This window comes from Streptopelia decaocto (assembly GCF_964273445.1).
Source record: "Streptopelia decaocto genome assembly, chromosome: 7".
Lineage (NCBI taxonomy): Eukaryota > Metazoa > Chordata > Aves > Columbiformes > Columbidae > Streptopelia > Streptopelia decaocto.
Window position 1 is genome coordinate 39,026,610 of NC_138661.1, and position 424,482 is coordinate 39,451,091.

Sequence of the window (424,482 nt, forward strand, 5' to 3'; positions counted from 1 at the left end):
GCTCCTGCATTTGAAATGCTTCAGGCTTTGTCTCTTTCAGTCTGATAATCACAAGCTGTCATAGAGTTAAAATAACCTCCCTCACTGGTTTTCCCACAGCAGCCCCTAACAAGGAGATCATTGGTCTCCCAATGGTGTCCCCATTGGCAAATGGGGACACACTCTAACATGGGTTTTTTCATGCTGGATGCAAAAAGTTCCATATCAGGACCTGGCAAGTTACATGAATACACGCCTGGCTGTGTGGCCAGTTCCTGGAAATACTGACAAGCCTCAGATACAGTTTTCCATAGTGATGTGTTTTGTCCCAGTCAGCAGGTGAGTGCTAGTCTGTCTTTAAGGCCTCCTGAAGCCATATCCACAAGGAATGGGCTGCAATGGGTCACAAGGGTTTTGTGAGATGGCACCCAAGTGCTCCAGTTGTTTATGATTTAACTGCTACCTCCTCCAAAGTTACACACTTGCAACAGCTAGTGCGTCAGCCTCGCCCCCTTCTTTTGCCTGTATGTTTCTGATAAGTTTTGAAACGGGCTGTGTAAAGTTGCACACCAGGAGAGCGTGCTGGTGCATAGTGCATAACACTATGACACTTTAACACTATGGGGTCCCCTTTGCTTTGTGAATCACTAGTGGCTGGACAGAAATGCTGTTGCTGCACTCATCCCCTAACCATTTTGTCTACTCATCCTCACCAGAGGATGAGTGGTCTTTGTCCCACCATTCATCCCTCTGACAAATAGCTTGTCCCTCAGTGGTGCCCTTCCTGGGCTGTTCTGTGTGTCCCCCCTTGCAACCACAGGCACCTGCACCATGGCTGCCTGCACCACAGGCAATAACAGCGCAGGTGGCCACACCACAGACACTTGCACCACAGGCAGCTCTATGGCAGGTGCCTGCACTGCAGCCTGCTGCGTGGGGCTGTGGCACGGAGCTACACCAGTACCTCATGTAGGTCTTTCTCTGTGGGCTGTAAGCACCACTGTGTCTGTTTCAATAATGTTAATAACAAGCAAAGATGGCACAAATTCTCCTCAGCTTCTCCTAACCCTTGTCCCTGTTTTCTAAGACAGCATAATGTTGCAGCTGGGGTGGGGCATCCTGATAATTCCTCCCCAGTTTCTAAATGCACTGGGAAAACTGAGCCAAACACCTTGCAGATACCTCTCACAGATTTGTGCAGGGCCAGTGAGGCAAAGAGTTTCTCTTCATTTTTCTTTCTCAAGAAAGCATTTCTCACTGAGACCTGCTGACTGTGCCAAATGTTTTGCACTAGGAGGTGCTGGTCCATTACAATCCCAGTAAGCAAGGCACTTGCATTCTGTAAGGTATGATTTAAAATGCCATTTATCAGAGTTAACACTCAAATAAGAGAATAGCACAGATAATCTTGAATCCCTTTACATGCTGGGGACCCTAAGCAGTGTAACAGGACTCTGCACACCGTGCAGTCATGGTCCATAGCAGAGATTCTCCCATTTTGGTGTTTCAAGGTATTGAAAGATTTTTATATAAGGAAACAGCTCTATTTATAGTCAAACAGAAACAATGTTCACATGAGAACATCTTGCTGCACTGATCGATAAAGGTAAAGCCATGCAGGTGGCAAGATTGCAGGTCCTGGGTGGGAGCTGCCTGTGGGCTGCGCTTTTAGGAAGAGCTGGCTGAGCTCTGCCTGCAGCCCAGGGATCATTGCCACACAGCAGAGGCCCAAAGACCAGGCTGTACGTGCAGCGTGGCACAGCACAGGCCTGGGCATGCTCAGGTTGACTCTGTCATTGGTCACTGACTGCTCGATGTACAATGGTCTTCCCTTCAGAATCACTACACTGACTTCCACTGAGAAAAACGGTGAGATGCCTAAACATGCTGGAGGATTTCAGACCTAGTGACAAACTGATCTCCCAGTTTCGTAATAAGAAAGCAATTTATCTGCTTCATGCTTTGTTCTCTATATAAAAATAGGAATGCGTTTTCCATGCATGTTTGAATTCATAATAATAATGGAATATGGAATGCATAATAATGCTACAAATATTGCAATATTTGTAGCTACAAATATTGCTACAAGTATTGCAATAGCAATACTTCATCCTCTCTAATGTCCTCCAGCACTCAAGATCTCTATATTTCTTAAGTATCAATATTTTTCAATTTGCAACCCAAGGCAAGGTAAAAAGCTATGATTACTCTTATTTTACAGACAATGGCCAGCAAGGAAAACTCTGCATAGCTCAGCCAAAACCACATGGCATCTTTTGCAAAGGGTAGAAAAGAAAGCCATTTGCGTTAAGAACACAGACGCTGCTTTCATGGTCTCTCACCTTCTAGTATGTATGCAATCAAGTACGAAAAGATGGGCCAAAATGCAGTTCACCCAATTCCTTTGATTTCTGAGGTTTCTTAAATTAGAGTGTTTATTTGAAGCATATATATTCTATGGCTTTTTTATAATATTGGATCCAAAAGTACCCTTCCTGGATACTGATGATTTTATAAGTGTACAGGTGCTGCTAAAGAGAGAACAGGCAATTGCTTGGTTTCATAATGTTTCATAGCAGTTAGAATTTTCCATGCCAATACACAGATCAGCAGCCTCCAAGCAGGTTCTTCTCCCATCAAGGAGAAGGAAGGGAGTCGGTGACCAGCCCATGTTGCTCCACCGTGGCAGATGCAGAAGGTTTGATAGCCTTGAGCCTACTGATAACGTGTGTGCTTGTGAAAGCCCTCATTAAACCTCCTGATGCCACACTTTGTCACTGGGGACCTAGTATTGGAGAGGAAAGCATGTTCAGACAACTGGCGTTGTGATCTTCTCTCTATTTATTAGATATGGAAGATCTCCCTGGGATATATTCACCAGGGAAATGCAGGAGACTTTCAATATTTCCACAACTGCCCTTTGTTTTCTGTTTCTCTGCTCTAGCGATGACATCTCCATGGAACCTAAAGTGGTTCAGTCACAAATGGGCTTCCAAAGTGACCTCATGGTTTTGAAGAGGTTCACAGAAGGCGAGTGGAACTGTGAAGTTGTCGTGCCCACAGCAGGAAATGCATTTTGCGAATTCACCTGGAATTCCAGCTGAAAACTTCTCATCCAAAGGCTAGCTAAAAGTGTTCTCAGGAAAATTGCAAGAATACACTTATATTACAATCTATCTATGGGTGACACAGCTCTGCTCCTCTAAGTGATCACACATGATCTGCCACAGGGCACTTACTCTGGGTAGTTTTCCTCTCATTCTTCATGATGACCTCCTGCAGCAATCTGATCAATGGCCTGAGGATGGCTGCTAGAAGGAAAGGGATGGCTGATACCTCAGAATCAGTCCTTGATCAAACAGTCAGTCTGTCAGAAACCTGGGTATACCCTTAGTACTCCCAGTGCTCAGCACTAGTACTTAGATCTCCCAGTAAGTGTCTGGATTCACCCTGTTCACCACACATAGGTCATCTCCAGTATATCTTTAAACAGCCAAACTGCTACCAATTCCCCACATGTGTGAATTCAGGGAAAGGGGCAACCCCTTCCAAAGGACTCCTGCAGCTTTGTCAAGTTTGAGAGAGAAGCTCGGGTACGGGGCTGCAGCTGCACCTTCCCCTGGGTCCATTCCTGTAAGGATAATAACCAGCAGGCCTAAAGGCACATTGCTCCAAAGATCCTGCTGTGTGTTTGCACTTGCCGTTTGGAAATGGTCCCTGTAGCAGCTGGCCTGACAGCAGGTACAGCATATGCGGCTGTGGCGCAGTGGGGCCTGGGCAGAGCTGCTGCCTTTGGAGATGCTCCTGTGTTGCCAGGGCACTGTCTGTGTTGAGCCTGCCCTGCTGTGGGTGCTGGCAGGCTTGCAGTGAGGGCTCCAGCAGCCTTCATGTCTCCCAGCACAGCAAGTGCCCCCCAGATGCAATCTCCCTGCAGGTGTGACGGAGGGTATGGGCTGGGACCAGCTGCATTAAGGAGGACTCTCCACTGCAAAACACTAAGATGCACCAAGTAGCCCTAGCCTGTCTGCTCTATCAGGCAAGAGGGTAGATATGGGGTGCTGTTGCCCTGGCTGCACCTGGCACAAGCTCTCTCTCAGCTCTGGTCTGATGGACCTGGGAAAGCATCTCATCCTCCAGAGGCCATGCCATGGCTCATGGAGGGGAATGTTCTGCATGCTGTAAGTCAAGGCTAGGCTTGCTTGGGCTATATCCCTGGCCTGTATCCAGGGGGTTCCTGCTACATGTACCTGCTCCTGCAGAAGCACTTGTGCCTGAAGTGCTGGAGTGGAGCAATACAGGACCAGAGGGACAGAGATCTGTATGGAGGCAGCTGAGAGGCTGTGGGTCCCTTTCTTTCCCTTTGAGGCCAGGAGAAGTCTACATAACGGTCTAGGTAGATGAGTAACTCTTAGAAGCTGAGGTTAGGTCTGGTGAGTCCCAACTTGGTAATGGCCCATCTGTATTTGCTATGCTGTGAGTGCACTGGGGACCATTTTCTCTAGGATGGTGGGGCTGAAACAGTAACAGAGTCTGACAACATGTTATAAATTAAAGCTTTGTAGAGGTTGTAAGATGAGTAACTGCATGCCCATATGACGACTCACCTGATCACTGTGGCAAACACAGGATCATAAGCGATGCTCATTTGTCACCCAGGCCATCTGGCAGTAAGACCCAACTGTGCAAATGCCTTTTGAATGTGGGTAACAGTCATGCCCAGCAATGGCAGTCTGATTTGAGAGAATCGTTCCTTACACTAATAACGTAGGCAGCATCCTGCCTATGCTGCCAGTGTTGTTCAGGGGACGGGGTGTCAGATAGGCCACGGGAGGGGGAATGCCTGGAGTAAATATAGCAGAAGCCCTTGTGGCTGCTATTACCCCTATGTACTCTGTGCAATCTCTCAGTATACCTGAATGTCCCCACCAGTTACCTTCAGCTGCAGTCCAGCTCAGAAGTTGTGCTGGCATTTGCCTCGTGGTGTTCAGCATTAGCTGACTGACTAAGTCTTTGCAGTACTGGGGAGACCTCGTTTCTTGAGAGTACGTCTTCCTTACTGGTCAGGCAGATAATTTCTGCAAAGGCAAGTGTTTTGTTAATCAAACTGGAAAAATGTTTGCAATCTCAAAGAAAGTAAATGCTAGACATTTTCCTCCCCTTTACACTCTTCACCAGGAACAAGGAGTCAATTTTGAACCAGCTGATCATCTAAGATGGGGGACTAGGCAGCATAAGGCTGAGACAAGGATGATGCTTGGCAAGAGATCTTTATTCTACCCCACCACCAAGCACACCTGGGGCTGAAGAACCCAAGTTGACAGATACTTTTTCGTTTATTGAATTAATATGGTTCACATCTGCACCAGTATAAACCAGTATATACCTAGAGCTCTGAGTAGAACTGGATTTACATTTTCTGTAATTTCCCAGATCTTTTTTGATCAGGCATTGAGAAAAGGGATAGCATTTGAATTTATCTGAATTGAACCAATCATACGCAATATTTTGATTTATCTCACGGGTGGCCTGTGAACTTTAAATACATTTCTTTATTCTTCATATAACTGTAGTCTCCTCATGTGTATGCCATCTTCAGGCTGTACTTTAAAGCAACCTCCAACATACGTACCTTTTGGTGCAGAGATTTCACCACATTTACAGTGAATGTCTCATCACAAATGGAAATACCTCTGCTGAACTGCAGAAACTGTACAATATGGTGTGTTAGAAAAAGTAGTGGTGCTGGTGTCCCTGCTTAAGAGCTGTTGTGAGAGAGATCTTCTCTCTGGAAGAGCTGTGTCTTCTGTGCCTTGGGTTCACCTCTCCTCTGGAAGGACGTGTTCTGGCTGGTAGCTTCCACTTCTGGCCCCAGTATGGTCTGGTCATCCGAGAAGCTGTTCTACAATCTCCTCTCAAAGGATGTATGCCTGCTGCTTTGTGTTTGGATTGCAAAATTCATATAAGAGATCAGAACTGGTAAAAGAGAATTAGCAGCAAATGAAACTCCCAGACCTTCCCCTACCTGGGATATTTTGTAATCCATGCTCCCAACTGGCACAGCCAAAACCTGTGGGCTTGCCCTAGCGTGGGTAGGGGTGTAGGCAAGAAAAGCAGGTGGCAGAGCAGGCGGGAGGGAGCAACAGGGTCCTCAGGGCAGCCCGTGGCCATACCAGGTGCTGTCATTTGTCAAGAAGTGCAAGACTACAACATCCCGGAGGATTCCAGGAGACCAGTGCTGGGTTTGCAGGGCTGTCTCTCACTTGAGATGCTCCCAGGCACCTACTTCAGCATAGGTTGGCACCAACCCCTTTGGATGCCACCAATGTGTTGAGGTGGGCTCCCATCCCATTATGAGCTTCTGCAGGGAATCTTCTTCAACGGGCAAGATGAAATCCAAGCCCCAAATGTGCTCCCTCACTGGGGATCTAGGGCAGGAGGGGCTGAAAGAGCTGGGGCAAGAGTTGTAATAGAGACTGAGATCTGAAGTTGCAATAGAGACTGAGATTTGAAAGCCATGGATTCATTTGCTGTGCTTTGATTAGAAGCAGGGATCTTTGCATCTTGAACACTCTCTCATCCCAGGGTGGTACTTGCAGGGTCTTGGGAGCAAGGGCTGTGCAGATGGGGAGAGGAGACCAGAGGAGGCCAACACATAGCCCCCTTACCTTTATTCTTCCACTGCTCTTGGGGCACCAACTGTGGAGGAGTGTTGCTTAAGCCTTCAGCACCCTTTCCCTTAAAATCTGCTCCAGCATATGGTCAAGCTGGTGATCAAATCTAGCACTGCAAGCCAAGAAGGGTTGTTTTCAACAACAGAAGTTGCCACACATTGAAGGCTGGACACCAGACAACATACCCAAATGCCAGATGACAAAGCACTTCACCTGTTTAGGAGAGACAGGGCAATCCCCATGGGAACGAAAGACCGATGAGACTCTGCCCAATACCTCTGACCACTTAGTATTTCAAAATTGGACAATGCTGAAGGTTCCCTCAGGTGTTTCCACTTGTTTCACACCATTAAGTCAGACATGGGGAGGAGGGGAGCCTGATGAAGCAGCTCTCCCTTTGCAGTTCCCTTTGAAGCAAAAGATCCAACTCTGGGTAAGATGGACTGAGAGCCTTCTTTTTAAATCGTTGCACAATCCGTTACTGAAGGCATTTCCTGACCTGCCTAAAGAGTCTGTGAAAGCACTCCTTCTTCATCTGTCCTGCACCCTGGGCACCCTGAGCATCTTCCTAATTCATCTGGCTATGCAGGTGCCCGGGTTTGACAGAGCCTGGTGGAGACATAACCCGCCTTGCCCGGGAGGAGGCAGTAAGAAGACATGAAGCGATGCTGGGCTGGCACTGGTTTGCCTTTTCCCCACCTCGGCTGGGGCTGGGGGTCTCTCCCGTCCCCTGGCTGCGCCGCACGGCCAGGGTCGCTTGCCGGCGGGGAGGAGCCCCTGCGCTGCCGGGGCTGCCCCATCTCTGTGCGGTCGGTCACACACAGGCTCTTCCCTGTCATGACAATGAATCCCAACAGCTCGGTGGCTCATCAACACCTCTGCCCGCCCTCCCCGCACGTCCCGCCGTCCACATCCACCGCTCCGCGCTGGGAAGCCCGGGGAGACACCGAGGAGGAGTTCTCGGGTCCAAGACGTCTCTCAGACCACGGAGCATTTGTCAGAGAACTCTCCCACAGCCGGTAGGGAAGGAGGCAGGCGGGGCGAGAGGACTGCACCCCCTCCCGGTGCAGTCCTCTCCTCCCCGCCGGGGCGAGCCAGCGGCGCTCCGGGGCCGCCCGCGCCAGCACCCTCTCGGTCCCGCGGGGAACCGTTACGGAATCTGCCCGCCGAGGCGGAAGCGGCCCGGGCCATGTGGCAGGTCACTGCCCTCGCCCTGTGCCGGGCGAGCTCCCGTGACTGCCAGAGGCGGCTGCGCTGGCCCGGCCTCAGCCCCGCGCCTGGAGCCCCGCGTCGCCGCAGCCCCGCGGGGACCCCCGGGACGGCCGTAGCCCGCGGCCTTTCTGCCATGGCCCCCTCCGTCCGCCTCTCGCCCGCCGCCCGCAGCCTCTTCGATGAGCCGCTGGCCATCGCCGTGCAGGGCCTCGGCCCGCGGCAGCAAGTCACGCTGCGGGCGTCTTTGCGGGACGAGTCGGGCGACCTCTTCCAGGCCTGCGCCCGCTACCAGGCGGAGGACGACGGGGAGCTGGACCTCGGCCGCTGCCCCGCGCTGCCGGGAGGCAGCTTCTCCGGCCTGGAGCCCATGGGGCTGCTCTGGGCTTTGCAGCCCCAGAAGCCGTTCCGGCGGCTGGTGAAGCGGGACGTGCAGAGCCCCTTCCTCCTGCAGCTGGAGGTGTTTGAGGGCCACGGGGACCCCCCCGGGCGGCTCCTGGCCCAGGCGCAGCATGAACGGGCGTTCCTGCGGGATAGGGTGCGGAGAGTCCCGGTGCGAGAGGGAAGGATCCGGGCGACACTTTTCCTGCCTCCCGGTGAGTACCGGCCGTGCCGGGCTCCTTCCCCCGCGGTGCTGCCTCCACTCCCAGCTCTGTGCTCCCGGGCCCGGAGCCAGACCGCCCTTTGCGCCCAGTACCAGACGAAGGACAAGGGGGAACTGGATCTCACCACTCTTTAAGGAGCAGTCTGATTATCCCGGCCAGCTTTGATCTGCTGACCACACTCCTAGTGCAGCTACGTGAGTTAAAACACGTGTGAGTTTGTTTCATTAACTGTGGTATTGGACATGAAGGCATTGATCACAGCACTCTTTTTGTTTCCAAATGCTGTGAGCTGTGTCAGTCAGCCTTCAAGGTACCTTTCCTCTACTCGGCTGTTTGTTTTCCAGGGAATTCTGCTAGTATAATAATTCTCTGAGTAAGTTGAGGGTTGCTCTCTAGAAGTCTGGAGTCCTAAATCTGCTGCTTCCCTTCCCAGCCTTTCCTCAGATACTCAACTCAATAATTTCATAGTTGCTGCAGCCCAGGCTGCCTTTTGCTGCCACATTTATCCCTGACCAGTTCTCTGTGAGCAGAATATCCAAGTAAGGCGTGAGACAGGTTTAGCCATACAGTATTTTTGCTGGAGAGTGATTGACGGGGTCTGTGAGTTTTCCAGATTGCCTGACAAATGTTGTGTTGTCATCCCAGCGGCTGTCCGGACTTCTGCAAGTTGTCTGTAGGAAGCCTCATCTCTTGCCTCCTCTTGGTTGGGTAGCCTCTGCCAGACCCACCACCTCTGCATCCCACCTCCCCTTCCCCCTGTGACCCAGAGGCTTTCACAAAGCATGTCTCTGGAACCCTGTGTACCAAAGGAGCTCCTCTACGCAGTACATGCGTTCCCCTCTTCACCCTTCTCCCTGCCTATCACTGGTAAGTCCTCCATGAGAGTGCTAAAACCATACATGGTCTCCCAGCCAGTGCCCCTGCCTCTGATGGCCTTTTAGCCCTGTGGATGGAAGTGAGTTTCCAGTTCTTTTTGTTTGTTGCACAAGTTCTGCACATTAGTCTGCAGACACCTGAGGGAAGCCTCACCTTCCCTTCTGAGCAAGAATGGGAGTCTCTGTCTTGGCCTCCTCCTTTCCATACTTTGTTAACACTTTGCAGCAATCTGTCTCAGCTCTGGACTTCAGTCCTTGTCCCCTGATGAACTTAATGTAAAGCTTCCCTTACCAGGTTAGCAAGGCTGACTGCAAATGCTTCATTCTCTTAGTCCGCAAATAAATGGCTATAGTACATTTACACTGAAACTGAGAAGCTGGAACCATCAGATTAGATTTTTTGGATCAGTCTTCTGACAAATGCACTGGGGAGAAGCCTCCTGGGTATTTTTGAAGCAGAGCTTGATACCTTTGCAGTGAATTCACATGACGGAGAGAACTGTCAAGGGGTACCTTCTGTTCCAGTCATGTGTCCCCTGGTGTTATCCAAAACATTAGCAGGCCTGCTATTTTGTGTTGTCTTGTTTAATCTTGAAGCAATGTAGTAATTTACTGAAAAGTGGCATAGGGATTTAGGACCTTTAGTACCATTCTGGTGCTCTATGTTTTTGGTTTTGTTTTTTTCTTTTTTAAAAAGACATATTCCCAGGCCAATTAGTTTGGAATGTGAATTAAAAATAGTGGGTTAATGTGTCCTGTTATATGGTCTCTTGAAGGAAATGGACCCTTTCCAGGAATTATTGACTTGTACGGAGCCGGAGGAGGACTCCCTGAATACAGGGCATGCCTGCTGGCCAACTATGGCTTTGCTGTGCTGGCTCTGGCTTTCTACAGCTATGAAGATCTCCCCAAAGAGATGAAGGAATTACACCTGGAGTATTTTGAAGAAGCCATAAACTATATGTTACAACACACTGAGGTTGGTTTGTTCATTGGCACTCTCTCACTACAGGGAACTATCAGGTCCTGTCAGATGGCAGATGGGGCAAAGCTGCTCTACTTAAAATAGCATTTCTGTTCAAGTTGGCTGTAATTAATTTGTTTCACATCTTTAACTCCCATCACAATGGTTCTCTGTCAGATTATGCGGTTCTTCCCTTTGAACTGGCCAGGTGACAGAGTGACAAGTGAGCCACATACTGGTAATTTCTGCACCATTCAGCCAAGTGTCGTAACTAGGGTACCAGTTACCTGCAGGCTTATTTGACTTCCAGTGGGGCTTTTAGGTTTAAGCTCTGTAGAATGTCCTTTGAAACTAAATGCTCTTTTCAGCCATGGAGCACATGATAAGCCTCTGTGATCCAGGTCTCAAGAAGTCTACCAGTACACATTCGTTGCTGTGTATTGTGTAAGCTAGCAAAGTCACTCCAGATGTCAGTATTTGGTGAATGTGTTTTTTAGTAGCCAGTTGTGAACTCAAGAATCCTTCCAGTTCTGAACTCGGGAATCCCTCTATGTCAGCATGTCTTGGAAGAGAGTTCTGCTTGGTTCTGCATCTGCTTCAAAGTAGCTGTGCACAAAAAAAATAGTAGAATTGCACAAGGCAATACTCGTTCTCTCTGGAGAACTCAAATAAATACCTTCCTCAATCTCAGGAAGATGAATTGTTAAAAGTCTTCCTTGCTATTCAGTCACCTTAACTGCTTATGTCACCTCTCTGCCCAAAAATCTCTAAAAATTGCCTTTTTCCCCCTCTTTTTTTTTTTTTTTTCCCCCTGAGAGCAGTACCATAGCGTCTCATTAACACCTCCACTGATAGCCCCATAATGTTTTTAACACATTGCAAAGTTGCAGCCATATTTTCTGATTTCCTCCTTTCCATGCTTCAAAGTCAGCCTGTTATACTGGTGATAAGGTACAAAAAGTATGAAATTTTGATGCTGTCTCAGAGCCTTTTTACCCTTGAGAATCTTTGGATATTGGAGCGGTTGTGATATTAGCTAACCTTCTTCCAGTATCTTTAGAGGATTTCAGCACCCTGTAAGATCATTTAGCTTTCCTCTTCTAGTTAATTTGTCTGTGTAAAGGAAAATGAAGGTAACCTATTCTAGGTTGACTTTAGAGGGAGGCTTAGAAAAATGGTTTCAATAGGTTATTTTTTTAAGATACATTTTAATGAGTAAGCTACCTCAGAATACTTCCTTTTCACTGTGAGTTAGACATCAAGCATACTAGAGAAATGGGAGAGCAGCTGATGTGGAGTCTGCTGCCCCATGTTCCCCATGTTAGTTTCTTAATAGGGGAGTCAAAGACAGTGGTTGAATATAAGAAATACATTATCATAATTGATGACAGGAGCATAGTCATTGCTGACTTAGAGCATTTTGCACTGAAAGAAATCATTCATAGAAGAAGCCTCCCCTGCCTCTTCTCTACCCTGAACTGCCTTATAAGCAAAGTGAATCTGAGGCTGCACATCCGCATGCTCTTTGCAAGTACAGCTGTACCCTCTGCATATGCTTCAACACTGAGCCTTTTAGCTTTGTTAGGATGATGCTGCAGTTTTAGCAGGGCTTATGATCATAAACCAAGCATGGAACAGTGCCCCAGGATCCCTCAGACATGGGCCCTGCACACAGGACCTTAGATGGCTGTACTCGGGGTCCAGATTCAGGACAAAACATGGCAACATTTTAAAGAAGTGGTCTGTTGTGATTCATTGCTTTTGTTTTCTCTTCTTTCCCCTCCAGGTTAAAGGTCCTGGGATTGGCTTGCTTGGAATCTCAAAGGGGGGTGAACTCTGCGTCTCCATGGCCTCCTTCCTAAAAGGCATCACAGCCACTGCCCTTATCAATTGCTCAGTGGCAAATGTGGGCGCAGTGCTGCACTACAAGGACATCACCATTCCACCCCTTGGTGTCGATGCAAAACGCATCAAGGTCGACAAGTCGGGGATTGCTGATATTGTCGATGTACTGAACAACCCTTTAGAAGGGCCTGACCGCCAAAGCTTTATCCCTTTGGAGAAGGCCACGTGTCGCTTCTTGTTCATTGTTGGCCAGGATGATCGCAACTGGAAAAGTGAATTTTTTGCAGTTGAGGGGAGCAAACGTTTGCAAGCTCACGGGAAGGAAAAGCCTGAGATAGTCTGTTATCCTGGAGCAGGGCACTACATTGAACCCCCCTTTTTCCCAATGTGTGCAGCCTCAATGCACTTGCTAGTTGGCAGGCCTGTGGTGTGGGGAGGGGAGCCCAAGGCACACTGTGAGGCACAGATAGATGCTTGGCAGCAGATCCAAAACTTCTTCTGCAAACATCTCATGGGCAAGCCATCTGGAACACCCAGTATGCTGTGATGTGAGTTAGGTCACCTTACAGATGAAGACGCTGGTGTCCTGTATTTGTTTTATTACATGGGTCTGAATGAGAACAAAGAACACCAGAGAATAAGCTATTGTGTTTCCTAGAGGATGATAGAGGGCAAAAGCATGAGAGCTTCCTTTTAACACCCTTCTCTAACCTTGGTTAGGGGTCTTGACCTCCTCTTGTGTAGTATGGGGTTACAAACTGTGGAAAAAAAATGGTGGTAAGGCTGTGTCTGCTTTGAATGTGAATTTAAGTGGAAGGTAACTCAGCTGAGATTTGGGATGAAAATTTGCCTTTGCTTTCTCAGAGGAAACATGTTGTATGCATTGCTCTTACCACAGCCAGCTTCATGCTCTATATTTTTCTGAAAGAAGCTGTTCTCTCTTTCTGCCTCCAGAAATCTTTGTATTCTCCATATGCACTTCCTTCTCCTTCATGGCTCCTTTCTCTTCTCCCACATCACTGAAATGCATGTCTTAACACTTAACACCTAAATGTTTTACTCGCCAAAAGCAACAGTACCGTGCCTGCATTCTCAGGTAACCTATCTCCCATCTGAATGACAACACAGTCATTGGTCCCAGCCAGCACAGGTTCATGAAGCGAAAATCTTGCCTGACCAACTTGATTTCATTCTACGACAAGGTTACCCACCTAGCTGACCAAGGGAAGCCTGTCGACATGATCTTTATGAATTTCAGTAAAGCCTTTGATACTATCTCTCACAGTATTGTGGCAGAATGCCCCCCCCCCCCGCCCCCCGCTCTCCCCCTCCCTCCTTCAATATGGAAAGGAGTAGGCACATCTCCCTCTCCCTCTGCTGTTTGAGGCTAACAGCTTCTTTTGTTTGGCCCCAGAGCACCCTGGCCAGGGCCATTAGGAGAAGGGAGCGCGGAGGCCCAGTGAGCTGCTGGGCGCCCGCGGCGAGCGTGGGGGATGTTTGGAGGCTTCAGGGGCACCCCACAGCCAGTGTGGGGGTGCAGAGAAGCTTCTGGAATGCCTACAGTCAGATCTGATCAGGCTATAAATAAAAAATGGGACTCTCGTCGAGACTGCGCCGTTCGTCGCGGATCTCTTGGAGCCGAGTGAGATGCTGCCGCTGAGAGCCCCCCCTGGGATGGAGACTCCGCTTGCCTTGCCACCATGTGTGTGAGTAAAATTAACACTCGCAGGATTGCGAGTGTATCTACTTTCCGTGCACATTTGCACGTGTATTTATACTTTCCGTGCACATTTGCACGCGTACTTTCCGTGCTCAATACAAGCATGTGTATAAATTATTTGCTCACATAATCGTGGGTGTATTTTCCTCCCGTGCTTCCACATAAGCACGTGTAATATTCCGTGCACATTTGCACGTGTATTAACCCTCGCAGGATTGCGAGTGTACACTTTCTGTACTCAATACAAGTACGTGTATCTCTTTAAAATAATCCCACACTGTGTTCAGGCAAGTGTGTACTCTTCCCGGACTCAGGGATGGCTCTGGCATTGTTTTGGTGAAACCACGTGCATGCACACTGTGGACCTCCTGAATGATTAGTTGCTGCCCCTTAATAATTCTCCTCAACTGATATCCGAACCTGTATTTAAGTCACTTTTGGAGTGCTAAAACCCTGTTTCTCACCGGTTTAATAAAAGTTGTTTTGGACCCTGTTGTCCCTTAAAATAACCTCGGGGTGCCTCCATGACAAGTATTCTGCTGGGCAAGATGTCCAGCATACAGCTTGATTAACACACGATGCAGTGGGTGAGCAAATGGCTGATGGGCTGTGCTTGAAGGGTTCTAGTAAACGGGGTTATGTCAGGCTGGTGACCAGTCACTAGCGGGGTTCCACAGGGATCCATTTTAGGGCCAGTGCTCTTCAATGTTTTTATAAATGACTTAGGACTTGAGGGATTGCTTACTAAGTTTGCTGATGACACAAAACTGGGGGGAGCTGTTGACACTCCCAAGGGCAAAGAGGCCCTGCAGGGGAATCTGGACAAATTGGAGAATTGGGCAATTGCCAACCGCATGAAGTCCAACAAGAACAAGTGCCGGATTTTCCGCCTGGGACATGGCAACCCTGGCTGTACATATAGACTGGGGGATGAGATGCTGGAGAGCAGCTCTGTGGAGAATGATCTGGTGGTTCTGGTCAATGGCAAGTTGAACATGAGCAACAGTGTGTCCTGACAGCCAAGAGGGCCAACCGTGTCCTGGGGTGCATCAAGCACAGCATTGCCAGCCGAGCGAGGGAGGTGATTGTCCCACTCTGCTCTGCACTGGTGCGGCCTCACCTGGAGCACTGTGTGCAGTTCTGGGCAACACAGGATAAAAAAGATATTAAGCTACTGGAAAGTGTCCAGAGGAGGGGTACAAAGTTGGTGAAGGGTTTGGAGGGGAAGCTGTATGAGGAGCGGCCAAAGTCAGTGGGTTTGTTCAGCCTGGAGAAGACTGAGAGGAGACCTCATGGCAGCTACAGCTTCCTCACAAGGGGAAGAGGAGGGGCAGGCGCCGAGCTCTTCTTTTTAATGACAAATGACAGAACCCAAGGGAATGGCAGGAAGATGTACCAGGAGAGGTTTAGGTTGGACATTAGGAAAAGGTTCTTCACCCAGAGCAGTCACAGCCCCAAGCTTGACGGTGTTCGAGAAGAGACTGAACACCCTCAGACACATGGTGTGAACTGTGGAGTTGTCATACGCAGGGACAGGAGTTGGACTCGATGATCCTTGTGGGTCCCTTCCAACTCAGGACATTCTATGATTCCATGATTTATAGACAGCAACAGCCCATAGCCTGACATGACATTCTGGGCATATGCAATAGAAACGAGACATTTGTGTGGGTTTGGAAAATTCATAAGCATGAAGAAACAACAGAATTAGGCTCGATACCACTGTGTAGGTCCACAGCAGTGCTGAAGGGCAGTTTCTCTCTGCCTGCACATTCCCTTACTGCCTCCACAGCTGCCTGCCTGTCAGCACTGCTACCTTGCAAGCCTGCAAAGCTGCCATGGCAGCTCCAGAGGCATCTTTGCCCTGCCAGAGAGCGCAGTGCCGGCCAGGTTGTAGGAGCTGCTGTTGTGTGTGGGGAGGCAGGCTGTAAGGGGCTGTGGGGCACTGGAAGGGGCTGTGAGGCAGTGGCGCTCCCATGGTGGGGACCCATGTCTCTCCTACTAGGCCCTGCAGGCCTCTGGGTGCCATTTCTGGTTGTCTCTGAGGAGGTGGGGGCAGCAGGGGTGCTCACCCCCCCCGCCCAGGGATTGTCAGTAACCTTGGCATCCAAGTGTGAGTTTGAAAGAAAAAGCACTGAATATTCTTCATGAGCTGCTGGTTGAGTTCACATTATTGTTTGAGGATTTTTTTGAAAAAGCTTTAACACGTCAGTGCTTTACAAACCCCAGCTGAGTGGATACAATAAGTTGCTGTTCGTGCCTTCTGTGAATTCTATGGGTGTTTTTAAATGCATTGCATTTACTGTATTTTTTAATGGGTTAAAAGGAAACGTTAACTCCCATCGACACCTGCGTGCCCCGGATGTTGTGATGGTTCGGGGCGAGGCGGAGCAGAGGCGGGAACGGCCCCGCGGGAGGTGCCTGTCCCGCCCCTGCGCTGTCGCTGTAGCAACGCACCGCCCGGGCGGGGAGAGGTGGCTCCGCTATCGATTGAGGCTGCCTGGAGGGGGGGTGGCCGCACTGCCGTTACTGAGGTTGTCGCAGCGGCTCTCGCCCAGCTGCCGCCGTCATGTGGAGAGCGGTCGCTGCCACCTCGGCCCGGGCCCTGTGCCGCGCCCCGCCGCCGGCCCCACCGCCGCGGCGGCGGGCTGTGAGCATGACCGTGTCTCCCGCCGCCGCCCTGGCGGACGAGCGGGTGGAGACGCGGGTGGCGGGGCTGGACCCGGGGCAGCCGGTAACCCTGCGGGCGGTGGCGACGGGTGAGCGCGGCTGTCTCTTCCAGTCGTGTGCGCACTACCGGGCGGACGGCCGCGGCGAGCTGCACCTGGGCACGGACGCCTCACACGGCGGGGACTACACCGGCGTGGAGCCCATGGGTCTGTTCTGGAGCCTCGCCCCCGCCGGCATGGAGAGTCCGTACCAGCGGCTCGTTCCGCGCAGCACCGGCACCCCCATAAAGGTGGAGATGTTGGTGCACCAGGGCCACGGGCTGCCCCGCGCCGTCCCCGGGCCCGTGGTGGCCAAGGCCAAGGTGGAGAGGTGGTTCACGGCTCCCGGCGTGCGGCGGATCCGGCTGAAGGAGGGAGGCGTAAGGGGCTCCCTCTTCCTGCCGCCCGGTGAGTGCCCCGGCCGGAGCCCTTCGCCCTGGGGCCGGCGGGACCCCCAGCTTCTCTGTCCAGAGCAAGGAAACTCTCTTAAAATAAAAACATATCAAGGAAATCACCCGGGAAATCCATGTTCCATACTAGATGTGAAGGCCGCCCTGCGGGCAGGTGGCAGGTTTTCGTTGGTTTTGCTGTTTTCCTTCAAATCTTAACGGAGACCCCTCCCAAAGGCTTGTGGGCATACGGTCCCGCTGGTGCGTGGCCACACTGCCTCGTCCTTAGGGGCAGCAGCGGGCAGGGCAGGCTCCGGCAGGTGGCTCTTGTGGGACAGGCAGAAGCCAAATGAGAACAAGGGTTGTAGAGTTTACCGTGTCGCTGCTCGCAGTTTACGATTTTTCAGTGGGTTTGATGTTTGCTCTGGATTACGGGAATCTGTAATATCTCGAAAAGCTGATGTGCTTCACTGTGTGAGCCTGTGCTAAATCTCCCGCGGATTTTACCCCGAGTAAGATGGAACTGAAAAAGCATCTTTCCTCTCTGTTAAATATGCATGCTGGTACACAGAGCAGTGGAAGAGATTCTAGAAAACATAGGTATTCCACCTCTGTTAACACAGAGTCAGAGCAAAGTTAATAGTGTAGTTACTTCAGTTGTTCTATGGTATAAAGGCAATAATAGATTTCTGAGCGAGTTCTACCTGTTCTGCTTGTGGAATGGTTGTGGTTTATGAGGCATGATATTCTGATGGACTGATAATGTTGTTGGAAATTGAAACATTACACTGATGCTGTATGTACGCTTGAGCCATGGTTTAAACTTATTGTATTTCATTAAGGGTTGTGCTACTAGAACTGCCCTCCGTATTACCTCTACTTTATAATGACTTGGTTCAGCAAGTCTTGTTAAGTACCACTACAATTATTTGAGATTTAAGGATCTTCAGTGAATGATTTCCAAACCAATAATCTTTTTATCCATTTAGATACACATCCAAAGTCCACTGAAGAAAAAACAACAGAGATTGAACTTTGAATTTTGGATTAAATGTTTAGTCAGCATTCTGGATTTTCCATCACTGAGACATGGTTGGTTTGATATATTGGAGGATGAGCTGGATTTTTGCTGAGCTTAGTGGGAATCTAGACATCTGCACGCTTGAACTGCATTTTTCCCTTTAGAAAGTCTGGTGGTGTAATAGTGTAGAAAAATCCAGAATTGTTGCTTAAATGATACTAGCATGATTCTTGATGGAGGATCCAGTTACAGCATTACCACCATACCTTTCTTTGCTCCAGGGATGGAAAAATGTTAATATTATTATGATAAGGATCTTAAGCATGAACCGTTCTTAAAGAAAGTGAGATGACACAAGTGGGCTTAGGCTGTAATTTTAATAAGAGATATCTCAATTCAGGAAAGAGTTACAGGTGTGGGTTTTGTTTGTTTTCAAGCAGTAGTAAGGTTGTCTAGCCCATTTCATCCTGCTTTTTAGTGAGCTGCGCAGAAACCATATACTTCAGCATGTGCAAGCACTCAGGAAGGCAGTCCAGGATCCTTGTGTAAGTTAAAGGTTGTCTTCATGAGAGAAAAATGCATTAATACTTGACTGCGTTCTGATCATATGTTCTTGGCTAGAAAGCTTTCCAGGTAGGAGTGATGAACGACTACTTATTTTCTAGCCATCTAAGCTGATTGTTGTTAACAAAAGGTTACTGTTGATTGTGGCGTTATGATGAGTTTATCCAGACGTATTTTCTCTCAAGTAGAATATTAAACTTCTATGAAACATTTCAGAACTGAAAGAAAAAGAACCTAAAAGCATGTTTAGGTCCTTTTCTGATTTCCTAATGCTTTAAGTTAGTGTGGCAGATGCACTCTGCCTCCCCCGAATGCTGAGTTGCCCCCCTGCAGCAATTAGGAGGGTTCCACAATGTTTTGTCCAAAACTTCCTTTTCTCAAGCACCTTGAAATGCCAGAGGTCCTTATTGCATACAGGTAATGCCAGAGTTGACGCGCTCTTGCACAAGCAGGTACTGTTTCTGGTGTGATAATTGCAGTGAGTGCATCAGTGATGACATCTGCTGGCCAGGAAAACAAAAAAAAAAAGAAAAAAAAAAAAGAAATTGCCAGCCTGGGGTCTTGATAGTTCCAAGAGGCAGTATGCTTAGCCTCTTAACTCAGGACCTGCTGGCATGGCATACAGTAACATTACAACACGACCTTGACTGCAAGAGCATGGTCATTTAAAATTGTGGTTCTGATTATTTGTGCAGTTTTGTATATGCATGTTTATCTAGATATCAGTCACACACACATAACCGTACCCATATAGCTCTCAGTTTTAGCCTGTTTCTTCACATCTGCAATAGCAGTTCTGCTGCCAAGTGTTACAGTGCTGATGTTGAGACAGAGCTAGTATGTCCAGTTGATTTCATCTAGCAATGGGTGTCTCTTCGCTGTGCTTTGCTCAATGTACCTTATTCCAGAGTTTGTTGAATTTTTGTAGAATTTACTTCTAGAGCTCAGTGCTCTTGCCTCATTAGTAATGACCTTACACTTCGCTAATCAAAGTGTGACTTCTTTGTGGGAAAATAGCTGATTTAGAGTATGATTGTTCTGAAAGTGGGAGGATAAGACCATTGAAAAATATATTTTAGCAGTGTGTGTTTTGGGGGGGGGGTGTTGTTGGTTTGGGGTTTTTTTGTGTTTTTTTTTTTTTTCCCGGGGGGGGCGGGTAAGTTTAACTGTTCACATATTTTTACAGGAAGGTAAGGAGCTATTCTCAGTTTGAAACAGCTTAAGTGGGATACAGCTCTGGCTCTCTAGTCTCTGCTGTGCAAATGGAAAAATAATGAGTATTAATAGAAAACGTCTTAAGCCTTCTATATTTTGTTGTTCATGCTTCACCAGATAGTTTTTAGGGTCTTGTTTGATACTTATCCTCTGTACCTTTTCTTTTTAATATAGGAGATGGCCCCTTTCCAGGAGTGATTGACATGTATGGTGATGAAGGAGGTTTGACTGAATTTAGATCCAGTCTCCTGGCCACCCGTGGGTTTGCTGCTCTTTCCCTGCCATATTTTGACTTTGAAGATCTGCCTAAAGTCATGAAAGAATTAAAACTCGAGTACTTTCAGGATGCAGCTAGATTCCTACAGCGTCACCCAAAGGTGAGTATAGTGAGAGATCTCTCAGGATAAGTGAGTTATAAGGCCTGAGTGGTGCCGGTAATTTTTTTTTTTTTTTTTTTTTTTTTTTTGAGTATCAGTTTCTGCTGGGCAGGTTTAGGCCCAATAATGGAAAAAGTATAGGTCCTGCTTAGGCGGATACGCATGTGACTGCAGGGAGTGGATTTCTTCCAGCACAAGCTGTCTGAAAATAAATTCATGCTGGAAGCGAGAAGATTCCTGATCATTAGAATAGTAAAGTGCTAGAATATCCTCCAAACAAGAGCAGTGGTGATGAAGACGGGATTTTTTTTGTTTGTTTAAATTAAAGGGATTATTTTAAGAGAAGAAGATACAAAACTGCTCAATAGTCATCAAAGGAATTGATTTGAGTTGCTTTCAGTTTAACTTTCCAGGCTAGAAAAAGACAAAATACTACTTATCTAATCTTTCAAATGCCATTTGTGAGGTTCCTTTATTTGCCTGAGATAATACATAGAAACAGACAGTGCTTGAACTTCCGGTTACCTGTTTTGGGAAAAAGAGAAAATATTTGCATGGAACTATGTAGTAGGGACTCCATGAGGTCCAAGTGATGGTACTTCTTGTGCCTGTCTGTGTTATTTTATGGGGTTTGACAGCTCTTGTTGTCTCTGAAAAATAAGACACTAAGCAGAGGGAGGAGCCTGGGTCCAGTCTGCAGCTTTCCAACAGGTCACATCAATAATTAACCTAACCTTTTATTTTTTTTTTTAATAGCACAACTCCAAAGGCAGTTAATGGCTAATCCCATTATAATGCATACTTCATTTACTCCTTTCTTCTGCCCTTCCCCACCCCCTGTCTTATTTGAAGGTGAAAGGACCAGGAGTTGGCGTGATTGGGACTGGGAAAGGGGCAGAATTGGCACTCTCCATGATCACCTTCCTGCCAGAAGTAGTGGCTGCTGTCTGTATCTCCGGCTGTAGTTCAAACACAGTTGCAGACCTCCATTATGGTGAGATGACTCTGCCTGGGCTGCGTTTTGATATGAATAAGGTCAGTGTTTCTGACACTGGTGTATATGACACTTTTGAAGCTCTGGATGACCCAACAAAGCCTGCTAATTCTCCTTGCACGATCCCCATTGAAAAAGCAGAAGGTCACTTTCTCTTAGTGGTAGGGGAAGATGATCGTATGTGGAAGAGCTCCTTATATGCTGAGCTGGCAATTGGGCGTCTGCGCCAGCATGGGAAAGAAAACTTTGAACTCTTGAGTTATCCAGGAGCAGGTCACCGAATTGATCCTCCTTCTACTCCGTTCTGTCAAGTAGCTATGGATCGTGTTCTGGGGGTGCCTATTCTGGGGGGTGGAGAGAGCAAAGCACATGCCCATGCACAGGAGCACTCCTGGGGGAAGATTCAGGAGTTTCTGCACTTGCATTTGGGATGAACACTTAAGCACCTGCAAGCAGTTGCAGAACTGCAGAGGACTGAGCTTGAGCCACCAAAATGACTCGTGAATTGGAGGGACTGACTTGAGAAAAGCTTTGCAATATGAAATAACCAAATGACTACTTAGGTACAAGCTTAAATCCAAAAAGAAAGGTATTTATTTGAATTAGCCTAACTTATTTTAATTAGGTACACAGAGAAGTGAAACAACAATAAGTAGGCTGTATTGTAGTACAAATTTGACAGCCTGAATTGGTGATGGTATCAAGAAACAAGTATCTGAAGAGAGTAGTAGGTACTTTCTTGTGGTATTTATAACTCAGAGAATTTAACAGCTAGCCTGCACCCTCGGCAATGACAGACTGGATCATACCTGGGGAATGATGGGAACCCATGGGTGATGAACTCTGACATCAAAATGATGAATGATTCTGGCTTCGGGCCAGATTTACAGCCATATACACTTTGGAAATGTTCTCTATTTACATGAAGCTTGGGATATCTATTTGTAATGAGGTTTGTATACCTTGACCTTAGGTAGTAGTCTTCTGGTGACACAGTCTGCTTCTTTCCAAAAAAACCTACCTGTAAGGTAGGAAAATTAAGAGTACATTTCACATCATTCCAGGAGAATAGTAGCACTAGCACTCTCTTGTACTAGGGATGTAACCATCTGTTCCTATAGTGTCTTGGATTGGCATTTGATACTCGGGGTATTAAAATTCTGTTGGATAGGTTAAAGCACAGTTAAGTGCAGTTACGCTATGTGCAAGTCTTACTCCTCTCTTTGTTGCTTGTTTTAAACTAATAATACCTGCTATTACATTAGGGATTAATTACTTGTGGAACTCTTTAGTAATTATGCCAACAGATGCTGCCAGCTGTTCTTGGGGGGGAAGCCGAGTTGAGAGACAGAAAACCTAGCCAGTAGAAGATCATTAAGGCTAACTCTAAAAACCTCACCTTATGGCAGTGATTACTTAATCGTAATACTTAAAAAACTGAAACCAATCAAACACCACAACTAATCCCCACACCCCCCAGAAAAACAAACAAACAAACAAAAAGCCCAACAAATCCAAATCTTGGATATCTTTTCTATGACTGCCTGAGAATGTCTGTTGTGTTTTGGTTTGTTTTTTTTTTTTTTCCCATCCTAATTAAGTTTTGGCTAGTGCCTTATTTTTCTCCACCATGCAGATAGAAACAACTTCTTCCCAAATGAGTTGATGTCTTGAGAAAATCTTGCTGGAATGGTGGCAGTGCTGAAGGCCTGTTTTACAAGGGCCACTATCAGTATAATTTCTCCTTCCAAGGTCATCTTGTCAGACCAGTTTCAGAGCTGCCCAGGAAGATACAAAACCTTCATTTATGGCACTGAATTTTGCTTTGCTCTCAGAGATCTTTTCTCTCCAGTTAACTGTCATTATGCTGCTGCTCAGGTCTCATTAGCTTTCTGCAACTCTTATTACTCCTTATCATTTGATTGAAGTCAAGTTTTGCACGTGCCATCACTGCCAGTTGACCAATTTATCCATCCACTCCTTGCAAGAGAAGCTCCATCCTGCTCACTCCATGCAAAATGCCTTCTCACCTTGTCTGGCTAAACTCTTGCACTGGCTGAAGAGGCCTTTGCAGAATTATATGTGTTGCTTGAATCTCCACTAAAACCAGTAGCCACGGAAGTCCAGGACCACAGCCTGCTGTGATGTGCCTGTTGGTGTCACCCACATTTAGTATCCTGTTTTTTTTCCAAACTCACTCCAATTTGCAACTGTAGAGGAAAGGGTTGTCTGAAGGTTTTTGTTTGTTTGGTCTGCCCCCATGTGCATCTTCGGTCTTTGGAGCTGTGTAACTAGTAGAGCAGCGACTTCCCCAGCCTTGTTTTCTTACCCTCCCAGTACTGATACCTGTGTCTCCACACTGCAGTCCTACCTCAGCATATCCATAGCTATGCAAGGTTGCAAGCTGGAGGTTCAGGAAGTAAATGTTAAGTTGTAAATAAAATCAGGTAGCTTAGAAGTCCTCAGACTTCATTTCTAAAGCACAAGCCTTTAAAGTAATTCAGTGTTAGATGTTGTCAGATATATGCAATTTATTAGAAAGCAAGGCTATGTGAGAATTTGACATATTCTTTTCTGAATAGTTCATTTGTTGGAAAGCTGAATTATTTTTTTTTAAACAAAGAAGGGAGGAAAAATAAAAGTAATGTAATTTTTACTGTGAAGATCCTTTTGTGAACAGGTCAGGATATTCCTGGACAAAATCAATCATAAAATGATCTATAGAAAACCAGCCAACTTTTGCACTAGGATTTTGTATATGTATAATGCTACTTGGAGACCAAAGATACATCACAGACACTCTGCAGATAATGTAGCTATGTCCTGAAGTATACATTAAACGGAGTGCCTGATTATGGCCTTAGTTAAAGCCACGTTATTTATACTGTTTTGCATTCCTTACCTGGCAGAACTCCCCTAGTGCTCCACTGAGACTTTTGCTTGGGTGGCTGGATCAGCTTTACTAAATCTGGGGGGGGTTAGGCCTGCGGCACAGCTCACCAGGGGGCTCCAAGCACTCCGAGAGGGCCGTACGGCCTGTGCCGGGCTCTGGCAAAGCTCCGACCGCCGGCAGAGCCCCGGGAGGGCTCCTCCCGGGCATGGACCGAGTGGCTCCGAGCGGCAGCGGGCGGGATCAAACTGCCGCGGAACGGGTGGGCGCCTGGCGCTGACGCTGTTTGTCATTTGCAAATTGTTGTAACTTTTTGTCACTGATTGTTTAAATAAAAGGCGTCTGATTATGCTCGTGGGTTTTTTTTTTTTTTACCGCTACCGTTACCATTAACACCAAGCGGAGGGGGCGAAAAGGCCTGCCACCGGAGTGGACGTGGGGGAGGGAGGGCGTTCGCCCGCCGACCGCCAGGGGGCGTTCCGCGGGAAGACCACCGCGCCCCCTCCGCCGCGTCCCACAATGCATCACGGACCGCCCCCTACGGGACTTCCGGGATGGGACTTTCCCTGTGGCAGCGCATCTCTATGATCGCCAGGTGTGGGTGCCTTCGTGCTCGCTCCCCCCGCCCCGACGTGCCCGTGGCGCTGCGCATGCGCGGGAAGCGGCTGTGCCATAGCAACCGGAGCGTTAACGGTAGCAACGGCAATGGTGGGTCCCGTCAGGGCCGGCACAGGCACCCGGGCGCCTGGCGGGGAGAGCGCTGGGCCTGCGGGGGTGGCGGCCGGCCTAGCGGCTGCTGGGGAGCCGAGGGCTTGGGGAAGGCTGAGCCGGGGCGTCTCCGGGACCTGGGGGTGACTGGCGGGGGTCCCAACGACGGGGCCTGCTCCGGGATGGGGGTGGGGAGGGCTGGAAGGGGCTGGGGTGTGTGAGCGGCGTCCCCTCAGGTCTGCCCCGGAGCGGTCCCCGCGGAGCGGCTGTGGCATCGCCGCCGCCCGGGACTGAGGGAGCGGTAGCGCGGGAGGACCGAGCCCTTTGCGGCCGGGGCTCCGCCGTGCTGGTGTCTGGCGCCGGGCAGCCCGGACGCGGCATAAGCTGGCCAGAACTAGAGGCCTTGGGTAAGGCGGGGGAGTCGTGGCCTGTAACTGTTCCTTGGAAAATGGGTATTTCAGGGACAGATCAAAGTAGTTGGAGAAAATTAATTTTCACCCTGCAGTTGTTGGGAGGCCGGGATGCCATCACATAAAAACCCGAGTTAATACAGTTAAGGCAGCACTATCTGCAATTATTACACTGATTAGCCTGGTATCTCTTGCTGTGCAAATTCTGTTTTGCTCTATCTAACATATAAATAAATGTATGCAAATTAAGGCAAAGTGTCACTGTTTTACTTTCTCTTGGGGATCTGAATTTTGTAAATACTCTGTGTCCAACAGCCATGTTTTGGTGGGCAACTCTTTCTTTTGTTACAACTTCTGCATGTACAGGGATATGTTTTTTCCCCTTAAAGTGTTATGTTTCTTGTTCCTGCAATGTTGATAGTGACTCTTCAGGGTGACAATTTCAGCTTTGGATCACCTGGCATTTTGAATGCTCTAACTAACATGACTTTATTTAATCTAAATACCTGTAGGAAACTTTTAAATATACAGGTCGAGGAACCCTGCAAATAGGCTTCTCAGAGAGAGGTTTCCCCTAAGTAACCTCTCTTGGCAGAAAATAGGGACATTTCAAGTGCACTTCAAAGAAAAAACCAAAATCCTTGATACATGTTTGCTTGATGAGCCACTAGGCTGATTTTCATATTTCCACCAAATCAGATATTACCCCAGGAGAGACAAGTCAGCAGAGGTCAGGGAAGAAGCTGGTCCTTGTGCTCCTGTGGATGACTAGTTTTAAAGTCTAGTCCTGTTTTAGGCATGAGACTGAAACAGAAGCAGGCACTGGTCATGTAAGTCTGTTTCTGTCTTCAACAGAAGAGTGTCTGAGATCATGTACCTGAATGCCATGACAATTGGCCACCATAATTATGAAAAATGCAATGAATTTCAGGTCCAGAAAACCTGGCTAACTGGAAGCCAGCTGTTTTTGCTGGCACGCTGGCAGCTGTTAAAAGGGTTTCATGAAGCTGTTGGAGTGGGAACTAAGAATGTGATCTGAACAGGAGGTCATGTAGGTGTTTGTCTGCAGCAGACACTGAGGAGATACTGCCATGGCACAAGTTTGCCAGGTCATCTACAATGTGACCTACAGCTGCTCTCACGCAGTATAGATAGGATTAAAATGAACACCTGTCAGTGGGCAGGAGCAGCTAGAACATCTGAGAATGTTTAGTGATACGTGTTTAAATGAAGGCATATTTGATATCTGAAATGTGTGCTCAGAGTCCTTGGCATTGTTGGGTCTGAGACTGTTGCTGGGTGGGCAGGGGCTGTAGCCATTCTCTCATGTGCAGCTGCCTCAACTGTTGTCTTTTACTGCGTGGTTCAGAGTTTCCAGTGGTCTAGAGTAAAGTACTCAACTCTAAAGCTCTGTGACCGAGGTGATTGCATATAATTTTGCTTGGAAGCTACTTTGTTGCTTTGACTTCTACGGTCATTATTTTTTTTTTATATCTGATTACCTGAAAGGCTGCTTCTATCCACATATGGTAGTGCTACACTGAAGAGCAATAGAGATGCGTGGTTTTGTGGAAAGAAGGCTGTTGATCAGTTTTTGTGAAAGATTGATCTCTGGCACTTTTTAATCTGAAAGACATCTTGAAATATGTTTAATGTTTAGGATATATCAGAGTTTCTCTATATACTACTGGTTTGGTTATCGTCGCTTGGTTTTGATAAGTCTGATGTGAGGGAGAAGAGTTGGAGTTAGTGACAACAGAAAGTTGGTCAGTGGGTCAATCCTCTAAGAGCCTTGTACAACAGCTCTCAGTTTTTTTTCTAACTGAATAATACATGTTTTCACATTTCATGATGTGACTGGACATAAAGTGGTTAGAGAAAAACAAATATAAACAATCCAGATTGCTCTTGATTTTTGACAAGATGTATGTTATCTCCCTCAGTGAATCTTAAGAGGCTTCATCATTCTGTCTACTCACTGACTTGCTTTCAGACAGGAAGTTGCTAATGCACAATAATGGAAAGTGTGGCGGGGTTAAGAGCATTAGGCCACATTTTTCAGTGCAGTAACTTCCGATGTCTTTGAATTCAATTAAATTTCACTATCAAAGCTAACAAGCAACATTCCCAAACACGTGCTCCAGATGGGGCAGAGAGTAAGATCAAGAAGATAATGTCATTGCATGAAGGCAGTTGGTTGCTTCTGAAAATGCTACCAAGGACCCCAGAAATTAAAATTACAGGGCACTGGGGAGTTCCAGTGTGGGAAGATAATACAGGAAGTGGTAGAAAGGGGTAGACAAGCAGGATAAGGAGAGAGAAGGGAGGGAAGATATGTTTGCTGTGATCAAGCCAACTAAAAATTTGCAATGAATATTAATTTAAATTTGTTTCATTTTTAGGCAAAAGCAACCACTATCAAAGAAGCTCTAGCCAGATGGGTAAGTACTAGAACAGTATTTAGCTGCTTTGCAGTACTCCGTGGCATGGGGTTTTACTGTATTCAGCTAAATTTATTTTTCAAACTTACTGTAAGAAATATGTTTGCTTGAAACATTTGCTGTAAGGAGTTTCACAAAGTAAAAAATTTATTATTATTATTTAAGTATAATACATTCTGTTGAACTTTCTGTACATTCTTGTTAAATTGATACAGCTGGTAAACATGAGTCTGTTTTGCTCACCTGCCTTATTCTGTTGAATATGCTTTGATAGAAGGCCTGAGACTACAAAGAGGTTTAAAGTTGGGGATGTCTTATGTTTTAATTATGTGCTGTTCATTTTACCTGAGTGCAGTCCTTCCCACAGAATAAACAAGTAGGAAATTCTCGCTGCATTGAAGTCAGCAAAACTTCTGCTATTGTCTTTTAACATAGTGTTCCTCATATTGTGCAGAGCTTAACTCAGAATGAGTTTCTTGCTTGTTTTATTTCTTGATGTACTATGCCAATGCAGGCAGTCATTTGGGGCAGTAACTGACCTGGCCTTGGAGCCTCTGGAAAGCTGTTTGTTGGCGAGGATGCGGATGTAATTTCAAATGATGATATAGGATACTCTGGGGTCAGGTTCACAGTCCAGTAAAATCAGTGAGAATCTTTCCCTGGTCTCAGTGAATTTTAGATTAGGGCACAGATGTGCTGTTCAGTGGACATGCACTCTCCTGCTAAATCTGGCCAGCTGCTAGAGCAAGACCTTAGAAGTGTTTTGGTCTGAAGAAGATCTGGATGTGAGCAGTGTGGGCAGGTACAGTTGAAAGCCAGAAGATCTGTGGTATCAGCTCAAGGTACAAGTCTGTAATTGAAGACTACTTCCTTTTTGAATTTTATAATTGTTTAGTACCTTCAGTATTTCGTGGTTTTTTTTAGTTATGTTGGTATATTCCACAAACTTCACCCCTGCTTTCCTAATAAGAATTAGAATGCAACAAATTGCAGACAACGACATTATTAGAGGTGTGAAGTAAGTATTAAAAAATGTTGCTTTTCCTCCCCCACTCTATCTGCCCTCCAAAACCTGAACTCCATGTTTCCTATTAAAGATTTATTTTCCATTTGCTCCTCTGTCACATGTCTCTTGGGGACAATAGACCCGTGTCACTGAGTTTCCATCAGTGTTAGGCATGAAGTGCTGAATTCGCTTTTCTGTCCATGTTATTGGGGGTGGTTCTAAATCTTCCTGTTACAATTCCTAGTTTGGGTCCATGTGACTTGTAAAATTGGATCTGGTGTTCTGTTGCAATCCAGATGTTTTTCTTCCCTTTGCCATAAGGGTTTCCTTATATCCTACAGTCGGGGTGACATTAATTAAATTGAAGTAACTTTGGCTTAGCAAACACTTAACCTGTTCTTAAAAGAGTATCAGGATGTGCTCACTGCTTCCTGCAAGTGCTCACTGCTGGTCACAGGCTGTGGTAGAAGCTTGCTCTCTTTCATGTTTTTAAGAAAAAATGCATTCTTATTTGTTGTTATAAACTGATAGATTATAAACTGAGTATACATGCAAATAGATACCGTGTTATTCTTAGAAAATAAAATGGAAGTTTCACATTTATATAGTGACTTAGTTTGAACACATTCACTATATTCTAGCAAAACATCTGGCATGCTTATTTGCTAAATTGCTAATTCTGAGTAAAAATACTATCACACTGAATTTGGACAGAAACTGGAATATAAGTAAATGCACAAGACAACATGCTAGTTTTTTATTGAATTAAGTTGCCTGAAATATTTTGGTACATAGGAGAGAAAATAATGTTATCAAAACCTAATCTTGTGCTGTGGGATTCTTAAAGACTTCTGGGATGCAATTCATTTCATTACAAAGTAGCCATATAAACCAGGCCAGACCTCAGCTATCTCATTTCTCAGTAGCTGCATAAAAATGGGGGAGAAAACAAGAGTCCTTGTTTTGAAAGTGCGGAGTAGATTTCTCCTTTTTTAATGGACCTTCAGTCCTCCCCCTGAACAATGAGTGAATTGACAAAGTGCTCCCTTTGTGCTCTCAGGGAGGCAGCTGTCAAAACTGGTGGTACTACCTAAATAGATACTTGTTCCAAGTGTTTAGTCAATAATTACCATTACTTCAGAATTTTAAAAGGCTTAATAGAGTATGTTTTTAAATAAACCCAAACGATGAAGTTGTGGCCATCTTTCTAAATCTCTGAACTTTTGAAAGTGTTTAATCTAAAAAATTATCAACCTACATTGTAAATAAGAAATTTGTCTTTTTCTGTGTTCTCTGAAGTGGGAAATCTTCCCACACTCTTTTTTAATGGCTAATTTTTTTTTCTTTAGATTCTTAATTCTGTGAATCTGTTGAAGTTTTACCCCAAAATGTACTCCCCTGTGTTCAGTTTGTGTTGTGAGTTAGGCATGAGTTCTGAGTTTTCTGCGTGAAGTGGGAAGGAGATTTTTCTGTCTGAGCTTTTAAGAATCTGCTTCTGCTACAGATTTGCTGTAGTTGTGGCTCCTGTATGTCACTGTAAGAAGTACTGTCATTCAGAATTTTAAACTTCTGTCTATTCTCCCATTTCTTTATGGCAGAGGACCCCTTAATTAAATTGCTCAAGTGTAATACAACTTTTTAAATAAAGCATATGTACTGCACAAGTAAGGTAGCCTTCCCCTCTTTATGCTATGCCAGCAGGAATCTTGATAAGCGGTATTCAAAATGCTTTCTCTTTTCAGTAATATCTTTTACTAGTATATTTGAATTACTTCTATAGTAATTATGTTCATAGTAATTTTTTTAGTATAGTAATTTTTAGTAATTGCACTTTCTCTTTTATTTAGGAAGAAAAAAATGGCCAGAAGGCTTCAGAGGCAAAGGAAGTGAAACTGTATGGTCAGATTCCTCCTGTAGAGAAGATGGATGAATCTCTCTCCACTCTTGTTAACTGCGAGTAAGTTCAGTTAAAAACAAGTTGGAAACCAAATCTCCTTCTCGCTCTCCTTCTTGCTCTCCTTCTCGCTCCTCCTCCTTTCTCTTCTTCTATTTATATTAATTTTCTATTTTTCTGCTCTCCACTGTGCAAATATGTATTTACTATGTCTAAGTGTGGCCTTCAAAGCAGCAGCTTTCTCTTCTTTATTCTCAGCTAAGCTTTTCTTTCCACACTCAGTTCCTCTTTTTAATTAAAAGATCTCTGTCACTTAACTGAGATGATGTTAGGACAGATTCTTTATTGCTATTTGGAACCAGAAAAATTAGATACTGTTTATCAGTATACAGTTACAGGTCCATGTTTGGAGTCCTTCAGCTGGCTGGCACATTCATGACCCATTCCAAAATTTGTGCCAAAAAAAGGAGACCTATGCAGGACTTTCAGAAAGAAATTAGAGCCATTTCAGAAGTAAATGCACATGCATTTGATAAGGCATAAAAAGGTAATCTGATATGTCATGTAAGTAACTCATGGTATTTTTCCCAGAAGCTAAATAAAGTTATAACAGTCTTGATGGTTTGAAGATATTCTAAGTCTGTTTACACATCCGGTTAGTTCACTATCTGTTGAGAGAAGAATAGACAGTTATTTCTAATGCAGTGGTGTTTGGACATGAAACTCTTCTGATATAGTGATCCCTTGTATACTATGAATTGATTATTCTTGCTTTTAAAGGAAACTATCGCTGTCTACAAACTGCATTGAAAGAATCGCCAACTTGAGCAACCTGAGTAAGTGACAGTGGTCAATTACGTTTGGTTTTGAGTTGCTTGGATAGGACATATACCATAATTTGTTATATGTTTCCAGCTTTATACCTCTTCTTATCCTTTTTAATTCCTTCCTCTTAGAAAATTAGAGGTGACCTTTACAATTATCAGTCTTACTGGAGAATGCATGTGTAGCAGTAATGGTGTATTAGAGCACATAGCCCTGGACTAGCCTTGGCAGTTGTCTCACTGTGCAGGTTTAACAACAACAAAATCCATTCAGAAAGCACTTTTGTAACCTCCAGTGGGCCTAGTTATGATATTCAACACCTAGTAAGTTCTTGGGTGATTTAATGACCGGTTTCCACACTCATGACGGAGACAGTCTGCAGTTCAACAACTCCATAATTGCGGTATTGGTTGGAGTGACGCTGGAGTGTTGGAGACGTGGATGGAAAAATGTTATTTCACTTTGCAGATGACTGGATGTACTTGGTTTGATTTGGTTCACACTTGAAAGGGGTGTGCCATCTGTTTAGAAGGGGAACTGAACTTTTATTTCTTGAGCAGCTGTCCATGAAACCTTGAAACTCATTGGGTTACTGACTTTGGGACAGAAGCCTTAATGGTCTGTCTTCAAGACTTTGACTCTGTGGCAGGAGGCTGGCAAAGAGCTGCAAGTTTTGGGCTGGAGTTTCCATGCTTTTTTGTCCCCATCAAACTGCCAGCTGGACAGACAAGAAACCTGGAATCCCATCCTCTCCAGTTATACACTGATTGGGCTGTCAAGGAGCTTGATGAACTTACTTGTTTTCATAACATGCTCAGAATTCACCCAATTTGCAAATACTATTCAGAGAAAAATATTGCAGTAGTCTTTCCAAAGAACTGTAATATTTCAAATTGAGTAACTCTATCATGAACAAAAATAATTAGGCAGTTATATATAAAAGTGAAACAGACCAAATATTTTAGTGGGATAAAACATGAAAAGCATTTAAAGTATCTTAAATACTTGTATTAATAAAATGTAGAACCAAAACACTCAGTCTGTACTAAGTATTTGAACCTAAAGCCAGACAAACTAGAACTACATGGTCTGTCTCTTAAAGGTATAGAATATGAGGAACTCACTGTCTCTGTTGGCTTCTGTGCTTATAGCTATGGAAACAAGACTAATTATTCCGTATTTGCTATTGCTTATTGCAGAGAGGAAGCTGAGAAACTTTTTTAAGCATCTGTACTCTTTTCAGATGGAAAATATTGCTATTAATGTATATACCTGATATTGTGGTTATGTCGAGTAGATAATTCTGTGTAATGGATCACAGCCCTGTATCTGTACCTGTGAGGAAGATGTTTTAGGTAACAGCAACAAGTGTTAGTTTTGTGTTTTAGAGAGTGTAAATGTTCCACGAGGGAGATCTTTCTTTTAAAATATAGAATATCTCAGAACAAGAGTAATAAAAAACACTAACAGGAGTTAGAAACAATTTGAAGGCATGACTTTTTCAGCAACCTGTCATTTTTGTATTTGTAAGTATCCTTTCATTTCTTCCAAATTTCAAATGCTGATGCAAACTCACAATTTATAAATGTGAGTTACAGAGTGAATAGCTAGCTAGACCAAAAGACCATCTGCCTGCGCTCTCCCCTGTGGATGGGGATCCTTAGGGATATACTGGAGAATATTAAGTATAGTAGGCTTAGACTTACTGATTATGATTCTTCATTTTTTTGAGCATGATTGTGTATTAAGCTCTTGTGCTTAAAAAGGAAAAAAAAAAATTATCATTGTACCTCAACTTTTAAATGATAATGAATCATCTTGGTTTAGAATATTTGCCAGGCGTGGTTTTATCAGGTGTGATTTCATCCGTACATTTCTTGAGACAGAACATACAGCTGTCTGTTCTAGAGCAGTCTTGAGCCTTCATCTTCAGCAGTCTCTAGCCACTACATGTGGTGTCTATGGAGTATCTGTTGCTACTTGGCTGGAACTTTCGTTGGTCTTTCCATTAACTATTGTACCATGTGTTTCAAATCATTATGCGTACAGGAGCAAAACATGATCATTAAGTATTTGGTCCTTAATGCAGTTAAGAAGTGTTAAAACATTAATGAAAGGTACAGATTCAAAGTTAACTCAGCTACATGCTGCAACTCAGTTTGCTTATTTACACCTGCAGGAAAGCTTGTGTGAAAAATGAAAATGAGTTATGCAAGCAGACTTGCTATTTTGTGATAGCTTTGAGTTACACTAGTATTGCGCTGAACCCCAGTAAGAACAGCTCTCTTTGGAAGAAGTTTTGATTGGCTGCTAGACTAAACTGAAATGTCTGTCATCAGATATCTGTAAGGCAACTTTATATGTTGCCCCTATTACAGAAATAAAATCTGCTGCCTTAAAACAAGATCACAATAACTTTTGCCTGGAGAAGGGGTATGAACTATGTAGGATCAAAACAAGCAAGTTAGCAGTTACAGTACAGGTGCAAGGTGAAATCCTCATTTTTTTTCAGTCATTATCTGGACTGGATTTTGATTAAGTAACCTACACATGAGCATCTTTATGTTCATGGGTGCATTTCTGTGCTGTTCACTGCATCTATACCTGATGATCTGTGTAGGTCAGCAGGTTCTGTTTCTTTCTTAAGACAGCATGTTCAAAGTGCAGTTTGTTTGTAAGTAGAAGATGGCATTTTACCTGACTTACAGCATCTTGTTATGCTAAAAAAAAAAATAACAAGAAAATTTCTTTTATCTATTACAGAAAATTTGAGGATTCTGTCCTTGGGAAGAAATAACATAAAGAACTTGAATGGATTGGTATGCAGTTCTTAGTATCAATGCTTCACTAATAAAATGGAGTGCTGTCTAGAATGTAGGATAATTTCCTATGTTCATAAAAGTCTTTGCTGAATTTATGTTATTGCCTAACTATTTATTTTCTCTTTTCTCTATGATCTGTTTACATTGCTTCTCAATTTTTAGGGTTTTGGTTGGTTTGTTGGGCAGAAGACCTTTTTTCAATCTTTTTTTAATGAATATAGAAATTATTTTCTTTCTCAAGAGATACTGTGTTTTTCTCCCATAAAATGTTTCTCTTCGAAGCTATTCCCACCTTCAGAGATGCTACATCTCTTAAGTGTGAAATGTAGAGTCAATGTGTTAATGGCTGTTTTAAAAACACCTCTTTTTTGAGAGAATTATGAAAGCAGCTGACAGGTACAAACATATATGGACCTGAAATGAGTCATTTCCTCAAATTTTATAAAACCCTCTCTAAAGCAGTTGTTAAATTGCATTCACTTAATGTGTACTTGCAGTGCACAAGCAGCAAAATTTGTCTCCTCTGCCCCTATGCCTTAAGAACAACTACTCCAGCCAGCTATTCCTTGTCTTATTCTAATATCAGATTTCTGTCCTCCTAAATATATTTCAGATCCTTTGTTCTTAATTCCCCTAAGTATTTATCATGCATAATTAGGGATTTGCTTAATAGGAAATGAGGACCAATATACCTTCCTATTTTCTCACATGAGGTGACCTATAGGGAGTGAAGAGAGAATCTGAGGAATAAGGAATATACACTTCTGCTTACCTGAGTAGTCCTGTCATTTTCTAGGAGGCAGTTGGAGAAACTTTAGAGGAGCTGTGGATCTCGTACAACTTCATTGAGAAACTGAGGGGTATCCGTGTTATGAAGAAGCTGAAGGTTCTTTATATGTCAAATAATTTGGTGAAAGACTGGGGTAAGGCGCGCCTCTCTATTCTGTAACTTTCCCTGTAGTGTGGTGAATGCATGAGTTAAGTCACCAAGTAAAAAATAGTTTGGTATGTTACAGAGTTTTAAATCTCACTGATAAGCCTGCAGATACGTGCAGAATATCCACTCATGCATGAGAGTAAAAAGAGTTAGAATATTGAATTTAATTTCTAAGCTCAGTGGATTTTGTTCTTTGAATCATCTTTCTCAGACTTCGTTTACAATGTATACATGTTCTTTAACCTGACACCAGTTCAAGCCCAAGCAATCCCTATCCTATTGTATCCCATGCTATTTATGTTTGAAAGGAAGGTTTGGTGCATATGTACATTCGGTGTTCCACAATCTGTGTGGTGTTTTCACCTTTGTGGTTGCAGCAGAGTTTGTGAGACTGGCAGAGCTGCCATTACTAGAGGATCTGGTGTTTGTAGGCAATCCACTACAAGAGAAATACGCCTCTGATCAGAACAGTTGGATTGACGAAGCAGCCAAACGGGTACCCAAGCTGAAAAAGCTGGATGGTGAGTTTGGGGCACGAGGCAACGGGTGTGAGTTAACAGCTTAATATGGAGACAACCAAAGGGCAATGAATCATAACCTCAGAAGTTCAGCTGTGTGCCCATCTAATTAATATTCTTCCCTCCTCTGTTTTGCTTCTGGTGTAAGGGAAAGTTTTCAAAACTTTATGCAAGTTTCGTAAATGCCTGAGTATCCTCCTCTGTGCAGTGACCCTCAATTTGTGAGGGTCACTGATATGAAAAAATATTAAAGTATGTCCTGATTAGTGACTAAAAGTGAGATAATTTAAAAATATTTTTTTAAACATTGTTAATGGAGATGGTGGCTGGTCACGATTCTCTGCTGTTTACTAAAGCAATGAAGAGGAGAGCAGGACGGGTAACACTAATAAAGAGCCAGAGTAGCAGCAGGGAAGGTGCAAGTGTGGGAATGGTGACAAGAGGACAGCTGCATTTCAGGGAGTAAGAGATGGGAAATCGAAGTCAGACCAACTGAAGTACTAAGAATTACTGGGAAGTGGAAGCTTGCTGAGAGAAGTGTACTGCTGTGAAGAATGGCCTGCAGTAGTTCCTTTGCTGTTGTAGCAGAAAATGTTGTGAGAATGAAACAAAAAATAGAATAGGGCACATATCTGTATGGGCAAGGAGTGAGCTTGTTAGTATAAGGTTAGACCCTTAGTTTCTTAAGCATTCCCACAGCCTGGAGCAGTGGGCAGCTCTGAATGAGGCTGGTATGTTTCCTATGCAATGTAGAAAGAGAGGATGGTATGTAAGAGTGGAAATGACAAAAACTAGAATGTTGACCAAAAAGATGTCAGAAACACTGTAATTGGCCATAAGGTTCTTCCTGTTACACTGTCCCAGGATCCTGTTATGCTTATGTACTGTATGTGAGATGACTTATATGGGGGCCTCAAAATTATTGAAATGGTTGAAGATGTACCGGACAAAAAAAAAACATTGAAGGTCTCTGTCAGCACATGGGCATCTCCTTCCTGTTAGTTTCTCTGCCAGGAACCCTGCTCAGCAGTTAAGTACCTAAAAAGCAACAGAAACCAGGCTGTGGTGGTTTATTTTCTGTTTCCTACCTCTGAAAAAAGAAACAGAGCACCCCAATCATACAGTAAGCAAAGGGCTCTCCCCACAAAGCCTCACCGTAGGTCAACTCTGTGCCTCAAGCTGAGCAAAGCATCAGTGTGACCCAGTTCCCATTACCCAGGTGACAGCACAGGTAAATGGACATAAACCTTCATGCCCCTTGTACTAGTTACTTAGGCATGCGTTTGATTGTGTTGTTTCAGTGTGCTGTGAGCTTACCTGTACCATTGGGGTTTGCTACTGTGGGGAAAATTTATAACTTGATAAATCTTTTGGGGGGCTATTAGCATTTCAACTTATTTTAAATTCATGAGCCCATAACTATGAAATGGCGTGAACCCTGCAGGCTGCCGCAGTCTGATGTGCCCTAGCTCAACATGGCAGTTAAAAGGTGATTTATTTTTTTTGCAGAAGTACCCAAGGGGTATAGGCTATGATGCTACTGTGCAGTGCAGCTTTATCGACATCCAAGTTATCCTTGGATCCACATTAATATAATTGTGTTTTGTAGTCTGGATATCCTAGTTAGGTATCTTTGAGGAGGTATCCCGTTTTATTTGGTCATGTATGTCATGGAAATAGCAGCACAAAGTAGGGGCCCAACAAGAGAAGTGCTAGTTGGTTGTTAACCGTTGAACTGACATGGTGCATCTCCCAGTGACCAAGTTAGGCTGATCTTTGCAGGTCCTGCTTTAGTACCTTTTTAATTCCATGTTACCTGAAACATTGGAAAAACATCCAACAGAATATCTCATCAGCTGAAGGCTTTAGTTAAGAGCACTTCAGGTGTGCAGAAGTTCATGTCAGTTGGAAGCAGTGGCAGAAAATACAACTCTTTCCTCTTTCTGCCAGTCAGACTCTTTCTGACAGTCCAGATTAAATACCTCTTTCTCTGCATAATCTATTCGTAAATCTTTGCAGATCTTTTTCTCTCTCTCTTTTTTTTTTTTTTTTTCCTCTTAGGTACCCTACTTATTAAAGAAGAAGAAGAGGAAGAAGGAGCAAACTGATGACACTGTCTTGTTGGGTATTTAATTATTTAAGTAACTCCAGATAGCTCAGCACATAGAACTTTTATATAAATGTTTGTTTTGAAGAAAATTTTTGGGAAGTTTTGAAAAGACCAGCTTATCTCCACAGTCTCTCACCCAAAGAGTTAGTTACCAAAATTTGGGCACACCAGTTCTGTCAAGCTTATGACACCTGCTATAGAGACCAGTGGAGCTGAGTTTGTCTGCTCTTCATCTAGAAAGAGATCTTTACCTAAACTAATACATAGCTATTTTTAATCCCTGATTAGTGGTGCTTGTTATTCACTCTTGGGTTATATAGAACAATTTTAGCTTGTTAGGTGCAGCTGACCAACATTATCATTGGAAACACTGAGGCCAAAAGAACATTATTGTGGTTTAGAGACATGTTACAGGCTTTGCTGTGTTTAATTTTGTCATGGGAATCCATCAGTGTTTTAAATATGCAAGTAAGTTTGCCTTTTCATCCCCTTAACTGTTATGCCAAACAAGCCCGGTAGTTGTGAACGCACAAAAAAAATTATTGGTCTGATAATTGCTTGTTACTGGCCTTAAGTTTTGAATTGGGCTTCCCACATTGGAACTCAACTGCATTGCTTAGAAGGCCATGTATAACTTATATATTTATTTATTTTGAAGAGGCAATGGGAATTCTTTGCATGGTTTCAATGAGACTAAAATATCTGCTAGCTTTTTTTGTTGTTGCTTTTTACTAAGAAATTATTTTATATTGGAATATGTGGCCTGTTAGCTGACAGCTGGTTCCTAGTTTTTGTTTGGGTCACCAGTGGACATAATCCTTCTCCGCTCTGGAATTTTCCTATAACTAAATAGGCTGATACTAATACAGAAACAAGCAGTGAACAGAAGACCTGGGTTTGAGGACAGAAAATGTTGGTTTTGGGGATATTCATTTTTTGTGAAAGCACAGGTGTGAGCAGTGAGAGAAAGTGTATGTAGTCAGTGGGGAAGGTGAGATGAGATGGAAAGTGCGCATTGGAAACGAAAGTATTGAAGACGTACTAAATGTGCTGCATTACAGGGTAACCAGTTTTAGTAAAGCCCCATTATATGGCAGGTAACTATTTCTAGTGAAATGCATTAAACAATGATGAAGACATACCTGGTTGTACTGTTGGATGCCAATAGTGTGGGGTTTTTTCTTCTCTTCTGAGAACAGATGATGTCACCTGAGTAGATTTTTCTGCGGATTGTTTTTTGTTTTTTAAAAGCTTTTCTTCTAATTCACGGTACCATCTTTGTTTAAATTAAAATGGTGACAAGTGTAGCTGTGGGTTCCAGACCAGGCATAGAAAGGCTGGAGGCAGAACACCACTCTTAAATACTTTGTTTGTGAAGGTGTTGAAATCTTGGAAGTCATGGTCAGAGATTAAAAGGTACAATTGGCCCACAAAACAGTGTTATTGGTCTCAAGCTCCAGGTATAATTGTAGTAGAAGAGAGTTCTCTCTCTAATTAATTTGTAGGTGAACAGTGTGAAGTAGAAGATGATTACAAGACAATCACAGTTTTGTTTCAAGTATTGCTAGTTATTCTATGATTGTTAGAGGAATTCTTAAGCATTCCAACTTAAATTGGCAATTGCTGATAAAGTTTGAGTTTTATTTAGATCTGTTGCTTAAAATAAGGTCAAGAGAGCAATGGCAAAAACTGTGGACATTCTTTACCTAGCACAAACTATTTCCAGGCAGCTGTTCTCTTGACCAGAAAGCAGTTTTCTCACAGGCAACTTTATATTTGTACGTAACTTCTTTTAGAATTATTATGTAAGCTTTATCATTAGTAAAGGCACCATTGACCAAGAAGCAGAATGAGAGAGTGCGTAGTCAACAGCCGTTTCATATTGGCTTCTTTTAAAACTTCAGCCATTCCGCTCACTTGCAACCAACCACTTTTGGCAAAAGGGATGTGATTTGGTGGTATGTGGCCTGTGACACACTCAGCCTCTACTGACCCCACCTGCTGTGGTGGGCCAACAGGGCTGACTTGTGTCCTTGATGACTGTAATTAAAGTGTGGTTAGCGTGAGCCACAGCTTGAGTGGAGCAAAACTTGACTCCTGAATACTTCCAAGAAATGGAAATGCCAAATTGATCTATGTGTTTGGAGACATTTTCAGAACAGACCATACAGTGCTCTTGTCCTAGTGCCTGGCCACAACGAAAAGTGTTTGAACTGCTGTAGCTGGTCTCTCCTAGCACAATGTCTACAAGTCTGGTATGTACAGCGATGTTAGCTCCTCAAATGGAATGTGACAGGAGAGAGTGAGCGATGAGCACGCAGTCCAGTGCCAGGTAATCCTGCTGGTTGAATTTTTAATATCTAAATGTGGTCCAAGTCCATACATTTCTGAAGGTTGTGTTGGATACAGCAAATACTCCACACTTTGGCTATTTTGGAACATTTTGAGAGCACTGTTCTCACTGTGTGGTGATGATTGGAACGAAACATAGCTCCACTGCTGAGACATGAGGGGTAAGAGCACTTCTGGCTCATGTAAGTGACCAGTGCAGGCTGTTCTATGGGAGCAGTCCAGGAGCTATTGCAGTTGTTGGTGGAGCTGTGGGCATTGTGTGGCCCACTCACAGATTTAACAGCAGAAATTCTCTCGCGCTTTTTTGGGGGCTGCATTATAATTGCCACCAAAAATAATCATTGTTGAAGCAATGGAGTATCTGGACTCAGCACAATTATAACAGCAGTAAGGAATACTTGCAATACAAGGCTTCCCTCGCCTTTCACCCTTCATGCTGTGATGAATTAGCATATAATTTAAAACCCTTCTGATAAAACTATATATTTCAATGAAACAACACAGTCAGAGAAGAACAAACTGTGGCTCTCGTTTGTCAGGAGATGCTTCAGCTCAAAGCTGGGTGGAAGGTTCAGCTTAATGGTGCTTTGCCTGATGAATCATTATTACTCTCAAGAACAAATCAACACCCCCCCCTTAACTTTTTTCTCCTCCAAAATAAGTTTTCCTAAATCTTAAAATTTGCACTTTAAAATTCTGCACTGGATGTGGTGGAAGACATACACAGGTGGTAGAACCGATGCAGCCGATTTGCACATTGATGGTGCTACACCATGCGGTGTATAAGCTAACAACAACAAAGCTCGGCCTGCGCACCCATAGGGAGCAGCTCAGTAAAGTGTCAAAACGCTCATCTTTTGGTGTTACACTTTGCTCTTCCCTATCACACCACACCCAGTAAAGTAGTAAGCACATTATTATTCATGGATGAAAAGAGCGCCCATGTAAAACTTGCAAGCCATGTGGAATTCTGCTTTTCCCAGTGAAATTATGGAGGATTAGCATCCACTTTATTACTTAGAGAAATATTCTAAAATTAAATTAGTGGTAGGAAATAGCTAGGGTTTTTACTTGCTTGTTAGCACATTGACCCCTCTTCAAAGAGCTGATGTATGCCGTGATTATATTGAGAACTGCTGGAAAAGTGTGAGAAGAGACCTGAGAAGCAGCAGATGACTCAGGTTACACTAGAAGTAGATGCATCTAGAAAAATCTTCAAGCAAGAGAGCACTTTTAACATCCCCTTTGACTATCTTTTGTATACAGTAATTTTGTAGCATGACCAACCTGTTAAATTTGCTGTGTTTAAATTATTTAGGCGTATGTTTGTAAATGTTATTCTGTGAAACTTGTTTAAAAATAATATAACATTATTTTTTACAAACATCTTTGGCTGTTGTGTAATGAAATAGTTCAGTTTGTGAAGAGTGTTCAGAAATTAAATTTTGTTCTCATTAAACTTTTCTAGCTGCTCAGGGAGCAACGTATTTATAGTATATAAATGCTGTTCCTTATTGCCTCTATATTTTAGAATAGAAAATAACTTAGACTTTTAAAGTGCTGATATATTGTGATTGTTGTCATCTGACATATAAATATTTTTCAGTCTTTTAAGACACTGGTTGTCAGACTTTGTTCTTATGTCTTAAAAGAAAAGTCATCTACTGCTGTATGGGGAAAAAATCCAAACAAGTTAAGTAAATGGCTAGCCTTTCTTCAGTACAAAATTACTAATTCACTTAGAATTTAAGTTCTGTTAACAGCAGTATACTATCAGTTCCGTTAAAGCAGGACAAAAGAAGGTTAAGTGATTGATAGACTTCTGTTATAGAAATTTTAGCCTTCAATAGACAGTGTCACTGAAATGTCATTTCAAAACTTGGATATAAAGAACAAGCTTTCTACAGTTTTGGGCCCGTCACTACAAGACAGACATTGAGGTGCTGGAGGGAGTTCAGAGGGTGACAAAGCTGGTGAGGGGCCTGGAGCACAAGTCCGATGAGGAGCGGCTGAGGGAACTGGAGCTGTTTGGCCTGGAGCAAAGGAGGCTGAGGGGAGACCTTATTGCTGTCTACAACTACCTGAAAGGAGGTTGTAGCATGGAGAGTGTTGGTCTCTTCTCCCAAGTAGCAAGTGATAGGACAAGGGGAAATGGCCTCAAGTTGTGCCAGGGGAGGTTTAGATTGGATATTAGGAAAAATTTCTTCATGGAAAGGGTTGTCAGGCATTGGAACAGGCTGCCCAGGGAAGGGGTGGAGTCACCATCCCTGGAGGTGTTTAAAAGACCTGTAGATGAGGTGCTTATGGACATGGTTTAGAGGTAGACGTGACAGCACTGGGTTAATGGTTGGCCTTGAAGGTCTTAAAGGTCTTTTCCAACCAAAACAATTCCATGATTGCTTTGGAAAATAGAGAGGTGGGTATGATGAGAGCAGAGTAGCTGAAGGGACGTGTAACTGCTTCCTTTGCACAAATACATCACAGTCACTACCACCCCAAAACCCCCCCAGACACTCCCACATACCAGCAAAAAACTCAGCTACGAAACAATTTTTTAAACCTCATTTAATAAAAGGTTTTTTAGATATATAGAGGATATTAAGTAAATAAGTTACATAGTACATTACAATCACATCAGCAAGATTTCCTTTAGTGTATTAATATTTTATAAAAAAAACACACAAAAAATAAATTCAGTCCAGTCTATGACAACTGTACAGCAACAGGTAAATATATTTATATATGTACATTTTAAACATGTAACAGTCTTTTTTTAAAAGGTGCCCTAGGCAGCAAACACACAAAAGGAAGTGTCTGCTCACTTGTTAAAGTAATATACTTTATTATAAAGCATTTATACAGTAATTACAAAGGCTGACTGCTCCTGTACAGTACAGCAAAGCTTTGACTACAAATTTAAAAACAGAACATAAAAAGAATGAACACAAAAAAGTTTATATCAAATCTGAACTACAAGGGTACATGTGGAGAAGCTGCAGGAAACTGTTTTTTAAAATATACAATTACATTTCTATAAAAATATATGTTGTCTTCTAATCTGGAGAAGTTAAAGTTTTTTTCAGGCTCAGCTGTCAGTGGAATCCTGGTCTTGGAAAGAAAAATCCTTAGACAGCTGGGGAGTCAAAGTTTGTGTCTTCGTAAGGTTTGACACAGGAGAAAATGAGGGTGAGTAAAGCAGCTGAACCCAAGTGACAAATTTACATAGAAACTCACCCCCACAAAAAACAAAAAAAAAAAATCAAACACCATTTGTAGACACTGCTTCTCTGTCTCTTTAAAGCTTTATAAACTTTCAGACATATATCAGAAGGTAAAACAGGGAGAAAGTTTGTGTGGGAAAATGCAGTTTAGAATAAGGTTTCTGGCCGAGGTAATCACTGGGCTAAAAGTGCCTCTGTGTGACAGCAGACAAGACTCCTATGGCTACAGACCTCCCTGCTCCTATTTCCTTTAAAATAGGATACACATATATATATATGTATAGGAACTTTCTAGTCTGCTGCCTGAAAGAGAATTAAAAAGTGTTCCATTGCCGAGAGTGAGAAAGTTCACTCTTTGTTGTTTAGGAAAAACTTTTTTTTGAATGCTGATTTTAAGTGTGTTGCAATGATAAAAAATGACCCAAAGCCTCAGTTTGATCAATCAGAGGGTATTTTTAGCTAATTTGGACTTCATGTTTTATCTCCAGTTTGGGATTAATAGAGGAGTTACCTTTAAGCTTTTGAATGTCTCTCCTTCCAACTCCTGTATTCCCACCTGGGCCTGGCCAAACGCCAAGGTCCAGCACAGCCGACTGAAATTCTGTAGCCCCTCCATTTACTGAGTTATCTCAGATACCATTACCTGTTATCAGTAAATGGAAAAAACATCAAATAAATTAAAATGCAGAGTTGTTGCTCTTGTGCGAGACTGCAAAGCACCTGCGGCTATATCAGGTAAGTGCATGCATGTATCTAGTTGTTACATACACACACAGTCTTAGGAAACAGAGGTGTGACCCCGTGCAGACCACAAACCTGACAGACTGAATCTCCTTGCAAAGGGCAGACAACAGGGGCACAAGTACGTGACCAGGGCAAAACCTGACCTGTTGCTGCAGCTCCACAAGGCCCAGGGCTGGCATCAGCGCTCAAACAGGTAAAGCTGTTGCACTACGGCCACCTGGCTCTGGGGTACGTCACCCCCTGAAGCCTGGTCTCACACTGTAGAAGGCAGATCACATTCACAGAACTGGAGTCTATAAATCTTGTGTTTGTTCCCATAGAAAAGGCAGCTAAAGCCAAGAGATGCCTTGTTCAAACTCAATTTAATGACCGGGCATATACTGCCTTTTTTCTTAATTAACAGCAAGCCCTTATACTAAGTAAGGATCAGTAAAGATGCCTTTAAACAATGGAAGATACCGAGCATAGGGGTTTAAAATGGACAAATCAACAGAACATAGAAAATAATTTATATTTTTAAAAACTGTGATTAAAACAACACAGCCTTAAATTAACACTGTGCTGCAGTAAAGAGCCACTCAAGTTATTTTTTCCCTGCTATGAAGAGTAACAGAATTCATTCCAGATTAGACAAATTCAGTTCAAATGCTTTGTCCACAGCAACTGGGGAGTGGCTGGTTTGTCAAATCTCTGCCAACAACTTCTAGCAGGCAGGATCTAATTCAGATGTAGGATCAATTCCAAACTCCTGCCACAAGAAACTGGGCAGCAGGTTTGGTTTTGCTTGTTTTTAAACAAGACACTCAGAGGAACATTTTTACTTATTACCACGACAGAAAAGAGGCCTTCTGGTGGCTACTAGCAATATGTAAACAAGCTCAGAAACATTTCCATTTGATGCCACTTACAGAGCAGAGCTGACCAAAATCAGGTAAATGTTCTAACCCACAGCTGTTAGAGGGTGTCCTCAAAAAAGCCCTTTTCTGATTTTCTTCCAGTAACAGCCCTCCCTGTATCAAATCTTCCTATTCTCTTCTATTGCAGCAGGGTGGGAGACAAACAGCCAGTACTGGATTCAGTGTGTAATATTTACACCATTTTTGTGCAATTAAAGAAAACCTCTGATTTGTTCTTATCAGCAGCTCTATGGCGTATCCTTGATGAGAGGAAAAATTACTCTCATAAGTTTCCTAAAATAGGGAGAATCAGAGAAAGATCTGGTCTTTGGAAGACTATAATAATGCTTACATTCAAGCATCATCATATCTGAAAGAAGAAGATTAAACTGGTACTTAAAACAATCCCATCATTTGTTCCCTCAATCTTTGTACTTTATTGAGTCTGATCGGTTGTTTGTCACCATAATTAGCTATGCTGTGCCTAAAACTACTTCAAGCTTGACAACTCCTGAGGGCCAAGACTAAATGTTTGCTCATTATCACCCAGGCCTGCTTCCAGACACTAAAAATACTACAGTAAATGCAGGTGATACACAGAGCAGAATAGCAGGAGGCAGAGAAATGTCCTGATTTTCTGCCTGTAAAGAGAACAGTACATTTCAGCGCAAACCTCTCTGCAGATTTGCCTTGCCAGAGAACACATGCAAGTTCTTCTAGTGTAGCATCCTATTTTCTAGCTGGAACTACATCCACTAGTCTACACTGTCCCTTGCGTTCTCCTGAGCGCCTGCTCCTGATCACTGTCAGAAACAAGACCTGGAGCCAAACAGACCTTTGGTTTGTCCCAATATGAACAGTCTCTTTTTTCCTAAGGGATTACACACTGCTTGATTTTGCACTGTTTTAGCAAGGACAGTGAAAGCATTTTCCTAAGACAGTATTGATTAACCTTATTTTAGTTTGAGTTTAATCAGACCTCCTCTCCAGTTAAAAAACAAACAAACAAACAAACAAACAAAAAAATCTTCATTTTTGCCGTGTTTCTCAATGTGTGCCAGTTCCAATTCCACCTCCATTTCTTTGTTACGTGTTTCTAGGTGTTCCCAGTCTCTGTTAGGTAGCTGCACGCCGTTCTACAGCTGCAACACTAGTATTCCAAACAAATACATTCATTCTAACAGTATAATTATATCTACATTACTTTAAAGCCTTTTTAGATATACTCACAAGCCCTGCTTGTTCCTGAACTGTTGCCCTGCAGTTCGCAAGATCTGGAAACTATTGGCAACTTCCCAGAAACACACTTCAGAATTGTAATTGCATCATTGCTTTTTACTGGAATTAATCCCAGTCCAGTTGCTTCTCCTACTGTCTGTCCCAGCACATCATGACAAAGCTCCTGTTCTCTTTAAGGGCCCTGGGCTAATGGTAGATAAGCATTTTCTCCATTTTACAAAAGGAAAAATAATCAACACTGAAACTCTTAATAGGAAGACTGATTTGCTTAAACTTCTTTTAGAAGTTCAGTAGCTTTTTGTTCTTTGCAGTTTTTGAATTATTTTAACAGTTTATGACATGCCATCTGCTTCCACGGCCTAGTTAGTCAACAAGACCCGTGCATGTAGGGACATGAAACAGTCATCCAAATGCTGAAAGGAAACCTAATTTTGTTAGGAATGAAAAATAAAACCTTGGCAGAAAACTGAACACTTAAAGGCTGAAGTGTCAACACTGAGAAAAGTGCAGCCCTTAATGATACTCCTACTTATTTTGTAAGAATAGCAACTGTTTCTGCTATTAAGAAAAAGGATATATTTGTCAAAGCAAACACAGTACAATACACAGCCTCCCAGACTTGGAGAGTGAAGTGGTCATGGTTGCCTAAAACCATGGGGCAGGACAAGATTGCCAGAGGGCACGCTGGAGTTAGAGCCACTCTCCATAGATAAGCTGGTGTTTATCTGGCAGCCTCAAGGGTGAAGATTTAAAAAAAAATAAATAAATTTAAAAAAAAAATTAAAAAATCATCCAGTTGGGAACACTGTGCGGTTCACATACAGCACCCCCCCTCCCAGACCCCTGCTTGGGAATGCAGGAGCAATCAGCTCCTTCGGTTTTGCATCACTGCAGCAGTGCAGATGCCAACTCATAGAATCACAGAACGATTGGGGTTGGAAGGGACCTCTGGAGGTCATCTAGTCCAACCCACCTGCTAAGGCAGGGTCACCCAGAGCAGATCGCACAGTGCCAGCACCCAGGACGCTGCGGGACCAGCATAGGCTGAGGTGGGGAGCCGGGCAGCTGGGGCATAAGGCCGGGACTGCACATGGAAGTGACCCGATTCTTTACGTCTTTACAAAATAATGATGAATGCGGCCTATAAAGACGTATAGAACAATCCTGTGCAAATCTAACATCTACGTCAGCTGGACCACTTCTTAACTCTCTTTCACCAGCAGGCTTTGGGCAACCAGACTTTTTGGGCTATCAGCATGTGTCAGTTGTGAAGTAAGAGTCAGCCCTCAGCAAAGAGCAGGGCTCACAGCAGGACAACCCAGCAGGCAGGGCTGTCTCGCCACCAGCAGGGAAGTAAATGACAAGCTCCTCCTGCACGTGCATTCTGACAGGAGTATCTGGTGAACTAGGGTCCCACCATACAAGCTCCTGATAATGGCAATTTTGAGGAATAAATGAAGGCTGTCACAAGACAGAAATGGATGTGTTAAGAGGTAAAAGCTATTCACAGAGGGATCGCCACTGGAGATGAGAGTCTGTTCCTCCCATCTCGGAGGTGCGCACAGTCCAGTGCATGAGAAGGTCTTGGTTCATTTTCACTAAACAAACTTGCTCCCTTTTATGCAAAGTCAAAACCAGCAGTTTTCATTTCAAATTGCACTTGTGAAGCCCAGACTACTTTCCATCAAGTTAATCAAAGGCAAACTATTTTTTTTCCCAAGACGAGACAACCCGCAAGGCCTGTGGTTACTCTAATCCCACAGGATATTTTCATATCCATTGCTGCATTCTTAATGGACTTTAAAAAGCACCTCAGGCTTCCTTTTGAAAAATAAAACTTCTCAAAAGGAAAAAAGAGTGTCTTGCTCATCCCACTTCTCATTTTGTGAATCAGAGGCCAAAAGGGCAAACAACATCTTTCCACAAAATTTGTTGCCTGCCTGAAAAAAATGCTCAGAAAGAAAGCCAGGAAAGTGTAACAGGAAAGAGAACTTGCTGAGAAAGGAAACATCTAGAAATCACCAGTGTCACAGTAACTGGATACACTTAGCTCAGAGCAGAGCATCATTTTTTTGCTCCAGTCTGGAAACCTTAATATCCAAGAGTCCTGTTATGATTCCTGACAAGCACAAAAAGAAAGGTCTGACTGACCGACCCGAAAGAGAACTTACTTCCACTGCAGGTGACATTGTTCTATCATGTACCTCAGGTATAATTATAAATAGAATAGAAATCTTATTTGTTTAAAAAATAAAATCCAAGTTGAAACAAATCTTTCCATCCACCACTCCGGCTTGGTCAGTACTGGCAAGGTGAAGTGGAACATGTGGCGTGAGGGAACGGCAGCACTGAAACTGAGACCTGATGGTTCAGGTAAGAAAAGTGCAAACAAAAAAACTGAGACCACCAAGAGGGAGGTTGGGTCCAGCCTTGCTACTCCCTCCACTTCTGGTCTGCTGCTATATTTCTCCATCTTCATCTGAGCTCGCGCTGCTGCTGCCGCTGCTGCTGCTCCCGCTCTCGCTGCTCTCGTCCTGCTGGGCCCGGCTCTGCGCGGCTGCTGCTGCCGCTGCTGCCTCCCGCTCCTGCTGCTTCAGCGCGGCCGCCTTCTTTTCCTGCTCCGCATGGCTCTTCATGTGAGCGCTGCGGCTCTTCACCTTGTAGAACACCCTGAGGAAGCACACGCGTGTGTTAGCATTGGTCTCTCCTACAGCCTCCTTCATTAATTCTCCATAAGAGCTTCTGCTGCTCCAGCCTCAAGCATGTGAGCTTTGGCATAGGAACTCACGTTGGCATTGCAGGAGAGCGCCTATAGCAAACACCGCTTCTGACTCGGCATCTGCCAGCACCAGGTGAAGTGCCAGCAGGAGATCCCAAGCACCCTCAAAACCATTTGCTTTATTTCTTAATACAGCCTTTTCCTCTAATCTCTCATTCAGCTCTTAAATCTTTTAAATTCTGAGGGGCAGCGCCGGTATCTGAAATACACAGCTGCTGCTTAACACAACAGGGCACTGGTTTTTAGGCATTCCAACTATGCTGCAAAAATACAATAAACATGGATGTGAACAATGGCCGAGTGCCACTCCTGAGCCCTGTACACACAGCCAGAAACACGTGAGCTAGTTCCTCCTAACTTTGCACTTCTCTGATCTATTCCTGCAGCTTTTGCCGTTAGCTATCTGGGTTTGGCACCAGATGCCACAAGGCAAGTTTAGACACCACGGAGAATCTTTGCCTGCTTCTCCTTTGTCAGCGGCCAGGACCAAATCCTGGACCAACTTCTCCCAGCACTGCCCTTCCCAGCGCCACGTGCTCCCGAGGGCACGGAGCCAGGGGACCTTGGCAGGACTGGCTGAGCCCCAGCCACAGCAGGAACATCTCAACACCACAGAGATGGCATTTTCTTGCCACCCCCTGGGCTTGGTGCCTTTTTAAAATAAAGGGATAACCACTGGTATTAAGAGAGTGTTGGTTTAAGAGTAAGGAATTTATGTAGGGAACTGAATTTTCTTGACATTTATCAATCTGTTGGCAACAAAAAACTGCTAGAACCGTGTGAGGAAAGACAAATATATTTTACAGACACAGAAGATGGGTGCAAGTTTAATCAGATGAACTGTGTACCCACTGGCCTAATATCTGCTGCTATAACAATGGTAGTGTCTTGCACTTCTATACCACTGTTTGTAAGTACCATCTTCTTAATATGTGATCTAGCAAATATATATAAATTACTTGTTAAAAAAACATTGCAGATGGGCAATATAGCAGCTGTTTGGAAGTGCAGCTTCATAAGAAATACTGCACACAGCTGCAATGCAGGTGGTGTGTCATTCCATTTGAGGAAAAACAGCAGCAGGTAATTATCCAAGTAGCACTACCTTAATATCAATATATGTAAAAACCCTTAATCTGCAAATATCAGTGGAGTAATAATTCATTAAAATTATTGCCAGTCTCTCTGGCCTAAATAGACAGAAGAAAGCTCATTGGAGAATACGCTTCCACAGGAGATGTTCCACTGCAATTCTTTGACTGTTGCTGGCAGCAGAGTTGCTCTTACCTGCCACATTTTTTACATGGAAATGTGTTTTCTGTGTTTGGAGTTTTACTGGCAGCATCTGATTTTATCTTCTGTTTCCGCCTCCTCCTGTGCACCGGAGCAGTAACGGGCTTTCGAGGCTTCACTGGTGTGTCTCTTGGCTTCCTCCCAATTCTGCCCGTGACAGTTGCCTCTTGACTCCTCATGCTGCCATCGTGGGCCTTTGGAGAGAGGGGAGCGGTTAATGCAAACTGAAACCTGAAACCACCGCCAGAAGGAAAACAATGGCTGAGCTCCTGTGCTTCCTTTATTCTGGATCAGGGTTTTATTTAAGGAGAAAGTCGTCAGGGTATTTTTAGGACGTTTCTCATCACGGTCCTATGTGCACACCAACCACCAAGAGTTATACTGGGGTTTATTCCCCTTGCTCAACCCAGTTCTCTCACCACAGCACACAGCCTGGTTGCCAGTAATACTATAAGCTACCTCAGCCCAGTCTCTTGCTCTGGCAGAAGTTAGAGGTGGAAACTTTTTACATCTGGAACTGTCCACCTGGTATTTTCTAAACTAGTTGCAGAGTGAAAGCAGCATAGAAAGCACAAAATGTGCAATGCAGCACTTACTATTAAACCATCCTGTAGTGTCTGTTCATCTTTGAGAGGAACTGTGCTCTTCTTTCTGTTATCCAACCCTTCCTCTGCTTCCTCCTCTTCTTCCTCTTCCTCCTCCTCCTCCACATGCCCCCGTTCTTCACTGTAAATATCCCTTCTGGGAGGAAGAACACGTGCAAACCTATGGGAACTCTTCACCAGAAGACAAAGGAACTGTTAATTTTGATGCCTGTAAGTAAATGTCATTATGTGACACAGGACACAAATTTGTGAGTCCGGACTCTTCCACACTGGCCAGATTGTTTCTACTTTTGATTTTACCAGCAAATGAGACAACAGACAAAAATCAGACTTCACACCACAGCCCAAAAGGGGTGAGAGAAATTTAGGAAGTTACCTTGATGTCAACTTCAGCTTCATCTTTCATAGACTTCTCATTAGCAACATCAATGTCCCCAAAGATTAAGGTCCCATTCCGACCAATTTTCACTTGTTTCTTGTATGTGTAGTAGAATTCCACACACTGAGCCACTGTTTTGGTTTTTATCTGGTGTTTAAAAAAACATAAAAGTCCAATGGATTACCTGATTTTAAGAAGGCTTGTAAATAATGACCAAAGGTGCAATAAATACATGTCATACTTTTATTTCCCCAGTAGTCTCCATTCCACCACAACTACTGTTAAAGCCACCTCTTCTGTGTCAGATTTGCCTGTATGGCCTGTCCCGCAGCCCGTCCCCTATTGCCCCTGTTATTCACTGAGAACTACAGGAAAAACTTTCCAAAGAAAAGCTGGTCAATGTAAAGGTGACAGAACCTGGCACTTTGTAAGCTTAATGCACCTCTTAGCCTCTGGAACACTCCAACTGAGCTGTCAGAGTTGAGAGCAGCCTTTCAGTTTTATGGGGGAGCTTTATTTTCCAGCAGCACTTCAGAGAAGACCAGACCAGAATACCGATCCAAAAATGGAAAAGAAGGTTTGCAGCCCTCTCCCATTTTGGCCACACATATTTCGTACTCATAGGGTGGCAGACAATTTTCAGTACAGACCCGTGACCATCTACATATTCTCAATCGGTGATTTTTTGGAAGTTTTGGAACGTATTCTTAGCTTCTGGGCTTTTGCAACTTAAATGCCTTTTGGGAATTTATTCAGAAAATGTGTACGCAGCTCCTGGTTTTGCACCCTCCTTCAGTGATTTCCCCCCCACTGAAGCATCACACCTCATGAAAATAGATGGAAATTATCATATTTACTACCATTGTCACAGAAAATTGTAAAGAGACATCCTAAAAGATGCATCATTCACATATCCTTCTTTGGTCCTTTACACCAGTAGCAAGGATACGTTTCTATTTTGTTTTATAAGCACGTCATTTAAGCCGTACTGGAACTTTACCAGCACCCTATAAATACGCCCTGCAGAAGTGATATCTGCAGTGTGGGCTAATGGAAGTAATGCACCAGTGCAAGAGTTAAGTAAACAACAACAGCAAAACAAACACTATTGTTCTAGCTATATAGTGAGATTTTATGCTGTGCTGGATGATAAAATTCCTCTGAAATCTTTTGAGTGCAGGACTTAATGCTTAATACTGAGGTTTCAGAAAGGTCAAGATTGAACTCCCTGTATTAAATGCTCAACAAACATGTAAGAATGCATCACTGCTGTCATTAAAATAAAAATACAAAAAATAACTTACAAGCTTTTGGACCAAGAAAAAGTCTTTCTTGTAGATGGCAATGCCTTTGTTGAAAAGCTTTTTTTCAGCAACTTTCCACTTGTCTGATCCTGTAGATAAAAAAAGTTGTAACCGAAGTCTTTGCAATTTCAAATGTTTACTCTTCTACATACTTTTTCTTCATGTTAGCCTTAAATACAACCAATACAGACATGCCAGGATGCAGCCCCACATCACACCGAATCCAGCATCACTGCAGACTGCTGCTACACCCTCCCCTACTGCTCCACTTCCCATCACTTCTTTTGTGTCAGACGTGTTACAGTACCACAGGTTAACTCAGTTCGGCTTGCAAAACACAGACAATTAGAAGAGCTAAGATGTTTTCCAACAAAACAGCAAGGTGAACAGACACCTGTGGTAGCCCAGTCGTTAGATTTTATACAAGGGAAATGGTGGGGCAGGACAACAGGATCTTCTCTTTCAGCAGCAATCCACTGTACTTGAAGATTTATTACATCTCAAATATTCCTACCATCCTAGCACCCTTGCCTCCAATAAGGAACACATTTTGGAATCTCCTCTTGCCTTACAGACATTACCCAAGTAACACTTCCCAAGCATTATAGTAGGAGTCATTTCAATGCTTTATTAGATGTCTCTTTACCACATTACATCAGGTGGCTACAGTCACTCTAGATCACTGAGGTTAGTGTCATATGGATGACTATTTTCTAATTAGGTACAAGACTACAAAGGCAGATTACAGCATTTAAATTTTGCAGAAACACTGACAGCCATCAATAGTTGGCTGACCTTTCTTCAGCAAGCTTGAAGACTCTTCCCATAAACCCCTCTCAACTCCACCCTGGAAATTCATGCCAGAGAAGCTGTGGTTCTGAGGTCACCACAGCCCTCTTGCACATACCACCTATCTTTTCTGCATTCTCTGTGTTTAGTGTAAGGGATCACATTCCCCTTTCCCATAAAAGAAACCAGAATATACACATGTGCAAATACATGCACATATTCCACGAGATGCAGCGTTTCTTCTAAGTGCCATAATTTGCACAGGCAAAATTCCTGGCAGGCCATCACTTGATTTACCAGACAGAAGAGTGGCCTTTTAATCTTATTGTAATGTTGCGGAGTTCCCCAAAAGAGCAGAGAAGGAGAAAAGAATTCCTTTATGATAGACAGACAGCACAGAGTTATTTTGGTCTAACAAACCTGTGTAGTGATAATCTGCCAAAGGGTGGGTAGGCGATCGTACGGGCCTCTTCAACAGCAGTTGGGTCAAAGCTCCCTAAAATAAACACAAATAAAATAATTAATTTAATATTTGGGGTATTTAAAACAGAGATCAGGAAACTGTCAATTCTCTCTTTTCTGGCAAACTGAGAATACTATAGCACAGTTTAACCTTTGAGACAACTTCAAAACCACATTCTTGCTTATCCACTGAATCTGGGGTACCACAGGCAAGCGGTAAGTTCTCAGCACCTCTTCACATCTCTGCAAATTTACACTTTCCAATGCAACCACCACAGTACTGGGGGACAGTTAATTCCATAGAGAGACCATGCAGCAGTTCAGTCATTTACTGAAGGCCTAAGTTACACACTCACATCCAAACACGCCGCCCTAAATGATGTCTGTCTTAAACATCCAAGTCATTGTGATCTCATCTCACTTAACTAAGCAATATTTCAAAATCAAACAAAGCAGTGACTGAAAGATTCCACAAACAAAAAACAAACCCTCTCAAGCAGCTTTTTACTTTGCATATAAACTGGAAGTGCTTTCAAAGTTAGCAGGAGGGAGAGGAAGGAGTCAAGCTTCCATCAGCAGTTTAAAGCACCTGAATGGCAAACTCCAGCTGCCGGGGCAGCCCTGCTCCTCCCCAGCACCGGCAACAGCATTCACAGGGTTCTGGGGACCTACCTAGCAGAAACCTAACACACACAAAAATGTACTTTTTATTTATTTCTTTTTCCAGTGCAGGTCAATACAGTCTCACAAGTGTCAGTGCTGGCGCGCTACAAGGGAAAGGGAACAAGCAGCCAGGCAAAAGTGTCGGATACTCCTGACCACAGGGCTGATTTACTCCAGGTTAAATCAATCACAGAACTATAAAAGGACAATAACCCTGTCCCATATGCTACACTCTGCTTTTTGATATTACCTCCCAGGGGTATCAAATGGCATTTATGAAAGTGTTATCACGCCTTACAACACTGATACAAAACCAGCAGCACAGCTGTTCTGTAGACATGCGCAGAGAAGTTAAATGGATCTGCCAAAAGCAAGAGGAGCAGGACTCTGCACTTTTAAGTCTCAGCTTCAGCCTCAGGCCCTTATTTTTCCTTCCGATGTGGTTATCTTCCCAGCAAGACAACATTTAAGATTCATTTAGAGTCCCAGCTCACTCACCCTGGTAGACCATCAGCTTGTTTGTTAAAAAGCAACTTGTCAAAGTTGTAAATATGCAAGAGAGTATGTGGACATGGCACTGTACGCCAGGCAGAACCCACTACAGGGACAACAATATCTCCGAGGGACACTGAACAGTGGGAGTCAGATGCACGGGAAGGAGTTTGCAAGGCTCTCCTCTCAGGAACGACAAGTTACCTGGCCTTCATTAACATCTTTGACCACATCAAGGTGAAAAGCTGGAAAGACTCACCAGAATGCTTCCCTTGGCTTCATGTAAGAAATGCAGCGCCAGCTCCTGGTTGGTTCCACCCCCAGGAAAAATGCTTGAACAGGCAGCAGCTAGCAGGTTTTCCACTATTTTCATGGAGATACCAAACAAATTCAGATAAGATGATTAAAATGGAGTTTCCCCACAGAATTCACATCATTAATTATCTCTTTTGAAGCAGAAACAGAAAGCAAAGCTCTCAGAGAAGTTGAACGTCCTTGCAAATTTATCTGGGTCAAATTTGGACTCAAGAACTCGTTAGACTGCAAAGTCACACAACATTGGTCTACATGCAGGACTATTTTTCTCCTCTTCTCCCTCCTACATTGTCTTCCCATCTCCCTTCAGCTCAGAGATTTCCTGAATTCCCCGCCTTACTATATTGTGAATTTCCATCTCACAATATCCCTTTTTTCTCTTTCATCAGAAAGATTTCTTCCAGGGCTGCCCACTTTCTCTTCCCATCAGGATTTCTATATATCACAGCCCATGTGCACAAGCAGCAGACAGCTCCCCAAGCCTGTTACTGGCTGCCACAACTCCTTCCACCTACCACCTGATTTTTCCAAGACACTATTATGTCTAGAACAGCCCTTGGAAATACAGAATTTGAGCATATGTGACATTCAAGTGTTAGCAAAGAGAAGGCAGCTTCACTGAGCAAAAGGCTGCTCTTTGCCTGCTCTCATTTTATCTCAATCGGAAAAACCCAATCCTATCAACCTCCCCTCCGCCACATACAACCCAATAACAAGTTTTACTCCTAACACTGTTTTCAAGGCCACTCAAACACAACACTTGAGTGGCAGCTCTGAGACATTTTACATTATGCCTGAAGTAGGTATGTTGTTACCTCCACTACAACTGTGACAATTCATTCACCAGCCTTCCACAGTCTTACCATTCTCCTGGGTGACTTTGTTGGTTTCCAGGTCATCCCATGGCTGCCACACCAACTCTGCTTTATGTTCATCAACTGCTGCCAGAGATCTGTCCTGGAGTGATGGGATTTCTGCTTGAAAGCGAGTTCCTACATTTATTCGCCTGCAGGAAAGGTAACAAGTAACACTCAGGCCCCCTTTGCAATACCCAGAAAGTCTCCATCCCTGCTGGCAGCACTAATTATGAAGAAACTGAAATGCAGCAGGCTCTCACATATAACATGAACAGCTTTCAGGTGTTGTAGGTGACGTTGGCAAGTATGACTCAAAAGGTGAGAGGTTTTATGTCCATTATCAGTTTCCATTGTCTTATCAACAATCATTGGAATTATATTTAAATTAGGATCTCCTAATAACTGCTTAAAGAACTGCTATTAGCTTTCAATAATCATCACTTTTTGGGAAACTGTCATATGGATTTCTCTTGCAGCAAGCCTGCTCCTCTCACACAAAACAGGTGAGCCTTTTTTAGGATTAACATTTTGCCAGCCATGACTACAGAATCATGGCATCTTTTAGTCTCCAGAAGTCCTTTTCAACCTGCCTGGTCCAACTCTCCATTCAAAGCAGGATCAGTCTCAAAGTCTGATATTTTATGATCTTGACACAAGGTAGTATCTTCCAGAAACTATTTCTAACAACTGAAACAAAAAATATAAACCTATAGAAGCTGTATTGCTCATTCTGTACCATCCCATTGTTTTAACAACAACTCCATACTTATAGATTTTGCATTCTACACCAATAACACAGTAAGCAGGGAAGTTTGGATGTCCTTTGCCATTGCTCTACATCTCTTACTTGGTGGCAATATACGCAGAGAGACAGCAGTCACTACACAAAGTCAGTGTAAAATATATTGGATAAGTCACGAACAACTTTGAGGACGACAGCAACTATGTATGCAATTCAGAGTCCAGAAGAGAGACCAAAAGAAATGTCCAAACTAAGCGAGCAAAAAGTCCCTTCATAAAACTAAGATATTTGAGAACAGCTGCTGTTCAGACCACTTACGGTATAACGAATATCTCCTATTCTGAGATGACAGCTATGCTTAATGCAAAAATGTTCCTCTTTCAGATGTCATTCAACTTGCACCATACTAATAGCTCCTAAAACAGTAAAGGATGGAGAAATAAGCTCTTTTTTGTTTTTGAGAGAGAGTACATCAGTGAGTGCCCACAAGATGGTTAAACTCTGGAGTTGCTTCATAAGAAAAAAGGTAGAACTCCCTGCCCAGGGTAGGGTTTGCTATGATTCTCAAGTCTTGGCTTGGTTCCCCTCCAGAATGAGCGGAAACACAATTGCCAGAGTAAAAAGCATGATCAAGAACAATAAGGAATGGTAACAAAAACATCAGAGAAGTGCCATCCCCCAGACTTCTATGGTCCTTTGCTGTCTTGAAATGACACACGCATGCCTAGTAGGAACGCAAGTGTCTGTAAAAGGTACAGGGATGCCTTGAAGCAACACATATAACCCAGACAAAAACCCAGAGAGATGCTAGCAAATGTTCCAATAGGATGTTCTGAAGTCCTAGGAGACTGTGGTAACAAAGGGAAGCAAGAGGGTATCGTTTTCTGTTATGGAAGAAGAATGAGGAAACACCTTCATTCCCTTTTCTGCTTCATTTCCATTTTTCACTTTGCTGTTGCCAGTAAGCATCTGCATCATGAGACGTCATGAGCTGGAAAAGCCTGCATTCAAAACAAATGGCTGACTTCAAGCATACATAAAGAGATTTTACAAACTGTTTCTTTTTCATCTACAGCAGATCCAGGTCTACTTCCTTACACTCAAGAGGAATGGTTTACAATTCACTTGTGTATAAACGAAGAGATGCAGAAGATAACTACGCTACACACTTGTTTTGACTTCATCCACCCATTCAGCAGCAGCACAACACTCATGGGGTGGGATTCCTACTTGGACAAGCAGAATCTGCTAGATGCACAGACTGATGCTATCTTCCTTCCAGCAGGTGATGACAGGATGACATCCAGCATGACAAATGTGGCAGGAAAGTTTTAGACAGGCTGTCATATACTATCTACCATACACTACCTCCAATACCTGTCAAAGGTAAAGCGATATGGACATTACACACCTCACATGATGGCTGTGGGCAGGGGAGAACTAACGCAGTTGAAAACTGCTTCTCTAAAGTAATTAATTTTCAAACCCATGCTAAAAGAAGGACCTGCATGGAGAATGAAGAACTCAAGAAAATCTCAAAGTTTGGTTTTGAGTGTTTTACAGGTACAAAAGCTATTTCAGCTATAACACTATGTAGTTTTCCGTTTTTCCTTCATGTCTTTATAATCTTGTACAGAAACAGCACAATCCAGACCAAAAATAAAAAGAGATTTCGTGCAAGATTGTTAAAAAACAAAGCAAAATAAACACCATGCGGGTCCTCCTTTTGCACACTGCAATGGACCGACGAACAATGTTTATATGGAGTCTTCTGCTCACTGTGATTAGTCATGATTATTGTCACCACATGCAGTTTCACAGTGGAAGAAAGAATAATGGATTCTCATCCACCCTAGGAGGGATGACTGAGAAAAACTGACACTTTGCTGTCTACTGGAAATAGGCTGTTACTGCACTGGGACATTTGGGAGATTTTGTGTCTCAAGACACAGACTCCTCTGACCTCACCTGGGAGAGGGAGAGGTGAAATAGGAAAAGCTGGAGGGAAAGAATGTGGGATTGAAGGGCTATCAGAAGTAACTTTTTCTCTTGAAACTGAATTTAGAATATGGCATCCTTAGGCTATAAAAGCCTAAGAGTTAGACCCTGCACCTGTAATATCTAAATAAAACCAGATTTCCATTGTAAGAGTTGACCTGAGTAATCTGATCTAATTCGACCTGCTCCGAGCAAGGGCTTAGACCAGACACCTCCAGACATCCATTCAAGCTATGTTATTCCATGATTCCTTCACTGATGAAACTGAGATTTCACTACAGAAGTACGTGCATGTAAGCACTGATGGTGTTCCTGGGAATTGAGGCTCTGAAGCCAAAAGGCAATTCACAGCTGATGCCAGCTAGCAGAAGGGGAACTTTAAGACTTTGAAGCAACTGAACTGCAAAACTGGTAATACACAAAGATCTGTGACACCAGCTGTCTATTGTAGTACTTCACAAACAGAAGAATTAAGCTTAATTATCACATTTCCCATTCCAAATCTCTGCAATGAAATGACCTTTTGAGAAGCATTAGCAGGAGGTCTGGCAAAGCGCAAGCAATTAAAAACATAATACTGGGTAATCACAAATTATAGTCAACTTCTCACAGAGTGAAGACTACAAATCAAATTAAACAGTTTTTCTTTAAAAAGTACTGCTTGCTGTATTTCCTTTATAGAAGATACATCTGCACAACTGACCACAACACTGCTGCACAAATAAGCTCCAGAACAGCAAACTAATTACTTCAACAACACAAAATGATACTGGTTTGTTAATTTATCTCGGTTAAAAGTTAAACCTGTCTACCTGCGTAGACTTAAGATGACAGCAAGACAACTCTTTGCACATAATTCCTTTTTAGCAACAGGAAATACACTTGCATTACTAAGTTATTATGGTTTGAAATTTTCAGAAAAAAAATTGAACATTCTCACATACAACTAAAATTACAGCAAACTTTATGTCATTAACTTCAGGAATTTAAACTGCAGACATAACAGCCAAAGACAATTGCACCATAAAGAAGTCAAAGATCAAGACCTGAGGGGATACAAAAAAAATATCTGTTCAAGAAGAGCTTCCCCTGGACTGGTGTGCAACGAACCAACAACAAAAAGATGAATTAAGTAATTTTCAAAACAGGTTTAAAAAACAACAAATGTGATTATTTCCATTAATGGACTCATCCTCGATGGGATTTGCAAAGATGACAAGAACAACCTGGGTTTATTCACAATTGCAACATTTGCTCAGGCGGCCTGCTGACAAAAGTGCAGAAAACTCAGCTTCAAACAGGAAAGCAGAATAGAAAAAAAAAAAAACCTGACAGCAAATGTTCCACCTAATTTTTAAAATATAAGTCATTTTAGAAGAAAAAGTAAAGCAGCCTGGTATTTATTTGGGAAGAGTTTGAGTTAAACATCTCAAATGTGACAGGCTGTGCTGCAGAGTTAGAGCAAAGATTCCTGACTGCACAGAGTCAGCAGCACAGAGACATGTGGGTGGTTTTATGCCACAGGGCTGTTTCCATGCCATGCATCCCTGTGTTTAGATTTTGTAAGAGTTCATTAACCTAGGGATAATAACGAATTTGAACTATCTTGCTGTAGTTCTACAGCACTGAACTCAAGCTGATAACACTCCCAGAGGGTTTGCAAGGGCTGTGAGAAACATTTGCTACTCTTGCCTTTTTTGCTACTCCGCTCAGGTTTAGGAGGACTAGCTACAAGCCTAAGCTCCTAACTCCAGCTTCAGTATCTCCAAACTGTATTCTCTTGTGGTGCTGGATCCACACACGTCTGAGCTTTGCCAACACACCACTAGCTGAAAGGACTAATGAGGTTTATTAGCTCAGGCCACACAGAGTGCATGCAACTGGCCACAGAGCTTTCAGACCGAGCAAGCCCAGGAGGGAGCAAAGTCAGGGTCACAGCTGAGCAGCCGCTAATACACACCCTATGGATAACATGTGTCTGACCAGTCCATGTGAGAGCTAACTACATTTTTCCATACTACATTTTGGCCTTCCCCTAAAGGAGCATTGTTTCCCTACTCTAAACCACACATGGAGCATACAAATAAGTGTTTGTAAACAACCAAACAGGATAGATTCACCTTCAGTTAACCAACAGGATTTCAGCCCAGAGACAGATAAGCAGTCACAGAAACCAGTTCACATCACCAGAATCACAGGTGTGTTTTCCAAACAAACATTATTTATCTTATGGATTAATTTTTAATAAAGACTATTTACATTTTGAGTCACTAATAGGAATAGCTTCAATGTTTCTAAGAGATACATCAACTCTACAGGGAGCGGCTTGAAAGTTTAGGAGGAAGAAAAGCAGCACATTCACTACCAGGCTAAGAATCTACTGGGTACTTACGGTTCAATACTGACTGGGGTGGCTTCCCCCACTACCGTAAGAACAGGAGGGGTGACCTCTGAACTATCTGCAAGGAAAAGAAAGAACTGCTCAGATAACATATCTTTGCATTCAAAATATATTCTTTACAGAGCTTGTAAATCTATCAGAGCTATCCACCTCTCAGAAAAGTTACCCATATGCTAAAGGAGTTTAAGATGACCAATAACTCACCTTGCGGTCCCCATCTACATTTCAGTAATAACTATTCACTGTCCCTTCAGCTCAAGATAATGACAAGCTTATTCTGGAGTAAGAACTGACTTTTCCATTCCCAAGAACGTCAGCAGGGGGTGTTGCAGATTACTTGTGAATGCACCTTAAACACATGCCCAGATGGAAGCAACATTGCATTTTCTCCATCCCACATCCACGGGCCACCACTAAGGGCCACCACTAAGAAGTTCCAGATAACCACACCTCCTCAAGTCACCATCTTCCTCCTCTTACTCCACAGTTCCTCACCATAAATCAGCCAAGAAAGGAAGGTTAAAGTGGGACTTACTTGATCTAAGCAGAGTTCTGTGAGCACTTTTGGGAGTCATTGGAGGTGGAACTGAAAGACCACTTGAAGAGAGGATAGCATTAAAATATAGCCCAGAGCCTTCTCTCACTGGACTAAGAATTGGTGGAGGAGTGTAAGGAGGTAGCTCAAAGTTCCTATCTGAAGGATGATCTGCCAGACGGACAGGTGACCGTAAGTGACTCTGATACGGAGTAATATTAGAATAAACAGGGGGTGCAATAAAGGTGCCAGCTTTTGGTGGTATGAAGAGTGGCTCAGGTCTTGGCCGCTGCTTTGGTTTCCGGGCAAAGCCCTCTGCTTCATCCTTTGGAGCAGCATCTTCATGCTATTAGAAAAAAAAAAAAAAAAAAAAATTACATACTTAATTTCATTTTAAAACCTCAGGACATTTGAAAAACTTCAGGGAGATGACAACGTTCTTTCATGGCAGCTCTGAATCTGGGTAGGGCAGTTGGAGGGTGTCTCAACAATCAGCACAAAGGGAAAGAGGAAGGAAGAAGATGGGGAATGGCACAGACACAGGAACTATTAGGTAGCAACACAAGCTCCAAGTGCTTATGAATTTATATTTTACAAGATCTACACATGTGTGGTCCAACCTCTGGTTGGAAAGATAATGACCTCATGGTAGCTTCAAAAGAGGACATAAGAGTATAACAGAACCTTGGTACAGATACAGAGTGACACCAAACAGTGAGAACAGAAGACAACATAACAATATTGTCTGAGATGGTCAAGCATTTAAATGCAGAGAAACCTCCCTAGATCCCTACAATTTTTCTGGTATCTGAATATTCTATTGTACTTCAGAATAGAAGAGACAAAAAAAACCAAAACAAAACCAAAAACCCACTCAACAGTAGCAGATTGAAGGGGAACATGAAAGTACTGACCTTTAGGACCTCAGTAAGAGATTTCCACTCCATGAGAATAAATCTTCATTTTGGATTTTATTCGTATACAAAGATATGTGCACTACTCACAATTTATTATTATGTATGTGTGTATGGAGAAAGCATCCTTTACTCAGACAGACTATTTATTCTAGTGTTATTGACTATCTGGATTTATTCACTGTTCATTATTGGGGCACTGCTTGGCCATACTAGCTAGCATTAGCTAGTCATAAAAAGCAAGTGATTCCCAAATATATGGCAATATTATGATTAAAAAAATCCACAGTCCCCAGAATACATCCATTCCAAGTTTAAGCCTTGCAATCAAACTACTTTAATAGAAAAGCTTATGGACAAAAAAATACATAATTAAATCTACCAGATTTGGCTCACCTTTGCTTTCTTAGTTTATTCATACCTGATTTGAGGTTTCCATGTTAGTACTACGATTAGATCGCCTCCGAGTGACTATCACAGAAGGTTTGCGTTCACAAGGAGCTCGATCATTTGTTTGGCCTCTCTGGAGCTTTCCATCCTCAGACTTTTCCTTTCCAAGGCTCTGCAAGTCAATTTTTCTCACTGGCACAGACACCGGAATGATAAGAGGCACGAGGCTGTTGTCCTCCCGGGCTCTTTTCGGAGCTGGTGAAGAACTGGCAAACTCCACAACACTTTTTGCAGCTGTAGGCCCTGGAGCAGCCATCAGCACACTCTTCTCTTCTGAAGTATCCAGTTCCTGAGAACAAAAACGATTCCTTAGAAGTTCTGTGGCACTTGCATAATAAAACAGGTATCTCACTTTCAGTGTATATCAAGTTTCTCAATGCAATTTGCAAGCTGAAATGGATTTGGAAAAGTGTTACTGGAGGAAGAAGAATACTTCACAAAAGCATTACCACAATTTTTTAGCATTACTTGAGGATTGCTTGAAGCCTCAACTGCTAGAGTATTTGTATGTATTGTTCTTAAGTATCACGTAACTACCTATGGTTTGACATATTATTTTCCAAATGAATTTGTGCCCTGCCATAACTTCCAACAATGTTTCTTCAGTTTTAATCATGATCATAAGCTGCAGGTTATTAACTTCAAATATTGGGCTTCTGTTCCAGGAAAGACTGAACCACAATAACTTTAATTAAATCGCTCATACAAAAAGCAGAGCTAGGTTTTTGCTGCATTTTTTTCTGATTTACATGACAGAGGCAACTTTCCTGATTATAACTGGAGCCTTTGAGGTTTGCTGTCTAACCGCTTGAGCCTGAAGGACTTTTACTCAGCAGAATCAACACTACATAACTGCAAGCCGGTACTTTTTGCATTGGTATTACAGCCTCCACGTCTCTGCTTTCTTTTACTCATGGAAACCCTAGAAAATTGAGCTAGAAGGAAATGAGAATAGAGGATGAGTTACTGAATAAACACATGGATACTGTAACACCAAACGGCTCCAGGTACTGTTAGATAAGTGATTTCTAGTCTTTCAAATGACTATCCACATGTTCATTCCACCTCTTTTCAGGGATGTAAAAGGTCTTCTCGAGTTCTGATGAAATGCAATCTAGAAGCTGTAGAAGATGCTCCTTTTGCTGTTTCAGGACTTCTCACTCAGAGCTCTGTTTGGAAAGCCTTTGCATAGGATTAGGTATGCAAACTCATCCTCCATCACAGCCACAATCTACTGAGAATCTACTTGAACAGCTGTGTTTTGTAGGTGGAAACCAAGGCACATTATCTCTCAGGCATGACAAGAGGTCTCCAACCTGAACTTCCAAAATTTTGCAAAGATTTACTTAAGTCTTCAAAAAGAATCTGTTGTGTGGCATTAAGAATACCTAATCCTGATTAAAAAACTAGCATAAGCAGATTCTCTCATAAGGATTCAGACAACCTCCCAGTCATCTCCCTGTGGTCACAGATCAAGAAAGGCAGTTTCACTGATGAGCAAGAGAATACAGTCCAGCTGGCCCATGAAGAGTCAATTGTGATAGCGAGGACACTAGACTGAAGTCCCATTTTAATACGATATTTATATTGAGGGAAGTTCAACCATATTGTCACAAGATGCATCAGTCAGAGCCTGCACTCAGTGCTCTGGCCCCTATCCAAATGAGAGTCCTGGTATTTTTTGTTGCTGTTAAATGCAAACAGGTCCACTCTGAAACGCTAAGCCTAAGATTTAGGACTGCCTCTTTCCAGACCTTTTATTAGAGTAAGGCTGATCATGCACAAAAAGCTTTGGCCCATAAGTGACACTGCAGTTTAGAAGTCTGACTGCTTCTTCACGGAGACTGGAGACATCTGCCCCCACCATGCAATGATGAAACACAACCGAAAAGTCACAACTGGCATCAGCTGCCCCATATTGTGCTGCATGAGGAACTAATGAGCTCTGAGGACCTCCCTGGACTCCATGGTGGTGACATACACCTGCACTTTCCCACAAGACTACCAACTTTGGATTTGGAGGGCATTTATCACACTGGCAGATATGTCACTAGGGACCACTACCTCTAGATAGCAAGGGACACTTGTAAATTTTTGTGGCCTCCCTCCACTACTTCAGGAAAGGGAGACTAACAAGGATGCCTTTTTAAACATATGAACAGGTCATCTACTGGAAACATGCCTACTTCCACTAGTCGTGCCCACATCTGAAGAAGTGGCTCAGATATGGCTTCATGCTGCTATAGGTGCGCCTCCATTCATCAGGGAAATCTGTGCTGTTGTCACCTTATTACAGAAGCCTAGTTGAACATCTAGGATAGCTCTGGGGTCTGCTTCTGGCAGTGAGGTCCACAGTAAATCATTCTGCACCACTGTTTAGAGCGGTGCATTCACACCACATTCTTTAGACCCCTGCCAAGAAAAGTCTTGGTTTTAATCAGATTACTTTGTTTTCCTCCTGATGTAGCTGTTACTAGGCAAGCACTCTAGCATACTTTCTGGGTACCTGAGAGAGCAGCAGCAATCAAACAAGTAATGGCAATATGAATATATGAACAAGCGGCAATTTTGACCAATCTACAAACCTCAGATACTTCCTGTGTGCTAAACAGATCACTGTAGGTCAAGAGACAGGAACTAATTTCTTAACTACAAGTAGCTATTGCAGCTAGTCACACAAAGATGTCACATTTCTTTGGCTGAATGATCAGTTAACTATGCTCCTTTTATTTTCAAGATAGGGAGGTAAACAGCAAAGGACTCTCTTCCTTGATGACAGTAGAGGTGACCCTTTGAGAGAAAAGAGGAACCAGGAGACCTGAACAGTAGCACAGATAGAGAGAAGGCACCATTGGGAACTTAACCTAAGTTGTTAAGACATCCTTAAAGATGCTCTGGTCTACATCAGAGCTTTTCTGCTCATGAAAGATCACACGTGCCTAAGGTTTACAAAGAGGGGATGTGACTGATTTTGGAATTAAGCCATTTGTTTCAGCTCCCTAAATAGTTTCTCAACCATTTGATTATGCTCAGAGGCAAGCAGAAAGGAGTCACTGAACAAGGGACAGGACCTTCTCTTATAGAACTACTACAGGATTTTCAGCTAGCTCAGCATCTCTTTTGCAGAATTTGGGGCAGAAGAGCTGCTGGATAACTCCAGCAAGCGCAACTTGTTGCACTTCCATTTAGATTCTTGCATAAATATTGAGGGATGAACCAGTGATCTAGAGTTCTCCAGGACACCCACAGAAACCTACCAGCCATTTTGGCATTCATCCTACTCCTCAAGTGCTTTCTAAAAAATTTAGAGTTCACAGACAAAACCCAGTTGCGGTATCTAGAAGAACTGTTCCACTTCTATGATCAAACATGAAACCACAACAGCCTTTTCGAAACACCTGTCCATGCAGAACTTTCTGCCATCATTCTTCATCACCTTGCTAACAGTAATGGCAGCTTCTCTCTGCAGTCAAACTGAAGTCTGCCCATGAAGGAGGTGAGTCCAGGACTGCAATTCCAGAAATGCTTTTTTTTTTCCCTTTTGTATGTGGCAGCTGGTGCCCTGTGCCACAGGAAAGAGGCCAGGTAATTAAAACCTCTGTCTCCCTTCCATAAAGGAACACTTAAGTCCGGACACCCTTTAAGATGACCATTTCAGATCTGAGAAAAGGTTTTTGCACTATTGAAGAAAACTAATTACACTGCCTTTTTGCATATAACATTTGTATGCAAAATGAAAACATAAAACTAAAAGTTGAGAATTTACTGCAGTGTGTAAGCAGCAATAAGTTTGCATCACCTGAAAACAGCAGGCACAGCACGATGGGCAGCTCTGGTGCAAAGCATCAGTTGTGACACTACATGTAGACAGATCCCTCTCCTATGAATACAGGCTGAGAGAGTTGGGGTTGTTCAGCCTGGAAAAGAGGTGGCTCCAGAGACCTTACAGGAGCCTTCCAGTACCTAAATGGGGCCTAAAAGACAGCTGGAGAGGGATTTTTACAGGGGCATGTAGTGATAGGACAAGTGGTAATGGATTTAAACTGAAAGAAGGTAGATTTAGATTAGATATAAGGAAGAAATTATTCACCATGAGGGTGGTGAGGCACTGGAACAGGCTGCCCAGAGAAACTGTGGATGCCCCATCACTGGCAGTGTCCAAGGCCAGGCTGGATGAAGCTTTGAGTGACCTGGTCTAGTGGAAGGTGTCCCTGCCTATGGCAGGGGAATTAGAACCAGATGATCTTTAAGGTCTCTTCCAACCCAACCCAGTTATGATACTGCTGTCCAAAGTAATACTTTTGCAGAAGGTATACACACCTATGTTGGAACCTACTGGTTCAAATGATGAGTGTATTCTCTTTCATCAATAATTTAATCTTATGGCCTTCTTATGCATTCTCTTCACATAACCTAGAAGCCTTCTCTAGCATAGGTTATTTATAACAGAAAGACACTGTTAAGAGGAGACTACTCTCCTCCCATAAGCAAACATGTCTTCTTTTTCTCCCTCACATGATATCCAACCCCCTTAAAGATGTAAAATCCATCAGACTCAGGTGAGAATTTTAACATTATTCAAAACCTCATCCTGAAGGCCTGAAGAGATCTAAACATAAAGAGGAGTTCTGCTAGGGCATTCATGGAAGCAAACAAGCTGCTCGTGTAACTGCGAAGAACAAAAGAGCATCTGTCAAAACACTTCTCTGTTTGGTCATTACATTATGAATTGAGCTGCAAGTAGACATGCCTTCAAATGGTCAATTTCTGGCTTTGCCTCTCAGGGCCTATTCCTAGATGCTTTGTTAGTTTTTTCTTGCCACTGTGTTTGTGATCAGATTGCAATGTGAATTGCAGGCCTTCCTGCAATATAAACATACAATGGCTGGGATTATGAGCAAATAGCTCACGCTGCTAACTACTAATAGTTTTCTATCAAATCTGCTTGTTCAAGATTGCTCAGAGCAAAAAGGATTGAAGAGAGCAGCAACAGTCACTGGCTGCTGTCTTCAGTGCAAGAGATGGAGTAGACTATGGATATTTGCCTCATTGTTTATTAGTTCAGTTCTTTCACACCAACAGCACATCCATCTAAGGAAGAAATTGGAAAAGTAGCCACAGACAGACTAGGAAGAAAACTATTACGAGAACAAGAAAGGGAATAAAATTTGCTTCCCTTTGTTGTCTGACTGGGCAGCAACTCAAGTGGCAAAACCGCAGGTAAAAGTAGCTCATGCTCTAACACCCATATTTCAACAGCCTTTGGCAACAAAGTTTCCAAAGAAAAGTGTACCTCTACTTCTCATGACAGGCAATCAATGCAAGATTAGTCAAACCAAAACTGGAAGAAAACCTCCAAAAGACCCCTCAAAAAACCCCCACTGAACTCCGCAAGTTCCACCACTTAGCTTCCCTAGCCTAGTTGATTTTGAACCCTGTCATCTTGCCCTATGGAATATATACTGTAGAGTTTAGATTGATGGGACACCAAAAGTATAAGAGTAGTAAACTACCAGAACAGCCAACACTAAATTTCTTCCCCATCAAGCCCTACAGAAGGTCTACAGATAGACTTTGTCCTCAGGTTACCAATCTCCAACATCCCCTGCAGGCCATTCTCAGAAATGGGGTACCACATCAGACAGACCTTCATTATGCCTGCTCTAAGTTCCTAATATAAGTGAGGCTTCCTTGGACTTTCAATATTAGGGAAATATCAAACATATAAATTGCATTACGTAATTTTTAGAAAGCACAATTTAGAAACACTTCAACCGCTAAAACTGAAAAACTGGCAGTTAAGCAGCTGCCTTTTAATGTAAAAGGAAGAGAATGTGAAATCGGTAAAAAGACACTAAATGAGCTGTTTATACTTGTCTCTCCAAATTCCTGATCAGCTTGAGGTCTAAGCTGAAAACATCCATATTTTCAAGCCCTGGGATAAAATCACATTCAGTATTAGTGGAATAAAACTGCCCTTATGTGGTTTTACTGCACTAGGGGATCTCTATTCTCTTACGTCTATGAATTACAGTAACTGAACCTACATGGCATCACTCCTGAGCTGCCCTTGCTGTACTACAACACTTCTTGCATCAAGATACCATGTTTTCCTGCATATGTACATTAATTCCTTTCACTTCAGCTCTATTTTGTAGTCTAAAACATGCTATATTGGTTAGGATGTGTACCTTACCTTTACATTCTGAAGAGAAGCCAGCTCAACAGCTTTTTGGGCCAAAGTTAGCAAATTGGCTTCTTGAGAAACACGCCGTCTCCGTCGTGTACTCTGGATTACACCACCTCTGACACCCTGAAAATCATTAGTGCTCTGAGTATTTTCTTCAGCTGCTGCCACCTGTTTCTCCCCTTCTCTGCCATTCTGGGCTGTGGCTTGTCTGTCTGGTTCCATCTGGCACAGCTCACTATTCACCAGGACATCCTTCTGCCCCATATCCAGTCTCTTGGGGTGCAAAAAGCTGCTTTTGCTGTGGGCCAGCGATTCAGGCAGCTGCTGTAATGGGACCTCTTGCTGATGCGTTTGCCAGGGATGCAGAAATAAATTGCTGGCTTGTTCTTCTGCCTGCTTGGAAGCCACCACTTCTCCTGTAGATGTCAGCAGGACACCTTCTTTGGAGAGTCTCCGTGACCTCCTTGGAAAGGGAATCTGGGTCTGAGGTAGGACAGTCTGTTGGTTCTGCTCTGTTAGAGCCTTGAATAGTTCCTGGTTCCTCTCTGGCTGCTGAAACTGATGTGCCATCATGTGATGCTGAGGTGCTGCAGCTGCCACATGAGGCTGTGCTATGGAAGTCGTTTGCTGCAGGCTGAAGGCTTGTGTGGCAGCCTGCTGCTGCTGCTGAGGGTAGAAATTCTCAAACAGTTGTAGCTGGGGAAGAGCTTGCTGTTTCTGTTGAGCAGTAAATGCTGGACTGGAAGAAGCTGGGGCTTCTTGAAAGACGTGTAATAATTCAGGAAGACCCTGCTTTTGGCCTTGGTGACCAAATGCAAGTTGGAAAGGCTGTAGCGACAGACTTTGATTCTGCTGCTGCTGTTTCTGCATCTGATGAAAAGAATTCATTTGAGCTTGCTGTCTCACCAGGGCTTGCTGTTCCAGCTGAGCCTTCTGGGACATCATCTGCTGGACAGCATCTCCATATAAATCCAGCTGTGACACGAATACTCCTTTCTCTTGATTTCTTTTAAGGGCTTCTGGGTGGCCATAGAAGCCTGGGCCACCAGCATTGGAGTGGGGTCCTTTCGGGTTGCCCCCAAAGACCACACCATGGTTCCACATCGATGGTGGAGACTGCCAGTGGCTGTCACCCCTCTCTGGCAACCGGTTTCCCATCAGTGAATTCTGCCATTTGACAGCTGTTACTGTCTGGGGCATCATCATTGATTCTCCCCTATCTTGACTGTAAACAGAGTTCATCAAAGCAACATTGTTGGGGGCACTTGTCAGTCCTCCTGTGTGAGAAATCTCCACAGTTTGGGAGACCGGTACATTCGCTCCATGACCATAGTATTGTCCTTCCTTAAGCTGCTGCTGTGGTTCTTTAGATGACACAGGGATTTCCTGCTCATTAAAATAGGCGAGCCGTTTCCCAGTCCTTTTGCTTGTAGACTTTTGCTGAGCCTGAAGATTCATGGTTCAGTCTATTCCCCCAGCTGCACACACTGTATTTACAACCCACCCATCCCTGAGGCTGGGGGAGGAAAGGCACAGAAGTCTCTCTTTTCCATTCAGTTTTAGTAATAAAGGGCAGGAAAGAAGTCCAGATGAAAGTGCATCCACTTCCTTTTTCTTCGTGTGGTTCTCCCACTTCTTTTCACTCTTATCCTTTGTGGTTCAGAGGTCAGTAGGGTCCACTTAGTTACAGGTCCTGAAATAGAGAAGCAATTGCAATGAATCATCAACAGACATAACTGTCTCACACGATAAGCAACAACCTGTATGTCTGTCCCATTTCCCACAGAAACAATGGTCAGGATAATACATGTAGGAAATAACAGATCTGACCTACTAGAAGACTGTAAACCAAAACAACTTAGTTTTACACAACAGATAGCACACTGTATTTGCATGATGCAACTCCCAATTGCACACAGACTTCTGACTAATCACTCAAGCTCATCCTCAAAGTCTTTCTCTTAAACTTCCTCTCTCTCATTTCACCAATTACTTCTATGTCTTCCTGTAGCCAGAGTAATCTGTTTTTAATCTGAACTCAAAAACACAAAAAACCCCTCATGACTCATCAAAAGAAAAACAACGTCAGGCCACATTTCCCAAGACTTTTAAAACACACGCATGTCCACAAAGGCTACAGCTAAACACACAGCAAGATGCTCAATTCAGTGTTTTGAAGGAAAGGACCTGGCTGCAGCTCATCATCCACCTTCCCTCCCCGGTCATGACAGTTGCCTTTGATGAAAAACTGCCCACCGAGCACCCAACCACCAAAGACAGGGCCTGCTCAACCTGTTGCCCTCTCGGACACTTTCTTTAGCAGCTGCTCCTGCTCAGGTCACACTCACGGAAAAGGAGTTCAGGCAGATTGTTACAGCTGCTCCTGGATACCAGCAAATATCTGGTAAAGCTACAAACACAAGAGGAGAAAGCCTTTCCAGAACATGCAGCCTAGGACACGTCTACCCTCCTCTTTAAAAGCCTGGTTTGCAGGATTAAGATGTAATGTGTTAACACACACACACCAGTATTTCTAGTAGGACACCTAAAAATCTTTTAACAAGTCTTAGTTGCTATCTCTTCACTATGCACTCTGTTCCACTTCAAATCACATTGCCAATATATCTCTGGAAGATTTTAACGAATTTTTAAAAGCCTATTCTTATTGCATCCCTCCTGCTATAAAACCAAGTTTCTCTTCAGTGGAAAAGGCAAGACTAACACACACATCTCCTCCAATGAAACCTGCAATCCATTTATCTCCCTCTGAAAAATGAAAAATAATGGAGCAAAAGCATGCAGCACACTGAAGTCCTGTAACCGAAGTTTGCTCTAGACAGATATGGCTGTGGTGGAGATTTTAATACTGGGGTGGGGTTGGGAACACGATGAGGAGGAAAAGACAAAGAGTTTAAACTTACGCAACTTCCACCTCGGAGGCCAAGCTTGGCTTCAGCGCTACTGGAGCCATGGGCCAGTGTTTCAGAGCGAAGTGACTCACTTCCTCGAGCTGTTACATCGCTGTTCCCCCCACGCTCCCTCCCCTTGGCCCTGGCTACAAACCGTGGACCTGTGCCACCCCGTATCGCAGAGCCAGGGCGTTCCTCTCTCCTCTAAGCACAACGTCCCAGCTCGTTTTCCAGTCCTCTTTCAACGGGACAAAAATAACTCCAAGAGAAATTATGGACACGTGAGACGGAAAATTCTCTCTAAACTGCAACTAGTACACAAACGAGGATTTCATAAAGTAAGTTTTTCCTATTTCAAAACTTCATTAGGAGAGGAAAAAAACATCCTACAGCAGGAAACTGGATCCCTGGTAGCAAAAGCATAGAGGTGGAAAGGTTGCTAAATGTCTTTCAGGAGCATTAATGTTACTATCTCTCCTCGCTTTTTGCACCACTGCTACAAATTGTAACAGAGTTAACAGCTAAACCACAATACATGAGGTAATACTACTAAGAGTGATTTCTGACACTATCTTACTTTCTGAAATCATCACAAGCTATTTTTCTCCCCAAACTAGACAACCTTGTAACAGTTTTCCTTCCACCAATGCTTCTACGTGCTTTGTATTGATCTGTCACATAATTCTGACAAAAAGAATCCAAGTTTTTCTGTATATCAGAAGACTTTGCTACTACATCAAATTTAAACTTGCCAGACAACCTTCAGAAGCTCTGCTATAGATTTTCTACACTTTGAGGAAGAATGCAAATATAACTGCCCAAATGCTGGCATACAATTTCAGGGGTCCTTGGTTTTAACCCTTTAAAAAAACAAACACACAACAACAACACCACAAAAAACCCAAAAAAACCCACACCCAACCAACCAAGCAATCCCCCCCTACCCCAACAACAACCAAAAAACCCCAAAACAACAACCAAAACCCCCACAACCAAATAGCTGATGCTGTTCTTAATAGCGGTGGCTGAGATTTGCAGGTACTACAGACACAGGTATCCAGAAGATCTTTAGAAAGAGGACTCAGGTTAGTTAGTGAGAAAGCATTGCATCAGCACAGCTCTCAAAACCTCCACTTGTATGGACTTCAGCTCTGTTTTCTCCATTACTACATAAGAAGCCACCAGCATTATCAAGCCTAACTCAGACCAGTTTAGAACTGCACCTACCTAGGAAAGAGTTGTAACAGAAGTATAAGGGTGCAAAGTTCACAAAAAAAAAAAAAAAAAACAAACAGTAAGTTCAGAGATAACGTAATGGAGGGAAAGGAATATGTACTTGTGTGTTCCATAAAGAGAGTCCTAAAAAATATTACATGCTTCTTAGGGAAGTTATCTTGAAGACTGCAGTGATTGAAGAAGAACTGAAGTTACAGCAGCATAAAAAAACAGGATAGTGAAAATGACATTATTGAGGAGGAAAGAGATTTAAGGTACTTTGAACAAAACACACTTATTGAACATCCCAGCTCTCCCAACGGCACCCAAAAATAAATAAAACATAACTAAGAGATCATAAAGAAAAAAAAAAAAACACATTTGGTGCATCCAGTATTAGATGGTAATAGAAAACATCACAAAATTAGCTTTTCAGAATTTATTTCTATATAGAAAACAGCAGGGGGGGGGGGGGGAATATATATATTATAATAATAATCCATAGCTTAAGCTGAGCGACAGGCGTTCAAGCTGCAGCATGACTGTGCTCCAGGAAGGCTCACACTTGGCAGCTTCACTGGCTGCGCGCTGCTGGTGCTCTGACTAAGCAGGCTTCCCTCCCTGAGCCGGAGGGATGAGCTCACATTATCATCATCCTACCCAATTACCAGCTTTGGAGACTTTTTTGTTTGTTTGTTTGTTTTACTTTAATTTCAGCACAAGAGTCAGCCTGCAGTAGCACAGTAAAATGGTAACACACTTCCAGGCTTAAGTGCGTTTTGCAGCAGTGTGCCCCTGACCATTTCTTACCTTTGAACAAAGCACAGGGCCAGTTCTGATACCGCAGTTCCCAGAAGATACTGTGTCTTGCCTCCAAATATACTGAAGTGTTATGACACCTTGCATTGCTTTTATGCTGCACAGAGAAAAAGCAGAACCTAGCATCAGTATATTTTGTTTTAATAACTTTAAGATTTGGCACGCAACATCATCAGCTATTTTCACTTCCAGGAACTTCTGGCAAGTCTCAGCCTTTCTTCAAATGAATATGAATTGTATGTCACTGCCTTTAATACAGTAAATATTTTCAGATTGCTAAGGAATTTTTTATGTTCCAAGGCTTTTTCTTCTAGACCTAAAAAGAATGTCAAATTAGATACACATATACCCAATGGGCACTTATTCAGTATTTTCTGGAATTAAAAAAACATAAGTTAAGTAAAATATGGCACCTTACTGAGAGAAGTTAGGGTCAGCATTTTAAGCTAAAACTTCTCCAGCATATCTACACTAGAGCATTAAAGAAAATCACGAACACCTATAAAACACCATGTAGACCAGATCTAGGCAAAGTCTCCTGAAGGCCTTTCCTTAAGTATACAACAGGAGTAAGGAGGAGTCTCTGCCTGTATCCAGGCTGCTGTTCTCAAATTCATAAAGTCCTCCCAAAGCAGAGATATCTGAGAAGTGTGGGGCACAGGCACTCACTCAGCTGGTACCAGCCCTGAGCAGGTTTTACTCAACCCAAAATAGGTTCTACAAAACCATTAAAACCATTTAGGCATCCCTATCCATTGCAACAATCTTGTCCTAGTTTATCATTAGCCTGGTGAGTTTGCTGTAAAAAAAAAAAAAAAAAAAAAGCATTAAAAAGGTTTTAATTAAGTGTAAAGGTTATTCAATTTAGAGGACAAATTTAAAACAGTCCACAGCAAACATTTAATATAAAATATCTTTAACTCCCTCTAAAACTTTTTGCCTGTGTATTTAGTAACCACCCATCACTATTCTATTTCTTTAAATACTCTCTTCACTAAATATGCACATATTTGCACAATTTAATATATCAAGTTCATGACCTTACACATTGTAGTAACCTTAAACTCTACTCATCAGCTCAGCTGCTGAGGGCTGTGCTGTCCTGTACTTTTCCTTAGTTCACTTACTACACCACTTATATTTGGCATGATAAGCAAGTTTAAATTTTGCATATCCCTAATCTCCTTTGAGATCATTTGTACATAATTGTCTCTGACAGAATGCTGCAGAAATGACTCAGGAAAGACTCCAACCTCTCCTCAAACCCTGGCAAAGTTAAGGGTGCATAAAATAACAAGTGGTTTTTTTAATGTGAAAAATAAAGTGTGTTCCTGGGTTCTAGCTAATGTACATCCTCCAACTTAACTGCAACAACGCTGCCACAGTTTGCTACAGGAAATCTGTCAAATTAAGAGTGAAGAGAATAATTTCTCACTAAATCCTCCTTCTGCCACCAATTCAAATTACTGATTACTGCTGCAAGAAGCTTAATCACTTTTAATGATGATGAACAGATTCCAACAACAATTTTTACAATTCAGTGAAATGCAGCAAGCTAGTCAGTGTTCTTCTGAGACAAAGCAATTGAGCCTTCTTTAATTTGCTCATCATTATGGTCAAATCCCACATTTAGGAAACAGGTGAAGAATCATGACGCACATTTTACTAATGAGGAACAAAATCAGAGGAACTAACTCACTTCTAAGATCACACAACCAACCAGGTCAAAAAATCAAGAACAGAATATAGAATCCTAGTTACCAGTTCCCTTTCCAATCCTGCAAGAAAACATGGGTTTAAATCTACATGCACAAGATAAAAGTCAGGTTTGCATTTACATATGTGCAGAAAGGGCAAAGAAAATTTAATTCCCCCAGTGCAATAGCAGGACAGAGATAGTTTAATAGAGTGGGTTCTGTTTCTGGTTTTGGTGGTAGTGTTTGTGGGTTTGTTTTTTGTTTGTGTTTTGTTTTGCGTGTTTGTTTGTGGGGTTTTTTTTAATGACTGGAGACTTAAAGGGCATCACAAACAAGAAACTTGTTCCAGCTAACAGAAGTTTGCCCCAGTGAAAACCACTGCCTATGAAACCAACACCACCTATTGCAACAGTCTTGAGTAAGAACCAAGAAAGCGATGAAAACAGGAGACAGTTTTTGTATTTGGCAGAAGATTTGCCAAGCTTATTGCACAGCTTATCCATATCCTATGCTTACTCCGCTGTATATGAAAACAGCTTCAATCTTTCCCCCTCCCACACACTCACTTTGCCACATGTTCTTCCAGACAGTTAGCTACAGCAAAATTCCTGCAGATCATTTGCAACCTCCCACTCACCAGCTTCAGACACCTTGAACAGGAAGGATAACAGCACAGATTTCCTACATATTGCCCCAGGATGGAACAAGAAAAAACAGAAAACAGACCATGTTTCCAAATTCTATACAGCAGAGCACAGCAATCTCTCTTCTGAAGAAAGGCAGGGGAAAGTTCAAAGCAACTGAGAAGCACAACATTGTCTGAGAAAGCCAAAAAACTTAAATGGAGGATGCTGGCTTTATACCCCTGTCACCTTATCTTGAATGGGAAAGCATTTTCCACAGACACCTAGAAAGCCTTTCTCTACAGCAATTTTCCAGGAGCCTCGCACCACATAAGGGCAGCAACTGAAATCCAAAGTGAACAAGCAAAACCAATCACCTGAACATTCTCTGGTTTAAAAGAACCCCACTACAAAAGAACGAACAACCATCCCCCCACAACACCTCCAAGAACTGTACCAGATAAAAGTCCTAGAATCAATAAAGCCTATAAAATGGGGAAGGCTTACTTGTTTGAGTAACTGCATAGCAAAGAAGGAACTCTTTACAGCCTGCCCATAACAGGGGCAAAGAGATCAAAGGAAAGCTGCTGCACAGGCAGACAACAGAAGGGAAAACATGGCATCCAGGCAGCCTGACAACTTGCCCTGCTGCCCGAAGGCGCCTGCCTGGAGCAGGCCAATGCATACCTAAGTAAGTAGCACACATCCAAGACATTTATGGCCTACCCAAATTTTCAGGTGATTGGCCCATTTCTATTGCAGAGAAAGACTAAAGCTATGACTGACTTGAAGGGCATCTCTGCCCTGAGGACAGCATGGTTCAAATTACTTTGCTACCACTTTCACTTTCCCATTTTCAGCGGCTGGGATTAGTAAAGCTGTATGAAACCACCGTACTAACCAGAGATTCGAAGGTGACATCCATCAGCTCTGCGATGTGAAGCAGGGGAGACAATGGCCATGCTGAAGGACTATGTGCCACCAAATCTGGTTGCTTGCATTGCACCACCAGCTGGGACAAACTACTGCTCCAATCTAGATCACTCCTGACACTCAGTATCATAGGTTAATTACCTACAGCAAGTAAAAGAACACAGAATGTAGAACTGCCATACTATTTAGGAAAAATACACATATGCAAGAAGAAAATATTAACTACACCTCATGAGCTAATCAAACCAAGGAGAAATACAAATCCTACTTAAGTAAAATATTTTGGTCTATTACAGTAAAGGATGTCATAAAGTAGAAGCAGTGAAAATGTGTTCACATAGATCTTATTTGACTAGGCAGCTTTCTTTTCTGTTCTAATTTTCTTAAAATTCACCTAAGCATGCATTCTGCTTATAGTTTGACCCACTATTTACATCCATATATGTAGTTTTGCTTATTCCCTATCACCGCAATTTTCCACATTCCACCTAATGACACAGAAGCATTATAGTGTGCAGGACATTATAGAGAAGCATTTTTGGCTTTTGAATTATGGGGTCTGAAGTACCACAGATGCACCTCAAAAGGAAGTTTTCAGAAAACGGTCCTTTGAGAGTACTAGAGGTTCACTTTTCAAAATACACCTGGGATTTTCCACATAATTTTATTTTAAAGGGATGAGAAAGACACAAAATTTGTTACACAGAAAATGCCAATTAAGTGCTGATTACTCTTGTCCTTACAACAAGCAAGCCAGACAACACCTGGCTTATACAAACAGCTCCAACAGAACAAAATCAGCATGAGTGAGGAAGAAAAACTATTAAAGAGACAGACCAGAATTTAAAACTTAGACGATTATTAAGCAAAGAACAAAAGGAAAAAAAACCCACCCTGATTTATTTTTGAAGGAACTGACGATGTTGTTTCTACCAGCTATTGAAAAGGTACTACAGCAAATAGTCAGATCCTAAATTTGATTTATCCTCAAGCAAAACTTTGAGTGGTATTTCCACACTAATTGAAATTTTGCACAAATCTCATCTCATGAAAACAAGATTCATGATTTTCACCAGACTCATCTATCGCCTTGCACAGCAACAACATGGAGTTCTTAGAGAGAGTTATAAGCAAGAGACAGCTACATAAATTGGACTTCTGTAAAGAAATATGCAGGAAATCCCACCTTTACAAATGGTTTTGCAACACAGTGCAGGCTTACCCTTTAGCAAAATAGGTATATGGTACATATCTTAAATTAGTTTATGTTTATAAACTGTACTGAAGTTAGGAATATTAGTTATTATAGTCTGTCATCATGATAAATGCCATGATCTGAAGAGGTCTGGGTGGCCTTAGAGCACAAAAAGGGCACAGCAATTAAGGAGTATGAAACGCTGCTTTCAGGCTTCATAAAGTTACACGAACATACTATTCTTTCCCACTGGAAATGGGTTAACTGTTCTTCTAATTGTAAGCATTTAGATGGCTATATTAAGCTTTTTTGTTTGGAGCTGTCAGGGAAGGCAGTTGCTAGCAACAGCGGGATGAATACTCCAACACGCAGGAATCGCAGCAGGCTCCAGAGTCAGAATGGCAAAGAGCAGCCGACAGCTTCTCCCAGCCCTCGCGTTCCCACAGCTGACACAGCCACATGTCCTTCGCTCCCAATGCCTGTCCTGCCACAAACACTCCAGCTGCAGAATTGCAAGGATACACCCCAGAGACAGACCCAACCCCTCTGCACTTTAGCCCTGAGAAGAAAACCGATCTGAATGCACTGGACTGCAACAGGAAAGATTGCTGCAGGTCCCGTTGTCTCCATCCTGACCGCTCCAGCACTCCGTCACAAAACCAGACATACGTAGGTGTCCAGTGTATGGAATACCACAGCTTTAGGGCTTCAGAGATTACTTCAAGGCTTTACAAGAGGTAACGGCCTACAAATAAGGGAAGAGAAAGAGGAAAGTTCAATATAGATGATGAAACTTTCCATTCCCAGAGGTTTCTTCATGAGAGATAAATGCACCCGAAACCTAGTTCGCAGCTCTCGGCAGAGACACTCCTGATGGCAGCAACGAGACATCATCACTTGCCCAAGCCTGGCTGGAGAACAGCTGGGACTAAAAGCAAAGGCAGAACCTCAGAGGATCTGGGGTCAAATTCCAGCTCTGCCACAGACACGGATCTTAAGCCACCCACTTCAGTTCATAAAATTAGAATAATACCTGAAACTCAATACACTGATATTCATGAAGAATTGAGGTCACAAAAGTTGTATTATCTTTAACAATACCCACTAACAGGCTAGGCAGGGATTCTTCCACAAAGAGCTTAAAAGTCTAATTTGAGACGTGATGCAACAGGGTAGCGATAACCAAAGAGGGATGGGGCTGAAAAAATGAAGGAAAAAGTTCACACAAATAATAACATAGTTGTTCTTTTGTCATATGCCTCCCTCGACCCAGAAATATCTTTTTGTTTTTCAGCAGTTACATAAGCTGAAGCAGTGCTGGTCTTGGTTTGCCCACATCCACACAGATCCCACTACTGACTAAGCTAATCTGTTATAAAACTACTCCAATAGTCAAGTCTTTAACAGCACTGACAGGACTTCAGTTCAAATTTCTAAAATAATGTATTTTGAGAAGTTTTGTGGTCGCTATTGAATATAAAAGGGTTTTTTTATTGTGCTGTTCCATACAGCAAGCTCTTGGCCATGACTGGGGCATTACAACAACAAAGGTAAGCAAATGCAGACTAGTTAATACTGGGAGTAGAATGCTGAAAGACACAGGCAAGCACAATCATCACACAGGGGATTACCAGCAAGGTTTAAAGAATTCAAGGGCCCAGAGAGCACTCCAATTTCTTAATCGTTAATTAATGAATCAGAGCACTCTCCTGGCCCCCAGATTCAGCGCTCCCTGCCTGTTACCTGCCCAACCTCCTCCTCATTGTAACCACAGGGATTTCAGTGGAGGAAAGAAAGAGAGAAAGAGCAGATGGTTGGCATCAATACCCGATCAAATCCAAAGCAAACCTCTTCCATTTCTGTAGTGGCTTATTTGTATCCTTACTAACATTATGAAGTACTTTCACAACTGGCCATACGTGTCATCAGCCTCATACTTACTCAGAGCAAAGTCAGAAGCTTCCTAGAGATTCAGCTCAACAAGCCTACCTGAAACCAAACCAACGATCCATCCTGCACATTAAATTAGAAAGGAAAAAAGTCATTCAATAACAGCATAAGGAAAAATGTTCTCTATTAAAAACCCTAACAAAGCTATTTTAAATTGAGCGAAATACTCAGTTCTTAACAAAACACAAAATTAAGGTTGCAATGATCAAAGGAATTTTGTGAGTGTTATGCAGAACGGAAGTGTAACATTCGTTCTAATTGAAGACATAACATTTTGGGTCAATAATCCCACATCACACTTTGAATAGCTGTATTTGCTAAATATACAAACTGTGTAATTGCCATTAAGAGGAACAGAAAGTCCTTCCCAACTGTGAAAAAAACGGCCATAAATAATTGGGAAATCACACAGGAACTTATTAGAAGAGCCAATAAGAGGATCAGTGCTTGACCATCTCCAGAAGAAATTGCTACACATTAAAAAAAATTTTAAAAAATCCTTTACATAATACAGTTTCCACTCTCAGAATGAAAGGCTAATGAACTAATCATCCCTTCAGGTGTATTAATTGCATTAACCTGATCCTCTCACACTGAAGAAAACTAAATTCTGAGACTGATGCTCCTTTACAATCCATAATGCATCCAGTGGATTCTAAATTATTTTTCCACAACAGCTAGATATTAATAATAGCACTCTCTTATTTAAAATAGTTTACTAGTTTAACATGTCCCAGAGCTTTTGATAACTTTATTTTCAACTAACCTCCAAACAATAAGAATGTCCAGTCTCCCATCAGCAGGCTGACATTCATTTCCATTTGGGAAAGATGTACAAAATCAACTGAGAGAGAAAAACACTGCACTAGTTGCTACGCTGAAGACAAATTTTGATTGGGGAAAGTAGTTGGAGGAACTTGCCCACAAACAAACTTGACATTATTGGAATACTTCACTTTTATGTAACACCTTGCAACAATCAAAGCAATATATTAACACCAATTCATCCCACCTCACAACATCTGTGCTGTGCAACATTCTGTATTTTTAACAGGTACACAAAGAGAGACAAAGCAGGCTGTTTTGCACTAAAGAGTGAAGGGGTAGACAACAAGATATTATTCTTCTGGAATTCCTTGATCTCAGTTTTGTCCACTATTCACTCCTTCACACTGTGCAGATGCAGACTGCATTTGTAAGATGTCAGGTAAATCATCTTCAATTTGAACAGGTGCACTGAAATTCAGAACCTGGTATAGAAAACCACTTCTTAAAATACTCCATAGAACTCCCCCCACCCTGATGTAAATGTTAAGGCTATTTTGATATAAAAAATCACAATGTCTTCTAAAGCACACAGAAGTTCATCCACCCATATCTGTATAAGAGCTCTAACATTTGTATGTCAGTCTCATACTAGAGATCTCTAACCAACACTCCCCAGTGTTCTACGATGCCTTTGTACGGCAAATGCCTCCTTTTATTGTCCATAGCTGCATTTCTTGCACTGTAGTACAGAAACTGAATTACAGCAATTGCTACTTTACACAGTTGCATGGCCTCATAACAGCACCACATGCTCTTTAATGCACTTGCTCTGGCAACACCTCTTTAAAGGAGGGAACTACTATTATTCCCTTTTTATTGAAGGGGACTAAGTCAGAGAGAGAGACTACAAAGTGACTTGCCTAAGAGGTCTATGACAGAGCAGGGAACACAACTCAGTGTCAAGCTAGTGCCCTAACCTTTCAATCATGTTTAGTGTCTTACTCAGGTTGAAATCCCACCCTAAGGATGGCTAAAGTGCAAATGAAGCCTCTCTGAGGTATTTCTTCCTATTTCAGCCCGCCCATGAGACACTGTGTCATGCATAATGGTGAACTTAAGATAAGCATACAGCAGTCAGTGCAGGTTTACCATGGATCTAAAAACGTTTTTCTAGCTTTTATTAGAGTTGTCACTTATAAGGCATATATGCATACCGATACACTAGCCTTGGCTGCAATGATGTCCAGGGGACACAGAGCAATTCAGGAATACTGGGCAGAACTATTCAAGTGCAAACATGACATTGTTATTAATTTTGTCTAGGGATTAGATAACAATGCTTAATAGCCTCATCAAATTCCTTCCTTGCATGCAATTACAAATTTAAATTAAGAAAAAAGGAATATACTAATTTATAGCTATAAGTAGATTAGCTTTGATACAGATTTGCATCAGTTATGACCACCATAACCACAAAATGACACTTTGGAAACAGAGAATAACAAAAGGAAAGGGGGCTCTTAAATCCTGCAAGACAGCGCTTTTAGCAATTACTGTGACATGTATGTTCCTCCCATCTTTGCGACCTCCTTCCTGACAACCACCCCAAGGGAAAAGACTTTTTGTTCTTTTCCCACAACTGCAACATCTGAGGTGCCACAAATAAGAAACAGCTTTCAGACCCACAAGAAACAGATGCGTTGGAGTCACACGTGCTCAGAGCCCACCCGTGCAGGGACAAGCTTCTGCCCCTTGAGCCCTCTAACTGAATATTCTCTTTGACCCTGTCTATGGCCAAGTTAAGAGCAAAACTCATGCTGATTTTTCACAGGAACACGGCAGGGATCACAGCAGTTGGTCTGCAGGAACAAGGACTCTCTCAGCAGATCACGGAATGGGCTTTGCCGTTGCCACCATGGGCCCTTCTGAGGCCCCAGAGGCAGGGGGGACAACCACGGTCCTCAGTCCCCGTTCTGCTCTGCAGTCACAAAAGTCAGATTTCTGTCATTTGAGGGGGGGGAGGGAGACCAAGGGAGGAGCAGAACCATCAGACATCTGGTTGTGAAATGCATCAAAGTGTAACAGAAAAAATAAAATAGAGGCAAGAGGTTTTTAAATGCATACACTAGAGATGAAATTCCAAGTCTTGGTTTCTCATCTCTCCATAAAAAGCTATGTATTTATAGCAGCTGCTTACAAAAAAAAAAAAAATTCCTTGAGGGTTATGCATACAGAATGCTAAGTTACAATATTAGAAAGAACAAGTACTAATTTGCACATAACTGTGATGAAATTCACCTATTACAGTAGATTAAGTCAATTCTGCTCCTGACTCTCCCACCAGTTATATTTGTGGCTTTGTTCTCTCCTGTCCTTACTAAAAATCCTGACAACTCAGCACAAAACGTTCCCTGCAGACAAAATCTGTCAAATCACAGTCATGAAAGTACTGTTAGAGCCACAAAACTCAACAAAAAGCAGAAGAAAATTCACACTCATCACTATCTGCACATAAGACCATCCAGGAAAAAAGTTCATACAAAAGAACAGCTTCTACATGTACATAGCTCCTGCACGTAGCAGGCTAAGTTTGTATTATTGTAGCCATTTCTAAACTTACTCCTTCACAAAAGCAAGGTTTCCGCATTCTTCAGGTATATTCAGCAACATGTGTGACCCTTTTGCAGGCACAAACCTTCACAGTAGCATCTGTGCAGAGATGGGGATTCCCCCAAGCAGCAGCTTCAGAGGCCCAGAGCACTTTTGATTTCAGATTGAGGTCAAGTACAATGGTTGGTTTCCATTCATGCTGCAACACGTAGGAAGCCAACACACGAGAAAAAGGTGAGACGACTTAAAAACTAGCAGGAAGAAGAAAATATCTCCCTTCTGAAACCAGAAGTGTATGGGTCCCTGCAGATGCACTTCCTCTTGCACACACATTCCCAGTACATTTTGTCTATTTTCTAGAATGTGGTGCCTTCCAGTTAAATATACTTAGTTCCACAAAGATACCACAGCAGGACAAACTGTTTCAAAAGACATGAACCATCCGTCCAATAAAGCAACTGTAACAGCTTCTTACTGTATTTGGTTTTTAAAGTAGTTGCTCATAATGGTAATTTCTTTAATGTAATTTTTTGACTTCTAGCTTATCTGAAAGTAACAGGACAGATTTGAACGTAAAAAAGCTAATAAAAAGAAGCTGTTTACCACTTTAGTTATACTTATCAGCTCCCCCTCCTTGAAGAAACAGAAGTTTTTCCCAAACATTTCACTTGTTAATATATATGTATTTTATTTGGAAGAGGAATTAACACTTATTTTTTTGAATATGGAAATAATACAGCGTGCCAAATTTCTCAATATCATTGGAGGAACTGTTTATAGTTTGAAAGAGCGTGAATTCTCAAAAATAAATTGAAAAATTTCATACACATACATCCCCCTAACATTCACTAGACATCGAATTTAAATGCTCAGTTTTTTAACGGCAGCAGTTGGAAAACCCCACCTGTCAGTTGCTCAACTCCCAGTATCACTTCACCAGCTCTCTTGTCAAATTCTAAAATAAGCAGATCTGCAACTCTAATGTTAAAAAAGGAAATTGCTTACCACTCTCCAACTTTTCAAACTTTTTATACCTTAAGCAAGTAAAATGACACTTCTGGCGGTCTTCGGATAAGCAGTTTAAAATGAAGTCCATAGCAATAAAGATACTTTCCTTGTCTAGCTGCAATCGTAAAAATTTCCTCAGCCAAATATGGACGCATTTCTTTTCCTGTTCACTGTGGAGAACTAACTCTTCAGTAACAATATCTTGCTAGTCTGTGTACTTACAACTATTGAGAGCAACTTAGCTGTTTCACTAAACCAGCCTAGAAATAATTTCCGCAATCATTCTGGGGAGGAACAAGGGGAGATGTATACTTGTAAATGGTTAACACTCTCCCCTCTCTCCCTCCAAGCAAATTGTACACACAGCCAAAAGGCAAGGGAAATTATTAACCTTCTAACTCCTGAATTTTGGCTTCAATTCCCTAAAGTAACTTCAGGCACGAAATCAACACGTGGAAAGAATAATCAGTGGTGACCAGTTTGCTGAGGGTTGTGGAAAACTGGCCTATGGAGCAGAGCGAGCTCTGACCCGAGATCTGTGGCCGCCTCTTCTGCCACACAGACCTCAGGAAACAGGCACCACAACTGCAGCACCGTGCCCTTCCCAGGCCTTCTGGAGAACCTCAGTGTTTAACAGCAACCACTGACCACCTCTGCTCTCCCATGCTGAAGCTTAACAACTTAAAAGAGAAAAAAATACAATTGGAAATGTATGCACTAATTTAAAGTCACTGTTTAGTCTTTTAAGGCATGCAGTTCCATCACATGGCCCTAATAAAGCCTCCTCTGGATACCGGCACCATTTCTGTCAAGAGATACAATCCATTTATTTTAAGACACAGAAGGGTGTTGTTTTAATCTACAAGTTTGCCTTCAGTTTGAAGCTGCCTTTTTAAAGCAAAATGCTTCTTCATTAAAGTATCTTAGTATTTGAAGATGAAGTGATCAACAATACTTCATTAAAGTAATAATTAAAGAAGTCTCTCGTTCATTAAAGAAAAAAAAAATCATGGGATTATCTTATACCAGATTGACTATTTTTGTATCATAATTTCTTCCTGAAGAAGCAGCAGCCCGCATAAGTGCTGTCTGCATATAATTTTAGCTCTGTACTGTACTTACAATCAAATATTTTAGGAAATGTAGCTGTAATTACTAAGTATCTTCCAAATTAGCATTCTTAAAAAAAAAAAAAAAAATCTTATTTTTCTATCCAAAATTAAATCTGTATTTTAGAGGTGTCGAGACACAGGGTTTCCCCCAGCAGGTATGGCTGTCTGTCCTCCCTCCCCTGCCCTCTCTGAGCATACAGATATGCAGTATGTCAGTACCTCTGGCACATTCATCTCTCTTATCCAGGTACACTCCCACTGCTGTAGAACTGCTCCCAGACACTTTTGTAGCCATAAGGGGACCAATAAATCTTAATGTACGTTGCTGTTGTAGCTCATGTCCTGTGTCTCCCTAGCTTGTGTAGTTTTACAAATACCCTGAATGCCTATCTCGTTCATACTAGGTTTGAGCAATGTTCTACAACCACTGCTGCAAGAAGCCAGTCTAAGCACAAATTTCCATTTATAGCTCTCTACCAAATAGGTTTTTTTCTCTTGTTGAGGCAAACACAGGCCTCAGTATGATTACAATCCATCTGTGCATATATCTGGTAGAAAAGTTATTTCCTCTTACAGAGGGTTATATTTATTTAGCCGTAAGTACAGCTGCTCCAAAGCCACTTGGAGTCTAAAAGCATGCTTGTCTGATGGTGCGTTTCCCAATGAAACGCATCAGCTGCCGAGTAAGAACCCAAGTGACAGCCTGGGGAAACAGTATCTCTCAAAGGCTTTGTGTCCACCCTGCAGCTGAGCTCACCAGTCTCAAGAAGTACAGGCTGCCCCCCAAACCAGGCACCTGGCAGCTCCCCCTGCCCTCGCAGGCAGCCTGGCAAGCCACGACCTGCGGCTGCAGCTGCCGTGACATCCAGGCCCACCCCCGTTAGTTTAGGGGGCCCCCAGACACTAAACACCCCTGCAAAGACTGATGAAGCGACATTCGCAGCACAAGCACGGAGTCCTGCGCCCTGCCCAGCAGTGCACAGAAAGGCACCCTGGAATACACTCATTTCATTTACCTCTTGGATAAGCTTTTTTTTTTTTTTTTAATATAAAGCCTCTTCTGTTGTTTATACTACTTGTTCTGCATTTCCATGAGCAAATAATACACAGCTTCTTTTTCAGCTTCTGCATTAGTAGGAAAGCAAGCTCTCTAAGATGATAAATTAAAAGGGCCTAGCAACATCACAGTGTTCAAACTTCGAAGAGGGAAGGTTTTTTTGTTTGAGTATTAAAAACCTATACACTGTTACCCACAACCCTCACAAAAAACCCTAACACAAAGTATCTCTCTCAAATGCTTTCATCTTTGACTTCCAAGAGACGCAATGCTTTCAATGAAATTAAGGCCATAACATATTTGCAGCCTTGTCAAAGGTGCTGTTCTCCCTGATAGTAGCATCCAATGTATATTTGGATATTTTATTTGGCAAGAAGAGGAGATGAATGCTATTTGCAAAGCACATTTTGTTTGAAGTCACAACAATAACCAACACCTGTGATCATTAATCAGATGTATTCCATCTTGGCAATAACTTACACCTATACTGTATGTATACATGCATACATTCACATGACTACATACACTGCATGTAAGAACCAATTTAAATGGAAGAAATTCTTCCTGAGCAGTTTACTTAAATTTTTTTTTTTTCTTAAAATGATGCTTTATCCCCACAAACACTACACAAACAACCTGATTAGATTATGAAGTCTCCAGCATATTAATAATGTCTTTGCAGTCATCAAGGCATTGTAAAAACACTCCCTTGTTTAATTTTTGAAATAAAACTGGTTATTTTGCTTTCAAGAAGTTCTTGTAAGAGATGCATGAAGGACATTGGAGTTTTCTCACCTCTAAAAAATCAGTTTCTTTGAGAACTTTCTCAGTTACCAACAAATTGTTAAACAACATGAACGTACAACTACACATTTTTTCATGTTTAACCAACAAGGTGTTTCTAATTGTTAAAACTGTATTTAAAGTGACTGACAAAGGGGAGGAAAGAAAAAAGATTTTTCATCCAGAAATATTTTAATTTTTAAAAGTTACTGTGATGGAGGAAGCTTTTATTCTTAAAACTAGGAACAACTAATCTAAAATGCTAGACAAATTAGTAAGTCATAGGTATATTAAAATGAAGTTGAAAATTAGCACTGAGGGTACTGAAAAGAAAAAAACACCCTCATTTTCTGAAACTAATATACACTTCAGAAAAAAAAAAAAATCTTCAAAAACAAATTAACATCCCTGTCTTTAATTAAGATGTGAGACTCAAGACTTTTTTTTTTTCCAGCAATTGTATTTAATAATAGTAAGGGACTGCTGTTAACAGATAAGCTGACAGTTGACATTGTTCCAGATACATGAGTTTTCCAGATCTTCCTTATTAAAAAAAAAAATAAAAAAATTCTATTTTAAAAAAGAGGGATGCGAGATAAGTCACCTTTAAAGCAAAATGGTCTCTCTGAGTCCAGTCAGCATGCAAAGTATTAACTTTTGCTTTATTTCTTCATCTGTTTGCATTTTAAAAAATTTGTTTGTACAACACAGAAAAATCAAATCAGTGGTTCTTTCCCTTCAGAGTGATCCATAAGTCACATGTTCTCAAAATTCAGCATTTGTAAGAAATCCTGCAATGCTGGTGTGAGACTACAAGTTAATTGTGTGAATGAATACAGGGATACGGAATGATTAAGAGTCATGAACATAGCTTTAACTTTTCAGTAAGACAACTGCAAGTAACACTAAGTAAAATGCTTGCAAGTAACTTATTTCCAGCAATGAAGTAGCTTTCAACGACACTGACAATGTAGTTGAGAATTTCTGATGGTGTAAGAGTAGAGAATATCGAAAGGCAAAAGAAAATCAACTTTTTTTCCAGAATAAACTCCCCAGATACTCCATGCAACCTTGTATCAGCTCTCCAAACCAGGACTGTAAGTAGTAGCTACAAGGAACACGCTACAAGAAAGCTTTATTTTTCTTACTTTCTTATGCACTATGCTAAGTGTTACTAGTTTTGTGCAAATCAGTCATGTGCAGAAAACTTATCATAAGAAGGGCAAAACTTCTGCAAGACTTCACAGTTGTTACTGTCAGTTTTTTACCGTGTTTGCTGGTTCTGTCAAGCCACACAGGGCAAACCCAGTATAAATGTAATGCAAAATACAGCTGTGCTTCTGTACATAAATATAATTTCTTTCAGCTCCTTACTTGCTCACCATCCAATATTATGCGTGCACATACCAGCCTTGTCTTTTCTATGTTGTAGCATTTTGTGCCCAGGACCAATTCTGAATCCAAACTACAGCTATTCCAAATGAAGGGTATAACATCACAAAAGATCACAAACAAGCCATCTACCATAAAACATTTTTCCCCTTCTTCAAACAAGAAAACCTCAGACTATTCAATTCTGTTGTATGATGCATTAAGCAGATTTGAGTTGACAGAGTAGTCCTGGGTTTCCACTAAAATATATCAACACCATGCAAAAATCTTCAATGGGAAGGCAAAGGGTTAAAATCTCCATTATAGTTGCTGCAAAGAAATTGTGGCAAGTAACTTGACTAAATATTCTCTAAGTTTCCTGCATTCAAAGTCATTACACTTTTCCCCTTCAGACAGGGTCACCATGTTCTGCCAATTCATGAGCTCCCAAAAATAAACTAGTTGAGTAACTAAAGATGTCAATAGATTTTCACATTCCCTTCAGGCATCCAAACTGTACAGCTCAGATGATTACTTGTAAACAGCCAGACATCCTGCACTTTATCTAGAGCATTTTCCCAGGTATACTCTTCACTTACAATAACTCAGTTATAGCTGTCACTAAACACGGAATACCCTTCCACCTCCAAATAGTACTTTTCTCTCATAAATCAAGTCACTCACAAAGAACTGTCATCTTAAAATACTTTTTAGCACACAGCAAAACTGAGTAGTTCTGTTCATCTTCACAGTAAGAAACAAACAAAACAAAACAAACAATAAAACAAAAAAACCCCACAACAACAACAAAAAAAAACCAAAACACCACCAAAACATAATAGAGCAGCTTCCGGATGTATAACCACCTGGGGAAAATGCCTGGAACCATGCTCCAAGGGAGATAGTTGATCTACCACTTTGGTTTCTTCCATCTTTGACCTTTTTGATGAGACTGCCAAAGTTACTCAACTGAGAAACAGGAAAGTATGAAATAACTCTGCATAAGAGCTGGACTGAAATCATCTAAGTGCACAGAACCAAGGAGATGATAATTCTGTTCACTGACAATGTGATTTAAAGCCGAGTAAGTAACCTGGCTAGGGAAACTCTACTCAATCTGCTCCATACATAAACTGGTGCCTCATTTCTGGAATGCAATCCAGAAGCCTCAGTTCCATGTCAAAGATTTCTAGAACAAACACCAAGGGATTAAGAACCTCACAGAGAACCAAAAGTCAGCCTTTTAATCAGACCCTTCAGGAAAAAGCCAGTGAAAAAGGTCCACAGAGGATGCACCCTATAGGCAAACATGTATCTGCATCTGAATGAAAAAAGTTGCACAGGCTCTTCTTTTAAAAGAGGTCGCCAATAACTACTTCTGAACAACAAAGCCAGCTCAGTCTCAACCACAGTAGTGTGAGAGGGTGTGACCTCCTCTACAAAGCCACCTGACACAACACTCACACGGGCACAGAGATGCAAATTCAAGACTTTCAAGACTATCCCACCTTCCCCTAACCCAGCCCCCATCAACCAGCTCCCCTGGCAGGGTTAGGTCTCCATCCCCACTCTTGACACCGTGCACCACTTGTTAGGTCAGAATACAGTTCTGTAGCCTCTTCATTAAAAGCAATAACCTCACCTTAAAAGGAGGGTTATAACAAGGCACAAAGAAGGTAAATTACTTGTCAGCGCTGAGATAGCAAGAAAGGGAGAAGGCTGGGAACAGTTTTGATGTATGTCCTATGGCACCAGAAAACACTTCCTCCCTGTGTAGCATTTTGTTGCCTCCTCTTTCGGGTCTGTCTTTGGTCTAAGTTGTCCCATAGTTGTCTGACAGTTTGTAAATGTAACTGTAGACTCCTACATTAGATGCACAAAATTCCATGACAGGAAGACATAATGAGCTTCTGGGTCAGGACAAAAGACTTCCTCTAAGCTCCAGGTAGGTGCTCCTAGTTGCTTAGATTCAGTATTAGCAGCTTGTTGTGCTTATGTGTGAATAAAAGGCTCAACAAAATCATGAATGCAAATACTTTTCCCTCCCAGAATATTAACACCAGTTAACTCAGAGACAGAACACTAAAAGCACTTCAGGGTTACAAATAAGATCAAGAGCAAGTTTTCACTTAAGATTTTAAATACTTAACAAAGCCACTGACTTCTTCATAAGAGTATGGATGTGACTTCTTAGGCATTTTAACCCAACTAAAATGTCAGAAAGCTCCCCTGACTTCAATTTCCAGGCTGTATTCCTGAAACAGACCTCCATAAGAACCGCTGGTACAGACCCAGGCACAAGCGTTGCCAACTGCACTACCAAACCAGACCCTCAAATCCAAAAATACCAATAACTTTAATGAAGGAAGCATTAAAAGCTTCTAAATCTAAGCATCTTCCTACCTTGGCATCTCTTTATTTTATGTGTGTGTGAGAACGTTTGTTAATTTTGGGGTTATCTTTCAAAAACAAGGAGTTTTGTCTATTAATCTAAAACTCATTCTTTCCACAAACATGAACAGTAACTTCAGGGTACTATAAGAACAGAATATTGTTGGTCAGTAATGGAACTTGATTTAGAGTTATCACCCCTGGGGAAGAAAAACAAAACAAAGCACAACACTCCTGTACAAAAAAACGTAAAGGCCAATTCAATGTCATTCAAATACATCATCAGCACAGAAGCAGCAGCATCTTGCCAACGTGGCTGTTTTAACATCAACTCCAAATATCAAATCCACTCTCCCTATCTGAGTAGACCTGCTCAAGCAATTGTTGATGTTGACAAGTACTTGGGCCGCTGCCTTGGCTCTCATACTTGCCTAATGATACCTCTGACAGAGGTGCCTTGTATAAATCCATAAACTCATTAAAAAGCAGCAGTGCAACCTGAAGCCCAGTGAAAGGTCTCTAACCCTGTGCTATCATCCCATGATAGAAATGCTTTGCTTCCTTATGACCAGTCTGCCCAAGCTTCTCTCACCTCCTGTGTTTTATGATTTAGCAAATATATGCTTATGTCATTCTTAGACAAACATAAACCTGCATCTTGGCATACATGTGCGCACAGGCAGGCTACCTCATTTTAAAATGCCAGGAGAGATTACCTGAATGAGGAAGCTGAATCCTCCAGTGCACAATTTATATCAATACTAATACTGAAATATTTCAGTTTTGCCAAAGAAAGAAGAGCATTAAAACAAAAACCAAACCACCACACAAGGAGCCGTCAAAGTAGTTCTTATACTTAATAGGAAAGGAGAAATGTCTTAAATATATTTTGCATTCTTGCATTTATTTAGAAAATCATGGTAACAAATACCACTTCAGTGCTGAAATTAAATTATAAAAAATTTAGCACATAATCAAATGCAACATTTTGCACAATTATTTACTTGCAATAACACCCTTTACTTGCAAAAGACTTTCTAAATATTCAAGGAAGGCAGCTTAAACTCAATGAGAATGCCCAACAATACAGTAATACTTTTCAATTCCTAGCTTTCATTGATAGTATATTCATTTACTTCTTCTCAGGCATCTCAACAACCCTAAAAATATCTTCATTTAAGCAAAACTGTTCTAGAAAGACTACATGATTTACTCATGATATATCCTCAGGAAAAAAAAAAAAAAAGTTTTCTAACTATTTGAAAAGATAAGAGCTTTCCAACAGAAAAATCAAAATACATCTATATTTTTAGTTTGATATAGTAAAGATTACACTATAAATATTTCAAATATTTAGTACATCTCATACAGGACAGCATCTAGAGATTGTCAAAAAAAGATTCTAAGAGAATAATTTCACTCAGAATTTTCTAAGTCACAAAATCGAACTTAATGATAGGGACAGTCAGATCTCCCTGCCAGTTTCACATACATGTGCATTTGGCATCTGAAATTGTCATCATTGGAATTTCCTAAAGCAATCAGAATGCCTTGCAGCTGTGGATCTCTCTCGTCTCACCAGGAATTTGGCAGTGCTGAGATTTTTTTCTCCAACAGTATAAAATCAAATTCAAAATAGGAAAATACTTTGCTAAATCCTTCTCCACCCAAGTGCAGTAATTTCCCACAAACACAAACTATCCTTTCAGGAAGTGCTTGAAAGAATGAACAATACATTTTGTAGGAAGAAATAAATCCTGAAAACAAGACAGTTTAATGGAAAACAATCCAGTAAAATCCCAAGAGTATTTTCACCATATGGCACTTTGTTTTACTTCACTTTCCAATGTGTCTAAAGAACCAAGAATCTGAACAGTTAGGAATATTATGAAACTGCAAGAAATAGTTGACTTGCATTACTATAAAACCCTAAACAATAATGTAATTTATGAAAGGCTACTAAAAGACAGATGCAGGAGTTCAAAAGGTGCTGCTCAAAGAATCCTAAGAGTACAGACCTGGCAGATAAGGCTGCACCCAAGCATACATAATTGAGTTTGAAATCACGCAACATCCTCAAGCAGCTTGGGATCCAAACAGAAATGCACTTTTACCCTAGGAACTACACCGTAACCAGGCAATTTGGAGATTCAACTTTAGACTTCACTACAACGCACACTGCCAACAAGGTGACAAGCAGGGCTGCTGCCTCACAACACGTGGCTTCAGAGGACAGATTCTAGTCCGCCCGTACTGAAGGGATGCAGCTGATCCCGTAGCTGGAAATCAGCCGTACAACACTATACCACAACCAGACTGCAGAGCCAAACAAGTACTGCAAAAAGTCTTCTCAGTTAAGAGCCCTTGATAAAAAAGACAAGAACAATCCTTGCAGTCACAGTTCATGCAACTGTATGTAATTTAAAAAAAAGGTATCAAAACTGCTTCTCAGTTTACTACTTCAGTCATTAACAGCATTTAACTTGTTTCAAGCTTCACCAATACTTAAGTCAAACTAAATATTTAGAGCAACTTTAAAATTAAATTTAAAATTCAAAAGCTAAACCCTAAAGAACAAAGCATTATTCCACGTTTTTTTCAGGATGCCTTTAAAAAACAAAAAGCCACCACTTTGCTACCCCCTCCAAATCTATCTTTCCCCAGATTTTAACTTATTTATCAACACCAGCTGTCAAATGCAACAACAGGCATTTATGTAATTTACTTCTACATAAAAAGAATATCCATTTTTGAGAGATGTAAATTTCAAAGAATATCTGTACATATTCTATACTATATATAGATTAATTAATTATATTAATTCAGGCCTGGTGATGAGGTGGCTGTCAGTTGCAGCAAACATGACAAAAAGCATCGACACAGGCAGAAAAGCAAAGAACTAATTACCAAGATTTATCTCTGCATTCCCATTCGATCATTTGCTCCTGAATACCTGAAAATTGGTTGCACTCAAAATACATACATTCTGATTTTTCCTGGTGTGAAGAGTATACCTTTTTCTTGTAACATTTTGTGTATTTTTCAGTCGCTCAAGTTGATGAGCAGAGCACTGGAGAAGGGCTACAGTTGGAGATCATTCAGAAACAGAAGTTACGCAAAATGTTGTCAAGTGCTTATTGAGCAGCCTCACGCTGGAAACACACGCCATCTGCGCACTGGGAGCTGCTGCAGCTGCCAAGGAGCTTCCACGTGGAATGCGAGCTGCTGGTATGCAGCTACAAAAATTTAAATTACTACTTGAGCAACAACCTCCTTCAGGGACCTACATATCACACAACAAGGATTTCTTGGTGTGAATTCTCAAATCGCACTAAAGGGAATGTGTGATTCAAAGCACAAGCTCTGTGCCACACTATTCCAATTATTAGGGGAGGCCCTAATTACGATTTTTCCTTGAATTAGCAGTACATCCCTATTTACAAATTGCTCAGTGACAAGTCTTCCATTTGGAGCTGACTCATGAGCCTTGGTCTGTCTGTGCCAGAATTTGCGAGCTTTTTGGATATGTGTTGCAAAACCTCACCACTAGAGCTCCTGCCTCCCCATCCCCCACCCCCCGTTTCATATCATGAACACTCAGAGAAAAGTGGTTTATTTCTCCTTTTATGTCACTTAGAATATAACTAACTGCACTGGAGACAATATGCATATTTACTACACTTCATTTTAGCATAAACCGTAATTTACTGCAACTGATACTGAGATTTTATGCAATGCCCCCCCCCCAAAAAAAAAAAAAAAAAAAAGAGAGAAACCACACAACAGTTTTGTGGATTTTTTAAGAAAAGATGAAACAACAAGAACAAATCGGTTCTTGTCCCTAATACAAGTCCATTCTACATCCTCATTCCATGATTTGATCAGTAGCTTAAAAAAGTAGCTGCCAAATGTTTACCTGAGCTCGAGAGAAAACTAGGCAAAAGTTTATTGAGTAGAAACTCCTCAGGAATTGCTAAGCATATAGAAAACACATTCACCTTTGGAAACAGGACAAACCCCCATTCTGAAGTGTGGCAGTCACTCTTGTCTCCTTACATGCCCCACACAGGCTGCTGCTGCTCCCAACATCACCAAGGTGGTCACTTCCAAAGAAAGGCTACAGGTCCTCCAGTGGGGGCAACTGCATGGACTGCCGGGCAGCTCGGCACAACAGCTTCCTGGGAGCGCTGACAGGCTGGACAGTATCTCCTGCAGTTCTGCCACTACAATTCACCCGTGACAATAGGAGTGAAAATGGAGAAGGATAGATTAACACCTGGAATGAGTACAAGGCTCTCAAAAGGCTTGCGCTGCAATACAGTCCTCGCCATTTCGTATCACCGCTACTCTCAAGAACCTGGATGGGTTAAAGGCTGGCAGGGCTACGCCTCCCTTTTGCTAATACGCACACAAGTGTACATCTATGACTAATTCCACTGAGCACCACAGGACGACTCATGAACATGAAAGTTACCTACTTCATTGCTTACAAGCCCAAAGAATCCCAGCCTAAAACATCTTCTCCCACCACACAGGCTGTGAAAAGCAAGTCCTGCCATAAGGAATGACTGTATTGCATTGCTAACACAAAGGATTCAAGGAATCTTTAAGCACTGTTTCTGCTTTTTCCCAGAAGTAATTTTGACATTCAAACACCCAGTATAATGTCAATTGACAAGTCAGTGAAGACATGAAGAACAATTCAAAGAAAAATCTAAAAACAGATCATAGCAATGCACAGATTAATATACCTTTGCTTATTTGGTATTACAATAAAATGCTCCAATAAACTTACAGAAGGATCACTAGGAAAGTAAGTTTGTCAAGTGATAGGCCTGGCGTTGTGGTTAATTACCCACTTGCTAAAAAACAAACAAACAAACTTCTTCAGCACAATGCGTTCTTCATTAACAAAGCTACATACATTTTACATAAAGCATTTAGTTGACAACCGGAGGAAACTACCCATAACAAGGTGATCTGTATGTTCAACTAAAATATTATGTTCTAGTTGAGCACCAAGAAATTTTAAAACAGCCTTCAATTTTTATAGTACTTCCCATCACAGTGCTCAAAACACTTTACAAGCCTTCACAGCATTTAAGACATCAGCAATGGTGGTTAAAAACAACACTTCTAGAAAATTGTCTCTAATCTTTTAGATCTGATATTTTATTAATTCAAAGTAATTCCAAAACTAAACTGAGAAAACTACAGGCAACCAGCACCTCTGAAGCCCAAAGTCCTAGGTACCATAAATTGTATCCACAAGAACTTTGGCTTAATTTTCATGGTCTTTCAAAGTCTTAGTTAAAAAGACTTGCTAATATAGTGTCAGTCAATAGTGTCAATGCCTTGTCCAATCCGTCAGCCAACACTGCCTGCAAGATCACTGAGCAAGATGCAACTCTTCAACTGAAGTTGAACCAGCGTGTTCAAAACTTGTCTAGTCTAGCTCTCCTTTCAACCTCCAATTTTTTGTGGCCCAACACAGAAACTCTCCCCAATGCTCTTCTCTCCATTTCCAAGAAAGCTTGCTCATCTGCAGTTGCTTATTTTTTTCCCACACAAGCACAGAAGAAATTAGAGCAGAGCAGGAATTACACTAAACCTGCAGGACTGTTAGCAAACCTGCCTGATTTTCACCTGCTGCATAATCACTTTAGAAACCTGAAGCCACAGATTCAACGAGCTTGCAGTTTCTTCTGTGATTTCAGAGCCTACTGGTGGCGTGTCTGCCGAGTATTTCAGGTCTGTGACTTCTACAGTCAGTCCTGCTCCACTTCTCCTTTCCCCCCCACCTTCTAATTCTTTGGTAAAGTCAAATAGAAATGTAGCCGTTCAATGCAGAATACATTCTCTTTTTTAGCATTTAAAATGCAAAACTAGGTTTTGTTCAGTACTGAAATCTTGCACAATAGCCTGCGTACTCGTATACGTATTTGTTCCAACAATGCTGTCCTATGCAATCACTCTGTAATTACATACAGTCATAAAGCTGCTGCTGTTGCTGCCTGGAACTGCAGTCTCGCCCTCTAAACAACCTAATATCAGTCTCCGCATTAGGACATTTCTCTTCTCTCTTCCCCTCCCTTAACTGCTTGCTCCAGTACAGATGGCCTTCACACTCCACTCAAAACACTGGATGAAATCGAATTATTATAAAAAAATAAGCTGTTTTAAAGAGGATGCCGAGTAAATCTCTGTTGAGCAAACAGAGTATTTCTCTGATTCTGCAGTCTGCAATCACACAAGACTTTACAAACCAAAAATAAATCCTGCTTACGCCTGTTAAAAAAAAACTGTATTATATAAGACGCACATACACGCGTGGGTGTATCATCAGCTTTTACTGGTAAACTGCAAAGAATCTGTCCTTCGCAGTTGCTGCCAGAGAAAAAGCTGTACATTTGAGAGCACGAGATTTTCAGAAATTATCTAATAAAGTCCTCCCCACCCCCACCCCCTGCACAAACCCCGGCAGAGAAACCCAACCCTCGCAAGCCGAGGCCCACGGCGCGGTCCGGAGCGGCCGCCGCACACGCGGAGCTGCCCTGGCTCCTGCACGCAGCCCGCCAAGAGAAAAGCCTACAAGAAAACCCCCAAACTCTTCCAAGCCCAGACTGACCCCCCCCAAAATACCATGGCAGGCAGCTCACCCAGACACAGACGCATCATTAAGGCGCCGCTGCAGCCCGGCAGCAGCGCGGCAGCCCCTGCGGAGCCCCCGTCGCGATTCACGGTGAAGCAGAAGGAAAGAGCTCGGCAGCCCAGCCCGGCCGCGGGAGCGCGGCTGCCCCGGCCCCGCAGCGCTGCGCGGCCCAGGCGCGCAACCGGCCGCCCCCGGCGCCTCCGCAGGTACCCGTCCTCCTCATCCTGCACCCACAGAAAAAGCAACACTCTCCCGCGCACCCCCCCAAAAAAGCCTCAGGAAAGACACCCCCTCTGCAAAATGGCAGGGAAACGGAAACAAATTGTGCAAATAAAAAATAAATAAACCCACGGAAAGCAGGAGAGGGAGGAAAATGTGTTTGCTCACCTGCGAAGCGAAGCACGGCTGCGGTGGGGGGCGCCTGCGGAGGGACGCGGAGCAGCAACGAGCAAAGGCGGGGGGGGTGTGAAAGAAAGAGCGGGGGGGGACCCCAAACTTTGTTTCTTTCTCTCCGGGACTCAGGGAAAGCGTCACTTCCTAGTGCAGTAAGCGGGGAGGCTCCCGGGCCCGGGCTCCTCAACTCCTCCTCCTCCCGCCTTCCTCCTCCTCCTCCTCCTCCCCCCGCCGCGGCGCAGCTCCCGCCGACCCTCCGCGGCTCTGCCTGGCACCGGCCTGGCTCTCCCCTGCCCTTTTTCCGCAGATCTTGGCTTGACCTTCGGTGCTGGGCTTTGCCTGCCGTTCGAAGGGAAGGAGGGGAAATCCCCAGTGAGCGGAGGGCGGGGACCGAGTTGGCAGCACTGATTTGGAAGCCCAGCCCGGCAAATCCTGCCCTGTCCCACACCTGGCACAACGCGCCGGCCTTATGCCCCGAGCCCAGCGCCAGGTCCCCAGCGGGATCAGCCTGCGTGGCCCTTCAAAAAAAACCCAAACAAACAAACTACAAGCTTTTTGTTTTTAAGGAACCACTTGTACCAGCACGGTTTTCTGTTTCCCCTTTTTGGTCTCTCTTTTCCCCCCCCCCCACGTTTTTTTTTCTGGAAAAAAAAAAAAATTAAAAGTGGAAAAAGAATGAAGAAAGAAAGGATTGGTATCTAACACAAACCCTCAGGTCACCTCTATAATGTTGGCTGTTTACCAAACACCTGAAATTTACTTTGACGAGAACACTTACTGCTGAAATTTCCAAAAGTGTTCAGCTCGTCTACTGAAATATGGCTTCCTCTGCTGCCTTGGTCTGAGAATAAAAAACACAGTGTGCTGGCAAATACCGTCACGCTGCTCCTCTTACGGCAGGAAATAAAAAGGCTGCTCCGTCATTGCTCCCCCTGTAGGCTGCTCTGATCCCCCAGTTTGTTAGCAACGAAACTTTCAGAATATAAAATAACATTTAGGCAGCGTTCAGAGAGGAGACTCTCATTCCCTGAAACATGCCAAGCACATGCAAATGCCAAACATTTTTCCCCAACATGCACATAAGCCACGTGTTTCCCTTCACCCAGGCTTAGATCACTCATTTAGAGCACACAGCAGTGTAGCTTCTTTTCAGAGCAGCAAGGCCCCTTCCCTTCTAGCACGTGTTGCTTTATAGAGTGAAATAGAGGAGTCATTTCTGCGCTGCTCACTCTAGCTTGCATTTCTTTCACAGTAGTACTTGACTTCTTATGCAGAACCTTTTAGCAGGGAAGCTGAAGATGCATGGAAACAGGAGCCCAGAGAAGTGACATAGCCGTGACTACAGCGTATATCTGATGCATAACCAGGTTTCTCTGATGAGTCTCAGGTCAGTAGTCTGATTACCACACCCAGTCTTTTCCTGTCACGGTGCAGAGAATAACAGTGAGACACATGGAGGTGAAGAGCAAAATAGTAGCCACAGGAGGTACTCCCGGTAAAGTTTTTTTCTTTCACAACCGAAGGTATCATTTGATGCAACACTGTCTCAATAAGACATTCAAGGAACACTCTTCTATACTACCATTAATACATTTGCTCTTCTAAATTCCTGAATAAACAGGAGCAATAGGTCCATAACTATTTAAATCAATATAGGAAGAATATTCACAGCTGTTCACCAATTAGCTAATATGTAAAGCAAACCTGAATAATGGAACATAAAATGACTGAAACCAAAGTCAAAGGCATACAACCCTTTAGTTTAATTTGCCCTAATAAGGACTGAAAAGACAGATTCCATAAAGAAGATTTATTTCCTTCTCTGTTATAAATGTTAAGCAGTCGGTGCCTCCCATGCAGCACATCAGATACTGATAAGATTGAAATTGCTTATCTCAGCTTTCACGGGAAAAAAGAAACAAACAAAAAACCACACGCACAAAAAACCCCAATGCACTCTTCTATGACTGTAAATCATGTTGTAACAGCAAAATGCAGCTCTACTTTCTAGCCAGGATGAATGCATGTTGTACTTCACCTGTTTGGAGTTTGGGAAGCAAAATGCTGAGCAGCGTCTCATGTTTCACAACACATAATCACGTAAAAGCAGCAGACAATGGCAGAAATGTCATCATCTGGCTCCAGAAACTAACATTGCGCAGACCGGGAAGTATGTTTTCTACCCTTGTCTAGGAGACATTTCACCATAGTTTTTTGATAGTTGCCTCTTAAATAATGCATAAGGTAGATAGGAATCCTTCTTTCCTTCTTTACTGAGCCAAAGACAACACAGTCACCACAAGGACAAAGCTGAAACACACCATAAGATGCAAAATCTATAGGAAAGGATGGTACTTCTTCCTAAACATACTAAATGGGATAAGAACAAAACCAGGCAAGCCTGTAGGCACACCAGCCAGTTTATAGATCCAAACCGGATGAAGCACACTTCAAAGACACCATGGCATGAGGCGTTTTTATAGAGCTGTAGGCTACTGTTTATTTTACTGAGCAATAAGCAGTTTTATGAAGTGTTTTGTAAAGATTTTCCCATGGTGCACTCTTAAATTGTTTCTCTGCTCCTCATGTTATGAAGTCCTTACATCTCCTCTAGAACCAGCCATCATAATTTCAGTTCTTGCAGTAGCAGCTTTTGCTATGCTCTTTTTTTCATATACGCTGAGACTGCATGCAGGCTGCACTTCTATCACTTTTACAGTTATAAAATTTATTCCCTGTTGCATTGTTATTTCATTACTACATTGAAGAAGGAGATTGGAAGATTTCCTGGCTATCACCATATAAAATCGTAGGGTTCTTTGGCCTGTACAGACACATCTTCTGCTGTAACTACATCGACTCATATCATTAATAGACTGGATTGCACTGAGTCAGAATTTGGATTAAAGACTATGCTTTGCATACTTACGTTTGCAAAACAGGGACACGGGCTCAGTAGGTGGCACTCTTTTCACCAAGTCAGAGCAGAGCCAAGGCCCCATCCTTGTTCCAGCCTATGGGAGACAATAGTTCTATCAGTTCTCCCTGAAATTATGTATAAAATGAAGGCCTTAGTCACCATAGCTAGTAAGAAAATAATTGCACCCTTTATAATAGAAGTTTCAGATTCCAGCAAACCTAAAACTTCCATCTCATAATCACACTGAAATTTCCTCTAAAATTTCCACTGGATGCGATTTTTTTTCTTCAAAAATGAATGACAGCATAAAACAGTAATGAATAGCTGCAGTGTTTATCCCACAAATATATTCAGTGCTCGAGGGCAGGGCCGCCTCTACACAAGCTAGAGAATGGACTGATGGGAACCTCATGAAGCTCAACACAGGCTAATGCAACACCTTTGGCAGGACTAACTTTTTGCCGTTGCACAGGCTGGGACCAACAGGCCCCTCAGCACCACTGGTAACATCTGGAGCTTCTGGTGGATAGTGGAGTGAACACCAGCCAGCAGCGAAGCCTCAGATCAGCCTGGGCTGTATAAAGAAAAGCACAACTAGGCCAAGGGAAATGATTATTCCTCCGCACTCATTTGTTAGTCTGCATCTGGAATACTGTGTCCAGTTTGGGGCACCCCAGTACAAGAAAGGTGTTGATAAACTTGAGCCAGTAGAAAGGCAAAATGATCAGGGACTGGGACAGATGTCCTGCAAGGAGAGACTGAGGGAAACTGGGCTTCTCTAGAACAAAAAGGAGAACAGGGAGGAGAGACTAAATACCAGCCTTCTAGTAGCTGCAAGACCAGGTCTTTACCTATAAGAGAAGGCAAAACCAGGTTCTTTATTGAGGTGCACAGTGGGAAAAAGACAACGGCCATAAATTGAAACAGTGGCTGTCCTGACCAGCTAGTGAGGACAGTGAAGCAAGGGAACGGGTTGCAAAAGAGGCTGCGGAATTTCTTTTCTTGGGAAGTTTCCAATATCTGACAAAGCAAGCCCTGAGCACCATGGTCTGAATTCAGCATTCACCCTGCTTCAAGCAGTAGGTTAAACTAGTGACCTTCCAAAATCCCCTCCAACCTGAGAGATTCTATAATTCAAGAAGCAAATCCCCTTATCTCACGTAAGAGGAGGCTTAATTAAATTCTAGTAAAATAGTTTGAAAACATCTTATAGGAAATACAAGTGATTGTGTATGTTTCAGGTTGGCTGGGCTTTAGTTTTGAGGTTGCGATATTAGAAGACCAAAAGCATAAATACAAGGAAATTGACTCCCTCATAGTCAGCATTTTTCAGATACATTATTACAGGAGAAAATGCTTATTAAAATGTTTTTTTTTTTTAATACAAGATTAATTATTCTTTACTACAGAGAAATCCTAATTTCCCCAAATATCCATGTCTGTCTCCCATACTTTTTCAGAATTAAAATGAAACACTCAAGATGTTACATTTGAAATATTATTCTAGGGTACAACTTCTCTTGGGAAACTTGATGCAGTCAGATAGAATATTTTGAAAGAATGGGTCTGCCTTTTATTAAGAATTTGCAAAAAGAAAAAAAACCTTGCATATTCATTTTAAACTTCATATCTGATTTTAAAATGAAAACACTGAGTTTGCTTTACTAACTTGAGCAAGAATCAGCTTCTTTGATAAATCTAGGGAAAAATAAGTGTGTTTATTTATAGAGTGTGTGTGTAAATACATACGTATACACACACACACAAAGTGTCAGGAACTGGCTCCCTGAGAACCAGGCTGAGACTTTGTTACATGAGCAAAAGGGAGGGACACTGTGGTTTAGAGAAGAGACACATGTGAAAAGAAAAAAAACACAACAGCAGTTATTTGCTTTGCTTAAACGTTACTGAAAGAATCTCAGACACCATGGTGAGAAAGACAGTGTAAGAATCTATGAGGTACCAAATTATACGTCTAGGTTGTGTAGCCTTAAACACATTTTGCAGTCCTTTCTGTATTTACTGTCACTTTTCCCAGAATCCCACATTCTGTTTGTTTGTTTTACAAACAATAGTCTGTGGTAACATTATTCACTGTTTACAATTGAAAAAAAAACAACATTTGGAGAAGCTAAGTGGTGAGCTGAAGGCCAGAGGGAGGTTCAATAGCTGAGCTTCGGTTAGCTCCAAATGCTCAAGTTGACATGTAGATTCATCTGTCACACTATACTTTTCCTTTATTTTAGGAGCTCAATCTGCAGATTGTACTAAACTACAACATGCCCCCTCATCTGTCACTAATCTACACATACAATTATAGGATACTAAATGTCTCATGCTGCTCAATTGATGGAACAGTGGCACAAGTCCTTCTGTAAATTAGGTTCACATTGCCTTACGTAGAGTGATTAAAAAAAAATCAAATACCATCTAAAGCAAGATAATTTTCAAAAAGCTGGCTGTAAACTGCCTCTGCTTATTTCTTAAGGGGTAATGGGATCAAGCTGGAACACAAGACGTTCACTTAAATTTGAGAAAAAACTTCTTCTCAGTGAGGGTGACAGACACTGGAACAGGCTGCCCAGGGGGGTTGTGGAGTCTCCTTCGCTGGAGACATTCAAAACCCGCCTGGACATGTTCCTGTGCGACCTCACCTAGGCGTTCCTGCTCCAGCAAGGGGATTGGACTAGATGATCTTTTGAGGTCCCTTCCAATCCCAAACATACTGTGATACTGTGATACTTAAATAGAGATATTTTCTTACCTACTATGTGAGAGGAACTGTTAGAAAAAGAACTAATTAATAATATATGCAGTATTAATATTTATTTTAGAACTCTGAAAATCTAAAACACTGCAAATTAATTAGCCCTATGAATTATTGTTATTAATATACATATTTTGGAAAAAGTGCATAGACTAATAGCTCTCAATAAGATCAAGAAAAGTTTGGATTGATAGAAATGCTCCTGAAAAACATGGTGGGCAAGAAGTATCAAGAACTGGTGGGCATACACATATTTTTAATTCTAATGTATATTTTGAATGCTCTAATTACTAAATGGTTTGATGGCCAGTATTATAACATTTCAACAAACCTTTCTAGAATTCACCTCCCATTATGCATTACGAGAGTGCAACATCTTTAAAAGGAACACACTTGACTCCTATGCATGCCGGATATATGCCATTTCCAAAACACTGAAGTTTTGGAAATTTGTAGACCTGCTTTCAGGAACACTTACATTGATTTCTGTACCATATTGTTTTCACAGTAAGTGCTTTATAAAATATGAGAGTAATTTTACAGTTTCAGTGAAATCCGTATGTAAAACTGTCTAGGAATCAAATGGATGGGTTTTCTTTTCGGGAATAGATACTCCAATTAAGACTCAAGTGGGTGACCGCAGGGGAGCACCAAGGGCTGGGGTTGCTCCCCAAGGGCCCGGGGTCAGGAGCCAAGTTGATTCTCAAGGTTGGCAGGACAGGTCTGGTCCCACCAGGGCAGGCCAGGGAGGCAGCCCCAAACCCAGGGCATCAGACAACCCCATGGGGATGAGGCAGGGCTGAAGTTAAGCTGGGAAGACAAGTTCACAGGTCAGGATTAAGTGTTGGGCACAGGCATGGCCGTGATGCAGCTGCAGTGCAGCTAAGGCAGGGCCATGTGCGAGAGCCCCAGCTTAAAGTAGCTCCTGAATAAATATGGCAGGAACCCCCCCCAGGCTTGTTTTTGCAGGTAACTTCCACTAAGGCTCCTCTGTCTCTTTTTCCCCAAGACAAGCAGCTGCACTTTCTTTTAGCTGGCTTTGAGCCTAGGCAGAGAAACCCTCTAGAAGCACTCAGAATCCTAACAACAACAACAAACCAACAAGAAAAAAAAATATTGAGAGCATTTACTACAGAATAATATTCACAGCTTGGTTTAATTTAGTGTAATAACAGAAATAAAGACTGGAATTCAAAATGATGAGCTGGAATATTTTTCTGCCTTTATCTAACATTAATACTACACACTAGGAATTATTTTTATGAATTATACTCTAGGCTGTTCCTTTAATACTCTGAGAAGACCGATTTCTTATTGAAGCACAGAGTAGTTAATGAATGTGATCATTAGTCTATTTAATACTCTAAAGTGCTTTGGTTCTACTTATATTTAATTTTCATATACATTATAGTCCTCACAGGTACACCAATATGAAGGCAATGCTCTCTCCTTTCTATGGAAAATATAATCAACATTCACCTCTAAAATTGTTTATCTGGACCAAGGGATTCCCATTTATGCAGGAAGTCTCAGGTTTGATACCACCCAAATAATTCCTACACATCCAGCCCACTAACAGCAACTGTCAGATCAGAAGAAGAATGATGTAATATTTCTTTATGTCCCACTGTTTATTCCAGCTACTGACTAGCACTAATGACAACTGGAATACAACAGCAATCCTGAAGTTTCATGGTAGGAATATCTTTGCACACATGCCTTCCCAGCAGCACTGAGGAGAGAAAACAGAAATGTAGCTGACTTACAGGAGTCCTTAGCATTTCCATTCTTTCAAATATGTCATCTAAAATGTGATGCTTTTTCAAATTATACAACTGTTAATGCATTTGGAAATTTAAATTTTCAGTGGTTTATGGTGGGAAAACAAAAGCTTTCAGTTCCTTACTACATATATTTTTTAAAAGTATTTCTGCTGTCATCAATCATTAAAAATAGTATCCCTTGATGAAAAAAGATATTCAATATATCAATTGCTCACCAAAAAAATCCCCAAATAATTAAGAAACTCAGGCAGAGATGACATTTTTTTAACAGGTTTACATAAATGTAACAGTTCATGCCCACAAAAATAAGATTATTTGCCCTGTTGATGCCAAGAAACTACTCATAACTAATGTTGCATGGAATATAAATATCTGCTGGATTTGGAGCCTTATTAATTATTTCTATTATGTATATTTTTAATGTACAATTTGTATATATCTAGGTATATATGTAAATGTATAAAAGAACATCCTTCAAGTCACCTCTCATGGAGAACATCAACTAGGAACTCCTGAGCTTCCATAGACGTTATAAGTATCCATCTCAAAGCCCATTTCAAATTATTTGAAAAAGACAATGATTCTAGGAGCTTTCAGCCCAAACAGGCTTCAGTGATGATGACTCGGTACCGTTGCAATTAAATAGAAACATATACAGTATAAATCTTGGGGCAGAGGGAGAATCAAAAAGCAAGTATTTGCTAACATCGGGCTCCATAGGTAGTGTATGGTTCTCTGTCTCACAGGGACTTATTCCTATTCCATCCCATAAATAAATTATAGAAGGGGAGGGAGATAGAAATCAATGACAATGGGAGACATTAACATGTATAAATAACATACGACAGGTATATACCAAATATAGAAAATAATCTGGAACCACATAATTCTGCACCCTGATGACCCCATTTGTCCCTCTGCTCCTTGATCCTTCTCTACTGACTCTCTATGCTTGTCTGTGCGCTGGTGCAAACCAGGCTGCAGAGCTTTTTCTGTCATCACTATTACACTGCCGTGTAATTAGTGAATTGCTGTGTAGTTTTATTATTCTCAGATTCACGAGCAAGTTACATCACATTAATTTTCATGCCCTGGACTCCAGAAGTACTTTGGCAGTCCTCCCAGCTGCCTTCCAATGCCAAGTTGTGTCCTAGCCCAACCAGATGGTCTGTTACTCTCTGTAATCGCTGAACGTTCCTTAATTCTGTTTTAAAGTACATAGTGTGTTTGATAATACAGAAAATTAATTCAGCTCCTCTCTGTATGTCTACTGGTACAAATTTCATTATAGAATTTCCCATTTTTTCCTCTCCCCCCATCCTTTTTTTGGTGGAAATTTGGCAATTTGTTGTTGCTGCTGTCAACGGGAACCTTAAAAAGGCTTGTGATCAAAGTCCAATGAACAAATACAGCTATTTTGCAAGATCTACATAGGGCATAAAATGCAATTTCAAAGAATTAGCCCTAGCTAGGATGTGGTATTTCCAGGCAGAAATGCTTCCCAAATATGGATGTGGTTATATTATTATATTGTCCACTGAGCATTTGACTTACCAAAAATACACTAATAATGCTCAACAGAAACACATACCTTCATGGCTGTGACAGGATTGTTAGCCTGAAGAAAATGGGGAGCAGCAATTCCAACAGGCAGCAATGATCTCAATGCATTTCAGACATATTATTTGTACTCTTAAAATACTTCCCTTCCTACAAACTAAGCAGAATCTCTCCTCCCTTGCAAAAGCATGCTCCTCCCTCATCTGCTCCCCTGCTCCTGCAGAGTCTTCTCTAGCTCATTGAAGCCACCGTGGACTGAGAACGCAAAGGAAACAGACCTGCACAACAGAGACAGGAATGCACATGACCTACCAAGGCAACAACCAAACAGGCATTAAAATGCCAAGCAAGACCACTTGCTCACACATTATATATGTGCTGGATTTACCATAGCCTCTGTTTATAGAGGACTTCCTAACAACAAAACACTGTCACAATTCACTATGAAAGACAACTTTGTAATTGCAGGGTGGAGCTTTGCCATGCAGGAGGCACACAAACTAATCAACAGGAATATAGAAAATCAGAGAGTGGAGTTAAACAGGAGCATATTTTTGGAGACTGTTTTCTGTAAAAACTCCAGCTCTCTCCTACTGCATGCACTTCAGTCTTAGAGTCATCAGCTGTGGTTCAAACATCACCAGCAGATCCTCAGCAACAATTCTTCCAGTCTGTTCCAGAGAACAGCATTCTGGTTTCATTTCTCTGACATCCAAACAAAATTCCATCATGTCATTTCAGCTTCCAAAAAGTAGTGGTGGGAACTGTGAGAAAAGACTAATTAGCAGAAATTATGTAACAAGTTCACTTGGAAAGCTCCTTGATTTGTAGATCTGATCTCTCAAATTAGTAATGTATTGCTAAAAAAAATTATAACTTAAATATACATTTCCCAGAACTATGATATGGCCTATTTATTCCTGTTGTTTACTGTTCACCATTCTATTTAAAATCAGTGCAATCTGCAGTGTTTGCAAAGCCAGTGACCTAGAGGTCTACCCTTGCATGGCACAGCACAGAAAGCTGCACAAAAGAACTATTAATATGAAAGAAAGGCATCCAAACAAGATCTCATTTTCTCAGTAGATGTACAAATGATCTCCACAAAATGCCCTTAGAGACTTTAACTTGTATGGTCTTGTGTACAGCTCAGAAATGGCAGAAAGCCTCTTGACTACTGCCTACCAGCTCTGCTGGGTAAAATATAATATGCTATTATAATTTGGATTTGAAGCAGCTTTTGCTTAGTTGACTCAGAACTTCCAGTTACTAGTTGTTATCAGCCTCTAAAAGACACCCTGCAGTTGCTTTGCAGGGAGTCAAAACAGTTGTCATCTAAGTTTCATTTATCCAAAAAAATACTTTATCACTCATAATAATAAGGGCAAGCACAGTCTCCTAGAATACAGTCACTGACACTATTAATTCCTCCCAGGCCAGCTGCACTTAACGATCCCTCCTCTTTTCCTTAGAGGAAACAGGTGAAAGTCTTTGCAAATTCTGATTTCCAGGCCAGTGGAATCCAACAGCTGATTAATCTGATATCAGAATTGACTGATAACAACCAAGTGCTGTAAATCTCTGGAAGGGAATATCCACACACTGAATGGATGAGAATCATTATCCAACAGCTCTGAAGCAAGCCCTGCACAGAGCTCCAAAAACATGCCTTTGGTCATCCTGAGACTGCAGGTCTCTGTAGTCCTCTTGCACAAACCAGTACTTGCTTCTCAGAAACAGCACTCCATAAACATGATCCTAGTGCAAGGAAAGTTGCTTCTGAAGCAGCTTCAGCCTCATTCATTTCTCTCCTTATTCACACCTGCCTTTATTCACCTTTTGTCAGCTTCCATCTTTCGTCTACATCCCAAATGTGTTTTTCCACAAACACGTAGGTTGAAATCCACATGATAAGACTTTTGAATTCTGTTTAAGAATTAGCATGCCAAGGAGTCTTACAAGGAGGCTGTACTATGTGTAACTTCATACATCCCTCATATTAACATTTTTTTTCTGATTCTAGAAGACTAATTTATCTTTCTGGTTCTGTCAGCCATTAGCATCAGCTCTTCTAGCATTAGGATGCATGAGTAAGAAAACAGGACAGTTTTACAATTATTCTGAATTTCAAATATGAAAAAGAACAGAAATATGATGCAATATTCTATTAATATTAGGATTTCCTCATGTAGCAGAGTCTATCACCCACTTTCACCTCCTCCTCTGGTGCAGCAATTGGCAGCATTTTCAACAAGTGGTGCTCATATGTTTTCTGTCCTCAGTTCAAACAGAAACACTTGTCCCAACCATTTGCTGCCAGCAATTTTAGACTAAAGAAGCATAACTTAGCATTACTGTGTGACTGTGCAAAGATTGTTTTGTGTCCCAAATAAGTCATTTGAGCCTTTGTGACCACATTTCTTCCTTTCTGCCATTTTTCAGGATGATCTGGTATCTTGGGTACTTACATAGTTCAGCTTATTTTATTATAACCTCAGTTCTTTCAAAATTACAAATGTAGTTACATTTTCACTAAATGTTCCAAATTTCCATTCATATATGCTGTGAAACAAGAAAAAATAAGGGATCACTTACCTTTAAGAAATTTGTTTCCAATCTCACAGCATTTTTTTAGAGAAAGTGGAGAAAAGAGCAGTAAGAAGAAATGCTTTCGAGGTTATCGGTATTCTTCATTTAAAAACCCTTCAGTCTTTCCTGGATTTAATTATAAAGCATATATGACAACTACAGGCTATGACAACCAAATTAAAATTTAAACTTTTAAATGGTGTCTACGACAGATGAGTGGTGGTGCTTTATATTAAACTGGGAAAATTCTAGATATTCTAGATATTTTTGTTATGATACAGACACGCATGACTGAATCTCAGAGTATGAAACATAAACCATATTTATATTAGTACCTCACTGGTTGCAGATTTCTGAAGGCATATTAGGAGAACCATTTTTGAATAACTGGGAGATATCATTACACCATTAAACAGAGCAATGAAGAAAGAAATTTCCTACATAGATGAGTATGCAAATCTACCAGTGTGGTTCTAAAGCAGAAGTTCCTAGTTTCCTCAGCTGCAGTAAAAAAAATTAAAGATGCGATATTGATATAATGCTGCAGACCGACAGGATTGTTTTCATCTACAATGTGGTCAGGTCATTTATAAACATTAAATAAGTAGCTATACCAAGATGTTACTTCAGTGCATTTAATAGCATAGAAGTTACTAGAACATCTTCTGACCCTTTCTGACTGGACTTAGGAAGCCATCACTAACAAACTAAAGACAACAGGAAAACCAGTCTTTGCAGCCAGCATTTCCGTATTTTCTTTCTTCTCTTAAGGATAAAAAAGGCACAGACAGAAAAGGAAGCAAAATTATGAGTAAAACATCGTGATGATCAAACAGTAGTAATCACTATCAGATTAAAATGAGAACACATTATGCTCAGTTTTCATTTATTTAAAAGGTTTTACAAAATATCAAATGCTAAAGATCAGGCCCAACAATGTTTGTGTAAAAGCCTTGCAACCCTGTGTTTTCCTTACAAAAGTCAGATATAAAGGTGTGATATTGACACATTGTATTTTACTTTACCAACAAAATGAGTTATTTACCTTAAAATGAATGTGATTCTTCAAGATGTGCTGTACAGATTGTCTTCTGTGTGAATATATATCAAAACCAGTACTTTTGACTAGCAAAGTCTATGTATAGAGCAAAGCTTCCTTACCATTAAAAAAATTGTAAGGGACAGAGCAAATCCAGATCTTACCTATGCCCTTTGGCCAGTCAGAATCCAAACAGAAGTTTTGAAACAATGACAAAGAAATATGGGTCAGTACATTCCCAAGCATTAAACATCAGAAAAACAGGGGTTACCATTAAAAGTAGCAATTGCTTCTTATCTGTATGTGTACCTGTACAGATGAAGCCCACTTTGTGATTAGCTAGCAACTAGCATCAGAAAGCGTTAGTCTCATATGACAGCTAAGTGGTCATCTGCAAAACTTTCCCACAAATATCTCTGCCTCAAGCTAATTGTTATAGACGATCACGATAAATAGCACGCACTCATCAGAATAAATTGCTTAGAATTTATTGCAGCAAGTGGCAAGTGGGCAAAACAGCGCTGGGTGACCGGGGAGTCTCCCGCTCCGCCACGGTGCATGTTTTCAGTAGCTGCAAGCCTGGTTAAATGTGGTAGAGGATTACATATTCATGGTTATTCCAGGAACGCCTATACATATTCATAACTTTTTCCTCGAAAAGGCTGTCCTTATTAAAATGAGTTCCAAGGAATTACATCTATAGTCTTCAGCTTTGGCTCTTTCCTGTTGCGCCCGCGCAGTGTCTCCAGGTGGTCACGGGCAGGGGTCTTTTGGATGAAGGCTGCAGTCTATCTTGTCGTGCACTTCTTATCTTTGGCCTAGCACGCTGGGTTTGGCCAAGGCTCCAACAGCTTGAGCTGGTTTTCCTCCCGCTTTGTGCTGAAGACCCCCGTTATCTTGTTCACACAAGGATGCAACTGGGCCCTTATCTCTGTCAGTCTCTTACTGAATATTCTGCAGGGTACACTAAATTAGGCTTTTACACATATATGTTTTTACAAAGACTACATACAGGTTGCATTGTTTAATGGCAGCATGTACTAATATAATGTTATATGCTCAGGTTTCACAGCCACTGATAATATATCCATTTAGACCGGTTTGATTAACAAATATATTGTTAAGTCTATTACACTAATGCTCAGTCCATTAGGGATACATCATGGGATTTGTTTATTTTTACAAAACAGGACATGCATGGAGGAAAATGGCAAAAGCAAAGACAATTCTAAAGTGGATGTGATAACCTGAGTTGGATGATAACTTGCTTTCCCCAGCTTTCTACTCTTTCCAACATTTTCAGCCAACAGGGAACTGAGCTGCTCACAAAAGAACCTAAACTGCACTCTACCACACGGTATGTCACCTTGACAACGTCAGCTGAATAGTTCGGCTCAACCTCAGCCGCTGCCTGAAGCTAAAATTTTTCAGTTCATACATTGGATGACTTATACTGATTCAAACAGCCACTGCAAATGGTTGTAATGACCTAATGTGTTACTGTCCTCTCCTGAAGTTATTGCATCCACAGTTTAACTGGCAGAATGAATCATCTGCAAGTTCTTAAAACATTTAATGCAAAGATATGTGGATTAGCTCAAATTACACCCAGCAGCACTTCAGGCTGTGAGCTGACATTGCATCCAGGGAACAAGAGAGCTTTCTCATTCTCTGTTCTCCTGGCTCAGCAAGGAGACTAACTAAAGACTAATAAAATAATAGCTTAGAAAAACAGAATCATCAAGTCTACCACAGGTTATTTTGCAAAATTATTTTTTTACTTCAGCTTGAAACACTGTTTTAGAACTTGTAGGACAACTGAACTGGTTTTGTTACCCAAGAAGATGGAGAGAGATCACTTACTGACTTCTACATAGGGGCATTTTTATCAGTAAAGAAGGCACACCTTTACTCAAGATATCTTCAGCAACATTTCATCAATTTTCTGAAGAACAGTTTAAAAAATGTGTTGCTAACTTTCTGTAGCCTTATGCTTCCCCACAGCAGAAGATGATATTTTAATATCATGTAAGAAACATACTACATGAAGAAGATTTAAATTGTGTTAGATTTGAGTAATCTAATTGATCATCCCTATCCACAGAATCCACGAAGGATGTTTCTTGAGAAACTTCATAGACCACTTTGCTCCCTACACACACAGGCTAAAGAATCCGGTGTCATTCAGAGCTCATGCATATCTCAGAGGATTTTAATGGCCAAAACACAGCTGCACTTCAATTACATAAGCAACATCTGTAGTATTAATCTACAGAGTTTTTAAAAGACTGCTTATTATAGTGACATTAATTAAAAACAAAGAAAGTGCAAACATCTGCCAAGATTGTGAGTTACCTATGAACATGGAAATGTGTAAAAGGTGAATTATTATTACATACTCTCACCAATATGATCCATAAGCACAGAAATCTTTCAAAATGAATAGGTTTACTGTGCACTTTACAAACATTTAAGCCCCACAGTACAGACAGAATATGTAAGTTTATTGTTTCCATATTGAGGGCATCTAAAAGGAACAAAAAAGATGATCTGGAGTCAGCTAAACAGTCAAGGAATCTTAAAGGAAAAAGAGAGAAAGAGAGAAAGAGAGAGAAAGAGAGAGGAAGAGAGAAAGAAAGAGAGAGAAAGAGAGAGGAAGAGAGAAAGAAAGAGAGAGAGACAGACAGAGAGACAGAAAGAGAGACCGAGAGATGGAAAGAAGGATAGAAAGACGGAAAGAAAGACAGGAAGGAAGGGAAGGAAGGGAAGGAAGGGAAGGAAGGGAGGAAGGGAGGAAGGGAGGAAGGGAGGAAGGAAGGAAGGAAGGAAGGAAGGAAGGAAGGAAGGAAGGAAGGAAGGAAGGAAGGAAGGAAGGAAGGAAGGAAGGAAGGAAGGAAGGAAGGAAAAGAAAAGCCTCCAGACTTTGATTTTTGAGTTCTATTTTAACAATTGTTCTTTGCTTCACTAAAATTGACAGCTAGCAATACGGTTTTAACCACTCTCAACCAGGTAGCTGTTTACGTGTTTACACATGTTTCGAGGAGCTAATGACTTTGTATCCAAGAGCCTGGGTTGTTTGTTTTGTTTTGTTTTTTTTTTCCTCTCTTTTTGTTCTAAAAGGATCAAATAGGTCAAAGTATTTTAAATCCAATTACGTGGCCAAGAAATATGTTTGCTTTCTCCAATTTGCCTGATGTTGGTCAGAAAAAACTTTAACTGCGGGGAGTATCTGTTCAGTGAAATGAGGCTCAAGTGAACAGCAATTCATGTTTGGGTACACAGCAACGGTTTGCTGGCTGTGACCACAACCATCTTCCAGCACAAACTTAAACCATATTATCATCTCTGCCCCATCTCTGATTGACTTTAAAATGACAACACCCAGGTTGATTTATCCTTGTTTATATGTGGTAACAACCCCTAGTATGTATGTTACGTAACAACCATTCCACAATGGCCTGCTTGCGTGGACAGTTCTGTTCCACACAAAAGGTGACTTTGTGTGGTTTCACTTAGTGTGAGGTGGATTGTGCTAAACCACAAGAAGGCATTCTTGGAGTAGAACACATATCCACAAGGCAAGTCAGCGCAGAATGGCTCCTGCATTTTAAATTCACATGTAAGCTGATTTCACAATAGCTTCACTTTAGTCCTTGACAAAAGAGACATTGGGGGGGGGGCTGAATTTAAGCATTCAAACAGTAAAGTGCAGGTTATTGCTGTAACCACCTTTCAGGAAAACCTTGTTTGTGGGGGAAACCAAGCCATTGTGTGCTAGGCAGGAGAAAGTGAGGTTATAGAGAGGTTCTGAAAGCACTTTTTTCTTTTTCCTCACCCCACTTATAATGAAATATCTAAAGTTGTATTGTCATGATGTAATATACAGAAATAGAATAACAAAATTATGTGCATGTGCCTGCATACAGCATACCTCTTCCTCACTTTTCTTTCAACTATTACTAATCATTGAGATACTCCCTGCTAATTTAGAAACAGCATTCTCCATTAAGACACTTCATAATCTTTTCCTGTTTGCTCATATAATGACCTGCAACACTGATTTCTGAAATAATGATTTCTATAGTAATTGTGCTGCTCTTTTCTTGCATAAGTATGAGGCAAGCCAGTATTAATACATTTTAGTGTGGGCCTTCTACACACAATATATGCCCATTTGAAGCTATGAGGACTTCAATCCTGAGTACTCACTTCCAGTGCATTACACTGGTATGACGTTGACCTTATAGTAGATCAACTGATACAAGCTGGGGAAAAAAAAAGTATGGAGATATGAATCCCCTTATTAAGATACCTCACATTTTCCCCTACACCATCCCAGTTCCAATGCTGTTATTTCAACTGATGTGAAATGCAAAGTTTTGCCTATTATGGTGGCACAAATTAAATAATTCACTTAGGCCTGTATTAAAGTGCTATGGGTAAAGCTACAACAGAAAGGCTTAGTCTGCCTTTATGTGAGAGGCAGAGTACAAAGTCACCAGCATCATTAGCCTGAAAGAGGTTTTCCAGAGCTTCAAGTGGTCAGTTTAAGCTTCACAGTGGTTTCCACCGACTCATTGGCCACTTCACAGACCTGTTTGCCTTTCCAGTGAGGTGACTCACTGCAACACTGGGCAAGCACCCAGAGTCATCCAGTTGGGCAGCACCAGGGCCTGGGCCCAATCCCAGGGGAGTTGTTCATCCTCCTGCAGCCTGGTCTTTAAGTAAAAATGCCTCTATCTGTATTCAAGCACGGCAGAAGTATATGATATATACAACATTATATTGTATGTAACAACAACTTTGCTGGAACTTTAGGAACACAGTCTTCACAGAATCACAGAACGATTAGGGTTGGAAGGGACCTCTGGAGATCATCTAGTCCATCCCACCTGCTAAAGCAGGGTCACCCAGAGCACGTCGCACAGGAATGTGTCCAGGTGGGTTTGAATATTTCCAAAGAAGGAGACTCCACAACCTCTCAGGGCAGCCTGTTCCAGTGCTCTGCCACCCTCCAAGTAAAGAAGTTTCTCCTCATATTCAGATGTAACCTTCTATGCTCCAGCCTGTGCCTGTTGCCCCTCATCTTATTGTTGGGCACCGCTGAAAGAAGTCCGGTCCCATCCTCTTGACATCCACCCTTTAGATACTTATAAACGTTGATGAGATCAATGAGCCTTGTATTGCATCAATGAACAAATTCTCATCTGTTAGCACATGTAAGGAGTATCTCTTAGTGCTACCCTCTCTCGATGAAAACCCCTCACAAGCTGTAAGTGCCTTTTCCCAGCACCTCAGGAGATGAACCGCCATCACCTCACCCGCACAGGCAGCCGGGCCTCAGGGCGGGACACCCCAGCCCACAGCCCCTCCCCACGAAATAGGGGGAGAGAGCAAAACGGCGCCTGCTGCCGCGGGAGGGCCGCTGACATTCCCCACCACCTCTCGCCCCCCCCAGCTCTCCCCGCCAACCGGCGGGCCCAGCGCCGCCGTTTTAAGCGGCATTTCCTCGTTTAAGGCCCGTTCGCATGCGCGGTGGTGGTGCCGTCCCGGCCGGGCAGAGTCGCCAAGTGCGACCTTGGAGGTTGCAGGGGACGGAGTACCGGGCGCTCGCCTTTCCCTGCCGAGATAAGTGTGCTTTGGTGCCCGGTGTGGAGCCGCAAGGGTCTCCGACCTCGTTGTGCCTGGGAAAAGCTTGGCAGCGCCCCTGCGCCCCTTCCCAGGAGCCGTTTCCTCGGGGGCTGGCGGCTCGTCGTTGCAGGGTAGGCGGGGGCAAAGGTTTGATGGTTGGAAGACACTATTGGGATTGCCTGATCTTTAGTACAGGAGCTTCAGTCTGGCTTTACTGAGCCCGAATCAAACCGTGGCCCTGAGGGACGGATGGGGGAATCCTTTGGGGTTCCTCAGCACCCACGTCAGGGCTTCTGTGCAGCCCGTAAACGTGGCACGTTGCTCCTCACCGCTCCGGGGTTCTCGCTCCTACCTTGTTCTGTCTGTAGCTTCTGAAGCTGGTGTTGAACCATGTGCGAGCAGCCTCCCAGCTTTGACAGCAAGGATTTCTGAGTTGGGTCACGCCTGGGAAAGTGGGTAATCGGTCAGCCTTTGGGGCTGCTGCATCACGGGCTCATCAGGGAAGTGCCAGGTACTGAAAATGCTGCTTCGTGTCTCCTGGGAGCGATCTGCATCCTTGTGTTCGATGTTCCACTAACAAAAAAAAAAAAAAGCCTTCTGTATGGGTAGTTTTAAACAATTTTTAGCAACTCTAGTACAACACAACTATTTATTAAAAAAAAAAAAAAAAGCCAAAGAGGTGGCACCTGAGAGCTTTCAGCTTTTTTGACACCTAATTCTGTAAAAAGTTAAAGTTTATACAATCCTTTTGTGTGTAGATATGAGTGTGTATACTTACTGGAACTTTTGCTCTGTGTCAGTCAAATTTGATAAAAAGGTCAAAGATACTAGGTTTCAGGTAATATAAAAAAACAAAAGGCTGGATCAAGGTCCTGCTATTATTGTCATTCTTCCTATTTTACCTTTTTCCTTCTTCAGTAAAAGCCTGCAGCCTGCCCTCAACTCTGATAGTGTGTCAGAGAACCCACCTGGAGAAAACGCTGTGGGAGGAACTTCACTTGCACCAGAGAATTTGATTATGAGATTTGAAACATTAAGAAATCTGGATTTATTAGTTAAGCTTATGAAAGTACTTATCTTTTTATGACATGTTTTTCTCTATTCATGACAGTCAGTATTGATTGTGGCTTCTACTTTTTGAAAACTTGAGTTGGTGGTTTAATTAACATTCTTCAAATGCAGAACTTCTTCAGGACGTGTAGACACTTTGGTGCCTACTCCATTACATTTGCTTTTCCATTTCTTTTCACCTCACCTTGCCAGTTACCATTTTTTTGCTTCTTGCCCAGCCATTCCCATCTCTGTTTCCTTGATTCCATCTCCTCATTTATCATTCTCAGTTTCTCTGGGTCTCTCCCCATTCTGTTTCTCTCTTCCCTGCTTTACTTGCCTTGAAGCTGCTATTCTTGCTGCATTCCTCTGTTCTCACTGACTCCTAGTGCCAGTCCTTCCCATCTTTCCTTCCTGCGTGTTACTCATTCTTCCTTGAAACTTCTTTCTTTGCATTTCGTCTTGAGGATCCTTGTTCCAGCCATTTTGACACTACAGTTTCAGAAGATTTCCAGTCTTACTTTTCCTCCATGTGTATGGACTGTCTTCTTCCTCCGTGCTGCCTGGGCCTGATACAGGAGGCATTTTTTATTAGATTGCACCTGGCAGGGGGTCTAACAGCTTGGAAGCAGGTGAATCATTCTGGCAAAATCTTATGTAACTGAAAAGTGTCTTATGGGCAGTCTCAAAAAACTAAGCTGAGGACAAACTGGAGCATTTTAGCTCTGAGGAATTTATTTAACATTTTTTAAATGAGTTGTCATGCATCTCTCTGCAAAAATGGGAAAAGAAAGGCAATGGGAGAAAGGCATAAGAATAAAACTGTGCTGAAACATACTTGAGACTCGCCTGAGGATTCTCCTGTTGCGCTCAATGCTCCTGTTGCGCTCAATGCTCCTGTTGCGCTCAATGCTCCTGTTGCGCTCAATGCTCCTGTTGCGCTCAATGCTCCTGTTGCGCTCAATGCTCCTGTTGCGCTCAATGCTCCTGTTGTGCTCATTGGGTGGGTCAGGTGATCTTGGCATATAATGATGATGTTAAAACTTGCAATTTTTACTCCATTTGATTTAAAGAGTAAAGTCAACTCAGGTTATTTTTGTTTGGAAAAGCTAAAAAATAGCAATGCATGTTGCTTCATGTTGGTCTTTAAAAAAAGATGTCAAAAGCATGCTTCACACTGGCATTACACATACACAGAATCACACACAGAATCACACAGAATCGACTGGGTTGGAAAAGACCTCAGAGATCATCGAGTCCAACCCTTGGTCCAACTCTAGTCCGTTTATTAGATCATGGCACTAAGTGCCATGTCCAATCTCAGTTTAAAAACCTCCAGGGACGGCGAGTCCACCACCTCCCTGGGCAGGCCATTCCAATGCCTAACCACTCTCTCTGTAAAGAATTTCTTTCTAATATCCAGCCTACATTGAAAAGGATTATGTATATGATAGAAATCCACTTTATTTCACTTTAAAAAAATATGTTCTCTTTCTCCAAAAGCTTTCTGCAGTTTATGGTGCTAAAGGATGGTGCTTCTACTTATTTTCTTTAGTCACTTTTGTGTTTTTAGAATGTAAGGAAAATTTGATTGTTACTTATTATGTATGATATTGGTGTGAACATTTGCTTGTATAATGGCATTACTGGCTTCCACTATAGAGTAAGTACAGTGATATTTAGAAGTAAATGTCCATCTCCAGTGCTGTATTTTACTGTGACAGCTGTCATGGAATGAGTGACAATTCAGTTGCCAGCCTCACTTTCTGTCCACCCACTCACAGTATGTGGAAGATGTTCAAATTGAATTAGTACACAGGCTTCTCAACCAAAAGCTGTGAAAGTGGCCTGGGAAATCAGTAGCATTTTTGTTCCCTCACTATGTCAGGAACTCTAAGTAATCTAAACTTTGTATTACTTCTTCTTTCTTTTAATATGTTAATATCTTTGGCTTTTTTTTATTTTTTAAGAACTGTAGTTTTTCTCTGTACTATCATAGAAAGTGGATATTGCAAGTATATGTTAGGCACAATAAAAATGCTTTTCATTGTCTCTCTTCTTGTTCAGATTGGGTTTTTGCATTTGCATAATATAGGTATTTGGCTTCAGGATAACAGAATTGGAGTCAGCAGTAGTGACAGCAGGCCTTTCTGTGAGCCACGAGCTCTGCAGTGATTCTGCCTACTTTGGTTTATAAACAGTGGATCAAATCCTTAAAACTGTGGATAGATTTGAACTGAATATGAATAGTATATAAAGGAATGATTTGCCCAGGTTTCATGTGAGCTGTCACATCACTGTTGGTTTATATTCGCTGCATTCTTAACCTGTTATTCCAGCTCATCAGTGGTTATAAAGTTAAGCCAAGTACTGTATGTGCACAAATTGTTCACTGGAGTATGGTCGTCCTTTTAAATTGCACTGGGCACATCTGACAGTTTATCAAATGCTCATTGAATTAGCACAAATTCTCACATGCTAAGACAATTGCTTTGGGGATAACAACTGTACCACTTGAATATAATTTTGCTATGCAAATGTTATCAGCCAAGCTGCTGTAAAAGGATCCAGGTATTCAACAATTCAAAATTCAAGCATTTACATTCAAGTGCACTTAGGAATGACATGGACTATAAAGTTAAAATATTCAATTTGATGTTTTTATGCATTATATAGACTGAAGAGGCCATTATGGGTATAGACCTTTCCACTTTAAAGTTTTGAAGAGGAATTTGAAATTTTGTTCTGCAAAATATTTTATAAAAGAAGTACAAAGTGACGTGCCCAGGGTGACACAGGAATTCTTTAGCGAAGTACGATGCTGAACCCAAGATCTGCCCAAGCTGATACCAGGCCATCCTTCCTGTTAAGGTTTTACATGAGTACATTTATTCCAGAGATTGTATTAGCTGTGTGGATATAAAAATGGATTTTTATTTCTCTCTTTAACTGTTAACTCCTGTATTTTCAATGCTCTTTTTTTGTTTGTTTTTAAACAGTAACTAGTAATTTCATCCAAGTGTGGTTTTTCTTTTGTTGTAGACTGATGTTCTACATTGTTTTGTCCAAAGAATTGTGCACGTCACTTATTTTTCACTGATGTGACACTGTAAAGACATATTCGAGATCCATTTCTTGTAGCACCCTTAGGTGTTGAAATACTGAAAAGAAAATAACTCGTGAATCATTTTAAGTTAATAAGTAACTTTTCAAGTGCAAACACAATCGAATGTTAAACCTTTATCTGGTTTATGAACAAAATACTTTTGGTTTGAGTCAGTTGTAGGTTTTAGAGGAAAGGCCAAGGATGTGCCCATTTTCTCCTGATAATTTTTAAATTATGTTTTTCAGCACTGCAGGCTGTAGTTCTTGATGGCCTGTGAGTGCTGTAATGTAAGCCCCATAATATTACAGACAGAAAGTTCTGTATTTTGCAATGCTCAGAGATTAAAGATGTTAGATGAGTGGTGATGTTCTCTTCCTAGGCTCATCTGTTTAGCTTCACTCCAATTTGCTGTTCTTGTCAGCAGAATAAATATTATGACAAAGGCATCAGCTATCATGTTTCATTCCTTAATGTTCTTGGTTTTTGTGGAGGCTGGTTATTGCTGCACTCAGCTGAGAATATTAGTAAGAATGTTTTGATTTTGTATTAGTTCTGAAAGCATATAAGACATTTTTTCTCCTTTTAAATCAGGTTCATTCCCTTTTGACCACGTTAGCCTCTCACAGCTGCAAGAACACAGATTTCCAATCCTCTTTTAAACTGTTGAAATTGAAGGAGAAATTTTTCAGTAAAACAGGTCAAGTGGTGATCTGTTGCAATTCTTTCTTGTCTCTGGGCCAGACTGTTTCTTAAAAGAAAATAAACTGCTGATAGACTGGCTATTTCATGTGAAAACATCAACAATCTCTTTTAGTTTTATACCTGCGTGCTGCATGTGTGCCTTTTAGTGAGCTGCATCTGGCCGACGTGTGCAAAGCTGCCTTGGAATCTTTTAGGTGGGCACAGAGTGTCATGAGTCGGCACAGGAAAGCAAACCACATGCGTCTCCTACAGCCTGGTAGGGGGTGGTGATGATCTTACAAGGAGCACAGTACATTATAATTTTAAGTATTTTCAGAAGATGCTACTGTGATCTTGTATAAAACCATGGCTTTAACTAGGTAAACTTGGAAATTCTTTATTCACAAGTTTGTTTATTTTACATTTGAAGTTGTCTTACATGATTTTTGGGCATGGATGCTGAAGTTGCTGGGGCACATATTTCATCCTCAGTTTCCAAGTTACAAAATACTCTGCCTGATATTGTTTTTCGAGAAAATTTATGTTTCAGTCCTTCAAACAATGTTTTTCTTTGTAGGAGTCCAGTGCGAAACTGCTGCAAAAGCAGGGATGATTATACAGAGAGTAGTGCTGAATTCACGCCCTGGTATGTATTTCTCTCCGATAAAGGAGCAATCTGTTTGTTATGGTTGCCTAGTGCTCCAAAATATTGAGGGTAGAAACAGACAGTAACTTAAGATACTGACATATATCTTAATATTGCATTCAGCAATAAATAAAGTTTATTGTGAATTGTATTTGTTTAGTCAATATACACAGATTTAAACTCCTGGGTGAAAAAAAAAAGGTTAATGCATAATATATGAGAAAATCCCAAGTGTAGGCATGCAAAGTGAAAAAAGATTAGCAAACGTTAATTTTTAGTTCTAACATTTGTTCTTTTTGCACTTTAAGAGATAACTAAAAAAAATACTTTGTTACTCTTCATTTTTGTTTCCTTTTAGTAAATATTGAATCTTTTCTTCCTCCCGTGTTTCAAAGTGTTTGTTTTTTAAATTTAAACTTCTATTTGTTTACTTCCTTGCTTACACATTTGCCTTGTTACAGATGTCAGCACAATTTTTTGAATGGTGAGTTTATAAATTGTCTGTTATAGAAGACACAGATGTGTGCACTAAGTTTTTGGGGAGATATTTTTTGCTGCTCAATGCCAAAATAGTCCTAGGAGGTAAGAACCATTGTGTGCCCTCCAAATAAGTCTTTTCTAATGCAAATCAAATGTTACAGTAGTAGCCTGCTCTAGTTGCCCAGTTACAGTTGTCAGTCTGGTCCATCTGCTGCATGTGGTACCAACCTGAGGTTGAAGCCCGCCGTTACATTTTATAGGTGTTTTTGGAAGCTTTAATTTAAGGAGGTGTGTCTGTAGCCATAAAAGGATGCTCTTGCAGCATATAGATGCGCAGTGGCAATGGTCTTTATTCCCCCAATCTCACTAAGTCAGAAGAGACTGAAAAGTGAGAGTTTAAAACTTACATGGTTAAAATGTATGGTCATTTGCTACTGGCAAAATAGTGCACGGTGGTTTTGTTATGTGAGAGAAGTCTCAATGCCTGTCTGTGTTTTGAAAGTTACAGGCTTTTCAGCACATCAAGTATATCAAACTGTTCTTTGAGAACTGAAACAGCCTGGTTTTTTTCTTTCCTTTAGCCTAATTGTTAATAAAAATTATGTGTGGCAAACAGTAGGGAAACTGTTGGTTCAGGTGCCTCGTGCTGGTAAGCATAAGCTGACAGATCAGCTGGTCATCAATTTGGATGGTGGCAGTGCAGCCATTTGAATCATGGTTTGTGAGACAAAATCTGAAAGTTGGTCAGTAGTTTTATACCTGAGTAAAGATATAGCCTAACATATTTCAAAAAGGACTACCTTAAAAAAAAGTCTTCCCAGATTGATTAAGGGAAGCTCTATATTGGTTTATTTTATTTGTTTGCTTTTAAATAATTTTAGGTAAGAATGGAGAGCCAGTGGCTGAAAACTTCCGACTGGAACAAAGTACAATACCAGATACTATCCAAGCGGGACAAGTGCGTGTTAGAACCCTTTATCTCTCGGTGGACCCCTACATGGTAGGTGATGGACTTAGAGCTAAGCCAGAATTTGTTTTTAAAATATCTTCAACTGTGGTGTTAAACATCATGACAGGTACAAAGCTACCAGTTACAGGACAAATGTATCTGAAGTATAACTTGGTAATTCTGTTCATTTTGCTGGAGTTATATTGGGAAGGAATTTGGCATTGGTTTGCTTGTGATATATACAGGAATATGACTTCATAGGACAAGGAGGAGACCATGAGTCCTGGTATACCATTGTTTGTGTCAGCTTTTTTTGAACTTTGCCTCTTTATATACATTTTAAACATTTTTTTTTTTTCCCATGGAATGAACTGAGTGTGGGTAGAGGAGAAAGAATATTTCATGATGAAGCAAGAGAGGGACATGATCAGGCAAAATATTTCTAGGCAAAACACGTGATTCAATTTAAATGTTAGTTAGCTATTAACAGTTTGTTTACAAATGAAAGTCAGATGTTCTCCTTAAGTGGGTGGTGGCAGGCAAAAAAAATGTGTCAATAATTTGTAAACAATGGAAACAGAGGGAGGATTAGTGAATGAAGCCCTAACCAGCACTTGCACCTAATTCTGCAAAGCTGTAGAAATGATGTGGTTGGGAGAGTTGTGAGTTGAAATGGAAGAGAAGGTAGGAGAACCAGGCAGACCCAGTCTGATAGTATGTGCAAATTTGCTACAAAGAGAATTCTGATCATTCGTTCCATGCATAGGTGGAGACAGTAGAAGAGAAACAGTCTTAATTTCAGGAGAGTAGGTTTAGCTTGGGAATTATGGAAGAGTTTAAGAATCCTGAAGTACTAACTCAGCTTAGAGGTGGAGATACAGAGAAAAAAACCCCTTAGATTTCAAGAGATTTCATTAAACAGATCTCTGTCAGGGATGGTCTGCATATATTTGACTGTTCTTTCATGCATAAGCATGGACTAGATGACTTGAGTGTGTTTTTTTTCAATCCTATGTTTCTCTGATTCATCCAGTTAAGGAATGGCATTTATGGGATTCTTGTCAGACCCAAGCCAGTCATCTTTGTTTGCACAGCTGACTTTGAGGCAGTGTCTACAGAACATAACACTGCTGGAAGAGATCAGAATGGTCTGTCCTCCTTTTGTACCAAGCTAATGTGGGGAAAGAAGGATCTAGGAAAAGATTTTGAATATTTTGAGGCTTATTGAGAGATTTTTTTAGTAGCCCTTTGTGTTTGAAGTTTTGAACATATCTCATCCTCAGCTTAAGTTGAACTTATAACCAAATCATGTGTTCCACCAGATCTTCTCAGTAAAGCCTTGTCTTTCAGCGCTGCCGGATGAATGAGGACACGGGCTCAGATTACCTCCTGCCATGGCAGCTGGCTGAAGTTGCTGATGGTGGGGGCGTTGGGGTTGTGGAGGAGAGCAAGTATGACAGCCTTGCTAAAGGAGACGTTGTCACTTCCTTCAACTGGCCCTGGCAGACAGTGGCCATTCTAGATGGAAGCTTGCTGCAGAAGGTAATGTAAATACAAAGTCTATATTGTCACTATTTTTATTTTCCTAGCCCTATTTTTTTTTTTAATAGGGGCTAATGGTACTATTTCTTAGTCAAACACAAGCCAACATTTTTGGAGCAACCAGTACTCAAAAGGCAAGTTGACGTGGATGAGATGGAATACTCAGTTGATCAATTTTAGTCACCTGTGCTGTCTGCCCCTCCTTGCAAATATGCCCCTCTCACTTATGGGACTTACCAGAATTTTTGGTTGTTATAGCAGTAAATCTAAACATGAGCCTCTTCTGCATTCCACTGGTCGCCCTTATCAGTTCTGGAGCACAGTGTCTCAAAAAACATGCAGGCAAATTCGGAAAAGTACAGTTACATAGAAGAATTTAGCTGGAAGGAAGAATTCACTAAAAGAGAAACTGGTCTTGTTTTTAACAAAACCAGGACACAAATCAACTCACAGGTGGCACAGTCTGTATCAATTTATCTCTTTTCTTAACAAAGAAAGCTGTGAATGCTGTTTCTTGGTCACAGACATGCCACTAGTATTTCAACTGTTGGATTTTTTAATAAATTTCCCTGAAGCTGCTTCTGTTAATTCTGTTAATTATCTTAATTCTAGTTAGAATGAAGATCCACAATAATGTAGTAATAAGACTTAAGTCTTTAGATACATTTAATTCAATTTGTTTCACTAATGTGTTAGTAAAAGCTTGTACTTCAGATTTTACATCTGTGAAAGGGTATTCAACATTGAGTTGAATGTGGAGAGGTAACTGCATTAGGTATATTGTGTTCATCATCCTCATGTAACACAAAATGTTGTTGTAGTTTACATATGTACAGTTTCCAATTAGCTGCTTCCTTTAGAGCCCTTTTCCACTGATCTGCAATTCCAATATTTCATAAAACGGTACTATTTTATCCTTTATGCGAACAAAAGGATGATTCACCATTGCTGGAAGCCTCTTATCTCACAACTGTTCATTGACATTTCCATAATTAAAGTTCTTGCAAGTGACTTTGTTTAAAAACTTCTTCTAAAACTATGGAAATATAATCTTTGTTTCATTTTGTGTAAACTTGTTATTAAGGTAGACTTAGTCTGTAGCTAGCTTGTCCCTACCAGTTGTACCTTGCCTGGTAAATATCCTGAGTTAGTCTTCTGTCCTCAGACAATCAAATAGCAAAGAGCAAAACCTCACCTTAAAAAGAGATGAGCAGCACCCCATGTTTCTGTTTTGTAGCTTGTCCCACAACTTGTAAATGGACGCCTTTCTTACTTTCTGGGTGCAGCCGGCATCACAGGACTGACGGCCTTGTTGGGTATAAAAGAGAAGGGACACGTGGCTGCGGGTGCCAATCAGACCATGGTGGTGAGCGGCGCAGCTGGTGCCTGCGGCTCTTTGGCTGGCCAGGTGGGTAGGCTTGAGACATACAGGTGTGCTCTCTTACCAGGTTTATCTTCTGGAACATGCTGGTTAGTCAATGTACAGATAAAATCATTGTACGTATGAGCAAGTGTAATTCCATGGTAAGGGCCAGTTTCACAGGTTTGGCTCATGCTCTCACTGAAAGAAATTTTAGGTGTGAAACTTAAGTGTCATGATACAGGAGTAGGAGCAAACAGCCCAAGTGATTACTTGTCACTAGCCTAAATAAAGTAGGTGGTATAAATACATGCATTTACTATATATTTAAATTGTAGTCTGGCACTTGAACAGTCTTTGAGTTGACCGGCAACTTTCTCTTTTTCTATATTTGAAAACAGTCAGTAAAAAATGTAGGAAGCCCCTCTTCTTTTTATTTTCCATGATATCCTTTGTGTTTTGAGATTTACAGCCCTTTTATCCTCCTCAGCTTTGTAGAACATGTTGCGGGTGTGTTTGTATGTGTGTATGTACATATATACAAATATATATACAAACACAATAGCTATTAAGCAAGCTTAAGGCTTAGTAATAAAGAAGAACTATGAAGAAAGAATACATAAGCAAATCTATGAAGAATGTTAAATTGATTATTGTCCAATCTTTTTGCCTTTTATTATCTATGTTATGGTATTTGTCAGATGGTAATTTGATACTATATTTGGCTCTTCAGTACTGCCAGTTGTTGATGACTTTACAGACAAAACCTCCTGCAGTCAGTGAGTTTGGAAAGATGGCAGATCTTGGTTGTAACTGCCCCTTCTTTAGGTGTGAGGAGGAAATGACAAGAGGCGATTGTGTGACATGAGATGGGAGCTGGGCTGAACTTTGCTGCCTGGGGTTTAGTGGGATGGGGGGTAACTGTAGCACTCCCTAAGACTGCCTTCATCCCCCTGATACCTTTATGCAAATGAATGATCTAACATCTCTTTATTGTTTGGGTTTTTTGTTTTATTTTTGATTGTTTGTTTTGGTTTTGTTTGTGTGTGTGGTTTGGTATTTATTGTTGTGGGTTTTTTTTTAACTGTGCTCCTGCAGATTGGCCGTCTGGAGGGCTGCTCTAGAGTTGTGGGGATTGCTGGCACAGATGAAAAATGCTCCATTTTGGTCCAAGAAATGGGATTTGATGCTGCTATCAATTACAAGAAGGGGAATGTGGCAAAGCAGCTACGTGAACTCTGCCCAGGCGGTGTGGATGTTTACTTTGACAATGTTGGTGGAGACATCAGTGATGCAGTGATAAGTCAGGTCATTATACCAGCTGTCAGGCTTATTCTTGTCATTCTCCAATGTCTGTGTGCCCAGCTTTGAATTAATTCATACTGGAGACCAGCCTGCAATACAGCAGAGCACTTCATTGATCTAATTCAGGTGCTGATCCTGGTCCTGAGGAGAAATCAGATATTTTAAATCAGTGTTTGTCATTTAGATTAGCTTGACAGTATAGTAGTAGAAAGTCTTGCTTCTTTGACCAGGAGACTTGGTAATATTCTAAAGACCTTGTCTGTCAGTGTAGTCGTCTTTTGTTTCGTCAGCTTTGATTTTCTGGCTTCACAAAAGACCAAACTTTTGACCAGCCCTCTTCATTGTTAGTGTGAAACTCCTCTGTCTCATGACAAGGAGGCTTTGGTGGCAATGCCATCTTTGGGAGGTCTAAATCAGCTGTATCCAATAGCTGTATCAAAATTCTTTGTCCTATTACCCCTCTCCTCCGACAAAAAAGGCACACAGTAAGGTAACAGTTTCTTATATCCCTTGCATTTAATGCCTTTTAAAATTACACATAGGCTGTATAGCATTTATTTTTCCCCTATTGCCTGCTTTTCTCTGTTTGAATGTTGTCATAGGTTGAATGGGACTGTCTGCAATTCTCCTACTCTTTTCTAGGAAATGTGGCTCTAAATAAGGATACCCACAGGGAAATTTTGCAATATAATCTATTCCATCACTTGAAAAGTTAGTTTCTGAGACCAAATAATGTAATTTTTTTCATTTTGTGCTGTCCCAAACAGATGAATCAGAACAGCCATATCATCCTGTGTGGACAGATTTCTCAGTATAACAAAGATGTGCCTTATCCTCCTCCGCTGCCTCCTGACATAGAAAAAATACGGAAAGAAAGGAATATCACGAGGTACATTTATCCTCCAGACCTTGTGATCAGGTTCCAGGTAGTTTGTGTACATGATGCTGTGACTCTGTTCAGAAGGTCATCTGTAGATCCGCAATAGGCTCTTGTAATTGGAAAAGAATGTTGCCATACTAAAAAAAAGGAAACTATAGTCACAATGTCAGGAAATTCTCTCTTACATTTGTCTGTATCAGCATGAAAACTGGGAAGGGATGTTGTTACATGTTAACGTAGTTGTCTGTTATGCTTTGTTTGTGGTTGCTTGATTTAGTCCTGGAGTCTCTGACATATTCTTCAGTACAAGGGAAGATGTTGTCATGGTTCTGTCTCAGATGTTTTGCAGAGTGCCTTCTCTCCAAGTGTAGTAGTACAGGCAGAGAGAAAATCAGATATTTTAAAAGTAAGGATGCAGCTGATGCAGTGACTGTATTGAAATTACATTTTTAGTATTTGGGGGTTTATTAGATAATTGGATGGTAGATGTGACATACAGGCAAAACATTGATTTTTTTTTTTTTTTTTTTTGCTACAACTCTGGGAATTGCTGAATCTCCTATCAGGATTCAAGTGGAGCTAAAGCAGAGATTAGGAGCAAAGTCCTGGGATATTTTTCATTCATTGCATTACAGAAAGTTGGGGAGAATTGATTCCAGTGCAAACAGATTGACCTAATCAAAATTCTTTTCTTGTCCCTGTACTGTTGTCTGCACTTCTAAAAAATTGATAAAAATACTAAAATATACCATACATAGTAGAAGGCAGTGGAGAATTTAGTCAGTACATTGCTATAGGTAACTATTGGTTTTGATGGTCATTTCAGTTTCTCTTGATTGCTGTAGGCAGCTGTGACAGCCAGATATGCAAAGTTTTGGGGAGCCTGAAAGTTAATTCATACTTGCCATCTAGTTGCAGGTCCATTAATTATTCTCCTTACCATAAAAAAGAATAGAAATTCACTCGCATTTTCTGGACATTTGTTTATTCTGGTGATACTACTTGATTTTTATTACTCTTCTTTCTGATACTTGAGCAGAATTACTTGTCTGAGACAAGGTTACTGCCAAGCTCCCACTGCAGGGACTGTCTCAACGAGCTGGCAGAGCTCTGGGCTGTGTCTCATTGTAGTTAGAACTCATAACCCTTCAGTTTCAGTAATACTGTTTTCTGAAAAGATCTGTAAAGATTTCAAAATATGCTTGCCAATCTTTCTTAGATTGAGGATCATTCTTTTCTTTCACAGGGAAAGATTCTTAGTGTTGAACTATATGGACAAACAAGAAGCAAGTGTGTTACAGCTCTGCCAGTGGATCCAGGAGGGTAAATTGAAGGTAAGAACTTCAACATTTAATCTTTGGCCTAAATCTGTGGTCTGTCTGAATTGGTTTTTGATTCTTCAGGTGATCAGTAAGTTTTCCTGTGAGAATCCTTAGATGTGAAATTTTGGCAGGGGCAGGGATGTTCTGATTGAAGCATTAAATTGCCTACAGGTTTATCGGGAAATATTCAGTCCTCTCTTGATGGAAGAATCTGGCCCAAACCTGTCCATTGCAGCAAGACAAGACTTTAGATTTTCATAGTTTCCATGGCAGTTTCATGGCATGTTTCTAAGAAGTATTTATCATGTTTGAGGAGAGCTAAAATAATTTGTTTGCATTCACAGGTCAGAGAGACTGTGGTAGAAGGCTTAGCAAACATCGGTGGTAAGATTTTTATACCGTTTTCTAAGAATAATAGTCTGATTAAATACAATGACAATAGAGGTTAACTACCTGCTTTGTTCAATTTGCAAATTCAGATTTTTGTATTTTATCTAAAATATTATTTTTATAAGAATTTTTTTAACAAGGTGTTAAAAAGTTCTGTGAGAATATTATTTTATGTTTAAAAAAGCTATTGACTATAAATTTAGAGATTTGTTTGTTTGTTTTACTGTTGGTGGGGGGATTAGTTATTAAACTGCTACCTTAGCAACTGGTGATAGCCAGCCTGATCTTAAAGATTTAAGGTGCTGCCCATTTCTTAGAACTTCTGGGTGAGAAAGTTGTGTTTTGGAAACCTTGAATGTATGCTTTAAAAAAGCCCAGTCTCTAACAGTGCTTGTTATTGGGTTTTCTAACAAAAAATAAATTGAAAAGTACACACAAGAAAGGGGCAAATGTATTAGAGATTGCTAAACGAAGTAAAAAATAATTTATTTTAAAGGAAAAAAATAGCCTGTAGCCTGTTCAAAAAATCTGTAACAAAGAAAATATAAGAATGAAGGGGGCCTTGTTACTCCACGGAGACAAAGCTGGAGAGCCTGGTGATTCAAGATGTGCTGTAAGAATGCTGTAAGAAAGTAACAAGGAAGAGAATGGTTTAGTTCAATGCTGTTTACTGGCATACATATGTATTTTGAAGTAATTTGATCAAATATAGCAGTCATATTTCATACTTCTTTACTCAAAGATTTATTATTTTGCACCAGCTTCTGGTATTTCTTGTACTACACAGAGTACGTACAAACCTTTTCCTTTTGTAAAACCTACGGCATATGTGGACTCTCCAGTTGCCCCTTGTCTTTCTGTTTAGTGTTTACATGGTGTATCACAATAGTTGCTTACAAATCAGGTTTTTAAATTATTACACAAAACAGCCCTTAGCAGTTTATTACAGACCAGCTTTTTATTTTTTATTTCTTAATTTGGGGAGCTGCTTAATACATTTGCTTCTAGGCTTTTTTTTTTTTAAGTTACTTGGCACATTTATTTGGCACTAATTTATCTCATTATTTCTCTTGAAGCTGCTTTCCAGTCCATGATGAGTGGAGGCAATATTGGAAAACAGATCGTCTCAGTTTCTAAGTAGAAGTTACTGCTGTGGGAAAAATAATTGGATTCAGTCTCTAAAAGTGAGCAAGTTTTAACTTACACTAATTTCCACTTTCTTAAATAAACCATTAAGTTGTTCTGTATGTACTGAAAGTAGAGATTCTGGGATGCTAATAAACTAAGTAAGACTGGAAACAGAAATGCAGTAATTTATACTAGAAATGAATAATGTGTTCTTTGACATGATTTTGACAGTTGCAGCACACTTGCAAATATTTCATGGGTGTGGTTTGGAAGTTAGAACATGGCGGGAACCATTTTCAGTAAGTAATTTGTATGCAGACACCTAGTTTTGGTGGTTAGAAGAATTTACTAGCGTAGTAGAGATGTACCATTCCCATGCTAGTTTGTTTTGGTGCCCAGGAACTTCTCTAGGAATTTTTAATTTACTAGTGTAAGTTTGACCTGACAGTCCAGTCGATCTGGCTAATCATTTTTGAATCCAGCTGTTCTCATTTTTGTAGATAATTGCAGTGAAAAATTCTGTTTCTGGAATTCACAGTCTCTAATAATAAAGGTATTTCCATTTTTCCACCTGGAACATATTTCAGCTGATCTGTCTTGTCCATTTCTCTGTATTGTATCATTATATCCCATTTTTCAAAGCATTGAAACCTAATTCATTTGCAGTTTTATCTGCATGTAACCTGAGACTTTCATCAGAGACAGGTTCAGGTGTAGGGGTTAACTGTTTAACTTTGCAATCCTTGCATTCCAGAATAAAGTGAAGTTTTCTTTTTAGGAGTCCTTTTCTACAATGGATGGTATCTTTTATGATCTTCCTGATTTCACTAGTTTTTCTGGTATTTACACCTCTCCAGGTGACAGACAATCTCAAAACATGCTGCCTGATGACAGAAGGTAACTTTGCAGGCAATTGACCTTCTGTTCCCTCAGTAACTTATCTTGGCTCAGGATTTTTGGTCTAGCAATGCTCTTTTAACATCTCAATGGAGAAACTTGATAAAATGAATCACTGTGTTCAAGTTTGACTTGCATAACCCCAAGCCAAGTGAGACTAAGTATGTGTCTTCAAAAGCAAGGAACAGAAAAGGGAAGAGAGAGATATCTTAAAGACATTATAATTCTACTGCTATGTACATCTAGAGACACTAGCACATATTTAGAAAATAAGATTGTTTATGATGTAGTCTGATTTACAGGTGATTTGTTTTAAATTATTTGCCTTTAAGAGAAGTGCTTCCAAACTGCAGGGCCAGTTGAACTGTCCAGAGAATGGATTATCCAGATCTGTGTGAGTCACTACCTAGGCTCAGACTAAATGCAATCCAAGGACTAGGAACACTATGCAAGACTTTTTTCAATATAAATCATTTTGCATGCTGTGGAAAGTAAGACAATGTGTATCAAAATTGCCTAATATGGCTGTGAGCAATATGAAAAACAGTTCTTTCCTTTCCTAGTGCTGAAGCTGGCCCTGAAGGAAGGAAGCTTCAGAGATGGATGCCATAAACTTTGAGGGAAAGACACCTGCAGTATAGCACTAGATGCTCTAAAATCTTCCAGTATGAATTTTTCAACTACAAAACTAGTAACTAGTTCACTTTCAGCTACATTGTGAATCCAACATCAGCATAACTAACTCAGGCATCATTAATAACAGTGTCACATTGGGATAGAAGCCAAATATTTTATGCAGTAAACTCAGTACGAACACCGTTGGCAAATGAAGACAGAAAGCAACAGGTGAGTGGAATTCTGTGAATTCCTGCATATTGACTGTTTATAGATGGTAACTCCCTTGTGAAAGTAAAGCAGTGCAGGCTTGTAAGACTTGATAATTCATATGTGTATTAAAATGAGAGGCAGGAGAAAATGCAATGATCCTGAGCCCTGTCTCTAGGCTTGCATTCCTGTCATGTCAGCTGGATTTAATGGGGTGGGAGCTGATGGGAATAGAACCTTCCCAAGCAACGGCTCTAATGAGTGTGCCGATGTGTCTGTCATCCTTTCTTTCGTCCCTCCCACATTCTCCCACATGCATATGCCTGACAGGAATGTTCAGATTGAAACAGCATCACCACTACCCTCTGCACCCTGATTCTGCATTCTGCATTCAACTTCTTCCAGGCAGCAGATGAACCTTAATGCACTTTAATACACTTAATCGTTCTGAATAAACATCCTCATCCTTACAGTTCATTCCAAAAGCAAACATATAAATGCAAAAGCAAGCAGCCTGTTCCACGGATGTGAGCAACTATTAACACTCCACACCCCCACAGCAAAGCTGGTCTTGAGGCTCTGTTGCTAGGGCTCCTGAAAATTGTTAAAAATGCAAGAGTATTTTTACAAATGATAGTGTTAGAGTTGCCATTCCTACCGAGTTGAAATTGTGTCAGTATTAATTAGGAACAGAAAGTCCTCTATTTAATTTTCTATATGTGTGTCTGTCTAATTGTACATAAATACATACATTGTGTTTTTTGGGGCATGGTGTCACCATGGTGTTTTCCTATTGCACCCTTGAAGGCCAACCTCTTCTCACACACAAGACTTGATATTCTATAACATGTATTTCCCCAGATTGGGCTTCCTCTATGCTCTCAATTTTATTTGCGTTTCCACAGCCTGTTTTGAGAAGAATGCCTTTTATTCTTAAAATTGAGGACTATTCTTCTGCTTTATTCCAACCTGCTTGGAAGAAACTGTATCATATGGTAGTATCCAAGCTAATTAACTACCTCTATATTTCAAAAGATACTTTAACTATGAACTGTAGTGAGTTTGTGATGCATGAATGTAAGCATGCAACTGTAACAATTACCACTACTGAAAAGGTATTAAAATGTTGTTTTCCTTTTGTAGGGTATGGGTGAAGGCTTCAGTCTGATATATTTATGTTTCCAGGGTTGCATTTGTTTGTCCAAAGTACAAATTCTGTACTTCTAAGCAATATTTGCTAAAGAGCTACTCCAGAGTGAGCTCATCTCTGGCACTGCGAGCTGACACACCTTGCTGGAATGACAGTCCTCTAGGAAGTTATTTTTCACAACTGAAACAAAGTATGATAAAAATATACAATTCCCAGCACTATTATTTTTACAGCAACTGCTTAGTAATCCACACAAGTCATAAACCTATGAAGAGCTGATGATGTAAGGGGTGATCCAGAGTGAGATCATGCTGAGATGATGATTCTTTACTGTAATAAAGGCAGCTTGGTTGCAGCAGTGTTCCTGTGGTTACGTAAGCTATCGAGTGCAATATAGGTTCTATCAGTCAAGTGACTTCAGGGGAAAAAGGACAAAAAAAGATGGGGACAGTCAAAGTAAACCTCATCCTTGTACCCCCAGTTTTTAGGATTCTCACAGAAGCATTTCTTTACTTATGAATCCTGGCTCATGTTACCTCTTAATAATAAAAAGGGAGAAAATGCTTTAAAGCAAGTGCCCACAATTGTAAAAAAAAAATAAATTAATAAATCTTTTTTTTTTTCACCTTGTGTTAATTTCTTAATTATTGAAATTGTGTGATGCTTCAGCAATTATGTATTTTGCAGTATAGGAGAGTTTTCTTTTAACAAAAGGTGACAAAAATCCAAGATTCTTTGGATGTAGCAAATAGTCACCGGCTGCAGAAGCACCAGCGTTTGTCCCATGAAGGTGAGGAACGATCGTTTATAAGATCTTAAGCAGGGACAAGCATTAATTCAGTGTAGGAGTTGTGTGACCACAGTAAGGTAATAGAGGTTCAGCTATACAATCTTTATAAGCATTTCTTGTTGCAAAGGGTAATAAACAGTATTGGGCAGAGATTTTTTTTTTCTTTTTTTTTTCTTTGAGCCGGTCTTCTGATTGGTTGTATTTGGTGAAGTTTTATGCACTCCCATTCCCATCCCGTCTCCCTTTGCACCTGGCACAGTTGCTGTTGGCTGTCCTGTATCCTGCATCTAATTTTCTTCCTTTCTGCTTTCTTACCCTATTTTTTTTTAAGTTCATCATGTTCTTATCCATAGGAGCATCTGTTGGTGGTTTAGTGCTGGGCTATGTACTTTAGTGTCAGGATTTCATGGAAAATGTCAGTGATACCATGAAAAGAGCTTGCCAGCCCAACATAAATGTGTATTGCTGCAGTTTATAGTAGCTGCTGTTGTTAAAGTGGAGAGAGCGAAGGGAGATGCCTTTCAAATAGCTTAATCTCTTTATTTTATTTTAATGCATTGATCAAGGAAGAAGCACATGCAGGATTACTTAGTCCTGGTGTTTGTAACATTGCTCTCCTCTACTGCTACACTGCCTTTCTCTTTATTGGGTTCTCTTCAGAGTGGGAAATGTTTGTACAATCCATAAATAGACTGTCAGGGGATAAAAAAAGATCACAGGCAGATGACATTATCCTGCAATAAGAGCGTGTAACAGCAGCTGGAATAAGCTCCAAACCTAGAAAATATGTTGTGAGACACAACTGGGATCTCTTTAGGAAAAGCACAGAAGGAAGCAGAAGCAAGACTTTTTAGCCACAGGAACACAGAATTTTGCATCTAGAAAGATACCTTGCATAGCAAAATTCACTTTTGCTACAGCATTCTGGGTGGAGTGGTGGTAAGAAGGTGGCTGAACAAGTCAGCAGTATTGAAAGCAAACTGGAAGTATGAAGTAGCAAAGCAGGGTTTATGCAAGAGGAGGGAGGTGCAATTTATTGTTACAGGAGGCTGACTGAGGGCAAAGGGTGAGAGAAGGCTCTGAGGTTTTACAGGTTTAGCCTCCTCAGCTCCACCCTCTTCTCGAACTGGCTTCTCTGTATCTCTGTGACCTCCCTTCAGTCCCTGCTTCTCTGCAAGAAGACTTCCTCACCCCATCAGCCCCTACTCGCTTTCCTTGGCCTCCTGGGCGGGGGAACAGGGGAAGGGAGAGGCCAAGGACCAGGCTCTGCTGAGGTGAAGTTTGGAGAGGAGCCAGATGTTGGTCTTCCCGGCTCTGAGGGAGGGCAGGACGCTGTCTGCTGGTGCTTGTCCTGCTGGCCGTGGAGCTGCCTGCATGTCCCACTGCCCCAGAGCAGTACTCACATCTCTCTCTCAACAATAATGATCCCATTAGAAAGCTGCATGGGCAGCAGTGAGCGTTTCCCACTGGAACAGCTTGTTCCATGTCCTTGAGCTGGGGAGTCTGAGTGATCCATCAGGGCTCTGCAGGCAGCTGCCTCTCACCTCCCCCTTCCAGAGGGGGTTTTGCTTGAAACTTTGGAACTGGTGGTTGGATTGGTTGGTTGGTTGGTTTTAGTATGCTATATTGTGGGAAAAACACAGGGGAAAAGCCTCTCCCCTGCCCCCATCTGAGACGCAGACACAAGGTTCATGTAAACAGCGAGAGCGGAGCCAGGTGGAGCTGAGCTGAGCTCTCTTTAATTAGCCTTTCTCAGTTTATAGCTTTATGGATACAGGCCTGGACTAAGAGGTTAAACAGGATTTTTTTCCAAAAATGTTATTCCAAACACACCACACTCTTCTTGTTACTGTTTCCTGTCATATTCTCATGCATATCTTGTGGACAGCCTTCCAGCCCACTCATTCACAGGCCTAGGCCCAAGATTAACATGCCCGTACGTCCTTGGGGCAGTCTTCCAACCCAGCATTTGTACGCCCATACATTCTTGGGGGTGGTCTTCCAGCCTGAGATATCATCCTCACCAGCCTGGGCTATCACTCCTTACAAACATAAAAACATTCTTCTGTTTTATGTTTTGACTAATTGCTGTGATTTAATCATGTTAGTGTTAGTCTTCGACTGACCAGATGGTCATGTTAGTATTGATCTTTTATCATCCAGGTGTCTGGAGCCGTACGTCCTGCTGTTCCCACACCCATCCTTGCATTTTCCACTACACTGTAGGCCAGGATCTCCTTACTGGGGTCACTGGGTTGGACAGGCCTTCACCCATGACAGTTATAGGAAATTATGCATGGCAATGGCAATCCCCTGGAAACTTCCCTCTGCAAGTTTTGCACAGCTCTCAGAGCACTGATGTTCTCTCTTTTTCCTAGTTTATGTTAGGCATTTCACAGCATCTTGGATGTTCACCAATGAACATGAGAATTCCTTCATAAGCAAGCAGCAGCATGAAAAATGGCACATGCTTTTTCTGAGAAACTTTTTTTTTTAAAAAAAATAAGAGAACAAAATGTATTTGAAAGCCATTATCAGCATTATTTTTCTTTCCAAATAATTAAGTGTCCTTTTAGAGTACTTTCAAATGGGAACTAAGTATTTTAAAGAAGGTCCTCGATGCAGATTAAAAAAACCCCACAACCAAACAAAACCATAACCAAATAAACCAAAAAACCAAACCCTGCAGAGTATTGTAACAGAAGCATTTATCCTATGAAAGACTGATTTGTCACAGATGATACTAATGTTCGCCAGCAGTATGTGAAATACTTCAGCAATCTGGTTCCACGATCTGCCGCTTGCTTTGCTCATTTTGTGTAGCTCTGATTTGTCCTCCTCGTGAACAGCTTGGAAAGTATATTCTTGACTTCAGAAGACCTCTGTGTTCTCATGTTTACCTCAGAACAGCTGTGCAGTACTATTTTAAAATAAAGAGAACTATATGCCAGAAGTAGTCAATGCCAAAGCTGTTTCCTTCTATTCAAGTAAAAAAGTTAATAAGTAAAATATTTTAATCCACAATTCATCCATAAACTGGAAAACCATGGAATAAGCCATGCAACACTATAGAAGATCTCACACTGATGCTAACTGATGTAAATGCTAAAATACATTCCAGCACAATACTGTGTTATCTTCTCAGCAGAAATGCTGCCTCTCAGTGAGTCCAAGAGCTTCATTTTGAAAGACCCAAACCCAGGTGATTCATCAGGGTGACACAGGGCCCATTATCATGGGAATGTCGTCTCTCTTCAGTCCACCATGTTGATTTGTGCCTTCTGGGCACCACAGACCAACGGAAGAGCCAAGGCAGTTTTCTTTATAGGTGGCTTATAGATTCATCATATCTACCTAGTTGTCAGAAGTTTGTCCAGTTATCACTGGTTCATTTAAGAGACTGGTGATTCATTCTGGGAGATGGGCTGTATTTTATGAAACCAATTTATTTTGTTTTAATTTTAAGGGAAAACATACTGTATTGTGATTTTTGTTACTCATAGTCAACTTGAGCAACCACTTACCTATATGATAAACGCAGCTAAATTAAAGGTTTCTAAGAATTTTCAGTCTGCTGAGATACAAAGAATTTTAAAAAAACTTTAAGAAGGTATTGGTAAATAGTGTCGTCCTGTGTTAAAAGTATAAAGCTCTGGAAGGAAAGTTGACATTTTCCTGCTAAAGGTTTTAGAATATTGGAAAACTGTTTAAGAAGGAGAAAATCTGAATTAACATGAGATAAGGGAAGTTTTACTTGTCTGTTAGGCAAAAAAGAGCTGCCATAGCGGTGGCTGTAGAGCATGAGCACTTGCAATGCAGCGTGGAAGTTTCTGAGATTCTACAGTGTGCTCTTCACTGGGATACCAGGGCAGGATAGTCCCTTTCTCTCAAATTTTGTTACATCATTTCCCACACATGTATGTAATTCACGCATCAACCATGTTTCAGAGCATGTGATACTTGTTTGGGTCCCTGGTGCCAGGGATAGCACATCGACAAATAAAACATTTTTGCTCACCACACTATTAGCACCGAGAGATTAACAGAATTCCATCCATTTACCCAACACAACCCATGGAGCCAAGAGGTAAATATTTGACAGAATAAGATTTTTAAGTCCATCGACATGTGATTACACTGAGATTTTATTACATTTCAATCAACTGCTACTACCACAACCAAAATGTCTCATTTCAGAACAGGGTCTTGTCACAGGGTATAGATATGAAGTATTTTATTGCCACTTATTATGCTCCCTGATCACATACAAGTAATTTGTGAAATGTCAGGTGTTTTTTTTTTTTCAGTTGTATTTCTCACAAGTAAATTTTGTGCCCTGTCTCTTCGATTTTCTACCAACTTTGCAAAACAAACTTATGTAGCAAGAAATGACATTCTGTATTTTCTTAACAGTGTATTTAACTTACACAAATGAGAGTGGTTACTCTCCTATTGAAGAACAGGAATTAAGGAATAGGAAAACTCATCTTTTAGAAATACCAAAAAGTCTTAATTGTAATCAATATTTTCTTCCAATTTGATTTATTTTCCTGTGTGTTCTACTGCAGTCACTGCTGTTTTTTTTCTAAGGTGCCATAAATAAGTTACCCCTCTTTTTTCTTGAGGAGCCATGAATAAGTTATGTAAAATTACCTAAAGTATTTTAAATGTTCCACTCACAGCAGACTTGCGAAGCAGGCCAGTGTTCTCCTTTATAGATAAAGGCACCTCAGCTCTCTTGGCTCTGGATCGCTACATTCTTCATAAGTGTAACTGTTATATCGTTTTTAAACTTAGAAAAACTGACACTAAATAAGTTTTCCTACGTCACCCTTCAGTGCGTTTGACTGAGACCCAGAAATGCAGCCCTGACCCCCTCGCTTACAGGATTCCTTTGGGCTCTCCCATCCTGAGGACATTGTCTCCATTCTTTGCTTTTAAGGTGAACTCTGACTACAGCTGGGAATCCTGGCAACACTCATCATTCGCTGGCCTTTCACTGGTCAGGTGTGGTAAAACTGGCAGCCTCAGCAGTGGAAAACAAAACTACTTCTTCCCAGAGAGAGAGCATGTTAATTAGCTATTTGACAAGATCAATAGGCCATGGCTCAGGTAAACATAAACACAAATACACATATACACACCTAACAGCCTAGAAACTGCTCATACATAGCACTGTGCCCTGACAAAGTCTATAAGCGTAGGACTCTTACTGTGAAGGCCACCACAGCACCTTTGCAATAACCACCACTTCATAAAGACATCTGGCATAGTCTTGTAGTTAGTCTTGTTCAAACAGATGTAACTCTTGAAATAAAAAACAAAGTTAAGCACAAACCCTGGAGCTCATTATCAAGATCTATGCTCATTTTCTCCAGCATTATAAAAATCAATAATTTAATGAATTAGAAGTATTTTTCCATTCATGGTGGTAATGAGCAAACATTTGCATTTTTTGATCCATACAGACATACCTATCTTCTGTATTACAAAACCCCCAATTATAGAAATTATTATACCATTTACTGTATACTGTATTAACGTATAAGTGTGTTATATAACATGTATTATACAGTATACTGCATATGTATAATACAATAAAAGTATAAAATACATATTGTAATACATTTATTATTTAATACAGCTCTGTAGCAGTGCAGGTGCAGCTTCAGATCTTACCAGCTAATGGTTGGGCTGTATGGATTTCCAGCATCCCAAAACTATAGATTGTGCCTTCACAGTTTGTAAGTCAAAGAACTTTGAATACTTATGTTGTACGTCAGAAGCTCTGAGAGTTTTTCATTTCTACCCTGTAAGTTCTGAGTGCAGATGATTTCAGTGTCCAGGTTTTATAAATCAGAGCGGAGGCCAGCACCACCAGCCACGTTCTCATTGGGGAGAGGAAGAAAGCCAAGGTCCCGTAGGTTCGCTGCAGGAAATAGCAGGAATAGACCTGCCAAGCCAGAAGGAGGGTCATTGCCAGGTGAACGAGCACAGCTGTGAGGCGTCGGACGTGACGGATGTGAGAACGGAAGCTGTGACCCTGGCATCGGAGCAAGAGGCACCAGCACAGATAGGCCATTAAGGGCAGGTTGAAAAACAACATCTGAAAACAAGAGCAGAGAAAAACAAGACGATGAGCAAGCCAGGTGTTCTGGGTAACATACCTGAGGGCATGGAGCACATAAAACCATCCTATTCTAAGTAGTGAGTACAATTCCCAGAGCTGGAACCTCAGGATGCAACTCCAAGACTGCAGCTGATGGAGCTGAAGCTGCCTGTGCCGCAGCCCCAGGTCGAGCATTCCTGTGCCCTCCTTTGCAGTGGGAGGCACTGACATGCATCTGACCTTTCTTGGAGCTGGCTCAGGGAGTCTGACTTGGCAAAGTACTAGCACAGGAAAAAAGGAAGGTCCTTATGTTAGTTTAGCTCTCTGACCCAGCTCAGTGCAGTGTCAGACAAGTGTTAGCACTGGCATAACGGAGGGACCATAAAGGAGGCAACATTAGCTTGGGTCTGGTTTACATGCCAAGGAACTGCTCTTTCTCTTTCAGACTAAGGGCAGCTGGAAAAGCCAGAGGGCAGCCACGTCAGACTACTGGAAGAACTGGACTCGGGAAGTGACACCTACTGATCTGAAAGGTTATTTGGAAAAAAATTAGAGTGGTAAATCTGTAGAGATGACTTCTAATCCAGACATCCAGGGAGTCCAAAGCAACACCAAACAGAGGAAAAGAGAAGTTTGAGAAAATAACACACTACCTTCCTTTTGGTCCTTTAAATTTGTAGAAAGGTAAGAAAGAGCTGTTGTAGTCAGGCATGGCCACTCATCTTCTCTATCCTTCCAAGAAACCTTGCTTTATAAAACTATTACCAAAAAAAATCAGGAAAAAGGTCCCTGAAGAAAGCAGTTTGTCAGCCTTGATTTTTATAAAAATGTACCTGTAAAATGCCAACCGCAAATGTCAGACTGCCCTGTAAGAAGGAACCACCGACAAACACTCCAAAGGAAAAACAGGCCCCCACGTGGCCATCTATCAGTTCACCTACAAACCACGGTCCTGAAAGAGAGGAAACCAAACATACAGCACCATCAGACAATACAATCTAGACATGGCCCTTTTGCACATTGCTCTTTGTACTGCTGAGCACAAAGTGCTTAACAGGGGAAAATAACTTCTCTGTTGCTGGTCTATAGTAATAAACCTAATGTTTTCATCTTCAACAAACAGCAATCTGATGAATGTTCCTGATGTGAAGATACCATGGTAGACCACTGAGCTGTGGCATGCAAAGAAAAGATGATTTCATCTCTGTGACAATTTTCAACACCACATATAATGTTTTTCATATCGGAGAAGCAAAAAGATAGATCCTTTCAAATGCTGTCCTTTTCCCAGAATTACAGTAAGAAAAATGAAATACATGGTCATGAACAATTCCAGCATGGCTGAGCTTAGAAGTGAAACAGGCAGGCTGCACTATGTTGTGCATACTACACTGACTGCCAAGGAAGCAACTATTTTAGCAACATTGTATCAGTGGAGAAATCAGCTAAAATTAATATGTCTTAGTAACATGTCATGTGCAATGTACCTTCAATATACTCATTTTACACCAAGGTACAAACAGATCTTATTCAAAGAATAAGTGAAAACAAATTAAATTTTTAAATACTCACCTGCTTTCAGAGTAATTTAATAATGTAAGTGTTTAATTAATTCTAAGGCTTCTAAGTTGGGCTCTTACAAACAAACCTTCAGTCTCTTTGAACATTAACTTTTCAAGTTCCACATAGATTTTGTAGCTTCAGTAGATTCTCCAAGATGTTAGAAGTCTCATTTTTTATCAGGATCTGATGTGTCATTTAAAAACACTAATTTATGTCCTCCAGTACTCTAGGTTACTTACCCAGAACAGTGTATAAATTCAGAACCAGAATGGAGTAATAAAAGATGTTTGTTTTACTAAAGACATGAAGGGAATACGAGGTCAGAGTAAGTAATCCTGGCTTTTCTAAACAGAGATAAAATATAAGAAAAATACACTTGATTCAGATTGCAACACACACATATATATGTATATATATAAAATATTGGTCTTTCTGAAACAAATCTGTACATTATTTACTCATTCTATAAACAAGAAATATAAAATTAATATTTGGTATGTCTACAGAACAAACACAAGGGAATTCATTTCTGCTATTACTGTGATAACTCAAAGGCACCAATAAATATAACAATCTATGTTAAAAACAGCAGAAGAAGCTGCCCTTCTAACTAAGTACACTTACTGTAAGTAAATAGAACTGAATGACCATTCTATACCCAGAAAATTAAGTGAGCTAGAATGAAGAACGTGGAGAAAGTTCATACTAAGTGAAAAGTAAGAGATTCAAAACAGTAATTGTGCAAAGCCAAAAAGGCAGGTCAGCATGGACTAGATTAACTGGATTTTCTTTGGTTAAATCTACTTGGTGAGATCTGATAGCAACTCAGATAAAATGAAGGCTAGGTATTAAAATGGCAGCATTCTGACAAGCGTGTGATGTTGGCAAAAAAGAGCAATATTAATTTTCTAACGGAAGCAGACAATTCATAGGTTGAGATCGACAGAGCCTTCCTATAAATGCTGGTTTTTAGAGTTTCACCTATTATGTGGCTGCCGTTCTCACAAAGCATTAAATCCCCAGAGGACAAGTTTGACCTTTGGAGATCAACAGCTCTAACAAATTTGTTCTCTAATTTGTAAAACATTTGTCACAGTCTACAGGGACCTTGCTGATCACAGGGTGCTAGCTCTTTTCATTTTTAGTTGCCAAGTTCCAAAATAGGCCACTGAAAATCTCTTCTTCTATGTAAGCAGTTGCTGTAGGATGCTACGTGATTATGACTATAAAGGAAGGGACATACACTGACATGAATAGGAAGGGAGGTGGCCTCCAGAAAAATCTCATTAGTAAGGTGTGGTTCAAACAATTGTTTAAAGAATAAACACCAAGAGCTTAACAGTATTAGTTTTAATTTACCAGATTCGTCACAAACAAAGTAGCAACTTACGACAAAACTGATCTTAATATTATTTTGAGAATGACCCAAGCCTGTTCATGTTCTTTGCAAAGATTAACAAAAATTATTTTTGTAGACAGAAATCTGTTTCTCCACTCAGGTGACAGATAATTCTGTGCCAGCTGTAGTGAAACAAGCACACATACAGAACTAATACAAAATAAAACATTCCTTTCCCTCCGCATTGGATTCTTCAGTGAGAAAATTAAAATCAAACCTTTAGACTTCAATTAATTGGATTTTTGTTTAAACAAAGACACCTGATCAAGTTTTTAGTTTTTAATTTACTTTACTTGATATATTGGAGGTTTTCTGGGTCCCCTTAAAAGCAAAACGGCAGCTTCAGAGAACCCAATGAAACTCCACAGTACTAGATGCAAAATGCATATGGTGATGAACAGCACAATTACTTAGATACTGTTAGCATACAGATGAATAGTAAAAAAAAAAACCAAAACCAACAACAAGCCAAACCAAACCAACAAAAACCCAAACCAAAACAAACCCACAGACAAACATCGGCTCATACCTTTGAGCGCTGGCTTTTGGAGGTATCTGAAAATAACAAGCAAGGCGACCTGAATCAGCACAATCAGTCCAAAGAGCACACGAGCCTGAAAACAGAGTTTTAATTCTAAGCCAGCCCTGGAGCAGTAGCTGCCTTTGAGGATGCCTTATGGACATGGATAGGATGAGACAAAGATTTCTAACTAAAATACATATTCAAATCTTGACGGTGTAATTGAACTGAAGAGTCAAAATAAACTTAAGAGTTTCTAAGTTATTTAACTTGTATCTTACTGACTTGAATTCAGCTGGATGGCTGAAAGTGATAGACCTGGATCTTTCCAAAATGAGGTGTGTAAAACACATCTGTTGAAACAGTGTAAACACACTTCCTATGGAAAACATCTTCTGAGCACTGTACTGAATAGAACTGCAGTTCAAAACATTGTGGACAGTATCGGTTACTGATTAACAACACTAACATAATTTTGAGCCTATCATGATACTATCTACAGTCACGTGGACTGTCCTATGTTGTTCTATAAGTGCACCTAAACTATTATGACATGCCTTCTTGGCATGTACTGAGCTGTAACACTTCTGGATATGACCTGGAACTGGGAATTTTGCCTTCCTTTTCACTAGAGCAAGCTATAATGTCAGCAGCTGCTGTGAGACTTTTTCCAGCATTCCTACCAGGACACATATTGCAACAGATCACAGTGAAGTTTTCTTTCTGCTACCTCCAGTAGCTTCTTTTCCATTTCTTGCTTGCACAAAATGTGGGTATACCTGTGCCCAAAAATGGACAATTGTGACTAAATCCACGAAGTCAACTGTTCGCATGAACCATTGCCACACACTCAAGTTTGAAGTGTGCAATTTGAGAAAGGAAACTTGAAATATTTGTGAAATTCCAATGGAGTCATATCTGGAAAAAGCAAAATGTATTCAAGCCTATCAGGAACTAGGAAAATGCCTCCTGCAGTCTCCAGGGAAACCAACACAGAGTGACAGCTGTTTTGCTGAAAGTACTTACTAGAACATAGTGGTCAGTAAGAAGAATAAGAGATTGCAAAAAGCCAAATCTACGAGAGAGGTTTTCTTCCATAGCAAATTTATGACCCCGGGTGCTAATTCTTCCTGCAGCATCCTAGATTGATATAAAACAAGAGAGCAATTAGATACCAGTAGTGCACAAAATATCTAATTGAAGTTGCTAATTATCATTGCAGCTTTTCTGGAAAGATCCAATTGATGCATGCATGTCTGGTATAATGCTGTATTAAATACATTTACCTACAAAAGATTACTTAGTGAGAATTTCGTAGTTTCAAGTAAACTGACGATTGTAAGTTCATACTCTAAAAGTGCTACGTATGAAGTAGATCCTGGTCGAGATTCAGCACCTTGTGGAAGACAGTGACACTTATTTGCCACCATCACCAGTTGTTTTCTGAAAGCTCAATTCTAGATAACAGATCATCTTAAAATATTTTGAAGCTTTGTTGTGCTACTTTTCTGGCATATTTGATAGAAATTGATATTGATAAACAGTAACACTGCTACATTTGTTCAACAGTTTGATATTTCTGCATGTGTAACACTGGCACCTTACCTTCCAGTACATATAAAATGGTTTATTTATAGTAAAGGATTCAGTATGTTTAATGTGATTACAGATGAGACAATATTTGGACAATCCTAGAAACTATATACAGCAATTGTAGTATTCATATTTTCTCCAGGTACCTAACTCAAGTTAATGCTTCATCCTCCTCGCTTATCCAAAACTATTCAGTCACTAGATGTAATAGTGATTTATGACTGGAGGGGAAAGGAAATTAATTTTTTTAAACCCCCATCCAGTTATCTGATAACAAGCCTGTATTTGCAAACAAACTACTGCTCTGCAGGCCTGTATAACCCTCTTCAAATGTTACTCAGTTTTGTGCATATGCTTTCATCATCATCACAAAAAAAAAAAAAACAAAAACGAAACCACTCATGAAATACAGCTCTCACAAGTAAAGCATCACAGAACTCAGTAACAAGCGAGGGGGTAGAAGACTGGCCATACAGAAAGGCCATTAATAAAAAAGGCAGTATCATTCTTGTCCTGTGAGAAATAATGCCTAGCTGGGTTCCAGCAAGCAGGACAAAGCCGGCTTTCCCGTTACTATTGTGCAAATGTGCAGAATGTTACAACAGTCTGATCGAGTTCTTTGAAGGCCACTTGAAAGTACAAAAATGAAACATAGTACCAAGAACAGAAGCATTAACTGAAAAACATTTTTTTCACCCAGTAATCTAAAATCAGTTAGGTCTGACATTCTGGGAAACAGAAACTGTGTTCAATGTCAGCCTGTAAGAGATCATGTAAGGAACTTCAATTATAATCAAAGACAGCATTCCAATCTTCCAGCTCTAGTTCCTTTGCCTTCTGAACTAACATGATGCTACTTCCTATTTTCTTTAAGCATGATTATTTTTTTTCCAGGACAACCTTAAAAGTTGTTGCCTGTTACTCAAAATAATTTATTTTTGACCAATTACTTGCTCCTCTGTCATGTCCTATTATGTTTCTCATGAAAAATAATAATCCTTTCTTTAGTCCAGATGCTTTATGAATGTTTTAGTGCTCAGCAGTCAGTGTTTTTTTAATGTAATAAATCCTTTGGGTTTTGTAATCAGACAAATAAGGAAGGAAGTCTGTTAGTCTGTCATCATGTATTTTGTCCCTAGTTATGCAGATACAGAAGGGTGATGGAGCAGACGTGACAACATAAAATTTCAGTACAAAGAATGCCAACAGGTACTTTACCTGGACAGTCACATCTATGTGATGAAACCCTTCACTGTAGTTTTGTGGACTCCACCTCAGCACATAGAGAGGGCCAGACACCTGATATGCATTCCCCAAGTGAACTCCATCTATATAGACTTTGACAGAGATAATGGCAGAAGGAGAGAAGGCCAGAATTCTAAGGAGTAAATAAACAGCAAAATAAACAGATTTGTTACAGGACTTGCAGATTGTCATTATTTCCTGAAGAGAAGTCCCTAAAGATTACACTACCTTGTACTTAAGAGTTAGAAATTAAACCAGTGAAATATCTGTAGACTAATAGTAACGTGGTAGCTCTTTCCTACAGTTAAAACCCGAAGTTTTGTATGGCATTGTACAAAAGAATAGGAGAGTAAACTGATTTGTGGAACAGATGAAAAAGTGGCAGAGATCCTCATGTCTTGGCAGAAATAATCTTAGAACTCTTGCTGTCAGAACATTTGCTAATGCAAGTGGGATGCATCCTCCTGCACACATGCAAACACAGAATCAATACTTGTAGATATCTTCTCTCTATCTAAAGTCCTTTGTTGTTGGGGGTGGTTGTTTTTTCTTTTTCTTTTCTTGTTGACTTATTCTTTTTTTCTTTTTTTTTTTTTTACTTTTTGCTAGTCAGAATATAACCTTTCAGTCTTCATAACTGAATTTATGAGAAATGGAGTGGAACGCAAGACTGGTATTACAGATCTGAGACACCAATAAATGCAGTATCACTTGGCAGTGCTTATATTCAGAGAAATCTTAATAGTAATACTAATACAGACTCAATATATTGCACACAGAATTTCTTTCATTTCTGGTAACACAAAAGGCATTCCAGAGCATGTTTCAATCAAGTAAGGGAGTCTCATATAGTTACGGTGAACAATTCTACCTGTTCATATATTTAATACAACCATAAGAATGTTCACATAGGGTTCTCAATAGGAAACTGGAAAGTAGATAGACTTAGTACGATACTGCTTCCTAACTGAAAAGTATGACAATCTTCTTTTGATTGGAACTCTGGGCATGCAATATAACCATATATTTAATGCATATTGGTCTAACAGGAAATATAAGATGTTGGAAAAGGCACAGAAATTTCACATACAAATAAAAAAAAAAGAAAAGGTAGAAATAGAAAGACAGAGAGATTTAAAACAAATATGAAAATTGGCAGAGGCTGAAGATGTTTTTATAGATGCAGGTTGTATGGAAACACAAGAGGCTAAGTCTGAAGTGAATAGAGAAAACACTTAGAAAAATACACAGACAAAATCCTGACATCAGCAGAAGCAATGTGAATATGTGAGATTAATAACATGGATTACATAGTAAATGCATAAATAAAACGAATATGAATTACTACTATATGATCTCATTTTATCACAGATATGACACAAAGTGACCTCTCAGGAACAATATTACAGAGAAAACTGACTTCTGAGAACAGTGGACACATGCATCTGAAAAAAAAGGTTTTGTGTATATACATGTAAATATAGATGTACATTACAACCAAGATGCCAGCCATTAAAATATAGTTAAATATTGTGAAATCTAGAGATGACAGTGTACCTGATATGAGTGGAATGAAGAATTTTCACTAGTGGTTCATGAGCAGAACTGCTGTAGAGGAAGGATTTGGGATTGGTGATGAGAACTACAGGCCATTCTTCAAAGTTAAGATCTACAAAGCTAAAGAGGTCATGATCAAATGCAAGGATCCGGTACCTATAATGAAAGGGAAAAAAAATTGTTGATACTAACTACTGCACACACAGCTGATCTCCATGCTTCCCAAGTTCCTAAAGATAACGTGTTTGTTTTGTTTTCCATTTATTCTCTTTTGTAGTTGATCTTGTATTAACCAACTCCACTGTATTAACTGTACAGCTGGTTACCTCTGATCAGGTTCATTGATTATAAATCACTGAAGCACCACTCAAAATTCCAAATGCCAAGAATTATTGAATTTTGTAGATGAATCAGATAGACTAACGTTACGTTAAAGAATTCAAATATCATGTACATTACTACAGTGTCTGGGTAGGTACTCTAGTATGGACAAAGACCCAGTGTGCTCTGTTCCTGTATGCATGCAAGTATCTTTCTTGGCATTACTGCAGAATAAAAGTTAGTATGCTACTATACATTCCACACGGCATCGGACACTTTTGATGTGTTGTTAAAGTAACATTTCTCAAGTAGACTTCTTTGTCTCTAAAATTCTAACAACTGGTGCAGAGCATGGGTATTTTGAAGTAGTGATGCTGAATTTTATTATATTACATTTTATTTGTCTACTCTGAAGTGTAAATGCATACTAAATGGATGTTTAGATGTCCTCTTTTTAATTTCTGAATATCAAGAATGAATAAAAAATTACTTAATTTACTAGCATATTGTTGGTGTAGGGAAAGAAATCCCAGACCTACACAGAGATACATTTTTCAAAAGCATTAACAGTAATAACCAGTCAGGCAGATCTAACGCTTCTTTCAAACTCTCCAAACAGCATGAAAAGGAGTCACAGTATAACCATGTAGGCTCCATATAATAATTTGCTGACATCGTGTTTCCTTACCTCCTATTATCCATCCAGTCTCCCAGTTCGAGTTCCAGAGTACCACCACGGTGTTGACTGTGCAGAACTGGCATCAGCCCACCCAGTGTATGGAGATGTCCACATAAATAGGCTGTGGCAGAACTAAGACAAGAACATAAGAATTGTGATTATTTGGGTGGGAAGAAAATGGCACTGCAGAAAACCTGAAAAGTGACAGGCAAGTATTAGGAGAGTCGAGAAATGTACTTCAGACTGAAATCACACAGGTAAAAAAATCTTACTTCATTAATGTTCGTATTCCTGGGGCTGGGGAGATGATCACTGAGGTGGGAAAATGGCCAAACCAGATAGTGTGATTGCTATGCAGACTTTCTGTTGCCATCACCGACAGCTCTTTCACTTGATTCTGAAACAGGCAGGTGTATGAAAGACAAACAAGCAACCAAACAAACATGTTTAACATTCAGGCTATTTGGAAAGAATAGCAAACAGAAACCAGAAAGCAAGCAATTCTTTTTTTTTTTTTTTTTTTTTTTTTTTTTGTTCCAGAGAATACTCTCAGTTGCTTTAGGGACCAGTGCATGGACAAACCGTATCACCAGATATATTCCTAAAATCCAGTGTTCGAAAAAAAAAGTGGAAACAAGACACTCAGCACCTTCCTTGCAACTGAATACAGGAAAAGTGCAATATAAAGAAAGAATTTGGTAAACAAGATTTCTATCCTTTCTACTGCTTATTTATACAGTCAAAGAGGACATGCTTGAGTTGATTTTATAAACATCCTTATCTTACAATTATCATTCCTACTATCTCTTGAGTTGCTAGATGGCCTTTAATAGGCATGTCAGACCACAGAAACTGTGCACCCTTTGCTTCAGGCATTTAACTGGATGAACTATGATGCTGAATCTTGAAAATATTACTCAGCCATTGCTCTTAAAGTTACGCAAAAGTAACACTATACGCAGCAGGTAAATTTTCTCTCCTTTACATGTTTGATTTCCAATATCAAATCAACCGCTTACTGTCCAGAGAGACTCAAACATCTCAAAGTCTAACAGAGCAGGCAGAAAAACTATAATCAGAAAAGAACACAAATCCCCTCTTTCACCGTTTTGCAGATCATCCTTCAGGGTAACCCAGAGAACAACCAATATATTTTTTTCCCTCCTGCCTGAAAATAAACTCTGAAGGGCATGAATAAATGAAACAGAAATAAAGGTATATTAAAAATGAATAGATTCAGTATACCATTCTGGGTTAATGTAAAGGGTTTGTTAAGTGAGATTATATTCCCTTCACCTTTATGAATTTGGGCTTTAAGAATATTTTTACCTAAGCTATGCAATCAAATAACTGATACAAATCTATTTCATTTTTCAAATTCCTGGCAGAGGTTTAATTCTTAATAAATAGGTATCTACCTTTACCTTCAGTTTTGTGTAAAAATCTGCAAATGATTCTCTCTGGACTCCTGCTGCTGGGCAATTAGCAAGCAAATGCTTGACTTATGGCAGCCAAGGACAGGAGCTCTAGATTCAATGGCATTTCTTAGCTCCTCGAGAGTTTGTCTGCAAATCTACTGCACACACTTTGGTTTACAGTAAACAATGAGAACAGTACTTGGCAATCCTACATCAGCTTTCATCTAAGTACCACCAAGCACTTTACAAACCCTTAACTAAATGTCAAGCCTCCTTTAGACAAGATTAGAGGGAGGACATTTTACTTCTCATTGAGGCTGTTATCACAGGCAAAATATGACATCTGTTTACCAAAACACAGTAATTCTTTGCCAAGGCTTCTTTCAGAAGAGTATCTCAAGAACAACAGCATATCAACAAACTACAGAGAAAAATCAAAGGGAAGTAAAATGTTATCTAAGATGATATGTGATTTAAACATCGGGATTAATGTTATTTTTTTCAAAAAAATACCCCATAATTTTTATGATCTCAGAAGACCAGACCTAACTTTCATAAATGACACATTTCTTTATAGCATTATCTTTCACATTATTCCATTGATAAGTGCAACTCTCTCATCAGTAATATCCATGAAAAAAAAAAAAAGCAGCTAACAAACCAAAAAGGAGTGAAATTAGAAAGTTTGGGGCTTTGTGGCTTTGTTTTTTTGTGTTTTGTTTTTTTTTTTTTTCTTTAAACTTTACAGCATATAAGGAAATTATCACTCAAGTCTAGCTAAATGCTAAGAAACTACCGACAGTGTCCTTAAAATATCTAATTTGACATTTTTGTACTGGATTATTTCTTACGAGAGAAAACACAGATACTCTAATGTTAAGTGACACATTCATTTTTCTAAATAAATGTCCCACCTGCATAATAACTTAAAAACATGAAGACTCTTTCAGATGAACACAAATATTTCAGCTAACTCTTCTTTATAAAACAAACAAACCCCACAAACAAACCACTACAGAAGTAAAACAGCCAGCAAAATGGAATGCAAAACTTAATACCATGTTTAAAATTCCAAAGAAATTAAAGGGTCTCTTAGGGCCTGGGGTGAGTGTGGCATCCACACAGATGAATGAATAGTTCCCAAAAGAGGTGGTGTGGATGTAATGGAAAGAGCCATCTTTATGCCAGGCGGAGTATTTCCTGCCAAAATAAAATGGCAATATTGCTGTTAGGAAAGCTTGCATCAATGACAAAGATGACCTGCATAATATAAGTCCAAGATTTCCTGCATTAGATCTATCTCCATCCTGTTACTGCAGTAAAGTCTCTTCTTGAAATCAATGGCACTGAAAAGTCTGTACTTGAGAGAAAACACATAACACATGTTAAGGCAAGCAGCAGGTGAGCATACAAACATACAAAAAAATGTCAGCCTAAATACATTTTCCATGAACAACATGGTACTTTTTAATGGATAAAGGATAGGCTGACAGCATAAACAATGCAAAACTAATAGGCAAGATGACAGAACAGCAGGATCTTACACCATTCTTAATAAAAGGAGATCTGCAAAGGAAAAAAAAGCCTTTATTGTTGGTATCTGAAAGAATTTTTCAAAAAGCTTTTTTTTTCCTTTTTTACCTAGAAATATCAAAGAAATCAAGTCCTGTAACTAAAATGATCATGGATAAATCTGAGATTAACTAAAAGTTATTTGGTTTAATTGGGGAGAATGTTTTTCGTTTTCTTTTGGGGTTTTGGGTTGGTTTTTTTGTGTGTGGTTACTTTTTTTAATTTAAACTCCCTGCATGATATATGGAAGCTAAAACATCCCTGAGTTCAGATGAATATAGTTTGAACTCAACCACCCAGAAAGCAGTTCATATCACTATTGCTCCACCAATCAGAATCAACAACAAAATTGACAGAAAGGTTGACCTGAAGAGAATAAAAGCCAATATATAAAAAACAAGCTTCAGATACAAATCAATACTTCCAATGCCATAAAGACCCTTTCACAATGTTTATTTTTTGAAGCTAATGTTACCTGTATGAATATCATGAACTTCAATAAGAAAACTGGCAGCTCAGTACCTTAATCCTAAAATTTCTGCCTTTAGTCCCACTTAGCATATCTGTAACAGTTGAATCATCCTCTGCTCATGCTATGGACATAAAACAGGAATCCATGTTTTTGTGTTAAAAATATTATTGTATTTCAATACAACTGCTGCCTTCTTTCATTTTAATACATAATGAACATCAGAATGTGGTGTTGAATAAGTGTTTTTTCCTAGCCTCTGTTTTTATATCAGCAAGCTGCAGTGCTCTAAGGGGTACAGCAATGAATGAATTATTCGTTCAGGAATCACATAAAGGAAAACAGACAGCATCTTACTGTCATTCATACAAAAAACTCCCCAAAACAAAAAAAAAAACCCAAAACAACCAACCAACCAACCCCATAAAAACAACAAAACAAAACAAACACAAACCAAACACAACCAAAAACATTGCCCTTTTGACTGTTTAACTTCCCAGGGGCAGAAGAAAAGGCTTAATTTTACTTTGCCATCTCCTTTCTTCCTAGAGTGTAGCACATCTACTAAAAATTTTCTTAAACTTTATATTTTGTTAATTCATCGTTTCAATAAAATTGTCCCGATAAAGACAGTTCTGCCTTTAGCGATGCTTAATAGCTTTTGAGGATTCTTTATGCCTTTCTTCTGCCTTAGAAAGTAAGACAAATCTCATTAAAGTGTCTTTATTTTGCTATGATGACAGGCTATAATAAAGCAAAAACCATTATGACAACACATTTGTTTAGCAAGAGACTGTCAATTAATAAGCAAAGCTTTTTTCACCTGACGCAGAATTTCACTCAGAAATTATTAGGTTGGCTAAAATTCTTTAAATGTTCACCCTAATCCTCTCCAATCCCTTTTGCTATCAGTGCATCTTCATTGTGGACTACAGGCAGGTGATCCATCCATCTTTCCAAACAGTAAGCTTGTCCAGGCCAAACAACAATTCAGGGATGATCGGGCAAATTCACTAGTGCTACATCTTCCCACACGTGTCACCAGGACCTCTGGTAGCACCATTAAACTAGAGTGGAAGATTGATACTAGACTGTCATGTATCCACATCTGTGGCAAAAGGTACAGGGGGGTGCACTGCACTAGCACATCCAAAAGCCTTGTTAGCACCATGCATTCATCCCTCCATCACAAATCCACATGTGAATTGCACAACCTCCTGCAAATGCAGCTGCTGTAGGATCTATCCCACAGAATTTATGGGAAAATGTATCTGCTCCTGCTGGGCCATAGGGAACTGAAGCAAACTGAACTATCAGATGTTTAATCTGTGTTCTTATTGCAAAGTGGATGGCTTAAGAGCCTGAATTAAAATAGAACTTAGATTTCCAAGTCCTCCTCGAGTTCCAAAGAGTCAAAGCTGAAAGCACCATCAAAATTATGAGACAAGATTTTGTGTTCGGACGTGAAGGGCAGAAGAAACTGAGAAATGAAACATGAGTTACAACTGAGGCTAACATCACAATGTACAAGCAAAAGAGCCAGCTGAAGAGGGGAAAGTTTCCTCACCTATCTTCACATTTAAATCTCAAGTGTGTTCCTCAAGAACATTTGTCCAATCATCATTATCTGCTTTTTTTTTTCTTTACCTTGAGTTTTCTAAAATGACTAAGATGTGAAGAAATGGCTCAGATAAAATTCAGGTCCATATGACATGAAGGGCACTTTTGGACATGCAGAAAGAACATAAAGTGAAATTTTCTCTTGCTTTCTTTTTCTTTTTTCATCTACTTTAAGGAGGACAAGCATTCTTTGGGAACACTGGTTTTACAAAAATAGGTCACACACTGTTCTGAGGAAACTAGACAACTAATGGACAGACGATCTCCAAGATGCAGGCAGATTTACAATATACTCAATTACAAAGCAGAGAGGAATAAGAGATAAGAAGTCTCTGCAAAGAATTCTGTATTTTCACAACCTATCCTGTTCTATTAACTGGCACTGGAAAAGAGAGGGGGAATAGCAAATATGATCCCGGACTACAGGAAAGTCAGTGAAAAGGCATGTATGTGATAGCTGAAAACAGAATATTGTTTATTGAGTTTGACCTTAAATATAATGGCATCCGTATGGTAAATAAAAGTACCTGTAATAATTCTGAGCACTATCCAGGTGTGGAATGTTGAATGAATCTGTAAAGGAGAGAAAAAGGAAATGAAGAAACCCTCAAATTGATTGTTGACCTTTGTATTTTATTTCCTAATGTTGAGATAAAGCTGTCTCAGCAGGCACTGAAGAGCTTTTTTTTTAAACCCCATATTTGACAAATAGGCTGTCTAACTGTGCAGAGAAGACATTATATACTTGATGCAGTTGACCCAAAAGTGGGAATAGTTTTCTCATTTAAGTTTCAATTCAAACATAAAACTGTGGGAACGTAAATTGTTATTTAGTGGCTAAAACCTAACCATGTGTTTCCACTTTGGCCATAAAGCTTTTCAGAAGTTTTTTGGATTAAGTGCATTCTCTGTAACTAAGACCTAACTCATTCAAGGAAAATAAAGTAGCAACAGCATCAGACAATAGCATGTGTAAAACAGACAGCAGCTTGGGGAGGTTTGTTCTGCAAGTGGGGTCCAAGCCTCCATTAAGGCTGATAACAGAAACCTGATAGAGAAATGGGTGTAAAATGTCATGTACAGACTGTATATTATAAAGTATACACTTTTTTTTTCGCCAGTGCTAGGCTTCCTAGTTTTGCCCTTCCTGTAATAGCCAGATTATATAGCCTACAAGGTTTTCAAACTTGTGTTTGAATGCTTAGAATGTAGCAACAACTCATGATGTGTACAAATTTCCATGAGTTCTTTCTATAAAAAGAAAACAAATTTCATTTACTTGCTGAATATGCACTACTTTTTAACTTACCTGTGGGGGTAAGCCTGTGAAATTTAAATTGAAACAATTTCTTCAGTAGGGTAAGGTTACAGTTTGCCCTTCCATTAAATGACACAGTATATAAAGTAATGACCCGGAAACTAATGTCTGGAGGTATCTTCTACCACTTGCCAGGCAAAAGCAACAAAAGAAGTCTCTTACTTCCCCGGTACCAAAACTCCAGTAATCGCCTGTAAACAAAATGTGCCCTCAGTAGAGCAGACGTGGATGGCAAGCCCTTCCATTGACTCATAGCCACCACTAACATGCTAGTAAGTACTAACACTTTACCACTATAGTCTAACTTGCCTACACCAGCTCTGTAATCAGAGGAAAGGAAGAGATGTTTTATTCCCTTCTTACCATGATTCCCTTTGATGTCTATCCACTTGGTTTTTTCCATGACCTTTGATCTCTTCAGGATTGACCAGTAAGTTTTCCATTCTGCTTCTACCTGCTCGGATCCCAGTTTATCTCTTGTTTTAGCATCTGTCAGGTCACCTGAAAGCATACAAAGGTGAGATATGACTAGAAGCCTACACAGTTCACACAAATACTGTGACTAGGCAAGCACGCAATCCAGGCCCCATAATGTAAGTGGCTGCAGGCTCCTCTGTGCAATCGGGATGTTCCTGTCATCTGGTCCAAGAAGTTGCTGTAACTTAAGTGCCTTCCAATGCACATGCAGCAGCCTGTGTTGAAACATCTATCAAGCACATCACTGCAGCACATTTACCAACACCATGCCAAAGTAAAGAAAATGGTTATGCATTTATTATGCCTGAAGGTTCTGGTCACAGAAGCTTTAACTTCACACCTTCTGTATCCCTCAAGCTCAAATTAAAGGTCAAACCACTCCCATTTCTGTTCATATAGTACAGCCTCCTGGCATTGCTAGTTAAAAGATTAATGGTAACTATTTCTGAACTCTTAACTTAAAAAGCAAGCAGCAGATAAGCAACTCTCTGTAGAAACAAAAGTTGAGGTCTAGCATTAAGATTCTAAAGCCTTGCGTATAGTAATGGCTCAAAGCTTTTTCATTTGCTTGCCAAAACAATTTAAATAGCAATAGCAAGCTATTGAATGAAATGGCAAGACTTATTTCACCTGTCTTGGTATGATACGTTCAAATGGAAAGGAGCGATGAAATCTTATGTTAATTCACAGATTATTTTATTGCAAATGAGCAGGGATTGCTCTGAGACAGGAACTGGCTCTTAATGGCTAATCAGAGACATTGCTCACTTCTGTAATTTCAAATACAAAGAATGACAGAGAATCACAACCAGGCGGACAAGAAGGAAGGTAGCTGCTAGCAAGGACTAAGGTGTAGCGACAAATATTGGGAAACAATAGTCACATTGCATAATTATGTTTTTGTTACATATAATACACACAGAACTCACCATGAAACTCAAGACACTGAACAAAATCTAATTCTCTTGAGTTTCTAAGTTATTCTCTTCTGCTTCTAGCAGCCTATCTTCAGCTGCAATTCCATTTCCATTGCTTAAGATACGATATGGCTTTAAAGTTCCCTATTGAGATGCTAGAATTTTGCTTATTTGCTCTTCCTTTGACAGCACATTCAACAGGAAACTCACACTTTTGAATTGCTCACCTGTTGCTAGAACAAGTGCTGGCTGAATTATATCAATTGTTTCAGAACAGAATTTTTCTAAGTCAGGAGCTCGTTTGGGATCCCGAAATCTACTGATATGAATATCTGATACCTGCAAAAGAGAAAAATGACACACTGTCCCAAGCAGAGGGTTATTGCTGCCCAGCTTGTTCTGCAAAGCCAAGTACATGCAACATAAGAGCGGTCATAGCGATTCATATCAGTATAAGGGATACCGGCAGAAACAGAAGTGGATGACCAGGGGAGAAAAAAGCAGAACAAGCATATGATATTGCATCTCTAATCCCTAACATCACATGTATATCAAGAAAATTTCCTTAAATCTAAGGACATACAACAACATGGGGAAATACTTAGCTATCTACAGTAAGTTTTGATGGCTCTAAGTGGCCTGTTGACTTCTAAATTCTGTGAGCTTCTGGTATTATACAGTGGTCTTGTTGCAGGAGAGAATACTAAGCATTTCTGAAAAGCAAGAATAGGTTAAAGTTAGCTATTACTAGAAGCATACTGACAACTAATTTAGTACATTGTGTGACACTTCCATTAGCTGGGTGGAAGGTTTTCTAATATTCTCCTCATGCATTTAATGGAGCTGATGAGTATGTTTAGGTCCCATTCCACGGGCCTTCATGAAAACAAAGATTGCCCAATAAATGATGATATCACTTGTACATAACTGTAAAAGATGCTGATCATATCTAAATGAAACAGTCAAAGCCCTCACATCAGAAGAGTCATATGGGGCAGGATGGGGAGAATAAGAAAAGTAAGATTTTTTTTTTTTCCTACATTGTGGCTTTTCTGGTCTGTCCAAAACAAATCTAGAGTGAATCCTTTCAATTCTATTTTCCATTCCACTTCAGTCAAACAATAAGCTATCCTGTTCACTTTAGACAAATGGTATTTGATGCTCGAAAAATGATGAACACATGCTTATGGCCATCTGATGATATCACTAACTGAGAAAGAAAAACATTAGTTTTTACATTCAGTTTAATACACTGGGTCTTGTAAAGCTTTTTCCAGACATTGCCTGAATACAGTTTTTTAATTTAGTCATATCTTTAACTTCATTTTTATTGATATAGTCAAGTTGGTATGAATTAAAGAGTACAGTAAAACTACCTTAATAAGCCTGATTTTCTACAGAGATCTTCCCACATTTTTCCTCTACTACAATACTAGTTTAAGATTTACAAAACACTTTTCTTGTAAGTTCTAAGAGTTACAGTGTCCTGAGACTTCTGAGAGCTGCAGCTAAGTTCCTGTTATCACTAAAATCCATGAAATATGAAAATCTTGGGAGTGGAGCTTATTTTTTGTTTGCTTGTTTTTGTTTTAAATTAACTTCAAAAGATGTCCCAATAAAAAGGAAGTCAGTGGACAAAGGGAAAAACTTGTAATGCTCTTATTTATTTTCCAAAAATGTAGGTAAAAGCCCACTTCCTGCATTTCTTTTCTCTTTTCCCTCCTTCTGACTCACGTGGAAATTTAGCCTCTCTCACTGCATCATAGGCAGTAACTTTCATCAAAATGTGTTGGAAGAGACTTAGGAATGAGAAGAAATCCCCATCCACTTTCCTTATTCAGAGAGGATGTGGCTCAGAAAAGGCAAGCATTAACAAGGGAGCATTACAAGGCCTATAGCAACAGTAAAATGCAGCCAGCTGGCAGAAAGAGAAAAATCAGCTGTAAGCTTGTAGAATATTGAACTAGAGAGCCTATTAGGCACTGGGTAAGAAAGGCAGGTCTGCTATAAGAAAGATGAAAGAGCCATTAATACAAGATTAAAGTACAAGGATTGCAATTTGGTTCAGTTTAAGAAGAGACAGTCCTGTGGATGGAGGAAAAACAAAGCAGGAATTGCTGGGGGAGGAACCCATCATCTTGAGATTTGTCCAGTGACCTAGGCTAGACCTATGGAGTCACCAGGGAGCCTGAAGCCTGTTTCCCACAACATCATCAGACACAATGCTGGATTTAGTGCTTAATTAATTTCCAAGTCAGGTCAATGATAAAGTAACTGTTAAAGGGCATGTCTGAAAGAGAACATAACCACTTGAAAGTAAAGCCAAGTCTAAAATTAGGTGTGCCCTGACCTATCCTTGGGAGAACTCCATTTGAAGTAACACAACCAGAGAGAACATGGCAATAGAGGTATGGAGCTGCATACACTGCTTATCAGCATAGCTCTACAGCTGCTATATGCTGCTGTAGTTGACTCTCTTCAAGACAGCAACTCAAGATAGGAGCTTTATCTACATTAACTCAAGCATATCTTGAAATCTGTTCTGCAGTACAGATAAGCTTTTAGTCACCTAAGGAAAAATTACTGAAAAAAATGACTTTGAAAATACATAGCAATCACAGAGAAGACAAAGACTAATAATATGTCAGCTTGTGCACACAGAGTACTGCCTGCAGCTAATACATTCAGCCAAAGCGTCCTTGAGTTTGATCATAAACACAAAATAGTAAAAGCAGCCTATTTGTTAGAAGGAACTGCAGAGCAACCCCAGTGACATCTCAGCCATTGATTACCCGCAAACCTCTGAACAGCTTGAGGTTAGTTATACGCTAAATGCTTCATGAATGCTCTGGGGCCAAGGGTCAGAAAAGAGACCACAGAAGCATCTAGATGTGACAGTTTCTTTCCAGGACTATGCCATTTGGATCTTATGTTCAGCGTGGAAACAAAGCTCTGTACATTTAACCTAAGATACATCACTCTTGCACTGGCCCAGCACCCTCTATAAAAATCCATGTAACTATTTTCATGGCCACGTAACTTTTGGAAGGGCAAAGGACAGGCAGAGCTGCATTTCTCACTGGGGTATTAGATAATACCGTACAGGGTGCTGATGCACTATATAGGCTAGTGTAATTATTAGCTGAGTTTTAGTTACCAGTTTCTACCCCTCACACCTTATTTTTGGGGTAGTCGAGTGAGCTGGCCAAACACCTGCAACTTCGGATTGACTCGAGCCTCTGGGACTGCAAAGGGGGACAGCCAAGGGGCACAACTACCCGAGGCAGGCGCCGAAGCACCGCCCCCCCCCGCAGAGTGCAGCAGCCCCTCGCTCGGTGGCCTGGCACCGCCACCTCCGCCGCTACGGAGCCCCGAGAAGCGGGGGGCGGCCGTTCCCCAGCGCGGCGCCAACCGCCGCCCCTCGCACCGGCCTGTTGCTCGTCCCCGAGCCCTCCCCGAGCGCCGCTCACCTGCACAGCCCACAGCAGGTTGGCGGCCTCCGCGCCGGGGGCAGGCTGAGGGGCCCGCAGCCGCTGACCCACCGGCGGCGCCGCCCCCGAAGGTGCGTACCAATCCAGCAGCAGCGCCACGGCGGCCGCGGTCAGCAGCCCCGCAGCCAGCTTCAGCATCCCGCGCCGCGCCGCCACCATGCGCCGGCCCCGGGCGGCAGCGCCGGCTGCAGCACTTCCGCGTCACGGCCTACCGCCTGCCGCTCGGCCGTGGCTGGCCCGGAGGCCCGATGCCAGCGGGAGCGGGGTGGGGAGCGCTCCCCTTCTGCGGGCGCTGTTATCTGGCCGGGCTGCGGGATCCGCCCGCAGCTCCGCGGCCGCCCTCGCCCAGGCCGGGCAGCTCTGAGCGGCTCTAGGCCGCCCCCGTGCCCCGGGTCCCGAGCGTGCAGGCTGCCCCGGGGACTGGAAATGCCTGAAAGGCTAAAACCCAACAAACCGGCGCGTTATTTGAAACGTGCGGGCTGCCCTGGTCCTTAGGGCATTTTGGTGATTGAGGAGTAGTACCGTAAGGAGGCCTCGGGCCAGTTCTCCAATCAAGAACGGTGGGGACAAAAAAGGATGTAAGGAGTGGTCAGTGTCTCGTCCCACTTCCTTGCATGTACAGCATGTAAACACCTTTTTTTTTTCCTTTTCTCATTTTCCTTTCAGTATTTATCATAAATCGAAGTAATTGAGTTTGTTGTTTTCTCCTAACATACATAAAAAGTCTTTTTATGCAGCTTGGAATATACTTTTTTAATATGCACCACTTTAAAGCATACTATAACAACTGTACACTTTCAAAACTAGCATGTTATTCTTTGTTATCAACTCTCTGCTTTCCTAACTGCTGCCTGCAGTTGCTGTTGAGGTTTTTTTACTTACCATCTTAAGCATGAGGTTAGCTGAAAAAGTTTCTGTCACTTTACATCCCTGTTTGCTTTGATATTTAATGTATTCTCAAACAACTTTTTGGACTTGGAAGGTTTTAATCCAATATTGCTTAATTTTAATTATCTTGACTCTTCTCATATAATTTATCATAGGACAAAGAGAGATTTAATTTTTAGCATTGATCGAGAAAAACATTTTTCAGATCTATTAAGTTTCATTAATATATCACACCCTTTTTCAGATGTTCTTGATAATTTGGCTACTGTTTTGTGGGACTGTTGTGGTTTAACAGCTAAACAGCACACAGTGGTTTGCTCATTGGCCTACCCCCCAGGTGGCATGGGGGAGAGAACTGGGGAAAAAAGGTAGAACTTGAGGATTGAGATAAATACAATTTAATAGGACAGAAAAAAATAGGAAATAAAAATGATAACAGAATATACAAAACAACTGATACACAATGCAATTGCTTACCATCCACTGACCAATGCCCAGCCTCTCCCCAAGCAGCAGCTGCCCCAGACAGCTTACTCCCTGGTTTTTATACTGAGCATGACATCATATGGTGCGGGATGTCCCTTTAGTGAGTTGGGGTCAGCTGTCTTGGCACAACCCTCTCCCAACTTCTTGTGCACCCCCATCCTGCTCACTGGTGGAGTGGTGTGAGGAGCAGCAAAGGCCTTGACTCCGTGCAAGCACTGCTCAGCAGTGACGGAAACATCCCTGTTTTATCAATATTATTTTCATCCTAAATCCAAAATACAGCACTATACCAGCTACTAGGAAGAAAACTAACTATACCCCTGCCAAAACCAGGACAGGGACTTAATGCATGTTTACTTTGTTTTTCTCAGTTGCCTTCTATCTTGCTTGTCTGCTTCCTTCTTTACCACAAACAACACCCCAAACAACTGCTTTTAAATCAACAGTTAGCAATCAGTAACCCCAGTAATGGTGAGTTCTTGAAAACTAGGGTTTGCTTGATTTCTTTCTGGAGCTCTACCATTTTGTTTTAGCTCTAGCATGGAAAAGCTTCAGCTTTCAGGAGGAAATACTTATGGGTTATAATGGAAACAGATTTAATAGAATAAAAAAAGATTGAACAATAACATGACTATCATGAAATATATAAAGCAATACTTAGTGCACTAGAGTGTATGCTCCCGGCAATGAATGCCAGAGGGCAGACACTGCATGCACAGCGAGTGCAGTAAACCGTGGAGATCACAGCAGGTGCAGGGAAGTTATGAAGATCAGTCAACGGGAGCAAAAACAAGAACCCTCATAGATGGTGGCCATCAAAGAAGAAGGGCCAGCCCCAGCAACTTCCTGCTTATATATGGAGTATGACGTTCATGGTATAGAATACTTCATTGATCAGCTGGGATGTCAGTCTAAGGTGCTGTCTTGTTATGTTCCCTTCCAGAGGCTATCTTGCACCTGCAGCTGGACAGCAGAAAAGTCCTTCATGCCCTTAGCAACAGCTAAGATATTGGTGACTTCTTAAATTCTTTTCATACTAAATCCCAAACACTGGAGAGCTACTGGAAGAAAACCATTAACTCTGTCCCACCATGCTCTCTCATTATTCTTGTTGAAGGTTTTGATTGCGGGGTGACAATAAAACTATGGTAGATGTACCGTTAACCTCCTCTCACCCCTGCCTACCCCCTTTAGCCCCTCCCTCTCTACCCCTTCCCACTAAGGACAGGTGATTGGGAGGGAAAGAAGGACAGAGAGAAGAGAGTTGGAAAAATTAAAAATGTTTTACTAATGCTACTAATAAGAATAGAGAAAATAATACAAAATATACAAAACCAATCTTGAAAGTCCCAGCAACTGCAGAGCTGGCACCCAGAGTCCTGGATTGGACTCTGCAGCCAACCGGAGCTGGATTCAGTCTGTCAGTAGGCGTCAGTTTGCAGAGACAACTAGGAAGGTCCTCTCCTAATGTCGGTCATAAGGAAAAGAGACAAGATCCTTGTGATCTCCCACTTTTATATGAAGTATTCATGTGAATGGGATGTTATACTCCGTTGGTCAGTTTCTTGGTCACTTGTTTCTCGTTGCCCCTCTCACAAGAGGTGCATCCATGCTTATCAATAACTTCGCATTCCATCTCTATGTTTACCAAAACATGTGTCTGGTTTTCCAGGAAAATGCAGCTAATAGGAAAGCTTTAGCTGACAGGCAAATTCACTAAAAGAGAAACTTGTTTTTAACAAAACCAGGACAATTTTCAAACTAAATCCAAAACAAAAGACTGTCCTAGCTAAGAAGAAAATACTCTAACTGCATGGAAGATTACCTCAATTTCAGCAAACTCAGCACAGGCTCAATGGCAAAATTCACTTTGTCTTTTTTTACATATCGTGCCTAAAGCTGTCTCAGTGACAATATCTACACAGTGATTTTAAGTGACAGATTTTGATGAGCCAAATAAGTCTGGAGTCACTTTTGAAAATGAAGATGAGTGGTAGCTATAATAGTACAGAAGTGCTACAGTCAGATGTGTGGAAGACACAAGAGGCAAACTCTGAGAGTACTGGTGGCAAGGCACAGTGAGAAAAATCTATTGAGTGTACTTGAAAAGGTCACCTGCAAAGATTATCCCATCCATACTGATAACTGAGGAACATGGAAGAGCTGCTTGCAGGCTTGACGCAGCAGGGCAATGGAAGGAGGTAGTTGTCTTCAAAAGAGAGATATTAGTAACTGAATAGCTGGTCTGTATGTATTTGTGCAAGGTCCAAAGTGAAGGCTATTTGCCTCATTCCCCAGACCTAGAAAGGTAAAAACATGGGGAATTGCATAACTGTACTGTTTTGCAATGACCTGGAAAATTTCCAGCAGTACCTAGGTCAGGTCACATATCAGCCAATTTCCTAAATGCTCTCATCTGCTGGAGTAGTAAACACAGAGCACCCAAAACAGTTGTAACATGCTGTAGCAAGGAGGTTTGGAGAAAAAATATTGACCATGGAGACAGGCATGTGCCCAAAGCTACTGCTGCTTCCTATGATTGTACAAAGTTCATAAAAATTTGCCTTTACTTAGCCCAAATGGAAGACATATACGTAGTATGAATCTGCATCAGTGCATGCGAAAATCACCTAAGCTATTATCTTGCTATTTATGCAGGGCCCTAAGTGAACACCCACACCGTGCAGTTTAACTGCCTACAGAGCAACTTCATCCATGTAACTTCAGGCAGGATCAACACAAGCTTTGCTCGCCAACAGTCCTGACAGATCCTGGGGAACTGCTTTGCCCTCCAACCCCTCACAGCGCTCCTGAGCGGGCCGGCTGGGCCAAGGCGACCGCGTTCGCTTCGCCTCGCCGCACCTCTCGGCCTTCGACTGCCGGACGTCCCCCGCTCTCAGCCAGCAGCCTCCCCCGCCTTGCCGCCCCCGACACGGGGCGCACAGCTCCCTGCACCACCGACCCCTCCCCGGCCGCCCCTCAGCCCGGACCGACTCGGCCCCACGGCGCATGCGCGCAGGGCGGGTCGCGCTGCGCTGCGCTGCACTGGGGGCGGGCTGTGGGCGCGACGCAGCGCAGCGGACGGTGACGGCGGAGTCTCCTTCCGGGCGGTGGCGGCGTCGCCGGCCGCGTCCCTGGCTCTCAAGATGGCGGACGGCGGCACTGAAGGGCCCGGAGCAGGAGCAGCAGGCGGCTGGGTCCCTGTGCAGTCCCAGGAGCGAGCCATGGTGAGGCTGCAGCCCGGCGCCGCGGCGCGGTTCCCCCTGCCCCCGCTCGGGGGCAGCCTGTGCCCTGCCCGCCCCACGACCCCGCCGCTCGGTTGAGCTTTGCCGGCCGCGGAGGGGGCCCGCGCTCCCAGGGCGAGGGGCGGCGCTGCGGAGGCCGCGTTCTCCGTGGCGGGGCTGCCGTGCGGTGCGGTCGAGGGGCGGTGGGATGCGCCATTGTGCGCCTGCCGGCGGCACCTGCCGCGGTGCGACCGCGCAACGGCCGCGGGCTTTGGGGCCGGCACGGGGCGCGCGGGGAGGGTAGCGGCCGGCACGCGGCCTCTCGGTGCCCCCGGCGGGGCGGGGCAACCCCGCTTGTCCGGCACAGCCCCGGGCCCGGGCCCGCCGGCTGCGGCCCCGGGAGCCAGCCCTGCCTGGGCCCAGCGAGCGTCTGTCAGTTCGTCGCCAGCTCCCCGCAGCATCTCCCGCCCCCGTTCCCTGTCTTTATTTTACTTGTACGTAATTAAATGAGATCAAACTTCAGAAAGCTTCAAAGACTGTCCAGCGTCCTTAAAACATTGTAAGGTATATGCACGTCTTTTATCCTCATTCTGACTTCACCAGTTTAAAATAAAGGCAACTTTACTGTGGAACAAAAAAGGCTGAATAACTGATTATTGTTCTGCAGAGTGTGAATAAAGCAACAAATAGTGAAGTTTAGAAGTGACTTAATGGTGGCAGTTGTTTATTTGCTGAACAGAATTATCCTTTTTTTCTCCTGTGAATTAATTTAATCACCTATTGATTTAATATTTCCTTACTCAACACAACTTGATGTTTAATCAGTCTAGTGGTAGTAGGCAAGGGCCTTCTGTGCTTTCCCTCACCACCTTGGGATGTGAATACTATGTTGCAAACACTTTTGCTAGAGGAGTTTAAAACCCGGAGGCTGTCAGTTTAAGAAAAGGGGGACTGAATGTGGGTCAGAAACCTTACATTTTGTGTTACATTTTCCTGTAACAACCTGAATACATAGTGTGGTTTTGAAACTCTTGACTGTGGATGTTTAAAAGTTGGGCACTGGCAAGCCTGCAGAATAGCTACTTTTTACGTGATGCTACACACCATAAATGAAATTTGGAAGATAAATAGGGAGATGTTTGCTCATGGAACTTCTCTTAAAGGTGGCAGTGCTAAGCCAACAATCATTATTTGTTGTACCTTTCCTCTCAGAATTGTAAGGGTATCAGCAAATCATGAGGATGCAGTCTGTGACTGCAGAGCCTTTACTAAAGTGAAGTGTGTTTCTGTGGCCATAACAGGCCTATGTGTGTTTTATTTCTAAATTAGAAACAATTTTATTTTAAACTAGTAAAATGTAATTTGATTGCAGAAGAGTGTCAAAAAATGCAACCTGAGTCAGGCAACTTCTTAAGTTTGCAAGTCATGTATAGAATCAGAGAGGTGCTGAGGATGATAGTTGCAATCAGCAGCAAAGCAATGCAATCAACCTTTCACTATATGGGGACATAAGAGGTTGAGTCAAGCCAGGCAATGTGTAAAACTGATAATAATGGTATTGGGAAAAACATAGGGAAAGGTGCTGAAGAGCTCCTCAGTTGCTCAAAGTCAGTGCTGGTCCACAAAGTTGTCTTAATTTTTATGTGGTTTCAGCCAATTGAGAGTCTCTGTGCCAGAATTACCATTATTCCAACAGAGGTGTGTGGCTACCCAGGCTGTGTTGTCTGTTGTATATCCAAGCAAACTGCAGGAATTTTGACAGGGAGGAGATGGGGTGAGGGTGCTACGTTAAGGGTTGGGTTTATCTTAGGTTTATATTAGTTTGGGTCTGACAGCATTCATGAAGTTAGATTGCGAACCTGGCTATACTAATGCCAGAGACAACTGTGAGCTGGAGGCAGTAAACCAAATTTACTGGTGTACTAGAGATGATACTAGTTAGGTGGATCTAATGCATCTGGACTGACTTGTGTTTTCACTGCACAGCTGGTCTGAACATCTTTTCACTGTGGTACTAGAATCAGGAAGGTGAGGGAGTGTGGAGCAGAAACAACTGGCTGAATGAAGCAAGCTTTGGCCTTACTGCGCTTGTCAAATCTATCTCAGCATCAGCCCAGTCAGACTGACTCTTGCTCTCCTTTTTCACCTCTTGCTTTGGGTGCTGCTGGTTGCAGTGCAGCACCACATCTGGCTGCATGACTAGCAAACCTTCTCAGAGCACTGGGTGCATGATGCAGGATTACCTGAATGATTCTGCAGGAGCCAGCCTGATTCTGGAATGTAGGGTGAGGTGATGACTCAGGTAATAAACTCTTCTGCATCCAGCCCAACTTGGTGATTTCTTCTGTATACTTAACTCCATCTTTTTGGGTTGCATGGCTGTAGTTGGAAATACCTGAGTTGGAGTCTCACTGCATTAGTTGAAGTCAGGTCCCATCTCTGCCCTCTGCTTCTCTATAGTGGCTGTAGTGCTTCCTGAGCTGAGCTGCCCTGAAAACTAGAGGACTGAATTTGGGCTACGCTGACACTGACCTAGTAGTAAAACCTGTCTACCCAACTTAAGCTTGCTTTCTTTTCTTTCCCAACAGCGTCTGCGGTTTGCTTGGCTGACTGGTGGGCTGGACTTGGCTTGTCTGGCAGCTGGCTAGCAGGCATTGCCTGTGGCCTAAGAAAAGCCTGTTTTGCAGGCTGGATCCAGCCCTTTGGTTGTTTGTCCATCTGTATTCTAAACAACTTCCAGTTTGACTCCTGCCTGCTTTGGTGGCTGCTATCTGGAATGTATGAGCAGGGTTAAGATATTAAAATATTTCAAATATTTTAGTTTATACAAAATCTTCAAATTTTGATGTGTACCGTTTCAGTAATATTTGTGAAGAAAAGGTGGTTTTTTTTCAGAAGTCTTATCTTTTGTGATCAGTCAATACTCCTATACAAAAGTATAGATGTGAGTGGGGTAGTCATGTACAAGATGAGAAAAGTTTTATTACGATACTTCCTTTAAAGGCAGGAAAATAACTTGATTTTGAATTTTAATCTCAGAAAGCAAAACATGATACATGCATTTGTGCATTCTAAAGTTTTTCAGATCTTGTTTTGTGTCATTCAATACTATTATATAGTGGAGAAAATGCATATGAGCAGCCTTGCTTCTGTAGCTGTGTTGTAACCAAGTAGAGGTGATATTCATATTCATCTGCAGATCTTGAGATAAATGAAATCTCAGTTTGGAGTTGCAGTGACTTCTTCCAGTTTTAAATCTAACCTCTACTAAACTGAATTAACATTCTTAGACCAGGTGACATATCCATATAATTTTACATCAGTTTACGTTAAGCTAAATTAATTTTAAAATTCATCTTTAGGTAAACAAATATATCTTGTTGTGTAAATAAGCTCTGAATTGCATGTAGCCAAAGCCACTGTTTTCAGAACAGGGCAGTGTATTTGCAAAACAGTATATACTGTACACTTGTATCAGTGTCCAACGAGTAGAGTCCATGAAGTTGCAACAGGTAACTGGAGGTTTGCCAAGGTCCTGCTTGCGTCGTTATATATTTAGCACTCTGTTGAAGTGCTTTTATTTCGTTATGGCATTGAGTAGTGCTGTGTTTTTTCTTCCTTGTCTGCTTTCATGTTTACTCGTACTTCTTGGTAATTTTTGTGGCTTTTGTTAGTGCAGGGGTGAACTGTTATTATGATGGTATCTGTCATCTTTGTTCAAGTCCATGTAAAGTGCATAAATTATGGTTGCTGTAATTCTGCTGTAGTGCCGTTAAAGTGCTGTGAGAGGTGTGTGGTTCCAGGAGAATGTAGCTGCAAGTGGATGTTCCTGATAGCATGCAACTGTTCCGGTGGCTTCCAGATCCCAGAGTGGTAGAGAAGCTAAGGATAAAAAAAGTTTGTTTTATTGTATAAGGGAAAGCATTTGGGAATACTGAGTTAGTGCTAAATACAGATAGATTCACTTAATTTTTTTTACACATTAATTCACTACAGAATTAGATTACATATACAATGGATCTTAAAATTCATGATATATGGAAAATTGTGTGGTTGTAAGACAAGTTTGAGTACACAGGAATTAATACAAAAACCTAGTGATTTGGTGGTTTGTGTTTTGCTTGTTTGTTTTTTCCAAACATAGCTATGCCAAATTAATGAATTACTTATGTACAAATATCCACTGTAGTTGCAGTTTTTGAAGTGCAGTTTGGTGCTAAGAAATTTGATAGTTCAAAATTTTTTTTGTTCAGTTCCTTTGAAGCTAGGAGGCCACGGCATGGATGTTAAGGATCAAACAAGGAAAGAATCAGTCTGTCCTTGGTTTCTCTAGAAACAAAAGGATCTGTCAAATGAATAGTCAGAACTTAAATAAAAAGTTTGGTTTTTAAAGTCTTACAGAATACTACAAATAACTCTTGCAAAGGTGATGGTTTTGCTGTTTTCCCCAATATATATTTTGCACATCGTTTTGCTCTAAAATGTGATACTCAATTTGGGTGTCCTCTAGTGTTGATGTACATTGCTATCTAGGTAATGCAGTTTTGACCAAGAAATTTGGAACGTGAAAGGTGTTTAGATTGCACGCCTCAAAGACTTGAGATTTATTACTTCTAGAATTTCTGGCTACTTTGTTTTGCCTGTTGAATCTGCTTAGTCGTATCCTGCTAATTTTGTAGCATATTTAGGCTAGAGTGTCCAGTTGGTAGGCAGTACGATAAAGATGTCTACAGCATGGCAGAGAGAACTACAGGCCATGATTTCACTTCACGTGTCTCCTTGGGCACCTCTTTCTGTCCAAGTGCTTAACTCCAGGAACTGAAGCTGCACTATTGTGATTTTGGAGATGACTGTGATTTAAAACTGACAGCTGACCTGCAGTTTCAAAGAGGTTGAACTTCTTGGGTCTATGTGTTGTTTACTCTGAAGATGACATTAGTTTTAGCTGTCCAGCAGCTGACAGAGTCACTGATGGTGCTGGTGGTTACTTTTGCTTCTCTGGTTGTCACGGGTTCTGCTAAACTGGTGGTCATCAGAGACTCCTGGAAATCAAGGTAGATTCTACTGTAGACAAAGCTTTAGTAGTCTGCGCTGTTGTTATAAGTCTCATTCCCAGTGGGCACACACCTGCATCTTTTAATATTAATTGGCACCCTGTTTTAGCTTAGAGGCCAAAGTTTAAAATGAATGTAGAGATCAAACAGTTCTTTAATGTCTTCAGGTCAGAGTTGATGTTTTGTTAGGACAATGCTAGTCATTCTTGAATGTTACCCTTGTTTTGCCAATAGAAAATAATTTTGAAACCGAACTCGCTTCTTTCAGTGCAATTACTGATATCCAGAGCAGACCAAAGTTTGGTACATGGCTCGTTCCTAGCTATGTTATATAAGGGAGCCGTGTGTCGGAGAACAGGTATTTCGTAATTGAGTTCTAAATGGCCATATTTTAAAATTAGATTCTCTACTGAAACATTGGCTATACTTTACCAGAGAATATGAAACACATCATGAACAGCTACATAGTGCTTACGTGACCAAAAAATAGAGTGAGCTTCCATTTTAATGCCTTGAACTGTGTCCCTTCTGAGATAGTAGAATTTATGCTCCTAAAAAAATTCAATTTGATTTAAGGCAAGGAAGAACAAATACGCTGATTTCTAGTGCTTATTTTTTAAGCCTCCTTGGGGAATAGATATCTATCTTTGAGGTTGAAATAAATTGTGTTGTTGCCTTTTTACTAAAAATAGTGCCTAGGTGTTCTGTACTGCAGTTGGATCTCAATTTCAGAACATTAGAAAACTGATTATTTTGAACCAAAATAAGCAGAAGGAAAAGTTGAACTAAAAATTTGAAAGCAGAACCTTATATGAAAATGTTAGTTCAAGAATATTTTGAAGTTTTCTTTTTAAAGAAATTTTAAGTATTCTGCATATTTATCAAAGAACTTCTGCCTGTTTTTCCTTTTAAAATGTTTTTTATAGTTGCTCAATTGGATAGACAAATACCAGAATAAAAGTTTTCTGGAATCTGTTGTCCTGCTAATCTCTGTTTAACTAGTAAGAAGTGTTCTGTGCATTAAAGTAAATCAGCCTTTTGCGTTTGGTATTTATATTGAATGGCACCTGCTTGAAAGGAGTATGTACCCAGCATTTTGTATTTTTACTTTTCAAATTCTGCTTCTACCAGCTGTTTTGCGATCTCATACTTGACAGATTTATGTCATGCACAAATTAAGCTTTTTTACTACTGCTTTAAATTGGAATATTGGACCAGGTACAGGTTTTGGTTTGTGCTGCTGGCAATGTCTATACCTTCATAATTTGTTATTTAATATTTATGAATATTAATATTCCTGCTTTTCACTGATTACATTAATGTGTTTTGAAATTTATACAGTTACTTTTGCACTAAAAGATCAGTGTGCCAGTCAGTGCTGTTAAAGTAGAGCTACTGTTCATAATATTGCCTAATGCAAATCGTTAGTTTGAAAAGACTTCAGAATTCAAACAGAATTGTGCTTAGAATGTAAATCAAAAACTCTCGTGGAAGTAGTGGCTACTGAATTAATGTGCATAATAAACCTTTTGCAATGATAATGAACTTCTGTCATGGTGGTGAGAAATCTCATTTGATACTTGATTTATAGGTGAAAAGTGAATTGAGAGAGTTTATATTTTTTTCTCTTTTTCCTTGTGTACTTACTGAACTCTCAGTCCTACTATTATTTGCAGTATTCACAAGTGAATGTGTCTGTGAATGACAAAATTTGCTATGGATATACTGAATATATCGATGACAGATATTTTGCTCTTTTTATAGGAGTATTTGTAGGCAAATATAATTCTTAATCTTCTGACCTTTTCTGATATGATGCATATTTCAAGGGTTTGAACAAAGCCTACAAACTGTCGTTTTAGATGTAGGAGAAAACTGTGTGTTTGATAGAGATCTTTCCAAAAGTAGATTCCAATACACTTACATGTGGGAAGAAATACTAGTAGTTTGTTCCCACAGAGCAGATTGTGTTTCCATAGGGGGTAAAGGGTTATCTCCTAGTGATTCTTCCTCAAGTCATATTGTGAGACACCACTTCTCTAGTCATGTTCTTCTGAAAAGCCAAATCAAATGTCTCAGACACAGTGGATGCTGTCCCTGCTCTTTTGACAAAACTACTTACATTAGAGAAACATAGGTTTACAATTCCCGGTTCCTTTCACCTCCCTTTTTGCATGCAGATTAAGAATTATTGTAATGAAAAGGAGAACGTGACAGGAACACGATCAAAGGAGGAAAAGAAACAGCACTGGAGAAGCTTAGAGATGTAGAGTATAAAAGGAGAGGAGACAATGTGTGTCTGTGACACAGGCTCTTCGCTGATGTTGAGTTCCCAAGTGTCACCTTTGCCTGCTGTTTTTGGTACCCAGGAATGCCCACCCACATGGCATGGGTATTGCTCCATCTGTGGGAAAGGTGGTGGGGTGCTTCTGCCGTGATTGCTCCTGCAGCTCCTTCTGTCATTGTTATGGTGGTTTTATATCTGGACCTTGTGTATGTCCATATGGTCAATATGATGGCATAGCTGTTTCTTCAGGAAACTGGTAATAAAAATGAGAAAATGACAAAAAACCCCCATGTCCTGGTTTTTGCTGGGATAGTGTTAGTTTTCTTCCTAGTGGTATGGTGCTGTGTTTTGGATTTAGTATGAGAATAACGTTGATAACACAGGGATGTTTTAGTTGTGGCTAAGTAGTGCTTATACTAAGTCAAGGACTTCCCAGCTTCCCATGCTCTGCCAGTGGGGAGGTGCACAAGGAGCTGGGAGGGGGCACAGCCAGGACAGCTGACACAAACTAGCCAAAGAAATATTCCATACCATATGCTCAGTATATAAACTGGGGCAAAGTTAGTGGGGGGGGCTGCTGCTCTGGAACTGACAGGGCATCAGTTGGCAGGGGGTGAGCAATTGCATTGTGCATCACTTGTTTTGTATATTCTTCTATAATTTTTTTTTTTTTTTTCCAATCATTAAAATGTTCTTATCTAAACTTTTCTGCTTTACTCTTCTGATTCTCTCTGCCATCCCATGAGGGGACGTGTGTAATTTTACACAGTTGAATATAGTATACTAAACAGATTTTGCCACAGGGAATAAATTACTTCTAGGAGACATAGAGGTTATGAGATAAGTTTGAAATTTAGCTTGGTACAGCTTTTAGAAATAAGAAAAAGAATATTCTTGTTTCTCTTGTAAGTATAATGGATATTTCCTGGATGATGTGTAGGTTGATGATATAATTTAGTGTGCTTGTCAGAAGGCAGACAGCCTGCTTGAGAGAGTTCTCTCTCTTCCCTTCCTTCAGATTCCCTTCTATTTAAATGTTGTCCAGAGAAGGAAGGACAGGAAGAATTAAAAGCTTTGCACAGGAATGCTTGAAATGCTTGTAAGTCAGGCTGTGTGAGAACCCATTCTACACTTCTGGCACATTTTCAGGAAAGCTTAGCCCTGTGTTTTTTGAAGCTATGATGTGCTCTGTTACAGCAACACAGAAGCTAAACTTATACTGTCTCTTGGGAACATGGCTTATAAAGATGGAAGAGCTACAGACTTGGATTCTCTCGGCTGCGGAAAGAGAGCATGCCAAGGGGTCACGACCCACACCCCCCATTCGAACAAATACAGTAACCAAATTGGGAGAGGAATTGGCTAAAGCCATAGTGCAGTATAGTTAAAAGAAAAACTAAAAACAAGTTACAGGAGGAACCATACTTAAGGAGGAACATTGAATTATGGAGTTTAATTATGATAGGAATAACTTACTTTCACTCATCTTAAACAGACATATAAAAAATAGACACATGATCAAGGAATTCGGTTTTCAGTTACCTTTTGCAATTTGATATCTTTCTGAGAATCCCCAGCTAATTTGATTTTTTTTTAATATTTATTGATTTTTTTATATATTTATTTTTTCATGTTGTTATGCAATTATTTGATACATTTGGATTTAATTTTCAGTTGCTTTTTAAAATTCAGTGTCTTTACAGCCCAGGTAAGCACAATTTTTATTAAAAAAAATTGTTGCTAGGTAGTTGAAAAATGTGAACAACTTAAAATAAAAAGGCAGTCACCTATTTTGTTTCCTTTTCCTTTTTTTTCCTTAGCACTGTGAATATGTGAAAATAAATACGTACCTATAATTTTAGTGCATGTATTTGTATGTATACAGAATGCATATATATTACATGCATGTGTATGCTGAAGTTTTCATACTGATGTGGTGATCACAGTGGTGCTTACTGCTCAAGTAATAAATCTGTTCTTGATCTAGAGTTTTGGTTAGAATTGGAATTTAAATAAGTGGTTCCCTTCAGTTGATGGATGAATCTTCATTTTCAGATATTTAAGGATGGCTTGAATGCTTTGTGATTCAAGAAATTTGATTAGACTAGCCCACCTGCACTTCTAAACTGAAGTTATTCTAGGATGTTCTTGCTTGACCATATTATCCATGGCTTCTTTTCTCCGTCAGTGTGTGCCATGCATTTTCTTCCATAATTTGAGTTCATGGATCACCATGGTAAATGATGTAATGTAACGGACTACCTAAGGGTAATGTGAAGGAAGACTGATGGCCAAAATATCAGTAGAAGCTTCAGGCTAAAACTAAACGTATTAAAAGTGTATTGTGTCTTATTAAAGCCATAGAGCAAGTGTTTAGAGTGACTACAATGTGGAACAAACCTTGTTTAATAGACTAGTTTTGATGTTATTGTTAATCTAGGCTGTTTCAACCTGGTATTTCAACTGTTTAGATTTTTGTATGTAGGCCATTTTTTGTATTTGTTTATACTAGGTAGATATACAATTTTTCAGTAAACAAATATGCAATTTCTACGTGACTGCAGATCTGGCTTTCAGAGTACTGGAGTTGCATCACTTTGGACTGTATGTCTTCTAAATTAATTTCTTTTTTTGGAGAACTGTTCTAATCTAGGTAGTAAACTAGGAAGCTGTAGCCTTATAGATCTTTATTTAATCCCTTTTCTCTGTCAATTTTGGGGGACAATCCATTGGTTTGATTGAGGTAGGTTCCATTTTAACTCAGAAATCAGGATTTTTTTGCCTTTCACATAAGATGTGTGTTGTCATCCTTTAAAAAATTGAATAGTCTACTGCTTTGAGCCTCCTCTCAATCTGAACTCTTTAGTGGTTGCTTTGCTTGTTCTCTGCTTGCTGGCCTAGAGGATATTGCCTTTAGAGCCATTTGTGAAGTTACTTTTGTTTGTGTTTCTTGCAAAAATTAATTTTTGGGCATAAATCAATATTGTGTATAAATGGAAGGTGTCTTTAGGAGTCTTGACGAGTAGACTTGTTATCTGATTTGCAATGGGGGAAAGACAAAAGGTATTTCTAAATCATGGGAATAGTGTGAAAGAAGGAATATTCACACTTAAAGGACAGAAATAGAGCAATGCGAGAGAACTGTTCAGAGAACTCGAATAGTTGCAAGTGAAATTAGGGACTTAAATTAAAAAAATTAAGAATCTCAAGCTAAAACATAACTGCTTTTATTAATTGTCTTATAAATATGAAATTGCATTTTAGTCTGGTTTCCTGGGATATTAACCTTATATGATCAGTTTGGCTTCTTTCTCCCTCAGTAACTATTGAACCTTGATGACCAGTTTCAACAAGATTTTACAGAAGGGTAACAATTTTAAAGATTATTAAGTTGCTGCATGTTTTATGACTATCAGCAGGCTAAGGAGGGAATCCCAAACTCATTTCCCAGCTAAGACGGGGACACCCTCTGGTGCTGCTGCTCTTTCCGTTTGTCAGCAGCTGAACAGACATGAAGGTTTGTGCATTGGCTGGCCTGGTGGCAAGCATGGAGTTGAAAATTAATAAGGGTGTGGGTTGCTCTACAGTAACTCAGCACTTGCCAGCTCTTGCCTCAGAATGTTTCAGTAGAAGACTTAAAGGGAACAGAGGTTACTGTGGTGGGTACAGAAAGGAAACTAGCAGAGAAATTCTTGGGAACCGTGCTTTCTTGGGTTTTATTGCTCACAGAACTGACTTCTGATGTGGAAAAGAATTCTGGATTCACAGAAGTGCTTAATCTTATTTTCTTTAAATTTGTTTATTCAGTAATGTTTATCCTTGTGTGTACTTTTCTTGCAGTGGAGTGATGAAAGATTCAACTTCCAAGCTACGTTTTTACAGTGCTTGGCAAAACATGTGCCAAATATTTACTCAGCTGAAATGGACCCCTTGGTGGAGAAACAAGAAGAAATGGTCCAGGCAGCAATATTATACCCCCTGGAATGCTACTTGTTTGGGGAAGACCCAGATGCATTCCTGGAGAAACTACAACAGAGTGGAACCTCCCAGCTCTGTGGGAAAGTGTTCAAAGGAGGGGAGACAACATACTCTTGCAGGTAAGAATGGAGGTAGACTATCAAGAATGTTCTGATGTGAGGGAATGCAGCAAAGTAGTTTAATAAAATCAGTTGAGTTGCTAACTAGTTATCGCTTGTGTCATGGTAGGTCTTTGCTTAGCTGACAGTGGCATTTGATTCACATTTCAAACCACTTTAGAGGGAGGAAAATTGCATATGAAAAGCAAGCTCTGGCAGAGAAATGGGGAAGGGAATGGAGAGGATACTAAAGGTACTGAAAGCCGTTGGTTAAAAAGATTGGATGATAGGATATGGGTATGGGCTCTGTACCTGAATTGGGGGAGAACAGGCATAAAAATCTGTGCACTGTACAATATTAACCTGTTCAAAGTCCAAAACAGAATCCAGCATTTCTGAGCATCATCAGTCCTTTGCTTAAGCAATAGCTTTGTGACCAATGGTCATGTTTTCGCCTTCTTTCTCATCCAGGAGCATATTAAAGATGGCAGCCCATTGATTTGATAGAATGTATTTTATTAATTCATATTAATACAAATAATTAATATGAATAGTATGATTAATAACAATATAAAAAAGCCAGAGGTCTTTCTCATGGATGTAAAAATTCAACTGTGCATACTATTAATATGATGCTATTGCTATACTTTATTGTAGTTTTCAGTTTATTTCAAAAACCTAGAAAATTTCATCAGAAATACCAAAAGCGTATTATTAAGGATGAAGAATAAATATTATTATGGATAAAAAATCCAGCCCTCAGAATTTTGGAAATGTCAAAATGAAAGCTCTCTGTAAACTTTATGAATTACACTGTAAGGTTGTAATGAATTGCAAACTCTTCAGCTTTTTTTAGGAGTAAGTTAGTGTTGTGTGTGAAAGGAGAATGGTGTTTGAGTAAGTCCTTACGTGTTTGTTAGAAAGCGTATAGTGAATGCAACATAGGATTGTGTGAAGGAAAAGGATGGTCAAGGCCATTTAGTGCTGCTGTAACAGGAATAATTCTGTTCCTACCTTTGCAGAGTTCTTGTATGATAGCAGGCAAAAAGATAATGCTGTATTTCCTGGAGGCGGGCTCTTCTTTTTTTTTAGAGTTCCTGTCTTGCAAAAATGAGGTAGTATTTATGCAAGATGCTGTACTTACTACAACTGAAGCTGAATATATGTTTGCTTTAGGCTTCTAAAATGCTAAAAATAATAGATACTCTGAAATACAAAATTCTAAATGTCTTGGATTGGGCATTCAAATCTAGTAGGCACTTCTGGCTTAATTTTTCTTACTTTTAACTTGTCTTGCAGTACAATAATTTAATTCTTCACTAACCTGTACTTATTATCATAATGATAATTATAATCTAAAGATTTGAAAGGAAATTCGTTCTGTAGTAAGAATTACCATACTGTTTTTGTTGTATTGTAAAGGAGGCTTGAACTAGGTGTTGAACAATGTCATAAAACAGAAAACTTGATGTATTGTCATTTAATACCTGTCATTTACATTTTGCGTAGAATGAAACAGCACTTTAAAAAGACTGACCATGTTTTAAGGGGTGGGGAAAGCAATGTCAAAAACCATAGGTATGTGTAGCATAGAAAAAAATGAAATTAGATTGCCCATAAGTATCATTCTGGATTTTCAGGTATTCGAATGCATGACTCAAACTGTTGAAACTAAATTTCAAGGTATACATTCTTTGGCTTGTTTTGTAAAGGAATTGTCTTTAGATTTTAACTTGTGTTTTGAAAGTTACAAATATAACCTAGCAGAAGTGTAGCAAAAGCTTCATTAGCAAACTGGCTACAGTTGTTGAAAACAACAATAATGGAGGTTACCTCAGAGTCATGGTTTTTAATAGCTGCTTATTCTTAGCAAAACAGAAGTATGTTAGCAACAAGTTTTGAAAGTGGGAATCAAGCATGTTTCTGTTTGAGTACATGGTTCAAGCCTAACTAGATTTGCTTTCTCCACATCATTTTGTTTCTGTGATGTGGAGTAGCCAATGCTTTTATAATTTGAATTTGGTTTTAATATCTGTTTTGTTTTCAGAGCAGGATTTTCTTTTGTGCATGAAAAATCTATGTGCTTGTTTTAGAAAGTTTTTGAGTTCCCATTTTTGTTGCAGAGACTGTGCAGTTGATCCAACTTGTGTGCTCTGTATGGACTGCTTCCAGAATAGCATTCACAAGAACCACCGGTACAAGGTAGAAAAATATTATATTAAGAAACTGTATTTGTAGCTTCAGAAAAGATTATATAATAAACTGCAAATAAAACACTAGTAGTTTTTAGTAAAAAAAAAAAATCTAGGATTTACTAATTAGTTAATTATCTTTCATGTTTCTAACTATGTAAAGCCTCATTTAAGAGCAGTAAATTTCTAAGGGAGTGTTTATGAATGCACACATTGTTATTCTCTTTGGCAATATCACAGAAGTGTATGTCAGAGTAAAAAGCTGTGACCAAAAATGACAGTCCTGTCCTGAGTCCTGGTCAGTACAGTTTGGAATTTTAGACTGAGTGTGCATATCTCAGGGTCATTACATCAGAACTTATGTCACTGGTGCAGTCCCTCCATTTCCACTCTGTTCCTCCATTTAGATTTGCATAAACTACTTTGTGCTTAAGTGTGGGCTGTGCAAAAGTTTAAACAAATGTTAAGCATCAATTTTTTAATGAGGAGGTAGTTCTAGAACAGGATCATGTCTTTCTGATATAGTTCTGATAATTTTTGAGCAAAATCGTATGTTATCTTTGAGAGATTCCCATGCTTTAATTAAAGAAGGATCTTTTAAATAGCTCTTAGCTAACTCCCTGCATAAGTTGTCATCTACTGTTTCTTTCCCAGGCCCCATTTTTCACTTGCCCTCTTCACTGAGAACTCTCTAATTTCAACAGCTTTGGGGCAGAAATGGAGAACGATATATTAAGTATAATTTTTAAAGCTGCTCTAACTCTCCTTGCGAGAGCCAATAAAATATACAAAACATTATGTATTAAATGTAATTATCTTTCATAAACAAAAAGTGTGCTCGATCTTTTTTTTGCAGCTATTCCTCTATTATTTGACATGACATCCATTTAAGAAGTTTGTCTTATATTATTGATTGGTCATACTCCTTAAGTGGGTATGTTTAAAGAAGAGACAGTTTGGAAGAGAGTCCTAGCAATTTCAAAATTAACTGGGACTAAAATACAATATTCAGCCCCTCTGTTTAAGTCTTTGTATACTGATCTGAAAATGTATTGCAAATATTGATTCAAAGACATACAAAACTACTTGGATAATGCAAATATAACTTCCATATACACATGCATGAACACACACAGTTTAGAGGGATAAGATGGAAAACAGACAATAATTTGGAATTACAACTGAGCTGAGAAGCTGTTGTCTTTTCCCTGTTTTTTAGTAACTTCTTCAGGCAAAACATCAGCCTTGGAAATAGGTAGTCGGATGGGAGCAGATTTGCCGCATTTCAATTTTAAAGATGTAGTCTAAAGTATACAGATTACTCTTTGTATAGTTTCATAGAATAATTTAGGTTGTAAGGGACCTTAAGGAGGTCACCTAGTCCAGCCTCCTGCTCAAAGCACATCTAATTAGATCAGGTTATTTTTAAATGTGTCATGTAAATAACATTTTTTTTAATGTCTTTTTAGTGGACCACTTAGTGTTTTTGTAATTATTTTAGGATTGGGGACTTAGAATAGGCTAAGGATAATTATTTTTGCCTCAGTTTTGCCTGACTTTTTGCCAAAGTGAAGGGTCAGAATTTGTGCTTTTCTGAAAATATAATGCAAAATTAAAGTTGCAAGAGTGTATTTATATGCTGATTATATCTTATTTTCTTTGGCTAGAAGTGGAGGTACTACTAAACAGCTGTGTAATGTATTATTTTTTAGATTGCTTTCAAACTTTACCAAGTAACTTGTAGGCAAGGCATTAAGCACATTTGCTATAATTTTGCTAATAAACCGAAAAACTATTATTTTGCCATTTATGAAGTGCTTATTCATCAGTCATAGGCTTTTTCACCTACTTTCTACCTAAATTTGTTTAAGACTTGCATAATTTTTTCAGTGACAATTGTATTTCCTCCTTTATTTTCTGCTCAAAAAGTTTACATTTTTTCCTCTCGCTCCTCCTATAAGTCTGTGGCAAGTCTGTTGGTTATGCAGTGACTTGTATTTTGTAAGTAGGTATTTATACTTGTTTTTGACATTTTTATTTTATTCTTGCTTTTTATATGCATGTTTCATGGATGAAACACACATTTTTTACAGATGCATAGCTCCACCGGAGGTGGATTTTGTGACTGTGGAGATACAGAGGCGTGGAAGGCTGGACCGCTGTGTACTAAACATGAACCTGGAGCATCAGGTTCTGCAAAAGAAGTAAGAATATTGCTTAAAGTGAAAGAATAAATATTGTAAATATTGCCTTTTAAAAAAGAGTGCTTATTCCTGTGTATGAAAGTATGTATAGTGTATAATTCATGTTGCAGGTCTGATTAGGTTGAATCAGGATTTTCTTTGTCAAGGTGTTTGTGGTCAAATGTTATATGAGACATCGTTTATTTCCAAATAAAAGGCAAAACCAACAGAACAGTTCCCTCTACCTGTCTTGTGCGATTCTGTCTTAGATTCAGAATTAAAGTTGCACTCTTGCTTTTTGCTATGTGTATTACTCAGTTCATATTTACAAATAATTAGTCTCGTAGTGGTTGGTAAATGTTTAGACATAGTTACTTGATTTTAATAATATTTTATCTTTTCCACATTACTGCATTACTGAACACTTTCTTTTTGTCAGTTACTTCTGGTGTGTTATCTGTCACTATGACTAAAATGAGACCCTACGCTTGAAAACTGACCTCTTATGCTAGGATGTCTCATGTTTATTTTACCTCATAAAGCAGAATATCAATGAGAAATGCCATCTTATAAGTAGTTCTCAAAGAAAATGTAGGCAAATCAGTTGCTTCAGGTAACATAGTTTTTTCTGAGTCCTACATTCTGAGAAAAGCAGGGGGAAATACCTTAGCATTTGTCATTGCAAATAGACTCCTAATTTCTCCTTGTTTTGTTGCAAAAGTACTGTTCTTCATATCCAGCAAAAAAATCAAATGGAAAACGAATAAAGACACTGATCTTACAAAAAAATGAGACAAAGTTTTCCCTCACCTGTTCATCCTTCAAAAAACCATGAACCTTAGTGGATTTCAGAAATAAAAATAGTTGAAGCTCCAAGAAGGGGTGATCTGATTGGCACTTGGAGCTTGTCACTGTAATGCTCACCTGCTTCTACTTCAGTAAAAACTTTTCTGCTGTGCGGTGCTTATCCCTGAGTATTGAGCTATGTGATATGTGTGTGAGGCTGATACCTACTTATTACTTAGAAAAACCTGTAATCAAAAGAACCAAATTGTTTCCATGATATTAAAATACCCTGAAATATCTGTGATAGGGTTAATTTTACTGCCATCACCATTACTATTTTACATACGTGTTTAATACTTTTTCCAGCACATTCTAGGGGTGCTTCCAGAATAAGAAACCAGCACAGTTCCTCTTTGAAAAGTATTAGTTTTTGTCCTTGCTTTCAGAAGGAAAATAGGATATTTTTTTTTAATGGTAGATTCCTGGTACTGTTAATAAGGACATATGGGAGAGCAGATGCAACTTCTCTACCAGCTTCAAAGCTGCCTTTGGATACTATGGAAACTTGTTAAGATGCTTGGTATCAGATTCCTAGCTGATTGCTGAGAGGTCCTTATCATATCATGAGGATAATTTAGCAATGGTCTTAAGACAAAATATTCAGGTGTCAGTTGAGAATTAATTATTCTTCCACTTGAAAATTGTTTCCAGCCACAGAATCTCCATTGCTCCTAGATAAGTGATTACTTATGCATCAGGTGACCGGTTTGTCCAGTTCATCTTTCAGACAGTAGCTAGCATACATTATGGATTTCATCTGTGATGGCTCACAAAAAAAAAAAAATCACACCAATACCTGGATTAATGTGGACCTGGGCACATTAAGAACTTTAACAAAGAGATTCTAAACAAAATAGATTGTATCTCCCAGCTTTAAAATATATGTCTCTGTATGAGATCTTCTAACAGCTGTTTCAGCACTTTACTTTTTAGAATAATAGTATTTTTTGGTTTCAACAACTCTGACCAGCGTCCTTAAAATGGTTTATGAAATGTTGACTTCCTGCAAAGGAAACTGGTATTTGCATCTGTAACAGCATATTCTGCTTTTTACCTCTTTTTCCTTTAAAACAGTTTTTTTCGTAACACTAAAAGTATCCAAAAACAAATGGTAGGAAAAACACCGAAACCTTTATCAAAGTTTTATCCAAAAGCTGTTTCACTGTTGTTAAAAATCACAATGTTCAAATTTTGTGGGCTTTTTTCAAAACCAAAGCTTGAGAGGAAACTTCATTCATTCAGAGTCCACAGCATTTTATTTCTGTTTACAAGAAGATAAGCTGCTCAGAATATACTTCAGGCCATTTGTATCCAATGGAGATAAGGCTAAAGGATAGATCACATCTATAATGACAGCAGCTAGCACAGTATCTCTTGGCTTTAAACTTTATTGAGAACTGTAATCATACCTGTGATGATAAGGGAACAGGGAACCTCTCATGCTTCTTCAAGTAATATTTCCTCTTCCAGTCTCTGATAAGGTCTTTGGTTGGTTTGCAGTGAATTTGTTTGATTATCACTTCTGTCATGGAGTTGTGAGAAACCAAAGCTGTGTTATAACTGCTCTCAAGTAAACACACTCCTATGATGGGTGCTACCTGAGAGTTGTCAATGATAGAAAACATATAATTAGACAATTATTTTAAATTGGAGAAGTAGAAAGTTACTTGTTACAGTAGTTTTGTTGTCTATATATGTGGTTACTGTACAGTCAGTATATATAGACTCTCTAGTAAAAGGGCAGAAGTATCACAGAATCACAGAATGTTAGGGATTGGAAGGGACCTCGAAAGATCATCTAGTCCAATCCCCCTGCCGGAGCAGGAACACCTAGATGAGGTTACACAGGAATGTGTCCAGGCAGGTTTTGAATGTCTTCAGAGAAGGAGACTCCACAACCTCCCTGTGCAGCCTGTTCCAGTGTTCTGATACCCTTAGTGAGAAGAAGTTTCCTCTCATGTTTAAGTGGAAATTCTTGTGTTCCAGTTTGAACCCATTACCCCTTGACCTATCATTGGTTGTCACCGAGAAGAGCCTGGCTGCATCCTCATGACACTCACCCTTTACATATGTATAAACATGAATGAGGTCACCCCTCAGGCTCCTCCAAGCTAAAGAGACCCAGCTCCCTCAGCCTTTCCTCATAAGGGAGATGCTCCACTCCCTTAATCATCTTTGTTGCCCTACACTGGACTCCCTCCAGCAGTTCCCTGTCCTTCTTGAACTGAGGGGCCCAGAACTGGACACAATATTCCAGATGTGGTCTTACCAGGGCAGAGTAGAGGGGAAGGAGAACCTCTCTGGGACCTACTAACCACCCCCCTTCTAATACACCCCAGGATGCCATTGGCCTTCCTGGCCACAAGGGCACAGTGCTGGCTCATGGTCATCCTATTGTCCACCAGGACCCCCAGGTCCCTTTCCCCTACACTGCTCTCTAACAGGTCACTCCCCAACTTATACTGGAACCTGGGGTTGTTCCTGCCCAGATGCAGGACTCTACACTTTCCCTTGTTAAATTTCATCAGGTTATTCTCCACCCAACTCTCCAGCCTGTCCAGGTCTCGCTGGATGGCAGCACAGCCTTCTGGCGTGTCAGCCACTCCTCCCAGCTTGGTGTCATCAGCAAATTTGCTGATAGTGCACTCTATTCCCTTGTCCAAATCGTACAACCACTACAGTAACGAAATGCATCAGTACATTAATATATACTAGAGGTAGCTATTTGCTAGATTGCATTGCATGACCATCTTTCTTTTTTAATAAAAGGCTTGTCTGTCAGGGATTTCTTTATGATGAAGAGGCTCATGGATCTATGGATTACCTCGTAGTTTGTTCTCTGTTCTGAGAATCAAGGACATTCATAACGTAGGAGTTTTCTCAGCATATAGTGCTTATTAAATGAGTTGTAAGGTGCATTTGGAACAGACATTTTGCATATTTATTTTCCAGCATATTTTCTGATAGTATAGCAGTTTATCACATGCTTGTCAAACAAAAAGCACTCTTTTCCAGAGGATTCTGAGCAGTATTCCTTTAATTACTCTTAAGTGCATAGGATATGTTATGCTAGGCAGTTTATAAACTTACTCTGATCAAGTAAGAGCAAACAAGAAGAGGGGTCTGTTTGCAGCATGTTTGTCTGCTATGCAGAACATGGTAAAAATGTGCTTGGGAACTGTCTGCTATTTTTAAAAGGTAAGTTAAGTTTAGAGTCTGATCTACAGAATGACCTCCTTTTAAAAATGGGCCATTAGTAGAGGACAGGTTTCAATCTACAAGATCAAAGATAAGCACCAGAGTTTTTGAGTATTAGTAAAATACAGTATCGGTGCAAAAATCCTAATTGAACCTTAGTTTTGTTTTGGTTTTGTTTTTCGAAAAAAAGTTTTACATTGAGGAGATATTTACAAAACTTATTATGTTTGTAATATGGAGCTCAGAAAAGCAGTCCTTCATTTTGGAATCCCCACTCCAGACTTCTAGGAGTCATCCATTCCTTATTGATTCCAAATTAGTGTCTTCAATCTGCCAGAAATATAAAAACCTTTTTGCCTGAATGTATCATTAAAAGCAGATAATTTTAAGAATTTATGTCTGAGATTAAGTAAAAATACTTCCCAGGCACAATTTTTTTTTAAAAAAAGGTTATTAGTTGTTTTTAGATATGTGAACATACTTTGTTCATTCTTCCAGAGGTTTGTTGTATGAAGCTTTACCAGAGACTTAAATACCTACACATTTTGGGGCATAGTCATGAGAAAATTTTATTTTTACCCTTTCAATTTACATTAGATGTGTCTTAATTTCATTTTACTGTGACTTCTCTTTATGTGGATAGCATTGGAGGTGGCATTGCATCATTTAACTTTTCAGTATTTGTATGAGTGCAATCCCCACTTTTAATAGGTTGTAAATCCTTTGATGTGGTTTCCTTTGAGTTCTACAGACCGAAGGAGAATGGCATGTCTTACTACAGGTTCTTGATGAGAGTGTCTTTGTGCACAGCTTTATATTTTCTTCCAGCTGTATAATTTTTGTGTAATGTATTTTAATGCTTAAAAAGTCAAACTGTTAAGAAATACTGGAAAAAAAAATTAGTATGTTTACAACTCAGTTCAATTAGAATATTCTTAGCACTATGTTTTTTTTTTATTCTGCTCCAAATTTTAAGATGATGATCGCTTTGTTGGTCTGGGAAAAATCAGTGCCTCAGACATTTACATTCTTAATTATCAAGACTTAGCACAAGCTTATCTGAAATTAAGTATGTACACACAGGCATATTTATAGACCATGATTTCATTAGCAGACATTTTAGACAGTACATTTGACTCCAAATTATTCTCCTAATGCAGAGACATCAGTCAGAAAACTGTTGCTCAGAGACTTGGAAGCAATTGGTCATGTTAATGCATTTTTACTTATCTTCCACTGCATTTTTAGGTCTTCTGTCATATGGACACAATATGATGATTTTTTTTTTAAGTAATCTGCTTCATAAATGGATGATTGTGACTGTATAGTTGATTTAAGAAGTTTTCAAGAACATGATGCTTAGCCATATTAAAAACGTCACTCTCTCTGTTTTCTTATATTCGATGTCTATCAGATTGTGTATTCCAGAGGTGAGTTCCCTTAGTACTTTAGGATTAAAAGTCACATGTGAAAAGCTTTATTCTTGGAAAGCATCTTTACCAGAGTGACAAAAGATGAGAAACCAACATGTATTCAGATTTTGTAGGCAGTTTGGGTGATCCTACAATTATAGGTAACTTTGTGTAAATACTCTAGAAAATATCAGCCTCTGTTTCTGAGTCATATTTTATATGAAACTACTGGATTTGGTTGCATTAACATTGATAACAAGGTTATGTATCATTTATATATGCATATGCTGAATGGAAGGTGGTATATCATCGGGGCCTTTGGATTAAAGCCCTTGTGTCACACAACGGCTTTGCAATTTATCTGTATCTTGTTTCCTGAATATTGACTGCTTTATTATTAAGTACAGATCTGGTAATTATTTTCTTAGTTTATAACCTTACTTTTTCTCCTGCTTAAATGCTTATGACCTTTATCTGGGTAGATGGGAAATGCGTGAGTTCACAGGGATATTTTGAATGATTTCTAGAGCTGGGATGAGGTCTCTGAAAAGAACAGCTAGGTTTTCTTGGATGATCCTGTTCAAGGAGTGTCATAAATGTTTGACAGAATACCTACACAGGCAATGCAGGGGAAGAATTTTTGTCTGGTGTGTAAACTTTTAATATCTTGAGGTGTACAGAAAGCTGTTAACCAGCTTTTTAAAATTTTAGGTTTTTTTTTTTTTTTTTTAAAAAGAAGCTTCCTAATGCATTTCGTGAGACATTTTGTAGTCTTTTCCTAGATAAAAACTGGATGTGTTAAAAAAGGTAGATGAAACCGTTGGAATACTACTGAGAGCCCTTAGGATGAAATAATTTTGAAGATAAGAAATTAGGTGAGATTAGTTTACTTGAAAATAACGAAAAGGCTAATTCCCTGAAACAAATATAGCAATAAGGTATTCTGCCAACTCTTTTTTCATTTTAAAAATTTGTTATCTCTTGTCTTACAGGATTCTGGATGTCAGCTGAGTGAAGAAATCATGGAGCACTCTAGGAGAGTGTTTCCCTCGGTGATAAAATACATTGTAGATATGCTTGTATGGGAAGAAGAGAAGGAACTGCCTCCGGAGCTTGTAATTAGGTAGGGGGTATTTCCAGCTTTCTCTTCAAGGTGTTAGAAACTTGGATAATAATTTTGTCTGTGGTATTCTTACACTTCTGCAAACATATTAGTGCCAAAATTCCCTGTAAACAGCATTGTAGTATTTTTGACCTACAGTTATATAGAGAAAAGCTTTGGTACTTCATGAGAAAAGCAATGTTTGTGCTCCATCCAAATGGGAAAAGACTGTTGTGTGTCATGTTAAAAAGACAAATGAGATCATAAAATAGCAGTGAGAGGAAATAATGGAATAATCAAGTAACTCTTTTGTACTTTGCGTGTGGTTTCTGTGGCTTATTCTGGTATAGATGGTGGAGGATATTTTGTGTGTGTTTTGGACATGAAGAACATGCTTAATTTTCTTCTACAATTCTTTCTATTTGACATTTCTCTCAAGTTATCAAGTGAGCTGTTGCTTTTATTGGGTAGGATGCTATTTACAATTTTGTTTTTATTTGTATGATGATATGTTGGCTTTTTCCCAGTAGAGAGAAGGTAGACAGCTACTACTGTGTCCTTTTCAATGATGAACATCATTCTTACGATCATGTCATCTATAGCCTGCAAAGGGCACTTGGCTGTGAACTCGGGGAAGCCCAGTTGCATACTACTGCCATAGATAAAGAGGTTAGTTCATTCTGGATATGGAAGAGTCACTTTTTAATCATTAAGAAGTGCTATTATAGTCTCTTGATCATAAAATCTTTGGTTTTGGGATGCTGGAGTTTGAGGAGAGAAAACGGCATCTTGCAGAGTAACTGTTAATCAGAAATTGATTCAAGAAAGTTTTTAAACTGTATTCATTTTTTTTCTTCAGGCCAAAACCCAGTTTCTTGAGAAAGGAAAGAGCTGATTTATCTGAAGATGCTCCTTTCATGTTTGGCATATTTTCTTCATTTTCTTTACCTTTTTTTTTCTTCTCAGTTAAGATTAATGTTTTACTTTCAGGGTATTTGTCTGACAAATATACAAGTCAGCAATACGCATATTCACTTATATTCAATTGGAAAAATACTTCACATTTTGCAAGAATTTGTGTTCATTCTGGCTCAGACTTCATTTGAAAATCTTAAAGCTTCAAATTAAGCAAATGAAACCAGGAAGAATTCATGAAGGAATGTGGGTGCACCTGACAATTTCACTGCTTCATTTTTTGAAGTAATGTCCTGTGCCAAGACCTTCAGCTAGTAATGTGATTTTAAATTTTTTTCCCATAATGGAGAAAAAAGCATGATCAGTGTTTGAATTATATTAATTGCAACCACATTTTTTTACCTCACAGAAATAGAAAATTTACATATGTTCAGCGAGAGACACTTTGGCTATAGATGTATATGTGTTTGTTGTATATTTACATATAAAACATCTTACTAATATTAGAATTCCTTTTAAAATGAAAGTTTAGTTGTATTTAGTTAGTAGTGTCAGTCTCAATGTAATTACAGAGCTTGTCCTGCGGTGGCAGGTTTTGTAAAATATGTATATACATCCATACTTATAGGGGAACATTTAAAGGTTTCCATTATGAAGGTTCCCTTTGCTTGAAACCTAAATTTTAGATCCAGAGTTGATCAGAATTTTCATTGTACAAAGCACCTGCTACACCACAGGGCTAGGTTATATTGTTTTAATTATAGCAGTCCCATAACATACAGGTACTTCCTCTCTTCTTGTGTACAATTCTGCTATGTAAAGTGCTTGTTTTGGAAGTCCAGACTTCTGATTTCCTTTGAGTGGAATTTGAGGTCTAAGTTGGACCTGTTGTTGGCTTTATTGAAAAAACTATCAAACCCACACTTATAATATACCCTGCTATTTAATATACAGAAGTAAGAAATAGTAGGAAAGATTGTAAAAAAGTAAATCAGAATGTGTGTACTTTGTGCTAAGAAGAAAGTTGATTTAGTTTGTATTTAAAGTACTCTGTAGAAATCCCTTTCGTCTCTTTTTATGTGTGTGTGAACTTTCCTTATCTCATAATATTAAGATCCCCAGAGTTTGTTGTTCTGTTGTTAATATAATTAAAATAGTTTTTTTATAAAGATGATGATGTAAATTTTTATTTGCTTCTAGATGTCTAAAAGCACCATGAGTGACACTGGTCCATGTTTTTATTTTGAGTCTAAAAAACATAACAAGGATCAGAGTTGTGACATTTTGGTTTTATGTTGGTCTCATGCTCGGTATTTTCTTTGAACAGGGTCGTAGAGCTGTTAAGGCAGGACATTATGCCTCTTGTCAGGAAGTAAAAGAAGAAATCAAGGTAACTGCCTAAAATATTTTTCTAATTTAAAAAACAAATCAACCTCATAATTATTAATACTGAAGACTTCTTTGTTTGCTGTACAGTCTTTAACTTAGTACTTCCATGCTTTTATGACCTGCCTGTGAACTTTTTGAAATGTAATTTATGCCACCATATTTGGTATAGATAGGTATCTTCAGAAATAAAATGTAAAAATTATTTATTTTTTTGTTAGAGTTTGCCGCTAACATGTGCTTGGGAGGTGTAATGAGTGCTAAAGACAAATATGAAAATTCATGTTATCTTTATTTTATATCCACTAATATTTACCTGACTCCTAGAGGCATTCTGAAAATGTTTCCCAACGGCCACTTCATGTGGAGGTTCTGCACGCTGATGTTATGGCTCACCAGAAGTTTGCCTTGCGCCTCGGTTCTTGGCTGAACAAACTCATGAGCTATTCAAGTAAGCATAACTGATTTTTGTTACAGTAATGCCATGTCAGTATTTGAATGGCTAATTCTCTTTAAAAAATGTCTTTAGCCATGTTATATATGGTATTCCCTTATTAAAATATTTTCACAGTCCTCCAAATTAATAAATAATACAGTGGTGTGGGCACTGGTATCCATCAGTATGGTTATGAATAGCAGTAGTTTTCTGTTCCTTCTTGCTTCCTTCTTTCCCTGCTTGAGCTCCATCTGTTCCTCTGGAAGTTTTATTACCCTCAGTTTCAGCATCACAGGCCTTATTTCAGTGGCTTTGCTTAAAAGCTGTTCTCTGCCATGCTGTTGGAAGGCTGTAGAACATCTGCGTCAGTGAAAGCATATATCCTGTGCTCGAATTAATTCTTGCTTCAGATTTGATAGCTGTGATTAATTAGACTGTCAGTCAAACAAACAAATAAAAGTCTTAATTTAAAAATTTGTCCAGTAGTAGAAAGTCTGTTTTGAGCTTTCAGACTTTGTTCTCGTGTTTCATGCTCATGATTTTAAAGACAAGTTCTGAATCAATCTAACTTTCATTTCTGTTACTGTGTTTTGTCATACCTGTGTTTTGTGAAACTAAGCCATTATGAAATTTATTTCCACTGTACAAATATGAGTAGATTAAGCAGTACTCACTGCTTATCCTCCTCTTGATAGGCTAAATCTGTTGTTCTGCTTCAGACTATTTTCTAAGCTTGGATAATAAAGTTAAGTTCTTTCTCATATATATATATATATATTTTTTTTATTTATTTTATTTTTTTTTTTATTTCCCCGCCCTGAATGCTTACTTTCTGATCTTCCCCTAGGAATACAGATATCAGAATTGTACCCTTTTATAATCCTTTACAATCTTTTACAAATTTTAGCTTTCTGTTCTTTTCAACTTCGTATTTATTTCACTGATGGTATTTTCTTGCTGGTCTGAGTTTCTCAGACAGTTCTTCTAATTAGTACAAATTTTTGACTGTGTGATGGTTTATATCAGGGTTTCTACAGAAAGTTTGAATCTTATCCATATTTTTCTTCCTGTATATTTTTTCTTATTACTTTCAATTTTATGAGATTATTTAAAACACCAACTGCTTATTATTCAGCTCTTGACTCAGTGAGTGTAGACAAGTTGGTGTCAGTGCCTCAACAAATCCCTAAAATTTTAGGTTTTTAAGCCTTCCCTTTTTAGCTGATGAGAGAAGCTAAAACTAAAAAGAAGTCTCCCGTGTTGGGTGTAGCATTATGGATTAGGAAATTGTTATAGGTTAACTGATACTTTGATATGTTTTATGAGAGTCTGGTGGTTCCTGTTCTTTTGCTGGTTTTGCTTCCAGGGGTAGAACATGGATCAAGAAGGATTCAATACTATTTATTTCTAGGTTGTCAGGAATTGATTCATGACAGTCTGCTTTTCCTTTTGAAATTAGTAATGTAAGAGCTCATATCTGAATGTGAGTAACTCATGGGTGACTGATATGTGGATCCCCGGAACTGCTTCAGCAATTCCTGTATTTACTGAGGTGCGAGAAAATATAAAATAATGTTCTGAATTTCTGCAAAAGACTGACTTGCAGGGACCAGCTTAAACTTTCCTAGCCTGTGTGTTTCTGTGCTGACATAGTGAACTCTTCCTATGGATCTGCTTTGCTAAGCTGTTGAAATGTTTTGATTTTAAAATACTCTTCTCTGTCATTGGATTTATTTAATAAAGTAGGTAAGAATAACAGGAAGAAATAACTAAGGAGAGGGTATGTGGGAGTATGTTTGCTGAGAGAAAGCATAGCTAAAAGATAATTTGAACTTAAATGCCTTTTTTTCCCTTTCTTTTTAAAGAACAAAATTCAGTAATTCTCATTTTGTTGGCTCATATAATTTAATTATTGAAGCATTCTTCTACAAATTTAATAATTTTATCCCTGTAGGTGACTTCCGCCAGATCTTTTGTCAAATATGTCTCAAAGAAGAAGCTGGATCTGAAAAGCCATGCTTCATAAGCAAGTTGATGCTATGGGATGCAAAACTTCATAAAGGTTTGTGTATCCATGTTACCGTAAGCTGCAGAGGCAAATTAATTTTTTGTGTATGTAACAACTGTGCAAAAGTGAATGAGTGCTATGCTGGTGGAGTTACATTTCTTTATATTTTTTGTATTATGGTTTTTGATACATTTGCATGGCTGAGATAATTGATATTTTGGCTATGTATTTGCCTCCTAAATTTTTCCTGCTTTATATATTTTGAATAATCTTTTCACAAGGTGTAATTTGACTATGAGTGACTTGATGCTTACCATGTGTTTTAAATACATACCAATACATGTTAAATATAGAAAAAAATATAGGAGCAACTTTGTTCATATACTTTGTAACTATTTCAGGGCTTTTAATGATTTTTAATTATAATTTAATAATCTGTTATTTTCAAAAAAAGCTGCATCTTAGTACAATAAAATGATGTGCATTGTATTGACTCTTCACAGGGGCAAGGAAGGTTCTTCATGAACTTATCTTCAGTAGTTTTTTCATGGAAATGGAATACAAAAAACTTTTTGCTGTGGAATTTGTGAAGGTAAATGGTTATTTGTTTTTTATGCTATGAATTCTTACTAGCTTTGTAAAATTTTCCACAAACCTGAAAATTATTTCAATATAAATAATGAATTTTCAATAAGCAGAGCTTTGACAACTAGCTTAGCCTTTATAGAGTGCTGGAGCGGGTCCAGAGAAGAGCAACAAGACTGGTGAAGGGACTTGAACATAAGACCTGTGGGGAGAGGCTGAGGGACCTGGGCTTGTTCAGTCTGGAGAAGAGGAGGCTCAGAGGTGACCTCATCACTCTCTAGAACTACCTGAAGGGAAGTTATAGCCAGGTGGGGATTGGTCTCTTCTCCCAGGCAGTTAGCAACAGGACAAGGGGGCATGGGCTTAAACTCTGCCAGGGGAAATTTAGGCTGGATATTAGAAAAAAATTCTTCACAGAGAGAGTGGTCAGGCATTGGAATGGCCTTGCCCAGGGAGGTGGTGGACTCGCCGTCCCTGGAGGTTTTTAAACTGAGACTGAACATGGCACTTAGTGCCATGATCTAGTAAACGGACTAGAGTGGACTCGATGATCTCTGAGGTCTTTTCCAACCCAGTCGATTCTGTGATTCTGTGATTCTGTGGTGACAGCTTTGCTGTTGGGGACACCGCTTTCCAGCAGCCCATGAACCAGCCCCACTGGTGCCCAGTGCCCTGAGCTCTGCAAGTGGGAGCCCTCTGTGCACAGGGACCCCCTGTCCCCGGGGCGGCTGTGCCAGCACCCCCAGCCACCTCCAGCCCCAGGAACCCCGAGCGAGCGGAAACCACAGCTCTGCAAATACCAGAAAAAGTCAGAGAGCACAGGTCTGAAAAAACATGAAGAAATGTATTTATGGAGAAAAACACAAGAGCAAACCTCTTTACAGAAAAAAACCCGAACTACAACAAACTATATACAGCAAGAACCCCGAACTACAACAAACTATATACAGAACAAACCCCAAATACAACAAACTATATACAGAAGAAACCCAAACGCCAACAAACAAAACACTACAAACACGCTAAAATGAGCAAACTGCAAAACACTCCCTCTCTAGGCCACCCCACCAAGTCCATCTTCAACATCCGTCCAGATCTTCTCCAACTAGCCATCCACCTCCATAGCTTCTCCGAGATCTTCATCAACTTCCATCTCCTCATCCACCTCCGCGTCTACCTCCATTTCCTCCACCCACTCATCCACTTCCATCTCGTCTTCGTCCTTCCAGTCCGGGTCCATCTTCCGTCTCTTGCCTTTCAGAAGGCAGCGCCGTGCGCAGCCTGGTGTAACCTAAGGCAAAAGCCAAGCAGAATTGCATTGGTCCTGCCCTGGGCAGCCCAGCAGAGCTGTAGGATGGGGGTCTCAGCACCCCTGAGCCCTTTCACTGCCCATGGAGAGCTGTGGGGTGATGGGTCCCCTGGGCACGTCCCCGGCAGGAGCTGCCTGGAGTTCGGGCAGCTCCTGGGCCACCAGCACCCACGGGGCAGCACCTGTAGCTTGATGCTCCTTTCCTTGCTGCGCTTTGGCATCTCGCCTTGCAGATCTGTGGGAACAGAGAGGGCAGGTGTGAGCAGCCATGTCCCTGCCCCGTCGGGGGTCCCAGGCACAGAGCCCGGCCCCACGCCTCCCTCGGAGCCCAGTGGCTCCTTAGCCCGTGCTGGTGGTTTTTTTGGCTGCGCGCTGCTCCCCGGGCAGGGCTGGGCTGCCCTGGCTCCAGCCTGGAAAAGGGCAGAGGAGGCACGGGCTCAGGCTGTGGGCAGCAGCAGCTGCTCCCGCCGAGCATCCCTCCGGCACGAGCCCGGGGTGCCCTGGGCTCCCCTGGGGACGTGTCCCCCGGGCAGGGATGCTGGATTTCAGCAGAGGACGAGCGGCCCAGAAGGGCTTCTCCCAGCCCGTGGCCTTGCAGGGCTGGGTGGAGAGGCCGAGCTGAGCTCCTGGTCCCCGAGCCCCCCAGAGCGGGTTCCCCACCCCACGCCATCCCCGCGCTGCCTGCTCCAGCCTGGCCGGGCAGTGGGGGTGCCCAAAGCCATGGAGCGGGACCGTACCTGGAGTAGTCGCCTTCTCGTTGCAGAAAACACAGCAAGGGAAGAACGGAGGGACGGAGGTGCTGGGTGTCGGTGAGGAGGGCTGGGTTGTGTGGCTGGGGCACTGGGAACGGGAGAGAAGGGCTGGACTGGGAGCAGGGCATGCAGGAAGAACTGGAGAAGGGGAGAGCAGAAAGGCTGTGGCGGGTTGTGGAGGGGGTCGCTGTGTTGTGGCCGTTGCCGGGCACCAGCGCTGCAGATGGAACACGGGCCGCGCCATCACACCTGGGTTGCGTGGGCACTCTGGTGTGGGCTGCGCAGCAGGGATGGGGTGACCCCCTCGGTGGTGGTTATGGATGCACCAACCTGCCTTTTCACCAGTTTCAGAATGCCAACCACTTCTAGTTCCATGCTGCCTTGAGCGGTTCTTGCCAACCGTCCCGCCATGGCTGGCAGCCACCCTCACCCCTCAGAAAGGTTTTTCTCCACTTGGCTCCTGCGGTAGCTGAAGTTGACCTCAATGTTGATGGCCATCCCTTTGCAGGCTCTGATCTCGCTCTGCCCCTGTACAGCACAGCCACTCTTCCATGTGGGCACGAATGGCAGCGCAGGGTGGAACCTGGATTCTAGCCAGAATCCAGGAAGACTCTCAAGCCCTGGGGGTGCCAGTGAATTCAAGTGGTGCCCAAGTCATCTCCCCCTCCTTTCTAGCATTGGGAGGAAAGGGGGCAGCCAGAAATGTAGAACGCATCTTAACTGCGGGCTTGGTGGCTGGTGCCGTCCTGAAGGATGTTGGCTTCTCTGCCAGTGGGACGTTGGTGATGACTAGAAGCAGCTGGGGAGGGATGGGATCCACCTGCCTAGGAGAGGCGAGGGAATGTTTGGCAGCAGGCTGGCCAGCTTGGTGAGGTGGGCTTTCAACTGAAGGTCTTGGGGACAGTGTCCCAAGTGGCAACGCTCACGCCACCACATCCAACTGGGGAAGAGAAGCCAGGCCAAGCAGAGCAGCGACCAAAGCTCCTGAGCTGCCTCCCAAGGTGAGAAGCAGCAGGCCAAGCACCTCCAGGGTGTGTATGGAAAGTATCGGAGGTGGAATTCACTGCTAGTTTTTTCTCTTCCGTAGCGTTTTGGGGCCATCCTCCTCTTTGAAAAAGCTGAAAAGCTGAATTTCAAAAGGAGAGAAATTGGGCTTTTTCTTTCTGAGCTCTGCAGAAACTCAGCAAGTTGAAGGCTGCAATAGGAACTTGCAGCACAGGGACATTGGCTGTGTCCCTTCCCGCTGTAGAGAGAACAGACTGCTTCACCAGCCTCGCGTGAAGAATTTTCTCCTGCTATCCAATCTGAACGTCCCCTGGCGCAACGCGAGGCCATTTCCTCTTGTGCTGTCTCTTGCTCCTTGGGGAGAAGTTCTTTATCCAGTGCAGAGTACAGCCCTGCAGGCCAGGAGCTGCCGGCTTCTCCGGGAGAATGCTGTGGGATACGGTGTCGAAGGCTTTACTCAAGTCTAATGACACAACATCCACAGCCTTTCCCTCATCTCCTCGGTGGGTCACCTTGTTGTAGAAGGACGTCAGGTTGGTGAAGCGGGACCTGCCTTTTCCAAACCCACGTGGAGTGGCCTGATCACATGGTTTTCTTGCATGTGCTGTGTGATATCACTCAGGACGTTGTGCTCCAGGACCTTCCCTGGCACCGAGACCAGAGTGACAGGTCCCCGGATCCTTCTTCCAGCCTTTCTTGTAGATGGGCGTCACATTAGCCAACTCCCCGTGAAGTGGGACCTCCCCAGTTAGCCGGGATTGCTGATGGATAACGCAAAGTGGCTTAGTGATCGCCTTGGCCAGCTCCCTCAGGACCCTTGGGTGTATCCCATCTGACCCCATAGACTTGTGGGTGTGCGAGTGGTGTAGCAGGTCGCTAACTGTTTCCCCTTGGGTTCTTGGGGCTTCATTCTGCAGCCCAAGCCTGTCTCCTGTCTCAGGGGGCTGGGGACGTGGAGCACAACCGCTCTGACTCTGAAAGACTGAGGCAAAGAAGACATTTAGTACCTCGGCCTTTGCCTGGTTATCAGTTCTCCTTTGATTCCCAAGTTGCAGCCGCAGCTCTCTATTCAGCCAGGCCGGAACGTCTTCCCCGCCGGCTCGTCTCTAGGCAGACGGGGACAGCCTGCTCCTGCGCCTCTAAGATTTCCTTCTGGAAGAGAGACAGTTGTCCTGGGCTGCTTTGTCCGTCAGGACTGCTTCCCAAGGGACTCTGCCAAGCAGCCTCCTGAACAGCTCCAAGTCTGCCCTTGGGGAGTGCAAGGTGGCAGTTCTGCTGAGCACCCTACTAACTTCTCCGAGAATGGAATACTCAATCCTTTCATGGTCACTATGCCCAAGGCGACCTCCCCGTTGCCCACGAGTCCTTCTGGATTTCTTGTGATGGGATCCATGCAGGGCTTGCTCATGTCAGAGCTCGCTTGTTGCTGGTGACAGCTTTGCTGTTGGGGACACCGCTTTCCAGCAGCCCATGAACCAACCCCACTGGTGCCCAGTGCCCCGAGCTCTGCAAGTGGGAGCCCTCTGTGCACAGGGACCCCCTGTCCCCGGGGCGGCCGTGCACAGGAACAGGCTATACCAGTGTGCCGAAAGGCTAGCCGGCGGGGAAGACAACCGGCTTGGCTAAACAGGGAGATTCTCAATGAAATCAGAAATAAAAAGAGACTTGGTACCGACTGTGGAAAAAGGGGCTGGCTACTTATGAAGAATGTATGGAAATAGCTAGATCATGCAGAAAAAAAATCAGGGAAACAGAAGTGCAATTTGAAGTTAATTTGGCCAGTTCTGTCAGGGATAATAAAAAGTCCTTCTTCAAATATGTTAATAACAAAAGGAGGGGCAAGGAAAGCCTCCATTCTCTGGTGGACTTTGAGGGAAATATAGTTAAGAAAGATGAGGAGAAAGCGTAGGTACTTAATACCTGCTTTGCCTCAGTTTTTACCAGTAAGACAGGTGGCCCTCAGGACAACTCATCCCTGGAGGTGGTTGACGGACATAGGAAGCCAAATAGGCCCCTTGTATTCCAGGAGGAAAGAGTTGGTGATTTACTGAGCCATCTGGATCCTCACAAGTCTATGGGACCAGATGGGATCCATCCTAGGGTGATGAGGGAGCTAGCAGAAGAACTCGCCAAGCCGCTCTCCATCATCTTCCAACAGTCCTGGCTCACTGGGGAGGTCCCATATGATTGGAAATTGGCCAATGTTACCCCAGTCCACAAAAAGGGCTGCAAAGCTGACCCTGGCAACTACAGGCCTGTCAGCCTGACCTCGGTGCCTGGCAGGGTTATGGAGCAGATCATCCTGAATGGAATCACGCAGCACCTTCAGGATGGACAAGGGATCAGAGCCAGCCAGCATGGGTTTAGGAGGGGCAGGTCCTGTCTGACCAACCTGATCTCCTTTTATGATCAGGTGACCCACCTGGTGGATGAGGGGAAAGCCGTGGATGTGGTCTATCTGGACTTCAGCAAGGCCTTTGACACTGTCTCCCATAATATACTCGAGCAAAAGTTGGTAGCCCATGGCTTGGACAAGTGTACTCTACGCTGGGTTAAGAACTGGCTGGAGGGCTGGGCCCAGAGGGTGCTGGTGAATGGGGCCGCATCCAGCTGGCGGTGGTGTCACTAGTGGTGTCCCCAGGTGTCAGGGTTGGGTCCAGTCCTATTTAACATCTTTATTGACGATTTAGATGAGGGGATTGAGACCATCATCAGCAAATTTGCTGATGGCACCAAGTTGGGAGGGAGTGTCGACCTGCTGGAGGGCAGGACGCGCTCTGCAGAGGGATCTGGGTAGACTGGAAAAATGGGCTGATTCCAATGGGATGAAGTTCAATAAAGCCAAGTGCCGGGTACTGCACTTTGGTCACAACGACCCCCTGCAGCGCTCCAGGCTGGGCGCAGAGTGGCTGGAGGGCAGTCAGGCAGAAAGGGACCTGGGGGTACTAATTGACAGGAAGCTCAACATGAGCCAACAGTGTGCCCAGGTGGCCAAGAAGGCCAGTGGTGTCCTGTCCTGTATCAAAACCAGCGTGGTCAGCAGGACAAGGGCAGTGACCCCTCCCCTGTACTCTGCACTGGGGAGGCCACACCTGGAGTATTGTGTTCAGTTCTGGGCCCCTCAGCTCAGGAAAGAGATTGAAGTGCTGGAACGGGTCCAGAGAAGAGCAACAAGACTGGTGAAGGGACTTGAACATAAGACCTATGGGGAGAGGCTGAGGGACCTGGGCTTGTTCAGTCTGGAGAAGAGGAGGCTCAGAGGTGACCTCATCACTCTCTAGAACTACCTGAAGGGAAGTTATAGCCAGGTGGGGATTGGTCTCTTCTCCCAGGCAGTTAGCAACAGGACAAGGGGGCATGGGCTTAAACTCTGCCAGGGGAAATTTAGGCTGGATATTAGAAAAAAATTCTTCACAGAGAGAGTGGTCAGGCATTGGAATGGCCTTGCCCAGGGAGGTGGTGGACTCGCCGTCCCTGGAGGTTTTTAAACTGAGACTGAACATGGCACTTAGTGCCATGATCTAGTAAACGGACTAGAGTGGACTCGATGATCTCTGAGGTCTTTTCCAACCCAGTCGATTCTGTGATTCTGTGGTGACAGCTTTGCTGTTGGGGACACCGCTTTCCAGCAGCCCATGAACCAGCCCCACTGGTGCCCAGTGCCCTGAGCTCTGCAAGTGGGAGCCCTCTGTGCACAGGGACCCCCTGTCCCCGGGGCGGCTGTGCCAGCACCCCCAGCCACCTCCAGCCCCAGGAACCCCGAGCGAGCGGAAACCACAGCTCTGCAAATACCAGAAAAAGTCAGAGAGCACAGGTCTGAAAAAACATGAAGAAATGTATTTATGGAGAAAAACACAAGAGCAAACCTCTTTACAGAAAAAAACCCGAACTACAACAAACTATATACAGCAAGAACCCCGAACTACAACAAACTATATACAGAACAAACCCCAAATACAACAAACTATATACAGAAGAAACCCAAACGCCAACAAACAAAACACTACAAACACGCTAAAATGAGCAAACTGCAAAACACTCCCTCTCTAGGCCACCCCACCAAGTCCATCTTCAACATCCGTCCAGATCTTCTCCAACTAGCCATCCACCTCCATAGCTTCTCCGAGATCTTCATCAACTTCCATCTCCTCATCCACCTCCGCGTCTACCTCCATTTCCTCCACCCACTCATCCACTTCCATCTCGTCTTCGTCCTTCCAGTCCGGGTCCATCTTCCGTCTCTTGCCTTTCAGAAGGCAGCGCCGTGCGCAGCCTGGTGTAACCTAAGGCAAAAGCCAAGCGGAATTGCATTGGTCCTGCCCTGGGCAGCCCAGCAGAGCTGTAGGATGGGGGTCTCAGCACCCCTGAGCCCTTTCACTGCCCATGGAGAGCTGTGGGGTGATGGGTCCCCTGGGCACGTCCCCGGCAGGAGCTGCCTGGAGTTCGGGCAGCTCCTGGGCCACCAGCACCCACGGGGCAGCACCTGTAGCTTGATGCTCCTTTCCTTGCTGCGCTTTGGCATCTCGCCTTGCAGATCTGTGGGAACAGAGAGGGCAGGTGTGAGCAGCCATGTCCCTGCCTCGTCGGGGGTCCCAGGCACAGAGCCCGGCCCCACGCCTCCCTCGGAGCCCAGTGGCTCCTTAGCCCGTGCTGGTGTTTTTTTTGGCTGCGCGCTGCTCCCCGGGCAGGGCTGGGCTGCCCTGGCTCCAGCCTGGAAAGGGGCAGAGGAGGCACGGGCTCAGGCTGCGGGCAGCAGCAGCTGCTCCCGCCGAGCATCCCTCCGGCACGAGCCCGGGGTGCCCTGGGCTCCCCTGGGGACGTGTCCCCCGGGCAGGGATGCTGGATTTCAGCAGAGGACGAGCGGCCCAGAAGGGCTTCTCCCAGCCCGTGGCCTTGCAGGGCTGGGTGGAGAGGCCGAGCTGAGCTCCTGGTCCCCGAGCCCCCCAGAGCGGGTTCCCCACCCCACGCCATCCCCGCGCTGCCTGCTCCAGCCTGGCCGGGCAGTGGGGGTGCCCAAAGCCGTGGAGCGGGACCGTACCTGGAGTAGTCGCCTTCTCGTTGCAGAAAACACAGCAAGGGAAGAACGGAGGGACGGAGGTGCTGGGTGTCGGTGAGGAGGGCTGGGTTGTGTGGCTGGGGCACTGGGAACGGGAGAGAAGGGCTGGACTGGGAGCAGGGCAAGCAGGAAGAACTGGAGAAGGGGAGAGCAGAAAGGCTGTGGCGGGTTGTGGAGGGGGTCGCTGTGTTGTGGCCGTTGCCGGGCACCAGCGCTGCAGATGGAACACGGGCCGCGCCATCACACCTGGGTTGCGTGGGCACTCTGGTGTGGGCTGCGCAGCAGGGATGGGGTGACCCCCTCGGTGGTGGTTATGGATGCACCAACCTGCCTTTTCACCAGTTTCAGAATGCCAACCACTTCTAGTTCCATGCTGCCTTGAGCGGTTCTTGCCAACCGTCCCGCCATGGCCGGCAGCCACCCTCACCCCTCAGAAAGGTTTTTCTCCACTTGGCTCCTGCGGTAGCTGAAGTTGACCTCAATGTTGATGGCCATCCCTTTGCAGGCTCTGATCTCGCTCTGCCCCTGTACAGCACAGCCACTCTTCCATGTGGGCACGAATGGCAGCGCAGGGTGGAACCTGGATTCTAGCCAGAATCCAGGAAGACTCTCAAGCCCTGGGGGTGCCAGTGAATTCAAGTGGTGCCCAAGTCATCTCCCCCTCCTTTCTAGCATTGGGAGGAAAGGGGGCAGCCAGAAATGTAGAACGCATCTTAACTGCGGGCTTGGTGGCTGGTGCCGTCCTGAAGGATGTTGGCTTCTCTGCCAGTGGGACGTTGGTGATGACTAGAAGCAGCTGGGGAGGGATGGGATCCACCTGCCTAGGAGAGGCGAGGGAATGTTTGGCAGCAGGCTGGCCAGCTTGGTGAGGTGGGCTTTCAACTGAAGGGCTTGGGGACAGTGTCCCAAGTGGCAACGCTCACGCCACCACATCCAACTGGGGAAGAGAAGCCAGGCCAAGCAGAGCAGCGACCAAAGCTCCTGAGCTGCCTCCCAAGGTGAGAAGCAGCAGGCCAAGCACCTCCAGGGTGTGTATGGAAAGTATCGGAGGTGGAATTCACTGCTAGTTTTTTCTCTTCCGTAGCGTTTTGGGGCCATCCTCCTCTTTGAAAAAGCTGAAAAGCTGAATTTCAAAAGGAGAGAAATTGGGCTTTTTCTTTCTGAGCTCTGCAGAAACTCAGCAAGTTGAAGGCTGCAATAGGAACTTGCAGCACAGGGACATTGGCTGTGTCCCTTCCCGCTGTAGAGAGAACAGACTGCTTCACCAGCCTCGCGTGAAGAATTTTCTCCTGCTATCCAATCTGAACGTCCCCTGGCGCAACGCGAGGCCATTTCCTCTTGTGCTGTCTCTTGCTCCTTGGGGAGAAGTTCTTTATCCAGTGCAGAGTACAGCCCTGCAGGCCAGGAGCTGCCGGCTTCTCCGGGAGAATGCTGTGGGATACGGTGTCGAAGGCTTTACTCAAGTCTAATGACACAACATCCACAGCCTTTCCCTCATCTCCTCGGTGGGTCACCTTGTTGTAGAAGGACGTCAGGTTGGTGAAGCGGGACCTGCCTTTTCCAAACCCACGTGGAGTGGCCTGATCACATGGTTTTCTTGCATGTGCTGTGTGATATCACTCAGGACGTTGTGCTCCAGGACCTTCCCTGGCACCGAGACCAGAGTGACAGGTCCCCGGATCCTTCTTCCAGCCTTTCTTGTAGATGGGCGTCACATTAGCCAACTCCCCGTGAAGTGGGACCTCCCCAGTTAGCCGGGATTGCTGATGGATAACGCAAAGTGGCTTAGTGATCGCCTTGGCCAGCTCCCTCAGGACCCTTGGGTGTATCCCATCTGACCCCATAGACTTGTGGGTGTGCGAGTGGTGTAGCAGGTCGCTAACTGTTTCCCCTTGGGTTCTTGGGGCTTCATTCTGCAGCCCAAGCCTGTCTCCTGTCTCAGGGGGCTGGGGACGTGGAGCACAACCGCTCTGACTCTGAAAGACTGAGGCAAAGAAGACATTTAGTACCTCGGCCTTTGCCTGGTTATCAGTTCTCCTTTGATTCCCAAGTTGCAGCCGCAGCTCTCTATTCAGCCAGGCCGGAACGTCTTCCCCGCCGGCTCGTCTCTAGGCAGACGGGGACAGCCTGCTCCTGCGCCTCTAAGATTTCCTTCTGGAAGAGAGACAGTTGTCCTGGGCTGCTTTGTCCGTCAGGACTGCTTCCCAAGGGACTCTGCCAAGCAGCCTCCTGAACAGCTCCAAGTCTGCCCTTGGGGAGTGCAAGGTGGCAGTTCTGCTGAGCACCCTACTAACTTCTCCGAGAATGGAATACTCAATCCTTTCATGGTCACTATGCCCAAGGCGACCTCCCCGTTGCCCACGAGTCCTTCTGGATTTCTTGTGATGGGATCCATGCAGGGCTTGCTCATGTCAGAGCTCGCTTGTTGCTGGTGACAGCTTTGCTGTTGGGGACACCGCTTTCCAGCAGCCCATGAACCAACCCCACTGGTGCCCAGTGCCCCGAGCTCTGCAAGTGGGCGCCCTCTGTGCACAGGGACCCCCTGTCCCCGGGGCGGCCGTGCACAGGAACAGGCTATACCAGTGTGCCGAAAGGCTAGCCGGCGGGGAAGACAACCGGCTTGGCTAAACAGGGAGATTCTCAATGAAATCAGAAATAAAAAGAGACTTGGTACCGACTGTGGAAAAAGGGGCTGGCTACTTATGAAGAATGTATGGAAATAGCCTGATCATGCAGAAAAAAAATCAGGGAAACAGAAGTGCAATTTGAAGTTAATTTGGCCAGTTCTGTCAGGGATAATAAAAAGTCCTTCTTCAAATATGTTAATAACAAAAGGAGGGGCAAGGAAAGCCTCCATTCTCTGGTGGACTTTGAGGGAAATATAGTTAAGAAAGATGAGGAGAAAGCGTAGGTACTTAATACCTGCTTTGCCTCAGTTTTTACCAGTAAGACAGGTGGCCCTCAGGACAACTCATCCCTGGAGGTGGTTGACGGACATAGGAAGCCAAATAGGCCCCTTGTATTCCAGGAGGAAAGAGTTGGTGATTTACTGAGCCATCTGGATCCTCACAAGTCTATGGGACCAGATGGGATCCATCCTAGGGTGATGAGGGAGCTAGCAGAAGAACTCGCCAAGCCGCTCTCCATCATCTTCCAACAGTCCTGGCTCACTGGGGAGGTCCCATATGATTGGAAATTGGCCAATGTTACCCCAGTCCACAAAAAGGGCTGCAGAGCTGACCCTGGCAACTACAGGCCTGTCAGCCTGACCTCGGTGCCTGGCAGGGTTATGGAGCAGATCATCCTGAATGGAATCACGCAGCACCTTCAGGATGGACAAGGGATCAGAGCCAGCCAGCATGGGTTTAGGAGGGGCAGGTCCTGTCTGACCAACCTGATCTCCTTTTATGATCAGGTGACCCACCTGGTGGATGAGGGGAAAGCCGTGGATGTGGTCTATCTGGACTTCAGCAAGGCCTTTGACACTGTCTCCCATAATATACTCGAGCAAAAGTTGGTAGCCCATGGCTTGGACAAGTGTACTCTACGCTGGGTTAAGAACTGGCTGGAGGGCTGGGTCCAGAGGGTGCTGGTGAATGGGGCCGCATCCAGCTGGCGGTGGTGTCACTAGTGGTGTCCCCAGGTGTCAGGGTTGGGTCCAGTCCTATTTAACATCTTTATTGACGATTTAGATGAGGGGATTGAGACCATCATCAGCAAATTTGCTGATGGCACCAAGTTGGGAGGGAGTGTCGACCTGCTGGAGGGCAGGACGCGCTCTGCAGAGGGATCTGGGTAGACTGGAAAAATGGGCTGATTCCAATGGGATGAAGTTCAATAAAGCCAAGTGCCGGGTACTGCACTTTGGTCACAACAACCCCCTGCAGCGCTCCAGGCTGGGCGCAGAGTGGCTGGAGGGCAGTCAGGCAGAAAGGGACCTGGGGGTACTAATTGACAGGAAGCTCAACATGAGCCAGCAGTGTGCCCAGGTGGCCAAGAAGGCCAGTGGTGTCCTGTCCTGTATCAAAACCAGCGTGGTCAGCAGGACAAGGGCAGTGACCCCTCCCCTGTACTCTGCACTGGGGAGGCCACACCTGGAGTATTGTGTTCAGTTCTGGGCCCCTCAGCTCAGGAAAGAGATTGAAGTGCTGGAGCGGGTCCAGAGAAGAGCAACAAGACTGGTGAAGGGACTTGAACATAAGACCTATGGGGAGAGGCTGAGGGACCTGGGCTTGTTCAGTCTGGAGAAGAGGAGGCTCAGAGGTGACCTCATCACTCTCTAGAACTACCTGAAGGGAAGTTATAGCCAGGTGGGGATTGGTCTCTTCTCCCAGGCAGTTAGCAACAGGACAAGGGGGCATGGGCTTAAACTCTGCCAGGGGAAATTTAGGCTGGATATTAGAAAAAAATTCTTCACAGAGAGAGTGGTCAGGCATTGGAATGGCCTTGCCCAGGGAGGTGGTGGACTCGCCGTCCCTGGAGGTTTTTAAACTGAGACTGAACATGGCACTTAGTGCCATGATCTAGTAAACGGACTAGAGTGGACTCGATGATCTCTGAGGTCTTTTCCAACCCAGTCGATTCTGTGATTCTGTGATTCTGTGGTGACAGCTTTGCTGTTGGGGACACCGCTTTCCAGCAGCCCATGAACCAGCCCCACTGGTGCCCAGTGCCCTGAGCTCTGCAAGTGGGAGCCCTCTGTGCACAGGGACCCCCTGTCCCCGGGGCGGCTGTGCCAGCACCCCCAGCCACCTCCAGCCCCAGGAACCCCGAGCGAGCGGAAACCACAGCTCTGCAAATACCAGAAAAAGTCAGAGAGCACAGGTCTGAAAAAACATGAAGAAATGTATTTATGGAGAAAAACACAAGAGCAAACCTCTTTACAGAAAAAAACCCGAACTACAACAAACTATATACAGCAAGAACCCCGAACTACAACAAACTATATACAGAACAAACCCCAAATACAACAAACTATATACAGAAGAAACCCAAACGCCAACAAACAAAACACTACAAACACGCTAAAATGAGCAAACTGCAAAACACTCCCTCTCTAGGCCACCCCACCAAGTCCATCTTCAACATCCGTCCAGATCTTCTCCAACTAGCCATCCACCTCCATAGCTTCTCCGAGATCTTCATCAACTTCCATCTCCTCATCCACCTCCGCGTCTACCTCCATTTCCTCCACCCACTCATCCACTTCCATCTCGTCTTCGTCCTTCCAGTCCGGGTCCATCTTCCGTCTCTTGCCTTTCAGAAGGCAGCGCCGTGCGCAGCCTGGTGTAACCTAAGGCAAAAGCCAAGCGGAATTGCATTGGTCCTGCCCTGGGCAGCCCAGCAGAGCTGTAGGATGGGGGTCTCAGCACCCCTGAGCCCTTTCACTGCCCATGGAGAGCTGTGGGGTGATGGGTCCCCTGGGCACGTCCCCGGCAGGAGCTGCCTGGAGTTCGGGCAGCTCCTGGGCCACCAGCACCCACGGGGCAGCACCTGTAGCTTGATGCTCCTTTCCTTGCTGCGCTTTGGCATCTCGCCTTGCAGATCTGTGGGAACAGAGAGGGCAGGTGTGAGCAGCCATGTCCCTGCCCCGTCGGGGGTCCCAGGCACAGAGCCCGGCCCCACGCCTCCCTCGGAGCCCAGTGGCTCCTTAGCCCGTGCTGGTGTTTTTTTTGGCTGCGCGCTGCTCCCCGGGCAGGGCTGGGCTGCCCTGGCTCCAGCCTGGAAAGGGGCAGAGGAGGCACGGGCTCAGGCTGCGGGCAGCAGCAGCTGCTCCCGCCGAGCATCCCTCCGGCACGAGCCCGGGGTGCCCTGGGCTCCCCTGGGGACGTGTCCCCCGGGCAGGGATGCTGGATTTCAGCAGAGGACGAGCGGCCCAGAAGGGCTTCTCCCAGCCCGTGGCCTTGCAGGGCTGGGTGGAGAGGCCGAGCTGAGCTCCTGGTCCCCGAGCCCCCCAGAGCGGGTTCCCCACCCCACGCCATCCCCGCGCTGCCTGCTCCAGCCTGGCCGGGCAGTGGGGGTGCCCAAAGCCGTGGAGCGGGACCGTACCTGGAGTAGTCGCCTTCTCGTTGCAGAAAACACAGCAAGGGAAGAACGGAGGGACGGAGGTGCTGGGTGTCGGTGAGGAGGGCTGGGTTGTGTGGCTGGGGCACTGGGAACGGGAGAGAAGGGCTGGAGTGGGAGCAGGGCAAGCAGGAAGAACTGGAGAAGGGGAGAGCAGAAAGGCTGTGGCGGGTTGTGGAGGGGGTCGCTGTGTTGTGGCCGTTGCCGGGCACCAGCGCTGCAGATGGAACACGGGCCGCGCCATCACACCTGGGTTGCGTGGGCACTCTGGTGTGGGCTGCGCAGCAGGGATGGGGTGACCCCCTCGGTGGTGGTTATGGATGCACCAACCTGCCTTTTCACCAGTTTCAGAATGCCAACCACTTCTAGTTCCATGCTGCCTTGAGCGGTTCTTGCCAACCGTCCCGCCATGGCCGGCAGCCACCCTCACCCCTCAGAAAGGTTTTTCTCCACTTGGCTCCTGCGGTAGCTGAAGTTGACCTCAATGTTGATGGCCATCCCTTTGCAGGCTCTGATCTCGCTCTGCCCCTGTACAGCACAGCCACTCTTCCATGTGGGCACGAATGGCAGCGCAGGGTGGAACCTGGATTCTAGCCAGAATCCAGGAAGACTCTCAAGCCCTGGGGGTGCCAGTGAATTCAAGTGGTGCCCAAGTCATCTCCCCCTCCTTTCTAGCATTGGGAGGAAAGGGGGCAGCCAGAAATGTAGAACGCATCTTAACTGCGGGCTTGGTGGCTGGTGCCGTCCTGAAGGATGTTGGCTTCTCTGCCAGTGGGACGTTGGTGATGACTAGAAGCAGCTGGGGAGGGATGGGATCCACCTGCCTAGGAGAGGCGAGGGAATGTTTGGCAGCAGGCTGGCCAGCTTGGTGAGGTGGGCTTTCAACTGAAGGGCTTGGGGACAGTGTCCCAAGTGGCAATGCTCACGCCACCACATCCAACTGGGGAAGAGAAGCCAGGCCAAGCAGAGCAGCGACCAAAGCTCCTGAGCTGCCTCCCAAGGTGAGAAGCAGCAGGCCAAGCACCTCCAGGGTGTGTATGGAAAGTATCGGAGGTGGAATTCACTGCTAGTTTTTTCTCTTCCGTAGCGTTTTGGGGCCATCCTCCTCTTTGAAAAAGCTGAAAAGCTGAATTTCAAAAGGAGAGAAATTGGGCTTTTTCTTTCTGAGCTCTGCAGAAACTCAGCAAGTTGAAGGCTGCAATAGGAACTTGCAGCACAGGGACATTGGCTGTGTCCCTTCCCGCTGTAGAGAGAACAGACTGCTTCACCAGCCTCGCGTGAAGAATTTTCTCCTGCTATCCAATCTGAACGTCCCCTGGCGCAACGCGAGGCCATTTCCTCTTGTGCTGTCTCTTGCTCCTTGGGGAGAAGTTCTTTATCCAGTGCAGAGTACAGCCCTGCAGGCCAGGAGCTGCCGGCTTCTCCGGGAGAATGCTGTGGGATACGGTGTCGAAGGCTTTACTCAAGTCTAATGACACAACATCCACAGCCTTTCCCTCATCTCCTCGGTGGGTCACCTTGTTGTAGAAGGACGTCAGGTTGGTGAAGCGGGACCTGCCTTTTCCAAACCCACGTGGAGTGGCCTGATCACATGGTTTTCTTGCATGTGCTGTGTGATATCACTCAGGACGTTGTGCTCCAGGACCTTCCCTGGCACCGAGACCAGAGTGACAGGTCCCCGGATCCTTCTTCCAGCCTTTCTTGTAGATGGGCGTCACATTACTTTGCGTTATCCATCAGCAATCCCGGCTAACTGGGGAGGTCCCACTTCACGGGGAGTTGGCTAATGTGACGCCCACCTTGGCCAGCTCCCTCAGGACCCTTGGGTGTATCCCATCTGACCCCATAGACTTGTGGGTGTGCGAGTGGTGTAGCAGGTCGCTAACTGTTTCCCCTTGGGTTCTTGGGGCTTCATTCTGCAGCCCAAGCCTGTCTCCTGTCTCAGGGGGCTGGGGACGTGGAGCACAACCGCTCTGACTCTGAAAGACTGAGGCAAAGAAGACATTTAGTACCTCGGCCTTTGCCTGGTTATCAGTTCTCCTTTGATTCCCAAGTTGCAGCCGCAGCTCTCTATTCAGCCAGGCCGGAACGTCTTCCCCGCCGGCTCGTCTCTAGGCAGACGGGGACAGCCTGCTCCTGCGCCTCTAAGATTTCCTTCTGGAAGAGAGACAGTTGTCCTGGGCTGCTTTGTCCGTCAGGACTGCTTCCCAAGGGACTCTGCCAAGCAGCCTCCTGAACAGCTCCAAGTCTGCCCTTGGGGAGTGCAAGGTGGCAGTTCTGCTGAGCACCCTACTAACTTCTCCGAGAATGGAATACTCAATCTTTTCATGGTCACTATGCCCAAGGCGACCTCCCCATTGCCCACGAGTCCTTCTGGATTTCTTGTGATGGGATCCATGCAGGGCTTGCTCATGTCAGAGCTCGCTTGTTGCTGGTGACAGCTTTGCTGTTGGGGACACCGCTTTCCAGCAGCCCATGAACCAACCCCACTGGTGCCCAGTGCCCCGAGCTCTGCAAGTGGGAGCCCTCTGTGCACAGGGACCCCCTGTCCCCGGGGCGGCCGTGCACAGGAACAGGCTATACCAGTGTGCCGAAAGGCTAGCCGGCGGGGAAGACAACCGGCTTGGCTAAACAGGGAGATTCTCAATGAAATCAGAAATAAAAAGAGACTTGGTACCGACTGTGGAAAAAGGGGCTGGCTACTTATGAAGAATGTATGGAAATAGCCTGATCATGCAGAAAAAAAATCAGGGAAACAGAAGTGCAATTTGAAGTTAATTTGGCCAGTTCTGTCAGGGATAATAAAAAGTCCTTCTTCAAATATGTTAATAACAAAAGGAGGGGCAAGGAAAGCCTCCATTCTCTGGTGGACTTTGAGGGAAATATAGTTAAGAAAGATGAGGAGAAAGCGTAGGTACTTAATACCTGCTTTGCCTCAGTTTTTACCAGTAAGACAGGTGGCCCTCAGGACAACTCATCCCTGGAGGTGGTTGACGGACATAGGAAGCCAAATAGGCCCCTTGTATTCCAGGAGGAAAGAGTTGGTGATTTACTGAGCCATCTGGATCCTCACAAGTCTATGGGACCAGATGGGATCCATCCTAGGGTGATGAGGGAGCTAGCAGAAGAACTCGCCAAGCCGCTCTCCATCATCTTCCAACAGTCCTGGCTCACTGGGGAGGTCCCATATGATTGGAAATTGGCCAATGTTACCCCAGTCCACAAAAAGGGCTGCAAAGCTGACCCTGGCAACTACAGGCCTGTCAGCCTGACCTCGGTGCCTGGCAGGGTTATGGAGCAGATCATCCTGAATGGAATCACGCAGCACCTTCAGGATGGACAAGGGATCAGAGCCAGCCAGCATGGGTTTAGGAGGGGCAGGTCCTGTCTGACCAACCTGATCTCCTTTTATGATCAGGTGACCCACCTGGTGGATGAGGGGAAAGCCGTGGATGTGGTCTATCTGGACTTCAGCAAGGCCTTTGACACTGTCTCCCATAATATACTCGAGCAAAAGTTGGTAGCCCATGGCTTGGACAAGTGTACTCTACGCTGGGTTAAGAACTGGCTGGAGGGCTGGGCCCAGAGGGTGCTGGTGAATGGGGCCGCATCCAGCTGGCGGTGGTGTCACTAGTGGTGTCCCCAGGTGTCAGGGTTGGGTCCAGTCCTATTTAACATCTTTATTGACGATTTAGATGAGGGGATTGAGACCATCATCAGCAAATTTGCTGATGGCACCAAGTTGGGAGGGAGTGTCGACCTGCTGGAGGGCAGGACGCGCTCTGCAGAGGGATCTGGGTAGACTGGAAAAATGGGCTGATTCCAATGGGATGAAGTTCAATAAAGCCAAGTGCCGGGTACTGCACTTTGGTCACAACAACCCCCTGCAGCGCTCCAGGCTGGGCGCAGAGTGGCTGGAGGGCAGTCAGGCAGAAAGGGACCTGGGGGTACTAATTGACAGGAAGCTCAACATGAGCCAGCAGTGTGCCCAGGTGGCCAAGAAGGCCAGTGGTGTCCTGTCCTGTATCAAAACCAGCGTGGTCAGCAGGACAAGGGCAGTGACCCCTCCCCTGTACTCTGCACTGGGGAGGCCACACCTGGAGTATTGTGTTCAGTTCTGGGCCCCTCAGCTCAGGAAAGAGATTGAAGTGCTGGAGCGGGTCCAGAGAAGAGCAACAAGACTGGTGAAGGGACTTGAACATAAGACCTATGGGGAGAGGCTGAGGGACCTGGGCTTGTTCAGTCTGGAGAAGAGGAGGCTCAGAGGTGACCTCATCACTCTCTATAACTACCTGAAGGGAAGTTATAGCCAGGTGGGGATTGGTCTCTTCTCCCAGGCAGTTAGCAACAGGACAAGGGGGCATGGGCTTAAACTCTGCCAGGGGAAATTTAGGCTGGATATTAGAAAAAAATTCTTCACAGAGAGAGTGGTCAGGCATTGGAATGGCCTTGCCCAGGGAGGTGGTGGACTCGCCGTCCCTGGAGGTTTTTAAACTGAGACTGAACATGGCACTTAGTGCCATGATCTAGTAAACGGACTAGAGTGGACTCGATGATCTCTGAGGTCTTTTCCAACCCAGTCGATTCTGTGATTCTGTGATTCTGTGGTGACAGCTTTGCTGTTGGGGACACCGCTTTCCAGCAGCCCATGAACCAGCCCCACTGGTGCCCAGTGCCCTGAGCTCTGCAAGTGGGAGCCCTCTGTGCACAGGGACCCCCTGTCCCCGGGGCGGCTGTGCCAGCACCCCCAGCCACCTCCAGCCCCAGGAACCCCGAGCGAGCGGAAACCACAGCTCTGCAAATACCAGAAAAAGTCAGAGAGCACAGGTCTGAAAAAACATGAAGAAATGTATTTATGGAGAAAAACACAAGAGCAAACCTCTTTACAGAAAAAAACCCGAACTACAACAAACTATATACAGCAAGAACCCCGAACTACAACAAACTATATACAGAACAAACCCCAAATACAACAAACTATATACAGAAGAAACCCAAACGCCAACAAACAAAACACTACAAACACGCTAAAATGAGCAAACTGCAAAACACTCCCTCTCTAGGCCACCCCACCAAGTCCATCTTCAACATCCGTCCAGATCTTCTCCAACTAGCCATCCACCTCCATAGCTTCTCCGAGATCTTCATCAACTTCCATCTCCTCATCCACCTCCGCGTCTACCTCCATTTCCTCCACCCACTCATCCACTTCCATCTCGTCTTCGTCCTTCCAGTCCGGGTCCATCTTCCGTCTCTTGCCTTTCAGAAGGCAGCGCTGTGCGCAGCCTGGTGTAACCTAAGGCAAAAGCCAAGCGGAATTGCATTGGTCCTGCCCTGGGCAGCCCAGCAGAGCTGTAGGATGGGGGTCTCAGCACCCCTGAGCCCTTTCACTGCCCATGGAGAGCTGTGGGGTGATGGGTCCCCTGGGCACGTCCCCGGCAGGAGCTGCCTGGAGTTCGGGCAGCTCCTGGGCCACCAGCACCCACGGGGCAGCACCTGTAGCTTGATGCTCCTTTCCTTGCTGCGCTTTGGCATCTCGCCTTGCAGATCTGTGGGAACAGAGAGGGCAGGTGTGAGCAGCCATGTCCCTGCCCCGTCGGGGGTCCCAGGCACAGAGCCCGGCCCCACGCCTCCCTCGGAGCCCAGTGGCTCCTTAGCCCGTGCTGGTGTTTTTTTTGGCTGCGCGCTGCTCCCCGGGCAGGGCTGGGCTGCCCTGGCTCCAGCCTGGAAAGGGGCAGAGGAGGCACGGGCTCAGGCTGCGGGCAGCAGCAGCTGCTCCCGCCGAGCATCCCTCCGGCACGAGCCCGGGGTGCCCTGGGCTCCCCTGGGGACGTGTCCCCCGGGCAGGGATGCTGGATTTCAGCAGAGGACGAGCGGCCCAGAAGGGCTTCTCCCAGCCCGTGGCCTTGCAGGGCTGGGTGGAGAGGCCGAGCTGAGCTCCTGGTCCCCGAGCCCCCCAGAGCGGGTTCCCCACCCCACGCCATCCCCGCGCTGCCTGCTCCAGCCTGGCCGGGCAGTGGGGGTGCCCAAAGCCGTGGAGCGGGACCGTACCTGGAGTAGTCGCCTTCTCGTTGCAGAAAACACAGCAAGGGAAGAACGGAGGGACGGAGGTGCTGGGTGTCGGTGAGGAGGGCTGGGTTGTGTGGCTGGGGCACTGGGAACGGGAGAGAAGGGCTGGACTGGGAGCAGGGCAAGCAGGAAGAACTGGAGAAGGGGAGAGCAGAAAGGCTGTGGCGGGTTGTGGAGGGGGTCGCTGTGTTGTGGCCGTTGCCGGGCACCAGCGCTGCAGATGGAACACGGGCCGCGCCATCACACCTGGGTTGCGTGGGCACTCTGGTGTGGGCTGCGCAGCAGGGATGGGGTGACCCCCTCGGTGGTGGTTATGGATGCACCAACCTGCCTTTTCACCAGTTTCAGAATGCCAACCACTTCTAGTTCCATGCTGCCTTGAGCGGTTCTTGCCAACCGTCCCGCCATGGCCGGCAGCCACCCTCACCCCTCAGAAAGGTTTTTCTCCACTTGGCTCCTGCGGTAGCTGAAGTTGACCTCAATGTTGATGGCCATCCCTTTGCAGGCTCTGATCTCGCTCTGCCCCTGTACAGCACAGCCACTCTTCCATGTGGGCACGAATGGCAGCGCAGGGTGGAACCTGGATTCTAGCCAGAATCCAGGAAGACTCTCAAGCCCTGGGGGTGCCAGTGAATTCAAGTGGTGCCCAAGTCATCTCCCCCTCCTTTCTAGCATTGGGAGGAAAGGGGGCAGCCAGAAATGTAGAACGCATCTTAACTGCGGGCTTGGTGGCTGGTGCCGTCCTGAAGGATGTTGGCTTCTCTGCCAGTGGGACGTTGGTGATGACTAGAAGCAGCTGGGGAGGGATGGGATCCACCTGCCTAGGAGAGGCGAGGGAATGTTTGGCAGCAGGCTGGCCAGCTTGGTGAGGTGGGCTTTCAACTGAAGGGCTTGGGGACAGTGTCCCAAGTGGCAACGCTCACGCCACCACATCCAACTGGGGAAGAGAAGCCAGGCCAAGCAGAGCAGCGACCAAAGCTCCTGAGCTGCCTCCCAAGGTGAGAAGCAGCAGGCCAAGCACCTCCAGGGTGTGTATGGAAAGTATCGGAGGTGGAATTCACTGCTAGTTTTTTCTCTTCCGTAGCGTTTTGGGGCCATCCTCCTCTTTGAAAAAGCTGAAAAGCTGAATTTCAAAAGGAGAGAAATTGGGCTTTTTCTTTCTGAGCTCTGCAGAAACTCAGCAAGTTGAAGGCTGCAATAGGAACTTGCAGCACAGGGACATTGGCTGTGTCCCTTCCCGCTGTAGAGAGAACAGACTGCTTCACCAGCCTCGCGTGAAGAATTTTCTCCTGCTATCCAATCTGAACGTCCCCTGGCGCAACGCGAGGCCATTTCCTCTTGTGCTGTCTCTTGCTCCTTGGGGAGAAGTTCTTTATCCAGTGCAGAGTACAGCCCTGCAGGCCAGGAGCTGCCGGCTTCTCCGGGAGAATGCTGTGGGATACGGTGTCGAAGGCTTTACTCAAGTCTAATGACACAACATCCACAGCCTTTCCCTCATCTCCTCGGTGGGTCACCTTGTTGTAGAAGGACGTCAGGTTGGTGAAGCGGGACCTGCCTTTTCCAAACCCACGTGGAGTGGCCTGATCACATGGTTTTCTTGCATGTGCTGTGTGATATCACTCAGGACGTTGTGCTCCAGGACCTTCCCTGGCACCGAGACCAGAGTGACAGGTCCCCGGATCCTTCTTCCAGCCTTTCTTGTAGATGGGCGTCACATTAGCCAACTCCCCGTGAAGTGGGACCTCCCCAGTTAGCCGGGATTGCTGATGGATAACGCAAAGTGGCTTAGTGATCGCCTTGGCCAGCTCCCTCAGGACCCTTGGGTGTATCCCATCTGACCCCATAGACTTGTGGGTGTGCGAGTGGTGTAGCAGGTCGCTAACTGTTTCCCCTTGGGTTCTTGGGGCTTCATTCTGCAGCCCAAGCCTGTCTCCTGTCTCAGGGGGCTGGGGACGTGGAGCACAACCGCTCTGACTCTGAAAGACTGAGGCAAAGAAGACATTTAGTACCTCGGCCTTTGCCTGGTTATCAGTTCTCCTTTGATTCCCAAGTTGCAGCCGCAGCTCTCTATTCAGCCAGGCCGGAACGTCTTCCCCGCCGGCTCGTCTCTAGGCAGACGGGGACAGCCTGCTCCTGCGCCTCTAAGATTTCCTTCTGGAAGAGAGACAGTTGTCCTGGGCTGCTTTGTCCGTCAGGACTGCTTCCCAAGGGACTCTGCCAAGCAGCCTCCTGAACAGCTCCAAGTCTGCCCTTGGGGAGTGCAAGGTGGCAGTTCTGCTGAGCACCCTACTAACTTCTCCGAGAATGGAATACTCAATCCTTTCATGGTCACTATGCCCAAGGCGACCTCCCCGTTGCCCACGAGTCCTTCTGGATTTCTTGTGATGGGATCCATGCAGGGCTTGCTCATGTCAGAGCTCGCTTGTTGCTGGTGACAGCTTTGCTGTTGGGGACACCGCTTTCCAGCAGCCCATGAACCAACCCCACTGGTGCCCAGTGCCCCGAGCTCTGCAAGTGGGCGCCCTCTGTGCACAGGGACCCCCTGTCCCCGGGGCGGCCGTGCACAGGAACAGGCTATACCAGTGTGCCGAAAGGCTAGCCGGCGGGGAAGACAACCGGCTTGGCTAAACAGGGAGATTCTCAATGAAATCAGAAATAAAAAGAGACTTGGTACCGACTGTGGAAAAAGGGGCTGGCTACTTATGAAGAATGTATGGAAATAGCCTGATCATGCAGAAAAAAAATCAGGGAAACAGAAGTGCAATTTGAAGTTAATTTGGCCAGTTCTGTCAGGGATAATAAAAAGTCCTTCTTCAAATATGTTAATAACAAAAGGAGGGGCAAGGAAAGCCTCCATTCTCTGGTGGACTTTGAGGGAAATATAGTTAAGAAAGATGAGGAGAAAGCGTAGGTACTTAATACCTGCTTTGCCTCAGTTTTTACCAGTAAGACAGGTGGCCCTCAGGACAACTCATCCCTGGAGGTGGTTGACGGACATAGGAAGCCAAATAGGCCCCTTGTATTCCAGGAGGAAAGAGTTGGTGATTTACTGAGCCATCTGGATCCTCACAAGTCTATGGGACCAGATGGGATCCATCCTAGGGTGATGAGGGAGCTAGCAGAAGAACTCGCCAAGCCGCTCTCCATCATCTTCCAACAGTCCTGGCTCACTGGGGAGGTCCCATATGATTGGAAATTGGCCAATGTTACCCCAGTCCACAAAAAGGGCTGCAAAGCTGACCCTGGCAACTACAGGCCTGTCAGCCTGACCTCGGTGCCTGGCAGGGTTATGGAGCAGATCATCCTGAATGGAATCACGCAGCACCTTCAGGATGGACAAGGGATCAGAGCCAGCCAGCATGGGTTTAGGAGGGGCAGGTCCTGTCTGACCAACCTGATCTCCTTTTATGATCAGGTGACCCACCTGGTGGATGAGGGGAAAGCCGTGGATGTGGTCTATCTGGACTTCAGCAAGGCCTTTGACACTGTCTCCCATAATATACTCGAGCAAAAGTTGGTAGCCCATGGCTTGGACAAGTGTACTCTACGCTGGGTTAAGAACTGGCTGGAGGGCTGGGCCCAGAGGGTGCTGGTGAATGGGGCCGCATCCAGCTGGCGGTGGTGTCACTAGTGGTGTCCCCAGGTGTCAGGGTTGGGTCCAGTCCTATTTAACATCTTTATTGACGATTTAGATGAGGGGATTGAGACCATCATCAGCAAATTTGCTGATGGCACCAAGTTGGGAGGGAGTGTCGACCTGCTGGAGGGCAGGACGCGCTCTGCAGAGGGATCTGGGTAGACTGGAAAAATGGGCTGATTCCAATGGGATGAAGTTCAATAAAGCCAAGTGCCGGGTACTGCACTTTGGTCACAACAACCCCCTGCAGCGCTCCAGGCTGGGCGCAGAGTGGCTGGAGGGCAGTCAGGCAGAAAGGGACCTGGGGGTACTAATTGACAGGAAGCTCAACATGAGCCAGCAGTGTGCCCAGGTGGCCAAGAAGGCCAGTGGTGTCCTGTCCTGTATCAAAACCAGCGTGGTCAGCAGGACAAGGGCAGTGACCCCTCCCCTGTACTCTGCACTGGGGAGGCCACACCTGGAGTATTGTGTTCAGTTCTGGGCCCCTCAGCTCAGGAAAGAGATTGAAGTGCTGGAGCGGGTCCAGAGAAGAGCAACAAGACTGGTGAAGGGACTTGAACATAAGACCTATGGGGAGAGGCTGAGGGACCTGGGCTTGTTCAGTCTGGAGAAGAGGAGGCTCAGAGGTGACCTCATCACTCTCTATAACTACCTGAAGGGAAGTTATAGCCAGGTGGGGATTGGTCTCTTCTCCCAGGCAGTTAGCAACAGGACAAGGGGGCATGGGCTTAAACTCTGCCAGGGGAAATTTAGGCTGGATATTAGAAAAAAATTCTTCACAGAGAGAGTGGTCAGGCATTGGAATGGCCTTGCCCAGGGAGGTGGTGGACTCGCCGTCCCTGGAGGTTTTTAAACTGAGACTGAACATGGCACTTAGTGCCATGATCTAGTAAACGGACTAGAGTGGACTCGATGATCTCTGAGGTCTTTTCCAACCCAGTCGATTCTGTGATTCTGTGGTGACAGCTTTGCTGTTGGGGACACCGCTTTCCAGCAGCCCATGAACCAGCCCCACTGGTGCCCAGTGCCCTGAGCTCTGCAAGTGGGAGCCCTCTGTGCACAGGGACCCCCTGTCCCCGGGGCGGCTGTGCCAGCACCCCCAGCCACCTCCAGCCCCAGGAACCCCGAGCGAGCGGAAACCACAGCTCTGCAAATACCAGAAAAAGTCAGAGAGCACAGGTCTGAAAAAACATGAAGAAATGTATTTATGGAGAAAAACACAAGAGCAAACCTCTTTACAGAAAAAAACCCGAACTACAACAAACTATATACAGCAAGAACCCCGAATTACAACAAACTATATACAGAACAAACCCCAAATACAACAAACTATATACAGAAGAAACCCAAACGCCAACAAACAAAACACTACAAACACGCTAAAATGAGCAAACTGCAAAACACTCCCTCTCTAGGCCACCCCACCAAGTCCATCTTCAACATCCGTCCAGATCTTCTCCAACTAGCCATCCACCTCCATAGCTTCTCCGAGATCTTCATCAACTTCCATCTCCTCATCCACCTCCGCGTCTACCTCCATTTCCTCCACCCACTCATCCACTTCCATCTCGTCTTCGTCCTTCCAGTCCGGGTCCATCTTCCGTCTCTTGCCTTTCAGAAGGCAGCGCCGTGCGCAGCCTGGTGTAACCTAAGGCAAAAGCCAAGCGGAATTGCATTGGTCCTGCCCTGGGCAGCCCAGCAGAGCTGTAGGATGGGGGTCTCAGCACCCCTGAGCCCTTTCACTGCCCATGGAGAGCTGTGGGGTGATGGGTCCCCTGGGCACGTCCCCGGCAGGAGCTGCCTGGAGTTCGGGCAGCTCCTGGGCCACCAGCACCCACGGGGCAGCACCTGTAGCTTGATGCTCCTTTCCTTGCTGCGCTTTGGCATCTCGCCTTGCAGATCTGTGGGAACAGAGAGGGCAGGTGTGAGCAGCCATGTCCCTGCCCCGTCGGGGGTCCCAGGCACAGAGCCCGGCCCCACGCCTCCCTCGGAGCCCAGTGGCTCCTTAGCCCGTGCTGGTGTTTTTTTTGGCTGCGCGCTGCTCCCCGGGCAGGGCTGGGCTGCCCTGGCTCCAGCCTGGAAAGGGGCAGAGGAGGCACGGGCTCAGGCTGCGGGCAGCAGCAGCTGCTCCCGCCGAGCATCCCTCCGGCACGAGCCCGGGGTGCCCTGGGCTCCCCTGGGGACGTGTCCCCCGGGCAGGGATGCTGGATTTCAGCAGAGGACGAGCGGCCCAGAAGGGCTTCTCCCAGCCCGTGGCCTTGCAGGGCTGGGTGGAGAGGCCGAGCTGAGCTCCTGGTCCCCGAGCCCCCCAGAGCGGGTTCCCCACCCCACGCCATCCCCGCGCTGCCTGCTCCAGCCTGGCCGGGCAGTGGGGGTGCCCAAAGCCGTGGAGCGGGACCGTACCTGGAGTAGTCGCCTTCTCGTTGCAGAAAACACAGCAAGGGAAGAACGGAGGGACGGAGGTGCTGGGTGTCGGTGAGGAGGGCTGGGTTGTGTGGCTGGGGCACTGGGAACGGGAGAGAAGGGCTGGAGTGGGAGCAGGGCAAGCAGGAAGAACTGGAGAAGGGGAGAGCAGAAAGGCTGTGGCGGGTTGTGGAGGGGGTCGCTGTGTTGTGGCCGTTGCCGGGCACCAGCGCTGCAGATGGAACACGGGCCGCGCCATCACACCTGGGTTGCGTGGGCACTCTGGTGTGGGCTGCGCAGCAGGGATGGGGTGACCCCCTCGGTGGTGGTTATGGATGCACCAACCTGCCTTTTCACCAGTTTCAGAATGCCAACCACTTCTAGTTCCATGCTGCCTTGAGCGGTTCTTGCCAACCGTCCCGCCATGGCCGGCAGCCACCCTCACCCCTCAGAAAGGTTTTTCTCCACTTGGCTCCTGCGGTAGCTGAAGTTGACCTCAATGTTGATGGCCATCCCTTTGCAGGCTCTGATCTCGCTCTGCCCCTGTACAGCACAGCCACTCTTCCATGTGGGCACGAATGGCAGCGCAGGGTGGAACCTGGATTCTAGCCAGAATCCAGGAAGACTCTCAAGCCCTGGGGGTGCCAGTGAATTCAAGTGGTGCCCAAGTCATCTCCCCCTCCTTTCTAGCATTGGGAGGAAAGGGGGCAGCCAGAAATGTAGAACGCATCTTAACTGCGGGCTTGGTGGCTGGTGCCGTCCTGAAGGATGTTGGCTTCTCTGCCAGTGGGACGTTGGTGATGACTAGAAGCAGCTGGGGAGGGATGGGATCCACCTGCCTAGGAGAGGCGAGGGAATGTTTGGCAGCAGGCTGGCCAGCTTGGTGAGGTGGGCTTTCAACTGAAGGGCTTGGGGACAGTGTCCCAAGTGGCAACGCTCACGCCACCACATCCAACTGGGGAAGAGAAGCCAGGCCAAGCAGAGCAGCGACCAAAGCTCCTGAGCTGCCTCCCAAGGTGAGAAGCAGCAGGCCAAGCACCTCCAGGGTGTGTATGGAAAGTATCGGAGGTGGAATTCACTGCTAGTTTTTTCTCTTCCGTAGCGTTTTGGGGCCATCCTCCTCTTTGAAAAAGCTGAAAAGCTGAATTTCAAAAGGAGAGAAATTGGGCTTTTTCTTTCTGAGCTCTGCAGAAACTCAGCAAGTTGAAGGCTGCAATAGGAACTTGCAGCACAGGGACATTGGCTGTGTCCCTTCCCGCTGTAGAGAGAACAGACTGCTTCACCAGCCTCGCGTGAAGAATTTTCTCCTGCTATCCAATCTGAACGTCCCCTGGCGCAACGCGAGGCCATTTCCTCTTGTGCTGTCTCTTGCTCCTTGGGGAGAAGTTCTTTATCCAGTGCAGAGTACAGCCCTGCAGGCCAGGAGCTGCCGGCTTCTCCGGGAGAATGCTGTGGGATACGGTGTCGAAGGCTTTACTCAAGTCTAATGACACAACATCCACAGCCTTTCCCTCATCTCCTCGGTGGGTCACCTTGTTGTAGAAGGACGTCAGGTTGGTGAAGCGGGACCTGCCTTTTCCAAACCCACGTGGAGTGGCCTGATCACATGGTTTTCTTGCATGTGCTGTGTGATATCACTCAGGACGTTGTGCTCCAGGACCTTCCCTGGCACCGAGACCAGAGTGACAGGTCCCCGGATCCTTCTTCCAGCCTTTCTTGTAGATGGGCGTCACATTAGCCAACTCCCCGTGAAGTGGGACCTCCCCAGTTAGCCGGGATTGCTGATGGATAACGCAAAGTGGCTTAGTGATCGCCTTGGCCAGCTCCCTCAGGACCCTTGGGTGTATCCCATCTGACCCCATAGACTTGTGGGTGTGCGAGTGGTGTAGCAGGTCGCTAACTGTTTCCCCTTGGGTTCTTGGGGCTTCATTCGGCAGCCCAAGCCTGTCTCCTGTCTCAGGGGGCTGGGGACGTGGAGCACAACCGCTCTGACTCTGAAAGACTGAGGCAAAGAAGACATTTAGTACCTCGGCCTTTGCCTGGTTATCAGTTCTCCTTTGATTCCCAAGTTGCAGCCGCAGCTCTCTATTCAGCCAGGCCGGAACGTCTTCCCCGCCGGCTCGTCTCTAGGCAGACGGGGACAGCCTGCTCCTGCGCCTCTAAGATTTCCTTCTGGAAGAGAGACAGTTGTCCTGGGCTGCTTTGTCCGTCAGGACTGCTTCCCAAGGGACTCTGCCAAGCAGCCTCCTGAACAGCTCCAAGTCTGCCCTTGGGGAGTGCAAGGTGGCAGTTCTGCTGAGCACCCTACTAACTTCTCCGAGAATGGAATACTCAATCCTTTCATGGTCACTATGCCCAAGGCGACCTCCCCGTTGCCCATGAGTCCTTCTGGATTTCTTGTGATGGGATCCATGCAGGGCTTGCTCATGTCAGAGCTCGCTTGTTGCTGGTGACAGCTTTGCTGTTGGGGACACCGCTTTCCAGCAGCCCATGAACCAACCCCACTGGTGCCCAGTGCCCCGAGCTCTGCAAGTGGGCGCCCTCTGTGCACAGGGACCCCCTGTCCCCGGGGCGGCCGTGCACAGGAACAGGCTATACCAGTGTGCCGAAAGGCTAGCCGGCGGGGAAGACAACCGGCTTGGCTAAACAGGGAGATTCTCAATGAAATCAGAAATAAAAAGAGACTTGGTACCGACTGTGGAAAAAGGGGCTGGCTACTTATGAAGAATGTATGGAAATAGCCTGATCATGCAGAAAAAAAATCAGGGAAACAGAAGTGCAATTTGAAGTTAATTTGGCCAGTTCTGTCAGGGATAATAAAAAGTCCTTCTTCAAATATGTTAATAACAAAAGGAGGGGCAAGGAAAGCCTCCATTCTCTGGTGGACTTTGAGGGAAATATAGTTAAGAAAGATGAGGAGAAAGCGTAGGTACTTAATACCTGCTTTGCCTCAGTTTTTACCAGTAAGACAGGTGGCCCTCAGGACAACTCATCCCTGGAGGTGGTTGACGGACATAGGAAGCCAAATAGGCCCCTTGTATTCCAGGAGGAAAGAGTTGGTGATTTACTGAGCCATCTGGATCCTCACAAGTCTATGGGACCAGATGGGATCCATCCTAGGGTGATGAGGGAGCTAGCAGAAGAACTCGCCAAGCCGCTCTCCATCATCTTCCAACAGTCCTGGCTCACTGGGGAGGTCCCATATGATTGGAAATTGGCCAATGTTACCCCAGTCCACAAAAAGGGCTGCAAAGCTGACCCTGGCAACTACAGGCCTGTCAGCCTGACCTCGGTGCCTGGCAGGGTTATGGAGCAGATCATCCTGAATGGAATCACGCAGCACCTTCAGGATGGACAAGGGATCAGAGCCAGCCAGCATGGGTTTAGGAGGGGCAGGTCCTGTCTGACCAACCTGATCTCCTTTTATGATCAGGTGACCCACCTGGTGGATGAGGGGAAAGCCGTGGATGTGGTCTATCTGGACTTCAGCAAGGCCTTTGACACTGTCTCCCATAATATACTCGAGCAAAAGTTGGTAGCCCATGGCTTGGACAAGTGTACTCTACGCTGGGTTAAGAACTGGCTGGAGGGCTGGGCCCAGAGGGTGCTGGTGAATGGGGCCGCATCCAGCTGGCGGTGGTGTCACTAGTGGTGTCCCCAGGTGTCAGGGTTGGGTCCAGTCCTATTTAACATCTTTATTGACTATTTAGATGAGGGGATTGAGACCATCATCAGCAAATTTGCTGATGGCACCAAGTTGGGAGGGAGTGTCGACCTGCTGGAGGGCAGGACGCGCTCTGCAGAGGGATCTGGGTAGACTGGAAAAATGGGCTGATTCCAATGGGATGAAGTTCAATAAAGCCAAGTGCCGGGTACTGCACTTTGGTCACAACAACCCCCTGCAGCGCTCCAGGCTGGGCGCAGAGTGGCTGGAGGGCAGTCAGGCAGAAAGGGACCTGGGGGTACTAATTGACAGGAAGCTCAACATGAGCCAGCAGTGTGCCCAGGTGGCCAAGAAGGCCAGTGGTGTCCTGTCCTGTATCAAAACCAGCGTGGTCAGCAGGACAAGGGCAGTGACCCCTCCCCTGTACTCTGCACTGGGGAGGCCACACCTGGAGTATTGTGTTCAGTTCTGGGCCCCTCAGCTCAGGAAAGAGATTGAAGTGCTGGAGCGGGTCCAGAGAAGAGCAACAAGACTGGTGAAGGGACTTGAACATAAGACCTATGGGGAGAGGCTGAGGGACCTGGGCTTGTTCAGTCTGGAGAAGAGGAGGCTCAGAGGTGACCTCATCACTCTCTAGAACTACCTGAAGGGAAGTTATAGCCAGGTGGGGATTGGTCTCTTCTCCCAGGCAGTTAGCAACAGGACAAGGGGGCATGGGCTTAAACTCTGCCAGGGGAAATTTAGGCTGGATATTAGAAAAAAATTCTTCACAGAGAGAGTGGTCAGGCATTGGAATGGCCTTGCCCAGGGAGGTGGTGGACTCGCCGTCCCTGGAGGTTTTTAAACTGAGACTGAACATGGCACTTAGTGCCATGATCTAGTAAACGGACTAGAGTGGACTCGATGATCTCTGAGGTCTTTTCCAACCCAGTCGATTCTGTGATTCTGTGATTCTGTGGTGACAGCTTTGCTGTTGGGGACACCGCTTTCCAGCAGCCCATGAACCAGCCCCACTGGTGCCCAGTGCCCTGAGCTCTGCAAGTGGGAGCCCTCTGTGCACAGGGACCCCCTGTCCCCGGGGCGGCTGTGCCAGCACCCCCAGCCACCTCCAGCCCCAGGAACCCCGAGCGAGCGGAAACCACAGCTCTGCAAATACCAGAAAAAGTCAGAGAGCACAGGTCTGAAAAAACATGAAGAAATGTATTTATGGAGAAAAACACAAGAGCAAACCTCTTTACAGAAAAAAACCCGAACTACAACAAACTATATACAGCAAGAACCCCGAACTACAACAAACTATATACAGAACAAACCCCAAATACAACAAACTATATACAGAAGAAACCCAAACGCCAACAAACAAAACACTACAAACACGCTAAAATGAGCAAACTGCAAAACACTCCCTCTCTAGGCCACCCCACCAAGTCCATCTTCAACATCCGTCCAGATCTTCTCCAACTAGCCATCCACCTCCATAGCTTCTCCGAGATCTTCATCAACTTCCATCTCCTCATCCACCTCCGCGTCTACCTCCATTTCCTCCACCCACTCATCCACTTCCATCTCGTCTTCGTCCTTCCAGTCCGGGTCCATCTTCCGTCTCTTGCCTTTCAGAAGGCAGCGCCGTGCGCAGCCTGGTGTAACCTAAGGCAAAAGCCAAGCGGAATTGCATTGGTCCTGCCCTGGGCAGCCCAGCAGAGCTGTAGGATGGGGGTCTCAGCACCCCTGAGCCCTTTCACTGCCCATGGAGAGCTGTGGGGTGATGGGTCCCCTGGGCACGTCCCCGGCAGGAGCTGCCTGGAGTTCGGGCAGCTCCTGGGCCACCAGCACCCACGGGGCAGCACCTGTAGCTTGATGCTCCTTTCCTTGCTGCGCTTTGGCATCTCGCCTTGCAGATCTGTGGGAACAGAGAGGGCAGGTGTGAGCAGCCATGTCCCTGCCCCGTCGGGGGTCCCAGGCACAGAGCCCGGCCCCACGCCTCCCTCGGAGCCCAGTGGCTCCTTAGCCCGTGCTGGTGGTTTTTTTGGCTGCGCGCTGCTCCCCGGGCAGGGCTGGGCTGCCCTGGCTCCAGCCTGGAAAGGGGCAGAGGAGGCACGGGCTCAGGCTGCGGGCAGCAGCAGCTGCTCCCGCCGAGCATCCCTCCGGCACGAGCCCGGGGTGCCCTGGGCTCCCCTGGGGACGTGTCCCCCGGGCAGGGATGCTGGATTTCAGCAGAGGACGAGCGGCCCAGAAGGGCTTCTCCCAGCCCGTGGCCTTGCAGGGCTGGGTGGAGAGGCCGAGCTGAGCTCCTGGTCCCCGAGCCCCCCAGAGCGGGTTCCCCACCCCACGCCATCCCCGCGCTGCCTGCTCCAGCCTGGCCGGGCAGTGGGGGTGCCCAAAGCCGTGGAGCGGGACCGTACCTGGAGTAGTCGCCTTCTCGTTGCAGAAAACACAGCAAGGGAAGAACGGAGGGACGGAGGTGCTGGGTGTCGGTGAGGAGGGCTGGGTTGTGTGGCTGGGGCACTGGGAACGGGAGAGAAGGGCTGGACTGGGAGCAGGGCAAGCAGGAAGAACTGGAGAAGGGGAGAGCAGAAAGGCTGTGGCGGGTTGTGGAGGGGGTCGCTGTGTTGTGGCCGTTGCCGGGCACCAGCGCTGCAGATGGAACACGGGCCGCGCCATCACACCTGGGTTGCGTGGGCACTCTGGTGTGGGCTGCGCAGCAGGGATGGGGTGACCCCCTCGGTGGTGGTTATGGATGCACCAACCTGCCTTTTCACCAGTTTCAGAATGCCAACCACTTCTAGTTCCATGCTGCCTTGAGCGGTTCTTGCCAACCGTCCCGCCATGGCCGGCAGCCACCCTCACCCCTCAGAAAGGTTTTTCTCCACTTGGCTCCTGCGGTAGCTGAAGTTGACCTCAATGTTGATGGCCATCCCTTTGCAGGCTCTGATCTCGCTCTGCCCCTGTACAGCACAGCCACTCTTCCATGTGGGCACGAATGGCAGCGCAGGGTGGAACCTGGATTCTAGCCAGAATCCAGGAAGACTCTCAAGCCCTGGGGGTGCCAGTGAATTCAAGTGGTGCCCAAGTCATCTCCCCCTCCTTTCTAGCATTGGGAGGAAAGGGGGCAGCCAGAAATGTAGAACGCATCTTAACTGCGGGCTTGGTGGCTGGTGCCGTCCTGAAGGATGTTGGCTTCTCTGCCAGTGGGACGTTGGTGATGACTAGAAGCAGCTGGGGAGGGATGGGATCCACCTGCCTAGGAGAGGCGAGGGAATGTTTGGCAGCAGGCTGGCCAGCTTGGTGAGGTGGGCTTTCAACTGAAGGGCTTGGGGACAGTGTCCCAAGTGGCAACGCTCACGCCACCACATCCAACTGGGGAAGAGAAGCCAGGCCAAGCAGAGCAGCGACCAAAGCTCCTGAGCTGCCTCCCAAGGTGAGAAGCAGCAGGCCAAGCACCTCCAGGGTGTGTATGGAAAGTATCGGAGGTGGAATTCACTGCTAGTTTTTTCTCTTCCGTAGCGTTTTGGGGCCATCCTCCTCTTTGAAAAAGCTGAAAAGCTGAATTTCAAAAGGAGAGAAATTGGGCTTTTTCTTTCTGAGCTCTGCAGAAACTCAGCAAGTTGAAGGCTGCAATAGGAACTTGCAGCACAGGGACATTGGCTGTGTCCCTTCCCGCTGTAGAGAGAACAGACTGCTTCACCAGCCTCGCGTGAAGAATTTTCTCCTGCTATCCAATCTGAACGTCCCCTGGCGCAACGCGAGGCCATTTCCTCTTGTGCTGTCTCTTGCTCCTTGGGGAGAAGTTCTTTATCCAGTGCAGAGTACAGCCCTGCAGGCCAGGAGCTGCCGGCTTCTCCGGGAGAATGCTGTGGGATACGGTGTCGAAGGCTTTACTCAAGTCTAATGACACAACATCCACAGCCTTTCCCTCATCTCCTCGGTGGGTCACCTTGTTGTAGAAGGACGTCAGGTTGGTGAAGCGGGACCTGCCTTTTCCAAACCCACGTGGAGTGGCCTGATCACATGGTTTTCTTGCATGTGCTGTGTGATATCACTCAGGACGTTGTGCTCCAGGACCTTCCCTGGCACTGAGACCAGAGTGACAGGTCCCCGGATCCTTCTTCCAGCCTTTCTTGTAGATGGGCGTCACATTAGCCAACTCCCCGTGAAGTGGGACCTCCCCAGTTAGCCGGGATTGCTGATGGATGACGCAAAGTGGCTTAGTGATCACCTTGGCCAGCTCCCTCAGGACCCTTGGGTGTATCCCATCTGACCCCATAGACTTGTGGGTGTGCGAGTGGTGTAGCAGGTCGCTAACTGTTTCCCCTTGGGTTCTTGGGGCTTCATTCTGCAGCCCAAGCCTGTCTCCTGTCTCAGGGGGCTGGGGACGTGGAGCACAACCGCTCTGACTCTGAAAGACTGAGGCAAAGAAGACATTTAGTACCTCGGCCTTTGCCTGGTTATCAGTTCTCCTTTGATTCCCAAGTTGCAGCCGCAGCTCTCTATTCAGCCAGGCCGGAACGTCTTCCCCGCCGGCTCGTCTCTAGGCAGACGGGGACAGCCTGCTCCTGCGCCTCTAAGATTTCCTTCTGGAAGAGAGACAGTTGTCCTGGGCTGCTTTGTCCGTCAGGACTGCTTCCCAAGGGACTCTGCCAAGCAGCCTCCTGAACAGCTCCAAGTCTGCCCTTGGGGAGTGCAAGGTGGCAGTTCTGCTGAGCACCCTACTAACTTCTCCGAGAATGGAATACTCAATCCTTTCATGGTCACTATGCCCAAGGCGACCTCCCCGTTGCCCACGAGTCCTTCTGGATTTCTTGTGATGGGATCCATGCAGGGCTTGCTCATGTCAGAGCTCGCTTGTTGCTGGTGACAGCTTTGCTGTTGGGGACACCGCTTTCCAGCAGCCCATGAACCAACCCCACTGGTGCCCAGTGCCCCGAGCTCTGCAAGTGGGCGCCCTCTGTGCACAGGGACCCCCTGTCCCCGGGGCGGCCGTGCACAGGAACAGGCTATACCAGTGTGCCGAAAGGCTAGCCGGCGGGGAAGACAACCGGCTTGGCTAAACAGGGAGATTCTCAATGAAATCAGAAATAAAAAGAGACTTGGTACCGACTGTGGAAAAAGGGGCTGGCTACTTATGAAGAATGTATGGAAATAGCTAGATCATGCAGAAAAAAAATCAGGGAAACAGAAGTGCAATTTGAAGTTAATTTGGCCAGTTCTGTCAGGGATAATAAAAAGTCCTTCTTCAAATATGTTAATAACAAAAGGAGGGGCAAGGAAAGCCTCCATTCTCTGGTGGACTTTGAGGGAAATATAGTTAAGAAAGATGAGGAGAAAGCGTAGGTACTTAATACCTGCTTTGCCTCAGTTTTTACCAGTAAGACAGGTGGCCCTCAGGACAACTCATCCCTGGAGGTGGTTGACGGACATAGGAAGCCAAATAGGCCCCTTGTATTCCAGGAGGAAAGAGTTGGTGATTTACTGAGCCATCTGGATCCTCACAAGTCTATGGGACCAGATGGGATCCATCCTAGGGTGATGAGGGAGCTAGCAGAAGAACTCGCCAAGCCGCTCTCCATCATCTTCCAACAGTCCTGGCTCACTGGGGAGGTCCCATATGATTGGAAATTGGCCAATGTTACCCCAGTCCACAAAAAGGGCTGCAAAGCTGACCCTGGCAACTACAGGCCTGTCAGCCTGACCTCGGTGCCTGGCAGGGTTATGGAGCAGATCATCCTGAATGGAATCACGCAGCACCTTCAGGATGGACAAGGGATCAGAGCCAGCCAGCATGGGTTTAGGAGGGGCAGGTCCTGTCTGACCAACCTGATCTCCTTTTATGATCAGGTGACCCACCTGGTGGATGAGGGGAAAGCCGTGGATGTGGTCTATCTGGACTTCAGCAAGGCCTTTGACACTGTCTCCCATAATATACTCGAGCAAAAGTTGGTAGCCCATGGCTTGGACAAGTGTACTCTACGCTGGGTTAAGAACTGGCTGGAGGGCTGGGCCCAGAGGGTGCTGGTGAATGGGGCCGCATCCAGCTGGCGGTGGTGTCACTAGTGGTGTCCCCAGGTGTCAGGGTTGGGTCCAGTCCTATTTAACATCTTTATTGACGATTTAGATGAGGGGATTGAGACCATCATCAGCAAATTTGCTGATGGCACCAAGTTGGGAGGGAGTGTCGACCTGCTGGAGGGCAGGACGCGCTCTGCAGAGGGATCTGGGTAGACTGGAAAAATGGGCTGATTCCAATGGGATGAAGTTCAATAAAGCCAAGTGCCGGGTACTGCACTTTGGTCACAACAACCCCCTGCAGCGCTCCAGGCTGGGCGCAGAGTGGCTGGAGGGCAGTCAGGCAGAAAGGGACCTGGGGGTACTAATTGACAGGAAGCTCAACATGAGCCAGCAGTGTGCCCAGGTGGCCAAGAAGGCCAGTGGTGTCCTGTCCTGTATCAAAACCAGCGTGGTCAGCAGGACAAGGGCAGTGACCCCTCCCCTGTACTCTGCACTGGGGAGGCCACACCTGGAGTATTGTGTTCAGTTCTGGGCCCCTCAGCTCAGGAAAGAGATTGAAGTGCTGGAGCGGGTCCAGAGAAGAGCAACAAGACTGGTGAAGGGACTTGAACATAAGACCTATGGGGAGAGGCTGAGGGACCTGGGCTTGTTCAGTCTGGAGAAGAGGAGGCTCAGAGGTGACCTCATCACTCTCTAGAACTACCTGAAGGGAAGTTATAGCCAGGTGGGGATTGGTCTCTTCTCCCAGGCAGTTAGCAACAGGACAAGGGGGCATGGGCTTAAACTCTGCCAGGGGAAATTTAGGCTGGATATTAGAAAAAAATTCTTCACAGAGAGAGTGGTCAGGCATTGGAATGGCCTTGCCCAGGGAGGTGGTGGACTCGCCGTCCCTGGAGGTTTTTAAACTGAGACTGAACATGGCACTTAGTGCCATGATCTAGTAAACGGACTAGAGTGGACTCGATGATCTCTGAGGTCTTTTCCAACCCAGTCGATTCTGTGATTCTGTGATTCTGTGGTGACAGCTTTGCTGTTGGGGACACCGCTTTCCAGCAGCCCATGAACCAGCCCCACTGGTGCCCAGTGCCCTGAGCTCTGCAAGTGGGAGCCCTCTGTGCACAGGGACCCCCTGTCCCCGGGGCGGCTGTGCCAGCACCCCCAGCCACCTCCAGCCCCAGGAACCCCGAGCGAGCGGAAACCACAGCTCTGCAAATACCAGAAAAAGTCAGAGAGCACAGGTCTGAAAAAACATGAAGAAATGTATTTATGGAGAAAAACACAAGAGCAAACCTCTTTACAGAAAAAAACCCGAACTACAACAAACTATATACAGCAAGAACCCCGAACTACAACAAACTATATACAGAACAAACCCCAAATACAACAAACTATATACAGAAGAAACCCAAACGCCAACAAACAAAACACTACAAACACGCTAAAATGAGCAAACTGCAAAACACTCCCTCTCTAGGCCACCCCACCAAGTCCATCTTCAACATCCGTCCAGATCTTCTCCAACTAGCCATCCACCTCCATAGCTTCTCCGAGATCTTCATCAACTTCCATCTCCTCATCCACCTCCGCGTCTACCTCCATTTCCTCCACCCACTCATCCACTTCCATCTCGTCTTCGTCCTTCCAGTCCGGGTCCATCTTCCGTCTCTTGCCTTTCAGAAGGCAGCGCCGTGCGCAGCCTGGTGTAACCTAAGGCAAAAGCCAAGCGGAATTGCATTGGTCCTGCCCTGGGCAGCCCAGCAGAGCTGTAGGATGGGGGTCTCAGCACCCCTGAGCCCTTTCACTGCCCATGGAGAGCTGTGGGGTGATGGGTCCCCTGGGCACGTCCCCGGCAGGAGCTGCCTGGAGTTCGGGCAGCTCCTGGGCCACCAGCACCCACGGGGCAGCACCTGTAGCTTGATGCTCCTTTCCTTGCTGCGCTTTGGCATCTCGCCTTGCAGATCTGTGGGAACAGAGAGGGCAGGTGGTGAGCAGCCATGTCCCTGCCCCGTCGGGGGTCCCAGGCACAGAGCCCGGCCCCACGCCTCCCTCGGAGCCCAGTGGCTCCTTAGCCCGTGCTGGTGGTTTTTTTGGCTGCGCGCTGCTCCCCGGGCAGGGCTGGGCTGCCCTGGCTCCAGCCTGGAAAGGGGCAGAGGAGGCACGGGCTCAGGCTGCGGGCAGCAGCAGCTGCTCCCGCCGAGCATCCCTCCGGCACGAGCCCGGGGTGCCCTGGGCTCCCCTGGGGACGTGTCCCCCGGGCAGGGATGCTGGATTTCAGCAGAGGACGAGCGGCCCAGAAGGGCTTCTCCCAGCCCGTGGCCTTGCAGGGCTGGGTGGAGAGGCCGAGCTGAGCTCCTGGTCCCCGAGCCCCCCAGAGCGGGTTCCCCACCCCACGCCATCCCCGCGCTGCCTGCTCCAGCCTGGCCGGGCAGTGGGGGTGCCCAAAGCCGTGGAGCGGGACCGTACCTGGAGTAGTCGCCTTCTCGTTGCAGAAAACACAGCAAGGGAAGAACGGAGGGACGGAGGTGCTGGGTGTCGGTGAGGAGGGCTGGGTTGTGTGGCTGGGGCACTGGGAACGGGAGAGAAGGGCTGGACTGGGAGCAGGGCAAGCAGGAAGAACTGGAGAAGGGGAGAGCAGAAAGGCTGTGGCGGGTTGTGGAGGGGGTCGCTGTGTTGTGGCCGTTGCCGGGCACCAGCGCTGCAGATGGAACACGGGCCGCGCCATCACACCTGGGTTGCGTGGGCACTCTGGTGTGGGCTGCGCAGCAGGGATGGGGTGACCCCCTCGGTGGTGGTTATGGATGCACCAACCTGCCTTTTCACCAGTTTCAGAATGCCAACCACTTCTAGTTCCATGCTGCCTTGAGCGGTTCTTGCCAACCGTCCCGCCATGGCCGGCAGCCACCCTCACCCCTCAGAAAGGTTTTTCTCCACTTGGCTCCTGCGGTAGCTGAAGTTGACCTCAATGTTGATGGCCATCCCTTTGCAGGCTCTGATCTCGCTCTGCCCCTGTACAGCACAGCCACTCTTCCATGTGGGCACGAATGGCAGCGCAGGGTGGAACCTGGATTCTAGCCAGAATCCAGGAAGACTCTCAAGCCCTGGGGGTGCCAGTGAATTCAAGTGGTGCCCAAGTCATCTCCCCCTCCTTTCTAGCATTGGGAGGAAAGGGGGCAGCCAGAAATGTAGAACGCATCTTAACTGCGGGCTTGGTGGCTGGTGCCGTCCTGAAGGATGTTGGCTTCTCTGCCAGTGGGACGTTGGTGATGACTAGAAGCAGCTGGGGAGGGATGGGATCCACCTGCCTAGGAGAGGCGAGGGAATGTTTGGCAGCAGGCTGGCCAGCTTGGTGAGGTGGGCTTTCAACTGAAGGGCTTGGGGACAGTGTCCCAAGTGGCAACGCTCACGCCACCACATCCAACTGGGGAAGAGAAGCCAGGCCAAGCAGAGCAGCGACCAAAGCTCCTGAGCTGCCTCCCAAGGTGAGAAGCAGCAGGCCAAGCACCTCCAGGGTGTGTATGGAAAGTATCGGAGGTGGAATTCACTGCTAGTTTTTTCTCTTCCGTAGCGTTTTGGGGCCATCCTCCTCTTTGAAAAAGCTGAAAAGCTGAATTTCAAAAGGAGAGAAATTGGGCTTTTTCTTTCTGAGCTCTGCAGAAACTCAGCAAGTTGAAGGCTGCAATAGGAACTTGCAGCACAGGGACATTGGCTGTGTCCCTTCCCGCTGTAGAGAGAACAGACTGCTTCACCAGCCTCGCGTGAAGAATTTTCTCCTGCTATCCAATCTGAACGTCCCCTGGCGCAACGCGAGGCCATTTCCTCTTGTGCTGTCTCTTGCTCCTTGGGGAGAAGTTCTTTATCCAGTGCAGAGTACAGCCCTGCAGGCCAGGAGCTGCCGGCTTCTCCGGGAGAATGCTGTGGGATACGGTGTCGAAGGCTTTACTCAAGTCTAATGACACAACATCCACAGCCTTTCCCTCATCTCCTCGGTGGGTCACCTTGTTGTAGAAGGACGTCAGGTTGGTGAAGCGGGACCTGCCTTTTCCAAACCCACGTGGAGTGGCCTGATCACATGGTTTTCTTGCATGTGCTGTGTGATATCACTCAGGACGTTGTGCTCCAGGACCTTCCCTGGCACCGAGACCAGAGTGACAGGTCCCCGGATCCTTCTTCCAGCCTTTCTTGTAGATGGGCGTCACATTAGCCAACTCCCCGTGAAGTGGGACCTCCCCAGTTAGCCGGGATTGCTGATGGATGACGCAAAGTGGCTTAGTGATCACCTTGGCCAGCTCCCTCAGGACCCTTGGGTGTATCCCATCTGACCCCATAGACTTGTGGGTGTGCGAGTGGTGTAGCAGGTCGCTAACTGTTTCCCCTTGGGTTCTTGGGGCTTCATTCGGCAGCCCAAGCCTGTCTCCTGTCTCAGGGGGCTGGGGACGTGGAGCACAACCGCTCTGACTCTGAAAGACTGAGGCAAAGAAGACATTTAGTACCTCGGCCTTTGCCTGGTTATCAGTTCTCCTTTGATTCCCAAGTTGCAGCCGCAGCTCTCTATTCAGCCAGGCCGGAACGTCTTCCCCGCCGGCTCGTCTCTAGGCAGACGGGGACAGCCTGCTCCTGCGCCTCTAAGATTTCCTTCTGGAAGAGAGACAGTTGTCCTGGGCTGCTTTGTCCGTCAGGACTGCTTCCCAAGGGACTCTGCCAAGCAGCCTCCTGAACAGCTCCAAGTCTGCCCTTGGGGAGTGCAAGGTGGCAGTTCTGCTGAGCACCCTACTAACTTCTCCGAGAATGGAATACTCAATCCTTTCATGGTCACTATGCCCAAGGCGACCTCCCCGTTGCCCACGAGTCCTTCTGGATTTCTTGTGATGGGATCCATGCAGGGCTTGCTCATGTCAGAGCTCGCTTGTTGCTGGTGACAGCTTTGCTGTTGGGGACACCGCTTTCCAGCAGCCCATGAACCAACCCCACTGGTGCCCAGTGCCCCGAGCTCTGCAAGTGGGCGCCCTCTGTGCACAGGGACCCCCTGTCCCCGGGGCGGCCGTGCACAGGAACAGGCTATACCAGTGTGCCGAAAGGCTAGCCGGCGGGGAAGACAACCGGCTTGGCTAAACAGGGAGATTCTCAATGAAATCAGAAATAAAAAGAGACTTGGTACCGACTGTGGAAAAAGGGGCTGGCTACTTATGAAGAATGTATGGAAATAGCCTGATCATGCAGAAAAAAAATCAGGGAAACAGAAGTGCAATTTGAAGTTAATTTGGCCAGTTCTGTCAGGGATAATAAAAAGTCCTTCTTCAAATATGTTAATAACAAAAGGAGGGGCAAGGAAAGCCTCCATTCTCTGGTGGACTTTGAGGGAAATATAGTTAAGAAAGATGAGGAGAAAGCGTAGGTACTTAATACCTGCTTTGCCTCAGTTTTTACCAGTAAGACAGGTGGCCCTCAGGACAACTCATCCCTGGAGGTGGTTGACGGACATAGGAAGCCAAATAGGCCCCTTGTATTCCAGGAGGAAAGAGTTGGTGATTTACTGAGCCATCTGGATCCTCACAAGTCTATGGGACCAGATGGGATCCATCCTAGGGTGATGAGGGAGCTAGCAGAAGAACTCGCCAAGCCGCTCTCCATCATCTTCCAACAGTCCTGGCTCACTGGGGAGGTCCCATATGATTGGAAATTGGCCAATGTTACCCCAGTCCACAAAAAGGGCTGCAAAGCTGACCCTGGCAACTACAGGCCTGTCAGCCTGACCTCGGTGCCTGGCAGGGTTATGGAGCAGATCATCCTGAATGGAATCACGCAGCACCTTCAGGATGGACAAGGGATCAGAGCCAGCCAGCATGGGTTTAGGAGGGGCAGGTCCTGTCTGACCAACCTGATCTCCTTTTATGATCAGGTGACCCACCTGGTGGATGAGGGGAAAGCCGTGGATGTGGTCTATCTGGACTTCAGCAAGGCCTTTGACACTGTCTCCCATAATATACTCGAGCAAAAGTTGGTAGCCCATGGCTTGGACAAGTGTACTCTACGCTGGGTTAAGAACTGGCTGGAGGGCTGGGCCCAGAGGGTGCTGGTGAATGGGGCCGCATCCAGCTGGCGGTGGTGTCACTAGTGGTGTCCCCAGGTGTCAGGGTTGGGTCCAGTCCTATTTAACATCTTTATTGACGATTTAGATGAGGGGATTGAGACCATCATCAGCAAATTTGCTGATGGCACCAAGTTGGGAGGGAGTGTCGACCTGCTGGAGGGCAGGACGCGCTCTGCAGAGGGATCTGGGTAGACTGGAAAAATGGGCTGATTCCAATGGGATGAAGTTCAATAAAGCCAAGTGCCGGGTACTGCACTTTGGTCACAACAACCCCCTGCAGCGCTCCAGGCTGGGCGCAGAGTGGCTGGAGGGCAGTCAGGCAGAAAGGGACCTGGGGGTACTAATTGACAGGAAGCTCAACATGAGCCAGCAGTGTGCCCAGGTGGCCAAGAAGGCCAGTGGTGTCCTGTCCTGTATCAAAACCAGCGTGGTCAGCAGGACAAGGGCAGTGACCCCTCCCCTGTACTCTGCACTGGGGAGGCCACACCTGGAGTATTGTGTTCAGTTCTGGGCCCCTCAGCTCAGGAAAGAGATTGAAGTGCTGGAGCGGGTCCAGAGAAGAGCAACAAGACTGGTGAAGGGACTTGAACATAAGACCTATGGGGAGAGGCTGAGGGACCTGGGCTTGTTCAGTCTGGAGAAGAGGAGGCTCAGAGGTGACCTCATCACTCTCTAGAACTACCTGAAGGGAAGTTATAGCCAGGTGGGGATTGGTCTCTTCTCCCAGGCAGTTAGCAACAGGACAAGGGGGCATGGGCTTAAACTCTGCCAGGGGAAATTTAGGCTGGATATTAGAAAAAAATTCTTCACAGAGAGAGTGGTCAGGCATTGGAATGGCCTTGCCCAGGGAGGTGGTGGACTCGCCGTCCCTGGAGGTTTTTAAACTGAGACTGAACATGGCACTTAGTGCCATGATCTAGTAAACGGACTAGAGTGGACTCGATGATCTCTGAGGTCTTTTCCAACCCAGTCGATTCTGTGATTCTGTGGTGACAGCTTTGCTGTTGGGGACACCGCTTTCCAGCAGCCCATGAACCAGCCCCACTGGTGCCCAGTGCCCTGAGCTCTGCAAGTGGGAGCCCTCTGTGCACAGGGACCCCCTGTCCCCGGGGCGGCTGTGCCAGCACCCCCAGCCACCTCCAGCCCCAGGAACCCCGAGCGAGCGGAAACCACAGCTCTGCAAATACCAGAAAAAGTCAGAGAGCACAGGTCTGAAAAAACATGAAGAAATGTATTTATGGAGAAAAACACAAGAGCAAACCTCTTTACAGAAAAAAACCCGAACTACAACAAACTATATACAGCAAGAACCCCGAACTACAACAAACTATATACAGAACAAACCCCAAATACAACAAACTATATACAGAAGAAACCCAAATGCCAACAAACAAAACACTACAAACACGCTAAAATGAGCAAACTGCAAAACACTCCCTCTCTAGGCCACCCCACCAAGTCCATCTTCAACATCCGTCCAGATCTTCTCCAACTAGCCATCCACCTCCATAGCTTCTCCGAGATCTTCATCAACTTCCATCTCCTCATCCACCTCCGCGTCTACCTCCATTTCCTCCACCCACTCATCCACTTCCATCTCGTCTTCGTCCTTCCAGTCCGGGTCCATCTTCCGTCTCTTGCCTTTCAGAAGGCAGCGCCGTGCGCAGCCTGGTGTAACCTAAGGCAAAAGCCAAGCGGAATTGCATTGGTCCTGCCCTGGGCAGCCCAGCAGAGCTGTAGGATGGGGGTCTCAGCACCCCTGAGCCCTTTCACTGCCCATGGAGAGCTGTGGGGTGATGGGTCCCCTGGGCACGTCCCCGGCAGGAGCTGCCTGGAGTTCGGGCAGCTCCTGGGCCACCAGCACCCACGGGGCAGCACCTGTAGCTTGATGCTCCTTTCCTTGCTGCGCTTTGGCATCTCGCCTTGCAGATCTGTGGGAACAGAGAGGGCAGGTGTGAGCAGCCATGTCCCTGCCCCGTCGGGGGTCCCAGGCACAGAGCCCGGCCCCACGCCTCCCTCGGAGCCCAGTGGCTCCTTAGCCCGTGCTGGTGGTTTTTTTGGCTGCGCGCTGCTCCCCGGGCAGGGCTGGGCTGCCCTGGCTCCAGCCTGGAAAGGGGCAGAGGAGGCACGGGCTCAGGCTGCGGGCAGCAGCAGCTGCTCCCGCCGAGCATCCCTCCGGCACGAGCCCGGGGTGCCCTGGGCTCCCCTGGGGACGTGTCCCCCGGGCAGGGATGCTGGATTTCAGCAGAGGACGAGCGGCCCAGAAGGGCTTCTCCCAGCCCGTGGCCTTGCAGGGCTGGGTGGAGAGGCCGAGCTGAGCTCCTGGTCCCCGAGCCCCCCAGAGCGGGTTCCCCACCCCACGCCATCCCCGCGCTGCCTGCTCCAGCCTGGCCGGGCAGTGGGGGTGCCCAAAGCCGTGGAGCGGGACCGTACCTGGAGTAGTCGCCTTCTCGTTGCAGAAAACACAGCAAGGGAAGAACGGAGGGACGGAGGTGCTGGGTGTCGGTGAGGAGGGCTGGGTTGTGTGGCTGGGGCACTGGGAACGGGAGAGAAGGGCTGGACTGGGAGCAGGGCAAGCAGGAAGAACTGGAGAAGGGGAGAGCAGAAAGGCTGTGGCGGGTTGTGGAGGGGGTCGCTGTGTTGTGGCCGTTGCCGGGCACCAGCGCTGCAGATGGAACACGGGCCGCGCCATCACACCTGGGTTGCGTGGGCACTCTGGTGTGGGCTGCGCAGCAGGGATGGGGTGACCCCCTCGGTGGTGGTTATGGATGCACCAACCTGCCTTTTCACCAGTTTCAGAATGCCAACCACTTCTAGTTCCATGCTGCCTTGAGCGGTTCTTGCCAACCGTCCCGCCATGGCCGGCAGCCACCCTCACCCCTCAGAAAGGTTTTTCTCCACTTGGCTCCTGCGGTAGCTGAAGTTGACCTCAATGTTGATGGCCATCCCTTTGCAGGCTCTGATCTCGCTCTGCCCCTGTACAGCACAGCCACTCTTCCATGTGGGCACGAATGGCAGCGCAGGGTGGAACCTGGATTCTAGCCAGAATCCAGGAAGACTCTCAAGCCCTGGGGGTGCCAGTGAATTCAAGTGGTGCCCAAGTCATCTCCCCCTCCTTTCTAGCATTGGGAGGAAAGGGGGCAGCCAGAAATGTAGAACGCATCTTAACTGCGGGCTTGGTGGCTGGTGCCGTCCTGAAGGATGTTGGCTTCTCTGCCAGTGGGACGTTGGTGATGACTAGAAGCAGCTGGGGAGGGATGGGATCCACCTGCCTAGGAGAGGCGAGGGAATGTTTGGCAGCAGGCTGGCCAGCTTGGTGAGGTGGGCTTTCAACTGAAGGGCTTGGGGACAGTGTCCCAAGTGGCAACGCTCACGCCACCACATCCAACTGGGGAAGAGAAGCCAGGCCAAGCAGAGCAGCGACCAAAGCTCCTGAGCTGCCTCCCAAGGTGAGAAGCAGCAGGCCAAGCACCTCCAGGGTGTGTATGGAAAGTATCGGAGGTGGAATTCACTGCTAGTTTTTTCTCTTCCGTAGCGTTTTGGGGCCATCCTCCTCTTTGAAAAAGCTGAAAAGCTGAATTTCAAAAGGAGAGAAATTGGGCTTTTTCTTTCTGAGCTCTGCAGAAACTCAGCAAGTTGAAGGCTGCAATAGGAACTTGCAGCACAGGGACATTGGCTGTGTCCCTTCCCGCTGTAGAGAGAACAGACTGCTTCACCAGCCTCGCGTGAAGAATTTTCTCCTGCTATCCAATCTGAACGTCCCCTGGCGCAACGCGAGGCCATTTCCTCTTGTGCTGTCTCTTGCTCCTTGGGGAGAAGTTCTTTATCCAGTGCAGAGTACAGCCCTGCAGGCCAGGAGCTGCCGGCTTCTCCGGGAGAATGCTGTGGGATACGGTGTCGAAGGCTTTACTCAAGTCTAATGACACAACATCCACAGCCTTTCCCTCATCTCCTCGGTGGGTCACCTTGTTGTAGAAGGACGTCAGGTTGGTGAAGCGGGACCTGCCTTTTCCAAACCCACGTGGAGTGGCCTGATCACATGGTTTTCTTGCATGTGCTGTGTGATATCACTCAGGACGTTGTGCTCCAGGACCTTCCCTGGCACCGAGACCAGAGTGACAGGTCCCCGGATCCTTCTTCCAGCCTTTCTTGTAGATGGGCGTCACATTAGCCAACTCCCCGTGAAGTGGGACCTCCCCAGTTAGCCGGGATTGCTGATGGATGACGCAAAGTGGCTTAGTGATCACCTTGGCCAGCTCCCTCAGGACCCTTGGGTGTATCCCATCTGACCCCATAGACTTGTGGGTGTGCGAGTGGTGTAGCAGGTCGCTAACTGTTTCCCCTTGGGTTCTTGGGGCTTCATTCGGCAGCCCAAGCCTGTCTCCTGTCTCAGGGGGCTGGGGACGTGGAGCACAACCGCTCTGACTCTGAAAGACTGAGGCAAAGAAGACATTTAGTACCTCGGCCTTTGCCTGGTTATCAGTTCTCCTTTGATTCCCAAGTTGCAGCCGCAGCTCTCTATTCAGCCAGGCCGGAACGTCTTCCCCGCCGGCTCGTCTCTAGGCAGACGGGGACAGCCTGCTCCTGCGCCTCTAAGATTTCCTTCTGGAAGAGAGACAGTTGTCCTGGGCTGCTTTGTCCGTCAGGACTGCTTCCCAAGGGACTCTGCCAAGCAGCCTCCTGAACAGCTCCAAGTCTGCCCTTGGGGAGTGCAAGGTGGCAGTTCTGCTGAGCACCCTACTAACTTCTCCGAGAATGGAATACTCAATCCTTTCATGGTCACTATGCCCAAGGCGACCTCCCCGTTGCCCACGAGTCCTTCTGGATTTCTTGTGATGGGATCCATGCAGGGCTTGCTCATGTCAGAGCTCGCTTGTTGCTGGTGACAGCTTTGCTGTTGGGGACACCGCTTTCCAGCAGCCCATGAACCAACCCCACTGGTGCCCAGTGCCCCGAGCTCTGCAAGTGGGCGCCCTCTGTGCACAGGGACCCCCTGTCCCCGGGGCGGCCGTGCACAGGAACAGGCTATACCAGTGTGCCGAAAGGCTAGCCGGCGGGGAAGACAACCGGCTTGGCTAAACAGGGAGATTCTCAATGAAATCAGAAATAAAAAGAGACTTGGTACCGACTGTGGAAAAAGGGGCTGGCTACTTATGAAGAATGTATGGAAATAGCCTGATCATGCAGAAAAAAAATCAGGGAAACAGAAGTGCAATTTGAAGTTAATTTGGCCAGTTCTGTCAGGGATAATAAAAAGTCCTTCTTCAAATATGTTAATAACAAAAGGAGGGGCAAGGAAAGCCTCCATTCTCTGGTGGACTTTGAGGGAAATATAGTTAAGAAAGATGAGGAGAAAGCGTAGGTACTTAATACCTGCTTTGCCTCAGTTTTTACCAGTAAGACAGGTGGCCCTCAGGACAACTCATCCCTGGAGGTGGTTGACGGACATAGGAAGCCAAATAGGCCCCTTGTATTCCAGGAGGAAAGAGTTGGTGATTTACTGAGCCATCTGGATCCTCACAAGTCTATGGGACCAGATGGGATCCATCCTAGGGTGATGAGGGAGCTAGCAGAAGAACTCGCCAAGCCGCTCTCCATCATCTTCCAACAGTCCTGGCTCACTGGGGAGGTCCCATATGATTGGAAATTGGCCAATGTTACCCCAGTCCACAAAAAGGGCTGCAAAGCTGACCCTGGCAACTACAGGCCTGTCAGCCTGACCTCGGTGCCTGGCAGGGTTATGGAGCAGATCATCCTGAATGGAATCACGCAGCACCTTCAGGATGGACAAGGGATCAGAGCCAGCCAGCATGGGTTTAGGAGGGGCAGGTCCTGTCTGACCAACCTGATCTCCTTTTATGATCAGGTGACCCACCTGGTGGATGAGGGGAAAGCCGTGGATGTGGTCTATCTGGACTTCAGCAAGGCCTTTGACACTGTCTCCCATAATATACTCGAGCAAAAGTTGGTAGCCCATGGCTTGGACAAGTGTACTCTACGCTGGGTTAAGAACTGGCTGGAGGGCTGGGCCCAGAGGGTGCTGGTGAATGGGGCCGCATCCAGCTGGCGGTGGTGTCACTAGTGGTGTCCCCAGGTGTCAGGGTTGGGTCCAGTCCTATTTAACATCTTTATTGACGATTTAGATGAGGGGATTGAGACCATCATCAGCAAATTTGCTGATGGCACCAAGTTGGGAGGGAGTGTCGACCTGCTGGAGGGCAGGACGCGCTCTGCAGAGGGATCTGGGTAGACTGGAAAAATGGGCTGATTCCAATGGGATGAAGTTCAATAAAGCCAAGTGCCGGGTACTGCACTTTGGTCACAACAACCCCCTGCAGCGCTCCAGGCTGGGCGCAGAGTGGCTGGAGGGCAGTCAGGCAGAAAGGGACCTGGGGGTACTAATTGACAGGAAGCTCAACATGAGCCAGCAGTGTGCCCAGGTGGCCAAGAAGGCCAGTGGTGTCCTGTCCTGTATCAAAACCAGCGTGGTCAGCAGGACAAGGGCAGTGACCCCTCCCCTGTACTCTGCACTGGGGAGGCCACACCTGGAGTATTGTGTTCAGTTCTGGGCCCCTCAGCTCAGGAAAGAGATTGAAGTGCTGGAACGGGTCCAGAGAAGAGCAACAAGACTGGTGAAGGGACTTGAACATAAGACCTATGGGGAGAGGCTGAGGGACCTGGGCTTGTTCAGTCTGGAGAAGAGGAGGCTCAGAGGTGACCTCATCACTCTCTAGAACTACCTGAAGGGAAGTTATAGCCAGGTGGGGATTGGTCTCTTCTCCCAGGCAGTTAGCAACAGGACAAGGGGGCATGGGCTTAAACTCTGCCAGGGGAAATTTAGGCTGGATATTAGAAAAAAATTCTTCACAGAGAGAGTGGTCAGGCATTGGAATGGCCTTGCCCAGGGAGGTGGTGGACTCGCCGTCCCTGGAGGTTTTTAAACTGAGACTGAACATGGCACTTAGTGCCATGATCTAGTAAACGGACTAGAGTGGACTCGATGATCTCTGAGGTCTTTTCCAACCCAGTCGATTCTGTGATTCTGTGATTCTGTGGTGACAGCTTTGCTGTTGGGGACACCGCTTTCCAGCAGCCCATGAACCAGCCCCACTGGTGCCCAGTGCCCTGAGCTCTGCAAGTGGGAGCCCTCTGTGCACAGGGACCCCCTGTCCCCGGGGCGGCTGTGCCAGCACCCCCAGCCACCTCCAGCCCCAGGAACCCTGAGCGAGCGGAAACCACAGCTCTGCAAATACCAGAAAAAGTCAGAGAGCACAGGTCTGAAAAAACATGAAGAAATGTATTTATGGAGAAAAACACAAGAGCAAACCTCTTTACAGAAAAAAACCCGAACTACAACAAACTATATACAGCAAGAACCCCGAACTACAACAAACTATATACAGAACAAACCCCAAATACAACAAACTATATACAGAAGAAACCCAAATGCCAACAAACAAAACACTACAAACACGCTAAAATGAGCAAACTGCAAAACACTCCCTCTCTAGGCCACCCCACCAAGTCCATCTTCAACATCCGTCCAGATCTTCTCCAACTAGCCATCCACCTCCATAGCTTCTCCGAGATCTTCATCAACTTCCATCTCCTCATCCACCTCCGCGTCTACCTCCATTTCCTCCACCCACTCATCCACTTCCATCTCGTCTTCGTCCTTCCAGTCCGGGTCCATCTTCCGTCTCTTGCCTTTCAGAAGGCAGCGCCGTGCGCAGCCTGGTGTAACCTAAGGCAAAAGCCAAGCGGAATTGCATTGGTCCTGCCCTGGGCAGCCCAGCAGAGCTGTAGGATGGGGGTCTCAGCACCCCTGAGCCCTTTCACTGCCCATGGAGAGCTGTGGGGTGATGGGTCCCCTGGGCACGTCCCCGGCAGGAGCTGCCTGGAGTTCGGGCAGCTCCTGGGCCACCAGCACCCACGGGGCAGCACCTGTAGCTTGATGCTCCTTTCCTTGCTGCGCTTTGGCATCTCGCCTTGCAGATCTGTGGGAACAGAGAGGGCAGGTGTGAGCAGCCATGTCCCTGCCCCGTCGGGGGTCCCAGGCACAGAGCCCGGCCCCACGCCTCCCTCGGAGCCCAGTGGCTCCTTAGCCCGTGCTGGTGGTTTTTTTGGCTGCGCGCTGCTCCCCGGGCAGGGCTGGGCTGCCCTGGCTCCAGCCTGGAAAGGGGCAGAAGAGGCACGGGCTCAGGCTGCGGGCAGCAGCAGCTGCTCCCGCCGAGCATCCCTCTGGCACGAGCCCGGGGTGCCCTGGGCTCCCCTGGGGACGTGTCCCCCGGGCAGGGATGCTGGATTTCAGCAGAGGACGAGCGGCCCAGAAGGGCTTCTCCCAGCCCGTGGCCTTGCAGGGCTGGGTGGAGAGGCCGAGCTGAGCTCCTGGTCCCCGAGCCCCCCAGAGCGGGTTCCCCACCCCACGCCATCCCCGCGCTGCCTGCTCCAGCCTGGCCGGGCAGTGGGGGTGCCCAAAGCCGTGGAGCGGGACCGTACCTGGAGTAGTCGCCTTCTCGTTGCAGAAAACACAGCAAGGGAAGAACGGAGGGACGGAGGTGCTGGGTGTCGGTGAGGAGGGCTGGGTTGTGTGGCTGGGGCACTGGGAATGGGAGAGAAGGGCTGGACTGGGAGCAGGGCAAGCAGGAAGAACTGGAGAAGGGGAGAGCAGAAAGGCTGTGGCGGGTTGTGGAGGGGGTCGCTGTGTTGTGGCCGTTGCCGGGCACCAGCGCTGCAGATGGAACACGGGCCGCGCCATCACACCTGGGTTGCGTGGGCACTCTGGTGTGGGCTGCGCAGCAGGGATGGGGTGACCCCCTCGGTGGTGGTTATGGATGCACCAACCTGCCTTTTCACCAGTTTCAGAATGCCAACCACTTCTAGTTCCATGCTGCCTTGAGCGGTTCTTGCCAACCGTCCCGCCATGGCCGGCAGCCACCCTCACCCCTCAGAAAGGTTTTTCTCCACTTGGCTCCTGCGGTAGCTGAAGTTGACCTCAATGTTGATGGCCATCCCTTTGCAGGCTCTGATCTCGCTCTGCCCCTGTACAGCACAGCCACTCTTCCATGTGGGCACGAATGGCAGCGCAGGGTGGAACCTGGATTCTAGCCAGAATCCAGGAAGACTCTCAAGCCCTGGGGGTGCCAGTGAATTCAAGTGGTGCCCAAGTCATCTCCCCCTCCTTTCTAGCATTGGGAGGAAAGGGGGCAGCCAGAAATGTAGAACGCATCTTAACTGTGGGCTTGGTGGCTGGTGCCGTCCTGAAGGATGTTGGCTTCTCTGCCAGTGGGACTTAGTGCCATGATCTAGTAAACGGACTAGAGTGGACTCGATGATATCTGAGGTCTTTTCCAACCCAGTCGATTCTGTGATTCTGTGAACTATCCATGCTGTTCACTCCAGGAAGAAGACTTGCTTTATAATATCAATATCTTTATCCTTTTTTCAGATATTTAATTTCTTTTCCTGGGGAAGATTGGTTGTAGGAGAAAAAATATTTTTGTTCCAGTCTGGCAGAACAGTTAGGTTTGTACTTATCTTCACTGTATTAAGGCAGTGGGGCACATATATTAGAAATGAAGAAGGACATTAAGATGTAATTACTGCAAACAAAAAAGGAAACTTTTTAAATTAACAGTTGCTATATTATTTTATTTCCCCAATATTCTCTTCTCCTAGTATTACAAGGCATTGCAAAAAGAATACATCAGTGATGATCATGACAGAGTTCTCTCTGTGACAGCACTCTCAGTTCAGATGTTCACCGTACCTACTCTGGTATGTACAGTCTGACTCGTCTGGAAATGTAGCTAGCAGTACCACCTTTGCAGACTGCTGTGCTTGGCAGACAGTCTTTATGTGTTGCTGAGTTCAAAAGGAACGATTTTGAGATTTGTTAAGGCCAATATGAAAGCAGGAGCTTGAGTTGGTGAAAACTCATTACAGAAGACAGAGGGAATGCAAATAAGTAGAAGTTTTAGGCAGCGTCATTCTCTGTGTTAGCTTTCTGTATGAACTTGCTGTTCACATTTACCTTCTGTGTAACTTAAAACACTTGAGGGGAGGGACCAAAAAAATGGTTAAATGTCTTTTTGTGGGGGCAAAATATGTTAAATCCTGAGGCGTGGAAAGAATACCTGTGGGTTTAAAAGGTTATATGTTTTTTTTCCTGAAAAGCTAATGTAAAAGTCCTTTTATACATGATCTTTCCAGAACAAATAGCATGTCTGTTACACTGAAACTGTCAGAGTGAACTAACATGCTAAATTCACAGAAACTGCGTTCATACCTGATAAATACTATTGGAGTTTTTGTAGCCTGGACTCTTTATAAATGCTTAAAATAATTTCTAATTTAAAAGTCTGGATTTAGAGGAAAAAATATTTTGGAAGTTCTCTTCCAGAAAAATAGGAAGAAAAACTTTAAATTTTCTTCTTGCAGGCCCGACATCTTATTGAAGAGCAAAATGTTATCACCACCATTACAGAGACACTCCTAGAAGTGCTTCCAGAGTACCTAGACAAAAATGACAAGTTCAACTTCCAAGGTTACAGTCAGGACAAGCTGAACCGGGTATATGCAGTAATATACGACCTCAGGTAAGTGTAAAGCTAAGAAGCTCGAGCAGTTCTTAGAGAACTGGCAGTACGATGAGGTGTGTCAATTCAGGAATCTGATGATAAAACTGCTTTAAAAACAAACCCCTCAAAAACCCCACATGAAACTTTAATGTTTTATTTTTCAGTGGAAACTTAAAATTTTCAAATACCAAAATTATATTCTGTAAAGATAATTTTTTATTATTTTCACTGATATCATCCTGTATAACTATTGAGTTAATAAACAAAATATATCTACTGTAAGATGGTAAAGCAAATTTGGCTTCTATTCATTATTATTCTGGGAAAGTTGTTTAATCCTCATCTCCATAGCATTTTCCACTCTTACAGGTCTCCAAATTACTCTAATAAACTGAGCATTGTAAAAGCAAACCAACACAAATAGCATGGAATTTAAAAAATCTATTAATTTCAAATGGTGGAGTCGCATCAAGCGAGTCTAATGTTTGGTGAAAGTTTTAGGAGTTTGAGATGGGGAGGGTGATGTAGTGTGACGATGCAGTTGAATATTTTAATACGAAGAACACTTTAAATACAAGCATTAGCAGAAGAGAAATCTGAGCAAAAGATGATAATGTTTTCTTTGGGGACAGGTATGTCTTAGTCAGCAAGCCTACATTATGGACAGACCGTCTGAGGGCACGGTTTCTAGAAGGATTTGTTTCTTTCCTAAGGATTCTAACATGCATGCAGGTACAACACATTTAAATGATTTCTTTCTAATGTCCTCTTATGAAGACATTACAGCACTTTTGTTTGCTCATCTTTTTGTCCATAGTAATATTGTGTATAAAAACATGCAATTAAGATGGTAAATTCTTCAGTCCCTGTCTTGGATGGGTGAAAAAGTAAAGTTTACTATCTAGAAGTAATATTAATCAATTTTAGCTACATGTGTCTGAACAACTTATATTTTACCATTTGCCTATGGGATTTTGTATTGTTTTAAGCCGGCGATCATTGACTTAGCTTGAGTATTTTGTGGCATCTCTATTTCAGGGAATGGAGGAGATAAAAAGACAGATTGGTCAGCACATTGAGGTGGATCCTGACTGGGAAGCAGCTATTGCTATTCAGATGCAGCTCAAGAACATTCTTTTGATGTTCCAGGAATGGTGTGCCTGTGATGTAAGTATAGCAATTGTCTGGGGTTCTTACATGTGTGCCTTTTGTGAATATTCCTGAGTGCTTTTTAAATAGCAGCTTTTTAAAAAAGCTTGCTATTATTCAATACAGATCTCCACAAAAAATGAGTCTGAAAGGAGTAATCTGTGGTATGACACAGAGAGAAGGGATCTCAGAAGAATATAATCTTCTAGCTGACAAAGCTGTACAGGGTGTCAGGCAAATCAAAGAGAAAATACACAATTCAGGATTTGGAGAACTAGGTTCATGGTATTGCTGTCAAGATTTAAAGTTTTGAAGCATATGGTTTTCATTTGTAATTGCAAAAGTGAACTTCAGAAACTGCAGTAATTTGGTAATTGCACTGTAAGTAGTGTTAATCAGTGCTGGAGCTCATCCCTGTGCTGGGGGAAGGGAGGAAGTTGTAAAATTTGTTAACTTAAAGATATTTTGATGTGGGATTCTTGTTTGTTTGTTTGTTTATAAAATGCACTTGGATTTTAGAGCATTTGACAGAGTGACTTCTTGGACAGAAGCATATGCTCAGTTAGCTTTAGTGGATGCTCTGCTGCTCCACTCCAGTACTTCTCAGTATTAAGAAACAGAGCAGTAATTCTATTGTGGATTTTTAGTAACTGTTTATGCTGTCAGAAAAAACAAGTGAGGAATTTTATTGCATAGGTATGATTTTTAAATATAAGGCTGTGCATTTATTTCAAATTCTAGGAAGAGTTGTTGCTCAAGGCCTACAGGGAATGTCATAAAGCTGTGATAAGGTGCAGCACAAATGGCCGTTCACGGGAGAAGACTGTGTTTCACCTGTGTGGCCACACTCTGGAGAGCAGACCTTACCGAGTGTCTGCAGATCCTGTCAGTATACATTTGCCACTGTCTAGGACCCTTGCTGGTAGGTGGTGTGTTTTGCTTTGATTGCTATTTGAATTACATTTATCATCCATCTCTGTTTCTTTATTCTAGAAAACATTTAGATTAAGTGCTTTGCAGATCAGTTGCTCCCTGACTTTCTGATAGTCTCATGATCAGGCAACCAGATTCTGCAGATGTTGCACTAAGGGAAGGTTTCTCTCTCTGTCTCTCTCTCAAAAAAACAGCAAAAAAAATGAACCACACACACACAAAAAAAACCACCACATGCCAAAAAAAAACAAGAAACCACATTTTCCATGGAGGTTGGAGGACATTTTTTAAACAGGAGAGAGACAAGAAAGGCAAGAAGGAAAAGTTTCATATTTTACTGACTTCTTCAGTTTTGCCTAAATTAACGTTCATTATTACTGAATCTTGAATTTATTTTCCAGCCACACATATCTTAGGGCTGTTAAAATGCTTGTCCTAAAAGACATATGTTTGCAGCATGCCAGGAGAGATTTCCAAAGGACCACAGCAGTGGGTGATCACAGCTTTCTCTAAAATGCAAATAAAATCATATGCAATTATTAAGCTGTAGGTTCTTTATCACATCATTTGATACCAATACTATCTGATAGGCCTTGTAGTCTTGAAATTCAATTATTACCGATGTACAATTTAAATGTGAAATTAAAATTTTGCTAATGCTATTTAGCATCTCAATTTAAATGGTTTTAATTAATTAATTAAATGAATATATTTATTCATTAAAAAATGGATTGTAAGACTGGTAAGAACTGTTGAGATAATGTCACAGTTCATTTATTTTTAAAAGAAAAAAAAGGAAAGTAACAAGCCTTTCCTCAATAAACTGGGACTTGTTTTTCTGTAATTCTCTTGAGTCGTAGATGATTTAGCTAATGTTTAGAATGGGTTGGAGGAGAAACTTAACTGATTTTGATTTATTTTCTGATTTTTTTCTGTTGATTTTGTAGGTCTTCATGTACGATTAAGCAAGACTGGAACCATCTCAAGATTGCACGAGTTTGTTTCTCCTGTAAGTTTGTGTGTGTTTTTTTTTTTCTTCCCCAAATGCTTCTTGTGATTTATACTCTGGGAAGGAAAAAGTGTAAAGTTATGTCTCGTGACTTTCATGACACACACAAAAGTTATTTTGCAGCTGAAAACTGTCTGTTCATTAGGACTTAACACTTTTAAAATCACTGACAGGCTTGTTCTTGCTTGATTTTTTTTTTCTTATTTTTTAAATTCTAGGAAGAGTTTCAAGTGGAGCTGCTAGTAGAATATCCTTTGCGATGTCTTGTCTTGGTTGCTCAGGTTGTCGCAGAGATGTGGAGACGGAATGGGCTCTCCCTGATAAGCCAGGTACTCCCTATAATCACAGAATCACAGAATGTTAGGGATTGGAAGGGACCTCGAAAGATCATCTAGTCCAGTCTCCCTGTCGGAGCAGGAACACTTAGATCAGGCTACACAGGAATGTGTCCAGGCGGGTTTTGAATGTCTCCAGAGCAGGAGACTCCACAACCTCCCTGTGCAGCCTATTCCAGTGTTCTGTTACCCTCACTGAGAAGAAGTTTCTTCTCAAATTTAAGTGGAACCTCTTGTGTTCCAGTTTGAACCCATTACCCCTTGTCCTACCATTGGTTGGTTCACCGAGAAGAGCCTGGCTCCATCCTCGTGACACTCACCGTTCATATATTTGTAAACATTAATAAGGTCACCCCTCAGTCTCCTCCAAGCTAAAGAGACGCAGCTCCCTCAGCCTTTCCTCATACAGGAGATGCTTCACTCCTTTAATCATCTTTGTTGCCCTGCGCTGGACTCTCTCCAGCAGTTCCCTGTCCTTCTTGAACTGAGGGGCCCAGAACTGGACACAATATTCCAGGTGTGGTCTCACCAGGGCAGAGTAGAGGGGAAGGAGGACCTCTCTTGGCCTACTAACCACCCCCCTTCTTATCCACGCCAGGATGCCATTGGCCTTCCTGGCCACAAGGGCACAGTGCTGACTCATGGTCATCCTGCTGTCCACCAGGACCCCCAGGTCCCTTTCTCCTACACTGCTCTCTAACAGGTCATTCCCTAATTTATACTGAAAGCTGGGATTGTTCCTGCCCAGATGTAAGACTCTACACTTGCCCTTGTTATATTTCATCAAATTTTTCCCCGCCCAACTCTCCAGCCTGTCCAGGTCCCGCTGGATGGCAGCACAGCCTTCTGGCGTGTCAGCCACTCCTCCCAGCTTGGTGTCATCAGCAAACTTGCTGACAGTGCACTCTATTCCCTCATCCAAATAATTGATGAATATATTGAGTAGTACTGGTACCAGTACTGACCCTTGAGGCACTCCGCTAGATACAGGCCTCCAACTAGACTCTGCTCCTTTGACCACAACTCATTGGCTTCTTCTGTTCAGCCAGTTCGCAGTCCACCTCACTACCCAATCGTCCAGACCACCCTCCCTCAGTTTAGCTGTAAGGGTGCTGTGGGAGACTATGTCAAATGCCTTACTGAAGCCAAGGTAGACCACATCCACTGCCCTGCCATCATCTATCCACCTCGTTATGTCCTCATAAAAGTCAATGAGGTTGGTCAAGCACGACTTCACTTTGGTGAAGCCATGTTGACTGCCCCTAATGACCCTATTATCATTGATATGCCTTGAGATGGCACCAAGGATAAGTTGTTACATCAGTTTCCCAGGGATGGAGGTGAGGCTGACCAGTCGATGGTTACCTGGGTGTTCCGTCTTGTCCATTTTTAAGACTGGAGTGACATTTGCTTATTATACAGTAGTGAGTCAGTCCTAATGGGGTAGCAAGTGTTTCTCAGTAATGCTGCCAGTGGTGGCTTCATCCTGCACAGAAAGAGGTCATGGAGGTCACTCCCACTCTAAACAGAAAGGTTTCTGAGTGACAACTTAGATGACTTGGTTTTATTTCCAGCTTCCTCAATGGTTTGCCTCCCTGCATTAGACAAGTATTTTCATCTCTCTTATGACTGTTTCTGACTCTGTGAAATGGTGCTAATGTTACTGACATCTACTGGAAACTGCTTGCAGATCTGATAAAGAAATCACTGCATAAGTACTGTTAGTACTGTTGCTTATAATATAAAATGTTAGAAGAACCTCCCAGTGTATGGTAATCATTATATGCAAAGGTTAAACTATTTTAATCTCATGTTAAACTTTTGAGTACTATTTAACTGGATGTAGCAAGCATTTTATGATACTTGTCTTTTGAGCTTTTTTGTTGCAAGAATGAAACTAAGATTCTGCCCTTAAGTACTTTTATTTTGCTTGCTTTGGCTTCCCTTTTTTATTTTGTTTTTCTTCTTTGATGGCAGAAATTTTCTGTGTTTACCTTTCACTGGACCCTTTGAAATCAGAGCAAACATTGATAGCCCCCTGTAGAATTGTTTCTCTGAGAACTGGGGTAGGAGAAGGAAGATGTTTTGACTTTAATCAGTAGCAACTGTTAGAATTACATTGTCTTGGAAGAGGGGGTGTGAAGAAGTACAACACAGGCTTTTTCTGGATTGGGGAAAAAACATTTTTCACTTCCATCAAAACATACATTTGTTTTGAAGGAAACATGGGACTTCCCTTACTCAACATGGGACTTTTCCTGTACTGTACACTTTGAAAAAGTCTCAGACATTAACTGGTGCACATTTGATACTGTATTACTTCACATTACTTCTCTACTTAAATTTTGTTCTCCTATTTCTCAGGTTTTTTATTATCAAGATGTTAAATGTAGAGAAGAAATGTATGATAAAGACATCATCATGCTCCAGGTATAATGTTCTAAATAACTTTGTGCTTGATTCATATAATTTTCATGGATTTGTTTTAATTTTAAATAAGTCTGTATGATTTTTTAAAATGTTCTTGGTAAAAGAGTGTTTTTCATAATTAATGAAGAACTGTAATAGTAACTGATGTTCATATTAGTTTGGGTTTTTTGACAGATAGGTGCATCTCTTATGGATCCAAACCAGTTCCTCCTGTTGATACTGCAGCGATACGAGCTTGCTGAGGCTTTCAAAAAGCTCAAGCCCACCAAAGATCAGGTAAGTGACAAGTATTTCTGCTGATTAATTTGTTTACTTTGAGTTTATGGAACATTATTAAGAAAAACTAGCTACTGTATCTAACTGCCTGTTTATGACCACACTAAAAGTCATTCAACACAGCACTTAGTGGTTAGATAAATGATTTTGTATTTGGCATCTGTAGAGGCTTACTCAAAATTAGCAAACAGGTTTTGCCCTCTTTGACCTTTATTTCATAGGACATCTACCAAAATCCATCTAAATGACTTCTCTATAAAATTTCAATGTCTCCTAAGCCATATTATGTGTTCTTATTTAGCTAGAAGTTTCTTGGATTTTTGTGCTACTTCTTGAGGGTTGAACTTTATTATAACCCTTCATTGGGAATACATTTTTAGCTGTTGCTTCTTTTCCTGCTTGTGAATCTTGCACTTTAACTGCCCAATAACACCTCCACTACAAGCACAGGCATTTTTTCTAGCTTGTTAGAATGGAGGTTTCCTCTGTTTCCTCTTCCAGTGCAGTGCTTCAGTGAAGCAGTGCACCTAAAGGCTGATAGTGGTGTCATTGGACAGATTTTCCTGCCTTTTTTTTTCAAAAACTGGTTTCTCTGATTCTTGTAGGATTTAATCAAACAATATAACGTGTTAATAGAAGAGATGCTACAGATTCTCATCTATGTTGTGGGTAAGTTTCATTTCTCTCTGCTAGTGTCATGATGGATTATTATAGTTTGACAAAACAAGCTTGATGACTTTCTTTAGTGTAGATTGTATGGAGAGGATACTGGAGAATGCATGTTTTAAATAGATGGTTCAGTAACACAGGTTTCTGTCAACCAGAAGCAATAGGAGTTGCATAGTGAAAAAAGCTGTGAGATAGCTTAATAGTTGACTATTAGAGCAGAATATGAGGAGAAACTCTATCTCAGCCCATTTTGTTAGGAAGCTAGTCTAAAAAAAACATTTTTCCTCTCAGACACTTGGATTAAGTTTCCAGTGTATGTAAACTTATACTATGAAATATCCCCACAATAGCATTACCACTGCGCAAAATTCTAAATTGCCTTATAACTGTTATATTTGCCGTTCTTCTCTTTTTTATTAACTCTGCTAGGGGAAAGATATGTACCTGGAGTGAGTAATGTGACAAAAGAAGATGTTATAATGAGAGAAATCATCCATCTATTGTGTATTGAACCAATGGCTCACAGTGCAATTACCAAGTCCTTGCCTGAAAATGTGAGTCTGGGTTTATTTACTTTTTTCCTTAATTTACTTTTTCTTGTTTTATGTCTTTTTCTTCTTTAGCTTCCATATCTTTATATGGAAGCATTTTGTTTCTGTTATAAAGCTCAAGTGTTGGATTCAGAATTACAAAATAACATGAAAAAGGCGCTTACACACCTTAGTGGTGCAAAGGTAAATGACTGGGATTCCAGTATGGTCTAATCTGAAAGGCTTGTATAAGGATTGTAGTTTTTGATGAAGAGGTGGATTTTTTTTTTTAGAATATTCAGCTGTAGTTCTCCTAGGTTCAAAAAGAAAAGTTTTGAAATTCTGTCTTTTGGCCCTGTGGGACCATGCAACCGAATTCTATTCTGCCCTGTGTAAATAAATTTGATCCTGTAATTTTGTTCACTTAAACCTGTGCAGATCCATTGGAAGTCAAGTATTGTACAGGTCTATTTGAAAGCACAGATTTCCTTACCATTCTATTCCAACTGCTGAAATTCAAGTAAAGAAGAGGGATATGGATTATATATGATAGCCTGTGCAAGTATTGAGGGCTGATAATTAATGCAAAATGCCTTTAGTTTTATTGTAAATTAAGTAGTCTGGAAAATTATTAGAAACCAGTAATGGATGATCCACATTCACTGTTTCAAGAGACTAAAGCTCTGTTTTTCCCTCCATTGAGGTTACGTAAGGCACTTCTCTGTTTCTGAAGATCAGCTCTGTTATAAATAAAAATGTACATGATTAAATGAAAGTATTATCCATCTTTGGTACTTCTTATAACTTGTCAGTTATGAATATCTGTTTTCTGAATAAGAGTGGGCAAAATAGTTTCATTCATGAATTAAGGAATTGATCTACATTTGTATGTCTATTTTTGTTACACCTAGCATAATACTGAAGATATTTGAATCATTATATATTTATCCCAAACTAAATCTTTTACCAGGAGAACTATGAAACTGGCTTGGAGAATGTAATTGATAAAGTGGCTACATTTAAGTAAGTACTTAATATTGTTTTATAAGTAGCTTGAACGTGAAATAAGATCTCTTAGATGATATAGGTTAAACAAGCTGCACTACACAGTCTTTGATCAGCTAATATTTTGCATTCTTGAAATCCATACACTTTCAAATATGCATAGGAAAGAAAAGTGTACGGAATATCCCAAACTCCTGCTTTTCTCCTTTTGCTGCCCTCTTTCTTCAAATTCAGCTTGAGGAGTTCAGTTATCTCAAGTCCTATTGGGAAAATCTTCAAAAGTTCATTTTATTTCAAAGATGGTTGGGAACCTTGACAATTCATTGTACCTTTGACAATCACCACCTAACAGTTGGTTTAGATGTCATGAATTTGCTAACTTGCTGTAACTTTCAGGTAGAAGTTAATTTTCTTTTTAACGTATATGTATGCAAATACAAAACAATCAATTGTAGCAACTGAGAAAAAATAGTTCAAATGTCTGCTATTTTTGTCACAAAAGTGTCTTGTAATTTTAACTGGTTTAGTATACCTTATTTGAAATGTCATGTGGCTCGCTTGTTTATGTTTAATCAAGGGTAACTATTGGTTTAACTAAGGATTTTGCTTTGGGAATTATATGGAAGATTAAAAAAATCTCGCTGGTTGAAAAGTAGCTCTTTGTATTACTTGTTTTGTAACTTAGTTAAAGAAAGTAATGAATTTTCACAGAATCACAGAATGTTAGGGATTGGAAGGGAACCTCGAAAGATGATCTAGTCCAGTGCCCCTGCTGGAGCAGGAACACTTAGATGAGGTTACACAGGAATGTGTCCAGGCGGGTTTTGAATGTCTCCAGAGTGGAAGACTCCACAACCTGCTTGAGCAGCCTATTCCAGTGCTCTGTTACCCTCACTGAGAAGAAGTTTCTTCTCATATTTAAGTGTAACCTCCTGTCTTCCAGTTTGTATCCATTGCCCTGTGTCCTATCATTGGATGTCACTGAGAAGAGCCTGGCTCCATCCTTGTGACACTCACCCTTAATATATTTGTAAATATTAATGAGGTCACCCCTCAGTCTCCTCCAAGCTAAAGAGACGCAGCTCCCTCAGCCTTTCCTCATACAGGAGATGCTCCACTCCCTTAATCATCTTTGTTGCCCTGCACTGGACTCTCTCCAGCAGTTCCCTGTCCTTCTTGAACTGAGGGGCCCAGAACTGGACACAATATTCCAGGTGTGGTCTCACCAGGGCAGAGTAGAGGGGAAGGAGAACCTCTCTTGGCCTACTAACCACCCCCCTTCTTATCCACCCCAGGATGCCATTGGCCTTCCTGGCCACAAGGGCACAGTGCTGGCTCATGGTCATCCTATTGTCCACCAGGACCCCCAGGTCCCTTTCCCCTACACTGCTCTCCAACAGGTTGTTCCCCAACTTATACTGGAACCTGGGATTGTTCCTGCCCAGATACAAGACTCCACACTTGCCCTTGTTATATTTCATTAAATTTTTCCCTGCGCAACTCTCCAACATGTCCAAGTCTCGCTGGATGGCAGCACAGCCTTCTGGCGAGTCAGCCACTCCTCCCAGCTTAGTGTCATCAGCAAACTTGCTGACAGTGCACTCTAGTCCCTCATCCAAGTCCCTGATGAATATATTGAATAGTACTCGTCCCAGTACTGACCCTTGAGGCACTCCACTAGATACAGGCCTCTATCTAGACTCTGCCCCATTGACCACAACTCTCTGGCTTCTTTCCTTCAGCCAGTTCACAGTACAGTTTTATACAATAGCATCTAAAGTCTGAAATTCTAAGCCATAAAGTTTAAAAGAATTTACCTGTCAGAGGCTATATGGTGTGCTGTAGGTGGTATAGGCTAGAAATATTTTGCTGCTGGGTAGGATTTACAGTAGTAAGCAGCCTTGAAAATTAAAGACTAATAACTGTACTCACTCTATGCTCTGTATAAGTTAATGAAGCAGCTATCACTATTCCACTTCCTATTAACATTTCCTTAGTGAATAAATTGTGGTAGTGGTTTGTTTACATTCAAAGATGTGCTGAACATATATTATTAATCTGTATGTCATGATTGTCATGATGTCATGAAATATTTCTCTGTAAGGAAACCGGGTGTGTCTGGCCATGGAGTTTATGAACTGAAAGATGAATGCTTGAAGGAGTTCAATATGTTCTTTTATCATTATACTAAGACCCAGCACAGCAAGGTAAGCCATTGTAAGATTCACTCTCAAAGGTTAAAAATAGTACATATTTATCAATGTCTATAAGGAATTTTGCTGAATCAAAGGAATTAATGGAATCTAAAGAAACTTATTCAGTAAAAAGTATATGCAGCTGACTTCAAACCTATGCTTTTAAAGAATTCAAAGTTGTTAATCCAAATCAACCGTGGTATGGTTTGCGTTTGTGTTTTCCCTGTGGTGACTTATGTATTAACTCCTGGAGAAATTGGCAGCTCATGGCCTGGATGGGTGTACTATTTGCTGGGTCAAGAACTGGCTGGAGGGCCAGGCCCAAAGAGTTATGGTGAACGGAGCCAAATCCAGTTGGCAGCCAGTCATGAGTGGTGTTTCCCAGGGCTCAGCATTGGGGCCAGTTCCATTTAGTATTTCTATCAATGATCTGGATGAGGAGATTGAGTGCACCCTCACTAAGTTTGCAGATGGCACCAAATTGGGTGGGAGTGTTGATCTGCTCGAGGGTAGGAAGGCCATACAGAGGGATCTGGATTGGCTGGATCATTGGGCTCAGGCCAATTGCATGAGGTTTAACAAGGCCAAGTGCCGGGTCCTGCACTTGGGTCACAACAACCCCAGGCAGCGCTACAGGCTCGGGGAAGAGTGGCTAGAAACTGCCTGGCAGAAAGGGATCTGAGGGTGTTGATGGACAGCCAGCTGAACATGAGCCAGCAGTGTGCCCAGGTGGCCAAAAAGGCCAACAGCATCCTGGCTTGTATCAGGAATAGTGTGGCCACCAGGACTAGGGAAGTGATTGTGCCGCTGTACGGCATGCTGGTGAGGCGCCACCTTGAATCCTGTGTTCAGTTTTGAGCCCCTCACAACAAGAAAGTCATTGAGGTGCTGGAGCGAGTTCAGAGGAGGGCAGAGAAGCTGGTGAAGGGTCTGGAGGACAAGTGTTATTGAAATGCAAAATGCAATATTATTAAATGGATTTCAGACAAAGTTCTAGTTATACACCAAGCATTGACTATGTATCTTGCCATATTTCTAGTTTAGGGTTTCTCATCTTTTCACTGTGTACTTCTGTAGAGATGCTGATATAACAACACTACTTTTCTGTAGGCTGAACACACACAAAAGAAAAGAAGAAAGCAAGAAAACAGAGATGAAGGTAAAAATTTGAAATTGATGACTCAGCAAGTGTGATAATTCAATAGTGTATGTAGTTCCGTACATAAAATGAGCTTTGGGAGATGTCTTCCGAAGCAATTTTGGGTTATTGAGTTCCTATTAAATTTGTTGTGATTTGTAGTAATTGTAGTTAATTGGCACCTGCCTTTTTTTTTGCCTTAACACGAAGATAGGAGTTTTGGAATTTTTAGTTTAATTTCCGTGTAGACAAATATACATGGCATAGTACCCATTGACAAAATGAACAACTTAAGATGTTTTAATGGTGGATTAACTAGGAGGCAGAAGCTTATTTTTCATGGGTAGTTTCTCTAGCACAATGTTGAGACATAATACTGTTCAGAGAATGTTGCTGCAGGAGCTAGTGCTCATATTGGTTCTGTAAGTAGCTTGAGACTTAAGTTTATAAATCAAATTATTCTTTTTTAGAAGCTGCAAATACATATAACAATAAAACACCATGTTTCTATTGTAACACAAAAGTTATTTCCCTCTTCAGTTTAGTTTTACCCATTCAAGTAATGAGCATTAATTGAATTGATTTGAGGAAGACTCTGTAAACTGAACAAAAAGTACAATGAACAATTTAATAAAATCAACTATCACCTGATTTTGTAACTTGAAACAGATAATTATTTTTCTCTTCCCAGATTGCCTTTCCAGTTGAATACCTTAATCTTTACCTCCTACTCTGAAGTGTATTTTGATATTTTTTATGTACAGTCAGGGGCACTACAGCATTTCATACCCAAGATGGTGAAAATTCATTCTGACTAAATTTTATTTGCTTTGGTTCCTTTCAGTTGAAAAACTGTGGAACTGAAAAAAAAAATGTATTGTCATTCAGGAGGGACATAGTTAAATTGGAAATCACATTCTCCTTGAAAAGAATTAGTTTCCTTCAGTTATAAGTAACTCAGAAAATGATGACAGCTGAAGAATAATGAGGGGTGGGGGAAGAAATCTGTGGATTACTTTTTGTTTCTTCCACTGTTTATATAATTCATTTGACAGATTTTCAATAGGAGCTTCTTCATTACTCCCCTGCCCAGTTCACTTCAGCAACTTAAAATGTTAGCAGGGATGTTTATTTTGTAGAACTTTTAAAAAATGCAAATATTTTTATGCAGTTGTCAGAAACTCACATGTATGTAATCAGACAATACAGTTCCAAAATAAGATGACTTTCCATGTTGATGTATTTTGCCTTGAGGCTACCCATTTTGTTGCAAATAGTTTGTGCATATGCTTTTTTGTGTCTATGTTTTCTTTGTTAATAACTTTCCGTAATTCATTCAGTCTAAATTGTCAAAAGATTGGTGGTTTCCGAGACACAGCATTCACAGACATTTTCTGAAAAAAGGCATCCAGGTACCAAAAGAAAACTTAAATCAATGCTTCCAGGTAGGGAAAGGCTGTGGCATTAATTGAGCTGCGCTTAGTAGATGCCAAGATTCCTGGTGGCTTCTGAGTGAGACACCACATCACACAGTTTTGATATTAGCTCAGGAAACATACATAGCTGGAAATAATCAGAATGGCCAGTAGCAGGAAGAATTTTAGAGCTCTAGCCACATTAGGCATAGGACAGTTGAATGGAAGACACCACACTCTGTAAGATCCACCTCTTTTCAACAAGTTGAAAACCTTGTGTCTGATGCAAAACACTAACACTATGTATCTATTAGTGATACATAAGTGATAAGGCAGTGCAAAGTATTAAAGATTTACATTTACAGATACAAGTAAGTACTTGTAATTGATTGTTTAGCTTAGTTGGAATGTATTTTATATAAGAACTTACTAAAAGTACTTAGTTTTGCTAAAGGTAAAAGCTGATGTAAGTGAGCAATTATGTTTGAGCATGGTTTTATTAATTTAAAGGTCTAGTTGTTCTTTCACTGGAATTAGTATATTTGTGGTCACTACTTTTTGCCTGCAATCTTTGAGATGCTAGTTTGTTAATATAGTTGCATATGTCTGTTTTCTAGCACTGCCACCACCTCCTCCTCCAGACTTCAGTCCTGCTTTCAGCAATGTGGTGAGGATTCTCAACTGTGATGTTATGATGCACATACTGCGGACCATTCTTCAGAGAGCAGTAGAACTGGAAACCCACTTGTGGACTGAAGCTATGATCCAAATGGTATGGTTTGCTTTGCTCCTCTTCCTATGGTCATTCACGTGTTGACTGTGTTAACTGCTTATCATAACATCAAAATGTGCAATGATTAATTTTGAATGATTAGAATTTACTTTTTGTCCCCAAACCTGTTTTTGTAAATCTTACCAACAAAGAAAATATTTCTAATTACTTATCTCCACTGTAAAATAGAAAAACAAAACATATTAGTATTAAATTGGGAATATCCTTCAGTTTTCTATTTTACTTTCCTCTCTCTGTTGCCTCATCACTGAAGCTGTTTCAGTATGTAATTCTCCTTACCTCATCTTTTTCTTGAAACTTCATGTGCAAATAAATAACCGTTTGATCATCCCAAAGAAATTGGAGTTGCTTCATCTTGTAAGCTGCAAAGTCTCCAAATATGTAAATATCTTTGGGGCCTCAGTCATGAAATAGTACGATTTTGTAAGTATTTAAACATTTCATTTTACCACAGTGACTTTATGCTTTAAAAAAAAAAGGAAATGCTGACATTTTTGAAGTGTTGTGTGGGTTTGTTGTGTATGTTTGATTTTGTTTGTTTGTTTGTTTTAATATTTATAGGATTAAGACCTGAATTTTCAGACTAGTTGAATTAATAAGTTTTTTTAATTAGAGTGCATAGATTTAGTTGCCTTGCCTTACCTGCTAATCTTTGGATTATGGAATTAACCAAATATTCATAGATTTGTATCAGCAAAATGACAGGATTCATATCTTGATGGCAAGTGCATACAAGTTGATTAATTTTAGTACAAGTAATATGCAGGAAAATGATATTGTGCATTGTTATTTCACTTTCCATGTATGATCTCTACACTTTTTCTCGTTTCTGTGTTTTATCATGGATATAATCAGCATATTACAGAACTATATTTAAGCATCCTTATTTTATATGCTGGTTTTCCAGACCTCTAACAGTGAATGAAATGTAATATTTTTCTCTTTTTTAGGTGCTTCACCTCCTTTCTTTAGGGTTACTAGAAGAGAAGCAGCAGTTACAGAAGTCTCCAGAAGAAGAAGTAACCTTTGATTTTTATCACAAAGCAACACGTATGTTTCATTTTCTTTAAAAGGGCAGAGTAAAGACAGAAATAAATTTGAATGAAGTATTCAGTGATATTAGTCAGAAAGGATTCACTTTTTGCTATAGAATTAAAACCTGCTTAAATATTCATTTATTTATGTATTTAATTTAAAATAATCAAGAAGCTATGTTTGGACAAGCTTCCTTTGTTCCCTATTGACCGAAGTGTTGAAGAGGAGATGTGCTTCTCTTCCTGGGAAAGGAATGGAAAAGTAATACTGGCGTTTGTTAAGTGAAAATGGTTCTTCATTCACAAGAACATTATTGAAATGGAAACTAAGAACTCCTTGAAAAATGACATTGGATTAAAGTGAATTATCTCCATCTTTTGTACTCCCGAACTGTACAATTATTGATTTACCTGCATGTTAAAGTCTTTTACTATGGCAACGATAATTACTGTAACTATAACAGTTTTTGTGATAGAAATAAACTTCTGTGCGCTGAGCTGTTAGCAAACTTATGTAAGCTATAAGACCTTTACTGCTTCTCCTTGAAGTGAAAGGCAGCTATTGTTTTGTCTGTAGTTCTGCTCTTGGAAGCAGCAAAAATTATTGATCTATAAGGAAAGATTATACTACATTTAACTGGAATAAACAAATTAAATTAAAACAGAAATGTAATAACACAGGTTGTATTCATATATGTGTATTACATTATTAGCAATATTTTAAGGCATGTCTGTGGTTGTAAATACATTAATATGTTGAAGGGTTTTTTTCGCTGGAAACCCATGCTTTTCTGTTTTTCTGTCCTTTGTAAAGGAATGGGAAGCTCAGCCTTGAATGCGGTGAGCGTGTTAACACTTCTGGAAAAATTAAAGAGAGTTCCTCAGTTAGAGGCACAGAAGGACACAGTCAGTTGGATACTGCAGGTACACAAGGGAGACATGTGTATGAACTGATTTCAGTAATTTAGAAAGCTCTTGTGAAAGATGTTATGATTCCTATATAAAATCCAGTTTTTACAGCTGCAGTGATTTCTTGAGAAGCTTAATCTGTTGGAACGTATTTTTCCCCCCCCAGACAAGATGAGATTTCTCAAATACTGTGTACTTGATATTGCTACTTTCAAGTATTGGGTCAATTTTTGCATAGGTAATGACATTTTTGTACGTAAACTTTATTCCTCATATTTTTGTTGCAAAATAACAGCAAGTGGTAAGTAAAAGTTTATTAATTGGGAAAGCATTTTAGACTGCTTGTATTAAGACTTGAGTCATACATATCTGACTTATGGCCACATTGTGTGTTTGACCTGTGGAATTTTTCCATCCAGCTCCCTGCCTTTTCCCAGTAATAAATGGGATAAAGTTCTAGAGCTGGGACAGCGCTTCTAATGTAGTAGGCTGCTACTTCTGCTTAGCAGGAGTATGACTGTCCTGTTCCATTTTGGGCTTCTTGTCTTAAGTGGCTTCTTGTTTTAGGTGGCAAACATAGAAGGCACTGCTCTTGAAAACGAGAGTAAGAATCCATAGGAGGGTTTCAAAATTATCCTAAGCTACTAAAATTGGACTGTCCTGGTACATTAGGGAGGCATGTTTGAAAGATTTTTTTTTTTTTTTGAGAAGTTATTCTTCTAAAATTATAAGGACAAAAGTAAAAATGGACTGTAAAAAGTATATTTTAACTTTTTTAGTGATATATATAGTGAATGTAGAATATTTAATATCAAAACTTCAAGATGCTTATTAAAGTAAAGATACCTGGGGAAAGTAGTAAATGAAAATTGAAGGCTCAGTTTTAACTATTTGGGCATATGCTAGAAAGCTTTCTGTTCCTTATGTGTAGTTTTTTGCAAGATTTTAATGACTGCAGTCTATTTCCATGGGATGATCCACATCTCACCTACTTGAAATAAGCTAGCCGTCTCTGTCCATTCTTCTGACATACAGATGCTTTAGCTGTTTAGCAGTATTAGTGCTGGAAGGCTGGAAAATTTGGAAGAATTTTCCTTTCCTTCATGCTGAGTAGTGCTTGTCAGGTTTAGGATACAGACACTATGGTGTTACAGGAGTGCACATATGGGCTCAGTTAGATGTTTTTAATATTTAGGAGTATGACAGTTTGTTTCATGCATTTGAAAATCTGAAAATAACGTGAAACTAAAAATCCAGAGCTTTAATCCTGTTTATATTGTAATAAGAAGCAAGTTGCATTTTATTTTTAACATCTAAGTCTCTATTCCTAGATGTTTGACACAGTGAAAAGACTGAGAGAAAAATCTAGTTTGACAACCGTAGCAGCTACATCAGGCTCAGAAGCTACAAAAGTTGATGAGGTAATAATGAAAAAAGTGTTCAGTGGAAGCCTTGTATCCAATGTTTTGAATGCCTATTTTCCAAAAAGTGCCTAAAATTGTTACCTAGAATGATAAATTTTAAAATATTAATTTATTATATATTGCCTGCAAATAGGATTTACATTCCAAGATTAATATTTTTAATAAATGAAACTTATGCTAAGCATGTTTCATGGAATTATCACCAGCTAATGTGCTTTTGTTTGTACTTCCAAGTTAAGTGAAACCGCTGAAGAGGATGAAAAACTCATTTGTGTTCATTTCTCCATTTCTTATCTTTATGATTTTATCACCTTTTCTATTATGTTGTCATTGTGCAATAATTAGAAATACAAATCCACTTAAAATGATGTCTTGTGAATTACGTGACCTACCAAGAGGTTAATCTGCTTTACGTTGATTTTATAAAGACATCACGCTTAGGTGATTATTCTGTCTGTGTATCAGTCTCTACCCTCTTCCCTCAAAACTTTTGAATCCAATGGTCAAATGACACAGTGAAATGGAGTTTCAGAGATTACCACAGCAGTCCCACAAGTGTGTGTGATTTGTGTTCCCCCCACCCTGCACATTGGTTTTGATTCATTTTAAATTGGCAGTTAAATAGGAAAGAAGAATCCAATTAACTGCAGTGTTTAAGGACACCAGTTTGCTCTTACACTTTCTGTTTAGCAACAGCTCGTTGCCAAACAATCTATTGACTACTCATTGTATGCAGAGCTCTAAACTTATCACAGCATATGCTGTGTTTCTTTTTTGAGAAGAATGTCATATGATGTCAGGTAGGATAGGGGAACAAGTGTGGTGGTGTTTCATTTCATCAAAAAGTAATGGTATCATGAATGAAAACAATGTGTATCATGTTGAATTTGTGCCTTAAGTAATTGAATAAGAGGAATTAGGTTCTATATATTTTAATTGTCTGTCCATGTTTTTTGAATTCTACATTTCCAAAGCATATAAATACTTTTATTATAGTTTTTGAAAACATGACAGGTGAGGAAATACTGGAAGAATAGTTTTCTGACCTACAAGAAAGAAAAATAGGGCAAAACACAGTCCTCAGATGCATAAATACTGCTACAAAAATGTAGGAACAATCTGTTTGCTGTGTCATTCATAGATAGTTTGAGATAAAATTTTTGTAAATTCCTGTGGGGGAGATACAGAAGACTCAGTAGGGGTTTTGCTTATGGGGGAGTAACAAAATGCTGGAGAAGGGTTGCGATGTTCACCTCTCTGAAGTTTCTTAAGAACAGACAAGAACCTAATTAAAATGGATCAGGTGTTATTGAACATGTCTTTGGGCAAAGGATTGTACTAGTGAGCTTTTGTGGACCCCTCAAAATCTTATGACTAGGTTAATGAACCTCGTCAATGTTTAAGATTTTAGTTTTACATTTTTCAGATAGCAGTTAACTTTTTTTTATCATTAAAGTGTTGTCAGTTAAGAAATTTTGTGTCACTGGTTAGAATGTGCATAGTTGGGTCAAGATTCTTGTCTATTTTTTTAATGTTCTTTGTTGCCTGTGATTTCTTTCTTCTTTTTTATTGTAAGACACAGAGCACTCAAGATAAAGAGAAAGCTGAACGGAAGAGAAAGGCCGAAGCAGCCAGATTGCACCGTCAGAAGATAATGGCGCAGATGTCTGCACTGCAGAGGAATTTCATTGAAACCCATAAGCTCCTGTATGAAAACACACTGGAGGCACAGGGGAAAGAAGATGCTGTTATGGAGGAAGAAAGGTAAGAAAAACCAGACATCCAGAGTTCTGGTGGGAAGAGTTAATTACCTGCTACATAAGTTCATTCTGCTACATTAAAATTTTGAGAGTATGTTCAAGGGAGAGATTGTGGCATCCTAGTCAGCAAACACGTCTCCATTTACTTAAAGTCACAACCTGTTACAGAATTATATGTAAATGAGCATGTATGTGCTGATGTAAGAACAGTAGACTCAACTTTGTAAATGGCATAAGATAAACGACAACAAAATTATTTCTTCAAATGGTGGATACGTACGTTGCTTAACATTTGAAAAAATGGCATTAGAAAGCTGTTCAGTTTACAACACTGAAATTTTGGAGATGACTGTCTACCTTATATGAAAGTGTTTAGTTAGGAAAGAATCTGAAAGCCAGTATGCCTTGAGGTTAAGTGTAATGAAGAAAATCTGCTTCTTGTAGCTCAAGTAGCTGCTATTTCTGTTTCTTAGTTTTCAAAATCTAATTTCCTACTGAAGATGTGTGGTTTATATTGGTTATAATTTTGTTGGTATGGATTGCTCTATTCTTGAGGTGCTTCAACAATGTAGTATACCTAATAAAACTCATGATTTTGATCTAATTCATGCTGCACAAAACTAGTTGAGAAAATAGAGATATCTGCTAGATACAAATCACTTCTGTGTGCTTTGATCTTTAATGAATTGTGTTCTATGAATCATTGTTGAACTCTGGAATATTTTAAAAAAATATATGGAAGCTTATTGTGTCGCAAAACATTGAATTAAGGTAGTAGTATCCATTGTCAGTATGTTTCTTCCAGGAATGAGAAACCATTTTAACATTTCTGTTAAATTAAAATATATTTCATCCAATCTACATTGAATACAGCTTCCTGAACTTCCTATTGTCTGAGTCCGTTTATTGTGTTATTCTATGTTAGCTGGCTTCCACTTCTTAGTTTTAAAGAATACTGCCTTTTAGTGAGGGCTGAGGTGTTTCTTCATTGTTTGGTCATAATTTGGATTTTTTAAAGCGGTTTGGTATAAAACAAGAAGTGTTACCAACATATGACATTTTTAGATGCCGAGAATAATAAGTTTGTGTAGAAAAAGCCATCTGATTATTTTATATCTGTGTCATGCTCTTACAGCATATCTTCAGCAATTGATTACTCCAAAATTGCTTTGGGTCCCAAACGAGGTCCGTCTGTTGCTGAGAAAGAAGTTCTGACCTGTATTCTTTGTCAGGAGGAGCAGGAAGTAAAATTGGAAAGTGCTGCCATGGTATTATCTGCCTGTGTCCAGAAATCAACGGCCTTAACTCAGAACAGGAGCAGAATTCTTGAACACTCAGGGGGTATGTGATTTTTCTTCTTTTAGACTACAAGCAGTTCTGTATCTAGAGCTCATATCCTTTTAACCTAATTAATCTCTGTATTCAGTCAGATTGTTAAATGGCTTACACTTAATAAAAATAAAGTGAGAATTTAAAAATAGTTCTAAAATCCTTGCTTTAAAACTTAAATGAGAAGCGTACGAAGATTTTTATTTGTCCCTGGGAAGTCAGAAAGTGCTTTAATTATTCTCACAAGAAGATTTTATAAAACTCAGAGATTTGGTAGGAGTGGTCACTTTGGAAAAAAGCCGAGAATATTAACAGTTGCTTTTTATGTAAGTACAGCAGCAAACTTCCTCAATATAGAGGAAATATATGAACATTATCAGAGGCCAAGACAGCAGCTGGAGGATAGTTTTGCTTTGTTTTGGTTTTGTTTCAATGTCCAGGAAGTAATAAAAAAAGCAACCTAAAAAAGTAGAGAAGTGTAAGCAAGGATCATATGAATGGAGGATTTGATGAATGAAAAAAAATGAATACAAGACAATAATACAAACACAAGAGTTAGAGTTGCATGATAGCATATTGGTAGCAGGAAATACGAGACTAACTAGAATTTCCTTTTAAGTAATAGTTGATTAAACATGAGAAAGATTTTGGTCAGTTACTTAAGGGAAAGAAAATAATTAGAAGGGAAAGGGAAAAACTTAAATACTCACTGACTTTTTTGTTCTCTTTTTGAGAAAGAAAATTATTAATAATTCATTATCAGATACTTGATGGCTGTTAATTTTTACAAGAGAGAAATGCAGTCCAGAATAAGAAAAGTTGAAACATTATCTAGGTAACTGCACTGTATCACCTTGGCATTTATTACAGTAATGCTGAAAATACTCTCAGAACCATTGTCTCCAGTATAATCTTTAGTTATTTTTTAAAAGGTGTGGAAGATACTTGAGACCTCAGAAGGCTAAGACAGGCAAACAAGTATTTGTCTAAAAAAAACCAAGCCAAACCAAAAAACAAACTAAAAAAACAGAAGTGAAATGAGAAAGTGCGAAAAATTTCAGTATTCCGTCCAGCCTTGTTGCCTAGAAGTATGTTGGATGATAATAAGACAATATAAAAAATAGGCTATAAAGCGGTAAGAAATGTCAAAAGTGGATTTGTGAAGTAAGGACTTCAGTAAGCCACCCTAATTCTTTGAGCAGGATAACTGGTTTTGTGGGTAAGGAGAAAGTAAGCTAATTTATTTTCATGTTTATTAGACTTTTTGGCTCTGTCCTACTTGATACACAGCATAGGCAAATGTTGTTTAGGTGCAATCACCCCAAGGTGGATATGCATCTCATCATAAAACTAGTAGTTTGATTCAAGTATGCTATAATATTAAATAACAATTAAAAGTTAAAAGTGATTTTTTTTCCCTGTAAATTGAATTATATTTATTTTAACACAGATAAAAATTTAAATACTGTGATCTGATAAATATTTATTAACTAATATGCATTCTCTATGTATCTGCCCATATCATCTTATAAAGCTGAGTCAATAATTTTTTCAAATCCTGCTTATTCAGGCTAATTAATATATAAGGAATAAGGATGTAGTGTTGAAAGATAATAAAATTGGATATCTGTAAGTGCGCTCAAGAGGTCTTCTAGTTTGTTGCCTTTTCATGGCAAGGAAGTTTAAATTCCCGCTGATGTTTGAAAATGTTCTTTTTTTTTTCTGTATTATAACAGGGTGGTGTTGATTCGTGGTCAGCTCGTAAAGCAAAATGAACCCCATGTCCTTTTTTTAATGACACTACTGTCTAGCAAATAGCTTTAAATTTTGGTTTTATGCAGTTCATTATTCCTGCTTTAGTTTAGAGATAAACTCTTGAATGTTATCAAATAGAATTCTAAAGCAAAGGGGAGCTCAGCATTGTTTCGTATTTCTCCAGGTTATTACCCTGTTCTCTGTCCCACTTGCAAACCTTTACCAAATTGTTTCACTTAAAAAGATGTTTTATGTTTGCTCCTCTGGGTCATTAACAAATGCTGAATAGTCCTAGACCCAGGACAGGCTCCTACAGAATCCCATTTGATCCATTTTTCTTTTAAACCAGGGGTGTCAAATTCATTTCCCCCGGGGACCACATCAGCCTCGCGGTTGCCTTCAAAGGGCTGAATGTAATTTTAGGACTGTTTAGTTTTAGGACTGTCTAAATGTAACTACTCCTACAGTTCTAAAATTACACCCCTGTGTTAAACAGTGAACTACTGATAATGGCAATTTTGAGAACCAGCTGTATAGAAATTTTATCTAGGCCATGTACTAATTGCATACTTTTTTTTTAATTCTCTTCTGAAGTACAAATTAAATCGCGTGCTTTGTAGTCAGATACACTTTTAAGCTTTCTGCAGTGACATGTTGGGCTATTGAAATAATTAAAAAAAGAAGGAAATGAAGATCCTTTTCCTAAAGACACTTCTGGATATTATTTATAGACTTACTCTCTGCTGCATCGTTCTCTACAGCTCATCAGTGAGAAGTAGACCTGTCATGGCTTTTTTCCTTGAAGATCTGAAGAAGTGGAAAAATGCTTGTTCCCACAGCACAAGTGCAGATATTGGCAAATTAGTGTTTTACCAAAGTTCACTTTCTTAATTCAGTCTCCATTTGATTTAGAGCAGCTTCAGCTGCTGTCAGATAGAATTATATTTGCAGTGCAATTTGGGTGCTAGGGTTTTTTGTTGGCGGGGGTGGGGGGGGGTGTCCTCCTTTTTTTTTTTACCCCCATCTCAAATTCAGATGTATCTGTTCAAAATCATGAACAGTCTACTAGTTGAGGTTTGGAGGACTGCTGTTGTTCTGTATTATTTAGATACCCTTAAGGAGAAAATGGAATCCCACTTTGAGTGCATATGCAACACAAAGACACCATTACATTCTCATATGTTTTTGCTGTTAGGAATTATGCAAGATTAGTGAAAGAGAGACTTGACTACATTATTCAGCAAGGCTGTTTCTGTCAGTGGTTGGAAAATACGTAGGATTAGTTGGAGAAATGCCTAATCTTTCTTGTCCTTAGCTGTTTCATCTTCTTTCATTTAAAAATACAATAATTAGCACAATAAAAACTTCAGTGATAATAAAACCAACCTCAGAGCTATTCCAGTCCTGAGGAACCCTTTTCTTCTTTTTTTCCATATTTAAGGAAGTTACTGTTGCTTTTAGATTTTGTTGTATCTTTCTTCATAATTAGTATAAAACCATCACTAGTGTAAGTGGGCTCTGTCTTGTGATTACCTAGTTGGAGTATTGGTCTGGAAAAGCCAGTCAAATGGGATTTTAATGTGATTGTACAAACTGTGGAAAAAAAAATCTGAAGGCTTGTGTTCTCTATATACTGTTGTTTGTTTCTCTTCATACTGATGGGAAGTTACGTTATTGCTCTTTCAGTAATTTCTTTCTGCCTTATCTTTCTAGATACACTAGATCCTCTCTTCATGCATCCTGACTTACCTTGTGGGACCCACACAGGCAGCTGTGGGCACGTGATGCACGCAGCCTGTTGGCAGAAGTAAGGATGTCTTTGCAGACTTTTAATGTGGTTTTTGCTGTGGTTTTGTTTTTTGATTCATCTGTTTCAAAAACATCAAAGTGCACGCTGAAAACACAGTACAGTAAGTGGATATTTAGTTAAGGAGACAAATCTATACTTGCCTAAGAATGAAATATGGCATGAGGAGTTTTGACTTGATGAAGAAAACCATCATCAGAAGTTTTTAGTGCCTTCTATGACTCAGAGCAGAATCTCTAAGGAGTTCCTATTTATGTAAATAAAACCAATGGGGTAAGATTGATCAAGAATAAGAAACCTATCTACTAGGGCTTGTTTTGGCAATTCAGTGAGAACCAGTAAGAATCTTCCAGGTGAGTGTTCTGTGGCAACAGTACTTTGACTCTGAAATCTGTCACCAGGTCAGTACTTAAAGGATGAAGCTGACTTATTCCAGTGACTCTATAGATGAGAATCTGGCATTTAGAACAGAATATGAATGGTTAAATCTACTAATGTTTCATCCCCAGTCCCCACATCTCCCCTGTCAGTGAACAAACTCCCAATGAAAAGTAAGAGGGAAGAACTGACACAGTGCTTAAAAACTTTACTACATTTCTTTTGTTTGGGGGAGATCCCACAATTTAGACAAAGTACGTTGGTTTAGAATGCAGCCTGAAATATTAAAAGACCAAGCTACTTAGCTTGCAAAATATAGGGATCCTGGTTGCAGCTACATTTGCAGGATGACAGAGAGCAAAGTTCTCCGCATTTGACTCCACATAGGTCTGGCAAATCTAAACAAGATAAATACTGTGAAATAGTAGTAGAAATAATTCCACCGAAGTATTACCAACAGATAAAAAGAACTGGGTCATGAAATTGCAAGCTACTTTATATTGTTGTGCAATCTAAAAAATCTCTTGAGGTTTGTTGTTTGTACTTGTGCCATTTAACTTAAAAAAAATCTGACTAAACTCCTAGTGCTTATCATTTATTTTTCTATATGTATATATATTTTTTACAATAAAACATCAATAAAAAAATAACTAGCTGCACACCCTTAAAATGATACAAAAGTATGTTCCTTGAGTATAATACATCCGCTTTGGCAGATCCATCTACATCTATGTAGATCTAAGTAGTGCAACATTGGAGCTCAGTTCTCTTGCTCTTTTTAAGAAAAGGTGCCTTGCTGTGTGGGTAAATGGGATTAAAATGGACAACAGGCTATTCTCATGCGGGATGGCACAGAAGGTTTGAGTATAGTCTTATTTATTACATAACAGACATTCTAACTTACTAATATTCCTCCAAATGATGTCTGCTTTGTCTTTCTAGAGTATCTGTGCAGCGTAAAAGTACTGCAAAATACTCTACAAAACAGTACCAATTCAAATGAATGGGATATTTGTATATATTGTAGTTGCCATGTATGAGGAAGAAGAGTTGTTTGCAAAACCATGTTTTTTTGATCGTGGGAAAATAAATGTATGTTTTTTGTTGATTGTAACAGAATACTTTCCTAAGTATTCTGTAATCATTAGAACTTCTGCAGATGCCCTCACCCTTCTCTTATTACATAAATGGGATTTGATTTTTTCCTTTAAGATACATGAGTTAAAGCAAAAAAATATTTAGTTATGATATTAGTGTGGAAGGTAGATGGTTTCATACTTGTCTTTAAGATCCTACATAGCCAGTCCAAACATTAGTACTGAATTTAGTTGCTTGTATCCAGGCAAGAAGATTTGAATGTTGGATCTTTTTGTTCCTAATAATACCACTGAGACAATAATAAAATCTCAAGGCTTACTGCATCCACTGAAGGGGCAGAATTATTATGAAACCCACAAAAAGACCATGGTTATTTCTCAGTTTCCTTCTGAGATTAAAATAGCTCAAGTGTGATATTGTAATATAAATTATCGTCTCTTCCTGTTAAAAGAAGGCTACAGTTTAATTGTCTAGTCCTGAGGCTCAGTCATTGCCATGGGTGCCTGATAATTCATTCATGAATTGTTACTGGTAGTTTTTTCTAAAAATAAATGAAATTATGTACCATCCCTCTTTTAAACTTACAGTAATAAGTTGCATATGAGAGATATTAAATAGAATGTTTCATTGTTTTGAAGATTTTTTTGAGAGAAGAGTAGAAAGTGTAAGCACTGCTTGTCTGTAAAAATGTTAATGAAATTGAAAAGGATCTCAAAAGTTGCTGCTGTTTTTGCCTGAGTTCTTGTATGTGCTCAAACATTTTATTTTACCTTCGTGTCCGAGCATGTGAAAGAGTTATAAATCAAAGGAAACTGTTTGTTGGCTTGGATAGGTACTTGCTAGATAACACTTTCAATTAACTGAGCATTTGTTTTCATGTTACATTTGAGACATTCCATTTTCTAGTAAAATTCTTTCCAATGTTGTAGGTACTTTGAAGCCATGCAGCTGAACTTCAGACAACGTCTGCATGTTGAACAGATATTTGACTTGGAGAATGGAGAGTATCTTTGTCCGCTTTGCAAATCTCTCTGTAATACTGTGATTCCTATTGTTCCATTGCAGGCTCAAAAAATAAACAGGTGAATTAACAGATTTCATAGCCTTTAATTTAAAATAATAATAATAATTAAAAAGTAAAAATTACTTCAGGGGAGGCTGACTTTTCAAATTTTTGAAAGGAAAACTTGGACTGACCTTCCCTGTCTGTATAAAAGAGTGCCATATCTCCTTATTGATTGTTCAGCCAAATATTCTGCTTTTGGTAATATATATATATATATATTTTTTTTTTTTTAAAAGCATTTTTGGATGTGTTGTTTTCAGAGCTAATCTCAAATGAGAAGGTACCTAGACTGGTATTGAGCCTAACACTTCATTTTGTACTGTTTGCTCAAAATTTACAAAGCCAGCCGAACTGTGCAAATACTGAGTTATTGTGTTTGGATCAAAATGTGTCCTCTGTTTTTAAAAATAATGTGATTCTTTGAGTGTTAAAGTAAAACCTGCTTTCTGTTTCTGTTCCTAGTGAGGATGCAGAGGCAGTAGCTCAGATTCTTTCCCTGGCTAGGTGGCTGGAGATTATTATAGCCAGAATATCAGGCTACAGTGTGAAAAATGCTAAAGGTTTGTTATCTTAATTTTGAAGCTATTCTGTGGGGTATCTAACATGACAGTACATGTTTTAACTAATACCAACAGAAAATTGCAAATAAATAATACATTTTGCTGTCAATCAAGACAGTACCAAATAAAGGTGGGGATAAAGTCATGGCCCTGTCTGAGCTGATGTCTTGATTTCAAACTACCCTCACTGATTTTCTGGTTTCTGTTAAACCATAGAATCATAGAATGTCCTGAGTTGGAAGGGACTCATAAGGATCATCGAGTCCAACTCCTGTCCCTGCATATGACAGCTCATCTTCCTTGTAGAAGAAAACTATGTATGCTTGGAGAGGATAGTTTAAATAACGGAGTTAATTAAACTTTTAACTGTGATGTAGTAAAAAAAAGAAAAATTAAATCAAAAGGGCTGAAATAAAAACACATATGAGTGTTTAGAAAGTAGAAGGTACAGAGAATTAACATATTCCTTGCACTCTTATAATGCAGGAAAGGTCTTTTTCCTCACCAGCAAAGCACTACTTTTAATCCTCATATTTCCGGGAATAGAAGAAAGTGTTACTTAAGGAGGAGGGTTAGAAGACAGTCTGGCTGGTGAGGTCGTATACAATTATTTTCAAACCAATTTAAAGTAAAAAGAAGTCTCACTTGTGTTACACTGCTGTAAAAACTTTACCAGCTTCTTTGTTTTTTAATGTGGATCTCATTTCTTTTTCTGAAAGGAGAGAAACAAAATCTTCCAGCTTTCACCAACAAGGGAATGGGGAACTCTGCTTTGGAATTCAATTCCATCCTTAGTTTTGGAGTTCAGTCCTCGTAAGTGTTACTGGAAGTGCTCTCTATATTATGTTAAATTGCCCTAAAATAACCTAGGTGTGCTTCAGGCTTTGTATTGTAGGAAAGGCATATGACTTGTTTGGTCCAGATATGGGCTTACTTTGTCTTAAGCATTCACTGAATATCATACCTATACAGAGGTACATGGACATCTTGGTCAAATCCAGTCTGATAGTTGTTATGTTCTTGGTATAGAACTAGGGGTCTAGAATCCACAATTCTTGTGATTTTGGTCCCTTCCTGTGCCTCTAGGCAAGTTGTGTAATGTCTGTCTGCCTTCATTTTTCCTGCTATAGGGCTCTTTCAGGGATAAATTTCACTGGGATTTGGATGCAATAATGTAATACAGATCATTCAAAGGAATAGGGCTGTGTTGTCTACTTCTATTCCAGTGGCAAAAGCTCTCTCCCACTGAAATTGGATGAATAGTTGATAGATGCTTTTCAAGTGTGCTCACCTATCTGTCTTCGTTTTAGATCACACTACAAGTACTCTATTTCTGACTGAAATAATAGTTATGCAAAGTTCTTACATATATATCTATATCTGCTATTTGTAAAAAGGTCATCAGAAACTTGAATCAAATTCTTTCTTGATAACTCATCCCCATGGGAGAGATAAAGTTTGCACTTAAACAATGTGGTGTTTAAATACAAGCCTGGCTAAACCCCAGACTTCATGCTACAATTGTTTTGGCTATAGAGATTTGGAAAATTAATGTAAATGTTTTATATTTCTCTTAAAAAGTTCTGAACGTATGCCCTTCCCTAGGCACTTTTCTGCTTATTACTGCATTTACATGAACTAACCCAATGTCAGTTGAAAGGAGCTTAAATGCTAAAAATGTGGTTTAAAACACATTTGAAATTTCTTTCTTCCCATCTTTTCTTTCTTGCTTTCCCGTCCTTCCGTCCTTCCTTCCCATTTTTATGAGAGAGCTATATTTTCAGCTCCAGCACATACAAGTACACTTGCTTACTCAACCTTTGTTTTTATTCATTGTATTTTCTTTTGATGTAGATGTTTGCATTTTTTTAAACGCAAATTATAATATAGTATACAGAAATAAACTGCTTCCAGCCTGACAGCTCTTAATCTCTCCATTTTTAGAGCCTGCTATATCAAGGTACTGGAAACTAGACATTTTTTTCTCCTCTGTACAGACAAAGGGCCTTTGTATTAAATAATTCTTTCATAAATAACTTAGACTTTGTTAGCGATTGATTTATTGACTGGTAAGTAATAAGCACTATTAATAATTCAGACTGAAATTCTCTTGGCTTTCTTTTGCAGAGCCAAATACTCAAACAGTATCAAGGAGATGCTTATTCTGTTTGCCACCACCATTTATAGAGTTGGGCTAAAAGTTGCTCCAAATGAAGCTGATTACCGGATTCCTATGATGACCTGGAGCACGTGTGCTTTTACTATCCAGTGTATAGGTAAAACGTAATTTGAGTTTATTCCTTCTCATGACTTGAAAATCTTACAATTGTTTGATTGTATCATTTTATACAATCTGATTGTAGAAATGAAAATAATAATAATAATAGTTCTACTTAGATAAGAACAATAGGCAATAGTATAATAATGTATTAATATGTGTAATTACATATATAACAATAGAATGAGTATCTATAATCCAATATAAATAACAGTATGTTTATGATAGGCGGTAGTTTAGAAAATAAGGTATGGCATGCAAACATTGAGGTTAATCTGAGAGAGCAGGGAGTGATCAGGTTCCACGTTGCTAATTGTAACAGAATCACAGAATCACAGAATGTTAGGGATTGGAATGGACCTTGAAAGATCATCTAGTTCAGGCTGCCAAAGGTCATTGACCTGCAGGCATCTCTTGCACAGCTAAATATCTAAAAGCTATGAAATAGTACTCCCTCTCTTGTTATTTATTTTGTCTCTATTCTCAAAGAATTATCACAGTAATCGTAGAAGAAATATGGTCCTTTGTGTGCTGAAATTGTTAGGCGAATACCTTGTAGAAAAACAGAACAAAACCATTTAATGGGGATATAGTGAGGCTGCCTAGATAAGGAACCTCAACTGCCTCTATTAGTAGAGTCCCCAGAGGAGGTTCAAAGCAGCATTGACCCAAGGGATCCGAATTGCTTTTATTGCCTGAAGCCAGACACTTAAAAATGCAAATCTGATTTTTCCCATGTTTCCTCAGCAACTCTATATGTTCTGTGTTAAACTGAAGCATGAAAGTGCTAAGGTAAAACACTCATTTTTTGTTAGAAGTGGTTAAAAAAAAGGCAAACAACAACAAAAAAACCACAACAAAAACAACCAAAAAACCCTCCATGATCTTGAATTGTACTGATTCATCTCTGAAAGGCACTAAAGCACACCAAAAAAACCATTTTAATTGATAGCTTTTTATTCAATTGATTTATTTTGGTTTCTCATTTTTATTGGCTTATTTTCTCTTTATTATCCCTTCAGAACCAATGCACTCAGGGAAGAAAGCTGAATTGTACTCCAACTTAGGAATTTTGTTTTCAAGATATTTTTGTTGAACTACAGTCAAATGCAGTAGGGCAAAGCTGAGGTTAAGATGACTGTATGGCATCCCTGCAAACATACCTTGACATTTTTCAACATTGTATAGGGGTAACTGAAAATACACCTAAATCTGTAGAATGTCATGTCATCATTCATGTGAAACGATGTTCCTTTAAATCCCTAGTTAGCAAGACCTGAAAACCAGATGTTTTTAAAAAGCTTGTTGCAGCCATTTATCTGGGAAACATTCAGTACCTTTTAAGCTAGATTTTTTTCAAGAGAATTCTCTTATTGAAGTAAAGTTGATATTTAAAAAGAAGTACATATAACTAAGAATAAATTAATCTTGGACTAAGCGTATTCTAACATAATAAATGTTGTGTTGGTTCTTGTAAAACAGAACAACTTTTTTTTTTCTTTGTTTAATTTTTAAGAAAACCTCTTGGAAACAGAGGGCAAGCCTTTATTTGGATCTCTACAAAACAGACAGGTATGGGCAAGTAAGGCATACAACACATTTTAAACAAAACAAAAAATATATAATACACACCCATATATAAAAAAAAAAACTTACTGTTGAACATCAAGATCATTTTCTGCTGAGAGGTAGCTCTCAAAATATTTAGATTGACAACACAAAGAGCATTTTGTAAGAACAATGTTTCTACTTATACATGGAAGTTCTTATTAAATTCACTTACTAATATGTTTTCTGTTTGTAGAAGTAGAATTTTTTTTTTACAGCTTTTTTTACTGTTGTATCTTTCATTTTTTCTTGTCCAACCATTTTCTCTTGTGCTCTAGCACAGTGGTCTTAAAGCATTAGTGCAGTTTGCAGCTGCTCAGAGAACAACATCACCACAGGTCCTGATTCAGAAACATCTGATTCGTCTTCTAGGAGGTATGGTGTTCCTTTCCTTTACTGCACTCCAGGCTGCAGAAGTTTCTGTTGCAAAATGGCACACACAGTAATAAAGCCTAAAAGCAAATGTTAGACTACTGACAACAGTGCTAACTTCAGTTTATCTTATGTTGCCTTAAATCGTGGAGTATCGCTCAAAATTAGGTAATCAATAATTCTGCTAACCCAGCCCAGTATCACTGGAGTCTCCAAAAAATCCTCTAGCCTAGATTACCTAGGCTTGGAGATGCTCAGATATCGAATATTTACAGATTATTAGCAATCTATTTCTGGTAATGTTCAAAATTACTCAAATTCAGAGTGTTAAACAGATGGATAAAGCCACAAACCAGGTATTCTGCTCTCTTAATTGTGAGACACTACGTTATTAGTACTTTTAAAAGGCTGCTTGCAGTCTACTTTAAGATATTTTGATCTCAACTAGTTTGAGACACGTAGCTATCCTCCATATTTCTTACTGATCAGGTTAGCAGGATGGCCTTTGTGAATCCTGTTCTTTGACTTGCTTTCTGTTCGATAGGGTTCTTAGGTGTGGTACGGGCTTTTGCATTGGGCTGCGTTGTGAGGCATTTGGTGTTGCAGAGCCTAAGAACATTTGTGGACTTCACCCTTGTGCTTTATTAGCGCTGGAGAAATAAATCAAAGTTTTTTATCTCAGAATTTTGAAGATAGTCTTTAAAACTGTGGCCTGATTGGGCATGTGCCAATAGCTAAACAGATGCACAATCAGTAAAATAAGTGATAAGCAGCTAATGAAATAGTTACTTAGACTTGGACTTTTTGTGATGAACGCACAGAAATGATAGAGGGTCTAAAATCAGATTCTCATATTGCAGTTCAATCCAAAAGTAGAAAATACATATCAAATGCATAATGGATATCTTTCTTTTGTAGTTCTTCTACCAAACTTTAAAGTGGAGGACACTCCATCCCTCTTAGAAGTAGATATGTTCCACATTTTGGTAAGCAGGTTCATTTTATTCTTCATATTAATACTTCTATTTTTTGAGCATGGATTTTTTTTTGTACTCTACCCTGTAGACAGTCCCAAATTCTGTTCGCTTGCATGGGTCAAATAATTATGCATGAGCACAGGCAAATGATTACTTATGGCTACTATGGTTTGCTTTTAGTTAAGCTGGTTTTCTAGCTTTCAAGCCTTTACTGTCTCACTCTGTCATGCTTGCGATCTCAATCAGCTTTTTACCACCTCTCTTGCTGTCAAACCTCAAAAAAACCCCTGAGAAATGCACCCACTGAGCTTATTTTCCTCACTTTTCCTTTGTCTGAAGTCACATCTTACCTTCCGATTCCTTCATGTTCACTTTGCCTTCTTCACTCTTTTAGCCTATTCTTTCTGCTCTTAATACAAATCTGTATCATCAATTCTTCTAGTGTTAAAACAAACAAACAAAACCCCAAACCCACCAAAATAAAATGTGTTTTACACTGGTTGCCTTTCTAACACTTGTTCTCTTTTCTGACTTTTTTCAATATGCGTTGTCTTACGTCAAAGACCAGAAAATAGGCTTTCTAGGAACTGAACAAGCTTTCTTTGTGTATCTAGAAACTGGCAATTACAATGGAACTGTATCTGAGTTTCCTACATGCTAGAGGGACACAAATGTTTAATAGTTTTAATGAGTTTTTGCTGGACGATGTGCATTAAAACTAGCAAGATAAATGAACCTGTGTAAATTGACTACAGAAATGAAATTTAAATGTATAGTGAGAATATGATTTATTTTACCTATGTAGTTATTACCAAATTTCTGTCACTTTAATATTTACTCCTTCCCTTTCAATGTAGGTGGGAGTTGTGTTATCATTTCCATCTTTATACTGGGAGGATGCTGTAGACTTGCAACCTTCATCAATAAGTTCAGCTTATAACCACCTCTACCTCTTCCATCTGACGACACTGGCACACATAACACAAATCGTCGTCTCTTCAGCAACAGGTAGAGGTGTATTTGGGTTGGATTATTCTGGCATTTTTACACAATTTCTTAAAAATCATGGCTGGACACCACTAGGGTCTTCTAGGTATAAACTTCCTCATAATAAATAACGCTTAGTGCTAGGTAGTAATAACTGCTTTCTGGTAAAAAATAAATAGCACTACATCATTTTAAGAGCATTTTATTAGCACACTTCTGTGTGCTAAGCCTAAGAAAACGAAATAGTTATTAGTATATCAGTACTTGGATCAAGTCAGTTATTCGAGAGTAGTAACTTTCCCCTTTTCAGTCCTTGTAGAAGAAGCAAAGCTCTGCCCAGCAGCAGCATTCTCAGCTCTACAGTGACAGTATGGATTTGGGAAACAAACATTCATTTATCCTACTAAATACCCAGAGCTGAAATATGGAATCCTATAAACTGATAGGAGAGAATTAAACTTTTATTTCATACTACTATTAAAACTGTCAGTAACATACAGATTTCCTAGCTACTCTTTTCCTTTTTCTTCAGCATGATAGGAATTTAAAAACAAACAAACAAAAAAATCACCACAAACAAACACCCCTCCTCCCCCCCAAATCAATACTTCCCATGGCTTAATCAGTGTAGGATGATAAGTTCACAAGTTCAAGGGAAGGAAGGAAGGAAAGAAGCAGTTTTTATGTGAGGATGAGCAATGAAGAAGTAAACCTGGTTCTTCTTTAGAGCATGCAGTTTTAGGGGAACATTTGTTAGGTTAAAAACAACAAAAAAATCAAATGAAATAAAGTGGAAATATTCGTAACTCAATTTAAAAAATAGAGCTCAGTATATGTAAAAAACCCGACAAGTGTGTCACAAATGAAGTGCGTTTACAGTGGAATTCATCTTTTTGTGTGCAGAATCCCCTACTGCTCAATCGTATGAAAACAGTGAGGAGGCACACTCTGCGCAGGCTTTCTGTAGAGAGGTTTGCCAGTACACCAGTGGGTAAGTAGCAGCTCAGTTACAGCACTGCGTTTTCCTGCAGAGCTGGCAGTCCACAGGGATTGACCTGAATAACACAGAAAACAGAAGAAAAATTATCCATTTTGTATGGGGAGTTTGTACAATGCCTTGTGCTTTCTTCCCATAATCCTGAACGCTGAAAAAGAGGAGGCTGGTGAAAGGAGCACTTTTAGTTAAAATAGGTATCTTTTGTAGATAGCAGAGTAAATTCTTAGTCAAAGGATGACAAAATACCTATATCCATTGTGGAGAGATACACAACCACTAACTATAATAGCTATTTTTTTCTTTAATTTGATTGGGGTATTTTTTAGGTCTCTCCGTTACAGATGGAAGCTAGAAAGCAGCAATTGGTTCTACTATAAAAGGGGGAAACATTTAAAGCCATATACAGTTGCTTATTTGAGCATTAATGCCTGTCTTTTCAGACTTTTTGATAGGTAAAGCTACAGGCTCTTTAGTAATTCTATATCTGTGTGTGAAGCAAGCTAGAAAATGAGAATGTACCCTTTACAAATCCTACTGTGATTTGTCTTCACCAAGGCAAGTTGCAAAGCTATGTTTCTTCAGGACTGACGCTACCCACTTGTCTAAAAGTTTTAAGTTGAAATTTCTAAATATTTAAAATTTGGTGTTTAAATGATAGGAGTGATTTTTCTGAGGCATGAGCTTAGAATCATAGTTGCTGTGCATTTTGGAAGATCAGCACACTGTACTGAGGTGCCAAAGTACAGAATTAAATGCCAAAGTTCAGGCAACTCAGCTCTGAAAATTTTAGTGTTTTAACTTCTGGGTATGCATTGGCTTCTAACTCTGTCCTATTGGTGCTTAAGCAGCACAATCTGCATAATAATTTTGCAGTGGTCTACAGTGTTATAATACAGCCGCACAGGTTATTCCACATCAAATCCTGTCCAGCATTTGTGTGAACGTCCTGTTCACATGTGACATTAACTGAATTTAAAATTTTTAGAAAGCAGGAACACTGTCAAAAATGGATTTGGCATAGCTTTATTGAAACAATGAGTATCACTGTTGTGACTTCCATAATGAAGTATGAGGTATTCATTTTTTAATTCTGTTGGTTTTGTTGTTGCTGAAGAATATTTATGTTTGGCTTTTTTAAAAATTTCTGAATTCCATTCAAAATACCAACTAAATTAAAAACTGTCACTATTTCAAAAAAGTGCTGGCTTTTGATAATAAAAAAAAAAGGTGTAAGAATCGATTGCTCTATGTGCCATGCTGTATTGTGCAGTTTAAATCAGGTTATCTGGAGTTGCCTAGAGATAGACAGCTATTTATTTGCTATACATTTTTTATAATTCTGAAAAATACAAGTTGAGATACTTTGAAGGCTTAATGTAAGTCTTCTGTGTAAACTAAGTACTCATTGCTTAGGCAAAGGGAAAGTCAGAAGTTAGGTCCTGGTGGCCGTTCCATAGAATTCAGGGTATATCAGTGTTGTTCCTCCACAGCTGCTATTCTGCCAATGCTAGCTAAAATCTGAAAGCCTGAGAAGGTTTTGCACTGTGAACTACCGCAGCTGTTTCTCATTTGTGTATTACAGTTGCTTTAGTCAGGATATTCCAGGCTGGCTCGTGTGGGATTGTGTTAAAAAAGGCATCATGCCTTACCTTCGTTGTGCTGCTTTATTTTTTCATTATATGCTGGGAGTTTCTCCACCTGAGGATCTACTACAAGGTAAATATGAGAAAGCAAATGTATCTATATACTGACTCTTTTTACTGTTTTCGTGCAAGAATGGAGTTTTTCAGTGTTCACAATAATTTAATGATAGTTGATACATTAAAGTAAGACTTGGAAAGAAAAGGAAATACTAATTTGTATAGGATGGGGCAGGCATGACTAGTTGGGTTGTCTGGGCCTTCTTTGGGTAGATAAGAGTTAATTCCGAGTATGTGCAAATATGTGAATTATCAATGATGTATTGGTACTAAGTGCTTGTGGATACAAAGATACTGTGATTTAAGGATAATTCTAAGATCTGAGATTACATCACCTGAGAAATAGCCCATATTTTTTTAAAAAACCCCAAAAACACAACAACCAAAAAGACCACACAAAACCTTTTTGTGCATTTGCTAGTGTTGACAAATGCTAAAAACATACGGATACAGGAAAACAAAGCCTAGGAGAAGTAAAGCACATTATAAAACATTTTTAAAAGATAAAATTTATTAAAAAAATAAAATAAATATAAAATTAAAAATTAAAATTAAATTAAAATTTAAAAATAATTTTTTAAAAAAAATTTAAAACCCAACATCCTCTTACTTAGGGATTCTAACACATTACAAATACTAAAGCCAAAATAAATACTTTGTTTTCTGTCAAAGTGCAGTGAAACACAAAATCATCAACTATTTGGAAAGGAGGATCAAAATTGCTATGAAAACCAAGATAAAATATAGCATCTTAAATTAATTTTTATAAACTGTGAGCTAAATTTGAATTTGATTAGGGTATAAAAGTCGAAATCTCAGCACTTCAGATATGCCGTTGTCCACACCATTCGTTTGGAACTTTGACCATGTAGGAAGGAGTGTTCCTGCAGTGCCACTTTTGCAGCTGAGCCAGTAAAGGGCCACCCAGCAAACTATTAACGTAGCCCAACTTTATGTAATGTGTTAGCAGTGACCTGATCGTAGCAAAATTGATTATAATTGTGGGCCAAATGTATAGTGAAAAGCTAAAATGTGCCAGGTACAGAAATCTGCTGCACTAACATGTGTTAGATATTATGCAATGCAATGAAATTTGAGCAAGGAATTATTTTTTACAGTGACTTATGCATAACTTAAATTAACAAATTTGACATTTGTTATTCAACCTAAAGTAGTTCCTCAGACAATGCAGGTTATTGTAGCTTTGGCAATTCAGTGGAGTTACATCCAGTCGTCCTAGCTAAGGAGCTATGCTCAAGCGGTAAGATGCAATATCGTTCAATGGAGAAGGGATCAGGAGAATTCTAGTTTGGAGTGAGTTACTCAGCAGTGCTCAAACACCTTAACAGCTGCTCATGTTTTCTTTTTCTTTTGCAGTTTCTGAAGAAGGGCAATTCAAGGCACTTTGTAGTTACCTGTCTCTCCCTACCAATTTGTTCCTGCTCTTCCAGGAGTACAGGGACACAGTAAATCCACTGCTTCAAAGGTACTAACTGGGAAAGGACAGCCCATGTTTTTCTGTTGTGGTGGCCCTATAGGAATTCTGGATCAAATTTGTTAATAAAGGATTTAGTTCAAATTCATACTTGAGTTTTAAACATTTGTTTGTGCACAGTTATACTGAATCTCTTAAAGCACTTCAAAAACATAAAACATTCTATATCTTGTAGTAATCCAAACAGAAATCAATTATAGTTGAAGAGATTAGTGCTTGCAGAGCTGCGTGGAATCATTCATGCAGATAGAAGTTATAAAGGTTTGCTTGCATGGTATGTCACTTGCTGTTCATTGGCCTGTTTTTAATCTGCCTACAGCAAAATTACTGATTACACAAGCTACAAAATGAGAATACAGAAAATTATGTAGCTGGCAGGCTGAGGCTGTGTATTATTTCCTCTCTGGATTTCCGAGTTAGCCTGATGAATGTAGAAATCATTTGAGTTTTATGTACATTTCAATCTAGCAGTAAGGAAATAATTGGTAATTTTTTTCCATTAAAAATACAAGTTAAAATAAACACCCGCTCCCTGCAACTCAGAATACTCCTGTTACATTTGTTGGAGAATGTCTCCATATATTCGATGGACCTTTAAGGACATGGTTGCTTTATGATTCCTGGCTCTTGGCAGAGTTCTCTGGTGCACATTAGCCTTTTCAGTTTTGTGTTTAGGTTTTTGGTTTTTTTTCCTTTCTTTTTTTTGGGGGGTGAGGGTGTTTGTTTGTGGTTTTACTTCTGGTATGTTTTGTTGTCTAGATTCCTTCAATTTAGGTGACATTTTGAGCTGTCAACACCAACTTATAGCTCTGAAATAATTCCTTACATATAATTTTACAATAATTAATTGAATTTGCATAATATATAATTACTTATAATAATAGCATTTTCACAGGTAAATTATTACATGTTCCTACATGTTTGATTGAAGATATCCCAGTGCTTATAAGAGAACACAGAGGAGAGGTGCTTGTGAACATTAGAAAACATTAGAGGCAGGGCTAACAAATCCATAATAGGGCTCCCAGTCAAAACCAGAGATTTCAAGTGGTAGGCTATGTATTTAATGTACTAGTAACAGTTGTCAAATCACCATGCAAGTTCCCATGTGTTTTTGAAGGCATCTTATTTCAGAAGATGAATTTTTATATTTTTAACAAGTGTTCTAGATGAAGCATACCAGATCGACCATCTGCTATGGTTCTCTTTCCCTCCTCCTCTTGGTAGAAATAACTTAAAGGAGATCTTAGACATACCAGTTCCTCTGTTGACAATATCTACCATTGTTTTGGTAGACATGTTTCACAGACTCACAGAATGTTAGGGATTGGAAGGGACCTTGAAAGATCATCTAGTCCAATCCCCCTGCCAGAGCAGGAACACCTAGATGAGGTTACACAGGAATGTGTCCAGGCGGGTTTTGAATGTCTTCAGAGTAGGAGACTCCACAACCTCCCTGGGCAGCCTGTTCCAGTGCTCTGTCAACCACACCGTGAAGAAGTTTCTTCTCATATTTAAGTGGAACCTCCTGTGTTCCAGTTTGTACCCATTGCCCCTTGTCCTGTCATTGGTTCTCACCCAGAAGAGCCTGGCTCCATCCTTGTGACACTCAACTCTGTTTGGCTATTCTAGGCAAGCATACAACATGAAATAAAGTATTGTAAAATAACCACTAGGTAATGGTTATTAAATCAAAGCAATAAATATTTTCCTAGCAGAATGCATGATATTTTCTTTCACTGTGGCTTTCAGCCAATATATTCCAAAAAGAGCTGTGTATTTTAGCCCATTTTCACTTTGAGAACTTCAATATATCTGGAGACTCCTTGTGTTTTTTCACTCCGTGCTAACACTCCGTTTTCATCTGCACATTGATAACTTTGAGCGTTGTTTTTCACATAGGTTTTTCTCTTGTTTACAAACTGAAATTCTTTTCCCGAAACAAAACTGTAAAGAATAATTGTTTCTACTTGTGAAGTTTTAGCTGGAACTATCTTTGCTTTATCTGTGCTCTGCGTGTGCTTATTGCTTGCGAGTTTAGTTTACTGATCTTGAATATATATTATTACCAAGCACTAACTTCTCCAAACATTTCTTTGACCTAGATGGTGTGCTGACCCGATGGTGTTAAGTTGTTTGAAGGGGAAAAGCATTGCAGTAAGGTTAGTTTGTTGGTTTCATTGTTGTTTCTTATTCTGTTTTTGACTTAAAACTATTGAAAGTATGAATTGCTTGTTGTGGGCAAGTTAGAGTGCTTGTATTTTCTTCTTCTACTAACAAAAGTACATTTCTCTTTAAATTATTTTGTGTTATTCCTCATGCAGTGACTCTTCACTGAGAATGTATAACATTCTTTAGACAAGTTATGTAGATTATTCTAGGAAAAAAAACAAAAGCTAAGTGAAATATTAAATGTCTTCATACACTTATGTTACATGTGAAATTTAATTTTGTCACCTTTGCTAGAATATAGAAATACTTAAGCTCCCATGTGGAGCATCTCGCTTGGGCTTCTAGGACTGAAGAGTTGCTCTAGAACTGCAGAAGCTTGCAGAAAGGACTGAAAGTTTAGCAGGCCAGTGATTGACCGCTATCCATTCTGTTCTTTGCTGGGATCTTTCTTATTCTCATAATAGTTCTTTTTTCACTTACCCAGGTATCCTAGGAAAAGAAATAGTTTAATAGAGCTTCCTGAAGACTATAGCTGCCTTCTGAACCAGGCCTCTCAGTTTAGGTAAGATATGACATATTTACTTGTATTGCTAGGTGTTTTTTCACTTTTATTTTCTTAGAGTTACTGTAACTGGTGTTAAAACTGTACAGAAATGATTTTGCAGAGTGAAGGCACTATTATGGCTATATTGGCCAATATTTGCACATGTTCATTTTAAATCTGAAACACAACTGCTTACTAAATTAAGTCACTTGTGCTTGATAGGGTAACGTGTAAAATTATTACAGCTTAATCTGATGATCATTTTTCTCCAGTGCAATTTGCGTTTTGTTTGGCCATAGGCCTGCAAATTATTTTTGCACTGGACTCAGCAAGCCCAGAAGGTTGGCACTGCTTTATGCCAGGAAGGGCAAATCATAGGGTAGTTCAGGCTAGAAGGGACTTCAGCAGATCATCCAGTCCAGCTGCCTGCTCAAAGCAGATATCTTGCAGGTAAAATATTTCAAGCAACGTAAAAAGAAAGCCAGAGGTGGCAGATATGTGAAATATAGTTATGACATAGTATGTCTTAGGTTTTTGTTTGTTGGTGGTTGGTTTGTGTAAGCATTTTGTTGTTGTTTTTAAGGACCCTTATCCATAGTTAATGTTTATTTTTACGTTTAATTCCTGCAATATCATTCTCATTGCACTTCTTCTAGGTGCCCACGGTCTTCTGATGATGAACAAAAACATCCAGTATTGTGCTTATTCTGTGGGGCTATGTTGTGTTCCCAGAATACTTGCTGTCAGGAACTGGTGAATGGGGAGGAGTTGGGAGCCTGTACTTCTCATGCTCTTCAATGCGGAGCTGGAGTTTGTATGTTTCTCAAGTAAGTAGTGAGCCAGAGTTTAACGAATTAAAGAATAAAGGGAAATATTCGAATGTCAAAATTCACAACATTGTCAAAGCACTTGATTCTTTTTGTCTGAGATGAAAAAACATTGCTTTGCCCTAAAATATAGCTCACCAAAAAGTTAAGAACTTGCTGGGAGTTGTATTTTAAATTAGCTATTTTTTCTTTAAGAATCAGGGAATGCAAAGTTGTCCTCATTGAAGGTAAAACCAGGGGCTGCTTATACCCTGCTCCCTACTTGGATGAATATGGAGAAACAGATCCTGGTCTGAAGTAAGTGTTTGACTTTGTTTCTTTCTGTGTTTCCATTTTGGTTTCTCATTCTTTCTTATTACCCATTACACAACATATTCTTCCCGCTGGCATGTGCAGCGCTGTCATATGTATCTCAGCCTGGTGAGCTTGTTTATTATAACTTCAAATTCCCAATGGCAGTTTCCAGTCATGAGTGGGTCATTCATAATGAAAAAAATACACTTTTTTGGTACTGTTAAACTTTCTTACTTTTCTGAAGAATACTTTGTGTGCTTTTAATCAGAAATGTGCAACAACTACCATTGCAGAAATGGCAGTCATTGCTTGTCACATGTAGATTTCTTTTCATTTCCAGTAGACTTGTTGGAATTGGTGCTCATACAAGTATTTAGTATTTTCTGGGTGTTGTTGACAGTGCTAATACTAGGCTATTAATGGAACAGTTTGTGAGTTATTACTCTGATATGCTTACTGGGTATTTCTTTTTTCTTCTATGAAGAAGAGGCAACCCCCTGCACTTATGTCGGGAGCGGTACCGGAAGCTGCATCTGCTGTGGCAGCAACACTGCATCATAGAGGAGATTGCCAGGAGCCAAGAAACGAATCAGATCTTCTTTGGATTCAACTGGCAACTGCTCTGAGTCTCTTGGTTTTTAGTGAAAACTCTTGCCTTTGGCAGTGCTTTGGAAAAGGGAAGGAAGGTGGCAGTAAATAATTTACTCTCAAATGGATTCTGTAGTATTTCAGACACAGTTGATGGATTCTCTAGGTTGGATGTAATACTGGTATGCTGAAACAGAATCTCACGTCATGTGTTTTGCTCTTTTTTCTTTTTTTTTTTTCTTCACAAAAGAAAAACGCTTTATATAATTATTACTGAATATTCAGGTCCAGAAATATTTCCACTTTTTTTGAGAAGTTGTAATTGTTTCACATATTTTGATGAGGGCAGCTTCACAAATGCTGTACTTTGGGGCACATACCACATTTCTGTCTCTTCCATGCCTTGAGAATATACCTGGATGGTGTTGATACGGAAAAGCCTCCTTTACTTTCTTCCTGAGTTCTTTTCCAAAGCTTTTAAATAGGTCAAGATCTGTGGCATAATATTGGAGTGGAATTGGTGCCAGGCCTTCAGTAATCTGTAGCAACAGGTACAACAACTATTGAGTTGTACAGAAAAAGCCTGCGTTCAGCTGTATCCTGGGATTTAATGAAGAGTTTTCATTAATGAGCTCTTTAAATGAGAAGTGTGGGATAGAAGGTGCATGGGAGAATTACCATCTTGCTTGTTGCATCAAAAAAATAAAATCCGTGCTTTTTGTATTGCCAGAACTGCAGTTCAATGAATTTGTTCTCTATTAATGTATCCTAAGAGATCTGGGGCTACACCATTTGGCCAGGTTGTGGTTAGTTTTATTCTTCTACAGTTTATACTCCGAGATTGCCCCCAAGAATCAAATGTGACGATATTGTGTGGTACTTGCAGTGCAGCTCTGCAAGTTATACAAGAGCCAGAGACTTCAGTGAAGCTGACGACCTTCAAAGCTCTCACTGGACTAAAATCAAGGCATGAAAGCGGCAAGTTTTAGAATCGGAAATAAGTTTGTTTGCCCGTATTTGATGAATTTTCCACTCTTCATCCTCTGTCACTTTTGTTTTGAGTCCTGCCTGCATAAATAATATAGTGTGGGTTTGGGGGGGTGTTCCGTGCCAGTTAGAGCAGAAAAGGGAAAACCAGGTGGCAAAGTCTCTTTGCCCTTCAGTAGTCCATAGCACATCGTGATTCAGCTCTCAATGACATGTGATTGTGCTTCAGTTCTAAATGTTTGTTGTTCTCTTTTCTGAATTTCAACCATAATATACATGAGAGAATTAGTAATGTGGTGGATAAAAATGCTTTCCCAGGAAATTCCACTTCTGTGTGAAAGGTTGAAGATGTCAGTACTCGAAATTTCCCCACCCCTTTGCTATTTGGATTGTTTTCTTGTCATTTTAACAAGGCTTGCAAGGGGAGCTTTTCAAATTAATGTCTGAGTGTGTGTTTTTGTGTGATATTTTTTTTTTCCCCTCATTGTATGAGAGATAGTAGAATCACAAGTAATGATATAGATTTAAATATCATTGTTCTCCTCATTTTTAAAAGTTTTTAGAGTATGTGCAAGTGCACTGAACAGCACCATAACTCCTCTATAAAAGGAATACCAACGAACTCAAATATTGTTCTGATTTAAAATACTTTTAAAATAACTTTTGCTGTAATACTTCCCTGGTGATATAAATAGTTGTCTTTGGTATATTTTTCAGGTATTCTGTTTCTTGCAATTAAAACCATTCTCCTTATTTTGATTCTTTCAGATTTTAAACCTGAATATGAAACTCTTTAAAGACAAATGTTAATTCTGTTAGTCTTCTCTAAAATGTGTTCTTAGAAGAACAGTTGTCATGAAAACTTACATGCACTGGCAATTTCTAAAGTCATCAAAACACTTCTTGCCAACAAAAATACTGAATTAAGACTAGCAAATGTATGCCTCATTGATACCAAAACCGTATTCACTTACTGTTTCCCTCTGATATTTACCTATTCATGTATCAAAAACTTTCATTTCCCTTGCACTTCACTGATACAAAAATTCCGTTATCAAATAAGCAGTGAGATAACTTGATTTTGTTTTCTTCCTGAACTGTAGCATGTAACGACAGGAGCTGTTCCGAGCTGGTGAGTTTGTGTTTAAAGGCCTAGAAATCTCTTTGGAGGTGAAGAAGTGGGAGAGGAAAGTTGCATCTTTCTATGCATTTGCACATGCTAATTTAGCAAATGCACTCCCATATCATTCACTGACTGGTGTGGTCATCTTTCATTTCATAAATTACTATGCAGTTTTTTTCACTGTGATTTTAATCTGTATTTAGTGATCGCAGATGCTTATGCCACTGATTTCTGTTCCATCCAAGCTGACAGAGAAGTTATTTGATAATGCACATATTGGTATCTTTAATTGCAAAAATGTAAATTTGAAACTTGTATAATGTTCTTGTGCTTTTGAAATAAAATATCTTGTATATGTATATTTAAAAAAAAGGAAATAAATAACTTCTCATAGATTATTCAGTTTTTATTTGGAGGTGCTTTAACACTTCACAGTTCATTTTACAAAAGCATTATAGCAGCGTCTGTCAGTATGGAAAGGGGAAGAGTTAGTAAATGGTTGGTAAACAATAGCAGTTATCCCTGTAGTCCCTACCATCGTTGTACCAGTTAGTAATGGTGGCACACTTTTTGTTTAAAGAAATATTCCACTTGAAACTTGTCTGAGTATGTTACAGCTGCAAATTCCTGCCATGTCTACCTCAATCTGTAAAAGAAGTCTGAAGCACAGGATTTAGTATTTAGATGTCCTTAAATGGATTACTTGAGTGATTCTGGTTTTGTAGCTTCTCAAAGCAGAACTGGTTGCCCTGTCTGTCAGATGCTCAACCTCTAGCAAGGGGAAGTTTGTGGTGTTGGTCTAACGTGCTGTGTGATACATGGGAGGGGATTAAAAAAAAAAGTGGTTTATTACAAAGCAGAGCAAATAGCCAAGAAATCTTTTACATAGACACGGCCAGTTCTTCTTGCCCCTCCTTCCATCACCAGCTTCTGGCTGGCATCCCTTACTCACTGCTCTGTTGTATCTTCGGGCATGATTAAGCTCACAGAGTTTGGGTGTTGATGACGTTGCTCTCTATGATTACGCTGAGTAAAGCAAATGTTTTTTAAGAAACAGTTCCTGTAAAGGTGAAGGTAGATCGATGGCAGTCTACTGGAAAAAATGTTCTGAAGAATTAGGAAGGGGAAAAAAAAGCCACAGCACCATTTCTTGCATAGTGAGAATGTCAAAGGTGCAATGTACAAGTGTAGAAAATCATATAAAGGAGGATTTTGGCTATTGTATTTACTTTGTGGTTGAAATCCAGTTTATTTTCTAGATCATATCCTTGAATAATCTCCATTGTAAATTAGTCAGATTCATGATACAACATCTAGGTTAGTCACTTAGATTCTTTTAATCTATTACCTGAAAAGATCTTCAAGGACACTTCTTTCGAAAATGAAAGTTGCTTAATTTCTGTGGCACAGTCTCTTATTTGTTTTGATCTAAGTTGTTTCTGCAGGCAGGCTAAATTTGGGGGTTCATAGAGAAAATAAGAAGTCTCTCTATACAAGTCTCTCAAACCCAGTTATTTCTAATTGTAGCTATGTTTTCCCTAAACTTACATTTTAGTATGGTTGAAAATGTAGATGAAAGAGAAGCACTGTAGAGGAGGTGTGCACTGAAGGAGAGCAAGCCGAAATACCAAGGGATTATATACATTATTTTGCAATGCTAAGTAAGAGAGACCAGGTACGAAGTTGAACATGAAACATGAAAACTGGACCCGAGTTTTCTTTTTATTTCTGTGTGACTATTGTTAATGAGATCCGTGTCAAGAAAAAGGACTGGAGGTTGTGGCATTTAGTTACATCTTGTTAAACAACTTAGAATCCATCAGACTTCATTTAGGAGGTTTCCAGGCTTCATGCTTGAGCGAATGAACCTCCACAAAATGTTGCGAAGCAGGTAGTGGGGACTGTGGATCTGAAGATCAAGTCCTTGCTATATTTGTGAAGGTCTGCGGTTGGTCTTTTTCAGCATACTGCAGATACCTTGTGTCTCCTGCCTCCTCATAGTGCCTGGCATGTAATATTAATGTCTTTGCGTACAAGTCTTGGGATGCAGCCTATTGCTGGAGAGAGGTTGTCCCAGTGCTCCAGAGCTCCTGCTTGAAGGCAGCCTGAGGTATAATCCACTCTGGATGATGAAAGCCTCCTATCTTCTTCCATTTTCTTTCACGTATCATGCAGACTTTTACAAAAAGTGGCAAAGCCAATGTTATCTCAATCTCGTGATACTGCAGGTGATCTAGGAATATATATTGTCCCAACTCAGGCGTCTACAGAACTTCATTGCTCAGTGTGATGTACGTGCTCCAGTCAGTCTGCCTCTGCTCACCAACATGCAGGAGCAGGATACGATCATCCCTCTAAGTGACGGTCTCCTCCTAAATAAGGACTCACCTGTGGTGCATGAGTTTCACGCTTTTGTGGTTCTTTGTGTGCGATGCCCTGTAGTTCAGCAGAGCCTGAACTGTTCCTGTAGTGGGAAACTAATCCAAAGCAAATGCGTACCAAATGATTTGTAAGATTTTAAATATTGTGAGTCTTGTGTGGTAGAGAACTGCATGATCGTATGTAATTAAAAAGCAAAAAAAAAAGTTTCCAGAAGAGGGGTTTCCAGCTTCTGAAGAAATGTGCTGTGCTCATTTTTAAAAATACCAATGAAATTCTAAATGTGCCATGTTTGTTTGTTTCTTATTAATTATTTTTTCTTTATGATCAATCTAGAGCAAGTGTTTTCAGTGGTAATCAGAAAGCTTTAAGGGAAGAGCATCGTAACTGCACTGTTATAGTGCCTTCACCAGAAGCCGAACATTAAAATGTGGTTTTTTGGTTTTGTGGTTTGCTTTGTTTGTTTGTGTGGTTTTGTTTGGTTTTGTGGGGTTTTTTGGTTTGTTTTTGGTTTATGTTTGGGTTTTGGTTTTTGTTTGGTTTGGGGTTTTGTTTGTGTTTTTTGTGTGTGTGGTTTTTTGTTTTGTTTTTAATAGTGAACTTAATAAAGAATACAGTATTATGCATCGGTGAGGTTTATGCATAAGCGTGTTCCATGCTCTGGAGGTTGCTGTTGCACAAAGGTATTGTTATTAATTCTGACTGGATGAACCATTAATAACAAATAGGATAAGAAGCGTCCCCCCAAATCGTATTTATTTCTGTATCTGAGCAGATGCTCCAGCTTAAAGGCTTGACTTGCTAATGCCATCTGTGTCTTTATAAATTACGGAGAATTAAAGACAGAGTCAGGGCTGCCACCCGTGTTTGTGTCATTGATCCAGTGGCTGTGATGTTTAAGGCTGCAGGAAGCGCTGCCACTGTCTGAGGAAAATAATCCCTGCAAAGTGAAGAAGAAAGCGTGTATTTACTAAAGTAAAATTTACCTTGGGTACTGTGAAATGAGCTGTTGTCTTTTTGTAAGATGTCTGTGTCGATGGGGACTCTGCCTGTGCAGGATAGAAATGAACAATCTGATGACCAAGTAATGATGATGTGTGTGCTGATACTCAGTTAATGGCACAAGGGATGACGCTGCCACCGCTGCAGGTTTTGGCACTTGGCTGAGACACAAAGGTTGACTCGCCACATATCAATTATTCTTTCATAGCAAAACACGTCCTCTTCATAGAAAAGTTAACGTGCTGCGTGGGGGCCGTAGAAAATGTGTGGCCGGACAGTTCTACCTCTGCTTTTCGTGCTGATGTGATACAGCAGCTACCGCCTGGAGTTTCTGTGTCTTTCCATTGATGCTCAGGCCGGATGATCCTTTTAGTTTGCTCCTCCTCACAAATCACACCGGGACCTCCACTAGGGAGTTATCACAGGAGTAAGATCACGTCTATTATAATTCTGCATGCGAAATAGATTACCTGGAGAGATTTTTTTTTTTAAATGGTGTGAGCTGTCAGGTTTTATCTGCCTCTGTAGTTAAGTGCGTTTTGCAATTAGGAAATATTTCCTAAAATACCGGGTAAGATTTCCTTCTTACCCCCCCTCTTTTTTTCTTTTTCATTTTTGCTCTTATTGCTGTTTTTATAACCATTTTCATCAAGCTGAACCATTCCTTACTTTATTTTTTTAAAGCATTTTTTAAAATTTGCGTATTCTTACTTAGTCCTCTTGATTCTTTTTTTTTCCTAATGAAACAAATATCCTATAGGTAAAATTTGTGGTTTTCTTCTCTTAGCTGTTTCTGATTATCTTGTACTTTCTGGTAATTGAGCAATCTAGAACTGTTTTTCCAAATGTAGATGGACTACAATTGTTTTGAGGAAGGGATCGCTATTGCCTGACGCACGTGGCACTTTGTATACTCATCTGAAAACAAAAATTGCATTTAAAAAAATCACATTCTGTTGCAAAGTCTGATAATTTGCAGTAGATAACTGTCTTCCTTCTTGATCTCTCAAGGTGCTAAAACTTTTCATGTTCTTTTCCAATGCATATCAGCTAATGTTAGTGCTTTTGGTGAGGCTCGGGACACTGCGGTGCTCAGTGTTCTGCAGTAACACCACAACAGGCTGTGATGTGGCAATAATCCTTTTGGCTCTCAGAAATGTTTCACAGAACTACGCACCGGTTAAGTTTAATTTCACACAAGACAAAGTGGGTGAAATGAGGACTAGATGCAGGCAGGCAGGGAAATGCAGTGCAAAGGGAAGAGCTAACATAGATCCTAGGAAGGGAAGTTTCAGCTGACAAATCTAATAGAATTGTTTGAAGGAATCAGATGTTGAGCCAGTCAGTATAATGTTGAATTGAGAAAACTTTGAATATGGCCCTCCAGCTAACTCCTAGAATTAGCAGCAGCTGTCATGACATTAAAAGGAAGATCCAGTCCAGCAGCAAAATAGAAGATTAAATGGTGTATTTTCACAATGGAAGAAGCTTAAAAATTGAATTCGACAGAAATCTGCATATTTTTCTTTCTGTTCCACATTTTCAGAAGTGATCTGAAAAGGGGAATTACGAAGTGACAAATTCTGCCAATGATACAAGGATATTAAATTAAAAAGCTTATTTTGAATATTTACAGGAGGCTGTTCTGAAACTTAGTGGTTGGATCATAACAAGTTTCAGTTTGGATAAATGCAAATGAATATACCTGCGCAAAAACCAACATCTCACAATATGGTTTTATATTCATATCAATTCTTGGTATATTTATAGATCTTTAAATATGTTTCCAAATGCTCAGAAACAGTCAAAAGGGTAAGAAATGACAGGAATTCTTCAGAAAGGGATAGAAGATCAGTTTGGTTCGTGATGGCTTCAGCTCTGCACATGCAGCGCTGTTCATTTAAAAATAATAAATGGAGGAGAGTGACAACAATTATCAAAGATGTGAGGCAACTTCTGTAGAAGATTAAATAGCGGCTGCTTCTAACTTGGAAAGGGGTGTAACATCAGAAATGGCATGGAGAGAACAAACAAGGAACATCCATCAGCTATGCCCTATACCATGAATTATGGGATACCCCATTAAGCTGTCAGGGAGTTAACGAGTGAAGAGAAACGGTTTTTCAAACAACGCAGAATTGAATCGTGAGAAATTAAACTTTGAAGCTCATTGTTGTAAATGGTTTGGGTGTCAAAACCATGAATTGGTTGTAAAAAATACTATGCAAATTCACAGGGAAAAAAAAGTCCACTGAGATTTATTGAAACCCTGTGATACAAAACCCCTCTGTACCCACCAAGTTCCCAAACACCTGTTTCCTGGAAGGGGGGAGCCTTTGTCACAGGAACAACTATTTTCCAATGGTCTTGTTTCTCATCAGCCTTTTGCAAAGCGTCTGCTGCTGCAGGGACACCCCGCTCCCCACACCCTGCCCAGGCCTTTTCTGTTTGTAACATACTTAAGTATAGGCCTAAAATTTCAAGCGGTGAAGCAATTGCATTTGAAATGACAATCATGCGTGTAAGCCAGCCTAAATTACAGTATAGATTTTTATATCACACACTTTATTTACAATATATTATTTTGGTATAATTCTTGCTTATTCTAGTGTCATAGAAGAAAATATTGTTTGGACAGGTAAAGGATTTTTTACTGTTGCTTTTGTACAACTTCAAAAGCAGGAATAGTTCTGCTTTGAATATCACAGTGATAACTTCTTTTACCTGATTATACACAAAGAACACACAAGCTCCCCAAAGTTATATTTGGACAACGTATTATTCACAACAGTAAGAAGTAAAATATTTTATTTGGTGTTTTATCACCTATTCTGTATCTGTATGTTTTTTCCTGCTTGCACTATTACTATTCACGATGCGCTACAGTCATAGGGCGTCCTGTAACTACAAGCGCCTGGGCTGTAGGCGCCTTTCACTCTGGGCGCTGACAAAGTTCTTGGAACGTGATGGGAGAGCTGTCAACCGATCTTTGTCTTCATTCATTCCAAATAATCCCTAATATTTCAGCCCCTGGATCTGTGTAAATAGTTCTGAAATTAGGAGCTTTTTAACATTAAGGATCATCAGTATTTGTTTTAGGGTAAGTATTTGCTTGTTTTTAAACTTGTGCTATCAGGTGTTACTCAGAATTTCAATACCCCAGCAGGAGCTGTCACTTTGTTTTCTTGAGCAGAGAACTCCTACACTTGCGATGTCATTTATTTGAAGCCGTGCCTAGCTAGCTGCCGGGATGCATTTTGTCGTAATGTTGGATTTGCCACAGTTTGTGTTTTGAACATCAATGTTGGGGTCGTTCATGCCTGAGACAGTGGAGATCTGGTTGGCTTTGCCAAGGTTCTTAATGATATTGATGTTGTATTTGGCAGTTTCCACAAAGCTGTTTTCTAGTAACCAACCATCTGATTCACCCTCCAGGTCTCCCAGCAGCAGGACGTTCCTCATGGCTGTTTGTAGGTACCGGACACCAATAAGGACAGAGAGCTGTAAGAAACAGTTAATGGTTAAACAGGTTAAACTACAGCCTCAATCCTACCACTAGATCAGCATTCTGACTTGTGTATTTACAGGGCTAAAAATTAATATTGAGTAAAGCAGACAAATTCTTTATCCCACTGATACATCCAACCACTCTCCCAATTACATTTTTTAGAAAGAATAATACCAGGGAGAGATTGATTGATTCTCTTTCCCTTCTTCAGGTAGCATTCCCACCTGTGTATTATTAGCATGTAAATATCTAGAGTTATTCAGGAACACTGCAGCCTCAGAGACTACAACCAATTGATGTAGAATGGATGAACAATTAATAGAACCATCAGTCACAAGGAAAAGTCGCTAGTCTGTTAGTTTCTGTAGATTTTTTTTTTTCCACTGACACTGATTAAGTTCAAATTTCTTCCAAGGAGTTTAATCATTCATATGTCAGCCACATGTGTCCTACATGCCAATGCATTCAATTTAAGTAGTAGCTCAAGTGTAAGTTTGGGAAAAGCCCCACTTGCATAGTTCTGTAGGAAATGAGCGTTAGCAGATTGTCGACGTTTAAAGGAGCTCCGACAGCAGCAGGCTCGTGGATTTTTCATGTGCTGACAAAGGCCTCTTGTTTCTGGCACCGCCACCCCCTCTAGCACTGCTTGAGGACTGTTGTGAACTATTTTAATTATAGTTCTAATATTTATGCAATAGAGCAATAATCAGAAAAATAAAACTTATTAAAAAGGGAAGAAAACTGTATTTTAGCCTGTGCCTTTGGGAGGTCCTTCGCCTGTGGATGACAACATCCATGCAACTTTCCTTACAGGCACCACCAAAACATGGCATCTTTGCTGATGTATGTAGTCGCCTGTGATATGCTATTTTAATTGCATAATAAGCAGTCTAATCTACATCTAACAAGGTATGCCATGTTTGCAAGTTCTGTCTCTATGGTGAAGCTATGTCATGTAAAAAGGAGTCTTTGAGATATTAAAACTTACACTTGATTTTTACTACCAAGAATTGTATTCAGCCTAAGGTCTGCTCGCATTTTGTATATTCTGTGTTAAAATTGACGTAAAGCAATCACCTGGTTTCCTTGCAGTTGTGTCACTGCATGGATCACCCTGCATCTGATCCCATAAATGCGTCGGGGAAGGCAATATGCCATAGTCCACTGAAAAAGCTCTGTAAGTGTGCAGAGTTATATACCTCATTTCTAATAGTTCTCATTGTCAATTACATTTGCTTCCATGCTGGGGACTTTGAGAAAGTTGTCTGGACTAAAGGAAGACTTTGTTGAAGTGCCTGTGGACTTACAGCAGATACTGAGGCACCTCCCATATGTCACACCGTGGTTGTTTCCCATCCTAGAGAGCAGGAAGTCTCTGATGAACCTGACACAGACCATTTTTATGAGACGTACCTCAAACAACCAGATAAGCAGCGCTGTAATGCCAATGGATCTCATGATAGCAGTGTAGTAATCCAGCAGGGCCTCTCTGCACCCCTTCACCCAGACGTTGAGCTCCTCGGTCAGAAAATCGTAGTTGTAGTGAGCGCTGTTGTTGGTGAGCTGGTACTGGATGCAGGGCCGGGGGGAGCTGGGGTTGCAGCAGCTGAAGGGCACCCCGTCCACCAGGAACTTCCCGTCAACGTTGCTCTTCAGGCGGCTGCAACAGGACAGAAAGTTTGGGCACAAGGTATCTGGTACAGGCAGCAGACGGTGGCTGTGATTGTTATAAAAGGGTATAATGGAAGTCTGCTGCAACTTGGCCTCCCCTATTAACGAAGGGAAAATGGGAATATATCTATTTCCAACTAGAAAATTGGCTCACTACAGGAAAACCAAGTTTTTAATCTGCTGTATTAAGTGTGGTATCAGTACATTATCTCACATGGTTCACGGTGCTGTGCGTGCAAGATGTGGATTCAGTGTTCACAGACATGTTGCCTTTCTAGGTATCTTTGTGGTAAAAATACTAACGACAATTTCTGAACTTGTTTATCTTGGTGGAATTCTTATGGAACCTATGGCTCTAGAAATCCTGTGTTTCACTACTTGTGGATTGATTTTCAACACAAGCATTCCTTAAGAGAGAACCTGACCCAGGAACAGCTTTGCACGCCGCAGGAACCGCTGGAAATTGTCCCCTGGCATTTCATCATCACACCCCCGTGCACTGGCTGGGACGGCACGTGTTTTGAGACTCATTCATAAGGGAGTTTCTACTTCTTGTAACTATACTTTTTGTAACTTTTGAAATGACTTGTGTTAATTGTTAAAAGTTATTCCTTTCCTTACCCTATAAAATCAGGAGAAAAACAAGTAGGAAAAGAAGAAAGATAAAGAAATAGGAGGGAGAAAAAAATAATAGGATGGAAAGAGCACACAGCCTCAGATTAACCATGAGTTTCTGGAACAGTTAAATGAATCCTTGACATCCATCTTCCTTGTATTACCTGCTCTTTAGCTAGTGCATTCTTGGGAGGACTTCTGCTTCCAAGTATGCTCTTCAGTGAAATAGATTTTTCAGAAACTGGAGAGTATATAATGTGATGAGAGATGCTCTCGCACTCTAGGGCAGTAGCTTCTAAGCACGTATCTATTTTCACGCTCATTGCAAAAAGCTTATTTCTCGAGAGAGCCCCGCAGGTGAGAACCGTGGCCTGTTTTAATGAAGTCCAAGCCCTGTAGCCTTTGTTAGGGAGCCAGAACACATGAAAGATGACTTTCTGTTAGATATCCAGCTTTCACCATTTGCTAACAGTAGATTTTTTAATATTTTCCAAAGCTAATTCTCATTTATTAACTTTTACAAATCATATTTTCCTGTTCCAGCACAGATGATCTAAATTAAAGGGAGTCATCACAAGAAGCTCCTCAGGTGAAGAGAAGCAGCAGAAACTCTGCTGTTCCATGTTCTTTTGGGACTAAATGTATCCTTCAAAGTAAACATAAGCTGCTGGGAAGCTCCTCAGTATTTGTGGCTGTGCTGGGATGGCAAAATAATTGCTTCCATTTTATTGCTGTGGGCCTGCTAAATACAACCTGCCTTTTTTATTTTTCCCTTTTGGCAGGGGGTGGAGTGGCGGTGACGCATTTTGTTTTGTTCAACATTCTGTCAAAAATATCTCTCTCAAAGATTTTACCAAACACATCAGGAAGTTCATCTGCCTTTTCCCACCTAGCAGCGGGTTAGGCATGGACTCCTCTCCATTTTAAAGTCTAACTCTTCCCTTTGTGGCTGTTGTCCTGGTAATGACAACAGGACAAAATCAATGCAAAAGAACCCAAATAATCAGACTGGAGTGAGCCAGCAGGGTAATGTGCACAGGCAAAACCACTCGCTGGAGGAGAACGAGGAGGGAGCCAGAGAGGAACAACAGGGAAGGATCAAATGTGGGAGGAGAAGAGAAACCTCCCCGAGGGAGAAGAGGACGCTGGCACCTTGTGAAAGGGACGCTTTGACCCGGGCCAGCAAAATGTCCTGTGTATTTCAGTGACATACCCAAGTATAGGACAAAATGGTTAAAATACAATCTCTTAAACTAGGTCCTTAAGGTTTTCTTTTGATCCCAAGCATCCATTTAATTATTTTTTTTTCTTCCTGCCACATGTGATAAAGAGGAATCTTCCTTCTGCTGCCAACAAGATCAGTTTCCAGACATGGGTTATGTCCCCCCCCGCTATTGCCTTTCTTCTGCTACTGGCAAACTAAATAATGGTGTATCTCAGTACTGTTATAAGTCCTCAGTACAGAGCCGAGGGAGTAAGCCATTCACTGCTATTTGTTGTTGTAAATCAAAGCTGTTATGGTATTGTATAGCAAAACTTGCTTTTGAGACTATAAAAAGATTATTTTTACCCAACCCAATCAATAATATAATTGTACTGCTGTAACCTGCCCTGTCCTCTCACCGTTCCCGTTGATTCTCTCATTTCTTCTCACATTGTGGTGCTGGCAACACAGATATCAAAGTGAGGGGAGGGAAGAGGATTGTGAAGAAAGGTGAAAAGTTCAGTTTTGCAAAGGTTACATGTGAGTGGGCAGTATGTCTGTTCTCAACTGCTTTGCCTCTTAATGAACCAAGAATTGACTGACATACAGTACAAGATGAAAATAAGAAAAATATTTGGTTCCTTCTCCATCCCTTCTGAACATCACCAGCTGGGCTTCGCTTCTAACTATTTCATATCAAATGTGTCATTACCAGATTTTTTGGAGATCATAGGATAATTTGGTTATATAGCATCAATTTGGGATTCTAGTAATGAAGATAGAATTATCCAGGTTATATATGGTAAAAAAAATTCTGCTGTGTAATTACTTCCCTCACACACATTTTACTGGCATCTTCTGTCTATGTGGGGCAAAAACTGACTATAACAAAAACTATTTTCAAAGTAATGGCAGAGCACAAGTGACCCTGCAGAAGAAAACAGATTTTAGCTAAGACCCTGGGTAAAACAATACTGTTTCTGCATGTCTCACAGAAATACGTGTTTTACATTTGTCCTCGCAATAAGATACTATTCTTAAGTTCTTCTGGACCATCTTTGTTGTCTTGTCACTTTTCAGTGCAGAACCAGGATTTAAAGCACCTCTTGGGTCAGCCTGCTCTGTGCCACCGCTGCTTTCCACCTTCTCCCTCGAGAACACTTGTTCTAAACCTTCATTTCTTTCCACAGCCAACTGCCTCACACATGCCGATGCCCTCTTGTCCGTATTCTCCCAGGTCCTGTCCTCTGCTATATTCGCAGCTCTGTATATTTGCTTTGCTGTCATGGCAGCTTCACATTGCAATTTCTGTGACAGTAAGGTCTTTGGTCTCCCTTAATCTGGCTTTGTTGTCACTGATCTTTAAGCTGAACGAAACAGAACACTTGACAAATGCCTGTCAACCTTTCTGTGTTTGTCTTTCCCAGGAGGAGCACAGAGCTACGTTGCTCTGATAAGTGAAGACTCTTTCCAGTTTCACAAGAATTGCTACATATCAGAGTGTTTTTTCAAGGGTTTTTATCCTCCTCTTTAATGCAGTCTACCTCGTGTTGGCAGTTTCTCACATGTGAACGCATAGATTTGAACCTGGGCTTGCAAAGTCTAGGATCTTGAAGGAGAAAGAACTTTCAGTGTTTAGGATTGACTGTGCAGTGTGTTGATTGTACAATCCTTTTTTCTTTCCATTTTCAGCTCACACATTGAAATTTTCAGGTAGCTAATTGATCACATTAAGAAAGGAAAGATACATCTTTGTTTTGCTTAGCATCCCTAAAAAGCTAACAAAAGACAACTTTTGATTGTGCATGTAGTCAGCATATTTTGTGAATTACATGGTCATTCTACGGTGTTTTGATTGAGACAAAAGTCTAGTAAAAATTAGTATCTACTTTGCATTCTTGAATGAGTTTTTCTCCTAGAATTTTTTGTTATGGCTAGTAAATACTTACTCCACAACTTCCTTGGAAGCCATATTCAGATAACGAGCAGACACCCACTGAATTTCAAACCAGTCTCTAAAGCCATTGTTTCCACAGCATTGGAATCCAATTTGTAACATATCCACTGTTTTCTTTAAGAAACATCGTCCAGGTATGTCTGTGTCCTTATAGAACTTAATAGCATCCCTCAGTCCCAGATAGAGAGACTCCTCCAGCTCGTTCCTCATGGTGTAGCACATCAGAGCACCCACCAGGATGCAGAAGGTAAAACAGAAGGTACACACGATGTATGGCAGCATAACTAGTTTCCATCGAGAGAACTTGTTGGCATCTGAGCAGTCATAGCAGATCTTGCCACCCAGAAAGTTGATGATGCATGCTATGACCCCAACAGAGATCAGCATGTTGGGGAGAGAGTTGACGTCCCCTTTTGCCATCACTTCGTTGCGCTTCTTGATCTCTATTTTCAGAAAGAGGCCGAGACTGAAGAGAATGATCCCACTCACTACGGAAACCCAGTTGAGGATCCATAAGATCTGAGCCAGTTTGTCCCTTCTAGTTTTGGTGAATTTTACTTTGAGGACAGCCATAGTCCGACCAGTGTTAGGAAGAGAAGCGTAGGTCAAGGGAAGCTTGTAAGCCGATTAGGAGCATGTATCCGAGGCATGCAGCACAAGTCTGGAGAAGAGACAGGGGGAGAGATTACTGTCTGTTTGACTTGGTATTTATAGAGACGACAGAAAACTCCCTGTACAGCCTCACGCACTCTGAGACCTGCCAAGGGAGTGCCCCTGTGAAATTCATTGCTTACTCTTTTATACAGTGTGAATTGCTTAAAAAAATAAATGTGTATATATATATTTTCTAAGGACTGACTAGAGCAATTAAGTGAACAGTAGAACCAATAAGCTCTAAATTCCTATGGATTTTTGCCAAGAGCAATCTTCTGAGCAGATTTTCTGATGACTCGAGGTGAGCTGATGTGCTCTCCTTCCCTCTAGAAACGGTGCCTTTCCCTTCTACTTGTTGCCTGTGTTTTCTTGATGATTCTAGGAATTTATAGTTCTTAGATTACTGTGCCATGGTCAGATTTGAGTTCAAAAGTTGAAGAAGCAGGACAAACCAGCAGATACATACAGCATAATCACATCAGTCTTTTTCCATAGGAAAAAGACCCCATGAAAATAGCACCAGAAACACAGGATCTTATGGGTATTTTTAGTCATTTCATCAGTTATGTGCAGCAAAACATGATTTTGGTAGCAAACCAAAGCAGTTTTAATCGTACACTTAACCTACTAGGTTCATCAATCTTGCAAAAACTGGCTGTGCTTATCCATACACACAAGATGTTCAACAGCTTGTTAAACCATCAATGACTGTGTTGGTTTTCTAAACAATATTATCAACATTTTCTTAAGTGCTATATTACTGGTGAACAAACCATCCCCACTGCATTTTTCTGCCATAAAAGCACCACCATTTTTATGTGAAATAACATATCACTCTACCAAAAGAAGCAGAACATCCTCACAACTTAATCAGCAGTTTAAGGTGCTCTCTTTCTCTCTCTACACGATTGCCCTTCCTTCCTTTCTGAAAGTTCATATTAAAAAAAAAGGTTTTGGAATAGCATGATGTATTAAATGAGGCATGTTTAATCCTTAGGGAATCACTGTTACTGCCTTAACCTCTGCTCCTGCAGCTGAAGTTGTTTGTTCTTTCTCCTTGTCCTGACAACGGTGACAGTCACATATCATTCCAACCTTCCTGCCACCTGTAGACTGGTTTTCTTTCTGAGTCCCCAATATTCCGGTCAGAATCCTAAACTTCATTCCTGGTTACACTTTCTGCAACAACCGTGACTTCTTCACTGCCCATTGGAACTGCTTCCACTCTCCTGGCTGAAGACGACTCTGCAGCCCAAGGGGCACCACAATATTTTTTTGAAGGAGAACCATTTGAAAAATGACAGGAAACTACTTACATATTTAGTAATTTATATCTTGTGTATTTTATTAGCTTGTTTTTGATACACCTGCTCCTGTGTTTGTTATGAAAAGACCTTTAATAACTTCCCATGTGATCTACAGGTTCTTTTGTTTTCTCTCCAAAGATCAGAATGATGGGCATAAAATATATTCAGAGAGACTTCCCCTGTCCTGAGTTTCAAATCTGTTATTTCAGAGATTCACAGCTGAAGGAGGACTTTGGTGTTTCAAGGTCTGTCTTCTCCCCAGCTATCAGTGGATCTAAGAAAAGACACCAGCACTTTTAACCTTCCTACTCTGCAACACTACTCACTTCTCCTTTGCACCTCTCCAGTTCTATCACAATCACAGGCAGAAAGCAGCTAATAACATCCAAGATCTAAAATCTGTTAGAGTTGGAGACAATGTGTTTTTGGGGTACATGATGTGGATGTAGAACGATGCTGTGGCACCTCAGCATCAAACCATGAACTTTTACCCTTCTCCAGTGCTTCCGATGCTTTGTGATTGCCTTTCCTCAATACATACAAGATATTTTGAGCTATTCTTTCTTTCCTCCCCAAAAAAGCTGTTCTCAGCATGGTCTTGTACAAATTCAGTAATTTTCATTGGAGTGATCTTTATATTATACAACTCTGTATTTATGTGGTTATACAGTCATCTAATTCCACTAATAGAATTGCATCTGTAAACAGTAAAACACAATCCTGTAAATTTGGTGAAACGGAGAAGTATAAGCAGCTTTATTAATGTATAATTATTTTTAAGCTAGTGGGCTCTGCTACTTAACTTCATCTGAGTAAAACTGATATCAGCTAAAATGGCATGAAGACCATGTGTAGACTGGCCGTACAGAAGTGGGGCTTCACCCACCCCCAGAAGGATCCACGGCTGCAAGGAAGCTTAACGTGGGGTAAGCAGATTGTTGTAGAGTTCAAAAAGGTAACGGGATCCCAGCATCTTCATCTGTGTATGTTGGAAGAAATCAACTGTATTTGTTTCAGTCATATTAGGATACAGTCAGATATCTTCATGCATTTGAATATTAAAACATTTTAATGCCTGTGAGATTTAATTAATTTCTATTGCATTTGTTTTCTCCTGCGTTTAGAAAGAAAACTAATTCCCCTCAAAACTATTCATCTCTGTGTATCTTTTGTACAATACACAGAATAGTGTGCAAAAAAATGTATTTTTTTTCCTTACCAGTCTTATTTCCAAAGGTCTTGACGTCAGCAGCTTTCTGACTTTAAAAACAGGGTGCTAATTTTAATTAATGTTAAAGCTGATTATCAGTTATGGTTGAATATTGATTGTGATCATAATGTGATAATCATATCGGTGACCATGATGAAATATTGATTATTGATAGGCACTTCTGTACAAACAAGTCCAGAGAACAGTCACTTATAAAATGACAACACTTTATTCACCCCATTCTTCTCTGGTATCCTTCAGACCTCATTTAAAAGGATCATGCGCTGCTGGCACAGAATTAAACCTCCATATGAATTCAGCTGACAGCCTGTCTGCTAAGCCCGGAGACGGCATCTTTGATTGCTTCACCAGTTAAGCAGTTCATGACTTGAACTTAAATAGCTGCAGGCAGCTGCTGCAAATAGCTTCATTTGCCCCCCATACTCAGGTCTTGGATCTCACGACAGAGAGAATCTGTTGTGAAATTTCCTCCCTGCTGATACACAGTTCACACTCAAAGGCCAGTGTACTAGAATGCATCACACACTCTTCATTTCTATGAAATACATGTATGTATTTGCAAAACGCCTCTGTAGTGTTAGGCACACATATAGTTAAAATGTCACTGAGAACACCCTACCCGCCAAACATCTTTTGCTTTAACATTTGAAACAAAGTTGTCAACAGTTCTACCTTTATTTGTAATTCATCTACTCAAAAGGCATTGTTGATTTTGGAAGACATAAATTTGAGAGTTTCTGTCATATTAAAACCATAAAGAAATTTGAAGCTGAATTCCACGAGCAGGAAAACATTCAACTTTGTGTAGCTATTCTGATGTAGCTCCATCCCCCATGTTCAGATGCCTAAAGTTAAAAAAAAATGAAAAATCTATGTGCAAGAGCAACGCTCCAAGTTCGTTCCTGCCCCCAGTAATTCTCCTATGATATTGCCAGCTTCCTTGGTGCAATTTTAATATTGTTTTAAGACCAGATTTCACGGACTATTCACACCCAGCTGCCACAGGTGCTCACACCACAGTCCTCCAGCGGTACAACATCTGCTATTTCACACGAGCCACACTGCCAGGGAAAGGGGGGAATGACGGGCCAGTGCAGGGCAGTGACCACTCGCTGACTGACCCCGGCTGTCACTGAAACACCTGAGATTGCACAAAGGGTCTTTGCGACAGCTGCGCTGCTCCTGAAACTTTGAGTGCATCAAGCCTGGGATGGAGGAATGACTTACCTATCCTGTTCCTGACAAATTAGGCCATCGGAAACAACAAGCAGAAATGGTTTAGTATTCCCAGCTTCTGCATGGATATTTCTCTTGAGATAATTTTTTTCCTATGCTAACAGTTTACTGAATTTATTTTAGATAATGAGAAGATCCTCTTTCTATCAATACACCATAATCTTATACTTTCCCTGACTGTTCAATGAAGTATTTAATAAATTTATTAGCATAAGATGTATTGCAACATGCATGCTGCCATGTAGTAGCATTTTTTGAGCATCATGAAAAAAGTTCTTCCAGCTGAAAGAACTGAAGTGTTCAGATATGAGCTAAAAATGTCATTGTCTTGTTCTGCAATATGTATCTTTTCTTCTCCAAATCAAACATGCCAGTGGGCTCCTGTAAAACCACAAATGCTCCTAGTAGTTCGGTAGAACAAACACCTCTATCGAAGTTCTTAGAAACACCTCACCATTGCACATGAGCCACTCAGGGGTTCTGAAGCGTACAGACACAGACATTTTTTCCCCAGCTATGGGAGAGCAAGCTGGACTTTGTTCTGTAAGGGAGAAATATTTATTTCAACAGAAAATGCCAAAAAAATGTGGAAATCTCTCCCATATTACTGATACTGTTCTCAAGCTTTCCTTGTCAAACTCGCTTCAAATACAGCTTCCATCCGCATACTGTAGCTTTTTGTTTTCAAGATGCCATTTACCTCTTCCTCTGCTATCAAACTCCCAACTACATAGAACAAGACACAGCACAGCCAGTTATTTGTTTATAAAATTTACCTATTAAGCACAAATTTGGCTTGCAATTTTGTCATAAACAAACCACATTTATCTTACCAATTTCACTAAAATGCATAATTTTAACTAAACACACATTCCTATCTGTAACTTATTGTAAAAGAAACCACTAACCTGCTTCAGAGAACTGAACAAGATCTCAAAACTGGTAACTTGCTGAGTACAAGGGAGAAAATACCTCGATCGGTCATCCTGAGGAGGAGTGAAGTACTGATTTCCTGATGTCTGTGTAGCTCTTCTGTCTTTACACGGCCTCACCGACAGAGATAGAGAAAAAGTCTTCAGCTCTCCTGCCTGTGCTAATCTCTCCCTCATCTCTAATCGTAGCTAAGAGATTTATTTAAAGGGTCTTATGCCACCAGCTTAAATACCTCAAAACAGGCCAATTAACTGACAGTGAAGTGAGATCTCACTGACAAAACGGATTCATAGTAATTTCTTTCACCTTTTTATCCCCCAGAGGTTTGGGCTAGTAAGCAAAAGAGACTGTTCTTCAGTACTCTTTAAAGTCTTCATCAGTTCTTAATTTGTTCTTAACAATAAATATAGGTCCAAGAGAGAAAAGGATGAGAATAATGAAACTTTGTGCTTCTGTGAGAAGGGAAAATCTGTCTTGAGCAACCATAATTTACATTCACTATTACGTGCCATACCCATCATTCCATATTTTGTTGCTTTGGATGGAATTCTCTGTCCTCTGTGTATTGACTGTGACTGTGTCCAAGAAAGAAATTCAAGTAACCAAGAACTGTTGGATCATCCTGTATGACTCACGGTAGATTCTGCTTCTGGAAGCTTTCCAGGTTCAGGAACAATCTAGTAGAAACCTATGTCCTAGACTCTTTAAAGCTTTATCCCAAGCCAGAAGCAAAACCATTTTGGCATTTCTGAGCCCAGCATGTACTGATTTGTGGGATGGACACGGCTGGGTTGAACTGGCAACAGCAGTGGCAACAAGCGGAGTCTGTAGCAATGTCTGATCAAGATGTGGTGATGTTAGTACCGGAACTGAATCACTAAGCAGGGCCAGGTTTGGTCTACAGGGCCCACAGCACATCAGCAGAGCACAGAGAGCTCAGTGAGCACTCACGACTGACTGCAAGGGACCCTGCACCAGGGACTGTAACGTGTATGAATATTCTCAGCAGCATAAACTGTCTTTGCCAGTTAATGATGAGCAGTAAACTCATACCATGATATTACTGTGATTCCAACTGTGTACTCTGGCAATATGCCTCCTCACCTCATTTATGGTCTCATGCTTTTGTAAAGACAGACATCCTTCTGCATGCATCGGTATTATCACACTCTCTATCAGGGAAAGGTGAAAGATTAGTTATCAGTGCAAGTCAGTCTGCCAAAGTCTTCAGAAAAGCAGAGACTGGAATATCTGACTACAATATTCTAAGAAGAAAAAACAATTAAGACTTGCTTATTTGTCAGAAGTCATTTCATACATTACTGTGTGGAAGAGGGAGACTCATAATTGCCTCCATGGGGTGAAAAATCCCAAGGACGTGTTCCAACAGGATAAAGTCATACAGTGAAATTCCGTCCCTCTTCAGTTTTTCTGATACAATCAAACTCACAGCATTCGTTCTGAAAGCCCCATCCAACAATGCATCATCCAATACTGTATCGCAAACTTATACAGAGCCGCTTCCTTCATGTATGGGGGGGCGGTCCCTTGAGCCACTCACAGGCTCAATGTGCCTTTTGCTGGCAACTTCAACTCAGAAAAATGTAATTCACCATACCTTCACCTTTTTAAAGAAAATACCTGAAGTAGGGCTTCCAGTATTCTATCTTTCTTATGTGCTGATGTACAGCACATCCAGGAAGCTTCAGATCAAGAGCATATGTGATACATCTGGGACCTGTTGGACCTATTGCATATGGACCACACAAATGCTTGCATATGATCAAATACACCCCAACTGCACTGAATTAGTCCTGTGCACATGGATCATTCATGCTTTGGACTTGCTGTACTTGTGCAGACCACAAGGAATATGTTAGATCTGTTCCAATGCATACATTTGCGTACAAATCAACTCTACGGAGCATATTCAACAGGTACAATACTCTCCTTGTGGACAGCATGAGTACACAAATGTACATATTTGCCTGGGATTTTTGAGCTATTGTTTGCCTGGCATGTGAAATCCTGGAATAACGTCTGAAGTCCCTTTCTATGCCCAGAAAAAGTTCATGTGTGAAAACCACCCACATCGGCGGAACTCCAAACATTCGTTACCCCTAAGTATTAGAAAATGTCATTGCCTCAGATACCTACTAATAGAAAAGTGCACCTTCACTACTTTTGCTTTGCAATATAAACCCAGTACTTGCATGCATGAAAGAAAACAAGCAGAAGATGGCAGTGCTGCTGTACGTAGTTTTTTCTACAAAGCAAAGAAAGGAGCTTTCTTTTATATGTACTGGAGAGATGAGAGGTCACTCACACAGCTAGTGGAAGCTCAGGAATGCATCATTGTAAGAAATAACTTTAATCCAATTTTAATGCAATTAGAGGTCGACGCTACCTGTAGTTTTTGTTCTCTCATACCTGGAAATTATTTCAGCTGCAAAGTTAATATTAAAAGTTGAGTTATTCAGAAATTAGTTTTGGTTTTTGGCAATCTGTAACTAATCATGATGCGTTTTCTTACAGACCTGCTGGAAGTCTGGACACCAAGACCATAACGACAGAACAGCACGTGTGGGTCAGCCATCTATCACCCAGCGGCATGGAAAGAAAACATAAACTTTCTTCCAAACCACGGAGATAGCTGTGCTGTTGCTCTGGATCTGAAAGAGGTAAATTTAGTAAATGTTTGGCCAATTACTTATCTGTTTAGAACCATTCATATATAAGTCCAGAATCAAGGACAGATGTGTTATGAATTGGCCTAATTAAACAGCTAGCTGGGTTCATGCATGCTGCAAAATTTAATTTCACATCTAGTTTCCAAAAATCAATGGTCTATTTTTATATTTGGATTGCTTTGTATTTCATCTTATATTTGATGCAAACAATAACTAATGATAAGAGATTTCGGAGTAATGGACTATAACTGGAGGCGCTCAGTAAGTCTGATACAAGCAGGTACTATACAATCTTTAACATGTCAATGCTTCAGACAGAGAGTCCCTATTCAGGAAGAGATTGTCACTGATATGTGGGGAGATGGTATGAAAAGGGGAATTCAAACAATCTGCCTTTTTTGGCTTTTGTAAAGTTGTGAACTACATGGTAGATGCTGAGAGGCATAAGTTATTAGGCAAACAGAAGCAACTGCGCTTCTCAATTACACTTTTGAACTTTTAGGAAGGAAGCATAGTGGTATCTAGACGATTATGGTTGTTTTAGTTAGATGAAGATACCTAATTTAAATCCCAACATCTGAAATTCTTACAGAATTGCAGTGTTGGCAGAGGGAATGTCAAGACTCAAAGGCAAGAAAAAATGGGGATAGGCAGTAATTTAAGAGAGCCCAGTTTATACATTAGAATGCCACAAAGCCCCAGCCGGCAATTAAGCACCATGCAGCTGCTTGGTCACTCTCTTCTGGTTGGATGTGGGAGAGAATCAGAAAAGTAAAAGTAAGAAAACTCGAGGGTTGAGATAAAGACAGTTAAAAAATAAAGCAAAAGCCACGCATGCAGCCAAAGCAAAACAAGGAATTCATTCACCATTTCCCATGGGCAGGCAGGTGTTCAGCTACCTCCAGGAAAGTCGGGCTCCACCATGCATAACAGTTACATGGGAAGACAAATGCCATCACTCCAAATGTCCCTCACTTCCTTCTTCTTCCCCCAGCTTTATATACTGAGTGTGACCTCATGGTATGGGATATCCCTTTGGTCAGTTTGTGTCAGCTGTCCTGGCTGTGCCCCCTCCCAGCTTCTTGTGCACCTGGCACAGCCTGAGAAGCTGAACAGTCCTTGACTGCTTAGCAACAACTAAAACATCCCTGTATTATCAATATTATTGTCATTCTAAATCCAAAATAAAGCACTATATTGGCTACTAGGAAGAAAATTAACTCTATCACAGCCAAAACCAGGAGACACTGTACTACAGTTGTACCAAAAGACCCACAATGCTATGCTCCATGCAAAATACTGTAACTGTAGCTCATTTAATTGCCCCAAGAACATCATAGATTAAACAAATCAGAAAAAGAAGTATTATAATTTTCATTTTTCAGATGTTTAAAGGTTATAACAATACAGATGCTGCAGCAAGTCTCGGGCAAAAAGGAAATTATAGCAGACTTGCATGAACTGCACTGCACATGTACTGCTAGTCCTCAGGGCTCCTGTGTATTCCGGGAAACACCATACAGGTACTGGCTCTGATTTCAATCCATAGGAGCTGCACTGTCCATACCCTCTGAGTCATCCATTCCTGACTCATGGTGACTCATTACAAAGGGAAAACTAAGGCACAGCAATAGTGTATTCACCTTAAAATCAGACCAGCAGCCTATGATAAAGCTGGAAAGTAAACCTCTATTTTAAATTGGTTGGTAACCTAAAACTTCCCTCTCGGCTGTAATTTTTTCTGAAGACTTCATTTTTACAACCTTGTTCATAATTAGACTATGCAACCATGTTGCTTTTCACCTTCGTACCTGTTCATTATGGATTGTATCATCACAAGCCGGTCATCAGGAAGCTTTCTGCAGAATGAAATTACACTCAAATTATGAGGGCTTCCAATGCAATTTCCCTTACATAATGAAGTAAAATTTCCTTTTTCTATTCCATATCTTGAATCATCAATATTTTGGTGCACTGTACTGACAATTGGCCCTTCTTTCCCTAGCACAGTAGTCAGACATATACTCACATTTCTCCTTGAAGAGACCGCCTACAGACCTCCTATTCTAATCAGGAAGTCTCCCCCTTCTCACCATATTATAAACCTGATGTTGGTGCTGGTTTCACTCTCTAGACACCATTTGAACTGAACAACAGTATTCAGGACATCTTGTAAGGAATCTGAGATTCTTTTAGAAAGAAGACAGTCACCAAAAAAAATACTCACAAAGTTTCTGAAGCTGTCAAATAGACAAAAACCAGCACTTAGACATGGTCCTCTTAGAGCTCTTCCTAAAAAGATCCATGATCCCACTGTTGCTTTAGAGGTGACTTCAGGCTCTATGTCTAGAAATCGTGATCCATGAAAAAAAGACTGATGGGACTTGACTGTCTTAGTGTAGAGAAGACCGATGGTGAGGTGAAAATAGCATCCAAGTAATTTTAAGGTAGTTGCACAGAGGAAGGGAATAAATTCCTTTGGTGATAGGAGAAATAATGTGTGAAATGTGTCTTCTAGTGAGAATAGTGGAACAGCCTATGAAAAAGCTTGATTTCCATAAAAAGAGTACTTTTAGAAAAGGTTGACAAATACTGGCCAGGAATGTTGTAGGGATGGTTGGTCCTTCCTTGGAAAAAAGGCTGAACTAGATGTCTGAAGGTCTCTGATTTTCCATTTGCTATGAACTGGATACCTGTTTAAACACCTACAAAACTTTATACATGCTTCCCCATCTTTGGTCAAAACTTCTTTTGCTCCATTGACTTCTGCCTGAAATGTGAGCTTATAAAATGTGTTCACCTTTCTACTCCTCAATGAGAACATTCTTTCCACCTCCATGTATATATTCATTTATAGTTACAATTTTCCAAAAATTCTAGCATTTGGTGGATGTTCATTTACTGACTAACCAAGCCTATGAATTTTCCATCTCTTGAGAATTAATACTTATGGAATCTGTGCATCTTGCTATCTATCCCCCCCTTCTATCTTTTTTTCTCTCTTTTCTGACAATCATTTGATTTCTGACTCTCTCAGAAAGTTTCTGGAGCTTTGTCTCCTACTTCTGTGGTCAGATAAGCAGAAACATTATTCAGAACTTCTGACTCATACAGAAATAAATAAATAACCCCAACACCCTGATGTCTAGGCAAAGAAGTTCCAATGGAAGTATCTGAAACCAAGGAGTCTGTACTTCGCAGGATGATTCATTTACTCCCATACACATTTAATTGAAGAAAATAACAGCAAAGGTCAGAAGGTCTTACACATTGTTAATCATGTCACCCTTCTTCATCAGCAGACATATGAATATGTTTGTGTATAGGTATGGTTTTAAATTTTTAAAGATTCCTTAAAGAAACCTTAGATCATTCCTTTCAGACAAAAAACACTGAGTAGATATTTTAATACTTATTATTAAATATTGAAGCTATATTAGACATGTAAGAACATATTTACAGGACTCAGAATTATTTTTCATACAGTAAAACCGATCAGCGAATTGTATTGCCAGGCACACACCAGCACAACTAAGTTTTTTCTCTCTTTTTTTTTTTTTTTTTTTTTTTGTTCACAGCTTTCCATAGTAACTACTCAGTTACAATAAAGTTTGCTCAGGTAAGCCTTGATATTTGGAGTAAATTCTGCCAGTAATCCTCCTGCCCTCCAACTTCAGAGTTCTGGTCTGCAGAACTTTTCTTTTGTTTCCTTGCAGTCTACAGCAAAGTTAGACATTTAGGATTGAGGTAAGACAAGACAGTTGGCTTTACTTACTTACTTTACTTACTGATTTACTTTGCACCCCTTGAGATATTTAAAAATCTTCAGAACAAATGCAGAGGTGTCCATTTGCAGTGGTTTACAGCTGTTGAGTAACTTTACTAAGTAACTTCATCTTCCCTCTATTTTGGAAGTCACAGACTAAAGTTCCTGCTAATACAATAATTCTGACTTCAGAAAAGGTAAACCAGCAGACAATGGTTTCCAGTACTTGTTCTTCTCCATGCCAAAGTGGAATTCACTTCTTGGCAAGACCTGAACTTTTGTTGACGAAAATAATGATTTTCCCCTTCCTGTCATTTTAAATATTTTATTTATAAAATTAACATTTTTTGTATAATTTATGATTAAAATGTTAATTTCAGTGTGTTTCTCAGGAATAATGAAAACAATGTAATAGTTTTAAGAAGAAATACCTAGGTATACTGTTTACATGCACAGACAGGTAGAATGTACATACGAGAATTCACCTTCCAGAGACCATTCATAGTAGAAACAAACTCAGAGAATCTGTAGTAGATTGGAGTTAGAAGCTACTCTTCTTTCTGCATGAGTTCTAGTAAACTAAAATGACTAGATTAATTCACAGCCACATCAGAGCTCAACGTTTATTATCTGTGCTGGGGTACCACACTTGAATATGCTTGCAAGAGATTTCTGGTTTTACAGGAGGGTCTAGGATACACATTATTCTGTGAAGATTCAGAGGTGGCTCTTTACTCACATATTTTTCGTAGATTGGTTCAATGGCTACATGATAAACTCCCATACAAAAATCACAGTTACATCAGAATATACAAAATACCCTACAGGGTCAGATGCACGTTTTACAGTTAATCTCCATTTTACTCCCTCTGCATCCAAAACTGGTGCTAGTGGGATGTTATGGAATACCAGATAATTACCACACAAAGCCAGATACAGCAACAAAATACGATTAGTTAAAATATAAGAATAAGGTTATAGTTACACTGCAAAAAGAGGCACATTTTTTACATTGAGATAGCCAATTAGAACTAACAATGTAAAACCTAAATAAAGAGCATTGGACAAGTTTTTGGCTCAAGGTAATTTTTTCCAGGCCAAATGAACACTATGCATCTAAGCTTAACTACCTGTACTGCTACAAAAAAAGCTAGAGTAGCTTGAGTCCATATTTACATAGAGATATCTTTTTTTTTTTTTTTTTTTGGTGGTGAGGATATTCTGTAAGTTTGCACTGACAGAGGAAATGCTGGTGTCTGCTATATTTATTATCATCTTTGAACCAAAAATAGTACAACAGAAAGCCATGAAGAACCTCTTGGTATATTTCTGGAGCAGTGAATTAAAAAAGATTAGATCTTTTCTGTAAAGATCTCCTGCACTTAGGTGGAAATAGATTTTCCTTTTGAGAAGACTCAGTTTTTGTTGTTGCTGTTGTGGTTTTGTTTTTTTCTCTTTCCTGCTTGACTTGTATTTGAACCACTCAGGTTTTGTCTACTTATAAAGAGTCCATGGTGAGTTGAAAACTAACACATCACTAACTTTGATGATGAAAGGCTGACTTTCAGTATGCTAAGAAGACGTTAATGATGCAATTTCCATGATACTGCGCATAACAATGTGGTTATAATAGATCATAAATTAACTTCTGAAGTTATAAAGTGATGAGAGAAACTATGCCCTTTGGATTAGCGATGATAAACAGGTAAACAGACAAACCAGATAAACAAGTTTGTTAAGGCTTTCCACTCTCTTTAATCAAATTGGAAAATTTTCCTGAAAAATTCTACACCTCAGGATATATGTAATTCTTTGGGGAACAATAAGTACTCTTCACAAGTGGATTCATATTCATGAGCTCCCCAAGTTTTGTTGGCACTACTTAAAACAAGGGCTATAAATAGTTAGGGTATTCATCTACCCTCAATTATAATTTGGGAGGAAAAGTACTGTTCAGGGAGAATGTGAAAAAATTATTTGTTTAGCATAAAAGAAGAGTAGCTATAAGGCGCAGGCCTATCCTGGAATAATTGTCACCTTTACAATGCCTTTAAGACAAGTTTGGAAGAATACATGGCTCTGGTGGAATATTTTCCACCTGAAAATTTGTAAATGTCTATCAAATGTAAGCAAAACTCATGATGCCAATTGCGGAAAAGAAGTACTATTGAAAAAGGGAAAAAAGAAAAAGGGAGTAAAGAAAAAAGAAAAAAGCAACCCTCCCCACCTATTTCAGTCAAAGTTCGTTCATTTCCATTCACAAAACTATTATTTTTTCATAACATCACCTTTCTTATTAACTACTTCAACTGTTAGTCAGGACACACTACACACAAAGATTCTCAATATATAGAAGAATATATGCATTTCACCAGTGCATCCACCACTACAACTGGTGCCCACTGCTTAAGGTAATTCACTTTGTGAATGAAAAAGCACCTGGCTGAAGCTGACACTGAGCAAGTCCAAACTGTTTGGGCTCACTTGGATTAGGTTCACAGCTCTCACTGCTGGGTAGCTCATTTGTAAATTACAAGCACTAACATCTTCCCACTCAAAGCAGCAGTAGGAGATACTGTTTACTAACCTTACTCTTTGACTATGATCTCCTTGCAACAAATGAAGAAAGGGCGTAAATTACTCACACTATCATCATCTTATCTGCCTGACTGTAGAGAAATATAGGCCATTTTTATTTTTAAGGAAACTTCATATGAGGGGAGGACTGCAGTGTGTTCACTCACTTCATAGGAGCTGCTGCAAGGGCAGCCATTCTGTCCTTCCCATGAACAGGTCTCTCCTAGCTGCAGGTCTGCCAGATGGATTCAGCCTCTGGGTTGACACCAAGGCCTACACAGGCATCCCGTCAGCTGTTGTGCGATGTCACGCTGGCACCCGCCGCGTAGCACCCACTCCATCATCTCACCAGGCTGGGGAGTCTCGCCTGCAATAAGGAATCACCCGTGAGAGCCCAAGCTTCTCTTCCAAGGCCACGCTGGCCTATACATGGGATACACCAACTGCTTCCCGGTGCCACAGCGCGGAGCCCAGGGGTGACAGCCCGGCTGTGTCATTAGAGCAGCGTTAGCCCGGCGCAGGTGACACAAGTCCCTGAGGCGACGCGAGGGACCGGCCTTCCCGGCCCAGGCAATTCTCTCCTCAGCCCTCTGGCCCCACGGCGGAGGCACGGCAGCGGCCTGCGCCCTGGCAGGCCCCGGGCAGCCCCGCCCCGATGCGGGGAGCTTCGCCGATGAGACCCGGGGATGGCCGAGCCCCGGCTGCTGAGGCGGAGACCGGTACCGCAGAGAGGACACAGCTCCCCCCAGGACCACAGCGGGTGCTGCAGCGGGGAGCGGCCCTGCAGCGGCGAGCGCCGTAGGCCAGCCTCGATCCCCGTCACAGGCGCTGCCTGCCGTCCCCTCAGAACCTCGGCGGAAAGCGGCTGGTGGCGGCCGTACCGTGGCCCGCTGTCCCGCCGCTAGCGCGCCCGGGGACTAAAGTGCTCAGCAAGGCCGCAGGCCACTCGGCTGCGCTGAGGCGACTGTGACTGGTAGCGGCGCTCACCGGCTCTCAACCAACCCCGCACACAGGGCCCTTTCCAGGTGCGCCCGCCTCCGGTATCCTAATTGATCACGCTGACAACCAATCGCCCGGAAGGAATCTCCGCGGCTGCCCTATCACCGTTGCAGAAAAAGGGATGCGGGCGGTGCCCTCGAGGCCAGCGGGTTCGGTGGCGCCGCGGCTGAGGAAGAGCGAGAGAGGGGGCGGCGGCGGCGCGGGCGAGCGCGGCCGAGACTGCCGCAGGGATGGCGGCGGCGGCTGCGAGGGGGTTAACCGCTTTAGGGAGGGTAGCGGGCCTCTCCGTAACCGCCTGAGCGCCCTTCCGCGCTGCGCGCAGCCGTTACCCCTCCCCGCGGGCGGGCCGGCGCCGTCCCGGCACTGCAGTCGCCATAGAGACCGCGCCGCACGCCATGGGGCGGAGGCTGGGCCGGGGGGTGCCGCTCTAGCCGCCCCCCCGCGCCGCGCAGACCATCCCCCGCCGCCGCCGGAGGCGCGGGGCCCCGGAGGGTCTCGCCGTGCCGCGCGCCGCCCCGAGGAGTGGCCGCCTCGGCCCCGTTCCAGGTGAGGAGACGCGGCGCTGCGCGGCGGCCGTCGCGGTTACCCCTGCCCGCCCGGCGCAGGGGTTTTCCCGGGGGGCGCTCAGGCCGCCTCAACGGGGTGCGGCCCTCGGGCTCCGGCGGCCGAGTCCCCAGCGCCGGCCCGACCGCAGCGGTTGCTGTGTGGGAGCCGCGTCGCCGTTTCTCATCCCGCGGGAGAGGGAGTTAGCCGGGTGAGGGAGCTCCGGGGGCCACGGCCCGCACCGCAGGCAGCCGGGGCGATCCTGGCAGTGGAGCTGGGTCGGCGGGTCCGGCGGCGCCCGCAGCAGCAGTCATCGCCGCCCCGGCCTCTACGCAGAACTCAAATTTATAGGCACGAGATCTTTTTTTGTCCCTCCCACTTGCTGCAAGAAGGCAAACGGTACCGATATTTACGTGCTGTGATGGCTAAACATCCCAGTTTTTAAATAACCACATCTCTCTTTCCAGTTCTTAATTGTGGCATGTGTGTAACGGATGCTTATGTGGGCAAGGCTGATGGGGGATCAGTCAGTCTGTCGTCTGGCGCTTTAAGTGCTGGAGCCATGAACAGCAGTTGCATCAATATATGAATACAGATATGCCTGGCTAGGCCGCAGATGCACTCACTACGGTGATAATAGTAAACATATAAACTGCATGTGGAATAAATTTTAAAAACATTATTATTCATACTTTTAGCTTAAAAAAAAAAAAAGAATGGGGAAGTACCTTGTTCTTAAGCCTAAAGATTATCTCTGGAGCTGCAACTGCATCCTTGTGCTTCTGTTGTCACTCTAGAGCACAAGCAATGAGTGAACCAAGATTGGTACAAGATTTCTAACCTCTGATGTGAGTGAGAGCAGTTGGGAATAGCTGCTAGTGTTGATGGGGGTGGATTTGCAAATTTTAATAATACTGATGTGTTATGCAGAGGGGGGACCAAGGGGGAGATGGACACAAAGGAAAGGCCCCTAACTATAGCACCGCCTTTTAAGAACCTTCTACCACATTTATAGTTAAACTGGAAAGGACTATAGAAAATGAGTTATAAAATACATTGTAATGGCTTTCTTTTTAGTTAGACTATGTGCAGAACCAGTTGAATTTCAGCTCAGACATTCAGAATAATTAAGCTATGTTGACAGGAAAGTTGAGAGCCCTAAAATAAAACATTCGCTATTTAATTTAAAATCATGTTATCTTTAAAAGTGAGTGATTAGTTTCCATGTTGTGGTTCTGGAAAAAATGAGATTGTTTTATATATTCTACATAGCTAATGCCATGCCTCTGTTGAACACATACTGTGCTTTTAGGTTAGTTCACTTTAGCTGTTGTATCTGAGAAGACAAAAGATTAGAGCTTATTTTGTTGCTCTTGTTTAATTTTGAAAATTTTTGGGGGGCTTACAGTCCAAAGATATCTAGCATTTTTATTCTGTGTTAAATTGCACAGAATACTTTATTGGTGATGATTCCTTTGTTTTATAGTGTAAATTAGATTTAATGAAGTATTAAAACTTTCTTAACTTAGTAAACCAGAGGTATGCTTATTAAAGTTTGTTTGGCTTGTCAAAAAATTTTATATGGGAAGGTTTGACAACAGTAGTATGTATATTCATTGGTCAAAAGTTATTTTGAAAGTAGTGCATCAAGATATCATAGTTTAAAAAAATGTAAAGATGAAATCAGTTATCTCTGACAAATACTTTGTTCTTCTGTGATATACTTCTGATGTACCATTATGCTCTTGAAGTTCAGCATCTTTTAAAATTTCTAATTTTGGAAATGATGGGATTAGAATGGGAAGAGCAGATTGAGTGACTGAGTATTGTGGTGTTGGTTGGGTTTAGTGCAGTCACTGCTGCTGCTGTGTGCTGCAGGCTCTGTTACCTCTAACACCACAAATTCCAGTGAGGTTTTCCCAGTGTGACTGATCAAGAAAGGTTTTTGAGTATGACTAAAGACAGATATAAGTGGCGTTTTCCCTGTTGGAAAATTATTTCTAAGCCATCAGCTTCTACTGGTTCTAGATATATGTGTACAGGAGATTAAAGGTTTGCTTAGCATGTGAAGTTGCCCTATATGGTGTATTAATGTACTACAGCTTTTTCTGTGTTAGCTAAGACTTGTTTATCTAGCGGGAATGAATTGATGCTGTACAACAGGAGACTGACAGTTTCTGTGTATTGCTGTGTGTTGCGTTGTCTCTTTCTCCTGCTCTGGGAAAGCGCTGCACAAAGCCTTTGTGTTTGCCTAGAGGGGAGGAGAAACAGCTGCCTTTTCAGTACAAGACACCAGGATTTGTAGTGGTCTCACAGGGATGCGTTGTTGTACGTGGACCAGCCACTGCCCTTCCACCCTCATTCCAACTGCTGAAGCGCTCTCTCCTCAGAGAAACCTGAGCTGCTTTGCATTGATCTCATAGAGCAGCATGTTGCACCACAGGTCTGGCAAATCAGTCTAATGGGCCAGTTGTTAAAGTATAGATGGGCAAGAATTAAAATATGCGAAACTGACTAAATGCTGGTTGTACATTAAAGAATTCAAGAGCTACAGATCATGTGTTTAAAAAGTATTTAGTATCAACTTTATTTCTTGTCCATGATTGGGATGAAGGAAACTTGTTCAAATGCTTAATCTTTTGTTTTTAATTTGTTTATCATTTTGGTATCTAAGCTACTTTCATGGGAATCAAACATATTAACTTTAACAAGAGGTAATAAAAATTATTTCATGATAGAGTACAACTAAATGGAGCAGTTTCATTTTTCTGCTTTCCATGCACTGATAGAGTGCTTTAGTTGTACTGTATTCTGTGTCATACAGAGGTAGAATAAAAGTGAAATTCCATCTCTTTATTGGAAACATTGAATACTATATAACTTGGCTTTTAGTAACTGTATCTTGTATGTTCTTTCAAAATGCTTCTTTGAAAATACCATCCAATCTTTTACTGATCCTTTACAACTTTATTATGTTTCTTATGATTTTAGAGTTGGATTCTTTCTTCTTCCCCACACTCCCTCCCCTTTCAATGCTAGATGTTGAGTAGTATGCTTTTGAGGGAATCTGTTTTTTTTTTTTTTAAGCTGCTTATGAAACTGAGGTGCCATTCTCAGCAGTTTAACTTTATAGTCTGTTTTTTTTTTTCCCTGTATTAGCTTATACGTCATTAATCTTGAAACCTAAGTAGCAGAAAATTCAAACAATAAAATCTGACCTTTAGACACTTCACCTCTTGATGTGGCTGATTATCTTTTTCCCATTTTTGAGATGTTGTGCAAATCATAACTTTCAGTAACTTATTTGTGAAACTTTTTTTCAATTAATGGAGACAAGTCTTTGAAAACCTTGAGGAATTTTTTGGGGAGGGGAAGGTTGAATATGAGAGCAGGGAGGAAAAGGAAAGCAAACCAGGAAGCTGAAGTAGTCTTTAGCATTTTTAACAGAAGTGTATCTTGTTAAGAATTAAAAAATGTATTCATTGTTACGTTCAGGCATGCTTTTCCGTGGTTCTTGTACTACACAGTTGAGAACAATTCTGTGGTGAAAAGCATTGCTCAAATGTTATTTCATGCTGTTGCTTTGTCTTTGAAGAGATTAATCAGTTATTGAGGATTAGGTTATATGCACTGATGAGGAACTCCATCTGCTAATTCTTCCTTTCACAGAAATGTGTGTATGTTGCTTAGTCTTGTGTTTGAGTGCAGGAGAAGGTTCTGAATAGTTAGAGGAGTTGAAGTTTGGCTGGGTTCTCATGGATGAAGTTAACCAGCTCACTGATGATATTGATAAGGAAAGTATTTTTTTTCAATACAAAGCTGTCTGCTGTGTAAAGAAAGGTTAAAATATGCTGAACTTGCTTTGAGAGCTTGTGAAAGATGTGAAGTCTTTTTAACATGAGGTCATTTTTTAATTTCTGGACCTTGCAAAAGAATTTGTTACTTGTTGCAGGGGCAAGTTACTGCTGGAGCTAACTTGGGGAAAAAATGAAATGATTGAGGTTGGTGTCCTTCCAATCTGTTTAAATGGTAATAATTTTATTAAGTTTCTGATGCACTTCTCTTAACAGCTGAAATTACACTAATATTGTATCCTTTGTTAATAAACTTATTGATGAAATAACTTTCTTAATGAACTGGACTCACCCATAGTTAGGAAAGATCTTGCCTTGTAGAGTTCGTATCTTTTTAGTACTTGGGAGTTGTCTCCAGTTAACAACTGCTTATTGATTCTGAATGAGGGGGTTCGTTCTGCTCTCTGTCACTTCCCAGATTATTCTCAGATAATGTCTGCTTCTGTCATGAAATCTCGTGGAGTATTAATGTTTTGTGAGGGTTTTAGCAACACTTATTTGATAGAATGTTCTTCAGCAATGTAGTAAGAATGAGATTGCTTTGTTGTGTGGTGTATCAGCAGGATGCGTCTTGTTGCAGCTATTAGGTTTACTGCTATAGTAATACTTCAAACGCCGCTCTTGGCGAGCCATACAGCTTCTGAGCAAATTAAGTATGTCTGTTTAGCTTCACAGTGCTCAAGTATTAAAAAAAAAAAAAAAGGAAGGGGGGATGATCTATAAGTAGAGCATACTTCTTTTCAGCATCAAACTGGCGACTTTTTAGAATGTTTTTGTATCGTTACTTTGTTTTAAATAATGTTATGATTAGTTACTGTTTTGAAATAATTCATTATCTTCCTGTCTTTCCATTTGTCAGCATCCTGAGGTAAATAGATCCAGAATGGGTAGTAATAACTGATTGAAATTGTATTAAACAAGGAATGACTGTGCAGCTCCTGGAGTTTCATTGAATGCCCTGCCTTCATATGCGATACTTCGATTTTCTGTTTCTAGTAGCCTATAAAATCAAAGTATAATTCCATAAGCAGGATCAGCCTAGAAGAAATTGGCGTGTCATACTGTGAAAGCTGAAGGAGAGGAATTGATATGGGATCACAATTACTTTTCTGCATAAAGTTTACTTGCTGTTTTGCCCAGCTCTAGAGATTGTTGTGATGGTCATGATGATTTGGGTGAAATTATAGTTTTACGGTTTTGAGCAAGATAGTGTTTCCAGTGAGGAAACATGTTGAACGGTTTATCTGGATGGAGAAAACTCATGAAAGAATAACAAGACAGATCAGTATGAAGAAAGTATTTATTGGTCTTGTGGGAGAAATGTGCTAGCTAAGCCAGTCAGTTCTTATCTTGACTAGGAAAGGAATAAGAAATTGGTGTTGAAGCTGAGGAGTGGCCATGAGCCTCCCACGGTAAAGCAGATGCATGCAGGAAAGAAGCTCCGTTTTTAACTGTCTGGTGTTGGTTGTCATTTATTTATAGGTATATATATGTATAATCATACTTTTCATGTGTTAGCTCCTGCGGATGAAATTGCACATTTGTGTTGAACCAGTGTAACAGCTGGCTGCTGTTTGTAAGCTGAACATGGTGTCCTCTGCCTGTGCCTTTTCTAGTGCCTGTTGATCTCTGAGCTGCACTGATTCAACTTGCTAACTTGACAGAATGATTGTAACAAGGGGCAAGGGGGGGTTGTTACAGTGCCTTTTTTTTTTTTTTTTTTTTCTTTTTTTTTCCCCCTGAGATAGGATTATAACTCTTGCTAGGTCATAGTTAAGCTAAGTAATAGTTAAGTTAAGGTTATGTTAAGCTTCACCCTGAATGTCTAGGTGAGATAGTAGGCCTAACCAGAGTCTTCCTATTACTGTAGCCTGGGTGCTCAGATGATAGGTTTTCCTTTCTATTGTCAGCTCGGGAAGGAGGCAAGAGAAACAGGAAGGTTTTATCCTAAAGGCTGCTTTGGGGTGATGTTGCATTCCCTTTCCTGTTGATTAGAAGGAAATTTGGGATAGATGCTAGATTCAGGGTGGACGTTTCTCCCTGTTTTCCACATTATTCTTACAGTCACGTGGCTGTGCTGCTGTATGTATCTCCAAAGACTGGTCTAACTTTTCCTTGATGAGTCAATTTTCCCTTGACTTCCCTCAGCTATCAGGGAGCAGCTGTACTTTGGCTGGCTTGGTGGAGATGGTAGATAATACGTCAGTTCTATTGCGAGGGTCTGCACTGGCATGTAATGGCTCCCTGAAATATTTTTTTTTCCTGGAGTAAAGGTTTGGGCAGAATTGATTTATGGACTGAATCAGGACAGGGGCCTGCTGTACAGGAAGTCCTGCTCATGTTTAGTGTTGATATATTATAATGTGCTCTTATATCTCTTGCTCTGAAAGAGGTGAAAGCTGGAATCCTGGTCTCAGAGTATTAATAACTGTATTATTATTTATTACCTGTATTATTGCTCCGTCTAGTTCACAGCATTAATTAAAATAATGTACACGGATTTCACTCATTGTATGTTCCCTGTTTCTCAGTAGAAATCTTGTAACTCTGCTTGCCGTATAATTGCATATCCACCATGTTCTCTTAGAATAGAAATTAATTTTTGTTTAAATAATAATTTGAAAATGAATAAGTATCTCACCACCATTTAGAACTGAATATTATTAAAGCAAATTTCATGACTGTTGGTATATTTCAAAAACAACAGCAACAACAACCAACCACACAACAAACAAAAAACAAAGCCAAACTTATAATTTGTGTTGATAGAATTTTATTTCTTACAAGTAAATTCAAGAACCTATAGAATACTGTTATTCTTTTAGCATTTTTATAGTTTTGCCATTATGATGTCATGTGTTACTTTTCTCATATCTACAAAATTAAATCTGCACTCAGTCACTCTGAAGTAAAACTTCTAGTTTTAGACATTTTATTTGTATAGATAAAGTGTTTAGACTTTTTTTTTTGTATAGATAAAGTGTTCAGACATTCAAAATATACAAATATGGGAGGCTGTAAGTCAACAATACAAGCAGGATTGTTTTTAAAGCCCAAGCTTTAATTCTGAGAGATTTGGTGTTGAGTGTCTTTATTTACACACAGCCAATATGTCTTAAAACAAGTGATACCAGTATGTGATACTTCTTGTTATTTAAGTAAGGATGAAAGGGAAGGCTGTAATGTGTCTAGTTCTGGGCCCCTCAGTTCAAGAAGGACAGGGAACTGCTTGAGAGAGTCCAGTGCAGAGCCACGAAGATGATTAAGGGAGTGGAGCATCTCCCTTATGAGGAAAGGCTAAGGGAGCTGGATCTCTTTAGCTTGGAGAAGAGGAGACTGAGGGGTGACCTCATTAATGTTTACAGGTATATAAATGGTGAGTGTCAGGAGGATGGAGCCAGGCTCTTCTCAGTGACAACCAATAATAGGACAAGGGGCAATGGATACAAACTGGAACACAAGAGGTTCCACTTAAATATGAGAAGAATCTTCTTCACAGTGAGGGTAACAGAACACTGGAACAGGCTGCCCAGGGGGGTTGTGGAGTCTCTTTCTCTGGAGACATTCAAAACCCGCCTGGACACATTCCTGTGTAACCTCATCTAGGTGTTCCTGCTCTGGCAGGGGGATTGGACTAGTTGATCTTTTGAGGTCCCTTCCAATCCCTAACATTCTGTGATTCTGTCTTCTTTTTAAACTTTGCTGTGTTCTTAGGAATAGTTTTGTGTTTGTTTGGCAGATAAAATCTAAGCTTAACACTGTTAGCTCTTCTGAGGTGTAAGAAATACATATAACATTGGGAGTCTCTTGATCCCCATGTTTAAAATACATAAACTTATTGATTCTTATGCCTCATCATTCTTCCATGCTTTATTTTTTCAGCTGATGCCTGGACTGTTGAAATATACTTTAGTGGGCTTAGGACAGTCTCAGCATACTAAATTTGCCTCAGATAATAGTATTTTTGTAATGAAATATACTTTTATAGTTAATTTTCAAAGCTAAAAAGCTTATCACATATCTCGGCCTGACTGCTTTAAGAGCAAGGGAACTGTTGTGGTTATTGAGGCTAACTTCATGCAGAAGACCCCCTTCCCTAAGACTTCTCTGAATTACATGTGCTAACAGGAGCATATAATTTAGAAAACCATTTTGTTGTCTTTTAAGAATTTTCAGTAATGAGGAATCCACTGAAATAATTAATGAAGTATTCTAATCGTAGAATATCTTTGTTTGCAGAATGAAAGACCTTAGAGATCTTTCTATGTTTGTAAGTAATCTAAAGGTTTAATCTTTCACTTGTATGATTTTGTACGTCAGAATGAAAATATCTTGTATTTCTTAGAGTAAAGCAATTTTTATTAGATAATCAGAAAGAATTGAGCTTCATAATTTTGACTCTTAATACATATTCTCCAGTATTTTAATAATTTGATTTTATGCATCTTTTTGTTTTAAAAGATTTTTCTTGAAATGTGGTCGCCAGAACTAGATACGATATTCCAGCAGCAATCCTACAGTGAGTAGGTAGAGAGGTATTATGATCTCCCTTAGTATTTATTTGCCTGCTTATCCATACTTGTCATAGCCTTAATGCCGCAGCAGATGCATTTGTCGAGAGTGACTGATTATCTGTGTTGCATTAGGTGATGTTTCCATTTATTCTTTGCTCCTTGATGTATAAGGTCCACTTTTACCTGAGTTGGAGCATGTGTGTTTGATTGCAGTCCATTAAACAATTGCTTCAGTTTGTTCTGTACAACTTCCTGACCTCAGTATCCTACAAACTTTACGATTTTTTTTTTTTTTTCCTAAAAAATGTCTCAGTATAAATTCAGGAACTGATTCTTATGGCACTAATTGAAGAAATATTTGTTACAGTTATATTTTAGGAGATATTATTTAATGTGTGATCTGGTGATTTTTCTGCCAGTTTAGTTTCTTAAAAACAGACTGTGCTGTGTGGTACAAGCTTAGATGTCTTGCAGAAGTGTGTCATAATAGTATTATCTTTGTAGGCCAAACTTGTAATGTCATCGTAAAAAAGTTAGTTTGACAAGAAGTGGAATTTCAGTTGGATGGCAGTAATTATATTGTCGTCCTTTAATTCTTTAATACTCAAGTTCTCTGTTTTCTTGGAACTGATATAAAGCTGGTGGCCTGTAGCTACCTAAGTAATTTTATTTATCCATTTTCAAACATTAACAGTAGCTGTCTTCTGAAGTTTTCTACCTTTCAGGGGTCTGCTGGAATCTGCAGGGATAACTCAGGAATCTCCTTGAAAATTCCTATTAAACACTATTCAACTGCTTTCTTCTCAACCTGTTGAACTTAGTAGCATGTGAGTAACAGTTCTCGTGGGAGCAGAAGATGCATCACGGCGGTGCTGTGTGTCTCTGCTCCTTCGCTGCTGCCCCGTCACTCCCGCCCGCCCACCTTTCCCGAGGGAGCGGGGCCGCGGGGCGCGCCGGCGGCGCGGAGCTGTCCAGGGTGCTGACCCGGTCCGGCAGTTCTTGCCGGCCTCGGCGCCCTGGCCTGGAGAGCGAGGGGCGCAGAGTGCCTGTGAGCCTGTGAGGGGTGAGGAGTTCAGTGCCTCCTTACAAAAAGGCGGCTACCACTGCGTGTAGCAGCTCATGTTCACATATCATTATATCCTGGGGCTTGCACAGAAAATCTTTATGCAGTTGCTACCTATACTGGAATAAAACTACTGTGAAAGAAGTCTTCCCAGAACCACTGCTCCTGGCTTTTTAACAGCCCAGCCATGCTAAATTTGTCATCAGAAGCAGATTCTTTATTGTCCAAAATATGCCAAATGTATCTATATCATCCTCAGACAAGAGATATAAATTTTTCCAATGCACTTTGTAAAGTTTCACCGTGAAGTGAAACTTAAGCAATCACTGTGTGTCACAGTGAACTCTCAGATAGAGGAGAAAGGGCAAAGACGTTAATCTGCCTGTAGCGTAACAATATTCACAAAACACCTGTTCTGTGATCTCAGTTCTGGCCTCAAGAGAACCCTATAAAACAGCCTCCAAAGATGAACCTGGAAGATAACGCTAACATCTATAAACAACTTTCAGCTTGTTAGTGATATTAGCTTTCTTTTTTCCTCCATGCCCCACTAATTCCTGTGTTCTGTCTTCCCCACACCACTCTTTTCTTTCTTATATAGTTTAAATATGGTTAGTGATAGCACCATTTATTATTATTATTATTAAGTGCAAACCCCCTTATTTTAGTAATTTATGTTACAAATACCTTACCCCATTTAGTAAGCGTTAGGGCATATTCATTTGCATCTACATGTAGCTGCATTACTAAATTTGCTACAATTTTATGTAAGTAGTTATGGTTAAAGACATGAATCTTCACTGATGGAATTACAAAGTTCTGTATTGCTATAAAATATATTATGGTATATATGTAATGTACACACAATATATGTGTAAATGTATGTGTACATATCACACGTGTGATGTGTGTATATGTTTATTTTAAAAGTATGTTATGTAATATTTTTTATTACAAAGTATGTTAGTATAGCACTGTTATAAAGAATACTACATTTCTGATTCCTGCATAAATTTTTGCTTTGATGCAGAGCAGAAGCTACTAAGCTTTGGCCTCATTCGCAATTATGAGGAAGCAGTAACAAGAACTGGGAGAGAAGCAAGACAAAGGAGTGCTACTGCACTAGGTGTTTTGAATATCTGGCATCTTCCTTCTTTTACACTTTTCCCATCTAATTCCTTTTCCTCAGGCCTTTCTTGGTGAGAGGTTTGGATGCCTTTCTGCTTTGAGGACTCCATGGCTCTCAGGAAAGAGCCTGAATTTCTTGTGATGACTGCTATTCCATGTGATGCCAAGCAATGGTGCACAGGCTAGAGCAAATAATCAGAATTAATAAGTGAGGGAACCTGAGGAAGGCAGCTGTAAGTGTATTTTAAAAAGAGGCAAAAAATAGAGGATTAGATTATTTTTATTTATTTAGGCTTTGTGTGTGTGAATTGGCTTGTGTAATCCCTAACATGGCTATGGAAAATAATTAATGTGAATTGTTTTGTTTTAAATCCATGTCATGCTTTGATAAGTTTGCTTCATTTCTTATATATCACCATATGCATGGCAATTTTATTTCACACACAAAAAAGTAATCTCTAGTTAGTTGATTGAACTATTTTCCCTTTTTGAGAGCATTACTATTGCTCTATCCATAGGTGCTTTTTTTTCCCTTAGAAGTAAGACGTAAGCCTCTCTCATACTTTTTTTTTTAATTGTTATTTCTCTTTTATTTCTCAGCTTTAAAATTGGTACCAAACAATTGTTTGTAGTTACTGAACTCCTATTACTAGCTACCAGACTGAAGCAAAGCTCCTGGGCTGAAGTGAATTGAAAACACTTTTCATACTTCAATACTGTAGTCCTCTACACTTCAGTAAAACTTCTGAAAATGCACCTCAGACTTGAATCTCTTCACTTCTTGTTCCCATCACCAGGTACCTCAGCTCAATAGACTTTCCAGGGATAGGTCGTCCCTTTGTCGGACTTGACAACTGATAGTGACCAATATATGGATTAAAAAGCTTACTTCTATTTTTTTTTTTTTTTCCCTACACTGTAGGGTCTTGTAGAATTCTAAATATTTAATAATGTGGTAAAAGCCTAGTCCTCCTGGGGGAGGAAGTTCTATGTCAGCAAAAGTGTGTGATCACTTCTCTAGAAAAGGATGTAGGTATCTTTGTATCATTCCTTCTTGTATGCAGGTAGCACCAGACCAAAAATAGGTGTGTATGTGCTGAATATAATTAGGAAAACAAAAGGTCTTACTCCAGTGGTAAGAATTGAACAAAGGACCCTGCATGGTAATGCATTTAATCAGGATTTGCCTCTCTAATATGTTTCCTGTGGGAAGGGTAACAAAAAAGTAGAATTTAGCTAAAATTCAGAAATTAATTATGAAATTGTATTAAGGAATATCCAACCAAAACCATTTAGAAAAGTGAAAATAACATTAAGAGGTGTGGATATTGTATCAAGTGGCAACAAAATTATAGGAATTCTTGTCCTCATTTTCATGAGTTTTACATCGTAACTTATTTGTGGAAGGACAGTCGTATGTCTTCTCAGTTGTTTTACAGAAAATATTTGTGGCTGTTCACGAGAGAAGGGGTTTCTTTTTGTTCGTTTGTGTATTGAAAGTTTGCTGGAGTAATGTAAGGTAGGTATGAAAATCATAACTATTGTGGCTCCTTTATACCCTTGCTTCTATTGATGCTCAGATCTTTTGCAGCCTAAAATTTTTTGTCCTGTCACCTATATAAAAATCACTGTCAGGTGTAGCTGCTGCCAGAGATAACAACCAGTTTGTACATGAAAGTTTTCTTCATATTCAAATGGTAACGTTGCTGGACCTGACCGTCAGTGAGTTCAAAGGCATGCTGTGAATTTTCATTCTTAAAAATCTGACCCTGAGTGCCTGCACCAGCTTTATGAAGAAAAAGATAGCCTTGAGGTTAGGAGATGTATATTAATGTGTTGGTTCTCTGCATCCAAGCTATAGAATTATTTGAGTGTAATGATCAGAGGCAACTCCAAGTCTTTTCTGAAGCCAGATACAGGGAGGAAAAACCATGCCTTGTCTAATCCATGTCTTTGATCAATCAGCTATAGTATGTTTTTTATCATATTGAACTTGTGTAACAAAGTCACATGATAACAGGGGAGATAATGGAATTGTCTTTTTAGGGTTGGCATGAATGCACTTGGTATCATTTATTTGGCATCTGTATGGTAAAGTAATGGCAAAATTATAAGCAATGTACGAACTCAGGGATAAGACAAATTTTCTTTCCTACTTGACCAATATGTGGAAGTCACCCATGATCCTGACAGCTCTGGAGGTTCATCTGTCCATGATCACCACTATTGAGTCACACCATACTTTAAAACTCTACTAGCTGAGTTTGGTGCATGCATAAGACTCCCTGTTGACTGAGGAGTGTTTAGCTCTATTGAGAAAAATAATTGGGTGGGTGAGAAGTAGGTCAGATGTTTAAAAAAACAAAACAAAACCAAAACACTTGATTGGCATGTGATTATGATTTAACAGAGGACTAAGCCTGTGTGGTTTTAGTGTATTTTTGAATTTAAATTCTTTTGCAGATTCCACAAGGTTTTCTTGTTGTACAGATGGTTCTAAATAATTGAATTATCAGTATTTTGGCATAATTGCAGTCTCTGGGACAAAAATTTTATTAGAGTGCATTGCATAAAGCAAGGCTTTTAGCTAGGCTGGAGAGGAGAAAAATATATTATTGACAGTGGTAATGTCCAGCTAAGCTAATGCCAGCTATGCTTTACTTTACATATACATAAAGATACTTTAAACTAGCATTGCTACCTTGAAAGCAATCCTATGCTGTCCTGGTGGAAGGATTTGTATTGCAACATACTGATTTAGATCAGGGAACTGAGCTAGGTGGAAAGGAAATTCTTCTGGAGAGCCAGTATTGTCAGAGATATGTTCCTTAGTCGAGTTCATTGTATAGTCCAGAGTGTTAAGGACAAGTTTTTGATGTGCTGGATGAATTTCCTAGGAGAAGTTCTGGACCTGTTATTCTGTAATAAAGAAGAGCTGGTCACACACATGAGGACTGATCACAGCTGTGACTGCAGCGTTGTGAGGCAGCGGGTTAAGACCAAAGGGAAGTGAAGAAAGTGAGAGGTAGAATAGGGAGGTTGGACTTGAGAGGAGCAGCCGTCGGCTTATTCAGAAAATGAATGGGTGAGATCCTGTGGCAAGCTACACTGAAGGTTATGAGAGATTACGATATTTTGCTGCAATTCTGTTAGTAGAATGGAATTAGCAAAAAATGGTGTACTTCTATGGACTTTTAGTAATATCAGTCTCTTTTGTGAAGTGAATCTTTGATTTTAGAAAAGCTTTAAAAAATATGTATGTCTGCTGCCAAAATTTGAATTAGAATCTCTCTGTCATATGGCGTAAATGGCAAGTGCAACCTAAATAGCGAACAAATTTAAGAAGTAATTTCAAAACTGATTCTGATTTTTTTATTAAAGAACTGTTTTAATTCAAGTAGCAGTACTTAGCTGTGATATCATTTGAGAATGATTATGTGATGTTAAGTGATTTTGATAACACTGTACATTTTCATGTTTGAAAGTCTTTTAATGTATTAGCATATTCTGTGAATAGCTTAACTTTTTTTCTACAGCAATAGGTATAATTTAAAACTTTACATTATTACCACACAGTATTTTACCGAAAGTAGTATTATAAGAGTTTTTTTTATATTTACTTAAGAATATAAATGAGGTCATAACTGTTAAAATATAATGAACATTAATGAATTAATGTCACCAAAACTGAGGTGCATTTAATAGCCTATAAATGGTTTTCTGCTGTATTTAAAATTGCTTCCAATTCCACACTGCTCCAAGCCATTTTTCCTTTAATCTTTTTAATGTAAGTTAACATTTTGTAAAATATTCATGGAAAATCATTTTAAAAGATATATTATTGTGTATTTTAAAAAATATATGTTGTAATAGATTTTGATACTTCAGTTGAACATGTTACTAATTTTACTGGTTAACAGGATCACAAATTTGCTCTGTGTAATGATACCAATTTTAAAAAGGAGTATTCTACTTCAATCACAGGTGACAAAACATGAGTGAATATGAAAGATTGTTGGAAGTAGCAGGCCTGTACTGCAGTTGCAAGTTATTAAATCAACATACTTTCATTGTGTTTTGCAAAGTGGCTTGATGCACCTTTATTAGAGGTCAAATTCAGGCTTGTGGCTTGATTAGTATTAGTTTTTAATATGGATGTGAAAATCTGCATTGACTGAGAAGCCTGGTGCTGAAGGGAATAGGAAATATGTAAGTGGATAAGAGCGTTACAAATAGGCACTGAGACTAGAGACTAAACCCAGCATAAAATGGAAGGGAGAGCACATGAAAAATAGAAGTTGAAATAATGGAACAAGTTGTACTTGGAGATCTTGAGTGTTTCTTGCATACAACGGTTTGTATTTTTTTTTTCTCCTCATTCTAAATCCAAAGCACAGCACTATACCAGCTACTGGGAAGAGAATTAACTATCCCAGGTGAAACCAGGACAGTTGCTTCCAACCCAAACGATTATATGATTCTATGAATATGCTTAATATGTATTTTCAGTAACCTATAATAGTTTTCTTTTCCATGGAGTAGTTGTCTAATATCCTCTTGAATCATTGTAAACCTTTATCACTCACAGTATCTGTTGACAAGAAGTTTCACAGGTTAGCTACTAGTCCATGAAGAACTCCTTTCTCACATTTGTTCTGAGCCTGGTTCCTACCATTTTATTGCCTGGTTATTCGGTACCATGAAGTCACCCAGCAGTTCCTCACAGTTGTCCTTCATCTTTTCTCTATTTCTCTTTATGAAAACCAGGTCACATATTATTGTCAGCCAATTTTTGCTACCTTAGTTTTCACCCTGTTTCCAGGTTATCTGTTAAAACCTTGAACTGCAGAGATCATGTCCTGCTCCTTGCAGAGCTCTACTCTTTAGAGTGTGTGAAATGGCTGTTTAGTCCCCTGTTTCCTGCTTTTTAACTGGCTGTTTTTTTGTGTAAAGGACTTGTCCTCTTATGCCATGTCTGTTTATTTTCTCTGAACAGACTTCATCAAGTACCCTTTAGGAATCCAAATAGACTTTATTTGAATCGTAGAATGGTTTGGGGTGGAAGGGACCTCTGAAGTTCATCAAGTCCAAGCTCCCCTCCCCTCCACCCAGCAATGATATCTTCAACCAGATCAGGTTGCTTAGAGCCCCGTCCAGCCTGGCCTTGAATGTCTCCAGGGTTGGGGCATCTACCACCTCTCTGGGCAACCTGTGCCAGTGTTTCACCACCCTGATAGTAAAAAGTTTTTTTCCTGATGTCTAGCCTGACTCTCCGCTCCTTTCTTACCCCTTGCCCTGTCTTACCCGCATGACTTTCTGCCTTTTTTGAGACCTCTGAAATTTCTCGACTATATAACTTTTATTCAAGTGTGCAGTAATACTCTTAATCATTACAGCTTCTATTAATTTGCTGGGTACAACTATTGGATTTCCCAGCCTGAAGCTTATTGGATGTCCCATGTAACACTTTTTAAAAAGTTGGCAATATGTTTGACACCCTCTGATCCTTATGTGCCAGTGCAAGTATAAATAAGAGGTTATGTACCATCATAAATCGATTACTTATTTGATTATTAAGTTTATTTTAAACCTAGCTAAATAGCATGTGACTGGTGACATTACTTTTAATTTTGTTTTACTTATTTCCTGTTGCTTTCTTCAGTCACTTCAATTTAAGGCAAATGTTCTGATGTGTTGCAAAAAGAGGTGTTTCTGGGTATTTTCTCATTCTTTTTTTCCACTGTCAACACAGATGAAAAAAAATAATTGAGCTTCTTTCTTGCAGTCTTACCTTTTTTTGAATACCCCTCTTATACCCTGACAGTTTGTTGGTCCTACATATTCTTTGGCAAGCTTTCTATTCCTACTGTCTGAAGAAAGACTTATTATTAGTTTTACTGTATTTTATTTTTCTTTCTCAGTCTATTTTGCTTTCTCCCTGTAATTTGCCATTGCTGTAATTTACAATCTATTATTTGATTTTTTTCTACTTAGAAATTCCCCATACCTGCTGTTCATTCATGTTGGATTTCTTCTGACCTTTTTCAAGTCTTTCTTAATTGATATTTTATACTTGCTTCCTACTTGGTCTATGTTAGAGAGGCTGCTTGGTTTGCAAGACCAAAATAAAGCAGAAATGGGTCAAGCAGTATTTATAAAAAATGTCATCATGAATTATGTTGCATGCTGAATAATGATCTTTTGAAGAAGGATTGTGATCCAAGGAATCCATTCCAAATTTGAAAGCAGAGTCATTAATGATCCAGATGGAATATCATGACTAAGGTTTTTTTATATGTGAATAATTTGTGCAAAAATATTTTTTTAGTGGAACCTGAATTAGAAATCTAAATGTTGAGCTTCATAAATGATAGCTTATCAGCCTAAAGATTATAGCACACTGTGCTGTAGTATGTATTCACAGATGATCTAGAAAAGAAGCAAATATTGAAGTTACAAAGTCAAGGGTATTAAAATTAGTAAAGATGAAGATGGACAGGTAAGAGCTGGAGAAAGACCTCACAACTCTGTCTGAGGTAATGGCATATGAAAATTATCATAAAGTAGTTCACTTAAAGAAAAATAATTTTAAAATTTACACAGTGATGAGCTTACTTATTTAGAATAAGGTCTTGCAGATTCTCTGAAAGTAGCAAGTCAGTGCACGATAAGAATGCTGGTCTTCACATCTCAGAGGGGATGTAGTAGAACTGGAGCAAGCACACAGATGGTGATAAAAATCAGTGAAACACTAAATAGGTGAAGAGATAAACAAAGGGTCATATGGTAGCAGTGTATTCCTGATGCGGGATTAAGAGGTGAACAGGGAGCAACTGTAAAGTCTGCCTTCCAGTGCAAGGATTAGTGAACCTCAAATGTAACTAGCAGAAGATAAATTGGCAATGAAGATGTGCTTCTTTCCACACCATGGAATTAAGTTACTATTTACTTGCAGTAGAGTGTTATGGATGCTAAAAGCTTTCATGGGTTCAGAAAAGATCTGATGAACTCAGAGGCGAAAAATCTTAAATACCTCCTTTGGCTCAGGAAGTGTTTTGTGTCTCAGCTGGCTATATTCTCAGAAAATATTCTGGGAAAGCATGATTATATGCTTTCTGTGTCCTTGTATTCTTCCATAGATGTCTGCTGCTGGCAACAGTCAGAGACAGGAGATGTGGCTTGGTGGATCTTTGATCTATTGCAGCCTGTCTGCTCTTGTCATTAGCTGTCCATGCTATCTCTTTTTCTACTGTCTAACCTAATTTTTTTCTACTGCAGATTAAGTTGATATTTTTGGATTTGTCCCAACTTTAAATGCCTTTTCCAAAGTTCCATTTTGGTTTGTTTTTTTTAGTACCTCTCTCTCATTTCAAACCTTGAAGGACCTCCAATTAGGAGCTCAAGTTTCAGCCACTGTTGCTTGAAGCTGCCTTCAACAATGGCTACAAAGCAAGTGCACGCTCTGACCAAGTCATGTTGTTGACTCTAAGCCTGGTATGTTGGAAGTTCCCAGCACAATCTTTTTTTTTTGTTTTAGGGACAGACTGGTCAGACAGTCCCAGATGAGCTACCCATCTCCTTTGTTTTTGTGGATTGTGCTTCTAGATTCAATATCACCTGAACCCAGGTGATCACTGTGGAATATCCTGTGAAGAGGTGAGAGACTCCATGACCCTGTAGAGAGCCTCTCTGAAGCCAGCTCAAACTAACAGCTTGTGCTGTTCTGCTGGCAATAGCTTGTTGCGTGTTTATTTTAGCTGCCTTAGTGACACTACCTTCAGAATAGCCAAGCACCAAGCCATTTCCCAACTCTTGTGTCATTTGGCAGTTCATAAGAGCCCACTTAACATGGCTGTCTCCTACACACTGGTGCCAAGGATGTTGACATCAGTGCTGAGTTGGTCTTGACATGAGAGTCAGCACAGGATCTCTGTGGTTTTTCATCTTCTCTTTGTGCCTGACTTCTCTAGCACTGTTATCTACTGCTGGAAGGTACAATCCTCCTTGAATATATTGAGGTGTCTCCTGCATAAACCATAATGTGATGGTGCGTCTTAACTCTTTCAGGGATTGCTGCATTGTGTGACAGGATGGCTGTGCAGTCCCCTCATCGAGGAGGCCAAAGCCTGTCAGAGTTTGGTAGACCTCCTGCACTGCGTGGGCTCACTCAGGTTCGGCCATCCTGTCAGCTAGGCTCTTTTGGAGTGTTCTTGCTTGGTGTAGCAGTTACTGCTCTTGTTTCACACTTTGGCAAAAAGGAGAGCTACTGTCTCCAGGTATTTAAGGAGATGGAATACCCATGTGTGCGTGGCCAGTGCCCTCTCTTTATCACAGTACTGCTGCAGATTTAGAGTTACATGCCCTTAAGGATTTTAAGAGATTAGACATTACAGATTAAAAAAATATGATTAATCTCTTTTTCTCCTGTTTTACTTAGCTAACTGTCAGGCCTTATTCACCATGTTTTTGTAATGTGCTTTATCAACTGACATATCAAGGTGATTCTTAGCTTTTTTTAGAGAGGTCCAGATTGCTTCATGCATGGTGCTGTAGCCAGGGCACTGTACAGTGAGAATGGTCTTGTGGTCTGCCAGCAGGGCTGCTTGTCTGCTACTGGCAGTGTTGTTGATCATTTGAACACTTATCAGTACAGACAGCATTTTGCTATTCACATGTCATGTATCTAGTAATTCCTAAAGTTGTATCTAGATTTCCTCTGCTGAATTTTTTTTTCCTAAAATTATTATTTTAATTTTTTTTTTTGGTTTCAAAAAAGTTAGGTGTTATTCCCATCTATGTTTAGTGTTTGGCCCAAACTTCACTTGTCTGGTTTAAGCATTCAGAAGTTAATAGCATTTAGTTATAAATATGTTCTTGCATTATTCTTGCACGGTCCTTAGCAGCAGCTTTTCTCCTCTAAAAATCACTGTATTATTACTGCCAAAAGTTGTGTAGGTTTTGGAAGAAATTCTTCAGAGCAGTGTACTGTTTGCCTTCTTGCCTTCTGAAGTTTTGTATTGTATGCCTGGGTTGGGCCTTTATGTTTTTCCTCGCTGACAAAATTGTTTTATGAAATAATAGAGGTAGATAGTACTAGCAGAAAGAGAAATACTTCAGGACCAATTTATGTTATTCCTTGGTGTATAAAGTTACTGACATTGGTAGTAATCTATTAATATTCTAAGTGTATCCTAAGAAGGTAACTGACTATTACAACATTTCAGAGGTCTGGAAACAACAATTTTTATTTTGTTGATAATTCCAGAGGAGAAATACTTTCAATAGTGACATAGTAATATAATATAAAACTATCTTTGTTGTTTTACTTCAAGCTGTCTTTGTATCAGTTTTCAAAACCATGCTTTGCAATCACTTAACTCTTCTGCAATGGAAATTTTACAAGGATCTAGCAAAATAATTATTGTAATGCTGTATAATTTAAGTAGCTGCAGAACTGACTTTCCATTTGCATGCTTAAAAATATTTTTCACTTCATTTAAGTGATGAGAGAACTAGTTTCTTTGAAGAAGGCTATTATGACAGGTAAAACAGATTCTTATAACAGCAAAAAATCCCCATCTTCTAGTTCCATTGAGGTTTGTTGTAAACACCACAACAATTGTAGTGAATCTAAGACACAGAAATACAGCTTTACAAAAACAAGAACAAAAAAAAATGTCACTTTTAGGGTTTTAAAAATATTTTTTGACTTATTAATAAGGTTTCACAAGCCTCTTTTTGATTTGGAGCTCACTGAGTTATAGAAGAAAACTGAGAATAATACAGTGTTATTTGGAATGAAGTTAACCTCTCCAAAGAGTTAGATTTCTACATGAGTATGAAAGGCTCTGTACCTGAGGCTGTAGGTCAACAACTGGATGGAGTTGAAAGCACCACAGCAGTCCAGCCTTTCCCTGTCTCCCACAGCTAATTTCCATTCTTGTTGTGACATAAATCCTTGTGCAATTGTGTGACAGATCAAATTAGGAAATTAACTCACTCGGCTGAAAAATTCCATGGCAAAAATATCATGGGTTAAACAGAGTTTTTGTTTTATGACTCATTCTAGTTTTCCCTGACCAAAATTTTCTGCAGGTAATAAATTATATGCTGTGTTTCTCATAGGAACCACAACCCTGTCATGCACCTCCCCAGGTGCTTCCCTATCTGTCTGACAAGGTATTGAGTACCTTTTATCTCATTTGGTCTAATCAAGCAAAAATACTGAAGTTTACTTCGATGCAATTGCTTTCAAGTTCACTTTAATTTTAAAGTTTCTCACTCTATATTGGACTTGAAGAAGGGTTTGTGTGCCTAAAATGTGTATGGTTTTGCCACCTGTATCAGTTGGTTTAGCAAGAGATAATTTACTCCTTCCATAAACTTTGCCTTGGATTTTTGTAACATTTTGGTGCTGAATTCTCTTGCAAACTGGAAATAGTGTTGTACCTTGAAATATGTGTTTTTAAAATAAGGCTGTTATCTTGAAACTAAATGTTATATTTTTAACTCTGTCTTCAAACTGAGAAAATATTGCTACTTCTGTAATAACAACATAGCTGGAAGTGCAGAAGTTGCCAGAAGGAAATCTAGACTCTTTGGCAACAGCACAGAAGACAGTTGGGAGCTTTTCACACCTGGAATCTGCAAGTGGTGATGAGTATTTTGGCACCCAAGAGCTTGAGATAGGAAGACATAAAATGGCATTTGTTATGTGTAGAATTTTAAAAAGTATTTTCTTTATAACCAGTACAGTTGGAAATTTAGGTCAAGATCTTAATTTTAGTTTTCTCATTGGCATGCTGAATAATTATTTTCAGGATCCCAGATTCTAATGAATGCTTTTATAAGATATTCGGACTGTTAGTGTAGGGTACCTTTCTAGTTTGGATGTTCAAATAGACACACTTAAAACATTTCTGGCCTTAGAATCTGCAATTTGAACATGCTTCTTAGCCTGTCTAAGGGAGTGGACTTTACCAGAAATGTGGTGAAATTAGGACCTTTGAACATTTCCTGCCCTGATTTTCTCTTTATGCTGACATATTAATCATTTATTTGTTCCTTTAAGTTCTTCTGCACAAAAGTAGAAAGTACGGAAGTGGAAAGCAACTTCGGTAAACTCCAGTTAATTTACTAGTTTCTTAAGTGAACTGAAAGCAGGCAGTTAGAGCTCTTAATAAGCACATAGAGTTCCTAATAGCAAATTTGATATTATTCCATGGAGGAGGCAACAGGATGTATATTTTTCCTTTTTGTGGAACAGAAGTAATCTTCTGCCCTTACTTGCTTTGCCCTGAAACCTTGAGTACCTCCATTCAGCCAAAACTGTCTGTGCTGCTTTCTCAACCTTAGATCTGGATTTAAACATCTACAAAGGCTGGTAAGCAGAGATTGGCTTCAGTTTGGGGCCATCTCTAAATAAATTATATACACACACAAAAATTACGTAAAATGTTTGTCTTTGCTTGGTGAGCTAGAATCAGCTTTTACAAAATTGACTTTTTTTTCCGGAAATTTTGCACTGTTGTTTTCTAGTAGCTTATCATCCCTTAGTATACTTGATTGGGGTAAATTAAAGAAATCTTTTGTGTGGGTGATATATAGTTAAAAACAGTTAAGCGGGTTGAAGAGTTTTAAATAATGCTGTTTGTACAATATTAAATTCTGGATATAAGCACTAATCCTTTACCTGTTATATTATACTGTGGTCAGTTCCCAGGCAAAAGCTTATGGTATGGAACAAATCTGTACTCATTGTGTTGTCCTAGTTATTCCATGACATGTCACTTGGAAATAAATTTGACAAAGGGCCAACTGCCTTTAATTGTGATAATTCTGTGATCTTACACATTTCCACTCATCTGATAAAACGGTCTGATAAGGAAACTGATGAGTTAATATAGAATTTTATGGGGTATGTTGCAATTAAAATGGTTGTTACTTTTTTAGAATAATTATAAAGAAGCGTTTGCTGTGCAGAAAATAAATGTACTGATACCTAGAGAACTGCACTGCTACAGGATTTATCTGTTGAATAAGGGAAAGCTTGCACCTTAGCTGCATGTAATTAAATATTCATTGTCTTCAGTGGGATACAGAACATACTGGAGCTATCTTTAATTGTTTCACAGCATTGTAGGCTGCTAAACAGCTATGTTGAAAGCAACATATGGCTGTATTTCAGTAATACAAATGTGATAGTATGTACTTTTGAGTCTTTGAGTCTGTGAAATTTAGAATGGGCCAAACAGTCTGTATTCAAATCCTTCAAAATTCAGAGAAGTTTCACTTTCAATTTTGTTCTTGGCACCACCTCCAAAGAATGCATATTTATGTCTGTCCAGAAGTCCTTTAAATGTAGTCCTCTCCAATAATGTCCTTTTTTTTCCCCACATGAATTCAGAGAAGGCAATTGTAACCTAAATTGCACCTTCCAGAATATGTGCTTTCTGTTACTAGGTAAATAGTATAAAAATACTTATCCACTGCAGTACATTCTTAACCAACAGATTTTCAGTTATACAGTTTTAAGGTCATTAGAGAACACATCAGAGCAATGAAACCCAGTCTAGATCATATTGTGAATAAAGGCTTTAAAGAAACAATATTCTTGCCTGAGTGTAAGCATGGAGGTGTATAAATATCTGATACAGTCATTATTTAGGAAAAGTATAAAACATCTTTAGACTTAAATTAGGAAAATAAGACTACTATCCCAAATATTAAAAAAAAAAAAAAATGTTTTCTTGATATGAAGTATTGGTATGATCAAGTGTAATCCAGTGTTGGTGCTGCCCATACTACAAGAAGAGTGTGGATGGAGCAAGGAGAGGATTTTCGAAGGAGAACCGCATAAAAGACCCATGGAATAGGAAGAAAGGCTTAAAGCTTAATTTAGTAACTTAGAGTAGGTTAAAAAATGTGTTGAGATACTTAAATGAGGTGAAATTACCGGGAATGGAATTTGGTTGCCAAAACTGTAACAAAGTGGACAGATAAAATCTTGAAACAAAACAAATTGTGCTCACTGTGAGGGAAGGGACATATTGGAACATGTTACCAGTAAAGACAGGGGACTCTTCATCATTTGGACTCTTACATGGGATAAGGTTATGTGGCCTGATCACATAAAAGTTGGGGCTAATTTCAAGCTTTCTGGCCTTGTAATTTGTGTCTGAATCCTCCTGCTACTTTATTTGGGGTCTCGAAGGAAACAGGATTCTTCAAATTAACGTCAACATGTTTGTGAAACTTGCATTTTTCAAGTTAAGTGGTGCTTGCAGTTGATTATTGTGCTTCAGGTCATTTTTAGCACCTTGCCTTCAGGGACTCAGGAGGGAACTGTTGCCTGCTCTGTGTGACATTTTAATGGGTCCTGGGGTTTTGGTGTTTTCAGTACTGATGTCTGATGATATAGAGTAGATCTTATTGCTTTGTAATAATATAGGATGACAAGAGATATAACAAGGAATTAGTGTATTGGAATAGGATTGAGGAATTGTATATAAATGAAGAAGATTTTGTTATCCTGGCCATGCAGATGTTATCTGCAGTAATATGGCACTTCTATGATAATTCTTGAGGTATGGGATGGTTCTGTGCATATATGTATTGTACCATTACATTCTGGGCCAGTTACTCTTAGTATGCTCAGGAATCCATGAGTTAATAGCTCTCAGAAATGTGTGTCAGAGCTGAGACTATAAATTGTGATTTGAAATGTAGTTTAAAAAAAAAGCATCAAATCAGGTATCAGGTCAAGGCTGATAGCAGTGTTAATAAAAATCTTTAAACTACTGTTGTTGTATCTTTGCTTTAATAAAGCATCTGCTTTTCAGGTGAATGAATTTTGCTCATTTGAATGCTTTAGTAAAATTAATACTTGCCAGTTTTAGATTTTGCTTCAGTGAAATGAATGCTTTCTTATCGTGGTTGAGACGGACAAACGACATAGACCAAGTTCTTCCAGGATGAAAGTAGTAGATGCCATTTATTGCCACAAGTGCATTTTTATACAGTTTTACCAATTCATGTGTCTCTTCACTATTGGTTACAAGTTACAGCAGTAACATCTCATTGGCTATTTTTTGCTATCATCAATGTTACTCTTTTACTCCCTTCTCTCTCACGGGTACATCCTTAACATCTCTGCATATTTATTTACTCCCATCTTTCTCATGGGTAGGCCTTAATATCTTCAAGGCTAATTTCTGTTCCCATGCCCTCCGTCAGGGAATCCACGGATCCACTGTAGTCCCACACTTTCTCTGTTACTTTTTTTAAGCAGGATATCAGGAAAAAACAAACAAACAAAAGCAAAACAAAACCACAACCATCTAACAAACCCCTTGAAGTCCCAGTGCAGGAGTAAACATATTATTTAGTGAAGACCACCACCTACTTTTATGTAACTGGGGTGTGGTGGAAGCAAATATTTGAGTAAATGGAAAAGTCGCTGTATGTGCTGTAAGCATGTAATTTTGGAAACAGACCTTTTTCCTTTCATTAGTGCTGTTTCATTTTCTCTTTGACTTAGTTCCCGACTGTGTTATAATTCCGTTAGAGAGGCCAGTAATTATGGTCGGTGGTTAGTAAAGTTAAGACTGTTCACATAAATGACTATAGTCGTCTTTAGAATTTTGACCTTATCTGCAGCAGAGAATTTACCAGTAGAATTTAAATTGGTTTAGTTCAACTTGATTAAATTGCAGGGTGGATGCTGTTACTCAGAATATGCAATCTTAATTTGGTTTCCCTTTGTTTGTTTGAATTAAACGAAATCAGGCTACAAATTCTGAATGAGCACTCTTTTACAGGGATGTAATCCACTCTAATTCGGTATCATTTTAGATTTTCAACTAATCCAGACTAATTTTTCTCCAGAGAGGTCTGTTTTGTTTGGAGTTGGTTTAGATGTCAGAATTCATGATTGAAGCAAGAAAAGCACAAATGAAATACAAAAAATAAATATGAAAGAAAATTAAAAAAAACCCTCACAGTTTCTGTCATGTTGAACAAATGTCTCTCTTAAAAGCCAGGTCATTTAAGCAGCAGGTTGTTTTTTAAGAAGCATAATTTAGCCCCAGTAGTAAACTTGGCATTTATGCATGTGAAGGACAGGGTATTAATTTAAATCAGAGTGGTTGTGCCAGTGTTACATACCATTTCTGTGTTGATTCAGTGAGAAGAGAGTTTTTCCCTTTTAGTTTATGCAATTTTGGAAGTGGTAGAAATAAACTCAAAGCTAATTCACTTTTGAGGAGTTTTATCATTGGATAGGAGAATATGTACAAAGAGTTGCACTTGTATCTTTTATAACTATACCAGTGTAACAAATAAGCACAATTCTAGAAAAGCTTCAAACAATTAAATTAAGCTTCTAACTGGTTGTAGTGGTTGTTCATGGGAGCCATTGTGGACGGATTAATCTCCAAAAGACAAATTTTTATATTGCTATATAAAATTTGATTTAGAGACTGTTGCCTAAAGCCAGAAAATTAAAAAATTAAACTGATAGAATTACCCAAGACCAGGTTTTGGGTTTTTTTTTAGCTATTTTTACACTGAAGTAAACCGACAAAATTGTACTTTAGACATATTTAACTGCAAGTAATCCTAGCTAAGTGAAACACATTGTGAAATATGGAATCGTCTGTGTGCAGTACAATAAATTAAATTATAATTCCAATTTAAGTATCTATGTTTAATTTTGGAAATTTTGGTTAATATTACTTTAATCTTCTTATTACATATTACAATTATTCAACCAATTTTTTAGTAAATGATTAAATAGATTTTAAAGTTGTTATTAAAATCAATTTTAAATTAGTTATGATATAGAATCACAGAATAGTTTGGGTTGGAAGGGACCTTCAAAGGTCATCTGGTCCAACCCCTCTGTAATGAGCCGGGACATCTTCAACTAGATCAGGTTGCTCAGAGCCCCATCCAGCCTGGCCTGGAATGTCTCCGGGAATGGGGCATCTACCACCTCTCTGGGCAACCTGGGCCAGTATTTTACTACTCTCATTGTAAAAAATTTCTTCCTTACGTCTAGCCTGAATCTCCCCTCCTTTAGTTTAAAACCATTACCCCTTGTCCTGTCACAACAGGCCCTGCTGAAACATCTGAAAAAGTCTGCCCCCTTTAAGAACTGGAACTCCAGGCTGAACAACCCCAATTCTCTGTCTGTCCTCACAGCAGAGCTGTTCCAGCCCTCTGATCATTTCTGTGGCCTCCTCGGGCCCCTCTCCAACAGGTCCATGTCTTTCCTGTGCTGAGGGCTCCAGAGCTGGACACAGGACTCCAGGTGGGGTCTCACCAGAGCAGAGCAGAGGGGCAGAACCACCTCCCTCCACCTGCTGGCCACGCTCCTTTTGATGCAGCCCAAGATACAATTGGCCTTCTGGGCTGCAAGTGCTCATTGCTGCCTCATGTCCAGTTTTTCATCCACCAGTAACCCCAAGTCCTTCTCCTCAGGGCTGCTCTCAATCCCTTCATCCCCCAGCATGTACTGATACCAGGGTTTGCCCTGGCCAAGGTGCAGGATCTTGCACTTGGCCTTGCTGAACCTCATGAAGTTCACATGGGCCCACTTCTTGAGCTTGTCTAGGTCCCTCTGGATGGCATCCCATCCCTCAGTTGTGTCACCTGTGCCACTCAGCTTGGTGTCGTCCACAAACTGGTTGAGGGTTCCCTTGATTCCATTGTCTGTGTCATTGATGAAGATATTAAACATTACTGATCCCCGTGCAGACCTCTGAGATACACCACTTGTTACTGGTGTCCATCCAGACATTGTGCCATTGACCACTACTTTCTGGGTGTGGCCATCCAGCCAGTTCCTCATCTACTGAACATCAAATCCATATCTCTCCAGTTTAAAGAGAAGGATGTTGTGGGGGACCGTGTCAAAGGCTTTACAGAAGTCCAGATAGACAACATCTGTAGCTCTTCCTTTGTCCACTGATGTAGTTACTCCATTGCAGAAGGCCACTAGGTTCGTCAGGCAGGACTTGCCCTTGGTGAAGGGCTGTCTTGTCTGTCTTGAATTTACAGAAATTTGAAACTTCCCACAGAGCACAACTCTGAAAATGTTTATATTTGTTAGTGCAATTTTGAGATTGGGCTTGGAGGTTTGAGAGACAGCAAGCTAAAAAAAATAAGGAAGAATATACTTGAATTTCTGTACTGGAAGTTGTTAGGCTAGAATTCCAATGTGAGTCACTATGGGATACAAAAACAAGATGGTAGGTGAGAAACGCAACTTTTTCTGTATGTCATGTTATTCTGTTAATCATTGGGATCCCATGCTCTGCTTTGTTTCTGCAGACCCTGGTTCAATGGAAGCCACTCCTGGCATCTGGATGGTTTCTACTGACATAGACTTGGCATAGCAGCTCATCCCATCCGGAGGTTGCAATGAGTGGAGGAGGGGAGCAGCCTGACATCCTCAGTGTGGGAATCTTGGTTAAAGAAAGATGGAAGGTGGTAAGTATGCAGTGCATCTTCTTTAAAATGCGTTATTAAAAAGAAGTAGTTTGCGCTTTGAAATCTGTTTCAAAATCCTTGAAAGTTCTGTTTTGCTTAATACTTAGGTTGAATGGCAAAAGGACTTTAAAACTGCTTATACCTCTTATCCTCCTTGAAAAAAAAGTTATATGGATTTAAGGTGTGGTGTTTTGTTTTTGTTTTTTTTTTTTTTTTCTGCTAGTGACCTAGGAAAGCTTTTAAATCATGACTTAGTGTATGTTCAGAGCGTAAGTGGAAGAGTCCTGTTAGTGTATTGAATCCAATCAGATAGTGATTATGTCAGTTCATTTTGGAACTCAGACACCCTCTAGAAACTAGTCAGATGGTGAGATTTGTTCCTTCTTATGGGAAGGTCTTTCAGGACCTTGCTGCTCTTCCAGTTAGAAGTGATTTTTGTTTGTTATATTTTGTAGCATAGATGTATTCCTGGCTGATTATATCCATATGATTGTGTGCCAGTATTTGCTTTACTATAAATAGCTCTGTTCCCTTTTGGTGTTCATATCCTTGATTTAAATCTAGAGGGAAATACTATCTATTTGAAACTATTTTGCTGGGCAGAACAGGCCGAGTTCTCATAGTTTCTTCTCCATTCCCCTGATTACTTCAGATTTTTTTTTTTTTTCTGCTTGTGGATTTTTTTGAGATTAAAAAAAAAAAAAAAAAAAAGAAGAAGGAGGCCACTTCATAATAGAACATTTTGGGTATCTCTGTGTTTGGTAGGCTGTGAATGGGTACTGAATCACTATTTTTTGCACGGTCTTTGCTTTATATTACTCTCTTATTTCAGTGTTTTATTTAAAATCGTGAGACTAAACATAGAAGATACAGATTCATCGTTCATTTAAAAGTCACATGAAGAAAATAATTTCAAATATCTTGTGCCCTGTCTTTCATTTAAAAATGCAGGAGGCTGATACTAGCTTTGTATAAGAAACATTTCTATTTCCTTTTGTGTAAACAGAAACTAAACAGCTCTCTTTGGAGTGTCAGTATTTGTAAAATACTTTATTGTATTGCATCTCAGTAGTGTAGTGAAGTAAAAACTGAAAGCATAATCTGAAACTGGATCAAGCAGAATAAAATGGAGTTATAAATAGATAACAGTATACTGATATATCACGGTCAGTTGTCTGATTTGTGCAAAAATAGTTCCATTTTCTTCAGGTTTATTTTCCTATGCAATGAATAATGATGATCAGATTGGTGTCTTTTGGAAAATTTTGAGAGTAGGCTGTTGTTCATCTCATATGATTATAAATTTTAACTTGTATGCTCTCCAAATCAAGTATTACAGATAGATGAAAGCCAAATATTGTCTGTGGGTAACTCTTCAATTTCTTAATTTCTGTAGCAAACATTAGAGATTTCTTGATGGCATCTAAGGTGATACACTTCTTTATGAATTCAGGATTTCATAGGACATTCTTCTAGAGGAAGAAAATAGCATGTAAATTTTAGAAATTCCTTAGTGCTTGACGCATACATGGTGACATAATTGATACCGTCCTATTAGGTCAGAGGTATTAAAGATTTCAGTTAGTGTTCCTGAAGCAGTATTGTACTTAAAAACTGCACGTGTAGAAAGATGAGGTGATATAAACTAGTGGACTTTCAAGTTTTGATGACGATGAGTACTGTCCCTAATTATGAGTAGTTCCTTGTGGAACTCTCCCAATATCCTGCTTTTTTTCCCTACATTGGAGAATGGCAGCTCTGAAGTGTGATTGCATGAGATTATTTTGTTGTAACCAGTTTAAGGAAAAAAAAAAAGTACACATTCTGGAAGTTAGTAAAGATTTGCAGCTTAAAGGCAGTTTGACTGCTCAGGACCTCGGTCTTTGTAATAATGAAAATACACCTAGAATTTATGAACACAAACATTTTTAAAAACTATGCTCAATTAAATTTAGTTTTAACCTAGACATTTTTTGGGGTGATTCTATTTTGAAAAGTAAGCATAGATGAGCTGTTATAAAATATCTTTTCCTTAGTGACACCCTCCCTCTCTACTGGTCTCTGTATCTATTAGGATTTTCTTTCATCACCTGTTCATACCTTTTCTCGTTCTTCTTTTTCTGTCTTTGAAACATTTATTACAATCCTGACTTGGAGAGATGTGTTTGTAATGATAATTGTCTTTAGGGATGTTTGAGAACATTATTCAACATGCAGTGTAAGTGAAAGTACCAAGATAAAACCTGTTGGAAATTGTATACTTTAGCGTTCAAGTATACAAAGAGATAGGACTGGAAGAGAGAAGGGGGAGAATGAGTTTGGGGTGTGAGATGCTGAAGGCAAAGAAGAGAAGCTTGAAAGTAATGTGCAAAATGGGAGAATGTGGTGCAGATGTGACAGAGGGAAATGTGGTCCCTGTCAAGGTAACAGATGTTGGGCAGATGTGGCAGGAGGCCAGTGTGGTTGAACAGGCAACTCCTGTCTGAACTCAAAAGCAAACCACAAGCGAACAGGAGGTGGAAGCAGGCATGGGCTGCCCAGGGTTAATATGGAGATGTTGCCACTGTGTGGTGGGATGAATATATAGGAAAGCCAGAGCTCAGCTGGCAGTTGAAACTGGTGAGGGATGTGGAAAACAATGAGAAAGGCTTCTACAGGGACATTGACAGCAAATAGAAGAGCGAGGAAAACATGGGCTCTTCACTGAATGTGGTGTGTGACCCAGTGACAAGGAGCGTGGGAAATATTTTTTCTACAATCAAAGAGAGCTTCATCTGCGCCTGGAATTATTGACTGATGTAATTTTGGATGTATGTTAATGATTCTGGTGTACTTTATCTGACAATGGAAATTGATCAGTTTATTTTATTAGTGTGGTGATTTTTTTGTTGTTGCTTTTGGGTTGATTTTAAATATCTTTTAAGCACACAAGCAGGAAAAAAAAAACCTTTTAGAGGAAGTCTCTCTCAGTCTGGCTGTTTCTCAAAACTGGTAAATGAAGTTATATGATAAAATGGTGAGTTATTTCTGTAGGTCTGAAATGGTGCTGTGCTGTCTATTCTATGCACCTTTTTGAAATTGGCAATGAATTAGCCAGAAGTGAGCAATGTACATGTTTTCCTTATCTTAAGAATATTGAAGTAGCTGTTGCTTGCGATACTATCAGGTCTTCAGGACAGAACATGCATGATGAAATACTGACTATTGTAAACATACAGAGCAAAAAATTCATGTGATATGACTTGAAAAATGCAAGTAAAAAATATGAGGATTTTATCTGTTGCCTTCTTCCTTATTCTTAGGGGCTGAGGCTATTTTTAAAATTGTTTTTCCTTCTCAGTCAGATGGCTGATTGTCTGAATTAGGAGACATTAGATTTATTTTCAGAATCTGAAGGTAGGTCAGCATATTGCTGAGCTCTAGATCCCCAGAATGTTTAGATGGCATTTAATACAGTGTAGTCAGATAACCATAGCAACTGTATGTTTTCAAATGACATTTAGAAAACCAAGTCAGTTCTTTCAGGGTAAAATATAGTAAAAATACGATATTGTGTGTTTCTCAGGCTAAGTTATTTTTTGTCTCTTTTTTTCTTTTATCAACTTCAGAGTGGTAGCTGCAGGGGAGATCACCATATAAAAGCATTACATGAAATAACATTGACATTTTTGATGCTGAAAACCAGACATATTTAAAATATGTATTCAAAGATAATTTTAGCCATTTCTAAGTCACTTCATATAATAGAAAATGCTGTTGCTTTTCAGTAAGTCCAAGAACTTTTATACCTTTACTATTCAGTGTGCGTATTTCTGCAAAAAAGAATGATAGAAAGATAGCATTTTAAAATATGTCACTGTGCATTTGTATTTGAAGGTCTCTGGTTAGTTTGTGGCTATTTGAGGAAAGACTTTATTCAGCATGCTGACTGATCAGATTCATGTTGGGAATGCTACTGCACTCTCCTGTTGGATTAAATGCAAGAAGTTTAGTGCAGATGAAGATCAAATGTATTAACGTTTTCCTGGGATTTTCTTCCAAATTGTGTTTACCTTTGTAGATTATTCAGTAGCTCTTGTACATACCAAAGGATATGATTTTGTTATTTAAAAATCTATTAGTAATGCAACAGTGTTTGCAGCATGGCAGACGGTACAGCAGACAGAACACAGAGTAATTGTTGTTTTATTTCCTTTCTTCTCCCATCTTTTAAATCTGTTTTTGGTCTTTATTTTTTCACAATATAGTTGAGGAAAATAGGAGGTGGAGGATTTGGAGAAATTTACGACGCACTGGACTTGCTTACTCGGGAAAATGTTGCACTGAAGGTCGAATCAGCTCAGCAGCCAAAGCAAGTACTGAAAATGGAAGTAGCTGTGTTGAAGAAATTACAAGGTAGGACTATAGCCCAGATATACCAGAAGAATGTCAGTGTATCTTCTTCAAAAATAATTATAATCTCTATTTAAGAATAGTTTGAGTAAATGTTTCCCATAACCTTTCAGCAATAAGCTGCAGAATATTAGAACTGGAGTAGAGGCTCTTTCATCTTCTGAAAGTTTTGCTACAATGAACCTTTTCTTTGAAATAGAGTGTCATGAAAATGAAAAGAACAACAAAGAAGTTAAATTGCTGTAAAACCTATGTTCAACTGTAGTTTATTCCGGATCGGTGTCTTCTCCTCACTGTTTTTTCTCCAGACTTTGTTGTTGTTGTTGTTAGCTTTTGATTTCCACTTCTAAGATGATATCTTTTTTTTTCTGTACTATCTTACATTGGGTATTTTCATGTGCTTCACATAGCATCCAGGATAAGAATATTTATATTTCTTTGCCTTTACAACTATTGACAAGAACAATTCTAATGTTGAAATGGAAGTAGATTTCAAAAAACTCCACGCAACCAACTTTAAAGTACTGTAACTTGTGGAAAAAAATTTATTGGCATGTAGAGTCATGAAATACTTCTAGGGTTTGGGTCCTTGACCGTTTAGAATCACAGCTTTGAATAGTCACTTTTGATTGTACTTAAAAATACTTTAACGTCTAAAGCTATCAATACAGACATATCCAGTGGCTTATCTTCATTGTTTTTCACAACATACAATTATAAAAAGAAGGTTTAAAAGGTGACCTTTTTCTTTAAAAAAAATTATTTTGAATCTAAAAAATTCTGACTAATTCATTTGTCCCTGTCAGCAGCCCAATTTTTTCTAAACTCTTAGTTTGAATACAACAAAATCTGCATAACATATGGCACTGCCTAATCTGTTGTAAAGGTCACATTGCAGTGGAATTTGACAGCCTCTATAGATTTAAGAGGTCTATGTGTCACATGTTACAATGTTAACAAACTGTTCCTATGTTTATGTCTTTTTGAAGAATTTCACAAAAACATCTAGTATTATGTAGTTGAGCAAGGAGATTCAGGATCTGCATATTAGCTTTCTTTGAATTTTAGAGGTTCTAGTCCAGAGAGGAATAGTAAATTTCAGTGTTACCAATCATAAATTTAGAAACCATTTGTCATGGTTCTTGAAAAAAATGATCTTGTGTAACTCCCGCATTTTTAGAATTAATTTTTCAAGGTGTTGGTTTTTTTTTTTTTCTGCACACTTGAGCTTGATTCTATTTTTAACAAAAACCAGAGTCTATAAATGGTGTAGCTGAAGTAATAAGGAAAATTATAATAACTGAAACAAAATATTGGAATTTGGTAGCACTGCAATGCAAATGTATTTGTAAAACCATAGCTTCATATATGACTGCATAACTGAAGTGCCTTGTAACTTTCTACTGGGACTTTAAGTATAGGGAATTTTGTGTTGTTACAGAAATGCTTTTTTTCTTAATAAAAACTTTTTTACCTTTTAAAATATTTTTGAAAACTAAAAATGTTTGCTGAAATAATAAGAAATGGATTTGTGACTAATTCCTGTAGAGCCGTACAGAAATTATAATTTTCTTATCCGTTTTCCTTTGGGAGTTCAGTTCCTTTAGCAACCCAGGTCTTCCTGCAGAAAAGTCCTTGGTGTACTGAATCGTGGGAATGCTGTCTAGATTAAAATAACAAAATAATGAAACACCTGAACAACAGATCCACTGAGGGCAAATAATCCGAATAATATATAAAGCAAATAAGGATCTTTCAGTTATTTATTTTTGCAATATTATTTCTCTGAGAAAATAATAAATAGAAGTTTTTGTATCACTGAAACCCTGATTTTGATCCTTAGAAGGAGCTCTTTTGACAAGCTTCAGTGTGAGAAAACAGCCTAAATATTATTCCTTAATTTTTAATCTCTTTTTATTTTCCTGCATAGTTTAAAAAAAAAAAAAAAAAGTTGGTGATTCCACGATAGTAACACTAGAGGTGACCTTTAGTCATTGCTGTGCAAGTTCCACATTACAGTGTAATTGCTCTGGTTTTAGACAGGGAACATTGTAGATACTCATTGCAAGGGGGATGGACTAGATGACCTTTAAAGGTCCCTTCCAACCCAAACTGGTCTGTGATTCTATGATCGGGAAGGTGACTGCAGTAAGAGACAGATCAAGGGTGAACCTTTTGCATATATGGAGATTTATAGTTTGCACATATACATAACTTTATTTTTAGATGCATATTTTTTTATCTATACTTAAAGGACATTTATTAAGTAAGATTATGGTAAAGACCATTTTATCTTCTACATAAAATCTTGTCTCCCAGGAGTCATTTCCAATAATTTTTCTACCTTTGCAAGTTTTCAGCACACAAGAGCTAAAAATTTGAAACAGAGAAAATCAAGAAAAATGGACAAAAATGGGGAGTAGAAAACAAATATATCATTGCTTCTTGAATAATATGTTTTATTAAGCGCTTCGTTTACCACATAGAAGTTTTTCTTATATTGGGCAAGATTTTGGTTTTGTTTTTTTTTTTGATGCAGAGCAGGCAAAATTGTAAACAGTTTTTTTAGGATATTTTTGTAACAGCCTTCTAATATCATATGTCCTTTGAGACCAACTTTCATCTTGTTCTTCTGTCCCTTTTTGGTGTGTGTTTGTGTATATATATCTGTATATATATAATTACTTTCCTTATAATCCTTTTCTCAAAGGGCTTATGTTCTCTTACTTTCAAGGTGTTCTAATTACTTTGGACATAAATCAGAGAGGAAGGAATGTAATTGTCATGAAAATTCTTTTTCTTGCAAATATTTGGAAAGTTTGATCTATGAATAGTATGAAATTAAAGACAGTGAACTGACAGTGCCATTCAGAATTTGATTGATGTGTGGATGTGATTAAAAAAAAATGTTTATAGTCATGTGTAACTTCTGGGAAAATTATGAAGAAAGCGCTAAGGAAAGAATTAAATAAACGTGTAACATGTCTCTATCCAGCAAAACAACTTTTCCAGTCTTTTCTAGGGCTAGGCACATTCTTAAGGTTATAAACATGCTTTTGAGTGTTTCTGAATTAGAATCTTATTAGACTCTTATTTCACAGAAACCATGAAACTGAAATGAGAATAGCTGTTGGCAGAAGTGCAGGGATGTACTGTTTTTTATTATCTTTGCTTTCAGAAACTTGAAAGTTAAAGCAGTGTGGTCGTTTGTTGTGGGGGTTAAATGAGTCATAACTTTGTAGGTACGCAGTACAGTGAACAACAAAAATCTTTGAAGAAGCTCTTTTAAGTGTCTGATCTATCAAAACATGCTTAAATATGTGAGTAGCTGTATGATTTCTCTCTTAATTATGAGGGAGTATGCTCGCTGGTACAGCCATTTATTACAGCTTAGTCATCAATTGCATCTTTGATTTCTTTTTTTTTCCCTGCCAATGATACTGTCTCCTAATTATTGTTGTCAGAATACTGTTTAACTCTTTAAGCTCTGTTTTAAAAAAAAAAAAATCTGCTGCAACAGATGGTTGTTTTGTTTAATCATGTTGTTAAGCCATCTGCTCCCACAGTCAGATGGGATAAGACAGATTTATCACATCTCACTCAGTGAGACTCACTCGGTTGGTTTCTGTCTCACACAACCTTACAGTCTTCTCCCTCATCATTTACAGCTCTCTCGTGTAATTTAGGGATGTGTGGTGTCTGGTGTAGGCTGAAAAGCGAGCTGTAGTGATACACTGCAGCCTGGGGAATGGCATGTAGGCTTTGTGTCCTCCCCAGGAAGCTTTTCAAGGGCACCGTTGTTCACTGCAGCCTATTGCAGTCGTCTTCTCCCCCTGCTCCTGAGCCATGTGGCTCATGGGTATGAGAAAATTCTGTTTTCTCGCTGAGGGAAGAGGAACTACAAAGGTGCAGTAGGTACATACAGCCACACTAGAGTGGTGGAGGATCATGCTAATTTGAATAAGTTGTACAGGTACTACTTCTGTCCTTTCCCATTTCTTCAGATTTTCATAAAAGCTGGTTTACAGAGAATTTACCACAGAACTGGAGTTGCTGCTGGAGTTGAAATGGAGTTTCTCTGACCAAACTGAGTTTTGGACATTTACTGAATTTGTCAGATGAAATCTGACTAATATATTGTTCTCTGAAGATGTTCCTTCAGCATACCCACAGGGGCTGTAAAATGAATAATAAATATTTGAGATGAGACTTCATTAACTGGAAACTGCAGCAATGAATATACAAAATTTCATCTTGACAAATTTGCTGCAAATCCTTTTTCTTCATAAAATTATACTGTCTGTAATATAGCCTGTCTTACTTCAACAAATGGGTGGAAGGAAAAATGAAGGAAAAGCAGTGGTACCCACAGCTTAGCATTTACGTATTCGCTGAAGTTGTAGAGATTTCTTTTAAAATAATTCTTTTAAAATAAATTATTATGATGAATCCTGTACCATTTTCTTTGTTTATATGGGCTTATCTGTTTTAATTATATGTGGAAGGGAGCTTCCTGAGGAAGCAATATACAGGCAACTACTCTCTGTCAAGTGAAGTGAGAATATTCAGAAGCTGTAGGGCCAAGTTTTAGGGTTTTGATGGAGCTGTAAGTGCAGCAGTAACAAAAAGTCCTTTTGTATTTATGACATTCTGGTAATCCTAACAATAAAGAAATTCACGAAAGAAAGCTTAGGTGACACAAATTTTCCACAGCTTTGGAGGCCACTTGCGACCATCAGCTTCCTCTTGGCTGTAGTTTCCATGGTGTCAGAATGAAGGTACATAGCCTGAGGGACTTAAACCATACAGTTCCCTCTTCTGTTCTAGAGTAGGGTCACAAGGGGTCCCAGCATCTCTCCATGTCGATGAACACAGACTCCAAACTAACAATGAGGTTGCATTCTCCTTCTGTTGCCTTACTGCAGTCTTTGCCTTGTCTTTTTCTCTGTTCACCTGGGGAATCTTATGCTTTGACTTACAACTGCAGGATAGTAAGGAGATTATTTTGAACCAGCCCTCTTCTTTTCCAGTTTTCTCCTAGAACAAGAGGAGGCTTTAAAGAAAATTGACCTAAACCAAACTGTGATTTGGTTGGTTTTGGTATGGGATGTTTCTTTTAAATGTTATTTTTTCTTTTTCCTTTTTTTTTTTTTTTTTTTTTTTTTTTAACTAGCACAATTCTTTTATCTCTGTTTCAGTGTACCTGAGCTGAATTTGTCTTTTGTACCTAAACAGCAAAGATCATATTCTAGAAAAAGATGTCCATACATTGGATTAGTTGAATTAGATTTTCTACAATTTTTTGATACAAAGCATGACCTGCATGTAACTAGTACTGTTTTGTTTTGTCGCTACAGTTTCTAGAAAAAGAGGAATGGTGGCTAGGAATATTGTCTATAACAAGCCATCAGCTTTGCAAGAAAATAACCTTTTCCCAATCCAAAATGGCTCAAATTTGTGGACATTTAGGCATGTTGTCATGAATGTGTTCTTATGGAGAAGAGTGATAGCTGTGGTAGGGCTGCATATTTTGTGGGAGAAAACTTTTATTTAATTGGGTGTAGAACTGATGTCGATTTTACAGCTGTTGAGCTGTGGGGGTGGGAGGCTTAGTTTATTGAAGATCTCTAAAGAAATATAACTATCTCTTTCAGTAATTTGCTAGGTATTTAAAGGAATAAACCACAGAATTTCATTAATATTGGCTAATTTGTTTCTTTTTCTCCCAGGAAAAGATCATGTCTGTAGATTCATTGGATGTGGAAGGAATGACAGATTTAACTATGTGGTCATGCAGTTGCAGGTCAGTGTATCAAACAGAGCTCCAAGTTTGCTTGTGTGTTTTGGTTGATTAGCCAAGCATATATGAAAATAACAGTAAAATTTTAGAGGATGACAAATTAAAAAAAACCCCAAAGATCACAAACACATGGTAGTGAATAAACCTGAAATGAGCATATCCATTATATCCTATCCATTGATACCCTTTCCATAATTCTCTCAGAAAGGGGCAAGCTTGCATCCTCCCAAAGACCTGACTATTGAAAGAGTGAACTGTGATGTCTTCTGAGATAATTCACATTCCCTTGGAGTTTTCACTTGAAGATAGTTTAAAATATAATACATTAGTCTGTGCATTTGTTGGCTTTTTTGATGAAAGTGGAAAAATACCCTTTGCAAGCAGAAGATGACACTTAATTCCCTTCAGTTAGAGACTTGTACCTGTGAAAAAGGATAAAATGGGTGATTACCACCTAAAATAGTGGGATTATTGTCCCTTATCATCTTGGTGGATATGAATACTGGAAAAAGAAGTGTGTTCTAGTTCAGACTGTTGGTCATCTGTTATTTTGATAGACCAACAGTTCTGTGATGTAATGGGGATGCATCTCCTGCATGGTGTATTTTTTCATATATTTGGTTAAGTAATCTAAGATATGCTATATAATTAAATAGCTTTCATGCTTTTCGTTAAAGGGGTGAATGTAAAGAAGTCATAGAGTGCTTTCTCAGTGGCCTTTTTTCAGATACACAGATACAACATTAATAGCATATGTACTAGTGTTCTGATAGAGGTTAGTTTGGTCCATGTTATTTAGGAATTGAAAGATACCGAGATTCATATTTTCCAAAATAGATTCGAAATTTGATGTTAGTGATACTTGGGGACATATACTTACTACATTTAGGTGAGAGGTGTTATCTTTGAATATGAAAATATTAATAGGTAATGAGAGTATCCATGGTTAACCATGAACCATGAAAGAAAATGCAGGAAGACTATGCTATCTGTCAATCTTGGTATTACTATTTTTTATGAAAACGTCCGTTTAATTTGATCAGGGTCGGAATTTGGCAGACCTGCGTCGAAGCCAGTCTCGAGGAACATTCACCATTAGTACCACTCTGCGGCTTGGGAAGCAGATTTTGGAATCTATTGAAAGTATTCATTCTGTGGGATTCTTGCACAGGGACATAAAACCAGTAAGTATGCCCATTAAATCAAAACAGGCAAGTAATATGTGCTCACTAGATGGCTGCATAAGTAAGAATAGGTTCTATACCAGATGTTAAAACGAAAGAAGGAGAAGGGACAGAAAACTGAACGTTCATCAGACAGGGCAGATGTTTTCTATTAGTTGATGTTGGATAGTAGTACCAATAACTTTGATCTTTGTCAGTATTGCCTTCAGTTACTTAGGCCTCCTTGCAATTGTCTGTAGTTAAAACTTCCAACTGTAATGTGTAGCATCATGCAATTGAAAGTATTTGCCATGAGATATGATACAATGAATTTGACTAATGGCGATTAATCTTCACATAATAAATCTAAGAGAAAAGATATAGACTGTAGGTTGTATTTATAAGCTCTTCAATAGCAATTTTTTGGTATTTAATATATTTACAGCAAACAAGAGAAGACAGACCGTAAGAGGAAACTATTCAATTATTTTGTTGTGCAATTCTAATAAAATGAGTGTTGTCAAAGTGTCATGAGGACAGTGCCTTCCTGATAGCATCATGCTTTTGTTATTATTTTTTCTGTTTTTAGTTGTTTTCTAGCATGCAGTTTTCCTGGCTTGAAAATACAAGTCCTTTTTATCTTATTATGTATCTTCTAGATAGATTATACTAAAAGCAAGCTTTGTGCTGAGCTGAAATCTTGAAATCATTGGTTGATTGTTTGCCTCATGATGAATTAGGCGATGCTGAAGTTCTGTTCCATTTTGAAATAATGCTGATCACACTCATTTCAGTTCATGATTTCGACTGGTTTTTACCCTCAACCTTTGACATTGAAGCAACTGTGAATTTCAGATTTATTTAGAACAGTACTGCCATTCCATTTAATGGAAAAATGGAAGAGTAGTTTTTCTGGAGTTAACTGCGCTAAGCATCCAGCTTGCTTGGCTGTGTAGTTCCAATTCCATTTCATGTACGTTGTTTTCAGCTTTGTCTTTTTTTATATCACATAATCCATTTTAAGGGGATTTGATGGTGAGAGACTTGAACTGATTCAGCCAACATGTTCAAACATAAGCTACCAGTGTTGAAGAATTTTTCTTTAAAGGGCTAACATGGAATGTTAAACCATGGAGGCAAATAAGAAAATTTACTGCAGCTTTTCAGAATGAATTACCTTCATAAGTCTTCACTGACTTTTCAGCTCTTTTTGTTTGTTTTAAAGTCTGGTTCTTCCCCCTCCCATTAAAAGGTAAAGGCAGTTTGCATCTTTTGTTCTGTGTTCTGCATTTGTGACATCAATGTATTTGTTTAGATGAATTTGTTAGCCCCTAGATTGGTAGTTTTTTGAAATGTCCAAATCAAAATATGTGAGTGGGTGACATGATTGGAAAATTCTTGCTAAAAGTTAATATATTCTGAGTGATGAAGTAAGATGACAATCCCTTTGGACCATGTAGGCTACTATTCAGGTATGTTAAGTTGGATGTCTGATTTTTCCTAACAACTTTTTCTTCAAATTTAATGGGAGTTTAGTAGAACTGAAAATACGGAAGGAATGATAGAGAAGTAGAAAGTGCATTTTCTGTTATTGTCCTACTGCATTAATATGTGCACATATTGAAATGTGTGTGTGTGTATATCTAGATCTATATATCTGTCTGTATTTGTTTTTCTTCCTAGTCTAACTTCGCAATGGGACGTTTTCCTAGCACCTGTAGGAAGTGTTTTATGCTGGATTTTGGCTTGGCGCGGCAATTTACCAACTCATGTGGGGATGTCAGACCAGTAAGATTTTTTTTAGTTGTCAATTTGATAAATTGAATGTGGTAGTATGCTGTCTTTTGTTTTTCTGGAGACGTATGGGAGTTGCATTGAGGTAACTGATCTAAACTTGATGAACATAATCCTGGATCAGAAATGCCATGTGTGTGATGCCATGTTCTGTGATTGATTTTTTTTTTTTTTTTTCTTTTTTTGGATGATCTATTTTTTGGTTTGGAAAATCAAGCAACAAATAGCTTTTTATTAAATATCAGAGTAATACAGCAAAATATCAGAGTAATACAGCAGAGCTGCATTTCACTTGGTTTTATATATTGCATTTAAAAACAATCTATATAGGACAAAAAAGTCAAACACTAAACTGAATATATAACCTTCTGAAAGATAAAGTTTGAATAATTAAAACAGTGATAGGACACTAACTATAATATATAGCTTGAGATAGTTAAGTGTAGTTGCTGTATTCCTATGTGATGCAGTCTGAAAATATTATAGATTAAAACATATCAATGAGGACATTACAATTTTAAGTACAGTAGAGCCTCCCTCATTCACTGATGGGCAGTCCTTTCATTAAGTTCAAAGGTTGAAAATGAGCAAGTCAGTGCCACGGTACATGGTGATGTTTTAAAGAAACATATTTTCTTTATTAAACTAGTTTAGTTTTCATTCTGATGGTAATACTGAATAATGTACTAGTCAACATTGTGTAGCATATTTATTAATGTGATGCAATTTGAGTGGTAGAAGCTATCTCTACAGGATTTTCAATTTTATTTTGCCTAAGAACTGGGAAAGTGGCCAATTTTTGTGTGCATATTGTGAGGTGTGTGAATTAGTAAGGTAAATTAGCGGGGTTCTGCTGTACTCTATTCCTTCAGCCATAATGCTGGACACTGCAATGAAAGCAAAGAGCAGGGGAGACCAACAGAGTGGTTGCTGCTGTTGGAAAGGTGAGCAAAACATTTTAAGTAGTTTTAATTTTTTTTTAATTTCTAGTGTTCTTGTTGTGTTCTGTATGTTTGGCTGCTTATAATATTTTTCTGCCTGACATGTAATTTCAAAGAGAAAACAATTCCTCAGATTCTTTAATTTATAGATAGATAGATATATTTATACACACACACATACCCAATGGTAGTATTTTCAGAAAAAATAGGTGATAACAACAGAAAATTTAATATTTCTGCTATTCTTTTTTTCTTTCGTAACAACTCAGCTCCTGCCTTTTGTTTTTCATTGCAGTGCTCTACAATGTAACAGAAGTAATTCTTCTATTTAATCTGTTCAGAATTTTCTGATGGTGTAATCCATATTAGTAAGTGGCAGTGAGGGGAAGAAAAAGAGTAGTTTTATTTGTACTTAATAATCAGAAATGGCTCTTGTATAGATAGCAACCATACTGTTGGCCTTGCTTACTAATAAAATTTATTAATATTTTCATTAAATGTGCTATGTGCTTCTCCTTAAAGCTATTCTTCTTCTAAACTTCATTAGATTTCTTCAGCAGATACTGCAAATAACCTGGAACAGTGTAAAAGCATGTTCTGCAAAAAACATTGTACTCTATTGGTAAGAACCTGTTCCTTAGTTAAGGTTGTTTATTAGATTTTTATGATAAGCCTAATTTTCTGTATCCAGTCTCACTGAGATTTTGCATATGATCCCCAAGTCCTTGAATTTCCACAATGTGTTCTAAAAGAATCAGAAGACAAGTTTTTCAAATTCTAGCCTCAGGTTTTAGTCCTTTGGCAGCTTTGTATTTTCCCCAACATTAAGGAATTTTGGTGGCCATAAATCTGTTTGTTCAACTCAAGAAGTTGAAAGAGACTTATATGGATACTGTTGAAAGCAGAAAAGTTTATGGTGGGATTGTATTTCCCTCCAGAACTCATTGGCCAGCACCAGTGGCTAGCATATACATTCCAAATCAAGGTAGCTTCAAGACTGGTTGAGAAGAAAGGTATTTTGTAGTTCTTTGACAAAATGCAACTTAGACTGACAAGGGAGTTGAAACTAAAAGGCAATTACAAGAATAAATTGTCATCAGTTTGATAGCATAAATCTTCTTGTAAATATACATAGTATTCATTTGACTGAAGTTCAGACAAGAAGTTGAAAAGAGGTTCTTATGGTGAGGAGGACTGCTTGATTTTGTGAACTCAGGTCAAGAAGTAAAGAGGAAATGAGAATTTTATCAAACCATGAAGCTACCCAATGTTAGAGTCTTAGTCAATCCCAGTATATTGTACCAAGACGGAGGAATGCGTTGGAGTTTCATATGACTTCAGTGTGAAAAGATGCTTTTGTTTTGGATCTTTTATGAAAGGAGAAATTATAAAACTTGGGAATCCATGGTTTTATTCCAGCATTTCACTGAAGTATGTGCAGGTGGCTACCAGTATGTTGAACCACCTGTTTGGACCCTTTTGTGTTTCTGTTAAACCTATGCTTATTCTACTCTGAATCTTTTCTTTTGTCTTTCCTCTCTGGTGTCCTTTCTGGATCAATCTCGTAGTGCTTCATTTCCAGTTAGACTAACTTCTTGCAGTTTCGGTGCCCGCTGAACGTAGTACAATGCGACTGAGATTTTCTTTGCTTTCAGTTTCTTTTCTTTGCACCCCAATGAAACCTGAAAGTGTTCTGAAGAAGTGAGAGAAGAGGAATTCAGGCTGTTGCAGCTTTGGATTGAATTATGCCTCATGACAGATAGAACATTTGAAGAATTCAGATGCCTGATTCAAACAAGGCTGTGCTGAGTTTGTGTGAAATTTATTTTTGAAAAAGCTCAGGCATAATCAGTTTTGGATGGCAAGCAGAATATTCCTTGACATTATTATGGTACACTCTCAAATCCTTCCTTGTCTATCTTCATTCCAAGGCACACTGAGCATATAAGGTTCCTACAAATTATTGTGGGCATTAATAAACAAAACAAATATTTGTTTCAGCTGCATTCAAGAACAGTTTGAAATTATTTGCTGAAATAAAAGCAAGCAGCTGCAAAAAAAAGTCATCTAACATGAAGTGTTTAATCTTAAGTTGGTAATATGTGGAATTTTCAAGTGGCTGGATGCAGGATCTTATATGGAAAGTGGTGGCCAATGTTTAAGTATAGATTTTACTACAAGTGCTATATATGACATGTTGGCAGTGAAGTTCACGAACAGGCAGCAGTGCTAATGAATCTGGGGAAACTTTGATGAAGTTCCAGCAGTATTCCAATAGAAAAAGTTTATGCTTTGAAGTAGAAATGGAGATTCATTCAGGTTAGAGAACTTAGATATTTTTGGTCCTATTTGTGGTAATTGCTTTTTTGTTTTACATTGTTTTTACAGTAGTTACCAAACATACCTGTTTTCATTACAGAAAATGCATTGGTGACATAGACACTTCCTTAGCATGCACTTGGTTCTCCCACATTTTTTCTCTGGTGTACAGACCTGTTTTGAACATTAGTTTCTTCATATGCACTTACCTGCTTATGATACAACAAATCATAGCCTACCAAACTAAGTCTTCCATGCATCCTGTTAATTTAATAGGAAGGCTGTAATGAGTTATCGCAGACTCTTGGGCAAATTTCACAGTAGCATTGGATCTATTTGTGTTCATTGCAGTCCGCTCTCTCATCTTGCTGCCGTGGTTTTCCACCTTCATGAAATGGCTGCACAGTTAAGTTAAAAGCAACTCTATCTTCCATGATAAATTAAATTATTCTCTAGAGTAAACAGATGTTATTACAGCACAAATTGCTCCCAGGATTTTTGTGCACTATAGGCAGACAAAGCCTGTGTTTAAGTACTGCTCATTTCAGTTCAACTTGAGTGTAATACATCTTTTTCTCCTTTGCAGGAGCATTGATTTCTTGAATTCTCATTGATTGTTGTTTATTGTTGCAGAGAAGTTTTAAAATGAGACATTTGACACATCAACTAGAATAAGAATGTATTTTAATTTGTGATTTACTATCAAATAAAAGAGGGTATATCTCACTATTTAGTTTCTTCTGCTGTTGTTTTTTACAAAGTTCACAACAAGTAAAGCACCTGTGGTTCAGTCTGCCTTGAAATTAATAGTGGCTCATATATTAGTAAGTTGAAATTATTTTATTTGTTAATTACTAAATATTTTTGTCTAGGGATCGTAATATAATCAAACTTGCAAATAAAATTGTATAGGTAGATTAGTCTACAATTGAAAGAAATTGTTTAGCTTGTCTTTACTGAGAGATGCTAGCATCCAGAATGTTAGAATTTCTGTAATTATGCCATCAGAACTTATTTATAGCTTCTCGCATGCCCATGTAATAAACAACATATCACCTAGTGACGTCTTCTTTTTTTGTGCTGATTTTTCTTCTCAACATTACTGGCTTTCATCTTATGTGATTGTTGCCAGCTTTTTCCCCTCTTCTCAGTTTTCCCCATTTTCCATTCATACAGGCCTTAAACCTGCATCCACATATTTTCTACCTCTTTATCATTGGTGACAGTCTTCCTGTATCTGACTTTCCTCTGGCTCCAGCTTCTTTCATGATTTATTTTCAAGTCTTCTTTCTTCAGCGTATCGCTCTCTAGTTTTATGTTCTCTCCTTTTCCTGTTTATCTTCAGATAGCTTCATTCAAAAATACTTTATTTTTTTTAGTCTCTAGGCACAGGTTTCATGTTCATGATGTCCCTGTTCCAGCGCAGTTTCCTTTTGTGCAAACTAAAACTGTCATCTGTCTCTGGTATCTTGGTGAATATGTTACAATGAGCTCAAACTCAACGTGCTCTTAGTCACCTTTCTCCTGTGCCAACACCTCAGCGCTACTTCTGTTCCTAATCCCACATGCAGTACTGTCCTCCTGTCACCAAGTCCTGTTTACTGGCAGTATGTCTTTACATCAGGTCTATGTATATATCCGGGTGGTGTTTTCTGTATAATGTGCACATATATTCATATGTGTATGTATTCCTTTTATTTTTTACTTTCCCCACGAACCTGAAGTTGTTGTGTAGACTCGCTGTCCCCTGACCTGGCTGTTACAGTATCCTTTTTCTGGTTGGATGAATACAAGGTTTTTGCCTTGAGAAACACTAGAATTCAGGGTGTTACTACAGACCCAATCTATGAAATTTGTTTTGGTTAAGTTACCCTTCCAAAGTCCATGGAAGAAGCTACTTATTTTCATTTTTAAGGCTTTTCAAGATTTCTGCCTGCACAGCCTATTGTCTTTCATTCACAGTGAGGGTAAGGAACAGTACAGATTATGACCCCTGCCTCCATTACCTACTTCTGGATTTTTAAATAAAGGAACTTTATTCTTTATTTCAGACTGTTCCTTATGTTGGAAGGGAGATTTCTGTAATCACCCAAAACTTCACTCTTTTCTCTTAAATCTCTGTTTGGAAACAAAACTGGAGAAGTGTCATTTTCTGTAGGAGCTGAAAATAATCTTTGACCCTTAAACCTTCAAATACAGTCTGTTATGACTGTAACTATTGTTTAAGATTTAAATGGAAGGCATGCTTAAAAGCAAGAAGCAGAATTTAGTGCCAGTCTGCATAGATTTATGCAAAGATTGAGACAAAACTGCATGTGGAAAAGATTAGCTTCTAATAAACCACACATGAATGATAGGAAGTCATTTGTACATGTGCTGTGTACATATTGCTGACTTCTTGTTTTGAATTACTGAAGAAAGTAGTTTTGACATTGCGTTTTTACTTTTGCTGTTACTTTGTTTCTTATAGACAGCTTTGGTGGGAGAATTTTTTGTTGTCAGTTTGTTATTTTCTTCCTGAGAAGTTGTGGTGTCTCTTTAGACTTTTCACCAGAAAGAGCTTAAAATGAAGAGGCCTTTCCTGAAGATCATCCAAACTAATTCCTTGAAGAGTTCAAGCTATACTTCTGTGCAAAAGGTTCCCCGGAGTTTTGCTGTTGTGCTTGTCAGATCTTAAGATATCTCAGTGTCATTTTCAGAGATGTCGTTCATCTTTGTACTACCCATCTTTATGTCAGACTCCGTGGTGATTTAGCACCATTAAAAATGTGCTACTGAGGAGTCCATCAGCTGTAGCTGCTCTTACCTAAATACTTTGTATTAAACCTGCATTTTCAAAAAAAGAGCTTCTCAGAAAGTAATAAACAAGAAGAGGAGTCACAGAATCACAGAATGTTGGGGATTGGAAGGGACCTCGAAAGATCATCTAGTCCAATCCCCCTGCTGGAGCAGGAACACCCAGATGAGGGGTGTTCCAGGAAGGCGTCCAGGCAGGTTTTGAATGCCTCCAGAGTAGGAGACTCCACAGCCTCCCTGTGCAGCCTGTTCCAGTGTTCTGTCACCCTTACTGAGAAGAAGTTTCTTCTCATATGTAAAGTGGAACCTTTTGTGTTCCAGTTTGAACCCGTTACCCTTTGTCCTGTCATTGGTTGTCACCGAGAAGAGCCTGGCTCCATCCTCCTGACACTCACCCTTTATATATCTGTAAACATTGAGGTTTCCCCTCAGTCACCTCTTCTCCAAGTTAAGAGACCCAGCTCCCTTAGCCTTTCCTCATACGGGAGATGCTCCACTCCCTTAATCATCTTTGTTGCCCTGCACTGGACTCTCTCCAGCAGTTCCCTGTCCTTCTTGAACGGAGGGGCCCAGAACTGGACACAATATTCCAGATGTGGTCTCACCAGGGCAGAGTAGAGGGTGAGGAGAACCTCTCTGGACCTACTAACCACACCCCTTGTAATACACCCTAGGATGCCATTGGCCTTCCTGGCCACAAGGGCACAGTGCTGGCCCTGGTCATCCTGCTGTCCACCAGGACCCCCAGGTCCCTTTCCCCTACACTGCTCTCTAACATGTCATTCCCCAACTTATACTGGAACCTGGGGTTGTTTCTACCCAGATGCAAGACTCTACACTTGCCCTTGTTATATTTCATTAAATTTTTCCCTGCCCAAACCTTCCAGCCTGTCCAGGTCTCACTGGATGGCGGCACAGCCTTCTGGCGGGTCAGCCACTCCTCCCAGCTTGGTGTCATCAGCAGACTTGCTGATAGTGCACTCTATTCCCTCGTCCAAGTCGTTAATGAATATATGCTGGTCCTAGTACTGACCCTTGAAGCACTCCACTAGATACAGGCCTCCAACTGGACTCCGCCCCATTGACCATGACTCTCTGGCATCTTCCGTTCAGCCAGTTTGCAGTCCACCTCACTACCCGATCATCCAGACCACACTCCCTTAGCTTAGCTGTAAGGATGCTGTGGGAGACTGTGTCAAATGCCTTACTGAAGTCAAGGTAGACCACATCCACTGCTCTGCCATCATCCATCCATCTTGTTATGTCCTTATAACAGTCAATGAGGTTGGTCAAGCATGACTTCTCCTTGGCTCCCTTCCTTGATTTCCTATGTGTCAGGATGCTCTGATCTTGTGTCCGGTAGAAACAGTCCCTGAATACTAACCAACTATCTTGGGCCCCTTTACCTTCAAGCAGCCTTGCCCATGGGATTTCCCCCAGCAATTGCCTGGAAAGGCCAAAGTTTGCCTTGCTGAAATCCAGGGTTGTAATTCTGCTTGCTATCCTGCTCCTGCCACATGAGATCCTGAACTCCACCATCTCATGGTCGCTGCAGCCAAGGCAGCCCTCAACCTTTACTGCTTCAACCAGACCCTCCTTGTTAGTGAGGATGAGGTCCAGCAGTGCACCTCTCCTAGTCGGCTTCTCCACCCTTTGCATCAGAAAGTTATCGTCAAGACACAGGAGGAACCTCCTGGACTGTGGCTGGCTGGCTGAGTAGTCCTTCCAACAAACATCAGGGAAGTTAAAATCCCCCACCACAACCAGGGCCTGTGATTGTGAGGCTGCTCTCAGCTGCCTGTAGAAGGCCTCGTCAACTTCCTCACCCTGATCTGGTGGCCTGTAATAGGTGCCCACAATAGTATCACCCTTGCCACCCTGCCCCTTAATTCTCACCCACAGACTCTCAACTTGCTCCTCATCTGTGCCTGGACAATACTCAATACATTGTAGTTGCTCTCTCACATAAAGAGCAACTCCACCACCACGCCTGGCTGGCCTGTCTTTCCTGAGAAGGACATAGCCATCCATGACCACATTCCAGTCATGTGTGCTGTCCCACCATGTCTCTGTAATTGCCACTAGGTCATAATCTCTTCCCCTAACACAGGTTGCTAACTCCTCCTGCTTATTCCCCATGCTGCACACATTGGTGTACAGGCATTTCAGAGAGCGAGCTGAGCACACCAATTTCACCCCAGGGGTATGGGAGGCCTCCCAGCCTTCATGAACTCTAGTGTGATGCCCTACTGGTGCAAGCCCAGCTACATCCCCATCCCCCTTCGAGTCTAGTTCAAAGCTCTCCAAATGAGCCCTGTTAATTCCTGTCCCAGCATCCTTTTGCGCCTGCGAGATAAACCTTTCCCACGTATCACTGTTTGGACTGGTGTCTTGTAAAACCAGCCATTATCAAAGAACCCAAAGCCCTGCCTGTAGCACCAGTCCTGTAGCCAATTGTTTACAGACTGAATTTTTCTATTCCCTCCCATATCATCACCCAGAACTGGAAGGAGGGCAGAGAAAATCACTTGAGCCCCAGACTCTTTCACCATCCATCCCAAGGCCTTGAAATCTTTTTTCATTCCCGTCAGACTGCGGGATGCAGCTTCCTCCCCATCTGTCTGGAAGATCAGCAGTGGGTAGTCCCAAGTGAGCAATTCAGTTGTTCAACACTTGTAGTGTTTACTGTATTTTTCATTGCATTTCAGAGTGTCACATGTTTACAGAATTGGGAGCAAGCAGTTTTCAGCCCATTTCACTGGTTTTTTTTTTTCTTTTTTTTCCTCCAGTGGGATTTGCGAGAGCATGATTTTTCACTCTTGGATTAGATTATCTAAAATGACCTTCATTTGCAGCAGCCAGATGACATTATGACTGATTTTGGAAGTAAAAAAATGAGACTTGAAGGAGATACGTTGTAGTTTATCCCCCAAGAATTGCTTCTGTAGGTGTTAATGTCTTCTTTATTCTTACATTTTGTATCTATCAAACCCCATCTTTCAAGAAAAGTGCACAACAGTCACAAAGCTTAAGCTTTTGAAGTCAGTAAACCGCAGTTTTCATATGAACCACTGCTACGGCATGGACTGATTTTAACGTGTTTGAAGGACACAAATGATTCATATGAAGTATCCGTTTCTCTTCTTCATTATCAGTTAGGTTTTCCTCATTTATGAACTGAGGGATCTAGCCAGTTACGTGTTGTTTGGGTCATCTATTCCATCTGGCCCAAGCTTACAGTACAAAGGATGGCACAGAGTTAAGAGCAGAGGAGTTCCACCAGTTCTAAAAATTGGGAATAAATTGCTATAAGCATAGAAGCATATGGGTTTTGTTTGTATGATCTAGTATCAAATTTCTTCCTTATTCATCCTGGTTTCCCTTGTACTTTTGTCATCACCTTTGTTTCTTTTTTACATAAGCTGCTTTTCCCATATTGCAGCTGAAATACCTTTTTCCTTTAATTCTCTCTGCAGAACTGTATGATTTCTTCCTCTAATGATATCAGAACTCCTTTTCACAAAACAATGAAATAGTACATCTCCAGTGTATTTCCAAAATATTTTAGTTGTAGCTCTCTTTATTCCCTTCCCTATGAAGTGAATGTGGGGTTTCTGAGTCTTAGCTTTACATATCAACTGTGTAGGTAGTAAAATGTTGTAAAGTTGGTAAAAAGAGATAGACTTGATTACAAAGGTAATACAACAACTGTTAGAGAAGCACTACTTTTTTTCTGGTAGTCCATAATCATTATCTGGACTGTAACATTAAATTCAGCATTTTCCTTGTGGGAAAATATCACTGTTTTGTATAAAGAGGAGTAAGAGATCATTTCAGGAAATTGTGGGAAGAAGTATTTTGAGAGATGATTTTGTGTAATGAAAATGTTTGTGTTAAACCTTTGTTAGTCTGCCCCAGTGTCTGAACATACTGGCAAAAGGAAATACCTTTATTGCTCATCTTAAGGACCCAGGGTTGTTCAGTTAGCAGACACAGTGTCCCACTTGTTCCAGGTATTAGTCTTAAAATGAAATAGTTGTAGTTGCAGTTTTCTTATTATAGTGTCATCTGCTTCAGTTGCTAGGTGTTCAGAACAGAAAGAAAAATAGATTAACATAAAAATATAAAGCAATAAAAATGCTTTGCAAACTTCTTCATGGTACAAATAGTTATCAATCAGAAGAATTACTGTATTTTTAAAGTCCTGATTTTGAAATAGATTCATTTTAACAAAGATGCCCTGTCTTGTAACTGTCTGAATGACTGTTTGTGAGGAACTGACTTCGAAGAGAGAAAGATATGTCCCTTGTATCTCAGTAATAAGATATTTGAGACATTGTATGTGAATGAATGTGTTGAAGAGACTAGTGAAGGGCTGCGGTTCATTAAGTTTAATGACCTGACACTATTACCTGGTTAGAACTTAAAAGTCAGAAACGTTCCTTGCAGCTTGTAGGATTGTGAAGAACGTAAGAAAGGAAGTAATGACAAATGTGTATTGTAGTGTGCTTGGAAAGGTGTAGAGTAATTCACACTTGTTGAAAAATGAGAGCTTATGTAATGTTATTTTATATTTTCTGTCTAACTTAGTTAACCTTGTTTTATTAGCTAAAGAACTTGAAGTCTGACTTAAACATGTCGTGAAAAAAAGCTTAAAATTTTTCAGGTGATATCTTGAATGCAAATGCAAATGTAATATTCTTGATGTAGGTAATACTATTATAGCATTGTGTGCCTTAGAATACAGATGAAGTGTAGCTATTCTGCCACTTACTCTATGTATTGTATAGTCACTCTAAGAGTAATAGGAAATGGTATAACTTGTGTGGATAAGGTCTTTGGAAATATTTTCACTCTAACGGATAATTCACTATTTACAGTATATAGTTTGGATTTTTTTTTCCCCCTGTGCATGGATTTATGTGCATTGGAGATTTAATACTATTTTATTAGAATGAAATTGTTCTGAACACCCAAATGCAGTACCTAACTAGTAAAATATCAATCTCGAAGTATACTTTGACCAAATACACTTTTGGGAACCCTATAAATATGTGTATAGCTGGGAATGGGATGAAGAATATGGAAACTTGGGCAGTAATGTATATGTATAGACTTCTGAAACTAGATTTTACATGTTGGGGACAGTACTGGGATGCGGGTATTAGGGATAGTGTTAAAATTAAATTCTTGAATGGAAGTTGATAAGGAAACATTGGTGGAAGGAGCTTTATCTGGCGATGGAAAAGATTGGAAGAGAGAAAAATGTGTATGGGAAAGAGAACAGAAACTGCTGGAGATGATGGAGCCTGTTAAAAGAAGGAAGGAGCAAATAGCAGCAGGGGAATAAATTGTTGGAGAGAGGAAGCCAATAATTGAATTAATGGTATAGATAAGAACTGATTACTGCAAAGAAGGGTAACTAGAATTTAATTGTGGGGAGACTCTCTCTAATCATCAGGCAAATTCATTTAGCAGGATGTAAATTTAGTATATTTATGAGATTCGTAGTCTACTGCTTATTGCTTTTTGAGAGTGTTGTCGAAGGATTATTTTACCTGCCATTTTGTTTCCCATTGTCCTAGTGACAGCTGCAGTAAGTTGTACTACCATCCATGTTTTCTTGAGACAAAGAATAAATTCTTCTCTTTCAGTATAAATGTAAGTTCATACAGCCTTCAGTTTGCATGTCTCTATTACATGGTGATAATGGAAAGTGAAGGTGTCAGCTGCGGTTCAGAAACAGAAAACCTTGAAGGACAAAATCTGAAGGACGTTTGTATTCTTAATATCAGCAGTGCTACAGCAAGCTCTTGGGCAGTTGTCATCACTCCTGTTTTAAAGTGAATGTTAACCACAACTGTTCTTTAAGGTACTATTAAGTTTAATATAAAGAAAGGAAAATAAAAAAGAAGCTTTTAGTCTTTGCTTTTAAACAGATTAACCTTAAAAATTATTTTGAGGTCATAATTCTTTAAAAGTCCTTAAATTCAACTATCATGAGTTTTGTGGTCTTTTATTTGTGTCAACTCCAAGTTACAAATAACTGAATTTTATTTGTTTAACAAAGAAGATAGTATAATGTGTGCAAGCAGAGCTGACAGAGCTAGGGAAAAATACAGTGAAAAACTATCCATAAGAAAGTAGTGTGTAGATAAAAGCATTTTATCTAAAATGTCTGTGTTTTTCTACTCAGTATACAGGTCTCACTGACTGGCAGCATAAAGAATTATTCAGATTAACAGCCAGTCCCCTGAATCTGGTGATTTGGGCTCAGCAGAGATGGAGAAATTATTTTTGCCCGATTTGATGCTCAGTTTGGAGCATGGGTTTTCTCTTTGCGAGTGTCCTAACTAGGAGGTTACAAGGTATTGTGAGGAGACTGCCTGGCCCATAGGGCAGTTGTATTTTGATAAACGGGTCTTTTTAGGTCAAAGGGAGTGTTACCCTATGACTGCTTTCCCCTGTCTCCCCCTCTTTCTTCTACCTTTCCCGGTGACTAGATTTTGGGTCGCTCCTCAATTCCTATTTAAACACAATGAAGAACTTCAACAGAAATCTCACCCTCATAGATTAGTTTAACATGACATCAGTTTCAGGTGTCTAAACTTCCCTGTATTTATTTGAAATAAATACAAAAATCAAAATTACATTCTTATACATGAAGGATCTTTCCAGTATTTTGCATCTAACTTGCTAGATAGATATAGAGATATATATATATATATAGAGAGAGAGAGAGAGATTTTTTTTTTTACCTGATAATTTGAAATCTTAAACATCAGCAAGCTGGGTAGTCCTGATTTAGAACAACATGGAAGTGTAGCAGTGTATTTCTGATATGCTTTGCATTAAGGGAGTCACAAAACTCTTACTCTGAACATGAACAAAAGTGTTCAAATCCAAAGGAGAGAGAGTATCCACCAAATTTTCCGAGGAGTTACCTGTGCTCTTTACTGGTGACCTGTCATTAACAAAATTGTCTCTGACTGCTGCTGAAGCAGAGGATACACCAGCTGCTGTACAGTCTAAACCTTAGAAAAATGCAGTGAAAGCAATTGTGGATACAAATATTTAGATCTTTTTATTGTCTAGGGAAGCAATTACAAACCTGTTCACATTGAACAATGAACATGTTATTCTATTCAGGTGTTCATGTACAAAATCAGATAACTGCTACTTGCCTTTCTTTGGTGCCCTCAGGTTCTGAGGATTTTCCAGCAAATGAGTTTTTGTATTTCTTTAACTTTAGGATGGCAGATGGTGTCCTGGAAATATACTTTAAGAAGTTGGATTCTTAAAAAATAAAAATCCCAACAAAAAACTCAAAATAAAACACCCCTCCTCAACCCTCCCCACCCCCCCCAGCAACCAAAACCAAACCAAAAAAACCCCACCCTGCACATAGATGTGTTGGTAAATATCAAAGTGGAGTATGAAATACATTTTGAAATATTTCAAAATCAATTGTATTTCAGTTAAATACAGAGATAGAAGGTATACATTTCCTGTATATTCATCCTTTTATTTTGCTTTTACTTCACAAAAATTTGGGAATGCTTGTGCATTTGAATTGCATGGTGTTTCTTTTAATATCCTGATTTACGCTGGTTGCTGACGAAGACTAGAGAATACTTCCATCTTATTCTACCTTACCTCCTTGTCATCTTGGCAGAGAACTGCAAATTGCTTAGTTCTGTGGTTGGAGGATAACATAGTTTTTGTGGTGCTGAAAGACTGGAACCTATAGCTATTAAATGTTTTCTATGGTGGGCAAAAAAATGGGATAATTTTAAGGGCTAAAGGAGTATTGGTGAAGCCACACTGTTGTAAGAAAAAAGATGACTGCAAATGTTTTGTCCTCTCTGATGGCAGTTTGGACCCACAGACTGCTTAAAGATGGATGGCTCATATATGCTTCTCAATCTCCTTTTCAAGTAAATGCTGTTATAACCTGATCTGCAAACATTGATAGTACATTAAGAAAAAAGTCTTGGGAGCGGTCCACAGATACTACAAACTAAAACTGGTGCAGTTTTATTTCTTTACCTCAGTGCCACTGATAGAAAATTTTTGTTAGTAACTACTCCTGAATAATACCTTGATGGCCTATATTTTTTATAAATAAGAGTCTAGAAACTGGAAGTTTTTCAAGAATAGTTACTAAACGTTGCATTTGGATCAAAATTCAGCTTGAATTGAGACTGCTTATTAAATGATTGGCAGCACTTTGGTCAACTCCAGAAAATTGTGTAATTTGTCAGGTTTGGGTTTTATTTAGAGAGCATATACACTGTATCTTCAGCAGTTCCTTGATGCATTCTTTGCTTTGATTGACATGGATTAAAGCAAAATCCATGGACAGCTAGGGCATGTTCTATGACTACAGTATTAAATGGCAGTGGATTACATGAAAAATAATTAAATAATATAAAAAAGTTCCAGAGAGCTGTTTCAATTGATAGTGCTCCATATTACGCATGTAATAAATAATTGGCTAAGATGTCTTAACTGGTCTAAAAAGACCTCTCTTCCAAACCTGACTAAAACTGTTGAAAGTGAGATGCTGCAGGGTAATGGTCCATGTCACTTTGCTAAATGTGCTGGTCAGTGGTTGTATCATCCTGTCAAGAAGTATTTTGTTGCTGGTATTTACTTTATGTTACTATCTCAATGATGTTCTCTCTAAACCCCTAACAATACATTACATGGGGATGTGATTAGTCAAGAGTTGCATGTTTACACCTAAACAAGTAAAATAGTGTTTATTTTTCCCCTCAAAATCTTTCGTCTTCCTCAGCTATACTGCCTGTCTCATATTTAACATGTATTGTCACTTAAAGTTGCAAGGGAAGATTCAAGAGCTGTGACTGTAAAACATGAAAAATAAGTAATAGTTTTGTACCGAGCTCTATAAATCAGCAGCATGGTGAACAAGAAATTATAAACAAAAGAATATTTTAAATCTTTAGCGCATAAATCTTAATCTATCTGAACAAGGTTGTTGCATTCCTCATGTGTTTTACAGCAATCTGCAAAATTAGTTCAGCAAATAAATAAAATAAACAAGTGAAAATAGGAAAAGGAGCAATAGATATGTCTGTGATATTATTCAGCTGCCAAATAGAATGCAGTAGGCTTCTGCAAACAGGATTGGAAACTATTGACTGTACATTCTTAGTTTCTAAAATAAATGTTTTTATTAATAAATAATGATTCAAAAGTAATGTTGGAAGAGAACACTAGGGTGATTTTTTTGAAAACCTATCTCTTGCTGCTATTGCCTACTTCTGCCTTTCCATGTCTATAAAATTAAATGTTGTACATTTTGCTACCTTAGAACAAAAAATGTCTGAAGAACAAATATTTTTAAAAATATGCTTTCAGCTTTTCTTCACTAAATCTGCATCAGTCGGAATACATTACATATCTTTTTGGAAATATATGAGGTTTGCAAGATTTCCTTTTAAATTCTGAGCCAAGCATTTGGTAATTGATAGCTTGTTAAAAAATGAACTACTTTAAAGAAAACAAGGCTTTTTTTCAGAAAATTGAGTTCTGTTGAAGAGTCTAAAATGAATTATTACAGCTTTCTATTTCCTTTATAGCTTTCACTTCTGTAGCAAAGGAATTATTATATGTTATCAGAGCCATTCAATGCAACACATAAACTTATAGCCTCATTCTTAAATAATCTGTACATACTCATGAATTCTTTCCCTCATTTCATCTAAGTCAAAAAAGACTGGAGCCTGATTCATCTTTATTTTTTTCTTAAATCCCAGGAGAAACTGAAGAAGGTTTAGATTTTTATGTCAAAATGTCCTATATGAAAATGGTTATTTTCTGGAGAGACTAAGCTTAGAGCCCTTTGTTTTATTTGTTTTATCAGCAGAAATCGGCATGTGTTGGAGGAATTATGACATTTGTCATTTGAAGCTCCATTTCTGAGTTAGTGATAACTTTATAGGGAAGGCAAGGTAGTTGTTTTGGAGAGGTTTGTTGAGGCATTGTTTTTGAATAAAGAGATTGAAATAACTATTAAATTGTTAGGTTTCAAAAGTTTTTGAAGTAATGCATAGCTGTGATATACCTACCAGTGATATACTTATGCAGCTATAATGATATAGCTGTTTTATACCTACCAGTGTAGGTATTGTGTTTCTCTGCTATAACCTCCTTCAAGGACACAGAGGGAGATTATACCAGGCACAATCTTATGATGTATATATGTAGCATTTTCAGCATCCAGCGAACAGGATCCTCGCATGTGTGATTGTATTACTGACAAAGAAGAAATGAAGGAAATCTGTCTTATAGAGACAGACAGCTGGTGTCTCCTGTGTGATAGCACAAAGTGAAAAGGCAGGTAGTGAGTTAATGTAAAAGATGAAAAAAGAGCATTATGAGTTGACCTAGAAGGTGACACAAGTAGAATGGATATATTAATTTCATGTTGTGTGATATTATTTTGTAAGATCTCTATGAAACATTCTTGCAGTAATTAAATGAAATTTAAAACTTTAAAAATAATGTATGATTATTCATTTGAGAGAAAGATTCTTTGTGACCTGGTGTTTTTGGGGTCAAAAATAAAAAGAATATGCAAACTATTAATATCCTGCCTAAAGGAACAGGTTGATAAATAGTTCAGATAAGGCAAAAATGTAATTCTCATAACACAATACTTTGTAATTGCTGGGGCATATTGGGTTTTGCCTCCTTTCCTGTGGTGTGTAGAACACCGATGTTGTATCCAAACAATCATTGAACAATTTAATTTAGAAATTCTGGCATGCTGTCTAGCTGTTCTATATTCTGATATAGCAGTTCCTTTATTTTCTATAGAACAGATAGATGCTCAGGGAAATGGACTATAACAGTCCTTTTAAAAAAAAATTGAATCATTTTCCCACTGAGATTTGATGTTATATTTGGAAAACCAAGATTCTATGAATGGTGAAACTTACAGATTTCCTTTGGTTTTGTGTACTATTTCCCTTATGCCCTCCAACTTTCTTAGTATTTTCAGCTTCATATTCCACCCTACCTTTTGACCAGGGTCATGATAACAAAAAGTTGTAGTTTCAGGACTAGGCCTGTGCTTACTTGCCATCTGAAGTGCATGCTGATTGACCAGCTGATTGGTGTGTGTTAATGTGAGCCATTTCAATTTAACCTCTGCCAAGGTACTAATTTGGGCTCTGTCTTCAATCATCAATTTTCATTAAACTTGCAGGGACTGAAAGTCTTTGAGAGATGTTCTATTTGTTTGCAATGAAAGTCTGTTGTAATGCAAAGACAGATGGTTTGGTCCAGTAAAATTTGTTTCCTGGTGAAAACAGAAGCAAATGGAAATCAAAACAGAAACACTATTTTCTTAATCTTTCTGAGCTATGGACTAAATTCTCTGAGTTACGAAAAATTATTTTGAATAGTTTAAAAGAAAACAAGGAAAGTCTGTTATTTTATGTACATTAGCTTGCTTGAGACCTTTTGCTTCCATCCTTAGTTGAAAATAAGTCTACTACTAGACTGATGCAACTCTTTAATATATGCCATTATCATCATAAATGCTAAATATGATGTGTACAAAACAATTAAAAACGAAGGTCTCTATTCTCCAGTCTGCTAAGGGCACAGGCCTTCCCATAGTGCAGAACAACTGTAAAGTTTTACTTATTAGAGATAAGTAAAACAATATTCCTGCTGTCTGGGAAAATTCTCTGTCATAGCGTTAGCTTCTTCCTCTTAACAGTCATCTCTGCTGCAGCTCCTGGTGTCAGAGGAAGAAGAAAAATTGCACTGGGCAAAGCAAGCGTGCACGTGGCAGATTTATCCCGTGTGATTTTTTCTGCAGTAAGTTCAGGTTTGTGAGAGATACTCAGCAGGTTGTTACCACCTCCAGCCCACCAGACTTTGTGTCTGCTTGTGAATTAGCTTTGGAGCGATTGCTGTTTTCAGCTGGTGCATCACTTTGACTAAGTAAATACTCCAGATTGGAAACTGAGTAGCTTGGGAGCTGGCTCGCATATCAAATATTGCTGTCTTGGAGACTGTGATGCTCTTTATATCACAGGCTGTTGGCGTTAAATTTTCATTTGTCATCACGTCTGTTAGAAGCCACAATAGCAAAGCCGAATTGTACTGTTAGATGTTAACTCGGCTTGTTACCCAGCTTCTGCTGGAACTGGGTAGCATAGCATCAGACAGCTGCAATTGATTTTTGGAAATCCCAACTTCTCTTTATGTAGATCTGAGTCCAAATAATGTATCCTACTGACAATTGGTAGGAGATGGGTCAATAGTGAGTCTTAAGTTGCAAGTACTCTTATTAGTGTCTGATGTGGTTTTTATATAGAGCTAGAAGTGTGGGTGACAACTAATTGAGATGTATATTATATTGTAATGGCAATTGTATTTCAACTGCTTGATATTTCTTTACCCAGGTGATCCCTGAATTTTTTATTTACTTCAAACTGGTGCTAACACATGCTAGGCATTAAATGAAATTGCAAAGCCTGTATCCACAAAAAAGGGGGGATGGGAATGTGAATTGTTGAAGCCATTTGGTATGAAAAAAGGTTCCAAAGAATTGGAACTGTCTGTGGTTCTGGAACTATAATCTGTTGGGTAAAATAACTAGGAAAGTGACTTTTTTAAAGTGGAAAACATAAGAAAGGAGGATTCTCCCTTTAACAAAGGGAAACAGAGGTGATGTAGGTGGCTGCTTCTTTACCCACCCCTTTATGCGCTTTGGAACTCAGCTTTAGAGGCAGCACCGATAAGGTCGGCTTCGCCGCTTGAGCTGGTTTCTTGATCCAAAACCTAAAGACACTTAAGAATTCTCAGTCATTGCCTGACTGATAGGAGGAACCATGGATGTGTCAGATATAATGTAAAGGATCATTATTGCTGGGTTTTTTTCATATTTATCTAGTTTCTGTGACTGCAGTAAAAAGGTTAACTTGATATGCATGCATCTTCAAAATAATTTAACTTTCATTTGAAGAATTTAGTTTTAGTAATCAAATCTGAGACAACTCTGACTTCCAAATTGCTGCTTGAGCTAATATATTGGAAAAGACTTATGGAAACTGATCCAAACAAGTTACAGTTTTGTAAAAGATTTGTAAATATCTCAGCGTTGCTTTTGAGGTGTCGTGTGTCAAATGTAAGTATGGAAGAACTCTATCCTTCTTAGAAATTGTCTCTCTTATTCTAATAAAGGAACTAAATCATGTGATCTATATGGCTATTACTAGTAGTTTAATATCTGGGATTTAATGCAATTTTTTCTAGGAATTTTTTTTTTTTCTACAGAAAGTACAACTCCAGAATATAAGAACTCTTCTTTAATTTCCTATTTGTTTCCATGCCAATTCGAGAGTTGTTTATGTCAAAAGCTTTCTTACTCTATCTGAAGGAAAAACATGGTAACAATAGTTGCCATAAATAAATAGAATGAATGCAAGCTAAGTAAGATTTTAAATATGGAAGAGCTGAAGAATGGAATCCATTGCTGAGTGAACTGTTAATGGAACCCTGCAATCAAGATTGCACCCAGATGTGACAATTGCTTCCAGTCTGTGACTGATGAGAAGAAAAAAAGCCCACTAAACTTAAAGTGGAAAAAAAAAAAAGAGAATGTTGATTATGGCATTTGTCAAGGAAAGGAACATAGACATGATCCATTTTAATCAAGCGTGTCGCTGGAATTCACAGGAGCGTTCGAATCTAAGATTCACCATCTCTTTAGTACAAATGCCCTTTAGAGCTATATGCTCCAAAAATGCTGTAGAGTCTCTTGGTTGTCTTAACAGGTCACCCTTAATGACCAAGAAAAATTGGACCTTTTAAGCTTTTTTTTCTTAACAAGGAAATCTACTTTGCCTTATGGAAGCTCAGTTGCTGTGGCAGCAGCTTTCTTTGATAAGCCATCTGGAAGACAGTACTATAAACAATGTTTCCACAAGGCACTACTTTGCCCCCCCCCCCAACTGGCAGCAGGTGAGGAATAAAAAAATGGAGATGTCTAAAAACAAATTAACATGATCAGTAATAGCAGAGGGGGATTTTATTTGAAAAAATGTGGTGAAACATTCAAGAAGTTGCTATTATTGCCTGTAATATTTCTCTTTTACTACATAAGCCATTGTGAAATAAGTAAAGAGCTCTGAAACAGTTTCAGAAGATTTGCAAATGCTCAGAAGTCTGTAAATTTTAGTCTGAATTGGGCAAATCTGATTTGAGCTACTAGAGCCATCATTCATGTTGTTAGTGACACAACAGAATTAATTTATTGTTGTGTGGCATTCTGATACCACTGTTAAATAGTGATCAGCTGCATTACTAAAAGGTAATTCATTGTGTCTTAAAATCTAGTAGAGACACATATACTCAAGTCAGATTTATACAAACTACACTTTAGCACGAGAGATTGTAAAAGGATTTAGATGTCCTTTCTGGGGTAAAGAATTTAGAATTCATTTCATGATAAGCTAATATATAGAAACAACATTCATGTGCTTTGGTTTGGTTTGTTTTCCAGCCAGGTGATTCTCAGATAATTGAAATCAACTTAGGGCAAATAATTTCATCGGAATGTCTAAGGATGGCAGTGACTTTAACATTCAAGAGCAATTGAATTCGTACTCAATGAAATTCCTCATATGGGCTTTTCTCCCCCAGGACAGAACTGCAGTAGGTCAGATTGTTAGTTTTTGTAAGCTGGATGGGATAATTTAGATTCCATATTCCATTTCTTACTCTTTATTTCCCTGTCAAGCAACTGGAATGGGTTTTTTTGTTAGTTATCAAGTAGAAATTGAAGTCGTTACCCTAAGAATAAAAGCCTCATTTCATCCTAGTTTTCATGTTTTTCATTATTCTCAGAAGAATGGAAACATTTAACTTAGTGAAATGGAATATTGTCCTTCCTTTTTAACATTCAGCCCAGAGGCTGATGATAGTAAGCATTTGGCTTCATCTTCTCAAACTTTATACTCTTGGGATTTACTGAATTATTTCCAGGTGTTTTAAAGTTAAGTTCTCAGTGCCCTTCTGAAGAAGTGTTATTCATCAAACTGCATCTTTTTGGAAATTTACCTGTATTTTGTCTTGGCAGCAGTGCTAAATTATTCTTGCTTGGATAGTTTGCCAATCTTCAGAACTACTGAGACTTAACTGCTTTAAAAAAAAAATTAAAAAAAAATCAGTTTCTCCTGAAATTTAGCAGTTCCAAAGCATTTTGGGCTATTGTTTTTATAATTGCATGGTACTGTGAAATTTCTGCAACTCCTGTATTATGCTTCATTTCAGGGTAGTGTTCTGTATGGAATGTGACATACTGTCAAGATTTAAGATAGTAACTCGATTGTCTGTCCTGCCTGAACATAAAATATGTTCCAATCACCATTTAAACTTTATGATAATGTGCCAAACCTAACATTTATGGAATTGCATCTGAGAACCTGTTCATGTTAAGAACATCCTAGAAAATATTCTGCACCTTAGCTAACACTGGTTCAGCTCTCATTGTACCACTCTAACAGACATTGATTATATGGGCTGTTGAATCCTTTTTAAAGATCTTCCTGCATAATCCTGCTGGATTTAATCAATGGGGTTACTGACAGTAATGGCAACTCCTGACATACTGAAATGATATCTCCCAAGTGTAGCATCTCTTGGTGGGTAAGAAGAAATTATACATATATTGTGGAGAAAGACTGAAGTGTTTTATCTTAATAGGGTAGTAATTCTGTATCGCGGTTATTTTTGTGTATATATCAAACCAGACTTTTCAATGTATTGTGCAAAATTTTTAAAAATCTTAAGAATTGTTGTGAGTCTGGAGCAGGCAGGCAGATCACCGATATCCCTTTAAGTACAAGTCAAAGGTGAGGAAGATAATTCAAGTTGCTCACATTCACTGTTAAAGGAAGCAAAAAGAATTATTGATTGAGAAGATAAGACTGTGTAAAAGAAACCCAATTTAGCAGTTCTGGCAGTTCTTGCTACATAGAATAATTAATGAAGAGGGTAGAATAGACTGGATATCTGTATTAGGCAAAGAAATAACACCATAGTTTGATTTTTTTTTTTAATTGTAAATATATAGCACTTATGAATATTATCAACTATACAATTCTTTTTGTAACATTATATTCAAAGGAAAGAAGGATGGAAAATTATATTCTGTGATTATAAACCACCAATTGACCTATGATCATACAATATCTGGAGTGTCAGGGAAGAAAAACTGGTATTCAGAAATTTGGAAATAAAGAAATATTTTAGATTGGTGCCTTTAGTGCAGCCCTTGCTATTTATTACTTAGCCACAGCTTTGAGACTTACCTGTGGCTTTCCCTGCTTTTGGAATTATAAAAACATTTAAAAAAATGGTTTGCTATTTCAGAAGATAATTTGTGAAAAGGTTGCTACCACATTTCAAGAAATGGCTGGTTGTCTCTTCATACCACATAATATTGGTGTATTTTAGCAAAGTGGAAGCAATAGCTATTGTTTAGATCCTGTCAGGATTTAAAAACTCAAAATAGTTAAAATCAAGAAATAATTTCATTATTGGAGAAAAAAGAGGAATAGTTCTGCCATATAGCTTTTTTTGAGGGATGAGGTAAACAGAACTTGATACCTGTGGAGAATGAAAACTGACATAAATAAATGGTTTTAAAAACTAAGACATATATCAGTTTGTGGTGCCTACTTGATTTCTGCTGAGAACTTGTAAAAACACAGTAAACTGAAAGAAAACAAAAAGTCTCAAATGATATTTGTTGTGGCTCCATACTCACTTTGTAGCTGCTCTGTTCATTAGTCAGAGCGTTCACTTCTGACAATCAGAATCTTTTTCTTTTTCTGTTCTTTGGCAGCCACGAGCTGTCGCTGGTTTTCGAGGAACAGTGCGATACGCATCCATCAACGCCCATAGGAACAGAGTGAGTATCTGAATCTCTATCATAGCAATCTCATGTAGCTGAAAGCAGGCAGTAATGCAGTTGCTGTTGATTTCCTTTTTCATTTTCTTATATGTGTATTTATTATGTACAAACTCATACTTCTAAATTTTAAGAAAGGATAATATATGGTAGTCAAGGGTAAAAAAGTTCTTCTTGTAGAAATAAGAGAGGTTTTAATAGTTACCTTTGGTGTTCAATTGTATTGTAAGTTAATAAATTAAAAAGGTGAAGTTACTGAGTTTTATAAAATATGTAATGTCTGGTATGTCATCTTAACCTTCTACACTAAAGAAATATGAATAAAAACCTCTTCCAGTATAGCAATCTGCAATGTTAATACACTTCAACTTCTGTTTTGTTTCTCTGTATCTTCTATGGAAATTCACACGTATGTTTCTGCTTAAAATAGTTGCTGGATTTAATTATATGAACTTGTTTTGCAGTGTTGATCATATTAATTTTTATGTATAATAATTTAAGTCCCCAGAGCACCAAAGAATCTATCTTCCCTTTTGGTTTATAGGTATTTATAAGATGCATTAGAATAATATTTATTTTTCACAGGAAATGGGTCGGCATGATGACCTCTGGTCCCTCTTCTACATGTTGGTGGAATTCGTGGTTGGGCAACTGCCTTGGAGAAAAATAAAAGATAAGGTAAACCTAGAAGTAAAACCAAAGAGCACAAGGGAGATTTAATACTGGATTTCAAGTGAATGCTATGATAATGATTCCACTAAGAATCACTGGTTCATTAATTTTAACAGTATATTTTCTAGTGTTTCCTAGTGTTAGTCCTCATTGCTGGTGTCATGGTGTAAAAAGCAATCAAGTTTTATGAACTGTTCTAGGCAGAAATTGTCTTGTGCTTCTAGTTTGCAAATGTTTTAAAAAGCAATAGTAATTGTATATATGCCACTTACTTAATTTTCCTGTTTTCACTTGAATACTTTTTGATTTCGCCTATCACACACTTAGAATTTCTTATATATTTTGATTATTTTTGAAATGCGCATTTCTTATTTGTTGGTTAATGAAAGTGAATCAGTCAATATGCAGTAGTGCAACATCTAATTAGCCTATTATTACTTCTTTCAATTTATTTTGAAATTAAATTGAAACAAGGTTACTGTGATGTGGTTTTTGCATTGGTAGATGACAATGTGGTGTAAAAGTAGCATCTCTTTTTTTGGTTTTGTTTTACTTATCTTATACTAAACAGGGTTTACTAACATTACGCACTATACTATGATGGCCCAATCTACACCAAGAAGTGACTGAACTACAGATGATGCAACAAGATAATTAAATTTTTAAAACCTGCTTTTTAGAAGGTTTGGAGTGTCTAATGACAGTCCTTGATATCAGGCACCATTCAAACACAGAAGAAAATTAAATGGTTTTTCATACTGAAGTTGAAGCTTGTACACTATTTTGCCTGTGTACTGAGGTCAAGGACAGAATCTCTTGCTATCTGATGTAGAATGGTCTTCCTCAGTCTTATTCATTGTCATGTACTTACACATTTTTCTGGTGGGTAGTGTATTGAATGGCTTTAAGATACAATGTGAATATGTTGTAGCAAAGTAAAGGCATGTTTATGTTTGTTGTGTTATTTACTCCTAGGAGCAAGTGGGCTCCATTAAAGAAAGGTACGAGCACAGGCTTATGTTGAAACATCTTCCTCAAGAATTTAACGTCTTTCTGGATCACATTTCTAATTTAGATTACTTTACAAAGCCTGATTACCAGGTAAACATTTTTACTACTTTGTCTTTCTGATTTTTAAGTAGCAGAATTTTGTGCTGTTTCATCTTCAGTTTCTTGTGATTTCATTGTGCAGTCTTGGTAGTGATTATGGATTGTGTCACCACAAAGTTATTTTAAGGACCATCTGCAGATACTTTGTGGTTCAAAGATGTAATTCTTTTCCATTTGGGAAGAATTAAGGCAGTTAAGTTTCTGAAAACAACTGGCAGTTGCTTTGCAGTCAGTATTCTGTTAGAATGAGGAGTTATCCTACGATCATAGGCTGTAGGGGGTGCTTCTTAAGTTAAATTGATCAGATTGTTCTCTCAGTGATAGTCGTTCTGTCAGTTTTATAAAATCTGGAGCTCAGCACCTACAAAATGCAGACATGGTGGGGTTTGAAGACTGACACTGCCTACAGAGGTCACCAGAAAACTAGTCATTTTTCTTTGTTTAAGAGAGTATTGCCTGCTGAAATAGATAGCCTCAGCTCAGTGATAACGTGATAGGTGCTGAGAGGACATGCCGTAGAATATGTGTCTTATTCTGTGTTGACCCATGATTTAAAAATAAATAAAACTCAAAGATAGAAACTTGTTCTATACCAGTATGTGGAAGTCAGCAGAGGAATGCTCAGGAAAAACAGGGAAAGAGAGACTGAGAGCTTTTTCAGTCTCCCAGACTGATCTGAGGTTACACCACGACAAATTGTCCCTGTGTGCCTTCCCTCTGGCTTTCTGAAACACACCCTGCTGTCAGCTTCCCGCTTGCACTGTCTGTCTGCCGCTGGGCATCTGTTCAACTCACTAATTCAGCAAAACCAGAAGGAATTGGTTCAACTGAATAAATAAATCGTTCTGACTAATTCTGGAATTGTAACTTCGATAAGACTGATTTCTGTGCTTTACTTGGTAAGATTAACAGGGAAATCAAGATACGTAAGATTCAAAATAAGAACTGTAAATCTCAAGGGATAACTAATTTCCTGTTAGCAAGGGAATTTATCTAAAAGTACCAGTGTGTTCTTCTGCACATTTGAAAAAAAAACAAAACAACTATTTTCCTGCAAAAATTTGAATATAAAAAATATCTTAGTAAAGTACAGAGAATGTTCAGCATTCCTGAAAAATAAATATCTTGATTTTTTTTTCCCCTTTTTATTACAAATTTCCATAGAATTTATGCTATAGTTTGCAATTAAATGACGTAAATGATGAAGAAAGTTTTTAGTGTTTTGCGTGCCTAGTTATAAAGATGAATCAGATTTCTTTTTCTTCTGTGGTAAAAATTACTGATTGCAGAAATTTTAATGTTGCATAGAAAAACCTTGATTGTAGGCTGGTAAGTATGTTTTATTTACATGATATACCCTGAATGATAAAACGTGTACATAGGCATGGAATCACAAAATCGTAGAATGGTTTGGGTTGTAAGGGACCGTAAAGATCATCCATTTCCAGCCTCCCTGCCATGGGCAGGGACACCTTCCACTAGACCAGGTCGCTCAAAGCCCTGTCCGGCCTGGCCTTAAGTGTTTCCAGGGATGGGGCATCCACAGCTTCTCTGGGCAGCCTGTTCCAGTGCCTCACCACCCCCATGGTGAATAATTTCTTCCTTATATCTAATATAAACTTACCCTCTTTCAGTTTAGAGCCATTACGCCTTGTCCTATCACTGGTTGCGCTTGTAAAAAGTCCCTCTCCAGCTTTCTTGTAGGTCCCCTTTATGTACTGGACATTTTGCAGATTTTTGCAAAACCTTTTTCTGTGGTCTGCCTGTATCTAACATAGCAGATGCACTCAGGGATTAACATGATACCAGGACAGAGTTTCTCCATGACAGAGACAGCCCAGTTATTTACTGTCCTCTGGTCACAGAACATGTGCAGTTGTGTGGCTGCAACCTGAGCCTTCCAAGATGGTCCAGAGCAGGGTGGTTTTATTGAGAGCAATGAGAAAGTGCTTTACTTTCCCTGGTCATTTCAGCTCTGATCTCTCTCTTAACTAGTATTTGTTGTAGCAACGTTATTCGTATCTTCAGTATGTATTGTTCTTTGCTCGTATTTATGGTTAGGCATGGAACAAGAATGTACATGGTTGAGATCCCTGCTTTGAAGTGTTCACATTCTAAAAACTTAATGATATAGGCCCAGAATCCACGGTTGGTTTGGCAATGGCACATGTTTATTTTATTCAGGTATTTAGGCACACATTGCCTCAGCCTCCTGACCTCATTAAGCAATTGAGTTTATATTTGCATTATAGCAGAAATTGTAGGAAAGATTTAAAGGAGAATGACCTTAAAAGTTACTTCAGAGAGACTGCTAAAGGTTTACAGGAAGCAGAGAATAAAGAAAAGTACGTATGGGACAGAGAGTGAACTATAGCTTTGTGTACTTCAGTAGGGTTTCCAAACTGACTGGGATAGATCACACACCAAATGTTCTTGAGAGTAAGGATAAAATGGATATGACCACTTTATACAAGAAAAACAATCCAAACTTCCCATCTATTTTAAGTTGCCACAGGGTATATATTTTTAGAAGAGGCCAGAGGAAAATTTTCGGCATCCTTGGTTGGAAGAAAGAATGAAAACTAGAGTTTCAGCTTCTAGAGCAAGGAATAAACAACAACAACAAAAAAACCCCAACCAAACAAACCCCGATTAATTTTAGAAATGTTGAAGAGTGAGAGATGATGTGATATGGATCCAACCTTCCCACCAGTGACTAGAATGAGACAAAGTTTTGTCTTTCTCTGTCATGGACACAAATTGTTCTAGATGCTTTTTCATAGCATAAAATGAGGATAGAAAACTTTCAGTATGTCGTTTCTGTGGGATCAATGTCAGCATTGGATAAAGTAAGTAATACATGGTTTAAAATGACAGAAATGTATGAATTAGGAAATCAGTATCCTTCCCTATGTACTCGTTATTAATTTCCTTGGTTTCTAATTGCATTGCCAAATATATTCTTTCATCTTCTGCTGCTGGAGAGCCATTGGATGCTATTCTGCAGCAATGTAGTTATGCCTTTGTGTGTGTGTGTGAGTGTGTGTCTTTCTGTCTTTTTATGGAAGACTATGGTGTATCCTTGCCTCTCTTTACTCATAAAAACACAGATGTGTTTTATTTTGTGTTTATTTTGTGTTTTTGTTGTTGTGGGTTTGTTTGTTTGTTTGTTTGTTTTTAATAAAACACAATTTTGTATATCTTAACTTTGAAATGTTGGAAAATAAGAAATGGTTAATATAAAGAACTCTTTTGGGTTTTTTGGAAAATTGTCAGTGAAAATCTTGAAGAAGAGACATGTTGAAGTATTAAAGGAGGATATTTCTTAATTGCTTGGTCTCTTAGACAAAAATGAAGCTTATTAACTTTTTTCTTCATTTTTAGCTTCTCATGTCAGTGTTTGACAACAGCATGAAAACATTTGGGGTTATTGAAAGTGACCCATTTGACTGGGAGAAGAGTGGAACTGATGGCTCTCTGACAACAACAACAACTTCAACCACACCTCAGTTACACACTCGTCTTACTCCAGCTGCAATTGGGTATGTGTGCACGTTGTGGTCCCTTAAAAAGCAGCTGCAGAGTACCAAAGGGAAATTATCTCCATAATTTATTTTTTTCTGCAGGATGTTGAATAAATAGAGGAATGGAGGTTTGGGAGTATTTGAAGTATTTCCCTTTTTAGGGTTCCTGTTTATATTATCCTGACAGATCAGCACTGCGGTCCTAAATTTATAGCAATAAAAAATAGTAGCTCAGGAAATAGCACATAAATTTGCTAGTCCATCCTTTGCTAGATCATATTTTGTGAAACCAAATTATGTGTCCTGATTTTAACTGCCTGGAAATAAATCTGTCGTCTTCTGTAAGCTTTGAATAAACTACAAGCTGCAATTTCCTTACAACTTTGAAAAATGAATGGATCTTTATAGGAAACTTGGAAGTAGATTTTGGTCATGTTTAAAATAACATTAAATGGGGTCTTTGAGACCTTCTGTAATTAAATTGGATGAAGTGCAATGTTTAATAATACCCACACTCATCTCAGGGAGCTGGAGAGGTGTTTATAGGTGAAGAGGAAGATTTTGTGCCTGTTCTAGGCCTTGAGTAGATCAACTTTTTATCTAAGATTCATGAAGGTTGTGATGTAGGACTTTTGACAGTATAGTGTGGCTGAAAAATGCCAGAATTTCATGTAGAATGTATTGAATTCCCAGTAGTTCAAGGTAATTAAAAAAAAAAAGTGTTAAAATAAATGTCAGTGGAGACATTAACTGGTGTGAATATTACATGGGTGTACAGGGTGCACCACTGAACACACTGAAGTTGACAGTAATTCTGCAAATGATTCTGTCCCATTATCACACTAAGCATCACACTGGAGTTATTTATAGTCTTGGCTGCAGTTAACAATTTTGGTGACTCTAAAGGAATCACTTTTAATTGACCTTTTGACCATTCACCTTGTAGGAATACCATTAATTCTGTTTCAGATACTGAGCTAAGCCTTAGCCTTATTTAGCCTCAAATTAATGGGACTACAGGACTTTAATTAAAATGTAATGACTTGTTAGCATTAGAGTTATGTTTTGATTATCAACAATTGGACCAAAATAGCACTTTGTTAAGAATAGTGATTAAAACTGCATTTAGTTTGCTGAGTGATCTCTCTTCCTCTCACTGTATGTTTTGTTATTCTACCAATTTTTTTGGAAAAGGAAACTATATTATGAAAGTTGCAAGTAATGTTTTTGAATAGAAAAACATGTATAGAAGAGTTAGGAGTGAAACTGAGCCTGGAAATGATGTCTAACAAATTTTCTCAGAAGTTGCTTCAAAAATATTTCAAAAAACTAGTTTCTAAGTGAGTTGGTTTTTATTTTTTTTTTCTTTTTATTTCTACATTTTGTTATGTGCCTAAATTAAAGAGACATAAATTGTGAAAGCCAAGAAGTGGGTTTTTTAATATTAAATACTTTACAAGACTTAGTTTTTTAAAGAAGCGTGCTTTTTCTTGTCATATTTTTTCTTTCTTTTAAAAACAGAAAATAATTTAGAGTAGAAAAAAATTTCAAGAAACCCATTAGAGTGCCCAAATTTTTACCTTTCTGATTTTTCTAACTACTTTTGTAGAATTGCCAATGCAACTCCTATCCCAGGAGATTTGCTGCGAGAAAACACAGATGAAGTCTTTCCTGATGAACAGCTCAGTGATGGAGAGAATGGTATTCCAGTTGCTGTCTCACCAGAGAAACTACCTGGATCCCCTGGGCATCAGCGTCCTCAGGAAAAAGATGTTTGGGAAGAAATGGATGCAAACAGAAACAAAATAAAACTAGGGATCTGTAAGGTACTTAGAAATCTGCATTGTGAAGACCATCTTTGAACAGTTTCCTGTCCTTATAGTGCACATAAGATATAATTAATAATGCAATCTTACTGCATTAATTAACCAGAATAGTCTAAGAAAACAAGGTTTTTGGTAGACCTAACACATGAGTAGTAGATTGCTGATTATTTGAGATTCTTTGTAATTTATTCTTATTTGTGTTCTTCAGATATGATTTTGATTCTTGCTTGCTGAATGAAACCAAAGCAAATCTTGCATGTGTAGAAGTTAGATAGTGAATATACAAAAAATAGTTTAATGTTGTTCTTCAGCTGACAGATTGGCAGAGTGATGGGCAGTTCCATTTAATTCACTTGGTGGTTTTGTCTCCATAAGATATGATACCTTTGTACTGATCCAAAGAGGTTCATGGGCTGGTCTTCAGAAGACAATGCTCTTTAATTTTGAAAAGTGGTCTCATAGAAGTGGTTCCTGTCTCCCTTGCTCACAATCACAACATTTCGTACTCAAACAAATGCAGCCTTGTTTCTTCGATATAAAAATGTTTTAGACATGAAGAGGGATCTACTACTGAAATGTTCTTTAGCTAGGAGAGCTATCTAGTTTTGAGGCTGTTACTTTTTTTACTAGAAAAGTGTATTGTGGGAAAGAATAAGGCATGGGGCCTCTTTTCAAATGTGCTTATTTTTTTGTTCAGGTTTTTGTTGTTGTTTTTGTGGGGTTTTCCTTTGTTTTTTTTTTCTTTTTTTTTTTTTTTAATTTTTAACCAAAGAGGGAAAAAGGAGAATTGCTCTGATTTAAACAAAGGCAATTTATATTAATTTTACCCATTGAAACTAAGGATGATCATGATTTCCCAGCTCTAAATCCTGCTCAGTTGGTATGCAAGATGGAAAATGGTTGGACTAAAACGTAGTTCTAAGTCACAGAAATATCTAGTAGATTTAGTGTGTACCATTGTTAGATGCTCCAGAGAATCATAAAGACAGCTTGGAAACTACTCTTTAATAAGAACACTTGACTGTAAAGCAGACTGAAGATACTACCAAGTGCCAGGTTTCAGACTATTATTAAAGAAAATTTCAGAGATGGGTGTGAAATATCACAGCAAATTTAAGTGTATTACAGGGTTTTTGAGACTCTTGTTCTCAGACCTTCCCAGAACTAGTATATTACTAGTATTCTATCGGTTGCAGGTGTGTGCTGAAGAGCATATCTAAACTACCTTAACTATTGCATGAACTTAAGGACCATCTCAAATACAGATTGGCTTATCACTGGCTAAAAACCTGGATGGCATTTACCACGTAGTACCTTGTCTTACTCTGTTTTGCTGCTCCTAGTGAGTGACATTTTTATGTGACTTTTTGCACAGGCTGCCACAGAGGAAGAAAACAGCCATGGGCCGGTGAATGGAATGCTTAATGCACCGAGTCTTGGTTCTCCAATTCGTGTCCGCTCAGAGACCACCCAGGTAGACAGAGATGTTCCACTGGTGCGAAAGCTGCGTTCAATTCACAGCTTTGAACTGGAGAAGCGCCTGACATTGGAGTCAAAGCCAGACACTGATAAATTTCTTGAGACCTGGTAAAGAAATTATTTTTATGCTTAGATCTCTTCAGGATATGTAGCTAAGATACTATCATCTTTACTCTACTGTGTGAAAACCAGGAATGGAGTTGCTGAGTTATTCTTACGCAAGCTACACCGAAGTATTTGCTATGTTAATAATATTGCTCAAGTAATGCACTTCACCACTTGACAGCTTCTTTTAAAAAAAAAATAGTGCTACTATACAGTTAAAGTCAGACTTCCACACTTGAGAATTTTTGATTTCAAGACCTAGTGGTGTAACCTTGATGTGTATTACTTTTTTCTTCAGTGGGACAGTCTTTGACGGTCAGTACAACTCATCCTAAATAAGAACAATGACATCAGGTTCTCAATAAATGCAACATGAGATTAGATTAAATGACATGAGAAGGACAGTTTACAAGAAGTGGAGTTATGAAGTAACGTTAGAAATCTACCTGCAGGTTTAGTTATGCCCAAAGGTGTTGCATCACCATAAAAAAAAAATCTTAATAGAAGGCAGAGGTCTTAAAGTGGAATTTGAAAGTAGAGAAGAGACACATGTATGAGAACAGATTCAGTCAATTTACCTATGTATAGAAAGAATAATAGGAGAAGGGCACAGTGAAATCTGACTGAAAGGCAGAGGCAGAGTGGGGACAGGAGAAGATGACATTATGGCAATGGCAAAATCCTTTGAAGTGCATCATAGAGAGCTTAGGAATTCGAATTTGGTGAAGAAAGTTACGCAAAGCATAAATAAGGAATCAATCAAAACAATAACATTATTCTTGAAACCATTTACTAACTGCTGCTAGAGACATCTCTTTCCTCTGTTCTGCTTTGAGTCTCTCTGCATTGTAGCACAGATTAGGTACAGTGGACATATGGTGGTAGCCTCACCACTGAATTGGTATCCACTCACTATTCTCCTTTCTGGTAATTACATTTACAATACAACACGATACATTACAATTACACTTAGGATATATGCAAATTTCTAAGACCGTATGCCCATTTTTACTTGACATCACAGTTATATGTCTCAAATTGTGGATCTCCAACTATTGTAGTTTGTTCTAAAATATTACAAGAAAATTTTATGTAAATCTAGTTTTTCCTCCACTGAAAAAACTCAAATGTAGCTTATGTTATTTAATTAGTTCTTAACTAATTCAGATGTTACCTTCTTTTCTCCAGTTTGGAGAAGGCGCAGAAAAACTTGAATGCTGCGACAGAGACTCCTGTTGCTGCTGTTCCTCCCCTTTCTCAGAAAACGCCCATTCCTGCTCCTGTGACTGCCCGCACAGACCATGTTTGGCACTATGATGAAGAGTATCTTCCAGATGCTTCAAAACCTGTGTCACCTAGTTCTCCAGAACATGTTGATGGTGTTGTTAGCAATGGATTTGTAGCTGTCAACTTAAGCTCCTGCAGGCAGGAGGTTGATTCTAAGGAATGGGTGATAATAGATAAGGAACGGGACTTGCAGGACTTCAGGACAAATGAAGCTTTAAGGCACAAAACAACTGGAAGTCCCTCAGATGAAGAGCCAGAGGTACTACAAGTTCTAGAGGAGACTCCTCCAGAAGAGCAGCCCAGACAGGGTGGTTGGGTAGGACACAGTGTCCATGCCAAGAACCAAACTTCAGGCGTGGAGTTTGCTCTAGCCGTGGAGTGTCATCCTACTGCTTCCGAACAGCTTACAGATAAATTGGAACTTCTGTCCGGAGCTGCTGGACAGCTTCTTGCAGCCACACCTACAAGTCCTATGGAAGCTCAAGCAGAAGGAGCACTCACTCCGGTAAGAGAACTGGTCGCTGTTTTATTGAACCTCTCTTTATTCAGAATTATATGAGAAGATAGCAAGGGAAAAGGCAGTGTCTAAAATAAAATAATGTAGCAGAAATTCCTAGTTTCATCAGGGCTTGGACTTGATTCCTGAGGAGAGATCTTCCATGTTCTGTTATATGAATGTTTACACGCTTCCGTGGACATGACTATTAGTTCTGCAAGTATGATCCACAGAACTGGCCTCACTTAAAAACAAGCAATCTTACATATACTTGTATCTATAAAGAAGCTCCTTATGCAGTGATTCCTAATCAGTGAGATACACGTGCAAATATGTTTTTGATATTTGCAGTACATAAACATAAAATTACAATGAGCATGTAAGTACTGTGTTACAATGTTTCAGGAAAAGACTAACTGAAATTAAAGACAGGGAGTTATTTTCTCTCACTATCATTGATGTAGTCTTTTATTTTCGAATTCCTTTTTGTTTCTTCCTGTTTCTTCTGAAATTTCTAATGGTTGTTATACAAACAATTTGTTGGATTTTATAAATTGTTGCTACTTCTCTCTTCCAAGATAATGTTGCAACTACTGCTTTGCTCCCGGAATTTTCTTTTCACTAAGACAGATGACTTTGCTTCCATTGCATTCTCTTCTTTTTGTGTTTCTCTGTCTTTTCTAAAGAATTATCCTTTGTATAGATTTTGAACATTTACCTTTTTTTCTCCTCTGTCATTGACTGTAAACAAAGACTTCTTTGGCTTTACTTCAGGAGGAAGTGAGACTAATGGTTAAATGATTGGGAATCAGCTCCTGGGTTTATTTCTCCCCTTTTCTTGGTAGATATTGCGTCATCTGTGATATAAAGGACAATTCTTTCAAGCTCCTTTCAGCCAAGAAACCTGGCTATACTTCTACCTCACTTATCACCACTTCTTATGAAAGTTACAGGCAGCTCATTAGAAAAAGGAACTTTTTCCCAACCACTCATTTATTATAAGGTGTGAAATACCGGTTATGGTGAAAATGAACTACTCAATGTAATTAACTATAGCTGAACAGTAAAATTTCAAATGCAGAAGATTTTATCTTTCATACAAGGTTATATTTAGATGTCATACTTTGTGAATTATGTAGTTTACACAAGATTCATTTTGCATGATCCAAAATAGAGATCTGTGTTAAATGGAAGATTTTTTGAGATTTAAGTTGAAATATTAGTTGCATGAAAAGAGTTTTGATGGGTTAGAAACTTGTAAAGGTGAAAGAATAATTTCAATTGCTTGGTTGTTTTCAGTTGTTCAATTTTGTGTTCTAATATTAGTTTTAGTAAAAGATACAAGAAAGAGCAACATTTAGTCCTGTACAAAATACTAATTATCAGTTGTTTTTCTTTCAAAAGCCATTAAAAAACAGCCTGTAATTTTGTATGCAAATGCACTATTCCACTTTATACAATCTTGAGTTTTGGGGAAGCAGCTATTTTACTTAAAACTGAAAGTAGAGGTGATACAAGTATCATGTTGTACAGTGCAAGTCATGGACGATATCTTTATCTGGAAAGGAAGAAGCTTCTGAGCAGGGGAGCAGAAATAATTATAAACAAGGTGAATTAATTATAATATGTCTTGGAAGAAATGCTGGTTGAAGTAGATATGAGTGGGATTATGTTTTAGTTTGGTGTTGCAAGCAGGTAAGGGATATTTGTTATGACCTATCTCAAAAATGGGGGAAATGAATATGGTTTATATTTTCCTGAAAGGGCAAGTAGTGCTGTGAGGGCAAGATGAATGGCAGGAAGAAGCTTGCTGTTTTGGAGGTCAGTTATGTGGAATTGAAAATATAAACTGAACTGGGAGTAAAAAAAAATAGAAATTATTTGGCTGATTTAGAAACTGGGAACAGCGTGTCTATGCAGTGTGTCTGTTCCGACTGTGATGGCAATTTCTGGTAGTCTTCCATCGACTTCATTAGCCTTTGAAAGCCAAACAAAGCCCAGGAGGATATTTAGGGGTGAGTTGTTCTTTCTGTCCTTCATTGATAATAAAATAATATACTTAAATATTCCTTGAGGTGGGTACCAGAACTTAGCTGTTGTGAGTGTCTTAGTTGCTTCACAGGGAGTGTGTGTGTGTGTACATATATATATATATATGCCTCTTCATATAGTAGTTCTCTATTCCAGAGTCCCATTGACCTCAGGGAGCTGTTTGGTAGAGTCCTTTTCCTTCTTCCTCAAAGCATTTACCCACCTGAAACTGTTCTTTGAATGCAATCCTTATTTGTGGATCAAATGTGTTTGTTCTTTATTAATGTTACTAGGTAGCTTCTTCCTGACAATACAAATAAAGGGCAAAGGGTCAGATTTTACTTTTCTGCTGATTTAATTATATTGCACCTGTTACTTAGAGCAGGCTTGGATCCAAGAATGTAAATTTAGGACCATAAATCAAATGACTAAACTTTTATTAAAAAGGGCTAAGAATAGATATTGAAAATTTAGTAGTATAATAGCTTAATATAATTTCTGAACAGTTACTCATTTCAAACAGCTTGAAACAATAGGACATGTTAGCATTCATGGTCATCGTGCTTATGAATGTACCTCCCATATGGAATTCTAGTGACCTCTTTCACTATCACGTAGGCAAAAGTATGATGAATTATGTTCCTTGATCTTATTCTGATAGATTTGTTAAATATGCGAGCAATTACTTCAGTGGTGAATGAATCAAATAGTTTTGTTTTTTTTTTTTTTTAATTTGATTATTCTTTTTATTCTTTATTTCTTTCAGGGCTTTACTGCTCACTATTTAAGCAGTAATTAGTAGCAAGGATGTTTCTGTGTGACAAACTAAAGTTTCATATACTCATCCATAATTTTCTTTGCTCCTAAAGGAGAGAAATCCCTGGTCTGCAGCCCCTCCATTTGTAGACAGATGTTCTTTCTGAAATTGTGTGTGTATGTGGATTTCCTGTAATTGATGATGATATAATTTCTTACCTGTTTCACACAACATCAGCATTCTAATAAGAATGTAAACTTGTAGCAGTTCAGGAAGGAAACCTGAACTCAAAAAATAAGAGAAAAATGTGTAAGCTATTTGCTTTGGGATGAGCAAGTTTCAGGCATAAAAAATTACAGCAAATTATGCTATTATGAAAAAAACCCTACCGGTAGGAGAACGACTTTTCATGTTATCAGTCATGGTTTTCCAGTTGCAATACGGATTCTGTGTACTACCAGCAAATACCAGTTTGATCTGACTCAGTGATGGGCACATGGTCACATTTCTGTTGAACTGTTCGGAACGTGCTAGGGTATGTATACTGACCTGATGCTCTCAGAATGGCTTTATGTTGACTTTGGCTGCAGGAGGACAGATCGTACCTGACTCGCTGTAGTATCTGCTGGTACAAAGTTAATCTGTCAAAAGAATTTGAACTGATCCAAATTAATGGTGAATTTACTGGGACAACACTTTGCATCATGCAGCTCTGTTTTTCTTTTTCTTGACCTCGTACAAAGAGCCTAAAGCTGGACTTGCTGTGTTGTCGAACCGTGGCTTCATTAATTTACTGTGTTTGTATTGAATTGCAGCAAACTCCATACAGTGCATGTACAAAACTTTGCAACATATATTTGTTAAGCAGATATTTCAGCAAAGAGGTAATAATGGAGTTGAAGTAATCCAGTATGTAGCAGCTAATTCCATTTTCATTGCCAGTTTAAATTAAACAACAGTTTGCTCTGGTCACACTTACTTGACAACCTAATACCATATATATATATATATATATATATGTATGTATATATATTGCCTGGTTATAGAAGAGGTTTGACTGTGTGAATCTACTAATTTTAATTATTTAGAGGTATTGCTGAAATTAGCATTTTGTACATTGAGCTACTATTATATTTTAGCAAAAACCTGCTCTTAAATACCCATTTATTTCCAATTTCTAAGTTGTTTAATTTTCTTGTACTTTCCATCCTCTGTTGCTGCTTTTATGAGACACTGGAAATACTTGTTTTTCCAGTTGAGAGACAGCTATGCATTGTGGGAGCTGAAGCTTTAGGACTGACACAATTCAAAATACCTTTTCCTTGGAAACTGAAATGCTTGATAGGTGCTCTCTGTTTCCAAGGAATACAGATTAGAATTGCAAATACCATGTTAGGAAACAGAAAATCACCTTCATCAAGCTTGCAAAAGGTTTCCATATCTTTGCTTTCATGGTTTTGTCTAAATATACTTGGAACAAAGATTTGCAAACTGTATATAGCAATCTCATTTACAGGTATTTAGATATGTCACCATCAGATATCTATTCAATGTCTTAAAAGGTCTTGTAAAGAATCAGTTGATTTCAGAGTTGTACGTCAAAGTTATAGGTTTATTAGAATCATCAATAACCAATTTGAAAATGTACTTTCTCTAAAATTATTGGTTTGGAACACTTCGACTTTACAGTTCCTTTTTTTTTCTTTCTGTTCTTTTCTAAATGTCTGAGGGATGTAGTTCAAGGTGAAGCAATTGTTCGTAGATTCTCCAGGCCAGCATATCCTTACAGTTCAATCCCATGTTTAGGAAATTTCATCAAAATGTTTTAGTACTAATCTCACTGATTAATCTGTCAGTTATATTTCTTAACAGCCGTAGTTGTACAGTCACATTTGTAAAGACTGCAGTGGTTGTATATGCTAAAAATACAGTCATCTCAGAAAGCAACGTTGTTGCACAGATGTGTTAAGCATTTGCAAGGACCAGTCATCACCTACTTTGTGTACGCAATGTCATTCGAACAGACTGTGTTAGTTTCTTAAAATTACCCTAGACTGTTACTGGCTGAATGAATGAAGGTAGGAGCCAGCTAGAGACTGGATGCTTACTTTTTATTTTTATACTGGCTGTTTAAAAATCGATGGAAAAATGTGAAGATTAGGTTTAAGATACCTCTTAAATTACCAGCTTTTAGCCCATGAGGGAGTTGTCAATGTAGTCTTCCAAGAAAATGCATATTGGCAAGACATAAACAAGAATTATTAAAATACTGATTTTTAAACCTTATTTTCTTCCTTGCCATGTTGTTCTCACAGCTCAACTCATCTCATATGCTGCATTTCTCCACTCCAAGAATTTCAAGCCCCATCCTCCGCACCATGAGCCCTATAGCCTATCTATCCATCCACTCGGACCCTCTGAGAGAGGCTGGTTTACCAAGGAGTCAGTCAGCTGAGAGCCACTCCTCTTCCTCCCGCTCAACTGGTCACAGGCAGCTTCCTGTCATTCCCTGTGGCAACAAGTTCCCCCCTGTCATTCGCATCTCAAAAGCACAACTTCAGCAGGTGAATACGCCTTGTCTTCATAACAGGGACTGCACTGTAGCAGTCACCTGCAAAGTTTAACGTTTTCAGTTGCTCTGCACAGTCTGGTAGTGAGCATGTGCTAGTCATACTGCTATACACAACATCCTAAAAAATACTTTGGAAGATCAAGTTAGGGAATAAGAATGGATCTTGTTCAGGATTAGTCAGGAACACTCTGTGAGGAAGATACATTGTCCCACTTAAAAGAGCTAAATTGAGAGAAGAATATTTAAAGAGCTGTTACTCAGGTTATGATCTGGAGCACCAAGCCTCTCTGGATGTTCTGGAAGATAGATTCACTTCCTCAGATGGATTGTCTCTTGCAAAAATATAGGATTATAAAATCTAGAAAATATATTTTGACTTCTTTCAAAACTAAGATTAAATATTTTTTATGTGCTCCTATAATCAGTACCACACATTAAAATGAACTACCTTTAAATTATTTTAACGTGAGAAAAAGGGATCTAGAGGTAGTCAAATTGCTACATTGGGAATGAACAAATAATGAATTGTTCCACTGCTTGCAGCATACAGAGCAAAGATGAGAATCATCAGCAGTCATAGCTAATGGAAAAATATCACTAGAGAAAGGGGACTTTTCATAGTTTTATATTCTCCCTTTCTTTTCAGTATGAAAAAGATGAAGACTCAGAATCATAATTGAAGTTAACCATAATTTGTGTATTAGTCATAAAAATACTGAGATTTGCTAAGCAATGTGAGCTTGTGTTGACTGGTAAAGCAGTATGACATAGCATTAATGCACAAGACCATCACACATCATCATCATTTCACCATTAATATTTCATTTGGATTATATTTTGTGTTGCCTTTATTTCCAATGTATTTTTCAGTGTAAATATTTCTATGTGAAAGATTTTTTTTTTTCTTTTTAGTAAAGCATGCACGGGAGTATTGGTATTAAAAGTAATCCGTAAACATAAGCTTCATTCAAACTTCCATAGTATCAGTGGTAAGTGATGACAAAGCAAACAAAGTAGTTAGTCTACTTACATCAGCACTTTGTCTGTTAACTCAGAACGCAGTGCTTTTTTTTCCCTGCAATTTCTGGCTGCTTTTTATCCAAATATATTAAAAAAAAAATTAATTCTGCCCTCGGCCTATGGAACTGGATGAACAGTAGCTCCCAGCTGGTCGCTATTGTGAACTTAATGAGATACCAACATATCACATTAATATTCATTAAAAGTTAAGTTTCAGTATTTTTCAGGATTAGTTTGTATCCCAGAATGCAAAATGACCTAATGTTTTTTGTCTCTATATCAGAATGTATTTCAGGTATAATTAGCAAACTGTTTACAATACTCAAAGAAAGTAGGTTGGCACAGGGTCTTCTCTGGCTTCCTTAGTACCCAACAAATGAACACAGCTGCAATATTTGTAGGGGCTATGAAGTGATATACTTTCTTGTCATGTGAAAAAGAATTGGTATTGTGCCAGGTGCTGCTCCTGAGTGGAGTAAGGATTATATGTAGCCTTCTCAGCCTCTCCTTTCTTTTGCCTGGTAAGTCCATGACTGCTGTGATCCTTTTCAAGCTGTAATTTTGAAAGTCCTGACTCTGAGAATTTAACTTCCAGTTTTTCATTTGCTATGGAAACCACGAGCACGTGATTCTTTAGTTCATTCCAACAGTGAAGACCTTGTGTACTTTATGGCTCACTGAAGAACTGAACTACTTTTGCAAGTCCTTCTCTTTTCTACAGTGCAGTGATGCTAGGTACTTAGCAAGCTAGAAGTTCCAGCAGCATGAAAGATGAATGTGCATGTTAATAACCTAAAGCTTTTATCCAGTTAAATATTAAGAAGAAAATATTTTAATGTCATTCTATATTATTTTGTAGAAATATTTGGTATGAAATATATTTTTGTGTCTTTCCTGCTGTTTGTGGTTTGGTTCAGCGTTCATTAACTAGTGAATTGCAGAGGTCAAGGGTCTGTGCTGTTCAATTTATTTTCACATACTAAAAAATAAAAAATGATACATTTGTTCCAGAAATCAAGCAAAGAGATTTTCTTTCCTGATTGTTGATGAGTGGGAGTTCAGGAACGGTAACCCACCTTCCTCTAGTTTGACATCAGATAGAAGATGTCATGAAATTTCTGTGTATTCTTTGCTTACTAGTGCAGAGAGGGTATAGGATGTAGGTCTACCTTTGTTTGATAAAGAGAACTTCTCTCTTGCTTCAACTATCCTTAGTTATTCAACATGCAGCATGAAGAAAGAGTCTGGCAGCATTAGAGCTGACAAAAATCAGAATGAGTTGTTTGACTGTACTTGAATCTAAAGAGTGAGGCCAGAGTGCTATTTGTATACTTTTCCTCTATAACATGGTCAAATTGTACAGCAAATCCCCTTGAAATATAACCTTTTTCTTTCTCTCTGTGAATTTTTCAGCCAGATAAGTTCCCTGAACTCTGCCTGTTAGAGGACTGCATAGAGTGTTGGGTGAGGTCAGTGGAAAAGGTGATGTGAGTGCAGCAGCTACTGGGCAGGGCTGTGTGTGAAGACATTGCTTAGGTAGACAGTGTGCTAAATGTGTAACTGTGTCTTGAGAAACAATCAAAATCAGTGACCTCAGATTATGATTTCTATGGTTTCTCAGCTCTAGTTCTTCAGTAAGATAGTCAACACCTCTTCTTCCATGGCAGCCATCCAGAATAAACTGGCTGCTGTACAATAACATTCAGCCCTGTGCAAAGGTGGATTCCAGTTTTGTGTGTCATTCTGGCATATTTTCATTTTTTGATGTGAGACATGTACAAGGGGAATAATTTTAATTTAATGATTTTCTGGTTATTCATTGTGGAAGGATAATCTGCGACTCTCATGTTAAGCAATCATAATTAGTTGGCACAAATATTTTATCTTCATTTTCTTAATCTACCTTACTGCAACATTTTAAAAATTATTTTATAGTTATACAGTTAAGATTATTAGTTACAAAATGCTCTGAAATCTTCCTACACAAGATGCTATGGAAATGCAAAACATCACATGCATATTAATATCCAAGATGAGAAATACTATACTGATCTGAGTTGAAAAATTTACCTTAATTTTTAAGCATCTCACTGGAATTCAGAGATCTATGGAAGAATAAGGTAAGACTTCTTGACATGTTCAAGGGGCATTTAGAGAAATAATGCATATCCCTTTTAATTGTCATTTTATTTTGGTTGGTTTAGGTTTATGAGCCAGGAGTGCACATAAATGTTGTAAATTTTGCCATTTTTTAGGGACTAATTTTGGCAGGTTTCACTAGTCTGCAATAGCAAGAGATGAACATTTACATTGGTTTTCACACTTAACAATGCCTTTTCTAATGACAAATATACAAGCAAAACCCCAAAGATGCTCATATGTTTTTGCAGTGTTCTTTTAAAATTCTTTTTAATTTGTCAGTGGCATTAACTTGAAATTGTCATGTGCATTAGGTTTTCCTTAGAACTCAGCTAGTTAAAACTCTGGTGTAGCATTGTACCTATCTGTAAGGGTCGGTCTGAAGATGGAGCATGACACTATCCATTAAAAATATCAGGAATGGATACATTTGTCCATAATCCTCTTCAGAATTTGTTCAAGACATGGTGCATTATCAAATAGATGTGTCCTGGAAGCAAAGAAGGGAAAAGCTTTTCTCTGTTCAGTAAGTCTGGTTTCTTTTTTACTGCTGCCACAGTAAAAGTTGGCTGTAGCAAAAAGGGTTCTGATTTCAGGGTTTACAGAATTGTTATGCCCCCCTCTTCCCTATCCTGATGGAAACTATATTGAGTCAGCATGAGGCTTAAGTTAGGTTTTTCCCAAGAGGTTGCTAATACTGTTTGCAACATGGAATTTAATAAAAGTAGACATTTCAAGGAGTGAGTCCAGCTCACAGCTACTGGAACTCTTTCCTACACAATAGATTTCATTTTTGTCAGTAGGGAAAACGTGCAGAAGTTACACCACACCGTCTCATTCATTACAGGGTAACTGTTAATAACTGTTAATTTTTCAGTAAGTTTTAACCTGAAAATTAAGTTGCTGTGATGTTACAGCTTTCACTCATCATTTTGATGAGTGTTTGATAATGCTTATGACCAAAGGCAAACTCAGATTCAGAATTCTTATTGTTTTCAGGTGTTAAGGTTAGGTTCTTGAAAGGCAATTGACATATGATCACTGCTACAGTGTTATTATTTTATTTGTTAATAAGTTTCTCTGGAATATGTTGTTTTTTCATACAAAACCACATTGGATGGGGAATATCAGGAGGTATTACTTTAGAAGAAAAAAAGAGGATGTCTGAAAGACACACATAAGCTCATGGGTTACTCCCAGTCTTCTAAGCAACTGGATCTTGTATTGATAATGATGTTTCTTGAACAACCTTCAACTACACACTCCCTAATGCAAACAAGTAAAAAGTTTCATTTGTTGCTTTTATCCAAGTGGCAGAGGTAATTGCTTAATACACAGAAATCTAAATGCTGCCTCCAAGGCTTAGTCTTCTGTCTGAAGGAGATAAATTCTTCAGGTGTGCTTTTTTCACATCTGCCTTTAGTTTAAAGAAGAATTAAAAAATTACAGCGTGTTAGGTTAGCTGTGCTTTCCATGGAAACTTTCCAAGTTCTAAATTACGGAATTAACAGTTGAGGACAAGCATTTCGTATGAACTTCTTAATTTTTTTTCAGATAGTGTGTTGCCTGTAAAGAACACATCCATTTGTAGTGAGAGAACCCTGCTGGCCATTCTCCTGCAGGTTTCTCTCTCAGAAGCAGCAGAAAAGTCCTAGTGAAGGTCAGGACAATAAATTAGCATTGGTAATAGCGTCCACATACAGTGATAGTGTAGGAAAAAACCTTATAAAGAGTTAATTGTTTTTAATGTTTTCTGGAATCCACAGTACTTTTAAGATTTCAAAAATCCATAACCATGTGGTTCATCTATTCCATCTGTCCTTGAAGTGGTGATTTATTTTTTTTTAATGCTAATCTTATCCCAGACATACCTGATGTAGGACATTTTTCTAGCATCATAATTTATTAGCAAAGAATAAGTAAAGATGTTTCAGGAAAGCTAAATGATCTGTGGGATTTCCCATGGAGAGCTGATGAACTCTTCTGTCAACAATTGTTTCCATGATGACAGTTCATACGATAATCTTGAAATAAATAGGTGGTTACAATTCAGAGCATAATGTCCAAGGACTAGTGATTATTTCTCATGTAATTAAGCTATAATAGATCTAATTAATGTAATAAATATTATCATAGAATAGCTTGGGTTGGAAGGGACCTTCAAAGGTCATCTAGTCCAACCCCCTGCAATGAGCAGGGACATCTTCAACTAGAACAGGTTTCTCAGAGCCCCGTCCAGCCTGGCCTGGAATGTTTCCAGGGATGAGGCATCTACCACCTCTCTGGGCAGCCTGTTGTAATGTTTCACCACTCTCATTGTAAAAAGATTTCTTCCTCATATCCAGCCTGAACTTCTCCTCCTTTAGTTATAACACCATTACTCCTTGTTCTGTCACAACAGGTCCTGCTGAAAACTCTGAAAGTCTGTCCCCATCTTTTTTATAGGCCCCTTTTAAGAACTGTAAGATCACAATAAGGTCTCCCTTGAGCCTTGTCTTCTCCAGGCTGAACAACCCCAACTCTCTCAGCCTGTCCTCACAGCAGAGCTGTTCCACTCCTCTGATCATTTCTGTGGCCTCCTCTGGCCCCTCTCCAACAGGTCCATGTCTTTTCTGTACTGAAGGCTCCAGAGCTGGACACAGGACTCCAGGTGGGGTCTCATCAGAGCAGAGGGGCAGAATCACCTCCCTTAACCTGCTGGCCATGCTCCTTTTGATGCAGCCCAAGATATGATTGGCCTTCTGGGCTGCAAGTGCACATTGCTGGCTCATGTCCAGTCTTTCATCTCCCAGTACCCCCAAGTCCTTCTCCACAGTGCTGCTCTCAATCCCTTCATCCCCCAGCCTGTACTGATACCGGGCGTTGCCTCGACCCAGGTGCAGCCCCTTGCACTTGGGGGAACATCATTCAAGCCATTCAAGCTTATCCAGGTCCCTCTGGATGGCGTCTCACCTCCCAGGCATGACAACTGCACCACTCAGATTGATGTCATCCGCAAACTGGTCAAGAGTGCACTTGATCCCACTGTCTATGTAATTGATGAAGATATTAAATAGTACTGGTACATCGAAATTTTAGTGTTCATAGATTTTCTCCCTTGTGAGCATAACGCAGATGTGGGCAATATGTGCAAATATAGTGCCAGTCTTATAACTGCAACATACAAATGTGTGGATTCACTGTCTGACTGGAGGATCAGAAGTCAGGAAGTTGTTTGGTTTTTTTTTTAATAGGTTGTTGGGGCTTTGTTTAGAATCTTTTCTATTCAAACAGGAACCCTCTTTTACCTTTACCAAAAAAAAAAAAATCAAAAATAAAGTGTAAACAACAACAAAAAAGCATAAATACAGCACAGCAGTAACCTAGAATTTGACAGTGGCTCACAGGAATTGGATGCAAACAGAAAAAAAATCAACGTTTGAAATCTTCACATCAGTATTAAAGCAGATCTTATGTTTGAATTACCTGATACTCCATCATGACCCTTTATTGGAAGTGATATATTGGAGAGGAATATTCAGAATCAATCTAAACAGTACTTGCCAGACCCCACCGCTGTTATCCATAAAAACAGTTTTTATGTGATTCAGAGTCTGTATGTATGTCTTTTTTTCATGACAAAGAAAGACCATTTACTTGGATTCAATCTGGGCTTAGAATAAAGCATTTCAGGTGAATTTTTCAAAGAAGATACTATGTTTTAAAAAAAAGAAAAAGTACTTGTCCTTAATAACGAGGTATAATATGGCTTTGAAAATGAGAGGTCAGGGTTTTCCTAAGGAAGTATTAGCCTGAGTTTTTATTGTTTCTGATAATTGCAGGTATTCTCTCTGTAGGGACAGATATTAATATAGAGCTTAGCTTCAAAAAGATAATTCAAAAGTGGTAAAAATTGTTTCTAAAGTAAGAAAAATATATGCTGATATTTCTCACAGCTGGCTGCTGAAACAAAGGTTTGCTCAGAGATGCTTACATCATTATAGTAATACCTGCCAAGATATTTTAACTACATTTTATATACCAAAAGTGATTGCACCATAAATTAAAAAAAAAAAAGTCACTTTGTAATTATTGTGTCCTCTGTTAGAGGAGGAACCTTCTAATTTGTAGTGTTTTGTTTTGCTTCTTAACTGAGTACTGAAGTATACTTGAGCATCAGAGTATACTTGAACATAACCTTTCATGGAGAACTAATTGACATCCTATTGAGAACTGTTAGATATTTTATAAAATGTAGACTTAGAAATGCTGAATATATTGTACTAGTTGAAGTGTGATATGAACCCGCAATCCTCATGGAATCAGTAGTTTCCAGCTTTCCAGAGGAAAAAATCTCCAGGTGGCCAAGTTTCTGACAGTAGTTCTTCATTTCTAGATCTTTTGAGACTTGAGAAAATAGCCACGGTGAGGTAGGAATTCAGTTTCTGTAAAGAAAGAAATAGTAGCATGAGATGGGAGGATGAAACAGGCATCAGTTGCCATCTTTATACATCTCTGAACTGTGCATTAAGGCAAATTCATACTTTTTTTGTTAGAAAAAGACCATGGATCTCAAGGAAAATATTACAGTACTGGCATGTTTTTCATAGCAGTATATGGCAGGAGTATTATGTGAGTGTTATGAAGCGATAGTCTGTGAGTGCTGCTGCTTCCTACTTCTCCAACAATATAATTTCAATAATATTCTTCAGTTGGTTTATGTGCTGTATAGAAGTTGTTTCAAATTAAATGAGTACTTGTTTTAGTCACGTTACCAAGCTAATTAGCCACTTATTACAATGACAGTTATTCTCTAAAATCAATTAAACCTACTGCTTTTAGAGCAATCAATAGTTGCTCTATTGGATGTTTGAGGATATGTGTTTATGTTAGAACAAAAAAAAAAATCTTCCCTTGCCTGGAAAGTGACATATGAATAGCTGAATAGGGAAGATATTTAAAGAATACTGAAATTAAGCCATGATTAATAAGCCTTAAAGAAAGACTGTACACAGAGATGTGTATGTTCTCCATTCACAGAGATAGCTATTACATTAGAGAATGTGGAAATACAGTTGTCTTGCACATTCACAGCTCTGCATCTGTATTCCCTCCTCTTCCCATTTATTGCAACCTCCATATAAATCAGTGCAAAAATTAGCATTATAAAATAGCAGAAAGAATATATCTGAAGAGCTGTGGAGAGCAACGTGCTCCTCTTTTCAGACAGATATAAGTAAACCTTCATATGTTACTTCTCTTTAGTTTAGGGTTAGGGCCTGTCGTGTGAATTTTTAACAATAGGATGTAGTATCCTGGAGACCACCAGTTCCTACAAATGCCTGCAATGCGTGAAACACCATATATATGGGACTGCTGAAAGGGACTCAGTATGGAAACCTACAATCATCTCTGGTCTCATGTTCCAGAACACCATGAATTACAGCCATGTATTTCTTCTGCTTATGCCCATGTTAGTCGATTTGTAGAAATAGCCAGTGTAATTTAGTAAATCTATAATTAATTATATTTAATTTCCTGCCTGCTGTGGATTTAATCTGGAAAGGTAATGTAAGGGATACAAAGCATTAGACTCTAAAAAGTCACTAAGAATGAAAGTAGTAGGTAGAGAGGATTTTGAAAAGTAGGAGGGCTGTTGTGAACAGGAAGCTAGGTGAGTTGTCTACAGAGATGCTGGGCATAGTAGTGGTTTATTCACGTGAGAATGATGCTACCAGTAAATTACAGGACAGCGTGAAGACGTGCACTTTATGCTTTCATACAAACTGCAGCTCAGATTTCTTTGCAGAGGCATATAGTTGTGCAAGGAAATAGAAATTAAGTGACATACGTAAAGAAAAGCTCACAAAGTAAGAGGAAGCTGGTGAGCTGGAAAGATTCAGGGAGGTGGTTTGGTATTGCAGAAGTTGCAGACTTGTACTAACATTGCTCATATTCATGGTAGGCGGTCGAGCTAAGAAGCAGGGAAAAGAGAAAAGATACATGAGGTTTGTTCTCATAGATACACAAGCTTCACTTAGGAAAGAAGTTCTGAAGAGTAAACTGATTAGGTCACGTGTCTTCAGAATGCCAAGTAAGATGGTAATGGATTATTAATGTGAGAAGTTACAAATAATGACAGGATTAGCTGAACAACAGATCTGTACACTGTGTTTCTAAGAAGCCTGAAGTTCTAACAGCACTTTACACACTTGCAAAAGTAAGTCAGTATGAGTAGAGGGAAGAAGCTACTGCTGAGAGGTCAAATATTTACCTGCTGGTATTGTACAGTAGTCCACATTCACACCTTTAGGTCTTTCAGACTTCGCAGTTTTGCACCAAAACTCAATATTTCACTCATCTGCAATTTGCTGTGTATGTTCCCAGAGGATTTCATCCAAGCATATCACTTGCTATTGCAGACTGTCAAAGGGAGGAGAGTTTGTCAGATGTCATAAAGGATGTCCAGTCCAAGAAATGTTGTTGTTGTTGTTGTTGTTTTGTTCTTTTTCCTTCTTAACATCCCATTCACCATCTTGTAAAGTTTCTTGAAGAAAATACAGTCTAATTTCTCATCTTGGTCAACTGCTAATTTGAAAAATCAGAAAGGAATTAAGAAATTATTTAGGGAAGGCCAAAGGATTCAAGACAATGGTGGTAATAATTTCATTCAAGTATTTGGAGTGAAAGCAGAACCTTGAATTAATTGTTCCACATATTGTCTCAGCCATTTTCAGTAATCTGTTGTATCACATAGCTTCTGTATGGGAATTGACATGATCAAGTAGATAGTGTTATAAACTGATTATCATAGTGAGCTGAGAGGCAGCATTTAAAATTCTATTCCCCATATTTTTCTTAGATTAATTACTCAGATCACATTGTAATCTTTGTTCCTCAGGTTCAGTGTTTTACAAAATTGACATGATTAGCCATAGAAGTCTCATAGGATAAGGTTTTAATTTGTGGCAGAAGAAAAGAAAATATGAAGATTATTTATGACTACGACAGGCTTTCTTAATTTTACGTATTAGGCCATGTATTATTCGTTTTACAACTAGATATGCATTGAACAACCTTGAGATTTCTGTCTCCCTGAATTAGACTAAATGATAACTGATGTGTTTTGCATGTCTCAGGATCAGGCCTCCTCAGACTCCTTGATTACAGTCTTGCAAGGTTTCCCCAGTAAGAGAGCAAGGAGACTGTTTATGGGATAATTAAGGCTACAGGATTATATTTTATGTATTTATTTATTTATTTAAATTGGCTTAAGGGATACAAAACTTTCTCTAGTCTTTTTTATTTAGAATCCTGCATAGTGTGAATCATGAAGTTATCTGTAGAGCCCAGCCTTGTAGAGAAGCTGATGCTTTACCCGAAGAAATCTTACATGGAGGCTTATGAGGATTGTCTACAAGCTTCTTCCATTTCTTCAGGAATTGACTATTACATCCAAGTTCTTCCACATGAAAGCACTTTTATTGCTGCCCATGGAAGTGGGGCTGGAACTAGATGAGCCTTAAGGTCCCTTCCAACCCAAACCATTCTATGATTTAGCAGGGTTTGGTTCCATACAAGTTTTGTTTTCTCATATACATTGCCAGACTTTTTAAAATTGGCCTTGCTCTTTTGTTTCCCTCTTAAAACTGCACTTGAAGTTGTAGCAACCCTTGAATGAATGCCACTTCTGCATGATTGCTAATTGAAATTTCTTGCATATATAGGTGAAATGTCAAGCTCAGTGGGGATATAATTTCATTCTTGTGCTTTAAGAAGAGTAATAAGAGGTTTCTTGACCATCTGAGAAAATAAACTTTTGTTTGTGTTAGTGAACACAGATCAAGAAAGTGATGTATGTGTTCAAAAACCCATTTCTGAAACTGTTAACTGCTCAGTAGTACCGAGTCTTTGATGATACACAGTTATCCAGTATCCTTTTCTTTCTTCCACTTGTTCAATGTTTTTCTTTCAAAAATTGCTCCTGCCTGTTCTGTTGTAGGTTGTTCAACAAGCTTACTCTTCTGTTTCTTAGGTGTGAGGGTTAAATCTGGGTTGGGCAACATAGGCCTGAAAGACGAGGAAATGCTCTCTCCAAATGTGGCAAAGGATATGAAGTCTGTTGAAAAATGTAAATAAATTTCAGATCAGAGCTGGTTTCACCTAACAAAGAATTGACATATGAGAGAGAAGTCACAAGGAAAATAGAGTTTCCATGTAAACATATTTGAGCAAAGGAGAACTTAAATGCAATTGCAACCCTTCTTGAAATGTACCAAGAAGATAAATATCCTCCTACAAGCAAATAACTAAGGTTGTCTTACCTCTGAAAATTAGGAGGACACGAGAACTGTTCTGTTCTAAGGGAAGGCATCCTTCTTCAGATTTGTGGAAGACAATTCTGGTTTTTTGATTCCTGGGTTATTTGAACTGGCAACCAGACTAACGCATCAACTGAGAAACTTAGAAAAGGAAATATTTTACCCGATTTCTTTAGTTTGGAGTTGATGTGTGCAGCCCTGGAGAACAAGGCATTGAAACAGGCTGGAGACAGAGCAGAGGGAACAGCAAATGCCCAAGTGATGCCTCAAAAATCTGAACCTGCTATTCTAAGGATAATATTGCATTAAAATTTCCTGAACCCACTTTCATCCATCATGTAGTTGAGAATTTCTAAGAGATACGATGGGTTTTTTTTGGTGACAGGTTAAAATATGTTCCTCTGTCATATGAAAGCAAATCCTTCAGTGTATGATACCTGGAGATGTGTTACCTCAGATCAATTCCTAGGGATGTATGGAAACCTATGGAATAGCTGCCCTATTTCCTAGACCTTTTTTTTTTTTTTTTTTTTTTTCCTCCCATGGTATCCCTTCTCCATTCTGTACAGAGTTTTTGCTAAACTATTATTGTTTGATACTCAATATTTAGGCACTAATTGACATAATAATGGCAAGGTGCTCTTTAAAAAAATTCTACTTCCTCTGTTCTTTCTGTAGCTGAACTGATGTGCTTGGTTTCTCTCACAAGAAGGCTTTTAAGTAACAAAGACTTCTCTAACTCAAAAGAGAAGTAGTGATTCTTTCACAGGAAAGAACCCAGACTGAAAGTAAGAGGAGATGAGGAGGACTGTTTTGCCGAAATGAAATAACTTGTTTTTTTCCCAATGCACCATTTTAATTCATAAAACATGAAGGGACTGTGCTGGCCCAAACTTGAAAAAAAATTATCAGGGAGACAAAAAGTAGTCTCTTGCTGCAGGTTGCAGTGTTTTGTGTTTGTTGGTTCATTGGTTGGGGTTTTTTTTACCTATTTCAATAAATCTCAACTTGGGGAAGGTGCTACAAACAGCTTAGGTCTACTTGGAAAAACGAGAGTTAAATTATCTTACACTTTTGCTCTCCCCTGTGGTGAAAAAATACCACTTTCTGTAGCTAAATAGCTAATCCTACTCATCAAACTAAGAACGTATTTTTTCTCCAAATTTCTCAAAAATATGCTTCCACATTTATAGGCTGAGGTCCAAAAACTGCATTAGGTAAATTAGAGAGGTTCAGAATACATTTTATAGTATAGAAAAATTTCTTTACCATAAACAGTTGTCCTCTCTTTAATTCAGCTTTATGCCTGTGATTTGTGTTTCATGTGGATTGTTCATAATATCAGTTGAATGTTTGTATCAGTTGAGTAATATCAGTTGAATGTTTGTGTTTCATGGAGGTAAATGTGCACTCATAATGATGGAAATTTTGTTATACAGGACTATGAAGAAAATGCAAAAAAAAAAAAATCAGAAAGAATTTAAATGAAGCTGTTATAGTCTTATGTGAAATCTGAGTTTATCTCCTTCACTGATGGTTCCTTCTTCTTCTTTTGAAGAGTTGTTCTGTATTTGTGATGTTTGATTACACAGTATAAATTGTTACGGGTCCAGATGAGCTTAGTTTCTACCACGCAGTAGCACTGATGTGCTAGCTCTTGCAAAGGCCCATTAAGCTCAGCAACATGTCTGATTTCTGCAATCAGGTTGAGTGAAAACTGTCTTGCAACATAGCAGAATCCTGGCAACACTGGAAATAGGCCACCACTAGTTACCTCTTCTACCATCAGTGCATGAAGAAGGTCTTTATATCCAAACCCAGACTCCAGTCTTCTACTTTCTGTTCAGTATGGCAAACTGAAACAGTGTCAGATTCATGAGGCTAAAGAATATAAGGAAAAAAGGAGCTGAACTCTTTGTCCATGTAGAGGAAGACATAAAGGTAGCCCCTTGACTTTTTTCTGTTCATACCAAAAGACTCAATCAAATACATATAAACCAGAATCTAGGACTCCTCTTGACATGGGGTACATTCCTCCCTTGGCGATGGAGATCAAACTCCTCTCACTTTCATGTGTGCTCTCTCACCCTCTCACCTCACGACTCCTGTGTTTCTATCTGTGCAGTGGCCTGACATCAAAGGGTGAGGTGAGAAGCAACTCCATTCTTGTTTTGTCTGAATTTGATGGGAATTGGGGGAATTGGGCTTATGTTCCTCAGGTGGGGAGGGACATGAGTACTGGTTTCCCATTTCCTGGCCACGTGCTTTAACAATTAAGCTCTGTGCTAGAGGCAGCACTCATCATAACCAACCGTTTTTCAAAGGGACTCTGACTCAAAACTGTATATAGGTTTTAGGAGTGCTTTAGGCATATCTATTGGATTGGACCCACTAGGGGATTTAGATGTGTGAATATTTAGTTTGTGAATCTCTTAATGACCTTAGATAAGGAGATGTCCTAACCAGGTTGCTTAGTTAAAACAAGGCATAAAATTCTACAGGGAAGGTAATAGCTAAAATTTAGGTTCACAGGAAAGTTTTTCTGGACAAAAATGTAGGTATTATGGGTATGGATTTATTTAATTAGGTAAATGAAGTTTTTTATTAATTGTTTTGTTAACAAAGTATCTAAATTCTGCCTAAATTGAAATTTAAGTCAGTTCCTGAATCTGGACCTCACTGTGTTCAATGTATTCTGTACTTGTCTAAAAATATTGTTGTGTACTTGTTAAGGATTTTATGTTTATATACAACTTGATCTAAGGGTATTCAAATTAACGTGAAATAAATAAAAAGTCTACTTGTTAGGCTGGATCTCATTTCTGGGAGGATTACTTGGTAACTGCAATGTTTTCAGTTGAGATTGTTTTTACCTGTTACACATTTCTGTCTTGGGATTATATTTCTTTTTTATTAACTAGATGTAAATTACGAGATTAGTTATTATTCGAACATTGTGATTCATAGGAATTCTTATATAATGTATCTCGAAGACATGTAATCAAAAATACTATTTAAAGAATGTTATCTGTATAACATTTCTGAGTTTCTCATGTTTTCCTTCTTGAATTTTCTAATGCAGGTAACAATACCCAGACCTTCAGTGGCATCTACACAGTCTGCTTCAGAGAGCTTTCATTATGGCCACCAACTAGAGAAAAGAGAGCTGGATGCTCAGTCTGTGGAACACACTGTGGAACTTTCCTGTCCAAAGGAAAGTTTGCCAGGTTTGGTTGTGACAGAAGACGCACTTCCAGCTAGTGTCAGCAGACCAGATTTGGTACTTAATGTCAGCCAGGAGGCGCTTGACAGGGAAGGACTTGTCAAAGAATCTGTAAGTGTCCTGGACTGTGGCCAGAAAGACCTACCTGAACAACATGGTGGGATACAGGAAGAGAAAGAATTTGAAAATATTCCTGTAGAGGCAGCTGAGGAAGAAAGGCTTCTGGTGGTTTCTGAGGACGCAGTTGAAATGTTAAGCAAAGAACAAAATTCTTTGCCAGGAATCTCAAAATCTGTAGAGGAAGAACCTCTAACAAATACTGAAGCTGCTGAAGAATCAAAGCCAAGGCCCCTCTGTTTGGAGCCAAATCAAGATGAGGTTCTGAAGTCCATAGCACCTAAAGCATCAGAATTTTCTCTCTCAAGACTTACCAGCCCACATGTTAATAGACAGGCAAGCAAGATAGCACCAGTTCAGGAAAATGGTTTTCATTCTAATAAGGAAGAAGTCCATATCCAAGACTTGAAATGCCACCAAGTGGCCCTTACTACTTTTTTGCACCAGGAGGACAAAAAAGAGAAAAATGCTCCCAGAAATGGAGAGTTAATCCACTGCATTTCAGAAAATGAGAGTTCTCATCGATCTAAGAAGGACTTAGTTAAATCTCCTTTTGTATTTAGGCAGAGTCGAATCCCAGTTTTGGCACAAGAGATAGACTCCACATCAGACTCATCTTCTCCTGTTTCAGCAAAGGAAAAGCTGCTTCTAAAAAAGGCCCATCAGACAGACTTGGTCAGACTGCTTATGGAAAAGAGACAGCTCAAATCTTTCCTTGGTGACCTCTCAAGTGCCTCTGATAAGTCACTGGAGGAAAAAATGGCTGCTGCTCCAGTCCCGTTTTCTGAGAATGATGTCTTATCCTCTTTTTCTAGATTGACACTGGACTCTCATTTCAGCAAGCAGACAGAAGATAGCTCTTTATCTCCAAGCAGCCCTCAGTCCAGAAAAAGCAAGATTCCAAGGCCAGTGTCCTGGGCAACCGCTGATCAAGTCACTAGTTCAAGTTCAACTCCATTCTTTCCTCGGCCACCACCAGGAAAACCGCCTACTAGACCTGGGGTAGAAGCTAGGTAATGCAGAGAAAATAGAAATAGGTTTTCAGGTTGAAAAGAGATTTGAGCCTGACTGCAGTTACTCTGCAGTATGTGATCTTTACACTGGTTTGTTTTGAAGTGGAGTCACTTTTCTGGAACTGTTGATTATTCACAAACCCGGAGAAATCAACAGGGTCTGTCATATCCAGTCCCTTTGAAAATTAAACTGTTCTTTTTCTAGACATTTTAAGAATTCAGGTTTGGAGATTCCAGCCATCAGTAATGAGTCAGTTAGCTATGCTCAGATCATGGCTAAGTAAAACCTACTGATGGAAGGAGGGCAGAGTGGATTCTAGAAGCCTCCCTTTGCCAGTTCTGTATACAGACAACCACAATCTATTTCTTCAGTGCCTACGTTACCAGGATAAGGAGAATTTTGGTACAGTAGTGCAGAGTCCTCTGAAGGAAGTTGTGGTGTGTCTTTTCATCTCTTAAAATTGTGTATAGCAGTGTATTGGTGTGTGGGAATGGATGTACCCCTTTGAAACAGAGGCAATAAGCACTGCTCGTGAGTGTGTTTTTTCCAACATCACCAGAAAGTTTCAGATGTCCTGTAAACACTTAGGCTCTTTCTGTGAGTTGATGCAAATATAGATACTGTGTTGATTTGAACAAAACAGAAGCCAAAGGCTAGATCAGGGGTGTCAAACTCATTTTCACAGGGGGACACATCAGCCTCGCGGTTGCCTTCAAAGGGCCGAATGTAATTTTAGGACTTTAAAAGTGTAGGAGTAGTTACATTTATACAGTCCTAAAATTACATTCGGCCCTTTGAAGGCAACCGCGAGGCTGATGTGGCCCCCGGGGAAAATGAGTTTGACACCCCTGATGTAGATCCAAACACCTCTACCTTATAGGAAAGCTCAGCTCCAGATGTCTGTTCTGCAGTGTAAGCTCATCCCTAGTTTCTAGTGATACTATGTTTCTCTATGAACTTCAGTGAACAGAAATAATCTTTCTTCATTTCTTCTTAAGGTTACGCAGATACAGAGTCCTAGGGAGTAGCAGCTCGGACTCAGATCTTATCTCTCGTCTGGCTCAAATCCTACAGAATGGATCTCAAAGACCAAGGAGTTCTACCCAGTGTAAGAGTCCAGGATCTCCACATAGTCCAAAAACACCACCCAAAAGCCCTGTCATCCCCCGACGCAGTCCCAGTGCCTCCCCTAGGAGCTCTTCTTTACCCCGTACTGCCAGTTCTTCTCCATCCCGGTCTGGGAGACCTCATCATGATCAGAGGAGTTCATCCCCACATCTTGGGAGGAGTAAATCACCTCCTAGCCATTCAGGCTCCTCATCTTCTAGGAGATCCTGCCAACAAGAGCACTGCTGCAACAAACCAAGCAAGAATGGTCTGAAAGGATCTGGCAGTTCCTGCCACCATTCCCCAAACACTAAGACTCCCACAGGAAAGAGCAAATCAAACACTAAGCTTAGCAGATAGGAACTGGGCCTTGACAGGTATAAAGCCCCCTCCTAAATCTGATGCATGTTGTTGTCTGTGTACTGTGTATTTAAAAAAATAATCAAAAGTGTATATTAAAAAAAAACAAACGGTGTTGAATCTGCGCTTTTTAAAGGAAGTAAGCATCGTAAACTATTAATGAAAAAGCATACTGTGTAAATAAGTGGCCAGGCATTGTCTAAGAGCAGGCAGCAAGCAGATCCACAAGAGGGGAGGTAAAGCCCAAGATAAGAATGACTAGGTAGTCAAAGAGGTGCAATGTATTTAGAGTAAAAAATATCTCTAAGGTGAGTGTTTTAAAAAGGTATTTATTTCTATGGTTTTAGTTTACCTAGCTAGAAGAGTTGGCCTAATTATTTAAGGCCTTACATACTCAAGGAGTATGTAAGAAAACCTGAAACAGTTATTCCCAAAATTATGTCACCACTTGGGAGACAAGTACTGCTTAAGCATGTATTTGCAGTTTTTAAAAAGCACACCATTTAGAAGACAATGTTATTTCTACCTTTTAAGTCCTTTCCATTTTGAGCTGCACACCTCTCTGTGTCACTCACTGCTCATCTTGTCCTCTGTCTACCATGGCACAGATTTTTTTTTACCTAAGGAAGTATCGTATACCTTGCCCCTTCTTGAAACTGATGATGTTTTATTATAAAAATTAACATTTGCCAAGATGTTTTTATAGCTATATTCTTTAGAAATTTATTTAGTACTAATTAGGATCCAATAAGCTAATTCTCAGTTCTCTATCATAAACTTCTTTGGGAATCACAGAAGGGTTCTTCAAACTGCTTTTTTTTAGAATTTGGAAAAACATTCCTGTCCAGGAAATGAGAGGAAGGAGGAGATGTCTGCACTTCACTGAATGTTGCAGATTTACGATAAATTGTAATGTACGTTAGAAAAGAGAAGTACCTTTTTTCACTTAACCACAAAAAGAACCCTTGTTATTGCTGGCTTTTGTTTTTCCATTAGTTTTGGATCTCTTAAACCACTGATCTTACTGTGCAGAGATGATTACCAACCACAATTTGTGTTTTGGTACTATGAAAGATGGAGAGAGATGAGGAGGTTGTCTACTTCATGAACCTGGTAGGTTATATATGACAAAAATATATTTAGCACTCTTACAAAATCTGGGTAAAAATATTAATCATCAAAGGAAAATATACAGAAAGCAATCCTGAATATTTTTTATGTTAGATTCTTCCATTCTTTTGCCTAAATGTGTTTTTGATAGCCAAGCTTCATTGTCTGTCAGTAAAGTCCATGGTGTCTAATTTCTCCAGCTTTGTTTGGTAGTTGCTTAATAATATCTTGTGCTCTACAGGATCTCTGTAGGGAACGTAAGAGTACAGCACCTTTTGCTATATTCAGAAGAGAATAGTGAGTCAGAAGAGTAACACAAGAGTGCAAGCCTGGAAAAGATGCAGCCAGCTCTCCCTAATGATTCCTGTCGTGGGGACACTGGATGCGTAGGAGACCTTTCAGTTACTGATCTGCTTGCTGTAGTCATATGCCTCTCCAGCCAGCATCTGTGCTTTTTTATTTAACCTCTGCCAAATGAATACCTTTGGATTAAAAAGGGAATATTTTGTCTCTGAGCTAACACATTCTAATGCTGCATTAAAGCTGCCCTGGAGCTGCACTGAATTTCACTTGCTTTGTCAGACTATGTTGATGTTTTTTTTCTTTGTTGTTGTTGGGTTTTTTTTGTTTGTTTGTGTGTTGTTTTTTTTTTTTTTTAATTCTTATTATGAATATGTATATTGTTTCCCGTATGTAATGTAGCACAGTGTGGAGCCTTAATTTCATTTAGGTTTCAAGCACTACAGATGAATGCAATAGGTAGGGTATACCTGCTTTTTCTGAAGAAACTGTACCATTGGAAAGTCCTATTCCTTTGTATTATATTGTATAGTAGGTGCTATACCAATAATTGCATGTCCTCATGGTAAATTATATAATATAAATATTTATATATACATATATGTATATGCTTATATAAACTCATTCTTTGTCATTTTTCATCTGTAATTTACGGACTAGAAATAATACAGTTCCCTTTCTGTTAGTTCCTGAATGCTTTTGGCATTACATCTTCTGTTTCCCCCAAAAAAATTCCAGAATGCACAAATTCTAATAGCCTTTATACCTTGGTACAAGATTGAAGGACTGCTGATTTCTCAACCAGCCAATGTTTTGTCTTGCAGCTTGCTTTTTTTCTCTATAGTTTTGTGTGTGTGCGTTTGCATATGGAACAAGAACAGAGACTCAAGGATATTTTTATTTTTGACTACAAATAGGGCTTGTGGTTACTCATTTTTATTTCATAATGTGAGTTCTTGATTGTTGTGAACACTCATTATATAGGAGCAGTGGCAGTCAATGAATACCTAACAGATGAATGTGAAAACTACTAATTCCATCTCTTCCTTCCTGTTTTCCTCATGTTTCCTTACAGTATACCATGAAGAGAATTTGGGCCCATTGTGATATTTTTGTCCTGGGCACTGCTGGAATTATTTGTTAAGATCATGTGGCAGTCTATGATGATTTTCCCTCCCCTTTTCCTTATTTCTGAAAAGCATTTATTATGATCTTGTAAGCTTATTCCTGTATTAACATGGTCAGTTTTAATAGGTACCAACTTCATGCATCCTTGCCTGAAATGCTGAAGTTGAGGTGTTTATATTTTCTCTCCACTGTATCAGGATCCAGAAACAGGTAATGGCTTTACAGGTGAGAAAGAATATAACACCTAGGGATTTCTTTATGCTGTCTTCAAAGTACAGTCTTGTCCACTGTTGCACATTACTATGTAAAATAAATCAATGCTGTAGAAATTAATTTGTACTTGAACTACTTGCCAATGAAAAAATAGGAAACTATGCCAAAATGGAGCACGAGATATTGTGATTGATGACCGAGGCTTTCAGTGCAGAAAAAGGTAGAAGTACTGTATATCCCCAGTTGCTTTTTGCAGTGGATTCAACAGGATCTAGTGAGAAAATAATGAAGATATGAAGGGAAGAGTGATTTTGAATAACTTATCTTGAACTACCCACTCTTCTGGAGTTTTTTTTGTTGCTTTATACACTCCCTCTAAAAGTTTACAGACTTGCTTACTATAGTCTAATGTAGCAATCAGTTAATGTAGTTAGGTAATGGTTAGCTGATCAACTCATACTCAAATATTAGCTTAATATTTCTAGAGGGACTGTATAATCATCAAGAACTCTGTAAGCTTCAGTATTTGAATATGCAACTGATTCTGCATAAAAACACCAATATCCATGTGTACGGCCCTTCTGCAGAGTGTGAATGAGTGGTTTATGGACAGTTGCCTGCCACAGATTTTCAGGGACGGGGAAGATTTTTCTCCATTTTACAAAACACTTACAGTTATTCTGCATAGCACGCAGCAGCTTACACAGGGATTTTAGCTGGGAAACAATATGATTCAAGGACTTTTGCTTTGTCCTCTTCAAGGCACTATTTCTTTGGAGGGCAGTGCAATGGAGCCCCAACACATAGCAGATACAGAAGCTGTGCACGCATTTCCTCTTCGTGGTGTTTGCTGTGTTGTGGCCAGCACTTTGGAGCATTTTTTAGAGAAACTGAGATATGAAGCCTTTAAACTAAAATAGAACTTAAGAAGACTGAACACTTCATACCGACTTTTGTGCATGGTATAATCAATCTAAGTTGCAACCTCAAAAATCCATATTAATATTAATAAAACTCATTATTAATTACAAATGCCAATTACTACTTAAGTAAAACCCTGTTAAAAGTAATAGAAGGTGTGATACAGTAGAGCACTGGCAAGCTGCATGATGCTAGGCAACTCTCTACTACTTGAGCAGGATTGGTAAGCATAGGAAATTTCACTGCTCAAAGGCAGGAGCAATATGAGGTCTTAACTGGTAGTTATATACAATTATTCAGGAGGCAAAGCCCTGGGGAGTGACACGGGGCATTCCCTGTAGCCACCAGCCACATCCTGTCCTGGGAAATCTGGACATACTCTTAGCTCGAAGTCTGCGTGTTTGAGATGGAACTTTCTCGCATACCTCACTAAACAGTCTTGATGTGAAGGGGAGGATCTGGTCCTTTATATTTAAAAATAGCTTGAAATATTTTTCATCTGAAAAAGATTTGCAAGACCTCTGTCAAGTACAATTTGTAGTATTATGGTATTAACTATAGCTGGGAAAATACACAATTTTGATGTCATATATATAAATATGCATTTGTATGTAAGTGTATCTATATATACACTTATATAGATACTGTATATTCTAGAGAAACTTATATACATACATATGTGTGTGTATATATATATATACACAGATAGGAATAGTCTCAGCTCTTGCATCCTGTTTACAGCCGAGGCCTGTCTTGCTTTGATTTGCTCCGATCTCTTCATCTACTGTAATTTTGCTACGCCCTAATTCTGATTCTGTGTCTTTTCCATATTACAAGGCCTGATCCTATAGTCCTACTTGGGTAACACTCCTCTAAGTCCTTCTTGTTGCAGTAACATTTGTGCAATGGTTGACTGTAATGCTTCTAAAAAAAATGTTTTCTTTTTCTCTTTGATGAGATTGTAGACAAAGCCAGACTTACAATACAGACTCTTTCCTGCAAACAGAATTTTTCCATTATTAATTGGATATTTCTGTGGAACACTAAGAGGCATAAATTCTGGTAAGAAGAAAGTGATTATTCCAATTTCTTAAAAGGGTCTAATGACAAACTGGAGATACATGCGTCCAATTTATGAATATCTATATATACATGTTAAATGAGAGAGAAATCTTCTGAAAAGGAATAGGAGAGCTCAAAGTCAAATAGGTTTCTCATTGTGGGCCTATAATATGTTGATCTTAATTTTTTTATGCAGGACTGCTGCTGTGAGGTGGGGAGAGCTGTGCCTGGTGTCAATGCCAGCGAGCAAGGGGCTGCTGAGGTGTCTTAGCTTAACCCCATGGTTCCCTATGGCCCATTCCCTGTATACTTCTCCATGATAAGGAGTGGTCAGAGAACTGTCATAAAAGTCTTGATGATTATCCATGATTCCTTTCTTCAACTGGTAAAAGCTTCAGATGCTCATTCTTACTTCTGGAACTCTGGAGCAGTGCATATCTTTATTCTAGTTCTTTTAGCCAATCCAGTAGGCAGTGAGCTGGTGGCTTTTGTTTGTTGTTTTGCTTTTGGCTCAGATGTCATTGGTTGCATTTCCTGCAATTCTCAGTAACTGGTAACGCTGGTAAAAGGAAGCAAAGTTCAGAGTTTTGACTACACGCAATACATAGGCATAGGTCAGATATTTCTTAGCTAATACATGCAAGTCGCATAAATCACACCTCACACAAGAATACCTCAGCTGTCTGCTTGAAGTCAGTCTTCCTTTTCCCTACATATAACACTTGTAAAAGAAAAATTATATAAAAGTCAGTCTGGATTGTGTAAAAATTGTCTGGAATTATCTTAAGATACTGTCAAAGGCTGAAAAGTTTTAACACTCATTTTCCTGTGGTTTAAATAATCAGACTTTTAAATATTAATAATCAGACTTTTAAATATTAACCTTTGGGGCTTTTGTTCCTCCTGTGGTTTGTTTTTTTGTTTGTTTTTTGTTTGTTTGCTTGGGGTTTTTTTTAGGGAAGAATGCACAGGAGTATATTATTTTGAAGTCTAATGCGTTAACTTAGGAATTACCTGAGTCACCCAGGTTTGAACATGTAGGCTGATTTTACTCTAAATTGTTGGTAACACATTCTCTCTTCACAGTAATGGTGACAAACCCAAATGTTAGCATATGTCAGTTCTGTAGTTTACTTCTGTTTTTCATCTACATGAAGAGGTTGTATCCTTGGGAATTCTTGTTGTTCTTGTGTAGGTGAAACTCATTAAAATCAGCACAGGGTCTTGTTTTGTTGAGGTTTTTTTGTTTAGGGACTGAAGATATAAACTCTATAAATATCATATCTGCAGCTGCTATATTTTAAATTGGAAAATGCTTATTTTTTGTTATGACATGCCTTTTGATCTCTACTTTACTGTAAGAATTACTGCTGAGAGCCAGCCTTGGCCAAGAGTACAAAGTGGTTTCTTCTAAAACAATACCACTTGTGAGCTGCTCATATGAGGTCCTGATCATCCACAACTGTCTGTGGGAATTCAGCTGGAACTGATTTGAATTACAGATGTTTGTTTCCTTTTGAGATCACTTGATATTTGACCTAACTTTTATATAAAATACCTATAATAACAGCAGACCATCTTGCTCCAAAAGATAGAGTATCATTAGTTTGATCTGCCTGGCTTCTGATCATTTTAAACCCATTATCAGCTGCATGGCAGGCAAAGTTATAAAGGTTTGACACAAGGTGAGGTGGGATTTTCTTGGCTATTTCACATCCTTTTCCTCTGACTGGAGATCTGGATTGGTTGCCCAGCAGCCTTCTCTGCATCCTCTTTGCTTTCCTTGGACAGAAGGCAAGGCTTGAAATTCTTCCCCAACTTCTAACTTCCTTTCTATAGAGTCAGCCCAGAGACAAGATGCAGTGTTTGCGCTAACAGATGTCAATTCTCAAATGCTTTCCTATTGATACCAAAACTAATAAATTAAGGAAATCACCAGCAATGCCTTCAGACAAATACGGACTTTTTGAAGATGCCAGCCAATGGCTGCTAATCTAAAATCTCTGTGCAATACCACGAAGAATGTCTATTAACTAAAAACACAATGTTGTCACCCCATAAGAAACTAAGTGCTCAAAACCTGCAGCATGATTAAATTAAGTGTAAAGTAGTTCCAAGATTGATTGTTACCATTGAGGAAAATGAATGTTCAGCCCTTCAAACTCTCTTGCTCAGTAATTGCAGTTCCCTTCCCCTGCTTGGAAATCTTCTAAGCCATTCTTTTCCTTTTAAGTTTGCTCAGGCACCCAAGAACATAAAGAGTTAATGCCCTTGTAATGGTCATTTGTACATAAAGTTGTAATTATTTATTTTCTCATTTGTACCATATCAAGGCTTTGTACAATGTTTTAAGTTTTGTTTTCAAATTATTTTGTATTTTATTTTTATAAACTGGTTCTAAATAAAATATTCATTCAGCATGCAAAACTTAGTTCTTGATTGTGTTTGTATAATGATTTCATTATTTCTAAAGCTTCAGCTGTTTGGGTTTTTCTTTTCAATATTTTTGGCTATCGTAGCCCTGTACTTGAAGGTGGAGAAAGTGCTTTGACAGTGATTTTTTTTTTTTCTCCAGTTACAAGAAAGCAAAAAGCGTCTGTTGCTACTGCTGCAACATGAGTCATATTGCAAGTCTGAATGATTGGATCAGTGCAAGTTTTACTGATTTAGTAGGTTTATATGTTGCATATTAGTAAGAATAGAAAAATTCAGCTGGCTGCCTCAGAAACCTCCCTTTTTGTTTCCTCTTGCTTTCATCCATACTGGCTATATTCAGCCAAATAATAAGTGATTGCCACAGCCAGATAAAATAAATTTTAGTAACAATATGGTAGACTCCAGCCTTGTTCTGAAAAGCCAACTCTCTCCTCTCTTTTCTCTCCTCTCTTTTCTCTCCTCTCTTTTCTCTCCTCTCTTTTCTCTCCTTTCTCTTTTTTCTTCTTTCTCTCCCTCCTTCCCTTCCTTCTTTTTTTTTTTCCCATTCAAAATTGTAATTTCTTATTTAGCCAGAGACCACCATAATTGATCTATTTGGAGATGGTCAGCTGTCTGGATGCAGTCACTGAGCTCTTACAACCTCTTGAGGAGACCTGTCTCATCCTCTGTACAGGTAGCAGAAAAATGGAAGCTCTTACTGCATCTGAGCAGTTTGTGCTATGTGAAAATGCAGTGTTGAACTACTAGTTGCTCTTGTTTCCTCCAAGATCCTTTCATTCCTAGTGAAACTAGGTAGAAGTAGACTATGGTATCATCACGATCTGTATTTGTGGTATATGTGCCTGCACGTCCTTGTATGCTTCTGGAAAATACTGCCTGCTCTCTGTGCAGCACAACAAGGTTTTTAGGGAGGTCCCAAAGAATTGGAGAAAATTCCCCTGGACTCTTTCTCAGCATTGCCAC

The 424,482-nt window shown here is 41.1% G+C and overlaps 8 protein-coding genes across 17 annotated transcripts; 5 read left to right on the top strand and 3 right to left on the bottom strand.

Annotated features, from left to right (window-relative positions):
• The first annotated feature begins 7,704 nt into the window (after positions 1-7,704).
• On the top strand, positions 7,705-14,377 carry LOC309442117 (acyl-coenzyme A thioesterase 1-like). Its single transcript, XM_082057647.1, has 3 exons — positions 7,705-8,455; positions 10,116-10,318; positions 12,090-14,377. The coding sequence occupies exons 1-3, from the start codon at positions 7,840-7,842 to the stop codon at positions 12,693-12,695; spliced, it is 1,425 nt and encodes a 474-aa protein (XP_081913773.1). The 5' UTR covers positions 7,705-7,839; the 3' UTR covers positions 12,696-14,377.
• A 1,964-nt stretch (positions 14,378-16,341) lies between these two features.
• On the top strand, positions 16,342-41,663 carry DNAL1 (dynein axonemal light chain 1). 2 transcript variants are annotated; one of them, XM_082057649.1, is made up of 10 exons: positions 16,342-16,984; positions 19,940-20,142; positions 20,995-21,447; positions 27,547-27,585; positions 30,439-30,548; positions 31,266-31,321; positions 34,074-34,129; positions 34,929-35,055; positions 35,447-35,590; positions 37,649-41,663. In XM_082057649.1, exons 1-10 carry the CDS (start codon positions 16,438-16,440, stop codon positions 37,693-37,695), a joined length of 1,782 nt encoding a protein of 593 aa, XP_081913775.1. In that variant the 5' UTR covers positions 16,342-16,437; the 3' UTR covers positions 37,696-41,663. The 2 variants fall into 2 exon arrangements, with proteins under 2 accessions (XP_081913775.1, XP_081913774.1); XM_082057648.1 differs by lacking the exons at positions 16,342-16,984; positions 19,940-20,142; positions 20,995-21,447 and adding an exon at positions 24,582-24,734.
• A 930-nt stretch (positions 41,664-42,593) lies between these two features.
• On the bottom strand, positions 42,594-99,618 carry MIDEAS (mitotic deacetylase associated SANT domain protein). 8 transcript variants are annotated; one of them, XM_082059352.1, is made up of 16 exons: positions 98,798-98,991; positions 95,757-95,981; positions 77,482-77,654; positions 74,252-74,357; positions 69,324-71,010; positions 63,099-63,416; positions 61,764-62,109; positions 61,220-61,286; positions 56,094-56,236; positions 55,175-55,278; positions 53,719-53,794; positions 52,510-52,598; positions 51,203-51,352; positions 50,818-50,997; positions 50,216-50,415; positions 42,594-48,819 (listed from the first exon to the last, which is right to left on the bottom strand). In XM_082059352.1, the coding sequence occupies exons 5-16, from the start codon at positions 70,773-70,775 to the stop codon at positions 48,609-48,611; spliced, it is 3,336 nt and encodes a 1,111-aa protein (XP_081915478.1). In that variant the 5' UTR covers positions 70,776-71,010; positions 74,252-74,357; positions 77,482-77,654; positions 95,757-95,981; positions 98,798-98,991; the 3' UTR covers positions 42,594-48,608. The 8 variants fall into 8 exon arrangements, with proteins under 8 accessions (XP_081915478.1, XP_081915480.1, XP_081915477.1 ...); XM_082059354.1 differs by lacking the exon at positions 95,757-95,981; XM_082059351.1 differs by lacking the exon at positions 77,482-77,654.
• A 17,361-nt stretch (positions 99,619-116,979) lies between these two features.
• On the top strand, positions 116,980-132,509 carry PTGR2 (prostaglandin reductase 2). Its single transcript, XM_082058309.1, has 10 exons — positions 116,980-117,224; positions 122,508-122,576; positions 123,938-124,056; positions 125,356-125,547; positions 126,785-126,955; positions 128,006-128,215; positions 128,980-129,101; positions 130,339-130,426; positions 130,759-130,798; positions 131,881-132,509. Exons 2-10 carry the CDS (start codon positions 122,540-122,542, stop codon positions 131,943-131,945), a joined length of 1,044 nt encoding a protein of 347 aa, XP_081914435.1. The 5' UTR covers positions 116,980-117,224; positions 122,508-122,539; the 3' UTR covers positions 131,946-132,509.
• A 7,212-nt stretch (positions 132,510-139,721) lies between these two features.
• On the bottom strand, positions 139,722-162,356 carry TMEM62 (transmembrane protein 62). The gene is made up of 14 exons (XM_082058861.1): positions 161,842-162,356; positions 158,599-158,710; positions 157,341-157,478; positions 156,187-156,232; positions 153,057-153,198; positions 150,853-150,977; positions 150,590-150,712; positions 149,581-149,736; positions 147,997-148,156; positions 146,212-146,325; positions 145,195-145,279; positions 143,506-143,610; positions 142,537-142,655; positions 139,722-141,700 (listed from the first exon to the last, which is right to left on the bottom strand). Exons 1-14 carry the CDS (start codon positions 162,019-162,021, stop codon positions 141,374-141,376), a joined length of 1,932 nt encoding a protein of 643 aa, XP_081914987.1. The 5' UTR covers positions 162,022-162,356; the 3' UTR covers positions 139,722-141,373.
• A 3,935-nt stretch (positions 162,357-166,291) lies between these two features.
• Positions 166,292-291,116, top strand: UBR1 (ubiquitin protein ligase E3 component n-recognin 1). Of its 2 annotated transcripts, none has more exons than XM_082057762.1 (47): positions 166,292-166,463; positions 177,642-177,898; positions 180,001-180,079; positions 182,163-182,273; positions 188,701-188,831; positions 189,341-189,479; positions 191,053-191,115; positions 191,439-191,562; positions 193,502-193,609; positions 194,059-194,147; positions 245,871-245,969; positions 246,633-246,790; positions 247,405-247,504; positions 247,811-247,939; positions 248,663-248,843; positions 249,802-249,863; positions 250,082-250,192; positions 252,563-252,628; positions 252,803-252,904; positions 253,510-253,573; positions 254,003-254,127; positions 255,074-255,126; positions 257,213-257,315; positions 258,414-258,462; positions 260,474-260,628; positions 261,600-261,699; positions 262,498-262,607; positions 263,924-264,013; positions 265,593-265,780; positions 266,912-267,117; positions 270,574-270,667; positions 273,073-273,225; positions 273,672-273,769; positions 274,489-274,582; positions 275,897-276,045; positions 277,564-277,619; positions 277,934-278,030; positions 278,946-279,013; positions 279,862-280,012; positions 280,895-280,982; positions 282,571-282,704; positions 284,066-284,174; positions 286,289-286,345; positions 286,840-286,917; positions 287,556-287,726; positions 287,922-288,023; positions 288,505-291,116. In XM_082057762.1, the coding sequence occupies exons 1-47, from the start codon at positions 166,383-166,385 to the stop codon at positions 288,644-288,646; spliced, it is 5,274 nt and encodes a 1,757-aa protein (XP_081913888.1). In that variant the 5' UTR covers positions 166,292-166,382; the 3' UTR covers positions 288,647-291,116. The 2 variants fall into 2 exon arrangements, with proteins under 2 accessions (XP_081913888.1, XP_081913887.1); XM_082057761.1 differs by having other exon boundaries at positions 166,293-166,463; positions 189,338-189,479.
• A 5,278-nt stretch (positions 291,117-296,394) lies between these two features.
• On the bottom strand, positions 296,395-303,680 carry LOC309442519 (photoreceptor outer segment membrane glycoprotein 2). Its single transcript, XM_082058406.1, has 3 exons — positions 303,047-303,680; positions 299,021-299,267; positions 296,395-297,600 (listed from the first exon to the last, which is right to left on the bottom strand). The coding sequence occupies exons 1-3, from the start codon at positions 303,625-303,627 to the stop codon at positions 297,334-297,336; spliced, it is 1,095 nt and encodes a 364-aa protein (XP_081914532.1). The 5' UTR covers positions 303,628-303,680; the 3' UTR covers positions 296,395-297,333.
• Positions 303,681-318,640: 14,960 nt separating this feature from the next.
• On the top strand, positions 318,641-424,006 carry TTBK2 (tau tubulin kinase 2). The gene is made up of 15 exons (XM_082058875.1): positions 318,641-318,993; positions 346,884-347,042; positions 351,290-351,437; positions 357,164-357,237; positions 358,278-358,418; positions 360,081-360,185; positions 383,145-383,210; positions 383,796-383,888; positions 384,858-384,983; positions 388,377-388,534; positions 390,126-390,342; positions 391,718-391,929; positions 393,115-393,718; positions 413,611-414,881; positions 415,881-424,006. The coding sequence occupies exons 2-15, from the start codon at positions 346,974-346,976 to the stop codon at positions 416,347-416,349; spliced, it is 3,753 nt and encodes a 1,250-aa protein (XP_081915001.1). The 5' UTR covers positions 318,641-318,993; positions 346,884-346,973; the 3' UTR covers positions 416,350-424,006.
• Positions 424,007-424,482: the final 476 nt, after the last annotated feature.

Coding starts and splice junctions, on each gene's coding strand:
- DNAL1 (XM_082057649.1), top strand. CDS start 16,438: ATGTGGAGAGCGGTCGCTGCCACCTCGGCCCGGGCCCTGTGCCGCGCC. Junction 16,985..19,939: donor CTCCCTCTTCCTGCCGCCCG/GTGAGTGCCCCG, acceptor TTTTTAATATAG/GAGATGGCCCCTTTCCAGGA. Junction 21,448..27,546: donor CTTCTACTCCGTTCTGTCAA/GTAGCTATGGAT, acceptor TTTCATTTTTAG/GCAAAAGCAACCACTATCAA.
- MIDEAS (XM_082059355.1), bottom strand. CDS start 70,775: ATGAATCTTCAGGCTCAGCAAAAGTCTACAAGCAAAAGGACTGGGAAA. Junction 55,279..56,093: donor CAAAGTCACCCAGGAGAATG/GTAAGACTGTGG, acceptor CCATGAAAATAG/TGGAAAACCTGCTAGCTGCT. Junction 53,795..55,174: donor AAGCCAAGGGAAGCATTCTG/GTGAGTCTTTCC, acceptor TGTTTATTTTAG/GGAGCTTTGACCCAACTGCT.
- TMEM62 (XM_082058861.1), bottom strand. CDS start 162,021: ATGGTGGCGGCGCGGCGCGGGATGCTGAAGCTGGCTGCGGGGCTGCTG. Junction 143,611..145,194: donor CCAAAAGCCAGCGCTCAAAG/GTATGAGCCGAT, acceptor ATCTCTGTTTAG/AAAAGCCAGGATTACTTACT. Junction 141,701..142,536: donor TTGCGGTTGGCATTTTACAG/GTACATTTTTAT, acceptor TCTTGTTTTCAG/ATGTTGTTTTTCAACCTGCC.
- LOC309442519 (XM_082058406.1), bottom strand. CDS start 303,627: ATGGCTGTCCTCAAAGTAAAATTCACCAAAACTAGAAGGGACAAACTG. Junction 299,268..303,046: donor GCTTCCAAGGAAGTTGTGGA/GTAAGTATTTAC, acceptor GTCCTGTTGCAG/CCGCCTGAAGAGCAACGTTG. Junction 297,601..299,020: donor TGCTTATCTGGTTGTTTGAG/GTACGTCTCATA, acceptor TGTTTCTTACAG/CTCTCTGTCCTTATTGGTGT.
- LOC309442117 (XM_082057647.1), top strand. CDS start 7,840: ATGTGGCAGGTCACTGCCCTCGCCCTGTGCCGGGCGAGCTCCCGTGAC. Junction 8,456..10,115: donor GACACTTTTCCTGCCTCCCG/GTGAGTACCGGC, acceptor GGTCTCTTGAAG/GAAATGGACCCTTTCCAGGA. Junction 10,319..12,089: donor ATATGTTACAACACACTGAG/GTTGGTTTGTTC, acceptor TTTCCCCTCCAG/GTTAAAGGTCCTGGGATTGG.
- TTBK2 (XM_082058875.1), top strand. CDS start 346,974: ATGAGTGGAGGAGGGGAGCAGCCTGACATCCTCAGTGTGGGAATCTTG. Junction 384,984..388,376: donor TTACAAAGCCTGATTACCAG/GTAAACATTTTT, acceptor CTTCATTTTTAG/CTTCTCATGTCAGTGTTTGA. Junction 391,930..393,114: donor GATAAATTTCTTGAGACCTG/GTAAAGAAATTA, acceptor TCTTTTCTCCAG/TTTGGAGAAGGCGCAGAAAA.
- PTGR2 (XM_082058309.1), top strand. CDS start 122,540: ATGATTATACAGAGAGTAGTGCTGAATTCACGCCCTG. Junction 122,577..123,937: donor AGTGCTGAATTCACGCCCTG/GTATGTATTTCT, acceptor AAATAATTTTAG/GTAAGAATGGAGAGCCAGTG. Junction 130,427..130,758: donor TCCAGGAGGGTAAATTGAAG/GTAAGAACTTCA, acceptor TTGCATTCACAG/GTCAGAGAGACTGTGGTAGA.
- UBR1 (XM_082057761.1), top strand. CDS start 166,383: ATGGCGGACGGCGGCACTGAAGGGCCCGGAGCAGGAGCAGCAGGCGGC. Junction 260,629..261,599: donor CTGAAGCTATGATCCAAATG/GTATGGTTTGCT, acceptor TCTCTTTTTTAG/GTGCTTCACCTCCTTTCTTT. Junction 261,700..262,497: donor TTTTTATCACAAAGCAACAC/GTATGTTTCATT, acceptor TCCTTTGTAAAG/GAATGGGAAGCTCAGCCTTG.